Source organism: Agelaius phoeniceus, chromosome Z (assembly GCF_051311805.1).
Source record: "Agelaius phoeniceus isolate bAgePho1 chromosome Z, bAgePho1.hap1, whole genome shotgun sequence".
NCBI classification, from domain to species: domain Eukaryota; kingdom Metazoa; phylum Chordata; class Aves; order Passeriformes; family Icteridae; genus Agelaius; species Agelaius phoeniceus.
The window spans coordinates 76,512,437-76,978,877 of record NC_135303.1 but is presented as its reverse complement, the minus strand read 5'-3'; the positions used below and the strand labels follow the sequence as shown (position 1 = coordinate 76,978,877).

Genomic DNA, 466,441 nt, shown 5'->3' with positions numbered 1-466,441 from the left:
TCCTCTCCTGATGTTGAGTGAGCAATATTAGAGAGCTCTAAGATTGACTCGGGCATAAGTCATCCAGGAAAATATAATTATCTTTTTCTGCTACAATGGTATAGTCTGAGAAACTCAACACAGCAGTCAGTGCGGGAGGCTGCAACTGTTACTGTGAGGAAGAGGTTTGGAGAACCCAGAGAAGAAAATGGTGGAATGACCCTGGTGGGGAGTGGTGCCCTTTACCTGCATGGCAGTAGTGTGCCTTTGAGATTAAGCTATTAAGAGGCCAGACCAATGGAGATCCCCACTGTAGTAATGTTATCAGGGCAGGAGAAAAATCACAGCCTTGTAAGCAGGCCATATGGCAGACTTTTCTCCCTTAAGCTATTCATAAGATAAAGGTTTGCTCATCCTCCTTTTTCCCTCTGTGGGTAGTAAGGCTCAATTACATCAGTTTGCAGCTGTGCACATCTTCAGGCTGTGCAGTGAGGGTTCTGCTGTCCTCACTTGCTGTCCTCACATTCATGCTTGAATTGTCATGGCTGCTCAATTGCTCTAATAAAGACTGCTAAACCAATAGAGTTGTAGAAGAGACAAAGAAGCATGAGTGCATATTATGATGGCATGGCATAGAGTCTGCCTTATCCCCTGTAGGGTAAATGCTAGCAAACACAGGGCACTCACCCTGTGGTCTCTCCTAGTTACAGATCAAACTGTAATTATTTTCTAGCAACACATTTACTTATTTATAGAATATAATAACTAATATAGTAGCTTGCATATTAAGTATTATTGAACTCAATCTAGTATTATTTTTAAAACAAATTAGGGAAGTGCAGGAAACAATGCAGAAGCCTTAGCTTGTATTATTTTTGCTTGCTTGTTCTGCTTTACTATGTGGAAAATGTGGTTCTTTATCCCAGGTGCTTACTGATTTACATATATGAAAGAGTCTGAATTTTCACACTGGCCTTAAAAGGAAGCTTCCTTTGCCCCAAGTTCAGTGTTAAGTGTTGCAGCTTAGTGTCCTCTCTTCTGAATATCTGTACAAAAGTCTCAGGTCATTTCTTTCTTTGGTACCTATTTAAAACATCCAACTCCAAAAGTGATAATCTTTCCTCAGAGATAATTTTTCAGAACTGAGAGTCTTGAAACAGACCTTCATTCCTATCTACCAAAGCAAATCAACTGTCAGTCAGCCAAAAGTCCAGCAAAGAAAAAAACAGCAGCTACAGCAAAACTATGCAAGTTATCTTTGCACAGGGAGGAGACTAGAATGCAGCTTTTGTACAGGTCAAAGGAGGCAGAGGAACTCAAAGGGATGCTGGTAAAGAAAATGCTTTCATGCCCCTGGCTTCAGTACACTGAAAGAGATAAAGCAACTCCCTGGAGAGGGCTTCACTTCCAGGGCAGTTGTGTATGGTCTTTCTCAAGATATTTGAAGAATTTAGGTTCTAAGGTTTTAGTAAAAAATATCATCTCATTCCACTAAATGGCTGAGTTAGAGGCTGTATAGGGATCAGAGAGTGAAGCAGCTCAATTACAATTAGTATGTCAGAATGCTAAATAAAAGTAGTTAAATAGGAAAAAAACCACTTTCCTACAGTTTTGAGTTTGGGGGCTTTTTTTGCTGCACTGATTTGTGCAGTTCACTAATACTTTTTGGCTTTAGCAGGTTTTTATGCCACTTCTGCAGATCAGAACCTTCATGACTGTTGTTTGTACCTAGTCTCCTTTGGTTAGACACTTTTTCTTTAGGAAAAACACTTATATTTCTCCACACCAATCTGTTTTTCTCAATTCCATGTGCAAATGGTTTGGATTCTTCCAACAAAACTAACTCATCCTGGATCAGTGAGAACTGTCCAGTGCCACTGTTATTGATGTGGTGGAGGATCTCCTACTTGTTCATATGCTGTCTTTAGCATCACTATAAGTGAGTGGTGTCTTTCTAGCTCTCCTGCTCTGATACTCACATGACTCTCATTCCTGCTGCTTGTATTAAAAATTGCATTTGCAAATGTATTTTGTATGGCTTTGCTTTTTGGATTACTTATTAAATGCAGTTGTAGTAAGTTCATACCATTGCTATGCAGAAAACTGTCTCTTTGTCTAAATCAATACCCTCTGTTGATATCTGGATGGGATTCCTGTCTTCCAGATGCTGCTGCACTGGCTAAACAACCTCTGGCTCATGCTAGCTATTTTCACAGCCTTGACAATTTTGACTGTTTTGTTCTTACTAAAGCACTCACATTAGGAGAAATGTGATCCTGCCTTTTTTTTTCTGTTAGCCATGGTTACAGAACAATGTTGGCTGTGGGTGACAATAACATAGGATAGAAGGAACCACCTGTATCATTAAATGAGACCTTCCAGCTACTGAAAACATTACCTCATATAATAATCACTGTTACTCAGTTATTGAACGCTATCTTAAAAGCATTCAGATGGCTTGGACTCATCCCTGTCCTTTACCTAATGTAATTTTTGCAAAGCCTCCCCTGAACATGAACAAAAACTACCGACTTTCAGCTGAGGTTCTTTATGGGCAGTTGATATCTCATTTTTGCCAACATTACTTTTGAATCAAACAAACTCTCTGTGCTGACATGCAAACTCTATCTGCTGACATTTTCCTCAATGTATTTGTAGCTACCACTCTTTTTCCCATCAGCCCTGGCTGGACAAGCCTGCCTTGTCAATCTAGCCTCTTCTAGCAAGTTAAGTTCTCAGTACCCTCACTGTTGTTTTTAGCTTTCTCCTCCTCCTTTGCTGGCTTGAAACCACCTTTCAGAAAAAGAGGTGAACAGAATAATGTATAGCTGCTCAGACTTGGTCACGGAAAGGCTTTGTCTCACACTTTCCTCTCATTGCTTCAGATGGTCTGGCTCTTAGACACTGGACCAGACTGTCAAATCCAAGAGAAGTCCATTCACCTCAAACCTGGCAAAGGAGGAGACAGCTGCAACATCTGGCAAGGGAGATGGCTGCCACCATGCTGCTCTCCAGAGGCTCCAGATTTTTCTGGAAATTTCTTTGGCTTTATGATAGCAACCTCTCAGTGATGGATCAGACCAATGGAAACACTGGATTAATAACTATGGTCCCCATGCACCATGTGAGGAGCATGGCTGGCATTGGCATTGGTCTTCTGTCTCAGCAGGGTTTACCACATTTATTCCAACTTAGAGCCTGTGTACACACTGTATTAGATTCACTGTTTTAGCTCTTTAACCCCTATAATTATGTTATTAATTTCATGCACGTTTTAGAACTTGTGTTCTTTTAGTTTTCTCATCTCTAAATAAGTTGCCTCATTGCAACATCTCTTGAGAACTCTCTGCCAATTCTCTTTTGCTGCATCATTGTCATTTATTTGTCTGGGGTAATACAAGTACTGTACTCCTCCCTGCCTGGACAGTTTAAAAACAGTCACAGTCCAATAGTTTAGGAAATGGGTCTGATAAACAACAAGAAAAGAGTGAAATGACGGACCTAGGTGTGATGTGATGACCACGACTGCAAAGGCAGCCTGTAGGTTTTTAATACTTTGTTATAGTGTAATGATTAATAGGTGAATATTTTATATATAGTGTAAGTTTTGTAACAGAGTTTGGAAGAATAGGATTTGAAGGCTGGGCTGTTGGCTTGGTGCTCTGGTGCTTGGGAGCATTGCATCAGATAAGAGTATGTGAAAAAGTACATGAGAGTTTTTGAGTGAAGAGAAGTTGGAAGGACCATCAAAGCTACTGTACTTGATGAAGCATATGACAAAAATTCAGTGATGTATGGCCTTGAACAGAAAGACAAATAATATTACTGACCTAAAAGCCTGCTAGCCCTATCAAAAACATTTGCATTGAGCTTCACAGAGCTGGAATTTAATAAAAAAATTTTAATTTAGTAATCATAGAATCATGGAGACATGGGAGGTGACTTGGTCACCAGTAGAAGTGGATTCTTAATGGCTGTAATTTTTACAGGCAGCTGGAAAAAGTTCTGACATATCTTCAGTTTTTGTTGCTCTGTGGCTAACTTGTCATGCAGCCAGGTTTCCTGGTGTCTCCCAGCCACGACAGTTTCTTATATGAAGAAGAGAAAGATTGCTTTCATTTTTAATCCATTAATTTCCTTAAGAAAGACAGTGTGGATTTGAAAAGCGACGTCTTGATACTTTGGGTATGTTTGACTCATCCTGTCTGACTGATCTCTCACTGCCATAACAAACTGGTGTGAACACTTTGTTCTGGTGTGTGGTATTTCAACTCTGAGATTACATTTTGGAAGCAGTCCTGTATCCTACTCCATTGTCCAGACCAACTGAACTGGAGCCAGTTCACTCTGTCCTGTTACTACCAAGGAATGTTTCGGGGGTTTGGGTGGCCCTGTGGCAACTGGGAGAGAGAAAGATGTACTCTGAAACCAGCCACAGACCTCCCCAGCTGTACATGGTGTCCATGTTGCCTACTCCATTTTATTAAGTGTTTTCACTACTCCAGGTCATATGCTTGTAGACTACTCTATAGGAGGTGCTGGACTTCTACTGTCTTCCCTATCTGGTATATAAGCCATCCATAAAACTGACCCTTGCCCACCCACTGCCCTGCAAATAGTCCCACAATTATTGCACATGTACCCAGACACCCTCTCAGACAGGGCCTACAATACTGGTAATCCAGTCACCCTCTGTTTTTTGTCCAGCTGTCAGACCTTGTGCTAATCCTGTATACCTCTTTTAGACTGATCACTGATGAAAGTTTGTTTTCTTGGTGTTTTTTAGGTAGGAAGGCTCAATACAAAAGACACAGATGGCAACAATCACCTAAGGATCTTGATGGCTTGTGTTCACCGAGGACTGCTTGTAGAACAAGAAATATGCATTTAGGCCCTGAGGAACCACAGGTGTCAGCAGGGTTCATCTGCACTGTCTTTCAGTGCAAAATTTTAAAATGAAATGTTGTGAGAGTTAGTTTCTCCTTCCAGAGAAGCTTTGCTGGTCATCTCAGATCTGTGTAGTGCTGTTGTTCTTCACCAGGTGCTTCAGGCTAGAACGGGAATTATTTTTCTCTTCAACAGTTTAAAAATGGCGGATCTCATCAAGGCAGGCTACATCCATGCTTTCCGACTGCCCTTGGGGTACTATCAGCACTAGCAAAACTTGTGCTCTTGTTGAAGAGTGGGTCTAGTGATACGGTGTTTGAAAGCAGTAGCTGGGCTTGGAGATCATGGCAACTTCACTGAACCATGGCATCGTATGAGTGTGTCTGAGTTGGCTCTGAGAGCAAAACTAGGGCCAGATATGTGGAGTGGCAGTATTACTTTCCAAATTATATCCAGGCTTCTTTAAAGATATGTCCACTCTGCAGGGAGTTTCAAAGTAGAAGTTCTTCACTGCAGCATCATTGGAGTCAAAAGGAAACAGATGAGTAGCTTCAAAACAGAGGTAGCCTGGATTCTAGTGGTCAGTCCAACTTCTATCTGGGAGACCTAAAAAGGATTGTGGGAGGTGGATAAAGAAGACAGAGAAAAGAATGTTGGCAGAAAAGGAAAAACTGTGGAAAGGAAAGAGAAGGGAAGAGTGTCTCCCTTGCTGTTTGCGCTGCAGGTGGTAGGTGTGTGACTGGGATAGAGATACTAGAAAGAAGAGGGTCGTAATGAATTACAGAAGAGGTTTCATTGACCATTTATTTTTACAGTCTGTCAGTGTTTCCCCTAAAGCTAGGACAATCCAGAGAGCTTAAAATTACTTCATAGGCAGATCCCCAAGCTGCCAATTGCAAATTGCCGATTTTTGTTCTCCTTAAAAGAGAGATTCTCTCCCCCTTTTTTTATGCTCACAATGAAGGGTGATTTTCTGAGGCTGTATATTTGTATTCTTCACACAGAACAATACTTTTACTGTTACATACTCTGGCCATGCTTCTTCTGCAAACACTTTAGCTTTTAAACACAACATGTCTGGTTTATTTTGGCTTCCTTTCTCTTTTTACCCAACATATTAGAAAAACAGATATGTATCTCCACTGCATTCTGTATTCACAGCACACTGATCTGTGCCATTTTGCATCTTCTGCCACTGTTGATCTAGTACAGTTATTGAGAACCCTTTGTGGCAGACATTGACCAAAACACTCTAAAACTACAAAAGCTTTCTTTTCCTGGTATTACCCCAATTTTCTCATTAAGAGGGACAGAGCCAAATCTAATTCAATTCTTGCAATGAGATCTCAGGACTAAGCACTTACCTAGCTGTTTTCTGAAGAGAAGACTGCCTGCAGAGACTCCTGCTCCATCCTCAGCTCTAGTGATGTGACACCACTGAATCCAGTTGAGCTCGTGTTTGAAAACAATGCTGACAATGAGAGCATCATCTGACCCACCTAACTGTGTATTTTATATTTTATGTTCATCTGTAATTTTTTCCATCCCACTCCTAACTTTGTTTTCAGGTCTGTACCATTGATGCTCATAAGGTGTAATGCTTAATAGCTCAAGATAGACTTTTTTTGTTGTTGTTTAGTTATTAAGGAATTTGGAGTTTTGAAAGAAAGCAGTCCATTGCCTTCCTTTGTGTGAATACCATTTTTCATAGAGAAAAAAAAGGATTAGTCATTTGACAGCTGACATTTGAGTCATGTTGTGTTGCAGTCTTTTTCCCTTAAACACAATGCTACACAAATACCCATTGCTCTGACAATCAAAATCCATCTATTGTAAAAATGTCCTTAACATTTGGGTTTGCTTGAGGAGGTAGCTTTAATCCTCTGTCTGACCGTCAAACAGGAATTTTTCTGTTATGCATAGCCTAGGAACTATGTTTCACAGCTGCTCTGCCTTCCTTGAATGCAGCATAACTTCAGAAATAGACCCATTGAGAGCACTACTTTCCCTTATATTTAATCTTCTTTATAGAATATTCCCCCATCTGTGTAGCAGTAATGAAGATGGAAGTAAAAACAAAGGGAGAAATTTACTTCTTCTGTTATTCTTCTCCTTTGACAGAATCACAATGCAGAGAGTGCAGGGCTAAGCCCTCCATCCTCCAGCAGAAAGAATTTCCTTTGTGCTTCCAGTCCTCTTACCTGAAAGTGTTGAGCATTCAGCACCTCCTTCCAGTTCCAAAACAAACTGCTTCTTGGCCAGTTGTTTTTAAAAAGTTAACATCTTGGTCACCTGTCTAGGAGATGGAGTTAGGATTTGTACACATCTTAACCAATCATCTTAACATCTTGTCCTTGTCTCAAAACTTAACATCCCCCAGTTGCTGCTGTTTTGAATGATCAAATGTTTAACACTTTCTTCATTGTGTTCATTTTCAGTGGAAAGACTTGCAATTAAATGTCAGTGTTGCCAAAGAAACCACAAAGTCACCAGTTATTTCCATCTGTGAAATCACAGAGTAGCTTTATAATCTTGCCTGTGCTGGCTAGTGAGGATAGGCACATGCTACATGTGGCAGACACCACTGCAGTATCAGGCAGAGAAAACTTCTGAATTGTGAAAGGAGATGCCTTGGAGACCATTGAGACTTAGGAGTGGATGTCCATTAGTTAATCACTGGAATTTGAACATTACAGTAATTTGCTTTTCCACAGAGAACTTGTGAAAACTTACAGCAGACTAACTGCATCTCAAGTCCAGCTGAGATAGAAATTGCCTCAGTTCTGCTTCAGTGATTGTAGCAATGATGATTTATACCATCTGAGCATTTGAGTTCATGTTGCTGTTTGTAACCATGGTGACAAAGGTATATTCCAGTCAGCTGAGTAACATAGCATGCTGGAGTTTAATTATTTTTCTGTTTCTAGTTCCTCACTTTCTCTTTGTCTTATTAATGTTACAAGCAACAGCAAAAGTAATATGAAAAATATACAGAAATTCAGATACAATATTTTGTAAGTAGCTTTTACAAACTTCACTTGCTTATATAGGGACACAGTAAGTTATTTGTCTGCAAGTATTTTCTTACATTTGGAAATATTACACACTCGTCTTGTCAAGAGATCAGAATCTTAGATTCATTTTCCAGTGTGAATGTGATTCATTCCTGATGTTTCTGATGACTCATCCCCTGTTCTTACCTTGTCTTCTTCAAATGTAAATGGGAAAATATATGCAGCCTCTGTCTAATTGTCAGACCTGTTTGGTACATAGGTAAAACTCACTATGTGTTTTAAGACATTCTTAGGAAGCATGCAAGGCAGTCACATTGTTCTTGCAACAATGGAGAATAATGTTTGGATTAAAGGTACGGCATCATTGTTTATTATCATTTTTCTGGACACACCAAGGATAGTCAAATACGCAATTAACTCTGAAGTGTCTGAGTCTTAGTTATATTCTCGTAGGATGGTGAGAATGATTTTATCTTTCAATTAGGGAGCAAACTCATGTGGAATATTTTGGATGTAATTTGGGAAAGAAAAGTGCTGAAAATGTGGTGAAATTAATTATTTTATTAGATTCATTAACCTAAGGTTTATTTCATTTTCAGCAGCACTGAAAAGCAAGCACAGTACAACAGAGTTTGCTTGCATATGCAAGTGCAAATGAGTTTGCCCATGCAACAGAACTGATTTCTTCTTTGTCAAGGGATAGTAAGGGAAAGAAGCAGCCTTACAACTTTTTTACTTGCATTTAGCTGAGCTTCATCTTAAACATGTCTTTTAACCTCAATTTTTAATCCTAGCAATCAATTGAAAGAATATCTTTAAGAAGTTGTCAGCCAAAAATAGCAACTCTATTGCCAACACCACCTCCCCTTCCCATCCAACTCTGGCAAATGTTTCCCTTCCTCTCTTTCCCTTCTTATCCAGCCATGTCATCCAACAGAACAAGAGGCTGGGGTCTGAGAGTATACAGGAAGGCAGCTGGGAAGAGAAGAGATAAAAGCTTGGAGAGGACAGAGGTGTTTTCTCTTGTTCCTTATGTACTTTCTAAGCATCCTGTCTGACTTATAGGGAAAAGAGACACCCTATCTGACAACTAGCTTAATGTCTTTTAAAGTGATGTCCTTTTCCTAATCTGATATTTGGAAAACAGTAAGGACAATTGGTAGTCCTGAAGTGTCATTTCAAAAGATCATTTGAAATTGTCTATTTGGAAACTTTAGAATTACATGTCTTGAGTTTTCTAGAAATAAATAAATGGTCTTTTTCTTACTCTGTTTTACAGAACTAACCTGATCTGTACTGTTCTCTCCATCCAACCCCAGAAGTGCCTTTTTTAAACAAACTCAATGTCTGTGGCCTGCTCTAATGCATTTTCAGATCCCAAATATCATCTGCCACCTGCCAGCCACTGACATACATCTTGATAAACAGTGTTTTTCATTTCATGTGAACTAGGTTGTTCTTGTTTACACCCAGCAGTATAAAACAGCTCCTATTGTCCATTGTTCCCTTATTTACTCTCAGAAAACCTATTTGTTTCTGGCAGCCTTCTTTTCAAGGAATGTGATGCAGAGTACAGATAAAAGTGCAAGCATCTGTTAAGATGACTGACATTATTCTGACAACAGTGTAGAAATCATCTGCTTGGATAAGACAGGCAGGCACAGCCAAACAAAATTGACTGTAGCTCCATTCTGCAGTGGCTTTGATAAAACATATGTTTTAATCCCAGAAGAATTAACGCAGCTGTGCAAAGCCTGCTGCTTACTTCCTAGGCTTCTTATTCATGGCAGGCGTGCGCACACTGATTCCTTCAGCAGGAGCTGACATTTACATAGATCCTAAGCTCCAACATACTTTTAAGGAAAATAGTCTAGATAAAGGCAAAAAAAACCCCAGAGTTCTTCAAATATTAATTGTTCTTGGAAGCTTTAAGGAATGTTTGCAATCCTAGAAGCTGGTACCTGACAGAGTTCAAGTCTTGATGCTTTATTTCAGCCCTGAGTGATAGAGGAAAGTCTTTCCAGTCATCAGTGCTATTTCAGGCAACACTAAGAAAATTCTTGATGTTTTCCAGTTCAAGCTTTGACCTTACCTGACCCTGCTTAACTTTAAAATCTGACCAGCGGGTCTGAAATTATTTTTTTCTGTATCTAAGGGTTGAATGCATGTTTAAATGCTTGAGGCCTCTACTGTCAATATTGGTCCTCTGATCAAAGGTAAATTGTTGTATTTTACCTTTACAACAGCTTACCTTTACAACCTTGACAGCTGATTTTGTCCTGGCAGCCCTAAAAAATATTTCTGAAGGAAAAAAATTACTGAATATTGAGATCTCATGGGGTTTTTTATTTTTCATTAAAATATAATTTTAATAAGGACCTAAGAATCTTCAGTGGTGTCTGCTGAAAGTGGTGTTTACTTCTCCAATGTTATTTTTTCTCATTATTGCTGGCTAGATTCAACAAAATAATGTTCTCAAAAGAGACCAGCTATTACTCTTCTTCCATTCTATCCTTCTCTTGTTTATTTTCAGTTTTTATTATGCAAAATGCAAGGAATTCCTCTGCAAATACAAGTGTCAAATTCCCTAAACATCAGAAAGCAAAAATAGCCATAGAGAATCTTCTGCAAAACCCCACCACTTTCATAAAACAATCAAAATTAGGTAACTGGCATGTAAACCAGGGAAAGACTCTCTCCCATCACTGATGTTTCTCTGGGCTGCACAGGGATATCAGGTTGATACTTTGATAGATTGCAATCTGTTTTCAGCAGCTGACCCAGACATAACATCATCATTTCCTGATTATATTGATATGTGTTTCTATTATTTGCTTATTTTGCGCCTTGAGAAACAATTCCTTTTTGTTGTTAAACTGTAAACAGCATAGCAAGGCCTCATATTAAATCATAATTATTTACCATGCTGTTCACGCACCTTTGTCCCTAGGGAATGTGGTGACGTGAATTTACAGGAAGATCGGGGTATTTCTCACCAACAGTTTCCTGTTATTGATATGCTTTTGTTTAGTTGTGATCTTTTTTTTACTCTTTCAGGTTCTCAGGGGAAAAATAAACAGGCACATGACATTAATCACAGTCCTTGGGTACCGTATTGGAAGTCTCACAAATACTTGCAATGTGGAATTGTGAACTAGGTTTGCATCTTTGGAAAACACCAATGACAGCTTATTGTTTGCTAGTACTTGCTCCCCTATTCTGATAAATGATTCCAATAATTCTTTAAAATTCTTTTGTGATTGTGTTCCTTTTTTAGATGCCAGAAGGGTTCAAAAGTTTATGAAGACAACCTTGAATAGTTTGCATCTGTGTGTATAGATTTGCATAATTGGGCTGTTTTCATTTGAAAGAAAATACAGAACACATGAGAGATACAGAGGTAATTAAAAAATCCAGAGTAGTTTCAGCAAATACTATCAAACATGGCCTAAAATGTTTTCTTTAAGATAGTTTGCCAATTTTTTTTCTTTAAGAATATATGAAGCTTATATTTTTTCTGCAAAATAATATTATTATATAAATTGTATTTACCAGTGTGTCAAAAGTCACCAGTATAACTATCAGGATATCTAACATATCTAAGATGTAGCTTCTAAATGTTTTTCAATGGTTTTGGCTATCCTACTTTTATGTCTGTCTCTATGGATTTGTGGTACACTCCTAGCCAAAAACTTTGCAAAATATCTTGATTTTGCAATAAGGAATTGCAGTAGAATGACCACGAAAGTTAGTAACAAACCAAACTTTGGGAGGTCTAGATTTTTTTTTCCAAAGCATTGTAGAAATATTGTGGTTATAGGCAAAATGACATTGTGTCCTAGAGAGCCCACACCAGGAAGGCCACCAAGAGATAGATCTGTTGGCTAAAGTAAAGTACCATTAACGTAACTCTCAAGTAATGTAGTAGCTACTCAGATTCATTACCAATTTCTCAGAGTTTAATACTTTTGTTTCATCATTGTTAAATATCGTCTTGCTTAGTGGCTGTGCTGTAAGATTTAGAGAAAAATCTCAGAGTCGAACCTACATGTCCACAACCTATTTGTGGCTGCATATTTATTGTATTTGGTACTTAGTACTTCAGTGCTGCACTGAGTGTGTGACGCTGTTGTTTTCCTTAATTTCTGCTGCTATTATTAAGGACTAAGAATAAGCTCACAAAAGCTGTATGTGATATAATATTAATAAATATCATAGGATCATAAAATGGCTTCGTTTGGGAGGAACCTTAGAGGTCATCCAGTTCTAAAGGGACACTTTCCACTATGCCAGGTTACTCAGAGCTCCATCCAGATGGGCCCTGAACAACTACAGGGATGGGGCATCCACTACTTCTCTGGGCAACCTGTGCCAGTGCCTCACCACCCTCACAGTAAAGAATTTCTTCCTAATATCTAATCAAAACCTTCCTTCAGTTTGAATCCATTCCCCCTTATTCTGTTACTGCATGCTCTGGTAAACAGTCTCTCTCCATGTCACATAACTTCATACCAAGATTTTTAACTCCCTTCTCCTCCTGAAGTGTTTAACTTCTGGATAACATGTAGATGTTATATGATTTCTTAAAATGCTCAATTGTTCCTGTCCAAGCAGGCTATGTAATCTAAATGATTCTGCTCCTAAAAAGTTCTTCAATTCTCTTCCCACTTGATTTCTGTGAATTTGTCCTCATCTGTAAGCTCAGCCGAATGAGATCTGGCTGCTTTTCAGATGAGGAAATCCTAAGAAATCTCAGGTTATTAGTTGTTCTAGTTGTGACATTTTATCCTCTGGACTTCCACACCTTGAAAGCAAATTGCTGGTTCCATTACTGCATCAGATGCATTTCCTCCCAAAGCTATCCGTTTAAGAATTCACAAACTAAGCAAAATACCTTTCTCTTTGTGGTGAAAAAAATTACAAAACCCACAAATTATTTATTAAGCAGGCTATAACAAAATTTTCTATCTGATGTTTTTCATTAAGTGCAAGTATCTGTCAAATCATAAAAGTGTGCCATCCCCCCAGGTCAAGTTTCTTCCATTCCAAGAGAAGCTCAGGACTAAGAGTTGAAGTCCCTAGCACAGCAGCAAGTTCACCTCCCACTCTCTGATATCACCCTTCAGGACCTTGGGTTCTCTCCCAGCTCATAGTCCTCTAGAATCCATAAAGTCCCAAAGTCCCTTCAGTTTATTTTCAACACATTGCTTTTTAGCATCACCTGTTGGGGTGTCAACTCCGAGTTGTGCAAGCTGTGCCCTCAGTTGCACCTCAGCAATTGTGTGGCCTGAAATAAACCATGGCTTAACGCTTTACTCATGCAGCTAATGTATTCTTCAACCTACTGCCAGACCCAGCTGACCTGGTGAAGATGAACTCAGATAAAATGTTTTGGATATTTAGGAAATGCCTAATTCCCTACTCATATCCACAGCGACACTCTGAATGCACAGTTTTAACACAGTTCTTCCTTCCTCAGTAAGGGTTTAAGATACAAATATGGATCTTCTATTTAAGTATCACACAGGATGGAAAGTAGTCAGCATTACATTTTATCCAAAATATTTCAGATTCTTTACTCCTACTGGTTTGGTGTTTGGGATCACTCCTCAGGAGAGAGGAGGAAAAAGGATCTGTCATTTTTTTGAGTCATTGAGTATTTTGTTGCTATTGTTTCTCTGTAGTTCTTGCTCTCTGGTAACTACCTCAAGAGCCATTTCCAGATGGTGAGATGCTTGTATTTGGTTATATCTCTCTGAAACCTCAGTAAGTGATCTTCATATGTTTAACATCTCTCAAGATATTTCTATTATTATTCTTTCATTCCACAGGAAAAAGTTATTTCTGTTGTTGTTCAGTGCCTTTTGAAAACAGAGATATCAGTCATGATCATTACAGAATTATGACCCCAAATCAGAATGCCTTTTCCTCTACATGGATGCTTTCACCACTTTGATTTGTTTTATGTTTGGCTAATAGATTGCTTTCATATTTGTCACAAATAGGAGGACAAATGTCCAAGATAACAGTCAAAACTAAATATTCAAAGGTCAATGTTAGGTAGAAAAGCTTATTCAAAAACCCTGCCCTGCTTCCAGAAATATCCAAGTTCTAGAAAACTTAACTTTCTCAAAAGCTTGTAAGTTTCTTCTGTTTCCATAGTTCAACGTCTTATTGGATAATTTTATTTCAAACAGAATATGCACTTATTTATTCAATCAAAAACGTTTTTACATATTCCTCTACCTCCCTCATGACAACTCTATTTTCTTCTTTTTACTTCATACTGGTCTAATAACAACAAAATGGTCCTTGATTTCCCTGCCACTGCATTGTAGATTTGTGTGAGATGGTTTTTGCAGATCCCTTCCAATGGAAACAATCCATTCCATTCCATTCCATTCCATTCCATTCCAACTTCCACTCACCAACTGCCAGATAATGTACATCCTTGGTACTATGTTATGGTTCACTATATCTAATATATATATAGCTATAAGTACTATTTTAACACAGGGTCCAGAAGAATGCTGTGGTATTTACCTCAGCTGAAATACTGAGGTAGTGTTCACCTCACTTATCTCATACAAGTGCAGTGCAGAAACTACTGTTTTTCTGTGAGTCCCTTCCAACCCAGAATATTCTGTGATTCTGTATTCTGTGATTCTGTGATCTGTTCTCCCTAGATTCCCTACATAATTTATAGAGAATGATAAGTTATTTGAGACAATTCCTCTCACCCTCTAAAGAGCATCAAGAGTGGGTCAGATGAGTGTGTACAATTGTTGTGAATGACTTGGGTTTACAATTGTAGAGGTTTAGAAGGAAAGAAAATTACTCTACCACTGTATGAGCGCCTTAAATAAGAATTGCATAAGTGGTAGTTAGAGGGGACAGTGGAGGGCTGGAGTCCAACCTGCCCCTCCAGGTAAGGCTGCATGAGGTCAACCACAGCTTTGTGGCTGACAACACAGCCCTGTGTCACCTTGGCACTAGCACACGCTAACTGGCCACACCATTAAGCTCTCTTAGTCCAGACTGGTGGCGTTTGCAGCATATCCCCTTTTGATGTGGTAAGCCCTGCTCAGAGTCCTTGTACTGCATATGCATCTCGCCTTGAGAGCTTTTTATCTTTTTGGGAGGGTTAGCACTGTTCATTGTCTAGGTGTGCTTTACCAGTGAACTCAAGCTCACAGAGGCACACACTGGGGACACAGATTGTCACTGAGCTGTGCAATGAATGCTCTGAGGGCTTAGCCACTGTTACAAGGATGCCTATGGATGAATTGTGTGCATCTCCTACCTGCTGTTTTGTTTGCAAACAGAGAGCAGCATCCCTTAGTATGAAGATCTGATTAATTTGAAGATAAATTCAGTCTGGGACAAGTGTAAATACTTGAACTGTCATCATGCTGGACAAGGCAGTCTAAGATTTTGTCTAACATCACCTTGGAGGCAGCCTGGTCTTACTGAGACATTGCTCAAACCCAATACATAAAGGGGAAAGGAGAATTCCAGTGACAGAATCACAAGTCCCCAGAAATATCTCCAGGAAATCTGCTTGTCCTGAGTGTTCAAATGGCATTTCCAAACAGTTTTGATCTATGTTTTAGCTAAGAAAATGTAATACAGTGGTAGTAGAGTCTAAGTCCTGAAGTCCTTTCAGCTGTGATGATGTCCTCTGATGACATACTTGGCTAATGAGAGCTTAGTCACAGCAATCAGGAGACTGACAAGAAATGGGAGTAATTGTGTGCAGACAGCCTCTCCATTTATCCCAGAGATAGTTACAGAATCCCATGAATCTCATTTTCATCTCATGTAGGGAAATTTCCAAGTGTTTTAAAAGCTGCATGATGGATAGAGTTTACAGTATCACTTAAATTCCTAAATTTAAATACACCAGTCAGAAAACTGATCTCATGTGAGAACTGAGCTCACAGCCAGTGAGGTCTACCACAGAGAGTGCATTTTTTAAACATAAAACCCCACTATCTTTCCTCTTGAAAAATATTTATTCTTTATTTTCCTAAGCTATGTTTTTCTCTGGCATTTTTCAGATATTTGTGCCAATATCATTTTACAACAATTTTTGGCTCAGAATACAACATATTAAACTCTTCCTCTCCACACAAAACAAACAAATGAAAAGAGAAACAGAAAAGCCTTTATCTGTTGTCTTTTTTTTTTTCCCAGAATTAAATAGTTATCCATTGTTATGATAACCAAAAATCACTCATTAATGTTACTAACAACATTCTGGAGCAAATGAAGAATAATATAGATGTCACTTGATAGTTCTTAGTTTAAAACAATACCAACAACATAATATGTTATCATAACAATTTTACTCATAGATTTTACTCATAGTATTTGATGTGTAATAAGCAATGATTTTACTTAGAGAACTTCACTTTAAAGTACAAAGCGCTTACTTGCAGTTATAGTGGATTATATATACATATATATATATATGTATATATGGCATGATACTAAGATGTATGTTTTTCATTATTTTTTATCTGTATTTTACATGAAATTTACCAAGCTACAGTTTAAAACAAATATTCATCAATATCCAAACCTGCAATGTTCCCAATGCACTTTGCTACTGCTTTAAGAAAAAAACTCAACACAGTAATTCTTAAAAATGTCCAGGTTACATCATTTGCCAATTCTTTATTTTATTCCAATTGGTTTATTGCACTGCACTTTTAACTCTTCAGATTCCATCCAGTAAAATCATATTTAATTAAGAGATTTAGATCAGCAAGAGCTAAGCAACACTTTTTCAGCCAATGGTGAAATTTTCAGGTGTTTGACTACAAGCACAATCCCAGTAAAGTTTACAGAGGTAGAGAAATTATTTCTTTCTTAACAAGAAGTGAACAGAGCACATGGCTCTTTTACTTGGAATCAGGGTTCTTTGACATTATCATTTGAGCAAATAGCCACTCTACTGGCAGGCTGGTGCATCATGGTCATGTTGGCTGTGAGTCTGAAGAAAATTGCCAAGAAAAGCCTTAGTGGCTATGAATTTATTCCGGTAAAAGATTCTCCTATCAGTGGAGTTTCTTCCACTCTGAACTGGTTTAGGCAGCGCCAACAAGTGTACTCTCTTGCTCAGGTGAAGAAATGTTGGCAGTATTGCTAGAACAGGAAGTCTTTTGCATGCAGACAGCCCAACAGCCCAACATCTGGTGCTGCACAGCTGCCAAGATAATGTGTCAGCCCCACTTGTCCCCCTTTGTCTAAAGAAATGGATTCAGATTGGTAGCAAGAGCAGCAGATTTCAGAAGGATTTGCCAGGCAGCTGCCAAGCGGCTTCCATGGATCCTCGATCCCCTAATCTGTACGTGCAACAGTGTTACTGGTCATGCTCATGTTGGCCCTCAGAGGCAGCATCTCCAGCTGCCTCTGAGGGCAGCTGGAGGAAGGACCATGACTGCAGGTTTGTATTGCAGGTCTTGAGGGTAACCTCCACACTGCCCATATGGCTCTACCCAGAGCATTTTCAGGAGGGCTGTGAATGAGATGCCTGAAAAAGGCGTAGGAAGTATGTAGCACTCAGTAAGAAGTGTGCCTGAGACAAGGGAGACACAGCCTGGGAGAGAACCAAAGCGCTAGAAGAGAAGTCACACCTTGGGGAATGAAAGAAAACAAGGAAACCGAGGTGGAGAGAAGTAATGAGACAGACAGGATCTGAGTAGGGAACAATCTGCTAGGCAAGACAAGCCACAGCTTTGCAGTAAGCATTGCTGGGTGTAGGTTTATGGTTTTCTCTTTCCTTTTAATTTATGTTTTCTTGGTTTTATTTCTCCCTAGAAGATTGAGTGTCTGTGTGAATTCAATGGCAAAGACCCTTCTCCCAAACTCAGAAGTACTCTATGGTATTTGGAATTTAAAATTCCAACTTGCAAGGCACAAAGAAAGTTATTTTCTGAAAATGATGCCTCATTTTAATTTAAAAAGTAGTAGATAATATTCTCAAGAATAAAGAGAGATTTCCTATACCACTGGTAATGAGTGTCTGAGTTTAAAAAAGATTTCTGGCTCTTTTAGAAACACACTTTATTAGTAATAGACTATATCTCAAATATAACTTTTGACTGAATCATTTATTTCAAGCAAGAAGACAGCACCCTGTGGCTGATGAAAACATTTGCAAGTGCTAAGTGTACATATCAGAAAGAAAAATATTTACCTTTCATGAAGACATGATGGCAAGGAAAAATTCTGAAGACATTTTAAGCTGCTGCTTGGAAATTTGACACTATGGTCAAGGGATTCATTCTTGTATGCTTTACACCCTATGTATGAAATCACACTTGCCCTTCTCTAAGCACTTATTGGGGAGGCACTTCGGAAACAGTACATTCATCCTCATGGGGAGAATCTTAAGGCATAAGATTAGATGGTAGAGTGACAAATTATTTTCAATACCACAAGGATTAGCAGGAGATTTGAGCCTGTTTCCACTTCTCCCCATCTGGTGGGTATCCCTGACTATATTACATAGGTACATTGAGTCTTATTTTCTTCATTTTTGTACAGGAAAGAGAAATGTGCTTTAGAGATAAGGATGTTATCATTATGAAAGGAATAAATATGGCTATTTTTTTAAATCACAAGTATAGGACGTAGTCATTTCTCTACAGTGCTAAAAGCTTCACAGCTCTCAATATTGGCTCAATATTTCTTCTATTTTTTCTGCTCTCTTTCTTACATGTTTCAAATCATGGAAAGAAACTTACCCTTCCAAGAAGAACTGGAAAGAAATAGTATAAAGTAAACATTATAAGTACAATTAAAGAAAACTATTTAAACGTGTTGTGTGGGAAAGGAAATAGATAACAGGTTTTAGAATGAGAAGTCATTTTGTCTTACAGAGTTGGAGGAGAATGAAACATGCTTTATTTGAGAAACAGCTTTTAACTGCCACCTGGAAAAATGTCTGTGTGATAAAAATACATAGAAGAACTCTTTATAATAAGAATTTTTTAAAAATTGCAGTCAGGAAGAAACCAATTAGCATAGTAGTGAGGCTGAATGTGCTTTAGCCTAGCGAGACTCAACAAGAGAACACTAAATAGGAGCTGAAAGAGCTACTTTAATAGAGCCAGGAGTGTTATAGAATCACAGAATGGTTTTGTTTGAAGGCAACTTAAGGGCCATGTCTTTCAAAGCCCCATACAACCTGGACTTGGACACTTCCAGGGGTGCAGTATCCATAGCTTCTCTGGGTGACCCCCATGTTTTCCATATACAAAATTATACCGCTTGTCTGATCCTCCTTTTGTGTAACTTAAGCCTTAGAGTCATAGAGGAAATAACAGAGATATTGAAATTAAGTTGCAAGGTACAGGTGTGATACATCACTGTAACCACTGCACCACCGTTAACCATAGCCAGCATTTGAAGTCAAGGTGTTTGCACGTGTGCATACATAGCTGCCTGGCTCTAGATGTGTGTGGTTTTCTCAAAGCAGTGTGGGGCTGCACAGTCCCACACGGTACTGGGACTTCTTTGTACTCTACTCTGTGTAAGTTCACAGGAAGACATGGTCTTTGTCCCAGAGCATTTTAATGTCCACCTAGAAACAATGGCATGAAACAAAAGGAGGGAAGCAGAGAGGGAAAGGGACAATGAGGTCTCAAAGTTACGTGAGTCAACTCCACATACAATGGAATTGACCTGAATCCTCTGAAAGCTCCTGGGGTAAATAGTTTTGCTGTCCTGGTATGTGTCCGGGCAGCTGGTGCTTTTACACAGCTTTGATGGTCTGTCTATTCAGTTTCATTCTGATGAGAAGGATGTTGTTTCCATTGTAAGAGAAGAGGGCCTGGTTTTGAGGAGGGAAGCAGGACTTCCACATTTACATGCCACTGAAATGAGTTTGGGAAATAAAATAAAACCTAGGACATACAGTGTTTTTGCAGCATGTCTGAGAACTATAACAGGAACTGATATTGGAGTTATCTGTCCTTCTGGACTTCAATGCTTCTACAGTCCCAGCAGGTTCAGAGAGATATGTGGGGAGAGGCTATGGAGAGGATCTTCCTGTGATTTAATTTATATTCCTTGAGAAATTAATAAAATTTAATTGCAGGTGACAGTCAGTATATGTGCACCATCTGTCTTACATACAAACATACTTGTGTGAAAAAATGCTAGTTCCCAAAATACCTGTGTGAATAAAAATATTTTCACATGAGTCTCTCTGGAGAAATGGTTGTAAAGATGCACAAGCCTGCTGGAAGACAACATCTGTCCAAAGACAGAGAAAACATTCATGACTGTTGAAGAAACTTGCAGAGTTCTGATGAGTAAATAAATTGTAGCAGTCTCATGCTCAGAGCTTCTTCATTAATAGGATACAGAAGAAGTACACACCTTGCACCATAATCAAGTTTTTCCATACCAAATTATAGCAAAGAGAAATAAAGCTAATTGTCATTCCTCTTCATACTGAACCACAAGATACCTGAAGGTGTGCCTTGCAAATGTTTAGAAAGCACTTCATGAAAGAAGATGATGCAATAGGTAGGTCACTGGACTGGTACCCACAACAGCTGGCGAGAGCCCTTGCCTTGGCACAGAGTACCAGTGGGGTCCTGGGTGGGAACTGGGCCTCCTCTTCCCTCTACTTGCTGCCTTCAGTGCCTGTAGTGCCTTTCTGTCTGTGAGTGTGGCCATGGGAACACACTAAGGACTGCAGGATACTTGTGAAATGGTGGAGGAAGCAACACATAGGGACAAAAAGTTTGTGTAATACATGTTGTTGTTTGCTGGAGAAAAATATTCTTACCTGCCTAACACAGATTCAGCCAGGTTCCTACAGACTTTGCATCTGAGCTTTTCAGAGAGCAAAATCAAGAGGTAGCTCATCTGCTGTTTCTCCATGTGAGCATTGCCAGCTGAATTCTCAATGCTTCTGTCTCCTCTCTTACTAGGGATGCTATTTATAGCCCATCTGGCTGCATTCCACCTGAAGGTCAGATTGTTTACAGGGAGTTAGGATATATTGTGTTTTTTAAATAGAGAACATGTATTTTAATTCATTAAAAAGAACACCAACTCTTTTCCCTGCACAAGATAATAGACAGACTCTACTCCTTACTCACAACAAAGACCTGGCTGGAAATCCAAAGCATTCCAGAGAGCAGAGATGGTTGAAAAATTGGGAAACTTCAGTAAGGGCTTTCACATGCATGCAGGAAAGTAAGGAACATCCAACTAATAAACACAAATAAATACAGATGAATGCAATGGCATTTCTGTCCATTGAATGCTTAACCCTGGTTTAATGTTTCTTTTTCTTGCAGTGACTCCTGCTCTGCTACTAAACAGCATATGAAGTTTCATACTTTCCTGCACACTTTCATACTGCAGGCATGCTATGGATCCTATTATTTATTTTCCAGTCACAGAATTCTTTACTATTTCCTTCATTGAAAGCAGGATTGGCTCAAAAGTTTTTGGGCTCTACTAACCCAAAGAGAAAAGAAAAATGGCAGATATTGCATATAAGTAAAATGTTATTTTAGATATATTATATATTGTACATTTTTTTTCTCCAAATTTCATATGTCATACTGAAGTACTTCATGTCCTGGTGAAACAAACAAGTTCCTAAACATGACATATTATGGTTCTCACCTTTTCTCACTGCTTTTTAGTTCTTCATTTAATCCTTGTCTAAATATAACAAGGGGGGAAATGTCACAAAGAACTGGTCTCTCCATTCAAATGCTTAAAAACATAAATAAAGATATGATCCATTCTAGTACTTTTATAGACCAGTCCTTTGCAGCATAAAAGCACATGGAACAGGCAGAAACTTACACGTGGACCCAGGTAATTCACATCGCTGAGCAAAGAGAGCTATTTTTGGCAAATAGGAAATCAGGTGTCCTGAGAAAGAAATCTTATCCAGCATATGGTAAAAGAGGACAGTGTATGGCCAGTGAGCTGATTATAGGCTCAGGCTTAATTGGAGAAATAAGGTCTTCGGCCTCTCCTCTCCTACTAATTCCAGCCACTGCCATGTCACATGCAGTTGCAGCAGTACCACCTGCCCCTGAAATGCAGCCTTTCAACAGACCTTTAAATCTGATCTCCTCCTTCCATTACTGAGACTACTGCAAGGTTAAGAGCCTAAGGAACAGGACAAAAACATTTAAAAACAAAATGGTTTAAATTTAAGTGATTGGAAAGGGCTGTTTCATACCTACCACCCTGTGAAGGCATCCAGGGAACTGGGATTGGAGCAGGGTAGGTAGGTGTGGCTGAGGTCTACCGAGGCACATGGCAATGGTGGCAACTCCCTCCAGTACATGAAGGGAGCATGAAAGCCTTCCAGTACCCAAAGGAAACCTACAGGAAAGGAGACAGGCTTTTTAATGGACAAAGGTGAGCTACTTTAAAGTGAAACAAGGTAGGTTTAGATTGGATATTAGGAAGAAACTTCTACTGTGACAGTGGTTAGGCATGGGGACAAGTTGCTCTGAGAAGTTGTGGATGCTCCATCCCTGGAAGTACTAAAGGCCAGGTTGGATGGGGCTCTGAGCAATGTGGTCTACTGTAAAGTGTCCCTGCCCATGGCAGGGGGGTTGGAGCTGGGTCATCTTTAAGGTTCCTTTCACCCCAAACCATTCTATGATTCTATGTAAAAAAAAGACGCAAACTCCACAGCTGAATTTGTTAATGTGCTGTGAACAGGGAGGCTCTCTTGGCTCAAGTCAGATAATGAACTCTGTGGGCCCAGGACTTAAGGCTGGATGGTGCTTCTTAAAAATTGCCTGATATAATAGAAAACCATGAGTTTCAAAAAATTTGTCTTATTTCAGACTACAAGAAACTGGAAGGTCCAGGTGGACAACAAGTTCAAGAAGTGATTAAGCTGGGGTCTGCTCAACAACTCTGTTCACAGATGAGTCATTCAGCACAGCACAAGTATCTCTGCTGCTGGCACAGTTTGAAGTGCAGAAGAACAGTCTTGTTGTTATTATAGATTTGGTCACTAGAAAAAGCTGCCAGATGCCAAGGAAGTTCTGAGAAAAACACTGTCTAGTTTGATGGCTGTTAGGGAGTTAAAGATCACTATGAGGAACATACTGGGCTAGAAGAACCATGGAGGTCCCTTGGGGATGCAGAGATCTACCTGCAGCCCCTGGAGGGGACCCATACTGGAGCAGGTAGATGCCTGAGATGAGGCTGTGACCCTGTGAGAGGCCCATGTTGGAGCAGGGTCCCAGAAAGGACCTGCCCACCCATGGAGAGAGGAGCCCATGCTGGAGCAGGTTTCCTGGTAGGACTTGTGACCCTGCAGGGAACCCACGCTGGAGAAGGTTGTGTTTGAAGGACTGCACACCATGGGAAGGGACCCACACTGGAGAAGGTTGTGTTTGAAGGACTGCACACCATGGGAAGGGACCCACACTGGAGTAGTTCCTGAAGAACTGTAAACCATGGGAAGGATTCAGGCTAAAGAAGTTAATGGAAAACTGTCTCACATGGGAGGGACCCCACACTGGAGAAGGGAGAGGACTCCTCTCCCTAAGCAGCAGCAGGAATAATGTGTGATGAACTGAGCATATCCTCCATTCCCTATCTCCCTGCACCACTGCAGAGAGGAGACAGCACCCAGGAAGGAGAGAGAGGTGGGGACAAGATGTTTTTTTAAGATTTGTTTTAGATTTCATTGTCCTGTTCTCATTTTTTATTGGTAGTAAATTCTAATCATTTCCCTATGTCAAATCTGATTTGCCCATGATAGTATCAGTGAGTGATCTCTCCATGTCCTTTACTCATGAGTCTTTTGTTTTATTTTCTCTCCACTATCCAGTTGTAGAAGGGACTGACAGAGAATCTTTGGTGGTTACCTGGTATCCCTGGTAATTATTGTAAAGCCTTGATAATTTTTTAAGATAATTTATGCCAACCTCACTAACTTAATTAATGCCCAGGGCATTTGGGCATAGTTTTCATCAAACACTGCTTTATTGGTTACTTTATGCCCATTCCGGTGGTGGTGGTAAAGTGTTTTGGATGGTGGTGCCAGCACTCACACTGGACAGGGAAGCCAGAGGTTGTTGCTTGACAAGGCCACTGCCAAATTTCAGGAGAGATTGAGGAGACTTTGTAAAGTAGAGAAGTGAGAGAATTTGGGAAGGGAAAGAGATACTCTGCTGTTCACTGTGACTAGTTTTGTACTTTCTGTTGGACAGTGTCAATATTGCCAGCCCCATGCTCGCAGCCTGCTTTGGGAGCCAAGTCCCAAGAAATCATGACATCGGTTTTAATGTGCTAAAGGATTTAGTCTGGGCTTTTAAACAAAATCTCTTAGATTGAGCACATGGCTGGTGATTTCTGCATCTCTGAGTACATACAGGCAAAGAAGTGCATTCCCCTGTAAAGTTCATTGCAGGGTAAACAAAAATTTTCCCCAAAAATCTTCATATGTTTTTAAACATCAGATGAGGTTCCTAACTAATTCTTTGCACATAGGTCCTAGGTTGCGAGCAAAGCATTCAGTCATGACACAAAACTTGTGGTACATTTTTAACAGGTGTAAACATCCTCTGTTCTGTAGATGTTACTTGGCCCTACAAGATTACAAGTACTTCAATATATTAGCAAAGGAAGAGGGAAAAGATGCAAAACTTCTTTATGATACAATGTTTCACCAGAGCTTATTTATGTTCCTTTATTTATTAAATGCCAGGCTGGGAAGTTAAGGTGAGACTGGGTACTGGTGGCTTCCCAGGTGGAAAGTGCAGCTCATACTTGCCTACAGAACAGGCTTGAGTTTTCTTTGTGTGCTGCTCTTTTCTTATGCTTATGAAGCCATAGTATGTTAAAAGCTGAAAACTAGCAATTTAAATTTCCTAAATGCCTTTAGAAAACCAAGAACTCAGCCACTGCCAAGGGAAACATGACTTCCTGAAACTGGACAGCATTGCTTGGGTTTCCTTTGAAGAAAAAAATAAAAAAAGAAAAGGAGGAAAAAAAAGGAGAGCGAGCCAAATGCCTGAAATATGTAAGACAGAGCGATACAGAGTTAAGGGGAAGCTACATAGGAAGCAAAGCAAAGCCCAAAATAAAGAGCAGGAATGGAAAACTAAAAATAACAAACAGGAAAGTGTGACACAGCTGCAAGGGCTCTGGTGCATTCTCCCCCAGCATTGTACCTTTTTTTTTTCAGGAACATACTAATAGTGTGTTTGGATTTCAATGGCATTCCAAACCATTATTTGTTCTTCAAAAATAGATGTTTCTCCTGTGAGGAAGAAAGATATTTTCAAGTAATGTTCATAGGATTTCTGTTGTTTCAGTTTATCAAAAAAAACTTTAGTTAGGCTCAGCGTTTGCAGAGCAGAAAAACTGCATTGATTATGTAACTTTTTGAAAAATTAGTCTGTCTCCTTAGAAGATAAGCTCATGCATAATCAATCAACTGCTGCCCTTAATTTCAATTGAGTTTTTACTTAATAGCTTTCAGAAGTAGGAAGGGAGCAAGCACATGAATCTGAGATGCAACCACTTTGGAAGCATAGTGAATGAAAGAAGATCAGGGAGGATTAGGAACACCATGTACTAATAAAGTTAAGGAAATCTCCGTCTTTCTTTTCATCCAAACACAAGTTTGTTTGTTTACACAGAGCATTTTGTGGGACCGGGAAGGCAGCTCAGGGGACTTGGAGCTGCCAGGACTGTGGCTGGATCCCCAGTGGTGGTTGCAGAAAAGCCAGTCTCTCCAGGCATGGGTGCCACACACCCACCCAACCATGACTGAGGCACTCAGCACTTGTACGGGGGCACTGGCAGCTGCTGCCAATGCGAGGGCAAGGAATACTTCAGCATTCGCATGTCTTGCTCTTTTAACACCTATTTGATTGCTAAACTCACCCTCCTGAAATAATTAAGCCAAGTAGTTGAGTTGTGCATGGTTTCTGGCCACCCAGAAGATAGATGGTGCCACTTTTGGAAGAGAAAAAAACCCTGAACATATCAGCTTGTCAACCACAGTTTACATGGACAGTGACAAACCCTTGTGAATAACATATTAAGACAGGCCCAAGTGAAAATCATGATGGTTGTGAAGCTATCTCACTTTGTGAGAATCCTATTTTTCACAGACACAAGAAGAACAGGAAATATTTACCAATTTTGCAGGTGTCAGGAAATATTTTCTAAGTGCTGCTGTGACCTGACAATCCATTTAAATAGATAGCAAGCATGTACATATATTTTCATTTAAAATATATACTTTGTTGTGTTTGCTCCAATATCTGTGTCCTAGCGGGTTAGAGTGGCAAATTCATATTGTTAATCACACTATAGTGATTAGGCAGTGATAAATCTCACAATACAAGTGTGAATGCTTTATATCATGAAATCTTACATCAGAGCACGTTAAAGATGTTTCTCGCAGTTGATAGTGATAAGGTTTTTTTTCATTAAAATTTATCTACACGCGAAATATATTTCTTACATATTATTTGAATTGTGGGTGAAATACATCTGAGTATATTTTAGACTTCAATTCTGTGTATTTCAGACACTGCTCTAAAACATTTGGTTATATATTGTTTGAACTGTAATGGTGTCTGCAACACCCTATAATACAGACTGTAATACAAACTGCATTAAAGCACAGTTCTTATCAGTGTCATCACACATTAGATAAAAAAATGAGAGTCTTTGCATATATTATATAGCTTACAGTTCAGCAGCTGAGAAACTAACAGCTAACTTCCAGAAATGAGGCTTATTTGCCAAACATGTTAATACTGTAAGTAATATATGATCCCACTAAAACCAAAATAAATACTAGATGACAGGACCACATTCTGTGATGAACCATTTCACAGCTTTTATTTCAGGAATAGTAGTGGATTTGGCAGTGTCAGATTAACAGTTGGACTCAAACGGTCTTAAAGGCCTTTCCAACCTAAACAATTCTACTATTCTATGTCTCTATGATAATTTCCATTATTTCTTACCCTGGTATAGTCCCATTATCACTGGTAACAACAGATAAATTTTTCAATGGATAAAGGATAAAAATAAAAGGATGAATGACTCTAATTTCATATTGAAATCTATTCTGTGTGCAACAAACTATCACTGAAGCAGCTAAAGAGATACAAAAGCATTTTATAAATTTGATGAAAAAGACTAAAAATCATCCAAAAAATGTTTTCAAGACATTCCTCTCCATCTCCTCCTTTCTCCTGACTTGCCAGTTGTGGATTAACAGGTTATTCCTCTATGAAAAATGAAAGAGTATCAAGGAGTTGCAGGCTCTGCTCCAGAGCTAAATAGTCCCTGGCATGGCAATGGCCAGGCCAACAAGAAAAGACAGCTTCCAAATCCTTCCTGTACTGAAATTGGCCAAAGAGTGGCTGCTCCAAGTAGGCAGCTAGGATCCAGCCACCTGGTTTTGGAGGTGGTTGAAATGGTGGACACAAATCTTTCTGTACATGGGACACCAGTCATTTTCTGCAATCATGAATGGTCCCAGAAATTTGCTGAAATAGATGCAGACGTCGTGGAACTGTTTCTGTGGATTTGAGACCAAAAGCATACCTACCCTCCATGTGGCATGGCTGTACCATCACCAGCAGGCTTACTCTTGATAGATAGACACAATAGACAGTGATGCTTTCAGTTGTTGTTTTTTATGGGTTTTTTATTGAACAATAATAATATTACACTCTTTAAAACCAACTGACTTATTAGATTTACATTCAAGAACTCATAATGTCATTTATGACACTGTTGCAAAATATTAATAATGTATGCAGTATTTGCTACATTCTTAAATATTTCTCATCAGTCTGCTGGAAGACCAAGGGTTTGATCCCGCTCTCACTGAAATCAAGAAAAAATTACTTTTGATATCAGTAGATTAGAATCAATTCACTTGCTAGTAAATAGCGCAAGAAAACATTATTCCCTCTCAGACCCTAACATTCAATACTGGTTAAAATGTGGTATTATGCTAGTTTGAGATTTATGTTTGTATGTCTCCAATTATCACGGCAAGAGAACCTGCACTTTCATTGTGACATTTGGATGTCTACTGCTGTCATCATCCTCTTGTTCCAGATCAGCATGATTCATGCCTGCTTTCCCAGGTGAAAGTATCGTGCTTTCACAGATGTTGACTTTGGATCTCTTTAAAGGTATCCAAGTTTCTGTTGTTCATGGTTTTAAAAGCATGCTTTTAGATCCTGAACTAAACTCTGGCTGCTGTACTGTGTGCTCTTTCTTTCACTGCAGTCATTGTCAAAGCTCAGGTTGATTTCAAAGGAAATGTTAAAATCAAGACACACTTCCAATGAGAGTGCCCTGTGTTACAAGGCTGTTCCTAAACTCAGGGCATCCAGGTTCACTCTGACACAGCAATGTCAATTTTTATTATCTGTGGATCTGGTAGTTTTCAGGCATATTAGCCTGAAAACATTCTCAGTGGTGATTTATTAACTTACACAAATATCATCCAGCTTAGGCTGAATGAGGGGCTGCCCATTCCTGCAACACTCTAACACATGTAAGTTTTTCTCCTGGCTGAAATGGGATCACTTGCTCATGCAATTGAGAAACAAAGGACTGGGTACCAAAATACTGTAGTCTGTGGAGGCACTATCACTTGCTGAGGGTTCAAGGCTTCCCTGGTTCAAATAAACTCCCTGTGAGTCACATCTGGGCCATAGCCAGCAATGAAGATGGAAAGTATGAAGGTCCATTTGCTGGCCTCTCACCACTCTTCCAGAAAAAATGCAGATATCGCCTTAATGACACCAACTAGCTGGTTTATAGAAACATATATATTTAAATAATGATAAGCAGCTTCTTTTGTTTCAGATCCCCTTCTACAAATTGGTAGAATTTACCAATCTGCTGTTTTTCTGTACAAAATTTAACTTTAGAAATTTAACTAAATACAATATATGTCTGTAGTGTCTTGCCTAAGTTATTCACAATGTATAAACTGAAGTGCTGGATGTTTTCTCTCTGAAGAAAGGCATATTTGTCTCTGAGGAATTGTCACCAAATTTCCAAAAACTAGAAATTGTTAACAACTTTTGTTGGTTTATTTAATTTACACTGTTGTGCTTTTGTTGTTATTATTTTTATTGCACAGTGGTGTTCCTTCCATCTGAGGTGTTGCTCATATGTGTTTCTTTCACAATGGTTCCACATCAATAGTATCACTCACCCAAACTGTCCCCTTCATTCAGTGAGAGCTTTTCCAGCATCAGGTTGGCAAGAGTCAGCCTCTGGCACTATTTGAATGATCATGTTGGGTTTTCAGTATTACTATACATTCAAAAAGCCACAATACATTTCACTGTTCAAATACTTATCAAAACAAATATCAAAAGTCATATATACTGTACAGTCTATTTTTAAGTAAACATTTTTTTCATTAAAAATGGGTCACATTTGAGCTTCAGAGATTACATATTCATACATTATAGATCTACTTTGTTCTTAAAGTGTGTTGTTGCATATTCAATAATCTGTGAGAAATGCATTCACTTGAAAGTCTTACAAGTGTAAGTAAATATCAGCGAGGATTTAGCCATTTCATTACTGGAGAGCGAATAACTTTCTCTTTAATGAATTCCTCTTTTACAGAATTTCCATCCCCTGATGCCATGTCACTATCTGAAAAAAACACAAAAATTAAGGTGGATTTCATGAACATGAGAGCTTTAAAATATTATCCTGCAGCAATGTCCCTGGTTTTATGAATACTTTGGAAAATCCTTGCCTGGTATGTTTGCAGAAAACTCAGTAAATTACCTCCAATTACCTAGCTGCAAAATTTCTACCAAATTAAGGCACAAGTCATATCTGTTTTCTAATAGTTTAAGCATAAGGCTGATGAGTTGACTTCTTTTTCCAGTTCTGACTGTAACACTCACTCCAGTGTGACACAGAACCAAGCAACACATCCTCAATAACTACAGCAGTAAATTAAACTCCCCTGCAGCTATTCTCTGACAGAGGCCAGCTGGCATGGAATAGCCTGGTGTGTGCCACTAAACTCTCTTACTCTCCAAAAATAGGTAAAAGATACTCAGTTTGTCAACTGGAAACAGTCCCTGGCTGAGGCTGATTCCTAAGCTGTCACTGGGGTTGTTTGGCACAGCAAGCTGGCTGGGGACACAGTGTGCTGTCCACTGCCCTCCTGTTTGACCGTGAAAGGAGTAAAATTGCAACGTACATGACCTCTGACACCATTAAGTTTGCTAGGCATATGTAGGCATAGTGTTTTTTATAAAACATATGGGTCAGAAACCTGTCTGTTTAAAACACTGAAGCATTTACAGCTGTTTTAATTCACTGATGATCACTTAGATGCTACAGTTACTTCTGAAGACCCCTTTCAAATGAAACCTGTGTGACCACCCTATGGAGTACTACTCGTAGTGTCCCTGATCTGCTAATAGTGACAGACCTCTGAGTACGGAAGTAATTGGGAAACTTTTGTAAGGGTAAAAAACACTGTTTGTTTCCATGCAGTGGATATCTCGTCCTGGCTGGGATAAGTCAAGCAGTTGAGGCAAAATTGAGGCAGCAGAAAGTTTGGGACCAAAGGCAGGTGGGGAAGGGAAAAGGGGAGGAGGAACTGGTGTAAATAGCCTGTCTGGGAAGGTTTGGAATATAGGCTAGATACAGAAAAAAGCAAGCACACTCATTATTTTGACACCCTCAGTAATAAATAGAAGAAGGAAAGGCAAAAGAGCACAATCATGTAGAAAAATACAAAAATATCAGGGCTGATTGATCTTGTAAGAGGGGTTTTTTTTGACATTATTTTAAATGTGATATAAGCTGCAGAAGTTTGCTTCAATCTAACTTTCTCTGAGCAGGGAAAGAGAGAAAGATAAATCTTGTATTAAGACAGAAAACTCTACAGTTTAATATAACAGAATAAAATTAAAAATTGCACACAAGCTGCTCTTGGAGAAGAAATTAAATCCAAAAATCTTTAGTGAAAGATTTCTATCAAAGATAGAAAATCCCAGTAGATTTCCCTATAAAAGATCCCTATAAAAATCCCTATAAAAGATCCCAGTAGACCTAGAATTAAATCTCTGGGGGTTTTTTCTGACTTCTACACATTTGCATTTATTTTGGTTTCTCTTTATATTTAGAGTAAGCATTGTTCAGTCGAACATACCTTAGTATCATCAGGTAGGGAAAAAGGGGAAAAATTTTAATCCCACCTCTAAAAGCTTCAGTGATCTTTCCTTGGTGCATCAAAAACATCCCAGCTTGTCACACTCCCTTTTTATTTTTTTCTTTTTTTTTTTTTAATTTTAATTCTGGACAGATCTATTACAAGCTTCAGACAAAAATGTAAAGGAAATAAATTATTCCAATGATACTGTGACAAATGACTACAATAAAACATTTAATAAAACCTTTTACTGACAACGGAAAACATATAAAGCTCTGTCCTCATGGGGAAAATGAAATGCTGTTTTTACTATGCATTAGCTAACACTAGTAAATGCAATGCAGTGAAATCCTGAACTGACATGCAAACCCTAGCACAGCCTCCTGCTGCACAGGTGAGGTGCTGCTAGCACATGCAACAGTTGCAAAGTATTTCAAAATGTTTCTAGCATGTGTCACGGCTCACCTAATTCCTTGCCACATGTTAAGGAATAGGAAAAATAAACCTACCTTGTGTTATAAACGGTTTTCACAGCTCCACCAAAGTACCCACCACTCATACACAGAGTCATAGTAGATTATGTGCAAGGTGTTTTCTGCTAAAATCAACTGTCCCACAAAGTCTTACCTGTGTGTGAAGACATTTTTCGTCGATTTGGAGGCTTTGAAGCAGACAGTTGAAAAAATGGGAACTTCAGACATTTCCCTGTTACTCTGTCACAGATGCCAGAGGGACAGTTGCAGGTTTTCCTGCATTCCATTCCGTAGCTACCATAGGGACACTCTGGGGAAAAAAAATATAGCAAAGCATCTCTCAGTGATCCAAGTCAGCTGCTGTCTTAATAGCTGGTCTGCTTGAAAGTGGAAAACCTTTGAGTGGAGGTCAGCTATACCTTAGCTACAGGATTTCAGCATGCTGACTGCTTTTTTACAGTATCTTCTAGTATTAACAAATCTTGACACGCTTTACATACATCATTTCATTTCCTGTAACTTATTTACAATGTGCTACTGGTAATCCTTCTCTGAAACACTCCTAGATTTAAGTGCACTCCTACATTGCATTGCCTTAGTTAAAGGCAGCATGAATATGTAGGTACATAATTATAGAAGATTTAGTTGAAGGACTAGCACTTTAGAAGGGAAGATGACTCCAGAAGTTCCCTGAACTCACTGTGTAGTTAGTTCACTATGATATTATCTGACTTTCACAACAGTTGATATTTAAAGCTGCAATCCGATGCTGGTGTGAGGCTGCTGTGGCCTGGGCCAGCAGTCTGGGAGGAGGATGCAGCCTGACCCTGAGGAGCTATCCAGCAAACTCATCATCCACCTGGAGATGCTACTGGGTCCTCAGGAATAGCCTCCCACCCAACACCTTCTCAGACAGCCAGGTTCTGCCTTTCCATGGCAGACAGCTCACCTGCATCTCCAGCCTCAAGAGTGAGGATGGCTTAAAGGGATCTCTGGCACTAAGGCAGCTCCCTGGTTATGCTGCATCTGGTCACATAATGCCCCAATTCAAACCTCACATCCCTGAGCTAGCTTGGGGAGGAGCACTACAAAGCAGTTGCTAGGATGGAAACAAATGTTTTCCAGAGAAAATTAAGTCAGGAACAGGAGATTTTCCTATCCCATAGCTGACACATATCACATGCTGGGCCATATAACTTCCCAGAGGGTTTAAACTAGGGGCTACAACCCTTGTCTTCTTCTGCCTTGCTGTTGAACAGGATACCTTCCCCAGACCATTGCTGAAGAGGCAGAGACTGGGAAAATCCATGTCTAACGTGTCCTTTCCAAACCCACAAACAGATGATCGTTCCCAGGAGATGTTTGACATATCCCAGGAGAAAGGCCTTTATGTTCGGACTCTGAACAACCTTGGCAACCCAAGGTACATGGTCACCTTAAATGACAAGGTCTGGAGAGTTTCTGATTCACCTCCTAAGGCAGATTAATGAGTATTTGGGGCTGGACCAAGGAACCATGCAGCCTAGGCCTCCACAAAACACTTAAGAAAGGTGACCACAGTAAGCACAAATGGTACCTCTCTCCCCATTTTGTCTCTCCTTTTCAGCTATGAGACCTCCTCATCCAGACATAGTTTGTTTGCTTATAACACCCCAATAAAATCACCTTTTCAGTTTGTTCAGCCTCCTCTTGAGTGAAATGCAAACTTTTTGCTTTGCCATACAGCCTAGATAATATGAAAATCAAGCTATTGCACTATAGTTATACAGTTATAGTGTAGCCAATATTTTACAATTCTCTGTGTATCAAATGTATTTATGGATTTATTCTTATAAAGGAAAAGCCCTAGAAGATCAACCAGTTCTCTGAAATGGACTGCACAGTTAGTCACTCCAGCATGGAGAATCTTCCTAGCCCTCAGCACAGTCCCCTTCCCAAGAATGACTCTTTGATCTGCTGCTTGTCCACATAAAACAAAAGCAAAATCCCGTCTAATTAGAACTGTTCTTGTGTGCATATCCTCCCTAGGAGACAAGCAAAGAGCACACACCACATGGAGCATCAATCTGCCTGCTACAGGTGCTCAGCCTGGAGAAGTGGGATGCAGAGATGTGCACAACAGCGCAGAAACAAGTCTGAGCCCAAAGCACTTGGCTTTGTGTGGAATAACCCTGGCATTGATGCTGCTTTTTTGCACTTCTTGACACTGAGATCTGAGTAAATTCGTCTTTTAGAAGGTTTTTGTTTAATAGGATCTTGTTCCTAAATAAATTGCAGATGGCTTCCAGTGGTTTAATGGAATCAAGGGCACCAAAAATATTTTGCTTTGGGCCATAATGACATTGCTATTGATAATAGTACAATGCACTGTCCTAATAATTATAAATAATCCCAAAAAATTGTTCTGGAGTATATACTGCCCATTTTTGAAACAAGAAATTGAAAAACAGAGAGTTCAGATCATTTTTCCAGAAATTCAAAGTAAATTGGCAACAGGAAGCCAGAGAGAATTTAGCCATCCTGCATCTGTCAGTTATTACAAACATGGAAGTTATTAAAATGTGTGAGTGACCTGCTATCATAGCTGCACATGGATATATAAAATAACAATATCTGACCCCAAGGAGAGACTGTACTATCTCAGAGCTGAGATGAAGAAAGAAAAAGAATTCAAATTACATCTATAATATTTAGAGGAAATAAATATATGGGGAATAGATTTAAGCACCAATTTAAATTTGAAGCCAAGATATGGCTTTACTGAAATTAATGAGAGTTTTTCCACTGACTGATGGGGAAAAAAACCCAAACATTTGATTTCGCATTTTCTACAGAGCACCCAAGATTCAGCTATGGGTTGATAATATTTCTTTTTTCCCATTCAAAGGGTGCTATTGCTAATAAATTCGTATGAGGAAAGCAAAAAGTACACACTAATTCAAAACAATTGTTATTGGAATTATAGGCAGTATCTTGCACTGTGGTGATTTTTAATAAACTGAAGATCAATCAATTATCTCAGTAGAGTATTTTCCTGGTGAGTGCACCAAAGATATAATCTTTCTGTGTAAGTTCTACTAATTTGCAATAAAGTTTTGGGTTACACACTAAACCATGCATGTGAGTTTATTTCAAATGAGGTAAATAAGCTTGTGCTGTATGTGAATCAGCCGAAGTGATTTTTGCAGCATCAGGTCCTAAGTCACTACTTTAACTGAGTCTATTAATATTCCTGATATTTAACTGCCAAGATATTCCCACTTTTAAGGAAGTTTTTCTAAGGCTTATGTGTATCCACTTACTGAAATGCTACAAAAACACAGCAAAACCCACTGCACTAATGCTTTGCAAACTCTCTTTTTAAAATTGTTTACTTTTTAAAAAATTCACCCTGCTTCTTACAAATATAATACATTGCCAGCCTGTAAAGGTTGCCCTGTTTAAATGGAGTGAGAATAGCTCCTAAAAGAAAAATGCGATTATAGCTTCTGACTAAAGAAATCAGCATGCAACATACCTGGAATAAACTGAATGCAATGCCTGGCTGCTCATCTCACAGTCAGCTTCTGCTCTGTTATTGCCATCCTTCAGGCAGGAGGGTTTCTGTTTGCCTGCCTTGACCACATCCCTAGGATGACTGAGCACCTCAAAGGACTAAGTTAAACAAGACAAAGTCTCCAGGCACTCAGGCTGTGCTGCTTTCTCCATCCCCCAGACCCCAGAGTGAGCACCTGGTCTCTGGGCAGGCAGCCGGAGGTGCCAGAGGGAGCATCACCCCCAGGAGTGTGCAGCTGCCACAGGGACCCTGTGACAAGGTTGGGCTTGCAGGATTAAAGTATTTATAATTTATAGAGAGCCACCCACTAAATCAACAGAAAGAACAGGACTAGTGCCTGGGTGTCTCAAGCTCCAGTCAAAAATCTCATCTCCAAGCACACCCTGTCGGTATTTCCTTACACATGTCCCCAGGTAATGTGTAAACAATATCATCACACTAATAAACCTGCCCCAGTACATGTAATGCCTTCTAATGACAGCAGGTATTTTTTCCCTTTTTCCTTGGCTAAGGGATGAGCTCTAAAAATCCCATTTTAACTCCTTTCAAGCAAGAGGCAAACTCTGCATGTATGTTGCTGTCAAATTGCCACAGTGGGTGCATACAAAGTGAACATCATTACCTTTGCAGATACCAAATTCATCACCAAAGTCATCCTCCTCAGTGTAAAACTGGCACTTCAGCCCAGGACCACACTTGACACCATCCATACCCGAGACAGTACGATAGCAAGTCTCCCCCAGAGCAGCTGCACACACTCTGCAGCAGCCACAGTCATCCAGCACCGTTCGCTTACAGCGCGCGGTGCTCTTGCACGCATTACTGTCACAGGGATCAGGGCAATCTACTGCGTATTTCGCACTCCAGGCAGCTCCAGCAGGCACGGGCAGCAGGAGGAGGGTGAGGAACAGGAAGCCCTTCATGTCTTGCAGGGGTAAATGCTCCATCCCAGAGAGCAGGTCTCAGTGCTCAGCCTGCTGGTGCCTCTTGCCGAGGGAAGCAGCGGTACAGAATCCAAAGTGGTAGCTGCACACATCAGCCTACAAGTTTATGAGCTTTATAAAGTGTGTTGCCCACATGTTGCACCGTCGTCAGCTTCCTCAATCCGGCAGCGCTGCTCCTGCCAGCCTCCCTTGTTTCAGTTTATGAAATCCAGGATGAAGGTTGGATTAGCACTCTGCTGCCATCCAGGAATTGAAAAGCCTGAGCTGATGTAATCTGTTATGTTTAGTTGGTTGTTTTGCATGAGGACTAAAAACTCTCTCACATCCGTTTCAAATGCTCAAGGACGTCTGCCAAGAGTAAAAAAAAAGGTAAAAAAACAATCAACCCCGAGGAGGTTGCATACCTTCCTGCAGGACAAGGATTGCTCTGACGCTGGGCACACTGCTGACAGGAGAGCTCTGCCTTGCTATCACAGCATGCATGGCCAGAAGAAAATCACACTGAATCATCTTACTGCTGAAAGAATAATCTTTAATAGAATACATCTTTGCCATACTCTTTTAGGGGATGTGGATGGTTATTTTTGGGAATTAAATGAGATCATGTCATTCAATAGCCAAGCTCAGCTTTTTCAGTAGTTTTTTCTGATTGCATTGAAACAGTACTTTCTAATCAGTATTTAAGTGGAGGTGAATTAAACATTTCACTCAAAGATTACTGCTATAACTAAAAACTGGTCAGAAAAAAACTATCATTTTGTGAGATCTTCAACAGGAAGTTCAGGAGAATGAGCAATGAGCTGCCCCAACTTCACAAGCAAAGGGGAAATCCCCATCCATCATCAGCACTGTCTGCACAGTGTTAACATGGATCCAGGGGGCTGATTCTTCTCCCTCTACGCCACTTCTATTACGACAAACTCTATGGGATGCTCTGATGCTGCTCTTCAATGAAATCAATGTAAATAAACAGAAAACAAATTCAGCTTCCCCTGTCTCCTCTCCTAGACTTTCTTTATCCTGCCAGAGCCTTGACAAGAAACAGCAAACAAGTGGAGTCCAGTGAAACTGATGAGCCACTGGAGAGACAAAAATTTCTGCATTAAAAAAAAATCTACAGGAAAGGAAAAGAGGAATAAAGCTAGCCATAAATAAACCTCTGAATACCAAAAGTCATTGCCAGTGAAGTTAGTGAGAACCAAAGCAAACTGAACTGTGTATGACCAGCTTGTCACTTGGGAATCTTGTGTCTCAAGTGGGCTAAGGACACTGCCAGTGGGCTGCCAAATAAAATGAAGGACTAGACTAGAAATACAGGAGAGCAGGAAAGCCTTTTCTTCATGAATGCAAATGTGAATTGATAAACCCAAAACCAAAATGCTTAACTCTTCTGTCTCACTCCCATAAGAACACTTTTTAAGGTGGGGAGGGGAGGGGAGGGGAGGGGAGGGGAGGGGAGGGGAGGGGAGGCGAGGGGAATGACTGGCCTAGTATGTTTGGCACTTGTCAAAAGTCAATGTTAAAAAAAAAAAAAAAAAAAAAAAGAAGTAAAAACCTAAAGAGTTAGGTTGAGGTCTCATGTAAACCAAGGCAGTACTATTGGTAAGCATGAGCTGACACCAAATAGTTCAATTAGTAGTAGACAGCTTCATCTTCAAAATGCAAAACAACTATCCTCTAAAAAGTGAAAAGAGTAAGTAAGTGAAAAGAGTTCTCCTAAGATGGAAAGGAAAATTGCAGCCGAAACCAGAGGAGGAACACAAGTTTAAGGTTACAATGAGGAGATCAATAAGAAATTTATATCCTACCACTGACCCCATCACAACTGGGCTATTGCAAAAGTCTGTTTAAAAAAAAACAACAACCCAATATTTCTTCCATAGTTCTCAGGTCAGCAGAATAGTGTAAACCACTGTCCATGTCTGCTGGCATAGAATCGACTAAAACTGACATTGGTTTATATTTATAGGTCAGGCTATAACCTGTGGGGCTGAGGAGCTAGTGTAAATCCCATAGGGCAGTCCCTTATGTGGGAGAAAGATGCTAAATGTTCAATCAGAGAACCAGGGAACACAGCTAAGGCCAATAACCCTCTCAATACCTGGGCCAGATCTGCTCCTGATGGTGAAATAGCCAAAAAAAGAGCTTTGCACACTTGGTGCATCACAGGTCTGCAGCAGTAAGGAGCAGGAAAGCTCACCCTTAAGTTAATTCACACCTGCACCTCAAACTCATACCTGCTTACTCATACAGAGGAGATCACAGATGATGTGTACTGTGCAGACCCATCCACACATATACTTGGACATTTATGCCTGGTATTAACTACCAGCTGGTAAAATCTTATCCTGTAAATATTTATAGGAAATGCTCCTTGTCTAAAACACCAAATGAGGTCTGAAAGGGCTATATGTCACATTTGGGCTTCTCACAGGAAAAATGTCCTAGAGAGATGATAAATAAAAAAATTACACACAGATGTGGTGAGTAAAAGAAATCGTAAAAGGAATCAGCTCTCCCCTAGCAACTAGCCAATATTATTGGAATAAGATGGAAACTGTATCCTATGCTTGGAGCTAGAGGCCAAAGTAAATTATTACAATGGATTAAAAAAATATATGTAATGGAATAAAACAATATGAACAGATAAATATCTGGATTATATATCAGTATCATGGAGGAAATAAGGATACTATGGTCTTCCACACTGTCCATTGATTAAATAGTGAAATAAATCCAGTGTCACTCTCTTTGGTTTTAATGTTTCTCTGTTGTTTTACCTGTTGAATCCATTAAGCTTTCCTTTCCAGTGAAAAGTTTAATCCTGTGAAACCCTGAACTAAGCTCTTCCATGAAAATGGATGCAAAGGGAGTTAATGAAGCTTCCCCAGTCATCAGTGGCAGAGAATTTGCCACCACTATTTAACTTGTGGTATAAAAGTATTTCAAAGGTGGAAGACCTTCTGGATCAGATCAGAGCTAATTTTTTTTTCCAAATTTACAGCACAAATTGTCTTTTTGCCAGCTTATGTCATAATTACATCACCATATAAAATGTTTGGCACTTCTAGAAGCAGAAAAGGTTTCAACCCTTGGGTTCCATGCTTTACAGGGAACCAACAGTCTAATATCAGTGAGTTGTGTTTCCAGCAGAATACTTCTGAGAACCATTTTTGCATTTCTTTTTTAAATAATCTATTTATCAAGCAAAAACAGCATGTGGGACTGTCTTGATGTTGCATTTATGCCCTCTGAAAAGTATGACCCCACCTGTTAAAAATCCCCATGAAACGGCAATCTTCATGATTCCTTATTAGTCTGTGCTGGTATATGGGTACAGAATCCTCACTAGGTTAATAGGCTTTGTTCATTTTACTCTTTAGATAGAGAAACATTCACCTCCTGTCTTCTGAATTTAAGTGTTCTGGCCACTGTTGCTATCCAGTCTTTTGAATGTATAAAGTTGAGATAAGCAGGAAGCACTAATATCTCTTTAAGCATAGGAAAATATTTAATGCATGACCCTTGTTGCTCATTTCTAAAAGACAGTCCCTAAACTAAAAATATGTTACCACACATTCCTGAACAATCCAACCTTTTCCCAGGCTTCCTCTTCAAAAAGCCGTAAGCACAATGCTATATGAGAAGCAAAAATTCAAAGGGAAACACCGAAAGGAAGCTGAGCTGCAAAGTCCAAAATGAAAAGCCAGAAATAGGAAGTAAGAGATAAGAATCAGGAAAGTGAGATAGCGGCAAGGACTCCCCTTTGTATGATTTCTTTTCTTGTATCTTTTCAATGAATTACTAATTACTCTTTGTTTCAGCTGTAGCATAGCAACTCCACTCTGGTAAAAATAGGTGCTTTGGGACATTTCCTACTTGCTGAAGGCAAGAGATGTTTACATGCTTTCTCCAGGCAGACCAGGTGCTATGCTGAGACCTGGGTAGACACAAACTGCAGGAGCTACCACAGAAATTACTGGATGTGCTGGGTTACCTGCAGAGAGCCTCAGGAATGAGAGCCACAGCTTTGGAGCACAGCAAAAGTATGTCCATGTGCAAATATGTCCACGTGCAAATGTGTGGCATGTTCAGCTTGGGAGCTGCTAGCCAAAACTACTGCATATGATTTATGCTCTCTGAGTTTGCCATTGAAGTGGAGCTGGACCCTGTCAGGTCTGTGCTGCTGCCCGAGCCCACGTGGCACAGTCCTGTGCTTCCATGGGCTCCCGTCACGGCTGGCTCTGACTGCAGGACCTCTGCCCTGTGTGGCCTCTTCGCAGAGCAGGTATTCCCAGAGATTTTACGGTCACCATAATAATCTGCATAGCAGAAATCTCTGGCTTTCTCTCAATTCGGTTACAAATAAGTAAAATAGTTCTTCTATGCTTGGAGAAAGTGTTCAAGAGGCAAAAAAAAGTCACAGAGAGGTATAAAAGTTCTACTACATGGTAGCAAGGGTAATTTTTTTTCCATGGTAGGAAAGTCTGGGTTTGTCACACCCAATAAATACGTAGTTGATTTAAATGAGGAAACATGATGAAAAAATATGTTGTGACTCTGTTATGCTGAAAACTTTTTTAATGCTTTCAAGACATCTACATTCCCAGAGCAAGAAAGGTCTTTCAGTCCCCAATACCTCCAAGATCCATACCAGGGAATTTCAGAACAGTACAAGAAAGTCACACACCTTTTCTATACTTCAGGAAATCTGCTTCTCTGGATACAATGACTGGCTGCTCACAGCCCAAAACTCTGCCTTCAAACACACACCTTATCAATACTTTTGTCGGGATGTACTTCTTTTGTGACACATCTTGGTTCTAGAAATCTAAATCACCTCAGATAAGTCATATGCACACCTAGGAAGAAATAAAACCTGTCCGTACAGAAAAACATCTTTTCCAGTCTGATCTTCAGGTATTCTGTTTCTTTATCAATAAAAACCTCCAAGATATGAATGATGGTTCTTTGCATGTTCTGCTTAGAGGGTCAGATATCCATAGGGTAAATGGCTTTAATGCTGAGATAATGTGGCTGTTTCATCCTTCACTGTTTGACATAGTTAACCGATGTAACACACACTTATTTCTCTATTGGCACAAAGCCTCCGCTCTCAGTAGTTCTCTGCAGAACTAGAATAAAATAATTAGATTTGAAAAAGCATTTTCACCAGTTTTTTCCAGACATAAACAATAACACAACAGTCAGTAAAATCACAAATACTGTATGGATTTTATCTTCTCTCTATGCAATCCAAATGGTAATCATACTCCAATTCTATGAGTCCCTGATAACTAAGCCAAATTCCAATTGAATAAATGTTTTTTCTTGGTACCTGTGCAGAATTTGAAAGTGCACTGTTTTGGTTTTCCTGGATATAGATATTAGAATCAGATAGTTTCGGATTGGTGGGAAATATACTTTTCTTTGCAACTCAAGTTGATTCTGATCTCTGTTTTTAAGATAAAAAAATTGATAACTCTATAGACCTTTATGGGAATCATATCTTAAGTATTAATGTGATTTCTACTTTTCTATACTAAAACATGTCTTTTGAAACTTTGTTGCACTTAAGTCATGTTATTATCTTACAACATTTCTGCAAATGTTTTAGCCATGCTTTATACATAGTTTGGACTTAACTAAGTAGCTATTTCCTGTAATGAATGACAAACCTATTAAAAGCTTGTTATCTTCTTGTGCTCTACGTGCTGCTAACAAGCAAATCTGTAGTCATATGTGTGAAATGTTGAGTTGTTTAAGTTAGGGTTATGTGTTTTCACGAGCTAATGCTTCCATGTATTCTTTGCAATACATCCAGGATGATTTCCATTGGCAGAGAAAAGGCAATTTGAAGTAATTGACTTAGATATGCAAGTATATCAAATTTATATCTATCATCATTTTTCTTTTAGGAGAAATCTCTCCATTTCGTAAGTACTTGTCTTTGAAATATAGAAGTTTTCCAGAATAACTAGGTGATCCCAGAAAGGCCAGAGGAGAATTTCTGCATTTCTTAAGTAACACAACTTCAGGGAAGAACCAGAGAAGGTCTGAAAGGAGTAGGGAAACCAATGGGAAATTTTTTTTCAGATTTTTTTCCAGTGTTACACATACTTTCTTTCCTTGGGATGAGTGGCTATTTCATTCTTCCTTCTCTCTGCCACACAATCTCTCTGGCTCAGCCTTAGTCCTCATTATACTGTTTTTCTCCTTTATTATACTGTACTTTCTCTCTGATCTATGTGCAAGTTTACTTGTGACACACACAAAAAGAACCCTAAAAATAAGAGTTCAGCAGACTATATTCCTTTATTCCATCTTTATTACTTTCCCTTGTTCACAGCTCTCACACTCCATCCATATTGTCTATCCCAGCTGAAGCCTCTGAGACTTTGGATTAACAGGAGCAAAGCCTGCTTAAAGGAGACTTTTGGCAGCTGGTCCTTGGGAATTTCTGTGCTGTATGAATTGGTATCTACTTCAGTGAACAGGTTGGGAAACAAACTGAATTAATATCTTGGCTTCCATGGAAAGAGACACAGTCAGGGTCTCCAAGAACAATGCAGTTGGAGGGACCTAACACAGGACCATTTGTTTCCCCAGTGTGGCAAAAGGATTTTCACCCATGTTTCCTATATCCTCTTCCTTTGTTCCATAGATCATATGGCTCTGTTTGCAAATATATTTTTTTTTCTTTCCCTGGAGCACACATATTGTGGGTGAATGCTGACGCCAATGACATAAGTGCTGTGTCACTCATTTCAGCAGGGTCAGGATTTCACATGATGCTTTCAATGTTTTATCATCTCTGCTGTGTGTTTTTTGCTCAAAATATGAAAAAGGAATGTTTGCAAACAAGCTCTAATCAGAAAGCAATGAGTAACAACTGCATATTTCCTGTGACAAATTTGGTCTCATTAAGAAACAAAACTGCTAGAAAGCTTAAAATTATAAGCTATAAACCTACAAAGAGCACTTCCAAATCCATTTTGGCTTGTATTTCAGTATTTTCAGTTTTCTTAATGTATTGATTAAAGAGGTGTAATAGCTAGCAATATTACAAGTGCAGAACACAACCTTGCGTTTTTACTCAGAAATGTGGTAATTTATATGTCCCTATATACATTCAGCATGTATGAGAGAGTAAAATATAATACATAAGTAGTCTTTTTTAAAATTTTATTCATTGATCAATGTTAGTTATTTGATCAAAGCTTGATGGTAATTTTCAGTCATTTAACCAAATGCCCACAAGATTTATTCTTTAAGAAAACTAACTGAGAAAAAAAATATAAGTGAAATATATAGAGATGGAGCTATCTTTCCAAGTTGTGAATCTGACAGACTGAATATGTGATTTCTCCATAATGGCACATTATTCTTCTTTTTTTGATTTATCTTCTGAATTGTCATGGACCGAGCATGAGCTATTTTAGATGTTTCATCTTCTGAATTGTCATGCACTGAGCATGAGCTATTTTAGATATTTCCTTGACCATGATAGAATAAGCTTTTTAAGCCAGAAATATTTATGAAATAGTTCACAATCGGATGCACTTTCTTAGATGATTTATTTAAAACCAGGTAGCTGCTACTCAGTCCCATGTTTTAATTGTGCCCTGCACTGTATTATGAATCCTCTTCCTGTGCTATAGTATTTTGACTACGAACGCTGGCTGGGTGCTGGGTAGGTATCTCACCCAGACTGTAAAGAAGCTGCAAAGGGAACAAAGAGGAAGGTCAGCTGCAAATATTTGTTGACAGTAGGAAACAGCCCCCAACACCACAAGCTGTGGTGTACAGCATGTTCCCTCCTGGATCCCAGGAGGCCACTCGGGCCAGAACTGGGCAGAATACCTCCAATACTGGCTATAGTGGCTTTTTCTGTTTTACAAAACGAGAAATATTTGTCTTTTTCATTTATGAAGCATTGGATGTAAAAATAAAAAGTCCATTTTCAACAATCAGCATAAAGGGAAAGGGGTTTTCTTTGTCTATTGCCTAAGTGCCTGAAGCAGGACTTGGAAACCATGACTGTGCAGATGGAAACCCTTTCAAAGTCACTGGAGGCGTTTGTCTGGGCAGACACTTCCCAGGATGCCTGAACTGCAACCAAGCACCATGAGGAGGGAAAAACCCAACCCAGCACTGCTGGTGGAATAACAAACCCTTCTGGAAATTGCCACCCAAATATGAGTATCAAAATGGGAAACCATTACTGTGACCCTGATTTCAGTAACTGGGTGCAGGAAAAGCCAGGGGAAGGAAAGAGGTCTGGAAGAAAAATAATTTAAATATCGCTTTAGAATTCAATCTAGCTTTTGTGTTTTCTTACCAACAGCAGTCCTCTCAACTTGTTCAGGTACTCTCAATCTTTCTGCTCAATGAGGCAAAGACTGCTCAATAACATCATCATTCATAAGACAGAATAATCTGTTATAAAGTAAGGTGGTTTTTAATAATTCAGGGCTCTGATGTGCAGTCCCTGTCAAATCTCACTATGGTACTCCCTGACTGATTATTGCTGCATCAAAGCCTCATTCCACAGGACAAGTTAATTTGACCCATCCATTTCTGCTCCTGGAGTAGCACAAACTCCACTCCACTGTGAATGTGGTAGCTTCTGAAGTTGATGCATCTAGAATCACGAGCACCACAGCACCCTGTATCACCCTTTTCAGGACCCTGTTCTCACCTACCTACGTTTGAGTATAGACCCACACCAAGGAACTAGGTTAGAACCCACCTAATATTGCAGAAAGAAAATGAACAACACATTAGTATCAGCAAGTTTCTTTTCTGTCTCTGTCTGTGCAATATCATCAGTGACACAGGCATAATTGCTGCCTCCATATTATTCTTTTCATTATGGTGTGGATTGTATGTAGGAGGAATTTGTTGACAAGTTCTGGCTGGATCACTTTGAAAGACAGGGCCTCTCACAACTGCCAGTGAAAGGGAGAAGTGCAAGTTTTTCCACAGTCCTCCATCAGCATGCTCAAAGTTTTGAGAATAATTGTGAGCTCAGTGCAAATATTTGTTACTTAAACTCTCCTAAGACCAGTATCCAGACAGGACTGTGGCTTTTGGCAAGGGATGTGCATGCCCAAGATTTTAACCAGTGAAAGCCATGTCACTGTCAATGTGGTCCATTGCCTTTTGAATATATCACAGGTTTTGCACACAGACTAGTCCAAAGTACATCCTATTTTCATGCACCTACTTTCAAAGCATTTCTACTTTTTTCTGGTATCAATTTTTTGGTATTCTTTCTGAGCTGAAAAATATATCTGCTTTGGTTTTGGTTGTAACTGCTTGAGACAGACTGACCAGTGCATCCTAATAAGTAACATCCTCTACATTGCTTCAAGATAACCTCAACCAACAGCCATGTACCATTTTTCCATTTAAATGGAAATCATAGAATCATTTGGATTGGAAAGGGCCTTAAATATCACCAGTTCCCACCCCCCTGCCATGGACAGGAACACCTTCCACTGGATCACATTGCTCAAATCCCCACCCAACCTGGCCTTGAGTAATTCCAGGGACGGGGCAACCACGACTTCTGAGCAACTGGTTGCAGATCCAGTCACTATCCTCTGAGTAAAGAATTTCTTCCCAAGATCTCATGCAAACCTACTCTCTCTCAGTTTGAAGCCATTCTCCCTTGTCCTGTCACTACAGGCTCTTGTAGCAAGTCCCTCCCCATCTTTCTTGTAGGCTCCCCTCAGGTACTGGAAGGCAACAATAAGGTGACCCCAAAGCCTTCTCTTCTCCAGGATGAACAATCCCAATTCTCTCAGTATTTCTTGGAGTGCAGGAGAAGTGCTCCATCCCTCTAATCATCTTCATGGCTCTTTTCTGGACTAGTTAATTAATAGTTAACAAAGTACTATATACCTTTTAGTACAGGAATGATTAAGAGTGAGTAAAGTAATATTTAATTTTTTTGTTTATTGATATTGCTTCTGCTCTAATTATTCCTATCTTGATTTTCTATATGGTTACAGAGAGGCTTGGTTTTTTACTGAAATAAAAGTGTTGTAAGAATGTGTTAATAGGGCAACTTTTCTTGCTTTTTTACCAAAAAAAGTATTAATAATTCATAAGAATTAAGTCTCTGAAACCCTATTGTTTATATATTTAATATATAAGTAAGTAGCTAAGGTATATAAGTAGATAAGGTATATAAGTTCCTATTGTATTAATATATAAGGGCTTTTTTAATAAAGGCTTTTTTACTATCTTTCTGTGGTTCCTTGCTTTGAAAAAAAACTGTGCCATCTTGTATTGAATTGTAATTAAATTAAATCTATTTGTAATCTGTTAGACATTAATTATGAAATGTATAAGTCAATCCAAAATAAGCTCGTTCAGATGATTGTGGGGTTATAAGCATACCAGGGTAGAAGTGTCTGAACCAGCTGCCAGGTCACTAATAAGATTATGGTACATTTTTTAAATTAGCAATCTGTAATTAGAAGATATAGCAGACATATGAACACTACTTGCTGTAATTTGTCTGGCTATGATGAACTGATTCTTCTGGCAAGTATTCCAAAAAAACATCTTGAAAATCTGATGGCTTGTTTTGTTTTAGTTCTGTTTTCTAAATGTTTCTTCCTGCTGCCAGATTGCATTGCCCAAAAGGAAGGTTACTTTTACAGCTTGCTAGATAGCAGGCAGTTCTGTAGTCAGAAGATAAAACAAAGGCTTTGACTAGAAGCTGCGGAGGCAGTCCATGCTTCAAACATACCTCCACAGTTTCAGGAAACAACAGTTGTTGACAATAGATAATGACATCATCTGTACTGAGAAGTAGAACCTTGTTTTTAAAAAAAAAAAAATTAACAAAAAGGTGAACATGCGGTGCATTACATGTACAGCCGAAACTAAAGCTGTAAACACCAGGCCCTACTGCCCAGCACAAGAGCAGTGTGAACCTAAGGACCAAACCTGACTGGCCTCTGCACCCCAGTGTGATGTGTATGAGCTGTCAGTGCCCTCTACAGATAGAGGCAAGGGCTGTGTGTCAGCCCTGTGTGCTCTGCTCAGTGCCATACATCCATCACCTGTCGGTGCCACTTGTCAGCTCTTTGCACAGCCTGGTCAGCCTTTGGGGCTGCTCCCTGTGCCCAGTCATGACTATGTGACAGGCAACAAGCAAGTCAGACCTCAGAAAATAATCCTTAAGAAATATTACTTACCTGGAAGACCTCAGTAAAAACAGATAGAGAGGCAAAAGTGTGACAGAGAACTCAGCTCTGCACAGACAAAGCGGAAAAGTGTGAGCATAGACAGGAGCATATGCCTGGCCAAGGGCAGAAGGATTCCTGAGGCAGGATCCCTTAATCCACTCACAAATTTCCAGTGGGGACAAAAATAGCACAGGAGAGCTGGTCTGATAGAAGAAGGCAATGTTTAGGAGCTGGGAGGTATTGCCCAAGGGGATACCTCACAGGCACCTAGAGATTAGTGCTAAGGTATGTTGGGTTCAAAAAGACAAGATTAAATTTCTGTCACTGTGTGAAAGTGGAATTGCAAATGCTGTGTTTTTATGTTAGCGTTCAGAAACACATAATCACATAAGGGATTATATGTGGTGCTTTTTATTTAAGAGCTCTGGGAATCGCGGTAGTTTCCACCCAAATCTGATTCCGACCATACATTCGAGGTGAATTATACTCTATCGTTATATAACTTTCATGTTAATTATTAAACTTATATTGTTCTATTGTATACACAGATTTCAGCTAAACATAGCTTCTCATGGCTCCCCCCTTAAATTTCTAACATAGTTTCTCATGATTCTTCTTATGATTAAACAGTAATTATATTTAGTTACTAAACAATCATCACATCTAACAATTATATCATTTATCATACTGCTTATGCAGGTGCAGTGATCTGAGAAAACACAAAGCCTAACATTTTCAAAGTCTATCTTTAACATTTTCCAGGGCTCCACTTTCAATTATGTTTAGTAACCTCTGACACAAGCTGCTGAAAATTAGCTCTTCTGGATCTGGTAAAGAATGTGTTTCCAGCATAATTTTTTCAGGCTTTGTTGGTGTCTGTCATTGCAAAACCGTAACATACCTGGAGCTACTCTCTGTGGCTTTCCTGCTTTGATTTCAATTCTGAGAATCAGCCCAGCAGTGCTTTTAGCAGTAAATGACACCAGTGGTCACCTCCTTTTCCTGGACCTTTCTTCTGCCCATCTCTGGCTGCAGAAACAGTTATCCTCCCACCATGTGTTTTCAGAGGTGCTAACAAAATCCAGAACTGTGGAACACTTTGCAGGACTCCTGCCACTCTCCCTGGCCCAAAGTGCCCCTCCTCACGCAGAGGGCAGGCACCCTCTCGAGACACTGATGTTTCACAGCTAGCAAAGACCCCCCTGCTATTACACAGGGAGGAAGCAAAGCCTCAGGGTGGGCAGAAATTGAGTCAAGGCTGCTGCTTGATGCTGGGGGAGGGGCTGCTGGCCCTGGGGGCTGAGATGAGTTCTGGTAAAGGTCGGGGGGAGCCACAGGGGCTTGGCAGGAGCAGCCAGGCCTAGCAGTGACACCCTTCCACATGCTCCATAACCCATGAACAGAAAAAAGATTATGTGAATGAAGCCATTGCAGGAGATCACACACAGGAAGCCCAGCATCTGAACTGTAATGGACCTGCTGGGTTATGGCTTCCAGATTTTATCACTCACTTTTTTCAGTCAGTGACAGAGTCAGCCACTGTTCACATGAATGAGGGAGTAAAAGTCTTGCCTTTGCCAGGTTGAACACCTATTTGTGGCCACTGGGCTGCATGGTGTGAAAAGCTCCTGTCATTTACCTCACAAAATTAAAAGGGACTAATCTGTGTTGCAGCATCCTCTGAGACCCCCAGCTGTAAAGTGAGAACAATGGTACATTATTCTTTCCACTTTTATATATCTTCTGCTTTTTTTCCCTCAGTTTTTCACAGTTTTCTCTGTATTCCAGCACTGAGTCAAATCCCACTGACATCTTCTAAGATCTTCCTTCCCATAACCTTGGACAAGAACTGGGTCTAAGCCCCCACACACCACAGTGACAGGTTTTATTGCACTATGACCCACGACAGACCCAGATTTGTGGTGTTCTGTTGCTTCTTCCCTGCATATATATCTTCTATGAGCTTGTTCTGCTCTGCTCAGAACTTTGGCATGGCTCCTGGTCAATAATCAAGGCCAGTAGGTTGTTTTTCTGGAGCTATTTATTCATGCATCTGCAACATCTCAAAGTTTACAGTATTTGGTGCATGTTAGTGCAATAAGCACAGAAGCAGAGAAACTCTGCAGATGGTCACTTCAAAACTGTTAGTTAAAAAAGACCGAGAAAATATTTGGAAGGTGATGCAGTACAGCAAGCTAACCACAGATTTCTTCAGAAACACACCAGGTCCTTCTGTTATTAGAAGTCTGTTGAAATCCATAGCCAGAGTCCTGTTTGTTTTGACAGATGTTAGGAGCTGTGTTAAAGAACTACAATTACATCTATTACAGTCAGTATTTATACATTTTGAGTGTTATATAACCAAAAGAATGAGATTATGAACAAGCTGGGAGTTTGTTTGTTTGTGTTTTATTTGGTTGATTTGATCAACCAAATAAAATACAAACAAAAAAAAACAGACCCAATGCCCGCCCCCCCCCCCCAAAAAAAAGAAAAAAAACAACACTTGCACAAAATTTAAAAAAAAATTTAAAAGGAAAGAAAAAAATCTAGGGAGAAAACACAGACATTATTTTTATCTCTATTTTGTATCTTTATAATGAAGACTAATTGGAAAACTGTTTCTCTCTGTTTAATATTTTAACTCTTTGAAATTGAATTTAGATAAATATTGAATAATGGTAAAATGAAGTATTTGTGGTTTAGTAACATCACAGATAAATATTTGAACATTTTTAAGCTTTTGTTCTATTTTTTCTCTTTCCACAGACCTCTCATTCACTATCATTCTGAAACTGAATTTTTGTGTAAGTGCACATTAACAAAAGTTGCTTTATCCCAGTTGCAATGAATACATTCCCATCCTAGTAAGAAGTAGAGTGAAATCCAATACAAATTATGTTTTCTATGTGGCAGTTTCCTGCTAAAGCTTAGTAAAAGTGTTATCTGTACAAATATGGATACTTTGAACTGTTCACAAAAAGCTGTGGTGGTGTCAGCAAAGCTGTAAAGCTGGGAGGTACATTTCAAAGGTGGTGCACTAAAGCAGAAGCATCCAGCTCTAATGCACAGCACAATATTTATTAAAATGCTCTTGTTTCATGAATCTGTGTAACTGGAAGTCGTTCTTTTTATCCAGTCAATATATTCTTCAGTCAGCCACATATAAACTCCAGGTACGCTTGTGTTTTTCACATGCTTCTCCAAAAGAAACAATCCCCCAGTACTGACCATCACAGATTAATGGCCCACCTGAATCTCCCTGGAAGACAAATCAGAAGCAGCTGTCAGTGTGTCCATTTCTCACCAGAGAAGCATGCAGTGCCATCTGCAGTGCACAAGCATGTTTGGAAATGTTGTCTCCAACCTTTTCCAGCCTATGAAATGGAGCAGTTGGCTTACATCATTCGTGGGAATTGGTTGAGGAATAAAGAGAGGTTGCTTCTCAGACCTGAGGGAGCCTTCAATGCAAATGCTGTGGAGCAGCAGGGTGCTATCATAATTCTATTTCAAAATACATTTTTTATTGTTAGTATAAATTGATTCTCACCTCACCTCTTTATCAGTTGTCTCTTCTGGATTCAGCACAGAGAGCATCAAACGCAAGATACAAACAGCTCTTTTGAGTATACAGTTAATGCTGTACTACTCAGAGGTTGACTTCTGAAAAGCATCAGATGATTGAGACGCTGATAGCTCTGCTTTTTCTCCCATAACTACAGGTGGTGTCTAAGGAGAGCACTGTAGCTAATGAAATATACCTGAAGTTAATAGATAATCCCAGCTCAAACTGCCACTCTCTTGATCTTGATTGGTACACTGACCTAAACTAAACAAAATTTTAACAAGTCTTTTTCACAGCAATAAAGTCTCTCACAAATGCTGCTAAAATCACTTAAAACATGATTGTCCTCCTAAGATGTCTAACCCTGCTTTGTCCCCAGTGAGAAGGGAACCATTGTTAAATATATGTTCCCCGCTTTGTAACTTTGCTTCTTACCCCACAAGTATCACTCAGATATAATTTACTTTTCCCTATAGCGCACACTACATGTTGTTGGTTATTTTTGGGTCACCAGCATAATGCTTGTCAGAGCTTTTTCTATTTTTCTATTGGCAATTTCAAGAGTTTCTTCCAGAGATATTTTGCTGGCTTTCCTGGCGATTTGTCTCCCCAGCCAGCCACCTGGCAGAGTGTGCTAGATCCAACATCTTCAAAAAAGTCAGGCAGAGGCAAAAGTTGCACACATTTATTCAGCTTGGCAGTATCATTCTGCTAAAAAGGAAAAAGAAAAAAGAAGGAAAAACAAGATTTCTAGAAAAACTAGATTTCTTATGTAGAAAGGAGGGGAAGCATCACATAGTTTCTATTATCATTTAATCTCATTTTACCAACACCTCCCTTTAAAATCACTTTTCACTACTTAGGGACTGATCCTGAGCTTAATTGTCCCTTTAAAAATTCACAAGACTTTCCATAGTAGCAGTACAGCAATTTCCCATCTATAGCAGCAGTAGTGAGTCCAAGCCCAGATTTCCATTGGATACAGTGGGAAATGTAAAATCTACATGGGAGTTAGGTTGTTGGATCTATGTCCTGTTCACAAACCTAACTTGCCACTAAACTTCAGTGTTGAAATCAGATTCTGGTGCTTGACTGACACAAAAGTCTCAAACCACAGTGCAATGTGCCCATGAACAAAGATGAAAACAAAACTATAAGCAATTAATCACAAAAGCAGCAACATAATTGAGGAAAAATCAGGTCTCAGTTTATTCAGACTGCCAATTTTTGCTCTGAGACATTCTAAAGGGGTTAAATGATTCAGACTGTCTGTGTTTTGTTGGCCTTTGCCTGACAGATCCATCCTTCAGCAGAGGTCAGTAAATGAAAACACAGCCAAACCCTGACATATATCCTCAGTGTGCTTGGTAAGGGCTCACAGGTACTGAAGAAACATTTTCAGTCTTATGATCACTGCACCATGATTCATTTAACAGGGTGCTGTATGGTTCTCAGCAAAACAATTCTGGCTTTATACCTTTCAAAAAATGCATTCCAACAAATCAAAAATTTATTTTTTTAAAAAAAATCTTTGCAGTTATTGTTGCCAGTGCTGGTGGAAAGTTCCAAAGACGGAAAGCTTATTCCAAGCCATTGAATACTCCATTACTGCAGAAGTGGAGAGATGGGAGGTAAGCTTTGGCACTAGTACTATCCTGGCTTCTGTATCAAATTCAAAGGATTTTAAGACATCCATATCATTCTGGAACAGAGTTGTAATTTTCAGCTCTAGAAATATTAATTCCTCATGATCCATTTTGGTGTTGCGTTCACAGATACCCTGGTGCTCCTGACAAGTGGCCACAGGAGAAGCCAGTGAGATGAGCGTGGTCTACGCCGACAAGGAAGCAGAAGTAGAATGCTCACTAACACCTGGGGGAAGGAGCTCCTCAGAGATGAACCATGATGAGGTGCCTGAGCCACAGATGAGGTGGCTGAGCCACCTACAGGAGCCTGTAGGTTCCTGCTAGCACAGAGAAGGACACGGTTACCTTCCTCCCCATGTCATTGCTATGTCAAACCAGCGATGCCAGCTAAATACTAAAAACCAGGTTCTGGTCACAGAATAATAGAATAATAGAATGTTACAGTTCTTTAAGGTCTGGAAGGGACCTTAAAGAGCATCTAGTCCCAACCCCCCTGTAAATTCAAATTCTTACAGCTCTGCCCCACTTCGGCATCAGATGATAATGTTGGCAAGGACATTTTCCATGCTTCATTCTGCAGGGTCCAGAGTCTACTCCCCTTTGTGACCACTCTGTGCTCCTAGAGCTGAGTCTGTATGTCCTGTATTATCCACACTTTCACTTTATCTGCTTACACCAGAAAATTAACAGTAAATTTCTTCTCTGTTTTTACTTAGTCCAGTGCAAGGTCTAACTCTGGGATAGAGATGTGAGCTGGACTCCATTGCATACATCCCTTCAGCATTGCCTTTGAAAAATTACTGGAGAATGTGCTTTGTGGTTTGGAGGGGTTGCTGCAGTGAATGGATTAAAAAGAGGGTTTTTTAGAGCACAGAATGGGCTTGAAATATCATCTCTGCTCATGGAGCCAGTGATCCTCTAACTTCATCCAGATTAATACAATCAAAAATAGACTATTCTCTGATACTGTTATCTAAACAATGTACTCTTCAATACCAAAGAGTAGCCAAAATGATCATCAGCAAAATTATTTTCATAAAATTACAGCAGTAATTAAAACAATACCTTGAGGAGCATTATGTCATTATCAAAGGGAGGGTGGTCAAACTGACAGTGAGGAAAGGTTTCCATAATCCCAAATATCTGCTGTTCTTCTTCAGGAATGGATGTTCAATGAGCTCCAAGAACAGCTGTCTTCCAATTCATTTATTCTAGAACCTATAGAAAATACAGGAAGAGAAAATCACTACAGGAACTGAGCAACATCTCTGAGGATAATCAAAAGACGTTTAACACAACACCACTTCGTTTTACAACAACGTGATTAAAACAGAGCAGCAAAATCATTCATTTCAATGTTTTGACATGAGCTTCTTTTTGCCTCTATTAAATAATGTTTCTTCACTGCAAATATAGTTTAGTGAAATAATTGTGTGGTAACTGACCTCCAGAGATTTTCAGGGTTTGGAATTAATTTTGTGAAAGAGCCTCCCATCTTTATAAGGGGAGCTGCTTGCACAAGGACAGCTGCTACTGATGCCTTTCAATAATCTCTGGAAGGTCTCCTTTGGATTTATGACCTAATCCTGCAAAGGACTGAAACTTTGCTGGCATCAGTAGCACATCAGAACACACATCAACACTCAATGCTTATCCTGAGCATTATGCACACAGGTAAATGCTCTGCTAAAGTGAGTATCTTTAATATTTATAAACTTTTTGTCCTTAGTTTTCTAAACACAGGATTCAGCACATTAAGGAATAAGGATGTGTGTGTTGCCTAACCCAAGATATGCCAGTAGTGAATATTAAAAAAAAGGGAGAATGTTAAAATTCAAAGAGTTATACATTCACTTCCTGCTAATAAACATTAAGAGTTAAGCAACCAATAAATTCCACTATGTTCCAAGCTCTATAAGTATAATCAGAAATGTATTTATTAACATGTGTCCTTCTTCATTTTGCCCTGCTAAACTTAATCCAACCCAAATATTTGACATTGCAGAACACATACTGCTGGTTTCCTGTGCTTCATTTTCAGAACATAATCTCACTATAAGTAGGAAAATTCATTCAAGCCAGAAAAAAGACTTTATCAATACAAACTATGGAAGAACAATTTTCTTCATTCAAGATGCATGTGCCACTGAAAGACAGAATTCCTTCATTTATACATGAAAGTTTGTTTGTGAAAATATCTGCAAAGGCAGTGTTGTAGTGCAAAAATTTCTCTTTTTATCTACAAAGCACATGTCCTCAGAGAGAATGATATGTCTCTCAAAACTCCATCTCTGTGACTCTAATAGGTGGTTCATGGGCCACACAGAGATTCATGTTGCTGAATTCATGCTTTTGCCCAAGAAAAAAAATTAGTTCAGGCATCATTAACACGTGAGATCAATTAATTAGGAAGTTTTACATGCACTGCAATTGCACCAGGCATAGAACAGGTGTTGGTGAGTTTTGTGTGAGCATTGCCTTATAGCTGAAGAGAAGGAAACCAGGCTGGTTCAGCTTGCCCCAAAGACAAAGACCTAAAGTCAAACCAAAACAGTGTGCTGTAAGAAAATCAGTTACCAGAGCACATTCTCCACAGGATCAGAGACAGACAATGCCCTTTCCACTGAACAGCTAACAAATCTGAATTTTTATAAATGTACCTGACTGGCTATATCTGACATATTGACTGAAGAGTAAGAGACTCCAGATCCCATTAAAAAGTCCCTAAATTCCAAAAAGGAAGACTTGGTTATGTTTTGTAAAGTTGCTAAACAGAGAATGCTGGGAATGAATATTTCTACCCTTACAATCAAACCTGATTCAGCTGAAAAATAGTGAAAGTCAAATTCACTCTGTAGAAACTGTGTCCTCTATTTCAGACAAACTCACAGAAGAAGGCTGGCCAACCTGCCCACACTGTGTTTAAGGAGGTCAGGTTTGCTCTGGTTTATTGTAACTGTTTTCCTTTTAGATAGTAAAAAAGGAAGGGAAAATTTCAGAACTAAAATGCAATTCCGGAAGAAGTTGAAGAAAAATAGGGCATTTTACTTCCTAATGTGAACAGTAGATGTCCCCCTTACCTTGAGTCAGCTGCTCAGCAGCAGAACATCGCACCTGGGGAAGCGGTGCTTCTGCTCACATTTAGCTTGTCAAGAGGACAAGGTTCCTTGTCACAGTCATGAGTGACATTCTGGGTTTGTGAGCCTAGGCCACTCAAAAGGAGAGGAATAGTGTCCGCATCTAATTCAAATTCATTTCTCAGGGTATTTTGAGGCTTAATTCCAGGCATACATATAAGATTTGTTTAAAATCCTTGGGACATATTCTCTTCTCTAAGACATTGCTTTTTCACATGCATAAAGAATTAATTTGATCTTTTAACAGCACATTATTTATGCTGTAACTTTGGCAGGATCTCACTAACAAATATAACGCTGTAATGCAGATCAGTAGTTTATGGCAACTAAAAACAATGACAAGTTCTAGGAACATTCCAGGGAGAGAACTGCAGCTTTTAACAACCTATTAAAAAATCCATACTCACCTTTCTTCACTTAGAGGTCTGCATACCATGCCTCACTTCAATGACAAATTGCCCCATTTTAAGATACTTACTCACAAGGTGCTGTTGTCAAAACCTATTGTTTTTCCACAAGAGTTCCTCCACAAAAAACACCTAAATTCTTGTCCTGGATAGCAGCCATATAAGGCCAGGAATGAGGATGCACTTCATGTTCTCCAATAATGTCCGTGCAGCCACCTGAAGAGCAACAGAAGTGCAATTATATTATGTGTTATTCACAGGAACTGGGGATTTGAATATTTTTACTCTTAGGTGAGTATTTGCATCTTGTTAGTAGGGTAACAGCAATTAAAGAGAGCAGGAGAGCAGAATAGCTTCCAGATGTCATAGCTGCTGCTATTTGCTGTCAGGAACACTGTAAATGTCCCCTACAGGAAAAACTCCTAAAGGGTTTGAAAGTTTTTACTAATAGCTCCCTCACTTGAAATTTCCCCTTACATTGTTAATATTGTGTTATTTTACTGCAGATTGATTTCTCAAGATTCTCTCTTCCAGTTTCTTTAAAACTTGCCTGATTCTTGAAACTCCTAACAAAACCAAATAAAGCCTAATCCCTGAATAACACCTAGATGTCTCAGGGTGTTCAAGGCACTTGTTGGCTTCAAATGGAAAAAAAAAAAAAAGAAAAAGAAAAAGAAAGGAAAAAAAGTGAGAATTAAACCAGCCATCTTTAAGCTGGTGGGAAAAAATGGGCAACCTGAAAAGGCTTCAGAGAATGGCAGTGTGAAGGAATAGTCGGGCGTGTGGAGTTCAGAAGTTGCTCCTAAACTGTGGACCCAAATTGAGAAAACTTGGGGCACATAAAGTACACAAGTCATTCCTGTGGACCAAGATACATCAGCAGCCAACAATTGCTCCACAGAATTCCACTGCCCTTCAGTTGAAAGACTGAAAATATTCATATGTAAATTAACAAAAGCCACTGAGAACTGTCAAACATCTGTTATTTTATGAATAATGGAATATAGGATATAAAAGACAGGCCAAGACCAGCCACACACATGTAAGACAAAGCAATTTGTATTTTATTAAAAATAATTTTGTGGGGAGCAGCTTTCAGATACAGAAAACCCTAGACTCTGAAACTGCCAAACACAAAACAAAATCTAATATGTGGTCACAAAAAAAGATAAATTGGTGAGAAAGACATTTCTGTATTGTAGACCTCTGTGTCTGCATGCATGTCTTGCACACCTTGCTGGTAAACCACTACAAAAAGCCCTGTCTGCCCTTGTGTGAAGAAGTTACAACACTTGCTACCATATTCATTATGTTTAGAAATAATCTGAAATACAACCTGCCCAATATAACTAGCTCTCATTTTTATTCAAGAATTACAGAATGTCAGCTCTCAGTCTCAATCTCATTGTTGAATGAGATTGTAGCACAGAAATGTTTATTTCTGCATCACAGAATCTTATTAGTTAGAACCCAGTTTGAAAACATGCACATGGTGCAACACAATTCATGTTTCAGAAGACTCTTCCAAAGCTCTTTTAAAAGAAAACAAATTACTATTAGAATTCATCAGCTCTTAGAACAGCCAGCTCCAGTTCCCCAAAGTCACTCTCCATTCTCCATCTAATCCCAGAATTATTCACCCACTGGAGACTATCCACAGGTAATCTCTGCAAAGAGAGTCCTAAAGGCATAATTATGTTTGTCCTTTATGGCTTTGCCCTCCCAATAAATAGCTGGATTAGAAAAGAGCATAAGAGACAAAATAGGAAACAGATTCATGCTCTGGCCAATAAATAGAAGGCTTGTGTTCCCAGACCATAATATCTAATGCTGGATTCTTTCTGCCAAGTATTAGCAACATCATAGAAGGAATGCTGATCTGCTGCAAGGCCTTGAGGACTCCCTGAGTTTACTACATCTACTTGTATTTCTGTGCTACTGCGTTTTCCACTGGTATCACAGAGCAAATAAATGGAAACAGGGACACTGAGTGAATAGCTGAGGCAAAAAAGACAACCATGAGGCACTAGTACCAGAGAAGGAAATAAAATAGGTATGGCCTGGCATGCATTCTGCCTTTCTCCAGCAAGTCCCTGGGAGTTTGTCTCCCAGCCACTAAGGGATGTGTCCAGACGCACTGGGGTGGGACTGGGGATGTGATAGCCCAAGGAGAAGACAGGGAAAGTGTGGCAGCTCTGCCTTGCTGTGCTCCTGGCAGCTGCCAGCTCTGCACCTCTGTTCTGCCCTCCCTTCCCAGCTCAAGAAAACAGCCCTTCAGCTGAGCTGAGACTGCCTGAACTCAGTGCCAGCAAACCTGGAAGGTTTAGAAGCACAGTTTAAATTGGTCTCCTGAACAAGTGTCCTAGAATCAAATCTGGTGCTCACCTCAAGCACCACAGAAAGCAGCATGAAGGAAAAAGGAAGAGAGTCACTGTGGAAGGAAAAAGGTCAAAATGAGAGAGTGTAAGATAAGGGATAGAAGACCTCAGCACAGTAATGCACAGATCTGAAAGTGATCCACTGAGCCATGGGCCTGCAGCCCATAGGAGCCCTCCCCAGAGGCAGAGGCTGGTCACAGAACTGCAGGCACACTTTGTTCCTTTACTCAGGCAGTGGCTTCTGCCAAGCGAGCGGCTTTGCTTTGTGAGCGCTGCAGGGAGAAAGGACAGAGTGTTTTGCCTACAATACCTCTCTCCTCTTGAAGACCAATTAAGTAAGCAACAGAGGATCTACTAAAAGAATTTGACTTGAGAAGGAAGCTTTGTTTTGGTGCTTCCCTTTAAATGTAAAAGGCCAATAGAATCTAAACTTCACCATAAATTAAGTTATTGCCATAACCAAAGGAGCCCAGCCAACTAATTGCACACCCTAAAATTTTATGTCAAGTTTTCAGCCTCAGTGACGTAAATTACAAGAGGAAGATAACTCTCTGAAAAAGCATTTGGGTACAAAATTGGTACTGGTTATATGCATATCAATCTGATCTTTAATACCCATGCCATCGGGGATTTTGCAGATTGTCAGAGAGGTCATTCAGGAACTTGCACAGAAAGTCATCAATTGATACTGAACAATAGTTTAGACTCCATATTTCTAATTCTCATTGTCAATGTCAATGGATCTCTCAGAATTGGAAGGGATTTTTGAAGAAGCATGGATATGCTAGTACCTATGGAGTTTCAGAAACATCTTTAGAAGTAAGTATGATTTAGAAGTAAATAGAAGTGCAACTAGAAACTGAAAAATAGTATAAACAGGCCATAGAAATTAGGTTTTAGATAGCAGGCATAGATTTACCTGTATCTATTTACCTGGAAAACATCTAGGAACATTTGCTAATGTTTTATTCCATGTCTTTCAGAGAGATTTTCCTTGCAAACAGATCAGGCAAACATGGATGATACATGCCAAACCTCTTTTTACTGGCCATTGCACCTCACATAGGACCATCCAAGGATGAATCATTGTAGCATTACAAGTTTAAGCATGTCTGAGCATACAGGATTTTTGCTCACAAGTGTTCATCCTGATCATGCCTCTGCATAGTCCAGACAGGAAACAGCTTCAATATAGTAAGAGTGCTAATTAAAACATCATAAATCACACTTTGTCAAATAATTGTGACTGATAAAAGAAAGAATTGTACCTATGATGCCTGGTGATATTGTGTCCAGGAGAACAGTGTAAAAAAGAACATCAGTGCTACAAAGTGATGATAATTATGGGGAATGTGCTAGTAATGAGAAGAAAAATTTAAGAAAATTAAATCTTGGTAAATCTGAGCTTTAGCAGTGCATGGAGCTTGTCATGCAGTCACCTATGTCACCTTGTCACATAGGTGACTGTGTCTCAACAAAGACATATCAGTGACAAAGAGCTCCACAGTCTCTAAAATTACATCTACACCTGCCAAGTTATCCTCTGTCCCAGAAGGGAGAGCAACAGCAAATTTGAGCAAAGTCTGTCCAAGGTCTTCTACAGGTGAAACTCACATGGTGCTGGGCCAGTGAGCTCAAGGTATGATACAGCAAGAACACAGAAGATTTCTGCAAGCTCTTTACTGTGGACTCCTTTCTGCAGGTGCCTGTTGTGGGGCTCAAGACTTCAAGAAACCTTCTAGTCTGTGTGACAGTGACATTTCACTAGTCATAGAATATATAGGTTATAGAATAGTTGATTCTCCAAATGATTTAATATTGATGCAAGTTATTTTTATTATTTGGGGATATATTTGCAAGAGAGAAATTGTGCCTTTACAAGGCCCTAGATAAGACTTATTGATAGAAGAAACATAGAATACCCTGAGTTGAAAGAAGCCCCACTAGGACCATTGAAGTCCAACACCTGGCTCTGCACAGGACACCTCAAGAATCAAACCATGTGCTTAAGAGCATTGTCCAAACATGTCTTGAGCTCTGTCTGGCCAGTGCTGTGACCACTGCCCTTGGGAGCCTGTTCCAGTGCCCAGCCACCCTGAGTTTTCAGGACTCAATTCAGTAGCCTAAAACTCAGCATTTAGTCACATTTGAGGTAATACTGTGGGCTTTCCAGACACAGACGCAGAGCTGGCAAATCTGGCACAGCATCTTCAGAAGACTGACAGCCTTCTGCACCAGACCTAAAACATTTTTAAGACACTTTAAACGTCATCATTAAACTTAATAAAGCTGTGCAAACAATAGCTATAGGCCATGAAACCACACTCAGTCCTTTGTGAAAGCTCAGCCAGTGCAAACCTAATGAGGTAGGATCAGACCCTGAAATGAGAAAACATCAGATTCCTTGGCCCTGAGGGTCTCCTGAGCAGAACAGATATTTCATTAAAGGAGAATGGACTGGAATCCATGTCTGACCTGGAAGCCACCTGAGGTGTCTGGAATGAAAGTATACAACATCATGTGGACAACTGAATCAGGCTAAATTTATGTGAGCCGAGTCCCACTGTGTTTCACCCCTATACTCATATATCAGTTCTCTGCAAATGCTGCAGACAGAGCACAAAGTGGGGTAGAGCCTGTTTTCACACCACAGCAGATGACGCAAATTCTCAGTAACACTTCTGCTGTAAGGTACATTCTCTGGGGAGGGTTTCCTTGTCATGGTTACCCCCTTAAGAGGAAAAACAAAACCCACATCCTCTTCATTTATGCATATATATTGATAGATTTGTAGATAGACATATATTAAAGAGTGAACAAGAAGGAACATCAGACAGAAATCATGGGTGCTTTCCTCCCTTGGTACACCTTCACTACTGTCATTCTCCTGGCAGTTCATGGAGGTAAGTACACAGTTTAAGCTAATATGTATTAATGTAAAGGAAATGGTCACAATTATTACTTGAATTCTTAAAATTAGTTCCTCTCCACTGTCTGCATGTGTTTGGTCTTTCACACAAACAAAATAATTTATGAATGGGTCTTAAATAAAGCTGCAAAGTCTGAGCTGTTTGGAGGAGTTCTGAATAGAAAACATAATGATTATCTCATCTTTCTTTCCAGAGCCATACACATACCTTCACTGCTTGATTTTCTCTTTTTCTGGAAAACAGAGTCACATAATGTGGCTTATACTACATAGTCTAGTTTCCCTGCACAATATTTAAGATATGGGAGATATGGGGGACTGTTACTCGCAATGAAAGCTAAGAAATTAACTGTATCAGTAATCTTCAAGAAAAGAAATCTGTGCAAAAGCAACAAAACTTTGGTGTGGGGTTTTTGCCCAAGCTCACCCCACTGATCTTGCTTCAGTATTATTGAAATGTAATGAAGTAATTCTGCTAAGCGGTTTTAAAATTCTACCCTGAAGACCATCATTCTGACATATGTGCATACTTGTGTGTCTGTATCCCTTCTAATTACAACAGCCATGTTTTCTAAGAGACTTGGAGTGTCTTACAGTATTTGTCAGCTCAGCTGTGTATCTTGTGGCTTACTTTTTTAGGTTTGTGTGTGGATATCATTGGAGGATATGAAGTAGCGCCACACTCGAGACCATTCATGGCCCAAATCAAGGGACAAAGAGGAATTATTTGTGGAGGAGCTTTAATTAAGGAAAACTGGGTGTTAACAGCTGCACATTGTAGAGTGTAAGTTCTTACTCTGATTCAGAGATTGTCCTTAGTGGGTGTCTGATATCTCTGTTCAAGCAGGAGAGTTAGTATATCTGGTAATTTTATCCATTTACCATGATCATGTTCTGATTACTGTGCTTTATAGGTTCTATCAGCAAATTTGTTACAGTGAGTAAAAAAATATAACAAAGTATACTGATCACATCTGTTTTTGAGGAGATATCTAAAAACTTCTAGCTGCACATTAACATAGAATAGCAATACTGAAGCAGTGAATTTGGGGAAAAGTTTTATACCTGTTTTCTCAGTCAACCTGTACACTAGGTGAGAAAACTGGTGCTCTGAGGAAAAAAAAATCTTGTAATTTTATTCTATAAGAGATACACAGTTCACTGCAGAAAAGACAACATGTGGTTAACACAGGAGCAGAAATCCTCCAAACAGATGACAGGAGACACTGAGAGATCTCTGTCTTGCTTGGTATGTTGGCTTGACAGCTTTCTTTCTTTTCCTGTCCAAATCAAGATGCAAATGGTGAGCTCTACTGAGTCCTTCAGCAAGGCAAGAAGTGAGTTTTGAATTACACCTCACCCCTACTTGCTTTTGTAAGGAGGACTGAAGCTGCTACTGAGCCAGACCTCCTCACACAGGCTCTGTCAACAGCCTGACCAGGACCAGTGAGCCACTGGACTCTGCAGATGTCAGAAAAATGTATCCATCTCTCCTGCCCTTGTCCAGACAGGGAGATCTGTGGGACCTACTATAAAGAGAGCTCTGGGCCCAAAAGCTGTGTATTAACAGAAAGTAAAGAATGTTTCCAAATGAGATTCTGTTTAAGAGAAAATACAATTAATTATTAACATAATGACGGCTCAGTCAATAGACAGCTCTCAATAGATGAAAGAAAGGAGTGACCACTTTCCCAGGGTTGCATTTTCCACAATAAGTCATGAATGAGTGCCAATACACACAGCTCTGAGAATATTCTCCCACTCAGCTGTAGGATGCATTGTTTGCCCAAAAGCAGCTGTACCTGTGGTCAGGTAGTAATGTCTGCTTGACCTGCTTGGCCAAGGAGTGCCAGACTGCTGGTGTCTGTCAGAGAGCAGCAGCACGCACAACTCTGCCACCACTTGAGGATCTTGGAAGGACAGGAAGTTGCAGAAAAACCTAGAGAAGAGGAATGAGCTCTGTCTCACACAGATTCAGAAAGTGGTGTTGAAATATGTTAGAGTAAAGCAATGGTACATTTCAATACAGTCAGGATATTTGAACTAACACTTCTGTGGCCTATTTTCCTAAATTTTCAGAGCAAATTGCAGAAGACACTGTTAGTGAGACAAGTGCCCACAGCACTTGTCTGGTGCACCCACCAGATTCACCACTCATTCGGTTCCCAAAAGGGAACAATAGGGATGGATACAGAGTAAAGTACCTGAAACTTTTCTGTGCTCCTGGGAAGATGAAAATAAGATAGTATGAAGTTTGATTCACTGAGTCATATTTTTCTTTTAGCTGTTGTATGACCAGGGTCATCTTTTAGATATTTCTAAATTACTGTTGCTTTTCAGGCACAGGAAAAGAGACTGTAAAAGCTGGTCACTATAGCACCACATTATTACCAGTAAAAAATTTAGGGTTACATCACAGTGAATCCAAATAATTATGTAGTCCTCTCCTCAGGAAAAATAGCCAAGTTATTCTTGGAGCCCATTCATCGACAAAAAGAGAAAAAGAACAGCAAGCTTTTCGGATTGCAAAAGACATTCCTCATCCATGCTACGACCCCAGTACCAGGGAAAATGACATTATGCTGCTGCAGGTACAGATTTATATATCACTTATGGAATATACACACTACACTGAACTATTTTCTTCCTTCTTCTCATCTAGGGAGATGAGCCAAGGGAGTTTCTGGGGCCTTTTTTTCTGGAGTGATATAGTCTGGTCTGCTAATCCAACAGCCTGGGGAATTGGGGATGCACTGGTAACTAAGGCAATCAACAATTCCTGTAATGGTTGCCACGGCTAGTATACACATTCTGGAGCTCTATCAAGACATTTCAGTTTCTGGCTTTTCCATAAAGGAATAAAAACACATGCAGATAAAACATTTGGTTAAAAGCACTAACGTTCTGTCTGAAAAGGAGTTCTAATTAAAATGTCTGGCTTTTCTGATCTACAATTTTGCCAGCATCAGTAATTACTGTTATTTTGTCTTCTAAATGGTCTGAGAGCCAGAGAAGTAAAATAAGATGTTCTTTAGAGCTAATAGATCATCAAAGTGGGTTCTCATGAGACAAAGAATACTCATTTTCCCACTCTTACATTGATGACATAACTACTGTCACAAAGAATTGAGGAATCTCAGAAAGGGATTGCATTAATTACCATAATGGGAAAGATCCAATGGTTAATATGCAAGGGCCTCTGTTAGACTCTGTGCCATAATACCTATTTTCCATATCTTCTACAGCTTCAGAGAAGAGCAAAGCTTAATAATGCTGTGCAAACAATCCCCCTGCCTCCTTCAGATAATGATCCCAAACCAGGAACAGTTTGCACAGTAGCAGGATGGGGTATTACTAAAAATCATCCAGTCAAGTTCCCTACTGCCCTGATGGAAGTCAATGTCACTGTCATCAGGAGGGAAATATGCAACGATAAAAAGCATTATAAAGGCAAACCTGTCATAACAGAGAACATGATATGTGCAGGAGCTAAGAATAAGGATTCATGTCGTGTAAGTATATCTACTATGACTGCATAAATTGTATAATAAAAATAAAATAAAATATAATGTATCAGCATTACACATTTACAATCTCTGTCTCTCTTAAAATCAGTGAAGAATTTTATCAAATGTCAGTGAATTTACCAAGGCTTGTTCTTCCAAGCCTTAAAATCAAAACTTAAGATGAGTAAATTCACCTTCACAGCCTTTCAATATTGCAGTTGTGTCCAGGCATGGCAGATAGCTATCCTCATCTTCAATAAAATGAGTTTAATACTAAAATGTCCACAAAGCAGCTTATGAACCCATTTGCAAGTAGCTAATCTCAGTGGAACAACTTATTTGATGTCAGAAGACTTTGAAATAGGTTTTGCTGATAAAAAGCATTTTAACTGGGTCCCAAGTCAAGTACATGACTGTGTAAGAACTACCACATTTTAAAAGATTTAAATATTGCATTTAAAAGGGTTTGAATTTCTGGAGGCTTACACTTTCCACTAGGAAACTTTTCAGTTTTTTTCTTCAATTTCAAAGAGACTGATTCTTCCCTAGCTAGATTCATTCCCCATTATGCACACTTAAAAGATTTGATTGAATTATATGACGCCTTTTTTTTTTTCATTTGTTTTGCTGTCGGAAATCCTAATTTCCAAGGAGGAAAAAATGATCCTTAATAACACTGGCTACATTTTTATTTTCCCCATCTAACTAGTGAAAATTTTATTTAAAGGAAACATTTTTTAGCTTTTGTTGATTTGAATGACTGTATTTTCCCTTTTTCTAGGGGGACTCTGGTGGACCTTTAAGATGTAATAATATTATGAGAGGCATCACTTCATTTGGGAAGAAGGAATGTGGCGATGCTCATGGCCCCGGTGTCTACACTCGACTCACAAAGCGACACCTTGAGTGGATAAGGAAAACCATAGGGGGGGCCTAACAGGTTGGGTTTGGGCCACATGGTTTGTGTGAATGAAATGGGCTTTTAAAAACAGCTTCACTAGTCTGGTAAAAGAGGTGTTCTCACACTGAATTTTGGCAGCTTGATGTAGTTCTGCTACAACAGCATTTATAGCTTATACTGTCAGCCATGGAGTCATTGGGGGTATTTGGGACTGAGGATTCCAACATCCCTGTAGTGCATGTTCACACTGAGCTCTACATGGACTTGTATTTCGAATCAAGAATCTAATCCTTGTTTGGGTCCTCACTCCTTGTTGAGTATGTATTGCACTCTTTTGTACCTGGACTTCTTTAAAAACCCTGAAAGTTAGTGGTGTGCTAGGAACAAGTACAAACACCTAAAAATCTTTGTTTCTCTGCAGCAAACCTCTTGGTTTTATAGGTCTAATGGATTGTTAAGCTTCAGGAAATTAAGTTGCAGCAACTGTGGGACACATGTATTAATTTTCTAACTGTCTTGTATTTGGAACCTCTAGATTTTATCCCTTTATGTATTTTGCATTTAATAAAGCAATGGCAATAAAAATCTGCTGCTTTCAGCTGTCAATTTATGTGGAAAGCTCTGTCTCTTGCAGCACAGATACTCCATGTACTATCTGTAGGATCTGTTTACTATCTGTGTAATGTTCCATACATGTTAAATGTTTGCAAAACACACCAAAATTAGCAGCACTGTGTTTAAAAAATTTTCTGAAAACCCATGCTTCAGAGAAATGTCATGACTGCATCAATATGATACAACACTGTTGATAATAATACAGCACTCTTAATTTTATGATGCCAGTAGTGCTGTTTCAGACATGCAGTGAAATTTTTAAGTGCTTCAACAAGTATTTGTCAAGCAGCAAATAGACCTCTTGTGAAAAATGTTCCTGCCTGCTTCTGTATTAACAGACGAGCATTTTCAATGCCATGAGCACCTCAAAAAGGGCTTGGATTTATTTTGTGTTGCTTCAAGAGGTTTTTACTTGGAGGTAGGCATTAGCTAAGAGAAAGCAGGGAACATTCAGTGGTGGAGATATTTTGCATTGATTTTAATTTTAAAATTTTTGATCCATCCATCCTTAGTAATTAAGCACTACTTACAAACACAGAGAGAAAGCACAAACTAAAACTTTTTTACACAACTGCATTTACCTAATGTCATTAAGAAGAGACAGTAGTTTTCTCACTAGAGAAGGAAGGGTAAAGATAAAGAAGGCCTGAACTACAGGGATCTCTAATGGAAGTTTTGATGATGAAAAACATCTTTTTTGCCCTTTGTTACAAACATTACACAGTCAGAACTTTACATATTCCTATTCTTATTCATAAATTGTTTTTTCACTCTTGGTATGAACATACAATATATACACACAAAGGGACACACAAACACAAAAGCAAAGCAGGAGCAGAGAAAAAGGCTCTCAGACAAATAAGATTGCATCAGTGAAACTGAGAGGAGAATTTGACCCACTGACTGCTACCAACACCCAAAGCAGTGACTTTATTCTGTGTTTAAACACACAGGAAATAAGAAATTTCAGAATTTTTTATTCTTGCAAACTACCAAACCTCTGTTTAGGCAAAAACTAATTCTAAAATCCTTCAGGAAACAAAATTGTCTTTATCAACCTGCAGCTCACCTAGGCCTGTCTCACCCTCCCTACACATTAGTCTTGCTTCATTTCTTTGCTCATATTTTCACTGCCTTTCTTTCATCATGCTGTTGCATTTTCATCATTCTGCTTCCTCTTCGGCATGGTTTTTCTTTCTCCCCAAAAGTCACAAACAGCACCCTTGTCAGTGGAAAATCCCTCTCAAATCCTGTAATTCAAGTATTTCCCAATTTTCCAGATGGTGGTTCTGAGCCAAATGTTGGAGAACCTTAGAGATCAGGATGGATAGGTTCTGACCAAGGAGAAGTTTTTAATGCATGAAGAAATGTGCTACAGAAAAATGTGCAGCTTTCCTCTTCTAGCCTGAAATTTAGGACCTACTCCAAAATACTTTAAAAATGGTGGTTTTTTCACATGGATGTTTTCAGTGAATTGCGCAAAATAAGCCTGTAGAGTTGGACTTACATGGTAAAAACAAAATTTTACCTTCTGTCACTACTGCCAGTAGCATAAACCTGTAGAAAAAAGAAGCAGCAAGAGAGAACCGCATTTTCCTCTAAATGGGGAGGTCTCTGCTCAAGAGTCATGATATGAGCCCATTCACCACAGAGTTTCACCACTATGGAATGGAGCCCACACTAGCTAATAAAAATGCTATGATAATTTGATGTCACTGTTTTCTTCTCAGTCTGGCTATATGAGATAATTGGAGGGAAGCAACAGGTATAAGCTGCATCCCAGAAACTCACCTAATGTGTATGTAGGTAGCATCAAGTCAGGTCACATAGGGGCAGAACTGGGCACATCTGCCAGACTTAGTGCTTTTAAGTGTGGGAACAAATGGATTCCTCAGTCATTATGCTCCAGGTGATTGTTTTGTCATATTGATATACCTGAGAAGAAAGACACATGTACTGTATGAGCAATGAATTATTCTTCAGGCAAAAATTATTTTTGACCTTAAGTTTTGGATTCTATATGTTGTACAGTGCCCCATCTTGGACAGGACTGTAGGGATGAAGATCTGATCTTAGTCAACTTACATTTTCTCAAACCTCTGTTCCACCCCTGGAGACTCAGTTTTCAGTGGATATAGACCACAGACGAAGAACAAGTTGAGTTCTTAGAAATGGGTTCTGATTTCTGTCTCATCCTGGGCCTGAGCAACATATCAGGCATGTTACTGACAATGAGCTAAAAGAATGCCATATTCTACCTTCCTACATAAGGAAGCTATGCAAGAATGTGGCCAACTTTCAGCAGCTTCACACTCTGCATATTCAGAAAAAAGCACTAGAGTATGCATTTAATTTCACTTCAAATTAGTTACAGTCCAGAATGTACACTTAGATGTCTTCTCAGACATGGTCACATAATGGATCTACAGGTCACACAAACAAGGTCCTCTCGTAGTTATGGGCTTTTGAAATCAGTGGCTTCTCCCACTTTTAGATATTGTGCTTACATACATCTGGGGCAATACAGCTTGACTAGTGAACACTGAGCAGTAAGTAACTAAGATATGAGAAGTTCTTAGGCTAAGAAACAGCCTTTCTTATTTTGACAATTGAGCATCCAACAAAATGTGGATGGTTTCAGTATTGGTCAGGTCCTTCCATGCTACAGCCTCCCATCTTGTGTCATGCACCTCCTCCTATACTGGATATAAATGATATAAATATAATTTAGGTGCTGCCAAAGGAAAGAGAGAATTTCTGGGCAAATTAAAAAATGCATGAGCAAAGAGACTAATTCTACTCATTTATTTAACATTCAAAATGGGGGAAAATGTTTTTTAATATTTCTAAAACTTTTTAAATTATTTAAAATACTATTTTGAGTATTTAAATCAGATTCTAATTGTCTGATAAAATCTCTATAAGCAAACTTGTTCATATTAGAAGATAAGCACAGTATAAGCTATTTCCCACACTTGGACATCAGCTTATTGGTAGCAGTTTCTCAATTGACAACCAATATTACCATTTTCTGATCTTCTTTGAAGACCACATGAGATGACATAAGAACCCAGTAGCTGAGTAGCAGGTTTACTGTAGCTAAAACACCTGAGGGGTCTCAACCTTCCAGAGCTAAAGTTAGCAACCACATAACTTGCGAGCAGCACAAGATGATGTTTTAAAAATCATGAGAACTAAAGACATGATGGTTTCACATTCATTTACAGAGATAACTTGTGGCCCTGCCTGTTTCTTTTCATGCATTTGACCACAGTGTAATTTTTCACTGACTGGCCCTGCTCTAGTCCCCTAATATCCTAATCTTTCCCAGCTACAGGAAACATTCTAAATAAATTTTCAGTTGTGAAAAAAAAAAAAAAAGAAGAGAAAGGACTCCAAACAATACAAGTTTCTGAGCTCAGAGGGATTTTAATATAAAAATGCAAGAATGAATCCTTACCCCTCGCCTCTGATCATTCCTAACAATGAAAGCAAAGCTCCAAAGGTGTTTGTAGGCAGAACACAATGAATAGCACTACTGGTCTGTATCTGAATACCTTCTGAGGCCCTATCTGGCAAGGCAAACATATGTTAAAGTCCAAGGGTTTTATTCCTTGTGAGCACTAAATAAAATTCACAATATGGTGACAGCTGCACTATTTGCTGGCAACCAGAATTGAACTGGTACCCTTATGAAATGAACTAACAGTTGTGTTCAGCCCAAATAGCATGCTCCTATGCCCATTTGAATTCTTAATTTGCTTATTACATAACTATGCATAATGATAGAATTATTATGCAATTTTTTGAATTTTAAATCACTGTCAAATATAGATGGTGGGTTTAAGGAAAGGAAGCCATTAAAAATCTAGCTAAGACATTTTCCTAATTGTGCTAATTATCATTACCATTATGAAAACAATAAACAATTCTCTGTAAATAATTTCTATTTAATTACATATTTAACATAGAACTCAAGGAGTATTTAGACAGATTCCATACGACAATTTATGTGATACAAAGAACAAGGCAGACCCCTGAACTGGCCTCTGCTCATCATAGTCCTTGAATGATTCAAGGCAATATATATGAATTAGTATGTGGTTACCAGTGGGGATGCTAAGGTAATGTAAAATTTATTGCAAGAATCAAAGATAAAAGCAGGACCTAACACTTTATGCTGGTGCTTTACACAGTTGGATTCCTTCCATGTTTGCTAATATAATTGAAATATACATTACATTATTCTTCAGAGTTAGGATATTTTTCCTTTAGGGTAAGACAAGCTACTAACATTTCACATAATAGACTGATAAGAAAATTTTGTTCTTTTAAATAAATTGTACTGTCCTTTGTCATGCTTTTATTGGAAGGAAGACACATATTTTGAATTATTGAATGGGATGAATACATTAATCACTGGCTTTCAAGAAAAAAAGTCACAAGAATGAGCTCAAATAACTGTTATTAAAAAGCTTTGTTGCTGTGCATGCTCTGCCCAGACCCATGTTGTTTCCACAGACAAGACATCCCATCCTCTGCAACAAAAATGAACCTATTCTGATCTGAGCTCAGGGTTATATATACAAGACTGTCCCTTTGTTACCTATAAAATAAAACATGTACTAAAGAAAAGGAAAGATACATCAGAATTCTACACTGATTATGCCAGTCATTTTCACCACCCACACTATGTTCCATTTTACTGCAGCAGAGAAACATGGTGCATAGGATGTGGGAAGCTATCATCCTCTATTGACTGTTTTCGTATTAATAAGGAGCTGAAGGAAATGTATTCTTAATAGGGAGTAGGCTTTAACTGTCTGCACCACTTTGAGGAGACATTTCTGCCAAAGGAACACATTGAACCTGAACTATTATTGTCCATGCATTCACAATGTCAGTTTCATCTGTGCTTGGTAATGTCTCTCACTGAGCTTTCCCATCTGGCTGCACAGGCCTTGCAGAGAGCTTGCAGCAGCTGATCCAATAATGAGATACTGTCTCCAGCTGCTCAGTTATTACTGCTAAAGAGATCTTTTAACAGTGACTCCACTAAGCCATTTAGTGGAATTATGTTTTGAGTTTGTCTGCAGCTGTAGTAAATCTTGGGAGCTACACGTGGAAAGCAGAAAGCTACCCAGTCTAGCAGCACAAAGAATGTACAAAACTCATTAAACGTGGTTGTAGAAAAATCTCACCCACAATCAGACAGTGAACTTGAACTTAAGGTAGTAGTGCAACTCAATTGAGACTCTTGAGAGCTGCATTTACCTCAGAGACTTCTTGTACCTTTTTAGGGCTATGCCAATGCCAGGAAAAACACGTGAGGTTTTTAGGCACATGGCAGCAAGAGAAATTTGAAGCTTTGTTCCCTGAAGTTACTGGACTTTGTCTTTTCTGGCTGGGTCAGTTACTGACAATCACATTGGTAGGCTAAATCCCCAAGAGAAAAAAAATCTTCTGAGTAGTAGTTTCTAAAGGAGATCATATAAACCACATCCTAAAAGGAAGCACAAAAGTAAGAAGTCATGTGTGACATGCTAAAATGAATGTGAGCGACCTGTGTCCTCCCATCAGTCGTACCTGAGTTCTCCATGGACACAAGAGAATGGCACTCTTGTAGTTCAAGATACTACAAGGACAAACATGTGAGGAACTGTGTAGCCCTGTGATACCTGATGAAAGCCACTGTTGCCAATGCAAAATCTGCCCTTAAATTTTGAAGCTGATAGAGTGGCTCACTGGAAACACTATGGCTAAATGCAAATACCTGCTGTCCTGGTGCTGAGCTACATGAGTTCCTGCTAAACTTTTTTACTTGAATTTCAACACCACTAAATTATTTTAGCAGAGATCAATTTTCTAGCTTTGCTCCTTTTAAAGTTATTAAAATATACAGAATCTTTGTCAATATTTAGGATTGAGATTTTACAATTCAGTGAATTCCTTATGCTGTGTCTGTTCAGTGTCTGTAATGACTTTGAAGGACGATGTTGAGTTGTAATCTTTGGAGGCACCCACAACTATCCATAACACTGATTGAAATTTGATTTACAGTTTAAGTAAAAAAGCAGTGGAGGGCAATAGAGAAAAATCAGACAAGTTGAAATTATTCATTTGCATGGGTTTTGAGTGGAGTTTTCTGGGTTTATTTCATTGTTTCAATGCCATGTTCAGGTCAGGTAATTTTCAAAGCAATTACATATTTTGCCTGCCTATATGTTCTCATTGATCTACAACAACTTTCCTAAGGAGTGGACATTACATCCAAAATTATTCTTTTTCCTTTTTCTTTTCTAGTAAATTATTCTGATAGTTCTATCAGAAGCATCTCAAAAACTGATCCAGTGCTATAAAAAGTTTATTATCTTTCAGTTGTCATTCTGTTCTGAATATGCTAAGTGACAGTCAACCTTAATTACTAAAGTGCTCAACTGCTGCTGATAGGTCTTCATTCTTATCTGGGGTCTTCAGCATTTGCAAGAGGTTTATAAAATGAAATTCAGTTACAGTTTGTCAGATCATTTCTGTGGGTGTAAAACTTATGTGGTTAAAAGTGTCTGAGGTTGACTAAGAACCATCTAAGTCACAATCATCCACCACAACATTTATTCTGATCATATCTTGATACATCCACAATTTTTCTCTCTATTTAATTTCTTATAGTAAGTTATTCATAATCAGGAATCAGTAAGTCTTCATAATCAGGAATATGTCTGTGTAACAATGATCTGGTCTTTTCTGTTCATGAATAACACCAGAGACAAGGAGGCTTAACAAGAAACAACCTCTGCATATGGTGTAGCCCTACAGCACCATGGAACAATACAGAGCTATAAGGAACTCCAGTTTCTCTGTCAGGGTGCAAGGCAAACACTCTGCAACATATTTCTTCACAGCAAAATCCTTCATCATAGCACAGACATGTCTAAATAACACATGGAGATTTGGTTTACGCATCATTTGAAAGCTGATTCAGTATCTTTGCATCATGAGATGCAGAATCATCTATCTATTTATTTAGAAGGGCCATTTACTTGTTTTCAACTCTTCAAAGTACAGTTGCTTTATTGTCTTATCTAAACATGGTAACAACCTATTAGTATAAAAAAGCCCTCAAAACCTAGCCATCCTTAGCTAGGTTGTAATAGCTCCAGCAAACCAAGTTATGCTGCTTTACTACAGCTGAGAACCTGTTCCTTTGTCTCCTAATATTCAAACTCCAGAAACAGATGTTTTTACTCTGACTCTTACACCTCTCCTCACCCCAGTGCTCTGGGAATTTTTCTTCCCCTTCATCATTCCCTCTGCATTTAGAGTTTTGGCCAAGACTATTATTGCCAGCAAAGGAAGATGATGAAAAGTGTCTGGCTTCAAGACTATCTCCTTTTCCATCACTTCTGCATGGAAACAGAAGTGGTGAATAAGAAACAACAAACTGCTTCTGAGTCAATCACACACAGTGGTGCTGAGCACAGCACAACTGCACATCCAGAGAAAATCCTGCTGTTCCTCTCACTGCTGAACCACCCTCAAAGTCAGTGGGAGTTTGCCAAATCAGGGCAGCTATACAAAAAGAGCATAGCCTAAGTATGCAGACATTTCATCATTTCACCTGTGAATCTGTAATTGCACTTTGGATGATTTTCTCACAATTCATGTGCCAGACATGCAAAATCCCATCTTTCATTCCACCTCGTGTAGCAAGGACTTTTGACTGCCAAGGACACCAGGTCAGAAAATAAAAAGAGAACAGATGCCAGAATAGATTAGGAGGTCAGATGGAGGAACAGAGGCATTTTAGCTTGGAGTCTAGCTGTTAAAATTAACTACAGCAAGCACCCAGAATGTACACTCAGGGCAGAGTAGGATCCCAAAACTCCAAATGCTGCTTCCCTTGCCCTTGTTTCCTAGCCTACACGGTCCCACATACCCTCATGAAACTACAACTTTTCTGCTTGCCTTTCAGAGGCCACAGATTTACACATCAGTGGCCTAAGCCAAGCCATCACAGAAGTCTAAGCAAAGTGGCCTGCAGGGCTTACAAGAGACCTGGTTTCTCCCAGGGTATTTCCAGGATATGTCCAAGGCCCAGAATCTACCTGAAAAAAACTTCTCAGAGCTCAATTCCACATGTTTCAATAAATTTCCCTGACCCTTTAACCCCATCACTACAGTCCAGCCTCAGATTCTTTTGGGAGAACAAACAGCTTGTATATACTCGACTCTTCTGCCTATTATTAGTATTACCTGACCTATCTCCCACACAGACAGAGACTACATAAAGAATCTTAAATAATTTCATTTAAAATTTCTTTCTTCAGATTATTTGTCACCAACAATGGCATGAAAATATGGTCAGGAGGGCAAAAGCAACCTCATATATCAAATTAATTGCAGCAGAAGTAGTTTTCCAAAACTCCAAAAATCAAAATATCTTGTTTGCAAATTTCTATTACACCACCAAACTTTTCTGTGAAGGTACATAGATAGAAGAAATTGTGATAAACATTATTTCTGTTTGGCAATATATTTACAAAGGCCTATTAATCCAGTATCAAAACCCTAGCAAGCTTATATATGAAGAGAACTGGTTTAAAATTAATTGAATTACAGACAGAGGAAACTAATAGACGTCAGTAAGATAATTTGAGAAATTGCCTGAGCAACATGCCTTCTTCATATACTTTAACTGCTAAGAAAGGAAGGAACTGGTTTTCAGTGTCTGTGACTGCAATTTCACCCCAGGGTTGCTAGGCCAGATATTCAATGTACTACCTCTAGACCAAATTGCCAGCAACAGGTTGGCTAGTGAAAATTTCAAGCTGCTAATGATTTATTTGTTTTGACAAAGAATCCCAACATAGTGCTGAGCAACCTGGACTTCACGGTGATGGGCAAATCCTCGTAGTGTACCACTGCAGACGAGAACAGACAGCATAGGTTTAATGTTAATGGAACATGAAAAGCAACTCTGTCACACCAGTGTTTCTTCAGAAGCAAACCACATCAGAGTGAAGCAGCAGAACAGCAGTGTTTCAGTAAGAGGAAGCACAGAACAGCTACCAAAGCACACCCTGACTGCAGAGGTGACTGACAGCAGGAGGGAGCCCAGCAGCTGCCCCATTCCTGCTGGATGGAACACCTGCTGACTCTCAGGTTTCTTTTCCACAAGCACTAATCTACATTCTGTTCAACTGCTGAGCCATTTAATGTAAACTATTGCCTGTTCTTCATGAAAAACCCTTTCACTAGGTGATTTTTGCCAAAGCCAGGTGTGACTCCACGCCCAACTGAGAGGCAGTGTAAAACTGCATTGTTCTGCTAAAGGGCTTTCTGGCAAGTCACCTGTATTCTTTGGTTCTGTCCCTTCCCTTGCCTTGTTTCTCCCTCCCACTCCAAGGCTTTAGAAAAATCTGCACAGCTTGACACTGCTGCACCAGCTGCTTGCTAGGAAATGGATTCACAGTTCCACAATATCATCAGTCTAATACTCTGTTCCAGTATCATCAGTCTACCAAAGGCAGGAAGGAATATCCTGCCTGGATGCACTGCTACTGATGAAGTTTAGCTCCTAGATATGGCTTTTGCGCATTAATATGGGAGTTGAACTGAAAATACCTTGCAATACATTTTGCTATTTTTTATGAATATTACTTACATTAATCCTATAGCAAATCAGAGATTCCTGCTGAAATTCACACTTAAAACTAGTATGACACTGAAATAAAATCAGCAAGTTCAATACAATCCTTCTGGGTATCTGAGAAACAGGTATCTGACATTATTGCAATAGATTTATTTAAGGATTTTAATTATATTAAATAAGGGTTAGTAACTGGAGATTTTCCCTCAATGACTCCTAAAGATTTTTCAGATACATATTGAGTTACTAAGAAGCACTAAAAATGCGCACACAAACCTGACTTACTGAAAGAAATGTCCTTGTGTTGTGCTTGTGTAATGGACTTTATGGTACTGAAATTTATTTACAGATTCATGATGATATGCTGTTGGACTATTTTTAACCACAACAATTACAATGTAATACCAAAGTCAATTGATACTTTGGAAACTTCCACAGTGAAGTTTAGTGTAAGAATGCTGCTCTAATTTTAGTAACAATTAATATTAACTCCATGTATTTTTTTTCTCCTTGTGCAGTTATTTTAACTCTGCTAATTAGAATTATCCTGATAACTCCTGATATTAGAATTATCTGGTTAATTTCAAACCTAGTAAAAGAAAACCTAATGCATCAACTGTAACTGTAGTTCACAGGTTCACACTGAATTTTGTCACCAATTTCTGCTCCGAAGTTCCTGTTGTTTTCACTGCTTTGGCCAGGAGGAAATGTGAACCCAAACTATTTCTTACTGCAGTGAGGTTATGCCGCTTGGCACTGGCAGGATGTTACACCTGCATCCTTGTAACCTAACCCGTACAGCATAATTGCAACTGCAGTTTATTAACTGTTTGTTCAGCTGGTATGCCTGTACCTCCTTGCACCTCCACCTTGCAGACCTCATACAATCACAACCAGGACATCTTGTGAAACCAAAAATAAATCTACCACTGCTGCTCTTATCAAGAGATAATAGTTTCATTGTGAGTTAACAATAAAGTCAGCCTACCCTTTCTATTATCTTTCTATTTAAGTAAAACAGAACACTAACATATGATTTTAAAATCACAGAAGCATTCATCATGCACATCTCCTCAGCCCCTTCATGTGTGAGTCAAAGATCTGAAACAGAAAGTGGGATGGAAAAAAACCACAAGAATACATCTGATCTTTGTCATCTGAGCCCACATACTGAAATGATACCTAAATGCAAAATATTCACCTGCTACTAAAAATACACCCTTGACAATGCAAAGGTCAACCACTCCATCCCTTCTTGGGTTGCAGATAGCAATGAGCTGGCCTTTCTTTGCAGATACACAGCTGGAGAGGTGTGCAACTCCTAACAGCTGTGCTCTGCTGTGCATTTGGGAAGACAGATGGAGTCTTGATATCAATGGTGGGGCCATCTAAGTTACACACTGTTTCCCCAGCACAGGGCAGGCCATGATATTTGAAGTTCAGACCCACTGGAGACAAAATTATTTCAAGCTCAGGCTTTGCACAAAGCCAGTCACAGTCTCCAAAGCATAGTGAAATTCTGCAAGTGGTGACAGATTTTTGGAAGGAGAGTAAGAAACAGAGACTGCAGAAACAGGTTAAATCCTCTTTGGCTGCTTTCCTGTCATACAATAAATCTACTACTGATTTCTGAGATGGGGGGAGAGATGGGGGAAGAGGTAAATCATATTTGAACAAAGCCAAGAAAATCAGCTAAAATGAATGGGTCATTTGCCTGAGTAAAAGCAGCAGGGCTCTTTCTGGGAATAGACTTTACTACTCACCTGCTCAGAATACAATGATTCCAGCCTCAATTACAGACAGGTGGCCAAACATATTTCTCAGCCTCTTTCTGGTTTCAATGTTCCACAACTGCCAATCCAAAACAAACAAGAAATAAAAATTTGACAGCAGGAAGAAAGAAAAATTTGTTCCCTTCATTTGTTAACAATTTTGGCCACTCCCCAGTTCTGAATTGACAGAAGGAAAACTTCAAGCTCATTTATTTCACAAGTAAGACCATGAGTACTTCCAAATTTCAATACCTTTATCAGTGATGCAGAAGTCAGACTGAATTGGAGGGGTACCTACCTGTGAGTTTAAAGCTATTTATTTACATGTCAGTCTTTGTGAGTTCATACATGGAAGCACTGTACTTCATGACTGCAGCAGGTAGGGCCAGTACTTATCTTAGCATCTCAGCTACAGTCACACAAAATCCTCTTGTTAGTAGTAGTGTCACATAACAGTAGGTACAGATAAATGTGTATAATCAGATTGAAGTCAAATTCTCAAATGTGAACCTATAAGGAGTGTTTTGAATTGAACTGTAAAGACATTGACTGCTAGAGTGATCTTAGCAAAAGACATACAAGAAAAACATAGCCTGTGCTAAACAAAATAATTTAATGAGTTCCTCTTACTGATGGAAGAATAATCTGACTGTCACTGGAAAACTGAATCATTAATTCAGCCATCAGCTTTTTTGTTTTAGGAGCTTCATTGCATGCAGCTAATTCTGGATGTCACTAGGTCTGGATGTTCAGTAAGGTAGATTATGATACTGGGAAGTGCTACATATGTTTTCAGCAGAGTTCTTCTGTAGTCTAGTAAACCTTTTCCATTTGTTTCCATTAAAAAAAAATCATTATCAAATAGTTTGGTAGTCACTTTAGCTAAAAATGGAGAAAGACCAAAAAAAATTAAGTTATCTAGTACTTGCACTTCTCCATCACTGATCCAAACTGCAAGGCATATTCCTTTTTTTATCCAAGCCAGACATTAAATGTGTTTGGAACTGGAATTCAAATCAGTGCCTTCAACAGCTTTCAAATCAAGAGTTTGTCCATTCCAGATATGTGCAGCAGGTCTTACATTGGCAGCAATGAGATTCTCAAGGCTCCAGCCCAGCATGTTTAGCTCTAGAAGAAAGCTACTAAAAATTACTGCAAAAAAACAGTAATTAACAGATAATTAAGCTGGGGTAAGGGGCAGTATGGTTTGAGGGAGAGAGAAAAACATCTAGAGGGAATTTTTGAGGGAAAAACATCTAGAGAATTCTTCTATGAAGCCTTTACTGTCAAGCATTCCACCTACATGAAGGAGAATATCTCTGACAAGCCCAGGTCTTTGTAAGTCTAATCTCCTCAAATGTGTATGTTTACACGGCAGCATCTGAGTTACAGTTTACCCACTAGAATTTTTTAATCTCTCACCCAGGATTTTACATTGCCAATCACTCACCCTAACTTCTTCCAGCAGAAATGAGGCTCCTTCTCCAACAGATGCAGACCCAAAAACACCCTTGTTCCAAGGTGATTCTTGTGACTGAAAAATACATAAGACAGAGTCTATATGGTATGGTTTATCCACTATCTTTGAGTTAATAATTACATTTACCCTGCAAATGGTAGGGGAAAATTCAAAAAGTTATTAAGGAAACTCTGCTCCTCATCTTCAGGGCTAACTCAGCAAATGGATGGTGGGAGTACTGCTTCCATTGTCCCTGACACTGAGCACATTGTGCTTGCAACTTACAAATCTCTGTAATAATTAGCTCCAGAACACTCTGTTATGTCATGTAGGTCAGCAGCAGATGGTGTACAACATTTAATACCAAACCAGGACATTTTCATTTTGCATGACCCCGAAGCAAAGAATGTGCTACCATAATCCAAGGTCTGGCATCTTTTTTTGGTAATTGAAATTTCTCTGGAGAACAGCTGAATCCATCAACCTGTCTAATTATAGACCTGACTGTTGCAGCAGAAATCATTTCTGTAGACCACTGTTGATAATGTTATCAGTCTTGGGGCATATCTTGTGCATTATCAGTGTATATCATACAGCAAACCGTCATCCTATTCATGGATATGCATGAACACTTGCAAAACTATGTTGAAAAAAACTTTCCAGGGACAATTATAAGCACATATAACGAACATAAATAGTTCATTAGATCTTATGAAGTGCTCAAAATCTTCAGACCTGAGATTTATGTGTGTAACTTTTGAGTGTTTAATTTTTGCTTCTTCTGCAAAAAGACATAAGTGAGAATTTACAAGGTGTCACCCAAACCACAAATGATGTCGCTGCTATCTTCCAAAAAAAGATATTTCAAAGTCCATTCAATGAAACCACTGCTGTGGCTACTGGCTACTAGCCAAGGCTGATTGCTGAAACATTTAACTTAATTTTAAGTGGAGGTAGATCTATTTGATTTGAAAGTTGTATTGAGATCTATAGCTGAAGGAAGCTGTATGAGAGTTATGTCCTGCAGCTTTTCCATTTTATGAGAAGGGGACATATAACCATCTTTCTTGAAACACACAGAAGAATTCACAGTTTGTGAAAAGAAGCAACACATTGGAGGAATTAACTTAATCACTGCACCAGTCAGTAGTATGAAGCCTCACTTCTTGCTCCAAAGGTGTGGATGGCTTCATGGTGGTAACACTCCTAAGCTCATTTTGGGTCCCCTCTTGACATCCTGCATTTGAAGATTGATCACACACAAATCAGTAACACAAAAAAACACCACCATTTTTTCTAAGGCCTATGCCTTTCACATTCTCATTCCTTTCACACAGCTCAGAGGAGGCTTGAAGGACCTAATTTATCCTGGTTAGGCTCAAAACAATAGACACACTAGACTAGGTAGAGGCCACATTTCAACAGCTTTTTGAAACCTCCATGCGTTCAGCCAGGTAGAACTGAGAATAGGCTCCACTGTATTTTGTTTAATGATTAATATAAAATATGGTGGTTTTTCTCGTTTTTTGCCTTTTGCAGAATTTGCTAGCAGCAGATTTGTTCCTGTGTGCTCTCCTGCTCCGAAATACAGTAATTAATTCTTTTACTCGCTGAGGTTTATTTCCCACAAATGTCTGTCCCACCGACACCTAACCACAGGAAAAGGTTTTTAAAGCAAACGCCCTTTGATCACACCACACTGAGCTCATGACAGCATGGTAACGAGAAACAAAAGCCAATACAGGTGTGAGAAAGAAGAGTCATCTTTTGTGGTCACTGTCTACATTAGGCTGCAAAGATTCCTCAGCACTATGAAAAAAAGCCAGATCGTTAGTGTTTTGAATGATTTAATACTAGGTTTTTATGCATAAGAAATTACATTGCTATAGTGCATAGAGCAAAAAGCTGAAGACCCACATTTTTAAAATTTTCTCTGTATTTTAATTTCCTTCTTCAAATTATTCCCCAGAGAGTAGTAATTACAATGACTCTTAAAAGTTTCAAGGGCAGAATATGATATTTATCTCTACAACTAACCTCTTTGGTTCAAAAAAAGAATTCATCACTGATAAAATGTTTGTACTCTGTAAATGTACACATACACATCCTTCATAAAATTTCAATGACAGTTGTGGAAAACTTACATCATAAATCCATTCCATACACTGTCCTTAACCTTATCCCCTATTCCAAAATTCAGTTGGACAGACAGCAATTGTTTCTCCTCTTAGTTGTAGTATTCCTTCTTTGTAAAGATGAGCAACTAGATTACAGCAGTTTCCTTCTGTGTCTAAAATTCTCTGGAGTTAATTAAGAAGGTTTTGCAGGAATGACCTCAGGTCTGTGCAATGGGACTTGTAGCACTGCATTCTAACCCTAAAAAGGTCTAACATTACCGAAATGAAACTTTGCAGTACAGAAAAAACTATATTTCTAATATCTAGATTATTTTATTACTTTTGAAAAAAATTTCAAAGGCTTTCTGAATCCCAACAAGTAAAATAATTCATAAAATTTAGGGCACTTAATTGTAATATTCAATGAATAATAACATTTCTGAAAGTCTGTATATAATTTTCTTCTGTTGTGTTGGTAGCTGGTAATACACAATGAGACATCTCAAACTCATTTCAGGATTCTCTTCTCTTGTGAGTAATTCATCTACCCCAAATCATACTGTTTACCCTTTCAGCTTTAACCACCTACTTCATGGGTACATTAATATGCACAACAGGCATGTTAATATGCATAACAGGCATATGTTAACAGGCATTTCTTAGTGGAAATTAAATTTCATTGTGCCATTTTGTTATTTTGCCTGGATAGTAGTGAATATCACTGACTTTTGATAAGATTTTGGCACTCACATGGCTGTGTCAATTCTCAAAATGAGACTCAGGAAGTGATAAGTAGTCAGTACTGTCCCGTCAAACTACTCAATTAACAAGTAGGTGGGTGGCATCAAACCTGGTATTCTTAAAGCCTATATTCATCTGTCATCAAGGGAAAAAAACACTGGGATTTTCCCCTGTACTGTTGCTATTAACTGCTCTGAAATGAGGCTTATTTGCACTGAGGAAAGCAAGGAAAGAAAATACAAATCTATCACATAAACCCCAATTTCTTCTACAAGGGTTGAAATCCAGATTCATAAAGAGAAATAGCCAGAGCACCAAAACAAATCATCTGTCCAAGACAGAAGACACCAAAATATTAGTCTGATATTCAATGAACTGTATCACACTCAAATAAGTATGGGAATACCTGTATAATTTCTTTTCAGATTCCCCCTGTTTTCAAATCACTTGATCATTCACACCCCCTAATTCCCAGTCATTCATAGGACATTTTATGTAGTAAATCACCAACTCCACCACAGATGAAACCACTGCTAGGGAAAGTTTGGCCTTTCCCTGCAGGCAAGAGCAACAAAACTCCACTACCTCTGCATGCCCTGATCTCATGTACTCCGCAGTCCATATAACATACATCCCCTGCCCCTTCCACAGCACAACCCTATACTGCTTGATGTGTTCTGAAACAGAAAAGCTAAAGGAAATTAATGTTTTAGGACCACCAGTGTATCAGATGGGGGCCAAAGGAGGGCCAGGTAAAAAGCTAGGGGTTAACCACACTGAAAAAGCTGGAATACTGTGTTCAGAGTTTGTGAGAACTCTAGAATAGCTGTGGGCAGGTAGCTCTCAGCCACTTTGTATTACTCTGTTGCACTTACTGGAAGAGGTAGATGCACTTGCTTTTCCAGTGTAGATGCAGACTGTACTATCTTGTTGTTCAATGTGCCAGAAAATTGGAAGGTACCTTTCCAGATGCAACTAGTATTTTCCCAGACCTACACATCACCACTTTCTGCAATGCTATATCCAACCTCTGGGACCATTGGAAGCTAAGCTGAAGTGAAAACTTGCCTGAATTAAGAAGTCAGTTGAAAAACATATTTAAATATTGTGGACAACACCAATCCCATCAAAGGACTCAATAGTCATTACATAAAAGCCTCAAAACAGCCTGTCTCTGGGATGGGAAATGAATAACAAATACAGAATATCATGTTCAAATCATATTGCTCTAACCTGAGAGACTCGAGACATTTTTCCTTCCATAAAACATGGTTTCACTGTTAATGATCACACACACTTTAACAAAGCTCTGTGAAGAAGGCCACCTTAGCAGTGGAAGAAGGTCCAAACCTGGAGTTACTGCCTGGGTCACCTGTCAAACCTTAGTGACCTCTTGTCCTCTTCTGAACTGGCATTTGGGCTACTGTTATGAGCTTGCAATGACATTTCCTGGATGCTGTCAATAAATCTGCCCGTGAGGGAAGAGCAGTTCTGTGGTGCACACACTGCAGGGCCATTGATTACAGCATCACACCCCCTGGATGTCAGAGTCCTCCCTCAAACCAGGCTCACAGACACTCGACTCCATGATCCCATTCCCTAAACCAGTGCTACAATATAAAGTGGAAAATAGCTACAAGGTATCCCTGAGGAATAGGATCTGAAAAATTACATTAACATTTCCTTGGGTATGAAAGAAAGAGATGATGCAGCAAAAATAAGGAAAGAGACATCTGAATCATTATGTCTTTAACCAAGATTCAAAGACTCAGATCAGCTCACACAGACAGGAATATCTTCATCCTAGTTCATTACAATTCCTAGTAATATGTATTTCTTCACAATGGTCACTGAGATGAATCCTCTGATGCCAATTTTCTGTTTGTTCTGTAATTATTTATATACAGTAATGTGGAAATGCAGTGGATATTTTTACCAGCCATTCAAGATCAGTGAATTCTTTCTCTCCAACGTCTGTGAAATCTGCCCTTCCACGCACAGTCTGTGTCACTCATGCTGCAATCATGACAAGAAAAGTCTTAGAAAAACATAACTGGATAACAGAAGTGTTTCTCCTTTATATATTCCAGCTGTTCTACAGCTTTGAGAGGCATATATATGATTTATACAGACAACTTGGCAGAAAGCTAATCACATTACTTGGATATGTGTCTCTCTAAAATTAGTGCAGACATTTCTGTGGAAAATTGATTGTGTATGCAAGGAAGTAATATTCTGTCCCACAGAGAGACCACACACACTCATTGGTATGTGAGAAGATTCTGTTTTCAACAGACTATTCTCAACAGATCCCATTCCTTTATACTAACAGGCTGCACAAAGTAAATAGTCATTTATTACTGTATTTGAGAAGATAAGTAGATTTTCTTATGGATTTAGCCAAGACAGACTTTCAAATGGTTTTAGGAAGAACTTACATTTTGTTCATACCACAACGTATTGCAAAGATGCCCATATCACAATTTAGGAAATGGTTGTAGTCCTGGATCTAGAACTCTGAACATATTTACTCTAACTCAGTTTCTACATGTAAGTCACAATATAAACCTAGGTTTACACAGAATCCACATGAACTTCATGAGGTTCAGTAAGTCCAAGTTCAAGGTGCTGCTCATCGCTCAGGGCAGCCTCCGGTATCAACACAGGCTGGGGGTGAACAGATTGAGAGCAGCCCTGCCCGGAACGATTTGGGGGCATGGATGGATAAAAGCTGGACATGAGCTGGAAATGGGCAGTTATAGCCCAGAAAACCAATTGTATCCTGGGCCACACAAAAACCGTGTGGACAGCAAATTAAGGGAGGTGATTCTGCTTCTCTGTTCCACTCTGGTGAGATCCCACCTCAAATGCTGTGTCCAGCTCTGAGGCCTTCAACACAAGAAAGACCTGCTGGAATGAGTCCAGAGCAGACCCACAAAAGTGATCAGAGGGCTGGAGCACTCTTCTGTGAGGACAGGCTGGGAGAGATGTGGTTGTTCAGCCTGAAGGAGGGACCCTGGGAAGTCCTTATTGAAGCCTTTCAATATTTACAGGGGGCTGATAAGAAGGAGAAGTACACACCTTTTAGCAGGGCGTGTTGTGATGGGACAAGAGGTAATGGTTTTAAATTAAAGGAGGGGAGATTGACACTAGGTAAAAGGAAGAGATTTTTTACAGTGAGGGTGGTGAAGAAGTGCAATATGTTGCCTGAAGAGGTGGTGGATGCCTCATCCTGGAAAACATTCAAGGCCCAGTTGGACAGGGCTCTCAGCATCTTGATCAAGTTGAAAATGTCCCTCATCACTGCAGGTGGTTTGGACTAGATTACATTTAAATGTCCCATCCAACCCAAATAATTTGATTACTCCATTTGAACAGAGCAACATGTACTCATCTTGTAAAAGACATCCATTATAAGAAAAAAATGTTTTCTGTACATAACTTCATGGTAAGAGTTATTATCTCATCAAAAAAGAGCAGTTACATTGAATTTCTCTGTTGGCTAGATTGAACTAAGACTATTAAAACAATTGGGTTTTTTATTTTAAGGGTTCTAAAATTTACTGACTCTCCAATCAGTTGATGGAGGAGAGTGAGAGCAAAGAAAGCATTGTTTCCTCTTGAAAGGAAGAATTTCAAGACTAGTTTGTTTATTAAGAAAATTAAGTGATTGTCCCAAGAATCGTGTTTCCCAGAATCGTACAAAAGCATGTTCTCTTTCCAACATCCAGAGATGTTCAAGAGTATCACTATTACAAAGCATCAGACAACAACCCTAATTAGTCCATCAATGCTGACATCACCTCCTTTTGTTAGAAGTTCAGCTTAGTACCCTCATAGAAACTTCTCAATTATATGAATTAAGGATTACAAAATGCTATAAAAAAGATTTTAGGTATGCTTTTCTGAAGCAAGTTCACTCAATAGTTATGGTCAAAAGAGTAATTGTGTGAAAGCAGCTACTAACCTCTTCATATAACTTTGGAACTGGTGCAATCCATGGAAGGAAAGAACAGGAGAAATTGTAATCACTGACTAAAAATTTTCATCTTAATATTTGAACAGTCACAAGGAGATAGCAGTAAAGTAGAGAAGAGATTTTGAGTGTCATATTATGGTAATAGATTTTCTAATGCAAGTACCAATGCTTCACACAAGAAGTCAATTTTGTACTGAAGAGAAACTTTTTCACTAATGAAGGCAGGTAGCTGAAGTATAGACTTATGGTCCAAAAAGGCATGGATACTGCCTTAAAAAAAAAATTGTGTGCCAGTGTTTACCACAAAGAATAAACTGATAAAATGTACAGCAATAGAAAATAACACTTAAACAGGAAATGTTCTGAAGTCTTTGTTTCACATGTTAAGCAGATTCCTTGTGTTCTTTCAACCTTGATCAAAATCTGACCACCTATTTTCACAACAATATTCTCAGGAAGGTACTTTTTGGTAACTTTTTGGTATTTTTTTCATAGCACCTCATTCTGTCTGCATGATAAAATCAGCAGCTACATCCTGAAGAACTGAAGCAATTATCTTCTACACACACAGTGCTTGTTAAAGCAAGTGGAAAACTGAGTCATTCATGTTCTTCATGGATATTTATTTCAATATATGCTTTCTCTCAGAGGTAACAAACCCATCTTGGGGGCTTCATTAGTTTAGTTTTGATTTTAGTTTACAGGATAATAGCCTAGAGAAAAAGAAGAAAAACTGAATCAAATAAGCAACAAAAAAGTTACTCCCAACTTTTCTCCATCAGACATTTCCTAAATGGACCTTCTCATGTTACTGTTATCCATGTCAATAAGGTAGTACCCTCATAACTGATTCCAGGCCAAAGACAAAGCAAATATCCTGTCTGTGCATTTGAATATGGCATAACTCACCTTTTCTGTTTCAGCTCTCCTGGTATTCCTTCCTTCCAAACCTGTTGCAGCATGACTGCTAGGTAGAGTAGCTTTCGTCATAGATAATTTCTTAGGCATCTGAGGGTTACTGTAAAAACAGTTTTAATGGAAAAAATTCCCTTTAAAAATGTGCATGGGAATATATGTCAAGCACTTTTTAGAATAGCACTGACTGTGTAAGAGAGTACTCAGAAAGCAGATTTGCAGACTAAGTGGGACAGTACCAATACTGACATTTGGAGCAGTCACTCTGCTTTGCTTTTGTTGGTGAGAAAAAGAGATATTTCTACAGCACTATTCATCTTATCCTAAAAGAGATGTCTAAACAAAGTTAGATTGATCATTCCCTTTATAAAGGATGCCTGCTTACTACTGCAGCTCGTGTCTGGCCTTAGGTTTATTGGCTAGTTACAGAAAATCCTGCTTGTTAGAAAATTAGCATCTGATTTCCCAGGACAACACAGGCTTTTAGCACTGCTTGTAGAGGCAGCATGAAGAACTTTCTGCTCTAGAAGACAGAAAGGCTTCAGACTGTTTTAGAGCCAGAGTTTCCTAGACCTGAGCATGCATTACTGAAAAGCTCTGGTATTCTCCTTAGTAGAAAATAGAATTACACTTTCTGACCATACTCACAGGAACATATCCAGAGCACATAGGAGCATCTTTTATTCCTTTTCTAAATATTTCGATATGATAATCAAGGAGTGAACCATGTAAAGTTCATCTTCCCGGAAGCCCATTGTGGACATGCAGCATGCAAACCCTTCCCCACTCTCCCCAGGCGCTGCTGGAAGCAGCAGTCAGCACTCAGAGCTCATTCGATGTTCCGTCAGCTCCCTCTGTTGCTGACGGGGAGAAACAGCCTCCCCTGGAATCGTCTGGCCTCCAGACCGACTCAGAGCGCTGAAGTTTGATCTGCGCTCTGAATGGCCCCCCAGTAGATCCCTTCTAGGGTGAGTAGAGTGACCCCTGGGCAGTGTCCCTTTGTCAATTCATGGAGCCTTAGGCTTTTGGGAGGAAACAACCACGCGAGGCCAGCTCCTCCTGCCGTGGGTGCACACCCCGCCAAAGCCAGGCCTCCCTCCAGACTGGTCTGCAGCTATGGCTGCGCCTGCAGGAGCTGCACACACGGTAAAGGAGAAGCAAAGGAAGCAAACGAGAGGCCTGTATGAGCTCTCCTACCCTTCTGTCAGTCGTTGATAGCTTTTCCAGATGTGAAGGTGCTGGTAAAGACCCTGTGGCCTCTTGCAGTCCAATGGAACCTAAATCCATTCCTGTGTGTCCCACATCACAGCAAAAAAAGGCTCATGTGCCAAAGACACTTCTTGGCTAGGGATAAGACCAGTTTTTTCCTCTTTCCTTTCATCCTTTCACCCCACTCAGTGTCAGCTGTCTGTACGGCCTGCTGCCCTAAGCTGCCTGCACACTGGGAATGGGAATTGTGGGTACAGCTTTCCTTTCACAACAGCAGCATGCTCCTGTGAGAAAATCACAGAATTAATTAGGTTGGAAAAGACCTCTGAGATCATCAAGTCCAGCCTATAACCTAACACCACCATGTCAATAGACCATGGCACTAAGTGCCATGCCTAGTGTTTCTTTAAACACTTCCAGGGACAGTGCCCCCACCACTTCCCTAGGCAGTCCATTCCAATGTCTAATCACCCTTTTTGTGAAGAAATTCCTTCTAATATCCAACCTAAACCTAATGGCTTGAGGCAGTTTCCTCCTGGCCCGACACTGGTGTCTGGAAGAAGAGACTGACCCCCACCTGGCCACAGCCTCCTTTCAGGCAGCTGTAGAGAGTGATAAGGTCACCCCTGAGCCTCCTTTTCTCCGGGATAAACACCCCCAGCTGCTCCTCAGGATGCTGCTCCTCACAGGACTTGTGCAGCTTCACCAGCTTTGCTACCCTCCTCTGGACTTGCTCCAGCACTTCGGTGTAAATTTAAGAATCGAGGGGATGCCGTCCTGGCGCTTGCTGTGCCTGGGCAGCCCGCGCAGGCTGCTGCAGCTCTGCCCTGCCGCAGCCCCGGCAGCGGGAGACGGGAGCACCGGCACTCACCTCGCACAAATTCCCCGCCGGAGGATTTCCTCCTCCCTCTGCCCGGGCGCGTTTCCCTGCGCGCTGCCCCGCGCCCTGCCCGCGCTCCCGCCGCTCGCACCGAGCGCTTCCCGGAGCGCCCTGCCCGCCCGCTCCCAGCTGCCGCCTGCCCACGCCGCAGGACACCGAGAGCCCACATCAGCCAAGGCTTCATGTCAGCCTGCTCTTAGGTCGCGCTGGTTTTGGTCCTGCCGTGCCCGTGCCTAAGAGCAGCAGCCGCGGATGCTGGGCTGGGCACGGCTCCGGCAGGCGGTCAAACGCGCCAAGAAAGAGCGAGCAGACGGGGGAAAATAGTGCAAAACGAGCGCTTCTGTTCAGATATGTACAGCTGAATCAAGGCCGGCGCAGGAAGCCTGTGGCAGGGAAGAAAAAAAAAAAAAAAACCACAATAAAAAACCAAAAACAAAACAACACAAAAAACCTACATTTGTGTCGCTCATGCACTAAAGCTACATCGCTGGCTTCAGCCAGCACCTTCAGCCACATAGCAACGTAGGTTTAGGGGTCTGGTGGCTCCTGAGAGAGGCACTGGTTGTCTGCCTGGAACCAGACAGGTTCTCTGACCTCCACCCGTGAAAGAGGACTTAGAGCTCTTCTGATTCCTGAACCTTCTCACTACCACTGCAGCTTATTCATGTCATTATTTTTAATGTTATCTTGTATTTTTAATATATTAAGGGATACTAAGTAAAAATTAAATTGGTCTTTTTATTTGCACTTGTGCAAATTCATTCATAGAGCAATTTGAGTCAGAAAACCATAAAATCTGAAAAACTATTAAAATGTAAGAGTCCAGACAATATTAAACAACATATTTTGGGTTTCAGACAGATTTTGAGCAAGGTTTTAGTTGAGAGTAACAAAAGGAGACACAGTTAATATAATGGCCTTCTGGGTAATGATTAGACACACCAGTATTATAATATATTAAGGGGAGGGTTGTTTGTTTTATTTTGTTCTGAAATAATATTAGATGCAAATTGCAAACACTTGAGATGTGGCTTAGACATCAGGATGTTACATGGATTTTCTGTAACCAAACACTTTTGTTCTTGCCTTTAAGGTCAGCATTAGTCACCTGTGCTTGCTTGATGAGTACAGCTTTGTTCATTTCAGCACACAATTATGTGTTTTCTTCCCCACCATCAAAACATCCTGCTCACAGGCCTCACTGCCAGGCAGAGACAAAGCCTAATATGTCCTCATATACAAATACTGAAATTTCACAGTGTTTCCCAAGCATCTCTCTCTGTTTTATAGAAAAGCATGAAGCTGTCCCTATAGTCTTGTTAAACAAAATGAATGTGGATTTTAGCTATTTAGAGATTATAGAAAGAGTTGAACCCACCACTGATACACGATATTGTACAAACTAGTGATACTGGTAGTAGTACTGAAGACATCAAAAGGAAAGAAAAAACCAGATTCCAGGTTCTACATTCAGAAAAGCCCTTTCTATTTCCATCCCTTAAAATGCATCATCTAAGTGCAGCAAAAAATCAGGGTGACAAAGAAAACCAACTGAGGCAGAAATGACTCCTCAATGGTGGTTTGCACTGGGAGGGAAAGAGAGTAAGCAGAGACTCACAAGCAGCAAAACACCACTGGGGCTTGGCTTAGATCTGAGACTTTCAGCTAACTCTTCTCTCACGCAGACCTTCAACCTTACATCTCAGTACAGCTCGTTGCCAGGTAGCCAGTAGCAATTAAGAAAGCAACCCATTTTCCATTACCATCCCCACTCTCAATGCAAAAAAAAATCCACATTATATTATCTTCCTTTATTAGGACAGACTATTACCAAGGAGTTTTTCTCTGCTCCATGTGCTGAAAAGAGTTTTACACAGCTGTCTGTGATGCCACAGCAGCTGATGAGACGCAGTGCTGAGTTTGTAAACAAGGTGGTTTCAACCATTCTGCCTTTTTCTACCTGAACAGCTGTCCCCCAAAATACTTCTCCAAGTCTGCCTGATAACACAGCTGCCTCCTGCAGAACAACTACCCAGATACATATGGGGGCCCAGGGGTTGTGCTGGAGCTGCACTACAAACTCAGTTTTGTGCCCAGCAGCTCTCATGACAGTGCAGACACATACTGGAATATCCCACACAGGTCAGTTACACAGAGCAATCAGCCTCCCTAGGTGATAGTTACACCCTTTTCACTCATTTCTCCTTCCCCTTCCATCCCTCTTCCCCCCAAAAAGTTCCCGAATACTTTGCATAAGGGCTCAGAGGCCCAGCAGGCGCTGTTATGTGCAACAGCTTTTTTGTAACAGGGACAAAAATGAGCAGCTTGTCCTTTCCGGTCTAAGCCGAGAGTCTCATGTTTCAGCTCCTCCTTCACATTCCAGGCCTGCCCAGGCTCCTCTCCAAAGATTTCAAAAATGGAGCCTCTCACAACTAGTTATCCTCTGAAATACTCAGTGCACAGAGCCAGGATCTTTGTTGTCTTCCTGTCAATGGTTTTGTGCACCACCATTCTCTGCCTGCTGCAACTCAGGTTTTTTAAACCTAAAAGCAAAGATTTTTATTCTTTTGAAGTCAAGGATTCACGAGGAAGGATTATTTCCTTGGAGAAGTACAGAGGGAAAGTAAGTTACTCTTTCACTTTTTCTGTCTTGAATCCGTACTAACAAAAAATGTGCATGTTTCTAGGTAAATAAAAGGCTTGGTTATGGGAGGTTCTGGCAGAGATTTGTGCTAAATCCCTGTTCTTCATACAGAAAGCTGGAGAAAACTTATTTTATCTAGGCCTGTTCCAGGAATCAAGTATTTAGATCTAGCAAATCAAGAAAAGAAATTGTATTATTTAGCACAGGGCAATACAGCTTAACTGGCAAATTGGTGGATTTTAATCTTAGTTAAGAATGTTGGTTTTGGATTTTGGAAGTTTATCTAGTAAATATGATTTTAGTGCATGTCCTAAATATCTGCTTTTTAAAATGCTTATATATAAGCAAAGCTGTAAGATTAAGTTTATGAGTTTACTATATATTTACAACAGATTGTCTGAAAGTAAATATCTTCAGCTGCTTTCATCTTTATCTGTTTAACGAAATGATGATCAGACACAATACATTTAGCCTTCTGACAGGAACCATTATGATAATGATAAATGTCACTTTAAGATTCAGTTGTGATCTCTACAATATCTATAGGCTTTTTCCTTACTAGACTAAATAATAGCTAATAACCAAATAGCCAATCACTAATAACTAAAGTTATTCTAACTTTATTTTTCTGAAGGCAACTTTGGTTGTAAACGTGGCCAGTTACTGCCAATACACAGACAAAAATTACATCGCACTGCAAGATCTGCACAGAGAGTTTGGTCCCTCCCACTTCACTGTGCTGGCGTTTCCCTGCAACCAGTTCGGAGAATCAGAGCCTAGTTCAAGCCAGGAAATAGAATCTTTTGCCAAAGGAAACTATGGAGTAACATTCCCTGTTTTCCACAAAATCAAGATCCTAGGATCAGAAGCAGATCCAGCCTTTAAATTTCTAATAGGTAACTGTTTTCTTTTATGTATCAAGCTGCCTGTAATCTTGGTAGTCTCATTGAATCCAGGCTGCATGTTTTTGTCAGGAAACACTGAAGTCTTCACAAACTATGGAGACAAACAGGCACTTAGCATACAATTACTCTCATTTTAATTTGCATATCAAAAATATGGGCTAAAGAATTGTGTCCTGAAAACATCAGTTTCTCCTCACTGCTTATAAAAACAGTCTGCTCTGACCAGCCCAGCTAGAAACATCCATTTTGCTAGAAATGCTAGAGCTAGACACTCCCACTTACAAAATCTTATTTCAAAGTACATGTTTTTTATTATAAGAAAGATCTTTCTTATGGACAAAATGTAGTTATAGGAGTCATAAAATTACCAGAAGATTTAATATAACCACATGCAGATGAGATTTTTAGCTGGGTCCTATGTCCATCTTTATGTAAAATGTATTGTAAAACAGGTTTGCATATACTAGTTATATATAACCACTGATTTGTATCAATTTGTCATGTGAACTTCAGGACCTAGCCTGCAAAATCCTGCATTAATACAGGGAACATTTACAGACTTAGAACCTCATATTCTGATGAGCAAAATGAAATTCTCTCCCCCTTCAGTTGACCAAAGTTTCACAGACTCATAGCCAACTTGAAAAGCCTCTCTGAATTTTCCTGAGCTTTGATCAGGTTTTGAACCATATAAATATATGAAAGAAAAAGATTGCTTAAACATAACCCCTTTCTGACACACTACTTTACCCAGAAAATAAAGTAGTAGAGTGCCCAAACCTGTATTCGATCTCCTTGCCTTCTGAGTCTATTTCAGTCTCTCATAGCATCTCTTGTTAGAGAATTATTTCACATACCTAAATGAAATGTTTCCCAGAACTCTTATGTGCTAAATCCCCCAAGCATGTACTTGGAAATTTTTTTTATTGAGGAATAATTTAAGGGCACCATTGTCATTGTAACTGTGTTTGTTCCTACCTGCTCTTAGGCATGCTAGTAAAAACCTCAGGCAACCTCAGGCAACATGCCAGATGTCCAGTGAAATTATTGAGGGTTTTCTCTCATTTCTTTATCAAAATGACTAGAGCACAAAGGCACCTGCTCTGTGTGATGAATCCAGATTCTAAATATCAGTGCCATCAGTGTTAAACATTGGTACCTATAAAGAAAAAAATTCTACTCAAATTTTCTTATTTGACATGCTGTTCACCTACAAGAAGGAGAAAGATCTTTTGGTACTTCAGTATTCTGAAATAAAGTTTTTCTCTTGCTGCATTCCTGAGTTTCACATTAAATTTCTGTGCATTTTTAATTAAAGTACCTTTTTTATTCGTGTTGCTATTTTGACAATCAGAAGGCTGAACATCATGCCATACCACCCTTTTGTGCCTGTGACTACTAGCAACAGGATGGCACAGCACTGTCCAATAATCTAGTGCAAAATTAGTCCACTTGCAGCACAAGCATGGTGCCAAACTTCAATCCATTGCTTAAAAAAAATCCATTTAGGGTTCAGCACCATTCCCAACCAAACACTTGTTCTCCAGTCAAAATCTACTGGAGCCTTTTTTGAAAGAAGCTTAATTAAGCCATCAGCAGTACAACTTCCTGCTCTCATCTCACTTCCCAAAACTGACACAAAAGTAGGGATTCCCTGAATAAATATGCAGCCCTCGTATCCTCTTCCCTAGGAAGTATAGAATAGTCAAAGTAGGAACTCTTTAACAGTTTCACAGGAAGGGGGGAGCATCACTGACTTCCAGCTTTTCAGATCATTAGCAGCAATCAGTAAATCCATGCCCAGACTGCTAGCAAAGAGTATGGTGGGATTACTTCAGCATAAATAGTCAAAGAATCAGTGTGGGGCCTGGAGACAATTCCAGGTGTAAGCCACTAAAGCCATCTGATTTCATCCTTACAGATTCTTCAAAGAAAGAGCCTCGATGGAATTTCTGGAAGTACCTTGTTAGCCCTGAGGGTAAAGTTGTGAAATTCTGGAGACCTGAGGAGCCAATAGAAAGTATCAAACCAGAGGTAACAGCATTAATCAGGCAGATTATCATGAAGAAAAGAGAAGACCTCTGAAAAAGCCATTCAACACCATGGGTATACAGCCTTTCTATTCCTGAGAAATGTTGCTAGAAGCTAAACCATCAGGTGATTTTGCTACTCTTTAACTTTGGTGTTTGCAATTTGTCTGCTGGTTCTGGATTGGCTCCTGCAGTGGCCTCAGGAACAGCGGAGGTTTCTGACACAGCGAGGCACTCAGTACATTGCAGGGAGGGACCATCAATTTGCATAGAGGGTTTATGATTTCTTTTTCTGAATTCCTGACAATAGCTAATTAAAATTGTCACCAGGAGGTAAATAGTTAGAAAGAAGGTTTATTAATAAATGACTCATATTTACACAGTTTTTTCCCCCCATTATACCAGTAAGACAGAGATTTTATACTCCATTAACACATAATTGCCCTGTCATGAAAGACATGGGACCCAGAGACATCCATAGCAGGGTTTCACATATGTAACTGAAGGTACCAGCTTTGCAATATCTTCTCAAGGAAGAATACTGAATTGTGAAGCTGCCAGTTGCAAAAAAAATGTACATAGAAAATAAAATTATTACAAGAAGCAAAAAGATTGAAATAAATTTACTTGCTGCTTCATATTTTACATATTTTACATTTCAGTTTTCCAACACCTTTAAAATCTTCAAACTTCTCCATACATTTGTTGTGCAGTACAGTGCCTCAGATGTGAGCTCCTCTCCTGCTGGGTTATTTCTCTTCTGACCTGGATGAAGGCAGGGCCTGTGTAAATATTCATGGTTGCTTACAGAAGGACTCAAGGGGCAACAAAAATCAAGAGCCTGGCACTCTGACATCCTTCTGAGACTATGGAAAACAATGCTCCCCAGCCACCCATCTACATCTCATCTCTAGAATAAAATGGCAATCTTCAAGTAGAGGTAGAAGAAGGGGATGCAGGCTCCTGGCTCAAGCCCCACTCTTCTCACCTTGCAAACTCCCCAGTCCTGCATGTAACTGCTAACCCATTTTCAGTTCTGTTCCACTCTTCCATTACAAACTGCCAAGAGTTTTGATTTATCTGAATGAAGGGAGATAGAAAACTCGAGTAAGAAACCTCACCCCAGCTGTCCATGCCTTGAAGAAGGGCTGAGCTAATAGGAATGAGAAAAACCTGTGTCTGAGTAGAATAGTGAAATTTTCTATATGAAAAGGATGAGTAGAATTAGTGTTGTTCTTTTGTAAGACTAATACTGGTTGAAAATACCTAAAGCGCTTCAAAAATTTTCTAGTAAAGACAGCCACTCAACTGTAAGGTGAGAAAATTCAAAAGGTGAGAAATTCAAGAGCAATTGTTTTTTAAAAGACAGAGTTTTTCATTTATTGAATTAATTGAGAATGTCACAAAAAAATCTATGGAGATTGAGTAATGATACTTATCTGGAAGATTAAACAAAGTCACTCTCAATAATGGCAAACACCTTTTTGGAAAGGATATTAAACTTAATGCATGACAATTTTATCCACCCAAAACTTCAGAACCCAGTTAAGGACTATGTAAAAGTCTCATTAGACCAAATAGGCCTGCTGCTGGTGTTTTAGACTAGCCTCTGCACTGTTTGCCACTGTCCTGCAAGATTCCACATCATCTCTGAAGACAGTGCCTATTTTTATGCTGAGGTCCTGCATTTTACTCCTATCTCCTCCTGCATGTGCAGTGTGAGAACACATAGTGGGACATGTCAGGTGATTTTTGTCACACATCTCTGCTGCTTTGATGGAGCAGGAAGGGAGCTGAGATATGGACCCTCTCCCCTCACTGTGAGCAGTCAATGGTGCATGGAACTAAATGTCAGGACACAGTGTTTTGCCCATAAAAGGTGGATATCTTAATTTGAAAATGCACAAGTTTAAAACATGGATGTCTGTTCATGTGAACTACCAAAGCTCCCTGGTTTTTGCATCACTGAATAAAAAAGGGTAGGTATAAAGAAATGTTGGGTGCTATTAGTGGAAGACCCAAAAAAAAAAGCCTGTTTTAGTCCTGGTACTGCCTGAGAATTATTTGGCATATGGGAAATTTCACCTGGGTCCTTAAAACACTCAAGATAAACAGTGGGGCATGATTTTCTTGTTTGAAAGGGAGCGTGAGGGAAGGAAATGTGTGCACCTCGTTTGTGACTCACTCACTAAAGCTCATATTGTTTTCCAGAGGACACAGTGTAATCTTAAATATCTCAATGCCAGCATTAAGATCAAGTGTCTTTCCTGGTATTCAGAAATAGCATGTGATATTAGCAAACAAGTGGACAGAATTACTTAACTCACGGCTCCCTGAATCATAGTCACTGCAGAGTACTAAGGAAAGAAGATTTTGTCTGAGAAAACACAGTCGTGGATCTTCTCATTCCACTATTTAGTCGCATTGCAGTGACACAACCATCTTCTGAAGAAATTTCAGTATAGGTACCATTCAGTCCTGATTCTACACAGTTTAAGTTTTTCAAAATTTACTGTTAATTCTTTAACAAATTAACATTCCTCCTTAACAAAAACTCAGTGTGTTTGTATTACTTATACATCATGAGACATATCAGCTCTTGCAATATAATATTTAGGGCAGACCATTGATAAACTAATCACTCCTTTCTTAAAAGTATGTTACAAGTTATCTGGTAAAAATGAAGCATCTAATGGCCAAATCTACACAAACTTGGAGAAGCAAACAAATAAAATGAAAGTCAGAATATGTTATTAAAACAAGCATTTATCTATAGTCAAAAGCCAAGGAAGTAGTGTGAATATATGTCTATATAAATACCCACTTAGAGTTAATTTAAAATACAGTATATAAAAATATAAACTCCAACATTTTAAACAGATTGAAACTTATTTCTTGGAATCTTGAATAAACTCCCCACTTTAAGATTAAACTTCTTTCCTATGATGCTTAACAAATGTCAGTGCATGAGTATTAAAGTTATTTTATTTCCATTTGAGCATAACTTATTGCTGAGACAACACATCAATGTCCCTTAAATATTTAGTGATGTAAGAGAAACATACTCATATAGGGTTCAAACCCGAAACTGTTACTTAATATTTACATAATTCAGTAGATTATTTATAAACCAGTTGGGGTTGCTGTATAACTGCATGAAATACAACTACATTTACTTCTATACTCTCAGTTCCACCTTATTTTAAACACTGCATTCACTCAGTCTGCATAACCTAGCACACCTCCCTTAGGTCAGGGGAACCAGGCAGGCACTGGCCAGCTAGGGGCCAACGAGATATTTAAACAGCAGTGTTTATATTCTTGTCTGGACTGTGATGTGCTAATCTGACAGTGTAGTCAGTTGCTGGTGTGTGAGGAACAGCTAACTAACAATACACTGCCTAATCACCACACACAACAGTGGGAGGTCAGTCACTGTGCACACCTTCACCAACACTGCTGCTCTTTCTCTTCACGGTCCATGGCACGGACAGCAGCTCCTAGATAAAACAAGTCACAACAAAGAGTGCCTTTGGCACTCTGTAGATGCCTAAAGGGCCAAGATGAGGATGAAATTTACACTGATGGCTGTGGCAGCAAGTTTGGAGAAGCTCACAATGAAACATGAATCAAAAAGATGAATGTGCTTTCAGCCTTAATCCTTCCACATGTAGTCCTGTTCACACTGTGTGGTTGGTGAGACTATGTGCAGTGGTTTTAATGCATTAATGTTAACAAATTAAGTTATCTGGAGAAGCAATGAGAGAGGAAAAATTCTAAGACTGACTTTTTAAATCACATACAATGCGAAGGTAATTATTTTTCAGATATAGCATTTAGAAAGTTAGTGAAAGTGACTTTAAGCCATTGAGGACTCTAATTACTCAATTACAAACAAACAAACAAACAAACAAAAAACACCTCTCAAAAGCTATCAAGCTGCATTTGTCAAATAATGCTATCAAAAAAATTAAAATCAAACATAAAACACACATGAAGTTTTTACAGATATTTAAAAACTTCCTGTTACCTTGGTATCTAAAAGTAGATGAACACCAGAGTCTTAATAAAGAAAAAATTCTCACTGTTGTTAGAATAATGGAAAGATGCAAGATACCACTTGTATTTGCCTGACAGTCAAAGAAAGCAATAATCAGGAGAAACAAAAAGATTTCTTATACAAAAGTAGTAGGTCTCCATTTTGATGACCAAGGTATGTGGGAAAAGAGAGCAGCTGCATGTTAGCTGCTGCCAGAACTTCAAGCAGCCAACACACACTGCCGCCCCATCACACACAGCTGCACCACCTGCATGAGTTCCTGCATGAATCCCTGCACCTTCCCAGGGAACTGCCTTGAAACAGCAGCGAGCCAGCCCTGCAGCTGGTGACAGTGCAGCAGTGACTGCTGCATTAGGCACAGCAGTCAACTAGCAATACACTGCCTACCAGACACAGAGCCCTTACGAGGGAGATGCCTCCTGAAATAATATGCCTAGAAACATTTCTTATTTTTGACCTAAATTCAGCATTATTCACCTGTTTTAAGGTTCATGTTTCATATGTGGATATATACAAGTTCAAACAGTATATAGTGTGAAGAGATAAACGTCACAGGTAGGTGTCTGACTCAGGAAGACCAGAGTAAGAGCAATAGTATAAACCTCCTGTGGAGTTCCCAGGCTGTCCAAAAGGAACTGGATAGTGCTGCAAACAGTTTGTTGTCTTAGTTGAAAGAATATAGACATATTACCTCTATAGTATGTTACTTCCACTGGTAATTTGTATCATATAGACCTACTCCAGTCCTTTTCTGTGTGGGACATTTGCTTATGGCCACTGTTGCAGCCCTGCCCTTAGCCTAGATGAGCCCAGAGTCAAACACTGAGTAGTCAATTTTATCTTGAAATTAGAATTATCATTGGTTACTCCATAGCAGGTTACAAGCCACAGCATACCTCTCTCTACGGCCACCTAATGGAAAACAAAGAAAGGTTTCGGGACTGAAGCTTATGAATTTAGTCTAGATGGAGGTAAGATTTTACCTCCAACATCCATTTTGATTGAAAGTGCTTTGAAGTCTCTCTGGAAAGGAGGTACTGAGTTAGACACTGTATAAAAGCCAATTAATATTGTATTTGAAGCCTTCACTTTGTTTCTTCAGAATTGGTCTTAAATCACTCAAAATAAATCTTAACTCAATACAAAACAGAACATGAAACATTTACTTCCTTGAGTGCTGCTGCTGTTAGCAGCCACAGAAAGTACGGGCTAATTGAGTTCTCCTTGTTCCACAGCAAAAGGCGGCCACCTCTGAGTTTTCCGCGATGCTATTGAATGAAACAATATGGAGTGCAGCTAGCAGCTGTGGACACATCAGGGACAACAGCCAGCTAACACACACTGCCACACTGTTACACTCTCTTCAGTTTTGGCCAGGAGTTCCCCTTCACCACCAAACCCAAAGTTTTGTCTCCCAGAGCTCAGTCATTGCTCACTTCAGCAATGCAGCTTTTCCCTGAGGGATCACTTACATAAAATAAAATGTTGAAGCAACATTCTCAGCATGCTAGAGATTACATTTCTATACTGTCATATCTAATGGCAGTATGACTTATCTTCTGCTTCAGTGTTTTTCAGTATGGTCAATCCCAAAGACACCTTCACTTCCCACTCCATCAGTTTGCATGTTACAGCCTTACCTGGTTTTGTGATTCATGTCAACTCCTTAAGGCACAAGCTGCCTGTATTTTACCTATTGATTACTGTTCAGCGATTATTTTTGTGATTAAAAAGTTTCCTACCTAAGTTCCTACTGAATTTGTGAGCTCTTTGTTGTGTCCCTTATCATATAATACCAAAATGTAGGTAACCGAGTTTGCAGTGCCAATGGAAAGAGAGTTCTGCAAATCTATACAACCCATTCAACCAGCTCAAATACCTTCTGCTTTTAAAGAGTAAGCAGTCCCTCTAGTGCACCAGGAGAGAAACCCAAAGGTGTTTTTGTTTCCTCCCCTGAAGGGATGTCTATTGACCGTAACTTGTGGGTTTTTGACATTGCAGATGCTATGCTTGAGGAAGTGTCATAAGGATTAATAGAAAACAAGAGAAATTACATGTTGTGGGGGTTTGTTCAAAATCACCTACTTTCCATAGTTTCCTTCCCTCCTTCCTCCCTCTCTCCCTCTGTCCTCCAGAAAGGCACAGTGGAACTCTCAGTTCAGCGCATACAAAGGAGTGCAAACGTCTGTGCCTGTCCTTACCTTAGCTGCTCTCCGTGGGCTTTGCTTTCTGCTCCACTTCAAGTCCTTTCCAAACGTTCTCTTCGCGTCATGCTTGAAAAAAAAACACAGAAACACAACACTTAGCAACCGCGCAGCTCAGTTTATTCACCCTAAATCACCTTCCCTCCAGCCTCGCTGCTGGCGAGGCTTCCCTGGGAGCCACGGCCCCGGGGACAGTTCAGAGGCGCCGAGGAGGACCGGTCCTCCCCAAGGCACCGGCAGCTCCTGCACCCCACGGGACGCTGTTACCAAAGCAAGTCCTCATCCCTCCTGCTCGTCCTCCGGGCCGGTTTTTCTGATTTCCTCTCCGTCTCTGCCGGGGCTGGCTGAAGCCGCTGCCGCCACCTCAGGAGAGGTACTCTGACCTGGGGCAGGATTCCTCCCGGGGGGTGGGCTCCGGGCAGGTGCGCGGCAAGCAGCCACTCTCACGGCAACCCGTGCGGAGGGAAACTTATAGCCCGGCCAGCCCTCGGGGCGCCGGTCCCCGCGGGGAGGCGGTGCCAGCTGCTCGGCCGCCCACCGCACAGTCCCCTGGCGCCGCACGCCGTCCTTTAAGCATCCCGCAGGCGCGCCCGCCGCGGCGGGAAGCGCGGTCCCGTCCCGCCGGCGGGCCCGGGCTGCGCGGCGGCGGTCCCGGCTGGCGGCAAAGCGCCCGGGCTGCGCGGCGGGTCCGCGCTCCGCGGGCAGGGCGGCGGCGGCGGCCGGTGCCAAAGAGCCCTGGCTCGGCATCGGGCACGGGCAGCCCGCCCGACCGACACCTGGCCGAGGCCGCTGTGTCACCGCCCCAGCCGGGCGCCCTGCGGTTGCCACCGCCCGTCCGTGCCACGGTCTGGGGCTGCCATCACTCCGCTCCTCCTGCCTCGGTAATGGGGCTAGGGCAACTTCACAGAATCACAGCTTCACAGAATCACAGATTCAATTAGGTTGGAAAAAACTACTGAGATCATCAAGTCCAGCCTATAAACTAACACCACCATGTCAACTAGACCAGGGCACTAAGTCCATAGCATCCAATCAATTTTTAAACGCCGCCAGGGATGGTGACTCTATCACCTTCCTGGGCAGCCCATTCTAATGTTTAATTGCCCTTTCTGTGAAGAAATTCCTTCTAATGTCCAACCTAAATCTAATGACTTGAGGCTATTTCCTCTTGGAGTGACACTGGCTGCCTGGAAGAAGAGACCGACCCCCACCTGGCCACAGCCTCCTATTCAGGCAGCGGTAGAGAGCGACAAGGTCATCCCTGAGCCTCCTTTTCTCCAGGATAAACACCCCCAGCTCCCTCAGCTGCTCCTCACAGCACTTGTGCTCCAGCTTCACCAGCTTTGCTGCCATTCTCTGCCATCTCCTCAGCACATGCTACACAAACCCCTCACGTCTCACATCAGCTGCTTCCCACTGCCACCCCGCCTGCTGCGAGGAGCCGGGCACCACCGCACGGGCAGCGAGGTCTGCGGGGCAGCGCCGTTCTGAAGCACCCGAGCCAGGCTGTCTGAAGCTGAGGGCTGAATGCAGTGCCGCTCTGTCAGACGAGATTGAGCAAACGGCATCGCAGCCCTGTACACAGTCCTCTCCAACGCAGGTCCCCAAACCCAAAAGCAAAGCAAAACAGCACTGCTTCACCACCATCTTACACTACCAGATTCCAAAAATAACCTGCTATCATTTTGCTTTTACGTGACAGGCAAAGGGAGAAGTTGTAGGAGAAAGTGTGAAGCACCGCTTAATGCCAGCAGATGAGTTGTTCGTGCATGTGCTTTATGGAGTTCGCATGCCGGAGGGACAGTACACATTTTTAGGCACTCAGTCCATCTGAGAAAACCTGAACACAAATTTGATAGGAGAAAGGTAAAACAGTAGTTTGTTTTTTTGTTTGTTTGGGGTTTTTTTTTTTGTTTTTGTTTTTGTGTTGTTTGGTTTTTTGTTGGTTTTTTTTTTTTTTTAAGGATAGAGTTTAGTTAAACGAAAGAGGTAAAAAGAGAAGAGTTACTGGAACATGTAATATGGGTTTTTTTTCAATGTAAGTTCATATTCTTTTTCAGTCCTTGTCATAATGTCAAAATTCCGGGTGTCACCATCTAGGTTTTCAAGAGAGAGATGGAGGCAGACACAGAGCATGTAAAAGAGCATATTTTCCTATTTCAAGGTTTTGGATGTTAGAAACAGCATTAAAAGTGTTCTTTTCTAAGACTAAGAAATAGAGTACCACTTTTTAAAATATGCTGAAAGTATTCTCACTTTCTTACTGTTTCTGGAAACCAGGAGAGATTTTTCTAAATTTTACGGTGGAAAATAATTGTTTGAACCAATAAAAAACTTATTCTGCAAAAAAGTTTCTCATATATTTCTTATTTCCTACCTAATTCTATTTTGGAGCTGCATGCTTCACATCTGCAGAAAAAACACCGTGTAAACAAGATGATGGAGGGCTATACTGATGCATTTGTAATAAGCAATAATTAAATATCAGTTGATGGAGTTGTTTTGCCAAAACAAAGTAAAACTATTTCAAAAACCTGCCACCTTATTAGCTCCCTTTGTGCTTGGTAAGGACACAACAAAGCACACCCAGCATACAAAGTGGCTGGGTCACTCAGCACCTTCTTAATGCTTTCTGTAAAACAAAGAGCACACAAGGCACTGCTAGCATAGTTTCACAAAGGGTTGCTTGCAATGCTTCAGTTGCTCGTTTAACTGAATGTGAATTTTTTTCCTACAAGACAACGTTTAACGAGAGCAGCCAAATATCGCCACCCTGCCTAACAGCAGACTCCGGCATGCGCTGCAAAGCCAGCTCGCTTGAGCACTCAATAAATCAGCAACGCTCAAGTGAAGTGTATTGAACTGTTACCTATCAGACCAGTGTTTGAGGCTCTTGACAAACCTTTTTCTCACACTGAAAAGTTTCCTTCAGGTGAGAAAACCTGTAACCGTGCAATTCGTTTGGCAGTGGGAGGAAAGAGGTTGCAATTGAGAACTTTATGGCTGTAAACTGGAATAAAAGTCAAAAGTCTTTCGAGTCAACAAGGTTTTGTTTGAGTGAACTAGAATTGGGATTAATAAATGCTGAGCAATTCATTAAAGAGGAAATAATATGACCCACTGCAACTGGTGTTACAAGCAGTGTTTCCTACCTGTGAACCTTCAACTCACGCATGCACACATGCACCATGAATTGATTTTAATAAAAGATCTGGGGGTTTTTCTATAAAATTTCTACTGAAGACTGATTAACAGTGGTATATATGCCGAGGTACTATGTTTGGTAGCAGCCTTAAGGTAAGTAGCTCCCTAGGTGAAGTCAGTGGTAAATAAAAATAAGCAGGAGTGCCATGGGGAACTCTGAACTTCTCTGTGTTTTTTGACAAGTTTGTGTTGGATTATCAGGAAGGTATTATAATACTAGGGATATCCTTAATACATTCTTCTTCACTTGAAGCACATGATATTCTGGAAATTATGTGCTAGATAAGAGCTTTTTTGTCACTTTGAGATTGTAACTTAAATTTAAACAGAGATTTGTTTTAAAAAGTTTTACACAACTAAGTGTATCATTTCTATAATGATATAGAACTCACTGATATGTCTACAAAGTGAAATTAAGTCATTTGGGTTAAGTGTCTTCATTTCTTTCTCACCATGGATTAATTTTAGGTTCCTCGTTATGGAACCTATACAGCCAACTGCTCAGTTATTTCGTTTAAGTACTAAAAACATGGCTAAAACTTTGTAGCTCACGGCAAAAACATTCCCAAACTGGTATGTGAGAAACCATGTAGTTTGTCCTCACTGGCAGCAGATGGTGCTGATATGTTTTGCCTGGAACTACTTTGAAAGCTGTTATTCAGGTTATCAATACCGTCGAAACATTGATTTTTCTCATCCATTATCCCTAAGGTCTTTTACTATAAAATTGCTGTCATCATCATGTGTCAGAATTTATCAAGATAAAATACAAGTTTGTAGTTTGAAGGTGAAGTTTGGACATCAGCAGCAATACTCATAACAATTAAGCGCTGACTGAAACAACGCTTTTGAGGAAAAGTTGGATTCATCATATCCAGGCTGCTGGACAAGGACCGCTAACACTTTTACGACCCAAGAATTTCATGATATGAAAGTGAGGGTGCTCCTTGCCAAATGATTGCTGACAAGACATGGTGGCAGCTTACACCAGATCTGGGCAAGCAGGAAGATCTAAAGGGCTGGTCATAGAACACTGCCTTAAAAGCAGTAGATGGCAGATTGTCTCCATGACAGAGAAAGAGACAAGTGAACAAAAATGGTCTTTTAGGTAAGTTTTTAAGAAACTTTCACTTAAATAAAGGCCTACCCTGAGAAATCTGGCTAGTTAAGGAGCACAGGGACTTTGATACCAAGGGCATATTGGATACTTATCAGAGATTATGTAGTCACTGCCTGTGACACCCAGGATAAGCCAAGAAAGGTGTAACAAATTGTGTTAAGAAAAATATCACCATTTAACAGTGTGAGGGGTCTGATTAAGATTTACCACCAGTGTGAGTTTTGAAATAGGTGGGAAAAAAATGTTGAACATACAGAGGTGAAAATTTGTTTCCATTTTGCAGCTGCAATCAAGAGAGATTTCTGGGAACCAAGGCCTTCAACTTCCTGCCAGAGCAAAAAGTTATGTCCCAGCTTTGTTAAGTGCTCACTGAGCAGAAATCCTGAGACATGGGAACATCTTAATTTTTCTTCCTGTATTTCTTCACTGTTCTCTCTAGATTTTCAGCCAGTATACAGAAAGATCCCAATCTGGTTGCCTGCTCAGTGCTTAAGCTCCTCTGAGTGGGTTAGAGGAACATTTCTCAAGCAGTATGGACAAAGCCCTGGGCCTTTCTAAGTGGCTGACAGTTGTACTAGATGGTGGTTCTCATTTATTAAAGGGGGTTTTGACCCTCAAGTGTTTCTACCTTCTTCTACCTTCTCAAGTGTTTCTTTTGCAACAGAAAGCAAAGCAAACAAGGGCAAGGAAGGAATCAGGAAAGAAATGAGGACTCAATTCATGTGGCTGTTCCCATCACATCATTTCACACTGCAGTGAGCAGCTGCTGTTTAGACTCCAGAATGAAATATTGTTGACCAGGTAACTGGAATATTCTGGCAAAGAACTCAAAGCTTCCTTTTAGCTGTACAAGGAACTCAAAGTTTCATTTTAGCTGTACAAAGGAGAGGTAATTAAGAGGACAAGAGGAGGAAATAGTTCCTGCTTCTTTGCTGGGGCTTTCATTAAAACCAACAATTAACATCTCAGTCCAGTACTCTGCTCATTAGAAATCTCCCATTACATTTATCTTTGCCTGCACAGTAAAAGTGACTGTGAACATAAGGGGAGCTCTAGAGCTCTAGAAATAACTATTCACTATTTCTCTTCAGATGAACCCCAACACTCAAACATAAAGGAAAATTACATCTCCTGTGCAAACAATTGAGAAAATAAAGAAAAAAAAATGTAACTGTTAGTTGTGTGCTGCGTTCTGTCATAATAAGAATGCATTATGTGCATAGACTGTCATATTCAATACTGGCTATATACAAATTTTTCTGACTCTTGCCCATTTGTGCCACACTTTTACCTGTATCTAAACTTCTTTTATTTCCAACACTAAATTTAGTAATAATAACCCTGGTTGGCAAGTATATGAGAGAAGATCAAAGCTCTATTTAGCTCAGGGAGGAATTTGTGTCACCTGTTACTTTCTGGTTTTATTGGTTTAAAAAGAGAGAGGTGGAAACAAAAAACACCAAAAAAAACCAGGGCACCAATGGATAAGTGCATTTTGATAAATTGTATTAATTTTCATGTAACACACAGTTGACTCCCAGGATTTTCAGTTTTAATGTGACCTTCAGCTTTCATAAAACAATAGTCTATTTCTTCATCAGCACACTACAGTAATTTCCTTGTTTTGCTTTTCCATGGACAGATCAAAAGCTGTCCTGCTAAGTCATTCATCCCAGGCCTTTCTGCTGAGTTTCACTCTTCAACATGTTCTCCCTTTTTTTGTGCACACTGCTAATCCATTTCAGCACACCACTGGTACTGTTTAAGTCAAGGCTTACAGTATGCTGGGATCCTGTACTGGCATTAGAGGGTGCATACAAGGTAAAACTACATTTTGTTTAGCCTTGGATAAACTCCAACTGAACAAAAGAACCTCTGGGTTCATTGCCAGCTGCCAACTGTGTGGCTAAATAATATTTCATCCTGGAATCCCAAGAGTCTAGATTAATAAACTGCCAAAATAGCACTCAGACGTGGCTCTTTCCAAAGCTTCCCTAGCAGCTTCCACTGATAGCACAGTACTCATTTCTACATTACTAGTCTCAAACTGTATGTTATTGTACAGTTAAGTATTGCAAAAAGTGATTACGGCTCCAAATAATTATGAATTGCAGCTATATCCAAGGCTTCAGGCACCTGCTGTAGGTGATTCCTCTCATGTTGTCTTGGACACAGGGCAAGGTTTCTAACACTCTTTCCTGGATAAGGGTAATTCACCATACAGTTAAAAAGCACTGTCATCTCTCAATACAAGTAATTGCTGACAGGTTCATCTTCAACACCCATGAGTTCCTGAAATTCGGTTGTATCTCCATACGATTTGCCATGGAAATAAGTCCCTGGTTTCACTTCCAAAGACTAATATTTAGGGAATCATGTGCAACTGGATTTTTCAATATAGTTGAATGCACAATCTAACTTTTCAATTAAAATGGGTTTTTAGGTTCCTTTTTTCAGTTTCACTCTTTCAAAACTGATTCATTTACAATCATCAGATCAAAATAGATCTTTACAATCTACAAATTTACAAAGATAATATCCCTCACCTCCCTATTGAGATAAGGACTTCAGCCAGGTGTGCAGTTTTTAGATGAGACAGGTTAAGTCATATTCTCAGCACTTACAAACTTAATGTCAAAGAAACCCAATTTGTACTTCACTCTGTAGGAGATGCTTATCTATTTCAAGTCTTCCACTTTTTCAGGCTCTAAAACCCTTCCTTGATATTCAGGGTGTAAGTATAGGTCAAATAATCTCTGTCAACCCACAATTTGTATAGTCCCTTCCCCTCACAAGAGATACAAATCCATTCCAGCTCCTCTCAGAGACATTGTGAGTCTCTAGTCCTGCAAGGACATTGGAACTGCTGGATTCCTGATCCCACTCAAAGGCCCACTGAGACAGAGGAGACTGTGAATTTCACCTGGAAATACAAATTTGACCACAAAATTAAAAAGAGAGGAGCACACTACGAACATACAAAAAATGGAACTACACTAGAGACAATCAGACTAAAGAAGAATAAAATGGTATAACTTTTTTTTCATAAATATCTCTGTATCTGTTCTATTAATAACACCTTTTACACAAAGAGGCCAGTGTGAGAGATTCAGCTACTGATTTTACCCTCATCTCTTCCTTTCCTGTTTGTTTTGTTGGCAAACTACTACTTGCTCTGCACTGCACCCCCCAGATAGCCTGAAGTATGTGTTGTCCATTGCTCCAATCATTGCTTCAATCATGTGAAGGCATATTTGATAGTCTCTAATTAGACTTCTGAAGAATAGTGTATAGAAGTGCTGGGTGCCTACCTCTTAGCACCTAATGCAACCACCCCTAGGGCACCAACCAATTGCAAAGAAAATAATCCCAAGGAATTTCCTAAGAGAAAAAAGACCTTATTTAGGACTATTAGAAAGCTGAGCAGTGGCGTGTCTTGGGTTCAGTAGTGATTTTTTAGCACTCTTTACCACTCACCTTGAAAAATAGTGTAAAATGTCCCAAGGCCAAAACCTGTTGGAAGTCAAACCTAAATATGTTAGGAAAGTTCCTGCACCTTTTTCTGCCTGGGATCCACCTGAGTTAGGGAATTACAAAGATACAAAGCTTTAGTGACAGACAGAGAAAGCCCATTAGATCACAAACCCTTCGATCATGTGACATTAAAGAAGAATGATTTCAGATGGGATCCTGAACTACAACAAGCTTTTGAACACATGAAACAGGAAGATTGTTCATGGAGTAGTCCCTCGGCCAGTCAGGACAGGATAAGATGTGAAAAATGTGTTCTACGCTGCAGCCAGGCAAAATGGTCCTTCCTGGATTCCCAGTGAAATGTATCCAGGAGACTCAGGAATGAGCCCTGGAGTTCTGGAGTCAGGGATGCAAAGGATCTGAACCTTTCTACACTCCAGCTGAAAAAGAGATCCTTGCAGCTTATTATAGGATTTGAGCTGCCTCAGAGGTGATTTTTAGCAAAGCACAGCTTCTTCTGGCATCCTGACTGCTGGACTGGATGTTCAAAGGGAAAGTGCCACGCATCATGGCACTGGTGCTATGTGGAATTGCTCTGATCACCCAGTGAGCTCAAATAGGAAACCCAATCACCCAGGGATCTCAGAAGTCATCACACACTGGCCTGAAGGTGAAACTTTTAGATTATCATCACCAGAGGAGAAAAAGGTTGAACATGCTGAGGAGGTCCTACACTACAATCAGCTGCCAAAAAATTAAAATCAATGCACTCTCTTCACTGATGGTTACTGATGTATTGTAAGGACTATTTGAAAGTGGAAAGGTGCTGTATGGAGTCCTACACTGTTGAGGGACAAGGTAGACCCAGTCAGTTCACAAAGCTGAAAACTGTCCAGCTGGCTTTAGATGTCACTGAATGAGAGAAATTGCCACTACTCTACCTCTACACTGACCTGCTGATGGTGGAAAATGGACCAATGGAAAAAGACCAGTTGGCAGTGCAAAGGGAAACCCATCTGGGCTGCAGAACTGTGGCACCTCTGCCCAGGTGGAGAAGCTGGCTGTAAAGTACATCACGTAGGTGCACAATACCCAGGAGCTGGGTATTGAAGAATATCAAAACAATGGGGAGGTGGATTGAGGTGCCAAGGTTGAAGTGTCTCAGGTGGATCTGGACTGGCAACAAAAGGGTGAATTATTTCTGCCTCGATGTACCCATGATGCCTCAGATCACCAGGGAAGAGATGCAACATCCAGATGGGCTCGTGATTGATGGGTGGATTTAACCATGGACACTCCCTGGTTATCCCAGACTGTGGTTCCATGAAGTTTAACTTCCAGCTGGATTTAAATCATAACCCTCACAGGCAATCACAACAACAATTTACTGGGTGAAAAAGAGAATAGACTCAAAATCCAAGTTGACTTGTTTTAGCAAGGGAGTTCTAATTGTAGCTGCATTATCCGCATAAGAAATCTGGAGATTTTACCAAAAAAAATTGTTTTCATGTATTTTCCCAACACATGAAAAACCTTGAAGGCTTTTACTGGTTTATTCTTCATAGTATTTTATTTAAGATATAAAGTAAATATTGAACATAAATAGTCACTTGCTATCAGAGTTTGAACAGGTGCTAGGTGCAAGTCAGACTTTAAGAATGATTTTGCTGCAGCTATGAAATAGTTGTGCCAAAGCAAACTACAGCCTCTTTTGACCTCATTAGCTTCAGTTGTTTGTTGAGGCTGTGCAATGCAAAATGTAAATAATGGCTGCTGACCAGAAGTCAGTGTTTAGAAAAGATGAAGAGTGCTGCTGCTGTCATATGAAGAGGACTGAAAAATGCTTGCCTTTTCCTTGAAGTTAGACACAGGGGTATTTTTATTTAGAAAAATATTCAGGAAAACAAGGGAATGAATGTCAGTGAAATCCAATCTCTCTGCAATCGCTGAAGAGCCAACAGGAGTAGTTTAGTACTGCTGCTATCACTGATAGTCATGTTGGAGTCTGGTCTCTACATGATCACCAAATGCCCGAGCATTCCATCTCAATGCCTGCCTGCCACCACACAGGATCTGTGGCAAACTGGCAGGAACATCAGTTGCATCTTTGTGATGGAAATGCGTGGGACTTGCCTGAACCTGTGTGCTTCAAAAACAGTGACCAGAGCAATTAAATGACACCAAATGTTTGCCTGTGTTTACATACAATTTGATAATGAACATCAAAGCAAGAACATTTATATTACTGGCATGTGGAGAGTAGTTCAGACTTCTGAATGGGCAATATTTTCTCTTTATGATCCATTGAAGAACCCTAACAAGCCCTGCAGGAAAATGCCATGCTGACACTCAGTATTGGATATTGTCTTTTGATCAAGGGATGAGCAAAATTGCTGATTAAAAAAGGCTTTCACAAATTCTAGCTATAACAAAAACCTTATGCCATTTCTAAATAACTCCATCCAGGTCCCTCCTGCCCTTTTCACCCTTAAAATTACTGATTTAATTAATATGCATCTACTTACTAGAAGTTATCTCTCTTACTAGAATGTAGTTTTAATCAAGCTGTCCCTTGAGGTCTGGTGTTTTCCTTTAATTAACACCTAAGGATTTTACCCACACAAAAAAGTTCCCAGACAAAGTACATATGAAATTATTGTGCTTGTCTTCAATGCATGAACTCACTAGACCCTTACCCTGGCACCCCAGAATTAAAAGGTATTTTTCTCTTTCACCTCAAAATGTTCCAGTTGTCTGCAATTCTGCACCATCACACTTCCAGAGCCACACATCCCATGGCTTGGCGCCAGCAGGGAAGGGAAAGGTGGAGAAAGCTTACCTAACATGAGCAGGTAAAACCCTCATGAAATGTTATTACATCTACTTTACTGTATTTCTGCTGGGGTCTTGGCTAGCTCCTTTCACCCATTGCATGGACAATGCACCACCAAGGGGAGAAAATCACAGTGAGCATAACCCACAAACAAGCATGTTCTTCAGTTCAGCACACCTGCATGTGCAGGGGCTCTGCACAGATCCTCTCCCAGACAATAAGCATAAAGCATAAAATGTAAAACCACAAAATACAGCAAAAATTGGACGTGAGGGTTCCTAGAGGTAGCCTTCCAGCTTCTCTGAGGTCAACTTCTGATGAGACAAGCATGAAACATGGGCATCAAGGGACCAGGCTTTGCTTCCTGTGATCCCATCAACTCCTGCCTGACAGGAGTCCTTTTAATTTACTGTTGTCAAAACCAGTAATTTGGCTGTTTTCATCTGTGCAAGAACTTTGCCCATTTTTTATGCAGCTCCTGTATGGAAGTGGATGGATAAAAATCAATTTAAAATACCATTTTATGGATTAAAGGAAATGTATCTAGTGTACTGCTAGAAATGTTTATAGCCTAACACCATGACCATGCTGCATACCAAACAGTTTTTATCAGTGTGTATCTGTGTGTCTGATGCTCCTGTGAGTCTCGCTGAGAAACATCTTGTTCTCATTAGCCAATTTTTGGCCTTTCTGATTAATAACTCTTCAAATTAAATAGACTTAAAAGTACATTTATGAGCATTTTCTAGTACTTTTAGATTACATCTCAAAATTAATCAAGGATCCTCTTACCATAGAACACTATGAGTAAAAGTAATCAGTGGAAATGCCATAGCAGGTTCACTGAAAAAGTGGGTAAAAACATATTTGTAATTCTGAAAAACTTGAAGTAGCAGCAAGATCAACACTAGTCAAAATCCAACAGGGTGGTTATTTCATTTTTGCATCCTACAAGAAGTGTACACTTTTACTGTGTCACTTCATTTCTGAGGAATTAATATTCTTATGAGCGTTACATAATTGTACATATATATATGTGTGTGTGTATATATATAATTGTACATATATATATATATATATGCTATCTTTTGTTATTAATTTATTCCCTGTTGAATTCAGTGCAGAAAGAAAGATTTTGTCTCTTCTGTCTGCTGTCAAAACAGAGCTTTCATACAGGATTTTGGCCAAAGTGGGAAAGGTCTTCTGCAAAAACGTAAATGTCTCTGAAGTCATCCCAGGGTTGAGGCCACAGCATCCCAGAAAGGGCTTCAGCATCATTCTTGCTAGAAAAATGTCAGTGCTGCAGACATGAAGGACCTCAGATACTCAATGACCACTTCTGCAGTCTCCTAGCAGCCATACAACTGCGTGTTGTGCTGGCAACAACAACTACTCGCCTTCCAAATACATCACTGCTTGCCAAAAGCACAACAGTATGGACCCATGCAAGGACACTGGAAAAGCTGAATGCTGAAAAAATGATAACTTCACAGGGAGAAAATCCCTACCCTGAGTGGAGCACTTGTGTGCCACAGAAATATAAAAATATCAGGTACTGTTTCATGAGTGTTATTAGTGGCTTAGCTTTCAAACTAGTGGGTGAAATGAAATGTTTCTCCGTGAGACTCACAGGAGCATCATCAGACACACACTGATGAAAAGTGTTTGGTATGCATCATGGTCATGGTGTTAGGCTATAAACATATTTCTAGCAGTACACTATCTACATCTCCTTTATTCTGTTACTCTTTAACATTTCTCTTTACATAAGTTAGTAACACTGACTAATGTTAAAAGTAGCATGTATTATTCCAAAACTTTCCATCACTATTCTGTCAGAAATGCTTTCTGCTATCTCTGCTCTAATTAAAGTAAATATGCATACCTGCTGCAAAATGACATCTACAGTGAATCTGCACAAATAAAATGGCAATTTTAAGCACCATTTAATCATCATAACAAGTACAAATATACACATACAGTTGCACACATGAACGATACAAGTACACTTTGTAAACATTGGGTGTAAAATTCCACGATGGAGCAGCTGCATCGTTTTTACCCGCTTGGGACGATCACTCTGCTTTCAAACTGGCCAACTCCAGCCACTGTCCTGTCAGCTATACTTGTCTGCTCAGCTGACTAAAAACCTCTGGATAAAACCGGGCAGATCTTCGCTTAATTTCTACTTTCATTAGCGAGCTACTGATGGCAAGCTGCCGGGCCAGGAGCCACGGCGGTGCGGCGCAGGACCCTCACTGGGGCACGGTGCCTCCGCTGCGCTCTCCCGTCGCTTCTCCGGCAGCCGGGGGGAAGCGCGAATACCCCTTTTCCAAGAGAAAAAGGGGAGCGTACCGAGGGCTGGGGTGCGCTGCCAGCCGAGGCCGCGCTCCGCCCTGCCCGGGCGCCCGGAGCCGCGGGCTCTCAGCGCGGCACCCATCGGAAGCGGTGCCCGCCGGCGGCCGTGCGGAGAGTGAAGGCGTTTCCCTGCGGGAAGGCCAGGGTGCGGATGGCGCCCGCCTCGCCGAGCGCGGCCCGCAGGCTGCCGCCCCCCTCCAGCTCCCCGCCGGCGGGGCGCGGCGCGGCGCGGCCGGTGCGCAGCCCGCGGAAGGCGCCGTGCAGGCGCGGGCCCGGCCGTGGGCGCTTGGCTGTGGGGCTGCCTCCCGGGCTGTGTCCCGGGCTGCCCCCGGGGCTGCCCCCCGCGCTGTCCCCCGCGCTGCCCCCCAGGCTTCGCAGGGCGGCGCGGCACTTCTCCGACACGGCCCGCAGCATGGCATCCACGCCCTCCGCATCCTCCGGGCCGGTCCCGGCCGGGGCAGCGGCGGCGGCGGGCGGAGGAGGTAAAGGATGAAGAGGAGGAAGAGGAGGAAGGACTGTCCCGTCGGCGCTTTGCGGGAGCATCAGCGTCTGCCGGCGAGAGGGAGCGTGAGTTCCGCGATCTGCACCGCACAGCCCCGTCCTGTTTCTCACCACACTGTGCTCCGCCGCTCCATCCCACACCGCACGGCCCCCTCCCACACCCCACTGCCCGGCCCCGAACCACGCTGACTCCCCACTGCCCTGCTCCACCCTGCACTTTACCCACCCTGTACCAATCCACCCCGCCCTGCCCCACGCCATCCACTCCACACCGTCCCGCACCACGCAATTCCCACAACCCCACACTGCACAATCCCATTCCACATCTCCCCCCATTCAGGCCCTGTCCCACCCCGTGCTGCCTCACCCTGCACCCTATTCCCCCCTGCTCCTGACATCACACTGTCCCCCTGGGCCGTGGAGCAGCCAGGCTGGAATGGTGAGCAGCACTCACGTCGAGGACAGCAGCCAGCTGCCTGGCCTGACTTGCCAGCTCCTTCAGCTGCACGTTGCTCTCCCGCAGTGTCACCAGCTCTTCCTGCCTCTGTGTGAGGGTCTCCTGCAGCTATGAAGGTCAAATGGGGAAAGGGCTGGTTGAGGCAGCCACATCGTCCAGCAGCCAGGGGATGCTGCACACCAGGGCCCTGCAGTTGCCTCAACAGGATGTGACAGAACACAGTGTAGGCTGGGGAGGACTTGGGGGTCCCTACCTGGCTGTTGGCCTCCAGGGCATCTCCCAGTGCTTTCTGGTGCTGGTCTGCCAGGTCCCTCCAGCACGGCTCAGGGGAAGACAGGTTCTGTGGGGGAACCTGCACCAGCACGCTGCTCTGCAGCTGCGAGGTGCAGGGGCCAAAAGCCACCTCCTCACCAAGTGAGAAAATATAGTCAGTACAGTCCAGTGGTGGTGGCATTAAGGTGGATACATCTGGAAGGAATAGCCACAAGTGTTAATTGGAGGTATTAATGTCTGTTCCTGCCAAACCCAGCACACCATTCTGGTTCTAAACATCCCTCTGGAGGTTCCCTTTGGACATGTCCTTCTGAAATGCTTTTACTCTACTGTGACAGCTGTGCAACCTGAATCTGTTTGGAATTAATTTGTCTCCTGTAGGTGAAAGCTCAGTGACAGCTCAGGTCTCTAAGGGGGTGAGCAAGAATGCACTACCTCACAGATTGTCCCATGGTGGGACAAACATGCAGTGAGTGGGCATCCAAAATTCCAAAAGCAAAGCAAAAAAAAAAAAGGAGACTGAATGTAGCATGACTGCAAATGTGCACACGCAGGTACATTTGGCTCAGGTAAGGAAAAATATCTACTTACCAGGTATAAAATCACCAAGAGTATCCCTGAATTCCTGGAAATCAAACTCTGGCCCATCCTGGAAGCAGGGACCCTGGCAGGGGTGAAGGAAATGATCCAGTGAGCAGGGCCCAGGGCTCAGACCTGCCCACACCACTGCCCATACTGTTTCATCAGTGTCTGCTGCCTGTGCTCAGCACCTCATCTCAGTTCCAGCACCCCCAGGCACCATCCCCTTGCCACTTGCAACCCATCTGACACATGGGACAAGATGCTGTCCTCTGCTGTGCCCATTTCACAGGTGGGAAACCTGAGGTTAGGGAAGTTGGTCAGCACCCATCTGCTTGAGAGAGCTACCCTTTCAGGTGCCAAGTGCAGCCTAGGCTGCTCTGAACTGTAGGTTTACCTGCTGCAGGGTCACAGGGCCAGCTGGGGTGGTGGGAAGGATGGGGGCAGAGGCTGCCAAATCCTGCCAGTTGATGGTGCTGAGCACTGGGGACAGTCAGAGACAAAGGTGAGTAGCACGGGCATGGGTAGACATAGCAAATGGGGCATGCCAAAATGAGAAGTACGGCTGGGGAACATCTTCGATGTGCATGGCCAGGTAATGCAAGGCTGGGAAACGGGGTGCAAAGGCACCAGAGAGGATACAGCGGGGTTCATGGAGAGAGGTCATGGCCGGGGGAACACGGTGGAGGGTAAGGTGTGGGTATCACGGCTGGGGAGCACGGTGGGGAACACCAGAGGGGCGCAGAAGGAGGAACGGGGAAGGGTACACGCCTGGGGGTTAAGGCTGTCTGCCGCAGGCTGACTCACCCAGGGCGGGCGCGGCGGCGGCGGGCGAGGCGCCGCTGCGGCGAACACGGGGCGGGGGAGCTCGGGGGCTCAGGGCGGCCGGGGGCGTCCACGCCGTGTCCCCGCCGGGCCGGGCCGACTTCTTGGCTGGGCGGGCGGGCGGGCCCTGGACTGTGTTGGGGCAGATACTGCCGAAGGCTCGGCGGCGGCCGCCCTGCTCCATGCTGGCGCCGCGGCCCCGGCCCCGGCCTCGGCTCCAGCTCCGGTGGCGGCGGGCGCCCTCCGCCCCGCGTCCCGCTCGGCGCCGCCCCGCGAGCAGGGGCGCGGGGGGCCGCGGCCATGGCGGGGCTGCCCGCCCGCCTTCGCCCTCCGGGGCGCCGAAACCTCCCGCCGCCGCCCCGGGCCGCGCCGCCCGCTCCCGCGCCCGCGGAACCCTTCCCCGCGCCTGCGGAGCCTGGGCGGGCTGAGGGGCTGCCCGGAGGGAAACGCGAGCATAGGCGCTGCCTGCCCCGCCAGCACGGCCGCCCGGCCCCCAGCAGCTCGGTGCCGCGCTCAGCCCCGCGGCTCTCTGCCGGGCAGTGCGGGCGGCAGCTTGGGGGCTGGGCTGGTTTTCATAATGGTGTTTGTTAAACCTCTCTAAGGAGAGGGTCCGTCTGCGCTGAAAGCCACGGGGGACGGCGGCGGGGCGGGTGTGGAGTGTGTTATGTAGGAGAAAAAAGCCCATCAATGGCATCTTGAATGTACCGATCCGCGCACCTGGGAGAGGGTACCCTCGCACCGGCAGACGGTCGCACCCGCTGCTACGGCATGTCCAGCTAAAATCACCGACGGGGTTGGCGGAGGTTGAGCTGCCCTTTATTCCCCCGTGGTGGTCTTGCAGGTATTTTTTATAACAGCAGCGTGGACAAGGTTTGCTCGTTCTGCCTGAGGGCAGGCAGGACTTGGAGCGCCGCCCGGCGTCCGAGTCCCCCCTGCGCTGAAAGGTGAGCACCCCCTAGGGCAGCTCCAGGTCTTTTAACACTGCTTTTGTACACAGATACAAATGAAGAAAATGAAATATTTTACAACACTATGACTGTTTTCTGTCTTTGATTATGCCAGCCTGCTCAGGAGCGTGCATCTGGATATAGACCTGCTAGAAAACTAAACAAACAAACAAACAAACAAACAAACCCAGCTGTTGTTATTATTCCACACTCTGTTTTCCTACACTTATGTCAGTGTATCTATTTTTTTTTCCGAGCCATAACGAAGCCAGCGGTAGCAGTTTGAAACGGGTGAAATAAAACCCCATAGACTGGCTATAGAGCAGGTATTTTTTTTATCACAGCACTGGAGGTGAGGGGGATTTCTTCACCCATCTTTGTCAAGTGCTGTGGTTTATTCATACAGTAAATATTGCTTAATATTGCTACGTCGTTATAACATCATCATATATGTACCGGAACTTATTTACATAATGTTATCTCACGGATATAAATTGTTCTGTACTGTGCTTGTGCTTGTGCTTCCCCAATTTAGGTAGTCTTGGTGGTCTTCTTCAATGAATGCTTAAGGTGTTCCTCCCATCTGAACTTTTCAACTTTGTCTTCAGAGCATGCACAGTTATGGTGTTCCTTGGTCTTTCTGGATCTAACTGGTCTAAATTCTTAATTTTGTGGTTAATTTGCTTTACATTTGCTAATTACTAATTAGTTCATCCTGCTGCTTCCCAATATAGCTATACCTGTCTATTTTTGAAACTATTCACCTGGTGAGTTTCTGTTTATTTAAGCATTAAGCAACTAGTTAACCATATACTGGCTACTACATGGTCTAGAAAGTTATGATTTGGGTTATATTGGTATCTTGTAACTCAAGATGTATAAGCATCTTGTAACTTTGACTCAAGTTACATAGGCATCACAGGGAATGACACTGTTGGGCATGTTTGTTTTGTGGGGGATTGTGTTAACTGACAGGGTGAATTCGTTATGTGCCAATGTATTTCCTCTCCCAGCTGCATCTGCATACTGCCAGCCAACAAATGTATAGAGGTAACAAGCAGAAAAGAGTTTACTCAATATTCAGTTGGTCCTTACGTTATCTTTATGGACCACCCTCCAATTAAATAACACAGTACGTGAGATTCAGTAAAATATTTACATGCTTGACTTTAAAAAATACAGCAAAGGGACAGTGTAGATAACATGGCACATAAAACCGTTTGCAAAATGCCATCTAATTTTTAAGCTCCAATGACACTAAGGCTTAGTGGATCAGACTGCACCGACTTTGTGGAGCACAAACGCCGAGCCAGAGCCGTCTCCACCACCACCCGCTGTCAGCGGTCATCCCCAAGCCAGGGGCACTTCTGGGCCAACTCCGAGGGCAGGAGGAGAGACAGGGACCGCCCATTCAGAGACACCAGGAGCTGAAGCTGCTCCATGCAGTCCCGCAGGAGCCCGTCCGGGTAGCCGCTGATTCGCAGGTCCAGGGGGCTGCGGTGGCGCAGGAGCCGGTCCGCAAGCCCCAGGCTGCTGGCGGCCAGCAGGGAGGGCGCGTATTTGGTGAAGGCATAGTCAGCCAGGCTGAGCTCCGCCACGCCCGCCGCCAGGCTCCGGGCGTCCGCCGCCTCCCGCGCGTCGGCCCCCCGAGCCTCCAGCCGCACCTGGCTGAAGTGCTCCAGGAAGAAGCTGACGGTGGGCGCCGCCAGGTCGAAGTCCAGGCGATGCAGGACGATGCACTCCAGGTTGCGGAGCTGCTGGCGGGTGAAGGCGTCGCAGCAGAGGGCGAGGAGCTCTTTCACGCTAGGAGGGTGCACCTCCACCTGCGGGTGGGGACAGGGGGGAGTGAGGGCGCTGCCGCCGGGAAGCAGTGCAGGGGAGCTGGCGCGGAGCCCGGCCTGTCCGAGCCCCCCTCAGGCCGGCCTCAGCGGGCCGCCACCCCCGGTGGTGGGGCAGCCGGGGCCCGGGGCCGCCCCTACCTGTTTGCAGGCGATGAGCAGCGCTGTTACCCCCAGGAGCTGGAAGCAGTCGGCGGCCACCGGGGTAGTGGCGAGAAAGCGGTCGAGGATGTTGACGGCCAGGCAGAGAGCCTCCAAGGAGAGCCCGAAATGCCGGTGCACGGGGATGAGCCAGCTGACCAGCTTGCAGCGCGCCTCTGCTGTCACCTACGGCACCGGCAGTGGAGGGATCAGGCGGGGCCGACCCCGGGCTCCCCCTCCCATTCCCCGCCGCCGGCCCCGCTGCCCCCACCTGCGGCTGCCGGGCAAGCGGCTCCCGCGGCTGGAAGCGGCTCTCCAGCCCCTTGCGGGAGCGGTACCAGCTCTCGCCATAGTCGCGGAAAGCCTGCAGCTCCTGCGCGTTGTCCCCCACCTCCGCCGCCGTCCCCAGGCGCCGCCGCCATGCCGGGCGCCGCGGGCAGCCCCCAGGGGAGCCGCCGGGCCCCCGGCGCTCCGGAGTGCCGCCGCTCCGCCCGCTCGCCGCCGTCACCATGGGGTGGGCGGCCGTGCCAGGTCCGCTCCGGTCGCGGCACTGGCTATTTGAGCGGAGCGGTGGCCGCCAAAGGTGTCACCGCCCGCCTCCCGGGCACCCCGCCCCGCCCGTCCCGTCGTCTGGGCATTTAGGGGATCACCGTCTCCAAAACAAAATCCGAGCCACCGAAACGTCTGTCTCTTCTCTGCCGCTTGCCCTCGGGCAAAAAGACCATGGAGTCGCAATGTGCCCTCCCGACCACGGCCTCCTCGCTCTCCCGCGGCACAGAGAGCAAACCAGACAGCAGTGCCGTAAACCCACAGATGCGGCCAGCTGAAGCTGCTGCATCGATTTTGCCATTGCCAACGCAGGCATCTCTCCAGCTCCTAGCAGTTCAACTCAGAACCTCGTGAGCTTTAACAACTACCCCTCACTGCCCGTAAGTAACACTTCCAGTGTAGGTCACCAGAAACAGCACAGGAGGACAGCAGGGGAGAGAGCCAAGAATGCTGGAGCTCATGCTGCAATCTGGGTCTCAGTTACGCTTTCATCCATGGACTATTTATGTGATGGGGCACTATTTTAAACAGCTGAAAGCAGGGAAATTAAAACAGTCCTGTACTCCAACCACCCATTTATAGTGTGTTAGAGATGTGGAAAGACCTGGAGAAAGAAAACCTCTTCTGGGTTAAGCACTGGGAAAGATGGCAATAGGAAATAAGAGCTTCAAGAAGCCAACGATACAGAAGAAAAACGGGAGGAGGTGGGAAGTCTACAGCGTGAATAGCAAGAGGAGGAACTCCTCTCCAAAGTGAGGACAGAGACCAGGAGAACATGCTGCCTTTAAAAAAAAGAAAGAACACATTGCAGACCAATTGCAGTTGAGACTATGGTGACAAAGATCCAGAGATACTGAATGGTCTTGTGTCTGACAAATGCTTTGAGAAAAGTAACACGGAAGTGTTAACGGAAGTCTTTATTAAATAAATAGAGCAAAAGAGAAATTTCATCCACCCAAAAGAATACAGGCACAAAAGTTGCTCGTGTATACTGCAGAAGCAGAAAGCCAGTGTAGCATCTGTTTTTTTGTTTCCTGGGTTTTTCTTTTTTTTTTAGCTTTTTTCTTTTTAAAGTTAACTGTGCTTAACTGTACACCACAGTGTGACCTCCTTAATTTGTTTTACAGAAAATTGTTGCTCACAAAGAAGATCGTGCAATTTCCCAGTTATTACAATATATCCCCTTAACTTATTTCAGTTCTTTATTTAGAAGATTACAAAGCACAGCATGCTAGAGAAACACAAATAATAACTCTGAATTTCAACATTACCACCTGTAAATGGAAAAATCCTCTTATTTATCACAGTTGGATAAAGGAGAAGAACTCAAACACAATTCACACTTTCCCTAGGATTTAACCATTTAAGACCAACAACTCATTTGCAAAATTCAAACCCAAAAGAAAGAGCAGCTTGCTAATAACTGAATTACTGAGATATATTTTTCTATTTCATGTTTCCAAAGGATACAAATAAAACATCTCAATCAAAACATCAAATAAAACATCTCAACCAAAATAAAACATAGGAAATTTGTTTAGGGTACAGATTTAGTTTATATCTTCAATGAATAAAATTTGCAGGTTTTGATTTCAGTGTGGGAATATTGAAGGCAAAGTTGAGATCTTAAGATCTAAGATCAAAACTTCCAGTTCAAATTCTTCCTCGCCTAAATGGTGTTGTAAAAAAAAACCCAAAAGTTACTTCCTGTCTCCTCTGAAATCAGGACTACCACTACATTATCATTATACATAAAAGAATAACAGATATGATCCCTGTTCCTACAGAGCTGTTAGCAAACAGCTTTCCTCTTCCAGAACTGGTGTAAGAGCTAATGTGCACAAGCTAGACAGCAATACCAGTTCTGCTGTGATAATCTAAATGGATAGGATCCATGTATTTTGCATTTTTATGTATTCAGTTTCCTGAATGCCCTTCCTGTACGTGATTAACCTCTGCTGTATAAAATCTTTATTTTTCAGATTAAACAGAAGTTGTCATCTACACTGTGCTTCTGTCTGTGAAGACAGTTCCTATTTGACTGCAACTGTTTAATGGCAGATCCTCCCCACCAATATATTTTTTATTCTTGAAAGCTAAGTTGGCAATTTAAAATTGTACTTCATAATTAGAAATAGTGTGGATAGGTGGAAGGTGAGACCATCTGATTCATTAAGCTATTCAGTTAAGGATTATTCAGTATTGAAGAAACAACAAACAAAGGATCACACAGACATCCAGTCATTGTGAGCAAGTAGGGTAGGAGAAAACTGCCACTGGAAGTTTCCACTAGGAACTTCTCTGGTATTTCCTTGAAGAGGGTCAATGTGAATTTTGATAAATAAATGAAGAAAAAACACATGATCATCTCTTGAAGGGGGCCTGGAGAACTATGCAAAATTTAACACACAAAAAAGTATAGTACAGTTGCAGGAGTTGCAAGGATCAGGGTAAACAGGGAGGAATAACTGTGCAAAGAGGCACATCCCCCTCCTTGGGAGGAGCTGCTGGTCAGTACACATCTCACTGAGCACTCATTCACAGCAGTCCATACTATCATCTCATAGATGCTTATAGAGCATCTTCTCAACATAAATCATACAGAAAAATTAAGACTTCTCTAAGATGTCTTGGTTCAATACTGTAAATTTAGTTCAAAAAAAAAAAATCATCACATACATAACCCATATTAGAAACATTTGTCTTCTGTTTGCGTAAACGGAATTCGACTCAACTGAGATTCAGGATTGAACCTTCAATCATCAGTACACATTGTACTGATGGTATGATTAGCACATTAAGTTAAAAAAGAGAAATAGCTGTGAACAGTTCATAGTTTGAAAAAGCTGCTTGCAGTTATCATTCATACAGTCAAGACAAATGGCACCAAATATAAAGGCTAAACATATCCAATGTTCATCTTAAAATTGATAAAAAGAAAGGCTGATCCTATGCAAATCATGCAGTCTATCCCCATCATGGCTGATATCAACCACACTAAGAATTTAAATACTTCCAATTAGTGTTGGAATGCGTATTTCCCCTACAATTACTGAAGCTCTGATTTGTTACTGATTTCTGATTTCAGTTACCATTTTCTGTTTTTATCAGCTCTTTGATGATGTATAAGACCTTGTCATCTAGAAAAGAAAAAAAAACAGCGTGAAAAAGAGCAACTTGATTCTCAAAATGCCAAAAACTGTAAGAGAAGTCTAGCTCTCGGCAACTTAAAATTCTAATGTTTTAGGCTATGCCAGAATCTAAAGAAAAACAAGTGATTACCATTTGGCAAGCAAAAGGACAAACAGTATGTACACAGTACCTCATCATAAAATTATCTGATGAACTGCTGATGACCATTTCAGTATTCCACAAGAGATTGGGAAAGTCGTGGGTTAACTCCCGATACATCAGCATACAGAACTCCCTTTTTTCCCCACCTACAATATGCTCCTGAACATCCAGTGTCCAAATTTAAAACTCTGCTCTGCTATCCCTTACTTTTGGGAACCAACAGGCCATTGGTTAACATTGATTTTGAGACAACTTGCACAACACTTATAAATCATCTGTGCCTAGGATTCTCCACACATAATCTCAATTCTATTTTGAGATGCTTGCCTCACCATTACTACCACTACCTTGAATGCTGTTACCAGGGATATCTTTAAAATGGCAGTTGTGCAGATCTTTGTACATCTGAGGTGAGCCACACAATACATGCAGGGTTAGTAATGACTTTCTGGACACCTCTTAATGGAACTTTCATGTCACATGCTACTGTGTGAGGATGCAGTGTACTAATTATTCCTCAGTTTTGCTACAAGGTCCATTTAAGAAAGAGTACTGCCAGCAATAAGTTACCTTCAAGTGACATTTTGGGATTTTCAAGCTTCTTTTTCAAAACAGACTCAATGAGAACTCTCAGCTGTTTGAAAATTACTGCTATCTTAACAGGAGCCTATAAAAAAAAGACAAACATTTCATCATCAGACATTTCACACCAAAATACAGATCAAAATTTTACCCTACATATATATAAAGAAGAGTTTATAACAAGATTCCTGCAAACATGATGCACATATGTGATTTTTAATGGTAATGACAATCATGATAGATAGTGTACTCATTAAATGACTGTGCTTACATTATGCCATAGCTTTAGGTACCAGTTGTTCACAGTATCAAAGCCTGAAGAACAGCAGCTGAGAAGGGTAACTTAGAATGTGTTCCCACACAACCAGCATAAGAGGAAATTATTACTTCACCAATAAGCTGCCCAATTAATTGCCTTTTTACCCCCTAAGGTAACAAAGTTCAAATTACACTTACACCTGAAATAAAACAGCTATGCATTTGCCTCTTGGGAGGTCTGCCAGGCCTCCTGACAAGGCAATCACAAGCCTTTTCTAAATGTCACTATGAATTTGGATACCTAAACATGAACTCGCTCCCAAAAATATTTCATTTTGTCCTTTCCTCCCTATTTCAATCTTTGTATCATTTATATTCTGCCTTTGGTACAAAAAGTAGTTGCTACAGCAGAAGCACAAAATGCAAGGTATTTTGCTTAGCATCTCAGTAGAAAAGTAGAAATTCTGAAACACTGTAAGATGTGATTAGCCCAGCAACTGCAGAACTGTAGCCATCCAGGGACCAGAAAAAGAATCTCTAACAAATCCACAAGGGACCTGCTTGTTAAAATTCCCTGTTCATGAAAATCAGTGAATTAAATTAGATGACTGCTTACTTGGATCAACAGACTGCAAAAAATTGTTTTGCTGCTTACAGTTGTCTTTGAGAGTAGCACAAGGCCCAGAGCACAGAAGGAGCACAGAAAATTGTAACTATGTAGCTGCCTGGATAGCATAATTTGCCATTTATCAGAATTTACAGAGGATCTTTTTATGACAACTATTTTGTCTGCAAAAATATGCTAGGAAAATGCTCTTAGTTTTCCAGTTTCTAAGTAAAACTTATACACGCAGAAAGGAAAAAATCAAATCAATAAAACCAAACACCCCAAGCCCAAGTAAGCAGCTATTTTACAATTTGGATTTTTTTTTCCAAGCAATTCTGTCTGCACTATAGAACAGTATATACAGTAGCGTGCTAAAGGTAAATACGTAGTTACAAGATTGTAAAATTATAAGAAAGGATAATATAAAAACAGTACACTCCTCTGCTTTTAGTACAAGCTTGATAAAAAAATGTTTAGTCTGCACCCATTTTCAATACCTTTTCTGAAAAAACACTTTCTTCTTGGAGAGGATACTGATTTGTTGCACACCGCGTATGACAAGTCTATTCTTTTGAGTGTGATTTATTAAGATTTCATTACTTGTATATAAAATTTCCCATCATTATCTTAAATTCTCTCCCCTTTCTTCCCTCTTGTCTCCATCTCCCATATACAGTGATCTGAATCAAGCTAATGTATCAACTATGTAGTATGAAAACTCATGGAATCACAAAAGGTGATTAGTTATAACTCCAGTGCACCTGAAAATGGATCCAACCATCAACTGTCAGGAGACGCTCGCGATGCTGGACTTCTATATCCCCACCAAAAAGCAAAATGGGAAAGGGGGATATTAAAGTAGTTTCTCTCAAATACACCTTGGCATACCTCACCTGCATATAAACAAACACAAACAATTAAAAACATCAACAAAAAATCCCAATCACATAACATTCTACAACACTAAATTTGATTGCTACTTCTACAAGCAAGAAATACACTTTTTTCCTTTTTCAAGATGCAACCAAAACAAGTTACTGCAATCGATAGCTATTTGTCTGCCTTACACCACATAAAAAAACTAATTCTAAATAAGTGACAGGTTTATATGCTAGAAGCTAGCTAAAGCCACAGTTTTCTTCTTCAAGCACAAATAGAGACATAACATTAACCTAGTGGTGTTCATAGAAGCAACACTAGAAGTAGTAACTCTACTGAAGCAAAAGGCAGGCAAAGCTCTTTCATTATACATTCTTCTTGGGAACTGTTTTATCACTTTATCTATATCCACATATGCACATGCATAAATGTGGTACACACAGACACACACACTGCATGAAGTATGGGGCTCAGCATATGCTGATTCTGGCTTTGGAATATCCCAAATAAAGACAGAATGGGGTGAAATGAGTTGTAGTGAGAAGAATGGACATAAAGAGAGTGCATCTTCATACAAAAGTGCAGGCTTAGTTTGCCCCAGTCTTCATGGAATAACTTACCTACCTTAGCTGCTGTCTTGTCATCACACTATGATGTTCTTGGGGGTCAGGAAATATTTTCAATTCTCAAAAAATACTATCACTTTATATGCATTAAAAAGTCTAATACTTTCTGCTTCTCCACACTAAATCCGGCCATTAAACAACTGTCCAACTTTTGTTGTACCGGAAGTATAACTAAATACAAACACTTCAGTTTAGCAAATAGCTGACAAGATTTTCATTTGAAGAGGAAAGAAGTTAAAAAAATGCAACTCACTTAGGGAGTTTAGCTGTCCATTACAGAATTGGCTCTTTTATTTTATTACTGGTGTAAGTCAGTACCAAGTTTCAAAACCTCAGAATAGTAACAAAGCAGACTTTGAAAAGTTACTATTACATATTACTGTGTAAAGTGCTATTAAAATCAACAAGACTCTATTTAAAAAAAATCAATGATACTATTAAGTTAAATGATACACAGAAAATGCCTTCCATTTATAGCTACCAGCTTCATCATGAACAGATTTGTCCATGACCTTCAGCTTCACCTTCTTTTTCTTCAGCACTCAGTTGACCCACTTTTATGAACTTTAGGATCATTAGATAATAACACTCTTGAACATAAAACAGTAAGATATTAAATAACATACACCAGTTTGAAGTATACTAGAGGCAGAACTCCACCTTTACACAAACTACTAGCAACATTCACTATCTTCAACTTACCTTCTCCTGGTAAAGCAGCCATCCATAAGTCTGCAAGTCTCGATTTACAGAAGAGGGATGAACTTGAGCTTTACCCTGAGCAGTTTCTACCATGCAAGCCAGCTTCTCTGTAATATCCACAGACTTTGCATATAGTATTTTTCCTACGTTGTCATATAGCCCTGCAGTCAACACAGCTTTAAGAAGAGCTATTTCACTGAGAGACAGGGACTGTGTGGCTCCATTTCCATCCCCTCCACAATGTGTTGAAGGTGCTGTAAACCCTGCCGCTCTGACCACCCTTATGAGTTCTTGCTTCACGTCCTGAAATTAGGATAGCATTAGTAAAGTTTTGAATTAAAGAAGTTACATACTCCACTTCAACAGCAGGAAATGACGCTTCATCTGAATGATTCATGTTCTCCAGGAGAAATGCCTTACTAGAATAATCACTTGTATTTTCTGCAGCCATACTGGAATCCTAGCTATTTCTATGATAAAAACATTACTTATAACAATCTGATATCTAGAACACAGGATTAAATATGTGGAAATATATATTCTGCAAATACTAAATCTCTACCTGCAGTTAAAATGAAAAGATACATTTGCATCAAAGATCCAATTCCGCCTAGAAGTACTCAGTAAACCAAACTCAATAGGAAAGATCAACAAAAACAATTTCTCACCAAAAATAAGAGGCCATTCGTGTACATTTGTGGCTCATCTTTCAAATTAACTGTTGGTATTTGATATCAAGAATAATATAAATATGTTAATCAATAAAGTTTTGATTCTCTGATGAAAGTAAGGCCTAGCTTCTCCAATGGCAGCAACTACAAAGCTGTTTACCAAAGTGCATATCCAAAACTCAAATACAGACGCAGCTACCTTGATTGAGAGTGTGCATTTCATCAGTCCCTAAATTCCACTTGCTTTTATGTTGTCCAAATAGTAACTGCCATATATCATGTCTTTAAAAGGGAATGACATTTTCAGAGGGAAATTTTAACAAATAACTTTATGAGTACAGAGCATAATAAGTTTTACCTCCAGAGTTAACAGTGAAGTCCTATTAAGGAAATTCCTTCTGCAATAAGTCATTTCAGCACGATACCCCCCTTCCTGTCGGGCCCTTTTCCACCTAAGGGAAAAATAGCGAATGTCTTATTACAGCAAGAAACCCATCAAGACTGCAACAGAAGAGGCACTAAGTTAAAAAAGAAAAATGTGTTTTGAAAAGCATTTTCCACTCTAAATTAAGTTGTATTAATGAAGATTAATTCTGCTGGTCTAAAGACACTCTAAAGAACACGACTGTAATGTAGATTTGACAGATACAAGGTGATTTACTCTCAACCCCCACACATTTGTCTCTCTGGACAGTCAAAACAAAATTCAGACTTAGTGGTAATACCCTAAAGAGGAAAAAACCTGTATGTCATTTTATACATTTGTGCTTTAACAAATACAAAATATTCTGGTCAAAATACCACAACCAGCAAACAAAACACTAGGATAAACTGACACAGTAAACTTCTGTATGTAAGCAGGCATAGTTAAAAGGTATTGAAAACCAAAACACTAAGCAAACTGTCCATTTTGTGTTACAGTAGTTGGCAATCTATTTTTACTCTGAACAGAAGAAACTTGAAATGAAAGCAGTTCAAAAATATTAAGGATTCTTTACATAACTGTATTATCTGTTATCTGCTACTAGTTATGAGCATAGGAGAATCATCACTTACCCCAGATAAGCATTGTAGATTGTTATATGGTCTGAAACTGCCATAGCTAGAGATGATTTTGCAAGATCTGCTTCATCTTTTCGACCAATAGGTGTAGTAAATGGGGATTTTTCTGTCATAACAGCAGCCAAAGTTGCCTGCAATTTTTCAGTACACATCACTTAGAAAATTTCAGGCTATTTTTGTGTTATAAATCTGTAAGCTTATAACAAAATTCTTCTTTTATCATTATCTTAGAATTATGGGCTTGGGTTGCAAGGGACCTTAAAAATCATCTCGTTTCAAGCCCCTGCTTTAGGCAGGGACACCTTCCCCTAAACCAGGTTGCTCAAAGCCCCATTCATCCCAGCCTTGAACACTTCTAGCAATCGGACATCCACAACTTCTCTGGGCAACCTGTGCCAGTGTCTCACCACCCTCACAGTAAAGAATTTCTTCCTAATATCAAATCAAACCAAATGCTTCTTCAGTTCAAACCCATTCCCTCTTGTCCTGCTACCATATGCCCCTTAAAGAAGTTCCTTCTCAATGTCCTCAGGTACTGAAAAGCTGCAATTAGGCCATGCTGAAGCCTTTTCTCCATGCTGTACAACCCAAATTTTCTCAGTTGCCTCAAAGAAGAGGTACTCCAATCCTCTCTGATCATCTTTGTGATAAACTCTGGACTCACTTCATCAGATCCACATCCTTTTTGTGTTGGGGCCACCAGAGCTGGATCCAGCACTGCAGCTGAGGTCTCATGAAAGCACAGCAGAGGGGAAAAATCCCCTCCCTCCCTCCCCTGCTGCCCACACTGCTCTGGATGCGGCCCACTGCACCCAGAGCAGTGTGGGCAGCAGGGGAGGGAGGGGATTCTGGACACTTCTGGCTCTCTGGGCTGTGAGTGCCATGGCTGGGCCATGTCCAGCCTCTCACCCACCAGCACCCCCAAGTCCTTCCTTCCCAAGGCTGCTCTGGGGCTGTTCATCCCCAGCATGTGTTGGTATCTGGGGTTGTCCTGCCCTGGTGTAGCACCAGCACCTGGCCTTGTGAGCTCCACATCTGCCCACTTCTGCAGGTCCCTTTGGATGACATCCCATCCTCCAGGGGTGTCAACAGCATTACTCAGCTGGGGTCATCTGCAAATTTGCTGAGGGTGCAGTTTATCCCTTTGTCTTATGTCACTGATGAAGATATTTAATAAGTCTGGTCCCAACATAGACCCCCAAGGGCACCACTTGTCACTGCTGGCCATCAGGACACAGCCCTTGACCACGAGCCTCTGGATGGGACTGTACAACCACTTTCTTATCCATCTAATAGTTCACCCTCTGAATCCATCTCTCCCCAGTTTAGATGGGGGACCACAGTAAAGGCTTTGCAGAAATCCAGATAAACGAGTATGTAGCCTTTCCCTTGTCCACTGATGTGGACTTTCCATCATGGAAGACTATTGGGTTGGTCAAGCAGGACTTGCCCTTGGTTAAGCTCATGCTGGTGTCTTGAATCACCTTTCCTCCAAGTGCCATACTATATTTCTAGGAGGATCTGTTCCATGGTTCTTCCCAGGTAGAGAATTGAAGCTGACAGTTTAGTAGCTCCCAAGGCCCCTCTTTTCTACTTTTTTTAAAAGAAGATGGGTACAATGTTTCCCCTTTCCCAGTCACCTGGGACTTCACCTGACTGCCATAAAAGTAGTTGCAAAAAACCTGGAGAGCAAGCCTGATTATCCACTGTGGAGAATACCTAGGAGTTTAGAATTATAGAACTGCTTTGAGTTGGAAAAGACCTTAAAAATCATTGAGTCCAACCATAAAGAACACTTATATTATTCCCCTCCATGATGTCCAGGTGCCCTCACCCTAAAGTAAGCATTTTAACTTGCATCATCTTTTCAAAATGCACATTACAAGAAATCAGATTAATGGCAAAGAATTAATAATTTCTATACTTTGTAAAATATCATTTTTTTCACTCACCACAGGATCCAAGCAGCCAAATATAGCGCCAAATATAAGCATTTTGCCGATCTTTACATTAACAGGAAGGGCTGCAAGGTGCTGGCCCAACGGAGTCAACTTGGGCTCGTTTAAGTGACAAGCACCAATCTTCCTCAAAAGATTCATTGCATTACCAATTACTTGCTGCTGTGGGGGATCTAATGCTCTAGAAAGAAAATCTTCAGGAGAGCCAAGACTGCATTTCTGTGAAATAAAGGGACATATATTTCAATATAAAAAATTATTACAAAAAAGTTAGCTACACAGAAAACTGGAACACTGGTCTTGCATCAAAAGTTCACATTTCCTCCCGACCAAACAAGCATCTTGCTTCCTGGAAGGCTGACATGCCCCACATTAGGTTAACTAAACTTCACTGTTTGGAAGGGCTTCATATGGCATGACCACTGTTCAGGAAGTGTGTTACCAGTGATTGCTGATGAGCAGGGGACTCTCAATCCTGACGGGCTGCAGTTCAACCCAGCACTAATTTGCCAGGTTGCTATTCACATCCTACTCACTTAAGACATGGTGACAGGTAATGGAATTCCTCCCTTAAAAAGAAATCAATTAGGAGGCTATTAACAGAGTTTAAAATTGTCACTCTGAGGCAAACTGGAATCATATTCATAATCACTATTCTCTGAACAGCATGCTCGTATTTTACAGCAATCAAGAGCTGAGTTACTCCCTGACCTGTATGAGAAGCCCCACTAAATAACTGCATTGGACTTGGTTTGTAGTAACAAACCCTTTCAACTACTAGGGTCAATAATTCCAAAACAGGCAATAGTATGAAGACGTAATTTGTCCAGAGGCATGCATAGTATTTTTAGCTAACAAGATGTATTGGGCTTGTGTTGCCAGGTTCAGGTAGTAGGGGCTGCATGGGTGAGTTTGGTGGGAAGCTGAGAGAGCAGCTTTCCCTACATCTAGAAAATGCCACGTAGCTCCAGGGTAGATCCACTGCCCAAGGCTGAGCCAATCAGTGATGGTGATCATGGCTCCAGGAGAAGTTACTGCACAGAAACAAATTGCAGCCAGAGACAAGGAGGTGAGAACAAGTCTGAAGACACTAAAAACAGTGAATAAAGTAGGGGAGGAGGTTCTCCAGCTGCTACAGCCCATGGTGAGGAAGGCTGTTCCCCTGCAGTTCATAGAGGTCTGTGGTGGAGCCCACATTCAAGCAGGTAGGTGCCTGAAGGATGCTGTGACCCCGTGGAGAGCTCACACTGGAGCGGGCTCCTGGCAGGACCTGTGGTGCCATGATGAGAGGAGCCCACACTGCAGCAGGTTTGCTGACAGAACCTATGACCCTGAGGGGGATCCATGCTGGAGCAGTTAATGAAAAACTGCAACCTGTGGGAAGGATTCACACTGTAAAGGACTGTCTCCAGTGGAAGTGACCCCAAGATTGAGCAGAGGAAGGAGTTCTCCCTTTCTCTGAGGAGGAATCAGCAGCAGAAATCTGTGATAAACTGACCAAAACTGTCATTCCCCATCTCCCTGTGCTGATGGAGGATAGGAGGTAGGGAATTGGGAAATAAAGTTATGACCAGGAAAGAGGGAGGGGAATTTTTTACTTCTCATTAACCTACTCTAACTTAATTGGTTATAAATTCAATTGATTTGCACAAATCAAGTCTGTTTTGCCTGGGACAGTAACTGGTGAGTCATCTCTTTGTGTCCTTATCTCTAGCTATGAGCCTTTTGTTATATTTTCTCTCCCATCCACCTGAGGTGGAGAGTAATAGAGGAGCTTTGGGGCCACCCAGCATCCAGTCAAGGTCAACAACCCACCACACAAGGTTAGCAATTCTAAAACCAAAAACCGTACCATAATATGAAGGCATAATTCCTCCAAAGGCACACGCAGTATTTCTGGAACAGAATATTCCATGAAGCTTTCAAACCTGCAACATCACAAAATATATATTTAACTACATCTTTGAATTAAACTTGTAAATCTGGTTTTTACCTAGTCATTCTTTGCAGTTCTTCTCTTGAGGGGCAGGGAAGGGAGTAGCATGGCCAAGCCATTCATACTTTGAATTAAGTTATGTGTGGTGGCTTTGAAAACAAGTTTTAGTCAGAGAGAGAAAGGCAGGAAACCCCAATTTTCAAAACAAGTCCGTAAAAAATGCTTTCAAACTGAAAAGCCTTTTAGGGGGCTAAAAGGCACACTTCATTGGTTAGATCAAAAGACTTTAATGTTAATTCTTCCTCAGCTGAAAGTCACTTTAGGTTTTCACAGAAGGAGGAAAAAGGTTATTCCACTGCAGTAACAGAAACTAACTCTGCAGTGACCCCATCTCATTCATAGATATTACCTCCTCAGAAGCCTACAGACTTGTCTGATAGAAAATTCAAAGTTTAGCAGGTAAGGTTTGCACACATTTGATGTAAGCCAATCAGGTGGTGTAAAAAATTGATGTTCTACAATTTCCTGTGCTGCACTTTTCCTTTAATTATGAAATTTGTTTTAAAAACACACTACAGAAATATTAAGAATAAAATTAACTTTTTCAAAAAGTGTGAAAGTCTACTCTAACACTTTATACATGTGATACTCAAATTCTTGTTTTGCTTGAGTTTTTTCCAGTTTTATCTTTCTGGTTAGCAGTAAGTAAAGTGATTTTCAACAATAATTCTTGGATTTGCACAGGAAAAAACCCACGGTATTGATGTGATTTACAGCATTTGGCTAAGTTTACCATACCTGTCTCTCGTGTACATTCGGAAGCAGAACCCATCCCTAACACGGCCAGCTCTTCCTTGCCGCTGCAGAGCACTAGCTTTACTAACAAAGGTCTCTTCCAGGGAACTCATCTGACTGCTTTCATGATACCTACATTATAAAGCAGATTCAGATTTCAGAAATGAAATTTTCATGTATCTATAACCTGAACACCAGCATACTGACAATATATCTAATGAGCAATTTTTGAAAATACATTTCGTTTTGAAAACCAAGCATATCTGGGAGGAACTGTGTATTATAATACCTTGAATACAAGTCACTAGTGAAAGCATAAAAACTGGAAAATGAAAGCTTTTTTATTTCATCACCTTGGCAATTCAGAACCATTCTAACACTGTGTAGGGATTTTCACATTTAAAGTGTGAAGAAAAATAACTTTCAAAACATGAGATAGCATAAAAAGTACTTTCTTCATTTTTAAAACAGTACTTAATCATAATTATCCATACTTTATATCCATTATCTATGAACTTCCCTTGCTCTTCTCACCATTTCAAACTTCAAACATACATCCCAAACCTGTACCCAAAACTGCAAGCTTTTAAATGAGGTTAGCACATTTCTGCATCCAGAACTCTAATTAATAGATAATTACAAAAAGGATTGCTCTAAGTTAATAAAGATACTACAAAATCCTTGCAGCTCTGTCCTCCAAAATATGTACAGTGTGACTGATGAAAATCAAACCCTCACCTATTTTCTTTTGTTCTCCCAGTATCAATTACAAAGACAACATCTGGTATTGTGATACCCGTCTCTGCTATATTGGTTGCCAAAACAATCTGGAAAGAGTAACATAACATTAAAAGAAGAATTGGAATGTGCAATACGTTTCAATCTTTATATCACTATTATGGAGTAAGTCTGGGTAAATTTTTTTTTTACCCAAAAATGTTTCCTTAAATAATATGACAAATAATGAAAACCTACATGACTTGGAAAATGGTCTAGTTTTCCCCAAGGAGAGAAATTAAAAGTTAAGAAATAATTTCACATTCACATTTTGCTTTATAATCCACCAAAATTACTGCTCAGTACCTGCCAAAATTGATCAACATTTAATTACGTAGTTTAGCAGTAAATAAAATAGTATTTCTCCAAGATAAAAGCCATAGTTCCTGGCTAACAATAGTTAAAATACAGGTAAGTAATAATTAAGGAAGATTACAGAAAATATTTAAGTTTAAGAATTTGTCCAATATTGTCAGTATTTCCACAGCACATGGTCTTCTATCCATTATGGACCACTAAGTTAGAATTGTTTTTTGCAGAGAGGAAATTCTAGGAACACAGTTGTTGTGTAATTCTGTATGATAACAATTCAGAGTTGCACCCACAGAAAATTTCTCTTTTCAGTTGTGAAATCTGTAAATACTACCTTTCTAATACCAAGAGGAGGTATTGTAAATGCAGCTGCTTGATCTTGTGTTGAAAGAACAGAATGCAAAGCTATCAATCTGTGCCTAGAACAAGAAATTGTAATAATAAATACACATTTATCAAATAACACGGAGTAAAAATATAAGACCAGTATAATGACAACATGTGGAGAAGAGCAGACAATTGAAAGAGTAAAACTTTGTATGATTACATATGAAAGTCTGCTTCATTGTTTTATTACAATAGCTAGAAAAAATAACCTAATTAGTTCATAGGGATGTTCTCCCATTCAGTAAAAATGCAGGAAAAATAGTAATGCAGAACTGCTGGTTACTTTACAATAACAGTCTAGCAATAAAGGGAGCTAGCTGTTTGTAAACCCAGGTTCTTTAAATTGTGCTTCCAAGAAAATGACCGTAACAAATACATGCAACTTTGAGTAATAGAGGTCTTCAGGGATGAGACCACCACAGAGACTGGTACTTTCCTTCTCTTCCAGACCTTTACATCTCAGTCCATCCACAAATATTTAACAATTGACTGCAATTGTTCCTTTTATGCAGTTGTGCTGCTAACTTTTAGTTACCCCAAAAAAATTTTGAAATTATCTGTCACTACAACCCTAGGCCATTTCTCTTGGTAGATCCAGATGCTCTGGAGCTCTTAGGAAGTAGTCACTTCCATGTAAACAGTAAGCCACAGAAATCTATATCCCAGGTATGGCAGCTTCCATACCCTAAGAAGCGGAAAAGAAGTAGTCAAGTGCTTTTGATTGCATAAATTTGTTGAAGATTAAAATAGAAAGCAATGAAAGAAAATGTACCATACCATTCCTAAGTATCTGTCATTGTTGTTGAGTAACTTTTAGACTATAGCAGTAAGAGTACATTTGCATTGTAGTAAAAGTACATTTGTAGCAACATTAGCTCAGAGGTGTAACTCTCACTTGTCTTTACAAGAATAGCAAACCTTAATGAATATGTTTGTTGGGTTGTAAATTAAGAGTATTAACTTCATAGAAAGTATCTGCATTACCTGTCGTGCAAGTTAAATCTTCTGTCAGTTGAAATGAGATCATACAGCTGCTGGATATGAGCAAGGCCTGGTAAAAAGATCAGCACAGCACCTTCAATATTCTTGAACTGGGGACTTCTATCTGCAAAATAACAGCACAAGCATATAGCTAAAACAAACATGCATGGCAAAGAGTTTCACAGAACAACAGGAACGAATGCCAGGCCCCTTAGTTAATGCTTTTTAGGATCTTTCCTATGAGAATGAAATCAAGTACTTCATTATAGAAGTAGTAGAAAGCAGTGGAAAATAAATCCAAAGGACAACCCCAAGTACATAAACTTCTTAAGAAGTGGACTAGAAGTACCTAAGTATGCAAGCAACTCCAAAATAAGTTCAAGGTTGATCTTGTAAGGGTTCATATATAAGATAGCCTGCTGTGTACGATTGCTATACTTCGAATAGTAAGGAGTCAAATTGATACCAGATCCAGACTGGATTGGGATATACTCCTAAAAAACAAGAGTAAGCAGAAAAAAAAAATCACATTCTTAGTATTTTAGAAGAACATAAAGAGCAGAAGGTGAATTTGCCATTCACTTGAAACAGAGACTGGGACAAGAGAAATTTAACTAATTTCCCACCAAAACCTGTGTGAGTTAGATTAAATCACAACCGCTTACATAATGTGTAGAAGTATCTACAACTGTTAAATGACATTTCAGATTTTAAGAAAAGGTAAATATTAAAGTCTCTCCAAGAGGTAAACAGTTCCCAGGGTCCATATCTGGCATTCAACTGGCATCAGTTCAAACTGGGATAACAAGATGTATACTCTTCTTTCAAAACTCCTATTTTTGGGTGTAAGAAACAAGTTTCACCTTTTCCCTCTCCCTTACTTCACCCTTCTCAACTAATGCTTGCAAGGAAAATTAAGAATGAACTAGGTGGCAACTCCTGCAATGTTTTGGTACAGGAAAAGAGAGTTAGCAGGAGAGATATACATTTGATTTTTTTCCAGACATCTTACATACATAGCATAGTTTCTAAATTAAGTGGCACTATTGTAAACTACTTCACTGTTACTCAATACACTTAAGGAAGCTTGACATCACATATCCTTCTGTACTGGAGGAAAACAATCAGAGCACACCAGACTATTTTTCAACATACACGTAAGTGCTTGATTGTAGCAAGATAAATTTTCAGAAGTTTTGCAAAGCAAATCAGAGCAGACAGGTATCTTCCAAAAAGTACATAGTCTAGATTAATAGCCTAAGTTGCCAAAGTCAGATGGCACTGATAGAATTTCCCCTTCAAGAGTTTTGATCCAAAAGCATATACAGCTGTCACTGCAGAGTACCTAAAGATTAACCATAACATGTTAAACTAATGAGGTCTATACAACAATCTCAGGTAAATCACCTCATTGGGCATGCCAAGTTGGAGGATCTTGGGAGTTTTTTAGCTAAGGAAGGATAAGGCCTTTTCTCTTCTGTTGTGAAGTTCACTATGTAGGAGAATTCTTTGGGGAAAAAAAAAATGGTTTCCCTGCTGCTGCTTATACATCCACAGCTGGTAATCTACAAGAGACCTCAATGTCAAATACAGCAAAATCAAGACAACTATATAGGAGTTGGAGCAGCAATCAAAAGGGTAAAGCATTCATAAACATTAGTAGGAGTGTCATTGTGTCTGTTTTTTATAAACTGAATATCAAATATACATTTGGTATTTTACAATCCAACCACAATAAATTCAAAGGAATCAAAATGATTAAATAAAAAAACCCCCAAAAGGTTCCAAGACAAAACTAAAAATGCCTGTTTCACCTGGTGCTTTGTAGTGCTTCCTCCTTTACTGGTAAAATTTATTGTTACTTCTTCCTCCTCCTCCAAAAACTTCTGACAATATTCTGAGTCCTTCTCCAGAATATAGCCAGTTGCTTCAATTACATCTTCAACATGGAAAATCTTTAGTGAAAATTCAAAGAAAAAACATGAGGCACATAAAAAACTAATCAGCAACTTTTTTCATTTTTTAAATCTTGCATAACAAAGTTGACCAGGGCCTTAATGTTGTAATAAATCTTGCACATTTCAACTTAAACTGTCATGATTTTTGAAAACCTAATCTTGGAGCTGCTAAAAGATTGTTAATGGGCTTCTCCACCTGATCATTACATAACCTTTACCATAATCTACATAATATGCATAAGAAAAACTTATGCGTATTACAACTTAAAACTTATGCATAAGAGTGCAGTGGCAAAGTTACAGGGGGTGTGAGAAGAATTCTTTAATGCTTTCCTTTCTACCTAAGTTGAACAGAGAAAAATCAAAGTGTAACTGAGGGACTGACTGTAATCAATAAATCCATCACAAAAAATAGTACAGCTATGTACTCCAAAGCCCTGAAGCTATTCTATATTTTCATAAAAGAAAATGGGCTACAAGTCCTTGAAATACTTGTTGTAAGATCTGTATTTCTGGTGAAAAAAAAAGTGATATATTGTCTAGATACTAACTAGGCAAACACTGTATACATATATACAAAGTATCCTGCATAATCAAAATAAACATCTACCTACCTCAACTGGGTAGCTTCTCCCCGAGATCCTTAAAATGGGGCAGTGTGAGAAATAGCTGGAAAACTTCTCACTGTCTACAGTGGCGCTCATTAAAATCAGGTGCAGGTCTGAGCGTTTATGCAAGATCTCTCTCAGAATAACTAGCAAGAAATCAGACTGGACACTTCTTTCATGTACCTAGAATTAGAAAAACAGATCTATAGCAAGAATTTAGTACAGATCAAGGCCCAGAATAACTGTAATTTCTGCAGAATAGTAAAGAACTGATAACCTCATCAACAATAACATGAGATATACTTGACAGGAGACCATCTTCTTGAAGTTTCCGAAGCAGGACACCTGTTGTACAGTACAGCAGTCTGGTGGCTTCTCCTGTTCTTGATTCCATACGAATTTGATATCCACACAGGGAGTTCTTAAGAGAAATATATTAAAAATATGGAATAACTTAAAATAACATACAAGCTAACAACATTCAAAATTAGGTGAAATTTAGTAGTTGTCAGATTCAGATACTATACAAATTTGCTAATTAAGTAGCATAGTGAATGACTGCCACACTTCCTCACAAGTACTTTACTTTGCTGAGAAAGGAAAAAATAATGGAATTTACCCAGAGCAGCAAAGAGCTGATAAAAGCAGGGTTGTTTTCAGGACTCTGACAGTTTCACAAGTATTTTTGTACAAATTGCCCTAACAAATACAGCCCTTCGGCTTTCTTCAAGTAACAAAATAACTCATGCTGGAAAGGGCCTCTCTCAAAGCAGGGCCTCATTCAAGGCCAGAATGGATTGTTGAGAGCCTAATTTGGGGGACTTTGCTTCATCCTTAGTGGTAGTGACAAAACAGACCCTGGGCAATCTGCTCAAATCTTTGACCATTCCATATATGAAACACTGTTGCTTTATATCAGCCTCTGAAGAATTTAGGAATCATATATGGACATCTACAGGTTCACAGGTGACAAGAGAAAAAGAAACAACTGACATACCAAGAAGTCCTTTTCAAGAGAAAATAACATCTAGTTGTTTGGTTGGATAAGAAATAATGTTCTCACTTTTTGTCAACAATCCAGCCCCCTGTATTTGATCAAGACAACAAAGGAATTAAGACACTTCTTACTTTTCCTCCTGGTCCTGATTCACAGCCTAGCTCTTCACAAACCCTTGTTGCCAGACTCACTGCTGAGATTCTTCGGGGTTGTGTGCAAACAATGTTGCATTTTTTTGACCCTTCATCTAGCAACAAGTCTTCCAACAAGAAATGGGGCACCTGGGTACTCTTCCCACTGCCTGTTTCACCAGCGACAACAACTACTCGATGTTTTTTAAGAGTTTCTACAATTGAGTATCTGTGCTTAAACACAGGTAACTCCTCCCTCTCTTTCATAAGCCTCTGGTATCTAGAGGAACTCTGCAGCTTCTTGAACAAATTCCTTGAAGGTTCCAAATTATCTGCATCTGAGGTCTCAAGGGAGAGACTGCTGAAATCCTCATCAGGAACCAAGTTTTCCCAGGAATCTTCAGGACCCTCAGACAGTCTTGGCTGGTTTTCAGACTGTAGCTGCTGCTGCTGCTTCAGTTTGTTTAACAATTTAGCAATAAAGGTATCACGCGGTTTGTTGGTTTCTATCTTGCTTTCCTCTTCCTTTTTCCTTTCGATATCCCTCCATTCTAGCCAGACATCTCGGTAGGTAGGAGGCAGCAACTGATGAACTGACTTCCAGTGAAAAAAGCAGAAAAAATTATATTATGTACTACTTAGTAATATCACTATTTTTAGTATTTTATGTGTAAACAAACTCAAATGTTAAAAGATTTGACAAAAAACAAATAGGAAACCATTCTAAATACAGAAACTATGAAAGCAGTAAAATAAATGTCAACAATATGTCTTTATTAGCTTTCAGTTTTCACAAGTCTGAAAGTATAGCTTTAACAAAAAATTCTTTTCTCTGCTGTAAAGAGAGCATGTGTATGCAAAGCATACACACAATTACATAAAAACTTGAGATATGTATGGAATGAGAATATGTAATGGAAGCAAAGAATTTAATGGGAAATACTACATGAAACTATTTTTAGAACACAACTATAGATACTATAGCAAAAAAGTACAAAAGCAGATTTGAGACCAAGAACAGTAATGCTGTTAAGAAACTTACCTGTCCTTTGGTTAAATGGTAGAGCGCCAAAGTAGCAGCTAGATGTTGTGCTTGCATACTATCTTCTGTTACGATTGTAGGACACATTGCCATTACATCATCTGATGACTTGATAATCCTGACCCTTAAAGAAAAATTTCAAAAGCAGTTATCTCAATTTTCTGCAACCAGTATAAACAGAAAATATCTGTATGACATAACATTTTCAGCAAATATTCCAGCAGTGAATTTGTGGTTTTTTTTTCATTTTACAAACATCTCCATTTTCTTCAAGTCAGAAGCATTTATATACATACAGATTACCACTAAGGTTAGGTGCTTTGGAAGAAGGACCCAATGTTTGTGTGCTTGTAACTATTTAGGATAGATCAAGATAACATTCAACAGCCTACCAAGATGCAAACACCTGTTTAACAGATAAACAGCAGTCAGAGCAGGAGCCAAATTTCTCATATTCTTAGGGATGGCAGTCTGTTAGTAGTTTTTAGCTTGAGGAAGAAAACAAGCTCTGTTACTTGGTTCCTTCAAGAAACATTACTTATTTATAACTTTGTGTCTGCTTTACTCATATATGGTAATATTCTATTCTATAACTTTGTATTTTAGACTTGATTTCTAAAATAAATTTAAGATACCGCACTGTTTTCCCCATAAATTTATGGTAACTTTGACACAAATTCTCAACTTCCACTTCATTTTAAACAATTTTCAGAAGGGTTTTGGTATTCATAAACTTGAATCTCTGATTTAATATGTTACTTTGAATAAGAATACCAAACATAAGTTGTTCAAATCTATCTCACAAGGGTGCTTCAGACTAATCTTTCATTCAGCAGCACGCAAATAAAAATAAGATTCTAGTGAATGAACCCATAAAGCAGGGATAAGGGTTTTTTGTGATTTTGCCTAGGCTAAGCATCACTTTTGCAGAGCTATCCAGAGTAAAATACCTCCCTGATGGACTAACAAAGGGTTTGGGTTAAACACTGTATTGATATAAATCTCTGTCAAAAAGAGAGAATTGACGAGATATTTTGTTTTCAAATGAACCAAAAGGCAAATGTAAAGATTACAGGAAATACATACCTACATTTCCAATATTTTCCAACGGGAATTTTTTCGAAAGAAGGATTTGGGCTCTTCGGAAAATTCTTTCTGCACCAATCAATCAAAAACTGTTTTGGAGATTTACCAGTCCAGCTTCGAGCACTATAATCAAAATTTCTTATATCTAATGGATCTCTCCTTTTCACTGTAAGAGCAGAAAAACACATTCTAAATCCTCCTAAAATCTATTTTACAGTCCTTTGAAGAAATTTTTACCTTTTATTCACATATATTTTACTAGATAGCACAATTTTCTGAAATATTTTGCAGAAATACAGGTATTGATGCTACATCACAGAAACTTCTGCTTTTCCTACAGAAGTATCTGTCGGAAAATTAATGACAGTATTTTGTTATCTTTGATCATCCAGTAATTTTAGAAGTTTCATTAAAGTCTGGTTATTAGAAAATGTTTTAACAGTTTGAAGATTTATAACGAAAATAGTTTAAAAATATGAGTGTGAGACTGAAACAGCAACTAGCCCTACAACTGACAAAAAATAAAAAAGAAATCTATTTTTTAAGACATGACAGCATGACAAAAATAGCTTTCAATGTAATCTGCTAAAACAAGTACTGATCCTTTAAAGTCAGCTTGGTCAGTGAGACAGACTGTATGCAGATGACACTCAGTGGGAGTGTTGATCTGCTGAAGGGCAGGAAGTCTCTGCAGAGGGATCTGGACAGGCTGGATCATGGGATGAGGCCAATGGTGTGAGGTTCAACAAGGCCAAGTGCCAGGTCCTGCCCTTGGGTCACAACAACCCCAGGCAGCGCCACAGGCTGGGGCAGAGTGGCTGGAAAGGACCTGGGGGTGCTGGTGAGAGCAGCTGAACATGAGCCAGGCTGTGCCCAGGTGGCCAAGAAGGCCAATGGCATCCTGGCCTGGATCAGCAATGCTGTGGCCAGCAGGGCCAGGGCAGGGATTGTCCCCTTGTGCTGGGCACTGCTGAGGCCTCACCTCCAGTGCTGTGTCCAGCTCTGGGCCCTCACTGCAGGAAAGGCACTGAGGGGCTGGAGAGAGTCCAGAGAAGGGCAATGGAGCTGGGGCAGGGGCTGGGGCACAAGTGCTGTGAGGAGCAGCTGAGGGAGCTGGGGGTGTTTATCCTGGAGAAAAGGAGGCTCAGGGGAGACCTTATCACTCTCTACAGCTGCCTGAAAGGAGGCTGTGGCCAGGTGGGGGTCAGTGTCCAGGCAACCAGGGAACCATTGCCTCAGTCTGCATCAGGGAAGTTCACGCTGGACATTAGGAGGGATTTATTCACAGAAAGAGTTGTCAAGCATTGGACTGGGCTGCCCAAAGAGGTGGTGGAGTCACATCCCTGGAGGCATTTAAGGAACAACTGAACTTTGCACCCAGTGCCATGGTCTAGTAGACATTTGTTTTTGGTCACAGGCTGGACTCAATCTCAGAGGTCTTTTCCAAGCTAATTGGTTCTGTAATAGTCCACCATCCTTTCCCACAATTGGAGCTTGTTCACTCAGTACTACAACCCTAGCAAAACAAGAACTAATTCTGGAAATTTGTGGTATGATTCAAGCTTGTACTGAATGACTTGCAACCCACCTTTGTCTTCCTTTGCAGCACCATCAGGTTTTTCAAGCAAACTCAAGTTCAAAGTGGTTTCTTGAGGTTGAGATGAGGGAGCTTTTTTCTTTTCATTTTGCTGTTGGTTTGAAATCTTTATAGCTGGATTAAATACTGGATGTTCCTCAAGTGCTGCCATTTCTGTCAGAGAGAGAATATAACTTATACCCATGAACTGCTTAAAAACCAACTGTAATAATTCATACTGCGTACCCAAAACCAGGACTAGTGAAATTTTACTGACTTTTTAGAATTTGACCAAGAAAGAACAGATTCAGAAAAGCCTTCATTTCACGAAGTGGCATAAAAGATAACGAAATAATCTTCAATTCAACCTGACTCCAAGATTTAATTGCTAAACAAACATGCAGACCAGAAAATAAAACACAGGTAACTTGCATAGCTCTACCTTGCTGAATTCTTCTTATTTTTTCTTGTGCTGCCTTTTGGCCTTGCTTGTCTTTGTCTTGCTTGGAGATGCTTGCTTGTTCTTTTGCTTCTGAAAGCTTGGCAGACAGATGTATATATCTCTCATTCTATTTCAAACAGAATTATTAATTACAATTTGAATACGGTATGCTTGTCACTTTCAATGACCTTCATGATACAGTGCAGTTTTTTTACCCTTTATACCAAGCTTATGCAATGAGTTTTTATTTAACTAACAGTCAAAGTCTCCCAGAATTTGATAGTAACTCACTCAATCTCATGGAAATGTATTTTAAATTTTTCTTTCCCACACAGGACATTCAACATTTTCAATGCAGTACAAATAATAAGGGAAAGGAAAAACAACTTAGAAAAGAAGAAGCTTCAACAGGTTTTCCTTCAGTACTGTGATACATAACTGGTAACATAAAAAAAGTTTTCAATCCCCAATTTATAACACGCAAATTTGTAACAAACAGATCCACTATATGCGGATGTACCAGACATATCCGTTTTTAGAAAGACTCCCATAAAGCATTATTCTGTCTTACTGGGTCAAATTTTTCTTCATCTGAATCTTTCACAGACTCATCCTTCTCTTCATCACTCTGTTGTTCAGCGTATTGCAAAATCCATTCTTTCATAGTCAATTCTTTCTCTTTCCTCACATTTGTTTCCTAAGAAGAGCAATATAAATTAAAAGTAATGATAATGTATGTGAAAGCAATCCTTTCTTCTGCCAGTACCTAGGAACTACTATAAAGGTTTTATATGTAATATATATATATATATACACACATATATATAGATATATATATACACATATGTATACATATATACATATATATATACATATATATATATATATATATATATATATATATATATATATACATACACACACATATATATATATGACGTGAAAGACAGCTTTCCCAACCAGGGTGAATATCCCACTATACATCCAAATAGATCTTAACACTAGAATAACTATAATTACTATAAGGAGTGAAATAATTTGCAGGGCATCTTTTTGTTTTAGATTTAATCTGAATTAAGATTAAATACCCACAAAAATCAAAACACTGACAGTACACAGGCAAACTGAAACCCTCATAAATCATAGAGAGTGCCACATATACATCAACAAAATAAACCCATTATAGGATAAAATTAAGAAATTAAGCTATAGAATTATAGAATGGCTTGTGTTGGCAGGAGCCTTAGAGACATCAAGTTCCAAGCCCCCTGCTATAGGCTGGGAGACCTTTCACTAGGCCAGGTTGCTCAGAGCCCCATCCAACCTGGCCTTGAACACTGCCAGGGATGGGGCATCAGCAGCTTCTCAGGGCAACCTGTTCCAATGTCTCATCATCCTCACAGAAAAGAATTTCTTCCTGATACCTAATCTTATATCATGAGATTCCCTGTGCTTTACCACAAAAATGAGCTCTGAAGAACCTTCTAGACTCCATAGGAAAAATACCTTTAAATTACCATTCCACTAAAATTAAAATGCAGATGACAATTATTAATCACACAACATTTTCATAAGCTTTACACACAAGTGCTGGAAATCAATGCAACGCCTGTATTTTAGAAAGTTTTATTGTCTCTTCCCCCATGACCCAAGTAACTACTGATTAGATTCTCAGATTACCTTAGTTCCAGGGCCATTTTCTTTCTTTTTGTTATCTTCTAAGTGAGGTGGCATTCCACACTTTGACACGTCAGAACAAAATTTTGCTCTAGGTTTCTTTTGCTGTTCTTCAAATTGCTGGCTAAAACCTTCAGGCAAGGCATCTTCAAAATAAAAAGAGAAAAAACGTGTCACAGGAAATAATAATAATTACAGAAAAATACCTTAAACTCTGTTGGGAACCAACTAGAAGAACACAAATAATAAAGCCTCTTATTCGGCCTTATCATAAAGCAGAGCAATAGGGCTCAGGAGCTCAGTCCCTGAGTAGGGACCGGGTGCTCGAGGCTAGCTTGCTCATGCCAACACCGTGGGGCTGCCATCTAGCCAGCATGGTGATTATCAGCTCTATAGTGATTGCAAGCTCTTAGGATTTCAGCTCTGCTTGCTAGGTAGTGGTGCCCTGGGCTGGAGGCTGCAGCAAACGGAGAGAGAGGAGAAGGAGAAGGTGCAGGCTGTTCCATGGAGATGGCTTTATTTGGGGAGCTCTGTGAAGGGTCTCTGCTCTTCTTCTTTCTCCCCTAATGGGGTACAGTATGCTTCTTTTATAGGGTTGAAAAGGATCCAAGCTTGACCAATGGGTAAGGGGTTAACATGACATTGCCTTATAGGGTTACAGAGATAGGTTAAGGGGTGGAGGACAGGAAAACAGGAATTTTCTTTTGCTGTTTCAGCATTCCTATTGTTCATATCCTCCATGGTGCTTTTCCTAAATCTATGGGGTTTACTACACACAAACTCAAATAAAAGTTAGGCTTTAGCATTATATAAAATAGTATATTTGCTCATTGGACATTCACAGAACTCCAAATGTAGGAACGGGAAGATCCCAAGCCTTCATGAACTAGAATACAGAACCAGTCAGCTGTGCATGCAGGAGAGGAACACTGTTGCAACTACTAGTCTTAGAGGAACATTGTATTTAATTACTATTGTGAAGTAATAATGCTACTGCTTAGCAGGTCCTATTTCTCTTCTGTCAAAAACTATTTTCTGTAACCATACTCACCATTGGGAAGGTTTAAACAAAGCCAATCAAGTGCAGAGTGGAGATCACCCCCATATAAAAGCGTATTTTTCATTGCTTCTTCAATGTGCTCAGTCTTGAAAGAGAATCTTTGTAAAGCCATGTATACATCCTATAAATAAAAGAGCTAAAAAGATTAGGATTTAATCTAGCAATCTAATATAGGCTTCCAAAGTTCTATTTCCCACATATCGAAAAGCCAGCATTAAAGGCAACTAAACACCGTGCATTAATGTAACAGAAAATTCTGTTTTGCAGAATTTATATTTTGTTTTTAAATATACACGCATAAGTATCAATAAATCTATATTCCTGCCTCTCTCTCCACAATGTGTTTCCTAGCTAAATAGAGACATACCTCCAATTTTCCAGATATATAGAGTAAAAAATATAGGAAACCTAAAACATTCATATTATTATTATTGTTCCTCTATCTTGTCTGAAAGCGCTTGATTTTAGTTCCTGAATCCATAAAGATGTGCCTTTCTTAATAAGCATACTCCTTGATTTCAGTGACTAATCACTAATATAACTACTGAAAAGCATGCTGTACTGGCTTGTGCCACACACAATACAATTATGTAATACACACAAGTGGAATATAACACTTGATAAAAATTACAAAAGACAAACTATTCTAAATGAATAATGAAAAACAAGATTTTGAACTGTACCTGTAGTTTCTTTGCAGTTAGTCTTTTGGAAATCATTCCTTTGTCCTCATTTTGGTTTTTATGGTTATTAATCACATCGATAATCCTTTTCTCTAAATTACCATTTATCATTACCTGCAAAGAAAAAATTAGCTGATTAAAGCTAAACTCTGGAAGTTTTTAAGACATGTCAATGCACTTCATGACTAAGGACGTAACAATGCAGAAATCCCTCTGCCACTCAAAATCAAGTATTTCAAGCTTTCTGTAAGTAGCCTAAACATCTCTTAAGAAAAGGACACTTTTTCTTCCGCAAGCTATACTCTTTCACTTGAAATAGAAGAGTTCATTCCTTATTACCAAGAAAGCAAATTTACCTTTTAAAGGAAATTTATTATGTTAAGGGAAATACTGTAAGCAAAATAAAATATTACCAAAAAAAACCCAAGGCCTTTCTCCTCTGCTTACATAAAGTAATTTGAATATCAAGATGCAATCTGTGATATCCTCCTTTCAAAACATCTTTAGAAACAAATTTAGTATAATAATTCTAATATTTGAAACTTTTCTAAAACATGAATCTATCTGTAGTTGCTACTAAGTTTGTTATATAAAATCTATATCCTTTCTGTGACAGGAAGAAAGGTCCATATGCACAGCAGAAGCCAAGACCTAACTCCTAAAATAGTCTTGCATGCAAAGTATTATTTGTTGTTTAAAAAAAAAAAGACATTATCCTACTGTGGTAATTCACCCCTATTATTTAAAGGACACTCAAAACCCTAAACAAAATCAAACTCTCAATCGTCAATTGTCTCATATATTAATGTAGTTTATATGCACAACCTAATACTGAAAAAGATCTGAAGAAATATTTACTCAGCTAAAGCAGTACTATGAAAATCAAAGTTGTTTTATGTAAAGAAGATACTTGCCTTAAGAACAGATTTATCTAGATTTGCAGCAGCATTGGAATCTGTTGTTGAACCAAAACTGTAAGTTTTTGGACCTGCAAATTGCAAATAACCATCAATTACACAAAACCCACAGAGAAAATTGTTTAACATAGCTAAAGCAGCCCTAACATAACACAGGTTAATGCAAACTATTACACTAACTTGCCAGAAACTTGCAGGTTCTTAACAAAAATAATCAAGAAAGGCCTTGGACAAGGAACAGTGAAGAGGGCTATGACAAAATATAAAATTCAAAGGGTATAATGGGAGGAAATTGGATTGACTGCTCACTCTCTGAACACTGAAAAAGGATTGCCAAATAGGGAAGTAAATGGTAATTTCAAAACAAAGTAAATGGCAGTTTCAAAACAAGCAAGACTGTCGAGGATTTTTTATTACAAAGTGCATAGCTATGTAACAGAAGCTTTTGCCACTAAAGCCATGGACAGTAGATATTTACTGAGGTCCAAGGGCAGAGAGAACAGCTTTGCAGTGAAGAAATCAACTGACATGGGAGAGCACTGGAAAAAGAATTACATATGCTTCAGGGAGACCCCTACATGTCTGATTTGTTCTTACCTACGTATCTGCTTTTGTTCCTCAGCTAGGAGAGAGCACTGGCTTACAGAAGCCTTTGGTCTGCTCTGGTCATTGCTAAATACTTTTCATTTAACAGGTACTAAAAAAAACCAAACTCTAATTCACAAAACTATTTATTGTCTTTAGAATGACAACACACAGCTTGCTGTAGAATTCCATCACTTTCAGAGCATGTGTACTGTGTCTGGTACTGCACAGGCAGGAGGAAACTGAGCAAGGCCACAGCTTCCACCACCCTGGGCAGCTGCATGCTGCTCCAGGAGGCACAGCTACCTCCCAACAGGTGGGCTGGGCAGCTCATCCGTGCTGCCTGCCTGCAGAACAGCTCTGGAAGGGCCTGCTTTGAGATCACACCAGATTTTGGTAACTGCGCTTCAGAAAAAGTACGGTCCCCTCTGATCAGGGGATACAAACAGCTGTCAGCACTCAGGATCTACTCACTGGCACTTACCAGTGGGCTCTTTAAAATATAACAAATTAGCTTTCACTTACACTGACTCATTTTTCACCACAGTATACAACCTGAGAGAGAAACAGGTTATTTTCTGAGGAGGACTGAGCACCATGATTATTGGAGGAATGGAGGACACAAGAAATACACAGAGCCCACACTTGTAAAAGCAGAATGCATGAATAGGTTCAGGAAGCTTATATTACCAGATTACAAGACTTCTTAACTAGTGGGAAACTCAGATGCCCTGGCTATTTCATGATTCACCCATGTCAGCAGCAAAAGCTGTTCTAATGTTATATGGTATCTGAGCTACTTCTGGCAAATCTGGCTTATTAAAAATAGGCATCCCACAGTGCTTCAGAATAAGAGTTTTTCAAACTGCACTCAGAACAGCCATCCATCATCTTATCTAACACCACAGAAGTGCCTCCAGCCCTGTAACAGGTCTTTCAAGACAGAAAAAAACACCCAAAATAATCCCCAATCCGCAATACATTGATTTTGGTAATATACCAAATAAATACATCAGAATCTCTGAGAAAGTGCTGTCCAAACACTTCCCTCACAGGAACTGCTGATAATCTAATAATAAGACTTTCTGTAATTAAACTCAACACATCGATCCCACCAAGACTTATCTGCTCAGGGACACCCCTGAGAGCAGAATCACAGAATAGCTGCAGTTGGAATGGACCTCTAGAGATCATCCAACCCCATACGGCAGGATCACCTAGAAAATGGGACACAGGAATGAATCCAGGCGAGTTCTGCATGTCTCCAGAGAGGGAGACTCTGTGACCTCCCTGGCAGCCTGCTCTAGTGCCCTGCCACCCTCAGTGTACCGGAGCTCTTCCTCTTGTTGAGATGAAACTTGTCGTGTTACAGTTGTGCCTACTGCTGTTCATTCCGGGCACCACTGAAGAGAGTCTGGCATCATCCTTTTGACACGTATCTTTGAAATAATTATATACATTTATGTGGGCCCCTCTCAGTCTTCTCTGCACTGGCCCAGCTCCCTCAGCCTCTCCTCATGAGGAGCCGCATCACCTTTGTGATCCTCAACTGGACTCCCCGCATTTGCTCATCGTCTTTCTTGTGGGAGGAGCCCACAACTTGACACAGACACCAAACGTGGCCTCATCAGGGCCGAATAGAGGGGGAAGAGTCCCCTCCTTTGACCAGCTAGACAGACAAGGCAGGCTGTAGCCAGGCCCAATCACATCAGGAGCGGACCAATTCCAGCTGCCTCTCCCGACGCTGGGAAACACCAGCCCCAATGGCCGGCCTCTCCTGGTACAGCCACGGTCCGCGGCAGCCGCACCCCCAGGGGCTCCCTGAAGGCACTGCCCCTCCAGCCATGGTACCCTCAGTCCCCCTCCGGCACAGCACAGCGGGGCACGGCCGCTCCCGGGGCTCCGCAGGCAGCGGTACCTTGTTTGACACGCGGTTCCTTGGAGGCGGGTGCTGGTCGCGGCGGGGCGGTCCGGCTGCTGGGCTCCGCGGCCGCGGCCACCCCGGCCTGCGCGGCGCGGGCGCGGGCGGTGGCGGCGGCGGCCGCATGAGCCGCGCTGCCCGCGCGCTGCTTCTTGTTGCGGCCGCCCATGGCACCCCCCCGCCCAACATTGCGCAGGCGCACATCCGGGTACAGCGCTTGGCGCGCCGCCGCCGTCTCCCATTGGCCAGCGCCTCCGGCGCACGCGCGCGGGCCGCGCGGCCTGCGCGGCCTGCGTCGGCTTTTCGCAGATCACCTTCCAGGGTGGAAGGGCCACGTGTGCGCTAAGGGGGAGCTGCGGAAGGGTTCGGCATCGGGACCGGGACCCAGACTCGGGCAGAAATCGAGATCGCCATCGAGCACGGGCCGTGCGGGCGGCTACTGGTGCCAAGGCCGGCGGGAGCTCCCGTCAGCCCTCGGGGGGCGGGATCGGAAGCGCCCTTGGCGCGCGAAGTGCGCGGCCCTGCGCTGGGCATTGTTGGAGCGCGGCGGGTAAGATGGCGGAGGCCTTTGGGGATGAGCTCTTCAGCGTGTTCGAGGAGGACGCGGCCGCCGCTGTTTCTGGCGCTAAGAAGAGAAAAACGGGCCCCGCCGAGGGTGCTAGGAGGTCGGGGTAAGGGCGCAGAGCCGGGCTGGGGCAGCTGTGGCGGCGGGGTGAGGGCTGTAATGCTGGTCTCGGCGTCTTCCGGCGTGTTTGAGCTGCTGAACCCCTTGGGACTTCGGAACGTGGGTCAGTGTCTGAAGGGAGGGTACTAGGGGGATGCAACCATGCTCTTCGTGGTTGTGCCGAGCAGTTGGACAAGAAGTATCAGGCCGAAACTGATGCGCAGGAAGTTTTACCTGAACGTGAGGAAGAACTTCTTAAGTGCATGGGTGACTGTGTACTGGAACAGATTGCTCAGAGTTTGTAGAATCTTTCTTACTGGACGTATTTAAGTCCCATCTGGCTCCGTTCCTGTGCAATGTGCTCTAGGACGGTCGTGCTTGAGCAGGGAGGTTGGTCCAGATGAGCCGCTGTGGTCGCTTCCAACCTGACCCATTCTGTAATTCTGTGACCCATTTTCCCAGGATCCCTGGCTCTAAAGCTGTAGCTAGCTCTAGCTCTTTGGCCTACTGGGGAGTGTGGGGACCTGGTGGCCAGCTTACCTGGCAACTGGTTTGGTTTGAAATCGCACAGCTGTTTTTGTGGGTCGGGTTACCTGGGTTGTTTCCGAGGTGCAGTGGGATCACAGTTGCCCTTAAGAGTTTTTTTTCTTTGACAATACAAAAATGAAGGAGGCAAATTTTAAATTTCTTCTGTGTTTATGTTGCAGGAAAAGATTGGAAGAAAAACCTTCACTGCCAGCAGCAATAGTCAAGCCAAAAAGGGAAGCTGAGATTGATAGTAATGAAAATGTTATTTTGGGGAAAAAACCGAAATTGGAAGATGTTTTATCAGACGATGTTAAGTAAGTGCTCAGCTTAATGTGTAAGGTAGTCCTAGCAAGCTGCCTTGACTAGCCATATGCCAGTTGGGAACAGCTGATATGAGGGAGTTTTGCAGTGTTTTCCTGTAAAGGTGAATTTGCGCAAGTTTGGTTTTCCATTATCTGTTTAAGTGAGAAAGTGCTGCCAGTGCAGCCTCAGCAGTGATGAAAGCTGGGTATATTTAAAATTATACTGCACACCTGTAGGCCTTTGCAGTAGAAAACATTCATGACTTTGTAGTTACTCATTTGAGTCGGTGACTCGTGGTCAAAGGCATTGTGTCGATTTCACACAGAGCAGGAGATGAGCTGGAAGCACATGGGAAGAGGCAGGCTTGCTGTGTACCATGAGGTTGAAAGACATAGTTGGCTCGGAATACAGGAAAAATAAATTGGCAATTAGACAGACAAGACTTTTGAGGCATGAAAGGTGATAACTGCATTATCATTTGGTCTTTCATATAACTTTTGTAAAGTTCAGTGTCATATTTCTGTGAGAAGTTCATGAGAAGACTTCTCAAAACACTGTAAGGAGTAAGTGAATAGGAGCAGAGCCAATATATTATGTAATTTTCTGTGTTAGTGGTATCACTAGAATGTATACATCAGAAATAAACAGTTTCATGGAAAGGGACTCCAGTCCCTTCTCTGCCACAAGAGAAGGAACTGGTAAATAAAAGAGGGGCCTTGTCCTCAGGCAGGTTCTTGGGATGATTTAAGCTGCTCTTACTCCATGTTGACTAGTAGCATGAGTACAGGTCTTGAATTTTGATTCATTATATCTTGAAAAAACTTCTCATTTAAACATAAAATTTTATGTGAGTAAATGTGACTCAGGTGCTGTTTTGTGGTGGGATTTTTGAGTCAATAGCTAAAGTAGATTTATATGGTAGCAAAATTTTATCTTTGAGGTAATAGTCCTGGTAGTGACCTCTGCAGCCTGTCCATGCCAAGACTGCACGTCCTTTTTTTTGTGTTGCAGTTAAAGCAGACGTGAAATTCAACATGCTCACTTTTATAAAAAACAGTATTTTTTAATACTTTTTGGCAATCCTAACTCTTATCTTTTTAGTCTGACAGATCTGATGCCTCAGGTAAAGGTGCAGTCTGTGGAAACTGTTGAAGGTTGTACACATGAGGTGAGTGCAGTGAAAAAGCATGTGAAAAATACAGACTTGTTATACCTAATTGTGTGTATCATTGCCAGTATAATAGTATTCTTTATTCTTCTTGCAGTTATTATGTCACAGAATCACAGATTTTTTTTAGGTTAGAAAAGGCCTTTAAGATCATTTAATCCAACCATTAACCCAGCACTGCCAGGCCCTCCCCTAAACCTTGTCCCCAAGGGCCACATTTACACATCTCTTAAGTGGCTTTAGTGATGATAACCACTTTCCTGGACAGCCTAGTCCAATGCTTGACAACTCTTTTCTAATGTCCAGTCTCCCTGCTCACAGTTTAAGGTCATTTCATATTTTCCTTCTGCTTGTTACCTCAGAGGAAAAACTTCCCCACACCTGGGGATGCCTCAGTGCTACAGAGTTGTTGTAGCCCAAGGGCAGGACCTGGGACTTGACCTTGCTGAATTTCACACCATTGGTCTTTGCTCATTGATCCAGTCTGTCCTGATCCCTCTGCAGAGCTTTCCTGCACTCCAGCAGATACAGTATTTCATACAGTATTTAAGTCTGTGAGGAGTTTGACGTCTGTATCTGACACTGAGCATGCACAAAATGCACTTGAAAAATTAGTAGGGTATCTTACCAGAAGGAGTTTCAATCATACTTACAATACAATGAGTGATTGTGAAAGAACTGATGGTAATATTGATAGGTTTCTATATTTGTAAGGTACCAAGAGCATTTGAGAAGAAAAACCAACTGGCTGGTACAACTTGTTTTTCTGTTTGTAGTGTGGTCAGTGCATTGAAGTATTCTTCTATTCTGGTTCAAGTATGAAAGACTTTCTTCTAAAGCTGATTACTGTTGAAAAATACATTTTGGTAGAAATGGAAAATTATATTTTTTTATGTGCAAAGTAATAAAAGCTATCCATTTTCAAATTGTGTTGATGGACATGAATACAAATTCAAATACGAAAAATACAAACTATTAATGCTTTCTTAAATTCATGTTTTCTTGAAGCATCCTGCATCCATATATGACTATCAGAAAGAGTTTGTGTGAAAATCAAATATGTAAATTTTAACTTCCTTGTACTGTTACAGTCTTTTTATATTCTGTGCTGTTTTCCTGAGCTAGCTCAAGTTAATTAGGTTCACATTAGGGTTAATTAGATTAATTAGGGTTAATTAGGTCAAGGGCTCTATATCATCAGACTTACATAATGAGGGAACTGTATATACAGTTGCTGATCAGGGTTCTAAAGCTAGTGTGTGCAAAATTTTTGTTACTTTGAGATGTCTGTTAAAGGTTTGCCATCACTTAGTGACTGAAGAGAGCTTATGTATTTAAAGTGAATAAATCCTAGATATTGGCCAGGAATGCGAATGTTACCAGCACAAATACAGTGTATTTGGAAAGGGAATATTATCAATGTGAGCTCAGTAATTGCTTCGAATATCCACTGGCCAGAACACATGATTGTGACTTGGCTGAAAAGCTACTGTTTCAAGGCAGGTGAAGCAGAAATGTCTCTGACAAGACAGCAGGGCTATCAGAGAAGTGAGAGAAGCAGCGCTGCTTAGGTAGGAGAATATAAAGATTGATTGAAAAGCTCTCGAGAGGAAGGAATAATCCCTTGACACATGAGCTTGTAGAAACAGGATAACAGAAATTCAAATTGGTTTTCATACACTTCACATTGCCAGAAATGTCACTGCTGTGGACACAGAAATCTGCAACTGTTTTTATTTTAAATATCTTTAATAGGTTGCGCTTCCAACAAATGAAGAATTCACAGGTCTGAAGCCAAGAACTGGAAAAGCTGCAAAAGTATGTGGCAGATTCCATTTTTCTTTTTGTACATGCTTTACATAGTAAGTGAGAGTAGAGGGAAAAATTATGCACTTTGTCAGTAAGATCTGTAAAAGATGATCTGTCATAAATGATGTTTCTCTATTTAAAATTTGGTAAAAAAAATTATGTGGTTGAATGAGGTGGATAGGCTGTTATGATATTCTTTCTGTAACTTCAGGCAGGGGCAGCAATCTAGTTCTCTTCCTAAGCTGATAAGTGAGTGAAAATTCAGTCATCAGGGCAAGATTTTCATTTGCTATGACAACAAGACATAAGCAAAGATCTTAGGTATGATATAAAAATACTTAAATACAAAGTCATTGCATAATAGTGGGTTAAGATCAGCAGTAATTACAAGTGTCTGCCGGATTTAATTTCTGACTCTAATTTGCACACTAGGTCAGTCAGAAAAGTAGTTAGATGTAGGTCTGTCTTAAATTTCTGTAATGTTTTTGCTTTTTTCTTCTAGGAGTATCCATTTATTCTTGATGCCTTCCAGAGAGAAGCTATTCTTTGTGTAGATAATAACCAGTCTGTGTTGGTGTCAGCTCACACATCAGCTGGTAAAACTGTTTGTGCTGAGTAAGTACTTTTCTAACAAGCTCTAATGAAAGAACAGTGTGATGTCCTTTCTGTCACTTTCTTGAACCTTCAGTAGCTGTTGTGTTGCAATTTCTTGATACAGTATTTAGTCCACCAGTGTTAGAATTGAATTGTCTACTCTTGAATATTGAAATTACATCTTCCATCATTTAGTGAGTAGTGAAAGGCTTAATTTGTGTTTAAGTTTAGCTTTTATTTTTAAACTGTCAAGCTGTTACTGTATAGATTGAAATGGGAGTTTCTTCAATACAGATTTCTGTAAATCTTGAAAAAATACCTTTGTTTTCTACCTCCTGGCTAGAAGAAGTCAGGACTTTCTTCTGTGTTTTTTTTTTTTTTTTTTGCTTTGTTAGAAGCAATGGTTTGATTTAGTCAGCAACTTCTCTGTCAGGATTTGATTCAGACCTGAAATAAGAAGTAAAATGTACATGGACATATATTAGAACATAGGTTCAAATAATAATTGTTTTGTTGTGACACAGTTACAACTACATGTACTCTTGTTTCCATAAAAATCAGCTGACTTGGTCTTTAAAGAGCTTTCACTCTGCAGAGGTGCATATGTAGTTGCACTGAATTTAATAATCTGGATAGGAAGTGCTAGATGTATTAGAGCATGGATTCAAATACTGTGTATCATTCTCTTGGTGTTCTGAATTGCACAATTTATTTTGTTCTAAAGCAAAGTAATATGCTCTGTCTTGCTGACAGCTGTTAGTATGGATATTGCAGCAGTTAATATGGATATTGTTTGAATACAGATATGCAATTGCCCTGGCTTTGAGGGAAAAGCAGCGTGTGATATTTACAAGTCCAATTAAAGCTTTGAGTAATCAGAAGTACCGTGAGATGTATGAAGAATTTCAGGATGTTGGTTTGATGACTGGGGATGTCACCATTAATCCTACAGCTTCTTGTTTGGTAATGACAACTGAGGTAAGACAGGCATGAGTTCTTGATCGGTGTTTTCTTCTACCCTTTTTGATTGGGGAGGTCTAATTTTAAAAGACTTAAATGGCCTAATTAAGGTTGAAAATGTTCAAAAGTTCATTATGACTCATTTGAATGTTTTAACTTTTGATTATTTAAAAAGTTAGGTAAATCTCTGTGAATTTATGCTTTTGAACTGTAAGTTGGGAACTTCTGATTCTAATGTGGAGAAAGTCAGAATTTAATTTCCTGAGTGCTCAAGACACTGAGTATTCTGTCGATGTAAAATGCTGAAAGTTTGATTTCCTAAATCCTGTGGTCAGTATTTTGCTCTAGAAAGGCAAAATAAGGAGGACAAAATCATTGAAGGATAGCTGAGTTGTTCACAGTAGTGCTAGAACTCTGGGAATAGGTAGCTTTTCAACTTTGTTAACAAAGTATTGTTTACAGAGCTTTGTTGTATTTCTGTTGAAGAAATGCAGCCATGAGTTGAAATTTTCCTCTTTACCTTTACCTCAAAGGAACAGGCATGACTTTGGTAGGGAACTATTAAAAAGCTTAAATGATTTGATTTCTGACAAAAGATGTTCCCTTAATCACAGGGAGGTTATCTGTTAGGATGAAGTAAAAAGAGGTCTTGGCAGAAGTAGATCTGTAGAGCTGTAGCAATTACCTGACAATGGAAACTTGGAGAAATACGTTGTCTCATTCTTTCATGTTCCTTTCAGAGAAACCAGTTTTTGTCAGGTAGTGAGATTGTTAGATGGGAATGAACTTGTAAAGCAATCTCAAAACCTATCTTTAAACGCTTTTATGTTTTTTACAAGATATGATTTCATATATCCATGTAAAAGTGAACCAAAAATTCTGGCAGTTTCTTACTGATGTCCATGTAACATGGCTGTTGTCATTTCACATGGAGGGACTCAACTTTTACTTCCTTTTCTAGATCTTGAGAAGTATGCTTTACAGAGGTTCTGAGGTTATGCGCGAAGTTGCATGGGTTATTTTTGATGAAATTCACTACATGAGAGATACAGGTATCCTATATATACTATTTTTCTTTTCGAATCTTTGTAATTTTTCCCCAAGAACAATTTAATTTTCTTTTGAAGAGTTAAGTCTAATTTTCCCTTGTAAAATTTGTCATCTTTTTGTATAAATAATTCATACTGGCTGAATTGACATAATTATATGTTGTAGTTTGTATTTTCTTCACCAAAGCAGAAATGGCTTTGATATACCCCACTTGTGTAGAGAAGATTTGTTTTATTTTTTTGTCTTATTTTGTTTTTAAGCATGCTTGCTGTTCTTTGGCTTCAGGAATGAGAAATTGCTTTGATCACATACATTTCCCATATGCTTTTCCATTTTCAGAACGTGGTGTGGTTTGGGAAGAGACTATTATTTTGCTTCCTGATAATGTACATTATGTATTCCTTTCTGCAACTATTCCAAATGCCCGTCAGTTTGCTGAATGGATCTGCCATCTTCACAAACAGGTAATATTTCCAATATGCTGTACCTTTGTGCTTTTTGTCTTGTGGCTTAATACTGTGTGTTTGGTTGGTAACTGGGCCTCTGAGTATCTTTTTAGTAATTTTCTTGCCTATAGGTGATAGTATAGATCACTCCTGGCTTCTCTAGCTGTATTCCTACTTTTGCAGGTGTGCTGGCTGATGCTTCTGGATGGCAACATTAGAACTGTTTCTTAATGTTTATTTTCCACAATTATTTAGGTACCTGCCTGTTTCAAGCAAACATTCTGAATTATGAAACATGGTGAACATACAGTGACTTTCTGAGGGCTGATAGACAAGAGGTTATTAGGTGAATTCGGCTGAGGAGCTCTGTAAAAGGCCATGTAGAAATCAAAAGCAGATCTTAAGTTCATGGGAAAATCTATATATGCTTGCAAGCAAGTGATAGAAGTGTTATTTAAGAAATCTATCCTGTCCTGTAACCTTTAGGTTTGAAATTCTATTCTTTTTTTTTCTAAGATATGCATTTATAGCAAAGACTTTGTGAATTGGAACTGGGGAATTTCTTATCAACAAGAAATTGGTCCAATTTTTAAAATATTCTGGAGATTGATTCTTACGTTGTTTGTAATGAAGGGAGTATAGTGTAAAAATGTCTTTGTAAGTTTGGCGCAAAGCCTTGAGTTTGTTTTGCAGACCATTAGATTGTGGGGTTTTTTGATGCAGATTTATGTAATATTTAATGTTTTAAAGGAAGTGGGGTTTTTTTCCCTAAACAAGTTTTCTTAATGCATCAATACCTTAAATGCTCATGACGGTCTACTGTGAACCTTTCTTAGGTGTTTCAATAATGCTTCAGGCTTTTTCTACAAAATACACATTAACAGGTTTTCCTTTGATTTTAGAAGATGTTAATATTTCAAGTCTGCCTAGTAATGCTGAAAGAAATACTGTCTGTCTTTACTTTTTTTCATGAGAAAAATTCTCATTTCATGAGAAATTTTTGTAGCCAACTTGTATTCTAAAACATTTGTGAACTTTCATTCTCTTAAGCAATGTCATTAGTACAAAATCCATATTCAAGAAAGAAAATTTGTTATCTTAGTTTCTGAAAGCCTTACTTTCTGATTTTTAGGAGATTGTATTTTAATAGTAATATATTGAATTTTTCATCATGCATGTGATATTACAGTGCAATTATGAAATATTTATGTGAATTCTTTCTTTATAGCCTTGCCATGTGATTTACACTGACTATCGACCTACTCCACTGCAGCATTATATATTTCCAGCAGGAGGAGATGGACTCCATCTGGTTGTTGATGAAAATGTAAGGAATGCTCAGTTTGTCTGAAAGATTGTTTTCTTCACTTAACAGTGAAAAGCTTGAGCTCTTGCAAAATTTGGATAGGTTGTATAAAGGATGTTTTTGTTAAAATTAAGTATAAGTGAGTAATGGTGATCTCTGAATTGCTTTTAGATTTTTGGAGTCTTACACAAGAAATTGGTTTTATTATCTAATGTCATGCAATCAGCTGAGTAATACTTCCCTGTGATGTCTTAAGTGCCCACATCCTTGTTTGTTTTCTATAATTCATACTGCTTTCTGTAAATCTGCAAAGTAGTTCCTTGTACTGTTTCTCGTTTAAAAGAAAACATAGTGGCATGTAAATTTGACTTTAGTTGAGGGACAAAATATTTTCATTTATTTAGGTGTTTTTGAACTAAAAACTTGCTTAAGATTTATCATTAGCTCACTCAGCAGTTACTAATGCTGCAAACAGTAGTGCAACATTTGAAAATATGCCTTCATTGGGCAGTGTAGTTTTGTATGGACATTCCTAAAAGTCAGTTTTAGTACTGTGCCATTCAGCAGGTCTGGCACGGCGGGTAGAGTGGTGGATAGAACAATGAGCACTAACTTCAGAGGCACACCAGTGCAATTCTGAGCTGTGACACTGGACTAGTAAACTCTTTTGATCCCTTATGCATTGTTTTTGTCCTCTTACCTGTGTATATGTGGGGTATTGGTACTGACTGTGCAAAGCACTAAGTATGTTTAAGTGGGCTGTGTAAGTAACTATTTACAAAGTTTGTGTTTTATGTCTAGGGAGATTTCAGAGAAGATAATTTTAATACAGCAATGCAGGTGCTTAGAGATGCAGGAGACTTAGCAAAAGGGGATCAGAAAGGAAGGAAAGGAGGAACAAAAGGTGAGTTTGAACCCATTTGAGGTAATTTTTGGTATGAATTTTTTCAAAATTCTCTGCAAATTGTGTTTGTGTCTCAATTACTCCATAAGATACTTTTTGTTGTAAAATTTAATTTAAATTAATGTAATCTTTCTGCAGGTCCTTCAAATGTTTTTAAGATTGTGAAGATGATCATGGAAAGGAATTTCCAGCCTGTGATTATTTTCAGCTTCAGTAAGAAAGACTGTGAAGCCTATGCACTTCAGATGACAAAGTTAGATTTCAATACAGGTACAGATAAATCCATTTGCATTCTATTCACAGTACAGATTCAGTTTTATGTGAAATACTACTTTTCATCTTGAACGTTTTGTGTAGAACCAAGAGGAAAATACATACCACTTTTTTCATTTATTATGCTGGTGCCTTGAGCTGCATTCAGGAGGAAGGTATTGGTGCACAGAGTAATTGGTCATCACAGTGTCAAACTGTTATTTGATTGTAAACTCTATTTCTTGCTCCAGTATGCCATTTATTGTAATAATAACACTAGAATTCCTAGAAGATTCTGTCTGTAGTGGGAGAAGACCAATCATAAAAAAGTATTTCCCAAAATTTTCATGTTACATTCATTAGAAAATATACTCTCAAAGTCCAAACAACTGTATAACAAACCACTAGTCTGTTCTTTCTCATCAATGCAGTCCAGTTTTCTTTATTTCCTTCTTCCCCTTGCTTCTCAAAGTAGAAACCAGAATATAAACAAAGATGATTTTTTTAATCTTGGCTAAGACCAAGCTTTGCAAATAAGTTTCAGCTCAGTGCTTCTTGGAAATCTAGAGTTTTAACAAAAGCAAGGAATTTGTTTGTAAATTTGTTGTACTGTTTCATGTTTGTGAGCTGTTCAAGGTTCTGCTTATTTGCTCCAGTCTTGGCACATTTTGGTTTGGTGTGGCAGAATAATGTAGGTGTTTCTGTCAGAAAATTTAAAGATATGTGTAAATGCAGAGGTGTGTTTTCATGTTTTCTTCAGAAGCACACCTTTGAGTGTATATTCTTGATATTCGTACTACTTAGTGGGAAGGGTGTAAATTTTTTAAGAGTTAACAGGAAAGAGCTTCTATATCCATGCAGACAGGGATTAGTAGGTAGCAGAGGAATGGGGCAGGTTTAAGAAATAGGGAGCACATAAGACTGATAAATCCCACGCTTGGAAGTGGCTGATGTTTGAACTGTTCTGAAAGGTTTGTTCTAGTTTTCTTTTTCCTGATCTTCTGCTTACCATCTGACTCCTCTAGACTTACTGAAGTCTTGATTGCCTGACCAAGTGTGGGTGGTTTTGTGTAGACTTCACAGCATTCCATTCAATTTTTGTTGTACACTTATGTAGATATTAGAATGTGGTAGCACTTTATTTACATCTGGTATTAGCCTTCTGTATTTTGTAATAACTTACAAATTGCCTTCTTAGATGAAGAAAAAAAAATGGTTGAAGAAGTCTTCAATAATGCAATTGATTGTCTCTCAGATGAAGACAAAAAGCTTCCTCAGGTGAGTGGAGTTTGAAAAGAATTCTTTTAAATAGAGTTGAATTGCTGCTGTCCTGTTTTCTGCAACTTGTAAACTTGTGGGTGTTGTGTAGGGGGTACAGAAATTATAAAACTGGATAATCTAATTCATCTTCCCAGGTTTTAGTATCTCCTGTATTGCTTTTTGTCATTATGAAAGAGGTGATAAGGATTCCGTCCACTTGCAATAGTGGAACATACAGATGATGTATGTCAGAATTTACAGAGGAGTTCCTACCCCTTGTTTCATTTTTTCCAATTATGTTGAAATAAACATGAGAGCTTGTAAAGAGGTAGACCTGGGTTAAAAAAGTTGGAAATAGTTCAAGTGGAAGTGCTGTATGCACTTACCTGTTACTGATTGCTGAGGCTTTCAAAAAGTTGCATTGCATTGATGCATCTCCAGTCTAATTCACTGTATAATGCCTATGCACAGTGATGTTTTCCCATCTTTACAGTGGAAAAATATGAGCTTCTAAGCAGAATATTACAAGATTGAAGGGATAGTTATTTTATTTTAAACTGGGGAATAGTGAATTATATGAATGCTAAGGGCAGTGTTGAGGCTTTCCAAACAGCTTTTACTAACAAATGCTAAAATTTGTTTGCTGGTCTTTTGTATCTTTCTTCCCAGGTTGAACATGTGCTTCCCCTTCTGAAACGAGGAATTGGTATTCATCATGGTGGTTTGCTTCCTATCTTAAAAGAAACCATTGAAATCCTTTTCTCAGAGGGCCTAATAAAGGTATTTTTCTAGTCCATCTGTAGTTTGTTGTGAATATGAGGCTGATAATCCTGAAAATCCAAGTATGTCTTAGCTCAGGGTATATGCTAGTATTACAGTAGAGATCTACACAATTGCAGCTGTAGTTTTAAGTGTTCCAGCTTTTATTTACAAGTATTTGAACTTTCAGTGTCTAACTTAAATACTTTCTTCAACTATTTTATGTTATATCTTTCTCCTATAAATGACTGTGGATATTTACCAAGCTGATTGTTGGTTGTACTAAGGACAAATACTCAGAAAAATGTATCCTTAGGTGAAAGTTGTGGTGGTTTTTTTGGATAGCTAACTCCTGTTTTCTTCTTGTAAACTTGAATATTGAAATTAATTACTAATATTGATTAATATAATTTGCACTCCATTATGTTTTCCTTCTGTATTTTTCACATGGACCCATCTATTTAGGGTTTTTGCTTTCCCAGGAGAAATAAGGAAAGGCAGAAAGATGGTTTTGGTCCAGTTTTTAAGTATTGAATATGATTGTGTTCCCTGTATTGACTGCACAGATATATTAAAATCCAGAGAGGTTTTGCGTAGCAATCTCTGACCATTTTCGTGTTTGCTTGAGATCCTCTTTTTTTGCTTGCTTAACTTCAGTCTTTTTATTTAGGCCTTATTTGCAACAGAGACTTTTGCAATGGGAATTAATATGCCGGCCAGAACTGTGCTGTTTACAAGTGCCAGTAAATTTGATGGAAAGGATTTCCGATGGGTAAGTGATAGAGAGATTCTGTAGAATAATTGAATTATTTAAACCTTATTAGGATTAAATTTACTCTTAATGTGTTCACCTCAATAGAGTAGAAAATACTTTTTCTTTCAAAAATCTTAGTGTCTCATCCATTTCATAGTTAATACACAGATTTAGGAAAACAAGGTTCCTCAGATTATCCATGAGATTGTTTATTAGATGCATCAAAAGGGAATTAAATACAGTTTAGCAGCAGTCACTGGATTATTCTAGGACTTCTGCACACCTTTTCCAAAACTGTGATACCCAGATATTTTATTCTGTATCAGAGAACTCTGAAGAATAAGTGGGCTTCATGTCCTATCATAATGATCACTAATTTTGACAGACTCAAGAAAAGAGGTGATTGACATTGCAAGAGTACAGCAGGATTTTTTGCACAATTACAAAATTTTAGACATTAAAACTTGGTATGTGGTTTACTTAAAATAAAAATGAGGCTTTGCAAGTCATCACAGCAAAGCTTTATAAGAACCTTTTTAAGCCTCATCCTTCAAAGGTGGGAAAATTGTTTTGAACGGGACAATTGACTTGACCTGTGCAAGTTATGAAATAAACATTTCTTCAACCTTAGTTTAGGCTGTTCAGTTTCATTATTCATTTTGATTGTGTGTCTGTAAGATCTATATAAGAATGGGTTTGCTTTGAGGTAGAAGAAATGTGGAACTTCTGAAATTATTTAGCACAGTTTGCTTAAGTAGTTTTTAAAATCTGACCTAAGGTGAAACTTGGGGAGTTGTTGATAATGTAGTTCCACAGATGACAAAACCTTGTTTTAGAACTTGCTGAGACATAGGTAACCAGTTGTAGCTGCCTCTTGTCCACGTCCCAGTTGTTAATAAACTCTTCAATTTTATGGTTAGGAGGCATAAAAGTACTCCTTTAGCAAGTATCATGTATTAATGTTACTCTTGAATAACCTGAATGAAATTATGCATTATTTGAAGATGATCGAGATGCATTATCAGTATGTTGAAGATCTGTTGTATCTCCACCATGCTCAGCAACCTTTCATTATAAAAGACATTAGTAAAATGGTTTTTGTGCTGATTAAAAATGGTGCCCCAGGATACCGAGTTATAAGAGTATTAGTTAGCTTTTACTGCTGACTTACATTGTTCATAATCATGGATTTCTATAGTTGTTTCATGGTAAGTATGACTAATGTAGTCAATCTGTGATAAGTGTTTGAGAACTTAGATAACTCTTCTTTTTCTACATCATGTCACTTACTGTGAAATTGTAAACAGCACAGTATGAGTTCCTGCTATTTTCTCGATGTTTGTTAATTTCTTTTTCTCATTTTATTGTAGATATCCTCAGGTGAATACATTCAAATGTCAGGTCGCGCAGGACGCCGAGGTATGGATGACAGAGGAATAGTAATTCTTATGGTGGATGAAAAAATGAGTCCAACCATTGGCAAGCAGCTTTTGAAGGTAGGAGAGACATTGTTTTGTTTCTGTTCTCCCAGAAGATTATGCTTACTTGAGTAATGTTATGTGGAAAATTATTCACCTGAGACAAGAAGATCATGCAGGTAGAAGATGACAACTCCTAAAAGTAGCTTTTAGTGAATTTTCATAGGAGTTTGTATTGTGAAACAAAGTCAGAAGACCAATATTATCCTTATTTCTACAAAAGTAGTATCATCCTTCTTTGTATAAAAGGGCTATCAGGCAGGACAAGTAGAACTAGTGATACTCTTGCTGACTGCCATTAGTTTAAGGGTTATGGTGAACTAAGAAAAGTTTTTAGCTTTCACAGGAGTTACTAAGTTCTTTGTTTCTGTGATGAAATAAAACTTTGTTAATGGACTGTCAGTGTGATAGATGAAACGGACCAGGTCATGCAAAAATGAGGTACATAGAATAAAGAAGAGTGAATGGCTGTCAGTGTGCAAAAATCAGCTTTGGAGAAATTGACAGTTCTTGCAGAAAATATTGACGTTTGGAAATTAAGAGGTTGAAAAAATCACTCATGGTTGAGATGGGCATTAAATTACAGGACTTCCCCAAACTGTCATGGGAGTTGTTAGAGGTTATCACACTAATACTGTCTTGCTTTATAATTTGAATATGAAATACTGTACTCATTACGCTTCTATTTAAATTCCATGGCAAAAATAACCACAAAGAAATATCTCTTGTGTGAATTGCCGGTCGGCTGCTTACATTAATTGTGCAGATATGCCAAAATTTAAAAACTTGGGGAGTTACACTGCACTTTATTTAGGAGCTTGTAGCCTTGGTACAAGTAGCAGGTCATTTGTGTTAAAATAGCATTTACAGTATTACTAGACTTAGTATAAATTGTGGGAGTCACCTCAAGTCATCATCAAGTTATGTTAACAAATGGCATGGAGTTGTTGCCAAAAAAAGGAGATGCCAATGGTTTTTTTCAGGCAAATTAAGAACAAGGGGAAAGTTACCTACGTGGCTGCTGTTAATTATGCCAATGTGGATTCTTTGTTGTGTGTCTTCATCTGTCAGTGCTACCTGTTAATCCATATTATAGTATATCTGAAAATATGTACATTACATGTACCTTCTGTATATCAAGAAGGTAGTATTTACCTCCTTAAAGTCAGAATTTTCATGAATGCTGCATTATGGCTAACTACCCAGAAATCAGTAAAATAAATTTTAGAAATATTCATGGTATGGTAGCCTTAAGTTTTTGTGGTAATTTCTTGTCTTGATTTAATTTGTGTTTTGTCAGTGGACTGTACATATATTTATTTCTTCTCATGCACTCTTGATGCATGTACACATCTCTGAGATGTATGAAGACTAAGTTTTTTAACTGTGTTTTTGTCAGTTTTTAAGGCTGTTGAAGAAAATAGATGTAATTTTGTGTCATACTTACTTGTAGCTGAAAGAGAATATACAAAACGAGAGAAGCAAAAGAGAATCTTTACAAATAATATTTATAAAAAGTCCCCAAAAAGGTTAATTTATATGAAATAATTGTTACTAGCTTAAGAAAAAATACCTATTTCAAGTAATTATCTTCATACTTTAAGAGATTATACGCTCACCCATTCAGAAGGCAGTTTTTTTTTAAAGTTGGAAAATTCAGTAGTTTGAGAACTATAGAACTTGATCTGAATGAATTAAGATAGAGGAAGAATGAGTAGATCACTTACTTTTTTTTTATACTATCTTTGCAGTTTTTGTCTAGATTTTAAGGAAACAGTAAAGAATATTTCCTTCCTTGAACTACAAGACCTTTGATTTTTCCTCCTTTTGAATTATAAGGAAATAAATGGGAAAAATAATCACTTTTGCTATGATAGATTTTGCTTCTTCTCCACTGATCTAAATGAATTAATGTATTTCATTAATTTTTGACACTGCTTCAGTTGTAAGCAAAGATTGACTTTTAGAATTTTCTGAAAAAGGTCAGAAGTGGCTTCTGTAACTATTTAGCCAATTGCTATATAGGCAGTAAAGGTAAGCTTTTATGAAATGAGCAGTACTGCACAAAAAAACCCTTTTCTTATTTCGTTCTTAAATACAAAGCATCTAGAAGAAATTCCATGTCAAACAGACCAAGAAAAACAGCACAGGCTTAAGTTACATAATATACATTATATTTACATAATATGTACAATTCATGGTCATCATTAAGTATGTTTCAGATTTTCCTTACTGATGGTAGTTGTTGGTAGTAAGATCATGGTCATGGCTAGTGGTAGTATTCTGCTTTCAGGATAAGCTAAAGATTTATAGGAAAAACTCCAGAAGAAATAAATTAGCCTTCTTGAGAATGACAGAGCATTTACATAGAACATTTTTGTCATAGCTCTTCAACCCTAATGTGGGGGTGTCTGATCCAAGCCATTTCCTGAACACTAGAGCAAAACATCTAGGAATCCTGTAGTCAGCTGCCTCCTGCTGTGGTGGGTGAAGTGAGAGCTTTGAGCGACTTGGTACCAGCAGCATTGCTGCAGCTGTGCTGCTTGGCTGTGGCACTGTTCTTGCGACATTGTGTACAGTACTCCAGACTTAGATTCAGCATTCCATTCTTAGATGGAGTTCTTATGAAAGGAGATTTGTAAATATTTCTTAAACTCAGTAATGTACATTTGTCTTCTGCAGTGTAAGTAGCTTTCTTTGTTTATCCTTAGCATGTAATTGACCACTGAGTAGTTAGTAAACTGGTGACTTGCATGAATCTGTAAACTCAAATGCTTACAAGACTGTTGGGGCAGCTTTCTGAAGATGGTAAATTGTAATTGTACATTTGCATGATACTAAGAAGTATTAGATTGGAATTTTCTTTTTGTTTCCTTTCTTAAAATCTACTTTTCCTTACTTAAAAGCCGCTTAGGTAGGAGGTTATTGTGTTAGTTTAGGTAGGAAGTCTTGATGCTTGATAGCCTTTGAAACCAGTGCAGCATCTCTCCCGTTGGAACTTGGCCATGCTACAAGGATGCATTCCTACAGACAGAGTTGAGTTACTCAACATTGGTAATTTGTTATGTCTCTAAAAGACAAAAATCTTGATCATAAGATTCTAACATAATCTCTAATCATGTTACCAGAATGGATGATTGCACTCTGAAAATGTTATACATAAGTAGGTTTTTGAACTTTGAATTTGAGCCTATCAGTGCATCGCGTCCACTTACCTTATCACAGGAGGAGAAAGATGGACTGAAAAATTCAAAGAAAACATAGAATCGTCGAGGTTGCAAGAGGCCTTTTAAGAGCACCACGTCCAACTGTCAACCCATCATTTACCAGTGCAAGCCCTAAGCCACTAAACCATATTACTCAGTGCCAGATCCATATACCTCTAAAACACCTCCAGGGATGATGATTCCACCACCTCCCTGGACAACTGGTTCCAGTGCCTGACCACCTTAACAGTGAAAAAAATTGTTTCTGATATCTAATCTGGATGTCCCCTGTCTCAATTCAAGGCCATTTCCTTGGGTCTCCTCCCTGTAAGCACAGTAGAAGATACTGGACCTCACCTTACTAACAGCCTCCTTTCAGGCAGTTGTAGAGGGCAGTGAGGATTCCACTGAGCCTCCACTTCTTGAGGATAAACACCCTCAACTCCGTCAGGGGTTTCCCATAAGGCATGATCTCTGGATGCTACATGAGCCTTTTTCTCCTTCTCTGGACATGGTCAAGCACTTCAAAATCCTTTTTGAGGTGAGGGGCTCAGAACTGAGCACAGTACTCTGAGGTGTGACCTCACCTGTGCCAGTCCTTTCCCCAGCCCTGCTGGCTACACTATTTGTAATACAGGAATGCATTTGTCTGCCAAGGTAAAAAATACTTTACTATGCTTTCTTGTCTTTTGTGTATGGAACATATAGTGTCCCAATGCCAAGCTGTGGGAGATATTCCACTAGCTACATCTAGTTCCTTGGCAGGACCTTCATTTTATAGAGCTGGCTGTACTGGCCTTTTTTGGCCTGCATGCTGCTGTATTAGAAGTCTCATTGCATTTATTTTAATTCTTAAATTGTTTTATTGTACCAGGCAAATGAGCTTGACAGCAATTCAGACAGTTCAGTAGTTTTCTCTGCAAACATCAGCTTAGCATGCCATTTAATTGTGCTGTGGTACTTTGGTTTGACTCAGAAGTTACTTCTAGGGAGCAAAAAATGCCTCAGGAGTTGAGAAATTTACCAAATCCTACATCAGGAGAGAAATACTTCACCTGGAAGTAGGCACTAATACTTGTTGGAAAAGACATTGCAAAATCTAAAGGAATAGATTGTTACTAGTGGCTTGAGGACAGTAAAATATTCTTCTAAAGTTGTGACATGGATGAAAATCACAGTGAAACACGTATTTAGGATACTTTATAAAATGTATTTAGATAAAAATAATTTTAATGTGAAGTAATTGTTTTCACTGTAAACTGCCAACCTTTTCTTATCCTTATGAAGCATGCATTGCAGGAATTTTCCAGGCTTTGATTTAGGAAGGTATTTAAGTCTAACCTTAATTTTAAATTGCCTTAAAGTCAACAAGATTCTAGCATGAAATCACAGAGATCAGGGAAATGGATAATCCAACACCTTTTTGAAAAGAGTCACAGTTTTGTATATAATTATGCAAGCCGGCGGATGGAAGAGAATAGCAAATAGCTATTTTTGCTGATGTTTGCAACCAAAATGTAGAAAAATGAGGAGCATCAAATGGTGTGTAAAATGGTTTGTCATTCTTGAACTTCACCTCAGGATTTTCAAGAGCCTGTAGAACTAAGCTAATAGGTTTTATTTATTAATTGTGGTTGCTGCTTTAATACCACAAAATACTTCAAGTTTTATTAGTTCAGTCTGTGGGAAGCAGTTTTCGTCCAGATTTTTGGAAAATTTACTTTGGTAAACTCATCACTGCGAATGTGAATGCATTTTGGCTAAACTAGATTTTTTTCTTTGCCTTCATATTCTTAAAACAAAAATGATAGGTTTGAGATGAACAGATGAGAAGTTACTTTTTAACAGTTCATTTGATATTAGCATTTTGTAGAAGTAGGTAGTCTTTGCTAGGGTACACTTTTCCTTTAAGTTAAAACATACTGCATATTTACTGAAATTGTAAAGTGTCATAAAATAAGTATGTCACTGTCCTGATAGCTATAGTGGCAAATATGTTGAGGATGTCAGCTAGTTTATTCTTTAAGATAGAGATACTATTTGCTTTTTCCAAAAGCAAGGAGAAGACCAGAACTTGGAGTTACCATCCTGAAGTAAAAGTAACGATGGCTACAACAGTAGTCTACTGTGTTAGAGAGGGTAAATGACTAAAAATTTCCATCATTCAAAACTAACTTGAGAAGGTAGTATTTGGAGGCGAGAGAAACAGAGTTATATTGTATTCCTTTTAAGTCTCTTGTTACAGCTGGAGCATTTGTTGAATGCCAGCCTGAGGTATTTTTGCCAGCTAAGCCTGCTGGAGCAGTATTTTGCCGCCCACAGTGGCTTCTGTTTGTCCTGGTGTAACTTTGCTTTTGTGAAGCAGTGAGCCAGATTGGTAATAAATTTGTGCTTAAAATAGCCATGTACCATTGTCTGTTAAAAACAAACTCACAGAAGAGTTTTTTATTGAATTTACAGTTGTGCTAATGTACCTCAGGGTAACTCTGCTATCAGTGTAACTGCATAGGGTTTTTTTATACTTCTGAGAGAGACTAAATATTTGTGTGATTATTTTATTACTGATATATGGAAAAAAGCATGTTGCTATTTCACAAGAAGTGTTTCTGTGTCTTACAGACATGTCAAGCAGTCACTTTCATTTCTATTTAATAAGTGTTTTAATAGAAATTTGTGATGGTGGCTGTTACAGATGTCTAAGTCTACCTATTTTCCCCTTATGACAAAAAAAGGGAAAGATCTTTTAGTTGTTACCAGTTTGTTCTGTTCTTTGCTCTTTCTGTAAAGTGTTTTTGTTATTTCCTTTCTGGAAACTCATTGATTCCATTTATTTCTGGAAACATTGATGAGCAAATGAAACTGACACTGGACCAAAATGCTGTGAATTATGTCCTATATTGTATCTAATTTCATCATTGTGAAAGATACTTTATTTTGCTTTGCAAATTAATTAGTTTCAGACAGTATTTGCCATTTGATGTTCCCATGACAGGCCAGAGAACAAGAATGTTATGTGGAGAATTTGTTCCTCTGTCTTCATGGGAACAAATTTAAAAATGTAAATATTTTTCTCCTTCTGTAAGTGATAACAGAAGGAGTAACTCTTAGCAAATGTATGTCTTGCTCAACACTACATGCCATTATGCAGCAATGATAGCTCTCACATCTCTGGTTAGATAGAGCTTCCAAGTCTTAACAGTAAAAAAAAAAAAAAAAAAAAGGAAAAAATACTGTTTGTATCAATTCCATACAGTGATCTTCTTCATCCCAATCCTTATATCTTTCTTTAAGTAGGCAAGAAATGGTTATACCAGTATGGAATCCCCTGTTGGATTGTTTGGTTGTGTTAAGAAGAGGATTCACTCTGAAATTATTGGCAGCTAAACAGGGAACGCTGTATAGCAGCTGTAGTTTTCACATTCTCGTGTTTTGTTTTAGCTTTTGACTAAATTATTTTTGTAGTGAATTGTTTATTATTATGTTCATGATTTTTAACATTATCGGCTTTATCCAGTCATTCTTTTGCATACATCTAAAAACCCAAATCTCAGAAAACTTGAAAGGGTGTTTCTGTTAAGTTAGCTTAAAATTTTATGAGAAGGGTTGCATGTTCAAAGGGGATCATTGATTTCTGAGAACTTTAGTTGATATATGCAGACTATTCTCATGTATCCAGACAATTGTCATCCAGAGGGATGGAAAAAGCTTGCAAAGTAAATCTGCTTTCTAAAAATTATTCAGAAAAAAAAATCTCATGCTGCAGTCTTGTTAAATTTTTGAGGTATGGGGGACTGTCCTCTATGAAGGAATGAAAGGCAGGATTACTTGCAGAAAAGGAGGCTGGAGAACTGGAATGATAATTCTTCAACAGAAGTAAGTTATGGAGGCAGTGCATATTTGAAAGTGACTTCTTGATGCCTGTTCAAGGTAGTCTTTCTCATCAACTCTTTTTGCAGCTCTCATAAAGTCAAGCTTTTACTTGATCTTCTGCATTGAGTGGTTGGTGGTTCTTTCTCTAATGTGGAGCTTTTTCTATGGAGACAAAGGTGAAGCTTCCTCAGAGACAGATGTTGAGGCAGATGGTGGTGCAGCCTAGCTTGTTGAAGAGAAGGTTGATGTATTTTGACAGAAGGCCCTTTGGTAGAGGATGAAGTAAATGCCTCACAGTATTTTTATGTAAATAAAGTAATCAATCTGGGAGTCAGTGACAAAAGTGTTGAGCAGATAAAGGGGTTTCAGGAGGAGATATAACCATCATGGAGAAAATGTAAGTTAAAACTGATTTATGTCTTATTATATCTTGGCAATAAGCAAAATACAGCATAGTTGAACACTTTATACTTCACTTTATACTGTGAAGACTCTTTGAAAGTAAGTTAGGAAGGAAAAACCTACCTTTTCCATTTTCCTGTCAGTAATATATTCCATCTTCCTCCCCTCCTGTTACTTGTTTCTCTGCAGCTTATGTGTCCGACAGGTGACTTTAGGTTAGCACTGTCTCTTCAGTAATCATGGCTGTCTTTAGCATTTGCCATAAAAGGCTGATGGGCTACTCATAACAACTGTATTTTGGTATGAGGTTTTCTAATGCAGCTGCAAAATTTGGATGTTGCTGCTGAGTAAATGAAGCAAGGGCTTCATCTGATTGCCCCCAGTCAGGTCTGAGTCTACTGATAGCCTGGGGTAGCAGGTAAAGACTAATGCATGAGGCAGAACTTGCTGGTTGTGCTGAAGGTGTAATACAGTAGAGCTACAGTAGAGCATATTTCATTTGAAGAAGTAGCAGTTTCAGTTTTCAGATAAAATAAGCTTCTCACAACTCTTGATTTCAAATGTATTGCTTAGAGAACACTGAGAAGACAGGAGTTTCTGAAACTTGGAGAAAGATGTGTTTATGAGATGATGGAACAGGAAAAATTCACCATTTTTGCCAAAACAGGGTTCGTGTTTTAACTGCTATGTCTTAATAGAATGAATGATCATATTTTCAAATGGTAAAATGCTGATCATGTGTTTAAAATAAAATTGCCACATCAGCAGCTGGCTCAAACATCACCTTTCAAGTAAGTCTTACGTAATCTCTGAAATAGCTGGCTTTTTTTGTTTGTTTTTAAATCACTCCTTCTTATTTGAACTCTGCTGATTTTAAGAAAAGGTGTTTAAAGTGAATCTGCAGGAATTGTTTGGTCTCTCTTGGTGTGTTATGTGTATATATTGTAATTGTATGAAGTTCCTTGTTTTCTCACATAATGATCACATTTAGGTGGGAGTGTGACACAGTTCTATTTTTTGAAATAGTTTGTGAGTCTTGCCAGCACACGGTGAAGGTTTTCCCTCCAAGATGTCAGGAACAGAAAGAGGATTTGTTTCATTGTGTGATCAGAGCAGTCATGCAGCAGCTTTTTGCCAGATCTCTAGTGCCTATAGCCAGCTGGCGAGTGTATTCCAGCTTCTTTAGCTGATGCCTGACTAGAGCCGTGGACATTGCAGTAGGAAAGAATCTGACCACTGTTAGCTGACACTGGCATAATTGCTGTGCCATTCTTCAGTAAATGCCATTCTTTAAATGGCATTTTTTGGTATAGAGAGGCAAGCTTTTTATGGAGTGATAATTTCTCTTTCCTAGAATAAGTAATATATTTAGAAAAATGGACAGGAGGTTGGTACATATATAATCCTTTTTTCAGGTCTAAAAAAAAAGCTATGCTATGTATTGTTTAGCATCAGCATCAGAAGTTCTGTCATCTTTATTTGATATATCAAACCAGAGGCATCTGTAGAAACTTGAGCACCTCAGCTCCACTGTTAATGTTGTAATTAGTGAGACATTTCAGTTATTTCATTTCACCACCCATCTGTGGTGATTTCAGAACTGACAGTATTATTTTAAATACACATTTCATGGTCGATTTTAAGAGGTACTTCTGCTCTGAGATGCAGAACCTTTGAGGTAAAAATGTAGATGTGAACTTATGATCCACTCAGAGATGTAATCTAGAATGATTGAGTAAGTGGTCATGGGAAGCAAAACATTAGAACATGATTTATCCAAAACTTGTTTTACATGTATTCATACTGGTACTTTCAGAGTATAAACATATGCTGAAAGCTTTTCTGTAACAAATGTGTTCTTTTCTGAGGCAAAATAATGAGGCAGTGTGTAGGATTCTAGCATTTGTAAGGTCATCTCATAAAGCTCTGTCACACTTAAAGCAAATGGGGTTACGGTATTCCTAAATCTTTTACATGTGAAGGAGTTTTGGATTCAAACTGTCTCTTACTCTGATATCAGTGCATAACTGGATGTAGGATCTGAATTCCTGACAGTACCTTTAAAATTGAAAGAAAAATGTATGCATTGTATTATTGTCATTTAAGGTCTAGTACACTTGGCTTGATCTGGAAGACCACTGGGTTTGAATTTCAACATTTGCATATATAAACAAATCATCAGTTAACTTTTTTTAATAGCCAGTGATTTTTTAATTTCGGTATGACAAGGAAATATCTGCTCATAGAGAAAAGCAAATAAATTGGTTGCAAGACAATAAAAGATTTAGGTAAAACAATTTTTGAGCTTACAAAAGGCGCAGAGTTGCATTTTTTCTAGTGTCAGCCTTTCTTAGCTTCTAAAATGTCTGATAGAACATGTGCAACTTTAACAATCATGTTGTTGCATGAAAAATATGTCTTGAAACATCCTTATTTTCTTGTTACATTTTAGTTGTTATTTAAAATGTTTAATCATAACTAAATTTACTCATAGGCCTTGTTGAAATGGCAATTCTTGTTTTAGTAAATCTCTTATATTTCATATATACATTGTTTTAAGAGAATAAGAGGTACAAGACCATTGCAAACTGTCGCCCATTGTCTTTTATTATACTTTCAGATTAGATTTCACTTGCCATTTTATTCTTTGTCATTTGTTCTTCGTGGATAGCTTCAGACATCTAGTAGAATTTTTATCAGACCTTGCTATTTTTCTATCTTTGCCTTTTTTACATTTCTTGTAAGTCCAGCCCTCTTTAAGTCTCTGGGAAATTTTGTTTTGCAAAACACCAAAATTGCACTTGTTTTCTGTTTAGAAATTCACAAGAGTTTAGATTTAAAAATAATTTAAACAATCACTTAATTATGTTACATTGTTGGAGGTGAGTGTATTGTCATAAGCGTTTCAGGAATCAAGGAGGTATGATAATCCACATACTTGTTAACACCTTCAAAGAGCTCTGAAATATTTGTGAGATCTATCTTGGTTGTATAAAAAGCCTGTTTATGTTGCTGTTCTGCTGTATTCTGTCCAGCTGTCTGGTGCTTCTGTTTTCCACTGCTTTAGTTGCACACAAGCTTTAATTTTCTATTTCATAACTCCGGAATTTCCCTTGTATCCTTTCTGAAGGACTGCCTGATACCTGTTCCTTTGAAACTAGTGCTACTTGGATGAAAGGTTATGCTCTGCAGTTGGGCAGTTCTGTACTTAAGAAGTGTTGGATCTCTCTCATCTGATTTCAGCAATTTGGTGTATCAAGGTGGCCTTCTGTGCTGACATTTAAGTGAGAGACAGTTTCTTAGGCTTGCCCTTGCTTGGAGAGGCTGTGTGTTCAGCTCTTCTAGATCTTCTTTGGACACTGTTCAAGTGTTTTGTTTGTTCTTTGAATAACTGGTTATTTTAGCCCATATCAATTAAATGTTTGCTCTTTTATAATAACAAGGTTGCCCTCTTGGGTAGAACATAGTAGCAGCCTATGATGATGAATCAGAACCAAAGATGCATTTACTTAGTCCAGTAGTCCTTTTTGACAGAGGACAATAGTAGACATTCTTAAAAAATAAGAATGTATAAAGAAGGTAATGGTTCCCTGTAATGCTTTCTCAGCATCTTTTATTCTTACGTTAATCAAAATATCTGTACATACTGCATTGTAAAAAAAAAAAAAAAAAAAAAAAATTAACTTCCCAGAATCCCAGAATGATGGGGGTTGTAAGGGAGCTGTGGTGTTCATCTTTACCAAAGCCATGGCTCTGTCAGGGTCATCTAGAGCAGGGTGCCTAGGACCATGTCCAGAGGAGAGTTCACAACTTCTCTCAAGCTACCTGCAAGTTACATTAATTTTATAATGAGACATAATTCAAGTTAAAGAACTAGCAGATTGCCTATTTTTGTACAAAATTCCCTAGATACCAATGTAATCGGTATATCTTAGACTTGCAAATAAGTGGTTTTTTAGTGTTAAAATAATGGATTCCTTTAAATAGCTAAGTAACTATTACTTTCAAGTTAAGATGATGGAATCCAAAGTGTAAACTACTAGAAACGTCTAAATTTTTTACCTGTCCTTTTCATTCAAATATAATTTATAATATCATAGCTGTGATAAGTACCTATACAGTACAAATACTTTTACATGTTCAGCATAATAAAATTGTTTAGGATTTTATGCAATATGTAATCTAAATTTAAGACAAATTGTGCAATTCATCAAAGCAGCTCCTCATACGAAATACTGCAGCATGATTTATCCAATGTGTTCTTATAAGCCACAATTAATATTTTTTTCAAATTAAAAATGTTCTTGTATCTTTTTCAGGGTTCAGCTGATCCCTTAAACAGTGCTTTCCACCTGACATACAACATGGTATTGAACTTACTTCGAGTGGAGGAAATTAACCCTGAATACATGTTAGAAAAATCATTTTATCAGTTCCAGCATTACAGAACTATCCCAGAAATAGTGGAAAGTAAGTATTGCTGCATATTCTCATGTGAGTAGGTATAATACATGGTAAAGTTGGGTATATTTATTATGCTTTATTATGCTCTTAGGAGTTTTCACCTGTACAGTTTTTGTCTTCCCTGCCAACAGTTGCCAATGCACCATTTGTTGCCATGTTATAGTTTCAGTAATTTCCTCTTGTTCGTAGGACCTATACTGATATGTGCCATCAGTTTATGAAGAGAGCTTTCCTCTATGAGTCAGACAAGAATGGTTGTCACATCGCTAAACTGTAGGGTGGGAAGAAGGAAAAACAATTTAAAACTTCCCATGGCTCATTTGAGATACAGGGAAAAAAAATCTTAGGGAAGAAAATCTTTCACCTTTTCCTATCTCAGTACAAGCTGTAAAAAGAACTTAAGTGCACTGCATTCAGAGTACTGTAGGTGAGAAATACTTGATTATAATACAGAAAAAAATTCCAAGAGATCTGGGACTTTAATTGCACTCCACTGAGTAAGTACATTTTGACCTATAATCCTTGAATAGTGAGTTTTCATGAGCCAAAGTCAGTGTCTGGAAATTTCATCCAGTGTTTGAGAATGAGTCTTTCAAAACTTAATCCAGGAGAATCTTAAGAATGTGAGAGGTAATTATGATTATTGAGCAGTTTATCTGTTCATTTGTTAATTGAATGTTAAGAGAGAGAGTGTGCATGTAGCTTTGATAGCCAGGCAGAGGGAGGGTTTCAGTTATCTCTCAGTTAGTTTGCAGTATAGTAGTAGTTAAATATAGTATTTATTTCCCTCTTCCAGTTGGCATGCCGAGATCTTTATTCTGTCATTCCAGCATTGATGTTTAAATAGAAAAATGGAGCTGAAGAACATTTTTCATAGTTCTTGGACAGTTTCAGTTTAGGCACCATACTGGGCATTAGAATTTTGAAATCCCTTCAGCTGCAATTAAAAACACAAAGGAGAGAATTGGCTACTTAGACTAAGGAAGAAAATATGCCATGGGTATGAATGGATGGCTTATTTCTTTTAAAAATTGGCAGATAAAAATAAGGAGTGCTTCCCTGAGTTGTCTCTCAAGTCCCAGTGAAGTGGGACTTCCAGGCCACTTAAGAGCCTTCAAAAACAGCATGTAAGAGGATGAGTTGGTAGAGAGGAAAAAAAGATTTTTTTATAATCTGTTCTTACTTTTTGTTTGCTGGTGATAATATCAGAATAAGAGAATGAATCATAATCTTTAGAATAAAAACTGATTTGCTTAAACAAGGCATAAAAATATTGGAGGAAGAAAATACTGATTTTCAACTGATAAATCAGAGCCTAAAACAAGTTAGGAGGACCGTCTTCTAACAACTTTCCTCCTGTTGAAACATATCTTTTTAGAAGATATCTTTGATCAATCTTATTTTTGTGGGAGGGGATAAAAAGCAGTGCAAAATCATTGCAAGTTTTAATGTGGCTTCTGTGCAAACCTAGATCAGTTATTCCTGGATAATTGGGTGCCTGCCTTTTCCAGTTTCTCAAGCTTGTTTATTTTAAGAAAATAACACTGATATTTAATTCAGTGGACAAATTTACAGATTTCTAGCTTTCCAGAGAATGGGTTATTATAAGTAAAAAATTAGTACTAGAAGTGGTCACAAAATATTAGTCATGGAGATCTGAAAGTGAAACACTGATTCTTCAATCTGTGTGCAGCTATTAACTTTCATGAGATTTTCCTTTTCATTATAGGAGTCAATAATTTGGAAGCACAGTACAACAAAATTGTAATTCCCAATGAAGAAAATGTGGTGATATACTACAGGATCCGCCAGCAGCTTGCAAAACTGGGTAAAGATATTGAAGAGTATATTCACAAACCAAAGTACTGCTTGCCCTTTCTACAGCCAGGAAGACTGATAAAGGTAGTTTGATTTTTCTTTTGTTTCGTTTTTCATTTCTACCTATTTATGAAATCTGCAAGGTTCATTTGTGTCTGGCAGTTTGCCGTCTTGAAAAATAAATATGTCACACTAGGCACCAATTTTGACTTGAGTTACTTTGCTAAGCATTCAATAATGCATTAAAATAAATACTGTTTTCATGATGAATAGTAGTCCATGACTGTTGTTGTAAATATCAAAAATATAAAATGTTGTGCTTGCTAGGATGTTGTTATATATGTTACGTTATAACATCTTGTACTATTTCCAGGTGAAGAATGAAGGTGATGACTATGGATGGGGAGTGGTTGTTAATTTCTCCAAGAAATCAAATGTTAAGGTAAAATACACATTCTCTCCATTACCAAAATATATAACTGACTGTTTTTCTGAAAATAAGATAAAACTCCTATTTATTTATCGTTCTCAAAGGCAAAAAATTTCCTTTTACCCCAAATTTACAAAAAGCTCCGAACTTCCTGAAGTGAAAGTGTAAAGAAATAAAGCTATAGAGGATGAAGAAAACTCCAAGTCTGGTGTTCAATTTTTAACTTCTAATATATTTGTGGAAGAAGTGCTTGCTTGTACATAGCACTGAAAATGGTTCAAACTAAGTTGTTTCTGAAACATTGCCAGTGCTAATTTAAGCTGTTCATGAGAAAGATACTTGTATGTTTTCTCTCAAAAATCTACAGAAGCCCTAAGAGAAGGCTGAGAACAGTGGGAGACGGACATTTAGCTCTATGAAGAAGGTTATCTTAAACTGGCAAACTATGCTTTGAGTCCTAAATTAGAACATGAGACAGGGAATTGCTTGTCTTCTGAGACATTGCCATAGAGTTGGAAAATTAAAATACAAAGAGAGCAAAACAATAGAAATGGATCTGAGGACATTTGAAAGAAAAGACAGAGGGCAGTTATGCAATAGAAGCCAGACTTCCAGAAATGCATTTTCATAGTTGATCTCTGTGTAACCCTTAGATGATATGTTGGTCTCCCTTTCAAAAATGTTTTGACCAGCTACTCAGCTCTGTAAATGAAAACCTAAGTTACAACCATATTCTTCTGTGATAGCATTTTGGCTGTAATTTTAGCAGAGCTTTGGCTTTATTTGCTAGGTCTAAATGCAAAGTTGTATCTGTTAAGTTCTGGTGGTTTATTGTGGCACCTTTTGGTGCTTTTCTAATATATATTCACTAAAGAGGAAATGAGAGAAAAATGTGTTCATATAGAACTTATTAAAAGAGATTTTGTTTTGTTTTCCATCTTCCTTTTGAAAGTCATATTTCTTTTTTCAAGTTGAAAAACTGGGCTGTTACTGCTGTTGCTTAAACCTTTGGTTGTGGATTGCTTTTCTCATAGAGACACACAGCAATAAACCAGATTGTCCCCTAGTCCCAGGTTTCTCTGTGAAATTGCCAACTTCTGTGTCACTTGGAGGCATTTCTTCTATCTGTGTCATATTTTATTCACATATATATTTGCCTTCCCTATCTGGCCTGTCTCACTGTTATATAAACCTTTGGGCTTGAATATTAGCTTTGAAATTATGGACTGTTTTGCAAGAGTTGGATGTGACTCCAGCAGCGCTTTTTTCATTAAGTTGTTCTAGCAGCTGGATTGAATTTTTCCTTCTGAGTGTGTGGATGGAAAGAATGACAATAGGTGCTGGAAATTAAGGAACAAACTTAAAGCTATGTAACTTTTAAAGTCAGTATGAAAAAACTAGTTTCTGTGGGCAGAGGCAAAACAAATTACTTGAAGAAATTATTGTTTACCCATTTTAGTGTCTGCTCAATGCATTTTTGTCCACAGACACAGATGTCATTCCCCATTACTAATTAAAGTATACAAGTATACTTATTTAGTACCAGAAAGATATTACTTATGCTGTATCTTTAGACCTTCATCCACTTCTAAGCAGAACAGTTCTTTGGGTTTACTTTTAGGGATTATGTTGAATTCAGACTGTATTGCTAGTTTAGTTGCAAAATTTGCTTTGCTATATCATAGTTCCTAAATCCTTTTTTAAATGAGAAATCTGTACAATTAATGATGAATTTCAGGTTAAAGTATGTCTGTATTTCACATAATACTCCTTGTTCTTTGCACTGTAAAAGCAAATGCATGAGCTATGTCAATTATGTTTATTATTAATTTTATGTAGCTGCTTTTCCAATATGATTAGACAAATCAGTGTTCCATGAAACTGTCAATACAAACAGCACTTTCCTGTCTACTGTTGTTCAGAATAGAATTTGTCTCAAGCAGGGATGCTTGCTATATATTCTGCATTATAGTAGGCAGCACAATAACTATGTCCTTTGGAATTTATAAAACCCCATAACAGTTTTTGAGTGAGAAATTTTATTTCCACTGGATTGTGCCAGCAGTAAGCTAATGCTACTGTTGTGCTGTTGATGGTATTGTTTCATCCCTGATTCTAGACATGAAATTTTTGTCTCTTAAAAATTGATACCAAAATTTGCGATGCTGCAGTTCTATCTTCCCTGTTTAGATTATTATAATCCTTTTATATTTATAATATTTACTACATAAACATCTCTTTTAGTGCTGTGTCATGGTCATTGAATTTTCCGTAAGTTTGATATTACTTATCTGGGACTCTGAATTTGTTATTTTTTCTACCCTTCTTGGTTCTGGGGCACGATCATCTTTCTTAGTTTGGTTTGTTTCCAAACACTTGAAGTAAGAGCTGTTTCAGGGCAAATCTAAAATCCTAAGAATTCAAATAATTCTTCAGTACACTTTAATTTTGTCCTGTGAATTGATGCAGCATGAATTAAACAATCATTTGAACTTGATATTACAGAGAAGTCTGTGGCTAACAAGTGTTTTAAGGGTTCTAGTCTCCTTTTATTCTTGTATATAGAAACATGTCCATTGCTGTTCTAGGGTGTAGTGGTTTTTAGTACTTATACTGTTATAAGAAACGCATGGAAGGAAACAGTACACGTTAAAAAAAAGCAGTTGTAGATTGACTCACATCTAGTCAGCATTTTCTAAAAAAAAGTTGGTGTATGTAAACTTAAGGAGAGTAATACTAGCAGCAGATGTTTATGATTTTTATAATCCTGCTTTACTAGTAAGTTTACAATACAATCACAGGTAGAAATATTTTTTCCTCTCTTTTTAGACATTATCTAGACATCTCTAATTCTAGTATTTTCTGTAGCACATTTGTGCAGCTATGAGTTTAGTCTCTACTTCATTCAAGTCAGCAGTGCCTTCCCTGGCTTTGGCTGGATACTGATCTGGTACATGTGGGTGTTTTAAAATTGTAATTCAGAGACTGGCAGTGGTTTGGATCTCCTACATTGCTGTGAGTGCTTTCTGCAAATGTAGGATATAACTCAATGGAACAGTTTCTTCTTCCTCAGCAAGTAATTGGCATTTCTTGAAGAATTAATTTAGCTTGTACAACAGGATAGCCCTGTTTTCCTCCTTAGTTTATGATGGCACTTTCTCATAGCACTTCTGAGAATATCTTAAAAATGCTAGCTGGCATGCAGTGAAATAAAATAGTATGTTGTAGATTTGTGATGAAAAATATTGCCCAGTAAAAATGAACTGAGTTAAGGTGGGATTTTGAAAATAATGTTTTCTTTTCCTCTTGTATTTGGAAGCAAAAAGTTTACACATGGTATTTTAAAAGGTGATGTCTGCCTTTTGTGTTAGGCCTATAACTTACTTCTGTTCAAAGTCCTGAAAATACTTGTTTATAGTAGGAGTGTATTTGAGCAACCCTAGTGCATGTTGATCCAAATAACTATTGCCAGTCTTTTTTAAAGCAAGTGTAAAAAAGGTTATGGCCTTGTGAACAGTAGTCTTTAATCACCACATCTACATGTTTGTGTTCTTTAAATGAATGTCAGATGTTATGGATACATTCTGGGTTGTGTAAAGATGCACCCCGCAAGATGCAGCTTTCTGCTTGCCACAGACACAAGCTGTTATGCTTGAAAGATTTTTCTGTGGTCTTTGTTGTGCATGAAAACTTGAACCTGCAAACCTGCAAATGAAAGGCATCCCCTAAATTTTGGTGGGTTTTTTTTTTTTCCAAATGCAAAGTTCAGTACTGCTAGAATGATGCAAATACGCATTACAGTTTTAAAACATACTGACTTACTTCAAATGAGCTACATACAGAAGAAAACACAGATGCAGCTGAAACTTCAAGCAGACTTTAGGCTATTCTGGCAAGGGAGTATGGAGGAGGGCAATTTTTTCAAGTGTGTTTTTCTGTGGGGGGGGATATTCTAATCATTTTTTTCATGTTTTTCATTCATTCCTGTTTGTATTTTAAAGTAACTTACAGACCTGCTCTTTTTCTGTACCCTCAACAGCCAAATTCTGGTGAATTGGACCCATTGTATGTAGTCGAAGTGCTCCTGCACTGCAGCAAAGACAGTTTGAAAAATTCTGCTACTGAGTCTGCAAGGCCAGCCAGACCTGATGAGAGAGGAGAGATGCAGGTTTGTTACGTGTTTTTATTCTCAGTAGTTCCTTATAAACTTTCCCAAATCTTCATTTCCAAACCATTTGCACACTCTGGTAAAAAGAGGGACTGATGCATTTAAGGAAGAGAAAGAATCTGTACACCTAACTCTGCTTTCTTAATAAATTAAAGTAATACATTTTTAGTAGTACCGTTTGACAGATGCTTTTTTTTCACAGTATCTTGTCTCTGAAGCAGAATTCCTTTTTATTTATGAAAATTATTAAGACTGGAAAAGATTTTCAAGATCATTTAGTCCAACCCTTGAACACCATCTTATCACTTCTATCATAGCACGATGTGCCACATCCAGTTGTTTCTTGAACCCTTCCTGGGAAGGTGACTCCACCACCTCTCTAGACAGCTTTGCAAAACTCTCATTCTAAAAATAAATTGAATTTTTTTTTTTTTTAGTGAAAATATTTGCACTATTTAAAATTTTCAAATTGAAACCCTATATCAAGACAAACAGTTACACTGCCTTGTAATTTGTCTGCAGGTTTGTTCTCAGAAACTCCATTTCAACCTTGGAGTTTAATGCAGTAGTGATTCTTCATGGTGTCATGATGGTTTTCATACTTAGGAAGATGTATTTTCTGTCTTGATGTTCTCTGCTAGTAGCATTCTTTGTTAAGTATATGACTATAATAGGTCTGGTTTGGATCAGAAGAGGTATTCCAACAAGATGCAAAGTAATAGAAAAGCTGTTGTTTTGTTTTCAGTTGTAGTCTTTCTCCAGATGTAACTGCATTCAGAATTTTCCCATTTGGACAATTACTTTTCTTCTTTATGAATACTTTAGGTCATTAGCTGCATTTTTCTGCTTTCTGATGTTCCTTTACCCACTACTGTGTTCTTGAGCACTAAGTTTTCCTTTTCCCTTGAAAAGGTTTTGCTATGGACCAGTAATAAGAGGTATATTTTTTACTGATTTATGAGTTATTACACTCTCTTTGATAGGTTGTTCCTGTTTTGGTGCATCTTGTCTCAGCTATCAGCAGTGTCCGCCTCTACATACCAAAAGACCTGAGGCCTGTTGATAACAGGCTAAGTGTGTTAAAATCTGTACAGGTAAGTTCCACTAGGCTGTGTAAGTACTCTGCTCTGCTTAGTGAGGTACTCTTAAACCCAAGGCAACTTGTTGCAAAGAAATTCATGTAAAGTTTCTGTCACACCTTCACCCTTATTCTTTTAAAGGGGTTGGCAGCTGCAATGTCAATTGTTTTTCCTTGTCAAGTAATTTCAAACAGATTTTGAAAACTCTTGAAACACCATATAACTTACATTACGGCTTGTTTTACTGTTACTTATCTTAAACCCTTTTTCATCATTTTAGGAGGTACAGAAACGTTTTCCTGATGGAGTGCCCTTACTAGATCCTATTGATGACATGGGCATCAAGGACCAAGGGTTGAAAAAAGTAATCCAAAAAATAGAGGCATTTGAGCATAGGATGTATTCACATCCTCTTCACAACGATCCAAACTTGGAAGCCATATACAAACTTTGTGAAAAAAAAGCACAGGTAAAGATACAAACCAAATTATTTCGTGTTTAGCTGCAGAGTGGGGAGGGAGGTTGTCTTTCTACTTCCTTTTCTTTTTATTTGCAAATCCCAAATCAATTATTTTAAATTTACTCAATCTCACTAACAAAATGGCTGAGTTGGTGGTATGCCCTTCCTTGGTACAGATATATGTCTGAAAAGAAAGCTTCAGAGGAAATTTTCAGGAATAAGAAGGTTACAGGGGTCTTTTTCATTGATTAGACATAGCACAATGCAGTGTAGGAAAAGTCTTCATAGATAATTTTAATTGATAGTTTTTAATACATTTGTGCAAACCTAAGTTGAATTGATGGGGCTTATTAGCTTGAGGAGTGTACCAGAGAAATCATTGTGCTGCTGCTTCCTGAGCTGACTCTCGGCCTGGAAGCAATTACTTGTTTTGTATAGAGTTGTACTGTCTTAGGCTGAGATCAGGTATGCATAAAACCAGCTCTCATATTTTTCTGCTGCTTGAGAAAGCAGGTTCTCCAGGAGCCACTTTGCAGAAGTGAGGTGGTTCTGGAATGGGCAGCAAAGAGTTGCATGTGGTAAGACCTGATGGACTGAGCAGCTTTTTGTGAGGGTGTCTGCTGTAAGGATGTAGATGGTGACTGCAATGAACTGCAAGCCACTGGAGAAGTTCTAATAGCAGAAAATTATGCCTTTGGCTTACATTTCATTGAATAATTGGTTAGCTGAGACTTAATATAGGTCTTAGAAGATGAGCGCTCACTTCTCAACAGAGAATTTTTTGTCATTTAGTGTGGACTGATTTGGTTTGTTCCCCACTGTGGGTAAATATCTTAAGCTTACCAGAGATTTCAGTAGGTAAATGGAGCTGATTTTTTAAACTATTATTATAAAATCAGTTTTAAACCTTCCTCTTAGAATTCTTAGGCAAGTCAACTCGTGAAGTAGTATGTTCATATACCATTGTTCTGAGGCCTTTATGTAAATTAAACAATGTCTTTAAAACAGTTGCATCTGTTAAACCGGCAAGGTGTAATTCCTCTTCTTCTGGCCCCCCAGATTGCTATGGATATTAAAGTAGCAAAGCGAGAATTGAAGAAAGCCAGAACTGTCCTGCAAATGGATGAACTCAAATGCCGCAAGCGTGTGTTAAGAAGACTGGGGTTTGCCACATCCTCAGATGTTATTGAGATGAAAGGACGGGTTGCTTGTGAAATCAGCAGGTAACTAGCTTCTGTGGAAACTGTTCATTGTCGTGTATATACACATTATTGTCCTTGCTAAAATTAGTACATTATACTTATATTTTAAAGTTTTGAGAATATTAGAAAAGGGGTCTTTAGAGACTCTGTTCTGTGTAATAAAGGTACTATGCTGATTCAGGTATTGCAATGGCAATACTTACTTCATAAGTAAAGTAGCAACTTAAGGACAAAATACAACAGGTTTTAAAATTAAAATGTGGACATGAAAATGGCAAGACAATAGGCTATTTTTGTGCCTGAGTTGGGTAATAGCATGTGTTTTCATGTAATGTTGTACATTGCATGAGGGGAAGGTCTTGATTTCTGTGGTTGACATTGAACCAGGACTGTTGGTACAATCACTCAGAAATGAGTGTAGCAATGATTGTCAGCAGTTATCAAGTCACTGACAGGTTTGCAATAGAGTGAAATTGCTTCCATAGGAATCTGTGAAGTGATGCATTTTACTGTAATACATTTATCAGGTATGTATATATTGAAAAAGGTGAAAAAAATCAGGAATCAGACTTTAATATCTTACAGCGTAACTCAGATTTTGATAGGATTTTGTATTTTTAAAAGTCACAGTGACTGCTGTACGCCTTGCTTACAGGTAAGTTTATTTGATGGCTAATTGCCTTGCAAAATCTGATAGCAAGTAGGGAAGCTGAATCTGAGTTTTATCTACTTCCTGACTGTCTAGAACTGTTTGAGTTACACATCTCTTTTTTTAAAAAATCATATGTTGTTTTTCCCCCATCCTGTGCATTTTTTTTGGATTACCCCAAAAATAGAGGTGTTTTATGCAAATAAGTATGTTTTGTATCTGCATCATGTAGTTACTTTTATAATTCATGATTAAGTCTTTATTCTTCAAGTAAATTGAAGCAAGTTTGTTCCTTTCTTCAGTATTTTGGAAATACCTAGTTGAATTTTTTCTAAGCAGCAACAGTACTAATTTTAGTCCTTTTCTGAAGCTACCTAACTCCCTGGTTCTTTCTGATCTCTTGATATTGTGTCTGATAGAAACTGACTAACTCAGCTATTCATACTAACACATATGATCTGTCATAAGAGTTTTATTGTAGTCCAGTAAGTGCTTTTAGTTTCTTTAAAATACTGTTGCAGTCTCTTAATCATGAGCATTCCACTTAAGAAGCTAATACACTTGTTTGTGTGTGTGTGTATTTTGTGTCCTGACAGTAAAATTAAGATGCTGGTTTTCTAATCCATATCCAGTTTCTTCAGAAAACAGGTTAATAGTTCTTAATTTAAAAATTACATATCAGTAAGTCTTTCCCCTAAGCTTCATTCTTTTTATTTTAGTGCTGATGAACTACTCCTGACGGAAATGATGTTCAATGGTCTCTTCAATGATTTGTCTGCAGAGCAGGCAACTGCACTACTCAGCTGTTTCGTGTTTCAAGAGAATGTGAGTTACTTCTTCAATTCAAGAGCTCTAGACATTCCTGTCTTCTAACAGTACTGTTTTTAATTCAATTGCAGAAATTGGTCATAGTAGTATGAGCCATTGCACATTTTTGATCGCTTCCTAAGATGTTTGACATGAACTCCTATTGAACTTAGCAAAAACATTTCAGCTTCAATGCTAAAGTCTCTTTCCTCAAGAGAAACACTCCAAAGGTTGTGCTAAATTGCAGTCTTCCTCCTGCAATGAAGCAATATCAATAGATTGTCAGCATGTGCTGCTATTAATACACACACCCCTCCTTGTAACTGAATATGTAGAATGATTATCTCAGGAAGATGCTCAGCAATAACTGCACCCTGCACTCTGGGATGAGCATATATTTAATCCTCAGACATGTCTGTGTTATGTTACATGGTCAGTACCCTTGACCATTGATTGAAATGGCAGTACAATATGGAATTGATGCCCAGAAGGCTGTTAAAATCAGACCATTAAAATCAGCATGGGCATTTAATACCAGATGTTACTGTTTTCCACCTGCAAGCTGTATAGAAGGTTAGTATCACCCCAGAAAATTAGTAAAAATAAACTTCCATATGAAATATTTTTGCAAGTAGGTAGCAAGATGTGTCACTCAGGTTAATTCTAAATATGGAAAAAACCACTAGCAGCAGATGCTAATGCATTCACTTTGTTATTAGAAGGGAAACCAAGGTAAGCCATTGTTAATTAGAATATTGGGATTCACTCAACAATAGTACTTGAGTCTAAACAGCTAGGGCATTAAGATATTCCTGTATTTTGAAGAGCTATATTTTCATATATTGCCACTGATGCTTAAGTTATTAAAAACATTTTGTATTCTTAAAGAAAAGCTTGTAACTGTCAAAGTAGTTAATGGCAGTTCATTTGTCAGTACAAAACTATGATGCAGCTAAATAGAGGGACTTTTGAAAGTATCCAGAAAGCAGGTGTTGCTTTTCATAATGTTGGTATACTATACAGAAAGATTTTGTTTTCTGATCGAGTTTGAGGAACAAACATTTGGGGAATTCAGTAATTTAATATTTGGCACTAAATACGTTTGAGAATTTATTGGAATAATGTAGAGTGGCAGTATCATGCATTGAACTTCTGCTTTTGCATTTAATTTGGTATATATATACATAATCAAGTATGGGAGCACTTGAGATTGTTTAATATCTTCTTTTTCAGTCCAGTGAAATGCCAAAATTGACTGAACAGTTGGCAGGACCACTTCGGCAAATGCAGGTAATTAGAAATCTGTCTGAGCTCAGGGTTAGTTAACACAAGCAAAGCTCATGAATAATGTATAAGTGTAAAGACCTAATTTTGCATCATCAGTGAATTCAGCTGGTACTGCATGTGATTTTGCAACGTGTAATTAATAATAGGTTATATGGTTTGCAAGAAATCTTTATGCTAATTTAGAACATGCCTCTAAAAGTTTTATAAAGCTTGCTTGCTACACCGTAGATTCTTAGTGTAGGCAGACTTCATGTAAACAGTGGTTTACTTTCTGATTATTTCTGAGTAATTTCACACTAAAAAGAAAACTTCATCCTGTAACGCAGTACCTAATAATGTGCATGTCTTTTTGTCACTTAAATTCTTACTCTGGTTAAGGGTAATATAAATAAAAAATACTTTCTTTTAAAGGAGTGTGCAAAAAGAATCGCCAAGGTGTCAGCAGAAGCAAAACTGGAAACTGATGAAGAAAATTACTTGAATTCTTTCAGACCCAACCTAATGGATGTTGTGTATACATGGGCAAATGGAGCTAACTTTGCTCACATCTGCAAAATGACAGATGTCTTTGAAGGTAGGCTAATCAGTTGTTCTTTAGAAGGTATGAGTTGGTAGTTCTACAACAGGGAATGGTAATACTGAATAACCTTATCGTAAACTCAGATGTATTCAAACATCTGTATGGCTAAAATCAAGTGGGGAAAAATTCCTTACTATATATTTAAATTTATACTTACACACTGATGATGATTTAGGATTTAGAATCCCTTTTTAAAGGGATATCTCTGTATTCTAAAAACTTCATAAAACTCAGAAATTCTAAGCATTACAACAAAAGGTAATGCTTACTTTTTCTAGTTAAAGGGAAAAAAAAAACATGTTCCAAATGCTTGTCATCAGGAAGTACAGGTCTTGCATTTGTCCTCATTATATTTTTTTTTAATTTGGTATAACCAGTTCTTCCTGCTGACTTAATGATGACAGAAGTGAAAAGTGGTAACCAAGTCTCTCTTTTGAATAGTTTTGCACAGAAGTGCTATGGAGATAGTTGCAAAGCCTAGATATAACATGTCAGGTGGATTAATTTGATTCCTAAAACTGAAGTACTAGAAACGGCCTCTTGACGAAGAATACTTTGTTTTCACTTTGAAAAGTATGGTGATTTACAGACCTGATATTTTGTAAAAACAAACCATCCAAAGGGTTGTCAAACAAGAATGGTCAATACTAAAGGTCAGGCTAGAATGAAAAACCAGCCTGTTGGAAGTTATGAAGAGCAGGATGGATGCGCCACTCTTAGAAGTCTTCCTTTTTGAAATTGTTAGTGTCACTGTTGCGTCCCTCAAATGCTGTTTTCTTCTTCTCAAAGGTTTGCAGATTCCCTTGTAACAAGGGAATTCATGCACATTATTCATGCATGTAATCCAATGCATAGACCCAGTAATTTTCTGAGGAAAGTTGCTTTTGAGCAGTACAAATCCTGGCAGTCTTTGCTTCTGCAGTCAGCAGATTCCTCCTATTTCAATGAGTATTTGAGCCTCCTATTTGCTATGGAGGCACCCTGCATATGTGGAACATTGAAGCAGCTGGCTTATGTTTTACATTGACATTTTAATGTTCAGAATACACTGGGCAGTAACATTTTCCATTTAACCACATTTGTACTAAGACAGTTAGCTTTGTTCTACTCAATAGTGCCAGCTTCCTCAAAATGAGATCTTAGTGGCCTGTTTTGAGGTCATCTCTTGTAACAGGGGTTAATGCATGATTCTTCCCTTAACTTTCAGTAGGCTGGTTTTCTGTGCTTTCTGTCCTTATCCAAAAGGAAGGGAAGCACTTCAGACATCCATTGTTGGTTATGTGTGCCTTAAATGGATTGTGTTCCTAAATCCCAGAGTAGTTTTCCTTGGTTATCCAAGTAACTGTAGTGATTTAAAAGAAAAACAGAATACAAAATAAGCCTAAGTGTTCCAAGAACAAGTGTGTTTGCCACAAAGTGGAGTAGCATTGATATGCTTATGAAAATACCTTGTCTTTAAGCTAAAATATGTGGTGGGAAGAAATAAAAATAAGAGCAGCTTTTTAAAGCCATTAGGGAAGAACACTAAACGGAGTTAAATATCCTATCTGTTAACTGCAGACCAGCTCCTGCTGGTACTTCCATACTTTATGGAAGTATAAATAATAATTCATTTTAAAATTGCAGTTTTCTTTTTCTTGAACATAAAACTATGTCTGCAACACCCCAGCTACGCTGCCTGTAACGAGTACTCCCTGGAACGGCTGTCACGGTTGGCCTTGTAAATGGAGACAAGCAGGGTCTTTGACAGCTGAGCCAGCACAGTGCAGCACAGCCATGCTCGGGGCAGCTGCCATCAGGTGGCTTGTGTTGGTGTGTGCTCTGTGCTCAGTAGCCTATGGGTGGGCTTTTCCATCTCCTGTCATTGCAACAGGTTTTACAAACTGCTGCTCTTACTCAAACTGTTCTCACTGTAGAAACTGTCATGGCCTAGTGCGCCCCTATGAATGCTTTTTAGAAGAGAAGTATTAACTTTATCATGTCCCACTTTCCCAAGAGCTATGAACAATGCTCTTTTCATATTGGTTTTTTTTCCCCCAAATATTATATCTTAAGGGTGTAATAGAAAGGTTGTAGAAACCAAACCCCCTCCAGTGAGCAGAGACTCAGATCTTCCCCTAAATTTGGTTGCTCAGAGCCCCATCCAACATGACCTTGAATGTTTACATGTATTGAAAGGTCACAATAAGGTCTCCCTGGAGCCTTCTCTTCTCTAGGCTGAACAACCCCAACTCTCTCAGCCTGTCCTCAAAGGAGACCTGTTCCATCTCTGATCATCCTGGTGGCCCTCCTCTGGACTCGCTCCAACAGGTTGATGTCCTTCCTGTGCTGGGGACCCCAGAGCTGGATGCAGCACTGCAGGTGGGGTCTCATGAGAGCAGAGAGGCAGAATCACCTCTCTTGCCCTGCTGGCCACACTGCTTTGGATATAATTGGCTTTCTGGGCTGCAAGTGCACATTGATGGGTCATATAGAGCCTGTCATCCAGCAGCACCCCCAAGTCCTTCTCAGCAGGGCTGTTCTCAAGCCCTTCATCTCATATTTACCCATTAACAGTTATTTTGCCTACAGTAATTTTGACTGTCGGAGATGCTGCTGGAGGAGATGACCAAACAGGATGCTGTTTGCTTGTGGCCAGAAGAGCAGAAGCATTTAGAGTTGTTTTGTGAAATTTGTAGCAGTGACTTGGGCTAAGCTGTGAGGAAAGTTCAAAAAGGAGATAAATGCATAATAAATCACAAGTGGGTTGGGTTGCAGTGTAGGAGCTGTGGCAAGATGCTTGTGTGTATTATTGTAACCATGCAATGGCTTGGTAGAGTGGTCCATGGACTCTTGAGTAGCTCAGGATTGGTAAGATAGATCACTTACTGTTTTACTGCCTTTGCCAACAAAAGAACTAAGGCTTATAAAAACAGTCCCAAAATAAACCTGTGGTAATTCTTGAAGCAGCTAAGTTGTGAATCTCCTACTGGTCTATGTTTTTTGAGGAAGTCTTAACAAGTTCTTGAAAGAAAAAGTCGGCTAGGAATTACTCAACAGCCCAGAAAGTAGTGTGATTAGGTATTAGTTAGAGAATGTAAAGACACTAGAAAGGACAAGCATTTGGAAACAGCTTCAAGGAAATGCCTCACAAAGAAATTTACTGTGCAAACAGAAACTAAGTTTAAGACATTTGGCTTCTAGATGAATTGACCAGGGTTGTAGAAGGAACGATTACTTTGAGTAATTCAGGAGCAGTTACATGATGTGGCACAACGTTGTCCCTTGCTCTTTCATACAGGTAGCATAATTCGTTGTATGAGGCGGCTAGAAGAACTGCTTCGGCAGATGTGCCAGGCTGCAAAAGCCATTGGGAACACAGAACTGGAAAATAAATTTGCAGAGGGTATGTACTTCATTTTCACAGTACATTAAGCAATTTTAGAAGGAAAAGTGATGGGAGAAGGGGCTGGACAGATTGTGAGGACTGAAGGTGAATCATTTTGTAATGCGAACTTCTTGTGTTGACATCGTGGTAAACAGCACCATTGCTGTTATATTTCCAGATAACATCTTTATTACAAAGTTTGACTTAAAGGGTGGCTAAAAATGGGTGTACAATTACTTCCATTTAATAACCTGTAACATGCTTATAACTGTACTTTAACTAGTGTTTGTGTCAGTTAAGACTTTTCTATATTAATATTTTTTTCCTTCTTAATAGGGATTACAAAAATCAAGAGAGATATTGTGTTTGCTGCAAGCCTTTACCTGTAACAGCAGATGTCTTCCAGAAACTATACTGACATGATGGAACAAATTCATCAGTGTCACATGTGGCTTCCATATCAAGTAATTCCTTTTAATGGTGTTTACTTAAACCACAGTTGATTCAACAAGGCATGTACAACAGCAGTGTATGTAATATAATTTGTTACAGTTTTCAATAAAAATTTACAATTGTAATAGCTTTCTTTTAAGCAAGAGCTTGAACCAACAGAAATTTAAAGTTTAGATGTACAATAACTGTGGTAGATGTTACTATATACAGGTAAAGTGAGCATCCAAGAGCAGCAGCAGTCCCTTAAAGGCAATTACTTATATTACAGAGTTAGACTTGTGAAATTGTTTTCATTCAGAGCAATACAGGTGATATGGGTCATTCTTCATGGTTGATGATTGCTGCCAAAGTGATTTCCATTTGTTGGAGTCTCATGTAGGGTTGTATGGGAATCTTCTTTTGGTTGAAATGTACATCCTCTCACTTTGAAGAAGTCTGACACATAGACAACCTAAGTGAACAAATTAGTGTTTAGCATTAATCAGTGTTAGATTATTCCTGCACTCACAAGTCTTTGAAACAAGGGCTCTGCAGCTGGCAGATTCTATGATCAAAACTAAGTTTAATCAGTTTAAAACATTAGAAAATGGCAGGGAAGTCTTGTACAAAATTCAGACATCTGTTCTTTTAATTGCTTTTTCACCTTGCCATTGACCATTTAGCCACTGATGGTTTAAGCCAAAGTCAAGGCTTGTGCCAACTGACTGCCTTACCAGGCACTGTTTAATTACAACAGCCATAGTTTGAACAGCTCTAAATGAAGGAGCAAAATGTGCTTTTTGAGGGCCCACAATGCAAGTTCAGTTAAATTTTTTTTCTGTAATTTAGGTGGAACAGAACAGGAGACATGGTGCTTTAGCTGGACCCAGCATCTGTAAGGCCAGCTCTACCTATGTAGTCCTTTCCTGCAGTCTTTTAAACATACCACCTCACTTCTTCACAGCTAGGAGACATCTCCCTCACTACAAGAGAGGTGGTTTGATCTAATTCTGCAGCTTGCTGTCTTCCACTGCTCATTTCACCCAGCCCCACAGCAGATGTGCTGGGCATAGTGCTACCTGGAGTGCAATAAGTGAGAGCCTCACGTGCTCCTTTCCCTTCCTGTATGGTCTTCCCCTTCCACTGCAACCCTGAGAACTGTGGAACACTTGAATGTCCTTGGCAGAAGAAACAATCTCCCACCATGCTGGCAGCTGGCTGATGATCCAGTACACTGCTTTAGCCACAGACCAGGGGAGTTTCAGCTTCCACTTAATGCCAGATTCCCTCAGTTCAAGTCAGTGATATATTTGCACTTGCTGTGCTGCAATGCTCTAACCTCAGCTTGCTGGTTTTGTAGAGGAACTCATCAGTTCTTTCAGATAAGAGTCTGAGGGTGGTGGTTGGTGCTAGTGTATATTTTTAAAAATAATTTCCTGACCTTTCAACTCTACTCTCTGTAATGCTACTTTCTACTCTTTCTTGTATTACCAAGCACCTTCTGAATCATCCAACATCCCTGACTAAACTTGTTTTCCTAATAAAAGTGTCCTGACCTCTTTGATCTCTGTTGTTTCTTTCTCTCTGTACTCTGTTTCTTAGAAAAAGGGGTAGGATTATGCCAACATGTTGCCATTTAGTAACAGCTAATGCAGCCTGTACGATTTCCCAGAGCTGCTCCAAGATTGGATAATTGATTGCAACTAGTAGACAGCTTTGTCTTGAACCCTTCTGACCTGAGAAAGCTGACAAAGCATTTATTGTGGAGGTGGTTCTTCCCAGCTGAGCCTCAGTTCTTAATAACTGAATCCTTCAGTAAGACCTCAGTTCATTCCCATTGATCCAAAAGTCCTAATTTATCTATGGATGAATTAGCCATTGCACTGGTGATACCCAGTACAATTGTTGTCACTAAGTCAACTGGGCCTGCTGTGACAAGTTTAGGCAGGTGTCTGTTTCCTGGGATAACTTTATACTCATCAGTACAGCTAAGCTTCACATGTTGTTTGTTGTGAACACATTTTTAGTACTAGGAATGCACACAAGAAATGGTGAAGGGCTTTAGTTTCCCATCAGACTGAAAAAAACACACTGTGTAAGGTGGCAAAGGCAGACACTTTGGTGCTGTACTCATTCAAGGCATTTTCTCCCATTAACTTTATAAAACTTACTTTATAAAACATACTTTATATTATGTTCTCTGCTATTGTACTTGGGATTTCAAATGTGGCTAGAAGCAAAAAGCTTGATTTATATAGAGAGGCCTTGGTTTGGAGTTACCATTTCTACCTTAGTTATTTGAAAAGCTCTTGAGCAGAGGCAATGTCATGTTGTCCAATGGCTAAAACTACCATTTATCTCATTGGCCTGCCTCACTCCCCAAAGTACTATTGCTACACCCAGTTCAAGGAGTTGTTTCTCTGTTTCAGCAATTTCTGAAGCGTTAGAAATACAGGTTTGCTTTCCTGTGAACACAGCCTGCAATTCTAAGGTGCTGTTCATAAAAGCAGCATTCACACCCACCCGCCCCCTCAGGAATTACTTACAATGAGCACAGCTACCACTGCACCCTGGATAAGTCCTGTTAAAACATCACTCCAGTGATGCTTGTAGTCAGAAACACGTGAGAGACCCACATAGATAGATGCAGCAATAAGACCAAACTGTAAAGTAGGACGTACGAGTCTTGCCCAGTCTCCTTTCATTCTTGCCTGAAGATAAAGCTGAAAGAAAAAGAGAAATTAGTTACAAAATGCAGAAAACACAGATACAGTAAAATTGTGTTGGGTCTTTTCAAAGAGTTGATTGAAATTTTATTGAAATAATATTCACAGCTGTTCTAGGTGCTATAGTTATACTCTTAAGGCTGCCAAGGCAGGGTTTGATAGTTTTGAACTTTAATTTATATATGACACCATCATATTGTTCCATTTGTACCAATATGACAAATGAGTATTTTCAGGATAAAGGTCCTGGTAATACTAGAGCCACTTAAGGCTTAAAAAGAATCCAGTGGAAGTCAAACCAGTATTTCACTCCTGCATGAACTACAGGTAAGCCTTATACACAAAATAGTTTACATTTACTATTCATAGAGCTGACAAGTTTTTAAACTTCATTCTCAATTGCAGTCACCTTTAGTATTATCAACTTCTGGCATAGCATTGCTGCTGTAGCTAAGTATCAGAGCTAACTTGATGTAATGATAGCATTTCTCAGTTGTCACTGGTATATTTCACTGAGCTGTGTTCCTCACCCTTTTCAGCTGCCTATTAACCATGCTACCACTCTGGTGGATATTTGAAGTTCTCATGTATTTTCCCTCCCCTCAGGTCTGCTTTTGTCGTGTATATCTATGTTTTTGATGTATTATCTCCATTTTGCAGTATTTATTATTTCCTATCTAATCTAATCCAAGACCCTGCCTCTGTTTCTTCTGTGGTCTGTCTAGGATCTGTCTGTCTACATCTATCTAGCTCTCTAGTTTCTCCAAATACATTCTGTAAACATAATTGAATTTATTCTGAAACTTAATCCTATCACCAAAGAAAGCACCATAGTTACTGCATTCACTGACAAAACAATACATTTGGAAGTTATGTTTAACATTTTAAGTATATCTTCACGGAGACACTTAGAAACTTCAGGCCAAGGACAAAAGCTTAGCTGACAGTCTTGAGAAAAGCAGAAACCAGCACACAAGCAGCACTGGTGCCTGATGGTAAAACCCTCCACTGCCAACTTCAAAAGCCATGGCTAACTTTGAGAAGCAGTACATTTACCATGTAAATACAGGCACAGAGAAGACACTGTAAATGCAGAGGTGATACTTTCCAAAGTTAAACATTTGGGGAATGTTTCTCTTAGTAACTTACATCATAATTTTGGCCTGCTGACATTTTCAGCTATAAATGGAGCATCAAAAACATCAACCCTATCCATAAACAGTTTTCTTTAATAGCAAGGTCAGGGTAGAATCAGACTCTAAAGAAGCTACACCTAAGACTAAACTGAAAAATATTTTTTCCCCTTCAAATTGGTGGGCACTGCATATTTCTGTGGGCCTCAAACTCACCACTAGGGAAAATACAGTTTAGCCACTTCAGAAATTACCTGTCACACCAAGTTCTTTTAACAAAAGGTGTTTTAATGGACTTACTGTGATACTACTTCTGGATTTACCAACAGTAGACCAGAACACTACAAAGTGCCTGATGGAGCAGAGGAAGGTCCCAGGAGCATATGCTGGTAGCCTGAAGAGCTGGCTGATGATTTAATACTGGCTGTACTTCACTCTTTCCTTATTCCCACTAAATTTTCCTGAAGGCAGTTAAAATACCTTGCTGCAATGAAGCTTTTTTCCATATAAACATTTTTGGAAGTTTGCAAAGGGTGTATAGCCGTAGTGGGGAAAAAAAAAAGGGTTATGCAACCCTTTTGCAGATATGTGAGAAAATAGGTTTACTTATGAACACAAGAAGAAAATGGGGCAAGGCATGCAAATGCCAGCTCAGTGCACTGAATGATCAATAAAGCAGTCTTTCGCCTTAGGCAAATTCTTTCTGCTTGAGAAAGCATCAGACAAGAAATTTGGATTTGACATCTATGTGAAAGCTTGATTTCTGTACTTTGAGAGTAATCTCCCATCATGAAGATCTGGAGCTGTTCTATCAGCTGCAGAGCATAAGCAGTTGGCTATAGACTTCACAAATTCTAGGTGATTCTTCACACCATCAGCTCCTCTATCTGTACAGGAAACAGCCAAAGTTCTTCTTGCACCTTCTATAGCAAATAGATTCACAGTGTTTTAAAACTAGGTGGAAGAAGGGTGAGAAATGATACCGCAGATCAGTGTTAGGCTGACTTATCACTGCTGTGTTTAATATCAGAAATAGCAGCAGTCATTCTGGTTACAGTTGGGTTTGGGGTTTTGGGGTTTTTTTTGTTAAGTTGAAAATAATTGCTTATTAACCAGCTGCTGCAATAGCAAATGCCACGTTATTTTTAAGCAGGTAGTTTCAAAATGATGCTGCTTTTAACAGGCTCAGAGTTGTGCTACCCTGCCAAGCTTCTTCCCACTACTGTGACTTGCTCTTAGAAAAACAACAGCAACATGTCTGGCTACAACAGGCCATCAGGGCCACGCAGGAAAATACAGCAGCCAAGGAGAGGAGGAGCTTTTGCCGATGATTCATTAAATGTAAATCAAGGTTAACACTAGAAGTATTCAAAATTTTCCTTTATATAGTATTAGCCCTTACGTAGAATTAAATGCACAATATGGAGATGTCCTAGCTCCATGTTGCATTAACTCTTGCTACTATTTTGACCCTGTTGACTAACAGAGTGCAATGGCTTCATGCTATTTACAGAACCTCCTCCTTTATGGCATACCTCAGGTTCCTTTGCTCCTCTTTGAAGTCACAGAATAGCCTCAGAGAAAGAAACCAGAAGCAAATCCCTGTCTCTCCACCCAAGCCTCTTTTCTAGAAAGGAGTAAGTATGTAAGAAAAACTTGTGATCTGTACAAGCCACAGGAACTTAAGGAAATTTCATCTGGGAATACTACTGAAATGCCTCCTACCAGCATTTCTCATATTGCAGGGAACAAATTTGTGAGCCTATAAACACAGAAGAAGCATCCCAAGCTGCTCTGGTAGTGACCCACTCCTGTCAGCATTTTGACCATGCCAGCTTCCCTCCACACTGTTCTGAGCATTCTGATCCATCAGCAGCTGTCTTTTAGCTATGCTCCATTGCTCTCCATTCCCCCATCCTGCTGCTTCTTGTGTTTGCTTCATTCATTCCTTTTAAAAGTGCAAAGAGATTTCACAAGACTTCTTTTTAATGGGATTAAATAATCTTGAGGGTTTTTTTCCCTACTAGTTTACTCCATAATGAAAATATGTCCTCTAGCCACACACATCCTGAACACAAATTTCTTCTTAATCTATGGTCTAGTACTTCATTTCTAAAAATACAGACAAGCAATGAAGAGAAACTCACAGATACTTTGTGGCTTCTTGCAAGAAGCCACAAACATGAATGGAAGGGTCTCTGCAACTGGAGAATTATTTGCTACTCCACATTTCTAGCATTTGCTGCTCCACATTTGAGCATTTGCTCTTTCAACGGAGCAGTATTAATTTACATAAACACATGCCTACCTAATTTGGAAGTACAGTGACTTGTGTTTCCTACATGGACTTCGGGAGGTGCAACCATGTGGCTTCACATGGAAACTTCCTAACAGCTAATATAATATTTCTTCACTTTAAGGGCACAAAATTCTTTTAAATCTACCAAAACCTACTCAGTTCAACCAAGATCATATTTCAGATATTTAGTTTCAATATCTAATACTCCTTAATTGTTTTCATTCAATACCTTCTCCTATTTTTTCCAAAACCCAATTATACAGAAATTCTGCACGGCAAAATAAATTTGCCTATTAAGGTATGGGAAATCCTCCTTCACTTGTTCAAGAATGGATGTCAAAAGGATGAAATCTGGAGAGGGGAGGGATTGTGGTAGTGTTCCCCCACCAAGTAATAGTACTACTTGTACCAATTGATTTGTTCTGATACTTTTCAAAAATAGATTTTCTCCTGATACCAAAAGACCCCAGTAACTGCATTTCCTACAGGGGTCTTGTCCTAAACAACAGGAGCAAGGCACACCTTCCCTTTAGAGATATACCTATTTTCACTCTTATTTCTGTCTCTCCAACCCTAAGGGAATCACAGCATCATTAACTTAAGAGCAGAACAGTGAGGAAACAGTTTCCAAGAGAGAAAACTCCCCTGTGACATATAGAAATGAAAACACTTCTCAGATTGTCCAAGTGCAAGTAGTAAGACTCTGGAGACAAAACAAAGTTGGAGAAAATCAGTTCTCGTGAAATAAATCCCTACTTGGAGAGACCTTTGTAGTTGATACAAGTTTAGAAGTGAGCAAGTAAATGGCCTGTACTTTACTTAGCTTAGCATTTACTATTAGTCATGTCTGTCTTTGGTTTATGGTATCTGCCTGAGCAGTACAGAGAGCCCTATGGCATTACTGTCTAGGAGGCACAAAATACTGCTGTGGTTACAGTCAGTATTTGGATCCATTACTGGCTGCTGTTAGGAAAGCTCATACTTCAAAGCAAGTCTGCTGACCCAAAAAGTCCCAAGAGCCACAAACCATCGGGATTCTTCCCAAACCCAGAAGCTCTGATTTAGGAATGTTTAAGCACGCTCAAGTCCATGTACACAAGTATGTGGTTTGCTTTTGGATTTCAGAGGTGGAGGGAGTAGATATGGAGCTACTGTGTATAGGTGGTTTTGTTAATGAGGCAGGGGTGGAAGGAAGTGAAAGCACAGGAAGCACCAGTGTTTTGAAGTCTTCCCAAAAACAGCCTTTGCACTAATATGAAAAGATGAGGCAAAATTTTTCAGAAGGCCTGGGATTAGGCATAAACAGCTGAGAATCCAGGCACATTTGTAGAATAGGAAAATTTCATTTTTACATATGTCCTAAGGACATCCTTACAGGAGACAATACCCCCTTGCCTAAGAGTGTGAAGTCTTCCATTAGGAAGCTGGGAAGATGCACTGAGTGCCAGAGTAACTTCACCCTCCAGTTCCATCAGTAAATACACACTGTAGCCTTTCCTTGACGAGAGGGCAGTGCAGTAGTCACACTACAACACACTTGCACCAGACAGCTTGCATCTGAGCATCTTCAATAACAGCCCATATTAAAATATGATCCTCCAAGAGAATAGACAAGCTGAGGCATTCAGAATAGATTCCTGCATAATGTTATAAAGCAACTGAAACCAAACATTTAGACAGATACGCAGGGATAAGCGATACAGGTAAGTGATCTGCCATCCTTGTTCTAGTCCTGTTGAGCAATCCAGACACTTCTTCCCTGCTCAGACTAGGCAACAGCAGAGAGAAAGGCTCCCTTCAGAGATTTTCAAAGCTTTCTCCTACATCTATAAATGTTCGCAGAATAGCTCTTCCCCTTCTGCTTGTTATGGGAAACTTGAGAGATGCCTTCATATAAAAGCTAGTTTGTATAAATGCTGTTACTCAAATAGCTTTGTATAAGAATTATTCATCATATTTCAGCTAGTACAAACTCTGGAATTCAAGGAAATACAAGAAATCCAGTAAACAGTTTAAAAATCGCAGTTCTGAGCACAAAAGAACCACAATATGTGTGTCATATACAATCTTACACTTATGCAAATATTACATGGAAGTGCAACACCTTATGTTGTACCTGGAAGCACTGCATCTATGAATAAACAGAGCTATAGGCATCAGCCAACAAGACACTGCCTGCAAACCAGAAATATGGATAATGTCTCTCCCAAGTACTTTTAAACACAGTGGGCTCATATCCAAACAGAAAACTGTATTCTAAAAGGAATACAGAGCTACAGAAGAATTCATGAGTCACTCATGAGCTGGGCTTCTAAAAAAAAATTAAAGGAATAAAAAAAAAGGCAACTTAGACTTTGATGCCTGTCAATACAGTTTGCTTTTTTAATGAGATCACCTCCTTTTCATAAATATATATTTATGACCCTGGTCAATCTGCATTATTATATATCTTTTGTTTTATTTTCATTGGGCAGAAAATAAAAAAGAAAGAAGCAACAGTTCAGAATTAGTTCTCCCCCTTCCAGTGAGGGAAGAAGATACAGGTCTGCAGTGCCTTCACTGTGGGGGTATGCCTGAGCTGCTGTTCAAAGGGATGGTACATCCCTATTACTCTGACCATATCTGTCTTCCCTGTGTCAGCTCTGATGTTTGAACAGCCCTACAGGGAACTGATCTATGGGAGAGCTGAACTGGGGAGGAAGCGGCTGAACTAGCAAGAAAAGGCAGAATATGTACCAGTCTGGGCTCTCTAAGATAGCTGCATTCTGCTGTCAAAGGCAACTGATGTGCAAAAGCTGCCTCCTAAGCAATGGGCATAAATGCCTGTTACTAGTAACAGCTCAGCTTTCAATTCAATATCAACACTGTAATCAATCTGTTCTAAACAAATACTACTTTTCCAGTGAGCAATGGGGTTTTTTGGGTTTTAATCCTCCAGCCTCAATTTGGCTGTACATTGCCAAAATAATTTCACATTGACATAATTTTTACCATAGAGCAGGATAAACAGAAACATTTTATTCTGTTGTAAATTGGAATACAACACTTACCTCTTTTCTGATAGAAAAAAACGCTGGAAGTTGGTACTTTAACAATTACTAGAAGAACTAGAGCACTGCAATGTATTGCTTTCAGCTCAGTTCTAGAGGACCCAGTTCACAATATGGGAATTATTACTAGTGGCCCTAACTTCCAAGCAAACCATGGAGAAATCAGGTTTTTTTGTTTTCTTACCATAAAAAGTCTAAATAACAATATTAAAAGAATACTAGGAGCACATACAGGTAGAAGCATGAGTGCTTCCATACTTGAGCCTTGCAGCAAGACCAGTTATCCTTTATTTTTTCATCTGCTGAAAGTAAGGTACTTGATACCATGCACAGCTACAGCCAAACAAAGCATTTTCAGTAACACATGTGTTTTCATTAGTTTTGCAAGACTAGTCCTCAACTTTCATGTGGGCAAGAACACAATAAAGACAGTTCTGTAGCTCTAGTCAAAAGCATTTGCAAAAGTGAAGAAATAGGTACTGTGCAAACAGACATAGCTAAAATACTGTGTCAAAGAGTTGTTTGAGTACTGTTTCACACAACTTCCCATCCCAACATAAACAATTAAAATCAGAGTTTGACTGGCACATTTCAGAGCATTGAGTAACAAAAGCAACCTAAAGCCTGTTTTCACTTGTGTTTATCCTATGATCTCTCTGCAAAAGAAGGCTGCAGCCTTTTTTAGTCCCAGCCATTGAAACACCATTTACTGTCCTCATCTGTAAATCCATGTGACCTTGGATACATAAAATGTTCCCAATGACTTGTAGGAGAGCCACTCAAGTTACATTGTGCAAGATTCATCATCCCTTTCTGTCCCAAGTCTAAGCAGCACAAACACGTTGCCATCCCCAGAATAGCAGTGCCTCTTGGCTTTGCTATTTGCCTCTGGGTTTGTGCAGCTCTATTCTTCATCCTGGAATAGGTGCCGGCAGGGAAGTGCCCAGGCAAGCTACAGCCAAAACTGATTCTGTTACAGACACATAATCCTCAGGGCCACACCCATTCCTACCAACTGTTCTCACTACTGATGGCAGCGTGCATTTAGCATTTTAATTTAAAGTAACTTTTTAAACATACTTAACTTGAAAAGTCAAGAACTGCCTGCAGCATCCCCCCTTTAGGGCCAAAGTGCTAGTTTGGTCACATGGACACTGGTAGAAGAGGTGCTCCACTACACTTGCTCTCCCATTTCCAAACCAGGATTCAATAGTTTTGAAACAGGAGAGGTCATGCCAGCTGTTTAATTGTGGAAAAAAAGGAGCAGCATCAGGAGAGGACAACACAGATAATTTGGGATCCATCATCTGTTTTTAGGTCACTGGATTCCCACATACTGTTGCGGTCAAACTCCCTCTAGCTTGCACACAAAGCTGCTGTTGGCAGAAGCTCTTATCCCAGAGATAACAGCTCTACTTGGACCCAACCAACCCATCTAGCTCTGCCAAATGAGTCTCAAAATACATTCTCCACCATAGCTTCCTAGACTGACAGACTGCAAGCAGGTTTTTTTCTGGGGTTTCATTAATTCTCTGTTAGGAAACATAAGAAACTTAACTTTAACCTGGGAGTGGGCTGAAAACCCAAGATTTAAATTTGTCTAGCAAGACACAACAGCTTTTATACAGGTGCAATGACCTCTGTGCTGTGAGAGCAACAAATTATGTATGCTGCTGCTTATTTAAACAGATGGATAATATAAACTATTTAACATTTCCATGCAACAAAGAGTTAAAGTAGAGAATTTGATGACTAATACAGTGCATGGTGTTTCCATGTGTGGCCCCTGCTATGAGATGGGACACGCAGCATAGGATTATGTTCAAAATTGCAGCTTTTTCTCCTGATTCCAGCAAAGTCATGCAGTGAGGACTCAAATAATTTTGCCAATCTCCTGGCAAGCAGAAGAAAGGAATACTCCTTAGCATAACTCAGACTCTTGAAGAAATCCAAATGTTTGCCAAGTCAAAAATGTCATAGAATCACAGAATTGTTTAGGTTGGAAAAGAGCCTTGAGATCATTTGAGTTCAACTGTTAACTCAGCACTGCCAAATCCAGCACTCATTTATGTCCCCAGGTGTCACATCCACACTTCTCTTTTAACTACTTCCAGGGATGGCAATTCCACCACTTCCCGGGGGTAGCCGGGTCCAATGCTTGACAATCCTTTCCAAGTACTCTCATCCTGCTGCTGGCTGCCCAGGACCCCACCTGGCTACAACCTCCTTTGAGGCAGTTGTAGAGTTGTAAAGTCATCCCTGAGCCTCCTTTTCTCCAGGCTGAACCCCCAGCTCCCTCAGCTGCTCCTCCAAGGACTGGTTCTCTACAGTCATGGATTCACCTGACACTGACATACATTCAGCAGCTACCTTTTAAGAGCACACTTTCTGCAGTACACACACACACACACCCCCCAGACTCCTCCAGCCGCTCCAGAAAGCAGCATGCTAGTGCCTGGTTATCATTAACACAGCCTCTGAGTAATGCCACATGCTAACAGCCTGTCCTGCTGGTGACTCAGCCCGTGGCTGCAGAACGGGTGCAGGGCACAGATGAAGCCAGCATCAGAGTTCAGAAAACAAACAAGGCATCAAGTGCTGCAGGTTTGGCTTGGAGCCAGCAGCAGCACTCTGTCTTGCCACATGCGCACGTGTGTGTGTGTGTATTTTCTTCACCTTCCTGCACTAGCTGTCCTTTTGAAGACATCTGAACTCGATTTGGTTTCTTGGTATGCACTAAGGCTATGTTAATCAGCAAGACAAAAACATGCTGCACAGGAGCCATTAATGGCTCTCTTCTTCAGATGTCCCTACAATGGCCTCATGGCAGTTTCTATGAATAATGAATAATCTTATTATCAGACAGAAGGAAGTAGAAGTCTAATCTCCACAAAGCCTCTTTATTTTTAATGGGCAATATGGCTCAGCCAAAGACAAAAAATGGGTGCAGAAACAGACAGGGCTCTGGAAACTCATTGACTAATTAATGGAAAACAGTAATCTCCAGTGAAACACTTCCTGTCATCTTAGAAGAGTTAAAGGCATTTGTACCCCTCTAGTTTAAGGATGCTACTAAGCAAAGCCATGTTTTGCAGTTACTACAGAACTGAGTGAACACAAGGACAGCTCTGAGCACAGCAAGTGTCTGAACCAGGACAGACACAAAGACAGGATTTATGGTATTCTGATGTAGCTTGCATAGGAAGGGTTTGATTTGCACTGACTTGCCACCTGCCCATGTGGGAGGTTGCCAAGAATCAAACTCATACACACAAAGCCCCAAGACAGCTAAGGTTCATAATTTCCTCTTCAAGAACTTTCCAGACAAGCTCTTTGCATGGATTCAAAAGAATATGCCACAGGCACTCCAGAAAGCCTTATTCAAGCCACATGAAGTTAATAACTTCAAAATAAAGAACTCTTTACTTTCTTGCCAAAGGCTGAATTTTTTCCAAGCCCAGTAGGTTAACTAAACAAGGTCTTAAGTCCAGGCTGTTCAAGACATCTTCTGTCTTGTATGCATCTAGAGGGTTGTATTACCTAATGTGACCCATTACCTTCAATTAATGAGTTGAGAATTCTCCTGACCACCACCGTTTACCCAGGCTGCAGAAGAACATACCTTATACACATGGGACAGAGGTAAAAGCTCAGACAGCTTCAGATCCCTGACAGACAACTAAAATCCAGTCAGTATGAATTATAAACAACACATATTGCTACACACCTAAGGTTTTTCTTATCTCCAGGTTTGTCCTTCTGTGAGATTTAAGTGTCACATTATCACGTTGTTTAACAAAACCATGTGAGAAGATGTTGGATGAGAAGGGCCTGACTGAGCCCAGAGGGGCAAGTCAGTATTAGGGTGCACTCTGTATAGCAGTAATTGCTCCCCTGTACTATGGAAAGAGTGGGTTTGGTTTTGAAGCGCTATTATGAGTGGACCCATAAAATTTTGGAGATTGCCAGTCATAATGAGCAAAAACACTTTAACAGCCAACAGGAAGTCAGACCACCATATTTGAGTCAAACCCAGGATATAATACTTTTATGAACTCTTTGTATTTACATTAGATAAGACTGGTAAGCAGGGAAGACAATCTGAACAGGTTTAGCCATAAAAAAACCTACATAACAGATCAAAACTGAACATCAAGCTTCTGAGATAGCTTTATTTTAAAATAAAGCTTAAAAACTACCTCAATCATATTGAAGAGCCACCTCTTCTGTGTGTAATTGTAGGGGTTTTTATTTAGTTTGAACAATTGGTTCACTCACAGTGGATGTTATACTCATGCCTTGAGAGAGTGAAAAAAATAAAATGCAACAAAGACAAAAAAAGAAAATTTAATCTGAGGTCTGTAAAAGTCATGGAATGTATATATTATGTTAGCAACTTATGTCCAGGACTAGAGTTTAATTTTCAACTACATTAACAACAAAATTCCATAAAGTTGTTAATGCCTTCTATGTTACCACTTAGCACGGGGAGAACAATAAAATCAGTCTTCCCTAAGAGTGAAGATTATTTGTCCTAGTTCACAGGAACAATTTCAACAAAAATATAGTAATCCCTAAATGAAGCACTTCTGAATTGATCTTATCACTAATATTTACTGTCCCCTTGCTTTCCTCACTCTTGCCCCTCTGTCCTTAAAAAATACAGAAAAATAAAAAGGAGTTTGAAAATTCAATTAAATTCAATTTGATCTGCTGTTTTGTGGTTATGGGCCCAGACATACCTGATCTGTGTTTAAGGGTCTTTGCTTTATTTTAAAATAGGCTTTGCACATCTCATTAGATCAGACATGTTTCATTATAGATTTTTATAAGGCTTATAAATTTAGAAGTATTATAATGTCATAAACCTTATACATTTTATAAGGTTTCTAATACTTTAAATGTAACTAAATTTAAGTAGCATCTTCTTTTCAAAACACACTTGTCACCGGGCTCATTTTAGACACGGCACACAAGCCAAGTACCATATTAAGTATTCTCAGGCATACTGAACATCATTCTACTTCTTGTCCCAGTATCACCACCCTTACAACTCCTACTGAGAAGTCTTTAACTGTACCAGACAAGCATCCTACAAAAGCCATATGCATAGCAGCCAAGTAAGTATTCAGTACTAGGTAGCTAACACATCTTTTGTTATCATTTAGATGGAAAGAGCATACTTACTGCTACGAAGAGCATGCAGTACATGGAGAATGAAGAATGGCCAGAATAAAATGATAGTCTGGAAAAGAAAAGATCAGACATCATCAGTTTCCTTTTAGAACATTCAGTCTGCAGTGATACTAATGTATATTATACAAGTGAACTGGTAAAATGCAAACATGTCCATACTACTCTTCAAGGAGGCTCCCTAGGGACATCACACAGATTTTGACCAAGAGTACAGACTTCACTACTCAGCAGTTATCCTTTTCCAGAGTTAAGTTGATCTCTACATCAGGCAGTAAGTACTAGACTTTTGACTGAAGTTTGAACAGCAAGGGAACACATCTTAAAGACAAGTGTCCCTTAATAGTTCATCTTGACAAATGCCAGAATACTTTAAATGTATTTACTTCTTAAAAGTCCCTTATAGTCACGGTATATGTATGAATACAAATTACATTAATCACCCCAAAACAATCACTTGCATTTAGTCACCATCAAGAGGCAGTAGTTAACAAATAATATGTAGTAGTTTATATTACATTTGTACACCTTTGTGAAATGTATGATTCACATAGACCCTGATTATTTATTATTGAAAGGTAGGGGGAAAGGCAGGAATGCAGTTTACTAGCCAGTCAACTGCAAAAGATGACACTCCATCTAATTGGTAGAAGTGATTCGTACTTGGTGATCTCATTGAGAGTGTCAACATTGCCTTCAGCTCCCAAAGACTTGACAACTGACACTGGCAGTCCAGGATTCCTCTGGCCAGGTCCTCCCCTGCACAGCTGGTTTTGTGAGGAGCCACAGATGTAAAATAAAGGTCATCCACCTCCTCTTCAAGAAAATAACGCAAAATGTAAAGACAATTTTGTCTTAGCAGGGAGATGAAAGAACTGTACTTGGCACTACTTTTTTCCATTTTATGCACAGAGCCTTGTAACAGTGCTGCTCCACAGGCCACCAGCCAGGTTTCAGCCAGGCTTCTGTGCAATTTAACAACCACAGCACTCCCCCCTCAGCAGTTTGGCATACAAAAACATGCCCAGCTTAATGAAGTTTCAAAGCTCTGCAGCCTGACCTCTACCATATCCATCAGGTCCCTTGTTTTGGGATGCCTCTGCCAGGCAGAGACCCTGTGGCCAGGGAAACTCTTAGTCAAAGGAAACATTTCCACTCTTTGGACTAGGAGAAACAAAGGCAGCTCTGACATGCAGCAAGATAATGAGGTTAAAGATGCCCTGCTCAAATACCACAAAGGCGGCAATGAAACTGTCTTGTGCACAAGTGAAACTGCAAAACTTCCTGAATTATTTGGCATGTGTAACATTTAGAAACTGCATCAGAAAAAGTCTACACAGGTTTATTCCAGAGGTTTTAGAGCTTTTCGTTTACAGTTGATTTTAGTACTTTATCAAATAGCTCTGGGGGTATTCCTCTTGGCCATAAGATGATATTTTCTACAACTATTGAAAGCAACCTGTGGCCAGCTGAAGGAATTTAGAAGACTAGTAAATGATAAAAGGAAAAAATACCATTCCCTAAATTTATTTTGGAATTCCTGTACCCTTTTAAGTGTGTTCTTGACTACTGTATTTTTTGGTTTTGGAATTTATTAGCCTAAGGTACATGAAGAATACCTTGTCCCAAGTTGAATATTACAAACTTTGAATGCATTTCTTATCAGGCATAGATAAGTATGCTGTACATGACTGAAAATATTGTGCTTAGCACATGAAGTATTGCCAGAAATACAACTGGGACAAAGTACTGATCCAACCTGCACATAGTGCAATCCCAAAGAAGTGAAACTTCTTTGGCAATACTGCTGTCTCTAGACTTCTTTAAGAAAAAGACATTTTTAAAAGATTTTAAAATCCTTTCAAAACACTAAGATTGACAACGAAAAATTTCCCAACAATTCATCAGCATATAAATAATGTCTTCCCAAAGCCAGGAGAATGTCGTGCCTATCAGACCAGCCAAGCACTTGGCTTCTTTGTGATCATACTGCAAGTGCTGGTTTGCCATGAGCCAGCAATAAAACAGTAGAGACAACTCTCCAATCCCTACCTTTCACCAGTGAAAGAAAGGCTAACTTAGCCCAATAGAATTCACACATCAGATTCCAAAATATCCTTTTCAAAATGGTGAAATTGAAGTATCATGAAATAGAGCTGGCAAGTGCAGTCTAGATCTGATTGTTTCTGAAACGGCCAATTCTGACATCAAAAAAACAGTTTTTCAGAATCTTTCACTCCATCAATACCTACCCCACAGATCTCTTCCTATGTCAGAAATATGGCTTCATTTTAACAGGAAAAAAGCATAAGCTTTAATTACTTCCACTTGGACAACACATTATTCCCAAGTTAGAAGAATGCCTTAAGTAGCATCATAAAACCAGTTTCAGGTCTCAGTTGAGGTTTAAAGTATACTCCTAGTTTCCAATGTACACAGTAGAGCTGGGCATCATAAAAAGGTCTTAAAAGAAGGTATTTTAAGGGCTGTTTTGCTTTCTTGAAACTTAGCTTCGTCATGAATTTCACATGGTTTCCAATAAAGACAAAGACAGTAAAAAAGTAATGACACAAGTAAAGACACAGTAGTTCTTAAAAAGGTTGCCATAAGATTGACTACAATTTATCACTATGGTTCATTACTGAATGTCTGCATTTTTAAAGAATACCTGGAAAAATAATCAAAATGCAAACAATTCCTACAAGAAGCATATCAGCTGAATGACTTTGTTATTTTAGGCAGGATTTCTAAGCCCAGATAAGCAAGACTAAGAGAGATTGCCTTGGAGGACTTGACACTGACAACCTTCTATTACTTTCCATGCACAAGGCCAGCTTAGCCCAGGGAGCAGAGCCAGCCTGACAGGTTATGTTTCTTCAATTAGTAGAAAAATTGAACACAGTACACAGCACATAAAAGGATCATTTTTCTTGGACTGTGACTTACAAGAAAATGCATGGTTTAAGTAGTAAGTTCTGCTTGGCATTATTTTGTGAAGTACATGACTTCTTAAGGTAATTACTGACACTGGAACTCAGTAAACAAGCTTGATGTTTTATTTAATATTTTCACATGAATGCCTGAATGTGCAGAAACTTTATGACAAATGCAGGAATCTGTCAGGGAAATTAACAGCCTGAGAACAGCTAGAGAACAGTTAAACACATTTGCTACAGTGGAGCATTAAATGGTGAGAAATTAAAGTAAATGACAGTAGAAAGAGATATTCCACAAGAAAGGGCATCTTGTGGTGCTTCAATAGACCTGTCAGAGGCTGATAAGGAAATCTTCCCAACGTAACTACAGAATTATGAAACGATCCCTTAGAGAAAAACAGAAGGCTCAGCAAAACATTATGCACACTCCCATGTCAAAGCAAATAAATACACCCAGCTGGATTAGCCAGCATGTCCTTTCCATCTTCAAGTTCCCTGGATTCTCCCAGTCTGACTCAAAGCTTCCACTGACATTTGTGTTACCCATTCCATGATCTGGAAGGGAATAAATGCCAGAGTGCTGAAGCTCAGCATGCCTGTGTTGAGTAAGCCAATGCTTGTGACACATGCTTGTCAGTGAAATATTTCTAGTATTTCAGTGCCATGGTTTAAAGTTCTAATTCTACACTTAAACACCACATTCTTTAAAGTCAATTTTCTCTGCATTCAACAATCAACTTGTTCTCCCAAGATTCACTCTTTCCTCATGTGCTGGACTTGCACTACTACAACTTACAAGATCAGTGGGAGCAGCAAGTTTTGAGGACTCCGAAATTAAGCCCTTTTGTCATTACTGCAAAGAAAAGTTGAAATAAAAACAAAAGCAGTTCATCTACTGAACAAAATCAAGAACTACTCAGAACCCCATGTTCCTAATTTCTCCACTTTTTTCCTTGTCTGACAGTAATTATACCCACACTTTAGTACAAAGCCACACATTTACACAGGAAAACGCTGCTAGAGTCTTTCCAATTCAGCGGTCTCCTCTGGAATATTTCATTGACAATTTTTTCAACAGGAGACCTAACATTTACTAGCAAGCATCTTGCACAATTCCATAACCATATCTGGGTGAAGGGTGGTTCCACTCAGCTCTGCTTTATGCAGCAGTAGACAGTGAGGAAGCTGCCAATGTAATGCAATGACATGTAATACACATGATTTGATACTGTGACCATGTTTTTGCAGACCTTCCACTTTTTTCCTTTTGCAGTCTATCACACACAATTAAATTTCCCTGCTTATCCTACTGACATAAACCCAATCCAACAGGTTCTAAGAAGAGATAGGTATTTACCTATTTCTAATCACCTTCCTAACCACCAGCCTTTGAAACAAAGACTGCTGATTGTGCAAGAAACAGGAGTATAAAGTAACTTTTCCTCAAGCTCAGCATCAACATGAAGTAGTTTTAATCAGCAGTAGAGTACTGCAAGGGTTGTCTTAAGTGCTAGATTGACCAGATTCTGAAGCTGGTTAAAAGCAGGATTTTATGGGGGTTTGTTTCTTTACTCTCTGGGAACTGAAGAAATTAACTGACGGTACATTCAGGCGTGCAGATATTCTGTAAATTTTATTTGAACAAAAGTATTACACACTGATGGAACAACCTAACAGAGCAATGGCTACCTAAACTAGCTATTTCACATCTGACAGCAGAAGTTTATATCAACAGCTACCAGGGAAATAAACTTGACTGTAAAATAACCAGTACTAAAAAATTTCATACTGTTACTGTTTTTTTCCTTTTAAAATAAGCAGCAATCTACACGTGAACTTCCAATTTATTTTTTTTTTTAGCAAAGGGGCAAGCAGTTACCAAATCCTGTTATTTATGCCACACAAAAACATGTACATTTTGAGCTTTCAATATTCCAAAGTCCAACAAAATTCCATGCTGCAATTTCCTCGTGCACATTGCAAAACTATTACAAAACAAGTTATCTTTCAATGGTTCTGATTTTATCATTCCATTTAACTTAATGCACAAAAGGAAAGTTTAACTTTCCATTACATTTCCAGGTAACCTCTTCCAATAAGGAAGAAAATAAAAATTGTGACTTTGTTTACTTCTCTTCATAATAATTCCATCTCAGGAAAAGACTAAAAGTGAAAATGGCAGCAAGAGGTACTCAAACCAACATTTCTAAAGACTAATAGTTTGCTCTCACATGCACTAGAACACTCCTATTCCATTTATTGTGTCTGCATAACTTACTCACAATACATTTTTGATTGACAGTAGTGTTATTTTTCATAAAGGGAATGAAGACAGAAAATTATAATCTCTATTAAATCAGGGATTTATGTGCTATTCCTTCTTAAAGGAACTACTTTGGGTAAGAAGTGCTTGACAAGTATGCAGGACACATCTTTCAGCAGATTCCTGTCATCTTCAAAGGGGAAAAGGAAAGGAAGCAGTGGGAGAACAGTTAAGGGGATACGTGTTCCTGCAGTACTATGTGCTTGATACAGTTATACACACCCCAAATTTTATCTTATAAGACTTTTTCCTCCTGTTACCTTAGATATAAGTTTTGCAAACCAGTGAAATTCTGTGAATGAGAAGATGCATCTACTTGCTTGGTTGGCCACAGCTAGCTTCCAAATAATTTTCACGATGCACTGAACACAAGTACATATTTTTATTTCAAATGACCTTAAGCAGGATAAGCTACTGAAACAGATTTCATCCCAGCTTAGTCTGAAAGCCATTAAAGGGGGAAGGGTTCTAGTTTCAGTCATGAAAATGAATGTTACCTATCACTATTCAAAAGGTCCAATTCACACTAAGGCAAAGGAGATGTAAGCTCAGAAACGAGATCCAGATTGCAGAACTGCATCTCATTTCATTAGAGCACGTTCACTTTCCAGATTCAATTCTCCCTACCACCAGTCAGTTTCTTTTGCAAAGGCAGCTCCTTTTGCTCCCAGATCAAGTACAGCCCCATTTCAACATGCACTACCAGCCTAGAAACTTCTAAGGGTTAAATATTTAAAGGCTTTTATTCATTACCATGGCTCATTTTTCCTTCCATGTAAAATTATGCATAGTTGCTCTAAGTTCCTTCTCAAACTTCTCAAGTATGATTAATAATTTCACTAGGTCTGCAAGTGTTCCCAAACCAACCACATTATATTTTGAATAGTAACAACATAAGGGTGAAAGAAGTGCTTAAGGAAAAAGCTGCACTATCTGAACAGTAGTACATGTGTGGACTTCTACTCCTTTCAAATCCCTTGGTATCCAAGCTGCTTCAGTTGTTTTCTGCAGGTTTTTTTTTGCATGTACATTTTCAGAAGTGAAAACTAGTAAATCAGCCTCTGATGAAAACTCCTATACATGGAAATTTCAGTAGTGTAGAGCATTTCACAGGTTGAAGCTCCATAAAAGAAATAAGCAGTCCTATATACAACATACCAGTATGCCCCTAGTAAACACATAGTAAGTGTCTGGCATGTCCAATTTCTGATTCATGACACTGATGGAAACTGCCAAATGAGAAGTAATCCATTTAGTTATGCTTGAATCATTAAGTGCACTTTGGTTTTCAACAGAGCCTCAAGAAGTTTCAAAACCGAATATTGGTACATTCTATAAAAGCCAAGTAATTTTAATGCAAAATAATACTTTACTATAGAAATACTCCCCTTACTGACAGGCAGGGAGACAGATAAGGAGAGGGACAGACAGGTCATTTAATAGAAATAGGTTAACTTAAAGTGAATGTTCAGACTCTTGACCTAAGTTTAAAAATTCCAGAGCAAACCAGTTGCTATCTAATGAAACAAGGGAAAACAAAAGCATTCATTTAAATAGAAGTAAATAATACATAAGCCTTGGAAGTTTTGCAAAGGTTTTTTGGACTCATAGTTGTTTTTTGTTTTAACACAGTTATAGTTTTGAAGGGATACACAGAACAGACAACACGAGAGTTTCACAAGTTTGGTTGAACTTCAAACAAAGTTATATGGGTCAGTCCCATACCAGCTGTCTGGCAGGGGCACCCTGCTTCTGGAACTGCTCAGTGATTTATCTGCACTCACAGCTCATGCAGGGCTACAACCAGAGCAGGAGATATGAACAAAGCTGACAAATTCCTGGTACATGATTGGTAAAGGGCACTACCTTGGCAATTGTGTTGAAATAAATTATCAATGTCAAAACAGTCAGCTCTAATTTCCTAAAAACTTTTTCTGAAGATTACATTTTGAATTTGCAATGGCAGACTACACACAGCTGGTTTTGAGCACAGTCAGCATAGGAGCAATACATCAACTGAAGCAGGGAACTATTTTTTCCTTTAGACATCTGAGTTGTAATATGAATCTGTACATTGGTAATACAATTATAATTATGAACCTTGACAGCTGCATTATCCGTTACCACAAACAGAAAACTGACAGACTGAAATTAGAGCGCTACAAATATCCCAAGTTAAGTTTAAGCTAAAAGGAAGTGTTTCACACACAAACACGTCCTTGCTAGCTGTGCAAGTGTGCTTTTGGGGGACAACAAAGCTCGGACTGCATAGGGTGTCTCTGAAGAAGCAGCCTTCTACAATATGGTGTAATATTTACCACTTCAGGTTCAAAGGTTTAATTTCTATGCATGTGCTTAGTGAGCTGACAAATAATCTAGGAAGGGCAGTTTCCGGGACAGATTCATGCTTTGTCATGAGGTTTTCAGTGTTGCTCCCAACCCAGAACTCTGAACTTTTAGGTCCCACTGCAACATCCATACTCAGCAAAAGAAGCGAAAAAAAGTAATATCTAACAAAAAGTAATGTCTAGAAGTTAGTTATTGCATTAATGTGACAAATGCACACTCCTCAGCTAAAATGTAGTACATACTGCTTTCAAGAAAAATTTGTAGTAAATTTGGAAAGCCTAAGCAGGTAGAGGACTGGAGGACAATTATATATAGGGGAAAAATATTACACTGTACAAGAATTTGTACTGAGGAGAATTAGTTTGACCATTGTTAAAGCAACAAGATACAACAAACTGTACTGCAAACTGCAACCAAACTTAACGTCCTTAGAAGAGAAGGCCACTATCAACCTGTGTGAATATGCTGGCATTCAGTTCACTTTCTGAATATTCATACCATGCTCTGTTCTTCCTTCATGTTCACCTGTTCCATGAAGGGAAAATGTGGATTTTTGAGAACAATAAATAATGATTTTGTTCTAGCTTCATTCTAAAGCTCTGAAATATTAAAGCATGTTCTCCGAATTGATTAACAACATGACTCAAACGTCAGCTACAAAAGGCCTTAACAACAAATTCCTTATAATACATACTAGAGAAGATAATGACAGCAACCACTTTAAGTGGTTGCCACTGTCAGTATTCATTTGCAGATCACCCACATGTGTTCAGGAACAGAGGTTAAGCAAAACAGAGTATGTGTGTACACAAACACTGCATGCACACACTCTTAAGTGCTCAGTTAGAAACTTGCCATCACACCTAGAACTATTAGCTTAAAGGGCTAGTCTTCCAAAGGACTTTAGACATATTTTCACATCCTTCAGTAGAAAAGATCTGGACTTCCCACCCCCAGCTTAACAGTGTTTTGACTAAGGAAGAATATGTTATGCTTACAGCCTCCCATCTGCTACTGTTCTGTGTCTAAGAGCAGGACACTCAAGCACTTTACACTCCTGGAATAAAAAGGCTGCTTGGTTTACATGATGAGTATAGAACCCTGGTAAGTAGGGGATCCACTTTCTCCATCTTAATGGGCATAGAATAACTGGGGGGGTGAGATGTTTGCTACATGCATCTTCTTGCCCTAATGAATCCTGCAAGGGCAAGTATTCCACTTGCCCTTGCAGTATTCATTACTCCACTTTCAGAAACAGAAACCTGAACTGCCTCCTTGTACAACACTGAAACTGCATTGTTATGGAAGTAGTATCAATATATCAGTTCCAAAATGTGAAATAAGTTTTGGAATTGCATTCCTGAAGACTAAGTTTTATCATATTTTTTAAAAACCCCAAAAACTGGACCTAGCAATTATCCAGGTTTGAAATTCAATCCAGATTTTTCAGCTGCAGTCTGAAAGGACAATGAAATTCCATCACAAGGGGACATCTGGCATTTATAAGATCCAGATCTTATATATGAATGTAACAGAAACCCCTCATTTATGCATCTCAAAAGAAGAACCAAAACAAGCCAGCAATACCTCAAGAGTAGATGTTTTAAGAGACAAGAAGGCCTCCAAATCTACACCTTAAATAAGAGCTCAATAAATAAACCTCAGAGTAGAAGTCAGTGAATTGAAGGTTTCAAGAAATTAAACCGTATGTTGACCATTCTCCTTTTAACTCACCATAAGGTACAGCTGGAGAGGTATAAAAACAAAATGCAAATTCATTAAAGAAGGTCAGCAATTAGAAAGATCTTTTGCAGCCTCCAGGTCCTCATGCTTAGTAGCAAAGTTCAGCGAGGAGAGGTAGTATCCAGCCACAGAGGATCTTACCAGGATTAGTAAAAATCCAGACAAGCCCATGAATCCATGAGACACACATCCAGTGGTGCTGAGGAAGGCAGATGATGCCATGATGAGGCTGTTGAGATACCTCTAAAAAGCCATGTGAAGGAGCCAGCATGTCCTCCCCATGGTTAAAAAAATGGATGAGTACTCACGGGGCTTTGTCAAAATTCCACATTAATGAAACATTTAACCCATTCTTGCCAATCACTGTAACAACATCTCCCCAGTCTTCAAGATTATGTGGACATTATAATAATGGGGAGAAGGTAACTCAAAAGATATACTCAAAAGGCTAGAAAATGATCTTTTAGGAGAAATGAGAGAAGCCAGCATATTTATTTTCTGGAATAACTTAAGCCTCTTTATGATGATATTTTATAAAGTTTATTAAAAATAGCTTTCACCATCATTGGTATAAAAATACTTATCTCACATTAATCCAAAACTATGAAGAATACCTTTATAACCCAATAACCAGATATCTGAATTGATTCTTAAACTTGTATCCACTAAGTGGATTTGTCTCAGTTAGTCTGTTTCAGAGACTTACATACCCACTATGGCACAACAGAAAAACAGGAAGAGAAGGAAGAAGAGGAATGCATAAAATAAAAGCATTTTGCTTTCAAGGGTTAATGTTGTTAATTCGACACAACATTAGTAAATTTGTGTTTCTCATTCCTTACTGAATAAAGACATTGTAAACTTGTTTTTTCCCTACATTATTACTGCAGGAAATTATTTTAAAATGAGAAAATTAAAAGAAGTACACTCTAAAGCTGTGAAGTTCTAGGGAGGCATCATTTGCATGAGCACTAACTAGTACATTATTACACCCTAGTATATAATCATCCCTGTGAAATTATTCAGCAGACACTGAGTAAGAGTACAGCATACTTCATGGCACAATACTTATTTTTTTAACATTTTGTGGATAAAATGTAAATTTAAATTGTATCAGACTCGATGCACCTGACCTTTACACAAGGCTTTAAAATGCAGATTGTACTGCCAAGTTTATAAAATTATATATATATACACACTCACCAACGTGACAGCACAATCCTAAATTAAATTCTAAAAATAATGTAAGCTCTATACAGTACCTTCTACATTGTTTGAAAATTAAATAAGACTAATTCAAATATTCTTTGAATCATACACAACTTGTCAATACCAGAAGCTTGGTTTGGGGGTTCCTTCATAGATTTTGTAGAGTTTTTGTTCAGTTTTGATTCTTTCTTTGCTGGGAAGGCTTAGGGAGCTTTGTTTGATTTTGTTTTAGTTCTTATTTCTTCTAGAAAGAACTTAATAAAACTGGAGAGAAACACCTATCATCATTACTCAGTTCTCAATCGCTTCCAAAAAAATCAACAGAACCTTTATTTAAATTTTTAGGTGTAATTTTTTTGAGATTAAATTTTACAACCAAGAGGAAATACTCATTCTTTGCTTAAGATGACAACTAACACTGACCTTTACCAGGTTCAGGTCCATCTAGTCAAGTGTTTCCTGGATTCCAGATCTTGCTCTCTGGAGATTACAAATGCTTATCTATGCAAAGGCAACCAATGTTGAATTAGCAATTCCTGACTGCCAAAATGAGTTGGGAGCCACCACTTAATATTGCCACACCATGGTTCAGTACATCCCAATGACAGAGTCAGAAGGCACACTATCACCGTCTTGAAATCTTGAAGCACGATACATTTCAGCTTAACTGAACAAGTACCTAATAAAGTTGGCTCTTTTCCCCCTCTGCCAGATACTAAAAAATAAGTATATTCCACACTAATCAAGTGTTTGCATAGTAGAGGAAAAGAGCAGCTCTTGATGCTCTCCTTTGTTACTCTACTAGACTCTCAAGCCTCACTGTTCACACACTCATTTCAGACAACCAGCTACTACAGCAAAGTATACTCACCAGAGGAACACTGAAATACTAATTCAGAGCTGCTGCAGAACACCTGTGGTTTCTGCTCAGTCTTTCGGATGCGGGAAAGCTAACAAACAGGACATGTGGCATGGACTGGTTAGAGCAGACAGGTTTGGGAAATACGCCTTAGCTAACAATAACCAAGGGAGAAACCATCATGTGTCCTAGCTACCTACTGCTCCTTGAGAAATTTGGGTATTTTGCCAATCCACTCAAGGCCAGGCCAAGGTATGCAGTGGAAAGCCAGAAGAAAAGGAAGAGGAGCAAAAAATGAAAGCTGCAAAAGCCAAAGAGATTAGATATTAGTAAACGCTGTTCACTCACACCACCACTTTATCACCGTTATAGTCTGGCACACCTACCTATTTTACTGAGGCCTGCTTTGCCTATTTGGAAGGGGAAACAGCCAACTGACTAGTCATTATCTTTACAGGTGCTAAGGAAAGTACCCTAAAGGCAATTCAGCAGCAGTAAATATACCAGTACAATAAAAGTGACATGCTAATTGCAAGCACCAGTGACAACAGAAGACCACGACTTTGATCTCCCTTCATTTGTAGACACTAAAACTTGTGCTTCTATATCTAATTTAATTTTCTGTAACTAAAACAAGCCAGGTCAGGCATCTTTATTGAGTTACTGCTATTAATTTTTATTTAGAAGGAAAACTACATGGCTCTACACAAAACCAGCTGACAGCAAACCTAGCAACATCTCCATAAAAGCTTGAGATGGCACTTCAGTACAAGTCATTCACCTCAGGAAAGTGCCATTCAGTAGCATATTGCAAGCTTCTGTGACTAGCTTAAATTAAATGACCAACACTGCCTGAGGAATGGATTGCCTTACAAAGAGGCACAGAAAAAAAGGGCATGTTAATATTTAACTAGAATTTTTTTACATAACCAGTGATTGTCATGCATACTTTAGAGATCTTTAAGTGCTACAAACTTGGATGTATATGTACCCACTCTTACATGCATCTTTCAACAAATTTGAATCAGATTTACTAAGCACACCACTGTGTTTTTGAACCTCTGATTACTGCTCCTGGCTCAGCAAAGCAAAGTGCATACATACTACAAAAGTTGTCAAGGAGAGCCTAAGGTATTTAAACCTGAAAAGGACTGGATTGCCTTCAGCAGGATATACAGCAAACAAGATGCTTCAGTCTACAAAAATTGTTTTATTAACCTCAGGTTAGAAAAGTGAAACTGTTATAAATAACTAAGTAGTTGTTAGCTTTTGCTATTATGTATTGACTTTTGCAAATTATTATTAACGATTTTGATATAGTACGGTTTGTAATCACATTTAACTGCTTTTGATATAGTATAATTTGTCAGCTTTTTGTGGCCAATGCTCTGGCCCCTATGTAGCTTGTATTCTCAGAGCACCATTTATAGATGATATTTTAGTTTGTGAATAGTATGATAAACATATATTATAGTTTCAGCTTTCACAAAATTTAACTTTTACAGAAGTAGCTGCAGAAGTTCACTACAGAAGTAGCGAAAAATAACTAAGGCTTCTGCTTTTGTAACTAAGTGACAATAATAAGAATAATTTATAAAATAGCTCATGTTGATTGAAAGTACTTGTGGAAATAACAAACTGTCTGCATAGTCAGGTAATATTCAAGGAATGGATGTGATAAGGACTCCTGCCCCTGACCCTTTGACTATCGATAATGGTCGCCTGCTGAAAACATGAAATGGGGGCCATGGTGAGGGAGTAACACATGCCTCTCCAAAAGACAATACACATTACTGCATGTACTCTTAAAAGCAAGCCAAGGATTGAACCAAGCTAAACAATTCCCAGAACACGTAAATGAGTTCAAAGAAATGTTTGAATATGTATAATTTTTATGAATATGTATTTGACCAATGCAATGGGAAAGGTATATAAGAAGAGTTGTTACAATTAACTGGTGTGCCTCTAGCTATGGTTATGCACCCAGCACTGTTTACTGTTCCTTTTATCCTTTATTAAACCTTTAAAAAAAACTTTTAAAGAGTGAGGCTCGTTTCTCACAGAAACCTTTCTGAAACTAACTGTAACTCATGGGCAATTTACTCCTTTAGACAATCAATCCTAAATCCATTGATTTATATTCCTGATAAGGCAAACATGTAATGTAATACTATTGTTGTGACTTAAAAAACTAATTACTGTTTTTCTCTCATCCCCCCATGTTATAACACAGGCAAACACATGCAGTAAACATATGAAAAGATTTGGAAACATCAGATTTACACAAAACAGTACTGGAGGAACACAATATGCAATTATGTTTGCCTAAAACATTCTCAGCCTCCAACCATAAAACTTATGGGCTTCCAGAAACAGAGGCTGTTTTCTTGAGGTTCATCTTCTAGAAGTTCCTGCAAGTGGTGTTTTGAACCCATGCTGAACGAAACATACACATCCCAGTACTATAAAGAACTTATATTGTTTATTCCTTAATCTTCATATGGGAAAAAATAAACTACTTCAAATGTGTCTTCTTCCAGTTTTACTGTTAAGGAGGAAATGAAAGCACTGATTGATTATCTAAGTTCTGTACCATTTTCAAAGTATACTTTACAAATTTCCATCTTACACCTATCTCTTTAACACACACACACACACACACACACACACACACACACTTATTCTATTTCAGAACAAGTCTAATCTACCCAGGGATGCTCCATACTGAAACTATTTTATACTTTTGATTAGTAAAAAATTTTAAGAAAAAATGAGAAGGGAAAAGATAACCAATCACAATATACAATATGAACAATGGAAGCACACAAGGAATTTTTACACTGTTCTCATTGTTTTCAATGAAATAAAAATTAGATTTGTCTTTTTGACTGTACAATCAAGCATGAAACTTTAAAAACATTCAAATGTAATCTCAAGTTTTACTACTATAGAGGAATAATAGGTCCAATTTAGAACGTATGATTTTACATGCAACTCTACCACTGTCCTGTTTTCATTCTTCCTTTACATTTCTACCTGCCTATTTAACTGATGCAAATGAAAGTAGATGGTACTAGGTGTGCCACTAAAAATTTTGTCAACTGATATAGAAATTAATCTCTGGGCTATAGCTTGAGAGACTACTGACCTCTTCCAGCTTCCTGTAAAAAACTCCCTGCAATCCACCTCTCTCCTCTTAGTGGGCTATTAACTGAAAGGTTAATGCCCTTGGGCACTTGGCCTCTGTGTGGGCACAGGGCCCAAGACCATCAGAAACCCTGGAAGATTTACTGGATCACTGCATCCAGGTCATACACCTCTACAGCACAATATCCCACTTTAAGCTATCCTACCCTTCTTTAACCACTTGCTACCTTCTTGCTTACAGCTTCCTGTGCATGCAAAAGCCTCACCGGACAGCAGAAGCCCCACAAGCAAGTACACACTCAAGTGAGCACTTTGGCAAGCTCTGACCAAACAGGAGAGCCCTCTCACATCACTCTACAGGGAAACAGCAGCAACAGAAAAGGAAAACATGACAGTAGCTGGAAATACGAACCTAATAGCTGATCAGTTAAGAAATGACAAAAAGAAATCTCGCTTCCAATATAGAAGTTGAAGACTTCCAATATAGAAGTTTGAGATGTCAAAACACAGGGAAGAATACAAGGTAAGCAATCACTATGCCATTGCTCCCCCATTCTATTCTCATACACAAAAAAACTATTTTTTTGTTTAAGCATAAGCTTAGTCTTGTTTTTCCAGCATCCCTAAAACCCGGGAAGACTATTTCAGGACTATTTCAGTCATCACAAGCAATTCAAATTTTCTCCACCCTCCTCTTTACATTTAAGAAGCACTTTTAAACTCCTGAAGAAGTTAAACTAAATACTTGGAGCTGGCTGGCTGGCTCTCTGGGACATAGCAGCTTCTCTAAGAAGCCATCCCTGTATCCCCTGCCACACGTACCCAGTGTACTGTTCTACTGCCTATCCATGCACTTGCTCCTCTACCACCAACAGCCATTCACATTTCATCAGTGTTCTCCTGCAGCTACTGAAAAATACCATGCATGCTACTGGAGAATTATAGGGAATACCTGCCAGAAGAGCAAAGGAGCACACAGGACAGTGAGCACAACTACACACATCTACTTAAAAACCACACAAAGAGAGATGTTCTAACTAATATGGTATATAGAACTTCTGGTAAAGGAAGTCTCTGTAAAGGTAAGGTCATTCAAGCCATTCAAGACTCTGAACATGCTTCTTACATTTCCATCAGCACTCAAACACTGAGTTTATAGCACGATGACTAAAGTTTGAAGTGAATAAAGAAGCTTTATTCTTGTTCCCAGTATCTTGCTGCAATTGAATTGGCAGATAAGTATTTAAGATTAAAAAATTCTTAATAATGAGAAAAATTTATAGAGTGATTCTAGTAGTCCTGCATATATTTAAATGGACATGCAGTTTTTATTTGCTTTCATGCCACAACCAAAACATTTCCTTTGCTATTCTACATCCAATTTCTAAGGTAGATCTCAAATTCTTCTCTTCATTGGGATGCAAACATTTTAGAAACACAAATAAAAGCTAATTGAAACTGAAAAAAAGGACAATCACCCATAATGCAATTAGGCATTTATCTATACATTAATATAACAAGCTTTCACAAATTGGAAAAAACCCCAAAACCACGGTTTAGACAGGGTTTAATGTTTAAAATTCATTAAGAAGAAACTTATCCTAGGAGAAGCACAAAAACTGCAGCAGCATTACCAAACTCATTTCCCCAGGTTAACAAAATATGTTATACAGCCAAGTGCACAAGGTCAGTCAGACTCACCTTCCCTCATTGATTTTTGCTTTGTCCCCATGGCAAGTGAAGTTCTCGATGTAGCCCAGGCTGCAGTTTATCCGCGCCCAGTCAGGCTGGCACACAGCAATGAAGTGAGGGCGCAGCCTACCTATGGAGTACTTGGCAATGTCTGTCAGCGACTGGCTGGCAGCTGCCCCAAAAATGAAGGTCCCAATGCCTTTGTAAATAGTGGCTATGTAGTTATTTCTGACAAACGAATTTGAGTGCAAATTATTATAAAAGACCGAGAGAGCCTCTCCTACGATTATCTGAAAAAGAAATAAGGAGAACAAGTTAATAATAAGAACATTAAAAGAAAAGTATGATGCTATTTTTGTTAATACTCACACATACAGTTTCAGAAACTATTTTTTTTACAAACATTAAGCTGCAAATTTAAGTTTTCCAAGAGTCAGCAGTAACTATGTCCAAACATTATAAACACTTTCACACAGAAGAGAAACACCTTTTCACTTTACCCTACCTCATGTTGAACTTAATAATATTATTTTCAGATTACTTATTAAAACAAAGCTTTCTCAGAATAACATTTAACCATTTTATTTGGTATGGCCCTAATTAGAAACATTTTCTCTTGCATAACTTCATTGAGTCTTCTTCAACTAACTTCTACTGAGTAAAATCTTTCAAAGATTGTTAGGTTTTTCATGAAACCAGAAACTGTTCTGAAGGGTTGAGACTTTTTATCCAGATCTGAAAGGCCAGATGTTTCAACCAAGAAATTTCCTATTCCTCATGGAAATTAAATCCTTTGGAGAGAAAAGAAAACTAATGAGGGTAAGGCAAAAAAGACAGGTCTTACTGAGGTAAGATTTTTCATCCTACATGTCCAAGATACATGTATCAAGTGCTGTCAAGAAATCAGACCTAATTTTGTTTTCTTGAAGCTTCCATCTTTTGCAGAAAGTAAGTTTTTTCTTATGCCAGATACAGAACTTCACTCCAGATAATTTGGATATTGAACCAGTTGGTCCCATTCTGTACAGAAATAATCAATTAATACAGATTATCAGGTATGTGGAGGACTGGATGTATATATCTAAAGTTACCTTGAAAAATCATGTAAAAATTAAAATTATGGCTCTGTCTGAGATGCTGGGTCCTGGATCCCAGCAAAGCAGAGCTGTGGTGAATGAAGCCATTACTTAGACTTTGCCCCCAGGCACATGGGGTGACAGCTTGCCAGAGGCTCTGCACATGAAGGCAAACAGACAATACTGCCAGATGGGTGACAATGAAGCTTTACACCACACCCAAACATGGGCTGAAGCAGAGAAGTACCAAAACATGGACTAAAGCTGAGAAAGTTTTCAGTAAAATACATAGACACCTAATCCAGAAAGTAACCTCTTAAGTAAGATGACTGAGCACAGACAGCCATGACAGATCAACAATGAATCCCCTTCAAACAACACTGCTGCAAAACCTGCAAGAAGGTCACTTATCTCAGGTACCAAAAAATTAGTTGATGTCAGTGCAATCACTATACTAGACAGACATCAAAGAATATTCATCTTCAATAATCTGACTAAGCATTGAGTAAAGGACACCAATATTTGCTTTTACCGTGAAGCAATCTTGACAGAAAAGCCTAAATTCACAACTTAAAGGTATCCCCTGATGTTACAAAAGAAACTTAGTCAGCTAAATATTCATACGGGCTCAAATGGAGATTGGATTAATCCAAAGGGAATACATCCATTTAAAAACTATATGTAGTGGAGCCTTTTCTGACTCAGGAAGTCCCTGAGCTGCAAATGGCTGGTAGCCAAATACTGAGGGCAATACATCAATCTTCCCATGCGCTATTCTGTTCTTCCTCACTCAGCTGTTTTGGCTGCTCTAGAAATGAAATAAGCTATATGGGCTTCAGTTGTGACCAAGCTCTGATGTTCTCAGGTAATATTGACTACCCAAAGGTAGTAACAGGGTGGAAAAAAACAAGTCTTATCTTAAAGGGAGGATCTTTAGCATAAGCCACTTGCCAGTTAACAAAACACACAAACCCTCCCTCCACCCAAAATTTCATCTGCTTCAGAAGCATTTCTGTAAGTCTTTGAAGCAGCTTTTCCAAGAAGAGGGGAAACCAGGCAAGTCACAGCTTCAATTCTCAGAACATACTTCTACACTTGCAAAAAAAAATTTCACCCAAAAGCAAATATGAGCTGAAAGTTGACCTTTATGCTGGAACCTTGATAAAAATCCATGCAGTCCCTATGCAAGGCAGAGTTAGATTATCATAATATCCCTCCTGACTGAAACCCATTAGCCCAGAGAAACAGCTGGTCAATACTGAGGATTACCTTTAGCTGTGCCTTTTCATTTTTGGCTCCTAAATATACTTGAATAAATATTTATACGCCTAAAAATCTTATTTGGCATAAGGAAGTTTTAACTCTGTACAAAGTGTGGCTCTGATGAGTTTGGATGCCACCCAACAGAACCATCAGTGGAGACTGAATCTTTTTAGCACATCTGGACAGGGATCTTGAGGCCCCTGTGGAAGGGCCATTGCAGGAACTGCAGTGCAGCCCCATCAGACCCAGGACATGAAATGAAGAGGCCCAACTGCCCCCTCTGCTCACGAGGACACGTCCCAGCTATTTTTTGCCCCAGCACTGGTATTCTTCCAAGAGCCATTTGCACTCCATGTAGTCAAGGAAAGCTGCTGTGTCCTGCCAGGCTAAGGAATTTCACCAGCTGACCCTGGCTCAGACAAGCCACAAGAGGTGGCAACAGACAGGGTAGTAGGCAGGACCTCAACTTTTGTCCATACATAGTAAGGTATTAGGTTAGCTCAGCTGACAGCATATAATTAAATATTAGGGATAGAGAGTCCCTATATGCTTGAGACAGTTCAGCTGACCTAGGAGCTGTGGTCAGAGAGAGATCCCAAATTGGTAAGTCACAGTCAATCTGTCCAGCTCACTGATCTGGTGTGAAGGGGAGGAAAGAAGAAAAGTACCCTGTTTTCAGCCAGGTTAGGTGCAGTATGAAAGTAATTATGCAAATGGGCCCATAGTTTTATCCTGATCTTCAGGGAAACATCCAGGGGAAAACTCCACACCTACTTATTCTTTTTATTCTATTTATGCTTTTGATAACATCTGACTAGAAGCCATAATCTTTCTTTTAAATAGGCTAGTATCTGTTATTACAGTTCCACACACAGAAGTATTCCAAAACATTTTGTGGCAGATAAAAAATACTGACTTAATAGGTCATGCACAATGATATTCTGAAACTAGCAGGTCCTGAAATAAAAAGAATTGTGACAGTCACAACACATTAGTGTTATTTTCAACAAATATGGTAAGAAGTTTTTATCTCTCAGATTATAGAATGAAGCCACCATAGTTCTAAGGTATTATTTTTCTGTTCTATAATTCTATCCGTTTGACTTCAGTTAAAGAAAACCTTTTAATTAACCTTTTAGTTAATGTTGCAGTGTGAAGCACCATCCCATACCTGGTCTCCTTCTTCCCAAGATCCCCTTAAGCATCCCAAAATTCCTTCCCCATCCCCTGACTCTTGTGCTATCTCCCCTCCCCACCCCTTACCTGTTGTACCCTCAAGTCAATCTTGCCAGACCACCACTTCTACTGCTTTAGCACCTGGCCTAAGGACATTATTTTAGGGTTGAGAAATCTTACAGATTAGTTTTGTAAACCTGTATTAACAGATCACCCCTCCTCCCTCTTCCCCACCCCCACTGAAATAAAAAGCAAGGAAGAAAAGTTTAACTTACAACAATTACACTGAAAGGAATAATTATTCCTGCTAACAATTTATAAGAAATGGTGTCCTCTTTGTATGGATACCGGATGGATTCATCACTACAGAAAACGCCTCTCTGGAAGGGGGTACGTCGTGAACTGAGAATTGCAAAAGGCAAGCCAGCTGGCAAAAAGGAATACAAAATACATTACAAAACCAAAACAAACTGGCAATGATCATACCCCCACATTTCCAAAGAGAAGTGCATAAAGAGGAATGGGCATGCAGGAAGTTAGAAGGTTATGCACTTCCCTTGGCCAATGACTACTGCCTTGACTTTGTAGCTTCCAGGAAGGATTGCTGAAAGAAGGAGAGCAAGGCAGGATTCCTCTCATCTTCATGTTTGTGGCACTTCAAGTGTGGAAGAATGCCAAAACCATGACTGAGTAAATAGTTCAGTGACAACCACTGAGGTGCTCAATCTGCTGCTACTGGCACAATTATCAAATTTTTCTTTGTATTCCAGTGAGCAACAGTTTCCCCTGTACACCTTCTCTGGACAGCTTTACAAGTCAGAAGAGCATAAATTGCATTTCATGAAAGCAGAAAAGGAGGTGCTTTCAAGGGAGTGCAAGTGCAGAGGGAATATTTGGGAATATGGAGAAAAGGAAATTGCACATGCACACGATTCCCTCACTTCCTCACACGCTGGATATCTTCCTAGAACGACCTACACCCTCAAGGCATGGAGATTTTATTCCCACCTCTTCCACCAAAGAGGATGCCTTTGGCTTAATCTAATACCTACAGGACACAATAGTAAGCTGCACAATGCTGCAAGCTATTGCATGTCAAGGTACCCACAACACAAACCAAAATTACTCATTTGAACAGCAAAGGTTTTTTCAAAAAATTCAAAATAGGATGCAAATTACCATAAACTGATAGAATCCCATTTCTAAATCCTGTTCCTCCATCCTTAACACACATACAACATCTGCACAATCTGTTTGTGTACAGGGATGAATACTCTTGGAAAGAAAAGGCTGTATGGAAAACAAGAGGTGGAGGACCACAAAGAATGTTTAACAAAAAACCCCCCCCAAAAAAAACCACTTTAGCTTAGGCATGTAGAGCCCAGTAGCATAGCCCTTGACTTTATGCTCAAAATTCAGCTGTGTTGCACATAAAATGCATACCACTTTAAAGTTACAAAACAAAACTTATCCGGAAGAGACACTCCCATCCAACATTAAGGGATCAGAAAGATAAAAACAGTCTCCATCCTTCCTTCCCAGCAGAAATAAATGTTGTTCAAGTCACAGTTCTCTCCTCAAGACCTCTGGGCCAAGGCATAGCCTACCTCTTCCTTTCCAGACACACAGCTAGCTCCATAATAAACATGTGTAAATAAAACTAAAGATGTAAAGAGCAGGAGAAAAAGCAAGCAAAAGAAGATGCCAAGCATCAAGAAAACTGTTAGGGAAGAGACCTAGGATCCTTTCCAATCCCCTTCCCTCTTTCCCTCCACCCATGAAGTCCTCCAAACTAAGCCTGACTCCTGGGACCATCACAAGTGATATAACTGGGATTTTACAAACAATTTACTATTGGTTTTGTTCTGCACACCATAAAGTGCTTAAAAGAATACTTCCATTTGAAAACAAAAGAACAAATAAAAAAATAACGTCTCAAAAGGTGAAAATTTCCCCAAAGTGAACTCTGGTGAATGACACAACCTTATTCCTTGATCAGGTAGTTATATATAGGTCTATTGTGTGGGCCCTTGCATTCCAGCTCAGCCTGTTGCAGAGAACCTGGTACCCTCTGTACTGCTGCTGTCATGAAACCAATAGCATGCAAAACCTCCCCTCCTAAAGTGCTAGAAAAAGACCCCTGTCATTGTCAAGAGGGGTTGTTTCCAATTCCATGCCAGCAGGACTAGAACTGACACAGCTCTGGAAGCCATCCAAGCACACCAACAAAGCAGGAGAACAGCAGGATGGGCCAAGAGCCAAGCCAGAGCCTCACCAAACACTGCACCATTCAGATACCAGCCAGCACAAAGCTTGGGAGCTGGACTCTGCAGTACAGTGCAAAAACGCAGCCTTTCTTATTAGGAAAAAATTCCTTTCCCTTTCTCTTAACAGGAAAAATGTCAGGTTTTTGAAAAACACTGCAGATTATTATTTCCCCTCCCCTTGTGTTGGTATTGTGACAGATATCATGACACACCATCAGCTGTTTAGTATTTAGCTGACTTGGGTCATGATTGAGGCAGAAGCACTTGCAGTCATGGTGAGGGAAGGTGACTTGTCAACATAATGCTGTGGTGTTTCCAACACCATTTATCCTACAAAATAGCTATGGAATGAAAATCTCATCATTTGCCCTGTACACATACTAACACCAACATTGCAGACTGAGTATTTGAGAAAAATGTGTTGTTTGGACCTCCAAATGTAGAGAATTAGGCATATACAGATAAGAGTTTCTCAATTATTTACATGGTTACTTCTTTAGAGTTGGTAGTTTTGATTATCATGGTAAAGCAGTTGTTCACAAAATTAAGTTCAACCCAAAAACACCTTATCACCGCTTCAGCACACTGCCACAAACACCTGTGGTTACAGTTAGATAGTGTCACTGACGTTGAATCACTAGCTCTGCATCACCCATTTTAAAGACCTGCTCTGTGAATAATGGTGTCATGGCACCTTACTCCTCATTTCCTCTAACCCACACCTGGATGTTTCGGCTTCTCATGGTGAGAGACCGGAAATTTTCAGGATGATGGGGTTATTCAGGGGGAGCTTTTTAAAATGTAATTTCCATCTAGTAAATCAGAAATAAAAAGGGGTGTGGAGCACAGGAATGAAGTCCCTCATGCAGTGAGGATCTGTGTTCTTCCACGCTGAGTGAAGCTGCTTGAAATGTGAGAGCTCATTCTTCAGTAATGTTGAGATTATGATGTAACTAGCCTGTAATTGCACCTTCCCGTATCCAGATCATGGAAACAAAATACTAAACCACTCCAAGTTTGTTTTTGTTTTGTAAGCAAGTATGAACAGCTAAAATAAAATTGTCTTCTCTTTCATAATTTCTTTCCACCTCCTTTACTTTGAGTCTTGTTATCTATGTGGCAGCCATTAAGTAACCATTAATCGGAAGAGCTATGCACTGAAAAATATAGTAAACATAACAAGTCTTTCTTCAGTTTCCCCCATATGCACAACAGATTCGAGGAGTAGTTCCACCAGCCATTTATCTCATTGCTGTTCTCAGCACCTTTCAATGTTGAAGATACATGCTCCATGAAAGCTTGAAAGAAAAGTTTTAATTTCTAAAAAACAGATTACAGTATAATTGATCAGATTAACTTAACACAGTTAAGCTGTAAACTGAAGTCACAGAATTACAACATCTGTAATTTACCTCTGGCTTAATTCACAGCAGTCATTAGCCTGAAAAACCATGCTAGTAGGGGCTTTTGATATCTTTTTGGTTAAAGTATCCTCCAATGTCAATACCTAATCCCTCAGAACATGCTCCATGGAGCTCAATTTACTTCTTTTTAACATGCATGGATTGACTTCAGTATTATTAACTGGTAGGAGAGAGCAGAAAAGTAGAAGTCAAACCAGAGGGGCATCAAGTGTTTCTGGCATGTGAAGCTAGTAAGAGAACCTTCTCACAATACTGAGGGTTCTGTTCTGTTTCAAATAAATCAGCAAAGTCTGCTTTTGTGGGTTTTCAAGGTGCTTTCATTTCTAAAATAAAATCAAAATTATTTCAAATATATAGCTTAAGTATTTTCTGCAATGGAAGTTTCCCTTTAAGACAATAAAGGGATGGGAAAAAATCGTTTAGCTTTTTCATTACTGCAAGCAGAACAAGCAAGCAGAAGAACTGTCATTAAGTGATAAAGAGAAAAAGCTTCTTACTGTATCCAGTAAAACAGTGAAGTTTCCCTACAGCTGGGATAGACATGTTACTTTTTCACTCTGACAGATATTATAATTTCAGAAGACAGAGATAAGTTTCTGCATCACGGTGGCAGTTTCCTAAGCATGGAAGCTCCTGGCACAGGTGTACAGGATATGACTGAAGACACCAAATGATACTTGTCTTTATCTTTACCACCAACACTAGTGTCAATGTCTTTAATTTCACAGATACAACTGAGGAAAAAATGTTTACTGTAGTATAGGAAGCACTGTGCTTTGACAGCAGATTTATTCACACAAACATCTAAAGCAGTTTCTCAAGAAAAAGTAGCAAAGATTCAACAGCAGATCACTGTGAGAAGAAATCCTATTCATCTGCCACCAGTATGTTGCCACATTCAGTTAAAAGAAAGATCGTACAGTATCTTACGAATACCCATTTTGCTCAATTTTCCCTGAAAGCAGTAGAAATTAGGGAGTTTAAGTACTCCTTTTATGTAAGAAGTGGAGACAGAGGAGCAGTAAAGGCTCTCTACTGAATACTTCTCATATGACAATTCCAGAAAGTTTCCCTCATGCACACTTCATCTTCTAAGCTAGTTGTAATACAGTGAAGAAATTGCCTAAAGGGAAAATGACAACATGTATGTGAGGAGGAATTGTACAGTTGGGAAGAGGTTACCTGTAGGGTAATCTCAAGGACAAAGCAAACAAGCGGGTGTTATGCAGTGCATATGCATTCTTAGTGAACAACTAGCAGATGTACTGCTGACAGAGCTGGCAATTCTTTGATACAGTGGAAAATCAAGGCCAGCCAGTTCTGCCTGCAAAACAACCCTTAAAGACTGAGGCAAGTGAACATATGGAGATTTGTGCAGTAATGAGTTCAGAGTCATGCATTTGGAGGTTAAACAACTCTGTTGACTTGGGAGCTTGTCAGTTCAAACTAGGAGGGGGAAAATAATGTACTTCTTGTGGTAGTTGTACATCAGTATAATAGGGTGACCATTAGACAAGTCTTTTCAAAGGCATTAACACTTCTATGCCATTTGAAAGAAATTTCCTCTGAAACAGTAATCAGTCAGAATTGGAAAATGCATTTATGCATTTGGTTTTAATTCATCTGTCTTAAGTGCAGACAGAGAAGGACTGCTAGGATACATCCCTCATTATCTCAAAAACGAGAGTTTGGTTTTGCCCAGTTCAACAGAGTCTAAGGGCTGTAAATCAGCCAAGTGCATACACAGTAGGTATCAGAAAAAAGAGCAATACTGATCCAACAAGCAACCAAGAATTAAGGAACTACAAACACAATCGGTAATAAAGGTATAAGGAGAAATGCAGGCTCTGAAATGTTTCAGTCAGAATACATGGAGTAGAAACACAAGTAGCTCAACTGATAAGACTACAAATTTTAAACAATTACTATACCCTTGTCCAAAAGTATGACTCATACAGTATAATGGATTAGATTTCCTCATAAGCTGGAGTGATTTCTGACTGATTATGTTAGGGTTTTTTCCCATAAATATCCTGTGTAACACAGGTCTGTTTCTGTCCAAATTTCTAATCTTGGTTAGGTTTCTTCACTGGGCATGAGGCTGTTCTTGCCCCTAAAGCTGGACACATTACCCCCCTGCAGAGAGAGAACATCAGATCGTACACCTCCCTCGAGCCATCCTTCCCACTCTCCTCAGAAGGATCTCACTTGGCGTTTATCCATGCTGTAGTTCACCAGCTATGTTACTGCCATCTTTTGTATTTATTGCTCTGAGCTGGCTACTTTGCTGCCTCACTGCACATACGCTCTCTCCTCCAGGGCATTTATGACTACACTGAACAGGGCAGACTCTCAGACAGCTCTCCTTGACATCTTCCTTCCTGGCAAGGACAAGGAGCACTTACTCCTCCTGCTCACTTCTCACTGTTAAGTGAATTATTTGTTCATTTCAGGGTTCTTTCTTTCTCCAATCTAATAACTATTTAGTTTCTTAATATTTGGTTTTAGTACACATTTGAATATACACATCTAAATAATGAGATTTTCCAAAAAAAGCTGCTTTAGCCTGAGTTCCCCATCTTCCTCATTTATCACAGGGATTAGGATAGGAACAGATGTGACTGACACCAGGAAACAGTGAGTATGCTACTGACAAAGTAGCTTTCAACATCTGTGTTTAGGTGTTAGGTAGTAATAATCTTTATCCAGAGTTCTGAAACAAAACAAAATTGAAAAGATTTTGTTATCTTCTCTCCCAGCACCTGAACAAAACCTGCCACCACACTTTTATGCTGTTATCTACTGCCAGCTTCATTCCTGTAGCTTTAAATTAGAAGTGATTCCTAGACTTATTTTTTAAAAAGCTTAAGTAATATTTTGAGGTTCCAGTCTCCTCACACCAAAAGTTCAGATACCAAGTAGAAGTTAACATTTTCCCCAAATATGCTGTAGATATTTCATTACTAATTTCATTAGCAAAAAACATCCACAGTATTCATTACAACATCAGAAATACTGCCTGGAAAAACACCCATTTTGTGAAAGCTTAGTTAAAACTTTTGAACTGATATTACTGCTCACATTCTGTGAAGGTTGGGTAGGGTGTCAAAACCTCATTGAAGATTAAATTAAGACTTTGGCTTCTACTCAGTATAAGAACAGGCCTACTTTCCATTTCTCATAGGAATTTTACAGTTCAGGAGAGCACCTACCAAGAAATGAACCATCATGCCACAGATCACTAAGTTCAATAGTTCGATTTTTTGACATTCTCCTGAAAAGGGGGGTAAAAAACACCTCTTTTGCATGAGCATTTCCCTGCACAAGGCAGAACAGACAGAGGTACAATAATGTGAGTCTGATGAAGAGAAACAGAGGAGGCAGCACAACAAAGAACACACTCTGCCTTACTTTCCCTGTTGCTTGTCTCTGGTTCCTAATGGAGTTGCTTCCCTTTTTTGACACCCCCTTCAGTCTCTGGTCTCAGTCCTGAATGTCAACAGTACAATATTAGTAACTGTGTGTCAGACTTGAGAGAAAGAAAAATCTATGCCATCGACTGTTTGGGTTTTTTTCCTTAAATTACAAGACCTATATATGTTGCAATTCCTTCTACCTACATTTCTCCCTATTCCATTTTACCCTTTTGTATATTCTACTAAATAATACTTTAAAACTCCCTCTATACCAATGTGGCTGCTTGGCTTTTTCATAGCTGTGACCAAGCTTCACTCAGCACTTTAAAAGCCCTTGTCTGGAGTTGCTCCCACTGTCAAAATGCCAACTGTTTTACTCAGACACTATGTGCATTCTCCATCACTGTACTAAGAAATGTACCTAAAGGGCCAAGGAATGTACAGTACCAAGTCCACAGGGCTACCAAGCAAGTTTCTATAGCTTATTTACTTAAAATACAACTGTACTTAGTAAGAGTGATTTGTACAAGTAACGGAGGCAAATGGTGTTCCTCAGATCTTTCCTCACCTGATTTCAACCCCACCAGAACACGCACACCTTGGACACATCAAAAAGTGAAGCCAAAAGCTGGATGCTGCTCCTTCTCAACATCTGGCCCCACAGCATTCATCTCAGCCAGGAATTACTCATCAATTCAACAACTCAATAGAGTGCATTAACCTGACATTAAACCTTTACAGAGTAAAACCATGGATTATTATTACTATGTTGGCTTTAAAAAGAGAACCAAAAAATTAGCAGTTTATTCATCAGAATAAGGTTGGGTTTAGAGATAATGCTGATCTGTAGTACAAGATGAACAGTTAATATCAAGTAGAACTCATGACAGATTATGAAGTTCAACAGCATTGCCCAAAACAGTTTCCAATGCTATAAATACACCAAAAAACACAATGAAGATAAAACATGAGCACCTTTTCAAAAAATTTACCAGATAAGAGGCAGTCTTGCTCAGAGCATAATAAAACCTCTTAAAAGAAAGCAGTAACTTAACAGTCAAGTTGAAGCCCACTCTAGGGTCAAACAAGTTTTAATTTCAATTAGTTGCAAAGCTAACAAGAGTGGGTCATAAAGCTTTGACACTGCTGAAAAAGTGAAAAGTACATTTACCAATCAACAGTCTTCAACTGGTTTCATTAATCCCCTGATTTATTAATCTCCATCACAGCAGTAACTACATTTGTCCATGAAGACATATGAAATTAGCTCAGTAAGTGCTTATATTGGTCAATCTAATAGCTGCTGTCAATCAAAGTTTCCCTTCAAAATGCATCCCTTTCATAAAAAGCATTAAAGATCAGTTTCTTTTGCCATAAAAGAAATCAGTAAAGTGCCTTCAAAGTATGATTGTGCTAATCTGTAGGAGGGAAAGTTTCAGTCAAAACATTGTTACACATACAATAAGCAGACATTCCCAAAAACATTAAGCCTAATGCCTAATATGCTAAAGCTGGCACAGGAGCAAAGCTACCTAGGTCCCTTTTGGGAAGTCATCATGATACAGAGGACATTTTGCCACACCAAACCTAGGAATGTTTTGATTTTGTTGTTATTTAAACTACTTAGAAATCAATGTAACCTAGCTACCCAAATATCTTTTAATTGGCTTCAAGACAGAAAAATTAAGTCCTACAGGCCCCATCATGTTCCCTTCTCTCAAAGAAGGTCCAAAGAGCGGTGTTTATCCCAGAGAAGTGACTTAACCAAAACTCTGTTTACTAACAAACACTTCCCTGTAAGGAACATCAGCATTTCCATTAGTTGTTTTGGTAGCAACAAGTTGTGGAGAACTACTTGGTCTCCCAGAAATTCAGTGCAGGCCTTTAGCTGAGTTAGAAGTTCTGAATTCTTCTCTCTACATCAGTCCATCATGCAATAGAAACCTACCAGTGGCTTGTGAGCCTTCAGCTGTGGGACAGAACTGCCAAGCAAAGCCTTGGCAGGGAACCACGGAAATCCTAGAACAGGGAGCAGACAAAACTCAAAAACTCTCAGGCTGCTCTGTTGTTCTGTTGCTCTGATGAGAAGAATGTTTTTTTCAGAGAGGTTTTCCTTGCTCTGTGCTTCTCCCTCCCCCCATGTCACCTACCCCAGGCAAGCTGCATGAATGTCACTAAAGAAACAAGATGACTGGAGGGGGAAAAAAAAAAAAATCAGTCTCAATGTGAAGACAAAAGCGAAACTGAACAGGACACCTACAAATAGACACAGTTGGAACCTCACTGAAAGAGAAAAGGTATTGACATTAATTTCTCATTTACACTTGAAAAATTTGGTCTCATGCAGACAACTGAAGACCAAAAATGTCAGACCAAGTACATTTCCAAATCGTCCTAGCGCTGCAAGCCATGGACAATGCCTAGTCATGGCTTTTAAATTTCACAGAATTACTATCTAAACATATCTAAAAGTCTTGGCAAGATAGAAGGATCAGAAAGACCTTCTGGGGTTCCTTAAATGTCATATATAATGAATGTGTGCTGCTCTAGACACTGGCCTAAGCCATTTAGAGAGATTCAGTCTTCTAGACCACTACCAAGACTTGTTTGAACCTAAATCTCAAGAGATTTTAATACAAAAATTGTGGTTCCCATTCAGACAAAGAACAATTTGGAAAATTGAGAAGGATTATATTAAGAAGTGGCACTTGGAAAAGAATAAACATGAATTTCTCACACATTTTATTTCCTGATAAAAGGTGGTAATGGCAAGATTCAGGCTTCAAATAGAATTATGATTCCTAACAGTATTTTTTTTATTTTCTAAGATTCCTGAGTTTCTAGCACATCTTGTAAATCTTCATAAAATGTCAAAAACAAATTCATATTCATGCAACCTAGTTTCTTTTATGTACAAGAGACTTAATAAAATACTTATGTAATACCTATGTATGTTTTGGGTTTTTTGGGGTTGGGTTTTTTTCTCTTTGAAGTTATTTTATATTTCAGGCCTTTTATATTACAGGCCTACCCCAACAAAACCTTTTAGTACTATAATTATTACTATAGAGCAATATGTTCAGGCCATTTCTTATTACATTCTGAAGACAAGCAGGCCCATCGTGCAACAAGAGTCTTACCACTTAGGAATGAGTAACATGTTTGATGTAGTCTGATGAGACAAGAAAAGTCTATACAAAAGTGTAATTTATCAACTCTAGAAGAAATTTTTGTCATCAATTCCTTCATTGTGGATTCTGTCCCTTTCAGTAAAGTCTCCTGTCAGGACATCAATTTTCACTAGATGTAGGATAATCAGAGTTATTGCCCAAAAGTCTTTCATGAGTGAGCTGTGTTCCTCTTGAGGGTATTGAATCTGGAACACACCACTTCCAAAAGCTTAAAGCACCTTGGAAAAAGTCTCAAGCCTCCAGTGAGTCAGACCAAAACAAAAAACATTGTGAATTCAGATTCCCAGACTGATCAACTTTCCCTGTCCATCTTGACTAAAGGCACTCTTGAAGAGAGAAACCATTCAACTGGAACCCACTTTGAATTCAGAGAGCTGTAATATTCCGTGTCTCATACTCCCTAGATCTACAGCTTACTCTAACCCTTAGTTTTCAGTAGCTATGGAAAATTCTTCACCTCTTGCATGAGACTAAAGAGCCCTCTACATCTGAAACGGAGATTAAGAGAGCCAGGTTAGCATGTTAACTACACTAAGTAGTTGTTTTAAGGTTTGGAAAACTTTAGACTGAAAAGCAAATGACTTCGTTAGACTGTATTGTAACAACTGTAAGTGCTCTAGAACATTTTTTTAAAACCTCTCTGCATGGAGACTAGAAGTGGTTGTTCCAATTATAAAATCCAGCTTCCTGCACAAAGACAAGCAATGAAAATCCACTGTGTAACTCCTATAAAAGTATCATAGCAGAATAGACTGCAATTACTGATATCTAATTTTAAGCTATAACTTTCACTACAAAGGTTATCTAAAATTATAATAGACCATACCACTCTTTAAATGTGTAGACTTTCATGTGAATTATCTCTAAGTCAGATGTTTCTCCATGGCTTTAGAGCCACGAAAAAACAAACTCTCCATTGACTTTATATTACATTGACTTTATATCCTATTCAAATTTAAAAATGAACAATAATAACAAAAAATCAAGCAATTCATCAGATTATTGAACTGCAGCTAGAACATTTCTTTGGAAGTCCAAAAGCGCACAGAGCTGCAATTGTTAGTTCACCTGTACCCATATCAACCAAAGTACACAGGAAACCTATTGGAAAATAAATTTTCCCAAAGTTGTGCTGAACATATATGTACTTGTCAAAGTGACAAACTTGCCTTAAAGGCGAAACTATACTAGTGATTACTTGTTGTGTCAACCTCCTACTTATTGCAGAGGTCTAATGGAAGCTTTAATGAATAAGCACTAATGGGAAAATCAGACTAATGCATGTAGAAGTTCTGCAAGCTCACTTGTTTTAAATTACTGTCTTCCATCCTTAAACCACTTCATATACTTCTTACTGATTAATACATCTTATGCATTAATCAGATAATAAAATATTATCATCATCTTTCACATGGCTTGATCAAGTACTGCAAGGACAGGTTCAAGACTATTCTGCACCACTAAATTTTGATTCTCTAAATCAGCTTGAACCTTACTAAAAACTGGGATACAAGCAGGCTTAAAATATTGTTAGAAAAACCTACTGAAGAATTAAATTGTTCTTTGTCAAAATCATGTGGTCTTTAAAACACTGAGCCTCTTTTCTACAAGCAATTAGATTTTCATTCTCTGTATCCCATTTTATCCCACTCTTCTTTAATGAGTAATCACATTACTTTCAAGCTTAGAAAAAGCTTCTGAGTCAAAATTAGGCTTATTTTTGTAGAAAGTACATGGTAGCAACAGTCACCAGTTATAGGTGTGTGCACTGCATTACAGTGCCAAGTTTTAACATCACAAGTGTTTTAGATAGCAGACTAACCCATTCTGAACAAGAGATGTAATCATTCCATAACATTTTGGAAGACATTCTTCCTCTCTAGTGATAAAAGCCTAGTTGAAATACACTTTTTTTTCTGTTCCTAAAGCAAATGAAATTAGCAACACTAGTAGTTAGAGATTAGTTCCAGATTTTCTGTGCAAACAGTATCAACAGTACCTTTAACATGCATATGAATGTGTATATATATATATATATCTATGGGATTGTTCCTATATAGACTTGTCTTCAACTCATTTACAGTGCTTAGCTCTTGGAAGGCATACATTTTACTCCCATCACCAAAGCTCCCTATATATTAGCTACTTACAGAGAAAATGGGCAGGGTGAACCCCACTGTGTAGAGGACAGTGGATGTGATGGTACTGTCATGGAACGGATACTTGATGCTGTCATCATTACAGAAAAAGCCTCTCTGATACGGTTTTATTTTGGCCAAGTTTAGAACACCAAGGGGTAAGCCAGCTGTTGGGGGAAGGAAAACAAAACACAAAAACAAGAAATACATGTGGTTAAATCAAAAAAAAAAAAAATCATTTCTAATCATGCATGGAGGAAGCTACCCAACATGCATAACTCAAATTTCCTAAGTATCATGCAATGTACACACTTACCAAATTTACTTATAGATGCTTCTCTTTCAGAACACTACTTCAGAAAGACTCTGAGGTTTACCCATCAGGTACAGATGTTAAAAAAAATTACAAAGTTCAAGATCTTCCATCTAATAAGGTGAGTTGCCACAAAACCAAACCGAACCAAGATTACACTCAAGAAAAAGCCTTTGCCCCCCACATGACTAAACAGGTATTAAGGGCAGGCAGCCTTTTGTCCCTCTTCCACTACCCAACGACCTCAGCTTGTATCTAATTTTGCAGCCTTGTTCTATACACTATAATGTGGTCAGTGTTTACAGATAAGACAAAGAATAGACACAGGTTTTTTGTCATGGTTAGGGAGTTAAAAAGTTCAGGCAAGTAGTTTTCATGCAGGTAATGGGAATAAAAGAACTGCAGGGACACTAATGGAGACTCTGAATGGATTGCACCTCCAGGTAATAAGATTATACCTTGAGACTGCACTTACACAGCTTTTGTACACTTTGGAAAAATTCTGCATGAAAATATACAAGTTATTAACACTGCAGGTGAAAACTGGGTACAAATTATAGCTCTCCGAATTTACACACTGTGATATATTACCAATTCCCTCTCTTACAAGTCAACTTGTATTATACTGACAGTCATGCAAAAGAAGCCACTAAATCTTCTGATATTCAGGTCTAACTTATTTCTGAAAAGAACCACCTGCCATGTAATACACATTTGCAGGAGCAATAACCTCAGGAAATCCAACTTTTTCTTTTCACTTTACTTCCTCATAAAATCTAAGGTTGGAAAGGACCTCCTAGATCATGAAGTCCAGCTTTTAAACAAATAACACCATGACCACTTTCTCTCTTTGCTTTGATCCACTGAGTAAGCAATAAAGTGGATAAATTACATAATGCTAAATCCCCAAACAAAACAAAAAGTAAATTTTGTTTTAAACCATGGTAAAAAAGGGAAGATAACTGTATTTTCCCCAATATCCATGAAATATGCAATTCTGCAAACAGACACTCTATATGTAAATTAGAGGGCGAGTGCCATTACTGAAGCAGAAAAGACTTCACAGTATATAAACAACCTGCTGTACTGAGAACAAAAAAACTTCTCAAAGAAGTTAACATGATGAGTGATTCCTATGATTTCTGGTGATACCTTTTGACTACCAGCTAAGTAGCTTAAAGGTGTTTTAAGTACACTTATTGCTATATACTTCATTAGAATAAAAAACATATGAGTGAAACAGCAGGAATGGAGTGATAAATCCCGGTCCCTTCTTTGGGCTGCTGAGTTGCAGCGTAAAGGCTTGTGAAGGGCATATTGAAACTGTACATGGTAGGTAGCACCCCAGCTTTCAAATCCTCTTCCTCAGAAGGAAGCAGTTTGGGAGTATTTTAAATCCTCTTATGGAGCAGAGGGAAGTTTTTTTCACAAATTATCTGAAACATGAAAAATGTCCACATTACTGATGCTTACCATCCCATATAGAAAAACTGAACCAAAATTCAAAAGGCATTAAGCTTATTCAACTTCAAGCACGAAATTTTTCATTATGCAGCATGGTATACCATTGAATCAACCACATCTCAAAGGCCTCTCTCCTTCCTTCTGCTTTAATGATGGAGAGAAGAGCTAAAGCTTGCAGAAGCGGCAGACAGAAGCAGATGAAACAGAATTGCAGCTCTTCAAACATGAAGGGGGCTACACTGAAGAAGAACTCAGAAAGTTCACTCTGTCCAAAGGATTGCTGCATGACTGCATGCATGGAGCCAAGTTTCAGCTACTCTCAAGGCCATGGCAAGATTCCACTAACATAACGCAGAGTCCATGCTTCCTGTCTTTACCTCTGCTGTTGCATACCCAGCAGGATGATGGAGTGGTAATCCCATTACCTATTTGATACAATCATATCTTCTCAAACAGGTCACCCGATTTTCACATATGGAAATATCACATGTTCATGATTAACTTAAGCAGCAGCTTGTGTTTTGCATAAGTGGACTACTTCACAGACATAAATACCTGTCTTCCACAAAAAGCTGCTACAATCTAATATCAAGAACATATAATGAACTTTTGACCTGGGAAGGGGGGAAATGAAAAGCAGAAGATAAAGGGGTCAGATGAGAACAGTTACAAAGTGACTGCAAAACTCATCTGTATCGCCTACATTAAAAGAACACAAAAAACCCTGAAGTTAGTTACACATCTTATACTAACTGCCCATTCCCATTTTTTCTCATTACTGTTAAATTCTTACTGTAATCTAAATGCTGCACTGCTTTCCCACAGTGGACTAGAAGATTTTGTAAAGTGATATTCAGTTGATCATTAACCTACCCCAAATAGTGGCAGCATTTTTAATGTTGCCCATTTTAGAGGGAGAGAAGATGAGACATAGTACATGTAAGCAAAAGTCCTGAACTTTTTCATTGTAAGCAGAAAAAAACCTACCACTAATGTACATACCAGGCCAGTATTGCCATCAGAGGTGCCAAGCATTTCCATGACCTTTAAGCAGGCTGAACTTCTGAGGAATGTACTTATGCTCAGTCACATTAGCTCCTACAAACTGGAGCGAAGAGTGACCAAGATTTCATGCAAGATCACCAGGCTAAAAGGCAATCCTGTAGATTGTGGAGCAGCTCTCATGTCTTATCCTCTGCTCAGTACACCTCCTTTTCCTTTACACCTAGCCAGAACCAGCAGTAACCTCAAGGTGCTCTTCTGTACCAGGCAGCTTTGTACCTTAAGGGATCATAATGGCTTAGTTGTTACTCATAACCTATAAAGCATGACTGTCAGCTGTAAAAATACCATTACTTGAAGTCACCCATCATTCAGACTGGAACATATTAGAATTGGATTACATCTACTCTCTGGTAAAAATTGCGCAGTTTATCTTGTCAATAACTAGTGACCAACAGATGCTGCGCTGTTTTGCTAGGTAGTTGCAAGAAACAGACAGCAGTCCTCTGACCTTTTTCTCACCTTTAATTATAAAGAGAAAACAACCTGGTCACTCCAGTGCTGTGTGACTTACGAAAGGACAGACTTCTGCAATGCTCACACAAATAGACTCTAGCTAACCCACAGACCAGGCTGGATGGGGCTTGGAACTACCTAGTCAAGTGGAAGGTGTTCCTGCCCATGGCAGGTGTATTGAACAAGATAATCTTTACGATTGCCTCCACTGAAAATATCCTATGCTTTTATAACCCTGAAAGCTACAGGTGTAGTAACAAAGTTGATCAGGAAAAGATACTCCAAAGATTTGAAGCCTTTGCCTATGAAAGAAAAGTAAACAGGTTTCATATGCATGAATAAGAAAAAAAAAACAACCCATAGTAAAGAGGGAGACAAAGATGGGAGCCATGCTTTAATTACTCAGCAGGGATTGCAGGGACAGAACAGCCTTTAAGTTTTGGGCTAGAACTGTAAGAACAGGGCAACAAACATTCGTACAGCTACGTGAGTTATGCTGAGTTCACAAGGAGTTTCCAACTCTTAATTTGTAGGTCCAAGCCAGTTGCAGCGTAGTTTCCACTGACAACTTACAGTAATTCACAGTAACATATGCAGCCTTCAGGAACTATTTGATCACATCTGACTGGATGACACAGCATGACAAATGCCTCTAAGAAGGGAAGGAAGGGAGGTCCAGGCTAGGAGAATAGGGAGGAAGTCCATATGAGAATGGTCCTCCACCCATAGAAAATGTTAGAAGGTTAAAAGAATGTTAAAAATAAAATACCAGTACCCAAGGGGATAAAGTGAATTTTTTTTTTCCCCAAAGAAAATCTGCTTAATCAAAAATAGCAAGTTACTATATTTTTAGTGGGTTTTTTTAAGACTAAACAAAAAATAAATTAAATTTCTTTTTTATAAATAAATTTATAAGTTTTATCCTACAAATGGAAGTGATGAGTACCAATCCATCATCTTTTTACAATGTGTGTAACACTGCACTACTGTTCTGATCTGTGGCATTTATCACACTGGTAATTTCAGAATTAGGTGCTTAAGCTTGGAGTCAGGTTCTGAAGACTTCCAGGTGTCCATACAGCTTTGGCACCAAGCTGCCAGTTTTTCTTAAACAGGAGAAAAGTGTTTGGAGCCAAATTAACACAGTTGCCAAAAATATTAAGATCAGCAAAGAATACTATTGTTTTATGTCTAAAAGGAAAGAAACTCTTAAAGTTTCTAACCACTTCAGCAATACTGTACCACCTAGTTCTCAACCAGATGCAGTGCTCACAAAACTTGGCTCAAGAGCAATCCAAGACAACCTACACTGTGCTGTCCCTCCCCCACTACCCCTTTCTTGCCTTGGCATCAGTTTTCACACCAACATGTCCAAAAAGACAAGCCCATGCCCACACAACATTGTTTTTTCAAAGGCATTTACGCATCTGCCCAACTGAATTACTCCAAGAGCTGGCTTAAAGGACAGAGTAAGAACATGCAGCCAAGGGTCCATGGCTTGGTCATGAACCTTTATGACAAAGGACATAGGACAGACTGGGACAGATCAGCTGCAACACCTCATGAAACTGCATCTTAATCAGTGGTGCTTTCTTCTCCACAATTTTAAACAGTACAAAGGAATGCACTGTATTTTGTAAACACAGGTTAATTAACCCATTTGGCCTCCTTATCTGTGCAAGTGACTGAATCTCCACTTGAGGTTCTGTGCAGTCAAACTCATGCTGAAATGCTGTTTCAAGTCCTCCAAGGCAATATTACTCTTTACTCCTATCTGGTCTTCAATCAGGAAGTTCTCTTCAACAAAGCAAATTAACATCTAGGAACTGGGAGAAAGGCAGTTACCCCTAAGGGATACTACAGCAAATGAGAACATTCTAGCTTGATTATTAACTAAAGTTTTTTCTTCATGCTGCAATGAATTCACAAGCAAGTGTTAATTAAGAGAACTTGTACTGGACTAACATGAGACTGAGAAAACTTTTTATGTTTCTCTAGACTTACCCTGAAGAATATGATCAACACATTTTGCACTTGATATACTGACAAATCAGCTTCAGGTTTTGTAAAGAAATACACAGTTAATAGTTTAGTTAGGGAGTGTCAAAAATAATTCTAGCTGTACCAAAGAAACTACAAAACACATCAAATTATATCCTGAAAACAGATGAGCTACTTTTCACAGCTTACATTCTTATTAGGCAGATGATAGTGTTAATAATCCCACAGAGTCATTTCAAGCTAAACCTATACAGCTGTCAATTACTACCGAGGGCAAGAGAGAATTTAAGATCTCCTACTCTTACGCATGTATTTTTGCTTTTGTTTTCAGACAGGACAACCATGTTGGCTTCACTCTTTATTTTTCAATGTACAGGCTGGTGTGAGGAAGTAGGCAAGAGATTTAAAGAAACTCAGGTCAACTTCATGCTACAGGAGAGTTTGGAAACATCTGTAAAAGATACTGCTCTCTGCAGAAAAGGAGATGGGCTGAAATTCTTTTTCTATGAACAGTCAAGAGAAAGAATCAACACCTTTTAAAACAGGAGGTTCTGGGAATACAAAAAACTACCAAGAGAAAGAAGAGATTAAAATAATCAGAAAGCATTTAGACTTTTGATAACTACAGGTAAAGAGTGTACAAGAGAAAAATCAGTGCACTATTTGCAGTAGCTGAGACAACTAAGTGGGTAGCCCACAACTTACCTCCCAGCCACTTTAAAGAACTTTATCTTGCTTTTCTACACTGAGGAATGTGAAGTATTTCTAATACCAGCAAACTGATTGTTCTGATAATGCCAGAAGCTGTGATAGGCTTCAGTAAACAGGATACATGTATTTAAAAGCCTGAACAACATTCTAATCTCTCCTACAATTCTACTTGCAACGTTACGCTACTTACATTTTTATTTGTCCTCTAATCTATGACTTGGCCAGCAGAGAAGCCAGATCAGCAATTGGGCAAGTTCCTCACCACTTTTTGTTATGCCAGGCAAGGGTGCTGGAGGCAGGAAGCAAAGGAAACCTTCCTCTGAGCTCAAACAGCCTCAACATAAGCGTGCAATTTCCAGTCCAGTCATTTACTAAGACAGAACTACATCATATTCCAGTTTCTCTGCATTCAGCAGTCTACTACATGGGAGCACTAGTTCAGTTATCTATAGTCCCAATTAATTAGAACATGTTAAGACTCTTATTTAAAAACATTAGCATGGACTATTGTATTCTCCCTTATATCTACATTTCAATTTTAAAAATTGCCTTTACAAGCACTAAATACAGGTTACTTTAAAACCCATCCAACTGTCTCTCCTGTGAGCACTTTGAGAAGGGCAAATGCAAATTTAAAAAATGCAGAAACAAGACAGTAATATATTCTACCCTGCTCTATTATTTAGAGAAACATAGCCCAGACAAATCAGCCAACTGCAGGTAGCAAGCAAAGACTGTGCCCTGGGCTCTGCTCTGGTCAGGGGAAGAGAAGGCTGAAGCTGGCCCAGGGAGAGACACACGCCTGGAAGTCATCAGCAGTTCACCCAGTGTCCCATTACTGACAGACCTGAAGGCATTAAAGACCCCAGACTAACAGCTAAAAGACACTGTGGGTGCAGAGGCAGAGAGGGGATGGAAGAGGGGAGCTCAGCAGTTCTTTGCACTGCAGTGCTGCTCAAGGGGTTAGTTAGTTATGGGAAGAATCCAACTGGCCACAGCCAGAGTAAAGGGTGACTTCTCCCCTCCTGTATATAATCCCTCCTGGGCAGGGGAAATTAATATTTCCTCACTGCTTGCATTACGTGTTCAGCATCAAATTCAGTTAAAGGCTTTGATGGTACTGTATGGAGAATGAAAAACAATCTACATGCCCTCAAAGATGTAGATTTCTGCACACCATCCACCTAAATCATGGCACTTGCAGACCAGGAGGACAACACAGCCACAGAAATGGAACTATCAAGGTCAGCTGGTCAGCAAGACAGGGAGGGATTTGTTTTTAATGTAGGTGACACCAACTCCGAATGCATTCAAGACTACTTTTCTTTTAAACACCAGAAGTTGTAACTATTTTCCCATTTTAGTCTTTGCTTTGTGGGAGTGTACAACAGGAGGCTTTCAGAGTATTTCAGCTATAACTACACACCCTAACCTGAAAGACCATTCAGTCTCTAGAAATATAATAGGCAATTAGTTGTCAGGAACGTAAAAGCTCATTTTCCAATGAGTCCTACAAGCATAAAAGTATTTTATTTAATCAGTCTTTAACAGTCAGCACTGCTACAGAGGGACTCAGAATTTCCATGACATTGTGTACCCTGTCATATACCACGCCACTTTACACTGCACACACTGCTGCATGCCACCATGTCTAAGAGAACAGAACTTCATTTTCATGTGAGTGTCTAATGGCACATTGTAAGAACAAGCTCTATAGAAAGCTCAATCTAAACAGATTTGAAAGAAAAAAGAGGCCATACCCCATATATTCTTGAGCTATCAGAGCAGTTTTGTTTCTTACTGACTCAGGAGACTGCCCAGAAAGTCGATTATTTCAGAATCTGGAAAAAGTATTTATACAACACTGCTCTTGACACTTGAGTACAATGAACAATGCCACAGCATAGGAAGTTTTACAGTACGTATAACAGACCAGGTGCTGCTTTCCATTTGTAGTAGAAGTTATCAGCATTAGATTTGTGATCTCAGTTTCTATGTATTAAGGTATGTAATTTTCTAGTGTTGATGATTGGACTCTTACATTTAAAGACGAGATGGGAAGAATGAAAAGAGTCTGCATGCAGAAATAGTGACCTGACTTCCATTCCCAGGATCTCCACTGGTGTTAGACCTAGCCATCACACTGGCTTGGAGTATTTTAGCTGAATACTAGTACTGCAGCAAGGTTGTTAGGCTTACCTAACAACAAAAAACTGAAGCCCAGTCTCCACAAGTCAGCAAAAAACTCACTCAATGGAACACCAAGGAAAGCAGACGCTAAGTAAAATAATGACTAAGATGATTTTCGGAATTTAATAGACCATAGTTTCTGATTATTTGGCAGGCTTGATCTCACTGTCTACCTTCTGTACCCCTTAAGGGCCATTAGCTTGCTGCATATCAGAAGTTTTCCCTGGTTATAATTAGGAGTTTATTCTCTCAGGTTTCTCCACCACCATCTTCCCAATCACCCCTTCAGCTTAAAATAAGCACAGTTCACTGCCCTTCCGTGCCTCAAACAAGGCAGACAAATTTAGACATAAGCATTTTCCTTACCATCCCAGTACTCCAGTTTCAGAAAATATTGCACCTATTGCTTAGTTTCGGTGACTTAGTAACATAAGACTTCTTGGTAATAACAGAACTAAGTTAAATGGACAAAAATGCACTAATATTAATTTGAGGTAAAAATGCCACTGTATTCTAAGAGAGGCAGAATTCACCTGAGATGCTGAAATTGGATACGTAATTCCTTCTACACTTAGGCAAAAACTGAGGATAATTCATGGTTTTTGTACAGTAAACTGTACTGTACAAAAAATTGTGATCCTTCTTCCAAACCAGGCATAGCTAAGTAACAAACTGAAGCTACCTTATGAGACCCAAGGAAACCCCACACAGCTCCTCTGAAACCTATCTATTTAGCAGAGGCAAAAAAAGGAGAGGAGGCACTAAAATCTGGGCTTTGTCTAGAAAATCCATTGTTTCCTCAGCAGCATCACAGAAATAATGGTGTCCTGATATGGCTCACCCTTACCTTTTGCTTCATAAGCAGCATCTGGTGGATAGACATTCCAAGATGGCTGTCCTGATCTGACACACCTGTATTTTCTTATCTAATTTTTTAAAAATCTTTTATTTTCCTGTTGCCAAATATCAAGACACCACATGAATGAGAGATGCCAAAATTTAGTTGAAGTACAATACAAGTAAAACTGAAGTGCCTTCCCAAACTTCTGAGTCAGACCACTTCTTGGCCACAGCTTTTTAAAGATGAATTAATACAGCCTATAACAGAGCAAAAGCGGCCTGTTCTTGTACTGGTCATTTCCTCTAACTCAATGTGGTAACAGAAAAAGTGTTTGATAAGTGCACTAGAAAGTTTCAACATTATCTTTCTATATCACAATTTGGTAAAGAAGTTTATTTGGGTCAATTTTTGGCTTTCATACAAACAAGCAGTCTTGATTTTAACAGCTCTATCTGACTGTATGAGAAGGATTAATGCACTAGAGAATCTGGCAAAAGTAGAGCCAAAAACACAATGCAGGTTTATCAATAAGACAGTTTTGGTTCTGTACCTTTGAGATCAGTCTCCTAACTTGAAATAGGAAAATTCCTCCCAGAAAGTGGGTCAAGTCATTAGTAGTCAATTGTTAAACATGAAGAGACAGGCATCAGATCCTTAATATAAATAGGATAATTTTTTCTAGTTTTAAAATTGCAGGATTGAATTATTCTGGCTGGTAAATTGATTATAAATCTACTCAGAGGAAGGACTAAGAAATTTATTGTAACAGCTGAAGTGACTATCTGTTTTAGTGGAGAATGTCCCTATCCATGACAGGGGGCTGAAACTACATGGTCTTTAAGGTCCATTCCAACACATTCTATCATTCCATGAGTAGTGTTTCTAGATGTAGTGGCAATAATACAGATTTCTAGGGGGGAAAAAAAAAAAAAAACCAGTTTCAAGAAGTATCCTAAGGAAATCGTGCTTCTTCAAAAGAGCTTGAAATTATTTTAATTCTTGTCATAAAACTAGCTGTTTGCTAGTCATCCATTATCTGAATTTCTAGTGTCTGTAGATTTTTCAGTTGTTTTCAATCAACTGTTTTACCTGAATAAAACCTAAGAATTATGAGTTTCTTTTGCAGGACAGGGATAAGGCAGAGAAGGACCCCCACCAAACCAAGCAGATATAGCAATAAATCAATCTCATTTTAAAGCCATATTCCTGTGAGTGGCATATCTTGCCAACAGGTTTCTATGCACTTTTCCATGCAATTCTGTTCAGCACTTTTTTCTTTTTTCCTTCATCCAAGGTGAGTTTGTTTTAATTCTCCTGGACTAATTCTGGAAATAGGATTATCAGTTATGGGGGATAGTAAATCCGAGTCAGTTGGCATACTACAAGACTCAGGTTCTCCTCTCATTGGGTACTTCCAAGAGCCAGGTCACCTCTTTGTGCTACCTGCCTTCCACTGCTGCAACACAGTCACAGAGGATTATCACAGCTTAACCCCCTCATCAGCAACAGTGCTCCTACATGAAAGTATGCAGTAGCAGGCAACCAGTAATCAACTCTTCATTTCCCCCTACCAGGGCTGTGATTGTGCAGCCTTCAGACCAAGCTGCTTTCAGTCAGTATCAGTTCATACTGCCTAACCCCTTAAAGCCAGGAGGCATGTTGCATCAGCTCAGTACAGCATAAACAAGCACTCAAGCAGTATAGAGAGGAGGCAGAAATTCTTCAGCTATGAGAGATTAGCTATTTTATAATTTAATTTTAATGTGATATTTTATTTTCTACATAAAATGTCAGAAGCCCCTCCTCACAAAGGTCACCGCCCTCAGGTAAGAAAGCTGCAAGAGCCCTTCTGACTGTTTAAGGCTAAGGAAAAAAAATCACCAGGACTCAAGCAGCTGGTAAGGAACCCAAGAGCTGATAAGCATCTTGCTCTATTATGCCAAGAGAAAATAATATAGTCCTGAGTTCACAATTTGCCTGTTGGGAAGACAGTGGAAGGTGAACTAGGATTCACCTATTGCTGTAAAAAAGTAAGAACTTCTGGTGTCAGAAGTTAGTACAAAATATACTACAGCAAAATCTGGCAGAACATGAACCAGACTGCTGACTTTGAATACTGTTCATTAACTAATTGATCTCTTACCAAAAGTTTTTCTGCAGGCTTCTGATCAAGAGGGAGTGAGTCTCTGGTAAAGCATCTTTCTTTATGTTGGGGAAAATAAAAAGTGACTGTTGCAAAGAAGAAAGCACATTAGGAGAGGGAAGATTTTCCCAGTTTCAGGTAACAAGTACGTCTCCAATTAACTGAGAGCGTCAACTTAATAAGTACTAAGTCATGGTACCTGGAGGAGAGTGTCACCGAAGACAAACTGCTCTTTCACATGTACCTGTTACAGCTTTACAATGTATTCATGTACTAGAAAAAGTATTTAGCATCCACATGATGCGGAAAATACAAACGGTGACACATATGTCAGTGAGTCACAAATAATAGCGGAGGAGGTTTTATTTGAACTAGGGCAATCAGGAAGTGCTAACCCACACAGAAGGAGCCTTCCCTGACTGCACAGCAATACCTTAATTGTCACCGAGACTGCAGCCTCCAGCGACAGCACGGGTAAACACTCCCAAGAGAGGAGAGCAGCACTGAATGCAAAACAATGTGCAGGGTGTGCCGAGTGGTCCAGCCATCCCACCCCCACAGGCCACACCCTGCAAAAGAAAACTCACTGTGTCCTGTATACGTGCATCTGCCGTTTAGCGTGTTGTCATTATCACAAAACACTCCAGCAGTCTTTAAACAGCAAGCTGAAAGCAATGTGAATGTTTACTATTTCTGGATTCAGTTCACATGTCCTTCTGTTTGGAAGGAGAGAAGTCCTTCCCTTACTCAGAGGTAGTTTCATTAAAAAAAATAATAATTATGGTAATGTATAAATAAGACTGCCATAATCTCACCTTCCCCACAGTCACAGGGTAGGACACGGAGAGGATGAAAAAAGTGAATAGAAAGTGAATAGAGCAGCAAGGGTTTAATTCTTTAGAAGGCTTCAATTTTTCTAATCTTGGGTTGGACATATTCTTGCATTACACCAGCAATCCCATATGGACAAGTACACTCCCCAATTACTTATTATTATAAGTAATAAGCTTGTCAGTATTACTATAAGTAGTAAGCTTGTCAGTAATTGCATAGTCAGACTAGGGACTAAAGTAATACAGTTGCGTTGTATTGCACCCTGCACTCAAGTTAGGCATGAATTTCAACAAGTACGGACCAGATGAAAGTCATCCCAGAGCTGTGACAGAAGGTGTTTTCCTTATGGCTCCGGTCACCTCTGCAGAGCTTCCTTTAATCTTTGTCTCTGTGAGTCTAATCTAAAGATGAATGTATGTAGCAGTTCTTCCACTGATTGCAGGAATATTGTCATGTGTTTCCCAACTTTGTTCTTTAAGTGTTGTTTACCCGCCTTAATGAAAAAGGAGCCTGATTTGCAATCAAACAAACAACAGACCTGTAAGAGTGGCACAGAGTGTATATGTGTATATATAGTGCCTAATGAAAACACCACTTGCAAGCCAACTAATTAAGCTGTTCTAATAAGCTGTCATTTTTTGCATGACAGTTTGGAAGCATAATAAACCATAAGAACCAAGCCTCAGTGTCTACCTGTGAAAAATGGTTTTACTACTGTTGAGAATGCCAATTTCTGCCACGCTATATAAAAATATCTATCAGAAAACCTAGGAGAGACAAGTAACAGAGGTATGAGGGAGAAGGAAATCCTGCAGTCCTGCAGGCTACCCATGTTTTCCAGTGCCAGAAGCAGCTGAGCACTGTCTACAGGAGCATGGGGAGTAAGGCAGGTGCTGCCTGCAGCACTGCAGAGCTGCATGCGGACATGCACCACACACACACAGAGCCAGCACTGCAGATCGGCACACACAGAATGCAGATACAGCCTCCTCACACTATTTGAGGACAGATACTGCAGAAACCTGCAGCTTTCGCTTTTTTTAGATTGTGGAACATAAGCTAATTTAATGCTGAAATACCAGTGTTATTTTTAGAAGAAGAGAATTATTCGTGCTGATAAGAGGGAAGGAGTTGTTTTCTCAGGCCACCAAAGACTGCTTTCCCTGAATTTTCTCTCCTTTAGTGGGTAAAAAGGCAGATGAGGAGGAGATTTTCTTAAGGATAATTAAAAGAAACTTAGACTTGAGTCTCAGGGAACTAAACTGGGCTAATTCTAAAGATGCTTTTACCTCCTACTTTTTTTTCCCCCTCTTCCCACCTCCTCTTCTTTGATGTCTTTCTTATTGTCTTACTTTGGCTCCATCTTAAGCATGTCACATCTTTCAGTAAATCTGTCTAAATCACAGACACACACACACACAAAAATCACAGGATAGCTCTTTTTTCCCTTCCCTTTCTTTGAAAGTTGAAACCACACAAAAATGGCTTGACTAAACCAGGAGCGAGTAAGTCAGACACACAGTAAGAATCATGCACTTCCACTGCAGTGAGTTCATGGGTGTGTCAGATCACTGCAGCTCCACGTGGTATGCTTGGATATCACTTAGGCTTCAAGTCTAACATTACCGAGACAATTAAATTGATTTTTCTTCCTCATCTGCTTTGGAGAAGGTATAAACAGGCAAAAAGAGGAGAAAAAAGAAAAGCTCTGTATTAAGTGACAAGAGTTACCTTGGGGATTCTGAGGATGCTACTGGTACCCCTTTTTGTGGTATCGTGGGCTACCACACCAAGATTGAGGGTTCAGTCCTCAACTGAAACTGGTCTTCATCGTTTTTAAACCTTCAGTTCTGTTGCAGGCCTTGTAGTCTTTGCAGTGGAGATACTAGGTATCATTTATCAATACCAGCAAGTCACTTTATCTGGGCAGTTACCTCCGTCATTTGAGCACATACCAAAGTGCACAGGCAGGGGGAAGGGCAAGGGAAAAACTGAGAGTTAAAGTCCACAATCAACACGAACTTTTTTTTTTTAACAGTAAAAAAGTTAAACAGGCCAGTCACAGGTAAGACCTATGTTCTTCTCAGGACCACAGCCATATGAGAGGCAGGCAGAAGAGGAAGACAACTTGGTCCTACACCCAGTCCCATTCTGCAAATGGAAAATCTTTTTATCTCAGCTAGAGTTTCACTGAAACCTGTAACTCAATGTGTTTAAAGTTGCAGGTGTCAGGGAACTTCATATTATGCACTGCCTGCAGTTTTCAGACTTTTCAGGAAGTAAACAAGCCCAAGGGAAAATAAAAAGTCTGGCAACCTTCCAGCACACTGAGGTACCAGATAAGTGTATCTGTGATCCAAATACTACACAGTGTGAGGGGGAGAGAAGGGAAAGGTTTGCAAACTGCTATTACACTGCAGGACAAGGTCAAAAACCTACCTTCCCAGGTAATGATTTGGGACAGGGAAACCCTCATCCTTTCAGGTAGATGACCGTCAAGTTATATATACTTCTGTAGCCTTACTTTCCATATATTTTGCTTTCCTTGATTACTCAAGATTACTTACAATATACCCATACGCTTCATGCAGACCAAACCACGTGCATAGTGCAAAATTTTTGTCTAATTATAAAGATTTTGTAATGACAATTATCCAGACAGACAAAACTGCTTCACTCACCATAAAGACAGCATGAAAGTTTAAGACTCATAATAGCAGTTTGATACAATTCCTGATTTGAAAAAAGATTGCTCCCAGTGGATTACATGGATCCACTATCATTTTGCAAAAGCTCTCTCTCCTGTAACATTACCTCAGAGCAATGTATCATTCATTATAATTTTGCTTTTTAATGGCATTTAGCTACAGGTACCATTGCTATTTGAAGCATCCAGCAAGTAGAAAATGTCACTATGTTTATACAGATGCTACAAAAAATACTAATCAGCCAAAAAATTCAGCCAAGCAGAAATTCATGAGCTAGGCCTGAACACTATCCACTGAACATGACAAGAAAGTGCTTGTATTACTGAAGTGCTGACATTATTTGCTTAAGAAGCAAACATCCAAAATCAGCACTTCCTAAGACCAAGAAGTACATCTCCAGAGTGTAAAGACACTTCCCAGGCTCCCAGTACTGAGAGGTGCCACTTTACGAAGTGAAACTGCCCCTTCTCTGATCGGTAACTGACATCATTGCTCTTTACACTGTCTCATTACATAAAAGGAGAGTTAATGCAAATTGGCAGGACACAAAATAGTTTCAACAGAGACTGAAATAGAATAAAGCAATTCTGGGAAGCCAATATCCGGGCTGGCCAGGACAAGCATTGCAGCGCTGTGGCAGTGTGCTGTGGCTGTGTCGGTTCAACCCCTGGCCATCACCGAGGCACGGCTCCTGCCCGACCCGTCCCTCCCTGCCGCACACGGACACGAGGGCGCAGACACCGCGCTCTAATGAATGCCTCATTCCGCTTCCAGCCTGCAGCTACAGCGGAGGCTCGATGACACCGCGACCGCATTCAGCTCAAGCCTTACAGCGAACCCCTGCCCTGCTGCCGAGCGCCGTCGCGCCTCTGCAGCACCCTGGATGGATGAGGCGTGTTTCCGTGATGACGGCCCCTTCCAGGACAGCTTCCCGACTCGCTCGGGATAACAAACACATCCCAGGCTGCAGGTATCTACCAGACAGCTACCTCTCCAGCACTTTTGCCACAACCGGTTTTCATCCGACAGAGGTGGTTAGGGAAGGAAGAGTAAGGACATCAGAGAGAAGAGGGAGCTTCAGATGTCAGTGGATAAGCTGCAGCAGCTCCCTCCCCCCGGGGCTTTCCCTTCCCCTCCCGGCCCACGGCAGCGACCAGATCCCCCCGGTGCGGACGCGGAGCGGGAGGCGAGGGAGCGAGCGAGGGGCGGCAGGCACGGAGGGGGCTGCGGGCCGGCAGGAGCCCCGCTCCGGGAGGTGCCGGAGCGGCGGGGAGGGGGAGGCGAGCATGCGACCAGCGCGGTGCCGTGCGGGGGGGAGCGCGGCGCCCCGGGGGCGGCTCCCCCCGCTCCTCCGCGGTCCCCCGACCTACCCAGCAGCACGCAGAGCACGTCCAGCGCCACGAAGGGCAGCCGCGTCCTGTCAAACATGCTGGCGGCGCCCGGCGGCAGGCGCGGTGACAGCCTCGGCCCGAGGGGCGGGAGCGCGGCGGAGGCGGCAGGGAGGGGCTGCAGGCGAGGCGCTCCGAGGGAACGGCCCCCCCGCGCTCTGGGCACCCCTGAACAGCCGCCGCTGCCCGCACTGCGCTACTGCCGCCGCCGCGGGCCCCGCGCCCCTTTAAGGCCGGGCACGGGCGGCGGGGCAGGGCGGGAAGGGCGGGCGGCGGCAGCGGCGGCGCCTCGGACCGCCCTCAGTGACGCCCCGCCCGCGGCCCCGGCCCCGGCCCGCGCCGCCAATCGCGATCGCGCCGCGCTACGCCCCGCGCCGAGCGGAGCCGCGCAACGCCCGGGCACCGAGCGCGGCTCTCACCTGCCCGCCCGGCCCGCGCCGGCCCCGAGGGCGCACGGGCCCTGGCTGGGATCTGGGAGGGAGAGGCTCGGTCCTCCGCGGGGAACACGGGGAAATACTATTATTATCATTATTTAGCAGTAGTAGTAGTAGTAGTAGTAGCACACAAGGAAAAAGCTGTTTCCACCTCTGGAATCACAGAATCCTCCGGTTGGAAGGAACTACAGTAGGTCATGTGGTCCAGCCTCCCGGCTCAAGCACCAAGGACGGCTTGGCTCCATCCTCTTGGCACCCACCCCTTTTAGATATTTATAAACATTGACGAGTTCCCCTCTCGGTTGTCTCTCTCTTCTCAAGGCTGAAGAGGCTCAACTCTCAGTCCTTCCTCGTGAGAGAGATGCTCCAGCGCCCTAATCACCTTTGTTGCCCTCTGCTGGACCTGTTCCAGGAGCTCCATGTCTCTGTTGGGCTGAGCAGATAGAGCTGGACAGCCTACTCCAGATGTGGCCTCACCAGGAGTTAGTACAGAAGCTGGAAGAGTGCTGGAAAGTTGCAAAAAAATTAGGAAACAGCTGGAAGCAGAGTTTCAGCCCAACCCAACCCAAAGCAAACTTTTTCCATGTTAAAACCTTTTATTTGGAAAGAAGACACCAACACAAAGAAAATGTTTTCTGCATAGCCACATTGTTTTAGCACCATTGACAACAAACCTAATTATTTTATTCACCAGTGCTAGGGCTGTTGGGCACAAATGTGCAGCTCCTGCTACAGAGCACATCTATGTTTTGTTGAAGGCAAGTGCAGGTGGGATGAGTAGCGCTTCCCCCAGAAGACCAGATATAAGCTTTTCAGCCATTTCTCATGTATTGCACTCCCTAATTCTGTGAACAGCTTCATTTTGTACAATATCCTAACATCTGAATAACAGGTTTGAGGGATCAGCAACAGAGACAAGTTCTTGAGGTGGAAGTGCCTCACTGAATATGTTGTATCTTCAACTGTGCTGCCTAAAAAGGCACATAAAGTAGTTCCACATTGAATATATAAGGAAACTCTACATAGTATAGGAGATACAGGAGATCCCAATTTTATCTCAATGCCTAAGCATCATCCCAGCTACTGTCAAAATGGACAGTATTAGAGATTAAAACTACCCTTGATTTCTTTAAGTGCAGTGTAAATTAAAGAGCATATTTTTCTGTGCAACTGCCCTGGGATGGTTTCATGGGTGTAGAAATTCCTGTTGTCTTAAAATGCATGAAGTAATGGAACAAATTGGAGCACAACCTGGCAATGAGGAAAACTGGGCTTATCTTTATGAGAACTGCTGCTGAAAGAAAAGTGTGCAATCTGCTCTGTTCCTCACAAAGCAGGGAATTGTTCACGAGGTCTTAAGTCAGGAGTAGATAACATCCCCAAAATTGCAAGATGGTTAGAAAAACCAGAGGACAAGCAATGCAAACATTTCACGCACAATTGCCATAATTGCTTTCTTCAACCCAAAAGCATCAGGCTAACCTTGTTCAGGCTAAGCTGCAAACAGCCCCCTTGATCCACACCCCTATGCAGTAAATTAGAGACCCGAGAGATTGTACTAATTGAAATGGATCTCTTCCCAGAAGAATGTGAGCAAGATAGCGATTACACTTAAAAACACCTGGAAATTGGGTTGCAGCACAGCATTCACTGACAGAAATTAATCACACTTTATTGTCTTGCAGTTTCTACATCTCTGTTCACCCTTGAGATGTAGCTTGCCTGAGGGAAGAGGCATCTCTGCAACCTTCTACCAGAATTCAGGAAAGAAAGCAGTCACTGGCTCCTCTCCAAATTTTCCATTGCACAAGGGATGTGAGCCTTGCTGTTGCAACCCTATTCTCACCACTTGGCTTGGTGGGTGTTGGAAAACCCCAGCTGAGCACAGCTTGGGGGTTTGGGTAGCAGTGCACATTCTAGGCTCTCAGAAGACTTTTCCAGGCCTTCTTATTCGGGCAGGTATTAACCATGGAAACATGCCAACCCAAGCACTTACAGCCTGAAGTACTGCTCGGATTAGCAAAACCCTACATTTACACGAGGCCTACGTTAGCATGAGTACTGGCATCTTCAGATATGTTGTTGTTCCATACAAAAAAGGATGTTTTGGTGTAAACTGAAGAAAGAGTAAAAAACCAAAGCCTGCATACTTTAGTACCTTTAACAAATAAAAGGGTGTCTGCAGTAGCAACAAACCCAGGGTGGCAGAAAGGGTAAACTGATGCTATTTGATTAGAAAGCATCTGGAGCAGTGTATTCCAGAGGGGATGGATGTTGGTTGATTATAAACACAAATAGAAATCATGTTCAGCGTTAGTTGGAGATTTGGGGTTTCTAGCTGTAAAACACAAATACCAGAGTCTCTAAGTTTCAGTTTCTCCTCATACTGTGGAAGCTTTGTAGTGTCTCTCAGCTTCATGGCATTTTTACTGCGTAAGCTTTGCTGGGTAGCTGTCCCTCACAGCAAAGTGCTAACTACTGCCACTGCTCTTAGCCACTATAGTGACCCAGCGAGATCAACTCATATGCTTAACAAAACGCTAAAGAACAATTTTGGACATAAGTAAAAATGAAGGCAGCAGATGAAGCTCATAATTTATGTTTTCTCATATCCCTTAATGAGATTTACATGTTAAATTAGTCTTAATATTACTCTCTAGAATTTAGACTCTTCAAAATATCTTCCCCTTTCACCTATTCTCTTGTTTAGTATGGTTATTTAGTTGGTTTGTTTGCTTGTTTTTAAAATAGTATCTTTTTATTTTGGAGGGCAGTGAGCAGCAGCAAACACCAAGACCAGGTTAAAGCCCCGTTAATGTCTTTGTTTTCTTCTGTTTCTTCTACAAATTGTGATCTTCAGTGTTTCAACCATTCTTCTTAGAAGTTTTGTGTGTACAAGGATTAAATTCTCAGGAAGTTTATCATCAGTCTCTAGTGGTACTTGTGTGATAATTAATTAGTTCTGACCCAACAGGACTCTTAACTGCAATTAACATTCATATGGATCAACAGCTTTAGTAGATGACGGGATTTTCCCAGGCTTGTTTCTCTGTAGCTTGTTCTGGGGTGGGAGTCAATAGCTCTGAATGAGCTGTTACTCCTCAGGAAAGGGATGAGAAGGTCACTGTGGATAGTTCTGGGAAGCCATCTTCTGAGTGCTCAGAGGGAGAGCACCACTCCAACCATAGCACTCGGAATGCTATGAGGAAAGAGAGCAGTCTGACAAATCTCATTATGACACATTCCTGAATGCCAGAAATCCCACATCAAAATGGGTAAGTAGAAGCAGAGAAAGCACAAAGTAAAGCAGAAAAGAAAGCATTTTTAGAACTTGTATACAACAGTTTCAGTGTAGCAAAACCAGAACATGGTATTTCAACATTTAAACAGAGAGGAAAAGTCTTTATGAAGTACAGATGTAGAAAATAATGAAATATGTGGAGAAGGTTAAATGGGTAACAAGCATTCAGTACTTTGTATCAGCTAAGAGCTAGGGAAAACTTCTACAAGATGTTAGACTACAGGACTTTTTTACATCAGAATATTCTGTAATGTTTTGTCTCTGGATGCTGTGGGGCACAAAATTACAAAGGAGCAAAGAGGCATTAGGTGAATTCACAGAGGATAGGTCAACAGATCATGGCAGTTTCAGAAACATCCCTCTTCTGATTTCCCACGTTTGGAAAGAACTGCTGGGAAACAGTCATTCCATAGCGCCTGTTTCTTAAACTCCCCCATAACATCTGCTCCTGGGCACTGCTGCACAGTTTTTGGCTGGATGGACTTGAACTGAGTCAGGTCTTCGTATGTTCAAAGGCAGTCTGTGTGCACAGTGTAACACTGCAAAATGCATTAGTAATAGCAGAGATTTAAAAGTTCAGACATATTTGTAATGTTCCATCAGTTTCAGACTCTGCAACACTTTTGTGTGGCTGTTTTGAATTTATCTGCCAAAACACCACTCATGGAGTAAGGAGGACAAGGAGAAAAGTTCGCAAGATAGCCCCCCTGAATTTATCTTTCAGGACACAGGATTTGCCTCTAACAAAATTACATACTCTGCTATAGGATAGTAGAGACCTGAACTCTTAAGTCAGCTGAAACCCCTTGCACAGAATGTTTCAGGAAACAGAATTTAGATTCCACCAAAATATCTTAGCCTCATACCTCTTCTTTTGTTTGGTCTGGCCATTTAGTTGTTTTCTTTCTTTTGTTTCTATGCTCATGTTTGCTTTGTTTTTAATAAGGGAGCAGTGAGCAATAAAGAACACTTATATTTCTAATAAACAAAGTATGAGGACCTTCCCGTCTTCTCTCTTTTAATTCTTTTTATTTTAAATACAGATGACACTTGTTTGGGTACTTCATCCCCACACATCTCTCTTGATCTATTCCCCAGAAGGTCCTACTTGTCAGGCTGTCTTGACATTGTCACCTACAGGCAAGTTCAGATATGTGAAGGGTTCTGCTCCCCCACTTTTAGGTCAAAGTTGTACACCATTCCCACAAGAGATCCGTGTTAGTAGAAAAGATAAATTATTTCTAAAGATTAGCCACAGAAATAAGGAATCAAGCAGACCTCACCAGACAACATAATAACATATTTAATATTCATGCTCATGTAATGAGCAAAAATGCATTAAACCCCCAAGTATATAATTTTGTTTATATTTTATGGTGTGTATCATACAGCCTCAGAGGATATACAGCATATTATAGAGAAAACACTTCAGGCTATGTCTACACAAGTTAATTAAGTGGGGTCAACTCACACTAAACAGGTACTGGCACATGATGGTACTGTTTTTATGTTAGCTCAGAAATGGTGTTGTTCAGAACTAACTATCACAGGCTGGGGAGCATTCCCCATGGCAATTTTGCATGCAGCCATGCTATTTTGATAGGAAGAAAAAGCAGTTGTGTGGCCATCAGCTATGCTCTACCACTTGGCCTTAGGGATAAGAAACTCTCCCTGTTTGCTCTTTATTGGTTTTCATTATTTGTTTCAATTACAAATATTGCTCTGAAGCAGTAGGAGACTCTGAAAGCAAGAATCTCCTCAAGGGCACTCATAGAATCTTCATGTCTGAGTGAAACGCATTAAAAAGGTCTTATGATTATTGCAAATTGGAGTGATTTAGAGGCTGCAGAATTTGTGTCCTCTGGCTTCTGATTTCCCTTTTCTTCCTTTCTTGATCCTGCTTTCCTGTCAAAGAAGTTAGCGAAACAGAGGTAACTCTGGCAGCAGCCGTACATCTCAAGAGGCGAGCTTCAACAGGGAAACCAGCTGCACAGGAAGAATTTGCCACTGATGTATTAAAGGCACCCAGTTTTGACCCATCACACACCTAAAGTGGTAACTCAGCCTCCTGTGCCTGGTTCTGTGCATGTTTGGGTACCCATATATTCATTTCAACAGAGAGAAGAAGGTAAGCTTGGAGGAATATGTGTGTCCCTGCAACTCTGTCCAGGTGTGCTCCACTGGCAGATCACAGCTGTGGGTTCAGACTGCAGCAGATAAGGGGTCTGTTCCTGCTGCTTCTCCCAGCTCCTGCTGCTTGGCAGCAGCAGCCTACCCCTGACCTGACACCCTGTGCTTTAAGCAGGCACCAAACTGCAAGGAAACCATTGCCAGGCAGCAGCTTCCAGCCCTGTAGCACTTGAGGATGGCCTGGATTACCAGTAGAAGCACCACTTAGAAGTACAGCATGGGAGCACACACAAGCAGAGAGACCCAAAAAGAGGTAGATCTAGGTTTTTCTCCTGGTCCAATGCTTGAGCTGCTGCTGCTGCTAGGAGGATGAACCACCTGACTGCTGTCCTTCAGTGCTTCGTTTATGTTGGTCTTCAGATCAGCAGTGATCCCTTACCATACAAATTTCCTAACACAGTGGATTGAGCCATTACAGTACTCCAAAGTCATACTCATCCACAATTTACTCTGAAGCAAAGGCCAAGCCAAAATACCCAGAATGACTATGGAAATTTATCTGTAGCAGACCTTTTGCGACACTATTAGTCACAGTATGCTATGCTGTAATAGTTATCAACACTGCTTTTGTTTTCTCTCCACTTGAGATTTTCTTTTCTAGTTTCTGGATCTGAAGAAATTTATTCACAAATTTATAGCACTTAATTGTTTTTTCAATAAATTTGAACTGTATTGGATAAAATTAAACCTTGTACCTATCTCCCTTACTGATATAATATAGTTACAATAGCCTAGCCACATAAGTGATGGCAACTAGAAAAATAAATTATGAGGGGGCTGAGAAAGTGAAATAACTATGGACAGATTGTCACCAGAACCCTAAAACTGGAAGAATGAAGTAAAAAGGAAACCTGCTTCAGTACAGATTGCAGAGCATATTTATTTATTGTACATCTGAATTATTTCTCATAGGGCATAATCAGGGCCAGTTCCTGCTCAAAACACAATTAAGAATGGAGGAGAATAGATCAACAGATAATTGCAACATTAATTATGTAGAATTCTTCCTCAAAGCACTATGTGAGTATTTAGGTCCTAATACCTAATACCCTAATCTAATGGAAGCTTTGCTTCTCCATCTTCTATAAAATAGTATTTTATAGAATAAAATATTCCTTGAAATAGTCATCAGAGTTGAACACAAAAAGCCACAGCTGGAGCTGCTCCAACATACAGAGTGTTCAGTTACTGAAACCTAACACTTCCTCTTAGTTTGCATTCTATACCCTGAGCAGGAAACATGGGATTTCACTTCACTGTCTTGTCTCTTTAGATGGATTCACCCTCATGCCAATAGCAGATTCAGTGCCTTAAAGCACAAGTCTGTCTCCTCTAATCTACTGCCAGAGCACAGAATGTCCAGATTATAATTAAGCCCTGACCACTTGGTATTTACTTTCATTACACTAATACTGTGAGGCCACAGTAAGATTGAAGCCAATTGTGTTATGTGCTGTGCACCGTCACAGCCACTGCCTGAGAGACCTCACAGAACAGGGTGAGAGAAAGAATTATTTCCCACAGCAGCAAAAAGAGCCTTCATTTTGTTGCTGTTCTCTCCTGAGGCATTAACCCCAAGAGAGAAGAGGAATAAACCTGTCTCAAATGAGTCATCTGTGCAGAAGAAAGCATAAAAATATTCTCTTATCTCCTGTTTTATCTTTGCTTTCCACATTATTGCTTCTTTCCCAACCAGAATAAAAACAACATATGAGTGAAGTCAGCCCTGGGCAAGGACATTGTAGTGTCTGGAGCACCAGAAGCAGTGGAAGCAGGCAGGAGTCTCACTCTGTGCTCTGGCTCCTGTACTCAGAGCAAGCACTTGGCAAAGGTGAGGAGAAGGATTACATCTGTCAGAACAACTTTTATGGGACCCAACTCTTCCAGGAATTGTTTAAAATCCACATAATGCTTCTGAGTGTTAATGCCTGTATTGGGACGTTTGCATTAGCAGATAAATGTGCACGAACACGTTTCCAGACATCTGCCTAGTGATCGCATATCTGAGCAGTTTGCTGAAACTTGGTCTAAGGTCCGTGAGGTCCTTGGGCTCCTGAAATGATTTCCAAGGTTTGTAATAAATTGTGCTGCTGAAGTGTACCATGGTTAAGCAATTCTTGCATGATAGAAACAATATGTGGTGCACTGCACTAAAACCAATCAGTGTTATTTTAACTTTCCAGCCTTCAAAAGCTTTCTGAAGAGAACACAGACACACAGAAGAATTTCATATGTATAGATGCTGTGAAAAAAAGAAGAAAACTTTTGTGATGATACCCCCAAATTATCACCCCCTCAGTACAAGACAAATGGATGATATTGCTGATCATTGTGCATTTTATTACTAAGAAGTGAGGAATAACAGTATAGTTCTAAAGGTAAAGGCATTCTCTAGATTTCTACAGAACCCTGGTTGAATTGTGTACATCCCTCCAGCTAGGTCCATGATTTTTTTAGCCACGTCAGAGGAGGGAGGACTCAGAGTGTGCAATGGCACAGGTTTAAGTGGTGGTGATGTCTTGGAAGGAGGGATTCATCTTCAGGCACAAAAGGCATTGCAGTATTGTTGAGTTTCCCTTCCTGGATTGCAGGATTGCATCAGAGTGTGAATCAACAAAGTGGTGTGGGCTTTCAGGATCTTGGGCTTGAATGGGAATGCAAGGCAGAGCTAATGTACGCCATGTGGCTTTCCCTTCTTTCAGGCAGGGAAAACAGTGGTCCAGCATTGCAGGTAGGTACTGTGAAGATAAATGTCACAGAAATGTCACAGATACTACTGTCATGGGTATAGATTCAGGGCACAGACTCAGCTTGTTCAGTTCTCTAACAATATTATTGTTGTTATTGTTATTATTAAAATTATTAAATTCCCAAATGATAATCTATTATCAGGCTGCACACACACTGTACATACTTTGTATGACTAAAGCAATTGAGACACATAAAAAGACCTTGAATTTGTTGAAAATAGGCAAATGGGGAGCATCCCATCCCAGACTCAGGAGCTGGCAGAGGGTATGTGCTGCAGGCATTTACTGTGAAATTGAGCTTTGTTTTGCCTAAGAGTCCACAAAGCTTGTGATAAATTAATTTATGCTGGAGCAGCCACAGCAGGCTGGCAGAAGTACCCAGGACTGAGCATGATTTTTATTTCTCAGTTACCTGTAGTCTTAAAAAATTTTTTAACCATGAATCTGTGTAAATTCTGTGTCGTGTTTTACATTGTGTTTCTCGGCTTAATGAAATGTAAGAGGAAAGCTATAGGAAGAAGTAGGAGGATGCCTACTACAGCATATAAAGGCAGGTCTATAAAACATGTTACACAGTTAAAAGGTTACATTCATTGCAATTTTAAGATTGTATTTGCCAGGTATGTTCATGGTATGGCTTGTGTTCTATCAAGTTATTTGTACAGTCTTTGTTTGAAAAGTATTAACTAGTTTTCGAAAATTAAAAAAAAAAAAAGCAAAGCGAAAAAAATCCCAGTCCTGGTTAGAAATCAGGCATCCCTTTGGTATGTCTTTGACTTAGTCACATGTTAAGACAACTGACAGAATTGGTTCTGTAAGGCTGATTAGGAAGACCTCTGATAGATTGCATCTTTAGTGTAAATCTGCTACACATGTATTATGGAAAAGAAGGGGGAATTCACTCTCCCAAATCCCCATCTCCCATTTGGGTCCTTTTACTGCTGGACGTGGGCAGGACCTGTCTGCTTCCTGGCTGTGATTCAAGGGACAGTTAAGCAAGGGACAGCTCTGGCTATTCCTGCTCAACCACATCACTAGGACACAAAGGCTGGAGGAGCCCAGTGTTGTGCATCTCCCTTGTTCTCACCTGTGAGGCAGGCTCTGAGCACTCTCATGACCCCAGGGACACGGGAGGGCGGGGTCCCAGACATGGTGAATACACCAAAGTGCTGATATCTAAAAGGCCTCTTAGGCACTGAAGACTTTGTGAATAAGACTCAGCACTGACACCATCACAGACCTGTCAGTCTTCATCTGAGAGCCTTCCTAAGTGTTACTCATCTTTGCCGAGACTTGTTTGCTGCTCAAAAGTTCAATCCAATACAACACATCTAATTGTTTGCAAGATGGAAACCTTCCCATTTTTCTGCAGTCTGCTCTGAGGACAGCCACATTGATTTTTCTTGCATTTTTATAATTTGGAATACACTGTATTTAAATGGGGGCTGGGGAGGAAAGTAAGGAGAGTAGGTGGAGAAAGAGAGAAAGACTGTGTGCATATGTGCATATCTGTATCTATCAGATTAAATAAACATATTTTAATAAGTTGATAAGAGAAGGGTAATTATGTTTGGTGCTAGATTTTAATGTAAGAAAAAACTGTGAGATGTTGCCAAGATTATGGCATTGGTTAAAGAGAGAGGAACCTTCTGCCATCAGTGTAGTTCAGAGTCCTGACTGAATCCTAAGGCTCCAGAGACAGATTTGCAGTTCCAGAGATAGAAACAACTGTCAGTGGGAGAAAAGAAAGGAAGCAAAGGAAATGCAGAGGCATCTCCTGGCATGCTTGGTGCATGCAGAGCTCATATGTGATTTTATCAGCATTGCTGTCTGGTCTTGCAAGAAACATCTTCAAACAGAACAGTGAAGGAGTACTGTACACACGGTGGTGCAGAGTGAGAAGTGGGGGAGCTTCATCTGAAGGCATCAGAGAAGTCAGTCAGTGCAAGAGCAGAGGTGAAAGGCTCACTGGGCAGCTCTAATTTAGAAGGAAGTTAGTGCAAATTACAAAAATGTTTTAAATAATGTTTCATGGGGGAAGAAAATACTGGATTGCATTCTGGTTTTTTTGTAAACAGGAGGAAAGATGACCAAAATGGGTTAGAGGATTCCAATATGAAGATCCTTGATAAACTAACTCAGCTTCAGCCCTTCAGGCTTTCTCAAATGACATGAGAGGATATCTAGCACAAAAACATGCTGAGAAAGGTTCACATTCCAGATACACAGTGACTCATGCACTTCCAAAACAGTGTTATAACAAGCTGCTGTCCAAATTTCCTGCTGTATTACATGTAATGCACGTTCAGTGGTGCTGCTGGCACACTTCCCTCTGAGTCTGTATAGAACCACTGCCTCAATTCAGAGTTAGGAGACCACTGTGCAGCCAGTGCTTCTGTCTTTGCAAACAGATGTGAAACAAATGTCTCAGTTCCGTGTAGTCCTCAGGATCCTTTTACAGATGGCAGAGTCTAATTACTCTCTGACACACTGACCATGTACAAACATGAACACCTACCTTCTACATTTCTGTGCTCTTCCATCTGATTACAACAATTTTCAGTTGGATTAACATTCATCTGTGGGAAGAAGTTAGGGAAGGCGAATGGGAAGTAGGAAGGGAGCATTACTTCATATAGTTTCTCTTTGTTTCAGTACTTAATGCAGTGGTATTGTGTCTTAATGCTACATGTCCTTTCCCATGGACCCTCCTTGCATTGTGTTTTGTACAAACTCTTACTAAGCACAGGAAACCCTGTGGAGAGGTGAGAAGGAAAGTTTAGGAGGAGAGAATCATAAGTACTGGCCTTAACCATATTGATATGAAGGGATTCAGTGATGCCAGTGATGTCTACTCCATAAAGCCTGGAGTAATCCTCCTCCATGGTGATTTCTCTCTGTTCTCTTTTTTCTATTCTTGGCCTTACTGTGAATTCTGTGAATTCTTTCTGCTGAAGAGAGGCGTTTCAGCCTTTGAGAAATCTTGACCTATGTAGGCGTTTACTGCAGCTTGTAAATGGACTAGAAGAAAGGGCAATAATAATGAACAATTAACAATTTTGAAAATGCAAAAAAATAAGAACCCTGAATACTGTGACAGGATCTTCTCTAATCTTTAGATGTCATAAAAAAAAATGTAAATCAAAAGCTGTGTTTCGTTTTGCTTTCCTTTTAAGGTACTGATGGACCCCTTGAACAAATGACATCATGAGGCTTTTTGTGCTTTCCTAGTAAAACTTTTGCCCTCTGTAAATGCCAGTGTTTCATACCATGCAGAAATCTGGAAATAAAGAATTCTATCCTAAGGGCAATTTATTTGAATTGATAGTCTGGCTTGAGTCAAGTTTGAATTTCTCCCAGAGCACATTACCTGTCTCCTGAAAAACAGTGAGTTTTTCAAGGTTAGGTGTTGCCTATTGTATGCTTGAAAACCACCTTTGTAGATTTGCATTGAGGAAAGATGGTATTTGAATCTGATGGAATGCTTTACATATTCATATTGCCTGAAGGCTGGAAACTTTTTATCACCAGAGGAGTAGCAGAGATGACAGTAAAGATACAGTTCAGTCAATGGAAATGAGATAAAAGCAGTTGTTGAGACACAAATTTTCTTCAAAATGCTTCCCCATTGCCCCCCCCCCCCCCCCCCCCCCTTTCCTTCTTTTTTTTTTTTCTCCTTGCATGTGAAAGTCTGGATGTCTTTTGTAGAGATGTACTCATCTGCAGGGTATGTTGTACTGGATCCCAAGGACAACTCCAATAAATAGGATTTGATCTCTGAATGGACTTCAGATGTAAATATGGAACACAACTTTTCATGGCTATAAGGAGAGAAGAGTCACATGCCATGTCCTTGCAGCTCTGACCAAGGTAACTCCCTGCAGCATTTCATACAGTATTTCCTTTTCTACAGCATTCTTACTGGCTAGGTCAGAATTCATTTTTTGGCAATGATGGTTTCCACAGATCTTACCCTTGGAGATACTACTCTCCCTCCATTATCCTGAATAGCAGGGCAGTAAAAATCAGTCAGAGTGCTGAAGAGGAACCTAAATCTGTTGTCTTTTTTAATCTAGAGCTAACAAGTCCAAGACAACCAGATGATAATCTGGTTTAGTCCTGTCTTGGGTGATCCAGATAATTTCTTACAACTGTCCTTTTTTCTTTTTTTTTCAATGTCCTTTCTATAACACCACCCTTAAAAACCTAGTATTAATCAAACAGGCTAAGTTGCAAATAGAGATACTGAAAGAAGAAAGGACATGGTGGGGGGGTATATACTAGTGCTTGTTTTCTGTTTCTGCAGAAACAGGATCCATAAGTAATAAAGCCTCTGATCGGCCTTATTATAAAGCAGAGCAAGAGGGCTCAGGAGCTCAGTCCGAGAGAGAGGAGAAGGAGAAGGCACAGGCTGTTCCATGGAGATGGCTTTATTTGGGGAGCTCCATGAAGGGTCTCTGCTCTTCTTCTTTCTCAACTAATGGGGTACAGCATGCTTCTTTTATAGGGTTGGAAAGGATCCAAGCTTGACCAATGGTAAGGGGTTAACATGACATTGCCTTATAGGGTTACAGAGATAGGTTCAGGGCGGAGGACAGGGAAACAGGAATTTTCTTTTGCTGTTTCAGCATTCCTATTGTTCATATCCTCCATGGTGCTTTTCCTAAACTTATGGGGTTTACTACACATAAGGTTTATGGATGTCTGGAGATCTCTGGGTGTGTGCAGCTATACTCCAATGCACACAATAACTGGAAAAATTGCTGTTGCAGCCTTGGAAAAGATGACTTTTCTTCACAATTACAATTAATTTAAACAACTGCAAGACACACACCTGAGATCACAGCTGACAACACAGCAAATAAGTAGGGATGCTGTACCTTCTGGAATATATTAATGAGTCATATTAAATAGTTATGCACTCACATTACATAAGAATAGTTGTGTACTCCATTACATGACACTAAAAAACCCAAACAGACAAATAGCAAAACAGAGAATAATGCAACGTGCAAATATCTTCAAAAGGAAAAGAAATAAAAGCTGTAGAATAAAGAGTGCTATAAAAAGTGGTAAAACTGTTGCCAGAGATCTTGTAGCCTTTTGCACAGGTTTATGATTGTGTTTGATCCTCCTTCTTTGGTTTCTCATGGGACCCTTGTCCGGCTTTGTCATTCTTTATTATGAGACTGACATCAGTCAGCTGGTTTGTAGCCAGTTGCACTAATAATAAACTGGCAAGGAGCTCAGAAATTACTGGAACTATTTGGTCATCTTGAAACTGAAAATGAAGGACTACTCCAAAATTCTTGAAGGCAAAAAACCCCACTCTTAAATGCCTTTTCTATAATAACTGTTTCACAACATAAAAAGTCTAAAAAGTTCAAATTGTTTCAGTCTATTTAGTGCTATGTTTGCCTTAAAAGTTTTAAGGATTTCCAGCCAACAGAATCTATCTCCTCCAAGAGAGATTCATTTAATATCAGCAAATAAAAATACATGTTGTGGAGGATCCAAACCTTTAAAGCTGTAGAAATAATTTATTAAGGAGAATGTTGTACCACATTCCCTACAGGATTCTACCTACAGGGTTCTCCATTTGTCCCTTAAAGTTAATAGTCTAATGTGGAGCCATTAACAGAGTGAGTAGGCTTTTGCACCAGCTACACGAGGAGTGTGTGATGTATTTGCATGTTTGACTAGCCCACTTGCAGGTTTTTTTAAAAATTCAGCTCTCTTTTGCTGAGGTCATTCACTTACATGTTTACAGTTCTAACCTCACTCCACAGGAGTATGTAGTGACTAGCTGACTGCTTTTGAACATCTGGCTGAGAAGAGCTTGCTGAAATTTGGGAGTATCTTACTAAGGTTCTTGTGAAGATGGAAACACTGATACAATACTTTTCTGTCTTCGCACCTCTAGGCTTTTGGATGGAACTGCACATATCCTGATGTAGCTTTTGCTAGCGTGCTATCTTTCTATTCATTTTCTCTTATTTCTGTCTGCTCAGTAAGGCATTTTATCTCCTTTGGAAGTCTCCAAAGTAAGAACAGCAAAGTAGTCCACAGAGTTGCATCAATTTTAGTGGAGATTTTCTATTTGGCAGCTGGAAGACACCGCCCTCAGGTGTGAGTGTCTGGAAGCTGGATACAACCTGGAGCAGTCATGGCTGTACCTGTGTTATGTCCAGCTCAATCCACCCACGATGCTCCCACCCCTCTACTGGCAGTGGGAAATGCCCCTCTGGCATTTGCTCAGGCCAGGACACAACTGAGCTCAATATCCCTAGAGCAAGAGCCAGGACGTTTCACTGTTCCTGAGAGCCAGGCTGCCAAGCTGGCTGCCACCACAGACTCATCTGCTTGGTGGAATGGACATCAAGGGGACCACAGGAAGCCACTGATCACAGCCCAGCACACTTCATGACCAAAGAGTACCTCAGCAACAGTGGGCTGGTGCATGTTACTGTGCATGTTGTGTGTCAGTGGTGCCTCCTCCAAAACAGGTCAGCACCAGAATGTCTTTAGACTCCTAAAAGAGACTCACTATTTCTGTTTGAGTGTGCAGGTCAGTGGCTCCTCTGAGAGCCCTGATGGGCTACACAACTGTCCATTCACCTGCTGAAGAGCTGTCATCAGGCAGTGAGGGTAAGCAAAAGTGGATTAGTAAGTCTAAAATGCAGTGTGATATAATGAACAAGTGATTGGGCTGATGGAGAAGGAAACGACAGAGGATGGAGTTCTCAGTCTTCCATGACTTCATATATACTTTGGCGAAATGTTTTAAAATAAATGTGGTCAAAAAATTCACAGCTTCTCTCCAGCTGTCTGTTGGCTTGAGGTTTGTGGCTCTAGTCAGTAATGAAGGTAGTGAATTGCATGGAAATTCACACAGCACATAGAAGAGGGAAGATCTTTTAAAGCTCTGTGACCGTTTCTTACAAGTGTTTTTTAAGAGGACAGAGTGCCCTTAGTGGGTTTTTTCTTCCCCAGAAATACATGACAACATCTACACACAACAGATTATTCACCAAATTTAGCAGTTAAGCTTGGTGCATACTTTCCATGTGGTTCAAGTGCTATAAAATACTCCAGAGAGAAATGCTACTGAACAAATAACTAACATGCAAAGAACAAGTACATAGAGGCCCACAATGCAACGACACACAAATCCCAGAGTCTGAATAATTTTTTGCCCAAGGAGTCAAAACAACAAACCAAGATCCACCCTAGAATGACATAGTGCGCTGAGGGTACTTCAGAGGTCTATTCCTGTACGAGTTATCACTGCATGAAAAAAAACAAAACCAAACTAAACAGCACCCCACCTCTGCATACTCCCCACCCCCCACCTCCCCCAAAAAAGGAAAAATAAAAAAAAAAGAAAAAGATAAAGAAAAAAGAAAAAGAAAAAAAGGCACTTCCCACTTACCCACTTATGTCCCATGTTTTACTTTGGAACTCACCATTTCAGTGAGTTTTAAAAAAAGTAAATTTATTATTTCACACTCAACAATACAGCATGCAAACTGTGATGCAGGTCCAACTGCATCTGAATAACAGCTGCTGAAGCATACCCAGATCCTTGCATGGAAAGCGGAGTCCTGCTGTTTCTCATGGAATCTTCCCTTAACTGCCAAAATCTTTTCAAAAGCAACTTCTCCAAGGGCTGAACCAGTGCCCACTGAAAGCAAAGGGAAAGATTCCTATTGATGGCAAGCATCCCAAGTAAACCAGAGGTCTAGATTGCCCTTGCCAGAAAATTGTTTATGTGCATTTTGATGACTTCTAAAACTTCTCTTTTTGTAGCTGTCTTTCATATGGATCTTACCATGTGATTCTTTTCCAGTCACTTCACATACTGGATAAAGTGAGGTTGATGTATTTCTATCCCTGATTCAACAGAGAACATAATTTTATCAAATTAATTTTTATGAGACCTGTTTTAGTCATGGTGCACAGGGAAGCATATACAATGTTTAAACATTCTGCTGTCCAATGGCCTGATTTTCCCTGTATAAACACATGGGATGAAGGTAAAAGACTCAATCATGTGTTAAAGAAAACGATGTGGTGCCCTCACAATAAAACCATAGAAGCCAGGTTTTTCACGAGCTTACTCTGTGGTTGAAATTTACTCGCAGTTTGTCCTCAGAGGTAAGGATAGACATTCCAATGCAGATTGGGATTGTGGAACAAAATGGGACAGCTCTCAGGGAAGGTGTGGATGATTGTGGTCACTTACTTACATTCTCCTTTGATGCCACTGAATGGCAATTTATTTCCAAGCTCAAGTCGGGTGAATAAACCTGTCTGAAAGGGGTTCACTGGGGCATGAGTTACCTATGAAAGCAGACAGGAAAGGAATAAAAAAACGTGCATCTTTAGGTGAGAGCTTATTTCTGGAGAAGCTGAAGCCCGTCACTTACTGCAATGGCTATGATGGGGTAGCTGGCTGCCTACAGAAAGTTGTATAAACACTCGCACTCAGAGAGCAAAAACTGTCCCTTCTGTTATTCTTTAACTAAAGGTATTTTCTCCTACTTCTTCAGAGTAGAAGCAGAACAGTTCATGCAGTTGCAACTCATGTTTTCCATGTTTTTTATAGACCAAGGTTGTTTTAGGACAGATCAGTTAGTTTAAAAAAATGCAACACCCTCCTGTCACTGCATTTACAGCAAATTTTGTTACATCTTTGATACCACAACTAGTTATTCAGAGAAGAAATCATAATTAGCAGGAGTTTGGCTGTAGAGTTTACCCCTAACTTTGCACTCCTTTGGTATATAGTGTATCAACAGGAGAGACAAGATGACACTTGAACCTGAGCCAACCCTGTAAAAATAGGGAGCTAGTGGCACATAAACGCTGGAATTATTTCAAAGGCTTAATAAATCTAGTCTTAGGAACACCAGTCAAGAGTAATCTGCTCATGGCAAGTTTCACAAAGGCAGGATATGATCTTTTGTCTATTGTTGTGAATCTGGCTGTACCCTAAATAGCAGCTATATCTCCATAACAGAGGACTTTAGTCATGCAAATCCTCCCCCTCGGGCCCAAGGATGGCAGACAGGGTAGGTGAGATTCAACCTTCCCTTAGTGAAGTGTTACACCTCTAAAGAAGAAATGCAGAGCAACCTTGGGCTCTTCCAAATTCCAAACACACAAAGCCAGCACGAAGTGTTCCTGGAAATCATCTTCATTGTCTCTGCCACTCAGTACCAGCCAGATCCCTTGAACTCTTATGCTGGAAGGTGAAGGGATGTACAAGAGTTTACTTAGGCTAACTTGGGCTCTTATTATTTAAAAAACAAAAAAGAAAAAAAAAAGAAGAAAAAAAAAAGAAAAAAAAAAAAAGAAAAAAAGTATTAATTGAAGAGAGAAATAGAAAAACCAGCTAACAGCCTTTCCTCTCTTCCCATGACAGGCCTGTAATTTGAATCCCCTGCGGTAAATCAACCTTCTTTTGCTCTAAGAGAAGAAGCCAGATGGGCAGTGGGGCAATGTCCCTCTTTGGTATGGCATTGGTATCTAGCCTGGTACTCAAATGTGTAGGCATTTCCCCTCCCCTCCTATTGCAGCTGAATGACTTTGCTGTGTTGATTTGAAACGACCTGACTAATCTCAACTTCCTCTAACAGTTTAATGAAATGTCAGAAGTTAACAATGTTCACAGAATTGAAAAAAGGCCATTCAAACAATTATGAAAGGAAACACATGGACAGCAGTTTTTAAACAGTTTTTGGGCTATTGGAAATAATTCAATGAGCTTTAGCCAAGCTGCAGTACAAGCATACTTAGATGTGACCAAAAAAACCCTGCATTTTTCATCTCTTTAATCTATTTCAGGATTACAAAAAAGAGGTATATAAGAAAAGCCATAATTAGGTAAATTTGAAGAAAAAGAGAGACCCTTCCTGCCCCTCTTGGATCATCTGGTGTTTGGAAATACAAACCACAGAGCAACTGTTATGTGGCACTGGTTCCACCTCTGAAATTACAGCACACAGAGGTAGCAATGACCTGGCAAGTTGAGTCCTGCTCCTTTCCAAGAGTAGTTTAACGGTGTTCTCAAGTGCAAAGGAACTGAATACACTGATCATGGTTCCAATCTCATAGAATACCAACTCAGAGGAAAAAGCTTACACTGTACTCCCCCATTAAGCACAGTACAACGGGCTAAACAAAACACATTAGTGCTTTGTCTATTGCTAGTATTTTACTTCCTATTAAGAATTTATTGAAAAATCTACTAAAATAGCATATTTTTTACTGAAGATGGCTCCCAGATTTTGTGACATGCCCACAGGAATTATTTTTTACTTCAGCTGAAGGAAAGAGGTAGCAGTTGTTGGTAGCAGTACCAGTTACTGCCAAGCACTAATCCTTCTCCCATTATTAATTTTTCCTCAGGAGGTATCTTCATATCTATTATAGAGGTGACAGATGTTTAGTGCAGTTTTCCTCTGAAGCACAACATCCTGAAAGGCACAAACACGCTTTCCAGAGGCTACCATCTTTCTCACCTCCCTCACTACCATTTTACTGCAGAACCTGAAGATTGCACCATCAGTCTGGCTTCTGTACACAGGAGTCTCTAGGACTTCCCATAGTGCAGACTGTATATCCTAGCTTTGACTGTCTCAGTATTCCAGGAAGTCTCTCCTCCTTCCCATCACAGCTCTGGCTGTGAATTAACTCAGTTATACTGCTGCTGCCTCTCAGCTTTCCAGACATCCATGGATGGATGGATATAAACTTTGATTAGTAAACTCTCCAAAAGAGTTTAATCAGCCTTAGGGCTGACTACATATCCTTGCAGGCTTATTAACACTTGCCCAGAGTCCTGCGCTCAAAGCTGGGAGATGCCAGGTTAGAGCAGTAATGGGGAACCAACTGCTCTGGGAACCTTCAGACTCTCCAGCTGACTTCCTATGGAAAAAAAGGTTCCATGAGCATATAAAAGAAGACAACCCTTGCGCAGAAGCCTGGTGGAGAAGGGAGCAGACTAAAGGTTGGGCAGGCAAGCTATCAGCCTGACAGAGTTCAGTGTTGCAACCAAATGCCATTATCTTAATGTATTTTTGCACAAGGCATTGGAAAGGCTGAATCTCTAAGAAAACAGGCAATGTTACATAAAATATCCTTCCTGAGACCCTCTGTTTACATGACACAATGTTTGAATCCCAAATGCTCATATTTGCTGCACAGGTCTTTTGAGCTACATGATTTAAGACATTAGCATTACATTGCCAATCCAGACAGAAAGGGAAAAAATTACTTGTAGGAACAGATGCAGCTGTGAGAGACTGGAAGAACAAAGGAAAAACTGAGAGCCAGTAAACATAGAAGAAATTATGAAGACCACTAGAAGCTGGAAGGAAGAATCTGGGTCACAATAACTTTACAAAATGATGCTAGGCCATTACAGAACAGGCAATGAGATTAGTACAAGCATATAGGGAAGGTCCTTCTTTCTTGTGTCCTAAGAGAAGACAAACTTATAAGCCATAGCATCTGTCCTTGTCTTTAGAAAATAATTCTGTTCATCACAACACTCCCACTGAAAAACGAATCCCTTGGCATCAGTGCTCAGAGTGTGTAATAACCTACAGACGTGTCCACAAATTCACCACACAGGCATGTCCACAACTGCTCTTGGAGCTTCCTGGGAATTCCCCTGGCTACTTAATGCTTTGGCAATGTTTAAAGGTCCTGCTGGGTTAACGCCTTATGTATCCTGAGATCTGGATTTTAGCATGATGGTATCAGCACAGAGGACTGACTGCAGCTGCTCAAACCTCATGCAACAAAAATTTCAGTTTGCATCACTGAGTTATCACATAAAATGGAGGGCTGGATTGTCAGAGTGCACTGAGTCAGGGATGGTGCCAAACGAGGAGCCTGGTACTGTTAGGTAGAAAACCTTAGATTCTTAGTCAATGCCCAGAGCCAGAAGTGTTTCACCTCACAGCTTACTTCAGCAAAGTTCAAGTGCAAAGACATAATTCAGTATTTCCAGCAGAAATTATTGTTCTTCTGTGAGAAGGTAATAAATGACATCTCACAATACATGACTGGGTCAATGTATTGCATTCTTTGCTTTGCTAAACTACATGATGATATCCTGAAACACAGAATCTAAGGAGTGAAATTAGCTGGCCATCACTGCAGATGAAGTGTGTGTTGGTAAACAACTACATTTTGTACTTGCACAAAAAAAGACACTGCAACCTACCTCTGGTGTTTTAGGGCATTTATGTTTCCATTAAATGTTAAGATATTATTTAACTCAGGATGCTGACAAAGAAGAGAATCTCTGAAAATGCCAATCTACTTACGCACTCCTGACTTTCCTCTCACGCTTGTGAAAATCTCAACTGCATGTAGTAAAATTAAAAAATACTTTCTTATAAGAAAGTGTGCTTAAGGAGATGACAGTATAATGAAATATTTGCTATCACTCTAATGCTTACCAGTTTGTAATTCAAATCAAAGGTTTTTACAGGCTTGTATAAATAAACAGTGCAGCAAAAATCTATCTCTGTAACACAGAGCTCAAAGTGTCTTCTATAAATGTTCTGAATAATTTCCTTCTAAATTTTAACTAAGTCATTGTACATTGCATAACTGAAAAAAGGAGATAGATACAAGATGCAATGAGGACACTTCACCAAGAATTCTGTCTTTCTAAGGAATTTTTGTTGACTACTAGATCCTAACAGAATTTACGTCTGCTAAAATTAAGGTATTTTACTATCAGCTTCAATGACAAGGATATAAATAAAGGAATCATATTCAAATGGAACATGGAAGGCTATATTAAAATTTAATTACCTGCACTCATCAGGGCTTGTACTAAATTAAGCACTGAACCTATAATAAATAAGCACAAGAGCTTAATGTGAATAAGCCAACAATAATAGGAAATCTTTTGTCCTTTCCTTTTGGTATTGAAGTACTTCTCTTGTAAGAGTCTACACAGGACAAAATGAAAATGACCAGGATGGGGCAGATAGTTCTCTCTAAAACAGAACAGATGATGGATGTATTCTCCAATTCTGATTTAAAGGCACAGAAAGATTCACAAGAAAAGAACAACCAGAAATAATCACTGTATTCTGCAGATAGTATTCCAAACCCATATAATCTCGTATTTCATACACATCAAAGAATATTTAGGAAAGTGAGTGTCCTTTACACAGTTTGAGGAGCCCCCACATTTCAGTTTTGAAATAAAACAAATAGACTTACATTATCACTAAAAAATTCACATAATTTTCCAGAGAAGCATGGTAATAACCTAGGTTATGTTTTTCTCTGTCTTTCTGATGACAATATGACCGCTTACACTGCAATGTAATTATCTTTCCCAACTCCTACTTCACAAATATTGCACCACTCCAACTTTTTTCTTCTTTTACTTACTTTGGAATTTAGTAATGCTCAGAGTTCTCTTTCAAATATTCTACATTTGTTGATTATTTTAATGCACTGAAAATCTGCACAAAGAGGAGTTTCTACTCTCTCTGCAACCACAAAAATTACATTCCACTAGTGTCTGGCAACTTAATTACCGCATGTTTTGTATTAAAACACAGAGTTACAGCAGGTAGATGAAGGAAGGTGTCTATGTGTACACCCTCTTAATTTGTAAACAAGAATTAAAAAAAACCAAACAACTCCACAACAAAATCTTCCCAGATTCTTCCAGCTTCTATTAAAAATTATTTAAAACTTAAAATCTTTCACTTCATCCATGATTCTGAAGACTGCTGGCTTTGTCTCCCTGCTCACATCCAAAATGTCTAGTAGTAGTGGGGAAGTGAGAGACCACCAGAGGAAGACCCTGCAAGGGCAGGCCTGTGATGAACAAATGTTGTGTACACCATGCATCCATAAAAACCACATGCAACTCCTGACAAGACAACTGCACAGCACATAATAGCCCAGTAACAGAGTTGAACTGAGGTCAAGCCTGGAATTACTGATTTTAATTGTCTTCTTCTATTTTTTTTATCCTCCTGGCTTTTTTGTATTGTAAGATCACAAATAAGTTGTGTACATATTGGTTCTGAATAAAACACTGAAACATGAGTTTATTGTTTCTCGTTGTTGGAATTTCCTAGAGGAAAATATTGCCAAAACAATTTAATAGCGTATTCAAAATTAAGAGTGCATTTTGACCCAAGTGACTATAAATTAACCTAAAAAAAAGAAGAAAGACAATAAATTCTTCATTTTCCAAACAAATCAGGAAAATAACTGCAACAAAAGAGCATTTCAAAGAGTGAGTGAACAATACTGAGAAAGCATGTCTGCTAATCAAGGTAAGGACAGTTCATTTGGAGGAAAGACTTCCACAGCTTGAGGCTGGAAGCTTTGTGTTTGGAGAAATGTGCTGCAAAACATAAAAATTTTTGAGTGTTGTTAATTTGTGATTCACCTTCAACAAAACCAGAACTGTATCACTCAAATGCAAACCATTTCACTTCTCATAAGATTTCATGTGATTTCAGTGAAGCAAGACATGTTTCCTGTAAAGCACTTAAATGATGTGTTTTGAATTTGTTTCAAAGGTGAAGCTTTTCCCAAGATCCCCACATTGAGGACAGTCCTCATGCCTCACAGTGTTGCTCAAGGCTGTTGCCAAATATCGCAGTACCAATTGTGACAACCATGGGAGAAAGGGGAGTTTTCACAATAGGAATTGTGCAATCAGATTAGCCAGTCCAAGGAGGATTATAAAGATGTGAATAATCAGTGCGGGCCATGTCAGCTGCCCAGCACGGTAAAGGGAGATCATGTAGATGAGTGATGGATACACGAACACAAAGGCCAGACCACATGTTGCTCCAGAGTATCTGAGGAAAGAGAGGACGAAAAAAAGAAAAAAAGAATTAATGCTTTGCCTTTATTCTTATTTCTTGTTGTGATTTCCCCCCGCCAAACCAATGAACAATCTGGATGAATACTGACTATCTGCAATCGCTAAAAATCAATTTCTATTAATTACTGATTTCTACCTCCTTCACTAGCACTTAATTACCACCCTCTGTGTTGTTCAGCCTCCTGCTTGCTTGTACCTGCACTCTGACATGGCTCTGTCCTTTCAGTCACACCCTGTGATGCTGTTGGGGACTAAATCCCTTACTTAAGACTTGATGTTTCTACTTTCTTTGGGGAAATTTGTCAACACGCAACAGAAAGAGACTGGACAGTGCATCCTCTGTTACACGTCCTTTACTGCCAGAACTGCAAACCTTCTTGCAGCCCAGCCATCTGAGAACACATATTAAAGCATTTAAATATAGAGATGTTCCTGAATCTGCAATTCTTATTTTAATTTATTTAATGAGCTTCTAGAAAATCATTCCTCAGCCCTAAAAGGAACAACATGCCCTTCTGGTAACATGATCAACCACAGCAAGGGAAACATTTAACTGCTCTTTTTCTAACCCATCCCTTGCTTGCAAAAATGTTCTCATTATTTTCACCAACTAAGCAGCCAAATGTTATTAAGTAACAACATATTTTGTTTCATATATTTGAACATTCCTTTCCAAGGAATGATGAGTCTAACTAGCAAGCATGCATGTTAGACTGCATAAAGACAATTTATCTGCTGGAAATCCACTGTTCAACGTGTTTGGTTACTATGCACAATATAGACAAATTAGATAAGCACCAGTTTGCAAACAGAGATATGTATTGCACAATGTTTAACCAAATTAGGCATCAGGAAGAAATTCTCTCCTTACAGGGTGCTGAGACATTGGAATAGGTTGTCTAGGAAAGCTGTGGATGTCATGTCTGTCCCTGGAAATGTTCAAGGCTGGGTAGGCTGGGACTCTGAGCAACCTGGCCTAGCTAGCAGTGGGTGTTCCTTGCCCATGGCAGGAGGTTGCAACTAGATGAGCTTCAAGGTCTCTTTCAACCTTAAGGTCCATTCTAGCATTCTGAGTCTATGATGACAATTTACTTGACCATCTCTATTACTGGAATACAAAAAAAATTTACTACAAGGAGAGACAGAAGAAAAAGAGGAAATGGGAAAAACCCTCAAAGATCAGCCACTGAGCAAAAGTTATTTTGCTACTTTGGTCAGACCCAAACCCGTCATTCTGGTTTTATAATTGCAGATTTCGGTATTTTTAAACACCTCCCTCTCCTGGTTGCTTTAGGAAAGGTGCAAACCAAGAATAAATGACAATGCATATAAATATGTTGACGTCAAACATAGTAAAGTAAGAGTCCTTATTATTTCCTCTAATATTTTCTAGTTATAGAAATCCTACCTTTTCATCAACATAGTAAATTTAAGATACCATTTAGAAGCATGTTGATGCCACTTGCTTTCTTGGATTTTTATTATGGACCTTCAATCTAGGTTCCAATGGTTTTAATACAAAACAGAAACTTGAGAGAAGAACACAATAACAAAGCAACTTTTCTTCTGGCACCATACTCTTTTTTGAGTAGAGTTACAAGGTCCTAAAGTACAACTCCAGTAAAACTCAACCACCTCAGACACAGAGGCAGAACAACAGATGTCAGAACTTTGCCAGCTGATTGTTTACACACCAAATCATTATTTACAACTTAAGAAGGCATAAGCTTCACAAAATATAAAGGTACAATTATTAATGATCTTTTTCAACATCAAGACACAAACATAGTAACATCACAGGGAAGCTCACTGCAAACACTCACCTTATGATACCTCCTATATTTGGATAAAATCTTGCCATTGCTACTCCAGCTCCTACAATGGCTAGGTTCAGGATAAGCACATGGAAAAGGCTACAGGAAAGTGAGGAAAGAGTGTTAACATCTGTTATATTTATTACAAAATACCACCACTGTCCTTCATTTACTCTAATATTTAACTGGTACATGGATGGTGTTTTCATTTGCATGACTCACTCTATTAAAGCTAATTAATTTCACAGCAAACATGTCATCTACTGAATATTCAGAGTGCCAATTTCTAAATATCTAGTATTTTGACTCAAAGTATTCTTAAGGAATAAGAATGTGCAATTTGGCAATTCTTACAAAAAATATCATACATGGTACTCAGCACTCAAGTATTTCAGATGGACATTCAAATACCAAAGAAACAATACTGTATAACCTAATTCCCACAAGAAAGAATTAGCTTGTTCACAGAATGATCTGAATTGCTCAAAGTGAGCTAATGGAAACCAGAAGAAAGACAAAGATGCATCAAGTGGAAAACATTACAAACACTATTAAAATTTGAACTCTACTGCATTTTGATAGAGGACAAACATTTAAAACGTTGGATGTCTTACAGTATATGAACTGTAATGAACTTCCTTGCTCCTATCCAATTTGTGCTGAATTTTTTTGCTGAATTTGTTTTTACAAATAATTTCCCATTGCTTTCCTTTTGCATTAAGGATGAGAAAAATGGAGGTTTTCTGTTATGCAAAAACAGCTTTTACTGTATCAGACAAATTCAGTGCAGTTATGCACAGAGCTGAGACTCAGGAAAGTATCACTTTCGGGAATATGAAACGTTGGCATATTTTAGCATAAGGTAAAGTCAGGAAATAGAATAAAAACCTGTGATATTTTGGTCACACAGCTGTTTCTATGAAGGGAAAAAAGAATTCTCACAGAGGAAACATACATACACTTACAGGTTTTGTTTATTCTTCTGGAGGATATGATTTCCTAAAATACACAAAACCTGTAAGCCAAGGCTAATTTTTTCTTCACTGTAGAAAGTATGTGTATTATGGAGGACCTAACTAACAAACTTTTAAAAAGTGACAGCTTCCATGGCTGAAAGGCTACCTGCCAGTTTCCAAGTTAGGAAGAAAGATAAAAGACATAGAACAGTCTCATTAAAGTTCAGGGAAATGAAGGTAATTAAAACACAAAGGAATAATTTAAGCTACCAACTGTTTTTAACCTTCAATCTTTTAACATTTATTTCAAAAAGACAAAAAAATTCTTCAATTTTGTACATGACATTTTAACAGTGGTGCAAGAGGTGTACCTTAGAGATCAACAATTGCAGTGAGACTACAGCAGCTGTTTAAGTTTTTTTCTGGATATAAATCTGGTAAGACCTCATGAACAAAAAAAAAATCCCAACAATCAGACTTCTTAGGGATCACATGTGTACACCTTTTCTAATACTGCTAAGGAAAGCCAGTTAACTGACCTGTTCACAAAAAAGTGTCTGCCATTAAAAACTACTTCCTCTCTCCCTACACATGGCAGATCACAAATCTTACTATCACACAATTGAAGCAGAAAGTTTATGGACACACAAAATGACAGTACTTCTTCCATTCTCTTTTTGCTAAGATTGTTTTTTTTTTAGCAAGAGGGACTAAAACCAGAGCAGGCTTACTAATTCAAAAAATGTTCTGCAAATTTGTGTCAGTTCAGAGTATTTTAGCAGAAAACCTGAAAAATCTCCGAAGTATTTTATTCTGGCATGCTTTAAAGACGTGATTTTATTGTTCAAAGCTGTTGTTTTAAAAAAAATTGCTTCTAAATTCTTTTAAATTTTGAAAGCAAATAGGAGTGTCTGTATCTTTGGTGTGAAATGAAACATTTTTCAATTTCTTGATCTGGGAAAGGATTATTAGGTTGAGGGGGGGACAATGTCTTCTGGCTCATTTGAAAACAATGGTCCTCAAATGCTGAAGTCTCCAAAGCAATTCAGTACTCGTGGAGTAGTGCTTTGCAGTTTTCTCTGTCAAGATTAATCAGATTCCTCAAGAACAATACCAAAATCAGAAGGTCTGAAAAGGCTTTGCACCTATCTGTTTCAATGTGAAAGATTACACTGCATTTCTCCCCTGAAACATCCTTGCTCCTTTCTTTACCTTTTGAAACAGCCTGAGTTGTAACCATGACAGGTATTTAACCAGCAAACCCTTTCTTTTACCTAAGCAGATAGTCACAGCTCAGCTCAGCTCATCTCCACGATGGGGAAAAAGTCTTGATCTTGATGGAGAGAAAGGCATTACCATTTACCAAAAAAACCCCTACTCTTCTGAATAAAGTGAAATCTGATACCTAGGGCTACAAGTAGCTACATTATTTGAGGCAGTACTTTTCTTAGCACTCTAGAGCTCCATGCAGGTGTGTTCCAGACAGGACAAGCATTTCTCATAGCCTGTGACATTTTAATAAGTTCTGAATTGTTCAGGTTTAGCCTGACACTGGCTTACAGTAAAGTTAACGCTCACAACACACTGCAAAAGGACAGTCAGGAAAACAGCATTTGGAGGCAGCGGAATAACCACACCATTGCTTATTACAATTATACGATGAAAAGTATTTAGAGGACATTAGAGATTAGAAAAGATTTGGCCTGTTTGTGCTTAATCACCCTGGTCACATACAGGTATTTCCTAAGGGGTGTAACTTTCTTCACGGTCAATGGCAGCAGAGCTGGGTGGCCCATGCCAGGGCTGGACTGTCTGCCTGGGCAGCCTGGTCAGGGCTACTGCTCTGAGGCAGAGGCTGGGTTGCCTGAAGGAGGCTGTAATTCACAAAGGAAGCACACCCATGGCAAGTCTTTTCTATTCTGTCCTCAGTCTCCATACTCTCAGCTGGGCAGTTGAAGATTCTAGCTCTTTTCTATAAAGGGAATCACTGCTCACCTGCAAAAATCCTGCAATCCCACAAAAATGGTAACGGAAAGGAGAAGTAAGAAGATTAGAAGAAAATGCAAGCTTTTTTCTAAGTCTTGCTTTTTTCTCTGCTGGCAAGGTTAACCTTTCAGATTGACAGAGGGGAGAAACAACATTGTATGCCAGAAGACCATTAAAGGGCTTGCTCCATCAAGTTCTCTCCCACTGAAGTGGCAGCTACACTTAAGTCACTGAACATATATATCTAATTAACATTGGCATCCTCAAAGTAAGAATCCTGTCAAAAACAGTGAAACCAAACCCTAGCAAAGGGGAAATTTAAAGACAGAAACTGATTTTAAATCCGTTCAAGTTTTAAGTTCTCTCAGAAGTTCGAGACTCAGCATGGAGTCACAGGATAAACACACACAATAAGGGAAACTGGAAAGCAAGGAAAGAAGAAAATCAGGATTACCCAAGTAAGAATATTTGAGAGGCTTCTGTATCTAAAAATGCATTTTCTTCCTGGAAATCTCACTCAAGTGACATTGGTCAAAAGACAATGAATCACAACCTTTAAGAGAAGCTAGGCAGAAGTTAGATGAAGAGCAGACAAGCAAACATGCATGCAAACAGAAGAAATGTATTTCATTGCATCAGAAGACATATGTCTGTGGGAGAACTGGCAGGTCTGCTGGGCTACCATGGAGTAAAGGGATGACAATCATTAAGGAAAGCTAAGTGATTTTTGTCTATCAGCTTATTTAACCTCTCAGAATAGGAAAGATGTTAAAAAGTTTTAAAAAATCATCTGATGACTCTTTAAAGCACTTTATGCACACCATATAATTAATCAAGGAATCTCTGTCACAAATATTACTGTAGGAAAGAGCCAGTAACAATAATAAAAAAATTGGCTTTCTGTACATATAAGAAGATCCAGAGTCAAGCAAGAAACAGCAGATAAAGCACATGCATCTGGCCCTAAATCAGCTGTTAAATGACACCATTACAAACATATCTCATTTTAGAAAAGAAAGCAATTACCCAATACACAGAATTTTGGCCTTCCTTAACAACACCAGGGAGAGCAAAGAGAATGAACAGTTACTTGGGTTTTGTCCCAGTACATCACTTTCCCTGTTGTAATCCATTTACTAGCATACATTTTGTTGCGGTGTGAAGCAATATCCTCTTTCACCTTTCCCAGTCCCTCAGGTGTGCCAACCTCTCCCTTCCCCTCCCCCTTGCCCCCTTGCTAAGTGCTGTCCTCAATGTTAACATTCCAGCAAGGGCGTCCTCTGGTTGGTGAAGTTCAAAAGATGCCCCTCATCCCTGGGGTCATTGGCCAGTCCAGGTGTCATTGTCCCCTGAGACTGCCCCCCTCCCACCTGGTTGGTGGCACACCTACCCCTTCCCCTCCCCCTTTCCCCAGGCTTAAAAAGACACGGGACCGTGCGGTCGGGATTCTGTTGGAGCTGTTACCAAGATTCGGAGATCTGTGACTCCGGAATAAAACTCTGGATTAACCCTCCAGCAGGATCCGTCTCCTTTTCCTCTTCACCTCACCTAAAGCCTTCCCATTAGAGGTAAAAACTGAATTCCTGCTTGCCTGGACTTGTTCCAAGTGCCAGCTGCAACATCCAGCCAGCCAGGGGTGTCTCTGAGGTGAAACACCACAGTTGCCACCTCTGGTCAAGCAGCAAGGGCCAGAAGAGCCCAGGCACGTTCCACCTGGTAATACTGGGATCATATTCCAATAATATTTTGCAAAATAAAAGAAGGAATTAGGATGTCTTCTCTCATTTCTAAATCTTTTGTAGGAAGTAGAGAAAGGCTGAAGGATTTGTGGATTGAGTGCACCCTCAGCACCAAGTTGTGTATGGTGCAGTGGACATTCTGGAGGGAAGGGATGCCATCCAAAGGGACCTGGACAGGCTTGAGAGGTGGGACCGTGCAAACCTCAGAGAGTTCAGCAAGGCCAAGTAAAAGCCTCCTACACCCAGATCGTGGCAATCCCAGTCACACCCACAGGCTGGGCAGAGAAGTGATTGAGAGCAGCCCTGTGGGGAACGACTTGGGGGTGGTGACTGATGAAAAACTCACCATGAGCCAGCAGTGAGTGCTCCCAGCCCAGAGAGCCAAGGGAATCCTGGGCTGCATCCAAAGCAGCATTGGCCAGCAGATGAGAGAAGGGTTCTACCCCTCTGCTCTGCTCTGCTGAGACCCCACCTGGAGCACTGCATCCAGCTCTGGTGTTCCCAGCACGATGACAAGGAGTTGTTAAAACAAGTCCAGAGGAGGGCCAGGAGGTTGGTGAGAGGGCTGGAGCACCCCTGCTATGAGGATGGGCTGAGCAAGCTGGGGCTGTTCAGCCTGGGGAAGAGAGGGTTGTGTGGGGACCTCACAGACACCTTCCAGTACCTGAGGGGGCCTACAGGGAAGCTGGAGAGGGATTCTCTAACAGGAACTGGAGTGCCAGGGCAAGGAGGAATGGGTACACTCTGAAAGAGGGAGATTTAGGTTAAATATATGGAAGAAGCTCTACCACATGGGTGAGGTTTCCCAGGAAAGCTGTGGATGCCCCATTCCTGGAAGTGTTCAAGGCCAGTTTGGATGGGGGTCTGAGCAACCTGGTCTAGTCAAAGCTGTCCCTGCTGATGGCAGTGGGGTTGGAACAAATGATATTCAAGGTCCTTTCCAATCCAAACCACTCTATGATTCTCTGTGATGATGCCTGTAAGAAGACTGCTGTGTCTAGCATGTCTACATGTGTCTTTGAGTTTAAGATAGGTAGAGACACAAGTCACTGAAAAAGGTACATAAGAACAAGGAGAATCCTCTTTCTTAGAATCAAGGATGCTTTTGCTCTCCTCCTGACTGTTGGAAGACAAGACTCCCATTTCCTTTCAGATAAGCCATCTCCCACTGTTCAGCTTATGTCTATTGTGAAACCTGGGAGAAAAAAAGTTGCATATTGTCTGTTTAAGCATTTACATTTGGAGAGGCTGAGCTGCTTCATCACTCAAGACTATGGGTTAGTAGGATACTCTATAGGTACACAGCAAAGAGTTGTTAACAGAAAAACAGCACTACAGAATAAAAAGCTTGACACAAAAGAGATGAAAATCAAGTCTTCAGACAATAAAAGCTCCTTTGAAGATGAGTATGCAGTTTCTCATAATCATCCAGTTATAATCCATGGTTTTCCAGAAAAAAAATAGGATATTAACCATAATGTTGCTTATTTGCCTTTGATTAGATAAAAAATCTAGATTATAAATTCCAAAACAGGAAACTAGTATCTTGGTGCTTTATTATAATCAGTTTCAGATAAAGAAAAAGGGGTAAAACCAAGAGAATGAAATTTATCTGAGCAATACAATCACACCCAGGAAATAAAAACTATCTGGCAGACCTGTAAACGTGTGAGATTAAGCTATTTGCTTTAAGTTGCATCCGTACAGAATTCTATGTACTCCAATTATTAACTTAATGGGTATCTGTTAACTCCACCCACAGCAGCAGCAGGAATCCACACCTGCAAATAACTGCTGATATGAAGAAGCCTGCTTTTAAAATCAGTGAGCTTCCATGTAAAGCAACCAAGAGCTTAAAAATGAAGATAGGAAAACTTCTAGTGAAGACTTGGACCAAAGGAGAAGGTGTTTCTGGTAGGGGTTTCTGACTTTGTTGTTTTGGTCAGAAAATTATAGTCAGAAGGCAAATTTACAACATTTCTCTCATCTGCAAAGAAAACTTAATATAAGAAAGATGCATCCAAGAAAAGATATGTGATTAAGCATATAGAATCACAGAGTTAAATGAGGCTAGGTTGCCAACAGAGATCCTGCTCTTTGCCTCCTTTTTCATCCTTTGGGCTCACTACTCACACAAAAATTTTCTCCAGGCATATGACCTAGGATATTCTCCTCTATTCACCTTATACAGAAATCTAAGAGGTAAAGCATGAATCTATGCAGATCAATCTTCTTATTGCCCAAGAGCTGTTAGCCCTGATTAATGAGGATTTTGAGAAAAGAATCCAACTATATTCAACTATTAACAGAGTGTTCATTTACCTACACAAAAAGCTACAGAAATTAATATTTCCAAGTAGGTTGTTCAGAGTGAATCAATAGGCTCTCTAGTAAGATATCAGTCTATGTTAATAACAGCAAAAGCTTCATATTTGTAAAACATATCCCTACAAAATCAGCTTTGGGGAAAACCAAAAATACTGAAGTTTTTCCTAGAGAGGTGATAAAGTGCTACTAAAGGAGATTTGTCATCTTAGGTGACTGGTGAGAACCAGTGTTGAAGACACATTCAACAACCAGGCAGTAAATCTTTACTATCCTCCCACAGACATGTTCTGTGCTTGCTACCAGCCTACAGTTAGTCTTCACTGCATTGAAAAAAACAAGGGCTGACCTTGTAAATGTACAGAAGCCAGAGCCTGAAGGTTAAGTCAGTGATTTCTGTGCTGTGTTTGAGACACCTGGGATGCCAGAGAGCGAGAGAGAACGCATCAGCCAGAATATGCTGCCTTATCACTATAGGCTGGAGAGACTTTTATGGCTTCCTAGAAACCATTTTTAACTTCTCAGAAGCTTTAAATACTTCACTACAAGGAGTCTTAAAACAAAGTGAATTTAAAAATGAGTGAAGCTACCCACAGGACATCCTGGAGACAAGAACCAAACAAGCATCTGCATCATCAAATCCGTCATACCACGAAGGCTTAAAACAACAAGCTGGAATTAACTTGAGAAGAGACTGGCACAAAGCTGTAGGTTCTAGGAGAGCCCATGAGGAAAATGAAAACCATTCTGGTCAGAGAGTAACTAGAGGGAGGAGATAGGAAAAGGCATATCCACATAATATAAAGGACAAGACTATTTCCCAGTGGCTGTGAAATCCATCTTTAGCACTTAAATAAATGGCCTTGTTTCCAACAGTAACTTGCAGCAGTTCCTAAAAATCCCAATGTTGAACTGCATACAATTCTGAGTCAAAAAAAGCAGGCATTTATTTCACTGCCTAATTTTAGGCATTCAGTTTCTAGAACCTATTTCAGGACTCAGAAGAAACCTGAAACTTGGAACAACATCTCTGCAGACCTGAACTGTTGATGTCACAGAGGAAATACACATTCCTTTCTGAGATTTTTTTTTTCCTTTCCTCCATCAACAATAATTCACAATACAAAATAAGAAACTTGGAGATTAATGGCAACTTCTCAGCTGTGACAAATTCAGTACTCCAGTACTCCAAATTTAAATGTCCTAGGTTTTATTTAAGAAACCAAACTAAAACTGAAATCTGCATCAGCTCTTCCCTGGAGTACAGACACTGTACAAATGCAAGGGTGTGGCTCATCTCTGAAATTAGCATGTGAAAAGCTATTTTTATAAGCATAGCAGCAGCCCAGATAGCACAAGTAACAACTCACTCAGCTATTAGCTCTGTTTAAAAACAGATGGATGATTACTAATCATGCACAATCAAAACAAAGATGGCATGCTGAAAGGTTAGTAACTGGAGTATATGTTTTTCACAGCTTAAGGATTGCTAGATTAAATGCTCCTGGACTAAACAATTTTTTCCCTTTTGTCATATAATTGCATAACCCAAAGGGAGTGTGTTGACAAAATTACTATTTATTGATAAGATGAAGAGCTGAGCTAAAAGAACCCCCCCCATTCTGCTCTGGCAAACTGTAACAGTCCTGATCTGCAGGCATGTCTATTCACCCTGACTCTACAAACTCCGTGAAACTAGCTTATGAAATGAACCTAATGTACAAAGAAAATCCCCAAAAACCTAGCCAAATTTCTGACAACAGAAAGCCAGTTAAGCAGAGTGTGCCAAACTATTGTCAAGAAACAGACTCCTTACCTTGGGTAAGCATTTCCAAAAAACTGTCTTAACAGCTGAACTCGTGCCAGATAGCCCAACAGTGGGTATACAGTCATCATTTGGAACAGCAGGAATATTCTTGCAACAAACGACATGATGTCATCACTGGGAAAGTTATCTAGAAAATTCTAAACATATAAGTAATGTTACACATCAATGGTGGCTTGTTTACATATATCTGCTGGCTTTTAATATCTATGTGCCAGAAAGAATGGGACAAATCCCAAACAACTACAATTGCTAAATGAACTCCATAATGTGAAAAACCCTCTCCCTCTTTTACAACTGCCTTGCCACAAAGTAACAACCAATTTTTGAATGTTACTAAGCTGATGTCAGCGTTAATGCCAATATTACATAACGAATTGCTTTCTGATCTTCTGAACGTCCTCAAACAATCCAGACTGTGGAAAGGCCACCTGACCTTTTAGGCAGATGGATTCATAGACTCCTTTTATCTATCATATCATACCTACTTATTAAAAACAGTTACTTAATGAGTAAAACTGCATTACATACAAATGAGGAAGGGATCATACACTACTAGTGGGAACATCTGAAAAAGTATTATAAGACTTAAACATCATAGAAATATACAAACAGCTTCATAAGTACCTGAGATAGCTAAGAAAATAAATGGGAAGAAAATCACTTTCATCCCGTGAAATTACTTCAGGTGGTTAAAAAAATAATTTGTTTAACAGTTCTAACTAATCCACAGTCAGAGGAAGCCTTCAAATGCTACCTTATTGCTAAATATTATGCCAGAGCTATAGAACACCTGGCATAACATGGATCCCCCACTGATAACTGCTATCTCTGAAGCAATTTAGGGTGTGGAAATCAGCTTTGCCTAGAAGCAGATAAAGAGTTTTTGGCCTTCACAGAGTATTTCATGTGGTGCTATTATCAGAAGAACTCTGCTGGCAAGGCTCACCAGTGTCAGACTCCAGAGGTCAGACTTCAAATGTAATTGCAGTGAGAACTCCTATCTAAACAAGCTTGCTTTCACATTCTATTTCTTCTGGAATCCCAATGAGTCACTGCACACACTTCTCAGGATTAAAGAAGCTAAAGAAATGAAAATCTCAATTGTTCACTTGTTCATTTTGGTCCTTCATCACTTTCATCACAATAATACAGAGTATTTATTATATGTTTGTTTTTCACTGAAATATTGGGAACCATTTGTGAATATAAATGAGATAACACAAGCATTAGTCATCTGTTCATGGTAGTGCCCACGAGGTGTCCCACCAACTGACCACAGTCAAGCGCAGATGCTCCTGCCAGGGCGAATCATGAAGCAAGAAGCAGTAACTGGGGTTTTTTTATTGCATATTTATTAAAAGGTTATGGACAAGTAGGGTATCTTGGCATGTATTAGGAAGAGCATTGCCAGCAGGTCAAGGCAGGTGATCCTGCCTCTCTACTAAGCCTTGGTGAGGCACATCTGGAGTGCTGTGTCCAGTTCTGGGCTTCTCAATACAGACATGGAGCTCCTGGAGTGGGTCCAGCTGAGGGCTACAAAGATGATTAAGGGACTGGAGCATCTCTCTTACAAGGAAAGGATGAGGCAGCTGGGCCTATTCCTGTTGCACCTCATCAATGTATACAGGTATCTGAAAGGAGGGTGCCAAAAGGATGGATTTGGCTCTTCTTGGTGGTGCCAAGCAATAGGACAAGAGGCAATGGGCAGAAACTGATGCACAGGAAGTTCCAACTGAAGATGAGGAAGAGCTTCTTCACAGTGTGAGTGACTGTGAACTGGAACAGATTGTCCACAGAGGTTCTGGAGTCTCCCTCACTGAAGATATTCCAGAACCATCTGGATGCAATCCTGTGCCATATCCTCTGGGATAGCCCTGCTTGAGTAGGGAGGTTGGACCAGATGACCCACTTCGGTCTCCCCAAAAAACACATCTTGTCATTCCTTGAAATACATACTACAGTAAAATATCTCACCTGTTCAATACATTCTTTGGATAATGGTGGAGAAGGAAAAGATGCAAAAATTATCACTCCAACATACAGGTATGTTAGTCCAACTAGGAAGTATGCAATAGAAAGGTCTCTCACCTGAGGAAAAACAAGATTTTATTTTGGCCAGCACTTACACACAAAACCAGACGAAATAAAAACCTCATAAGAAGACTTCTATTTCATGTATTATGTTACTTTTATATGCATTACTTTCTTATGTTTACTACTATCACTTGTACATTTTTATTTTTACTTCCTACTACTTGGATGGAGACTTCAGACCTGGTTCTAATCAGATCAGAAAGCTGCAATACCCCAAAGTTGACCTAGACATGTATTGTTATCTCTCACATACAAAAAAGGCACCATGAATGAGATATGCCAATAGATGTAGCATGTTATTCCTGATGCATAAGTATACACTAGTTATTAAAACAAGCAAGAAATCCCTTCTACTTTCTTACATTCAACTATTCCTAATAAGATCCTTGGAACACTGACACACAGAAAGCCCAGAAAGCCCTATGTCAAATTTTTTGTCATGAATAAAATCTTGCAATCAAAGACATCAGTCTACCCAACTGCAGATGTAATACAAAGGAATTTAATCAGAGATTTTAAGGAAAGAGTGTTGAAACTAGGGTCCTAAATCCACACTTAACTACACTACATACACTTAAGCATGGATTTAAACCTGAACTTCAAAGTTCAGTTCTGAAAATTTTGGCTATGTTTTTAAGGTATATAATATATACAAATATTTTCCACTATACAAAAATAACCACACATTTATTACAGGAAGATAACTGGCAAAACTAATTAAGTACTTTATGAAACTAGAGAATTCACATATACATCAGACTGATCTCACAGCAATGTACTTGTTGAGTTATTCTTTTACATAAATTCCTTCCTTTGGAAATAAAGAGGGAGACCATTTGTTTCTAGTTATTAGCTAACTAAATTCTGTATAAGCTTTGTTACAGTACAAAACACTCATCACCTTACAGAAAACCATTTGTTCAGCTGCTGCTAATCATCACCTTCTTAAAGGATTACTAGTAATGTTTCAATATATGACCCTATTTTCCCAAGACTGAGAAGCAAGTCTTACCAGCCCAGGCATAGCACCAAATTATTAGGATTATACTGGTTTCCAGACCAGGGTTATAATTATCACCTCCAGCCAGCTCACTGAATATGAGCAAAGCTTCCTCACATCTGTGCATGGGAATGTTTCCCTAAGTGCTTCTTCACACTATCTTATTGGCAGAAAAACATATCCTACACCATTCCAGGCTCTGCCAAGGGCAAGGTAATCCCCGAGGAAATGATAAAATACTAGATTACGAGTTGTGAGAGAAATTCAGATAGGAGCCAGTTTTTGTGAAAGACGTGGAATCTCCTATTCATTTTGCATGTTTTTGGGGTAGAAGATTGCTGTCTGATGAGGAATATTATTTGCCTTTTAGAGCTGATGGGAAAAAGGAATCAGTGGGATTTGAACATGTTCCAGGGTCATGTTCCAGCCTTCAAGCTCCCAGCAGCTGCACATTTCTAGCTGCAACCTCTTCCTTCTGCTAATCAGTTAAATGCACATGGAAGATGATGGCCTAGGCTTCACTCTCCTCATACTGGCCATTGAGTAAGGACTATCAACTTTCTTCAGAAGTTGAGCAGTAGCCTTTTCTTTAAATTATATGCAGAATTTCTCCTTGTGACATGAGAAGCTGTACAGATTTTTATATATCATCTACATCTTCAAAAGCACTAGTGCCCACCCACTGTAAGAACTAATTTTAAGAATATTAAATATGAGCATCCATATTTCTTGCAGGTATTTATCAGTAACTTCCATTAATTGTAGGACTCAAGAGACACAGTAATGTGGTTTTGCATAGAGATACAGACTCTCATCTCTTGAGGACAGGACTTGGACAATTTTTCAAAACACATCCAGTGTGTTTTGCACATCTTAATGCACATCATCTGCCAAAACCTGCTTTAAATCTGGTATTTTAGGAGTAGTCCTGGTACATAAAAACAGTATAGTAACTCACAGTTGTTATTTGTACTCTGCCTACACATAAGTCCTAGAACCAACTGTAAAACTATTTTTGCTGTGACGAGTGCATGCAGTTGTGAGGGCAAGAAATCTGAAATAAAATTCTTACTGCTTCTTTTGGACATGAAAAATGGTAGATAGATGGTGTGCTATTACCTCCAACAGGTACTTGCACCAGTACTAACCAGTTCAGGTTTCCAGAGTTCTTAAGGGTGTATGCTTTAATCTGCACTGAAACTAAGTGCTGAGATAATTTTGATAATTTATTTTCATAGCATGTTACACAACAGACTATTTTCTCCAGGTGTTGTCACCATACAAAGAGTACCCAGATTTTGATCTGAATAGCTATTAAAAAAGAAATAGACAACTTGAAAACCTGGATTTATTTCTTTCTCAAACATCCATCAACTCCCTTCCAAATACATGCTTCTGTGTATAAGATGGTTACCTCTGTACAACAACATGGGTTTACATAACAGGAACATCTTTTGATTAATGTTCATTATTCCTCAAGAGACCTGGGTTCACTCCCTAAAGATGTTGACAGTACTGTTAAGATAGCATAATTCCAGAAAAAAATCAAAGAACACATGGGGAGAGATAAAAGGATTATTTTAAGTAAGAGCAATAACTACACTTTTTTATTTTAAATTTGATACTTGAGGCATTTACATTCCACAAAAGTGGACATTGCTGCGGTGAATGCTGCCTAAGCATAAGAATATAGCAATTCTTACAGCCACAGTTTAAGAATCAAACTTGTAGAAAAAACAATGTTGGAAGCAATACTTATTTGTAGAATCACAGTGGGAATCTCCAAGTAAGTATCTAAGGCAATATGCAGGTCACAGTTCATAAGGATCATAGTCTGATACCTGCCAAACCCTTCTCAAATACTCCTGAAGTAACAGGCAGATTTTCAGACAGAGCTTGGAGAGCATATGTTAGCTGCAGTTACTTCTGACAGGGAGCTCTCCTGGTCAGATCCACAGAACAAAGAAGTGGTTAGAAGTGCTGCTGGAAGAAGAGAAAATTGGGTGCTCAAGGCCAGCAGCAGCAGTAGAACAAAGGAAGAAATCAGCCTCCTGACAAAAGGATGAGCGTGGAGCTAACGAAGACAGCCCTGAAAGTACAAGACATTGTATCACATCCACAGACCAGTCAGTACTCAGGTGCTGGCCAAACCTGCAGCATGGGATTTGGCATGGCACAGAGGAGGCTCCGTGGCTCTACGGACATTTCTTATGTGATGCTGCTACAGGCTGCTTCCAGGCCTTGATTTGCTGCTGAATGCCATGGAGAAAACAGTTCACTTCCTTCCTCAGGAAGTTTGTGGAGTTGCTTCTTGGATGGAGAAGCCTGTATCAGTGCTTAGTAATGATTACCATTTGAAACACCTTTTGATCATCCCATTTCAGATTAGTCTCTTCTCAGGAGACATGCTGTGTCCCTAATATCTCAACAGGACTTTGATCTATATCATAAAAATAGACTTCACCTGCTCGTGCATCAAGGGCAAGTAGTAACATTTAACTAGGTGACAAAAATAAGTACTTCACCAGGATGGATGATGCTGTGCCTAATTTTGGCAGGAAACAGAAACCAATGGTATGGCACCATCAATGGAAGCTCAGTCTGTTTACAAGGAATAAAGTGTTTCAACACTGCAGAAAATAAGTACCATTTGCAGCTCCATGCCTTCTGCAGTTAATACCTAGACAAGAAACATCTCCCAACTCACAGCCTTTCTCCCAGGTATATCCACAAGCAACTGTCAGGAGACAGCACTAGCTTATTTATGCCTGTGGATCATGGTGCGCTTGTGTAGCATCCATAGTGTTGCTCAGGGAAACTGATCACCAACATTAATCAGGAAAAAACCAACCAACCAAAACCCACACCTAGACTCCTTTTGGCGGCTGGGTTACATTTCCTACGCAATTTATTTCTGAACCATTTGACTGACACTGTACAAAAACTTATGCTGATAAATACAAGGAGGCAGCAGCAGTGGGAGATGAGACCAGGAAGGTCAATTCTGAACTGCAGACTAAAAACCTGCTCACAGGGCTTCTCCAGGCTGTGCTGCTGACATGTGGCTTGCTCTGGTGCACTGCTTTTCTCTTCTCACACCCACACCACTGTACAGGAATAGTGGCCAGAGCACTCCTCCCCCATGTGTATTTTAGCTTTTGGCTGTGATGCATGCCTGTGACCAGAATGGAAGCTGCTATTGTTTTGAATTTCTGACTCCATAAAAGGAACGTTATTGTTTGTCTTACTCTTTTCCACCTCCCCAGAGAGTTGTTCTATGACCTCTAGTTTCAGTAAGTTTTGATCAAGACTAAAACAGTGCTTTTCCAGCTTGCCAAGTTCTGTGCCTTTTGACAGAACACTGAAGGAAGTGCCATGTTAACAGGTCCATCAATAAAACAGTGACGTTTTTATCCATGGAGTTGTGTCAGTATCACCCCATCAGATCCTGAGAGAAGGAAGCATCTTGTAAATATATTGGAAAAACCCCCCATGACTTATGACAGAGGGCAAGACCCCTATATATATGGAAATCTCCCACTTAGCCCAGCAGCTTAGTGACATAATCACAAAACAGCTCTTCAAGAGCACAGGTACTTCATTAACATTTGCAAAGCACTTTTGAGACCTAGGTGAAAGGCTCCTGTACAGCTACAAAGAGGAAAAGCAATCTCCAGCCAAATAAAACTACTACAAGAATTACACAGAGATTTGTTTTCCCATTAGAAATCTTTCCTGTCATACTTCAAAGCTGTCCTTTCTAAGCAATTTGAACATTCTTCTGCAATGCAGAGTTTTGTCAAGGGCTTGAGATCCATGCTACGGCCGACTTGGAAATTCAAGTTAAGCTCCAGGGAGGGTATTAGAAAAGCTGATTCAAATGCAGGCAACAGTTTCTTCCTCCTTCACACAGGAAAAGCAAGCTGGAGAACACTCCACGTGCTGCTCTTTGCATTTGATTGCTTGCTCCGATGTAAACAGAGGGGGAAAATACACAGGAAAACCTTGAAGGTGGAATGAGGGTATTAGCATATAGAGCTGATTGCTGGAGATCTAGCCTTTAGAATTTGAAAGCCACAGTTAAAGAGAAATCTTGCCCTTCTCCACATCATAAGATTTTCTTAAGGAAATCAAGAAAAAGCTTATTTAGCTTTCTTTGTCCAGACCTCCAGCTGAGAAGCCCTAAGCCCCCAGAAGCTTTCCTGGAGGAGAATGCATGACTCCTTTGCAGATACGTAATTCACAAGCTGGTCTTGATTCACAGGTAAAAGGAAGCAACTATGCAGACTTTTAAAGCCTAAGAGGTCATCTCATTGCATTGGTACATAACCTGTACTTCACTGTCAAATAATCAAATCTGATCTATTTTATCTGATGTGCTGGATAGGCATCTGGCTCTGAGTGGCACTGATTCAGTAGGGGGAATAAGAGGTTCCAGAGGTTCCTTACAATCTCAAGCATTCTGGGATTCTATGATTTCATTACAGTTTTTCATACACCTAGTATTTAAAAATCTTTTTATGTTATTGCAGGTACGTTTACAGCTAACATTTTAATGAAGCTGGACAAGAATCCTTGGAAGTAGAGAGGAAAAAATAAAATAATAAAAATAATTAAAGTAAAAGTTACTCTCAGACTCTGTATATTGTATTTACTCCATTTGGTATTTTAAAATGGGAAGATATTAACAAAGAATGCAGTTCCATCTGGAGAAGCAGTGCTTAGCTTTTTCAAGGGTAAAGCACCAGTCCAAAGACTATGTATCACAAAGCCTCCTGGTCCAGGCTTCAACTTGCAGGATTTCCTAAATTGTGCCAAGTTTCTCTATGGACTTTGACTAGAATTGTAACACAAAACTACTGAAGCAATTCCGAGAACAGGTATTACCTAGACCTCAAAACTACTTTTCAGGATTCTGCTAACATCAGTCATATACCAAATACTTTCCACCATTTTTCATTCTAAAATTGGTCAGTTTTCATTGCGTCCTACAACATGGTCAAGTCATCTGCCTCTTGTGTGTAATTTGGCTATTTAATACCAGCTTGTAAATTTGGGGCATTCCTCAGGGCTTTTATGTAAATGAATTTGTAATTTATCTGTTACTCCCTCATAGCAAAGAAAAGAATGTGTAGCTTTTTTCTTATCAAATCACAGGAAAAAATTACTGTTGTCTGGCAATCTAGAATAAATAAGCACAGTTTTGTGAAGTTACTTACGTTGTTTTCTTGATTCCTGTTATTCTGAAGAAGTGTGATGACACAATTGTGGATGAAGAAGGCAAGTGTTAGAACCCCTGTGAGCTGAGGGAACAGAATTCTAAACTCTAAACAAAGAAAAAAAAAGTGTTTTTAAATTACTTCTTTGAAACAAACAATGACAAAATGCAGATGACATACAGTGCTCTGGAGGGTACTGACAAATGCATGAACCTCCACCTTGAAATGGGACAATCTATCTCGTATCTGACCACAGCCAATGCAGATACCTAATCAGGAAGTGCAAGATACATGAGGACAATAGTTACTATAGAATATACTTTCCAGCAGGGCTTCTCTGATAGACTCCAACCATCAGTGATTACTAGGTTAATTTAAGATTGGTACATACAAGGTTTTCTGCTCCTCAACAGTTTAACTGGAAATCATTTGTGAAATTGGAATTGACAGCAGTGAGGCCGTATACCTACGGGTTCCTGAAGAGGGAGATGGAGGGAAGGAATCATTTACCCTGTGAACACTTTTAGTTATTAAGAAGTCACTTATGCTACTGGAAGAAAAATTACATCTGTAGATACTTAAGAGGTTCTGCTTACAAGACAGGGCATAAAGAAAGGCAGAGCAATTTCTTATCATGCTTCACAGCATGTATGAAAAGAATTTCCTTCTTTTCTCCATGGGAGTAGCATTTTTCTGCTTCTTTTAATACTCAAAAGATGTTCACAAGATGGTGGTTCTCCAAGTGCTGCAAATCGTCTAGGAATTCACCAATGCATAACATCATTAAAGCAACATCTTAATTGGTATTACCTAAGAATGTATGTACTCTTTAGAGTGCTAACAGCAATTAGAGAACCCTAAGATAGTCAGCTTCTGAAAAGCATCCAGAAGTATAGCACAACACTCTTCAGAGGTTCACAAACTCTTACAGAACAAACCACAGAGAGCTCCATGCAAACATATTTAAAACAGACTTCTGTAAAGTGCTATGAAGTTAGGAAAGTAAACACACTCCAGGCAACTAAAGAAGGGCTTATCCAAACTGAAAGAATAAGCTTTCCCTAGAGCTGGTTTCACTGTACCTTCAATATCTAATTAGCATGATGTGCTACTGACAGAATTGAGAGTGCAAGCGACTTCTGGCCTTGACTTCTAGGCTCTGTTTTCCATGCACTACTTCAATCTCAATAATAAAAAGCAAACTGACAGTTTCAGAATCTCTTGGAAGCTGTATTTGTATGCATTAGCTACCTGCTTTTTCTATCTCCTAGCAGTAGGAGTTTTTGCCAAATTAATCAAACTACTGGGTGCTCTATTTCTCAATGGCCTGCAGCATGTGCGTCAACCCATTTTTCTCATTTGTTTCTAAGAACAGAAGAAGGGATACTATTCTAATGTTCAGGACACAGCTCCCTAGAGCTAACTGGTCATAAAATTTTGCTTATTGTAACGGATGGGGAAAAGCCAACTAGGACCTAACCCTTGTTCTCTTATTCCAGGTTTCTTAAAAAAAGAAACTTCATCTCTTTAGGCTAACTGTTCAAGCAATACCAAATGCATCTTGTTTATGACTATGGCATCTCACAGAGGAATTTATAACAGTAATTTGGAAAGAACAAATAGGCATCAAACAACCTTCAATAAAAACAAAAACATACTGATATGTACTGATGGGATAAAACCGGCTAATGGGTGTTTGAAAGAGAAGAGCTACTAAGATTATGGCCTAAAACTTGAGATAAACTGGGAAGTATGGGAAAACTGTACTTGCAAACTATGATGAATGAGCTATTTCATTTAAGCAAGACAGTGTGTGGAGAACTTAAATCACCCTTAACAGTCAGTCTGTCTACAGTTTGTAATTTCTAATTGCTACTGAAATAGGCATGATCTGAAACTGGTAAAACTAGAACTTAAAATAACATAGGTGAAACAGGACTAAGGTAAGCTCTCTGGCATAAGATATACGTTGAAGATTCCTCTGACAGGGGCTCCTTCTCTTCCCTACTGTTGATAGTGCCTGTTAACTAAGGAACATCACTGGGAAAGGGTTTCCTTGCCATTTGGTCCGGAGGGATCTTTCCTCTAGTTGCAACATCAGCATTTCCTCTATTTATGTTTCAGAGGTGTTAAAAGGTAAAAGAGAAAAAAAAATTAAATTTTAAACTTACCAAATATATACTTCACCACTGCATTTTAACTATCTTACCTGGTACAAAAAATTCATTCTCCGTAAACCAGTTGAATTCTAAGTGTATTCCCAGATGAGCAGCCTTTACTGTAACCAGAAAAACTAAGTAGACAACTGAAACTGTACCTGGAAAAAACAAGAGGCAAACAAATACATGATATAGTACAAAGTATTATGCAGGATTTAATTTCTCCTCCATCCATCTAGTTACTAGTAGTCAAGCAGTTATAGTTAGTATTCATTCCTAATAGAAGACTAGGTCTAAACTTCTTCTTTACTTCTCTTATAGGTCAGAGAGAAAAAATAATGCACATGCACACAATGTAAACTTCCAGCAAGTTTAATAACTTCCCGGTGCTGGTGACAGCAGAGGAAGTACCCTGTAATCCCTGCTGCTGGGCACGTAGGTCTTTAGGCACAAACAGATCAGTTCCAGCTTCCACTGCCAGGATTTCAATCTAAGTGGAGACTGATCATAGCACTCCAGCTATTACAATGTTCATCTAGTCACTGACTTTTTGAACCAAACAGCTCAATGGAAAGTGAAATTACTGCACTTATGAACTTTACACTTGGAGCCAGAAGTTGGTGATGACACTTCAATGCTACTGATTAAAAAATTGTGTTATTTGTAACTTTGGATAATCTTTGTTATAATACCAGGTTTGCATTCCATCTCATTGGTTAAGAGGCATCCAGCAGGCACCTGCACAGCTTAACAACTACAAATGAGATCACAGATGCATATAATGTCTTGCTGTGTATACCTGCGGAATGGAGGGTATATGGTCCTGTTTCAGACCATTTGAAGGAGACAAGAGCAGAATAGTAACTACCTAAAAACTGAAGGAAACTGAACAATAATAACTAAGGCTACTGCAATGAACCTCATGGCCAATAATGCTGCTGGTGAGCAGAGAACAGGCTGTAAGCAAGTGAAGACAAAACCCCAGCATTTTAACCCAGCAAGGTTAAAAAAAACCAGAAGGAATTATAATTTGATTGATAATCTCTTGAGCACAGACAAGAAATTAGGAAAATAAAAGTTCTATATGTGAAGATCAGCTAAAAGACTCTGTAGTTTCCTAATGACTTCTGTTTCCACAGGTATCAAAATAAGTAAAACTCTACTGAGATAAATTTCATCATCTCAAAATTGTCTTTCATTTTTTGTTGTGTTATAAACTTCAAGGTTTACAAAAATTAAGGCAATTTTGAACACCTTCTCAATTACATAATAATCTATTGAAGCAATGAGTAATTCATATTCTGGGTTTAAATTTTTTTCTACATAAAACCCACACTTTTTGCACAGAAGCAAAGTACCAAATCAAGTACTTTGATCGAGTACACAAATTCCCGCATGGTATTTTCATTTAGTGGTTTCAGCAAGAGCAGATCAAAGCTCTGATAAAGTGTCACTATGGAACAGACGAACAAACTAGACCTTCAAATCCCTGTCCTCTACCACCTTTACAATGCATATCCAACTTTTTCAACCTCTGATCCACATCCAGTTTTCTCTTTCTCTTCATTGTGGGCTTCAGTGCTACCCCTCAGACATCTTCTACTCCCTGAACTGTGACCAGCTCCACCCATCATGCATATGCTTTACTCACTTTATCAGCCCCACCACCTTGGCATTCTACCTCAAGACATGTAAGCAGGAAGTCACAATTGTTTCCTCTGCAGCACAGAGGAATCCACAATATTGGAAGTTGGGACAAAGAACAGAAGCAGGTCATACTGACTGACTGATGCTGTAATTAATTAGTCACCTGATTGTCAGAAAATGTCTTCAGATCAGAAGCAACTGCTGGTTTGAAATGTTTACCAGAGGAGGAAGAATATGCCTGACTATACCAAGGTAACATGCATCAAATGTTGCACAGTGGTATGTATAGAACCATTTGGGAAAATCTGTTGTAGATGTAATGGAATTTGTTTCATGGTATTATCAAGCAAGAAAAAGGAAGGAAAGGAAGAAAAGGAAGAAAAATGAACTCCATATTACCCGTAAGATTCAAGCAAAGCAGCAGACAAAGCCCGTGGGGTTAATATACCAACCAACAACCCACTTCGAGGCACAATATGGGCTGCCACCAAAATACTAGAACACTGGCTGGAAAGCTGCATAATAGAAAAGGAGGTGCTGATTGACAGAAGCTGAACATGGGCTGGCAATGTGCTGACAGGTGGCCAAGAAGGCCAATGGCACCCTGGCCTGGATCAGCAATGGTGTGGCCAGCAGGGCCAGGGCAGGGATTGTCCCCCTGTGCTGGGCACTGATGAGACTGCTCCTGTGACATGAATATTGCCAGTTTTGGGCCCCTCATGACAAGAGGACATTTTGATGCTGGAAGTGTCTAGGGAAAAGAAATGAAGCTAATGAAGGGTGAGGAGCAAAAGTCCTGTGAGGAGCAGCTGAAGGAGCTGGGGGTGTTTATCCTGGAGAAAAGGAGGCTCAGGGGAGACCTTATCACTCTCTACAGCTGCCTGAACAACTGGCTGTGGCCACCTGAGCCTTGGTCTCTTCTCCCAAGCAACCAGTGACAGGATGAGAGGACATGGCCTCAAGCTGTTCCAGGGAATGTTCAGATTTGGGAAATGTTCTTCTCAGAAAGGGTTGTCAAGCTTTGAAACAGGCTGTCCAGAGAAATTATTGAGTCACCATCCCTAGATGTATTAAACCTGCACAATGTGCAGATACAGCACTTGTGGACATGGTTTAGTGGTGGACTTGACAGTGTTGGGTTAACAGTTGCACTCAGTAACCTTACAGACTTTCCCAACCTAAAAGATTTTATGATTCTATTCACTGGAGTAGTTTTCACTGTCTTCTATACACTTCAGTCACAGGGAACCAATGCTTTAATAGTATTTGTTACCTACCTAGGACATTGAACTTTGCAAAGAAGGACGGAGACTTCAGATTTAGCAGGGGTAGAAGAACTGCAATCAGGTAAAATGGTACTGTTTTTGATTTGTCCCACCATTCCTCAAAGAGTTCAAAACCTGTTCTGTTGCCAGAAGAGAACATCACAGTCGTGTTCTGTGGTGGGTGATCACTAGCAGCACTTGGACAAATGACTGGAACAAAGGAAAACAAAAACATCCTCAGATGAAAAGGGTTTTACTTGCACAGAATACTCAGAGCCAAGAGCCCGCAACTGCTGGTGTGTTTTACCTACTGAGGACTGCTCAAGTGCCGTGTTCAGTATCTCAGTTCCTAACTTGTTTGTTTTTTTAATCAGGAATTCATTGCTAAGATTCCACTGCTAGGCACCTTGCACTCTAATCTGACAGAGGTACAGTTCTCCCACTTGACCACAACAAAGATGATAATTTATCTGAAGCCCAAGTTGTGACACAGGATCATCCTTCAAAGTCACATACCTATAACGAGGCCTGTTCAGTGCCCATGTGCACCTGCTGGAATCAAGTCACAGTAATGCTCCCCTGCATCTGGCTGCATATTTAGCACCCTAATCTGTCTCTGCACACTTCAGTAAGATCATATCAACCAAAATTCAAGTGCACTGAAGAGCCTAAATTACTGGTAAATTGCTCTAAAAACAAACTAAGGATTATAAGAAAGGTACTGTAACAACTGGCAGGTTGAACACCCATACACTGAACAAAAACACTTTTGTCATCTTTGTGCCATGACAGGGGTAAGTACATCACTGCCAGACAACACAACACAACAAATTTAAGATGTGCTCCAGTAACAGTGCTAAGAGGTAATGTCATACTCCTCTTACATGGAGGTTGATCAATGGCAGCACCTGAACAAGTGATTAGAAAAAAAATCAACCAAAAAGACCCTCTGAGAAACACATGCCTATGAAGCTCATTTTATATGAAATATAAAATTTACTGTTCTCATAATGTCTTATTTAAAATCTTGGCATCCCACAACAGTTGATAGCCACTATCCTACATTGTCTCCATTTCTGTTCTGTCAAAAAAGGCAAACGCATAAAAAACATTCTCACAAATTTCTTCCTTAAAAGAGGATTGTTTCACAAACCTTGAAAAACACTTTTATTCTTACTGATCTCCTTGGTATCCCTGGATGTCCTGTCAAGAGTCACTTGAACATCTGACAGCCCTTAATTCTGTGTAGCAGCTGGTTTAAATCTAGTTGGTGGAGGATAGTGTGGAATATTGTCTACTTTGCCTCCAAGTTATACCCCCTGCTGCATAAGCATGGGAGAGAACAGCAGAAGCAGGAGAGAGCACAAATTGGTGCCTAGCTGGTAAGGACTGTTAGAGGAGCAGGATTCAACACTAGCTCAAACACAAATCAACTGGTTTTCAGAACTATTTCTCAACTCCTTTGCCTGACTCCAACATCTGTTCTCCAGACACAGCTGCAGCTAGTGTTACACACAGCTGTCCAGCTGGTAGTGATATGTTTCCCCATTCCTCATGCACTCAGGATAGAGAAAGCTTTCTGCTTCCTAAGAACGCAGTACGGATTCAGTCACTGTGACAGAGGCAGAAAAGATTCAGGGGTTGACCACGCCTGCCTTGCTTTGCTCTTGCCTTCATTCTACATTATTCTGCCTACTTAAGAACTTGGAACAGACCTATGTTCATACTTGACTGCAGTTTCTTCCCTTAGTTGTGCAAATGTCACACTCTCCAAAAGCATAAGCAGAGGTGCAAGTAGCCTGACACATTTCTTTTTTGCACTCAGCATCAAAAAAACTGTTCTTACATAAGTTTTTTTAAGAATAATCTTGCTGCACAACTTTTGAGTAGTAAAGTTGCCCCAGTCCAGATTTTAAACAGTAAACAGAACTAAGGCGCCTTAAATTTAGGGTGTGAAAGTTAAAATTCCTTAAGGCAATTCCTCATTGTGCAACTACTGTTAAAAAGTTAACAGTAATGCTTTTAAGGAGGACCTATCTGGGCATACAGAAACTTGTAACTGGCTCTTTAATACTTATTCTCACCTCCACTTTTTAAACTTATTTTTTACTTCCCCAGTTATTCCGATCTCCAAGTGTCTGGTTATTTGTGGAAGTACAAATCCCAGATAGAAACTTGCAGTTTTTTAAGAAACACATAGTTACAACTTATGATATATAATTTATAACTGGCATGTGGTTAGGCATTGAAGCATAATGATTTACCTTTAAACCCCCACCCAAAACTGGTAACACAATACTATAAGTGCTTCTTACCTTTGTTACTTCCATTGGTGCCAGGAACAATATCTGTTATATTAATGTCATGAACAAAGTCTGCAAAGAAGAAAATCTCATTATCAATGGCCCATATCTGCTATTAGGCTTTCATCTGTTAACTTGACTGAAATTAAGTAAGAAAATGTTTTGGAAAATTGTATCAGAGGAACAACACAGCAGCTTTCATTCCTTCCAGACCCAAGTGAAAGTTTTCTAACTACTGTAGAAGTGTTTTAAAGGAGCTCTACACTCTATTACTTTCTTCTCAGAAGCCCTGTCCATTTATAAATTTCCAAAGACTCCCCAGTCCCAGGATTCCTGTTCCACAAGCACACCTCCACTTTTCCCAGCTACTCAATAGTGTTGAACAGCAGGACAGTGAGGAGATGCATCTTAAATCCAGCCTCTTTTGGGACACAAAAAAAAGGGCATGCAAACATACCCCTAGTCCAGACAGTGTTATACAGAAAAAGCTTCCTTTAATCATTTTCTAATATTTTCTTCTTCAGAAGAGGCTCTGTGGGATGCTTTTTCCATGTTTCCATGGGAAACCCTGCGAAAAGGTTAAAGCCTCACTGTCGTACAGGCATCGCTAGTAGTATTTTATTTCCAGGACACTCCTGTGCTACTTTGCTGGTATACCACACCAGTTATTTCCAAGTTTCGGCAGCCTCACCTCTATAAGGGTATTGGACAGCAATTTCATTGTATTTATGCATTATGTGTATAGATACACACAGAAAATGCTCCATCAGCCTTGGAAACTACATCAGTGTGTCACTGGTTAGATTTTGCTTCTGTCACTGGTTAAGTTTTGTTTCTGTTGCACGTGGGCATGTTATGCACAGAAAATCAAGTGGGGCAGTTGGCTTCAGATTTTTTAAATGCAATTAACAGCAGCTTGTTTCTCATAGAGAAAGCAAAAGGTCTTGTGGCAAGAAAACTGCTTCCTCTTTCTTTATTTTGATTTATGACACCCTGAATCACAAATAAGTTTCTCATACTTACTTATACTAGTTCAGAGTATACGAAAATCAGAAAATTTAACTAAAATCACAATTTTGTGTTCTTAATTTAAAAAAAAAGTACTTAGTGAGAAGCCATTAAAATTAATAGCTCTTACAGAATTAAAGCACTTTCAAATTTGTTATAGATGTCAACTTCTGTTTCTTCTGTATTTAAAAAGCAGTTTAGGACTAGCAATTTAATTTGTGGATGTGGTTTTTCCCATTAAACAGAAACTGAACAAGACCATGCAACACCATGTTAAAGACATGATATTGCACTCAGCTAACAATTCTTGCATTCTGTCTGTACTACAGATTTCTACACCATCTTCCCGCAGAAAATAAATTTTTCCCCACCTAAACTGTATGTGCAGATGTTTTTGTATTAGAATTAAAGGAAATATAAGCTGCTGCTGAATACTTAGAGCACTTACTGAATTCCTGCTTAGAATACTTAGAAACACATGGTTGGAAGATGCCACTGTGTCAAACCTACATAATATTATGCATTTTATTACCTAGTAATTAAGTATGAAAGTTAGGATAAGAAGCCAGTGACTGTCACCTTAGACCAAACAACTTAAATAAGAACTCCAAAGAAACAGAGGTAAGGGATAAAGTAACATGCCAGTCCCACGGAAAAGCAGGACTTTTTCCTACAAAAATCTTCTCACAATTTAAAATTTTATTTATGCCATTTATAATAATAATAATGCCATTTATTAGAACTGGCATTATTTAATTTAGAATAATTTAAGATTAAAGTGGTAAACTTTTTTAAAAAAACCCCAAAGTCTAAAACGAAATGCCTGTAACAACATATAAATTAGGTCAGCTATAAAATTAATCAGTAACTAACCAACATAGTAAAGTACGTCCTATAGGGATGATGAGAATTCTAATGAAACACTGTTTAACAGGCTTAACTGCCTGTGCTGTTATTTGCCTCAGAAATAACCTTCAAAACACAGTATTTTAAGTCTTAGCCAACCTAGTCAATGCTATGAGTCAGATTTTCAAAGCTCTCAATTCAATCACAAATTCCCACAAATCTACATTCATTACACACACAAATGCTTGTGTGCCTGTGCAGGCACCAGGGTATAAAAACCCAACGCGTTTTATTTTGTAGCAATGCCACACTAAGAATCATTTTTACTGCAATAGAGTTCATTGCTTCCTCACGGGTGCTTGCAAAAACTTCCTATAATGGCAATTCCATGCAAACAAAGGGGGAGTGAAAATAGAGTGGAAACAAGCAGCCAGGTTTAGGTTGTTTAAACTATACCAAGAAAACTACACTCTGAGAGAGAAATTGAAAAAGTGGCTTTGACAACGCAGAGGACTTTGCCCGTACCACCACACATAGTTACTTACTCTCAATTGATTTTTCACACAATGTAGCAGGAAAATCAAGATTACGTAAAGTGGACAATCCTTTTTCAGTATAAGGCAGTCTTGATCTTTACAAAGGATTGCTGTAAAACTTATACAAAAATGTATACTTACTGTATATAAATTTCCCCGTGTTGAACAGAAAGTTGGACATAAGTACCCAATAAACAACCATGGCTCCAACAAGTGATACCATTGAAAATAAGAGGCTTGACCATTGACCAAAGGATCCAAAGTAATACTTGCAAACGTCTGGGAATTCCCAGTTTGAGGTATCTGTTAAAGCTGAAAAAGACACAAAACCCAAAATATATCTAAACAAAATGTTACATTAGAGTCAATAGAACTATTCAGGACAAAATGTGGGTTTTTTCAAGAATACTCTGACACACATTCACAGTGCTTTCAAGGACTAAGAAAATTGCCAGTAACTTTAAAATATAGCACTCATTAAGTGTTTGAATGAAGAAGCCTAAAGTAGACACTTTTATTGTGGCCATACTACTATTTTGAATATTTTCAGAAGCACTGAAATAAGACATGGCAAAAATGCCACCATGCATTTGCAGCTAAAGCCTTTTGCAGAAGTTATAGAAAAGTAGACCAGGTCATGAACTATTCATCAACCTATTCCTCTGCCCTGAAATGAATTCAGTACCAAACTGACAAAGGTCTTAATGGCCTTTATTTGAGCAAGTGAGGTGTTAGTTTGTGCACAAAAGCACCAACCAAAGAAGAGCCCCAAGGTGAGTTTTGAACAATAGAAGTACATTCTAATTAGAGCTGCTGTCAGTGACTGCTTCAGCTGCTGATAGTACTGAGAGGGCTTTCAACACAGAATAAGCAGAAACATTAGGGTAATACAGGCACACAACACAAAGGGGTACAGCTACACCCCATGCTGCTCCACTGTGCAGGTTGATCAGACGTGTAGAGAACTGGACAGCGCTTATTGAGAAAAGACGCCTCTACCTCCCTAAGTTCCCAAAAACTTAGTAAGTGAACATTTGAAATCCTGCTTGAGAAGAGATTGTGTTTGGCTATAGTACCTAGGTCGCAAGAAACTGAAGGAATATCTAATAAGGGAAGACAGTCATTTAGCACACAGAGCTTAGACACAGACTACAAAAATAGAGATATTCAAAGAACAGCTTTTATTTGCAGGTCAGGTTTAACATATAGTAAAAGACACATACAAACAGAATCTAATACATATTGGTATTTCACACTTAAAGTATTTGCACGATGAAGCTTTGGATTTCTTACGTATCATTTGCCGTGATTTCACAACTCTGTAACAGCAATAAAGAGTCAAAATGCCCATCAGTAAGATGAGAATAATTCCAGAAGTGAAGCCTGCCTGTTAAGAGGGAGAAATACAGTTCATTTTATTTGTGAATATACTACAAAAAAAGAGTAAGCCATGTTGCTGAAACATTTTCATATGCATACATTTTTCATAGTTTACCTGTTTTATTCCCCATGGGATGCTTAATATGGATGTACCCATCATGGTATTCCATATCATAAATCTAGGAAGAAAAAATCCAGTGAATATTTTAAGAACCAGTCTTACTTCACATTGTCATCTTAGTTAACAACAGTTATCTTGTTAATGTAGAACATTCAATAATCATGCATTTTCTGGCTATTATAGGGCAAGGTGTTTAACATACATTGTCACTAGACTGGAGTTTTTACCATAGCCATCTGTGCAACTGTCAACTTTAAAAGCAGTTCCTAATGGACTGTACACGTAGATTTCATCAGGAGCTGGGAGGACATGGTCAGGAGCAATCTAACAAATGGATAAAAACCAAGATTTATTAGTAACATCAATGTAACTAATTGTCTTAAACACAGCAAGTCAACTACTATAAGTCATGGGAAACTACAATAAAAAAAAAAAAAAGAAAGAAAAAGAAATAGAAGGTTGTACTATGCTAATTCTCTTCCTAGGGAGAAAATACCAACAAACAGTTGATAGAATTTCTAGCTAGATAGCAAGAAAAATGCATTTTTCTTCTGCAAAATGTGTGTAAGCACACTATGAACAGATCATGCTAGCTCAACAGTTCAGTTATTGCAGCTAGCCACTGCTTTAATCTTATGGGTGGGAGAAATCTGGGCAGCCTCAATCACTGTTATAAAATTAATGCTGTTTGTATATTTTCTTTTAATGGAGAAGGCATTGCACAAGAAGTAAATAACAGCTTGTGATAAAACAAAACCTTTGGAAGGCACTCAGCTACTTGATTCAAAGCAAACTGCAGAACAATTCTCCCCCAACCTTTAGTCCTGCTGCTTATATAAATCCAGGCTGTGTAAGACCCAACATGCCAGAGGCCACCCACTTAATGAGGCCCTGTCTTTGCCTTACCAATGCCCTGTCTGCAGGGGATGTGAGCCTGCTATAGTAATGAATCCGCTTATTCATTGCTGAAGCTTCATCAGTGACTCTTTGCATGTCATCATTCACACTGACTATGTTTGTGGGCTCCACGTGAAATGGTCTAAAGGAGGGGGAAAAAAAAGGGAAGAAAGGAAAACTCTTAAAACCATGGAACACAAGATACAACTCAGAGAGCAACTCAGCAATACTCAGGATGGTTTTGTCATTCATTGACACAAGGCAAATGACAAAATATCCATTAATGCCATTGAGGGAAGTTGCCATCTGTGAAAGAACTGTGAGTTTATATCCATATTAAAATGGCCTCCAGCCCAGATTCTGTGGAGCAACTTAACATCAGACCTAATATCCAGCTGTTAGTTTTCAACAATGAATCACACAGAAAAATACATGTTAATGAGCTTGGGCAAGCTTATTAGTGCTTATAACTGGCATTGCCAGAACTGGTGATGAGGAACAGAGGTAGAAACAGAAAGCGTTGAGAATGCAGAAGCAGAAAGCACAGAAAGAGGAATGAGTGGTGGCAGTGACAACCACGTATGAAAAGAATAGGAACTACTAATCTATCTGAAAACACTAAATGGAATTCTGTGGGGAAGGAACCAAGCCCAAATAAGTCCATGTGGTCATATATATTTTGAAGTCAAGGCAACAGGGAATGGACTATGTCACCTTTCTTCTACTCCACCTGAGTTAGACTGCAGGCGTGTTCACAGCTGCTGAAGGAGAAAACAGGAACACCACATTCCCCTCATTTTCTCTGCACACACAGAGGTACAGAGCAAACAGTGAAAGCTGCTCCTAAAGCTACACCACCATACACCCTCATGCAAGGAGCACTACCAGACAAATGTGTCCAAATCATGATATTGCTGAGATTTTTTTTTCTAACTCAAGTATAATTTACTTCCATATTATGCTCTTGCTTAAAAATAACATTGACTCCTAGCACTGAGAAGCTAATTTCTCAAACGAGACAGAGGACACTGCTGTCCTCTAAGCCTTAATACATCAGCTTTTTTTTTTCTTTCAGCAGTAATTTAATTTCTAAAACTACCACAATGGCTTTCTGATCTTCCCCTTCCAGGCTGATGTTTAAATCACTCATAAATCCATAGAAGCAGAGAACACAACAAACTTGCAACTACTAACAACAGAAACTAGGTCAGCAATAAAGCCATGCCATTTATTCTGTAATATGAGCAAAATCTACTTGAATTTACTGTTTTTCAATACCCATTTCTGTATCAAGACTACAAAGGAACTTGGGCAACCCCTCCAACCCCAGCTCTCAATAACATCCATACAAAACTTCCCATTCTTTTTCCCAATGAATCATTTACTCATTTGTACTATGACATCACATGTTATCTGTAAGGAAGATAAGAAATACAGTCCTGAAGTTCTTTGCTCTGTCTTTGTAAGATAGGAAGATAGGTTCCTAGTCCTGTGTGCTTAAGGGGAGACAGTAGGTGGGAGTATCTATGAAAAGTAAGAAAACCTGCTTCACAAAAGGCAGAAATAGAGAATACAAACTTCCATCTTCACAAATTCATTCTTTCTTTTATCTTAATTAATTCTTACATATTCCTTCATCATGGAAAAAAAGGCTTAGATTTGCTAAGTTGTCTCCTACTTACTGAAATGAAAATGAACACTTTAAAATTTTTAAAACATTCTCAATTGACTCTTCTTCCTATGATTATGACATAATGGGGAAAATACATGTTTTATGTGTGCGCTTTTGTGGTGTTCTTATAAACAATTTAGAAAGATACCTCAATTTAACAGAAATAAATTTTAAGCAATAGCTTTACTACTCAAAACATAGGCACATGCGGCTAACTCACTCCACATGTAGGTAATATACAAAAATACTCATGGACTTTCAGTTCCAAAGGACTTTACTCATTTTAGCTTAAAATTTATTAGGTTGAGCAAATCATGGGACACAGCTAAAAAATATTTCATTAGAAGACCTGTAAAATAAAGACTGTAGTCATGAAAACATGAAAAGTAACTTGTATAAACTTGTTTAAATGCTGCCGCACCTCTAGTCAGCTTGCTGCTGTTTTCTTTTTGGATTGCTGACATGCACTATATTTAGAACACTTAAGTGTTTTGCTAATTATACAGCAACTGCATAGTGTGAAGACCTTCCTCTCTTTCCTCATCTCCATTTAATATTATTAGTATATCCCCATGAACTTCCACTGCAACTGTGGAAAGGTTACAGTGAGACAAAGTCCACATTTTGGTTAAAAGTGAGTAGGCAGATCTGTGACAAAGATTTCTTTCAAAATGGTGTTCAACAATTCCTAGCACAGATGTTAAATAAAATTCTTCCAGAGTGTAAGACAGTCAGAGACTATTTTCTAAAGCAATGCAGGTGAAATCCAAGGATGATTTTAAAATTAAAGTAACAGAAAACATGAATACAACATCCTATTTTGTGGAGAAAGCCATGTTGTCAATGACCAAACAAATATAAAGAAAATAAATTATGCGTAGTACAAACCTATCTGTAGGTAAGAAATTGTTTAAAGAATGACATTTCATCTTCTTCAGTATTATGACCAGAATCTGGATTAAACAAGCAACTTAGAGTCTAGCACAAAACAAAATGGTATGATCCAGAATCTAACCTATGGGTGAGGAGAATAAAGTTAAACAATCCCTATGAAATTGTATGCACCTATTGCTCCTGCTTCCTGACTAGAGGGGTTTATTGTTGCCAGTACTTTGGCTATTCCCCTCTTGATCCCTGCTACTGTGCATCTGTTGAGAATGAAAATTATGTAGAGCACCACTTCATTTGATTTCTTCCAGGGTACCACTGCACCACTAGCCCTGCTGAGCAAGTGACTGCTAAAACATACTGACCACCAATCAATTTTATGTTATTTGCAGATCTCTCTGGAAACATCAATCAGACTTAGAAACTGTGTGAGCAGGCTGGGAGGCCTGCTACTTACCTATCCTGACCTCCACTAGGAGAGGGTAGCATCCTGTTCAGGATGAAGGTCACGGTATTGCTCCCAGCAATACCCATACTAAAGAATGGTTGTAGGCCATACTCAAATGGGAGTCTGAGAAGCTCTCTCAGGGACTCAAAGAAGTTCTCATAGACTGAGATTTTCAAAGCCCAAAGCAGGTAGGATATAATTTGGGATATATTTTTTATTTTTATATTTTTTAAATTTAGGGACCTTATGTCTAGCAGGCAAGTATCAGCAAGTATTAGCAAGCATATACAAGTATTAGCAGCTACAACACATTCCTGTAAAAAAGTCTGATTTATACAAGCAATTAGCCTATCTCTCACATGGCAAAATGCTTATGAAAAGAATGTTGGACAATGTGATCTGGGGGAAGGGGAGAGATTACACGACTGTGATTATGATGTGAAACAATACACTGACATAAACTATAACAGCCCTTGAATTTCATACACACTAAAAGACACAATTACAATTACTGTTTCAGCAGCTAGCCAGAAAAACAGTGCTCTTTTACGAGGGCAAACACCAGTAAAACAGAGCTGTTTTCCACAGGACCATGAGAATGGACAACTTGCAGGACCTCATGCAGGAGGTCCACATCTTCCATACATTACACGTGGCAGGTGTATTTTTCAGAAAACATTCCCAGAAAACCCACAGCCACACTCATCTTCTCTTGCTCTCACAAAGGGACAGTTAATTCTCTAGAGCTGGTGCAGGAAAAGAAAGAAGAGTGCTTCTGTCAAAACTTCCTCACATTTTTAACTTCAGTAGCAATTTTGTAAGCAAGAAAATGAAAAGAGATGCTCATGATTAACATTGCTCCCTTGTGATAAGCAAAGTTCAAGTGCTGGATTTGGAGGGCTAGAGGGAACAGCATAACAAGAACGCTAGTCAGCTACGTAAAATTTTGTAAAAGGGTACTACATTCATCTTATGTAATTATCAGCAATGTACTACATCTTGTAGGGCAATGAAGGAGTAATACTAACACATACCTCAAGAACTTTCAGACTAAATAATACTACTTTTCAAGTACCTTTGCTGAAGGATTTTTAAACATCAAACAACTGGTTCTTGAGATCTGATCAAAAACATGGTAAGTATTCAGCTATTACAGTATAATAGAATTTTTTGTACCATTATGTCTTTTAGCTCTACATGACAGTATTAATGACTTTAGACAAGCTTTAATTTTTAAACAAATATAGAAAACCTTCTTTACAGGATACTTTACAATTTCTTTCCCCCAAACAGACCACAAGGAGCCACTTTAGCTTACTGCAGAGATTTTTTTGACACCCCACATCAATCATTTACTTTTTAGGCATGCGATAAGATTGTTACAGAGAAATAAAGCTACGAAATTTGTACAGCTTTATTGCCTTACTGAGTTACCAAATTATTGTAGGAATGCTGCAAATGGCACAAGACAAACTAAGGGAAAAAACTGATTCACTGTATGGGAAACTAAGGAAAGGAGAGGTAATAAGAATAGGTAGCTATTTCATAATTGGCAACTACATATCTGGATAGGAACACCAGGCACTGGAACAGGCTCTCTAGGGAACTGGCCATGGTACCAAGCTTGTCAGAGTTCAAGAAGCATTTGGACAACAGTCTCAGGTATATGATCTGGTTCTTGGGGGTGTCCTGTGAAAGGCCAGGAGTGGGATATGAGGATCCATGTGGGCCTGTTCCAACTCAGGATCCTCTGTGATTACAGATATCTGTGTGCTTCTCTTAAGGAAATCTGTAACAAAGAATTCCACAAGTGACTTGGTTTTTACTTTCTAAGCTGTCTGAATTTACTGAAATATTAAAACAGTGTGCTTACAGTTATTTTGTAAGATCTTCATTCTCTTTGCAACACACTTTTCCTAAATTTTTCTGCATTTATATCACCATTATAGTAATTACAGCATGAGAAACACAAGTTTCTTAAAATGTTGGATGCAGAAACTAAAATAACCTTTTGAAGCATAATGCCATGGCTTGCACATTTTAACAAATTAGGAATCATAAGCTTTACCACACCACACTTCAATCACTATTCCTCTTCCCTGTAACAGACAAAAGCTATTTTACTTGTCACTTACCAAGAAATATGAAGGTTCTTAATTAAGGTCACAATTCTTTCCAATTAATAGAAGTAATACTAAGAATTCACAAAAATGTTGGCAAAATAGAAAAACAGAGAAAATCAGGGAAAGCAAGCAATGGTGTAAAATGATCACGTTGGTGTGCAGTGGTAAAGGCATAATGAATGCAGAAAGGATAGATTTGCACAGGTTGCCGACCTTATCCTACATTAAAAGAACTTCAAAAATAAAGGGAATAAACCACTTTTGCATTAAAAAGGCTTCTCTGCCACCTACAGACACCCGTTTAATTTACAGCTGTTTAATTTCATTTACTGATGTCTCCTACAATCCGGATAAACTGTGGGACTTCAAAAACGAATAGGAAAAAAGGCAGAATGCTTGATCCCTCTTTAGCAGGAGGCATTGTCAAGGTTTTCATATGCAAAAGAACCAGCACAAAACAACAATTGCTTCTTTGAAGGTTCAAGTATTCCTGACTGACAACTGCAGTATCTGTTGAGAATTAACAGATTTAAAAAGCAGTTTGAAGAAAACAAGAAACACCCTCTTTTCCATACAATAATCACCAATAAGCCAATGCAGGAATGATATTCTAGTTTTTAAAGGGAGCTACAAAATGGGAAAAATACACTGAATACGGTGAAGAAAGAAGAGCAATAACATTCTCTTTAAAAGGATTAAAAGTGGCTTTATATTTCCCTCAAACTCGCAAAACAATACTACAAAGTAATTTACAACGCTAAAAAACAATTAGCTTATTGTTCTTATGTAAACACTGAAAAGCATTCCTTTCAAAAATCCCAAATCTTCCAAGCTGTTAAGAAAACCAGATAACTATGCAAATTCCTCAAATGTCAAACAACCCCAACAAAAGTATAGAACAGCACTAAGAGAGACAAACGGTAATTACTACAAATCACACGCAACACTTGAAGAGCTATCTCAATCAAAGCAAAGCTACAAAGCATTCACTTGAGATCTAGTTTCTGAATACCAAATTAAAAAACAGGAACAAAGTAAGAGCAAAAACACACTGCATTGTACTGCTGCATTTTCGCTACTGGATACTTTAATGCCTAACAATTCTCATTCCCAGGAGCCACTATTCCCTGAAGGTTTAATGAAGAAGCCCTTCAAACTGTCCACTTCCTCTGACCACGACTGACACAGACTCCAATGGTCTCTTCTTCCTTATTTCTTCTTTTAAAGTGTGGGGGCTGGCTGTTCTAGTACAGAAGTGAACTTCAAGCTTGTTTGACCCCTCTATTATTTCCAGGCCTTTCTGATATCCCAGGCCTCCTGCCCTTTATCCTTGTGTCTCTGCATACCTGGAAGGCAAAAAGGCTAGGTCGTGGAAAATGGGAGAAAGAATTCAAGAGAGGAGCAATAAGGACATTTAGGCAGATCTGCAGAACTGGAGGCTGTGAATGTGGGCAGACAATCCAAGTACATACTTCTGCTTTTAGTAAGGGAACTAAATGCCACAGGCTATGACCTTTTATGAAGTTGAGTCTCCAGACTTGAGAAATCACAGGGAAAAACCCCAACCACACAATATGGAAACAATTCCTAACCTCACCTGGAAAAGTGAGTCTTAGCATTTAGGTGTTTCAAAAAACCTCTCTTATTACTACTGCATCATCACAACACCTGAAACCCACTGCTCCTCAAACAGAACACGTACTTCCTCCAAAACAATTTATGTTTGATTTGCTCCCGAAAATCATACATACAAATTAGCAGTCTTCTTATGACAGGAAGGGATCAGATATTCCACAAAAAGAGAAAGATTTAATTTATGTTCATTCACAGTTGCCTTTGCCACCTGCAAGTACTCTACCGTTTCCTCGCCTTTATAAACATAATTCTGTATGCTCCTAGACCCGTGCTCCCTTTGCTCCCCTGGATTCACTTAGACCCTTATCCTCCTTCCTTTACTTGCAGAGAAGAGATGTTCATAGGCTCTCACAGCTTTCCAAAGCTGGAGGCCAACAGCATCAAAGCACTATCCTCATGAACTTTTTTTTTGCTGAAGCAGCCGCTGACAACAGGATTTTGTATGCAACAGTGCCATCTTCAGTTCTTTCAGGAAAACTGCTTTACTGAAATATGATGGATGCAAATAGGAAAAAATTAACCATAAATTGGTCCAAGAGGTGCTACAGTGCTATTCCTTCACCTAAAAATGGAAAGCTGTTGCCTTCAGCTAGTATTAGGAGGGCAGGTCCCATTCTGATCTCAGTTTTGGTTCTACAACGAGCCCACAAAAAATCTTAACTGCAGCACAGGAAGTCCTTCATTCCAAACCCCTTTGTTAAACTCTTAAGAAAACATGTAAAATAACAACTTAGCTAGAGTTACTATTTTTGAAGGCACAGCAGTAATGCTGGACTGACTGATGCATTTTTCACATTTGCTCACTCTCAGAAAGCACTACACTGTTTTTCTTAAAAGGCAGTAAAGGTCACTCAGCTCACTTAGTACTAGCAAATAATATATTTTTCCAGCATCACCTGCAGAATGCATACAGCACCATCTACACATACTGACAGCAACATCGGGCAAACTTGCTTGCATAGTCTCAACATTTCAGCTAGCCGTTCTAAATTAAAAAAATCATGCTCCACTATGCACACATATGCTGTTCCATGTTTGAAGAGCACTTTAAAAGCCTCACGATGAGTTCTTAATGGAGAACTCTCTCTGAAATGATGGTAATAGAAAAACCTTATCCTTATAAAAAAAACCACAGTAAGAACATCTGTTCACCCAGTGCTTGGAAATAAAATACTGTCATATAGTGACAAAGTAGGAACTGTTTGCACAAGAGATCCTGGCTTCCAAACTTTAATCTTCTGTCTTTGTAGGATTCTGTTGTCAAAAACAAAGATTAAACAACTCTTTGCCTCACAGTAATTCTGTAGGTTCATCTTTCGTCATACCTTTTGCACTTATAGTCTTCTGGATTAAACTGTATATTCATGATTCCATAATTGCTTTCATCACCTCCCACAGGAACCAAGATAGGTTTGGTATCCTCTTCCATATTTTGTGAATATGTCTCCTTTTAGACTCTGTCAGTTACTCTAGCCTGAAAAAAGGAAAAAAAGAAATGAGTCCATTGAGTTAAGCAAAACTATGTCCCTGCTATGAATTTAACACTGGTAGAGTCCCATGATTTCATAAGCTCCTGGGCTGAAAATCACCAGTAAATAATTTCAACGTGCCACTTGAGAATTCTCATTCCATAATGCAAACATCATGAGGTATGTACAGTGGGGACAGTATTTTTTTAAAACACTCTATCCAGCCCTTAATCTCTTTTAGCACCACAACAAGGCAGTATGAATTAAATATAAATTTCTGAAGGAGCTGTATTTCTAATGTGTAATGGCACTGCTGAGAACAATCTGTCAGTTATAAGAGCTACTGATTCACTAAACTACTTCAAACCTTGCAGCAGACACATTTGCAGTTTATTCCAGTTCCAGTACATTTCCCATAATAAGGATCAGATTATTGCAGTCTCCTGTGTCCAGGTCTTTCGAATAAAAGGTAATAAATGGTTTAATAATGCATTAATAACAACTATTATATGCATTTAAACCACTCCTGGCAAGAGAGTGGGGAGCAGATCACTTTTAAACTAATGGATTTCTACTCAGATTGAATTACAGGCCTCACATGGAACTTTCTGTGGTCTTTGCGCAGCTCAACAAACATAATGAGCTTAACAGCTCTCATTTCTGCTATCTCCTGAAGAATTCCTCAGGTAGGACTCCTTCAAACAAAAACATCAAAAGCCAGGACACTTTCAAACAACAATGGTAGAAGTATCTGTTCTTCCATCTTTCAGAATGCTTTAAAATGTTAGGCTGATGGAAAGACAGATGATAACCAGAGCTGGCACAAGACAAGGAGGGGTAGTGCTGGCTGTTTGAAACCCAGAATGGCAATGGAAAAAGATAGAAAGAATAAGGTGTGTATGATCCTTCTGCATCCTCACAGAAATACACCATAAAGGCCCAATCTCGGAAATCACACCAACCCAAGTTAAGCAGACACAGTTCTATCCCTTCCTAGACGCATACTGTCAATCGTCTTCCATTACCGTATCCTGCTAATACCCCTGGCAAAAAATCAAAACAAAACAAAACAAAGAATCTGAAGGAGAGGATGAAAAATGAAAGTTATCGGTTTTCAACCATATCTACTCTCCTGGGTTGAAAAAACTGCTGCAGGATGCATGGGAAAACACTGATGTACAATGTGGCAGGAACTGCAGAAGCATTAAGATTGGCTCAACCTGCCAAGGAAGTGCTTTTGAGAAGACAGACACAGGTAATAGCTCTCCGCTCTCAGGGGAAGGGGATCACTAAAGGACCCAATTTATGAAAATTGTGCTGAAATTTCAAGTCCTGCTTTGACAGCTCAATGGCGTTTATGCAATCCCATACTGAACTGGACAAGGAGGACTGACACAGATGAAAATTAGCCATTCCTTCTTTTGCTTTCAACCCACATCAGTGTGGAGTTTGGGGGCTGTAATCTCTACACTTGTATGCCTGTGCAAGGGAGGGGATAGTGCCATAGAAGCCATTTCATCTTGCAGTGCTAACAGATTTCCCCAGATTCCTTGTAGTTTCAACATTCGCAACAAGAGATTCAAATAGTTACTAAGTTTAAAGGCATGATTTTGAGTTTAAAGAAATTATTGTATCTTGGTCATTTTAGCTCTTTGAGAGGATACAATATGCAAGTGGTAATAATCAAGGCAGTCTTAAGAGACTTGCACCAGCTGACAGCATACTTTCTCCTACACTTAGTTTTTCCTGTTACACTCCCTAAAGCTTTATTCCTCTATCTTATTCAGACGCTTTCCATGGGATCCTCTTATCACCCCTAACTTACTTTCTCTCTTTTGCCACTCCAGCCTTTTAAAAAACATCACTTTTGATTCTTTACCCTGAAGTCCTTCTTATCCACAATACTGCTTCTGGCTCCTTGGCCTCAGCTAAGCATGCTCTCATCCTTCTCAGCTCCTCTGCTAATGCTTAGCAAATGGATTTCTGCTCCTCATGTTTTTTTTTATTTTCTGTCTCTCCTATACATTGTCAAAATTTGTTTTCCCAACCCACCTTTACTAAGCACTACTTACAAAGAGTTCACACCAATATTTTTACTTCTTTTCATGTGACATGGTGTTCCTCTCCAAACTCTCTTTATAGATACCCTTTTACACACTTCTTTTCTACTGCCTCCTCTTATTTTTCTGCAGCTCTAGTCTTTCTGCTTTCTCCCTACTGATGCCCTTCCAGATAAAATTTACCCTGGTTCCCATGAGCTTCCTGCAACAGCTAAATAATTCTGAAACAAAAACACAGGCCCTGGAGATTTCACACACTGCTACAGGCATCCACCCAGTCCTCTGCCACTCCAATTAAGATATGTTATTACCTTATTCTATTCTATTCTATTCTATTCTATTCTATTCTATTCTATTCTCAACTGAACATCCTGTGTTCATTTTATGAACAGACAAACCTAGGTGTCAAAATGATCCTCCTCACTTTTTCTGCATTTTGCATCTCTCTTGAGAATTTAAATCACACTTCATATCTAGCCATAAAAGTGCAGATAAAAATTTTAATTCCTAATGTCTGACTTGAAAATTGAAATAAATTTAAATCCCGAATAGTCAGTGGTTTTAGCCAGAATCTTCCACAAGACCACAGTATAGATATCCCTTCCTTCCACAGACCATGGTTTGTGAGACAGATTAGGCAGATATCAAATGCACAAGCCTTCCTTAAAGCCTGTTAATACTTGTGCTTTACGAGTTAGCCTCACACATGCTGACAACAGTGATCACCAGTTTGATTTTTTCTGCACTCCTGCTGTAAAGAAAGAACACAGATTTTATAGTATTCTGTGAAGAAAAATAATCATTCCCAAATATATCATGCACTAAATTTGGCTTGGCAGCATGACTTGAGCCTTGTGGAGCTGGTGCTCACTTGACTCATTATGGTCAATTAGAAGCTGGGTCTGCAAAGACAGCTTATTTTTTAAGTACCTATTGTTGATAACAATTGAGTTCATGACCAGCAAGCTTATGACCAGCAAACTGGCTACTCTACAAATAGATGCAGCTATGACACGTGAAGACTGAAGCTGGAGCCAGTACAGTTTAAAGACAACAATAAGCAGAAAAGCAAAATGAAGAATTAACCAGGTTAATCTCTCCTTTATCTATGCCTACAGAACATTCTGTTGTTCTGCAAACTGAAGCGCTACCATCAGAAGGGCAGGAAAAGGACACAGGCGGGTCAGAATTTAATAATCCAGGTTTCCTGTTGCTGGTCATAAACTGTGAAGCAACCTCTAAGTCTATGCAAGTTATTTTTCCCCAGTCTCATTCTGGGCTACACTCCACATGACCTTTAGATGGTAATCTGGACCTTTAATCCTCACTGGCTCAGCCCTATGAGCTTCTGCTTTCCCTGTCTTCAGGTTCTCTCAACCTGGTTTCAAAGTCTAAAATCACGAAGAAGTGAAGACAAGGATATGGCAGATTTAGAAACCTCACTGTAGCGTGTGATCTAATAATGTTAGCACTGGATAGCAAAACCGTATTAGCTGGCTTCCACCATGAATTTAACCACAGGAGTTTATTGTATCTTGGAGAAATTATTGTATCTTGGTCATTTTAGCTCTTTGAGAGGATACAATATGCAAGTGGTAATAATCAAGGCAGTCTTAAGAGACTTACTTGTGAGTTTTACATGTGTGTGACGAAATTTTAAGATGAGACAGATCATTCAGAGTTACAGCCCAGGCCATGCAAGAGAGCTAGCAAACAGGTTTACTCTGGCAGGAACAAAACTGTGTTCAGTTAGTCAATCATCTCAACCATCACATAAGCATGGACTGTGCTTAGCTGGTATTTATCAGAGAACCACCCACAGTGGGCAGGAGGAGAAAGGCTGAGAGGATAGCAACTCCCACAGCCTCCACCATGCTACCATGGTGCTGTAGAAATAGCAGCTGAAGCACTGAGAGCTATTTATACTTCATTTATTATTAAAAGTTATTATTTCTAAAAAGCACCTCACACTCATGGTTTAAATACCAGAATCTGCTAATCAAAGTATTTAGTTCAAACACAGAAATTATTTTTTTAAGTGCCACTCGGAGTAATCTGGTCTTCTCTTAAATTCTGAGCAGGATACAGTTCAAGGCATAATACTCAAGCAAGCTGCAGGCTGTGCACATATGAGAAATAAGCAGTCTACACTGAAAGAGGAGAACTTCAACACAGGACAGCACAGTTCCTCAGTTCCTGGAGCGAATCCTCAGTCAGAAGGGACTGAAGAATGCTACATCAGTCATGAAAGTAGCAGCATATATTAAGAGCTCCTTAATAAGGTGCCGCCTCTTGTGGCACCTTATAGACACCTCAGCTTGTCCATACTCTCCTGCAACTGAAATGGTTAAAGACGATTAAAACTGTATAAGCAATGTAAGTCAGCAAGTTTTTGAGGAAAAAAAAGACTTTTGAATACACAAGCTGAACCTCTGCTGAGCTTTAATGTAGCTCTGACTGAACGAACAGGTACATGGTCAATGCCAAATGATAAATCTAACTAAAATTAAAAAGAACCAGCATGTTCAACTAGATTTATCTTCGACGGATAAAGTTCGTATATTTATATATTTGTGGGCACTGCAGATAAATACTTAGAGAAACGAAACACTATCACCTTAGGCTAACTTACATTTCAAACACAATTTTTGTTTTTAACTTAACGGGTTCTCCCTCAGGCCCGTGAAAACCGATGTAAACACTCCCCTGCTTCACGGACCTCCCGAAAATCTCCCGTGATGTTCCTTTACCTCCGCCCCCGCTCTGAGGATCTGCCCGCGTTCCCCAGAACACGGCGTGGCCGGTCGGTGCCCTGAGGCTGGTCAGTGCCTGCGGCCGGCGCGGCTCCTCCCGGCCCCTCCGCCCCGCAGGTCGTGCCCCCGAGCCGGGCGGGCGGCGGGGGACACGGAGGGGGGACCCGGCGGAGGACACGGAGGGGGACCCGGCGGCGCCGCCTCCCCGCGCTCCGGAGCCGCCTCACGTCCCGAGATCCCAAAGGGCCGCTCCCGCCGAGCTGCCCCACCCGGGCGCCGCCGCCGCCGTCCCGCCTGACGCGGCTCCTGTACCTGCGGCTCGGCCCCGGCAGCGCGGCGCTCCCGCCGCGGCCACAGGAAGCGCGGCGGCGGCTCCGGAGCGTGCCGGGGCTCCGGGCGTGCCGGGCCGCGTAGTTCCTGCAGCGGCTGCGCCGGGGAAGCCGCCCAGGCGCTGCGGAGCGCAGGACTACGATTCCCAGGAAGCGGCGGGGCGGTGTAGCCGGGCCGCCAGGCGAGGGCCTCACCGTACGGACGAGCGTGAGCCGAGTGCCGGGAAGAAAAGATTTGCACTTGTTGGTGTTGGCTGATGAGATGCCGCTAATAATAATTTTAAAAACAAACACCACCAAAAAGGAAAAACCAAAACAAAACAACACCAAACCCCTCCCCACACACTCATTTGCTTGCATGCTTTTGCGGTCAGTATAGTGACAAAATCCATACAGGATCCTTGCCAAAACAAACTGTGCTGGTCTTCACGTGACTGGCTACGGAGTGATCTATCCAGGGCGCCCTGACCTGCTCAGAGAGGTGTTTCTGACTGAGCAGAGCACACTAAGCAGACTGAACAATAGGGACAGCATGCCCAGTAACACATTTTAGAAATTCACTATTTTTAATCCTGGGTTGGTTAGGTTTGTTTTCTTTTTTTTTTGTTTTGTTTTGGTTTGGTTTTGTTTTTGTTGGTTTGGTTTGGTTTCTTTCTTTCTTTCTTTCTTTCTTTCTTTCTTTCTTTCTTTCTTTCTTTCTTTCTTTCATTTGGTAATACTTAAATCAAGTTGAGATAATCCTTTTCATAGTTGAAACCATGGTTAATATCAGAATCTAGGGATATTTATAGTTCATGCTTGGAAAAACTGCTGAATTGCAAGGAAGACAGCAGAGAGAGCTTCCCCATGTGACAATATTACAAAACAGGCTACACACAAATCACCCCCTTTACTTCCTGTTCTAAAGTAAAGTCTAAAACATAATGTATGGCTAGCAGCTGGACTGCAGGACTGTTCTGCAAGAAAATTGCTGTGTAATTGAATTTCAGACTGCTGACGGAAATGAGGCAGCAGAGACTTAACACTACTGATCATCCTGAAATCCAGCTGCACACAAGCTCATTGGGACCAAAACTCTTATTTCTGTACCCAGGAAATTCATCATCATCTTTAGTGTCTGATGCACTCTTAGAATCCAAGTGTACATTCTGTGCTTTGGCCATTAGAAGATTTTGGTCGATGAGTCAAGCAGTCTGCCCAACTGCTATCACAGGAACTTTAAATGCAATGCTAACACCATGTACTGGTGCTATGAAAGTAAATTAAACTGAAACCCACAAAACTAGAGGTGTGTAAAGAACTGTTTTCTTCACATTGCATGTTTCTAGTCTTGCTCTTGCAGGCCTGTCTTCTGTGTCCTCTCTGCTGGGAAATATTTGTGTAAGTTAATATTATAGCAGATAGATGATCTGTGTTTCATTGCATTCTTGGTCACCCACTACAGTTCTTGAGTTATGCTTAGGAAAAGTGTTTTATTGTAAGAACTATAAGCCTAGCAGAAGTAGAGTCATCCTGCTCCCTCATGAAATCTGCTGCCACAGCTGACTTCACACAAGGCTGTTCAGTCTCTGTCCTGCAGTGTTTGTGTTCTGGCTTTCTCTTCTGATGACACATTACCTTCTGGGCAGAGTGTCTCTTCCTACATGCTTGGACAGGAGAAAAATGGGAGCCTAAACTAATTTTGAAGCTCTTGGCAAATCTGTAAGACAAAGGGAGTATTAAATCCGGCTCTAAGAAATTTCCATCCTATGCTATGTTGAATCTTCTTTTTACTGCCTCAAGTCATACTTTACTCTGCACTTGCAGTTATAATTGTAATATGCACAAATTCATAAAATTGACGCATTATGGAACATTACAGTAGATGAATTAATAAACTTCCTCATTGATGAAACAGAGCATGGTCACATAGGTAACAAACTTGGAGGGGTGTTGGATTTTGTTAGAGAAAACTCCAGGTATCTTTCTGAAATATACTGATAATACATCAGGATAGCATTTAAGTTATAGATGCTTACATATATCTATGCTACACTCGAAATCTTGTTTGTTGGCAAAGAGAAAGTGTATCTCCTATTTAACTAAGGCAATAATTTGTTGAAATTAGTCTATGTGTCAGATCATTATTAGTCCAGCACTGTTACACAAGAAGAAACAATAATGGGGTTTATGCAGATATTTGCTTCTTTCCCCTGTTCTTGGTGCTATGGTCACCCTTCTGCAGCTGCTCTGGACCATGAGGTTGCTGGTTTCATTCTTGGGCAGTAGTTAAAGGAAAGGACTGCAGGTCCTTTACTTACTGCATGTTATCAGCATCTGGAGCCCATCTCTGAGAGAAATATGACATTTAGATTGCTGGTTTATTCTTCCTCACTTTAAGGGGTTGCACTCACACTTGGGGTGAATTCGTACAAGTTTTTATAAAATACTTCTATGTTTTTCTGGTTAGCTGCAACTCCATATTGTTTTTGAATGTAATACATAAGATGCTGTTTACATATGCTGGATAATATTTTGTTCTGGTTTTGCTCAAGCATATGACTCTCTCTGCTTGAGTAGGGCTGGTTGGGTAAAATTACCTTGAGGGTAGTCTGTAAACATCTTGTGCAATTTGTACACTGACACCATGGTTTACATTGAATTGTTAGCAGCCATAGGGGGAAAACAATATTTAGCTCTCCAAAGAATCCTCTGAGGTGAAGAAATTGCCATGTAATTTCTTGTGATTCAGAAAATGTCATAGTTTGGCTTCTCCTAGTGTAGTGGAAAGTAATCTGGAGGCAGTAGAGAGTGACGTACAAGGAGTCAAAGGAATAAGGAAAAAAAGTAACTCTCCAAGTTTATCTACTAGTTAGAGGCTGTGACATCTGATTGTAGTTAAAATGAACTTGAGGTCACCCACCAGGGATTACAGATCTGCTACTACGACTGCATTCATAGTAGCTCCCCGTGTCTACTATTAAAAGTATTAAGCTGTATGGAGTGCTGAACATGAAGATACACTGGCAAAGGTGAGGGAATGGTTCCTATTTCTGGAAAGTAAGAGGAACAATTTGAAAGCTTTCAGTTTGGCTTAGATGTGTCAGAGTAGCACATCTGCCACTAACCATAAATTTCTCAGGAGAACAGGCACACTGTTCTTTTTCTTTCTGGCCATCCAAAACAGAGCTCCAGTGTGATGCAAACAGAAGCCATTTTGGTTCATGAAGCAGTTTACTCTGCTTCCCTGTTAAGGAAAAAAGTAAAATGGTTACCACAGTGGGTGAAATTTCACCGAGTCACCCCCTCTAGTTTCAGATGCTGCTTTGGGAACTCGTTAACTGCTTAACACACTTCCTGCAGAGATGCTCCCACTGCAGATTGTTCATCCTTGGACATTATGTGTCTGACTGAATACTTACTGAAAGCTGGTAATTCCCAGCACTATGCACATTGTATGCACACATACATATAAAATCTAGAGGGGCAGATTCAACCTCACTGTGAGACAGAGAAGCTGGTTATTTCTCTTACCCACTTTGCACTCTAACCTGACTCCTGTCTTGATGCTCCTGAAAACTAAACAGCTGCAAAGGGCTTAACAGATGATGGCTAATGAGAAAATTACAAAAACATTAGTTCAAAGACCACTTTCCAAAATTTCCCAACTGCTGCAGGAATTTGCCTTGATGCTCAAAGCACCTGCTAAACATTCAGATGTTCACTGCAGAAATACAGATCTAGTGTCACTTCTCTTTGCAATAGAAGTGATTAAAGTTCTTGAACAGACACACTATTTTTCAAGTTGTTTTTCTCACGAGGAAAATCTGTTGAACGTGGTGGAGAAGGTTTTAATGTGTTTTACCGTGTTTATGAAATTACATAGGATATTCCTTAATGTTTTTACAAATAAGAATTGCTATGTTATCTCACAGCATGAAAAGAGGTACAGAGAAGATAGACACTGCACTGGCAGCTGGGAAACCCAAGCTGCAGTGCCAGACTACTTGCTACTGATTTTAGTAGATGAATTGAATTGACAGGAGTCCAATCCATGTTCTCCTCTGCTCCAGCATCAGGTCTTGAGCCAGGAATTCAGTTACTTTTCTATCTCTGACAAGCGTGGTATAACAAAAAAGGACTGCGAAAGAGATATCGTTCTAAAGTTTGAGTTATCCGGAGTAGTTAATTTTGTTTTGTTTTTCCTGTTTTACACAACACTTTTTTTTTTTTTTTTTTTTTTTTTTTTTTTTTTTTTTTTAATATTCCAGCAGAAGCATATGTTGGGTATTACGCTAACGCTCGGAAAAGGTGTGGGCAATGAAAAGGTCCCTGCACCATCAGCGGCTCCAGGCCCGGCCAGCCTCGGCAGCGCCATTCCCGCCGCAGCGGCCGCACGTGAGGGGCCGGGGCGGAGCCCGCCCGCGCCGCGCGCCCATTGGCCGTCGGGCGCGGCACGTGACGTGGCGGCAGCGGCACATGTGGCCGCATTGAGGGCTCTTGGCGCTAGCCGCCATCTTCTTTCGGCGCGTATAGCTGGCGGCCGTAGGGCGCAGGTAGGAGAGGGGCTGCCCTGAGGGAAGCCTGGTGCTTTTCCGCGGCCGGACCCTTACCTCTTCCATCCCCGCCAGCGCAGCGCCCGGGTCGGGCGCGCTTGCTCCCGCCCGCAGGCGACGGCGAGCCTCGGTGCGGGTCGCCATTTTCTGTTCTTTGGCGGTTCGCTCCGAAGCCTGGCGGGAGGCGGACGCTGATGTGTTCTGTCTCCTGCAAGCAGGTCTGGCAGGGCGCAGCGTCATGGAGGAAGACTGGAATGCGGAGATAGGGGATGAGGCGTTACTCCCATCCATTGAGAAGGTATGAGTGGGACGGGCAGCAGTGGCGATGGAGTATATTTGTTTCTCTGACTTTTCCTTCTTCCAACTCGTGTCCCTGCGGCCTGAGTGCATGCTGGGCAGTGGCGTTCCCTGTTCTTGGGATGTTTAGAAATCTGGTAGGCAGCCATAGGAGTTCACTGTTACCGAAGAGAGGAGTTTTTCTCTGCACTAGGAATTTACTTGCTGCTGTTTTGTTCAGATACTAGAAATTGTTACGTGCTTAAGTGAGCTCGATATGTCAGCTCTGTATAATGTGATTTTTTATAACTTTCAGATGCCACCAGTATGCCATTTAGTGTGAAATGCATCTTTCAGAAGATGCAGAAGGCAGCTTCTTTCCAGTGCATGACTTAGTAGCTGTGTTTGTATTTACATGCTTTTTTGCTAAAGTCATCGTCTTGTTGTGCCTTTTCTCTTTCTGCAGGTTAGCTTGCTTGAGAGACCAAATGACCTGTCACCTGTCTTTAATTCAAGTGTAGACTCATTTGGTATGTGAAAGGCAGTTTTGACTTTGCTGATGTTGGGAAGAGTTGGTCCCTTGAGCATTGTACAGAATTAAAGGAAAATGCAATATTATTGTGATATTTTCATGGGACCCCCATGGAACAGCAGCATCAAATTATATAGATGACATAATGAGTAGGCTTTATTTTTGACTGTCAGTGCTTCCTTATTTACTGCAATGATATAGTAACATATAACTACTAATGAGTCAAAGATAGCTTTGAATTTTAACTTAATTATGCTTTTTAATTATAGGTACTGATGAGTTTGTGAACTCACAGCACCAGCCAGTGAGTAGTTTTGGTAGAGGAAGAAATTTTGCAGCCAAAGGTAACTTCCAGTAGTGGTTGTATTTCTAATGGCTAATTGTGTATGATACATTAAATTTTGCCATTCACCGCTTTCAATCAGCAGGCAGGTTCAGCTCTGTGACAGTAGAGCTCCGTCATGCATGACCATGGCTTGGGAAGTCAAATGCCATCACTCCAAGTGCCCTCCTGTTCCTCCTTCTTTCCCTGGATTTATGTGCTAAGCTTGATGCCACATGGGGTGGGATCAGCTTTCCTGGCTCTGTCCCGTCCTGTCTTGTGCTCCCTCACCCCTTCTTGCTGGTGTGGTGGGGTGAGGAGCAGAAATGGCCCCAATTCAGTGTAAGCACTGCTCAGCACTAGCTGAAAACATCCCTTTATTATCAATACTGTTTCCAGCAAATCCAGGGCACAGCCCTGTGCCAGCTGCTGTGAAGAAAATTGAACCTATCCCAGTCAAACATAGCACAGTTGATTCTTTGAAAAAAATCTGTACCATCCTTTTTGTTGAACCCTGTTATGGTGGGTGAATGCTAGGCTTACTGGGTGCAGGACACTAATGTCAAGCAGTTTTGCTGTAGGCTCTCCAGCAGTTATGAAGTAACTGGTAAGCTGTATTTAAGATCTGTTGTATTTATGTGTACTTGGAATGCTATCATTTGTAGATGAGGCCTTAAGGTGTAATTTTTTTTGTCTCTAACTGATGTGGAAAAACCAAACAGACTGACATACTGGTATACACACCAAGCTTTGGTGGCAAAGAGGCCACACATGCTGTGCTAGGAGAACTTGATGGTGTCCTGTATCAGATGATGCTCCTTGTCATTACAATATGATAGAACAAGTGTTCAGCTGAAAAATAAGGAATAAGGAGTAAATGATTTAAGGTGATTGTTTGGACCTTAGATAACACCTGAAACTTAAGTCTAAAATGAGGAATACCTTGATTATGCGTATGACTTATGTTTATGCATATGCCTGTGTTTATTTTCTCCTCTTCTCAGAAGAATGACTAAGAAAGTGCATTAGAAATAAAAAATACACTACATACTTACTGCTGACTGAATAGGCAGCTCTGAGTAATAAAAAATAGAACTCTGCAGATCTGAAAGACATGTTTTCAAGTTCTCACTTCATAGCAGGCGGCAACTGGCATTGCCACTTTATAGTACCAGTTAAGAAAACTGTGAAGCGACAAATGCTGTCAGTTGCCCTTGAACCAGAAGTCTTAATTGATCTGTGTGCTTACTGAAGAGTTGAAGTTTGTGGCTTGATTAGCATATATACATGTAAAGTCAAATACTTAATGACCCAATGTTTGATTTACTTTTTGAAATTGTACAGGAGAGCAGTACTGTTTCCTGTCAGACTTCTTGGCAAAAAGTACATCCTGTCTTCATTTTTTTCACATGTTTAGACAAATCACTCAGTTTTATATTGAACTTCTTGTGAAATCATTAAACAAGGACTGAGAAGAACAATTACCAGATATAAGGGGCTTGACTTGCACATTAGAATTAGGCAAACATCAGTGATTGTGTGCTATGCTGTGCTGCAGGTTTTCAAGAAGGAATTGAAGAAGATGCCATTACACAAAACAGAGGTTTTAAAGGATTTGGACAAGGTGAGCATTAAGTTGTATGGTTTGTTTGATGGCAGCATAGACTGGCCATTCTTTGCGGATTTTCTCCTTCCCTGAGAACGAGTAGTAAGGAGTGAAAGTGTTGAAGTGACTTTTCTTCATGCAGGTGAAAGGCACTTGATGTGCTGATGCAAAAGTGGGCACAGTGAGTTACTGTGTGCTGTGCTGTATTGTTGCAGGTTTTCAAGAACGCAACGCTGTAGATGGTGCTAGTACACAAAACAGAGGGTTTAAAGGATTTCGTGGTGGCTTTGGACAAGGTGACAGTAAGTTTGGTGGTTTGGTGGTTTTTTTCATACTGAGTGGTTTGTGTGGGTACAGGGTATGTTTGGTGATCTTCCTGGGTTTTTTTTTTCCCTCCCTGAGAACTAGCATGGGGTACAAAGGTGAAATCAGTAAAATGGCTTCTGTTCTTCATCCAGATAAATGGCATTTGATCTGTACATGCAAAATTGAGCAAACTGTGTTACTTTGTGTTATGTTGTGCTGCAGGTTTTCAAGAAGGAATTGAAGAAGATGCTGTTACGCAAAACAGAGGGTTTAAAGGATTTCGCAGTGCCTTTGGACAAGGTAAGTTTGTTGCATTGACTGGTTTGTATGATGCCAGCATTCACTGGCCTTTCTTTCTGGCTTTGCTTGTTCACCGAGAGTGAGCAGTCAAGAGTGAAAGTGTTGAAGTGCTTTCTTTTCTTCATGCAGGTGAAAGGCACTTGATGTGCTGATGCAAAAGTGAGCACAGTGAGTTACTGTGTGCTGTGCTGTATTGTTGCAGGTTTTCAAGAACGCAATGCTGTAGATGGTGCTAGTACACAAAACAGGGGGTTTAAAGGATTTCGTGGTGGCTTTGGACAAGGTGAGAATAAGCTTGATGGTTTGGTGTTTTTTTCATACTGAGTGGTTTGTGTGGGTACAGGGTATGTTTGGTGATCTTCCTGGGTTTTTTTGTTCCCTGAGAACTAGCATGGGGAACTGAGAATTACTACTGCTAGTTCTGTTCTTCAGCTGTGTTGTGGAATAGGAATGGTCTTTTTAAAACATGAGTATCAGTGGGTATAATACAGTATAGGAAGTATAATGAAGAAGTTGTTGGGACTGTTTCTCTGCAAACTCTTTCTCTGCAGATTTCTCTGTTGGAGCAAATAGCTGGCTTAAGTTGTAGCATTTCATGATACTAGTGTGTGATTTAGAAGAGCTGATCAAGCAGCTACCCCCCATCCATGCCACCCATTCAGGGGAGTGAGGGGCAGTGTGTAGGCCATTTGCACATGATTTAAAATGCTCTAGTGGCACTAGTGACCAGGAGTGGGCAAACTGAGGTGTGGTCCCTCAGGGAGGGTGTAGCATGGTAAGTTACAGGTGCATGGCAGGGCAGTGAGGATGTGGCACAACAGGGACCTGTGGTGTGTCAGTTTGTGGCAGTGCAGGTGGGGCACAGCCATTGTCCTGGTTATGGGTTGTGTGTTAGTTGGTGTGATATTTCAGCTGTGGTTTTTGTTGTTGTTGTTCCCCCCACCCTCTGTTTACTAGATCCAGTACTGATTTACAAGTGGTCAAAAGCTATTGCTGTTGCTGCCACCAGCAAGGGTTTGGTAACCTAGACAGAACTCCCCCAAGAGGGAAGCAGGTATCCTGGCCACTGGCTGCAGGGGGTGTCTGAGCCTGGTGTTAGTATCAGGGGATGGTGCAAAAAAACCCTGTCTATGGTGTAAGCAGGTGGGTGATTTACTCTGTCTGAGGGCAGAGCTTAAGAGGTGGAAGGGCCTAAGGAGTATTAGAGGAAGCAGAAGAGAAATAGACTGGGGGAATAACACCCTTCCAAGTGTAAGAGGAGCTCTGCCCCTCTTGCTGCCAGGCAGGAGGAGGAGACCTAGTAGATGAGGGGGAATAAAGAGGTACCTCCCAACCCTCTCTGCTTTCCCAGGTGCTCTTACAGAATAGGTATGAGACCCTAGATCTAGAGGGTCAGGCAGATGATACAAAAGAAAAAAATCTGTCTGGAGGGTCCTGCAGTTGTACTTTGTCAGATGGATCACAGCCTCAGGTCTTAAGAAGAAAGGAAGGGTGGTTATAGTAGGTGACTCCTTTCTAAAGGGAACTGAAGGGTTGGGGTTAACTGGACCCACCCCAGAAGGGGGAATCTACTGCCTCCCTGGGGCCCAGCTACAGGATACCACCTGGAGACTGTTAACCTATTCAGCCTTCTGATTATTACCCACTGCTGGTTGTCCAAGTCTGCAGGGATGAGCTTGATAGGAAGGGCATCCGTGCATTTTAAGAGGACTTCAAGGCTCTGGCTCAACTGGTTCATGGGACAGGAGCACAGGTGATGTTCTGCTCTGTTCCTTTAGTAGCAGAGATGAATGATGAAAGGAGTAGGAGAACCCACATTATCAGTAACTGGCTTAAGGGCTGGTGCTATCAGTAAATTTTGGTTTTTATGATCATGGGGCCATTTTCACAGCAGCAGGCCTGTTTGAGTCACGTAGGGTCCATCTGTCTAACAAGGATTCTAGGCCAGAGTTGGCAGGGCTGATTGAGGGGGCTTTAAAATAGGTTTGAAGGGGGAAGCAGATGAAACCAGGCTTTCTAGAGAGGAGGCTAAGGGTGATAAGCCAGATTCAGCAGTGAAACCAGCCTAGCTGAAGTGCATGCACACAGATGCATGCAGCATTGGTAACAAGAGGAGCTGGAAGATGTTGTGCAGGAGGAAAACTGACGTAACAGCCATCATGGAAATGTGGTGGGATGACTTACCCAACTAGAGTGTTGCAACAGATGTCTGCTTGCTTTTCAGAAGGGACAGGCAAGGGAGAAGAGGTGGAGGGGTCACTTTGTATTTTAGAGAGAGTCTCAACACTACAGAACGTATGATTAATGATAATAAGGTTGTGTGCCTATGGGCAAGGATCAGCAAAGGGCCAGCAAAGCTGACATAGTGGTGGGTGTCTTACAGACCACCTAACTAGGAGGAAGAGATGGATGAATTGTTGTGTAAACAGCTGGAGGATATTTCAAGATCTTTAAGCCCTTGTTCATGTAGGAGATTTTAACCTACCAAATAATCTGCTGGGAGCTCAACACAGTGGAGAAGATGGAATCTAGGAGCTTCTTGGAGTGTATGGAGGATAGCTTCTTGTCACATCTGGGGAACTACAGGCCTGTCAGTCTGCCCTTGGTGCCCAGCAAGATTATGGAATAGATCATCTTGAGTGTGATCACATGGCACATACAGTACGGCCAAGGGATCAGACCCAGCCACTGTGGATTTTGGAGTGGCATGTCCTGCCTGACCAATGTGGTCTCCTTTTGTGACAAAGTGATCCACCTAGTGGATGAGGGGAATGCTGTGGATGTTGTCTACTGGGGCTTTAGCAAAGCCTTTGACACCATCTCCCATAGCATATAGCTGGAAAAGCTGTCAGCGTATGGCTTGTGTCATGTGCTGGGTTAAGAACTGGCTAGACAGGTGGACCCAGAGAGTTGTGAACGGTGCTGCATCCAGTTGGTGAGCAGTCAGTCACTTTTTGTGTCTCCCAGGATCTGTGTTTGACCCAGTCCTGTTTAATATCTTTACTGATGATCAGGATGAGGAGATTAATCTACCATTAGCAAATTTGCAGGTGACACTAAGTTGGGTGTGTGTGTTGATCTGCTGGAGTGCAGGAAGGCTATGCAGAGGGACCCAAACAGGCTGGATTGATGGGCTGAATCTGGTGAAATGCTGAACAAGTCCAGGTGCTGGCTCCTGCCCTTGGGTCACAGCAGTGCCCTGCAGCACTACAGGATGAGGCAAAGGGAGTGGACAGCAGAAAGGCAGAAAGAGACCTGGGGGTACTGAACAGCCAGCTAGACATCAACCACTGTGGTCAAGAAGGCCAATGGCATCCTGGTCTGGATCAGCAATAGTGTGTCCAGGGGGGCCAGGGCTGTGATTGTCCCTCATACTTGGTACTGGTTAGCCTGCACTGAGTACTGGCCCAGTGTCCTCACTTTAGGAAGGACCTTGAGATGCTGGAGCAAGTCCAAGGAAGGACAGCAGGACTGATGAAGGGTCTGGAGCACAGGTCCTATAGGGAGCAGTGGAGGGAGCTGGGTGTGTTTAGGCTGGAGAAAAGGAGGCTTAGGGGGGAGACCTTATCACTCTATACAACTGCCTGAAAGGAAGCTGTGGCCAGGTAGGGATCAGCCTGTTTTCCCAGGGAACTAGTGACTAGACAAGATGAAATAGTCTTAAGCTGCAGCCAGGGGAGGTTTAGGCAGGACATCACAAAGAAGTTCTTCACAGAACGAGTGATTAAGCATTGAAATGAGCTGCCAGGGAGGTGGCGGAGTTACTGTCCCTGGAGGTGTTTAGGAAAAGCCTGGACCTGGTACTCAGTGCCATGGTTTTGTTGATGAGGTTGTGTTCACTCATAGGTTAAACTTAATGACCTCAAAGGTCTTTTCCAACGTAGTTGATTCTGTGATTTCTGTACTTTTATACTCTATATGCACCTGTGTGTTACAGGTACCAAAGATGGACAAAGAGGTATACCTCAGTCTGGAACTCTCAGTTTTAGAGAGAGAGGAACTCTCGCAGACGGTGCAGGTGAGACTTTTTAGTAGTGGGGGTGAGCTGTACAGGTTTCCTCATTGGTGAGTTGTGGGAGTGTAGCTAATTTTTAGCTTGATTGGGACTTTGAGCAACCTGATCTAGTAGGTGGCAACCCTGCCCATAGCAGGGAGGTTGTAACTAGGTGACCTTTAAGATCTCTTCCAACCCAAACCATTCTATCATTTTTATGCATTTTCAGAAGTGCTCCTTAGTGTCTGAAGAACAATTGATTTGACTATATTTGGTTCAAATAATGATTTTTAGTAAGTGTTGCAGAGGCATTGTGGTAATACTCATTGAGGACATAGAACAGCATCTTTAATACATGATAGCAATTAATTTCTGTTAAAAAACAAGTTGCTTTTTTACAAAACCAGCACAGTTTCTATTCTTTCAAAAAAGATTATGACCATTTTCCAACCTTTTTGACTGAAGCATGTTGTAGTAGGGGAATGCTAGACTTGTTTGACTGAGTAAGACAGCAGCACATTGATGCAGGGCATTGATGACAAGCCGTTTTGCTGTAGACTCTCTAGCAGCAATTGTGAAGTAACTTGCAAGCAATATTTCATGTCTCTTGTATTTATGGATACTTAAGATACTGTCTCTTACATGTCAACCTTTAAGATGTAGTTTTTATTTGTTGATGTGGAAAAACCAAGCTGACTGATACACTGGTATACACCAGGCATTGGTGGAGAGGAAGCCACAGATGCTGTGCTAGGAGAACTTCATGATTCCTGTACAAGATGATGCTCTTTATTTTTACATTATGATAGAACAGCTGAATGCTTTCTGGCAAAAAAGTATCTTTCAGATATTTAGGAGAATCACTTTGTTATATTGTACTTTTTATATGAATAAAATAAGGACTGAGAAGAACAATTACCAAAATAAGGGGCTTGGCTTCCGCATCAGAATTAGGCAAACATCAGTGATTGTGTGCTTTGCTGTACTGCAGGTTTTCAAGAAGGAATTGAAGAAGATGCTGTTACGCAAAACAGAGGGTTTAAAGGATTTGGACAAGGTGAGTGTAAGTTTGTTGTATGGTTTGTATGATGCCAGCATTCACTGGCCTTTCTTTCTGGCTTTGCTTGTTCACTGAGAGTGAGCAGTCAAGAGTGAAAGTGTTGAAGTGCTTTCTTTTCTTCATGCGGGTGAAAGGCACTTGATGTGCTGATGCAAAAGTGGGCAAAGTGAGTTACTGTGTGCTGTGCTGTATTGTTGCAGGTTTTCAAGAACGCAATGCTGTAGATGGTGCTAGTACACAAAACAGAGGGTTTAAAGGATTTCGTGGTGGCTTTGGACAAGGTGAGAATAAGCTTGATGGTTTGGTGTTTTTTTCATACTGAGTGGTTTGTGTGGGTACAGGGTATGTTTGGTGATCTTCCTGGGTTTTTTTGTTCCCTGAGAACTAGCATGGGGAACTGAGAATTACTACTGCTAGTTCTGTTCTTCAGCTGTGTTGTGGAATAGGAATGGTCTTTTTAAAACATGAGTATTACTGGGTATAATACAGTATATGTTGGGACAATATAAAATATTGTATACAATACAGGTTGCAGTTAACAAATAAGTTGTTGGGACTGTTGCTTTGCAGATTTGTTGGAGTAAATAGTACTGGCTTTAATTTTAGTATTTCATGATACTAATTTTATACCCTCAATGTGCTACATATCTGTTACTTACAGGTGGTAGAGGTAGGCAAAGGGACATACTTCAGTCTGGAACTCCTGATTCTAGAGAAAGAGGAATATTCACAGATGGTGCAGGTGAGGCTTTTTAGTGGCAGGGGTGAGCTGTATGGATTTCGTCATTGGTGATCAATGACAAAGCAGTTCCTTCTTCTGGCAGATACTGTCACTAATTTTTCTTCCTATTAAGAACTTTTCTGCAAATGCTAGGTATCTTGGCTGTGTGCCTGGAAAGACATGTTTGTAACTCATTTGAATTTTAGTTACTGGCTTTTCAAAGCTGTAGTGTTACGTAATCTTTTTCTTTGTCATGCTGAGGCTGGTTCAGTTAGTGCTTACCCCAAAGGTGAAAGTAAGTCTAAAGAACTTGCTAAGTTTTGAAAGAGTTGATCTAGACTTCTACCCTTCTACCCTCTGTAAGAGGAAATATTTTATTGTCAGTGCTAAAAAGTAAGGTGTATAGCTCTGACAGGCCACTTAATCCTGATTTAACTTTGTTTTAATTTTGGGGGTTTTTTGTTGTTTGCTAGGGATTTTTCCCCCGTAGTCCTGCTGTATTCTTCTGCCACTGATGCTACTGTACCTGGCTACGTATGTTGTCCTACCTAGAGCATAGTAATATATTATTCACAGAAGCACCATAATTCAAATTAGGAATGGGATTAAACCAGTGCAATGGTCAGTGGATGGCTGATATTCTCCATGTAAGAACATTTTGTGTGATAATTGTAAAAAACATTGTAGAAAAGATGGCTAAATGGCTCTTTAGTCAGAGGGTGAGTTGCAGTGAAGCGTTGGAACAGGTTGACCAGAGAGCTTGTAGATGTCTCATCCCTGGAAGTGTTCAAGGCCACATTCAGTTGGGCTTTGAGCAGTATGGTCTAGGGGAAGATGACGTCCATCCTGTGGCCTTGGGGGTTGGAAATGGATGATCTTCAAGGTTCCTTCCAGCTCAAACCATTCTGTGATCCAGTGGTTAGTATACGTGTCCAGAAGTGATACTTAAGAACAATTGATTTGCCTCTATTTGACTCAGTTCAACTAATGTTTACAGATTTTTAGTTCAAATAATGATTTTTAGGAATTGAAGTCTTTATAGAGGCAATATGCTAGTGCTTATAGTGGACATAACTGCATCCTTAACACAGAACAGTAATTCCTTTTTCATGACTATAGTGTAAAGTATTAGTGTGTTAAAAACTGTTCTGGGCAGTGGTATGCAACAGTTGCATCTATCTGTACGGAATTTCATGTGGAAAGAAAGTTCTTCAGAAAGAGTAATTTGTTGTGTGGGAAGCTTGTCCTTCCTTGTGTTCTAAGAGCCTGTGTCTGTCTGGATGATGATGAAGATGAAGAGCCTAATTTAATTTTTGTGAGTCCTCTTGAAAGTGGGGTCCTTGAGTGAGTGTGAGACATGAATGCTTTACAAGTCTGACTTCATATGGAGGTGAAAATGGAAAAAAATGGAGGGAAATCCAGATGACATCTCACTGAACTTAACTTCAGTAACTTCATACTTAAAATAGTTTTATTTTAATTTCTCCTTATATTGCTTGTGAACTTAAGTGGTTGTGTTCTTAAGGTCCAAAGGTGACTTATGTGCCCCCTCCTCCACCTGATGATGAACAAGCCATCTTTGCACATTACCAGACAGGAATGAATTTTGACAAGTATGATGAAAACATTGTTGAAGTGTCAGGACTGGACCCTCCAGCAGCATTAATGGTTAGTGAACTGGTTATTATCACAGTTTATGTGAAGCATGATTTACAAGGGTGTGTAGTGGGTTCAATATTTGCAGCTAATGAAAATAGCTGCAATAAAAAATATCAAATCTTGCAGATGGTGTGATGTTGGAAGGAGGTGCTCCCCGTTTGAAATATAAAAATTTGAATTTACAGTAACTAACAAACTACATAAGTCATCCAGAGAAAGTAATACTGGATATATAGGAAGAATAGTCATTAAATTGTGGAAGAATACCTGTTTAGATATTGAAAGAAAGAGGTCTTTGGCAATAGTTTCTGGGCAGGCTGGTATAATTCCCTTATTAAAGTCAATTACTGAGGGATCTTGAAAAATATAAATGAACATCTGTTGGGATAGTATGTGTTTAGCCAGAGGGGTTTTTTAAAAGTAATTTGTAGCCCTGTTCTCTGTGCTTGCAGTTCATTGTTTAACGTATAACTTAGTTTATCTATAATGGGTGGCCAGTTTAGAAAGAAAAAAGCTTATTTTAGGGAAAAGAATGAGGAGAGAAGTGGAGAGGGGTTAGTAGTACCTGTGTTGAAAGAGAAGATGCAGAGGTGTTCTCCCCATCCATCTTGTAAAAGGTGTTCTCACTGAAGTTAAACTGATTTTTGTCACCTGTGTTGCTTTTTGGTCCTGGCTAGGAATGTTGTTTTAGCTACCCTTACTGGTTTTAGTACAGAGACCATGTGTAACTCCTACATGAAATGAAATCACAGATTTCAGGTTTTTTTCCATAGCATGCTATGTGATTTTACTTGCTTGAATCTAGGTATGTGACTTCTGAGCAATTCTCTCTTAAAACTAATAAGACCAGCTGAAAGTGTTCATAATATTCACTGTCCTGCAGACAATGTTACTTGAATTGCTAGCATGAGCAGATTTTAGAGACCTTTGGGGCTTTTACCTTTAGGAGCCTTGGCAGTGTAAATGACTGGTGAGACTACTAACTACTACTGCTACTTATAAAACTCTTTAGTATTTGGATGTCTATCATACAGTAAGCTTGGGTTTTAACCTTTCTGCGTTCTGTGATTGTGTAATAACTATTAATAATTTTCTCTTGCAGAGTTTTGCAGACACTAACATGTGTCATACTTTAACTGTGAACATTGCTAAAGCTGGGTACTCTAAACCTACTCCAGTGCAGAAGTACAGCATTCCTATTATACTGGCCGGACGGGATTTAATGGCATGTGCCCAGACAGGATCAGGAAAAACTGTAAGCGTTTTGTGCAGTGTTTATTCTACTGACAGTATTTGATCATGAGCTTTCAGAGGGATGCCTCACTCTTCCACATCTCACATGCTTGACTGCTTGTTGTCCAGTAATTTCACTTGCACAGCAGTGGCAGGTATCAGGTACAGATATGAATGATAATAGGGTTGTCACATTTTGGCCTTTATTCTTTATTTTAGTAAACTAGTAACTTGGTACAACAGGCCAGCCTTCAGAGATACAGCTGTGGATTCAGAAGTATAGGCAGGCAGTCCTAGAAACTGTTTTTGTTTTGTGTGTGTGTTTGTTTGTTTCTTTATTTTTCTGTGATGTGTGGATGAGTTTTGTGTGTGTTTTGCTGGTTTTTTTTTTTTTTCAAACTTACACCTGAGCGTAACTGTGGTGTGCAGGTTTGTCATACTTGGGTTGACAAAATCTGATGTGCACCTGTCTTGGTTTTAGGTCATTTGCTTTTAATCATGGAACAGTGCTGAGAGTTGATACTAAGCTGAAAATTGTCTCAGCTTTTTAAACTAATGTACCCAAACATAACTGATAGCTGGTGGATGTGGATGTTTGGTTATGAATGTAGCTTTTTGCTATTTAGTTTAGTGTGGAATTCTACTTTTGTTTTAAGGTAGCTCGCTAGTTCTTTTTAAAGACCTCTTCTGTGTGCAGAAGGGGAAACATCCAGGGTCTGTGCTCTAAAAATTCTGAATGGTTTTGTACAGATGCAGGTTTGTGGGTATCTAGTCCTATCTGGAAGTAAATGTGCTGATGTGGTGTAGCTGTGTTGCAAACTCATCTGCTGTTCTAGTAGATTTTGGTCTTGGGTTACTTAATTATCAGGGTATGTAATCAGTGTATGGAACTGTATGGAAAGTTAGCCACTGCATGATTGTGTTCCTGTGTTACTAGACTGTTAAGATCCAGAGATCTACTTTCATACTGGTTAACAAGGTTCAATGCTCTCTTGTGCATTCAGGTCAATCCTTCTGCAGTCTGATGTTCTTGATCATTGTGTATACTATCATTCAAGCTTTAAGATTGATACACAGGTTTTTATGGGACTGATGAAAGCTTTTAAGATTAAACAGCCCAAATAGTGCTGTGGTTTTTTTTTCCCCCCCCCAGGCAGCATTTCTTGTACCAATTGTGGCCCAAATGATGAGGGATGGTGTAACTGCCAGCAGCTTTAAAGAGCAGCAAGAACCAGAATGTATTATTACTGCCCCAACTAGAGAACTGATAAATCAGATCTTCCTAGAAGCAAGGAAATTCGTGTATGGGTAAGCTTTTGCACTGTTGACTGGTATTGATGATTACTTTGCTTGAATCAGCAGTGGTTTATTTTTTTCATAAATACTTGAAAATTTTTTTTGTGCTCATCAAATTACAAACACTTGAGTTTAGATTATAATGAGTTCAGATTATATTACAGTTTAGCGGGTTTCTTAATGTACGACTAGGGATTTAAGTGCCTAATCTTTCTGATACTGGGGTGGGTGGATGGAAGGCTTATTCCACCTTGAAGAGGAGATAAGTATTCAGCTTATCACTGATGAGAAAAGTGAGGTTTCTTAAAAGACTTGCTAAGAAAGTTTTCCTGTCTGACCTTTCAGGAGCCACTCCGGCAGTCACTCCGGCAGTCACTCCGACACCACCAGGGACTTCAGCTGTTGGGACCAAATTCCCTTTGCAGCAGGTGGCTCCAGTGAGCTGCTTGCTGCCAAACTTAACTTCCTACACACACCACTCAGAGTCAGATGAGGTTTCCTCACTGACGTGACCCCAGGTTTCCCATAGCAGAATCTGACCTCTGTTTACGTCAAGTAATTTCATTGTTTTGCAGCAACGTGTAACAGCTCAGAGTGTCTCCCGAAGGGATCCCTGAACAATGAAATCACAGGGCTTTTTTATATGCTCACGGTTTATGTACCTAATATTTTGAGGTCTTTTTACTAAGTTATTTGCTCCTGCAGAGTCTGAGCGTCAGGTGACTTGGCTAGTGATGCAGGTGCGTGTGCCCTTTGTTAAGTAAAGGGTCAGTGCTGGTTCATGGTCTCCTGCATGGGCTCCAGTGATTTCTTGCCACCCAGAGGTTAGTCTGCAGCTTGCACTGCAGCTGCACACTGAGCTACCTGCACTAGATATATTCAATATCAGGAAACTTCTTCGCTTGTCTTACGTAATTTATGCTTACTTTACTTTCATCTTGGCAAAATGGAAGTGAGTGTTATGGGCTTTAATTAATTTCCAGTGATGGTTTCTAATTACTCCTACTCCTGGTGTTTCTGATCTTAGATGTGTCAGAGCTCAAAGAAACTCTTTGAGCTTTCGAAACAGAACAAGAGATCTAAACTTCTCACTAAGTCCTTGAATGTTGTGTGAGAGTACATTTGTACTAGATTCGTCATTAATCTTTTTACTAAGTAATAGGTTTTACCAGTGTACAGAAGAGAACTAAATCTGTGTTATATAATGGTTTGTTACTGTTTGGTGGTGAAATGCAGAGCATCATTGCTGCAGAATCTGATGGGATAAATTGTACATGCTTTTATTCAAGCAGACTTACACTTGGCGGCTGTCTGCCTTCAGGAAGAATGATCATGTTTGCCTATCTACTTACTAAATAGGTTCTTAACAACAGCTTCTTAATCTCTAAAACTGTTATATAACTTTGTAGCAGATTCTGTTCATTATGCTGTTTTTAATCAGTAGATACAGATGATTTAATCATAAAATAATACTTGAATCTAGAAAGTTTCTCTTACAGCTGACTTGTAGTAAAAATGAGAATGAGTTAAACAGTATCAGGATATGAATGTATAGTCTCTAAAGAAGAGCTTGCATATTGAACAGTTGAGATTCATGATCTTAGGCTCTTTGATTTATAGGAATATGAAATATGTATGTATACTAATGATAGATAAATACTGAAATTGTGGAATTCCAGAGGGAATGTCTATTCTTGACAAAAGCTTTCTGAAAAATTGTGTTTAACTTTGGTAAAAATTTACCACATTTATCTGATTACCATTGTTACATACGAAACTGAATTAGTGTCCTCAGTAAAAGACCATTTGAATTTGTGTGTGAGAATACTCATTGTATGCATGTAAAGATCTTAGCAGAAGATTATAAAGATGAGCTTGTAAACATGATTCAGAGCTGCATAAGGTAGTTGTTGCTTAGAGAAGTGGTTTTCCACAGAAGAGTATCTACTTGATCTAACCAAAAAGCATGGTGGGAAGAGCACAGAGTAGTATAGTCTTTGGGTGGATTTGCTGTCTAATCCTTGAGTCACACACTGTGTATGGCCAATGTGTGTATTTATTATTTTGCCCCTTTTAATGTCTGCAGATATTCCTTCTGAAGCTCTAGAGGCATATGTAGTGGTGGTTCTGCTTTTTCTGAGGATGCTGTATAAAGGGGGACAAAGTCTTAACACTCTTTTGACTGTTACTGTTAGTAGGTCTCAGTTGAAGAGAGGGGAGAATGCAGGCCAAATCAAGTGTTTGTTCCTAGCAAGCCACTTGGGCAGCCTCTGTGTTATGTAGTATGTGGGGAACTGTAAGCTTACTCGGATTGGGTTTCTGGTTTTGAGCACTGTTTTTGGACTGAGCTGTATGCTGAAGGAGTTAAACCACTCTTAAACTGATTTGTGGTACATCTGATTATTTTATATGAACTTTCATGAAACAGTACTGTTTGCATGCTTACATAATTAATCCAAACCTTTTTCTACATGATAGAACTTGTATAAGGCCTGTTGTGATCTACGGAGGTACACAAACAGACTACTCGATTCGTCAGGTAAAGCAAGGCTGTAATATACTGTGTGCCACTCCAGGAAGGCTTCTAGACATCATTGGAAGAGGAAAGGTAACATCTTAACACTTCATCTAAATTTCCTAAGTACCCTTAACTAAAAGATGAAATACTATTTTTTGTTCTTTTAAATTAATAGATGGAGAGATTGGTTTTCAGTGGCTCTGTCAGTATGCTGCCTTTGTACTGAAGGCACAGTAATGAAATACAAGTGAGGTTTATCTTAGACTGTCTCAATTCCATGAAGTTTTTGAAGGAGTAGCCTGAGTCTAGATCTCTTCACTTCCTTTCAGAGACAGCTGGATAATATCAGTCTAAATCAAAGTGGCTGCAGTGGTCATGGCAATAAAATTTTATAGCTTAAATACCTGGAACACTTTCACATAGTTCTTGTGGCATATTCTGTAATAGATCTTCACTTGATGTCCTGTTTGTTTTGCTGCAGTGGCTTTTTATCTGTCTCACATTATAGTTTCATGCTGATCCAAAATACAAAAAGCAATATAGTACTATGTTTGAATTTTTATTTTCCCCAGTCATTATAAATTCATATTAAAATTTTTACGTGTTAGTGTGGTGACTCAGGGATATTCACTGAACAAAGAAAGTTTGGAAAAACACTTGGTAGTAAACTGGATATCAGTTTTCTGTAGTTGTCAGGTGTTTAATCATAACTGATAGTCTTGTTCAGCAGTTGTAATAGTCTTAGTAATGCTTTCTGGTGTAATTCTTTTTCAGAAAAATAAAAAAGGTTTTTGAAAATCTTTGAGGGTTATGAGAGAACCTTTCTAAAACTCAAGGCATAATTCCGAAAGAGATGGGCTGAATTGTAATTGGTCTCTAAGCTCTGTGTTTACATTGCTGAACCAAGTTCTGAAGCACTGTGGTGTGTGAATTTGTGCAGATTAAAAGGCTAGGTAGAGGTTGAGATGTAAACAAATCATGATAACTTTCACTTTTTATTAACCTGAAAGAAATAAGTAAAAGGTGGATTTTGGCAATTATGGTATTTTGCAAATGCATACTGTCAGTGAACCAAAAATATTTTTCTTTGACTGAAATACTTGCAGATTGGTTTGCATAATGTGAAATATTTGGTGCTAGATGAAGCAGACCGCATGCTTGATATGGGTTTTGGTGCAGATATGAAGAAGTTGGTATCTTTCCCAGACATGCCACAAAAAGAGAAACGCCAAACACTAATGTTTAGTGCCACTTTCCCTGAAGAAGTTCAGAGGTGAGTAGAATAAAAATAGAAATAAATCTGAAGATGTATAGAACTAAATATCTGAGGAGTTAAGAACACTCCTTATTTTTAAAAGCTTGAAAATACTGAAAGCTATGATATTAATATTTGTTGCTTAATTTAATCAGGTACTCTAAAACATTAACTGCTTAATTTAGGTGGGGACTCCTAAGCAATTTAGAAAAGTTTTCTGAATGCTTTTAAATTCTTCTTCTGCAGAAGTCCTCATGTTCCGCCCTGTTGGTTTCTTATTCCTCCCCCACTGCATCACTGCAAGCTGAAAACCAGTGATGTTGCTGGTAACACCATCTTTGACTAATGAGACATAGCAATTATTGCTCAACCTAGACGCGTTCATAGTACTCAGTTCTTATGTAGATGATTGGTATTTATTTTCAGTAGTTTTAAAGCTTTTACAGATGGGTCTATGATACATCTTACATGTTTACTACTCATTAACTTTAAAGTTCCTCTCACTTAAGGGAACAGTCTTCAACAGATGGTATGGTTGCTGAGTAACAGAACAAAACAACTGATTCCCAGCAGATGGAAACTTCTTAGTATTTCTTCTGCTTTTTGAGACATCAGCATCTAGATAGTCACTGTTAAATCAGAATACTCTCCAAACTTCAGTTGAAGCACTGCAGTAATTTTGATGAATTCTGTGGTAGGGATACTGTTAAGAGTGTTGGTAATTCAGTGAGTCAAATCCTGACAATTTCCTTTGCTTTCAAAAAGTCTGAAAGATCTTTTTTGAGGCAGGGAGAAAATAATACTTCTCAGTAGTTTGCTGTCCTGAATGAAAGAGGGGAATGAGCTGCTTTCTCCCATTCAGTGAGGTAGTGCTGACCACTGATGTGGAAATGTATCACCTTTCTTAAAGCAGGACTCACTTGTTGTGCTTTGGTTCCTTGTCCAGACTTTTTTCATAGGGTTCTTTGTGTGGAAAAACAATATTGTAGTGAACTAGAAATGACCTTGTTTGCTTAGCTGGTAATCAGGCATTCAGATGATACTGTACACAAGTATAGTTTGTGTTCATTCCATGTGTTTACTTGTTTCTTCAAGAATGTGGTCTCACTTGTCAGTGTATCCTGGGAAAAGACCAGGTGTGTGTATGTTCCTGTGAGATACACAGTGTGCTCTGATTCATTCAGGTTTTGGGTTTGAAAGAAGAATCTGGGTTGCTTTTAGGTCTGTTTTTATCGTAGTGGTTTTGTTCATGCTTTTGCTGTGTATTTTTCTTGCATACTGTGGGGTGAATCAAGAGTACTGTAACTACCAGCGACTGAAAAGAGATTCCTTGAACTCCTTGTTGAAGATATTTACCATCTGCTTCTCTTAAATGAAAAAAACCCAACAGACCTACCTTTCTGCTGTCAGTCCTGTAGGATTTACAATTGCTGGTGGAAGACTTCAAAAACATGAGTGCTTGCATCATGGTTTGGAAGTGCATAATAACATTAGAGTCCTAGAAGCATTTAGGTTGGAAAAGACCCATAAGCTGATTAAGTCTAACCATTAATGCAGCAACGGCAAGTGAACCACTAAACCAATGCCCCAAGTACTGCATGTGCACATCGTTTAAGTACCTTCTTGGGGTGGTGATGCCACTGCCTTCCAGGCCAGCCTGGTTCAATGCTTGCAAACTCTTTCAGGGAAGATTTTTTTCCTGGTCTAAGCCTCCCTTGGTGCAGCTTTGAGGCAGTTTTCTTTTGCCCCTGTCATTCTTGTAAACTTTTGAAACTGAAATGCCTAAAGATAAAGTTCACCTTTTAGAATGTGAAAACCCGTGTTTTCTGGAGTCATTTAATTCCTGGATTTAATGCTTTTCTGGTGCTGAAGTCAGGAAAGCTAATGATTTCCCCATACTGTGCTACCAGGAGAAATTTAAACAGTATAATATTTTGGTGGTGTGGGACACAGAGGTGCTTTCTTTGGACCTCTTGGGTTCAGATCATCCTGCATTTCTGTTAAGTGAATATAATCAGATTTAGTTTTAACATAACATTTGGTTTTACACCTGAACTTGTTTCTGCTATTACATAGACCGTTGATATATTAGTTGAAGCTCTTTTTGTACATGTGAGTTGAGGGAACCATGCATTTTTCTAGTTGACTGGAGAACTTTAATTTAGCATTTGAGGCTTTATGTCTTCCACTAAAAGGCTGTGGTTTAATCCCAGCTAGCAACTAAGTACTGTATAGCTGCTTACCCTAGAAGGCTGCTCCAGGGTCTCCCTGAGGCCTTCTCTTCCCCAGGCTGAACAATCCCACCTCTTGCAGTCTGTCTTCATAGGAGAGAGGTGCCCCAGTGTGTTATCAGGTTAGTGGCCTCCATGAACTCATTCCAGCAGGTCCACATCTTTCTTATACTGGGGACCCCAGAGCTGAACACAGGGTGGGGTTGGGTCTCACAGTATCAGAGCAAAGGGGCAGAACTGCCTCCCTGCCCCTGCCAGCCACGTTGCTTTGGATGTAGCCCAGGGCACAGTTGACTTTCTGGGCTGCAAGTGCACCTTGCTGGGTCATGTCCTGCCCCTCATCCACCAGCACCCCCAAGTCTTTCCCTCCAGGTCTCATTGGGATCCATTCTCTGTTCAGTCTGTACTTGTCCTGTCCTATTAGCCTCTGTAGAAGGTTTCTCTGTCTTTTTTGTAAACCCCCTCTAGGTACTGGAAGGCTGCGCTAAGGTCATTCCAGGCTTAATAATCCCCACTCCTCAACTCTCTCTTTATCTTCAGAGGAGAGGGGGTACAGTCCTCTGATCATCATAATGGCCTCTCTAAATCTTCTCTGACATGTCTGTCTTCTGCTGAAGATGCCACAGCTGGATGCAGTACTCCAGTTGAGGCCTTACAAAGGCAGAGTAGAATCCCTTGACCTACTGGTCACACTTTACACAGCGCAGTATGTGGTTTGTGTGCTGGACCAAACTATGCAGACTCTTCTGGCTTTTTAAAAATGTATATAAGACTACCTGTATTCTCCTCACAAAATGGAGGATAAAAATATTATTTGTGAATGTTGCTTAAACATAAACAAAAATATGTGCTTTTAAAGCAAGAATAATTACATAAGATTTTTCATGTTGCTCAATTTTATCTCTTTTTCAGGCTAGCTTGTGAATTTTTGAAAACTGATTTTTTATTTGTTGTTGTTGGACATGCGGGTGGAGCATGCAGTGATGTTCAGCAAAATATTCTTCAAGTTTCTCAGTATTTCAAGAGGGATAAACTGATAGAAATTCTACACAGCATAGGTAACTTTACTTAATGCCAGTTGTTCACCAGAGAAGCCAAACTTGCTTGGCTTTAAAATTCTGTTTGAAAGGTCATGGTTGTATGTTTTTGTTGTGTGTTGCGTGCTTTACAAGACTGTTGATGAAGCTTGAAGCAGAATTGGGGAGCTGCAGGTTTTTAGGCATATTTGTGTAGGGCTGTTTCATAGTCATAGGCTAGTTTGGGTTGGAAAGGACTTGTAAATATAATTGAATCTAACCTAATGACCAGTATTTGTCAGTGATTCTATTAAGTACTATCAGACAACCTTCCTACATGGCTTTCTGCTTTATATGATCAGTTACAATACTTCAGCATCTGGGGATACTATCTCATCATTGCAGGGTTGTTAAAATTATTGTGTGAATGTTTGGGCCTGTGTTTTATTAGTGTCTGGGATTTTTCCATATTTGTTCTGTATGTCTTGTTTTAGTGCTGAAGAGTGAATGCAAGTTTGGAATCAAAAAATGGTCTGTGGAGTCTTGCTGTTCAGTGCTCAGGATAATGTACTGCTTTGAGCCACATGCTGTAGAAAGGAAATGCATGCATGTTGCAGGGAACAATTTTCGTTTTTTTTTATTGAGGAGAAAAACTGTATATGTCTTCACTCAGCTTCTCTATTGATACAGAAATTGATGGATTGAACTTAATTAGCTCAGAATAGGCAAAAAATTATTCATACTTAAAAGACTTCATTCAAAATGCGTGCCTGTATTAGGTGTTAATAGAGATAAGTATTAGGTGTCAATATAGATAAGACTAAATAGTGAAAATTGTGTCATGATTCAAACTGCAATGGCTTCAAACTTTTGTTCAACATAGGTAATGAACGAACTCTGGTCTTTGTGGACACAAAGAAAAAAGCAGATTTCATTGCATGCTTTCTTTGTCAAGAAAATATACCAGCCACTAGTATCCATGGGTAAGTATTTTTAAAGTGAAAGTCACCTGTGTTTTTTAAGAACTTTTGTTGAGGATTCACATTTGGCCATATCTGTGTAGTTTAGCTTGCCATGTGTTCTGACAGACACCAGAATATCAAGGTTGAAGAAGGGCTAAAATGGTCTTTGCAGGTGCAGGATGTCTCTGTATATCCTCTGGCTGGTGAGCCTGAATTGCTAACCCACAACCCCCTTGTGTGGAAGCAGGTTCTTAGTACATTTCTGTAAAATTACTATAGTGTGAATTGAGGTATATGTCGAATAACTGGTTCAATGGGATCTGTTGAACTGTCATGAATGTTACTGGTTTCTGGTTAATTTTACCTTTATGAGTTGAAGTTAGGATAGTTTGTGTTCTCTGGAGTAGTGGTCATACCAGGCTTCACTAAATATCCCATGGTAAGATCCTGAAGAGCACTGGTTAGCTTACTAATTTGTTTTCTTACTTGGACAATAAAGAACATGAGTGATTTCTCATCCACTGTAGTTCAATACTGGATAATTTGTAAATATTCTTCAAACATGGAAACACCAGAGCAAATCTAGTTTTCTTGTTATGATGATAAACAGAAGACAAATTCTGCACTGTTGACTGGCCAGTTTTTTTAGTATATCTGAAAAATGGCCTGTGCGGGGGTCTGTGTAGACTTTCTTTGCTATTCTGGCTCCCTGCTACAAAGGTGTAGAGAATTGTAATCAGTTAAACACAAGTGGATTGTTTCAGAGAGGTAGTGAGTTTGATGCATAATTATCTCCAGTTCTTTAAAAAAAAAAAAATCTCAATTTCTCTAGAGACTTAAGTTTAAACAGTTGCTCTGTCTTGCTACTCTTCAGTTAAAAATTCAGAAAGCCTTAACTGGGCAGTGTATGAGTTATTTGGGTCTTTTTTTGTTTTGCATCCATTGTCCCTCTTCCCCCCCCCCCCCAAGAGCTTCTTTCCATGAAATACCCATTCTCGACCTTGCTTTCTTTCTAGAGATAGAGAACAGAGAGAGAGAGAAATAGCACTTCGGGATTTTCGTTCTGGAAAATGTCCAGTTCTTGTGGCAACTTCCGTGGCAGCAAGAGGTCTGGACATTGAAAACGTTCAGCATGTCATTAATTTTGATCTTCCTTCCACCATTGAAGAGTATGTACACCGAATTGGGCGAACTGGTCGTTGTGGAAATACAGGGAAAGCAGTTGGCTTCTTTGATAACAATTCAGATGGTCATCTTGCACAACCTCTAATTAAAGTGCTTTCGGATGTAAGTTTCAGATCTTAGTGCTGAACTTTTTCTGTTCTTTAAGATTTCACTTGAATGTACTGAACAACTGTGACATTTTTGGTAGAGTTATGGAACTCTTGATCTGAATTGGTAAAGCAGTCAAAGTCTCTGAATTGATTTTCCTAATTGCATAGGCTCAGCAGGAAGTTCCCGTTTGGTTGACAGAAGTTGCTTTTGAGACTGAAGGAGGACGGCTCCCAGTTAATAATACCCAAAAGGTAGGTCTGAAAGTTAATTGAAAGTCCTGGCTATTAGATTTTTGTCTGAGACAGTTTAAAACTGTCTTTAGTGGTATATATCCAGAGTAAAGCCACTGAAACTGTTCTGACTGTAATTGTGTCCCTTTTCTTAGTTGTGCATCTTCAAAGAATTCAGTATTACTGAAACTAATTTCAGACAAGTTGCTTGACTTGGGCTGTTACAGTGTGGCCCCTTACTAGCTGCTGCAGTCTTGATCTATAAAGTCAGAATTCCTCTGGAAGAAAACATTCATGCAAACATAAACAAAAGCTGTAGTTCAGAAATTTCTGTGCTACACACGTTTGGTGGGAGCAAATAGTTCCTGATTATACAGTTACTGCTTGTTATGAATCACTTAGTCAAGCAACTCAGTTGACTGAAAACTTCAGTTAGTTATAGTTAGGTAAATGCCCTGGTCTGGTCTGTGTCAAAATTCTTCACGTCTGTGATGGGGAGAAGCTTTCTAGTCTCTTGCTGTTGGTAATTTTAGATTCTGTGCTTACTCCTATTTGAAATTGAAAGCCTTTCCTTCATATCTTGATTCCATAAGAACTTTATCACAGATCAGTTGCTTCCATATGTTAGAAATGTACTTCCTTTGAGATCATAGTAGAAATAACTGCTCTCAGTGCTTACACAATGTCTGTCTGAAGCTTCACTTCAAGCTCTGATCTTCCTTTCATTAATTATCTTTTCCCATACGGTAGTTATTGAAAGCTTTGGATGGTTTGGGTGTTTTTACCTGGCTGGCTAGTCCCTTCACTAGATCATTTTTTGAGGGTGGGGGACTTCATGAGATGTCAGATACACAAACGTTCCTTCCTTCTCAAACTCACAGCCTCACGTTACAACTGTTGTGTATGTTTGCACAAACGTTTTCTTGCAGACTAACTCTTGACTCAGTGGATCTTTCTTATATATTCTACAAGAAATAGTCTAGTTCAAGGAGACTTTATTTTTGCTTTTTTACTAGATTGCTTTCAGAGGTGGATCTCACTAGATTGCTTCCAAATGCATGTCTCCAGCCTTTTAGTGTCTCCCAGCATTTCATGAAATCCATAATTTCTAGGTCCAAGTTCATAAATGGCCTTCACAACCTCTGAGTAACCAAATTTGACTGTGACTCTTTGTCCAGAATAGAATAGATTTTTGTGTGAAATCTGTCTGCTTGCTTTGGGAATGCGACCCTTAGGATCACAAACATGCAGTGCATCAGCTCCTTGAGTTGAAGAACGTGAGGTTCTAATTATCATGAGACCTTCACATGTCAGTCTGACAGAAACTCTTCATATGTAATCAGCCCCATTTTTCATGATAAGTCCATTTGATAATCAAATTATGAATTTGAAAGAGGAATCTGTTGGAGGATCTTACATGATTGTTTTGAGGCAGTCTTAGAGATTCCTGAGCTTTATTCTTTTTCTAAATGAAAAGGATTTGCATTACTGGGAAGGTAATGCAGACAGTCATTCTGTAGTATGTAGTGGAAAAGGAAGTTTTTTTCCCACAATTGTATGAACTGATATGTGTTGGGTAAGAAAAGAAGTTGAGATGTGAACTGTGGGAAGTGTTATTCCCACGTGTGATAAAATCTGAGGTTGGCTAAACTGCAGTAATTTCACACCAGGGTAAAAAAATCCTTGTGTATAGGAGATTAATGATGAAGACTTCCTGAGTGTTCAGATTACATTGAGATAGGTGCATGCAGAAAGCTAAAATTGTTTTGTGATGACTTACCATTAAATAATTGAAAGTGTTAATAATTCTAAACTAGGACCTGTTGTGTTTCCTAGAATTACAGAGGCAGAGGCAGAGGCAACGTGAATGCAGGAGAAGTAAAGATGGACTGTTCTGCAAGAGAAATTGAGTCATGGGATTAAACTGCTTTATACCAGACTAGTTTGTACTGTGTTTTGCTGTAAGTGAAATGTTGCATGCGAAGATAATCTTGTGAAGACCCAGTTTAGGAAGGAGCTTTATGTAAGGGTTCACCTAAACTTTGTTCCTTTTTTTTTTGTAGCATGTCAGTTATAAAGTTTGAATTTTGTGTTAAGATGATTTAAGGATCTGTTAAACAGCTCTTCAATAAAAGTTTGAGATGTGCACTTGGATTGCTTCTGTATCAGCTATATGTCATTGCAGTTTCACAAACTGGAACTAAAGGTCAGTGGTTACGCTCACAACTTAGTGAAAAATACATGTTTTTTATGGAGAAAGGCTGAAGAGAAGGATGGACCCCTGTGTTGCATCTAGTAGAATGTTTTTAGCTTTGACTGATATAAATACACTTCTGCTATCTCTTGTGGAAAAGTTTGCTTTAGAACAAGCTTGGTGCCTTACATTCAAGAATTTTCCCAGGCTTGTAGAAGCTGTAGGAGGTAGCAGTCACTAACAGTTCTAGATTTACATAAAGTTGCTTTTTCATTTATTTTTTTTTCTTATCAATGCAGTGTGCTACAAAAATGCATATCATTGGATGCCCAAAGAAAAGAGCAAGGTCATCATGTTTTGCACAGCTCAACAAGCTTACAGGCTTGTCATGGCTCGCTATTTAGCACACAGTGCTGAGCACTCTTGTCTTGTACAGTCTTCCCACTAAATCCAGGGAGGCAATACTTCTAAATCTTCTTACAGTACAGGAGCCATAGTACCCAAGTTAGTGAGAATCAGAACTGACTAGGCAATTACAGAATATTAGTCCCGAGGTTTCCAGGTGTGGGGTGCCTGGCTTCGTCTAGCTCTCGCTGCTGGACCAAAGGCGGCAGCTGTGGTGTTTTCACCCCAGAGATACCTTTGGCTGGCTGGGTGCTGCAGCTGGGCACTCGGAACAAATCCAGGCAAAGTAGGAACTCAGTTTACCTTTGGTGGAAAAGGTTCAGGTGATGGTGAAGAGAAAAGGAGCAGGTTCTATCGTAGAGTCTTAATCCAGAGTTTTATTTCAGCATGGCAGACCTCTGAATGTGGTAACAGCTCACAGACATACGACGGGACCGCATGGTCTCATCCCCTTTTAAGCCCCAGGGACAGGGGGAGGGGACGGAACAGGTAATGGCCAAGCAGGTGTGAGGAGGGGAAGGGTGAAGGGAGATAGACGCTAGGACAGGCCAGTGAACGCAGACCAGAGGAGCATCTGCCAACCACACGACGCCCTGCTGGAATGTTAAGATTGATGGACAGCTTTTAGGCAGGAGGGCAAAAGGGGGAGGGGGAAAGGTTGGCACACCTGAGGGGGTTGGGATAGGTGAAACAGGAAATCACACTGCAGCACTTACAGTACAGGAGCCATAGTACCCAAGTTAGTGAGAATCAGAACTGACTAGGCAATACTAGGGAATCTCTCATTGTGGAGAAGTGGGCTGTCATTCTTTGTATGAATATCTTTGCAAAACTATTTACTTAAATATCTACTTAGAGAAATACTGTTCATTTTGTAGACTGTAATTTTACTGCTATATATTATGCAAAAGGAGCAAAGTCTTAATTGTGTACTTGAAAGTGAGCTGAATGGACAGTATACTTAAATTGCTGCTCATAAGTAGAGGATGTATTTAAGCTTTATGTTAATAATTCAGAGTGAAATACTCTGGGCAGTATGGTTCCTTTTTCTGAGAACTGTCCTTGAAGATTTTTGCATCCATTCTGAATTTCAGGTAAAGGGAGGGTGCTTTTGGTCTCTGGTTGCAGTAAGTGCAAGTGAACTGTACCTGTTAGAAGAAGCTGATAAAGCTTGCCCATTTCTGTGAAGAGAGTCACTTGTAACCTACAGCAAACATTTTAAGGGAACCTGGTTTAGCATTGTTTAAAGGACCCCACTGGGTGTTTCTTGCTTTGTCTCCCATATTATGACTTGTGAGTTGTGGTCAGGCAACAGAGGGAGTTCTGCAATTGTTACATTTTTCAATAAAATGATCTGGCCCCATTCTTCGTAATCATTTACACAGAAAGGTGCTAAATAAATGATGGCTGTTACAGCATAGAGCTGCATGCTCTCCCAAAAAAAAAATGGAGTCAAGAAACCAGTCCCTAGAATAGTATTGAAATAACTCAAAAGATGAAAAGTAATCTTTACTACTTTTTATGAGAGGGTGAGAGTTGGAAGGACCAAGTCAGCTGGGAAGGAGAAATAAAAACTTGAAGAGCGATATTTGTTGAAAGATATGGTATTCAATTTTGGTTTAAGCTTTGTGGTTCTTTAAATAAATATATCTGCAGGAAAATATTTCAGTGTAATTTTCAGCTGGAGGAAAACGCTGCCAAGGGAAGTTGGGGTGGGGAGTGAAGTGCACTGTCAGCTGCCTGTTTTATTTTATTTTTGCACTCAAGTAGTCTTAATGGAGAACATGTTGAAAAACTTACTGGAAAACTCTTTGTCAATACCTTCTTAATTCAAGAGAATCTTGTTTCCCTGGTAGAAAATCAGGGTAAGTGTTCTTAAAAGGTTTTGCTCAACTGATTTTAACCTAAGAACAGTGTAATCATGTATTTGTGATTCCATTTAGGTGTTTCTGCTGCCTGTAGTTCATTCAGTGACCCCAGTTTAGCACTTTCTTTCCCCATCATCTACCTCCAGGTTTATGTCAAGATGCTATTTGTATTGGAACTTCAGTTCAAGATTAGGTTGAAGGTTCTTGACAGACTAGTGTTGAGAAATGACATCAAACCTTTCACTGAACAGTGAACATAGATTTTTTCCAAGCTAAATTCAGTTTTTATGGGATGTATAAAACAACATTGACAAAGTGTTTACTTTTAATGCCAGTTTGAGCAGAAATTATGTGCAATTCTTGTAACTAAAGGAAAATTTAAATTAATGTGTGAGTTTTGCATGACCTGATTTTTGGTAGTGGTGGAGCCACAGAGATGGCTTCTGTGAGAAGCTGCTGGAAGCTTCCACCATGCCCAGCAGAGCGAGTCCCTGTGGGTCTGAAGATGGATGTGCTGCGAATCAAGGCTGGGGCAGTTAGAGGTGATGGTAATGCCTCTCTAAATTAAGAAAATCAAAACAGGAGGTGCAGTCAGCAAAGAGAAAGTGAGAATGTGTCAAGGAAACAACATGGCAACACTAAGGTCAGTGGAGAAGGAGGGGGGCTGGAGGTGCTCCAGGAGCTGAAGCTGAGATTCCTCTTCAGGCTGTGGTGAGACCATGGTGAAGCAGCTGTGCCCCTGCAGCCCTTGGTGATCCATGGGGGATGCCGAGATCCACCTGCAGCCTGTGGGGGAGGTGCCCAAGCTGGAGCAGGTGGATGCCTGGAGGAGCCTGTGATCCAGTGGGAGACCTGGTGGGAGGGAGGTAGGGGTTGGGGGAAGAAAAGGTTCTTTTTAAGGGCTTATTTTACTTTTTATCCTCCTCTGATTTTGTTAGTAATGAATTCACTTTGTACCTCTAAGCCAAGCCTGTTTTGCCCTTGGAGTATTTTCTTGGTCCTTAGCTCATGAAGCCTTCATTAATTTTTCCCTCTCATCTGCCCAGCTGTGGCTGGGGAGGGTAAGTGAGCAACTTTCTTGGGTGCCTAGAGTTTAGCTGGTGTCAAGCCATGGCAATGAGTTGTTTACAAACCTTTGGTCTGGAGCTGTTCATGTACTATGGACAAATTCTAAGGAATCCTCAGGTAGTAGCTGAATAAAGCAAAGCTTTCACAGAATGCTTTTCTGATTAAGGGCTGCATCCCAACTCAAAAATTATGGCCATAAGAATTGAAGGACTGTAAACAAGAGTCTGAAAAACAGACAGGAAATAGAATGTCTGCAAAACTAATACCAGACTAATTAAAATCCCCCAGAGTGTTTTGGCAGATAGGAAAGCACACTGCAGTCTGCTGAAGACAGAATGAAGTCTATTCTGAAACCATCTCTTTCATTGTTGATAATGCTCATAGGAATTACATTGACCTACAAATTAGCTTTAAGGATGCTAAAGGATGGCATTGACCTCAGTTAAAGGACTGGGAACAAAAAGCAAGCTTGCTGAATATTTTCAATGTGTCAGCTGGCTTTATGCAAAACCTGTATTCTTTGATTTAAGACCAAGTGCAAAGCTTCAATGTTAGGTAATAATAGGAGGTTATTTTCTGTTAGCTGAGTTTAGTAATTTTAATGTGCTGTCCAGCAGTTCCAAGAATTCCCTAGTGACTCAAGAGGAGGATATTTCACATCTCTCAGAACTTCTTCAGTGACACCATAAATGGACAGGTCTTGGTCAAAAGTGGATGTCTGTACATTGTCCCGTACTTCAGAAATTGTGGAAAGTACAAATAGTACTGTGTCATTGCAATTTTTACTTTTTTGGGTGATTTCCACTGTGTGTGATTAGTGTCAGTCTTTGGCAATAACATTTCTTATAAACCCTCAGTTGCCTGAAGGTTTTATGTTATGACTGTCTCCATGTCTTAGCTCCGTTAACTAATAAGTAACAGTAGATGAAATCATTTGACTGCAGAGTTTGGACAAAGGAATCTTGTGGGAATCTTACATTTTAGCAGGTTCTCTTCAAATTTACCTGATACTTGTGTTTTTTTCTAGCTAGCTTAAGGAAAATGTTGAAATCAGTAGAACTAATTCGGGACAATAGTTCAGTAGCGCTTGAAATATAAACATTAAGTGTTTTTCATTTAATGCTGTTTATTTCCTTCAAAGTAACTATGGTAGAGTCTTCGGCACTTCTGAAGGTTATGAGTTTGGCTTTCATTTCTTTTTATTAAGCAGAAAAAAATTACCTGTTACCAAAGGACACTTAGAGGAACTACTTTGTATTCAAGACTGGGGAGTCATCTCTTTGTTCAGTTGACAAATTATTTAGGAGCCAAACTGTTGAAAATACCTCTTCCTCTTTGTGTTTCTAAATAAATATGACTTGCCTTTCAGAACCTGATATCCATATATAAGTAAGAATAATATTTTATTTTCTCACTGTAAATGTACATGTTGCCTCCTGACATTGTCTTAGAATACTATGGACAATGGCTGTAGTCCAATTTCAGTGTTATATGAACTTATCATTCTTCCTGCAGTGCAATACTATCAAGCAGGATTTCCTTGCACTGTTTCTTTTCCCTCCTTCTTTAACCAAGTCAACTAAAATAGTTTTCAATACCCAATCCTTAAATATTTCCCAACTTCAAAGAATGCTGTGCTTCACTCATCCTCCACTCTTCAAAATGAAATATGCATGGTCAGAGGAGATGGGATGGTTGTTGACAAAGACTTTGTGACCTGGAAAGATGAATGAGGCTCATACTGAAAGAAGTTGACTGAACTTGGGCCTCTTAGTGCCTTTACCACTAGTAGCAGGGAGATGAAAACAGGCAGATGATTTGTCAATAATTCTTTGTCTTCATCAACTCTGCCCCTCCACTCCTTCTGATTAAAAAGACTGTGTTTCTTCTTTAGGATCATTATCATTAATCAGTTTGCACTATGAAGCTAGTCCTGTAGCAGTATTTTGTGGGATTCTTGGTCTAAATACGCCAGTCAAATTAAATTATATTGAAGACCTATGTTTACTTAAGAGGTTCTGTAATTATAAGGTCATATGCAGCATACACAAATGTCCTAAGCAAAGGAACATTCTTTACCAGAACAAATGAATTTCTGAGCTTGCAATAGAAAGTGTTTTTGTAGTAGTTGATGGGCTCATTTAGCAATCACTTACAGAAATATACTTGCTTTCTTAACATTTACTGTCTAGAATGGTGAATATGTAATCCATTCTCTGAACCACTTGGAGAATTTTTGTACATGTAGACTGCAAGTACAATATATACAACTTAATAATACAAAGCAGTGGTTTATTAGAAGGTGTAAATAACAGGTAGCATGTTAGTCTTGACTTAAATACTAGTGTGCCCTTTATAAGACACCTGATGAGTTACAAGGAAAAACCTTTTCCTCAGACCACAGCAAGGAAAAACCCAACCTCACCAAGTGAAGACTTGCTCTCCTGACTCCTTGGAAGGTACAATTGTGGGTAGGCAGGTAGGAAAGAGGGAAGCTCAAGTCACTCTATGAATCTTCATAGGAATTTCAGAGACTTGGAAACAAGGCATGTGTCTAAAACATTCCCTAAAATGTTTTTCCTATTCCAGAAATGTGGTGCCCTAGTGAGTACCTTCAATGTCTAAATTCAGGTTGGTCATGCTTTGTACTGTTAACTCCTCTCCAAGCTATGGATATTTCATTTTATAAAAAGCAGTTTTACTTCCATATTGTGTTCCTCAGTCCCCAAGATTTACGTCAGATTTGCAGGTTAGAGATTTGTTAGTGAAGTGTTTTACCTCTCACTGTTTTCCATTCTGAACAGTTTCACAAAGAACTTAGTGTTGGCTATGTGTAATAAAGCCCCTGACACAGTTTCCCACAGCATTCTCATGGAAAATCTGGCAACCCAGACTTGGACAGGTGCAATGTTCACTGGGTAAAAACTTCCAGGATGTCCAGGCCTTGAGAGCGGTGGTGAGCGGAATAATTTTCAGCTGGTGGCTGGTCACAGGTGGGGTTCCCCTAGGCTCAGTCAGTACTGGGAGCACTTCTGTTCAATATCTTTATTAATGACCTGATGTAGTGTAGCCTCAGTTCATAGATGAAACCAGACTGTATGAGAGTGTTGATCTGCTGGAGGGCAGGAAGTCCCTGCAGAGGGATCTGGACAGGCTGGATCATGGGCTGAGGGCAGTGGTGTGAGGTTCAACAAGGCCAAGTGCCAGGTCCTGCCCTTGGGTCACAACAGCCCCAGGCAGTGCCACAGGCTGGGACAGAGTGGCTGGAAAGGACCTGGGGGTGCTGGTGAGAGCAGCTGAACATGAGGCAGGCTGTGCCCAGGTGGCCAAGAAGGCCAATGGCATCCTGGCCTGGATCAGCAATGCTGTGGCCAGCAGGGCCAGGGCAGGGGTTGTCCCCCTGTGCTGGGCACTGCTGAGGCCTCACCTCCAGTGCTGGGTCCAGCTCTGGGCCCTCACTGCAGGAAAGGCACTGAGGGGCTGGAGAGAGTCCAGAGAAGGGCAATGGAGCTGGGGCAGGGGCTGGGGCACAAGTGCTGTGAGGAGCAGCTGAGGGAGCTGGGGGTGTTTATCCTGGAGAAAAGGAGGCTCAGGGGTGACCTAAAAAGAGGTTGTATCCAGGTGGGAGTCAGTCTCTTCTCCCAGGCAATCAGTCACAGGGTGAGAGGAAGTTGCTTTAATACCAGGAGGCATTCAGGTTGAGTATCAAGGAGAAATTCTTCTCAGAAAGGGTGATTAGGCATTGCAATGGGCTGCCTAGGGAGATGATGGAGTCACCATGCATGGAAGATTTTCAAAAAACATCTGGAGCTGGCCCTTAGTGCCGTGGTTTAGTTGACAGAGTGATGTTTGATCAAAGGTTGTACTCAATGTTGGAGGTCTTTTCCAATGTTCACGATTCTATGGTTCTGTGACAAGTGGAAAAGGCCTTAGGTTGTATCAGGAGAGGTTTATATTGGATATCAGGAAAAACTTAAGATTCAAGTTGTTAAGAATATTATCTGGCTCCCCAGTTTGGTGGTGGAGTTGCAATCCCTGGCATTGTTCAATAAATGAGTCAACATGGCATTTTGTGATATGATTTAGTAGGCAGTGGTAGGTGTAAGAGAATATCTGTATGATAAGCTGTTCTCATCTACATAGCCTCTTTCTTTTTTCTGTGAGAAACTTGCTTCATTGCAGGTGGTTACTACAAACTGCTGCAGCTCTGCCTTCTCAGTGACTCTCTGCCAACAGTAACTCATGCTGATTGCAGTTGTCATAAAGAGTCTGTTCACTATGGTCTTGCAGTGGAAATTACAAGAAATGGCATTTTGTCATCCAGCTACTAAAGCCACATGGGATTTTCAATAATTCCTTTAGCCTGTTTGTACAAATGGGTTTAATTATGTTTAGCTGCTTTTGCAGTTGTAGTAAAAGGCTTGTGAATCTTAAATTACCATATTATGAAAACATGTGAAAAAATTCTGTAGTAAACCACTAAAGACATGACTCTGGGAATAAAGCATCCCTTCTTTGCCAGCATTTTATCAGATTGCAATTACAGCTGTTGCAATGTCGCAATGCTCTGAAGGAAGATGTGACAGGAAGTATTGCATAGTTCTCTATAGTGAAGTTGATAATGGCTCTGTGGCCTTCTTAGCAAAACACCTCACGCTTTTCTTGAGGAATAAATCTCTAGAGCACAGAAAAAGATGCTTACATTATTGCACTTAGGCATTAAAACCTTTTTGTGTGTATTAAATGTTGGTAATTGCACACTGTAAACATAGTAATTGGTACATTTCTTACGCCACTTTTTAGTTGTGAGCAGTTTGTAGAGTCTGCCTCTGACTCTAATTTGACAGAGTTTTATATGTGCCCATTGTGAGGATGCTGACTTTAGGCACACTTTAGATGGATTGTGGTGGTCCTTTCTCTCTTCCCCCACGCCTTTATCAAAAACCCAGTGTGCTTATGTAGTAGGTCAGGGATTAGCACCACTTCCCATGCCAAATAAAACTTTCTGATTGATTTTGTACCCTTTGACTTGTTGTTCCTTTTGATGAGTGAGCATTTACAAATCTTAGGTGCTTCCTTCCCCTTAACAGTGGGTTGTCACACCCATTATTGTTGCTTATTCAGTGATATGTTACATAAGCTTGGACAATGTGTTGCATTTAAACTACGGCTTTAGTCATAAACCAGCAATTTAAGAGCATGGTTTTGAGGGTACTGCTGTTGTTGAATTTTTATGTTGCACTAAAGTGAAATTTAAGAACAGCATAGTTAATTTTTTTACCTGTTGAATGCAGCTTTGCATGGACATTGATGCTAGTAGATTTCTAATGACAAGCTACTCACTGAAAACTGGAGTTATGCATATTTAGAAATTGATATCAAAATCAGACTGGTTTCATTGGATGTTTCTTCCCCAAGAGTGAAGTCAGTAGGGAATAGAAGGACACTTGTGGTTTTTATTTGTGTTTTGCAATGCTGTAAGTCAATATAAGTCTGTGGTCATGCCCTCCTCTTTACTTTTAGAGGAATGAAGTGGTTGGAGTCATTGGTGCAGGGAGAAATCAGCCTAATGAGGTTCTTGGTTAAAACCAACTCAGCAACTTCCTGAGGTAAAATTCAGTACATGTTTTCCATTGAACCTGATTTTGCTAAGACTGCATGATTAAATGCTGCAAGGTCAATTGGTCAATGAAAATGCACCTAATTTTTCCACTGAACTACAAAATGCTCTATTCTGTGCCAGTGTTTTAACTAATACAGGCTCACTGTAATTATACAGTGGTCAGTAATTTTAGAGGGTGTGGTCATACATAATACAGAAGATAAATGTTTTTCAAAACTGAACTATTACTGGTAACAAATCAATTTGTAATGAAGGTCGGATTTTTAGCAGTAGTTCTGCAGTCTCCTGTCTCACCCTGCCAACAGAGACAGTGGAAATGCTTCTCTTCAAGAAGGGGTGCCATCTGGGATCAACTGATCTCTGGAGCAGTTACCCCTGAATCACCGGGCCAAACAATAGAGGCATCAGCAATGAAAACAGTCGAGTGTTTCTGTGGAAGGCACTTCCTTCCTTGTGTTTCAGGAACAGTAGCTTCACTTTGCTCCCACCCTCAGGATGGAAAAGTTAGTTCTTCTAGAGCATTCATGTCCAAAGTGGATGAAAGAGCCTGTAAATGTGGATATGGAACACATTTTTTGGCAAGATTTCTATTGTACTCTAAAGGTTTCCCATCTTCTGTGCCAAATCACTTTTGGTAAATGATATTACTTTTGTAAGATGTTTTTCTCTTTACTGTTAACTTCCTACAAATGGTAGTAGCTGAAACAGTTACTGATGCTATCATTAAGTGCCCTCTGCATCCTGGAATCTCCTGAGTGCTACTGTCCAGTCCACAACCAAACATTTAAGACTGTGGAAGCCTAATATAAGCATGTACATAGCGAAGAGGCAGGCAGAGGGATGACTAAAGGGTTTTGAAAGTTAAACAAATGTTTAACTAGTCTTTTAGGTGTGGTGCAGCTTTTCATGATTTTGAAAGATTGAGCAGCTAACTTTCAGTGTGTCAGTGAAATCCATGTATTAATGTGTGAGAACAGGCAACTAATCAGACCAAGTCTAGAATAGATGTTCAATAATTAAACAGAATTAAGGGTCTGGTCTTGCCCTTTCTTATGTTCTCACTAAAGAAAAAAACAAAACTGGTATACCAAAGAGCCCTTAGGTTACAGTTTACGTCTGCTTCTTTTGAACCACATTTCTGTTTCATCTATTACCTCATAGTAAAACAAATACAAATTTTCAAAGTATCACTATCCATGCTACTGTATACTTCTAAATAGCAAGGGGAATTTAAAAACACTAAAGCAGTTTCCAATGTAGCCTCACACGGAGGTTATGGGTAATGGGGAGACGGCAACATCATTCAAAAATAAAAGGGAAGCAAATGGGCTGACTGGCTGAATCTGATGATTAGCTGAAAAGGCTTAAGAGTGATCTGGAAGTTGGAGTGGGTGTTGAGCTTGCATGTTAAAATAGCCTGAAAAAACCTGAGCTGCACAAGTCATAGAAGTCGAAATGAGTCAATCTACAGCTTATCTTGTGTGCGACACTAGTGCAGGGTAAACAACTTGCTGCCTGTAATGGATCTCTTCCTGAATTGGGACCAACACCTCTTGATGTACTGATTGCATTATTAAAATTCAGTATCTGTTCTTGGGGAGCGTCTGCTTAGCAAGGACTGTCACTGCTTAGTGGGAGGCACATTAACTACGGACTTTGGATTTCCATTTACTAACTTCACAGCATCTTAATTGTAAAGTTCCTTCTGACTTTCAGCCCCATTGCTCCAGTCAGTTATGTTGCTGATGGCTGCACTCTTCTTCCAAGCCATTAAGAATACATTTGTAACTTTTAAAAGGGATCACCACTTGATTTATTCCCCTGCCTGTGCCCTGAATGATGCATGAGGTGCTTACGCGGGAGTGCTCCTCGGCGTGGCTATTACCCACCCAAAATCCTCGTTTCGCTGCGCGTCTTTGTGCGATTTAAAGACACTCTTTACTTGATCCACTGGCACCAAAATGCCAGTGCCCACACTCCCGCCTGAGAGAGCGGCGGGGCTGCCGGGGGCGCGCCCTCACAGCCGGTAAGGCGGGAGCTGGGAGCGGCCTCAGGCCCGGCGGGAGGCGATCAGGGTGCGGAGGGGCCGCTCGGGAGGCTGAGGGGCCGGGCAGGGTGTGGAGGGGCCGGGCGGGGTTGGTCAGGGTACGGAGGGGCCGGGCGGGGTTCGAAGGGGCCTCACAGGGCCGGGGGATGGCTCGGGGGCGGGCGGCTGCCGGGGCTCTGGGCAGGGCAGAGCATCCGCCCGCGGGCGGCTGGAGCCGAGTCCAGCCCCGCTAGTGCCGGCGGCGGGCGTGGGGGGGTCTGACCTTCGGAATTACAGGAAAAAGCGTTACTTGTGCTCAGCCGGGCAACTTCCCATTTTGTCCGTCCCTTCGCGGTTGCGGGGAGGCAGAGGCTCCTGTTAAAACAAGCGCAGCTGAGGTAAGTGTAAAAGATGCTTTCAGCAGAGTGGTCTTTGCTCGCGTTCATTTATATGAAGTGTGGGAGAGTGTGAAACTCTTCCCCGGACTGTTACTCGCGTGGATGTCTAGCAGTGGAGCTTGCTAGCATTCGCATCTCTCCAGGCGTTCATCCGAGACTTGGGGCAGGACATGCTTCTGTGTCTCTTCGGCCGAAAAGATCCTTTTGGTTTCTTTCTTTCAAGTCGTGAGATAGTAAGAATTGAAACTTTCTGTTTACCTCATTTGTCTCGTTTTGTAAGGAATGAAATACAGATGTTTGGCAGTGGTTTTCCTTGTGTGTATAATGGTTAAGAGTCAGTTCGCAAAATGATTGCAGTGTATGCAATCATCAAAGGAAGGAAAAGCTGTTACTTAATTGCTCTCTGCTTAATTTGTATTCACAGATTTTCTCGAAGTGATGAATCAGAGTTAAATGTACTGGCCCCAGGTTTCTTCAATATTTGCAATTTCTGCCTTCTGAGAAAAATATTTTTGTAATGTGTTTGTGTACATATCCATAATGAGTATCATCTTCATGCACTCATGCTTAAACTGGGGAAGTATCACTTGGCCTTCTCACCTGTAATGGACTGCATGACTTGTCTTTTGGGAGAGGAGGGTCTGGAGCACAAGTCCTGTGAGGAGGAGCTGGGGGTGTTTATCCTGGAGAAAGGGAGGCTCAGGGATGCCCTTATCACTCTCTGCAACTGCCTGAAAGGAGGTGGTGAGATGAGGGTCAGTCTCTTCTCCCAGGCTATAATCAACGGACAAGGAAATTGCTGCAAGTTGCACCGGGAAAGGTTTAGATTGGATATTAGGATTAGGATATTGTCAGAAAAAGTTGTCAAGCACTGGAACAGGCTGCCTGGGAAAGTGGTGGAGTCATTGTCCCTGGGGGTATTTAAAAGGCTTGTAGATGTGGCACTTGGGAACGTGGGTTAGCGCTGGACTTGGCAGTGATGTGTTAATGGTTGCACTTGATGGTTTTCTGGAACCAAAATAATTCCATGATTGTCTAAAATAGTTGAAATGCAGCTTCTGGACTGTGAATTAAGAAACTGATTGGGCAAGAGGATGTTTTTGTGCTTGAAGGAAGCTTCATGTATTGGGAGGAAGAATGGAGTGGTCAGTTCAGATTTTTCTGTCAGAGGCTAATCTGTAACAAAACAGGTCTCAAAAGGGAAAAAAGGGAGAAGGAAGCTTTGGGCTTATATCATAGAGGTTGCAGGATTGAAGATTAAAGATCTTGATTTTTCTATAATAATCATTTAAACCTGAGGAATTTTTGCATGATTTGGTGCTTGTAGGGGGTATTTTCAATTAAAAATGCCATACTAAGAGAATTTAAAACATAAATGTGTTTAGTAGTGTTTGGAGCCTGATTTCTCGCTACCATGCCATGTTTTGCCTTGCAGTTTTGACTAAGATACAAAAGTATTGTTAATAAAGTTTGCAGCATAGATAGTAAAGAAAAGCAGGATATATAAACCTTAGGAGTTGATCTGAAGCAGTAGGTTATGGTGCTGCAATGAGTCTGAGTTTTAATGTTTTCTAAAATAGCATGATCAAATATCTTTTTCAGACACTTAATATATTACATATACCTACAGGTACGTTTCAGGGACATGGTCATCTTTTTTGAGTGCGAAGAAAGTGTGAAACTGAGTCTTATGCTTATTTTGTTCTCTTAGTTGCTTGCCACACCAGAGACAGATTGTTCTCCACCAACACAAAGGAGCATGAAGGCAATCATTGTCTAATAACATCTTACTTGCTGAAACACCTACTGCAAAATCATCTCTCAAAGTATACCCTTGCAGCCCAAATAGGCTTTGTAGTCACACAGACAATGAGCCAAAGGAGGTTTGCTCCAAGACCAGTCCTGTACAGGAACTCTCTTTAAACCTTAGCTTGTCTGTTTTTTCTTCATCAGTGAAAAAAGAACAGGGGAGGATAGTGGCTGAAAGCAAAATTATGTCTGGTAGTACAACCAACATTTAGTTCTAGTGATCTTGATGGCCTGACCTTTCGTTTAGTGAGCATTGGCAAATTGGATGAAATCATATAGTTAAAATTAAAAAAGTGACCCATATGTAGAGATAAAGAAAATAAATCTTGTTTTGTGTTTGTAACTTTAAGCATTTTGCATAAAAATTCTGTTTCTTTTATGAGGTACAATGCATTGATTAGTAGAGGAACACGTGTTTTGAAGATCTTTTATCTATCTGAGCAATTTATATAAAGGCTTATTTGTTATGGTTGCTCAGAGAATAATGAATTATATTCTATTTTTGCCTATTAGTACCAAGCTCATGTGGTTAAAAGTTTGATTTAAATTCCAATGTAACAGTATTTTGTATTGTAATGTATGAATATTCAGTGTGCTGTTTTATAAGAAAGCAAATATTCAGTGTGCTGTTTTATAAGACATCTCAAAACATGTTTTGCATCTGTAGCTCCAGGATATACTAAGCAAAATAACTGTTATCAGCAGTTATTAGCAAAACTGACTTTTCCTGGTAACTATGTCCTTCAGAATTTTGGAACAAATGTATCTTATCCTTTTGTGCGTACATTGGCTATTTAGAGACTGAAAGAGGAAAAATGGCTTTCCTGCTTTTCAGTTTCCAGTTAGTTTGAAATTTTTAAATTAACAAGTAGTTTTACATGATGATGATTTTTTTTTTTTTTTTTTTGTTACTGTGTTTTTAGAACAAGTTTCTGTGGTCAACAGTTGATACAGCATTTTGAGAGCCTCACCGTGTGGGTACTTCAGATATGTCTGTAAGCTTAGTAGTTTTCTGAATAGATATGCAGTGTTTGAATTTATAAGTGGTGTTAGTAGATTATGATACCATTAAGTTTTCTGGTAGGCCATCCTAATTTAAAATACATATAGGTTTATTTTCCAGAAAAAAGTGCACCTAACACCTGTTTCAATCAAGTTCTATTTAAAGGTAAATGTTTGAATGCTATTCATCCTGCCCTGAGGTTCAACTGACTGTTTTTGGCTCAGTTAAAGACTGTGGGCTATGAAATCATTATGCCCAGGATCTTTCATCACAGTATCTGTCATTTTTCCCATGATGGGCTTGTCAGTGCATAGGTCATAGGGGTTAAAAAGTTGAAAATACCCATTAGCTGTCCCTCGAGTTTACTGCTTCTTCCATTATGTTCACATGTCATTGTCTTCTCTGACCAATGTAGGAAACCTGCTGTTTTCCTCTTCAGATGCTCACTGGTACTCACCTTTGGTGCAGTCCTGACTGATCATGAATCTGAGGCACCCTGTTACCAAAAAGGATGCTAAAGTACGTATTTGAATAATTTTCCTGAATGTCCTCTTTCTCTCTAGAATTTGTGTAAGTGCTGATGGATTTGAATCTTGGAGTTCTGAAAACTCATGGTTATTGCTTTTCCAGGTGCATTTTGCAGAACACTGCAGCTGAGTGGCCCAATGGGCTAGAGCAGAGGCTTAGGCTCCTGTCTTTCAGTGTTTGCTGGCTGTGGATAGGGCAAGGTCTGTCTCTCCACGTAGCAGCCATCATGGGAGAACTGTAGCAGTGGATGGTAAAGACCAAATAAAAGGAGGAGTGTCTATTCAGCTTCTTCCTTCATAGTTGTTAGAAGAGTGTCAGACTTCATAGGGAAGAATTTCCTGTCACATATCAGCAAAGATGTTAAAAATTCTTGAATGGTTGGAACAAAGAATGGTGCTGCATGGTGCCACATCCAGTTGGCAGCTGGTTGCTAATGAGGTTCCCTAGAGCTCAGTACTGGGGCCTCATCCTGTTCAGAATCTTTATTGCTGATCCTCACAAGGGGATCCAAGGGCACGCTTAGTCAGTTTGCAGGTGAAACCAAGTTGGGCAGGAGTTGATCTGCTGGAGGGCAGGAAGGCTCTGCAGGGGGATCTGGACAGGCTGGATCATGGGCTGAGGCCAATGGTGTGAGGTTCAACAAGGCCAAGTGCCAGGTCCTGCCCTTGGGTCACAACAGCCCCAGGCAGTGCCACAGGCTGGGGCAGAGTGGCTGGAAAGGACCTGGGGGTGCTGGTGAGAGCAGCTGAACATGAGGCAGGCTGTGCCCAGGTGGCCAAGAAGGCCAATGGCATCCTGGCCTGGATCAGCAATGCTGTGGCCAGCAGGGCCAGGGCAGGGATTGTCCCCCTGTGCTGGGCACTGTACACCTTGTGTCCATGGATATGTTGCAAGGAAGAGAAAGGTTAGGCCCTCTTCAAAAGGAAATGGGAGACAAGGATACCGTGGGCAAAGAGAAGGCTGAGGTTCTCAACAACCTCTGTGCCTCAGTCTTATACAGCAGAGTTCCAGCCATGTCAATTAAGTCAAGAGAGGCAATTGCAGAGACTGGGAGAATGAAGACCCTAAACACACTGTAGGAGAGGATCAAGTCTGAGACCATCTAAGGAACCTGAATGTGCACAAATCCATGGGATCCAATAAGATTCATCTGTGGGTCCTGAGGGAGATGGCAGAAGAAGCTCCTAAAGCACTATACATAATTTTTGAAAATTATGTATACACCACCACATAGGGTGTAATTTTTACTCAGGCACGTTCTTTGATCACTTTGATCACATATACAACCTCTTCAGTACACAGCCAAAGAGCTTTTTTGTCACATATCATTTATCAGTGTCCTGACAGGTGCGTAAGATTTGAGCAGCATTGTAACCTACCAAGTCACTACCTTGGTTTCTGGCAAGTAGTAACTACCAGCTGCCATGCCAAATAAACAGCTGCTAATTGATACTGGACAAAGTAGAAGCAGGAGGACTGAACCAAATAACTAGCTCACATCTGGGAAAAGTCATGGACGTCTCTCTCCCCAGTTATCTCCTCTGTTTCACCAACTCGGATGCCTTACATTTGCTAATGTAGTACAAATACTTTTTTTTCTTAGCCTTCTGCTGTTTTGGCGAGTGGAAGTGACTTATTGTATGGCTGAGTACTAGAGAAGAACTAGAAGAGGGGGAAGAGGTACAGAATGAATACAGGATGAGGAGCACTGAGTCTGGAGGGAATCTTCAACTATTTAAGCTTTCTGGTGTGCATGGGATACTAAAATTTTTCAAAGGCTTCTAACTTGGCATTGCAGCCAGCTTGGTCATGCCTGTTCGTGCAGTTCTGTGCTCCACTGTGATGGGATATGTCATGTGGTATTTTCAGCTGAAGCATTATTCAAAAATTTTTTTATGATTTGCCAATGCTTCTGAATTCCATCTCCTTTCTAAGAAAGAATGGAATTGCTGGAGCTAGTTAAAGGAATCTGATAAAAATGTGTTTGCTTAATTCTTGGAAAGAACTGGACTATTTTGTCTGAAATGCAGCCTCTTCTGTCTCATATCCCCTCAAAAATAGGATATCTGCATGTAGGATATCAGCAGAAGCTTTATCTCTTATTATGGGGAATAAATGATAATGGACCACTTTATGGACTGGCTTCATTTCTTGTTGGTACACATCTTGCTACTGCTGTATTTTAGGAATATGTCACTGGACAAACTCCTCTGCATTTTTCTTTGTATCCCACATGTGCTTTTCTTTTTTTTTTCCTCCTGTTTTTTACTGTCATAGCCCTAAAGTTTATAAAGTGCTTCCCAAACAAACTTAAAATAATATTTAAGTTGATTTCTGACAGAAACTGAGCTTAATGCATTGTTTTTTACCATGTTTTTCTAATTTAGATTACTGTAAAGTTTAAGTTTTTAGCAAATCCAAGAAGTTTTTGTGGAAAGAACCATAGCATAGGGCATAACCCCTACTGCCTATATCCCACTTAGATCTCTGTCCAGTGACCTGGTGCACACCTGCTTTGTGGCATTATCTGAACCTGTGGGAGGAGGAGATACTTTGTCGGGACTGAAAGCTACTGATGTGCTTGTTCTAGGGAGATAGTACTTGCCTCCTACCTGGAGCCTTCCTGAGACACAGGTTTGATGGAGAGCTGAAATTCCAGACAAATCTGAAAACCTAATGTGAAACATGGACCCCAACTAGCTGCAAAATACTAATGCCCACGTGTTGCTTATGAGCATGGTAACTAGAGCTACTTGTCCAGGAAATAGGAATACTGGGCTCTAGGCCCTTGTGTGGTTAAGGGGATCTGACACCTCTGTTTTCTACAGGCAGATCTTCTACTTACTAGCCAAAGGAGTAGTGTGGGTGGCCATTCATGGTGGAGTTGGGCCACTCTACAGATAGGTTCTTACAGACAAGTTGATGAAGCGTAGACTGGGTGAGCAGTGAAGTGAATTGAAAACTGGCTTAATAGATGGACCCAGAGGGTGGTGATCAGTGGTGAAGTCAATCTGGGGGCCAGTCACTGGTGATTTACCCCAGTGGGCAATACTGGATCCAGTCCTGTTCAGCATGTTCTGGATTAGAATGCTGGCCGAGCCCGCCTTCAGTGAGTTTGCTGATAACACAAAACTGGAAGGGGTGAGTAATAAGCCAGAGGGCTGAGCTGCTGTCCACAGAGACCTTGGCAAGCTGGAGAAATGGGCTGGCAGGAACTTCAATAAGGAGAAGTGCCAAATCCTTCATCTGGGGAGGTACACCTCCGGACAGCAGCACAGGAGCCTGGCCAGGTCTCCACCAGCCAGCTTTGCAGAAAATGCTCTGGTGGTCCCCCACACCCAGTAGAGCATGAGCCAGCAATGTGCCCTTGTGACAAAGAATGCTGGTTTCCTGGGCTGTGTTAGGACTGCAGCCAGCAGATCAATGAGGTGATCCTGTCCCTCTGTTCAGCACTGCTGAGCCCACACTTGGAGTATTTAGTCCCAGTTCTGGACTCCTGATGGCAAGAGAGACATGGACATACCAGAGAGAATTCAGGGAACGGCCTCAGTGATGGTTAATGTACTGGAGCATCTGCCATATGGAAGCTGGAACTATTCAGCCTGGGGAAGAGAAAGCTCAGAGGAGTCTCAGCAGTACCAAAGAGCCAGAATCCTCCCAGTGATAGGACGAGAGGCAGTGGACACAACCTCAAACACAGGAGGTTCCTTCTGAGCATCAGGAAATACTATTTTTGCTATGAGAGGAATGAGTAGTGGAGCAGGTTACCCAGGGAGTTTGTGGACTTTCCATTAAAGGAGATCTTCAGAAGCTGTCTGGACACAGTCCTGGGGAACTGGCTGTGGGAGGCCCTTTGTAAGTTTGAATCAGATGGTCTGTAGGTGTCCCTTCCAAACAAATATTCTGTGATTCTGTAAGTGCTGATAGCACCACTCAAGGCAAGGAGAGTGTTTGATTTTTGTAATTTTTTTTTTTGGTACGGAAGCCTAGATTCATCTGTCCTTTCAGAAGAAATCAGTCTACTACTTTGCTTTCTTCCTTCTTAACCTGGAGTCTGAGTTTTTTGTCTGCACAGTAGTTCAGTAGTTCTTTTCTTCAAAAAGAAAGGCAAAGAGAAGTGCCTTTCTTTGTCTTTGCAGAGTACACTCAGGTCTGCTGCCAGGGCAAAACTGGGAAAAAAACAGTACGAATTCACCCTCTTTTGGGTGAAAGGTGACCTGGACTGATGTCCACTTCCTGAACAATTTCTTTACTAGGTGGTGATGAACAAGATAGGCAGATCATTCCTTCTCCTGTAGGAGCCTTCATTTTCAAAAGAATTTGCTGGATGAATCTGCTTAGAAAAGAACTAGGCAGGCTGAATGTCAAGTGAATACATTTCTTACCAGTTACTTGCATGATCTTTGGAAGGTTGTGGATTGGATTGCCCTCAGCCGTGTTTTAGGTACGCTTATCTTTCTATTTTTTATCGTAAATGTGTGCAACTTGTCTTAGTAAAACCGCATCAAATTTCTCCATTGTTCAGGAAAGTAACACTTAGACAAAACAATACTTCCCTTGAATACAAGTGAGAAAATCTGAATAACACTATTAACTCTGACACAAATGCTAACAAAGTTTTAAAAGGGCATCTTCACTTTACTTTTAAAAATAAAAAAAATCATTTAAATTTTTTATTTTATGACAGCGTTTTCTGCCCATACTTACTGAGAAGGACATGTTCAGCAATTTGATTTGGATGTTTGTCCTGCTCTGCAGCTCTGTAGCAGGTATGTTTCTGGATTATTAGCACCTGTCTTGCCATAAGAATTTTTTCCAAAAGATAACATTCTCCAAATGAAATTTTGAAGAATTCTGAAATATATTGCAGCTTAGTTGTAAATGTTAGTCTTACTAGTTTAATGTATTTTTGGATATTGCAAGTATTATGATAAAATTTACAAGCTATGCATGTAAATTGCATGCATAGCTTTTACAGATAGGAATGTTTTATAAAAACAGGCTTGAAGTCCAAGACTTTCTTTTCTTCATTTAGGGCTATTAAAAAGGAATCTGGATGGAAACTTCCTCATTATTTCTGTGAAGTTGTTGAAACATCACTCTAATGTAAAACCTATTTAACCTACTGTAATACAGTAATTAATGTGAACTGCATTTTCAAACAGGAATGTCTGATTTGAATGACTAACTGGGCATTTTATTTGAATTCTATATGAAAAAAATTAATTTAATTATCTGTAGACAACAAAACAACTTACTATTTTTCCACTAGTATTTTAAGAGGAGTATGGCTATGTGATGTCTTTGATTTTGTTTTTAGATGAAAACTCCATCAGAGATGCTGACATTTTTCCTTCATCTCCTGAAATTGAAAGAGGATCCTCCCTGAAACTATCCTGTGTTCTTAGAAAGAACTACATTCCACAGAGAAATGCAAGCCACATCATTTGGAAATTGAATGATGAATTGATTGCTCCAGAAAACTATAACATTGTGAATAAGACTGTATCTAATATAACCATCCATAATTTCACTTACAGCACAGCTTATGTGGAATGTTTAATGAAGTACTCGAACAAGGAAATACCTTTGGTTCGCACAGAAGTTAAATCTGGCTGTAAGTAAAAGGCAGAAAAAATAATCTTAACTCTTTTTAACAACTTAGTATAATAATTTTACTTCTAAAACAGCTACTTTTGGTTGTGTTATTTTAAAACACGTGTATTCAATGTATATATATATACATATATATTCATGCACACATACTTTTTTTTTTTTAATAAAGCATGAAATTACCAGCATTCCTTACTGACACAGGTCTGTAACCTTTCTGACCCTGAATTTTGCCTAGCTGAAGTTTTCTGTTGAGTTCCAAAGGTAGTGGGTCTGTTCCTTTGGTTATGTCTTCTTTCTAGCCTAGCCAACTTCAATTTTCCCCAGAGAGGATTTCCTCTCTATCCTCTCTTCTAAAGAAGTTATAATCCACTCTCTTATGCAGAACATTAAAATATGTATACAAATTTTCTAATTTATTGAACAGATTAAGTCCAGAGTATAACATATGCCTGGGGGGTCCCATTCTAATAAAGAAGCAATAAAAGCAAAACATCTGTAGAAAAATATCCAGCAAAAGGTCTTGCATATCTGCAAAGCTTAATGTGCTGTAAACTTGTTGATAAAAGATCTTTTGACATTTCCATTAGATGGGACAGAAAAATACTGTTTTGAAAAGAGGGCTTTGTCAACCAGTTGATTTCACTGGACACAGTTTTCTTCTACTCCAATTTCTTCTAACAGTAAAGAAATTGAGCTGTAACAAGAAAGTCTTTTAGGGTGTTACATTTTTATGGATGACTTCAGACTATAGAGATTGCAGAAGATTGTTTCCTTTGTGCTATCTTGCTTATAAGATAAAGAGAGCCCAGAATTAGTGATCTCTTCGGGGTCACACAGATGTTTCCCAGGAACTTGTCTTCTCCACTCTTTAGGCTGTGCATGTTTCTCAGGTTTGGGTTTTTCATAGGGTAAAAAATTAGATATTCTGGGAGAGAACCAAAAGGAGTTCTGTCTGTTAGAGAATGTCCTTTTTTTTTTTTTTTTTGTGCTTTTGCTGTTTTTTTGTATTCCTCTTACTTTCTGGACTCACCTCAAACTACACATGTGTTGCAGAGGGGAGAGTGTGTACACTTAGTGTTCAAGACAGTGTATGCAGTGGTTTGATATATGATAGTTAGAATTACTGCCTTTAGGCGCACTTAGTAAAGTATTTCTGAGAAATAGTTGGAGAAAAATCTTGCTGTCTCCTCAGGGTAAGAAAGAATAGTTTTGATTTTTGTATTGTGAGGAGTTCTGAGGGCAGTGAAGGATGATAAAATGAAGCGCTATGAAGACACTGAATGATGTTTGCCATAATTGCTTTTTGACCAACAGAATCAGGTGTGCATAAAGTTACTTATTTTACTGGACTTTTTTTAACCTTTGTCACTGTAGTTCGTCCAGACATGCCAGAAAATATTTCCTGCATTTATTTCTATGATGTTAACCTTACCTGTACCTGGAATGCAGGAAGAGAAACAAGTCTTACAACGAACTATACTCTTTACCGAAAACTGTAAGTACTAGATATACTGGGCACTGGGTTGCTGGGGTGTGGCAACCAGTTCTCTTCCTGTCTCTCCCTGACTTCTGTTTAATGAAAACTTGAAATCATCATGGAGATTGGAGTCTTAGCATTTGTCAGTAATTTTAATTGATTAATTCAGGGTTGGTAATTATTGAAAATACTTACAGTCTGATTCCTTCTTGTAGTGTGCTGTATAAATGAAATAAGCATTCTCAACCAATATTCAGTAGAGAAATATTTATATTCAGAGCTGATATTCAATTGTTCTTTGAAGTAACATTACTAATAAGATTGAAAGTTGAGTGACCATGGTGAATGGAGGCATTTTATGGGAGAGTTTCCCAGAAACTTTCTATGTAATGAACTAACCTAATTTTGGGGCCATAAAAAATATTGATTCCTCATCTGCTTTAAAAAATTCCCATCAAAATTCATTAAGCCACTGCTTTACTGCAGTATTCTGCTTAACTCCAGTAGCATTTATTCTAGTGACCCTTGGAGTCATAAGGTTTCGGTCAAAAAATCCAGAGTTGTCCTTTTGGATTGCTTGGGGATTTCTATTTATAAATACAAATTATGTGGTCTCATGCTCTCCAGTGTAGAAGCACAGATACTTGGTTCTTTCAATTTCAGTTAGATTTTCAATGTTGGTTAGGAGCTTGCTTTTTCACAAGTGACTGTGAAAATGGTGAAATCAGTGTTGTTCCAAGGCAGATCTCAGGTAGGATTTTGAAGGTGATAGTACAGATTTGTCCCAGATGCACTTGTCAGTCTGTCCTTTATAGTGCTGCTTCTGATGATGCTCTCTTTTTCTGCCTAACCAAGACTCCAGGTAATATTGTTTCATGAAGAGATTTCTAAAATGCCTAAAGTTATTCTTGAGAATGGCAATGAATTCAGACTCTGGAGGGTACTTTTTCATATTGTACTAGTGTATATCATCTTTGTAATTTAAATGGTAGATTAGCAAAACCTTTTTAGTTTTATCTCCATTTTAGCTTTGACATTTTAAGCTTCCATCTTTTTAATGTGGAACTTTCTTACTACTTCTGGTGTTTCTATCTTTTATAACTTAGCTGCTTTTGTGAAGCCAGAAGTTAAAACAGCCATTGAAAGCACATTTCAGTATTATTCCTTCCTGTATAAGCACAGACTTCTTATTAACCACAAAGTGAATTGGACTGCAGAACTGTTTCCAGCCAAATCTAAACATAAGTTTTAATCCAGTGTCTCCCTAGCTGAGTAGTCACCCTAGCATGTGACTACAAAAGCACTGGTACAAGGGGACAGGGAAATTAGCTAAGGGTATTCATTTGCACAAACATGTAATCTAAAAATGTTCACTGGTAAAAAAGTCTTACATTCTCAAAGATATATAAATAATAGCCTAACAATTTGTTTGAATTATTCTAAGAAAATCCTTTAGTTTCTAACTGCTTATATTTTTTTCTTTTTTAGGATGTCTTCTCCAGATTTGGTTAGATCCTGCCTGACTAGAACAGAGTCGTGTTCATTTTTTTATCCTGACAATGATTACAGTAATGATTTTTGTTTTCAAGTGGAAGCTAAAAATGTTTTGGGTGCATCCTTAACAGAGTGTGTCCCTATACCTTTGCAAAAAATAGGTAATTAAAAAAGAATCAATAAGGATTTAATTTATGACTTTTCCATGTAAAATTCTTCCAATTGGTTGGTGTTACAGCAGTAATTTACAGCAGTTTCTTGATCTTATTGTGAGGTGGTGAGAAATGACAGAGTGTTGTTTCCATGCTAGGCAACATCTAACTGCAACAATATTCCTTTAGGCTAATGTCTGATATATCCATTATAAGTTTCTAATTTTTAATTATTGAGAAGTAAAGGCCATATATTAAAACTTCTTGTCAAACTAATTGGTACTTGGACTCTACTTTAATATTTCTGCGTGGTACCAAGTATCAGTGCAACACCTGGCTGCAATGGGTAGTGGTATTATAATTTTTCAAGGGCCACCCATCATATGCTCTGCAATTCCACTTTCTGTTAAAAATAACCCATCTGTTCTATGTGCCGTAATAATTGCACACAGGAGCAATAATAATATTTTGTCTACCTCTTCTCCCTCTGTCCTGTGCTTCTCCTCTGTTCATTTTGGTGGTGTAGTTAAGCAGTAACCCTTATAATGGAATACTTTTTGCTGCAGCACTCATCATCAATCACATCCTTTATTCCGTGTTCAGATCTACTGTGACTCTTCATTACTTTCTACACTCTCTATGCCAGACATGTCTTTTCCTATTGCTAGTCCATTCTTTTCCATTGTCTCCTTTACACTTCTCTGCCCCTCAGATAATTTCCAGCTGAACTCTTTCCTCATCTGCAGTTCAGTCTTGTCTTTGGCATCCCAGCTCTGCTTCATTTGTTGTCTCTGGGTAATATTTTTCAGTGCTGATACAAATGAAAGATGTCCGCACATCTATTTGAGAGCAGGTTTGTGAATAGAATCACAGAATCATAGAAAGGCTTGGGTGGGCAGGGGCACCTTCCACTAGACCAGGTTGTTCAAAATTCCATGTAATTAAATCAGTTAATGTGCAATTTCTCTTACAGATAATTTCCCATATGTAGAACTATGTCTATAAAATAAACCATCACATGAATACTCTAATAGCATGTGTGTTACTGGGATAAGGATTTAACTTCTTGGAACACAAACAGATAGAGAAATTCTGAACTTTTATAGAAGCATTTTCCTCTATTAATGTTCTTGTTTCTTCATTCTAGAGAAATTTGCCCCTCCTGAAATAATTTCAGTTAAAAAAATCCCTGGTATAAAGCAGTCACTTACAGTAACCTGGAAAATGCCTGAGAAGATTATCCCTTTAAAACAGATTATTTGCCAGGTTCAATACAGAAACTTGTATTCAAACTTTACCGTAAGTTACGTCATTTTTCTTTTGCATGGCAGTTTCTTTGTGACTAACTTCTTAATATTATAAGAATTTAAGTTGAAAAAAGGCAACAAATGTTGAAATAATGATAATATGAATGATAATAATGATAATAATGATAATAATAATAATGATAATAATGAAATAATGATAATAACCTTGTTATTTTACTGGAATATTACCAGAGGTGCATGATCTTAAGAACATGGTTTGGTTTTCTAGGGTTAATTGTCCTTTTTCTTTTGGTCATTATCTGTTTTGATACATATTGTGCTTTTCAGTATTACACTGTGGAAGGATGAGGGATGACCCTACACGAAGGGATTACACATGCAGTCAGTAACAATATTTTGTTTTTCCCTTGCATTCTGGTGTTGAAAACAGCACTCACTTAAAACTGCAGCATTTGAATCTGATTAATATGGAATGATGTTAAATACAAATACAAAATACAAATTTTGCAAGATGAAAAATAAGGGAAGTTCTTTTCTTTCTGACACTTAAATGGAATGGTTGTAAAACCCCCAGTATTTGCATAATTCAGATTATCGATTCCTATGGTCTTCAATATGGAAGGGATTGTATTTGTTGTTTTACTGTTTCTTCTTCCAAATTAAAGAACTGGCCAAGTTTCTTGGATTGTTTTTTTTAAGTTCATTGAACTGAGATATCTGCCTTGATCTTACTATTTTATGTACCACATGTATAATTGTGGGAGAGAAAAATTCATCAAAGTAGTCATCGGAGCTTTAAAAACATTTATAATATTAAAGATGTTTCTTACTAGCATCCTCACATTTTCAAGCATCATTACTGTAAATATAACATACTAGTTCTTCAGGATTCAGGATGATTGGATGGGCAGGATGGCTCAGGTCCAGTTGGGGTATTAGGAATGGAACTAACGATTGTTTAAGACCTATTTGAGATGTTTATCTCTTTGGAACCAATGCACTGGCATCCTTGTGACACATTCTATGAGGTCCTTATGTTTTCAACATTTGGAAAGGACCTCATAGTCCTTGGAGGGCTACAACTTTATTGTGTATTTTGTCTAGTTTTCAGCACACACATTAGAAATCACCTGTCTGGTTTTTTTGGTATCAAATACAGCCTATCATTTGCTTCCTCAGTTCACACCTGCATTTTCACACAGACATTTCAGAAGAAACAGGAGCTATCCATGATTAGAAAAGACATAGGAGCTGTTTATTTGTCAGCACATATATGCAAAAAAAAACCCAACCCAAAACCACCCCCCCAAAAAACCTAACTAAAAATGTTTGCACAAATGACAAATATCTTCTTGGCCTTTAAAGTTATCTGACCAAACCAGTCTAAACAGTTTGGTGTGAACTGTTTTTACTGAGTGAAAAACATGTGACTTGTTTTTGTTCTTGCATATACTAAATTTCCAAGTTTCTGATTTTAATGCAATGTCGTTAACAGCCTTTTGGCAAGTAACTAAAAGCTAGTACATCATGTCTCCAATTCTATGTCAGTTCTGCCAGAGGTTGATAATAATTTTGGAGCCTTTTTAATTTTAGATTTGTTGCAGAATCTATCACCTACATGGTTTGGAGACCCCTGAATTCACTCTTGTAGAGGCAGGTATTTTTTGACAGTGAGTTTCTTGAGATCAGAACAGACTAAAATCTTCAGTTACATTAGGCACTTCTCATTATGGTGTTCATATGAGTGAGTATCTGCGTTTCTTGTAGTTTCTATAGTACAGTCTGCATTGTTATAGACTGATTAATTTTTGATTAGAAGGTTCAACTGATGGAAGTCAAGAATTTCTTCACTGTGTTTTAGCCCTGTTGAGGGTGTTGAAGTGAGTGAGGTTCCTTTCAAGACAAAGAAATGACTCGCATTGTCATTACTTTTCTGAAAAGATAACACATAATTTATTTCTTACACTCCCATCTTCCTTCACCACTAACAGGCTTCATCTTATTTTTTACCTCTTGGTACCAGAATTTTTTGTCCTTTCATTTACCTTTTCTTTTTAATCCTGTGCTGATAATGTTTGGGGTAGCCCACAGCTGCACTGTTTTATGGCTAACAGCTAGAAGGCCTTGTAACTCAGAAAAGATGAACTAGACAGGAAAAAAGTACCCAGCTGACTCAAACTGTGAGGAATCACTGGGGGAATCACTGCTTCCCCCAGGATGCTGCTGTGGGACATAATTGTAGTAATGGCTTTAGCAATAACCACTTGCTTCCCACCAGTGGGAACTGCATTCCTCCAGCAGCTTCTGTGCACAGTTGCTCTAGAATCACATGTGAGCTGCACCCTGTTCAAGCCACAGGTTTGGGATCAAGTTTTTCAAACCCTGGAGTTTTACAGGAGGAACAAAGGTGCTACACAGAAAAATGAAGTTTAAAACAAGGAATTTTGAGTTTCAGAGAAGTGAGGTGGTATACACAAAAACTGCATCTTCTGTGTTTCCTTAAGAAAATAAGTCATATATCTGCATTAAATTTTATATCAAATAATTTTTGTTCTTGTTCCTATTTCCAGGAATTTGTCAATGTCTCACTGAATTCTAAGAAGAATATAGGATCATGTAATCTCACAGGTCTGTGGGACTCCACAGACTATTCTGTTGCCATTCGGTGTGTCAATAATGAGTCAGCATTTTGGAGTGGATGGAGTGGAGAGAAAAGTGAAAGCACAGAAGAAAATGGTAAGCTGCCTACCTGTGGAAGTTTTCTTCTATTACTTGGAGGCATTAGGATTTAGTAGGGAAAAACTGTGTTACAGCCTATTATCCTCTATTGAATTTAGAATCCTGTTGCTTAAACAGAACATGTTTATTTTGTTTAAAGATAGAAGAGGAAAACTGAACGACAACAGCAAGTATTGGAGGAGATTTGAAAAGTGATTCAAACAACATAGGACTAAGGAAGAAAACAGATGAGTAGACACTGAAGAGAGGGAAAATTAAGAGTGTACATGAAGATTTAACAAAGCAAAATAAGATAGCAGAAAAGTAGTGCAGCATGTGTGTTCAATGAAATAAATTATAAATAGAGAAATCAAAATTCCAGTTTTAAAACAAGACTAGAAAGTCTCTTCTGGGAGACTCTAGAACTGAACAAATAAAAGCAAGCAGCAGGAAACTTATAGAAAAAAGAAGTACCTAATTAGGGGAAAAAAGGCATTGTACTACAAAAGATAAAACTTACTTTTAGTAAGTTTCTCTTAGACTCTATGTTTGACACCTTTTGAGTTTTTTAACCATATTAGAGAAACCTTTTGATTGTTTTCACCATATTAAACAATCTTTTTAATATAGCAACAAATTGCAAGTGGATTTTTTTTGTCTTTAAACAGCTCCTTCAGGAAAAGTGGATTTGTGGAGAGTAATTGAGTCTTCACGCTCATCTAGAAATAGATCTGTACATCTTATGTGGAAGGTACATACGTTTTTTTGTGAATTGGTAATCATATTGATATCCTGTAGCTGATGTTGTGTTTAAGTAGGACATATAACTGCCAGAGGCATTTCATGTTATCAGAAAAAAAAAGCTCACTGAACTAAATTAGAATTGAAAAGGCTTTTGTTTACTGAATGGTAGATGAATGGAGTTTTGTAATCTGTGTGGAAAGGGAGCATTTAATTGTGTTCAGATCACTGGAAAATCTCATTGAAAGTCTTAAGCTGCATTTAAATAATCCAGTTTACCGAAGCTGTGTTTAAATTCACTTTAATCTTCTAGTAAAGTGTCCAAAGGCTCTTCATATTTCAAATCTCAGCATTTGACTTTTGAAATCCATCAAGGAAATTGTTGTGGCTGTCTGTCCTGAAGATGGGGCTTAAGAAAATACCTTGCTTTTCTAAATACAGTATAATAGTTTTGTAATTTAATCTTTAATATAGCATATATTTTTGCTTGTGCAGATAACACTGCGAAACACTTACTACTGTGTATTTTTTTAATAGCCATTAAAAAGCTTTCCGCCTTCTGGGAGGATTCTAGGCTACAAAATACAGTATTTTCCAGAAAACAAGGCTGCACATAAAAGGACAAACAATTCTACTGAACAGAAAATGACCTTACTTTTAAATGAAGAGGCACATATAATATCTGTCACTGCTTATAACTCTGCTGGAGAGTCTCCTGAAGCTATTTTGAGGATTCCATCCTCTGATGAAAAATGTAAGATTTTTCAATGTCATATTTTTCTCATTAATGAAAAAGTGATTTTCATTATATCTTAAGTTCTGATACAGTGAAGCAAAATTATGCTAAGGGCTTCTGACATATGTATCTTGTATTTTGCTGTCATGTATCATATTTCTGTTACAGACAATTATTGTTGGGGGTTTTGTTTTGAGATACAGTTGTTAAGATATGAATACTTTGTGATGTCTTATTGAATTTCTCTTGTACTACTTTCTTAGGGTTTTTTTGGTTGGTTTAGGTTTTTTCCTAACCTTGCACCTCCCAAATAAATTTATGAAATGCTACCCAATTCTTTTGGATCCCTTTGTTAGCTCAGAAGATTGATTACCACAGGGCACTATTGCAGAGTGTTCAACAATCATTCAAAGATATGATAAATAGAAGTCTCTAAGCTGTGTTAGTGGAAGCAGGGAGAGAAGCCTTGTGTTCATTCTCATTTCATATGCATTCCCAGAGTACCCATCCCACCCACTGCCAGGGTTAGGAAGCTGGCCTGATCTAGCACAAGAGTTGCTCTTTGGCTCCTATGTTTAATTCTGATACTGCTTTGAGCCTTGTGTTGCAACATTCTGCTGCCAGCCATGACCTGACAGACAGGTTGTATTTGACACACATGAATCACTTCTAACAAGAGTTGTTCATGGTGTAAGTGCAAGTGTCCCCCTGGAACTCAATCAATCAAATTCTGTTTCTAATCAGAAAACTGGATATGTAGATTTAATGTAATTTTGTCCTAGAGGTTGCTGACTACCTCCCTATCCACTTTTGCATCCCACCACAAAGGTTTTTCTGATTTTTCCACGCTGTGATGTGCTTTCCCCCCACCAGATGCATCTCTTTTTCTTCTCTGCTTCATCAGGTCTTTTTTGCCTCTGCTTTGCCAAGTTGGATTTTCACTTAGACTCTCATTACCTCTATTCTGCAGGCTGATGCAGAATTCACATTTGCTTCAGTGTCATTCTTGACCTTGCTGACTTGTTTTCCTGTTCCATTGCCTTTGTCATCTCAATCAAAGTTACTTATAAGCTACCTGCAAAATTGGTAGTAATTTGGTTTATAAAGTTTTACACACTGCAAAATTTGGATTCTGAAAGAGAGACTCGTTCTTGAATTCTGTATATCTTTTTCAAGCTTTTCTGAAGACAATTGCTGATATTTTCTGTTAAATTTTTAGCCTCTCAGATGATTGAAAAAGTGGAGACCTCTACAACAAATGAAGAAGTGGTGGTGCAGTGGATAACCTCTGAACCAGAAACAACCAAATATGTGGTTGAGTGGTATGAGGAATTGGAGATGGACCCTTTTGGTAGATCATGGCAATATGTATCAAATTCTACAAAGTGGAAAAATAACAAAAGTATGTTTATCAGTTACAGCTGTAACATTGTATAGATGTACATGTACTTACAGGTAGATTGGAAAGGATGCTTTCCTCAGACTGTTTTTAAACATAACAGTGTTATTACATGCTTTACTAAATCTCTGCTGCTAATGTAACAGCATTTTTAGTCTTACAAATTTTCATGCAACATCCAAGGTAGTGCTTGCTCTCATATAAGATTAGGCTACAGAATTTATGTTAAAGCAGTTCTGTGGCTTGATCTTATGCCAGTAGGAGGCCTGCAACTGACTCTTCTATCAGAGAAATCTCCAGTTAAAAAAAAAAAGTTAAAAAAAAAATTGAATAGGGGAAAAGCTCATGCTCTTTCATGTGTTTTAGAGAGAGAACATCATAGTCCTCCATAGGCTGCAGGGGGACAGCCTGCTTCACCATGATCTTCGCCACAGGTTGCAGAGGAATCTTTAAATTCTCTACTCCAGTATAGGTTCCCACCTATGGCAGACGTCCTTACTGAACTTCTCTGACATGGGTCCTTCCCACTGGCTGCAGTTACCCCCAGACTGCTCCAGTATGGCTCCCCTGTGAGGTCACATTCTCCTTCAGGCATCCACCTGCTCCAGTGTGGAGTCCTCCACAGGCTGCAGGCTCTCTTGTGGATGCCATCACACATCACACTTCAGCTCAAGTTCACACTGGAGTTCCAGCCTGTCCACTACATCAGCACAGAAACAGCAGCACTGCCCTGGCACATCCCCATGGCTGTTATCAAAATGTTCTCAGGCACAAATCAGTAATGTGTTAAGTAGTGCAGCACTACAGCAAGCAGAAAAAGCAAAATCTAACTAGACTCTAATACCAGGTTGGGCAAACGACCCCCGTGGCAAGTGCAGGAGCCTGCTTATCACTAGCTGGACAGCACTAACATCTCTGAGTTCAGTCTAGTACATACCAATCAAATCTGTCATCACCTCAGTGATTTGACTCTTGTGGTTTAACCCCAGCAAACAACCAAGCCCAGGCAGCTGCTCGCTCACTGCCCTGCCAGTGAGATCAGGGAGAATCAACAGGGTAAAAGCAGGAACTCATATGGGTTGAGATGGAGATTGTTTTGCTTTGCTTGTGTGCATGGCTTTTGTTTTCCCTATTAAACTAAGAGTTCACTGCTTCCCATGGGCAGACAGGAGTTCAGCCATCTCCAGGGCAGCAGGGCCCCATTGCATGTAACAGTGACTTGGGAAGACAAACTCCTCACTCCAAATGTCCTCCCTTCTTCCTTCTTCCCCCACTTCACATAGTGAGCATGGTGCCACCTGGTCTGGAACATCCCTTTGCTCAGCTGGGGTCACCTGTCCTGGCTGTGTCTCCTCCCAGCCCCCCAGGCACCCCCAGTCCCCTCCCAGACCCCCATGGCAGCAGGAGAAGCAGAAAAGGCCTTGGCTCTGTGTGAGCTCTGCTCAGCAATAACAAAAACATCTCTGTATTGTCAGCCCTGTGTTCAGCACAAATCCAAAGCACAGCCCCATGCCCGCCACTAGGAAAAAAACCAACTCTACCCTAGCTAAAACCAGCTGGGGTAATGTATATATAATGGCCATTGCAATAGGTGTAATAGACTGAAAGAGCAGCAGAAAGCTGATATCATGCAGGGATTTGTTGATAGCCATTATTTTTGCTTAGCAAGCTGCAGAGCTTGAGAGGAATGATCTAGAAATCCCTTTACACTGGTTTCATGCCAGGGGATGTAAAGCTACAGATATGTCCTCTCAGAGTTGATGGGAGCTGTTGTAAGTAGTGGGTACACCTGGTTGATTACTTGGGGTTGTTGTAGGTAGCGGGTACTTGGGTTGATTACAGGGTACTCCTGGATTGTTCAGAGTTCAAAACTTCATTTCCAGAAGCTGGAACTATGTCTTGAAACATAAAATTCTACTGTAGAGATCTCACTTGCAACAACTGTACCCTTGAGTCAGGCTAGTCAGAAGATCTGCAGTTAGCATGACTAGAACATCAGTGTAGAAATAAGAATAGAATATTCTGTGTTGTAAGTGGCCCAGAAGAATCACTGAAGTCCAACTCTTGGCCTTGCATGGGAGACCCCAAAAATCACACCATGTATCTGAGAGCATTGTCCAAACCCTTCTGGAACTTCAGCAGGCTTGGTGCTGTGGCCACTTCCCTGGGGAGCCAGTTCCAGTGCCCAAACACCCTCTGGGTGAAGAATCTTTTATATTAATATCCAACCTAAGCCTCCCTGACACAGTTACTTGTCATTCCCTCAGGTCCTGAGTGTTAAGACTGGGGGACCCCACTGCTTTTTAATCTGATGCATGAGACAAAGTTGTCTCTTGCAAAGCAGTAAACATCAATATATGTGAAATTACAAATGCTACCTTCAAGTGAAATTTTATACTGGTTATTTGAAAATAGAGACTTCCTCTAAAACCATAGAGGGTTTAGAGATGAGTAAGTGGATTCATATAGAGAAGTTGTGTGATGCTGAAGTATAATTACCCATTCAAACTATTTCTAGTGAGAAATGATCCAGAAGCCATGTGCTCTTACAAATACTGCTATGAAAAAAGTGTGTTAAAGCTAGTAATGAGCATTCAAATCAATAATCGCATATTGTGCTTGCTAGAGAGTAGAAGCAAATAGTCAGTAACACTATATTTAGAATTCCCTTGTGATTTAGTCTGTTTTCATTGTAGTAATATCACGTAGAGATTGTATGTAAATATTCTTTTCTTTCCTTTATAGAAAACTTTAAACCATATATATGCTATAACATCTTGGTGTATCCTCTTTATGGAAGTAATGTAGCAGCTCCATCTTACACACAAATCTATGCTGAAGAAAAAAGTAGGTATTTTAAAGTAATCATGTTGTGAAATGTGTGTTGTAGTCTGTTTCTCAGGATGTATTATCTTTTAGTGATGTGGTACTACTGTTATTTGAAAAAAATATGAAGGTGGTGGAAAAACCCCCAGGTTTCAGGGTTCCTAATTTCTGTTCTGTTCAGCAGTAAATTTATCTATAAGACAGTATTCATCTTGTGATACAGGTACACTGCTGCTTGCACCCACTAATTTTTTGTGAAGTTTACATATTGTATACAAAGTATTTGGAAAAAGTGTAGCTACGAACATGAAAGAATTTTTTAAACTAGCTATCTCTTCAATGTTTAAAACCTCATTTAGATATATAATTATCCTTGATTTTAATGCTTGATTACATTTGTCAGTCGATATATGAGGAAATTCTACTCAAAAAATGAAATGGCTCTTTTTAAAAGCCTACTTTTTGTTAGATTTTATAATAAAATTTTTGCAGTCTTGCACATAAAAAATGCTAAGAAGACATGGCGCTTGTAATTGGATAGAAGCTTTGGATGAAGTAGTGTTTTGCAGAGGAAGGGGTAAAGTTTCTTCATTTGTAGAGGTTTATTGTGAATTCAGTGTTTTATACAACCAGCTATGAGAATGTAGTTTACCAGTAATTTTAAGATTCCATGTAAAAATGTTGATTGGTGTATGTGTCTATGCAAATGTGCAGGCACACATAGTACAATGCACCACTAAGAGCATTAATTACTGGGGAGAGGGAATGGAGTATTTTTTGTTTCAGGGATAATTGCTGGCACAGTCAGAACTGGGTTTTGAGTGCTTTCCTGTTTTTAGGTAGCTGTTACAACACTCAAGGTTATTAGAGAATGGGAAGGAAGTTTTAAAACTGCATCACGGACAACTCTTTCTTCAAAAAGTCTCCACAAAGTTATGAACAATGTGTGTGAGATGATATTGTGTAAGCAGAAAGGCTTTGTTCAGTGTGATGGGCAAGGCTGAGGACGCTGGGGTGCAGGAGATGCCACTTGAATCCCAGCTCAGGCAGAGATTTCCTACAAAGGCAGTGGCCTTGCACCTGAGTTCCCCCCAGGAGTGCACAAGGGATGATTTTTTCTCTTGAACTCTCCCTGATGTTGTAACAATAAAGCCTTTTAATGACATCTAAGTATTTGAATACAATAACACCTGAAACTATGCAAATGCCATAATAGGTGAGGGGAAGTTTTATCAGAAGAATTTCTACATTAAAGAGAGTGAGAAAAGTTAAGGACTGTGTCAGAGCACTAAATTTACATATTTTCTCATGTGTATGTTTTCTCTTATGTTACTGATATGTGTAAAATAACAGAGGCAGATAACACTATTGATTATTTTACTACTTTTGCTATTTCATAATGCTTCTCTGTAGAGCCATCAGAAGGACCTGTGGCTGATACAGGCATTCTGGGGAAAAATGAAGTTACAGTAAAGTGGAATGAGATTTCAAAGGCTAAAAGAAATGGATTTATCACTAACTATACAATATTTTATAAACCTGAAGATGGAAAAGAATTGAGTAAGTACACATTATACAATAATACTTCGAAACAGGGTTATGAAATTTTGAGTCCCTCTTCTATCTTGATGCACCTTTAAAGTCAATGAAAAATGTCTTGACAGGAGTAGAGGAGCTGAAATATATCGGAGAATCATAGATTCTGTGTGAAGTCATAGATCATGAGGGTTCAGTGAATTTATAAGTTTCATAATTGTCCTTGGAAGGATATGCCTTCAGTTTCTGGAAAAGTGGTGGAATGGTGGAAATTTTCTGTTGAAGTATTTTTAGTGTCAGTTTTATATTAAAAGCAAATTTGGAAATAACAGTAAAATAAGCTGTCAAGGAATAATTTCTATGGACATCATTTTAGATCCGTTTCTTCAGATGTGTTTGATTTTCTGTGCTTGCCGTGGCTTTTCTGGTCTGGAGGCTGATAGCATAAATTTGAGCATACTCCTAATCTCTACCTCAGGAATAGTGTCCATACAATCTGGCAGTGTAATGGTATCTGTGCAAAATTCCTTTAGTTTAAATGTCAGCAGAAGCTTTCATGAAAAGTGTTTGGGTGACCTGAACTTTTCTTCCTATATATTTTTATGAAGAAAGCTGTTGGATCATTCAGTGCTTCAGAATTGTTTTTTTTCCTTCCTTTTTCAGACGTCATTGTTACCAGGCACCTAACACAATCTCTTTTGCAAAGTTTTCAGACTTACAAATCTTGTGATGCTTGTTTCTTATGGGTATCCAGTTCAGGCCAGGGCATTTCCCAGTAATTTTTAAATGTGAAAGCTAATGACTTCTGAGATTTTTTCCTATTATGTTGGTTTCTGTGTAATTTAATGCTGACTGCTTTGTGCAGGGGTCATCTGTGAGGCATGGAGCCTCATGTTACAGAGCTGTATTTCTCCATATTACTCGTAATGTGAAGCAGGCTGTGTCCCTTTTAGGACTTCAGATTATTTTCTTTAGAAAATTAGTTGTAAATACCAACGCAAGGGAGTTAAATTTAAATGGCAAAACATGCTGTACTGATGTTTTTTGAGGCTTCTCTGATGTCATGTGTTCTTGATAATAGTAGGATGTGGGAGTGTGTGCCAAGGTGACTTCACTAATGGCCTTCCAGCACTAGAACTTCACTTTCCCACCCTTGACTTAAGAGAAACTCAGTTTATTTTAACTTGGGACATATTGCAGCATAACTATTTCCTGGGTGTTTCTCAATAGAACTGACTGAGGAAATGAGTTGCCTTTGATGTTATGCACCAGGAAATGTTTTAGTGCCTGTAATTTCTTATATGAAGATATATTTGGTACTGTTAGTAGGATTTTTTATGAAGATGCATTTGGTACTGTTAGTAGGATTTTTTATGCCCTGCTTAAAAAAATTTAAAGGTGAAGCACATTACATTAATTTCAATATTGGAGAATGCACTGGAAACAGTGTTCTATTCATAAAAGCATTTTGAAACTTGGAAAAAAATTCCTTTTGATTTTGACTTTCCTTTGACTTTATTGGGGTGGTATCCCAGTGCTGATGGATGACATTCTTTTGGATGATCAGTGTCTTAACTGCATGTAGTAGAAGTATAGTTGAATTTCACAAGCTACAGAAGTTATTTGAAGTTCTTAATTTCTGAGCCAACTATTTTGAGGAAATAAAGTTCTCAAAGCATTTTCTTTTCTATGTTCTCCTTCAGATTATCAATTTTCATTGATAATCTGCAGGAGAATGTAGTTCACCTATCTTTAATATTAGCAAAAATATTTGTATTTATTTTTAAAAGTAAATACGTAATGGTTCAGGTTTTTGCCTCAAACTTTTAAGTAGTATTGATTAAATATTCAGTAATTTAGGTTTCATCTTTTAAAGTATTAGTAAGGCTGCTTTGTATTTCAAGTTACCTTTAAAATAGTTTGTGATCTGTTATTGCAGAAGTTGCTAAATAAGTGTACAGCTCCCTGATATAACACTACTTTTGTGTGTTTACATAAATCTCCTAAAAAGATGAAACAGTGAACTCTGATGTTCTACAATACAGACTGAAGTCCTTACAGGCTAATACACAATATACTGTTCAGATCATGGCAAGCAACAAAGCTGGGGGAACCATTGGAGAGCCAAAAACCTTCAAGACTTTAAAACTGGGTAAGTAATAATCCAGGTTACTTATTTCTATTTTAAAAAATGGGCTTGGAAATAAGAAATACAGGACATTGCTTTCTAGGCATTTGTTAACTTCTGTTTGTTTTTTAAGTAGTGTTGGACCAAACAAGGAAGAACTGGCAAATTGGTAGTTGAATTTAACTTAATTTCACTGACAATCTCACAGACTAAAAAACCCTCAGAATTAGAAGTCAACCCCAAAAATCTTTATTTCCTTGTCAGTAAAGCAATGGAGTACTATGGTTGTTTGTGGAAGCAGCAGTGTGTATGCTATCAGCTATGGGATGGGATGCCTAACAGTCCATTACAAAGTAGACTTTTCTATCTGAGAGATTTACAAAAACCACACATTGTGATTCACCTGTTCTGGTATAGAAGCTTAACTGGAAAATTAATGCAGAGGTTGTGGCCAGTGAGTGTGTAGGGAAATACCTTTTCCTATCTTTGACTATTTGTTTTAGCCAGATTTGACAAGGTATAATGAAACAGATCAGAATGAAATTTCCTCATTTCAACTTCAGGAAGAATGTTCTCAGTATATTCCTAAATGCCTCTGGTACTCTGAAATTAGCTCATAAATCTGAGCAGTGTTTCAGCCAGAGTAACCCTATTTTTTTTGTAGTTTAAAATCTATCTCCTGCACTCAATTCACTATTTATCTTTTTGTAACTGGTAGAAGTGGCATGGACCAGCAGATTTCGGTGAACGTAAAATAACAGATGATCAAGTGGTGGTAGAGCCTTCATTCTAGGTTGCTTCCAAAGGTTGGCATGGTATGACATAAGCAGCCTGATCTAGGTTTAAAGTTGCATGAAGTGATCTACAGATATCCCCTCCAATCTAAATTATTGTTTGATTCTGTTAATTAAAGGAAATTTTAAAATGCGATAAATTTGTTCCTAAAACATCCTGAAAAGTCTCATCATAACTGGATTTTTGGCTCAGCAACTGTGGCTTGTTGGATTCCAAATACTCATCTTTTGACTCATCATAGAATGGGTATCCTACATATTTATTCTGAATAATTTTGGCTATTTTTACAGAGCTCTTTAGAATTGTGCTAATTAAGTGACTTGGATATTAAAAATTAGCTGTCTTAGGGAATACCTGAAGAAACAACAATGTGGACTAATTGGTGTTTTGGTTTTTATTTCTTTGTTTTTGTCCAAAGATAAAGAAGATATCTTTTTTATTGCTTTACCTGTTGAGATAAGCATTTTGTGTCTGATAGGCCTTTGGATAACGTGCGTTTTGAAAAAACACGTGTGAGTATATTTCCTACTGGCTAAAACTGAATGCAACCATTTAAAATTACCTGTAAAATGGGGATTTTTACTTATTTTATAAAGGCCTTTGTTGTGTTCAAAACCAATGTCTAAATAGAAAACAAGCAATTGAACTAGCAAATAAGTAAGTGTGCAGGTTATACTTTGACTACAGTTTATGTGCTGTAATCCAAAAAGAAGTATTAATTTTAGAAAGTTTAGTAAATTGAAACAAAATAAATGAGAGAAACAGATTTACATATCACCTACATCAGTTTATAATTAATTAATACATGCCATTTGCAGTTCCATGGTCCCCATTTAAGTAAGGGGAGTAAGCTTAAAGTCAGTTTCTGAAATATTAATAATTCCAGGAAATAAAGCTTTCTAGACACTTTTAATATGCTAGGAGTGTACTAGGACATAGCCCCTGTTGCTTATCTTACCTATAACTATGACTCTTACTAGTTTATGATGCTTCTCTTGAGCTGCAAAGGAATGAGGAAAAACCTAGAAATTACATTCTGTGGAAACATTTGGATGCTTGATCCTTGAGTATGGATCCGTATCTGCACATGATTAATAATCCTTTCATCTGCTGTCACAGATGTCCCCTGATAGACTTAATTTTTTTTTTCTCTGGGCATGGGGATCCAGTAACATTCCAAAGATGACTGTGAGGGTGTTTTTAAGGTTATAAAATATTTTCACAAGAAAAGTGACTGTGTTGTTTGGCTGATGAGAAGGTTAAAAATCTGAACTATTTTGGGGCATTCTAAGCTACTGGAACCAATACTGTTGTCAAGTGGAGAAGCATCAGGTAGTAAGTACAACTGAAGAAATAATATCCATCCCTTTTACATCTTCATCTGTGTTGAGTATAATGAATTTTTACAATAGCAAAAACTATTTTTTTTCTGAAGAATACTTCAGATGCAGTAGAATGTTTATATTCTTGTGTAGATAAAATTGCCATGAGAAAAGTCAAGCTAAGGACTGGTTTTCATTCCCTTGCCTCTCTACCCAGTGTCAGTGAGTGATTAAATGAGTGAGCATCCTTTATCTGCTAATTTAGGAACTCAGTGTAGTTCTAATGTGATATAGTGCTAGGGTCACTTTCCTTGAACAAATTCACCTGAGGTGGATTTTCACTGAAGAAACACCCTGAAAAATGATAGAATTTGTATACTGTCATATTTTGGCATGCTCTTATTTCATATACTATTTAATTGAGTAATATAATATAATAAAACATAATATATTATATAATATAAAATGGCTTTTCTGCAATGTCTCTGCAACTCAAGAGATCTTGTTGAGATCTTTTGTAATAAAAACCAGTGTATGGGGAAACAATTTTATTGAAAAGCATTGTGTTGATATAGAAAACATTTCCTTTCTGAATGTTTGATACTTCAGCAGTTTTTGGAATTTCTGGTGATTTGTTAATTTTTAATAATCTACTTATTTCATAATTTGGCTAAAATTCCTTTCTCAACTATAGGTTTAAAAAGGTTTGCTGGCCTGATATACCAAATCCTGAAGAAAGTCTTGCAGTGGAATGGCCTCTTCCTTCATCTGTGGTAGTAGTTGGAATTTTATGCATTAAAGAAGGGATCAAATGGAGGGAAAATAAATCCTTTTCTGGCAGTCATTTCATTAATTAACCACCCCCCCACCCCTTAATTGAGTTTCCTTCTTCTTCTTAAGTGCTACAAAATGCTCTTTGTAGTATTCCAAAATAATAGGGAAGATGCATCTTCATAAAGGGTATTAGTCTAATTCTTATATGATATTGGGAAGTAATGTTTTGAAGTGACAAAGTGGCTGGTGGCTATGGTTCATTTAATGAAGTAAATTAAATTTGCACAGGCTATTGAGTCTATTAAATTAGGTTTCCACATCTGCATACCTCCTTTCTTCTCCACAAAAACAGTACTGCAACATTTAGTAAGATTTGGTATATAGTTGTACTAACAGTTCTGTCTTTTTATTTTTTGAATATTTATTCCTTATTAAAGTTTCAATGTTTATTTGAATGGAGTGGAGTTGACCAGGTTTGCACAGAAAGTGTAAATTGTAGATAATGGGATTTAAACTTTTTTCCAAAAAATGTCTGGTTAGACAAGAAAACATGGACACAATTCAAACCTGATTCTGAGCCTTCACTGAAATTCATTATTTCATTACATACAGAAAACCTAATATGAAAGCATTTTGTAAATGGACAGAATGACATTGTCTTTTTTAGTACTCGTTCACATGTAACTGCTTCCCATCTGAAAAGCATCCAAACTCTTTACTGGTGCAAGTCTGAAATTTTGAGTTAAACAGAGCTCAAATAGCAATAATTTATTTGTTGAAAAATGAACTGATACATGATCTATCCCTTTATAACTCTCCAATTTATCTCTTTGTATTGACAGAATAATTCATTTTTGAAGAGAATGTCATCTCAGACCAAAACTGTAGACTTTGAAGAAATAAATGTTTTGGAATACTGTTTTCCTGAAGAAAGTCAGGAAGGATCCCTACTAATAAATTATGAAAACCATGTTTCTGAATGTACTGGTATTAATACAAAAGGCATAATTAACAGACATGAAAAGATACTGCATAATGAAGAGAATGAAGCTGCTAAAAGTTTTTCCCCATCCATGCCTTATATAATTACTGATCAATTTACCAGAAGTCAAATGCATTCAGCTTTGATACCAGGGAAGGAAGTCCAGCCCACAGAAGTGGCAAGTGATTTGTGTGGATCCCAGCAGAATCCAATTAAAAATGAAGAAAATGACGATGAGGAAGTTTTAAGGCTGGAAGATTTCAGTGCAAAAACACTGTTCAATCCGTATCTTAAAAATTCAGTTAAAACCAGGGAATTTCTTGTTTCTGAGAGCTTGCCAGAGCCCAGTATTCAGTCAGGTGCCTTACCTCCTTTTCAACCAAATGTTCTGGCACAGTCCTACATAACAGTGGACGTGTTCAGGCTGGCCAAAGGTCAGTAGTGTGAGAGAGCTCCGTTGTAAAATCCTCCTGTGAGATATCCCTGGGCACTGCTGCTCACAGGCAGGCACATGTTCTGAGGTGGCTGAGCTCGGGTAATTTGGATGGGAGCACCCTCTTCCTTCAAATAGTTGTGAATTAATTTGTTATGCTGTGCGTGTGCGTGTCAGAGTTCACTTTCAGTGTGGATGTTTGAGGTATTTGTTGGTTTGTTTTGGTTTGTTTGTTTTACCAGATATGCCAGTAGTGAGACAAAAGAAATAGCTTTTGTTATTTCTTCTTAGTTCTCCTGTTTCAACCTGCTAAAACAAACTGATATTTGCTTCAGGAGCATCCAGCAGTACAAGCAGCTCATCTCTTGCTCCCCACACAATCAGTTCCCAAGGCTCAGTTCTGATGGGGAAACATGGACAGACTTGAACAGAGTCAGAATCTGCCAAATCCTTCCTTCAGTTACATGGAGCAGAGCTACTTTCCTGTTCTTATTTCCCTTGATTGTTTTTCATCTGGTTTTATATATCGTGTTCCTCTTGTTTTACAAATATTTTCTACATTTCAGGAGTTGTCTTTTTGTATCCTGACTCCTGAATTAATACTTTGTCTTATAGTTTCTTGTCTTTAATGAGAGTATATTTGCTATGTTACCTGCATTTTGGAAAATGTGTTATGCTTGCTATGTTGCTTCCTTTCCTTTCTCATGGTTTTCATAGACCTCAGCATTTTGTGCTGTTTTTGTTTCTACTGTTTGTTTTCTAAAAACAAATGGGAGAAACAAAACTTAAGAAGTTATCCTTCAATAAGCAGTTTTATCTTCTTGCTCTGTCCTTCTAATTTGTTTCAATTTAAAACTGTGTTTCCCTGCTGAGGTTTTGATATTTTGAACTGAAAAAAATATCAACTATGTCACATTGTGTTAGAATAAGCATTGAGTTAGGAAGTTATTTTTCAGGGAGGTAATGAAAAAACACTAAGTCTGTAAAATCTTCTCAGATATTCTCTGGTAATTGATTTAGGATTAGGTATTTCTACATGAAGGATATAACTTTTGTCATTTGTTTTGTTAATCATAAATCTAATTACAGTTTTCATTTTACTGATCAGCAATTAAGCAGTAAAACACTCGATCACACTAATTTTTTAACAAGAAAGAGGCCATTATTGTAAACCTCTTAGTGAAATGCTCTGCTACATAACAGGTTTAAAAAGATAGAGAGTCAAATTAATTGTATTAGAAGGGAATGTTCAGTTTGACACATATGGGGTATATGGCAATTTTAAGACTTTGAGCTATTTTTACAGCATTTAGAGACTTGATGTTATCAGTCTTGTTTACACAAGATTGTAGTTTGCACAACTACAGATTTATTTCAGGGTAAAAAAAGATACAGGAGTTCTGGGGATAGAAAAACGAGAGACAAATGTGAATAGGATTAGAAAGCATTTCCTTTCTGTACAGGAAGAGGAGTGGAAGAATGGAAAATATATTGTAAGCATGAATGAGGAGGCTGAGCCTTTCCCTGGATGCCGTGGCTATTACTTGCATTGTTTTGGTGAAAACAGTGTAAAGTTTTGCATTTAGGGTCTTTTTCTGTAGTTTGGAAGCTGCTTTAACTCAGAACAATGTTCCTCTAGTTGCCAAGAAAGGATGGGAAAACAATTTCTGCAAACGTTCCTTAGCCAGCAACACTGATTTCCACCTCTCCTGTTTGTTGGATCACTTTCTCAGCCACAGTGCTCCAAGATGAAATGCTTATATGTTTGCTCTTATAAGCCCTTGCTCACTTAGGTGAGTCATACTCTGAAATTAGGACAAAGCTTTGGTTAGGTCAGTGCTTTTTTCCTGCTTCTTCAGTTGGTTCTACACTTGTCACTCACAGTGATGTTGTTGTCTCCCCGGGCTCAGAACTCACTGATTCCATCACAGAAATTTTTTCCCTTAAATCTCAGTGTTTGTTTTAATATCACAATATCTAAAAATAAACACATGCAGAGATATTTTGGGCCTTTCTAGGAATTGTTTAGCAGCTACATGAAAGCTGCATATTCTGAGTTGCGTGTTTGAGACAGGTGAAAAGTGAAAATAATGCAACCTTTAAGGAATCATTAGAGAGGGAAGGTTCTTGCTGGGTGGCTTGGCTAGGTTATCCTTGTAAAAATTCTTAGGTTCTAGAGGGTAAGTATATCCTTCTTATTTATCCCACTTTATTTTCTTCCCTATTGATATGCTGCTTTTCTCTCCTTATTTTTCTGCTTCCCTTCCCCATTATTTTTTCAGAAAAAGCAAAATGCTAGAAGTGGGCTCAATACATTCCAGAAAGGAAGGCTGCCTTTTGCACATGCTTTGGAAAGAAAGCTTCTTGTACTTGTTTATTTTGCATGGAGAGTTGTACTCTTTCTGACTTTCGCAATGTGTCTTTCAAACTAACAATGTGAACCATTAAAAAATTAAAACTGAGAAAATGTGTAAATTTATTTTATTGATTTTTACTAAATGCGTCATTTATACATTTTAGATTTTCATATTCATATAGAATAGGTCTCACTTTGGACTGCTGTTTATAGGGTCATAAGAGAGTGGGCTTTAGTCATAGTATTTTTCTATGCCACAATTTGAGTCGGTAACTCCCTTTGAATGTTCAACCACAAAAGTATTATTCCACTTGGGTTGTTATTCAGGCAAGAAAAATAAGTTTCCAAGTCAGTTGTTAATGAAATACTTATACAGGTACTTATTAGACAGCACTAATTCCTGGGAGCAGACAGTGGTCTGAAAAAATCAAGAGTTCTGCCCAGGTGCTGTTTGCCAAGGCCTAGGACTAATGAGCATTTCTCAGCTTATAGTGTGGTTGGTGAGGGAGGGTGGGATGCACCACCACAATCTACCCCATGACTAAAGTCAGCTTCTCTGGGCAGGCTACCCCAGGCAGCACTACAGCCTTGGACAGAGTGGCTGGAAAGCTGCCCCATGGAAAAGGACCTGGGGGTGCTGGTGAGAGCAGCTGAACAGGAGCCAGGCTGTGCCCAGGTGGCCAAGAAGGCCAATGGCATCCTGGCCTGGATCAGCAATGCTGTGGCCAGCAGGGCCAGGGCAGGGATTGTCCCCCTGTGCTGGGCACTGCTGAGGCAACACCTGCAGTGCTGGGTCCAGCTCTGGGCCCTCACTGCAGGAAAGGCACTGAGGGGCTGGAGAGAGTCCAGAGAAGGGCAATGGAGCTGGGGCAGGGGCTGGGGCACAAGTGCTGTGAGGAGCAGCTGAGGGAGCTGGGGGTGTTTATCCTGGAGAAAAGGAGGCTCAGGGGAGACCTTATCACTCTCTACAGCTGCCTGAAAGGCGGCTGTGGCCAGGTGGGGGTTGGCTTGTTCTCCTAAGGAACAAATGGTAGGATAAGAGGAAATGGTGACAGGAAGGGTTTAGATTGCATATTAGGAAAAATTTCTCCACCAAAAAGCTTGTCATGCAGTGGGCCAAGCTGCCCAGGGAAGTGTTGAAGTCACCAACCTGGGGGTATTTAAAAGATGTGTGTGTGGCTCTTGGGGACATAGTTAAGTGGTGAACTTGGTAGTACTGGGTTAACAGACTCCATGATCTTACAGGTACCTTCCAACCTAAAGAAGCCTGTGACTATAAAGGGCACATTCAAAACATAATCCAATTTATTGATGTTCGTATTTCCCCAAGGCAGAAAGGAGCTGAGAATTTAATGAGATCTGAAATCTGATCAGACTTTTTGTAGGTGTACCATGCCTACAATTCCTAAAAGCAAAGATTACCTTAGAATTACCTCCGTCCTGTTCTAACTTACTCAACACACTCATTTCTTGCTTGTTCAGAGCTTTTTTTCAGCTAGTTGTCCATAACTTTTATTAGTATCTGCTCTCCCCTCCAACTTCTTTCTTGTCTCCCTAATTGTTAGACTTTACATCAGGAGTTGTTCAGCTGTTCATGCATCCTTGCTGTGAGAATATGTTGCAAAGGCACAGTTAAAGAAAGCTGAAATGCACTCTCTTTCCCCAGTATTTGCAGGAGCAGAGCACCTCTGGATGTAGAAAGGAGTTGGCCCTGTCACTGCTGCAAGGTGGTGTAGCTTCATCAGAAGGGATGCAGTTATGCAGATATACACGTACATATGTCATGTGCATATGCATAGATGCATCTATGTATCTACACTGATTCCTTTGAGAACTGGCTGCTGAAGTGCCTGTGTACACCTGAGCATATTAATGTGTGCACGTGCCTGAGCCCAGACACAGTGAGGTGTCATCATTAATCTAGTATGTGCAGGAGTACTCACAGAGAAGGAAGTTGTTTATGTGATCTATGTTGCTGCATAGTGTCATTCACCAGCACAGAAGGCATTACAGGCTGCTTCACTGCTGGGATCCTCTCTTTTGCATTGTGCATGGAGCCTGGCATAACAGCCCACAAGGTCCTGGCCCTTGACCAGAAACCCTAGCCCATGTTTGGGCTGTGTCTGTTGATTCAGACTGGTATTCCTTGTTGCTGAGTTTAGTGTGTGAGGAGGTGACTGGCTCCCTCCATTCACAGCTCAGTGTAAACCAACACTCGGACAGTCTGGAGGCTCAGGAAGCTTTAGATGCATGGAAGCTCGAGTCCAGAGCTACAGGGTGGGAATATCACCCATTGCTCCCATGATACAGGTAATTGCTAAGATCTGTAGTAAGATAATAACTTTGATGCCTTGTGATTGCAGCTGTGCTAGGCAAGGCAACTCTCAGGGGTAAGTTGAGTAGATCTGTGCAGACACAGCCACCTTAGGGTATTAATATTGGGCTAGGTATCATACATTTTAAATGACACTGGAGGGCTGGGTGGAAGAAATGTCAGAGACCACGCTCTGTGCAGCCTCAGATGAACTGTGGTGCCCACATTGGGATGTGGTCATGAAAACAAGGTTTGTCTGGTGTTTTTTTGCAGTTGAATGGTACCATATCCCTTGGCCTTACATTGTCAAGGATTAGAAATATTACAAGAAAAGATAATGAGTCAACTGAAGTTCTACCTCAAAGAAATATCTGATTTTAATTTTGAATGCTCCCTTGATGAATCAAAGTAAGACACCTTTGTGGTAACAGGGCTTTTGTGTATTGGGTTGTAAGATTTTAGCTTTGCTTATCTAGATGTCAAAGTACAAAACAGCAAAGATTCAACATCACAATGTTTGGGAAGTAGTTTGTATAGCAAGCAATTCTGTATCTCATTGGTCACACAAAACAGTCTTTTGAATATAAAAGTCATGATTCTTAGGCTTGTAAGAGGTAATTTGCAAATATTAATTCAATAGTTTTATCTTTTGCAAGTAGCTATTGTGAAACATATAAGATCTCATGATAAAGGTCACTTGAAAATAACACACAGAGTTTATATAACTTAAATTATTTAAGGCTATATGAAGGCTTCTTGTAAACAGATGAAATGGATACTAATTTAAGCTAATGCCTGTGTTGCTTTGTTCTTGTATCAATTTGCTCCAAAGCCAGTGAAAGTTTTGTTCCACTGCTCTGTGTTAATGTCTGGCATATCAATAAGAGGAAGCAAGGCATAATCTCACTGCAGGTGAGTCTTGAGCCCATAATAATCTGAGTTTATTGCAAGTATAGGTAGTTGTTAACTGCACCCTCTTCTCTCTTCCTGGCACAACAGAAATAAAATATACAGCAATTTTATGGTGCTTCTGTAGAAAGGCTGGAAAATGTGCTACTCTTGCCTCCTTGCATAAATAAAGGAATTTATATGTCCTGTGAACAAAGGATGGCATTTGTAAACAGAGCTGACAAAAAATCATTAAGCATTGTTTTATTGTTTTTGTAGCATGACCTGTTCTTAGTCATACTGTTTATTAGATGTATTTATTCTAAAATACTGTTATTAATTCCAAAATACTTCTAGTGTACATGATGTATTTTGCAGTCTGAGAATTTATGAAGAGGGGTCTGAGCAAGATAGTGCCAATTTCATCTGTTATGTCTTTCTTTCTTCTACTTTGCATAAATTTTTTTTCTTAGTATTTGACAAAAATGTTATTATTCTAGTGCACATGAACTAATTTGCCTTCTCTTTTAGTGGGCTTTCTAATGATTGTTTTGTTTGCCTTTTTTCTCAAGAATAAATAGTCATTTTACTGCTGCCTCACTATTTAATTAAGAACTATTGTTTTATCTAGGTCTCTTGAACTCAGAACGTGAATATGAAGAGTAACAATAAAAAAATTGGAACAGATGTTTGACTAACACATTCTTCTGCGGCTCAATATTTTTAAAATAGATTGATTTTCACGAATATCAAAACATTAATAGAAACAGATGTGCATACTTATGCTGTAGATTTGTCCTTTCAGTACCCAAACAGGACACTTGAAAAGTAAACAGCGTGATTATTTAGTGCTGCCCATTTGTAGCAGACTGGAGAAAAGACTAATGGCTCAAAACCACTGAAGTGCAAGCTCAGAGCAGGGAACAGGGCAAGTTCTGGGCAGGTGGTGCAGCCACTGCTCTGCCCCATCCACTGGGGCCCAAAGTGGCTACCAAGCCATCACCCCCCACTCCCCAGCCCCACAACTTCCTTTTCTCAAAATCTGTATCACTTAAAATTGGAGTTTGCTAAGTGAGTGCTTTGTGAAGTGCCTTGCTTTAATTGGATGTTGCTTTAAAATTTGCCAAGTACTTTATTCTCTAAAGTTTGCAAATAAAAGCTATTCAACCTCCTGAAAAGTTTGTTGTCTTCTGCTGAGGGTGTTGAAATACTGCAGCCCTTTCAAAGACTCACTGAGTGAGTTCAGGGGGCCTAACACCATTCCTATGCTGTACTTCCCTCAGCTCTTAAAAGAGAAAAGTGTAGAAAATGCTCTCACCAGACAGAAAGGGGCACAGCTTCAAGCCAGTCAGGAATCTAACTTCACCTGAGAGGTTAACATGCCAGGGTGCAGGCTGTCCTGAGATGCCCCAACTACAGATTAAGGATGTCCTTTCCCAGGCTCCTGAATTACTCAGGTTATTCAAGTGAGCTTTGGGAGCATGGAGGAGGGTGGAGAGTTGGCCCACAGCTCCTTCACTGGGGGATGAAGGTTCTGGGAGAGTTGCCCAGTGGGAGCTCAGTAACAGAACAGAACATCTAAGGCTGCAGTGGGCTTGTTTCACAATTCAAGCTGTCAAAGAAACTATTCTGTAATAGAGTGGTTTATATTTTAAAAGTGCTGCTTTAGCATTGACTAAATTGAGTAGTGAGGTCCAGACTTTTGAGTTTGAATGTCTGCTACCAACATTTTTCTCAGCCTCTTGGGTTGCCTTGATTTCCAGGCATTGCTCAACCCCACACTGATGAGTAGTAAGTCTGCTGAGCCAACTCGTATATTGTTTCTGTTTCTGTGTATGACCTGATAATACTGAAATTTCTGAGTACTTATTTCTTGGAAAAGTAGCCCTATATTTCCTGGGTTTGTCATTGCTCTGCTCAGAATGTAGCCTAGCCAAGGCTAATTTCTGCAGAATTTTCACGACTACATGAGCAACTGAATGTCTAATGGAATTTAACAAAGAAGTAACACTTTTCATAACTACAGAAATGTTATGCAAGAGTATCTAGGGGTGTCAGAGACAATGAGCATAAGATTATTATCACTGTTAATGCTCTGGATGTCCACTTAGACCATCACTAATCTGAACCAAACACTTTATTCTGAAGTAAAAGAGCATAAAAGATTTGCTAAAATGTTACTATGGCAAATTAGGTCCTACTGTAAGAAATTTCTTTATTATACCAAATGAGGCTAGCACAATTCTGCAGTGAAACTTTTCATAGCCAGTGTCTGCTAAGTCTGGACATGGACTCTAAGCTGTATTTCTGTTACTGTCTTAAAAAGTTAGCTGAGAGGGTTTGAGTTGGGGGGGCAGGATGGTTTTAGTTTTTGTTTCTTTTTCCTGTTTGGTTATGTTTTGCTCCCTTTTAGTGTAGGAATTTATGCCAGGATCAATAGTTTATGACCTACAGATATTTTTATTTACAAAATATGTTTCTAAATCCTCTGAACACAAAAAGGTTTGAACAGTGGGGCATGGTGTCTTTGCTTTGAACATAAAGCTTTTTTGTCACTAGCATACTGCCCAGAAATGCTCATACCCAGCTGTGTTCATGGCTTGCTGCCTTTGCTGCCTGCTTCTCTCTCCCATGACCTTACACCTCCTTCAGACATGCTCCATGCATTTGCTTTCATCTCTAGCTATTTTTTTTGGTTTTGTTTTATAGCTTGGCTCACTAAGAGGCTTGGATTGTTGCTTGTCTTTAGGGACTGCATCTCTCTTCTGCTTTTGCTTTTATTTTCTGGAAGCTTAATTGTTTTACATTCCTGATTAAAGGCTTCTACAGTTCTTGAGTCAGACAAGGTTTCCCAACGTCTGATCTGCAAGGAAGGAAGGAAGCAGGGGAGTGTTGAATCATTTTGGGTGAAAAAGAACACAGAGGAGTTTAGATTTTGCTATTTTTCACCTTTCTTCCAGCACAAAAGGCTGGTTCTCTGTTTGTAAGTACTATCTTTATTAAGTAAAGGACAATCCTGGAAATAAGCTGGGCATTACATTTCCTGATGCTCTGCAGTGAGAGGGAGGGGAGCTGCTTGAGCTCAGATAGGGGTTGACACCATCCCCTTTTACCTTTCCTATGCACATTCCCACTTCCCCAACCCCACTGTCTCAATGCAAAACTACCAAACAAATTGCTGTGAAATTACCTAAGCCTTGGGTTTATTAGCAGGTCTGCTCATTTGTGGATATGGACCAGGTTCCTGATCTAAGGTAGCAGCAAGGTAGCTCGTTTCTCAGGGACTGAGCTGGCAGTGCTCTGTCTAATACAATAGAAACAGAGCTGTGTGGGGTAAATCCCTCACAACCCTGCTTGTTTTGTGATGACTTGGGGTTTTTTTGTTGCTGTCTCCTCAGTTAAATTCTTGGATGCATTGTCTCCAGCTTGTGGTTCTTCTCCCATGACTGAGGTCAGTCTTGGGAAATTTTGTAATGATTGATTTTTTCTTTAATGATAGGGCTAACTAGAGTTTCTCTCTAGAGCCACATGTTGTGCAAGGTTATCTGTTTACTTGGGGTTTTGTGGCCAAGTCTGAGTTTCACTGCCTTTAAAGGAATTTCTACTCTGTCAATGTTTGTTTATTTTTGGTGTTTCTATGCTGACATTTTTATTCAAGTTATTCCACATGCTGCTCTTTCACAGAGTCTGACCTTTTTCCTACATTATAGACAACCTAATTTTAAAGGCTGATACAAAGTCTCTTATTCTTCAAGCTCATATAATGATTCAATTTGCTTCGGTTTACAGATGTGTATCTCTGCATTATCTATCTAAATGCCATTAATTTATATAAATAGGTAAAATGGAGAGGCTTTCTGACACATGCAAGAATGTTAATAGTTTCACTTAAGGAAGACATCCAGCAGACAGAGGAGTAAAAACACATGCAGCAAATGGAGCATAATGGGGATGTGCTACAAGAGCTGTGCCCTGAGCAGGTTCTGGAGACATCTGCTATTGCCCTGGGGCTGTTTGGCAAGCTCTTGTGTCTGGGACAAGAAGCTGGGGAGGGAAGGAGGGACACTCTTCAGGTGTCTGTATGAACATAGAAAGTTTTGTGTAATGCATGATAAAGGACAGCCAGAGTATGTTTTAAAGTTTGTTACAGGGACTCCATTTAGGAAAGTTGCCTTAGCACCAAAATAGGCATGGGGGATGGTCCAGGGGGTCTTTGGTGCACGTTCAGCCACGCGTGTTCTTTTGCCAATGACACATCTCCTCAAAACGGGAAAAAGCTTTATCTGTTCGAGCAGGAAGAGTTGTGCTGCCACAGGTTTAGTCAGAAATGGTCTCCAGGAGCCTCGTGTTTTTTCCCAAAGCGCTGGGGTCAGTGGTGATTACTTACCTGGGCAGAGCAGGGCAGCGATCCAGGCTGCAGCCGTGCATGAGAACAGGCTTCCTGTCAGCAATCCCAGCACATCCATCGGCAGGTCCATCCCCCGTGGGGACAAGGGACCGGTGATTGGGGCCGTTTCATGCGGAGCCGCTATTGTGAGGCCCCATCCGGGGCACGGTGTGCCAGGCGGGATCTGGGACAATCCGATCCGGCTGGCAGCAGGCGGGCGATGAGCCTGCCCCTGACCGGGATTTGTGACTCAGGGTGATGGAAAACCGGAGCGAGGGCTTTGCTCGCGAACGGAGTGGAACAGGAGAAACCAAGGGGACTTGCTGAACCGCCGGAAAGTAAATGTAATAAATATTAGACCCATTCAGGAGCCGGTGCTGGAGCGGTCAGCTGGCCGGCTGTCCCGGGCAACGTGTGCTGCCCTCTCCCGGCACGCTCCTGGTGGGCTGAACGGGCCAGCAGTGCCCTGAGAGGCCAGGAGTGGGCTGTGCTGTGCCGTGCCGTGCCGTGCCGTCCCGTGCAGTGCCATACTGTGCCATGCCATGCTGTGCCGTGCTGTGCTGTGCTGTGCCGTGCAGTGCTGTGTGCTGTGCCGTGCCGTGCCGTGCTGTGCTGTGTGCTGTGCTGTGCTGTGTGCTGTGCTGTGCCGTGCCATGCTGTGCCGTGCCGTGCAGTGCTGTGTGCTGTGCTGTGCTGTGTCATGCTGTGCTGTGCCGTGCCGTGCTGTGCCATGCTGTGTCGTGCCGTGCAGTGCTGTGTGCTGTGCTGTGCCGTGCAGTGCTGTGCCTTGCTGTGCTGTGCCATGCTGTGCTGTGCCATGCTGTGCCGTGCCGTGCTGTGCCGTGCTGTGCAGTGCCATACTGTGCCATGCCATGCTGTGCCGTGCTGTGCTGTGCTGTGCTGTGCCGTGCCGTGCTGCTGAGAGCAGCGGATCTGCAGTGCTCTGGGTGCCCAGGTGCTGCCCAGGCTGCCCCACTGCCCCAGCACCACGGTGCTCCCTCGCTGGTCCCAGCACGGGTCTGCTCAGCTGCACCCCAGTAATGAGTGCCCGGGCACTCACAGCCCTACGGGACACTCCGTGAGCAGCTTTACTCGGGATTCTGGCACCAGAACCTGCAGCATGACGCTGCAGCCGGGTAACAGGCTGTGCCAGCAGCAGCACAGGGCCAGCTGAGAGCTGCGGGAGCTTTGTGGCTCCTGCAGAGCTGTCCTCTCACTGAAACCTGCTGCTGGCCCCTGACCCAGCTCAGTCCCCAGGCTGGCTGTGTGACTCAGGAGTCATCACAAAAGGAAAGCCAGGGCAACGCCCAGTACACCAGTGCACAGTACACTTCCATTTCTAGGCCAGCCTGGAGTCAGATTACTCATTGGGAAAGTCATACTGCATCTCCCAGTTGGAGATGTGGGTCACCAGGGTCACTAGTGCTCAGCCTCCTCGGCTGATCCATGAATTTCCTAGCTATTTTGTCGGGAGTGGGAGGAATATTTTGGCTGTGCTAGTTATTTTTTGTGGATGGAGTCTGCTGGGAAGTCAGAAAGGCAATGGATCACTTTGCCATGTATAGCACAAATAACTGGAAAATACATGTAAGATGATTTTGCAGAGAGGTTCAGTGCTGCTGAACAGAGATGCCCCAGCTGCAGTACCCCCACGCTGCCCAGCGCTGGGCAGAGCTGGCAGGGCCCTGTGCACCTCCGAGGTGCTGTGCTGCTGTCCAGTGCCCACCCTGGCTGGACAGACCTAGCTGCTGCTAAGGTAGAACATGGTTGGGCACACCTCCTGCTCCTGTGCTCCAGACTCTGCTGGCCTCTGCCATGGGGATGGAAAACTGCTTCCTTCCAGGAACCAAGCTGCTTCTGGAGTTCTGAGTGTACAGTGCCCAAGTACATGTTTCCTGTCTTGCTCTGGCAGCAGGGAGCAGCCTGTAAAGGACAAACTGCTGCCTCCTCTTCTGCACACACTTTGTGCTCCTTGTGGGGCTCAACTGCGCCAATGCTCATCAGCTGTGAGCACAGGGGAGCAGGACACGCAAAAATGCTGTGGCTCTCTAGAAAGGTGAAGGGCCTTAAGGTGAAACAGTGGTCAGCGAACAACTGTGCAGTAAACCAATATTTTGGAAAAGGAGTCTTTGCATCTAACACCACCAAGCATTAACTCATGCATGACATGCCTGGGATGGCTCTTCTATGGCAATAATTTCTGGTGACATGTAATGGAACACCCCTTTCCCCACCCCTCTGCCCTCTCAGCTTTGCAGGAATCTGATTCTATTCAAATGAGGACTTCAGCCAGGAAGGAGGAGCAGTCTTTCCCCAGCTGCCCACCTTAAAGCCGTTTGTGAAGGTGACCAGCCTTTGAAGACCCCACTCTGCTTTTTCAGTACTGTGATGTTACCATTTTTAAATACTGAGATATAAATCTGTGAGGATCCTCCACCCATGAGAAACAAAAGAACTAAACCCAGATGAGGCAGAGAGCAGTGCCAGACCCAGCCAAGTCAGGGATGCCTTTCATGGAAATGGGACTGTGTGGGAAGAGAGCATTGTTTCTGTTTCCAGGAGCAATTACAAAGGCAGGACTAAAAAGCATTCACCTGCTGCTGAACGTGGCCACAGGTGCAATGAAGTAGCCTTTTATCCAGGAATGTCATGGTCATGTCTCTGTTTCTTGTGTGTGAAGCAGTGGCCCAGACCCTTCTTCTGTGGTTACTACTTGGTCAGCCTTACAAAAACACTGACTCCAGCACAAAAGGTAAATGTGGAATTTTGTTTTGTTTTTTTCTACATATTATGTACTACAGAAATGCAACATTCAGGCTCAGTCGGGTAACAAAGAGGAAGCCATTCAAAACTGACCATCAAAATAAATTGTAGAAAGCAGATTTTATATGACAATACACATGCAGCTTGCAAAAGAATAAAGACAGTGAACAGGTATTAAAACACATTTCCATACAGAGACAGCTTATGCAGCAATTTACAAGTTTAACCTCTGGCCGGAGTATGCAAGCCCTTTAAAGCTGGCATTCAAATTACCACTAGCTTAATCGGCCATACTTAGTTTAAGTACATAGCAAAATTTAACTTAATGTTTACATTCACTAGCCATCCAATCCAGCATCAAGGCACTTTCCTTGTTGGTACATCTGTTCCTGTGTCCCACACCTCCGCTCACCTAGATGCATATATTGGCACAGCAAACTGGGTGACCAGTAACTTCTTATCCCCAAATAAAAGCAATTGGTTACTAGACAATCCCTGGCTGTATCAAAGTGTCAGGCTAGATGTGACACTGTAAACAAAACTGGTGTATTTAAAAAAATACGGCAAGTTGACTGGATCCATTAACATATGTGCTTTGATGATGAAAAGTGATAGGTGTTATCAGTTTCACACTGCAGAGAATGCCCATCTGCCACGCCCGTGATCCCCAGAGAAGAACAGCTGACACTTCAGTCTGAGCAGGAGGATGTGGAGCTTTCCAGCCATCAGTCAACAGTTGTGCCATAAGTGTTTTTCATCTATTGTTACAGAAGTGTGCTTCTGCAGAGTAGCAATGACATTATTGCATATATCCCCTTCAGGTTGTCTTTGCAAATAAATACAAGTACTGGCTAAGGCTGCATTCTGGGAGGTACTCACTGCCCACCCTCTCTCTGCACTACAGTTAAGAGGCAGGGAAGCAGACAATTGTTGAAATCTGGCCCTTCACTATTATTTTTAGGTTTGTTTTATCAAATCTTGTGGCCTTAGAAATGCATCCTTGTGCATTAAGTCAGCACTGCTTTTATTTTCAAGAATGGCTCAGATTGCACAAGTCCTACAAAGGAAACAACAGTGAAAGCAAATTCACATGATTTTTAGGTTTTTTTTTTGTTTGTTTTACTGATGCTTTCACTTTAAAGGAAGAGAAATGGAAATTCATGAATCCAATACAAGATACTTAATTTCAACCTCCTCCAGATTTTTGCACTCATACCTCCACTTTACTGCAGTTTTCTGGATCAAAAGCAAAGCTGAAGACTCGGGTTGGCTGCAATTCCCTAACAGCTGTTTCATGACAGAAGACTCAACATTTTTATATAAACTTCACCTGTATTATACTACAAGCAACTCCTGGAATTTAAAATGGCTATATATATATCCATCCTTGCAGACAGACAAGAGGTTATAGGGATTAAGGAACTCTTACAGTCTCAGTCAAGAGAACTTTTTAACCCAGTTAAAGGAATGCACTCAAATAACAGTTAATCTCAACTACAACCACTGTCTAATGGGGAAAATAAACTAGTGTATTTAGTCCCATTTAATGCACATAAATTACAATGCAAAATGTGTATGTCCTGGAGTGGGGCAGACTATTAACAATCTGACAGTGTCTGGATTTTCAGATCCCACTGAGAAGTCAACTCCATTGCAGGATACAGTGATGTGGATCTTGGGTATCTGAGACCTATCTCTAATTAAACTATTAACTTAAATCAGCAGAGGTGACCCCACATGTTTTAACCACCTGACAAAGCTCAGGATTTACAAAGCTGAAGCTCCCACCCAGGTTACAGGACTTCTCCAGAGCCCAAGAATGGGACTCAGCCCTAGCATGCAAACTCCCTCATCCTCCCAAGGGCCAAGATTTCTCACAGCTTTTGCTACGCTTCTGTACCAGACAAGCACATACTTGTCATAAACTCTCCAGAACAAAGTTTAGAAAAAGTTTTGCTCTACTGTGCTTGTACTGCCACGTTAAGGTGGAACAGGCAGCTTAATTTTCTATAATAGCACGTATGAAGCAATCTCAAGATTTTCAATACAGCAGGAGAGGACATTCCTAGACTATCTGCTCTTAAAGTAAGCCAACACACTCCAGAAAACAATACCAATCATCTCCTGGTCTAACAGAACCACCACAATAGAACTACAAAGGTAATATATTCACTTCTCTTGTAAACAGAGGAGCATTTATTAACCAGCCTGCATTTTAAGAGGTTTTTCAAATATGCTAATATATTTCTACTAGTCTCCCTTCCTCACCACCAAATTAACAGTCCTTACAACTAGTGTTCCACCTGTACCTGAAAAATTCCAGTCCAGGAAATCAAGATGGACATGAAAGTGTCTATACTGAAATGTGACTTTATTAATGCCTTTATTTTGTTACATGCACCAATAGCCATTGGTGAAGGGGGTAGGGGAGGTGGAGGAGGGAGAAAACTTTTTCTTGAGTTACTATGTTAGAGCCAAGCTCAGAAAATTTCAGTGGATTGCTATAATTACACTGCAGATACTCTTAAAAACCTGTATGCAACTATTTGATACACTTAGATTTTTACAGTCCAAAGTACAAAATCTTGTTAAACCCTGAACACTGCACAATGTATTTGGCACATAGGTTTATGAACTAGCTGTATACCTGTTATTCATATGTATTGTGGCTTCTACAAGCTGTTCACCCACTAGGAGCTCCTGCTTAGTCTTTAGTATTATAGCCCTAGATAAATGCTCTGTCTCAAAAAGAGCATGTCACTGCCAGCCAGCCAGAACTTTCTCAAGGACCCACTCAATTCTTTGAGTTTATTACCACTGGCCCATAAACAACAATGAAAGATACCAGAAATGACAGGCCAGAACTCTTGTTAGCACAGACTTTAAAAAGCAGAATCTCTTACTACTGTTAAGCAGCAGTTAAGTTTTGAGTGGTCCACGATTAACAGCAACTGAGAAGAAAATGCTTTCTCTTTACAGAATGGCAAGTAGCAACTTAAGGACTACCTGACATTCTCCCTCAAATAACATATGCTATCAAAAGTTAGTATTACTGAACCACAAAAACGTATTAAAAAAACTCATCAACATGTTTTGCAAACATCCAGACCTTTGCAGCACTGTTTAGACTACTGTCCTAGGGTGACTTTATGATGCTTGTATCCCCAGTTGTCTGTTCTGTTTATGCTGGGTATTAAGTTCTGCACCTTTGAGACTGGTTCTGAGAGCTGAGGGGGGAGAAGAAGCACAGAGTTTATCCTCAGGGACTGCCCTTGCTCCCTGCATCCTCCTCACAGACTGCACTGTCTGCAGCACAGACACTGGAGGAAGCTCTCCTTTGCTTTTAGTTAGTTTTTAGCTGGCTGAGGCAGACAAGTTCCCCAGACTGTGGCTTTTCTTTTTCTTGGAGCTGTTCAGCCCTGCTCTGGACTGAAAATCCAGAAAAACACTGGGAGCTCACACCTGTGGCTATTGGGAACCAGGAGATGGCATTGTACAGCACAGGAGGGACTGATAAGAGACTGAGCGAGCCAAGGTACACCCCACAACAAGGACTTTCTGAATTTGCCATCTCTTCAGAACACTGAGAAGTTTTAGTGTTCAATATTATTCATTTTTTATGCTTGTAACTACTTTGCCTTTTAAATAAACAGTTTTTTTCCCACTTTTCTCCAAGGAAATCTTTTCACATAACAGTACGGGGAGGGGCTGCTTGCATTTGCTTTTTAGAGAGACTCCTTTGGAAGTTTCCTCTCAAATTTGCCCTAAACCAGGACAACTACAAAGCAGGTAGTGGCCTATAATACTTCAGAGATGAGAAGATGGACTGAATGCAGTTGGCTGCTGGGCAGTTCTAATAAGCATGCACACTGCCCAACAGAGACTCTCCCTTTTACTTGTAGTTTCTACAGTGACTGTGAAGTTTGCATAGAGAAGGTAACTCATCCCCCAGTAAAGTAACTGCTATTTCTTCCAAGAGGAATGTGTTCCAAAAAAGGAATGCTTCTTCAACCTCTGAAAAATGAAAGATGGTCTCTCTGCTGTCTCATGACAGCAGTTTTCATTACACCTTTGCCCTCGGGGAGGGAGTTTAAAGGTGCTGAGGTGCAGTGGGGTGAAAAGGAAGAGGACTGGTCTGAAGAAAGGTCTATTTGTAGTAAGCTGAAACATAGCTTTTTAATTAAAAAAAGTGCCTAGATACGGAAAAATACTGTCAGGAGAAAGGAACTGTGGAATACTGAAATGCTGTTAAAGACTCTGCATTCTTTATCTGTTTTAAATATTCCAAACTTCAAGAGGTAATCTTACAAATTTGCTCTTGCACTCGATTTCTTTGAAACAAAAGCATAATTCACATGTGGACATTTACATGTACACCCATCCTTCCACACAAGCTGGCAGACAAGGGAAGATGAAATGATACTGACACAGGCCTTTCAAGGGCTTTTAGCAAGTGCTCTGCAGAACAGCAGTACCAGAGGTCACAGCACAAAAGGTTTCAGGTGGTCTTAAATACATAGTTATTTTGCTGAAGGAGAAATAAAACACTTGTTTTAGTCTCACAAAACAGCATTTAGTGTTTTGAAATGCATTTTTGTTAGTGTCAGATTAGAAAGCTGATTAGCCTATATTAGATTTAGAATTAATAAAAAAAAAATTTTAAGAGTGCCATAAAATTTATGGTTATCACTGGAAAAGGGGTTTATTGTCCTGTAATTTAATTTTTGTTTAAACACTGGTAGAAGAAGTTTCCAAGAAATGTAGCTTCCTCAAAAAAATATAAACTGTGTGAGCAGGGAAAAAGTGAGACATTAAGAAAAAATGGAATTTTTAAAATCAGGAATTTTAACAACCACTTAAGTGTTTTGTGCACCAATGACTTCAATGCTTTGGTTGCTTTTAGTTTCAAGGATGTCCTGCAGTACTAGCAGCGAGGTTACAGCACACTAATAGCTGCAGTCTGTCAGAAGAAGGTCATATTGCCTTTCTCCTGAGCACTGAGCAAAATGGTAAAAGCTTACAGCCTGTTACTTGAGCTGTACACAAGAAAGGTGCACTTATTAAACAAAGGCATGTATGATCACAGAAGTCTTATATAATCAAACAGTGGCTGGGGTACAAAGCCTTTAAATAACTGCTGATCTGTGCTGTCTTCTGATTCCCAAACTTTTGACTACAAGACTGAATTGCTGTGCGTCAAGTTGCAAGGCACATTTTTTAGGCCAAATTACTCTATAGTTCATGTGTACACATATCTAAATGTAGGTAAAGTATCAGTTACTATAGTAGCATTCAGATTCAAGTGATCTTGGTGTTTTCCTATTTGTACAACATAGCAAGTTCTATTTAATTTTTATTGGTTTTAAACATGATTTGCAGGTCTGGTAAGCTGAAAATTGAGGCACTGGGCCAAGTCAAAATTCACTAAGTCAATTAAGTTACTGAAAAGTGTATCACACAAGTATTCTTCCATGTCAGAATACTGAGCTTCAGTCTTACTTTTGCACAAAGCTGCACTATGCAACTAGAGCTGGCTTTTTAGGCTCGTACACTGCCAGGCATCGAAGTGTTTCTTCTGGGAGGTCTATTGGCTGATGTGGATATTTAAAACTTGACCTTTTCAATCATGTGAAATTCTGTTATGAAGAGATACAACACGCCCAATGTAGCACAAAGGCTTGTTCAGCTATCCAGATGTAAGGTTTTATGTAGTGCATAAAAGTAAATCTCCAGTAGGTCTGGACTGGAAATTTTCCACAAAAACAGTCCTTATTGTATTTTGTCAAATTACTCTTTGCTTAATTTTTCTATCTGCATTAAGATAAAAATACCTAGCTTACTTTATCAGAAACACAGGGGAAGATGTGAACAGGCACTAATGAAGGCCTAAACAGAGCCAGTCTTTTCTCTCACTGAGGCATATAGCCCCCTTGTCTCACAGTCTGCGGGAGGTAACTTTTTGGCATTTCATCAACTGAAAGTGGATTTTCTTCCACTGTTTCAGGTCTCACAGTTTGTCCTTCAGTACATGTCTGTAAAACATTTGATACAGCAGCTTCCTGGGTATTTTTTTCCATCCCAAGTCCCAATGGCTGTGAACTCTGACCTGAGATCTGCAGTTGAACAAATCCAACAAGATCTCCCTCATTAGCATGAGTAATCTGCTTTGTTCTTTCAAAGCATGGCCTGTCTGTGTTGGTTTCATCCTGACCACCATTTTGTCTGAAATACTGCTGCCTCTGTGGTGTACTGTCAGCTCCTCCAGCATGATCCTCTGATCTCTCTTCTGAATCTAGCAGGGGCTGAGTTGACTCAGACCTTGAGAAGACTTGTACAGGTGTCTGGTCTCTGTAGCCATTAAGCACCACAGTCGAGTACTGTACAGTGCTTGAAGTGTTCTGTGTCGTTTCACCTTCATCGCTGTCAGAGACACTTTGCCTAGGAGAAGACATGCATGAGGATCCTCCAATACCACTGCTGTGTCCTTCTGAAGTACTTTTTTCTTTTTTAAGCAAGTCAAAGGGTTTTAGATCTTGTTCTGAAAAAGACTTCTTGTCATCAGCTTCTATTTCTACAACGCTTACATCTGTAAAGCTGCCTTCTGGGTACATCTGATCTTTGGAACTGATGTTATGCTGAAAGAAAGAGATGGATGTTGCCTAAGAGGAAGGTTATGTTACAAATCAAAAGCCTCAATAAATATGAATTTTTATTCATAATGTCTTTGATTTTCTTCATCTAAGTTTTCTCTTTACTAAGTCTGGCAATATCTCCAAAGCATGAGTTAAAAAATGAAGGCTACAGCTTTGTTTCCAATACAGAGTCTTAATTATGCAGCTATTCTAAAGTGATAGTGGATATTTTAATTATTCTTAAGAGCTGTAAAGATGGAAGCATTTGCTGTGCAGCACAGGAACATTCTATACTGAGAACCATACATTACCTCAAATAATATACTCAACATCAGAATATTTCTTTAAAGAAATTAGCCACAGTTTGTTGAAAAAAGTTTGCCTGGTCATTCATCCCACATGTGGCATAAATTTTGCTGCCATCTTCTCGTTCAGGAGGAACTGTTTATAGTCTTCTCTCTCATTCGTAACTGAACTGTGCAGATAAGCCACTTCAGGGTTTTAAGAATAGGAATCATTAATTGTTTACTTAATGGTGATTTCCCATGAATGAGCAAAGAAATGAGTACTTGACCATTCCAACTAGCAAGCTGAAACTAACTCACAACTTTAAAGCCCATGCTGGACTGTGAATTTGTGCTAAGAGCCATGTAAATCTAATGCAGAATCTACAGATGCAATGAAGTCTTCTAACCATATTGTATCACAATGTCAATAAAACTTAATATTCAAGTTTTTCCTTGAAATCCATGTCTGCTAGAAGACAGAAGATTCCCACCGGTTATTTTATCTGAAACCTTGCAGACTAGGAAGATACAGGATGCAGAAAGGTGAGTATTACCTTGGCTGGAACTTGAGGAGACCACTGAGCAATGTTACTCTTGGATGGATCAGGTACGATAGGCCAGATATGTTTCTTAATTCTGTAAAGGATTAAAAATGGAATAAAGTCATAAGATGCACTCCCCAAATTCCCTGTTCACAGCAACCACAGCAGAATCCAGAACACCACTCCCTTACATGGAAATGTTGTATTCCAAATAAGAATGCTGTCTGGGTTACTTTTCATCTTTGTATGAGGCTATACTACTTAGCGAAGCATAGCACTGCACTTAACTCCTCCATACATTAGATACAGCTATCAATGTAACACAAAACAACAAATGGTAACAGTGAGAGATTTTCAAATTTATAGCACTCTAGAATGTACAGAGCTATTACTCAGGTAGTTTATGATGCATGCCAGTATGAAAATTCAATCCTACTTCTTTTACTATAACGATGAATACCAAGGGTCAAATCTAAGCTAACTTCACAAATAAAAAAAATGGAAGAAAAACTTACTTTGTAACTCTTAAGAATGTACTGTTACTTAAAATCAGAAGCTTCTGTTGATACATCACCCTCAACCAAACCAGCTTTGAAACTGATGCATCTATCCTGCTCTTTATAAACAGATCCAACAACAGATCCTCTGTTGAGGAGGAGAACTCTGAAGAACAATTCAAGATGGGGCTTCCAACTGACATCCATTAAGAACTAATTTTAGGAACAGCAGGGAGGTCAAAAGGAAAAGGGCATAAAATGCTGTCTTAAGAAAGAAAGGAAACTTGGCAGGGGACATAGGAGAGGTGCTACACCTTGCAGGGGAAACACTGCAGCAATGACACCCTGGTTATAGCCACAGACAAGAGCTTTGGGGTGGGGGAGCAGGAGGAGGCAGGTTGCTTCCCAGAAGTCTGTAAACAGGCACAGTTACTGCAGATCATGATGTCTGCCTAATTTTTTTTTTTTTTTTTTGTCATAAAGCTTCACATTTGTTAATGCTGTAATTAAATAGCCCAAATACAAGGAAAATATTTCCAAATCTTCACAACTAGGGACCATAACTCCATTCACAGGATGACTAAGAAACAGTTTATCCTGATCAAAATCTAACAAAGCTAATCCTAGCTATGTCCAGCAAGAAAAGCATTAATTTCTTGCACTACTGAATCATAGAACACTTAGTATGTGTGTAATTAACAGTAAAAAATCAGTATCAGAAGAGGCCCTGGCTTCCCATGGAAAACACAGAAGTTTTTAACACCAATCAATATATGCATGTTTTAACTTTTTTTCTGCTCTAACTGAAGAATACTTAACTGAGTTGGTATAAATTACTGCCATTTCTGTTATGCTCAGAAATATAAGAGGAAGAGTTCATTTGTACTTACAGGTCACGTTTGTTGAAGCAAAACAAAACTCCAAGGAGCACAATCAACAGGAATGCCAGACACACAGGTACAACTATGGCTTCAATTTCTCCTTTTCCTGAAGGAGGCAAAAAGAAGCAGTTACAGCCCACTTTGGCATTTAAAGAACTCAACAGCAGTACATATTTCCAAAAGATTAGGGAGAACCTGAAACTGAAATACATCAATGCTCAGTCTTAAAGCTTCACATTCAGAAGAACCGTTTCACCATACAAAAAGTGTCTTCTAGTGGAAACATGAAAAGATCTGCGCTGACAATCTAGTGCCTTGCATCAAAAAAAACCATGGGCTGATCTAGAAGCTGTAATACTGACAGAGCAAATAATTTTGTAGCTTGGGCAGGTATGACAGTAACATCTTCGCCAATTCATCTGCTGCCATGGTATTTCAGTGCCCCACGGCTCTCATAACACAGTCATGGTCAAATAAGTAAAGTAAACAACATCACTACTCATCCATCAGTTTATTCTGTACATGAAGCTCTCCTCTGCCTGTGAACACCAAAGTTTGCATTATTGTTATGTATTCCTTCTAATGTTATACACATTCTTAAGTAAACCTTGGAGAATGCTTAGGGAAGAGCAACACTACACAGAAAAAAAAGCCTCCACTAAATTTAAGTGTCTTCCACAATTAAATTCAGTTAGTAATGTTGCTGTTACCCTTACATATAAGAAGCACTCTAAAGCTGAACATACAATGAATTTAACTATTCAAAATGAGTCTCCGTAAAGACCTGCAGAAAACTTTCACAGTGATATGACAAAACACGAAAGGGCTCTGAGAATGCTGACTGGCACCTACATCAGCAGATTAAGATACAGGCACACATCTCTACAGCTTATTCAGCACACCTTATCAGGATTAAAACAAAGACTCTGACTAGGGGTAGATGCCATTGGACACCAAAAGAGACAAGGCCACTGGGTAAAACCTAGTGACTCATTAAAGGTCAGGGCAAAACATTATAACCTGAAGTATACATAAAACACACCCAAACCAGCATACTTAATAACAAAAAGTGCAATTCATGAGATTTGCAGAGCATATCTTGTTCTCTATATAATCAGAAAAATCCTGACTAAACTACCTCTTAGTGAAAGAGCACTAGACAAACCACCCAGGTATTATGAACATTGCAAGTTGACTCTAACTGAAACTTTAAAATAAAATCACCTTCCCCTTCTAACACATCTTTCACAGAGCCCTGCTGTACTGTTGCAACATAAATTCCTACTTCTACCAATTGTGCCACTCTGCCTTACCAAATTTTTGTGTAGTAAATGTGAAATCAGGACCAGTCCTGCTTCCATTATCCGTGGATGCCATCATCCGCACAGTATACAGTGTGTCACTGGTTAGAGAGGAAAGGGTGTACTCTGTCTTGGAAGGATCCACTGTCACAACTAAAGAGAAGAAAAAATTTGTAGTTTTCTATAAACTACAAACAAATTGCATCTCCACAAAAACAGCAACACTAAGACATCAAGACTGCAGATGTGAAAGATAGTTTTAACAGAACACGTAGCAGATGGAAAATGGAACATTCAAAGACTACAAACTTGTACAAGAAATGCTGAGATTCATTTGTTTCTGTTTAGGTGTCTCAATTTAGTCTCTTTCTATATTTCATTTCCTCTGAAATTTTTTCCCCCAGAATGCATCTACAAAATAAACTGGTAGTATAATTGAGGCTTAAAGTCTGTCTAGTAAGCCAAACAGTGCTAATGAGGAACTGCTAGTACTGACCAGAAAAAAACCAAGGTAAGGAATAGTAAGACATAGGTATGGCATAAGTACCTGGCCCTTCCAATTTAAGCAAATCTAAAAATTAAAGTTTTGATAGTGCCAGATGCCCGTAGTATGCCTGCAGGTCATATACACTACTGAAAACTAAGATGCACTTCAAACAAGATCATTTACATAATAAGATATTGATCTACAGCTCTAGAAGGGTTAAAAAAACTCGTTCCCACTTCCTTTTCTTAAGGTTTTACCATAGTTAAACGCAGTCAACTCCTTTTGATAGTCTGCCATCATCTTGATATACCATCATTCATTCTGTATTTAGATGCAATATGGGAGCACAATACTCACAAATCAGCTCTCAGAAACTAAACTCAGTACCCTGCTATATATAGACTGAATGCTCTGAATTCTTTACTAGGGACTTTCTGTTCCTTACGGAGGAGCATTATGGCTCAGACACCGGCTTTACATTCTCAGAACAGATTGCCAGCTATAAGTGATTCTGTGTATTTTTTCAGGAACAAATATTAGGAAGGAAACAGATGAAAAGCTTCAGTGCCCCAAAACACTTCTGTTTTCTAGTACCTGTTTCATTTCCATCAATAGTTTTGTAAAGTATGGTATAATTTCGGATAAATCCATTTTGTTCCTCAACTGTGAGATGGTTCCATGTCAAAACAGCTTCAGCTTTTCCTACTTTTTTTGTCTGAACCGTAGGTCCTTTTGAAGGACCTGTAATGGGAGATGAAGATTAGTTTCTGCTTGGCAACCTTGCATTCACAGAAGCAACATATTAACAAGCACTGAACTGTAACAGGATAAAAACTTCAATGGAATAGTTTGATTGACTCATCCGGAAAGCACTGTTTTCAAATAACATAAAAACTACAAAGATGTTTTAAAAAAGAAACATTCAGAAACACATATGAAAAGAAAAACCAGCACGTTGCAAGAAACCTTCAAATGAAGTCTCGATTTTACACTTGAAATTTAAAATAAATCAGCATATAAATATCACTATTATATATAATAAATAAATAATAAATATATAATCTATATAAAATAAATATATCACTAAAAGAACAAATTCATGTCTAATTATCTATTATATAAAGGTTGGAAAAACAGAAGAGCCAGCCATAGTCAGCTATTGGTCTAGTTCCCAAACACTGAAAAAGAGCAGAATGGATGATAATAGATGGGAAAAGATCAGTGATGTCACCTGACCCTCAAGTACTAAATTGTTTTTCATTACACAGTCCACATTAAAGCAAAAGTCTCTTCATTTTTTTTGTCAAAAAGGGTCAGTGTATGGGCTTCAAGGTGATAATTTTATACTTACGATCTTGCTTAAGATAAGCCTTTACAGACTGTCCACTTCCCTGACCATCAGCATACAGAGGGTACACAGTTATCAAGTAACACTTGAAAGGCTTTATACCTAATAAAAGGAATAAAAAAGAAATATATACCTAATAAAAGGAATTTAAAAGGTGGTGTTTCACAGACAGTCAAAGTGCTCACTATCCTCCCCATTTACTTCAAACACAGGCTTCTCAAAGGACCACTGTCTAACTAGGACTAGTGCCTAGTGCAGCTGAGTATTTTCTAGAGCTCATTGATACACATCTCCAAAATAGTAACTAAAGGAAAAATACTGCTTCAAAATATTAACTAAAAGAACAATATAATGGTTCACATTCAAATGTAAAATTTAAAAAGTAGAATTTAGACAAGTCAGTTTTTTTAACATTATTTTAAATAGAAAGCCTTTAGTTATCTGTAGCATTAAGTTCCCAAATGACTGATTTTAGATACTGACCATAATCTCAAAAGAATATAGCTGATCAAGTTTCACTGTTTGAATTGAGTAATCAAAGAATTTGACTGATTTTGAAAGAAATCGGCCTTTTCACTATTTTAATGGTTTCCAAGAATGACAATACTATAACCAAAATGGAGATAAACCCCTTCTTACATTATATAAATTTCAAAATTCAATGTCAGATAGAGTTGTGTATTTGACAAAAACATATAAATACTTCCATACACTCCCAATAAACTAACTGAAACCCTCAGTACTAACCCTATTCTACCATAAAATTCTAATTACTGAGAATGTTTCTCATCTTCCGACCACTAAGCAGTTTTTAGAGTGTGCTACAAACTATATGTAGATTTATGAGCTAAATACCTTTTAAGTCAATTCCTTGAACATCTCCTAATACAATCTGCCATTCTATGATGCAGTCTGAGCTGCTGGACATCAGACACCATTCGATCACATATTTAAGAACATAATTGTTGGGAGCAGTCCACCCTACCCACAACTTGTCATGTTTAGGTAATGTTCTAAGATTCTTCACAGGAGCTGTAATGAAAGAAAAAAGTGATCAATATTGACAGTTCTTTCATGACAGGAGTAGTTCTGGTTGCTACTTTTGGGTAATGGTAGCAATTTGACAGAACTAAAGCAAATGCAGATGCCATTTTCTGAAATTTGGAGATTTACACATGGATCTTTGTATGAGAGCTCCAAAAGCAGTATCAGGCTATTTAAAAACTGGAAGTTAGACTCAGCTTCTCTATTCTCACAGACACTATGTTTCTTTCTTCCGAAAAAATGCTTTATTTCAATAGAGAAATCAGACTTAGAATGGGAATTTACAAGTGTATCAAACAGTTACACTTAAGTACCTTTTTAAGTACTTATACTTTATGCATAGTGTGTATATATAGAAGTAAATAGTATATATAGTATATATAAAATCCAGCCTAGAGCTGGATAAACACATCCTGTGATGGGGCAGCAACTGGCTCATGGGTCAGGCACAAAGGGTTACAGTGGCAGTGACATCAGACTGCAGACCTGGTACCTGTTCCAGGGGCTTCACTGGGGTTGTTCCAGGGCTCCATCATCAGCCTTGTGGTCTGATACTGACTCAGACTCAGGACTGGAAGGGACACTAAGCAAGTAATGACTTCATAATGACTTGGATTCAGGACTGAAAGGGACACTAAGCAAGTTCCCAGATACGAATCTGGGAGGAGCTGTTGACTCCCTCAAAGGCAGGGGGGCCCTGCAGAGAGACCCTGACAAAGTAGAGGGCCAGGCAATCACCCACCACGTGAAGTTCAAAAAGAGCTGGTGCCAGATTCTGCACCTGGGATGGGGCAGCCCTGGATGTACAGACAGACTGGGGGATGAGAGGCTGCACAGCAGTGCCATGGAAAGGGCCCTGGGGCTCTGGTCCATGGCAAGTTGAACATGAGCCAGCAGTGCCCTGGCAGCCAGGAGGGCCAAGCGTGTCCTGGGGGCATCAGGGACAGCATCACCAGCCAGGCAAGGGAGGGGATTGTCCTGCTCTGCTCTGCACTGGGGCAGCCTCACCTTGAATGAGGTGCTGGGGGCACTTCTGGGTGCCACAGTATAATCAAGTTATTTAACAATTTGAGAGCATCCAAAGGAGGGCAATGAAGATGGTGAAGGGCTTTGAGGGGAAGCTGTATGAGGAGCAGCTGAGGTTACTTGGTCTGTTCAGCCTGGAGGAGACTGATGGGAGACCTCACTGCAGTTACAACCTCCTTGAGAGGGGAAGAGGAGGGGCAGGCCCTGATTTCTTCTCTGAGTGCCCAGTGACAGGATCTGAGGAATGGCCTGAAGTTGTGTCAGGGGAGGTTTAGGCTGGATAAGTTTCTTCACTCAGAGGGCAGCTGGGCACTGGAACAGGCTCCCCAGGGAAGTGGTCACAGCACCAAGTCTGAAAGAGTTCAAGAAGTGACAGCACATAGTAGGACAATGCCCTCAGATACACAGTGTGATTCTTGGGGTGACCTGTGCAGGGCCAGGACCTGGACTTTGAGATATCTGCGCATCCCTCCCATCTTAGCTTATTATGCATATTATATACCATACATCTACACCTTACTAAGTACTTCCTCCTGGCTGCAAAACTACTTTGTGTGAATTTATACTCTTAACTAATTAGTCTAATAGCTTTAGAACCAGTGGCTCTCCCTTGGTGTTTACCTGCACCTATCCATATACCTATTTTTTTGCTTCCTATCCTGGTAGTGTTGGGATTGTCTAAGAAAAGGCTGGAAAGAAGGATAAACCAGCCTGTCCTTACTATTAGTGAATAATGAATAAAACATAAAAAAGAACATGAGCAGTACAGAAATAGTGGAAGCAGATGACAAAACAACCTGGTAAAATGCTGAAAATGTAGGAGAAGACTGGGACAAACAAGGAAAAGAGTGGGAGGGACATCAGGAAATTAAAGGAGGAGCAATGGCAGAATGGTATATATGTAAGTATATACCAACCCTTTGATTTTTTTTTTTAAGAAAGACACAAAAATGCCTGCTATGCTAAGAAAAGAAACAACAAGGAATATAGTACACAGAAGCTCTAAGAATCAAAAATCAGCAGAACAACATACACAGCTTCAAATGACACTGTGAATACACAAACCCTCACATTCTCTGGCAAACAAATGGCATGAGACTGTACTTATAATTCAGTAATACTTTATGTGCCCATGTAAAAGGTACTATTTTACAACACTGAAGATTTCTTATAAAAAGGGCCATGTAGATTTACTTGAAAGACATTATTAGGACACTGACCTTTTGAATTACTTGCTGGGATAAGTAAAACTGAAGGAGGAGATGGCCCAACACTGTTACGGGCAATCAGAGTCACTTCATAAGTTCCTTCCCGCAGCTGTAAGGTATAGTTGGTGCTGGTAACATTGTATTTCTTCACTGGACTGGAAAGAGATGATTTATCTCTGACAGTCAATTCATATAGCAAGATTACTCCATTGGCTTCGTATGGCTTCAGTGCCTGTCAGAAACACATCTTTGATTAAGCTGATACTGAACAAATGTGATGTAACCCTTACTGCCCTTATGGTACAATTAAAAATATGAGAACAAGGCAAGTTCCATAGATCAAATACCTGCACATTTAAGAAAAACATAAATAACCTCTGCGTATTTCTATAAAACAGTCCCTTCCAAATTCCATTTCTTCTTTAAATACTCTTTTTCTTTGCTCATACCTAGTGATTTAATAAAAGCTATTCTGTAAGGATTGCAGAAGTTGTTGATAAAACTTCCCTTTTACATGACTTTACAACACAATGACATAGAAGAAATCTCACCTTTGGTTGTGTTAATATGACAAATATGACACAGTTTATGGACCAAAAGAAAGCGGGGTTTGGGGAGTGACCATAATTACATTCCCCTTCTGAGCTGGACTAATCATCCAGTTGGACACAGCAGCCTTACCACACACAAATGCACAGTGCTGTTTTTAATAACCTTGGCCTCTGCAGTACCTCAAGCCTTAATGGATTTTGCAGCTGGGGTATCACTGCCCAGACAGTGTTGCCAGGTTTTAGGTTACAGCAGAAGACATGACATGAAGCTATGCTTTGTTCAAGTGGCAAATCCACAGAAGGTCAACAAATGAGGAATATGAGTATATTCTGGGTATTTTAGGTCACAGATGAGTATCAGTTAAATGATGGCCTTTACATCTGTACATTTAATTTTTCATAGCTATTAGCATAAGAACACTAAGTCACATCTCATATCAAAAAACCCTATACTATCCCAGTCATCTCTCAAGGCTATTGGGTAGATTTTTCCACTTAAAATGGAAAAATGTTTTTAAAAGAATGCTCAATTTTTTCAATTCGCTTTACCTTCCATATTAGATGCACAGTCCAGCAAGCTGGTGACTGAGATGTATCAATGATCCTCCATATGGGTGGTCCTTTAGATGGTTCTGATGAAACAAACAATGCTTGAGAGTAGAATCATTTTTATTTAATGTGTTTGAATTCATCCTTTCATTATCATTATATGCTTGCTTTCTTAAAAAAATAAAAGCATATTAGAAATGAAGCTAAATGCTATTTAGCATTTCTTGCTTTCTCAATGAAAATAATGCTTGGCATATTAAGTGGAAAATTTCCTGAAGAGATGAGCAAGACACCAGTTCTGCTTTAATGTCCAGTGACAAAAAAGTATGAATCACAATGGTGGGCATCTGCAAGATTAGACTAAAGGTGACAATGCTGAGTGAGGCATGATCACACCTACACAGCGCAGCCTGCATCCAGAGGCACAGCCCTGCACACCTGCAAACCTTGCTATAATCTGCATCCAACACTGTCCCTACCCCTCAATATCAAGTTACCTGAAAAAAGGAAAGTGCACAAGAGTTAAAAAAAGGAGACAAATTTCTCCTGGCAGTAAGACTCCTTGATTCTAAAAGGATAACAAAACTGCAGTACTTTTGTACAATACTACAGTACATTTTGGCATCTGTACTATGAAAAAGTGGTACTTCCACAACAAACTCCATTTCAAAGTAAAATGAACTAATGCACAAAGCAATAAGAAGTGCCCAATCTTTTGTGAGGGTCTTAGCCCCAAGAGAAAGTTCATCTCAAAATGAATTACATCTTTAATCTTTTAAGACTACTTCTTCTCAGAATTCTTTCATAGCATTTAGTATGTTATGAAGTTTTGGCTTTTAACCTCAAACACCCCTCAGTACCAAGTGTACAGCATGCATCTTATCTTTTATGCTGTACATCGTGAGAGGCGAACTATGTTTTGAGGCAAAGGGAGCTCTTCTACTCATTTGAGTATCCAAATTTGATTCACATTAAAGAGAAGCAATTGTACATCTTGCCTAATAGAGATCATGACTCTAACATGACCTGTCTGATGTTCATTTGCTACTATAAAACTTTCGTTCTGAGGCTAAAGTAAGACATGGGTACTTAGTATTAGCAGTATTTTTGCAAAGCCAGTCACCACAGCAGAACAGCAATGCAATCTAAATAGGCAGGCAGTCCTGAAATCATCATTGCTCAGCCTGAGATAGGAAACAGAAAATGAAGTCATACTATCATTAGGAGTTGAAAAGCAGAGACTAGCATATTGACATATTTTACAGTATCTCCCCCAGAGAAAGTAGATGAAGTGAAAGTAACAGAACTGAAGCAATGCAAACATGGATACAAATTCCACTTGTTTTAAACAAAAACTACAATAATCCCTCTTATTCCTTATCTAAGATGACAAATGAACTCAATCAGGATAAAAAAAGGAAGGATTTCCAATCTGTTTTAATAATAGAACTTGTATTGGTTTAACTTGATGTGCACTGAAACGCTGCAGTGAACAGACTGCCCAGAAAAGACACACCTTGGGACATACAGGATTACTAGAGAAACAAGATTATAAAGGTGTAAGCAGAAAAAGCTAAAGCACATTTAAAAAACAGAAAAATACCGATCAGCTTGATACTGAAGCTAAATAGCTATGACAAATTACTTATAGCAATTGGATGTAAGAATAGATTCCCTACTGAGTATTAAGTACACAACACTGGCTTTCTATGGGGTAGTATCAGCATAAGCCAAAAACAAAGCCAACCTTGCAGGCTACAGAAGTGGAAAAGAAATCAAAATGAATACTTTGTTGAAATGTAAAAGATGTGTTATTTGGATGCTTCAGTGCATAAGAGACTACACTTACCACATGCACATTATTTTATATTATTGCTTTATAAGTTTGTGAAGAAATCTATGCACCCTATGACTAAGATCTTCTGTTTCTTAACTGTTGATGATTGTTCACCTATGACTTTTACTAGCCTCCTGAACATCAAGTTGTTCATAAACTAAGGCAGTTGCTCTACTAAGAAAACCTTTTCTAGGCAGGATAACTTCTGTTACAGAGAACAACCTTCAAAATAAAAAAACAAGCATAAAGCCTAGATTTTTTCCAGAAGACCTTGAGAACAGTTTTCTGTGAAGAAGGCTCTTCTCCCCTGTTGCTGTTGTAGCTGTTTTCAGGGAGTTCCTCTACACCAGCTTAACAAGAAGGTAGTCTTATGCTCCTTGGAATGCATGGGTCAAGTCAGTTAGTGCTGGAAGTAACTCAGGAGAGCTGAGTTACAAGCAAGCACCTCAAGCAAGGATACACCATTTCAGGTGGCCATTGCCAAACTGCAGAGCACTCACACTTGAGAAGTCAGTGACCCACTTTTATGCATTACTTACGATCTTCAATGGTAATCCCAGTCTTTTCTTCACTCCAGTCACTCCAGTAGCCTACTCCATCTTCCTTCATGCAACGAATGGAAAAGACATACTCTGTGTAGGGTCTGAGACCTTGAATACTGAATGAAGTTCTTGGGGAAGCTGTATCTTCAGGAGGAACCTGCAAAAGTGACAAAGATTTTAAAAGCAATGATCAAAATACTGTAGAGCTGAGTTCTGTGCTCCTTCAGCTGTCATGCAAGAAGGCTCTCCACCACACACATAACACAAACAAGCTTTCCTTCCCTCTCATTTCTAAAAACTTCAATTTTCAAACAGTGTCTGGTAAAGGTTCAGTCGGAGTTGTGTGTCTTTACCAGGTATAAGAAGATACATACACTAGAACAGTTAGGCAGCTACTTCAGGACAATCTCATGTTTTATTTGATAATTAGCTTACATCTTTCTCCTTTCTTTCCACATAATTCTGCTGCTTACTGATCTGTAGTACCCTGCCTCACAATTCAGAACTTTGGTAGGTGACCTGCTTGATTATTGATTGCAAAATTATTGATTACTGGAAGTTAAAAGTCCGGGATCATTGCTTCCACTGATCCAGAACAGTACTTCTTGAGTAAAATTGAGAATAGTTTTAGAGGAGCTTATAGTTGTGTTAATAAATTCTTTTCATAAGCTCTTTTATTTATCTTAGGTGAGTAACCAAATGCCAGAAAAGTATTCTTAGTATGTATGTAGGGAAGCAGGGTGGAGTGGAGAACGGACGCAAGTAGGTAACACACTGACTCCTCACATTATTCCACTTGCAACTAAGGGCTTTTTACAGCAAGGACCCCTGCAAGGAATAACTACAGATTAAACACAAATGCAGAACACTTAAGAGGTTAATCCTGAGGGTAAAGAATTAACAAAATAGTCCAATTTAACCACAGCTAAGCAAGTTCAGCTGACTTAAAAGCTACTATTTCATTTGTTTTGTGTGTATGTTAAAAGGGCAAGACAAATTAAAAGAACTTGTCCTACTGTCCTATCAGGACAACATATACACAGTCCTGGAGTTGCAAACTAGACTGTGCAGGCCAGTGCTTTTTAAAATATCAATACAGGTGATCTTAACAAATAGTTTCTGCATCCTTGTGACCACATAGTCACAAGGACATGTGTTAAGGCTACCTGCTCCAAACAGAGCATTTTGGTAAAATCGAAAGCAGTCTTCCTTCCAAGAACTCAAAGAATTCAGAATACACTTGGGCCTCTGCTGGAGTACTACTGCTCTGAGAAAAGTCTTAAAGGAAGGAAAAACTGAGGAGCTATTAAAAATACATTGACAGATTGATGTATAAAGATTGATTTCTAAATAAAAAAAAACCTCACAGCTCTTGATAACAGGAACATATAGTACATTACAGGTAAGGCTTACTCCTTACACTTTTCCTGTTCTTGACTGCCTCACACTTGAGGCATGTATACAGGGCAGGACTCAAGGTGTGGCTTCACCAGTGACAAATAAAGGTAGACAAATCACTGGCCCTGCTGGCCACACCATTGCTGATCCAGGCCAGGATGTCACTGGAGTTCTAGGCCACCTGGGCACAGCCCGGCTCATGCTCAGCTGCCCTCACCAGCACTGCCAGGTCCTTTTCTACTGGGTAGCCTTCCAGCCACTCTGACCCAGCCTGTGGCCCTGTCTGGACCTTTTGTAGTCCACCTGCAGGTAGAGTAAGTTCTAAAAACCATTCCAGCATGATACATATTTACCCAAGTTTTGAATGATCACCCATTTTGCACATGCATGGGAAGATGAAAATTCATTCATGTTCTATATGTTGTGCAAAATAAAATTAAAAATAAACATACTGCACTGTGACAGGAAGGACAGCAGAAAAGTCCATGAAGATATGAAAAGGTCACCACACTCAGACTGTGCCAAAAAATACCTAGATTACGGCCCCATGAACAGGCCAGATAAACTTCCTTGGGTGGCCATGTAAGACATAATGAAATGAAACTGAATGATCTGAAGTGGAACAGGGGGAGCTCCAGTTTGACAAATGTATGGATTACAGCAGAATCATGGCAAGGAACATTGGTTGTATTACCTCCATCCAGTTCGTATCACCAACAATTCTGTAGCGAATATTGAATTTCAGCGTCATCACAGCGTCTGAAATCCAATTCTCCCAGACAAGCTGCAGAACAGTAGGTAGTAATCCTGAGGTGACTGACACATTCTGTGGAGGCAGTGGTTTAACTAAAAGAGAAGAAGTTTAAGTTAACCCAACAGCTGTACTTTACCATGCCTTTAGAAGCTGCACATGATATTGCAGCACTACTATAAAGTCTTTCAGGACCTGAAATGGCTGCTACTTTACACTATCTTCTAAACAAGACTACTAAACACAAAACTTGCTATCTGAATTGTGAAAAAATCTCTCACCATCCCTACCCTTGCCCAGCACATTTCAAGCTCTAGTCAACAACACTTACGTAGTGATAATTTTTATAGTGAAGAAACACTAACATACCAGTTCAGCAATATATACAGAAGCAGCAGTTATGTTCTATCAAAGCTTTAAGGGGCATATAATTACCAATGTCGATAGGATCAACCACAAGAGGATCAGATACAGCCTTCCCAAGTGCATTTGTTGCTTCCACCCAGATCTCCGTATTAACAAAGAACTGAGAATCATCAATGGTGCAAGAATTGTTAACATCTTTTGGTATACAGTCAGGGAAGATCTGTTCTGGCCTAAATAAAAGAGAAAGAAAAAACAAGATTCAAAGCAGTAAGTTTGGTTTCCTTTAGAGAATATTTTAAAGCAGATCAGAGTGAGCAATTGGTTTATCTTGTATGTTTCCCCTCTGCCTTAACTTTGTAAGCAGAGGGAGGGGAAGAAAAAGTGGGAATGGCTTTTTCAGCCAGAAATGCATGACTGCATTAGAACTGAATGTAAAACAAAATCTCTTGACTTCCAGTCATGTATCTTCAAAAGCACAAGCTAGAGCACTGTCAGTAAATTTGTATAAAAACCTGACTTGGCTTAAAAAAGAAAAGAACAAGAACTGATACAATTACTCAAAAGCAATATGGCCAGTAACTACAATGCATTAGAAAATGAAGTCAGTGCTACTCGCATACCTTTCAGGAATGTTAGGGGTGCAATAGATAATTTCTGCTCACCATCTTCTGCTATACTAACTAGATAGAAAATGTTAATGCTTTGCACATTTCCTGATGCCCCTAGAACTATCTGTGCATACTTTCTACTACACCTGTTACCAAAACACTTCAGCAGAATGGGGTAGCTAGAAAGCTGTCTGAGATCATTCCTGTCTCCAGAGCAATGCAGCAATCCTGTTCACTCCATTTTAAACTTAGAGGCCATCTAAAAAGCTCTGCTTTACAAGAGGCCAGATAAAGAGTTTGGAAAGTAACTTAATTTGCTTTCACAGGAGAAATACTTTGCTGAAGCTTTAGTTAATCCTATGTTAGGATTAACTCAGAATAGTGTTTGTCCACAGTTCCTATGAAGTGCAGATAGATAATAACTTTACAAAACTCAGTCATTTTATGTCAGTTTCTCTACTTAGAATGATAGAATGATTTGGATTGAAATGAACCTTTAAAAGTCACATAGTCTGATCCTCCTGCAATGAGCAGACATCTGCTTGTTTAGAATGGGATAGAACTGTCAACTCAGAAAAGTGTAAGAGTTAGGGTATAGCTCCCTATTATGAGATGTATTGTACTAAAGCCACACTAATCATGCATTTGAAGAATAGAAAAATATGACATTACTGTGACTCCAAAACAAGTTCAGCAACAAAACTTCATGTCTGACTTAGAATTTCTTGAATGCCAACTTCTTCAACTCTTCCCTTCCCCCTCATACCAGACAGACAGCAATGCCTCAGAAAATTGGACTTAAGCTTAAGCACTCTTCCAAAAAATCAGGAATTTCAAGGACTGTTGGTTTAGCATAAAAATATTCTTCAGAATAATTTAGATATTCTATGGAGTGCTACTTACCACCTGTACCTCAACCTGAACTGAGTATCCAGGAATGTATGCCTTCCAGGGTTCCAGGTACAAGTCATAGCATATGTGAATCTTGATTCCTGATGCACAATGCAACTTAAGTTCTTGGGCTTCTCTGGAGCCACTGTACAGAAAGAATTAGCAATAATTAATCTATACATGCATTTCAATCCAGCTAGAATCCTTTTAACTGTCCCACTAGAGTGATTTCTGTGAACATCAGAAGTATCTAATTAATTTTTCTCTAAAGGATGTGGCAAAAAGTGCTGGATACCATCCTGCAGTCAAAGTAAAGAAGCTTAAATAGCTGCTTTGACAGACAGTAGGCTGTATAAGGATTAAGCATTTACTAGTAAGGAACAACAAAGACTTTTCATTCTGAGGCAGAAAACCTTGTATTTTAACCATCTTCCATCATTAACCATCTCTCATCTAAATATATTTTAATTCACACATAAGAAAAATTAAAAGCCACTACTGAATTGGCACATAGTGACCTTGCTAGTAACCTGAGCTCTATAAGCAATTTCATAGGTCTGTTTTCCCCCAGCTGAGGTATGGAAGAAGCTCGAGCTGCAAATGCATGCAGGAAAGCTTAGAGATCTTCATCCATGCACTGTGGTGTGTAAGGAACTTATTCAGAATGCAGCAAAACTATTTCCTTTCCCTCTTAAACTCAAATTATAACATACAAATTTGTTTCTACCTCCTATATTATCACTATTTACAACAATATAATGTAGTTAGAGAATTTTATTTGCTTTCAAGAAGAGTGCTAGTTTCAATAAAACAACCTTATGAATCTTATTGCTTTCTTCCTGAATAATTATATTCTTCTCAAATCTGTTGCTAGTCTCACTATTTAGTTTTCTTTAATTGATAGTATCAAAATACAATAGCTTTAAACAAAAATGCATCTCAAGAATTGTAACATGAATTACACGTGGAATGTCATCTGTACTGACATTACATTTATAATCTTAGAATAATTTATCTGTCCTCACCTTTCCATGTATTTTACCTCTTTAAAATATTTTTTATTTTATATTTTCTAGTACAGTATTTACTCCTCAGAAACTGAAATGGAAAACATTACTTTCCTGTGATAGCATTTTTTAAGTCATGCTAGAATCATTTAATTTTAAATTGTGAACTCAAGCCGGCCTTTTGCCTGCAGACCATTCACAACTGCAGTACCTCTTGCCATCACTAGGAGACAACCATATCATATGATAATGGATAATCAGCCATATCATATGATACTTAGGACACTACAACACTTGTCTTATTATTAGCAGGGCACCAAGTAATTAAGAAGTAGCACTTATTCACATGACTTTCTCAAGTCAGTCTTTCTAAAAGCAGCTGGTCTGAACCATGCAAGTGCTATCATTCTAGAATAAATGAAGCTTATAACTAGTTAAAAGTATTTTCTTTGGTATAGAGGCAAAGGCATCCAAATACCTTAAGACAATTCAGGTTAGCTTTAGTGATACAGATGAACTAAATGTTTCTCAGTCCATTAATGAAGAAAACATTATTTTCAGAATGCTAGTATGAAACCAGGACATGTCACCTACAAGTATTTCCTCCAACTCTGATACAGAATCAAGAAGTAAGGAAAAGTTCATTTCCTACTTCTTATTTCATTTAAATACACAACTTTATTCTGTAATTAAAATCTGCTGCTTTTTGTTGTTTCATTTTCCCTATTTCAACATTGAAATACTCCAGAGTATTTTCTACTTTTCAGAAAACTTTCTTCAGTGCATACTGAGCAGCTGGGGTGGCATGTAATTTGATGATTTTTTACTCAATTATCCGGGAACTGAGGGAATAAAAATTAAGTGCCTAAAGATACGCACATTTTCTATTTTTTGCATTTTCCGATTTCTCAGAAGCAATTTTCTAAAGACCAGAATAAAATGTAAAAAAAATGGTACTCACAGCCTACTGTAACTGTAATTCCATAAATGTTCTGTTCAATCTGTCCATCTGCTAAAATGTTGCATGTCAGAGGAGTAGCCAGTGAAGAAGTGTCATTGAATGTGACACTGGAAACTGTTCTGTTTATTTCACGATACTGTTCTTTGGGTACCAGTCTATTTTTAATCTTCCAGATAATCTGACTGGCATAGATATTGCCAAAGTCAAGACAACTCTCATTCAGAATGCATAATGCTGTGAAATTGGAACCAATGGCCAGTACAGGTGACTCCGGGATGATGTGACCACATGACTGCACAAGTCCACTTGAAGCTAAAAAGAAAACAAATTTCACATTTATTAAGAACTACACAACATCCCCTAACCAATATTGCTGATACATCACTAGTGCAATGTTAAAAACACTACATGTGTCTAAGCAGCAAGTTAAATAGTTACCTGACAATAATAAAACTGAAATGCATTGGTAGACTACCATGAAGATTTAAGGGCAGAAAACAGCATAGTGTTCTTTAGGCTCTGCAAGAGCATTTCATGAAGCTAGGAAAGCTCCATTAATAAATAGAGGCATAAGACAGAGTGGAGAGTCAAGGGTTGCATGTTTATATCTTTTGAAGGAGGAAGTTGTTATACTTGAGTTTACTCTTCTGATAAAAAAGTATTTTTTATTAAGAAAGTTAGCATAGGAAAACTGGGGTAAGTGTGCACCTGTGTTGTGGTGAACTAGTGTTAGAAGACTAGGCGTGTCTATCCTAACACACCTTACTTTCTGTCCTCATCCAACAAACAAAAAGCAAGCAGCTGCTTCAAACATTTGATATAACTAGTTCTATATCCTCTTGTATTTGAGACACAGAAATCTTACCATCAGGAGAACAAATACTCAACACCAGATAGAAGGCACAGGCCACCCAGTTCCACCAAGAAAACATGCTGCACAGAATTTCTGTAACAAGAGAAAGATATATATTTTTAAATTTAAACTATTACTCTTTACTTTAGATCAATGTCAAAATCAAATCTGTATTTGCTCTAACATATCTCACGTATGCGCATTTATTTTCCTGGAATTGTTTGTATCTTCTCAACTTAGAATGGGCAAATTGTTTCCATTTTCCTCACTGCTAAAACAAAATCAAATGTTCACTAAAAAAAAAACTAAGGCTGTTTAAAGCTGATTTAATTAGAAGTTTAAGAAATGTATCAGCTTTAGGTTTTCACACTGTATATGAAAACAAACTTCACTGGTAACTCTGTAGGAGGTTCAGTTAGAATACAAGGTGTAACGGTGTGGTTCAGGTTTTAATACATAACCCTATGAATTTGATTATGGTTTTCATACTTACCTAACTTTTAAGGGCACTGATCCTCAGGCAAGGTTCAGACAAGGTTCAGAAGAACTCACCACAAAACTATGTGTCTCATTCACAAGAAGTGACTTAAAATACACTCAGGAATTACAAAGCACAATGCTTCCATATCAAGAACTGCTGTCTACTATAGAAAAAGCACTAATTAATTCTTCAAAACTTTACAAGGGAGCTTGCAATTCCTCAAAAGCCAGAGTACCTTTTATAACACCATATTTATTTCTGTATTGCAACAGAGCCCACTCATTCTCAAGTTTTGACATTTCTAGAAAACACTTTAGAGATACTGAAACATTCACACACCCCCATTGTTATGAAGCCACTACGTGTTATGGTTTTCTCAACTTACAGTTTTAAAGCAGTCCTAAACTACCAAAAGCAAGTGACCACTCTCTACTAAGCTATATTATTTTTAGCTACATTTAGGCATCTTTACAGGAATGGGTAGACTGGCTTAGTGAAATAAGGCATTTAGTTCACAAGCTGATTTCTAGAAGCAGACTTCATGCTATTCTTAGACCTAGAAACTTAACACAGGCTCTTTAGGTTACTAAGATTTGAGGAGGGATGGCTACAGCAACATGTTTCTGAAGTTTTATTTTCACTAACCTGACAGAACTTCTCTGGAAACTAGTATTCTTAGCTTTGTCCCACAAAAGGAAACTCGCTAAAAATTTTAAAAATTTTTAGTGGAATTCCAGGGAATTTAATAAGCTCCACTTACTATTATCAGAAGAAACTTCTATTTATGACAGCAAACATCCCTTTACTTTGATTGCATGTAATTTACTTCACAATAGTGACAGATACAAGGTATTTCACACACACATATATAAGTAAAACTAGACACACATTTAAGCATGGATCACCCCCAAGCAAGGATCTCATTCCTTACACATCAACACAACTAAGCCATTTTTTCTTTACAAATCAAGATAAACTGTGTAATGTAAAGAAAATCTCTATTCACACGAACAGCTAAATGAAAGCAGATCTAAAACATTTATAGCAGAGTCTTTGTAGGGTTTGCCAACCTAGGTGTCTTTCAGTTAGAACTAAAATAAAAGCTATCAGAATCACCCAGGTATCTTTATTTGCTTCTATACTTGTGAGTTCATTACCCAAAGCCCACCAAAATTTCCTGTATAGAAACTTTGCAGTAGAAACATTGCTGATTGAAAGACTTGACAAATATATTAACAAGCATTTGTTTGTCACTGGAAGTTTTAGTTCATTTTTTGACTAAATAACAAGTCATTTGTCATCAGACTACAGCTATATGGCATTGAGAACCAAAAAGCTATTAATTTTTTCTATGTTCTACTTAAGTACTCTCACTGGGCTGGATATAAGAACCACTATACTGCTTTAAATGCAATGTGTATTTGGATATTTATTACAAGGGAACAGTGAAATAACTATATAGATTGATTCTTGCTTATTTTAGAAGTGTCCAATATCTGAAAAATAAGGTTTCTGCCCACACATGAATTTCTGAATTAAAATAAAAACCCAACTAGTTTAACACATTTTTATAAATTTGTATGGTGAATACAACCAAATTTTAAAGAGTAGTCTCTTTTAGTTTAAATCGCCAAATAAAACCAGCGCATAGGGATCTACTTTAATGACTAACTTGTGCTAACACTTACCAGAATACTGCTTGTTAACCAAAGCCCATTGAGCTCTACTACAGACAGACCTTAGGATCTGTTATTTCAAGCAAGATTCATTTAAATTATTTAACTGGAACAATTTGAGCTGCAGAAGATCTGAAATTCATCAGAAGCCTAAGGGCAACTACAAGCCAGGCAGAAAGAAACAGGAGCTCTGCTTCACTGCCAAAAGCTGCAAAACAACAGCAGAAGCACCTTTCACACTGAAGGGAAAAGAATGAAACAGATGTAAAAAGGAAAGTTTTTTAAGTTTTTAATTTCTCTCTCATTTGCCATCATGATTCATGCCACCTTAGAGTAATGGCAGGGTCACCTAAGCTATTACATCATTACAAAGTTACTGGTTTACTTTTGGGTCATTATTTATTAAAGTCAAACAATATTTCCACAAAACTATTCAATGATTTTCACACCAGCAGTTATTAAGTATGGCTCAGGTTATTAAAAACATACTGTAAAGCAAATGAAAGAATAACTAAATAAAAAGCAATAACCAACTTAATAAGTAAACAATAATAATCACACATTTTGTCCTAAAGTATGATTTTTTCCACTGGAAATTAAAATTAAATTACTATCTTTGTTCATATAAATGTCATTTCTATATTCAACTGTCTTCCAGACTTGAAAAACAGCATTTCAGCTGTTCCAAGCAGATTCATTTGCATGTAAAAGAAAAGACTGAAGTTCAAATTTTTACTACTTTGCACTTTGGAATGTTTAGCAATTGTTTTGAGGGAGCAGATATGCCCTCCACAAATCATACTACTCAATTCCACTGCAGCCAGTTCCTGAAAGGCAAGAGAATGGAGCTTCATGCTCCAGCACTTGCAAAGGAGAGTGAAGTGGAAAGCCACACCCCTCCAGTATGGGAACCAAGCAGCTGAAACCGCAGTGTCAAAGCCATGCCACAACTCAGCTCGTATCTGCTTTAGGCTGCTCTGATGCATTTTGCTTACCCCCACCCCTGATGATCAACACGGTTTGGAGAAGTCTGAAGCTACACACCTCTAAACCCACAAAGGGGCTATTACAATCCCTTCTAATGTGTGCTATTTTTAAAAACATTAGTGTCTCTGGCTTTTACAAGACTGATTCTTAATTGAAATTTAGTTCTACGGGAAAGATCCAGAGTTACACTAGACACTTCCATCCACCCTGCCTACCTGAAAACCATAAAGGAAATGAAAAAAACCAAAATAAATGGTGGGACTTAAAACTAACAAAACAAGGAGCCATACTTCATATTAGAATGAGGAAAATACTTCTATGCAAACTGGTATTTTCTTATCTGAGTGTGTAAAAATGCTCAGGTGAAGACAGTGCAGAAACCCTGCATATATAAGCAACATCAAACCTTAAAAGACAGTGCCATCATTCAACAGTAATGCTAAACACTAACTCTACACAATTCACAATTTCAAGTGAAAAAGCTTAGTCTAGACTAAGCTGTTAGTCTAGACAACAGAAAACTCAATTTTTTTCAATCACTATGCACAGCTTAACCCAAGTTCTATGTTTTACTGACTGGTACAGTGTATATATATACATCTAAGGTGAAAGCTGAACCCAATGCTGAATGAACACTGAAACAGCTGGCCAGTTCAGATGCCTTCTATTAAAAACAAACAAAACCAAAGAGCCAAACCAACACTTTATACTATGCAGTTGTTGTGGATCACTAAGTGAAGAGGCAAGGAAGACAGGGAAAGAAACTGACTTTAGAAGTGTGCCAGGTTGTTCTCATGGTTTAGTGGCCAAAGATCAAAATACTGAGTAAAACCAACATGGTCAATCTAGAATGCTGCTGATGACAGTCTTTAACTCACAGAATAGAAACTATCTCAAAGAGGAAAAAAAAGTTCAAATGCTTTGATTATTTCCGTAAAGACAGACTTATAAAACCCATATGCCATGAGATCATCCCATTTAATATCCAAATCAAATGGGATTTTTGTTATTCTTCACATCCTGCAGCCATTTTGAAAGGAAAGCACTAAGCCTTTATGTCTGATCCATAAATTGATGCTTCATGCAGCATCAATGAAAAGTTAATAACAACCCTAAAATCACAACTTATATGCACAAAGAAGCACATGTTGAGTTTTAAGAACAACCTGTGACCAATAGTTTGTGAAGAACTATCAGGCTTTTGTGCAAAACACGTATCACTACTTATTCTGAGAAAGAGAGAAATCTTAAAAATTCATCTTATTTCATAAATCATGAGACCTGCCCCAAAATGAACACAGGGATATGCCATTACAGAATGGGTTATCTCTCCATTTCAGAGAAGTCACAATTCCTATCCAAGTGACCTACAAATCACCATGTCAGTTTAAAATACTATAGCTAAAATAACATGTACTTGCCAGCAAAGCCAGCCTGGAAGCCAGGAAGTATAGATAACACCACAACCACCACAGGAAGGTGTTCAGTCTATTAAAGCTCATTATCACATCAATCACAAGAGACCGAAGGTTTCGGGAAAATGGATTTCCAGAAGCTCCTCAAAAAAAACAAAAAAAAAAACCCACCCAAAACCAAAAAAACAAACAAAAAACAAACAACAAAAAACCAAAAAGAAACCAAAAAAACCCCCAAAAAACCAAAAAACCCCCAAAAAACCCCAAAAAACCAACCAAACAAAAAAAAAGACCTATGTTTATAGCATCAAGAGGTTATCTGTCACTAGGAATCCACATAGGTCAGGCAGACAGATCCAGAGATGCTTCACAAAGCAGCTGCTGCTTGAGGTTTTATAACAAGCCAGACTGTACTTAAAGCCATCTAAAAGCTGTAACTATCCTCAAGGAATTTTGATTACTCAAACCGTAACTGCTTTCTAATTAAGCGTATTTCATCTCTAAGCTTCCTTCCTTCCTCCATGCTTATTTCCTTTTTGGAAATATTAATGAGACTCAAAAACCACCAGACACCTCTAAGAGAAGTACTTGAAAACATTATGTAACATTATATGAACAGAATATTCTGAAATACATTTTTGTATTTAAAATCCCTATATACAAATGACATCTCTATCCTTTTCACCATCTAAGCAAGTAATTTCTCTATTGTACTTATTCCTCTGCCTCTAGAAGAGGGCTCATCCTTGTAGTTTTGGTAGAGCACTCATAATAAAAAATATAAAGAAAAAAAGAAAACCAAAACAGGTACAAAGCTTAAAATTACTGAAGTACCTAACTAGAGGCACCAAATATTTGCTTGCAATAATTGAGTTATTTCTGGTACCTTTTTAAAACTGTAAATCAATTTCTCTGGAATACTTCAGAATTTTCTCACAGCTAGCAAGTAGTTTTAGTTCAAAAATCAAATTAATTTGTAGAAAGCAATGTCTTAGCACTCAGTGGTTGCATTTTGAAATCAAACCTTCCAGACTGATCACAAGCAGTGCTGCTTCTCTAATCTAGACAGTTCTTGCTAATACTAGAACAATTGATTTAAAAGATGGTCAAAAAGGTTATTTAATTTCACATAACTGTGCAAATGTTAATCCTCCAGACAAGCAGCAAAGGAAGAGTATCGCCATTTGGTGTACTCACTTACAGATGTGCCTATCTATCTTTCTCCTCTGCCAAAAATATTTATCTATTGACTTTACTTGAAGCACCACATTTCCAGAGATATAAACAACATCCAAACAATTACTTTGAATGTTCAACTTCTAGGAAGTAATCTCAAATTTTCATCATCCACATTCACATTCTTATTGTGCTACACCAACATATCGATGAATCTGTTCACAAGTTACATGCTTTGAACATATTCTACGTGCCTCTGAAAGTAACAGCATATAGGAAGCACAAATGTTGTATTTCTATAGAAAAGAGGGTGTAAGAAAAAAAGTTCTTAACTCCCAATAATATCCAGCTTCTTGGGAAGGTTGCGGATTCCCTTTCCCCCTTTGCGACAGAACAGCTCACTAACGACAGAACTATAATCCCACACGGTACGTGTAGAACTCTGCCTTCAGAATGCCTCAGCAGTAACAAGCAGCCACCAGCTGGCAAACCCCTCGTCAGCCTAAAACAAGCATGAAAACTGAGACTGGGAATTATTCCCCTCAATCCTGCCAAAACACTTGGCAGCCTGCTTTCCTTTGTGCCTCAGTTTCATCATCCAAGAGATGAAAATAATAATGCCGATTTTTTCTTAGGGAAAGCATCAGAGCCCCACTACAGGGATGACTGGCGCCCAGGACCACATGGGAAGTAACCAGACGGCCACTGTACCCACTCCTCCCCAATTCCTCAGGGAATCCCCTCCACTACTTGGACCAGCAATAAGACAAAGTGTGCTTATCTTTCAGGGCAGCAGTTTTCTAGCATCTACAGGCAACAAGAGCAGACCACTTAAGGTGACGGCAATAAAACGCAAATCTCTTCATCAAGGAAATGGGCGCCGGTGCCACAGCCACGCTTATGTGACAATCGAAAAAGCCGAAAGACGCGAGTCCCGCGAGGGTCGCGACACCTTTGCCAACTCGGCCGGCCGGCACTAGCCACCGCCGCTCTGGGGAAGGCGCAGATAACCTTCAGCCTGACCGTCCGCGCCGCGCCGGGGGCAGGGCTGCGGATGGGGCCCGGCGGAGCGGCCCCGCGCGGGGCTCGGCACCCCCAGGCCCCGCAGCCGCGGCCCCGGGCGAGGCCATGTTGCGCTCTGAGCGTCACGGCCGGGCAGCTCGGCCGGCGCCGGCGAGGGGAGGCTGGACGAGACGAGACACCGCCGCGGGGCACGGCTGGAGATCGGCCCGGGAGCCGAGTGGCGCAAGACTGCCGTTCGCCCGCCCGACCCGGCCCGGCCCGGCCCGTCCCGTCCCCCAGTCAGCCCTGAACGAACGTCCCACTGCCCCCACCCGGGGCGCACGGCCCGAAGGAAAAGGACGGCCCAGCACGGCCCCCGCCGGCAGACATCCCTCAGGGGGAGGACGCAGAGGAGGTGGAGGGGAAGGGGAGCCCCGCACACGGCCGCACATCCCGACTCTTACCCGGCACGGCCGCCCGCGCTACGCGGCCCCTGGCTCTAAATAGCGGCACAGCCGCCTCGCGCCATCGCACCGCCGTCCCGCACGCGCGGCCCCGCGCCCGGTCACGCTCCCGCCCCGCCCCAGCCCCCGCGCGCCCTTCCCTCCTCCTCCACCCACGCCCCCATTGGTCCGTGGCGCCAATGACGTCATCGCAAGGGCGGGGCTGCAGGAAGGGGCGTGGCTTCCCGTAACGCGGCGGCCCGTGCCAGGATCCCGGGGACGAGGGGGGCGCGCGCGGGGGGCGGGCGCGGCGGCGGCGGCGGGGCCCTGAGGGCGGCGGGGCCCCGAGGGCGGCGGGGCCCCTCCCCCGCGGCGCCCCGGCCCCTCCGCGCCCGGCGCCTCCCGCAGGACTGGCCCATCATGGTGTGTACCAGCTCTGGGCGGCAGCCGCGGGACGCCCGGCCGAGGAACGGCCGGACCCTACCCGGGCCGCAGCCGGCCAGGCCTCTGGAAGCTTCTCCCGGCCCTTGTCTGGCCGGGCCTACGCGGCGGGGGTGTTGTCCTGAGCAGGCCTGAGGAGGCAGCGGCCTTCCCGGCGTTTCGCAAGACTTCCCTGGGAGTACGGGCGGCTGGAGAATGCTCTTGTCAACAGCTGCCGTGCGAGCAAAGCGCTGCGATCCAGAGCAGTCTCGATGTTTCAGTCTCTGCAATTCGGTCAGGATTCCAGTCCCTGAGAAAGGTGTTTTTGAAAGATTGCTGAGGAATGGTCCTCAATATAGATCGTTAACGAAATAATCGTTATCCTTGGGCATTTCTTCATTCAGTAACTCTGAAAAATTACTTGTGTAAATCAGAATAGTGTGCTCTAAGGTGCTTTCTTCATTCCAGATTAATTTTTTTTCTAGTTCATCAGTAAGAAAGAACACTGCCACGCCATAAACCTGGTGCTGGGAGTGTCAAAAGAGGCTATTCCTAATGAGGAAAGTATGAGACATCACTGATGCGTGCCTGAGTTTCTTCCTGCTGAATGCATTAGGGGTTTGCCCCCTTAGTTCTTAAGTTATATTTGGGCTCAAATAGGATATCAGGTATATTACACTACTAGTTATATCATTAGATGATATTATATCACTACTAGTTATATCATTAGATGATTTTATCTAGCAGATTGGCTAGATAAAAAAGACATCTAGCTCAATACCCTGTTTCAGGAACTGACATGAGCTGCTAATAAGACAAGATTTGGAATTTTGGAGAAAGACAGTGGAACATAGTCTTTTTCTCATGGATTTAGTACCAGTCTCTGATTATGCTTGGTGTACTGTCTCAGATGGCTTAATATCCAACAAAAATGTTGTTGCTAATTCTGAAAATGCTGTATTTTTTTCTATGTAACAGAGTAAAACTGGATGGACACTTTTAACAGCCATTTAGTTGCTCTGCTTTCCTAACAAAGTTGTCTGTATTTACATAATTTCTGATAGGCTATTTATCTAGGCTGCAGATTAAATTCATTACTTTATGTCCCTGCTTGCAGCTGATGCTGTCTAGTAATCTTGGATACTGTAGGTACTGCTGTTTTCTCCCATTGGTGGTGTCTGCACTCAATAAACTCAGTCCTTTCCATTTTCTCCTACAGGAATTTTGCTGTTCAAGCCCTTCCTAAAGTATCAGGACAAATGACATCTGCAGAAAAAGTTTCACATTTTTTTCAGTATGACAAAAGCATAACATTTGGTCACTTTTGCTTTCTCACGAAATAATGGTTTTTATCTTTGTGTCTACATCGATTCTGGGTTACAGTTTGGGACTGTACAAGTACAGTTTGATTGTATAATTGGTGGATTTCAGTGTGTATGGATTTGCCTGTTTCAACATCCTCAAAAAATAAATTTTTGGCAACAAAACTTTAGGTGGGACCAGGCACTAACCAGAAGGACTGGAAAAATAATGTTTTTCCACTTGTTTTAGCATGTCTTCTGTCTCTTGTATGATCACTTGAGTTCTGCTGCTAAGTAGACATTCCAGAAGTAGACTCTTCACTCTCCTCCCTCCCCCAGCCAACAGAAAGCCTCTTATGACATTCTTATTCTGAAATCCTATAGCCTGAAGCGATTCCTGGTATATTGCCAGAACTTGTAGAACAGCCTTCCATCTCCCTTCAAAACCAGTCCTGTGACAGGCTTCACTTACATATGACATGCATTGTAACTCTTCAAATAAGCAAGAGATTATGTATTTCACAGACTATCTATGGACTCAGTGTAAAACTATGTACACATATCTGTGTGTTGAGAAACAAAATAATTTGCTTGCAACAGTACCTAACTTTTCCGTACTGACACAAAGTACCATTTACTCATTAACAATTTAGTTGCTAAAAATCTGATTGTTCTTAGACACCATTTTCTTGTACAAAGCAGGTAAAAAGTTAATAGCATTACAGCTGCCACTGGATAGATTCAGGACATTTGGGATCCCTGGTAAAGAAGAAAAGCTGTTCAAGCATGTTGTGAAGTGGCTTTTCTGCACATGGATGATTTCCTGTTTCCTTTCTAGTTTGATTTACTGTTTCATAGTCTTCCCTAGTGCTATATGGCTTTATACTGTACTGTGTATGTAGTATAGTACTGGTATATAGGTAATATAAAAACCAGTTATTTAAACTTCCAAATTCTGAGGGAAATTAAAAATTCTGACCACATATTAAAAATGTTCCTGCCAGCAAGTATTTTAATCTGCACGTTGAATAAAGAATTATATTAAATGTTTATTTTATATATTTAGTTAAATGTTTGGTCATATATTCCCTAAATATATGAGGCAAGAATAAAAGAAAGCTAGTTGTCAGGAATTGAAAAGTCTTTGGTATCAATTACCCTCTTCTTATTCACACTGCAATTTATATTCCAGCATAGTGCTCACATCAGAGCTATGTGGGATATTTCCAAGCTCTCATGATACACGGTTAGGATATCAGTTGGTGAAGCATGCCTGCACATCCTCTGCTTTCTCAGTCCCAGAAAGAAGGAGGCAGCTTGGAAGTGTAGAGATGGGCACTGACACTTGAAAAACATGTAGCTGTTGGCAAAGGTTGATAGCTGTTCAACTGTGGGAGCAGAGATATTTTTGGACAAGCTGTTAGAGATTGCTGAGGAACCATCTTGTACCACACTATGGATATTTTCAGTGGTTTTGTAACAAGTTGTGAAAAACTTTGCAGTCTGCATAATCCACTGAATCTTACAATAGGTGAGCCACAGAGAGGAAAAATCTTTTTGGAATGTATTATTATCTTAGTATAAGGAGCATCAGGGGTGTGAAAAGATTCCTCACTCTGACTACACATGGGATTTTTTTTGGTAATGCATGACTCTCAGAACAGAGATGTTGGGAAAGATTCTCTCAGTAAGGGAGAAGCTGAACAAGAAAACCCTTTAATGGCAACGTTCTGATCCATGCCCAGATATTTTCTGTGAGATAAGTGAATCACTATGTAGAACTGTTTGCCTGGGAAGTTCAGTAAAACATCTGAGCCTCTTGCCAAAGTGATAATGCTGTCTCAGCTTATGTCACTTCTCCTGAGCTTGAATTTATAATCTCCAATGTCTAACATTCTTAAACATGAAGAAGAGTCACTTAACTTTTTCCCCCTTTGCCCTGAGTGGTCAGAACAGTAGCAGACTGTTGCATTGAAGCCACAGACTTGTAGGTCAAAAAGTCATGGTGATGGTAGGGAGGAGACAGCAGCAAGGAAAAAAAAGGCTGATGTAACTTTTGGAAATTATTTAGTGACAGTTACAGCACTTCACAGCCTTTTAACTTACCAAACATAAGTAGCTCAGTGGCAGCAAAAAATGGGCTTTGTAATTCACTACTTCCTCTTGAGGGAGATGGGAGCATATTGCTTTTTTTTTTTTTTTTTTTTTGAGAGCGGGCAGGTGTTTGTAATTTGTGTGACAAACAAGTAAAGTTCACTGAGCCACAAGCAGTCATTATGGCAACCTTGTATGTACGGCTGGGTGCTTGATGGCGTCTCTTTACAAGAGAGTGAGTGATGAATATTGCAACAGGACTGACCTCATTCCTTAGCATTGCTATGCCCAGTAAAAGGGCATAAAACCTGAGACTCTGGACAAGACCTTGCAAAATTCAGCCAGGGTCTGTAGAGCTTCATCAGGACTTCAGAACTTCAGGAGAATCTTGTGGTCATTGGAAGAAGCTAGGAATGGGGATAACTGACTCCTCCACGTGTGATAGGAAAGCTTTGAATTGCTGAAGAGGGCTTGTCCTAGTTCTTTCATTCTGATTCTCAGGAATAAGAGTAATAACACCATGAAAATACAGCCTGGCATATAGAATAGAAAAAAGAATGGTTGTAGCCCACTTTAAATTAATGGCACATCTTATGGAGAAGTGTGCCTAGCAATCTGCTTGCTTTTCTGCAGTGGAAATTAGAGCTAATGACATTTTAGACCTAGACTGGGAGCTTTAACTGATGGAACATGTTGCTAGGGGGTGTTTTTTATGAAAAGATAGTGGGTAGGATAATCAGAAAAAAAGTGGTCTGGTCTTCACTGGAGGAACAAGACCAAAGGTGAGATCAGAAAAAGGAAAACAAATATTAAATTTCAGTGAAGATAAAAATACTGTAAAGGATTAAATTGATCAAACATGGAAAATGGTTAGGTCAGAATGAGCAATGCAGTTCACTGAGAAGAAATGCTTGTTCAGAACTAAGGTGAGGTGAAGATGTTATGCTGCAGTCTCTTACACCACAGGAGAGAGCCACCCTTGAATTTAGTATGCTTTTGGCAGCTGCTGGAGCTAAAATTCTTTTGGCATTTTTGGCAATTCTGCACACACAGATGAGAATGTGGATGTGTTCTTAAGGCAGAACTCTTGGGCAGTGAGTAAGAAGACCCAACTAAGAGTAGCAGAAGATGATTAAAAAGAAAATGACATCTCAGATTGACTGGAATTATGTTTCCTACTTGGCCACAAAGGCTTTCATAAGCAGTTTAGCCAATAAAAAATATGCCAGAAAATATAAGTCAGTACTTTTTTGCCAAAGTAATGAACTCTATGCACAGAATAAAGTTATGTGTGAAGAACATCTGAGCTGGGCCTAATTATTTGGGCTGACAAAAGGCATGCTAGCAATAGAAAAAGACATTCTGAAACCAAGGCTGCTGTTCAGTCTGCTCTGTTATGGGAAGCCAGTCTGTCTTACATCAATGTAATTGTGGATTCCTTTCTGATATCGACCTCTTGAAAAACACATGGGTGGTGCTTCTGTCCTTTCCAGTGAGTAAGGGAACAGTTCTAGTCAGGCAGATTAGCACAGGCCATAGTTATCTAGGCCTTTCCTTGAGTTTTGGGCAGGCTGTAACAAGATTCTAGTTGGCGCAGAGCAGCACCATGGACGTGCCTTTTCAGGTTGTATGATGACTGGCATACAAGGTGTAGAATCACAAATAGAGCTCCTGTTCTTGGTCCTCAACTACAGAGTGTAGCAGGCACAGCATAGGGGTGCCTAAATCTGTGCAGCACACTGTGGTTGCTCCATTTAGCTGTAGCCACTCCAGACTAAGGCTAAAACTTGTCTGTGTGAGAGCTGGTCTGAGTGGAATACTCTAAACACAAAGAGTGTGTATGAGTTAAGCTGTGGTTGGAAATGTTGGCTTTCTGATACTACAGCTTGTGACTTCTCAATAAAGGATGGTAGAGACATATTTAAGAAACAGTGTATATGTACCTTACAGAGGGGAAATATGCTACAGGCAAGCTGCTGACCAGTCCTTTTTGTATTTTTCCATGCTATACCTAATGTTCTACACTATGCCACTGAAATCAATACAGTGAGATACCACTTGATTGCCAGGAAGAGAGCTATCATCAGTGATAGATAGGTAATTGAATAGGAATTGACAGCTTCAAGTTTTCTGCTTGAACTGTTAGAAAACACAAAAGGCTTGAGCCTGTTGCTACAAGTAAGGACTGTGGAATTCACAGGGAAGTACATTCTCATCACTAACACCGAAGTACATTCTCATCACTAACACTGAAGCTAAGTTAGTGTTAGATAGCTCCTCACTGACTGCTGACTTAGTGTTAAATTGGCTTATGCTATTCAGAGCAATGTAGACATGGTAAAATATATTCAATCCTGAGCACTTTACTGATAATGTCACCAAAATGAATGCTTTGTGAGAAAGAGTAACAACTTTGTATGATGAAGGAATGAAGACCTCAGAATAAGAAAAACTGAAAAAGCAGCAACAAAATTGAAAATACCAGTTTGTAAACGAGCAACTAAGAGATGCAGAAAGTAATGTAGGGTTTTTTATATGAAATTGTATAGCACATAAACAACAGAACAAAAGAGTACAAAGGAGAATGTTGGCTTTTGGTAATAATTTCTAATTGCTGAGACAATATACTATATATATATATGTGTGTGTATATATATATAGAGAGAGAGAGAGAGAGAGTATAGCTTCCATCAGCTACAAGACTAAAAAATATCTAGAATGAAAAAGTACCTAAGAAACTTTACTAAAAAAAGTCAAAGAAATAGAAATAGTAACGATTTGTATTAGCCAATTCATGTGGTCACTTCATATATGGTACAAAGAGATGCGTAAAGATCTTTGCCCCATATGTTTCGCTGCCTTTGAGGATCTACTTTGTATTTTAGATTTATGGTCTTACTGGTCTATCTTCTCTTCTTCCACTACCCTACCATTTACTTACCATTCTTTACCATTTGTTAAGAGATTTTCCTTTCTTTTATCTCCTTTTGCTCTTTTTGTCCTTTGCCATTGCCAAACTCACATTCATGTATTTTCCTATCTGTTTCCTATTATTTCTGCTCCCTTTAGCAGAATACCTGTTGTATTTACAAGTTTTCCAGCATAAGTCTGTCAAAATAATTCCTTTTAAGAGTTATTTTAGGAGAAGGTTAATTGGCTAAAAATGCTTTTGTTCTCAATTTATCACTCAGCTATATAACCAATCAAATTCTGCCAAAAATCAAAAGTGACAAAGTGCCTTACCACCATGGCACAACAAGTGCTTCGTAGTCAAAATTTAGCAAACAAAATGGTGGTCATGCATAATCAAGCTCAGTTTGTGAGTATTGAAACTCTTCCATAATGCCAATAGCACTGAAAGATTGCTTTAAGAGATAAGCCAGAGACATAAAAATCCTAGCCTGAGAGCATCTCCTTCACTGATCTTTGAAGCATTCTTTTTAGAGCCAAGGCCCCAGTGTGGAAATTGTCATTGTTACTTGAAATTCTATTATGAATATTTGTAATCCAATTTTAACTTCCAAGAACAGAGCTTGGTATGTTTTGTGCTTTCTTTTTTGTTTTGTTCTCTCTCTCACTCACAATTCCCAGACTGGAGTAGGAGTACATTGTCTTGCTGGTGTGCAAAAGTATGGAAAAAATGTACATCTTCCCCAGAATCAGAGGTCCTAAAAGATAAATGAGAATGGCAGAAAAATGTTAGTGGCAAGAGATGTAACACACACCAAACTATTTGCATAAACATAGACTGGTGTGCCATCATTCTTTACTTTATCATTGTCTCCTCATTTATTTTTTACTTTCCTGTCTTTTTCCTTTTGCCTTTCCTTTATTCTGTAATTGGAGCCACTTGTCATTCATTCTGTAAGGGTTTACTTAAATGTATTTTGTCTATAGTTAATTAAGCAGTGGGAGAATCCTCTTGAAGAGTTCTATATACTCAAGATCAGGTTCAAGTCACATCATCATCAGTATATCCTGAGACATATGAACTTTTCATATTTCAGTGCCTTCTTTAAACAGATCCTTTATGAAACTGCTTGCTAATATTTCTTCCAAAGGTACAGTTTATTACATAATACTTGAATTTTATTATATGACTGTCTGTGACAATCAATATCAACTAAAACAATAATTCATTCACCAATCAGAAGAGGCATTAACATTTTTACTATCAGGATAATTTGTATGCAGTCCTTAACCATATGAATAAATGTATTTCAGAAATGCTTATAAATTCATATATCACTCATTATTGCCAGATAAACTTGATTCAACAGGAGTCATTCTTACTTCTAATGCATTGGATATGATGAAAATTTCTCAGATTATGTTGATATTCTCCTCCAAGCTTCTAGTCAGCTTCATAATGTAAATTGCATGCATGTCAACATGTAACATGTTGGTATAGAAGATATATGTAGGTTCTTTTAAACTAAATTTTTGAAAAACTGTAGTGTGGAATTGGATCACCTCATCTTTGGATGTGTTGAGTTCACTGTTCCCCCATAAGCTGGAAAATGAGTAATACAAGCTTTGAGAGATTGGTAGATCCACAGCACTTGCAGAGTTTGCTTTCTAATTATTGACTAAATTATTTTACAATTCTATGGTAATCAATAACTTATCACTAAAGATCCGGCTATTAGCCCATATGCTGTCCAATGCATTTACTACTTACAGAATTACTGAAATGTATTCAACACACCTTCTTGATTTTTTTAATGTTACATTTATGCATACCTTATTACAAGTTTAAATGTGCATCACTGATAGCATACCTACTTTATACAGACTTAGATGACCATTAATGCCTGGAAATACAGCAATACATTCACAATAACCCACCATCTCCATTGGAGTGATTCCATGTTTAGTGTAAAGATGTATTCCATATGTCATTTTGAAAAAAGCTACCCTATAAGTGGCTTTGCATTACCCTTCCTAGTTCTGGGAAAGCTCTTCAAATGTTGTCTAAGCCATGGTCTAAAGTTGCTTTGCAAATTGTTGGCAGCTCAGGGTTTTGTAGAACACTTGGTGTTCTCAGGAATGACCTGGTAGTTGCCTGATCTCCTGCAGTGTTTTAAGTGTCAGGCTGTCCTTTTCCTGCCTTATCTTCTTTATATCTTTTTCCACTACATTTCTTTTCCCTGACTTTTGCTTCTGAATTTATTTAGTGTTGTCCAGGGCATGTCTCACCATCCAGAGGCAAATTTGGTTAGATAGATTGATATCACAGCCTGTGACTGTGGGGAACCCTTGCTACTGACAGAAGTACTACGAACAAGTTCAAACAGGGGAGAAAAGGAAGTTGTGAATAACAAGGTGCTATTCTCAGTGCCTGAGTTAGGAATTTATGATGGCTGTATTCAGCACTGGTGGGGCCACACCTCGAGTCTTGTGTCCAGTTCTGGGCTCCTTGCTGCAAGAAAAACATTGAGGTGCTGAGCTGAGTCCAGAGAAGGGCAATGGAGCTGGGGCAGGGTCTGGAGCACAAGTGCTGTGAGGAGCAGCTGAGGGAGCTGGGGGTGTTTATCCTGGAGAAGAGGAGGCTCAGGGGTGACCTTATCACTCTCCACCACTGCCTGAAAGGAGACTGTGGCCAGATGGGGGTCAGCCCCTTCTCCCAAGCATCCAGTGAGAAGACATGGCCTCAAGCTGTGCCTAGGTTGGTTCAGATTGGACTGCAGGATGAAGATTTTCGTGGAAAGGGTTAATAAATATTGGGATGACTGCCCAGGGATATGGTGGAGTCACCATATTCCTGGAGGTGTTCAAGAAATGACTGGAAATGGCACTTAGTGTTTGTGACACTTAGTGGTGATCGGTCAAAGATTGGACTTGATGATCTTAGAGGCATTTTCCAACCTAAATGATTCTGTGATTATGTGAAACTAGTACCTCACATACAGATGAGCTATTGACGGTACGGTGGTGGGATCTTTTCCCCTGGGAAGCAGCAGTTCCTGGCTCCTGCTGAGTTCCTTCCAGCAAGTTCAACCACTGAGTTAGAAAAGAAATCACAAAAGAAAACACAATCTGACATATAATCCTTGACAAATTGCTGACCCTTGTATCTGAGGGATGAGAGGAAGCTATTATCTGTGTTCACACAATTCTTTTCTCTATAAGCAGCAATTCTTTGTCCTCAGCCTTAAGAAAAAAGTCTGAAAGTCTGAAGAAAGTTCAGTCTCATTTCTCTGTGTAAGAAGTCCCTTTTACAGATGATTGAATTCAGCCGTGTCTGGAGTGAATGTAACATTGTTTAAAAATGTGAAGTCTTAAATTATATCCAGCTGATTCTGTGGAGAAATTTTGCAGGCAGGAAGAAGTTAATTATTCAAAGCTGGATCCAGATCAGGATTAGGTTTTTTGGCTCACACACGATAAACTTGATAGCTCTAATGTGGTAACTGACACACTTTTTTTTAATCATTGTGAGCATGTGCAATGCTGTAAGAAGGTGTTTTCCTAGCCAGCTCAAGAATCAACTTTTTATCTGTTCATTATTTAATTACACTTTTTTTGAGAAAAGGAATGTAAGCTAACATAATATCCCAATATTTATTGAAAAAAAAAATCCAAGTAGAAGCTTTTCAAGTCATAGTTTAGAATTCCTTGGTTTTGCTTTTTTCCTCTCAAAATGGTCAGGGTCAACATGACCAGTGTGTTTCCATTGTTCTCATTAGTAGTAATGTGATGTTATCTTGGTATTGTGATTATTCTGAAGAATCACAGCTAGATTTTCATCATATTAAGGGCTTGCAGATTTGGTTCCTGAACCATGAAGTGAAACTTACTGAGGAAAATCTAGACCAGCAAAGCTAATGAGTGTTTTATTAGTGACCCTGAAGGGTAAGGATGTTCTCTGAGGATTTAAATTGTCAGCCATTATTAGAAAATTAAACACAAGTATGATTTGATATTAACCCTAATCCTTATTTTGTTTAAATAAATAGGTGTTTGCTGTTGAGTCCAATAACAGCTGGTGTGGACTCCCTTGCTGAATTCTGCAAAATTCAGCTGACCTCTGCTAATCCCTCTTGTTTATATGGAGCCTAAAGTATCAGTACCATGAATGAGCAAAGATTTTCAAGAAAATACTCAAGAGAATGAATTTTCATGAGAATTTTCTTATTTAATCTAAAACTTCAAATCTGACTTAATAAACAAGTTAAAAGATTTTAGAGGTTCTAGGCCATACTTAGGGTGATGTTAGTATTGCCTTCTAAAATAACTTTAGGGAGGATGAAATTCAGACTTAATAAATAAATAAATAAATAAATAAATAACCTGTCACTGTGCTCTTAAGACAAGTTGGTACTCAGAAATCAATAAGAAGAAAATACTGATTTTTAGTTAAAACAGTCAAGACATTTTGAGTTGCTTCCAGAAAAATAGCGTCATTGTGAAAGTACCTTGAACTGTTCAGAAACTTTATAAAATATTTGTACAAAAGTAAGGTTATTTCAAGACACAATGGTATTGTTTTTTCCTTTTCATAAGTTGTTATGATTAACTAAGGTGGAAGAGTTTTCTAGGATACATATAGCCTATGTCAGGTAAAAGAGTCTTTACTTCAGCAGGAACCTTCTTAAGCTGTATAAAGCTTGATATTGTTAATGCAGTATATCTATGTTGAATGAATTTGATCTATTTGTGCCTGTTTGTAGAACTTCTTTGTTGTTGTGGTTGCTGTTGTTGTTGTAGATGAGCCCAAATGCAGACAAAAAAAGTAACCTCTGGCAGACAGAATTGATTTTCTGCAAGGGAGTTTAATCTGTTTAGTGAACAAAAATTGTAATGCCCAAATAATGCTTTGTGATATTGCTTATGTACAAAGGGAGACTGAAAAAAAAGGTGCTTCCTTGGAAAAGCTTAATGTATAAAAGAAGAAGTAAAGGGAATTTCTGTACTCAGTGAAGTTAATTATTTTTCCATTGTCTTCTAGAAGGTCAGTTTTCATCTTCAGTTTTCCAAAAATGGACTATTCAGGTGAGTAGATGCAATATAGCCAAGCTGTAAACAAATATAGTAGTAGAGGTCCTCTACATTTTCAGCCTTTAATGGTACATTTTAAAAAATGTGTGTCTTTTCAATTACAATTGATTTTTGAAACAGGGATGATAAGACTAGCATCAATTTCTTTATGAAATGAAGCTGCAGTGTAATGGTGAAAGACAGGATGCCAACTACATGACTGGCCAACACACATCTTGAAAGGAAGGGAAGCACTGTGAATCCACTTCCTATTTGAGTCAAACCCTAGTTCTAAAAAAAGAATCACTGATAATAACAACAAAGTAGGTTATGTGAAAAGGGTGAAAAACTGTCAAGGTAAAAAGGAGGAAAACACAAGTAACAAGATTATTGAATAGATACAGAGGACATTGTGCCTCTGCCAATGATATTAGGTTACTGTATAAATTTTAGCTACTGCAAGAAGAAGGACATTTATTGTTTACCTTGCACAAATAATGCTTCAAAGAAATTGCTTTAAGCAATAGATTTCTTTAAAACCCCACCAAGTTTCAACCTTTAACCTTCTCTATTTCTTATGCCAGGACCTCTGGAGTTTCTGTTGTTTTTTGGTTACATTAGTACAGTGCGCATATAACTGATTCTTCTGTGAAACCAAAGATATTTCTGTAATTGTCATGAATGTGTCATATTACCTAGCTCACTTTGGATTCTTACTGCTGATAGTATTTGCTGGCTTTTCAAAGGTATATTAGGTGACCATTTTAGGTATAGCAAGCATTGCTTTGTCTAATGTAGGTGTAGGAAATGCTTCTTAGCCCATCTAATGACACCAGGAGGAGTTTGGATAATTTTATCATCTTAGTGCAATTGGTTGTGGTATACTAGTAGTAGAGTCAAACCCTGCACCATTCTCCTCAGGTACAAGTTTGTTAAAGCTTTTCCCAGCTGTCTGTATTTCCTAGACAACAGTCAACATCTTAGCAAGGTCTTGCATTTAAATGAAGGTTTGAATTTGTGAGCCAGACTGTATAAATTCACAGACTCCAGACTTTTCAGAATCTGTAAAATTTTCATTTTTTTGGGATATCTGTTATTTTTGCTAAACCTGATCATCAAGCAAAGCCCTTTGTGTTCTCCACTAACCAAGATTAGCCATCTGGCATCTATCTGTAGATTTAGTTTCACAAACCGTAATTTCTTTCCAGTGCTAAGCCTAGGCGGATGACCAGGGGCCTCCATTGGCATCTGCCTTTCTGTTATTTTTAAAAATTACTTCCAGTATTTCTGCCCAGTACTTAGCACCCTTGTTTACTTTAGAGTATTTCCAGCAGATGGGGAAGAATGTTCCATTTTCCTCACATTCAGCACATTTCCAAAGAATGCCGATGTTTTTTTCTTTTTTTTTAGAGCTATAGTGAAACGAGATACCACTGGAATAATATGTTTCAAAAGGGGTTTCTTTCATGGCTGCACTTCTTGATGATCATAGAGATCTCTTAGATGATCTTGATGATCATAGAGATCTTGATGATCATAGATGCCACTGTTTACCTTTCTTTGTGTTGCTTTCACTATGGCATAAAAGCAGAAGAAGAAATCTACTCTAAAGAAGTGCTCCAGGCCTTCTCCCCTGCTTCATGCAGCTCTGTATTCATGCTAGCTGTGGCTGAGAACTGTGAAAACAAACAGCTGCTTCAGATTACAGGAAGAGCAAAATAGTGCTCAATTGCAAGATAAGAATTGTTAAAAAAGTGGAAAAACCCCACTGCAACATTTTCTGTAGTTTTCCTCCTGGTTTGGAAGAGTGCCATATTTGCATGCTGTGGAGGCTTGTGGAAGCTTTGAGTTATAAAGACAAACACAATGGTTTTGGTAGTGCTTTATGCCATGACATGGCTTCTCCAGCCTCTGTCCAATGTACAGAGTTTATATTCTAAATATATTGATTAATACCTCTACAAGACTGGAAAGCACACACTGTTCATACACTTAGCAGTGTAGGGAAACCAGTGAAGCTAAGGTGAAGTTATGCTGATGTGGTTTACTTTTAAGGGTAATGAGGATGGTGCTTTACTCCACCTGTGTAATGTATTGTCAGAAAGAAGAAAAGCTGGTGCTTTCTACTTGTGTATTTTGTGGCCCACTCTCAAGTTGTACCTAGGTAGTATTCTCAGAAGACAGACTACTACATTTCACTGAAACAATTCAATGCCAAGCCCATGAAATACAGATAAGAAATGAAATAGAAACATTGATCTAAACTTTGTGGTTAAATAATTATTGGTAGCAAGAAGTCTGCCTTCCCATTTTATTTATCCACTGGTTCATCTAAATCAGGCCTTAAATCAGTTTTGAATAGACTGAAGTCAGTGTAGTTTAGAAAGCTGTCATAGAGGTTTCTGAAACTTTTCAATCTTATGTTAAGAAAGGCTGTGGGCAGTGTACTGTGATAGGAGTCTCTGTATGAATGAAAAAGTTATTATACAGGACACAGAACACACTCAAATAACATTGGTGGGAAAAGTCCAGGGAAGGATCTTGGGACTAGGTTATGGTTTCTAATCTTTCCAGGCTGCAACACAGGCAGAAGCTATTTCAAAATGTGTTCTGGAAGAATGGGTGTAGAAAGTCATGCAGTGCTCAACGAGCTCATGATTTGGCAGGTGAATTCTCCCTTCAAAACATGCTCATAGCCTGTAGCTCCTGGCATCTTGCCTGCTTTTCTGGTTTGAAATGGGAGGAGTGAATTTCCATGTATAAAAGTACTTTTGTCTACAGTTCACCTCAAATAGTTGTTGACCAGCTGCCACACTTTCTAGCTGGCCTTAAGCCTCCAACCCTGTGACAGAGAAACTTTTTTTTTTTCTAAAGCACTGGAGAATATAAAGATATATTTTTTTGTTATTTTTAAAAAACAGAAACATTTGAACTACTTTAGAAATACTGTTCAGACACAAATTAGACTTTCTTTTAAAGAAGCCAAGAAATATTTGGGGAGAAAGATATTTGTATCTTCACTATCCGTATTAAATCATTCAAAGCTTGTGCATGCTGATTACAGCATTTCCTTTTTACTTCTTGTAATGTTCTTCTCTAAGAGAAACACCCATATAAGCATTACAGCAAATGAGTCTAGCATGTATTTAATTTTTCTCTTCACCTCAGGAGTGTAAATGAGCTCAGAAAAAAGATTGTAAGATTCTAAAAAATGTTTTGAATTACAAACAAACATGATACACAATGTATCTTGAGGCTCTTGTGACACAAGACATAAAGTGTTCTGACAGTCCTGCTGCACTTATCTACTAGTATATTTTGCAGTGCAATTGCATCCCAGAGTGCTATAAACATTGTTTTAGATTTGACTGGAACATCTGAAGCTAAGTCAGTGCTTGATTCTGACTGGCCCCATGTTCCTCCACAATCATTTTACACGAGCATATGCAAGAATTCCAACAGCTGTACTTTCCAACCGGCCTTGTAATCTCTCATTTTAGACAATATGTTTACATCTCTGGCATCTAAAAATGGTAACAGGAATGAGGTGAAGGGTGAGAGATGCTTTGCAGGAAGACTAAAGAGCACTCTGTAAAAGAGTCTTCAAAAGCATTAAGCTGAAAGAGCATGTATTTCTTTGTTTACATACATTGCTGAAATGTTTCAAGGAGCATGGGCTATTACCATTAATTTAAAAATTAATAGTAGATAAAGTCTAAGGAATCATGCATATGTGATAATTATGCTTTATTCACTGCTAAAATGCAGCCCCCTCCTAGGGTGAAATAGTGACTGTTTAAAAGGGCTTGTCAACACTACAAGGATTCTATATGTTAGATGACCAGTGACTGATATTAATGGATGACTTGAGAATACCACAATTTTCAGTAATTAACTGCAAATGGGCATTATGCATGGCTGAATCGAGAAACCAACTAAGATATCTTTGCTGTATCACCTTGACCAAAACAGTTTCATTTTCCCCCTCTGTGTAGCCTGCTTATTTCAGTTATAAATTTGGGGATTACAGAGTCTATTTATTGTAACATATTTGCAAAGTAAGAAGCACAATGAGGTTTAAATCTTCACTGGAATGTCTAGGTGCTACTTTGATATGAGGGAATAAATTACAAACAGTTAAATAAGTAGTCACATCTTATGTATAAAGGATGCACTTTAGTGCAATTGGAGCCTAATGGAACAAGAATGAATAGCAAAAGATTTGCCTGCAGCTTGGGAGAGGATGGATGCAGTCTGAGACAATGCTAGCTTCTGCCACAAGCTGTATTTCCAGTTATGCCGACTGCAAAGTGAAAGAATATTTTGCATAATGGAATTCACATTTTTTTTTCTGTATAAACCAACTGCATGAACCACACCCTAAATGTTTGCTCTTTTATAAATCACAGCAGAGACTACTGTCATGCGCCCTGCTGCTCTGTGACATTGAGCTCTTTCATAAATGTATTAATTGCTTACTTTCCTAAACTCCTGCTAGACTCTATTTAAAATACTCACTGGTGAGATCTTAATTGAAACTGGATAAGTATTCCCAGAAAGTCAAAACAGTTAGCATTGTCCTGGCATTTTATGGCGTAGCTGTATGATGCTAAACAGCTTGGGTGTAAATAGAAAACTCTCCTGGGTGGTGTGTGAGCCAGCTACGTTGGTGCTGGCCAGTATGAACAGGTGATATAAAATCCAGATCACTGCAGAAGGTGGCCAGGAATCCACCAGGAGAGACTCTATTAGGATGACAATGGGAAGATAAACAATAAGCTTCTCTGGGTCTGCCTGGAAGAAAGGTTCCCATTTTTGAATACAGAAACAGAAACTTGATTCTGGTGCTTGTTTCTTTGTATGTAGGAAGCATAACATTGCTGATATTGAAAAATAATAGGACCAAGTCAGAGACCATGCTGCTTATCTCTCATGGATTTTATTCAGATTTATTTGCTAGTCACTTAGGATCCCTGCAATAGTTGCTCTCACAACTACTCTGTGAATGCTTTCCTACTTTCAGGAATACCTCCCTGATAATTCTTAATTTAACTGGAATCACATGTTGAGGTTCACCTTGGAAACAGGGCATCATGTGGTTGTTCCTCAGTTCCTTCCTTCCTTCCCCCTTGCAAGAGCTTTCCAGCATGATTCTGTGTGGACACATGGGACTTAGAGCTCATCACAAAGAGTTCCATTTTGTTGCTCTGCTCTCTATTCTGTTGAACTAGGCCCTACAATTTCCTCTTTGCAGAGGCTGGGGTGAAAAGTGTAAGCTTCAGGAAGCAAGTTCTGTTTTCAATTTAATGTATTTTACTAATCTATTGAAAACACCAATAAAATAAGTGAATGGGATTATTCCATTTTTATAAAGCAAGTGACTTTTTTTCAGACTACAAAGCAAAAATTAAGTGCTGATCTGAGCTAGCCATTTGAGTTTTCCAAGATGCATGTTCAACATTCAGCTGACACTCTTCTGCCATTAAAAACAAAACAAAACCACACCCAACTACCCCACATCACCAGATCCAATGATCTGATTGAACATCACTCATATTCAATGATTTCTTAGTCATTGCACAGACAAAACTACACACTCTGGGAGACCTGCCCAGGAAGATTGGGTAATCAGTTTAAAAATGACAAACTGAATGTTTTAGTCCAAAAATATAATGCCTGAACAAATGCATGTCAATACAGTGAGGTGGTACACTGCAACTAATTTCAGGTGCTTAGTGTTGTGACATGGTTGTTTTACAGAGTTCACATGTTATAATTTCCAACAGTACATCACTATTACTCTGTGTTGTTGGCATTGAGGGCTTACTGCTCTTCATCCTACCATATAGATAACAGCCGAAGGATCAGTGCTCCAGATTTCAGGAGTCACATAAACAGAAAAAAGGAATACTCCCTTTTTTCAGACTCTTTCTGAATTTCAGACTCTTGAAGAAATTTCTGAAATTCAGACTCTTGAAGAAATCCAAAAGGTTGTCTAATCAAAAATGCTACAGAATTACAGAATTTTTCAGGTTGGAAAAGACCCCTAAGATCATTGAGTCCAACTGTTAACCCAGAACTACCAAGTCTACTACTAAGCCGTGTCATGAAGTAGGACACCAAGGTTTGCTTTTAAACATCCTCAGGGATGGTGACCCTCCACTTCCCTGGGCAGTCTGCGCTAATGCTTGACAGCTCTTTCCATGAAGAAATTTTTCGTAGTATGCAATGTAAACCTCCCCTGGTGCATCTTTAAGTTGTTTCCTCTTACTCAATTTCTTGTTAGTTTGGAGAGGAGGCCAACCCGCACCTGGCCACAGCCTCCTTTCAGGCAGCTGTAGAGAGTGATAAGGTCACCCCTGAGGCTCCTTTTCTCCAGGATAAACACCCCCAGCTCCCTCAGCTGCTCCTCACAGCACTTGTGCCCCAGACCCTGCCCCAGCTCCATTGCCCTTCTCTGGACTCTCTCCAGCCCCTCAGTGCCTTTCCTGCAGTGAGGGCCCAGAGCTGGACCCAGCACTGGAGGTGAGGCCTCAGCAGTGCCCAGCACAGGGGGACAATCCCTGCCCTGGCCCTGCTGGCCACAGCATTGCTGATCCAGGCCAGGATGCCATTGGCCTTCTTGGCCACCTGGGCACAGCCTGCCTCCTGTTCAGCTGCTCTCACCAGCACCCCCAGGTCCTTTTCCATGGGGCAGCTTTCCAGCCACTCTTCTCCCAGCCTGGGACTGTTGTGACCCAAGGGCAGGACCTGGCACTTGCCTTGTTGAACCTCACACTGTTGGCCTTGGCCTCTTGATCTATCCTGTCCAGATCCCTCTGCAGAGCCTTCCTGTTCTCCAGCAGACCAACACTCACACCCAACATGATGTCGTCTGCAACACTGAGGATACACCCCCAATCCCCTTGTCCAGATCGTTGATAAAGATATTAAACAGAAATGCCCCCAGTGCTGAGCCCTGGGGAGCCCCACTGATGAGCGGCCACCAGCTGGATGTAACTCCACTCACCACCACTCTCTGGGCCCAGCCATCCAGGCAGATTTTACCCAGTGAACAGAGCACTTGTCTGAGCCATGTGCTGCCAGCTTTTCCAGGAGAATATGGGGAAATGGTGTCATAGGTTTTACAGAAGTCAGACAATATCCACAGCTTCCTCGGGAGATCAGGTGGTCAAGCAGGACCTGCCCTTTTATAAATCCATGCTGGCAAGGCCTGATCTCCTGGTTGTCCTGTAAGTGCAGTGTGATGACACTTAAGATGACCTATTCCATGACCTTCTCAGCATTAAGGTCAGGTTGACAGGCCTGTAGTTCTCCAGATCCTCCTGCCAGTCTGTCTTGTATTTGGGCATCATATTTGCTCACCTCCTGTTAACTGGGACTAGTCTTGTTAGCCAGGATTGCTGATAAGTGACAGAAAGTGTCTCAGTGAGCTATTTTGCCAGATCCCTCAGTACCCTTGGGTGGGTTTCATCTAATCCCATAAACTTGTGGGGCATCAGGTGATTGACTACGTCCCCTTGGGTTAAGGGGGCTTCATTCTTCTCCCCATCCCTGTCCTCCAGCTCAGCAGGCTAGGTATCTAAAGAAAAACTGGTATTGCTATTAAAGACAGAGACAAACAAAGTATTAAGTACCTCTTCTGTTTTCTCCCTTGTCACAATGTTTCTCCGCATATGCAGTAAAGGATGGAGATTATCCTTACCTCTCATTTTGTTGTTGATATGTTTATAGAAACATTTTTTACGGTCTTTTATGGCAGTAGGCATGTTAAACACTCTTTGAGCTTTGGCCATCCTCTAGCATGTTTTTCTCTGTAAAAATTCACTTTTGACCTGAGACTTGATTTCTGTTATGAAAATGTATTTAAAAATAGCTTGAAAGACAATTTTTCAGACTAACTCTAGGTTTGAAATTCTTGGTAGACATGCTTGAAAGGAAGTAGTTCACACTTGTGGTGACATTTCTTTGAAGGTCTCCTCATTTAGAGAACATTTTGACACAGATCTCAGACATCTCTCAGCCTCAGTCAGCTGAGAGATTTAATTTTTTCTTGAAAAATATTTAGCATTAAAAAAACCCCAACTTGTCTACCACTGTAATACTGTTACTTAGTCAAATAATACAACGTGGTTATGCATAACAACCGACAGAAAACCCTCACCCAAACTGATGTGTGGAATGCAGAATTTATCACGCTCTTGCAGATTGTAATATTACAGAAATGCATATGAATTGATGTTTTGACAGAGTTGAGAAGATGGGCTAGGAGGCAACTAAAGCTTCTACTGGTGTAAGAATGTACTGAAAGAAAACCATAAAAAATGACATCTAGTGCAGAGAAAAAGCTCATGTTTTAAATTAGGATAGTTGAAATTATCACTTGAAGCAATTCATACTTGTTAGTTTGAACTGTCCCAGTTATTGAGTTTAGCCCAAAATTTGCATTAGCAAACTTGTATTATGGAGTTAGAATGTTAAACAAGAGAATTAGCTAATGTGGATTTTATTTTCATATCATTTGGTTGGCACAGTGACACAAGAAAATTTTCAGACCAGCCTGTTGCCTAAAGTAGAGTGTGTCAGTAAGAACTGAACTCATCCTACAGCTTTCCACTGGCCTCTGTGGTTTGAATTGATGATTTTGGTTCAGCTTACAGAAGCCAGTTGTAAGCACTGGCCTTTTTAATCTTAAAGACAAGTTAAAGAACAAATAAACTTGTGATTTAGATTTTACTGTAAGAGTTTTCCATTTGATATAAATAGAGAACATGACAACCTTACCATGCTCTTATCCCTTTGCTATAGTGAAGCTGTCAATGCAGCTGTGCATTCTCAAGTGCTGTTCACCCAGAATCTTTTTTTGGATGAAAATATGATGTGCTGAGGTGCTTACCAAAGGGTGCTGCCCAAGAGAGGTTGTGCTGACCCACAAGTACCATGTCTGGTGTCCCTTCATGGCTGGTACTACAAGGCAGCAGCATTTTAATTTGGATCAGCTAGGGAATGTGAAACAAAACAATCTGTTGTGATGATGAGTGTCATGTGATGGGTTCAGTTAGGGTTCACAAAACATGTCAGGAGAACAGCTGGAATGTGCTTTTTATGGATTAGTTTGTTGAATCTCTCTTCTGTAGTTTGGGAGGGCAGAGTGATTTTGTGACTCCAAAACCCCTGCCTATTCTCTTCCATCATCTAAGGAGATTATGGAGCGGAGAGGACAAGGAGTGTTAAGGAGACAAAGAGCTAGTCTCAGCTGGCAGCTCTGTGCTTTTCCTAGCTCAGAGAGTAATCACACAAAGTAATTGCCAAGAGAAGGTTCCACTTAATTTTTCTGAAGATACAGGCTGTTTCCAGTTCTTTCCTACTGCTCTGAAGTTGTGGTTCCAGGCTAAGATTCCCAGAGTGTACTGTCCATAGCCAGGTGTAATCTTGCTTTCCAGTCTGTGACTACTATGTATTCCCCAGCAGAAGCCTTGGTCAAGAATAATCATAGCAAGTGGTCAGGCTCTGCTGTCAGACTCTGACTCTCTGCACTGTACCCTGAGAAAAATAATTTATCATCTTTATGTTTCAGCCCTTAAATTGCTTCCTGCATTCCTCCACCTGATTGTCATAAATACAGAGCACTCAAAGCAAGTTCCCGTAAGAAGGAAATATATAAGCCACACTTTGGAGGTCTAACACTGAGCACTAAAGTTAGCTCCCACCGGCCACAGATCTAAGAAGCCACTATTGGAAATTTATTGTCTAATCTTTCTGCCTTAGTTTCTTTGTATGTGACAGTGGGCTAATACTATTTACTAACCTATGGGGAAGTTTGCAGTTATGGAATGATTCCGTTATTGTCAAGTGCTTAATTTCATTAGAACATATAAATATATCCTCCAATTGGCTATGAGATCTCTATGGATTTTAGTAACCATTTGCTATCATCACATAAAAGCTGAGAGGAAAATAAAACCCCTGTGAAAGCAGACTATCTTCCTGTCTGTCACCTTACCAGAAAACACCAGAAGCATGCAAAAACTGGTACTTGGTTTTTTTTTATTTGCATAAAGAACTTACCCTGATTCCTGCCAGTTTTACAGTGTTCTTTTTACCTTTGTTTGACATGTGCTGATCTTACATCTACAAAAACAATATTGAAAACTTATGTTGATAAATCTGACAGTAAAATGAAATCTTATTTGTGAAGAAGAATTTGGAAAAGTATTTCTTTCTATTGTGTGTAACAATTGCCTCAGTAAAGAAGGTGGTGTCTGAATTAAGAAGAACTACTCCAGTAAACGAGTAATTTTGCTGAAAGTCCTTACACATTGATTTTTGCATTTCTGAAACTAACTAGTATGAGGTCTGCATCAGGAGCAGTATAGGAGAGGCTTTAGCTGTGCTTTTAAAGTGCCTATAAATGAAGCATTTGATTAACTGTACAGTAGGTGAAAACAATGCAGTAGTGAAAACAATAAAATCCTGATGTAAGTTTATCTGGCATAAAACCCCCCAACAGAACAGAAGGCAATAGACAGGCAGTAGGAAAGTATAGCTGAAGTTTGTGGCACTGTGTGTGAGAAGGGGATCTGCTTCTCCTGCCCCTTCTCCTCAGTTCTACTCTCACTGACTAATCTTCCTGATGTAATCTTGAAAGGAAAATCTGTGACTGTGGGGTCTTTTGTAGTGGTGGTGATGGCTACAGAGACATGTTGGGAGAGCTGGACCAAGCCTTTTCTTAGTGCATTAGTGTGTTCAGACAGTTTCAGTCTGCTCCTGTGTGATACAAGGAGCTCTGGCACATTCTTCTTCCAGAGATCGAATTCCACATGTTGACCATAAAAATCCGTGCAAAGTTGCAGGAAGGCACATGTGTGTGGAGTCAAATAATACTCTTAGACAGGTATGAACATACCCCCGACTCTGCAGGTTCTTCTAGTGTTTGCAGAGCCACAGAAAATCACACCATGATGCCAAGTACCCTAAAGCATCACAAACAGGGAATGGAAACTTAACTACAGAAAGCTGTACAATGTGGTCCCTTCCAACCTGACCATTCAGCCATTCTGTGATTGTGCCACCTTGCCAAGCTCAGCAGCAGCTGCATCAGGCAGGCCCTTGCTAGTGTTGGCTGTCTGTGAGGAAAAGTTGGACTTTAGGACCCTGACAGGCATGGGGTTAATTTTTGTCTCCGTGTTAACTGCTTTACATCAAGTACTTATCTGTGCCCTTGGTCTGAGGTGGCTCTGAGGCTGGACACTGGACAAACTGGCCTCAGCTTCCTCCCTTATAATGGTGAGCTTTTGCACAAATAGGGCCAGCAAAGAAAAATCTCAGAATCTAAGGAATTTCCTATGATTCTCTGAATCCTCAGAAAACCCTATGAAAATAATGAGAAAAAAATTTCCACCTTTAAAATACAAAGGTAAATAATGTGTACTTGCAGTATTCTCCTAAGTAATTACGAAGATGTTGATGCAGAGGAAGAGGCGTGATGAGCCATGATGACAGTATGACCACAGGAGCTCTTTAAGCCCTCTTACAATTATTTGAAAAGTTGATATGCTTTTAATGTCCCTAGCTAAAGTGGTAGCTATGATGCTTCTGGTGTTTTGCAGTGGAAAAATATATGTATTGTGCAGACAATCCTTTGGTGATGGTAGCAGAATGCAGTCTCTTAAGTGGTGAGGGAACAGAGATCTCCACCTTTGCCAGCGGTGGAGGTATTTAAAATGCTTTATTAGGACTGAATTTTAGAGGACATAGCTTCCTCTGTAGGTATTTATACAAGAAAATTAGCCTGCTCATCAGATATTTTGCTCAGCAATAGAACAGCCTTTGAAAGATCATCATAATAGTGGGCAATCCTTTGTAATACATGTGAATGTTTTTCTCTGTTTTAAATAATGGACTAAGGTTTATCTCCTGCACAGTTTAATGGTAGAGTGGATCAGTCCATTCAGTATGAATGTATAAGAAAATGGTCCACTGGAATAAAGGCTGCTTTTAAAAGCATTTTGAAATTATAGGAATGGTATAAGGAATGTTGAGCCTATGCCAGTGAGGAGATACATTGTGTTTTGTTCAGAAAATTTATCCTTTGTGCATATATATTTTCTTAGCTCCCTGTGCCAAGCTGAACATCTGCAGACACCTGAATACTTCACCCTCTGTGAATAAACACTCAGCTAGTGTCAGAGAAGAATGTGCCAGGATTATTTAATCATTAGACAGAGGGGAAAAAAGTCTGTCATGACCTACCGACCAGACATTTCTTGGCAACTGCTAATCAACAATGTTAGCCTTTTATTGTCTCCCCTGCCGTTATCTTCCAGGAAAGGTCTGAGAAAGAGGTCAGAGTAGCTTAAGTAGGTATTGGTTCATTTGTTATCTTTCATGCAGCATGCTGCAGTCAACAGTCTGCTCTCCATTGAAGGTGAAATACTTCACCTTAATTTGTCATGTTCCTTTACTGTAGAATTTGGCAACCAAATTCAAAAGATAAGAATACTTTCTGGTGGGAATGTTTCTGAGAATAACTTTTAATGCTTTCTATGAGAATTAATTTTTGAGAGATCTATATTTGGTAAATCACAAACTCCTTCCTCATTGGCAGTCTACAGAAAAAACACATTAGAAAAGTGGGCTGGATCTTAACTCAGATTTCCAGCTCCTAAGACTGTCTCTGTTCAGGTAAGAGCTGTATTCTATGCTTACCTTTGAACAGGCAATTGGATTTGCATTCCTTTCCTCAAAAAGCCTTTCTTGGGTGGCATACCCCCCAAAAAAACCATTAATTCTGAGAAGAAGATGAGGAACAAAAGGGTTACATTTTTTAAAAGGAATTTAAAATTAAAGAAAGTGTTATCTTTGATCAGAAATTGTTCATTATTCAGCTTTGTTCACCCATGCTGCCTTAACAAAACACTGCTGAACAGGAAAACCAGAAATTTGATTGCTTCTTTTCTGGGAATGGAAGTGTCTAGCCTAAGGCACTGGGGAATTTCTCTTACTTTCTTTTTTGCTGTAATACTGGAAACATTTTAAATTTGTTCAAGCTTCTATGGGAAGCCAACACAGACTATCCTCCTCTCCAGCACAGAACAGCAGCTGGCAAAATAATGAGTGCCACCACAGCTTTCATGGTAGCCATTAGGCAGCCCAGGACTCATGGACCCTGGACATGCAGGGTAATGCAAGAAATGAGAGAGATCCACCTCTTGTCTCAAATCCAGCAGTAGCAATGAGGATTCCCTTCTGCTCAGGAAAATCTGGATTTGCAACATGTGACCAGCCTCTTTTGAGGCATCCCAGTAGATAGCTAAAGGCATGGTTTCCATACCCACTGAAAAGGGCTAATGTGGCAAAAGAGTTACAAATGTTTGACCTCACTGGGATTTCCTTGTTGTGCCATTTGGTCTTTCCTCACTTCCACATGCTGTACCCATTCCCAATCAGTTTGCTGAACTAAAGATAATTAATCTCTGCCAGAATGGTTACTTTAGGTTTTCATTCTGTGAAGACAAACCTCATTCTTGTTATGGCCAGAGCTGTAGGAATTAGATTTCCCTTCTCTTCTGTGCAATCTGTGCAACCTGTGCAATCTGTGCAACCTGTGCAAACCAAAACCATTTTCTTTTTACCAAGTAGTGGCATAAAGTCTGCGCTGAAGCTTTAATGTTTCTAGGAAATAACTTATGAATCCTTTGTCTATTGTGTGAGGCCACACAGGTACAAAGTGGCGTAAGTCAGAACAGAGATTTTGGGATTTGCAGAGGTGGAATTTCAAGCAGAAAAGGTCAGGGGTTCTGTAGAGCAGAGAGACCAGCTAAGCCATTGATCTCGTGGAGCAAATACCAGTCTGCTATACTGCAGGAGAAATTCTGGACCTTTCAGTGAGGCTGGCCTGAACAGGATGGCTCAGGTGCAAAGAAAGACAGAGCATGCCAGAATTGATTTTTCCTTTAAAAGTGCATGCATCTGTCATGCAGTGTTTTTGCATCTAGCCTCAGGGAGTAGGTTGTCTGGAAGGTCCAAGCACATGAGCTTTTTAATCTTATGTTTTGCATCAAGAAGCTAGATGTTTATATCACTTGTTGAATTTGAGCTTTATACCCTGACATTTGGATAAGATGTTTAAAAATAAAAGATCATTTTATTTGCGTGCAAAAGTTCTCTCTTCCCTGTGTTGCATCAGAGCAGCTGTTGTTGTGCTCTGCTTTTTTCTTTCTGGGACTGTCTGTGACAGCCACCAGCCATCCTGTTTACAGTCGTTAGCGCAAGGAAATTGGAAACTGCAGCTACTGGAACATGATTATCTTCTTCTTCATGTCAGGTTTGTCTTTTACTGTGACACAGCAAAATAAATGTTTGTACAGCTAATAAGACATTTATCTAGAGATAAGCAGAAGTGCCATGTCCTTGCTGAATGAGCTGCTGATGTAGAGCTAATTTTGGACCAGCTTACTAGAAGTGGTGATACAGAAGTGTGACAAAAAGGGGCAACCTCCCCCAGCCCACAGCCCCTCTATAATCAGAAGTGGAGAAGCCTCTAAAGCAATTGCAGCAAGATTTAGATAAGAGCCTTGAAGCAAGCAAACGCTGGCGTCTTTGTTAGCTTCTAGGAAAGGACAGTCTTGTGCAATGTTTAGTTAAAGGCTTATACCACTCGTAAAGGTTCTTGACTGAACAGCAGTCTAATTAAAATTTCCTCCAGTTCAGTGATCAAAGTGAAACAATGCCTAAAACTCAGGACTGTGCAACCCTTGTTTTATAAAGATAACGGTACACAA

At 39.6% G+C, this 466,441-nt stretch overlaps 12 protein-coding genes and 3 long non-coding RNA genes across 33 annotated transcripts; 5 read left to right on the top strand and 10 right to left on the bottom strand.

Annotated features, from left to right (window-relative positions):
* Positions 1-27,566: 27,566 nt before the first annotated feature.
* ESM1 (endothelial cell specific molecule 1) lies at positions 27,567-36,406 on the bottom strand. The gene is made up of 3 exons (XM_054652718.2): positions 35,735-36,406; positions 31,711-31,866; positions 27,567-29,561 (listed from the first exon to the last, which is right to left on the bottom strand). Exons 1-3 carry the CDS (start codon positions 36,057-36,059, stop codon positions 29,461-29,463), a joined length of 582 nt encoding a protein of 193 aa, XP_054508693.2. The 5' UTR covers positions 36,060-36,406; the 3' UTR covers positions 27,567-29,460.
* Positions 36,407-49,899: 13,493 nt separating this feature from the next.
* Positions 49,900-63,299, bottom strand: LOC143692213 (uncharacterized). Its single transcript, XR_013180090.1, has 4 exons — positions 63,128-63,299; positions 56,090-56,234; positions 53,540-53,692; positions 49,900-51,539 (listed from the first exon to the last, which is right to left on the bottom strand). It is a non-coding gene; the product is annotated as an uncharacterized LOC143692213 (long non-coding RNA).
* GZMA (granzyme A) lies at positions 61,207-66,311 on the top strand. The gene is made up of 5 exons (XM_054652378.2): positions 61,207-61,299; positions 61,965-62,109; positions 63,778-63,916; positions 64,571-64,837; positions 65,613-66,311. The coding sequence occupies exons 1-5, from the start codon at positions 61,239-61,241 to the stop codon at positions 65,766-65,768; spliced, it is 768 nt and encodes a 255-aa protein (XP_054508353.2). The 5' UTR covers positions 61,207-61,238; the 3' UTR covers positions 65,769-66,311.
* Positions 66,312-70,814: 4,503 nt separating this feature from the next.
* Positions 70,815-88,553, bottom strand: CDC20B (cell division cycle 20B). The gene is given in 12 exon segments (XM_077172195.1): positions 70,815-70,944; positions 73,307-73,362; positions 73,966-74,114; positions 75,063-75,268; positions 75,730-75,800; positions 77,794-77,847; positions 78,694-78,910; positions 80,368-80,464; positions 83,047-83,131; positions 86,974-87,082; positions 88,177-88,256; positions 88,512-88,553. Coding segments are annotated over 12 exon segments (1,296 nt in total).
* Positions 88,554-91,437: 2,884 nt separating this feature from the next.
* On the top strand, positions 91,438-100,453 carry GPX8 (glutathione peroxidase 8 (putative)). 2 transcript variants are annotated; one of them, XR_008535878.2, is made up of 4 exons: positions 91,438-91,691; positions 92,347-92,608; positions 94,539-94,774; positions 99,943-100,453. XR_008535878.2 is itself a non-coding variant. In XM_054652326.2 (3 exons), exons 1-3 carry the CDS (start codon positions 91,485-91,487, stop codon positions 94,700-94,702), a joined length of 633 nt encoding a protein of 210 aa, XP_054508301.2. In that variant the 5' UTR covers positions 91,438-91,484; the 3' UTR covers positions 94,703-95,257. The 2 variants fall into 2 exon arrangements, 1 of the variants encoding a protein (XP_054508301.2); XM_054652326.2 differs by lacking the exon at positions 99,943-100,453 and having other exon boundaries at positions 94,539-95,257.
* On the bottom strand, positions 94,984-101,402 carry LOC129132855 (uncharacterized). Its single transcript, XR_008535879.2, has 3 exons — positions 101,179-101,402; positions 100,909-100,980; positions 94,984-95,412 (listed from the first exon to the last, which is right to left on the bottom strand). It is a non-coding gene; the product is annotated as an uncharacterized LOC129132855 (long non-coding RNA).
* Positions 101,403-113,966: 12,564 nt separating this feature from the next.
* On the bottom strand, positions 113,967-115,312 carry MCIDAS (multiciliate differentiation and DNA synthesis associated cell cycle protein). Its single transcript, XM_054652910.2, has 3 exons — positions 115,112-115,312; positions 114,856-114,966; positions 113,967-114,449 (listed from the first exon to the last, which is right to left on the bottom strand). Exons 1-3 carry the CDS (start codon positions 115,310-115,312, stop codon positions 113,967-113,969), a joined length of 795 nt encoding a protein of 264 aa, XP_054508885.2.
* A 3,249-nt stretch (positions 115,313-118,561) lies between these two features.
* Positions 118,562-120,099, bottom strand: CCNO (cyclin O). The gene is given in 4 exon segments (XM_054652711.2): positions 118,562-119,305; positions 119,462-119,647; positions 119,733-120,038; positions 120,040-120,099. Coding segments are annotated over 4 exon segments (1,038 nt in total). The 3' UTR covers positions 118,562-118,819.
* Positions 120,100-120,912: 813 nt separating this feature from the next.
* DHX29 (DExH-box helicase 29) lies at positions 120,913-150,712 on the bottom strand. 2 transcript variants are annotated; one of them, XM_054651756.2, is made up of 27 exons: positions 150,518-150,712; positions 148,012-148,085; positions 147,098-147,211; positions 146,406-146,535; positions 145,358-145,500; positions 144,249-144,374; positions 143,678-143,804; positions 143,248-143,409; positions 141,660-141,825; positions 140,574-140,697; positions 139,532-140,128; positions 138,681-138,824; positions 138,410-138,586; positions 137,652-137,792; positions 136,187-136,331; positions 135,841-135,961; positions 134,804-134,888; positions 134,119-134,207; positions 133,384-133,512; positions 132,502-132,577; positions 130,644-130,868; positions 128,686-128,822; positions 127,988-128,081; positions 126,959-127,261; positions 125,513-125,644; positions 123,875-123,971; positions 120,913-123,150 (listed from the first exon to the last, which is right to left on the bottom strand). In XM_054651756.2, the coding sequence occupies exons 1-27, from the start codon at positions 150,687-150,689 to the stop codon at positions 123,095-123,097; spliced, it is 4,086 nt and encodes a 1,361-aa protein (XP_054507731.2). In that variant the 5' UTR covers positions 150,690-150,712; the 3' UTR covers positions 120,913-123,094. The 2 variants fall into 2 exon arrangements, with proteins under 2 accessions (XP_054507731.2, XP_054507734.1); XM_054651759.2 differs by lacking the exons at positions 143,248-143,409; positions 143,678-143,804; positions 144,249-144,374; ... (3 more) ...; positions 148,012-148,085; positions 150,518-150,712 and having other exon boundaries at positions 141,664-141,788.
* A 107-nt stretch (positions 150,713-150,819) lies between these two features.
* On the top strand, positions 150,820-194,540 carry MTREX (Mtr4 exosome RNA helicase). 4 transcript variants are annotated; one of them, XR_008535897.2, is made up of 28 exons: positions 150,820-151,191; positions 151,892-152,026; positions 153,117-153,183; positions 154,939-155,001; positions 155,495-155,607; positions 156,390-156,564; positions 157,508-157,598; positions 157,936-158,060; positions 159,271-159,369; positions 160,150-160,252; positions 160,391-160,522; positions 161,703-161,782; positions 162,434-162,544; positions 163,194-163,295; positions 164,648-164,773; positions 176,553-176,703; positions 178,427-178,599; positions 178,889-178,957; positions 182,985-183,113; positions 184,097-184,207; positions 184,473-184,661; positions 185,712-185,875; positions 187,223-187,328; positions 188,544-188,600; positions 189,009-189,171; positions 191,394-191,538; positions 192,458-192,562; positions 192,881-192,904. XR_008535897.2 is itself a non-coding variant. In XM_054652613.2 (27 exons), exons 1-27 carry the CDS (start codon positions 151,076-151,078, stop codon positions 192,931-192,933), a joined length of 3,108 nt encoding a protein of 1,035 aa, XP_054508588.1. In that variant the 5' UTR covers positions 150,820-151,075; the 3' UTR covers positions 192,934-194,540. The 4 variants fall into 4 exon arrangements, 1 of the variants encoding a protein (XP_054508588.1); XR_008535896.2 differs by having other exon boundaries at positions 191,379-191,538; XR_008535895.2 differs by having other exon boundaries at positions 191,356-191,538.
* On the bottom strand, positions 192,998-256,014 carry PLPP1 (phospholipid phosphatase 1). Of its 2 annotated transcripts, none has more exons than XM_054652617.2 (6): positions 255,680-256,014; positions 227,426-227,577; positions 223,645-223,925; positions 207,372-207,429; positions 195,523-195,699; positions 192,998-193,448 (listed from the first exon to the last, which is right to left on the bottom strand). In XM_054652617.2, the coding sequence occupies exons 1-6, from the start codon at positions 255,735-255,737 to the stop codon at positions 193,323-193,325; spliced, it is 852 nt and encodes a 283-aa protein (XP_054508592.1). In that variant the 5' UTR covers positions 255,738-256,014; the 3' UTR covers positions 192,998-193,322. The 2 variants fall into 2 exon arrangements, with proteins under 2 accessions (XP_054508592.1, XP_054508591.1); XM_054652616.2 differs by lacking the exon at positions 227,426-227,577 and adding an exon at positions 239,599-239,753 and having other exon boundaries at positions 255,680-256,013.
* Positions 253,996-259,055, top strand: LOC143692023 (uncharacterized). The gene is made up of 3 exons (XR_013179883.1): positions 253,996-254,085; positions 255,084-255,279; positions 256,453-259,055. It is a non-coding gene; the product is annotated as an uncharacterized LOC143692023 (long non-coding RNA).
* Positions 259,056-277,472: 18,417 nt separating this feature from the next.
* On the bottom strand, positions 277,473-323,868 carry SLC38A9 (solute carrier family 38 member 9). Of its 5 annotated transcripts, none has more exons than XM_077171401.1 (15): positions 323,746-323,868; positions 318,477-318,625; positions 310,395-310,527; positions 309,691-309,812; positions 309,483-309,546; positions 309,281-309,374; positions 308,129-308,299; positions 305,610-305,669; positions 303,307-303,504; positions 300,433-300,540; positions 298,224-298,330; positions 291,885-291,998; positions 289,899-290,047; positions 281,086-281,175; positions 277,473-279,236 (listed from the first exon to the last, which is right to left on the bottom strand). In XM_077171401.1, exons 2-15 carry the CDS (start codon positions 318,578-318,580, stop codon positions 279,071-279,073), a joined length of 1,680 nt encoding a protein of 559 aa, XP_077027516.1. In that variant the 5' UTR covers positions 318,581-318,625; positions 323,746-323,868; the 3' UTR covers positions 277,473-279,070. The 5 variants fall into 5 exon arrangements, with proteins under 5 accessions (XP_077027516.1, XP_077027515.1, XP_054507893.2 ...); XM_077171400.1 differs by having other exon boundaries at positions 323,400-323,840; XM_054651918.2 differs by having other exon boundaries at positions 323,431-323,840.
* Positions 323,869-364,149: 40,281 nt separating this feature from the next.
* IL31RA (interleukin 31 receptor A) lies at positions 364,150-396,875 on the top strand. 8 transcript variants are annotated; one of them, XM_077171436.1, is made up of 18 exons: positions 364,150-364,273; positions 367,404-367,475; positions 367,899-368,002; positions 372,699-372,780; positions 373,332-373,628; positions 375,002-375,122; positions 376,593-376,759; positions 377,898-378,049; positions 380,589-380,754; positions 381,405-381,487; positions 382,015-382,231; positions 383,433-383,615; positions 386,358-386,459; positions 387,852-387,998; positions 389,986-390,126; positions 391,316-391,409; positions 392,914-392,992; positions 393,836-396,875. In XM_077171436.1, exons 3-18 carry the CDS (start codon positions 367,964-367,966, stop codon positions 394,415-394,417), a joined length of 2,652 nt encoding a protein of 883 aa, XP_077027551.1. In that variant the 5' UTR covers positions 364,150-364,273; positions 367,404-367,475; positions 367,899-367,963; the 3' UTR covers positions 394,418-396,875. The 8 variants fall into 8 exon arrangements, with proteins under 8 accessions (XP_077027551.1, XP_077027553.1, XP_077027556.1 ...); XM_077171438.1 differs by lacking the exon at positions 367,404-367,475 and having other exon boundaries at positions 364,155-364,273; XM_077171441.1 differs by lacking the exons at positions 364,150-364,273; positions 367,404-367,475 and adding an exon at positions 364,534-364,671 and having other exon boundaries at positions 392,914-392,989; positions 396,691-396,875.
* Positions 396,876-407,106: 10,231 nt separating this feature from the next.
* IL6ST (interleukin 6 cytokine family signal transducer) lies at positions 407,107-440,003 on the bottom strand. Of its 2 annotated transcripts, none has more exons than XM_054652593.2 (16): positions 439,885-440,003; positions 432,696-432,776; positions 431,831-432,142; positions 429,875-430,007; positions 428,433-428,593; positions 427,941-428,092; positions 425,846-426,005; positions 423,470-423,552; positions 422,382-422,601; positions 419,947-420,123; positions 419,095-419,193; positions 418,338-418,484; positions 417,269-417,409; positions 415,965-416,061; positions 414,590-414,671; positions 407,107-413,751 (listed from the first exon to the last, which is right to left on the bottom strand). In XM_054652593.2, the coding sequence occupies exons 2-16, from the start codon at positions 432,760-432,762 to the stop codon at positions 413,026-413,028; spliced, it is 2,757 nt and encodes a 918-aa protein (XP_054508568.2). In that variant the 5' UTR covers positions 432,763-432,776; positions 439,885-440,003; the 3' UTR covers positions 407,107-413,025. The 2 variants fall into 2 exon arrangements, with proteins under 2 accessions (XP_054508568.2, XP_077027137.1); XM_077171022.1 differs by lacking the exon at positions 439,885-440,003 and adding an exon at positions 433,177-435,016.
* Between the last annotated feature and the right edge of the window lie 26,438 nt (positions 440,004-466,441).

What these genes read in the sequence shown, in the direction of transcription:
- GZMA (XM_054652378.2), top strand. Translation starts at nt 61,239, where the DNA reads ATGGGTGCTTTCCTCCCTTGGTACACCTTCACTACTGTCATTCTCCTG. An exon ending in ATGACATTATGCTGCTGCAG is followed by an intron (nt 63,917 to 64,570) that starts GTACAGATTTAT and finishes TATCTTCTACAG; the next exon opens with CTTCAGAGAAGAGCAAAGCT. An exon ending in AGAATAAGGATTCATGTCGT is followed by an intron (nt 64,838 to 65,612) that starts GTAAGTATATCT and finishes CCCTTTTTCTAG; the next exon opens with GGGGACTCTGGTGGACCTTT.
- PLPP1 (XM_054652616.2), bottom strand. Translation starts at nt 255,737, where the DNA reads ATGTTTGACAGGACGCGGCTGCCCTTCGTGGCGCTGGACGTGCTCTGC. An exon ending in GCAAAAATCAATGAGGGAAG is followed by an intron (nt 207,430 to 223,644) that starts GTGAGTCTGACT and finishes TTTCTTTTCCAG; the next exon opens with ACTATCATTTTATTCTGGCC. An exon ending in CAGTGGTAGCTGTGCTCATT is followed by an intron (nt 193,449 to 195,522) that starts GTAAGTAATTCC and finishes TTGTTCACTTAG; the next exon opens with GTTGTCTATGTGTCAGACTT.
- MCIDAS (XM_054652910.2), bottom strand. Translation starts at nt 115,312, where the DNA reads ATGCCACCACCACTGGACTGTACTGACTATATTTTCTCACTTGGTGAG. An exon ending in CCCTGGAGGCCAACAGCCAG is followed by an intron (nt 114,967 to 115,111) that starts GTAGGGACCCCC and finishes TGACCTTCATAG; the next exon opens with CTGCAGGAGACCCTCACACA. An exon ending in AGCTGGCTGCTGTCCTCGAC is followed by an intron (nt 114,450 to 114,855) that starts GTGAGTGCTGCT and finishes TCTCGCCGGCAG; the next exon opens with ACGCTGATGCTCCCGCAAAG.
- ESM1 (XM_054652718.2), bottom strand. Translation starts at nt 36,059, where the DNA reads ATGGAGCATTTACCCCTGCAAGACATGAAGGGCTTCCTGTTCCTCACC. An exon ending in TGAATTTGGTATCTGCAAAG is followed by an intron (nt 31,867 to 35,734) that starts GTAATGATGTTC and finishes TTTTTTCCCCAG; the next exon opens with AGTGTCCCTATGGTAGCTAC. An exon ending in AAAAATGTCTTCACACACAG is followed by an intron (nt 29,562 to 31,710) that starts GTAAGACTTTGT and finishes TGTTTTTTTCAG; the next exon opens with ATAGTGACATGGCATCAGGG.
- IL6ST (XM_054652593.2), bottom strand. Translation starts at nt 432,762, where the DNA reads ATGTTTTCTTGGTGGAACTGGGTGGCCTGTGCCTTCTATCTGGTGTTG. An exon ending in GTGATACGAACTGGATGGAG is followed by an intron (nt 426,006 to 427,940) that starts GTAATACAACCA and finishes TCACTTTTGCAG; the next exon opens with GTTCCTCCTGAAGATACAGC. An exon ending in ATTTACTACACAAAAATTTG is followed by an intron (nt 416,062 to 417,268) that starts GTAAGGCAGAGT and finishes TGCCTCCTTCAG; the next exon opens with GAAAAGGAGAAATTGAAGCC.
- DHX29 (XM_054651756.2), bottom strand. Translation starts at nt 150,689, where the DNA reads ATGGGCGGCCGCAACAAGAAGCAGCGCGCGGGCAGCGCGGCTCATGCG. An exon ending in TGCTGCAAAGGAAGACAAAG is followed by an intron (nt 141,826 to 143,247) that starts GTGGGTTGCAAG and finishes CTGCTCTTACAG; the next exon opens with TGAAAAGGAGAGATCCATTA. An exon ending in ACCATTTAACCAAAGGACAG is followed by an intron (nt 140,129 to 140,573) that starts GTAAGTTTCTTA and finishes TTTCACTGGAAG; the next exon opens with TCAGTTCATCAGTTGCTGCC.
- MTREX (XM_054652613.2), top strand. Translation starts at nt 151,076, where the DNA reads ATGGCGGAGGCCTTTGGGGATGAGCTCTTCAGCGTGTTCGAGGAGGAC. An exon ending in GGTAAAACTGTTTGTGCTGA is followed by an intron (nt 155,608 to 156,389) that starts GTAAGTACTTTT and finishes GTTTGAATACAG; the next exon opens with ATATGCAATTGCCCTGGCTT. An exon ending in TTTGTGAAAAAAAAGCACAG is followed by an intron (nt 184,662 to 185,711) that starts GTAAAGATACAA and finishes CTGGCCCCCCAG; the next exon opens with ATTGCTATGGATATTAAAGT.
- GPX8 (XM_054652326.2), top strand. Translation starts at nt 91,485, where the DNA reads ATGGAGCCTCTCACAACTAGTTATCCTCTGAAATACTCAGTGCACAGA. An exon ending in TGGAGAAGTACAGAGGGAAA is followed by an intron (nt 91,692 to 92,346) that starts GTAAGTTACTCT and finishes ATTTTTCTGAAG; the next exon opens with GCAACTTTGGTTGTAAACGT. An exon ending in AGCCTTTAAATTTCTAATAG is followed by an intron (nt 92,609 to 94,538) that starts GTAACTGTTTTC and finishes TCATCCTTACAG; the next exon opens with ATTCTTCAAAGAAAGAGCCT.
- IL31RA (XM_077171436.1), top strand. Translation starts at nt 367,964, where the DNA reads ATGAATCTGAGGCACCCTGTTACCAAAAAGGATGCTAAA. An exon ending in CACAGAAGTTAAATCTGGCT is followed by an intron (nt 373,629 to 375,001) that starts GTAAGTAAAAGG and finishes TTGTCACTGTAG; the next exon opens with TTCGTCCAGACATGCCAGAA. An exon ending in ACTTGTATTCAAACTTTACC is followed by an intron (nt 378,050 to 380,588) that starts GTAAGTTACGTC and finishes TCCTATTTCCAG; the next exon opens with GAATTTGTCAATGTCTCACT.
- SLC38A9 (XM_077171401.1), bottom strand. Translation starts at nt 318,580, where the DNA reads ATGGAAGAGGATACCAAACCTATCTTGGTTCCTGTGGGAGGTGATGAA. An exon ending in CACCAATGGAAGTAACAAAG is followed by an intron (nt 303,505 to 305,609) that starts GTAAGAAGCACT and finishes CCTTTGTTCCAG; the next exon opens with TCATTTGTCCAAGTGCTGCT. An exon ending in ACAGGAATCAAGAAAACAAC is followed by an intron (nt 291,999 to 298,223) that starts GTAAGTAACTTC and finishes GTTTTTCCTCAG; the next exon opens with GTGAGAGACCTTTCTATTGC.